This window comes from Loxodonta africana, chromosome 18 (assembly GCF_030014295.1).
Source record: "Loxodonta africana isolate mLoxAfr1 chromosome 18, mLoxAfr1.hap2, whole genome shotgun sequence".
NCBI classification, from domain to species: domain Eukaryota; kingdom Metazoa; phylum Chordata; class Mammalia; order Proboscidea; family Elephantidae; genus Loxodonta; species Loxodonta africana.
The window spans coordinates 29,106,549-29,683,264 of NC_087359.1; the positions used below are offsets into that span (position 1 = coordinate 29,106,549).

A 576,716-nucleotide genomic window follows, 5' to 3' on the forward strand; every position below is an offset into this window, starting at 1 on the left:
CCACATTTGGTTGGATCACCTTTCTTGGGAACAGGCATAAATATGTGCAACATTATGGAACTGGAAATGGAAACCCCTGCTTTTGAGCCCTGGTTCTAGTACTTACCATGTGTCTTCGGGCATGTCACTTCTCTTCTACTTTGTTAATCATTAATGATTATTGTTAATTCATTTTAATTATTTTTATTTGGGGGGGAATCTCAGCTCCAATAGAACAAACTCTCTACCTATCATTTCGTTACTGTAGTTTCAATCCAGTGTGTCTTAAAGATTTAGCATCTTTAAGCATCCCCTTTCCAAAGGCAACACCATAGGGGAGAGGTCTTAGGTTAGTTCTTATCAGTTAATGCTCCAATTATTGGTTAATGCTTTAATAAGGATTACTTGATAGCCAGCTGAGAAGAAGAACAGAATGTGGCTTGGGCGGCTGGGGATGAAAAGGTACTAGGGACTGCTGGAGGACCAATGAAGGCTGAATGACAAAGTGCCCAAAACAAAGACTTCACCTAAATACATTTTGTCTGGGCTCGGCCCCACTCAGGATATGCCTTAGAAGTTGGCATGAAGGCAGAGAATAACTATGTGTAATACATAGTCCTATCTGGCTGAAGTATAAGTGAATAGGAGCTGGGGGGGAGGGGGAAGCAAGAAAGCAAGCCCTGGGGGAGGGAGGGCAGAGGGAAAGCCATAGTCAAGAGCTGGATTTTATTCCAAGGGCAGTGGAGAATCTTTGAGAACTTCTTAGCAGGGGACTGATGGCATTAGTCTTGTGCTACTTATACCGAAAACCAAACCCATTGCCGTCAAGTCAATTCTGACTCATGGCAACCCCATGTGTTACACAACAGAACTGAGCCCATAGGGTTTTCTAGGCTGTAAACTTCATGGTAGCAGATTGCTAGGACTTTCTTCTGTGGGATGCCGCTGGATGGGTTTGAATCGCCAACCTTTTGGTGAATAGTAGGACAAGGAAAATGGTGGGGTTAGAGTATGGAGGACATGGAGCACTGGTTAGGAGGCTCTTAAGAGATCATGGAGCCCGCAACTAGGTTGGTGGTGGTAAGACTAGTAAGAAGGGTGTGATGCTGCAGGGTACATTGCCTCTGACTGGATGTGGGGGATGGCAGAGAGGACACACCAACCATAAACACCTAGGGATTCTGGGCGCTTGATGAAAGATACAAGAATTTCGATTCACCTTTTCTCCTACTCTCCACCCAATCAAAAATGCCCAAAACTTGACATCAGCCTGCAGGTTATAGGGTACCTAAATATGTAAAAGTAAACGGAAGAGTTATCTTTGCTTATGAAAACCACAGAAAGAAATAAACCTGGCAGAGGGTGAGGCTAGCAGAGAGAGGTTCTGGTGCCTTCCCTCCAAGACTATGGACACTGGTCTAAACCCCTGAGACCTTCCTTGGGAAAGGCAGTGAAGAAAACTGACAACCAGAAGACCTGGGTTCTGGTCTTGGCTCTGCCGCTGCCTGGGTGCCTCCTTTAATCGCTCATTTATTTCCTCCTTTTTGTATTGGACCACAACATTCCTAAGATCTCCTGCAGAGCTCAAACTCCAGGACTACTGTATTTTTTCCTCTTTTCCTGTATTGCCTTTAATATTATTCCATTCAATTAAAAATATTTTCCCCTCTTGTTTTCTAATCTCATTCTTTATATATATCACAGCACGGATTCAGGGAAGGAGCGAAGGCATCGATATCTGGGCCTGGGCATGGACGTCAAGAGGACAAAGCCAAGCCGCCCCTCCTTTAGCATCTCTTCGCTGTGTGCCGCCATCACCATTCCCCTTCCCCACAGCATCCTGACTCGTTCCCACGGCAACCGGTGCGGCGCCCTCGTCTGGGCTCAGAACGCGCCGAGCCGCTCGCCCGCGGCTGCAGCCCCCGCCCCGCCCCCACACCCCGCGCGCGCGGCGGCCGGCACCGCGCACCCGCGCGAGGAGGGGGAGGTGGCCTGGTTGCCAAGGAAACGAGAGGACGCCGAGCAGCCGCCCCCACCGCCCCCGCCCCTAAACAGCGCGGCCTCAGCGGCTGAAAGCTGCCTCCGGGAGGAGGAGGAGGAGGAAGAGGGGCTGGTGAGGGGAGGGAAGAAGTGAGAGGAGGAGGCGGAGGACGACGGCGACGGTCCCCGGGCGATTGATGTGCGGCTCCTAGGGCGCGGACCAGCCCGCCTGCCTGTCCTTTGGCCCCATTAGACCCTGGCAGGGAAGAAAGGAGTGATCCTCAAGGTAACTGCTGGGCCTCGCCTCGCCCCGGCCTGGTCAGCGACTGAGCGGCCTCTGGTCTTCTGAGGCGGTGGGGGGAGCACGCGGGAGACAACCAGTCCTTAATCTTTGTAAGATTCTGGAAGGAAGTAGCGCCTGAAGCCTGGTGGCCTAGCCGCTTCCTCCCTCAGGCTGGCCACAGCACGCTTTGTTCTGCCTCAAAGGGACGTTTTGAGGCGTCTCTGACCATTTGCTCAGTGGCCGCTGCCCCGCACCCACATAACTTCCCTACAGACTCCATTGGTCTTCAAGTCCTGGAAAGGTAGTATACACTGACCACGGCACCCTTGGGTTTCTGAGTGCGAAACTGTTGATATTGTTATTAATACCACCAAAAAAACAAAATGAAACAAAAAAACTCAAAACCAGTTACCATGATGTCAATTCTAACTCCTGGCGACCCCGTGTGTTTCAGAGTAGAGCTACGCCATAGGGTTTTCAATAGTTGTGACCTTCTGGAAGTAGATAACCAGGCCTTTCTTTCAAGGTGTCTGCGGACGGGTTCAGATCGCCACCTTTTGGGTTAGTAACCCCGTGCTTAACTGGTTCCGCCACCCATTGGTATTAATAAGATAGCACCAAATTGCTTTCAAGCCTGTGACATTCTCCCCACAAAGTTTCACAATTTCACGTTGAGTCTGTCTTTTGTGGGCTTGATGATCACACACCTTTCACAGTTTCACAATAATATGCACAGTCATCACCATAATCTTTTTTTACACCCCCCCCCCATTTCCTGAGCCAAACTGGTTTTAAGAGTCAAATAGCTCATGCTCCTACCTCACGCCCCAGTTTCTTCTCCTTTTCTGTTGGTCACAATATTCTCTCGGTAGCTGCTATAGAAGGAACCATGGTAGCGCAGTAGTTAAGCGCTTGGCTGATAACTGAAAGGTCAGTGATTGAACCCACCGACCACTCTGCAGGAGAAAAGACTTGGCGACCTGCTCCAGTAAAGATTACAGCCCAGGAAACCCTATGAGGGCAGTTCTGCTCTGTCCTACTGGGTCCCTATGAGTCAGACTTGGCTGCAGGGCATACAACAAAAGCTGCTATAGGGAGGTCAGGGAGTGTTAGGAAAACTGGACGTAACTCACTAGCCTTTGCTGCTTACACTCAAGACATTTTTATGAAACTAAGATTTTTTTTAAATCCTCTAATTTTTGTCACTACAAATTAATTGTGGGAAAGATTAAATAAGGTCTCCTGAAACCCTTCTAAGCACCCAATTGTGGAAAAGGGGGACATCAATTACGTCAGGTATTAATGTAACTGTTTAGACTTTGTTTCCAAGAAACTTCAGCCTAAAGAACAGCTTAAATTTACATTTTCCATACATGGTTGAACCATTGAAATATTCACTTTAATGAGTTTTCCAATATGAGAACAGTAAAATAATAATAATAATAGTACATATCTTCATTGTTATTAAAAAGAAGTCCCCTCAAATCAATTATTTTGACAAATGTGATCATAAAACAGAAGGCCAGCCTAGAGGTATGATTTTTTTAGACAACTGAAAGAAATATATTCTGCTGTCAGATTCTGTTCTCCCTAATCAGGGAACCCCTGTTTGAATTCATTGAAAATTTACACTAGAGCGGAATGGGTATGTCACAAAGTTCTTAGAATTTCCCTCATTGAAATTTCATATATTTGTAGAATTTTGAGGCCAAGGAGAATCATTTCCTCTTGCTTTCAGCAAAGCAGGCTTCCCTTCTTCTTTCCCCCTCCTCCTCCCTACTTAATATGGCTTCTTACGTTGACGTCTGAAGCACAAATCTGGCACCGTACATTATCACCAGAGACTTAAAACAGAAGTGTGCATCACCATGAGTGGATTTTAAATTGAGAAGCAGTTCAAAGGTGAGCAATAGAAAGAGAACACAGAACGCTATTTTAGAAACATGTGCCTTGCCCACGTTTTATGATCATCCTCCCCCATCCCCAACATTCACCTGTCTATATTTAATGAGGAAAATTTTATGGCTTCAAATGGCCATCTGGTTGAGTAGGCCCACAAAGCTGAGATCTACGAATTAAGCATGATCTCATGTAGATTTATTTCCATACAGTTATTTCTGTTTCTTGTTCATCCCGGGCAGTTTTATCAATTTTCCGGGAAGTATGAAATTCAAGGGACACTTCAGAAACACAGAGGGAGGTTGCTTAGACCGTGGTGACCTACCAACTCTTTAACCTAGCTCTAATAATCTGTTTCCTTGGCTCCTGGGATATTTGTTTAATCTCACAAAGTGTTAACATATCCAAATAAGAAATTACATGTGGTACCACAATGCTTCTAAATATAGTAAAATACAATGTAATGGAGAGTTCATAGGGAAAAAAGACTTTTGTAGGCAATTTTAAAGTCCTTATTCGGTAGGTGATTGTGAAGTCAGAGGTAACCTAGCAAGTAATTCAAATAGTGTTATTTCCTACCTGTTTAGACAAAGTTATTTCATGCCTCGTGGCTTGGAAGCCTCCTTAAAATAACACCACACTAAAGCCATGATAGAGTCGCTAGCTTTTCTATGTTAACTTCAAAATGTATCATCCAACTGGACTCTGGGATGTGCCCCTTAAGTGACCATTAACTTATTTCCATTATGTTCCTTATGTTCTTCGCCTGATTAATATTCAGACAGGCTTCTCTTTCCAACAGTACCAGCAAGGGTTCATCTTTCTGGCTATTTTAACACCGTTGTTTTCTGGAAAGAGTGGGAACATAATTTGATTCTATGCAGATGCAAAATCATATGAAAAGTTAATTATCTTTTAAAATGTAGTCCCACAAAATGACTATTAAAATGCTCGGTGACAAAAATTAGGTTTTGTCTATAAACTGTGGAACTACATATTGGATACCAGTTTTAGATTCTTGTTGTTAGGTGCTATAGAGTTGATTCAAGCACATAGTGACCCCATGTGAAAAAGGAGAACTGCCCTATAGGATTTTCTAGGCCGTAATCTTTATGGGACCAGATTGCCAGGTCTTTTTACTGCAGAGAGGCTGGGTGGGTTTGAACTATCAACCTTTCATTAGCAGCTGAGTACCTAACCATTATACCACCAGGCCTCCTTAGTTTTAGATTACAACTCTTAAAGACGAGCTTTTTATTGTTGTTGTTAAGTGCCATCAAGTCAGTTCTACCCAGAGTGACCCTATGTACAACAGAACAAAACCCTGCGCCATCCTGTGCCATCCTCACAATCATTGCTATGTCTGAACCAATTATTTCCGTCACTGTGTAGTCCACCTCATTGAGGGTCTTCCTCTTTTTTGCTCACCCTGTGTGCTTTACCAAGCACAATGTCCTTCTCCAGGGATGGTAACATATCCAAAGTATATGAGATGAAGTCTTGCTATCCTCACTTCTAAGGAGCATTCTGACTGTACTTCTTCCAAGACAGATTTGTTCATTCTTCTGGCAGTCCATAGTATAGTCAATATTCTTCGCCAGCACCATAATTCAAAGGCGTCAGTTCTTCTTCAGTCTTCTTTAGTCATTGTCCAGCTTTTACATGCATATGAGGCCATTGAAACTACCATGGCTTGGGTCAGGTGTACCTTTGCCCTCAGAGGGACATCTTGGCTTTTCAACACTTTGAAGAGGTTTTTTGCAACAGATTTGCCCAATGCAATACGTCGTTTGATTTCCTGACTGCTGCTTCCATGGGCCTTGATCGTAGAGCCAAGTAAAATGAAATTCTTAATATTTTTCAATATTTTCAATACGTTTCAGTGTTTTCTCTGTTTATCATGATGTTGCTTATTGGTCCAGTTGTGAGGATTTTTGTTTTCTTTATGTTGAGGTATAATCCACACTGAAGGCTGTAGTCTTTGATCTTCATTAGTAAGTGCTTCAAGTCCTCTTCACTTACAGCAAGCAAGGTTGTGTCACCTGCATATCGCAGGTTGTTAACAAGTCTTCCTCCAATCCTGATGCCCCGTTCTTCCTTCATATAGTCCAGCTTCTCAAATTATTTGCTAAGCATACAGATTGAGTAAGTATGGTGAAAGGCTGCAACTCTGACACGTACCTTTCTTGACTTTAAACCACGTGGTACCTGTTCGAATGACTGCCTCTTGGTCAATGTACAGGTTCCTCATGAGCACAACGAAGTATTCTGGAATTCCCATTCTTTACAATGTTATCCATAATTTGTTATGATTCACACAGTTGAATGCTTTTGCATAATCAGTAGAACACAGGTGAATATCTTTCTAGTATTCTCTGCTTTCAGCCAAGGTCTACCCGACATCAGCAGTGATATCCCTCATTCTAAGTCCTCTTCCGAACCTGGCTTAAATTTCTGGCAGCTCCCTGTCAATGTACTCCTTCAACTGTTTGTGAATTATCTTCAGCAAAATTTACTTGGCATGTGATGTTAATGTTTTGTTCAATAATATCCATTCTGTTGGATCACGTATCTAAAAAAGGATGGGCACAAATATGGATCTTTTTCAGCCAGGTAGCTGTCTTCCAAATTTCTTGGCATAGACAAGTGAGCACTTCCAGTGTTGCATCCGTTTGTTGAAACATCTCAGCTGGTATTCTGTCAATTCCTGGAGCTTTGTTTTTTACTGGAGCCCTGGTCAACAAGGCCTTCAGGGTAGCTTGGACTTTTTCCTTTGATACCATCGGTTCTTGATCATATGTTACCTCCTGAAATGGCTGATTGTCAACCAATTCTTTTTCGTACAGTGACTCTGTGTATTCCTTTCATCTTAGAATCCTTCAATATTGCAACTAGAGGCTTGAATTTTTTTCTTCAGTTCTTCCAGCTTGAGAAATGGCAAGCATGTTTTCCCCTTCTGGTTTTCTAAATATAGATCTTTGCCAGTTTCATTATAATACTCTACTTTGTCTTCTTGAGCTGCCCTTTGAAATCTTCTGTTCAGCTCTTGCACTTCATCATTTCTTCTATTCGTTTTAGCTACTCGATGTTCAAGAGCAAGTTTCAGCATCTCTTCTGACATCCATTTTGGTCCTTTTCTTTTTTCCTGTCTTTTAAATGACCTTTTGCTTTCTTCATGTATGATGTCCTTAAGGTCATCCTGCAACTCATCTGGTCTTTGGTCATTAGAGTTCTATGTGTCGAATTTATTCCTGAGTTGGTCTCTAAATTCAGGTGGGATATACTCAAGTTCTTACTTTGTCCCTCATGGTCTTGTGCTAATTTTCTTCAGCTTCAACTTGAGCTTGCACTTGAGCAGCTTGTGGTCTTTTCTGCAGTCAGCCCCTGGACTTGTTCTGACTGATGATATTGAGTTTTTCCGTGTCTCTTTCTACGGTTGTAGTCAATTTGATTCCCGTGTGTATTCCATCCAGTGAGATCCACGTGTATAGTTGCCTTTTATGTTGTTGAAAAAAAGGTATTTGCAATGAATAAGTCATTGGTCTTGCAAAATCCTGTCGTTTTTTCTATCACCAAGACCATATTTTCCAACTACCGATTCTTCGTCTTCGTTTACAACTTTCTCATTCCAATCACCAATAATTATCAATGCATCTTGATTGCACTTTCAATCAATTTCAGACTGCAGAAGTTGGTAAAAATCTTCAATTTCTTCATCTTTTGCATTAGTGGTTAGTGCCTAAATTTGAATAATATTCATATAAACTGATCTTCCTTGTAGGCACGTGGATATTATCCTATCACTGACAGTGTCGTGCTTCGAGATAGATCTTGAAATGTTCTTTTTGAAGTTGAATGTGACACCATTCCTCTTCAATTTGTCATTCCTGGCATAGTAGACCATATGATTGTCCAATTCAAAACGGTCAATACCAGTCCGTTTCAGCTCAGTAATGCCTAGGATATCAATCTTTAGCATTCTGTTTCATTTTTTTTTTTTAATAATTTTTATTGAGCTTTAAGTGAACGTTTGCAAATCAAATCAGTCTGTCACGTATAAGCTTATATACACCTTACTCCATATTCCCACTTACTCTCCCCCTAATGAGTCAGCCCTTCTAGTTTCTCCTTTCGTAACAATTTTGCCAGGTTCTAACCCTCTCTACCCTCCCATCTCCCCTCCAGACAGGAGATGCCAACACAGTCTCAAGTGTCCACCTGATACAAGTAGCTCACTCTTCATCAACATCTCTCTCCAACCCATTGTCCAGTCCCTTCCATGTCTGATGAGTTGTCTTCGGGAATGGTTCCTGTCCTGGGCCAACAGAAGGTTTGGGGACCATGACTGCCGGGATTCTTCTAGTCTCAGTCAGACCATTAAGTCTGGTCTTTTTATGAGAATTTGGGGTCTGCATCCCACTGATCTCCTGCTCCCTCAGGGGTTCTCTGTTGTGCTCCCTGTCAGGGCAGTCATCAGTTGTGGCCGGGCACCATCTAGTTCTTCTGGTCTCAGGGTGATGTAAGTCTCTGGTTCATGTGGCCGTTTCTGTCTCTTGGGCTCATAGTTGTCATGTGACCTTGGTGTTCTTCATTCTCTTTTGATCCAGGTGGGTTGAGACCAATTGATGCATCTTAGATGGCCGCTTGTTAGCATTTAAGACCCCAGACACCACATTTCAAAGTAGGATGCAGAATGTTTTCATGATAGTATTATTTTGCCAATTGACTTAGAAGTCCCCTTAAGCCATAGTCCCCAAATCCCTGCCCTTGCTTCGCTGACCTTTGAAGCATTCAGTTTATCCCGGAAACTTCTTTGCTTTTGGTCCAGTCCATTTGAGCTGACCTTCTGTGTATTGAGTATTGTCCTTCCCTTCACCTAAAGTAGTTCTTATCTCCTAACTAATCAGTAAAAAACCCTCTCCCACCCTCCCTCCCTCCCCCCCTCGTAACCACAAAAGTATGTGTCCTTCTTAGTTTATACTATTTCTCAAGATCTTATAATAGTGGTCTTATACAATATTTGTCCTTTTGCCTCTGACTAATTTCGCTCAGCATAATGCCTTCCAGGTTCCTCCATGTTATGAAATGTTTCAGAGATTCGTCACTGTTCTTTATCGATGCATAGTATTCCATTGTGTGAATATACCACAATTTATTTACCCATTCATCCGTTGATGGACACCTTGGTTGCTTCCAGCTTTTTGCTATTGTAAACAGTGCTGCAATAAACATGGGTGTGCACATATCTGTTTGTGTGAAGGCTCTTATTTCTCTAGGGTATATTCCGAGCAGTGGGATTTCTGGGTTGTATGGTCTGTTTCTTTTTTGAGGACTTCCAATTTTCCTAAATTCTTATATCATACATTCCTTATTTCAATTGCTAATAGATGTTTGTAGCTGTCTTTTCTCATTTTGAGTCTTGCCACAACAGCAAATGAAGTCCTGAAAGCTTGACTCCATCCACATATTAAGGTCAAGTCTACTTTGAGGAGGCTTCTCCTCTCCATTGGTCTTTTGAGTGCCTTCAAACCTGAGAGGCTCATCTTCCAGCACTGTATCAGACAATGTTCCATTGCTATTCATAAGGTTTTCACTGGCCAATTTTTTAGAAATAGACCATCGGGTCTTTTTTCCTAGTCTGTCTTAGTCTGGAAACTTCACTGAAACCTATCCACCACAGGTGACCCTGCTGGCATTTGAAGTACCGGTGCCATAGCTGCCAACATCACAGCAACACACAGTCCGCCACAGTACGACAAACTGACAGACAAATGGTGGCAACTTTCTATGCTTGACTGAAAATAATCCTTGAGGGCGTAGTGCAAGTTTTCGCTGTTGTTCAGCCTAGACAATGAATCTTGTAAGATTTTATAACTACCAGGCCAGGCACCGTGTTACCATTAGAGTTCACTCTCCCAGTCGGGGGAACCTGGTTACGCCAATATCTACACAACTGAGTAAACTGGAGGATGGAAGGAAAGCCCCAGAATGTATACATACACCTGAGGGCAGGGATGTTGTCTGTCATCTCTATTGCTCTGTTTCCCAGAGCCTAGAGCAGCACATGCCACCCAGCAGTCATTAAAACATGATGTGTTGAAGTGAATAAACGAGTTTCACAAGGCAATAAGCAGGAATAGTGTGGGACCTTTAATGACTACATAGATGTAGTCTAGCAATCTCTTTATTAACAGCGCCATTTAAAAATTTTTGTGACCTTAAATGTTTTGGTCATAATTTAGGCCACACCCATCAGAGCCAAACTTGAAAGCATTGTCTCCACGTCCTCATTTCATTTCCCATTTACAAAACCCACTGCAATCTGTCTTCAGCTCATCACTCCACTAAATGCTCTCCACCGATAGTATTAATAACTTCCTTCTTGAAAAACTCTCTTCGCAGCATCTATGAAACTGTACCCACCTGGTTTTCCTCCTGCTTCTCTGGCTCTTCCTTCTCAGGTTCCTTTGCAGGGTTCTCCTCAACTACCTGTTCCTAAAATTTTAGTGTTCCTCAGAGTTTTGTCCTGGGTCCTCTTCTCTGTTCAATACCCATTCTGTCCGGGTAAGCCCCTTCACACCTTCAGCTGTCACCAAGATGCCAGTGATGCCCAAATCTTTACCTCTCTAATAAGCTCCAGAACCCTGTGTCTAACTGCTTACTTGACACCTCCATTTGTTGTAACCCAGGCACCTCAGACTCTATATTTTCTCACAAATCTGCTCCTCCTTTTGAATTTACTGAAAAGACTGTTGGCACCAACCACGTAGCTGCTCTAGCCAGTAACTTGGGCATGTCCCTCAGTGCTTCCTTCTCCCTCCCCATCCATATAATCACCGAGTCCTGGTGATTTTTTCTCCTGCTTATCCCTGAAATCTGTCATGGTTAAGAGTTTGGGCACTGGCATGAGAGTCTCTGGGTTCAGATCCCAACTCTTCCACTTACTAACTCTGTAACCTTAGGCAAGTTACTTAATCCTTTTGTGCCTCGGTTTTCTCATCTGTAAAATCAATAATTATAGCACCTGCCTTGTAGAGTTGTTGTGAAGATTGAATGGGTTAATATGTGTAAACACTTGGAATAGCACCTGATACTTCCATAGGCACAGAAGATCCTCCTCATCTTCATTTTTCCACTGTTGCTACCCAAGTCTGGTCACCATTTTGTTTCATCTGGATTACTGTGATATATTCCCAATGGTCTTGCCACTTCCATTTTTACTTGCTCCTCCCCTCACCCATTCTCCATAATACCAACTAGAGGAACCTATTAAAAACACAAACCTAAGCATTTAATCCTCAGACTGGAACCTTTCCATGGCTTCACATGGCTCTTAGAATCATGACCTTTGGCTCCTGCCTACCCTTCAGCCCTTCTGGTGCTGGTCTCCCCTTTCTCTCTGCTCCAACTGCACTGGCCCTCCTGTTCCTCATCTGCACCAGCTCTTTCCTGCCCTGAAGGCTCTGCACCTGCTATCCTCTCTGTTTGAGATGCTGCCTTAACCCACACTTTTAACCTGAATGGATTGCCTAGCTCATTCCTTACCAAACTCAGCATCGTTTTCTAAGGAAAACTTTGTCTGACCCTTCCAGACCAGGTTATGCCCTCCCGTGATAACACTGTCTCAAAGAACCTCATGCTTCTGCTCCATAGCATTTATCACAATGAGGGTTCATTTATATTCAATATCAGTCTTCCACCCTCGATCATAAGAAACACAAGGGCAGGGGCCGTATCTGCCTGGCTGACTGCTATACCCCAGTGCCTAGCACAGTGCCTGAGTTGGAACTGAGATGCAATAATTGTTGAATAAATGAGTTTAAGTAACCAAAGGCTTATAACTTTGGTCATTGCTAATTTCGGTTCTCGGGTTTTATTTCTAGTCACATTGTAGAATTGCTTCTGCATCAGGTATCTGTCGACCTAACTCTCCAAGAATAAGCAAGACAGGATCACCGAAGCCACCTGATGGGCATGGCTGCATTATTCATGCCTGCAACAGGAGTGCTGTAAGAGCATCAGCACCGACACAAGGCATCCCTTTAATCTGAAAGGAGCATCTGTGCCTTTCAAACAATAGAAATTAGATTAATAAGGGAGAGGGTGGGGGAGAGAAAACAATTTGAAGACAAATCCAAAGATGGCAAAGCTACAAAGGATTATATCACAACACATTTATTTATCTTGTATATGCAGGTTGACGATTAAGAATCATGATGCATGAAGCAAAGGAAAGGCAGAAGTTCTTCAGTGATGCTCAGTATCTGCGGGACATTCAGCATAAGGAGGACTCTGAATATCAGGTAATTGCAGGAAGCAAGAATTATCTCGCACCTTCTATTACAGTAACCCACCCAGTGCCCGTCCGAGAGAATTCAGAATACATAAATTAGCATATGATAAGCAGCGATCATTTTCTAAAATTCCAAACCCACCACTTTTATAGCTGTGTGACCATTAAAGAAAGTCACTTCAGCTCTCTGAGCCTCAGTTTCCTTGTTTGTAAAATGGGAATAATGATAGTACTTACTTCATAATATTGTCATGAGAATGAAATGAGATCAAAACTCATAGCCACTGAGTCAATTCCAACCTACAGAGTTCTACAAAGTAGAACTGCCCCCATAGGGTCTCCAAAGCTGTAATCTTTACAGAAGCAGATTGCCAGATCTTTCTCCCATGGATCGACTGGTGGATTTGAACCACCAACCTTTCGGTTAGCAATTGAGCACTTAACCACTGCACCACCAGAGTTCCTTGAAATGGTATGACATTGTTAAAGTATTTAGCACGGTGCTTTGCACACAGCCTTTGGTCAACAAATGATACCCTACTCCATTAACAAATGATATCAGGGCCTAATTCTGACAAGCCAGCTATCAAGAGAAGAGACATTATGGAGTTAAACTGGGTCAACCTATACGTACCAGTTATAAAATAACATGCCCTTCCATTGTCATCCACCTGAAGAAAGGTGGTTAGCAAATTCTACAATAAGCTAACAATTCATCACCCTAGTTACAGTGTTTACAGGCAAAAACAAAACAGACAGGGAGGCCAGGAACTGTGATGCAATTACTTAGAATTGGCATAGGACAGACTCGCCAAACTGGGTTGTGGGATTCTGGGAGCAGGTAGAGAGTGTCACTCATCCCACTTGCCCAGAGGAGGCCAACCCTCTACCAATCAAGGCATGTCCCCAGCCTCAGCTGAGGACTGAGAAGCGCTCCCTGCCTAAGGAAACACAGATTTTTGTTATCAGGTTTCTCTCCTTAGCAATTACAGATATAACCAAGCCTCCTGGGTCACCAAGGAAACCAGACCTCTCTCAGTAACCCCATTTCACCTGCATGATGCAGCTTAGCTGTGGGCCTGGAGATAGAAGCAGCAGTTTCCTCCCACCACTTGCCAACCCACATATGAGGAGGCCATTAAATCAAGGGAATTTCAGTAAAGCAAATAAGAACGAAAACATCTGAACTGGTCATTGAGGGAGTCCATCTGGTTTTCACAAAGATGCCTCTGCCGCCTGACTTGCGTTTGGAAATACTTGTTTGAAATTGTCTCCAGAGCAGGCACACAGAAAATCAGTCTAGTGACCTGTTTGAGACACTCCAGATTTCCCATTCCAAGGTGTACAAATAGTGTAAAGCCTAATGACAAGTGAGATGACTCCCCGATCCTGTATGTTTGCCACATTTTCCTTTCTGTACTTAACTCGCCTTTAATGAACTGGCTCAAATTGAGCCCTTCAAAACCTTGTGTATAAAGTATTCCTGCTCAGTCCTAAAATACTGTATGTGTTGGAATGCCCGAAATTAGCAGTGGCTATACAGGTCTGTGCACTAGCAGCAGGAGAGAAGGGTTAAACCCTCCCTGAGTTATTTTGATGCTACACCGTTCAGTGGTTGGGTGGGACCCTTTAGAGAAAACAAGAGGGAATAAACATCTATTTGGCATATCCCATGCTATTTCAGAATCTAGTAACTAGCATATAATTACATGCCATCTCAGAATTTGGCTGTATTTCTTCAAGGGTGTTCTTCTTCTTGCATAGCCTTAGTTTTTTTTTTTTTTTTTGCCAAGTGTGTTTATGTAACTTGAGGCAGAATTTAGCCATTGATATCCACTGGAAAGCTGAGAGAAAGATTACCCTTGGCATTTCAGAACAATTTCCCATAATTTACCAAATAGATTTAAATTGGTTTCATTTCATTGCGTGTCACTGATTCATCCTGATACTTGCAAGCTCAGATCAAACAACTAAACACAACGATATAAATTTGTTCAAGGATGTAACAGGTGACTTCAAACCAAAAAAGAAAGGAAGGAAGGAAGAAGGAAAACCAAACCAATTACTGTTGAGTTGACTCTAAGTAATGGCAACCCCATGTGTGCAGAGTAGAGCTGCACTTCATAGGGTTTTCGAGGTTGTTGATCTTTCTGAAGTAGATCTCCAGGTCTTTCTTCCAAGGTGCTTCTGGGTGGGTTCACTACCAACCTTTCAGTTAGTAGTCGAGTGCTTAACCGATTATGCCAACCAGGGACTCCTGGCTTGAAATCAGGTGGTGGGAATATGGGGGAAGTTCACCCAAGCAGTTGAGAGGATAAAGATAATTCAACTTCTATTCCCATAGGAGTCAGGGAGAAGATTCTCTCTCCTGCTTAGCTCTGAGGTATGTGTTGCTCTACTCTTCACAGCTAAAACAGGAAAATAAACTAGTTTGAGGGAAATATCCTGTCAAACTGGGTTTATGCCTTTGATTTCTTAACCTCTTAAAACTAATGAACTCTAATAATGTCACTGATGATAATTAAAGCTCCAGACTGAGTTATGTATGTTATATTACAAGAACAACAACAAAAAGGAACCTACTAAAAACAACTTGTCATGCTGGGAATGAAAAATTGAAGAGGAATGGTGTTGCATTCATCTTCAAAAAGAACATTTCAAGATCTTTCCTGAAGTATGACACCGTCAGTGATAGGATAATATCCACATGCCTAAAAGGAAGCCCAGTTAAGACAAATATTGCTCAAATTTACATAGCAACCACTAATGCCAAAGAGGAAGAAATTTAAGATTTTTACCAACTTCTGCAGTCTGAAATTGATCAAACCTGCAATCAAAATGTATTGATAGTTACTAGTGATTGGAATGTGAATGTTGGAAACAAAGAACTATCGGTAGTTGGAAAATATGGTCTAGGTGGTAGAAGAGACACCAGAGATCACATGATAGAATTTTGCAAGACCAACAACTTCTTCATTGCAAATACCTTTTTTCAACAACATAAACAGTGGCTATACATGTGGATCTCACTGGATGGAAAAGACAGGAATCAAATGACTACATCTGTGGAAAGGGACGATGGAGAAGCTCAATATCATCAATCAGAACAAGGCCAGGGGTCAACTGTGGAAAAGACCATCAGCTGCTCATATGCAAGTTCAAGTTGAAGCTGAATAAAATTAAAACAAGTCTGCAAGAGCTGAAGTATGACGTTGGGTATATCCCACCTGAAATTAGAGACCACCTCAAGAATAGATTGGACACACTGAACACTAATGGCCAAAGATCAGATGAGTTGTGGGATGACATTAAGGATATCATACATGAAGAAAGCAAAAGATCATTTAAAAGACAAGGAGGAAAGAAAAGACCAAAATGAATGTCAGAAGAGATTCTGAAACTTGTTCTTGAGCACAGAGTAGCTAAAGCGAATATAAGAAATGATGAAGTAAAAGAGCTGAACAGAAGATTTCAAAGGGCAACTCAAGAAGACAAAGTAGAGTATTATAAGGAAATGTGCAAAGACCTGGAGTTGGAAAACCAAAAGGGAAACACAACTTGACATTTCTCCAGCTGAAAGAACTGAAGAAAAAACTTAAGCCTTGAGTTGCAATATTGAAGGATTCTATGAGCAACATACTGAACAACGCAAGAAACATCAAAAGAAGATGGAAAGGAGTCGCTGTACCAAAAAGAATTGGTTGACATACAGCCATTTCAGGAGGTAGCATATGATCAAGAACTGATGGTATTGAAGGAAGAAGTCCAAGCTAACCTGAAGGCCTTGGTGACCAGGGCTCCAGTGAAAAACAGAGCTCCAGGAATTGATGGAATGCCAGTTGAGATGTTTCAATAAACAGATGCAACACTGGAAGTGCTCATTTGTGTATGCAAAGAAATTTGGAAGACAGCTACCTGGTCAACTGACTGGAAGAGATCCTCATTTGTGCCCATCCTAAAGAAATGTGATCCCACAGAATGCGGACATTATCAAACAGTATCATTAATATCACAGGCAAATAAAGCTTTCCTGAAGATAATTTAAAAATGGTTGCAGCAGTATATCAACAAGGGATTGCCAGAAATTCAAGTCAGATTCAGAAGATGGCATGGAACAAGGGATATCATTGCTGATGTCAGATGGATCCTGGCTGAAAGCAGAGAATACCAGAAAGATGTTTACCTGTGTTTTATTGACTATACAAAAGCATTTGACTGTGTGGGTCATAACAAATTATGGATAACATTGTGAAGAATGGGAATTCCGGAACACTTCATTGTGCTCATGAAGAACTTGTACATTGACTAAGAGACAGCCGTTCTAACAGAACAAAGGGGCTACATGGTTTAAAATCAGGGAAGGTGTGCATCAGTGGTGTATCCTTTCACCATACTTATTCAATCTGTATGCTGAGCAGATAATCCCAGAAACTGGGCTATATAAAGAAAAACGGGGAATCAGGATTGGAGGAAGACTCATTAACAACCTGCGTTATGCAGATGACACAACCATGCTTGCTGCAAGCAAAGAGGACTTGAAGCACTTACTGATGAAAATCAAAGACCACGGCCTTCAATATGGATTACACCTCATTGTAAAGAAAACAAAAATCCTCACAACTGGACCAATAAGTAGCATGATAAACGGAGAAAAGATTGAAGTTGTTAAGAATTTCAGTTTACTTGAATCCATAGTCAATGCCCATGGAAGCAGCAGTCAAGAAATCAAACGACCTGTTGCATTGGGCAAACCTGCTGCGAAGACTGCTTTAAAGTGTTAAAATGCAAAGATGTCACTTTAAGGACTAAGGTGTGCCTGACCCAAGCCATGGTGTTTTCAATCACCTTATATGCATGAGAAAGCTGGACAATGAATAGGAAAGACCGAAGAATGGATGCCTTTGAATTATGGTGTTGGCTGAGAATATTGAATATGAACTGCCAAAGTAATGAACAAATCTGTCTTGGAAGAAGTACAGTCAGAATGCTCCTTTAGAAGAGACGATGGCAAAACATGTTATCAGCAACATGTTATCAGACAGACCAGTTCCTGGAGAAAGACATCATGCTTGGTAGAGGGTCAGTGAGAAAGACAATGACCCTCAAGGAGATGGATTGACAACAGTGGCTACAACAATGGGCTCAAACATAGCAACAATTGGGAGGATGGCTCAGTACTGGGCAGTGTTTTGTTCTGTTGTACACAGGGCCACTACAAGTCAGAACTGACTGGACAGCACCTAATAACAACAACATAACAAAGACAACACTTGCTTTTTAAAATGTTTGTGGATTTAGATTAACAATAACCTTGATCAAGGCCAGTATTGATTGTGATGTAAAGTTGAGCCATAGTTATGATGGTTTTTATTCCAGGACTATGAGCTGGGAAGTCTTCCTATGGTACATGGCTTCTTAAGTTGAGACACAGGCACCCTGTTGAGACATCAAGAGCCTGGATGATGACTAGAAGGCAGACACTAGTAATAAAAGTAACAAAAGAAACTTTGAGCATCCCTGTGGATCAGAAATCTGTAATGACAAAGAAAAGATGATTTATAGTATAGTATGGATTGAATTGTGTTCCCCCAAAAGATATGCTGAAGTCCTAACCCCTGGTACCTGTGACCATAACTTTGTTTGGAAGTAGAGTCTTTGAAGATGGTATTTGTTAACATGAGGTCCTATTGGAGTAGGGTGAGTCCTAATCCAATCTGAGTGATGTCCTATAAAAGAAGAAATACAGAGACAGGTAGAGTTATGTTGCAGCTGCAAGCTAAGGAGTATCTAGGGCTACCAGAAGCTCGGAGATACAGGAAAGAATCTTTCCCTAGAGCTTTTGGGGAGAACATGGCCCTGCCAACACCCTGAATTTGCTCTTCTGTCATCCAGAACTGTGAAACAATACACTTTTGTTCTTTTAAGCCACCCAGTTTGTGATATTTTGTTACACAGTCCCCAGAAATGAATACACAGTGTGCACCTGCATGACCGAGAGCCGGGTCCCCTCCGTTGGCTTGTTGGGGTCCAGGTAGGCTTAGGAAATAGACCTCTACTGAAGGGTCAGAGAAACAAGGATGAACCTCAGGTCCAGAAAGAAAGGGCCTTTCTTCTCCCATGAACAAGTTCAGAGTGACATACTTTGGCGAAGTCTGACTTTAGAAATGAAAGTAAACCAGAAAATGGGATTGGAAACCATAATTAAAAACCTCATCATGGTTAGGGTCACGGTTTCATGGGACATCCCAGTTAATTGGCCTAATAACATGTTTAGTGCCTCTGTTCTATCTCCTAGTTCACTGCATAGTGCCTGGGGTCTTAAAAGTTTGCAAGTGGTCATCCAAGACACAAAAATTGGTCTGCATTCACCTGGAGCAACAGAGGAAGAAGGAGAGTCAGGAATAGGAGGAGGATATGGAGTGTGTGGCTAATTGCCTCCATGAACAACTGCCTCCTTTGCCATGAGACCAGAAGAACTGGGTGATGCCTGGCTACCAAGACTGAACATTTTGATCAAAGATTCCATAGAAGAATCCTGATTAAACAGGGGAAAATGCAGAACGGAATTTCAAATTCTCATGGGCTCCAGACTTCCTGGAACCATGAAGTTTGGATGAACCCCTGAAACTATCGCCCTGAGATAATCTTTAAACCTTAAGCCAAAAATATCCCCTGAAGTCTTCTTAAAACCAGACAATTGTTTAGCTTAACTAGTAAAAAATGTCCGTCTTCAGCAATTCTTTTAAGAACTCTCTGTATGGGATCGAACTGACAACAGCATCTCAAAAGATTAGTTAGAAACTTCAGGGGGCAGTGAATTTATCTTAATGGAGTTAGATTGCTTGAAGAAGTTTCTGTTCCTGTGACAAAAGGGGCTGAGGGCAGTCTTGAAATTGACTCAGAAAAGGAGGATGAGAATGGTTACACAGCTGGAAGAATGTAATCAGTGTCACTAAATGGTACATGTAGAAACTATTGAATTGGTCTATGTTTTGCCATGTATATTCTGAAAAACAACAAAATAAATAAAATTATATAATAAGAAAACCTAATCATGGTAATGATAACGATGATGATGATGACAATCGGGGCCATTTGATGAATACTGGCTATATTACTGAAGGAGATCTGGTGGCTCAGCGGCTAAGCACTTGGCTGCTAATCAAAAGGTCGGTGGTTCGAACCCACCAGCCACTCCTCAGGAGAAAGATGTGGCAGTCTGCCTCCATAAAGATTACAGCCTTGGAAACCCTATAGGGCAATTCTACTCTGCCCTATAGGGTCGCTCGGAGTTGGAGTCAACTGAAGGGAGATGGGTTAAGCATATTACCAACAATTCATCGTGGTCTCCTAACCATCTCGCAGCAAAGAGACTATCCCTTACAGATGAGGGAAGTGAGAATCAGTGAATTAATCAGCTTGCCCAAGGTCATGATGCTAGAAAGTGGCAGAGCCAGGGTTTGTCGTGTTTACCAGGCTCACGTTACAATGAGTCATGGAAATCCACGTCACTCCGCCACAGGCATATATGCACTCTCTGCGCTTTGCCCCCACAGTGGCAGCTTCTGCGCTGAAGGCTGCCTGGCTGTGTGTGCCAGACTCAGAGAGCTGGTCTGGGGGGAAGGAACACCACAGAAGTTAAGGAGGAAGCCCTGATTCTCCCTGGAAGAAAGAAGTACCGTGGCCTCAATTTCAAGACCGTCCTCAGCCCCTTTTGTCACAGAAACAGAAACTTATTTATAGCAAACTAAATCCTGACACGTGAAATTGAAAGGGGAATATTTTTAAAAGTTCAGGGGAAGAGAAAACCCGGCCCATGGATTTCACAGTCCTCTGCCCCTGTCGATTCCTGACCCCCAGAGTAAAAACAACATCATCACTGTCAACACCAAAAAATCCTCCACATGTACAATAAGCAGGAAAGTAACCCCTGGGGGAGTGTGGCTAAATTCTTGCTGTTTCTAGAAGTCTTTACTTGGCTTGTCCTCGTCTTCCTTCTCAGTGAAGCTATAACCTTGAGAGGAAGATTCATGTTTGATTTTCACAGAAAGATTGCTTGGCTGTATCAAGATAAGAATTAGCAAGCACTTATCTTTTTTTATCTTTCGCTTGTGCTACTGGCACCGTGGTTAACAGCCACGGCTGCTAACCAAGAGGTTGTCAGTTCCAGTGCCCCAGCTGCTCCTTGGCAACCCTATGAGGCAGTTCTACTCTATCCTATAGGATCACTGTGAGTTGGAATCTACTCAACAGCAGCGGGTTTTTTTTAATCTTTCAGTTAGAAGCCCTGGTGGTGCAGTGGTTAAAGCACTCGGTTGCTAACCAAAAGGTCGGTGGTTTGAACGCACCAGTCGCTCCTCGGGAGAAAGATTGGGGAAGTAAATCTTAAATCCTATGGGGCAGTTCTACTCTGTCCTGTAGGGTTGATGGCAGTGGGTTTGGCTTAGGTTTTCTGGACCTTTCAATTGTTCTGTTCTCCTGTTCCTCTGTGAAAGGTGGGACAAGGAAACAGAGGGGAAAATTTTTTTTTTAACGTTGAGCACCAATCTATTCCTCCTCCCCTTTTGGTAAAGAAATATTTAAGTCGTATGCATTCTTGGAGAGAATTTTCAAAAAACACTCAGCCCACAAGAATTCTGTTCATCCCGCAAAAGCTGCCTCGGCGGTCCTGCGTGCATTTGCTAACGCTGGCTCCTTCACTTTCAGCCCATCAGCATTTTCTTCTTTTGCCTTTAATACCAAGAAGTTAGGATAACACAGACATCTGCCTCTCCACCACCAAATTTCCATGCCAGGGCTCCTCCTCAATAGAAGCTCCCATTTGAAGTCAGTGTAAAGAAGTCAGTGTACAAGGAACGAAAAACGAGAGGCAAATAGTTGAACTTCAGCTCTCTGCTGACTTCCATTAGGTTTACCTGATTTAAGTAAACCTTTTTTTTTTTTTTTAGGTTTACCTTATTATTTATTTATTTATTGGTTGTTGAATTTATTTGGTATAATTATGGTCCAGTATTTTTTGCTTTTATTTCTTATTGTTATTGTTTAATTTACTTATTATAATAAACACTGTCCAGTAGTAGGTCCAGGTTGCTCTCAGCTACTAACCTAAAGGCTGTTGGTTTGAACGCACCCGGTGGTGCCTCGGAAGAAAGGCCTGACAATCTGCTTCCATAAAGATTACAGCCAGGAAAATCCTATATAACACATGGAGTCGCTGTAAGTCGGAATCAACTTGACAGCAATAGTTTTTTTTTTTTTGGTCTAGTATTTATTACAGTGACTTACTATCTATATGGGGACATTGGTGGTTCAGTGATAGGATTCTCACCTTAGACAAGAAGTTCTGGCTTTGATTCCTGGCCAATGCACTTGATGGGCAGCCACCAGCAGTCGGCCAGTGGAGGCCTGTGTGTTGCTGTGATGCTGAATAGGTTTCAGCAGAGCTTCCAGACTAAGACAAACTAGGAAGAAAGACCTGGTGACCTACTTCTGAAAAATCAGGCAATGAAAACCCAGTGGTCTGATTCCCTTGTGTGTGGGGTTGCCATGAGCTAGGGGCTGACTTGAAGGCAGCTAACAACAACAATTGTCTGTATGACATAGTTTTAAAAAATAAGATGAACTATGGGACAGGAGAAAAAAAAAAATTTTGGAATGCTCTCCCTTTCCAAGCGAGGTGGGGTGAAACTGCACCTTTTTTCTTGGCGATCAGGACTGTGCTTGGAGGCAGCATTTGCTGCAGGTGACCATCTGGTTTCTTCTGGAAAGGAGCCTCCTCAGGCTGCGCCTCACCTGCAGCTCAGTTGGAAAGCACAGTGTGACTGACTCTCTGTTCTCCATTCCAAGTGGTAAATGTTTTGTTAATGTCAGGTCATTTCTATTCTTAACCTTGTAGCACAATATTAGGTTTTCCCCATGGCGTGAAATTCTGGCAAGCCTTTTTACCTCAAAGAAGGAGCTGCTTTTTCTAAGGGAGGGAAAAAACGTGGGAGGAATCTTTCCTTTCTGGAGTCCTCACCAGCATTCAAGTAATGTCAGGCCTCGTTTAGAAACATTGTTGGTCTTTACACTGTATTTCTTCACTGTGATAGTGGGCCACCTGGCTGTGTCAGGGCAAAGATGACTCTGGTCACCGGATCTGTAAGTGTAGAACTGTTCCAAGAAGTTGTACTGTTTGAGGGTATTTAAAATATCAGTTGAAATTCCCGCAGCATGTGATACCCTTAGCTTTGTTCGTTCCTAGTACTGGAGGAAAAATATCTGTATTCCTAGATTTGATTTTAATTTCTATCCCTAGAAATATCTATAGTCTAGATTCTAGGTTTTATTTTCATTTTGTTAAGAGAAATGGGAAAATTCTTTTTGTTGGTAACGTTTTGCATTTGGGATTGCCATCTACCTCCCTTACAAAAATACAGTTCAACTAATAAAGGTGCTGGTGTTGGGGGATTCAAAAGATAAGATGTGGTCCTTACTCCCAAGGTGCTCACTGACCAGAGGGGAAAACAGGCTCAGAAACAAGACAACTAAATGCAATAGGGGAAAAAAGGTATAATTCAAGCTATGAATTAAAAAAAAAAAAAAAAAAACTTAAACCAAACCCGTTACTGTCAAGTCGTTTCCAACTCATAGCAACCCTATAGGACAGAGTAGAACTGCCCCATAAGGTTTGCCGACCTTTTGGTTAACAGCCGAACTCTTAAGCACTGTGCCACCAGTGCTCCATAAAGGAGCAATTAATTCTGCCTGGGGAGGAATAGGGAGGCCGTGAGCTGGTTCTTGATAGATTTACCAGGAGAACACCTTGTGAAGGGTTTTCTAGTGGAGGAAACAGCAGCACTAACACTGTAGATATGAAAATTCTTATCTGATAACTAGGGTATAATCCAAGGGGGTTAGGTAAGAAGGAGGAGCCATGAAGGGGATGAGACTGGAAAGAGGAGTTTACAAGGTATTAGGTACTACCGTCCTTGAGAAGGCAATTGCTGGGTAAATAATTGACAAAAATGTTTGTTTGAATTTATTAAAGCAATGACTAATATTTTTGACATGCATTTTGGGCGCAGGGAAGGGAAAGTAGAGAGGAGTTAAGGATTCCTGGGAGAATGTCTTGATACTTGGTGACAGGTGTTAGATGAACACTTGGAGATGTCTATCACTTATATGGGATTGAGCAAGTTGCCAAACTAATCGTATATCTAAGACAAAGAAACACATTGCTCTCCAGGCTTGTCTGAGACGACAGGAATACAGAAGAGACCCAACTGAGAAGAAGACAAGTTTTGAGAGATCCCGTTTTTCAAGCGGGTCATCCTCCAAACAGGTACCTAAATCTCTGGGAGACATTCTCTTGCTGCTGCTGCTGTGTGTGTGTATGTGTATGTGTGTGTGTTCCTTACTTAGGGAAGAGTGGACTAAAAAATGAGATGTTAAAGAATCGTAAAGGTCAGAGTGGGATGAGGCAGGGCCAGGAGCCCAGGGCTGGGCCGGGAGCTCCCATCCTCACCACTCCCATCTATGTGACCTTCCCACCTCACCTTTGTTGGACCTCACTCTTCTTACCTGTAGATAAAGGGCCTGGTGTAGGTGGTCTCCAAAATACCATCTGGACCAGAAATTCTGTCACTTTGTGATGTTAAGAGTGGTGGCAATGGGCCTTCTAAAGCCCAGCATCACATTAGTGGCTTATGGTCTAACCTTTAGCATTGCTGAGTCTAGTTTTTATTTCACATGAAGGAAGAGAGTAAAATGCACTTATTCATCATTTAATAACTGGGAATTGTTCATATATTTTTGTCTAGAATGATAAAAATAAACAAAAGCAATATAATATAATGGCAATATAGTGATAATAAAGCAGTTATCTTTATTTAAGTGTTTATAATGTTCTAGATACTGTGCTAAGCACTTTATATATATATATATATTAGTTTATTTGATTTGTGAATATATGTATATGGAAAACCTGGTAGTATAGTGGTTAAGAGCTATGACTGCTAACCAAAAGGCTGGAAGCTTGAATCCACCAGGCGTTCCTTGGAAACTCTATGGAAGAATTCTACTCTGTCCTGTAGGGTCGCTATGAGTCAGAATCAACTCAACGGCAATGAGTATATATATTAGTGGGTATATATTATGTGTGTGTGTGTGTGTGTGTGTGTAATCTTACAGATGAGAAAACTGAGCCTTAGAGAAGTTAAGAAATGCTACCTAAGATGTCATAGCCAGTATGTGGTGAAGCAGGGATTCTATTCCAGGCAGTCTGACCCAGAGATGGTGTTCTGAACTGCTGAGCTATGCGATCATATTTCATATTTAAGACTGTATCTGCTTAAGAATTTTTACTTATCCTATGGAAGAGCTAAAAACCACAAGCTACATTTGATACTGATTGTTAGTATGGCGAATTGATTTAAGATGAGTAATATGCCTTTTATGAATCCTTATTTAATACTTTATGCCTGAAATATACTCTAGAGGATGGACTCTCTCTTTGCTGTCAGTGGCATGGATCCCGAGATGGATCCTGGATACCTGATATAAATCAAGTTCTTGTTGGGATTTCTTCTTTAATCTAGGATGTTCACACAGTGGTTATTTAATGTTCAAAGGACACTTTGAAAACACCAAAACTGATGTTTATGGATGTAGCTGTATCCCTGGAAGAGATATATACTCCCTATTAAGGAAAATAAAATCACACAATAAAGTAGTCCACCTTGAGTCCGAAGATGAAAGAGGCTGTCTCATAATACCAGCGGCACCCAGAAGAAAGTGTCGCCTGGATCTTTTCCTGTTAGTCAAGGACTGGATATAATACCTGTTGTTGATTAAATTTAAGGGATAAGCTTAATCCAAAAATTAAATCTACTTTGGCTAGGGCAACCCATTTTTAGCATTAAGATAACTTCTCATATTTTTGCACTTAGAAACAAAATTCAAGGACAGATAAAAGATGCATTGTAATTTAAGTCAAAACAGTAGCATGTAGCAATCTTCCTAGATTGGAATTACTAAACAAATGGACAGCTGGGTTCTTGTATTTTCACACAAAGACTCGTGTGCATAGTCATGGGCATTTTGCATGCTAATAGTCATGCATTTGGGATACTCTAGAGCTTGAAGTTTTATGCTCCTCTCCACAAACATCGTGTGAGGGACAAACTGATGACAAGTTCCTATAGTTTTCTTCTCTGTGCTATAAAAACTATTCATTCTTTAAATTATCATCCCAAAGCATTCATGCCACCTCCAAAAAAGAGATATATTTGTACATAGAAAGGTAATTGTGAAATAGGTTCTATAATCACAGACTACATGTGCCATGGATTGAACTGTGTCCCCCCCCTCGCCCAAATATGTGTCAACTTGGTTAGGCCATGATTCCCAGTATTGTGTGGTTGTCCTCCATTTTCTGATTGTTGTAATTTTCCTGTGTTATAAATCCTAATCTCTGCCTGTGGTTAATGAGGCAAGATTAGATTACGTTAGAAAGGATCGGGGGGCATGTAACACCCTTACCTAGGTCACATCCCTGATCCAATGTAAAGGGTGTTTCCCTGGGGTGTGGCCTGCACTACCTTTTATCTCTTGAGGAGCAGAGTGTGTCCTTTGTATCCAGTGTTTCTGCACAGAGAAGCTCCTAGTCCAGGGGGAGATTGATGACAAGGGCCTTCCTCCAGAGCCAAAAGAGAAAGCCTTCCCCCGGAACTGATGCCCTGAATTTGGACTTGCAGCCTACTAAACTGTGAGAGAAAAAATTTCTGTCTGTTAAAGCCATTCATTTGTGGTATTTCTGTTATAGCAGCACTAGATGACTAAGACAACATGGATCTTATTTTCCAACCCTTAATTTTATGATTCACTTGCATCCAACACAAATGAAAGACAAAAATATGTGATAAAATTGGCAATTTCTATTCTAAAGTAGGAAACCCTGGTGGCGTAGTGGTTAAGAGCTATGGCTGCTAACCAGAAGGTTGGCAGTTTGAATCCACCGGACACTGCCTTGGAAACTCTATGGGGCAGTTCTACTCTGTCCTATAGGGTCTCTATGAGTCGGAATGAACTCCACGGCAACGGGTTTGGTATTTTTGGTTTATTCTAAAGTATAAGGATGGGATTTTTTTCGTGTTTGCACTATGTCATTAGCTCAGTGTGTCAGAGAACTCAAAACAGCATTACTTATATAATCCCAATTTTTCCAGATAATGATATCCCAAGGGTTCAGCCCTTGATAGTAGGAGTGCCTTCAAGGCTGCGTCTTCTCTCTCTAGAAGAGTGGCAAAATCAGAATTTTCCACAGTGAAATTGACCTCTGCTTTGCTCTCTGCATTATAGATATTCTTGGGGTAACACTGGAGGATTTACCTCTGGAAACAAGCACAGGAAGGGCAGGGCGAGAGGAAATGTCACTGACTGCATCACTCTCCACAGCCATCTGACTTGCTGTGCTCGTAAAGCCAATCTCTCTGGGCTCAATCCTATGCCTTTTGCTGGGTACAAATGAAGCCAGAGTTCTCTAATAGACTCAAATCAGATCCAGGAAATCTTCAACCCCCAACATCATGGGTTGGTTTGAAAATTCCCCTCCCAAGTTTGAACCCCTACCCAAATTTTCAATATCCAGTTGTCTTAAACTGTCAGAGTCTGGGCCTGCCCTGCTATTCCTCAAATCCTGCAGAACTAATCAAACCTTTTTCCACAGGGCCCTCAGTGCCAGGGAGGTCCTGGAACTAGTCTCCCAAAGGAGGCTGAGAATAAGAATGCTGGCACCTCCCAAAGGAGGACCTAGGCCAAACTGATGTGGATCCCATTTCCAGAGCTCAATGTATTAGATGTTCCATCAGGCACTAGAGCAGCAAAAGATCCTCGGTCCATCAAAATGGGACAGAAGAAAGATAAGCTCTGTGAGCCAGTATAAACCCACCCAAACCTCTCTTCCTTCAGTGAAAATTCCCTGAACGATTTCCTTGTACAGATGACTGTGGCTGAAACTCTTAGTAATGTTTTGCCTCTAAGTTGTGATGGCAAGTTCATTCTCTGATTGAGTAGGTAGTATCAAAGTGAATTGCTTAATTCGTGGAGATTTTTCCACTGTACAGTCACTATGTGAGGCATCATGTTGTTGTTAGGTGCTACCAAGTCGATTTTCAACTCATAGTTACCCCATTTGACAGAGTAGAGCTGCCCCATAGGGTTTACAGGAGCAGATAGCCATGTCTTCCTCCTGTAGAGCCACTAGCTGAGTTTGAACCACCGACCTTTTGGTTAGCAACCAAAACAGTAGCATGTAACAGGCTTAACCATTGCACCACCAGGGCTCCAATGTGAGGCCTGCCACCACCATTTTGACACTTGTATTGTGATTTTCATCACTTCTTCATTCCTTAAGCCAGGCTCAAGTTGTCACAATTCCAGTGGGCCTGGAAAAACAAGGCATTCACCATAAAGTAACAGGTCCAGGGTCAAAATATCAGAGCCCTGGTGGCACAGTGGCTAAGAGCTTGGCTGCTAACCAAAAGGTTGGCAGTTTGAATCCACCTTGGAAACCCTGTGGGGCCATTCTACTCTGTACTATAGAGTCTCTATTAGTTGGAATTGACTTGACAGCAACGGTTTGGGCCTCAAAGTGGGCAGATCACCAAACACGTTTACCATGGTGGTCATCCTGTCATGGAACAATCTCCCCTAATGACCAGTGGCACCAACTGCTGGTTATGCAGAGGTTGTGTTTAATCCAAATCCAAGATAAAGGAATAACCATCAAGCCTCTGCTGAGATGTTCTTTAAAGTGGTACTTCCTAAATACCCCTAAGTTAGTGGTTTGGCATAATAGAAAAAGCATACTTAGGGAAGGCCAGCTGTATCCCTCATTAGCAGTGTGAATCCAGTCAAACCACTTGACTTCTTAGCACTAGCACTTCAGCTTCCCATCAAGGAGAAACTTATTATTATGCTTATCTCATGGGATCCTTGTGAGAATAAGTAAGACTCTTAAGTGATATGCTAACATCAGAGTACATTATAAATTGCCCTGATGTCCAACTATACTTGGAAATGGTGCTCCAGTAGGTATTAGTGAAGGAGCAGGTTCTGAGGCTTCAAGAATACCTACTTTCATCTCAGCTCAGTCACAGGCCACGTTTCTAAAGCCAACCAATGAAGCAACTTAATTTTAGATCCATTTCAAAGTTATGTACAACTTTGTGAACGGTTTAATCAGATCAGAATTCAATATGTAAAATAATGAAATAGAATAACCAGAAGCTCTACATAACCAACTAGAAATTGGATCATTTAGAAGACTAAAAAGCAAAGCAGTCTTTCGATGTGGGGAGAAAACAGTGCCCATCCATCCCAGGCCCCTGGGGCAGCTGCTGGCCTGGAGGAGCCTGCTGTGATTGACAGGGGCACCAGGATGTTTCATCCTCTCAAACCTTTACAGAGAGGTGACAGCAGCCCTGATTTTTCCATACAAGATGATGGAAATAATTAGCCCAGGGCTTGGGGGGTTCAGCAAGCTCTTATAAAGAGAGACATCATGGAGCTTTTTCATCTTCCCCCATCCTGTATCCTTGCTGGTAGGGACACTGTTCCAAAAGCACAAGCCTCGAAAAGATGGAGGTGATGTCACTGCTGTTACTTCATTGGAAAAGAAGGTAGAGATCTGCTCTGGGTTTTTAACAGCGCTGTTCACTCTGCTAATGGGAATAGGATTGTTGTCCTTTTCATCAGCAGCGACTGAACAACTGAATATTTAGATTCCAGGTCACAAGGACCCAATGTTGCATTAGAAGGAGGCATAGGAGTTCACCTGATACCAAGAAGCAGCTGGCTGTGCCCAGACCTGGCTCAATCTCGTGTTTACATCAGCGAGGTCACCTGAACCACGCTCAGCCAGCAAGTAAGCTTAATAGGAAGGCTGTTATCCAACATAAACATTTTAATTCTTTTGTCCGTGATAATCAGAACAGACTTTGGGAGGTTAAAGTTAAAAACAAAACAAACAAAAAAAGCCTCCCCAAGTAAGCTATAGCGACTTAAAAAGTCAGCCTGTCTTTCCATACATGAGGGCAGCAAAGATCTAGAACTGTGTAGCCCAATACATTGGCTACTAGCCGCATGTGGCTATTTGAGTTTAAATTAATTAAATTAAAATTAAAAATTCATTTCCTCAGAACTTCAAATTCCCAAAGAACCCAGACTTACTGGACCCGTTGAGACTGGAAAAAGTCTCCAAGACTATTGCCCTTGGGATACTCTTTAAACCTTGAACAGAAACTATCCCCTGAAACCACCTTTTAACTAAAAAGCTCAAGTTAGCTGAAAAAGTAAAGAATTTCACCCTTGAGAACGGTGCTCTTTTAAAAATTACCATATGAGACCAAATGGATAAGTTACTATAAAGCATAGATGAGAAGCCTGGGGGCAGTGAGACTAAATGAGAGTGGAACAACTAGAATGGAAATAATGAGAATGTTGACCAAAAAAACCAAACCCATTGCCATCAAGTAGATTCCAACTCATAGTGACCCTATAGGACCCAGTAGAACTGCCCTATAAGATTTCCAATCTTTACAGAAAATTCTCTTTAGAAGTGAGGATGGCGAGACTTCATCTCACCTACTTTGGACATGTTGTCAGGAGGGACCAGTCCCTGGAGGTACGACATCATGCTTGGTATAGGGTCAGCAAAAAAGAGGAGGACCCTCAGCAAAATGGATTGACACAGTGGCTACAACGATGGGCTTAAGCATAAAAACAATTGTGAAGATGGTGCAGGACTGGGCAGTGTTTTGTTCTGTTGTACGTGGGGCTGCTATGAGTCAAAACTGACTCAACAGCACCTAACAACAACAATCATCACAGAAGCAGACCGCCACATCTTTCTCCGTTGGGGCAGCTGGTGGGTTTGAACAGCCAAACTTTCAGTCAGCAGCCGAGCGCTTAACCACTGTGTTATCAGGGCTTCTTAGAATGTTGACACAAATGGAAAAATGTAACCAGTGTCACTGAACATTATGTGTAGAAATTGTTGAATGGGAACCTGTTTTGCTGTGTATACTTTCACCCAAAATAAAAGAAAATATATATATATATTTTTTAATTTCAGCTCTTTAGTTACACCAGTCTCAGTTCACATGCTCAGTGGCCATAGGTGGTTGGTTAGTGGCTACCATACTGGACCACACAGATACAGAACAATTTTCATCATTGCAGAAAGTTCTGTCACACGGTGCTGCTCTAGATTATATTCAAGACCAAAAAACAAAACAAGAACCCACGGGCCAGGAAGGCCTTTTGACCCAGCATAATCCACAATACGGTGTTTTGCATACAGCAGGTCTTTGCAAATGTTAACTCCAGTGATTCAGCTGCCTGTCAAGACTGGCTCCATTTGCATTTTGTGTTTTTCTATGACCTGTGTATATTTGCATGACTCCTTTTATTACCTATTTATTCTGCCTATCCTGACTGAAACCATCAGCTTCTCCTCTTTCAAACGGCTCTTGGGGAGTTGTTCTCCGCTAATCTGTCAGTTTTAACCCACTGACACCCTTAACTGTGTGGCAAAAGCAGCTGAGGCTTAGGGCACGGCATTTGCATTCTGTGAGTCATAGCTTTCATTTTTTCTAACTTCTACTTGTCCGTTGTTGGATCGCCTGCGGGCTGGGCCTCGCGTCTTTCAGTCCCCAGGCCTGTGTTGATGAGGCAGGTCACACAGGCACACACTGGTTCTAACTGCCAGGGGGCCCCACCCTGGGAGGCTGTGAGTCATCTGTAACACCTGGCATGCTGTGTGTCACAGCCGCCCTCTTGACTTGAGCTCAGATTCCTCGCCCTCGAGGTGCACCTGAGAAATGTACATCACGGAGGGGGAATGTGCAGCCACCGTTCGGCGAGTGCGGCTCTGTGGGAATTTACCCTCAAGTTTGTTCCCCATTTTAGCTGTTGATCTGCTCAAGACACTGAATGCATCATCTTCTCCCCTCAAACTGATTCCTTTTCCTGAATTTCTTATTTCTGCTCAAGTCAGAATGCTAGAAATTACCTTAGACTCCTCCTCTTCCTGACACTCCACAGCAGTCAGACACCAAAGTCCCATTCTCTTATCTCCTCTCTCTTGAATCAGTCCACCATCACCTCCCTTTTCAGGGCCCTGTCTTTTCATTTATTTGTTTTTGCTTGGTTTATGGTAGGAGTCATTTAGTTGTTTCGACTTCATCTTACCCCATCCAACCAGTCTTCCAGGCTCTCGTAAGAGTGATCCCTCTGGAAGCAAATTGGATCATGTCACTGCTTTATTAAAAATTCTTCAGTGGTTCCCGATTGTCATTGGGATCAAGTTCAAACACCTTAGCAGAGCGTCAAGGCACTTTTTTGGCCAGATCCCCACACCTCCTAGCCTCATCTGACCAAGCACTGTACATCTTCAACTCTGAGGGCACCTTCTCAGGAAGAATTTCCAGGGCTTCTACTGGGGAGCAAGTGACTTGGGTCTTGTCCCTCCTTTGTATTCCCATAACACCGCTGGCTCAAGTCTACTGTGGGGTAGATTTTCCTGTCTGCCTCCTGCCTTAGGCTGGGAGCCATTCATGAGCAGGCACTGTTTATTGTTGTATCTGCAGTGCCTAGCAGTGCCTAGCACATAATAGTAGCTCAGTGAAGATTTGAGGGCTGACAATGGCAAGAATGTTTTAGGAATGTGCAATGTTCAAAGTCACAGGTCTAGCCATGCAGCCAGAATAGGGGTTCTCACCCTGAGTGGGGAGAGTTGAAATGCTACTTGGAATGGCTAATGCTCCTTGACTTATTTTGAAATTATCAAGAGGAGAGAGCAGTTTGGCGCAGCTGCCGATTACAATGGCCAGTTTGGGCTTGAAGGTGGAAACCCCTGAACTGGTGGTGACCACAGTGACCAGCTAAAGAGGGCATTCTTCTCTGGCAGAACCTCTCTGCAGAAAGACAGATGGCTTCTTTAAAGCACTGGCTAAGTTCCTTTTGCCAGAGGTAGGCAAGAACACAAAGACATAAGAACAGCTGGGTTATAGCTTTCAATGACCAGAAGAAGCTCAGAATGGCCAGGGTTGACCCAGGATTCACTCATATTTCATAACAGAGGTCAACTTGTTGTGGTTGAGCATTTTGCCTGATGACTCACCAAGCTGACTTGGGTATGTCTTTTATAATTAGATCATAGATTAATTGGAATACCTGGTGTGCAGGCCCCTCTGAAGGCAAGCCAGGAGGCTAGAGGTCTTCACCAGCATTAATGGAGTAAAGGAATAGCAACTGTATCTTGGGCAAAGCCAGCAGGGCTTCATTTTTCCTTCATTTCTGTTCTTTGTCTGTGTTCCTCTAGGTAATTTTAAATGGGGCATGGCAGTAAAATAGGGCATCTGCCAGGTTAAATTGCAGCTGCTTCCAGAATGCTATCCTGTCTTTTTCAACAGATAAGCAAGACAGCCTCAAGTCAGTCCTTCCACCGGGGTGATTCTACTGTGTGACTGGGTGACACAAACAACAATTGCAATCCCAACTCAGTGAAATTGTTAGTGCCAAGAATTGGTGGCCTCTGACCCAAAGAGATCCTGATGTTAATTGGACTTAGAAGCTCAGAAATTGCATGAGAGAAGATTAGAATAAAGTAGCTTTTTTCCATTGTATGTAGTGCTCTGGATTTCAGCTTACTGCGTAAATTTCCTTCTTAAAAAATAGTTCTAATTCATTTTTAAAACCAAAGAACTTGTTAAAAACTAATTAAAATCCAGATATCAAAATTGTAAAACTTTTCCGTTGCAAGATAGTATTATTCACGTGCATACCTGTGTTAAATATGTTTTACAACATATAGCATTTCATCCCAAAGCTTTCTTTTTTCTTTCTGTATTGCTTTATTTGTTAAGAAATTGTAAATCACCTGAGTATCAGACAATGTGTAGGTGCTATGGAGATATAGTAATTAATCCACCATGTCCCTGCCCTCGAGAAGTTTACAAAGTTGGTAAAACAAGGCATATACAAATGGCTGCAGTTTAAGACGGTATCTGATGAGTGTAATAAAAAGGAAAGGGGAAAGTTCATAGAGATTAGAGATTTTAAGCTAGACTTAAGGGGATGATGGACAGGATTTGGAGAGCAGAGGTCGATAGGATGTAACAGCGGAAGGAATAGCCCAAGTCAAGGCAGAGATGGGCACGTTTGGGAAATGGTGTGGGTGATCCAGTCTCCCTGCAGCAGGCAGAATGGGCATCAGACCCTGTGCTAGAGCTCCCCTCCCCTCCTTGCCATAGAGAAGCCTAGCTCTTCTCAGATGATGCTCCTGCCCTGCATGTCCTCTTCAGGGTGGCTGTTCATATCCCTCCCATCCACCTGCCTCAGGACCAAGAAGCTGCAGCTGCCCTTCTTGCTCCCCGATGCTGCTCCCAGACCATTGCTCCCCAGGCTCTGTTGAAAATACTGGCCTACTGAGGTATATGCTGCTGTACTCCACCACCCTCTCCCCCTCATCATCCTTGTCCTTCATAAGAGCCACTCTGCCTTACTTAGTGAAGACTCTGGCAGGTGGCTCAGTCTCTCTGCCACCCCATCTCCTGATCCTCTGCCACATGGACAATCCAGCCACACCCTGGCTTCTTAGTTCCTGATGCATCTCAAATGCCCTCCTCCATTCCACTCTGCCACCCCTCCCACGGCATGTGCTGGACCTTGTCATTCCCCAAAAGAACTCCATCTCCAAAATCACTAGATTATTACCAGTCTCTAGGCCTTCCAGCTGTCCTGCTCAGTACTTCTGTTATGACATTTCTTCCACTTCTTGAGAACCTCTGGTCTATTGATCCCTCAGCCTTTGCCCTGTCATTGTCCCTCTTGGACCCACTTCCTTCCTAAGCAGTGGAGATTCCGTGCTTGAACCTTTAGGAATTGCCTTGCCCCTCTGTCTTTTTCTCACACCTGTCTGGCAAAAGCCTGGCCACCCAGTCTTTGGACCTGCATCCAGGTCACTGGCTACTGCTGGAGAAAATCACCCAACTTTGAAAAATGGTGCTGTGAATGTTTATGGCCATCAGCCTCGACTAGGCCCTCAATGCTGCCCAGTTTCTTTGGTCCACTTTCCCTTCCACTTCAGATCCTCTTCCTTTATCCTGGTCTTCAGTCCCTCCTCTTTCTCTATCACCCCACACCATAGTGTTCCTCAGATGGGAACTTCTCAGGTTACTGCTACCCAACCCACCACCCTCTGCCTTCTGCACCAGCCTCTCCTCATTCCCATCTATTAGCAACCTCTCCAGTGTGCTTGGGATCCCACCCCTTGCTCTTCTCAGAACCCTGACCCCATCGATCATCCCTTCCCTGCCTGTATGTCAACCTCTCTGCACCAGAGCCTTCCTACCGGCATTTAATCAAAACCTAAGGTCTCGTCCCCGCGCTGAAAAAACACCAGAGCAGCCCTTCCTTGATCCCACATCCCTCCGCTTACTTCTTCACAGCCAAAGTTCTCAAAGAATTATTTGCACTGACTGACTCCATTTTCCCACCTCCTACTCACTTCTCAACCCACTCCGATCTGGCTTCCACACTCATCATTCCACAGAAATGGCTCTTCGTCAAAGGACTTCCTCATCTTGATTGCAGCAGGTTCCTTCCAGTTCTCTTCAACCTTGACCTTTTGGCAGCATCTGCCTTGCTTGGTCATTCGCTCCTCCTGGAAATGCTGCCTCCCTGAGTTTCTGTAACACCACAGTCTTCTCCTGTCTCTGGATGCTGCTTTTCATTCTCCACTGTGGGCTTACCCTCCTCAACCCGGACTCTGAATCCTGGAATTCCTTGAGGTTTGACTCTCTTCTCACTGTGTACCAGGGGTTTTTAACCTATTTCTGTGCCATGGACCTCTTTGGCAGCATGGTGAGCCCTCTGGGTCCCTTTCTGAGAATAATATTTTTTTTATGCATAGAATAAGATACACATGATTCCAAAGAAAACCAATTTTATTGAAATACGGCCATCAAAATATTTTTAGAAATTTGTGATTCGGTAATATATGTGCTTCTTTATTAACACATTAAATAACAAGTGATGGGCGTAAAGGATATTTTGAGACATCTGCAACAAGTTTAATGAGATGTGAAAATATCTGTGATTTCAATTGGTGACAAAAATCACAGGTACTGCTAATACTACTGTAGTTTGTTGCCTACATTTGTAAATGAAAAATATGCTTAGATTCCAGCTATAGGTTGTTGGAAATAAAAATGTAATTTTTTTCCCTGTCTGAGTCACTGTGGCTGCAACAATGGTCTCAAGCATAACAACGATTATGAGGATGGCGCAGGACCAGGCAGTGTTTCATTCTGTTGTACATAGGGTTGCTATGAGTCGGAACCAACTCAACGACACCTAACAACAGAGTTCATCCTCCCTTCCAAGAAGGCCTGCTCTATGCATTCTCCTTAGATAATCTCATCCACTCCCAAGACTTTAACTGCCAGTGACTCCCAAATTTACATTTTCAACCCAAACTTCTCTTCTGATCTCCAGATCTGAATAACCAACTGTTTACTCAGCATCTCTACTTGGATGTCTCTAAGACACCACAAAGTCAACATGTCCGATGCTGAAGTTCCCAACCTGTTCTTTCATTCTTCCTTATGTATGATAACATCAGAATCTTAGGAAATATCCCTGACACTTTCTTTCCACGCCTCCTCCCCATATTTATCACCAAGGCATATTAGTTTTACCTCCTAAATATCTTTTTAATCCATCTGTGTCTTCTTCTGTGCCATCACCTAGTCCGGTTATTGCAGTGGCCCACCAACAAGTCTCTATACTCCCACTCCCACCCCCACATCTCATTTTCTGTACCACCAAACCAGTTGTCATCAAGTGCATTCCAACTCATGGTGACTCCATGTGTATCAGAGGAAAACTGTGCTTTATAGGGTTTTCAAAGGCTGATTTTTGAAAGTAGATCACCAGCCCTTTCTTCCTAGTCTGTCTTAGTCTGGAAGCTCTGCTGAAACCTGTCCAGTATGCATGACCCTGATAATATTTGAAATACTGGTAGCATAGCTTCCAGCATCATAGCAATATGCAAGCCACTATAGTATAACACACTGACAGACACAGGGTGAGTGCATACATATATGTTAGGGTAATGTTCGCTGCTGTAACAAAGGGACAAAAAATGCAATGACTGAGTCAAGATAGAATTTTGTTTCTGTACGTGTGACAGTCCAGATTGGTAGTAGATTAGTAGGCAGGTCACCACTCAGACTTTCAGGGACTTTAGCCAATGAATGGTTCTGCCACCTTCGAGGTCGTTGTCACTTCAGCTCATAGAAAGGTGGAAAGGAAGAGGTGCAAGGCCAAAGATTTTCTCTAAAGCCAGCTGCACACATCACTTCAGCTCATGCTCCACTCATGAGAGCTTCATCCCACAGCCACACCTAGTTGCAGGGGAGGCTGAGAAATCCAGTCCAAGGTGGGCAGCCAAATCAACTCATGTCTTTAGAAGAAGGGATTTTGATGGAAAGCTAATAGTCTCCATCACTTAGACATTAAAAAGGGTCTGGAAGAATACAGACCAAGCTACTAACAGTTTTATTTTTAAGGTTAATGGGTTTATGAAATGTTTTAAATTTTCTGTCTTTATGCTCATCTTTATTTTTCCGTTATGAACATGAATTTCTTTAGTAGTAAAGCAAATAAATACAATTTACAAAAATAAACAAATGTACCTACAAAGAGATTATTTCACGGGCAAGTCTGCAGGAAGATCTGTTTCCTCTCCCGAAAGAAACATCCGGGATACATGTAAAATACCTCTTTAAGCATTCTTCTACCCAGAAATCTTTAGTTGGACCCTTTCTCTGTCATGTTGACTCTCAATCTGTAGCATGACTCTCAGAGACCCTCACAATCTGACCCCACCCTGCCATCCAGCTTTATTTCTCACCTCTCCCCACACTGCTGCTCCAGCAGTTACTTCACCACCCTAGAATCAAGCCATGCTCGTCACTCCATCCATACCTTGGCTTCTACTTGGCTTTCAGCCCAGCCAGATCCTACTTATCCATCAAGTTCCGTCACATACCACCTCCTTCATGAAGCTGCCCTTGACTTTTTACCTTTTCTTGTGAATTTCTATGGCCTTTAGAATTGGTGCCATCCAATCTGTCACTTAATTAAATGCTGCTTTTCACTTTGCTAGTATGGTATTAATCTTGTCTCCCCCACTGTAAGCTTCTTCTTTTTATGTCCCTTCACAGTGACTAACGTGGAGTTGAAGACATACTAGATGCATACGATACTTCCCAATTGATTCTCATGTTTTATGGCATTTTATCATTTTGGGTAGGAGGTGTTTTCCTGTATAAAAAAAAATTTTTTTTTTGTTATGTAGGTATATTATATATATACTGATGCAATTGGGGGTGGGGGAATGGTCCAAATACAATTCATAATCATATTTTGATGCCCAAGCCCCCCATTTCCTCAGATGTTCCTCTCAACTAAAAGGAAAATATGAATTCAAAGAAAGGAGGAAGGAAAAAAATACATTATAGCAAAAATATACCTGAAAAAAAACTTCAAGCCAATCTCAACTTGCTACTAACCACTACATTTTAGTGTTCAAATTCAAAACCCCAACAATTTTTGACAACATGCTGATTTCTTACCCATTGTCTACCACACAGAACACCAGAGAACATCTTACATAGGTGTCCCCAATATTAAAAAACCCAATGTATGGAAATGGTGTGATTACCACTCATGTAAACGGGGCAGTGATTTCTGCAGCATTCAAGGGACTAGTTTGCATTATAAAAAATACCTGGTGTCAGAAAATGTGTTGTAACCTAATAAGTCCATAGCTGTGAGTATGGTCTGTGAGTTCTGTGTGGCCATTGCAACGAATGATAGAACCCAGCGGAGAAGTAGAAGTGCCGTGGGAGGGACAGCTGGTGTCAAAACTGGTAAAAAAGATGGGAGAGAGTTGGTGTGTCTGACCTCCACCTCATAAGAATCAGCTTTGGGCTGGTGTTGATCTTAATTATTTCTGCTCCTTGTGACGTTAGACAAGGAGGTCTGACACCACCGTGCCATTTTTACACATTGTACTTGCCATTTCAGTAGCTTGCAGCTCTAGGTTCACCCAGTGACCACTCCATAGTAGGATTAATGATAATCTTGGAGCAAGTTTTAAAATTCTGCATGGTTCTCCTTCAAAGAACAAACCCACTGGCAATCAAATTTTATGGATACTTTAGTCACTGAGGTACGGTTGCTCTCACGTCAGGTACTCATGCTGGGTCATCCCAACTTGCTAGCAGGAGTGTCACAGAGAAGGCGGGCAGGAGAAAGTTCTCTACAAAACTCAATGGTAGAGACAGGTGCCCATGATATTTATGTATATGGCAGCCCAACTGACTCTAAAAAGCATCTCCTGGCAAAATAGAGAGCAAGGACTTCTGTTGCTGATCCTCGTTTCATTCTGCCTCACCTGGCAGCCACTTTAGGTGGGAGAGACAAATGGGGTTAGCAGCAGTTTGATTCAGGTGCATAGTACCTGAGTCCAAAAAAAAAAAACAAAGGTTATTGATCCCTGTTGTTTATTGATCTTCAAGTCTGGAATTCTGGTGAACTCAAGACTGTCCTGAACATGTGAAGCACTTTACTACTATTATAATTTTTTCTAGACAAGAGAAGGTTTAGCCTGCTTTGTATTACAACAACACTCTGTGGAGAACATACTTTATATTTCTTTGAATACATAAAATTATCTATCCTGTTCAGAATGCTGTTGATACAAGCTGCCCTTGATTCCTTTAGGTAATTTTTGTGTTTGAGGTACAGCTTGATTGCAGACTTTGGGGACAGCCCTCTGAAGGTACTCATTTGTACCCCATCGCTTGATCACCCTTCCCATGTTGGCACTGTTTGAGTGTCAAGGTTCAGTGCCTTGATCGTACTCATTCATAATCTCACAAAACTAAACGTATTTCTAATGTAATAAGCACACAGTCTCTCTGGCACCTGCTTGGCACTACTCTTTGCCTCTTCCCTCTTATTCAGAGCACTTGTGCCTTATGTCCTAAGATCCTCTCAGCTCAGCATTCCCTCACATGGCTCATGGCAAAAATGGGTTTGGTACACATGAATCAGAATTTAGCAGCACACCCTCAGGGAGGTGGGAGGCGAGGTGGCATACCAGTTAAGAACCAATTTCCTGGGTCCTGGAAATGAGCTATCGGCCAAGAGGTAGAAAATAATTTCTAGTCCTTTTTGTCCCTGACTACTTTAGGTTCCTTGCTCTCCTAAATACATCTGTTCCTTGTCACCTTGCCATTTCAAACTCAACATCGTTGGGTCCCAGTTTAAAAATCTAGTCATTCTCACCTTCCTGAGGAACTGCATTCCACTTCCCAACCATTGTGTCTCCATCTTCCAGGAGGTCCAACTTGAACCATTATAATGTTACTAAGTCCTTAGTTCAGTGCCCAAAGACATTTACATTCCCTAAATCTAAGTGCCTTCTTTTCCCAGGGTTAGTCTTTCTCTGAACTTCTGAGAGCAAGGGCTAGCCTTGGGCAATGGTACCAATTTTACTTTATTATGTATGATACCAGAAGAGCAAGTTGGGGATCTTTGGAAAATGTTAAATACAAAAATAATAATATTCCAGAAAGTATTAATATTGATGATAACTTCTTTTAGTTAACAGGGTGTTGTTAGGACTTTTTCAGCAAATTCCCAATAGAGATTTAAAGTCTACTCATGTATTATGTGGGTTTTCCTTTTAATGTCATAGGCTTTGATTTTGAAAGATAGAGTTGATTTTCTTCCCCTAAAGGAATAGCAGTATGCTGTTGCCTCCACCTCCATGCAACATTTCAACTTCTGAACATATGGGAGAAGGAATGAAACTGTAATTACTGTTCAAAATTACAAATGGAAAAAGCACGATTTTAAAATTGACTTTAAATAAAAATAATTTGATTATTATTGTTCAATAATCTCTAAATGGTGTTGAATATTTGCCATTAGAGCTTTACTGTCTAAAAAAAAGACTGCTCCATATTTTAAGACTGGATAAATTTTAAGCAGTATTTGTAAGATTATCATAAATTATATAGTCTTGAGAAGAAACTGAGTGTTGGATGTAGAAACTGACTCATCTCTCCATTCATGTCTCTTTGGAATAGATGAAATCCAATGGAATTTCTAATTGGAGATTTTGGTTTTGATTTCAACCAAACCAAAACCCTTTGCTGTCGAGTCAATTCCAACTCATAGCGACCCTACAGGACAGAGTAGAACTGCCCCATAAGGTTTCCACAGTGCTTAGTAATTAGCTAGTTAATTTGTTAAGTGGCTGAACATGAATTAATGACTAAATATAAAAGCTACCACTTACATGTCACCTACCATGTGTCTGGTACTCTTTTAAGTGGTATATACATATATTAGCTCATTTAATACTCACAAAACAACCAAAAAGTGGATACTGTTGTTCATGGGTGAGAAAATTTGAGACAGAGAGATAAATCACTAACCCAATGTCACACAGTTACTACATGGAAGAGCCAGGATTCACTCCCAGGGAGTCTTAAATACCGCACTTCAGTGCCAGAATGAGTTACTGCAATGTCTTCTGTCCTGTGGGAGAGGGTGATACGACTGGTTTCCATGAGGAAGGATAGATGTTTGAGAACTTGAACAAAGACACGAAATGTTGAAATGATTTGTTTAAGAATACTCAATGAGGCAAGCAAGAAAAGATTCAGGAGGACATGCATAAGTATTATAGTTCTTGTCATTGTGGCTTTAGTTTCCAACTGACAAAACACCAACTGCTAGCTGCAATTTCTAGACTCTTAAGAATGATTGCCACCTGGAAATAAGGTTGATGGCTGTACCCAAGAGCCAGAACAGGATGTTCTTGGAATACAGGTGCACAATCCCATACATTACATTATACCTCAAGTCTTTAGCAGCATTGGAGAGGCGCTGCTTAAAGACTTGAGGTATAATGAATGGGTAAAGGAATGGTAAAGGTGGCTTCCAAAACCAAACCCGTTGCTGTTGAGTTGCTTCCGAATCATAGTGACCCTACAGGGCAGAGTAGAACTGTGCCGTGAGCTTCCAAGGCTATAATCTTTACAGAAGCAGACTGCCACACCTTTCTTCCACAGAACGACTAGTGGGTTCAAACCACCAATGTTTCGGTTAGCAGCCGAGCCAACTTCATCACCAGGGCTCCTTAAACGTAGCTTACCACCAAAAAGGAGTTTTCCTTGAGTCTCCCAACTCACCACTGCCTGGGGACAAGCAGAGAATTCCAGGTATGGGGGAGACAGGGATAGACCCAGTAACATCAGCAGACACCAGCTCTGATACTGTAGCCACGGGTGTTAGTAACCTTAACACAGAGCATCTTTCCTGCCTTTCTGCTGGCCAGAAATAAGAGGCTGAAGAGCAGGGCCGTGTGTGAGCAGGCTTCTCCTCCCACTGAGGTAAGCTGTTTGTGTTGGGCAGTTCAGGGAAGAAATCCTGCCCCGTGCTCACTAGTGCTGTTCTACCCTATGACTTCCAGGATCCAGTTACAATGACGGTCTGAGGCATCGTAATTAAAATCTGCCCATATTTCCTTTTCTGGGAACGGAGAAGCTATCTCATCTTTTTCAATGGCCTAATACTTCACCTTTGACGTTTCGGAATAATTTTCAAGGATTTCCATTGAATGCCAGAGTCAAAAGAGAAAGGGAGAATAATCAATGCATTATGTACTGTCCTTTCCCCTTCCTTTGTCTTAGGGTGGTCCGTTTTCTGAAAATGTACGAAGAAACAATCATTATTTGAAGGCTGTATCCAGCCTCTAAATTAAAAGCCATGATTTGTAACCTAGAAGGAGGATGACTTGTCCACCTGTAGATTTATACTGACTTCTTGATAGAAGACTGACAAGTAGGGGGCTTTTTTAGAGTTTAGTTTGTCTCATGTTGCGCCCAATAACTCAAAGCTATTCAGAGTATTTTCCTGAGTCGGCAGCCTGTGAAATGAAAATGCTACAACTGTCAACATGAAGGATAAGCAAGATCAATACAAATTGCAACAGTTAGGTGAATACAGGGGACATTAACTTAGCATTCCATGTCAGCAAAAGATGGCATTGTCAGAGGGCTTTTCATTACAGGATTAATAGCAATGTAAGGAGTCCCTGAGTGGCTCGAACAGTTAAGTTTTCTACCACTGACGGAAAGGTTGGTGGTTCAAAACCACCCAGAGGCACCTCAGAGGAAAGACCTGGTGATCTGCTTCTGAAAGGTCACTGCATTGAAAACCCTATGGAGTGTAGTTCTACTCTGCAACACATGGGATCACTATAAGTTGGAACTGACTCAATGGCAACTAGTTTGTTTTTTTCATTTTACTTTGGGGGAGTACAATGTAAGAAAACTTAGAGACACCCCCCCTCCCAGGGTTGTTTGTTGCAGAATGTGTAACTATAGCCTAACAAATCAGACTAACACTGGGACCTAAAACAACAACCCAAAACCAAACCTGTTGCCCTCAAGTCAATTCTGACTCACAGTGACCCCGTAGGACGGAGTGGAACCGCCCCATAGGGTTTCCAAGGCTGTAAATCTTTATGGAAGCTGACTGCCACATCTTTCTCCCTTGAAGCAGCTAGTGGGTTTGAATTGCTGACCTTTCAGTTAGTGGATGAGCACTTAACCACTGCACCACCAGAGCTCTTTGGTGGCTAAAGTGTGGCAAAGTACAGAGCTGTTGAATGCCTTGATAATTTTTATTGGGTCTGCGAGGCTGTGCTGGGATATTCTGACACTGTAGGCATCGTGATTTGTCCACCTGTAGATTTATACTGACTTCTTTACAGAAGACGTGACAAGTAGGGACTTTTTAAAAGTCTTACGTTGTACCCAATAATTCAGTGTATTGAAACTGAGGTCTGATTTATCCGGTCCCCACCACAATATCTAAATTTCGTTTTCATTGCCAAGTATATGATGAATGTAAGGGACAGTTTTCCCTCCCCATCCCCAAAACAGTTCAAATGACAAAGTAATTGTTTCTCCTGCTTTCTCATGCAGATTTTACCAAGAGCTGCTTATTGGTCACCAAATTACTTAAGGGTCAGAAATGCATTCTTTTCAGATTGCTCTACAAAGTAGACTTATTAACTTTGATTCTATTTCTAAGTTGAAGTACCCTGTCAATCAAAATCTTACCGGTGAAAGAAGGTATTTAGCCTGGCAATATACTCCAGTGTTATTCCTGGAGAGGTCACTGTATCTGCCTCGTTTCTTTTTTCCCTGTCCACCAAAGGTGACATACTTGGTCACTGATACTCAGACACCTTTCATTTTTGGTAGAGTTCTGGTGAGGAGGATCCTCTTGCCGAACCAAGTTTATCTGCCAAGACTTCCTCGATTAAATGTGATTCCAAACTTCCAGCAATTGACCAAACATCAGTCAAGCAGAAACATAAAAGTACCATGACCCCAAAGAAACCAGAGAAAGCAGGCCCCAGCAAACCCTCTCCAGGTGAGTGGCTGGTTTACTGAAATTCACAACATCTCAAATCCCAGTAGTAAAGTAAAGGTAAGGACAGCAATCCAGCTGGCGGTATTGGTTAAACCTAGTGTTTTTGAATTAGCTGATTCTGGTTTTAGAAGGTTGCTGATTATATATAACGGAAAAAATTAATTTCAGAGTAGACTATCAGGTCAAGAAGGCAAGAAGGCATGAGCTGTACATAATAACTGTCTCCTCCGCCCAAGTTTTCCGGCCAGTCGTTCGCTTTGGGTGGCACTTGCTTAGAATTGCTGCCTTTTCATCTCCTTCACCCTTCTTGGGAGATAAAGGCATTTGGCCGCAGGTATCAAGTTTTATGACTCAAGCAAGAAACATGAAGAGAAGCTTTCAAACGCATCTGAATAGCATAATTTACAGCTGAGAGAGAGAGTAATAAAGTTTCCCAGTTCTGGGTTTGTCCTCTGGGAGGGGACAAACGTTTTATGCGATTTGGTGAATAATTCACTCTTTAGCCTCCTTGGAAGCAAAGACCAGCCCTCTGCTTGAGGCAGGGATGATTTAATAGTATCCAGAAGGGGGATAAATTCAACTGAAAGTTTAGAATCCCTCAGGCTTGTCCCCATCAAAGCCAACATCTGTAAGAGAAACTCGTGTCCTCTGGGAACTGACCTCTGAGTTAGGGTAACTAGGCGGAAAGGTCTGCCTTCTGCTTTGCAGTGGAATGGAAATGATCCAAATTAACTGCTGAAGAATTCGTAAATAGCGTGCAATTCATTTAAATCCAAATCAAAACTGCTTTCTAATCCTAAATAGCTTCTGTCACGCAACCACTCGTCCAGTTAAGTCTTAATGCATTTTTAGAAAATGGCAGCTTTCACTCAGATTAACCACCCACACTTTATTACTTTAATGAAGTCAAATCCAAATTAACTTCTGAAACGACGTCCTTTCAGGCAAAGCCCCCACTCTTTTTCCTTATTTAATAAGGGGAAAGTATTTTTTTATTATCATAGTTAACCATTTCTCATTTTAAAGACTTTTAGTAGGAATTAGGGTTTTAATTCAGCCATCTAAAGCTGAAATAGAACAGATAAGGTCATTCCACAAGTATTTCAAAATACGTGATGTAATTTAGTAAGTTGTGGATGTTTCTAATTGCAAAAATTGAATTTAAGTTTACACAATGCAACCCCATTCACTCAATATAATTTTTAGCCTTCTTGCTAAAATTGGGTAGCTGTTAGCATCGTGTGCTTTGTCATCTGTGGAGAAAAATCATTCAAATGAACGGTGTAGGCTGACTCAGTGATTTCAGCGTGTCTGATTAATACAGATGTTTTTCAGTCTAAGCAAACTCCATAGGGAACTTACAACACTGACAGAGAAGGAAAACTAATTCATTTTATATTCTATAAAGCATCTAATTTGAAGAATTATCAGACTGGAAAACAACAAGGTTTAGGCAACAGAGAGCCAAGTTGGCAGGAAAATATCTGTTTCATCAAATGAGGGAGGGTATCTATAGCAAAAGTATTTAAAAACCACCAGCTTTATCGTCACAGTAGGGCCCTAGACCATATCCAGGACCCATGCAGCCATGATTGATGTCAATTGCTATAGAAGCTGAATCAGTTGTGCAGTTCTCTGGGTTGTTCATGCAGCTGGCTAAAGGCAAAGCATTGGTGTGTTAAGGTCCATTTGCTTTACATGTGTAGACTCACCCTTAAAAAAAGCCAGGTGCTAATGAGTTGATTTCGACTCATGGTGACCCCATATGTGTCAGAGTAGAACTGTACTCTATAGGGTTTTCAGTGGCTGATTTTTCAGAAGTAGATCACCAGCCCTTTCTTCCAAGGCTCCTCTGGGTAGACTTGAACCTTTGACATTTTGATTACCAGACAAGTACATTAACTGTTTGCACCATCCAGGGACTCCAGACTCACCCTTAGAATTCGTTAATAAGCATAACAAAATGATAAGTTGGAGATATGGTAAGAATTTAAGCTGAGTTTGTTCTGAAAGTTAAGTGGCGTAGGGGGCACAGTTACGGATACTTCCTAGATATATCCAAATACCTGGTGGGATTGATTTACTGGGTGCAAAGGCTCAGGACCATAGTCTCACGGGACAACTATGTCAATCGGCATAACTTAGTTCATAAAGATAATGTTGTACATCCTAGTTTAGTGAGTAGTGTGTGGGGTCTTAAAAGCTTGCGAGAGGCCATCTAAGATAAAACTATTGGTCTCTTCCCATCTGGAGCAAAGGAGTGTGAAGAAAACCAAAGACTCAAGGAAGAAATTAGAACACAAGAATCACACAGCCTCTTCTAGCCTGAGACCAGAAGAACTAGATGGTGCCCGACTACTACCACCTACTGCTCTGACCAGAGACACACTAGAAAGTCCAAGTTAGAATGGGAGAAAAATGTAGAACAAAGCTGAAATTCATTTTAAAAAGACCGGACTTACTGGACTGATAGAGACAAGAGAAACCCCAGAGACTTTTGCCCCAAGGCACCCTTTTAACCTGGAACTGAAGCCACTCCCAGAGGTCACCATTCAGCCAAATATTAGATTTACCTATAAAATAAACAAAAACACCTATGAGGAATGTGTTCCTTTAAACAGTCAGCTATAGGAGACCAATCGATCAACATCTACCTAAAAGCAAAGATAAGAAGACAAGGAGGGGCAGGGAAACTAGATGGATGGAAACGGGGCAGGCGGGGTGGATACGGTGAGAGTGCTGACACGTTGTGGGGATCATAACCAACATCATGGAATAATTTGTGTATGAATTGTTAAATGAGAATCTAATTTTCAGTGTAAACTTCCACCTAAAATACAACAAAATGTTCAAAAAAAAGTAAAGTATGTGCTTGTGACAATTCATAAAATTCAAATAAATACTCTGATTTTATGGAAAAGAAACAATTTGGAGTCTGAGCTATCTGGACACATTAATTCACTAAGTATATTCTCAGTTCCCTGCTTTAGTTGGCCTCTGTAAAGAAATATTTCCCTGAAGTATTTTAGGGGTGGTCCATGATTGGCAGTGAATCATCAAAACTTCCCATGGCAGACTTGAGATTTTCTGCGAAACTTAAGCATTGGACGTAGTGAAATCTCTTTCTTACATCTGCCTGATAGGCTACGCTTCCATACTGTGTTATGCCAGGCATTGACTGAATAAAGTAATAGTAATATACCTGGGGGCATGTGGCTTGACTTACATGTGAATCTGTGTAATGGTAATCTATGTCATAAAAAGGTTTGCATGTGAACTGTCATCTAGAGTCCCCAAAATGGCTCTTTACAATATAAGAACTATCAGGCTCCTCTACAAATAGATTTATAACTGAGACGGCCTCAGATTCTCATTGTTCTTCACACTGTATTAGAAAGAATTCAAGCATTTAAAATTAAGTCCTTATATTTCATGGGACTGTTTCAAGATGAAGGAACCTTGGTGGCACAGTGGTTAAAGCACTCCATTGCTAACTGAAAGGTCAGCAGTTCAAATCCACTAGCCACTCTGCAGAAGAAAGATGTGGTGATCTGCTCCCATAAAGATCACAGTTTTGGAAACCCTATGGGACAGTTCTGCTCTGTCCTTTATGATCGCTATGAGTTGGAATCAACTTGACAGGAACAGGTTTGATTCGATTTGGGGTTTCCAGATGAGTTGATCTGGGATGCTCTTCATTAGCTGTAGCCATACAGTGGGGTAACGATTTTAAGGGTGAGCGCTTTGGAGTTAAAATGCTTGGGCATGGATGACTCTTGAAAACATTATGCTAAGTGAGATGAGTCAGATACAAGAGGACAAATATTGTGTGATCCTACTTATATGAAATACTAGAATAGGCAAATGTCTAGAGACAAAAAGCCGTTAGTGGTTACCAGAGCCGAAGGGAGGGGAGAATGGGGTGTTACCACTTAAGGGGTTCTGACTTTCTATTTGAAGTGATGAAAACTTTTGGAAATGGACAATGGTCATGGTTACACAATATAGTGACTATAATTAATGTTGCTGAATTTAACACTTAAAGGTGATTAAAATGGCAAAATTTTGCCATATTTGTTATATACATATATATAACCACACTAAAAAAATTTTTTTAATGCTTATATTAGTCTCCAGGCCCCATTTCTTATTTATGGTGTACCTTTGGGCAAGGAACTTCTCCATGCCTCAGTTTCCTCATCTGTAAAATGGAGGTAAAAGTAGATCCTACCTGCTGTGAAGATGCAATGATATAATGTACACTCAGCTGCTAGTACAGTGCCTGGCCCCATACACACTCGATAAATTACATCATTATGATATCAAGCACACGAAAGCTGTATTTAGTTAGGAGAGTGGACTAGACAAAACTGTATTTTTTTTTTTTGTCTTAATGCTACCCCCCTCCCATCTTTTTTCCTTCAACAAAAAGCAGGGTAGTATTTTTAAAATTTCTAACATATATACAGGTCCAGACACTTTAACTATACCCTGAGCTTCCAAAGCCAAACACCAAGTGGGAAAAGAAGAATAATCAGAAAGCACCCAGCAAGCCGAGATAGTTATCTCCAAAAGGACAAAGAAAATTCAGGCAATGAGTCAAGATCAGGGGCTGACGTGGAATTTTTCCAGAATCTGCAATTTCATGACCCAGGTGAACGCTGTTGTAGGGTGAGAAGTCAGCCTAGCAGAGTTCCCAGCTCTTATTTCGGAATCATATATGGATCAGGGGGTAGCAGAACAGTCAGCAAACCCAGCAAGGTCAGGGGTAAAGGAAGTGCCTCCCATTCCCAGCTGCCCCCTAGGCCCCTCCCAGCCCAGAGGGAGTTGGAAAGGAGCCAATTCTCTTCTCCAGGCCTCTATTTTTTTTTTTTTTTAAGGCCTCTAGAGGCATCCAAAGGCCACTGTGCAGTGGGGTTCTGGCGCCTGGAGACCAAAAGAGCTCTCTGTCCCAGTGCCAGGCTCATGGGGAGAGAGTGCGCCCTCTCCTCTCACCTGGAGCTTGGGCAGATGCCCCCAGGTTATGTGCCAGGAAAACGGATCTGGATGGAGTTCTCAGCCTGCTTCCAGTATCTTGCCCTTTAAAACATAGCCAAGCATTCAGAAATTATCCTCACTTATTTTTGAGTTCAGTGTTAGTCATTACCAGATTCAGATTTGTGTGAGCAGCGAGGCCTATTCGACTTAATAGTGGCTCATCATGAAGACGCGTCCTTGTAAAATTCAGAAAAAGCAGTGAATTCGGATTTTAAAAGCTAAACATCTAAAGTAACTGTGGTCAATTTTGGACTGGGGAATTTTTTTTTTTTTGAAGAGCAGCCTAGAAGAGAAATTTGAGGGTAAATCCTAAATCTTCATTACTTCCCTTGCAAATAAATTCTATTGAAGATTTTCTCTCAAAGAACGAGATTGATGGGCTTCTGAGCAAGTCCAATTGGTATCCAACAACTTTCCAAGCTATCTGCTCAAGTTAGAAAAACAGTAATAACAACATAAGTGAATACTTGCATTTTTATAGAGAGAATCATAATTCTCGGACCATTTATCATAATGCCTCCAAGACAGAGGAGTTGGGGGGGTTGGTTCACAGAGCCCAGAATTCGAAGGCCTGGTTCAGAGTCCTGGTTACTTTATAGCCCTATAATTGTGGACTGGTACTTCTCATCAGTAAGATGAAGTTATTACCTATCTGAACAGATAGAGAAGAAGATTAAAACCCTGGTTGTAGGCTAGGCCTTAAGTAAAAGTTAATTCCCAGTCCTTCCTCTCTTATGAATCCTGCTCCCAACACCACCTGCTGCTCTAGGGTTAGTGTCTGTACAAAAGAACTGCTTAACCAAAGACAATTTAGTTTGAGACATAAGAGAGGGAGTAAATTGCTCCTAAATGATTTTAACTATTTGATTATCGATGAAGTCATCCATTTGTCCAGTACCTAGGTGGATGTTAGCAAAGACATTCAACTACCAGCACATCCCAGGGTGAAGGATACCAGGGCAAATTTGCTTTCTCACCCATCACTCACTCATTCAGCATTCCTTGCATTCATTTGCTGCATGCTTACCTGCCCTGGTGGCATAGTGGTTAAGTACTACGGCTGCTAACCAAGAGGTCAGCAGTTTGAATCCACCAGGTGCTCATTGGAAACTCTATGGGGCAGTTCTACTCTGTCCTGTAGGGTCACTATGAGTCAGAATCGACTCAATGGCGATGGGTTTTTTGGTTTGGGTTTACCTGCCAGGCACTGTGTGGGGGCCAGGAATACAAAATAAAGCACACAGGACCTGCCCTCCAAGGGTACACCACCTAGCGGGAGGGCAGGACATTAACAGGGGCAAGTAATGTGATGCATGCCTGACCAAGGTAAGTTCTAAGAGCTTCTCAGAGTGAGTAGGGTGAGAATCCTGAAGGCCAAAGGGATTTAGCCAGGGGAAGAAGGCAAGAAAGATGTGCCCAGCAGGAGCTGCATGGAGGCATGGAGGAGAGTCAGAGAGAGAGACAGACATACATTGGGAGCTACAAATAGCCTAGGACCTTGCTCCTCCAAGTGTCCCCGGACTAGTAGCAGAAGCATCACCTAGGAGCTTGTTAGAAATATAGACCCTCAGGCCCCACCCCAGACATACTGAATTGGAACCTGCATGTTTAACAAGCTCTCTAGGATATTCCGATCCACATTCAAGTTTGAGACACTCTGTTTTGGCGTCAGGGTACAAATTAGGAAGTGTAGAGATGAGGCCCTACAAGTAGGCAAGGACCAGGTCCCCAAGGGCCTTGAATGTTATGATGAAGGTGATGGAGCAACATTGAAGGGATCTAAACGGAGAAGAGATGCAGTCAGATGGCCACTTTTAAAAGTTGACTGTGGCTATAGCATGGAGAAGGGGCTAGCTAGAAGGATGAGGGCAGCCAGACACAGGCTGGAAGGCCAGACACACAGTAGTTGCAGTAAACCCAGGGAGAAATGAGAAGGGCTTGACCTGGAGGCGGTCCTTGGAAACTCTGCAGGGAAGTTCTACTCTGTCCTATAGGGTCGCTATGAGTCGGAATCGACTTGACGGCAACAGGTTTGGTTTTTGGTTTTGACCTGGAGCAGAAGCAGAGGGAATAGGGAAGAGGATGTGGGCTTGAGAGATAATTAAGCAAGCAAACCCAGCAGAACTTGGTGACCTTTGGATGTGGGGATGAGGAAAAGGGAGAATCAAAGAGAACATAGAGTTCTGGCCTGAAAACTAGGCCAGTAAGTGTTGCCTCTATCAAGGCTGAGAAAGCAGGAAGAGAGTGGATTCCATTCAGTGGGTGTTATCTTTGAGGGGCAGGTTGGAAATGCCAGGAGGCGGTGAGACCTAGGTCTGCTGCTCATCAGGGCAATTCCATCTGCATGTAGGAATCCAAGGGCCACCAGTGAGCAAGAGATGGTTGAAACCACAGGAGTGTGTCCCTTAGGAGAGGGGATAGAGTACAAGAAGGGATGATAAGAACAAAAAGGGAGGATAGGGGAAGGCAACTACAGAGAAATTATCTGAGAAGTACCACTGCAGGAGCCAAGGGAGAAGTGTCAGGAAGGAAGGAGTGGATGATACCATCAGATGCTACAGAGTATTCAAGCAAATAAGGACTGAGACTCCTCTATTATAGGTAAGGGTTTTCAAATGGATGGCCACAAAGATGGAATTTTAGAATTGGAACTGATTTTAGCTGCAGTATTTCCCAAACTTCTCTGATGAGAAGTATCACCTGGGTGGTGCACAGTGAAAATACAAGTGCCTGGTGTTCAGCCCAGAACCGGGGACAGCAAGCACTACAGGTGATCCTCATCACAGAGGCTGGCAGCCTGTCTGAGAAGCCTTGTTTCTCAAACTTTAATGTTCATGTGAAAACCTGGGGAGCTTGTTAAACTGCAGGCTCTGGTTCAGGAGGTTTGGGTGGGCTGAGATTCTGCGTTTCTAAGACGCCCCCAGGTGCTGCCTAAGCAGCTGGTGTAAGGGCCACCCTTGCAAGGCTAGGGAAAATCCCTGTCTCCTTTTGCGGATGAGGAAACAGGCTCTGAGAAAGTAAGCAGGTGAGCCAAGTTTGTAGAGCTGAGGTTTGTCCTGCACAATGTGACCTCTCTGGGCTTGATTCCATCAGGCACCCACAGTCTCCCTCCAGCAGGGTTGGCAAGTTGAGGGTGACGTTAGTGAACAAATCATTGCCTGCACTTGGACACCACTCTTGTTCACCTGCTTTTTTCTCCTTGGCTCCTCTCTCTTCCCATAATCCCACCAGGATCACCCTGCTTCTCTCTTTTTTACCTTGAGCTTCCGCTCTGCATCTGAAAGACAAGATTAGCGCATGACCACAAGCTCCTAGAAATGGAGGACCAGGGGAGAGAGCCTTACCTAATTGAGACTCTTGAAGGCCACCATAGGTTGCTGCCAGAACAGCCAATTAGACTGGCTGTAGGAGATACTATGAGTTGGAATTGACATGACAGCACTGGGTTTGGTTTGTTTTTGGTAAGAGATAAGGAGAGCTTATGGCACAGTGGTTAAAACACTCAGCTGCTAACTAAAAGGTCAGTGGTTCAAACCCACCAGCTGCTCCTCAGAAGAAAGATGTGACAGTCTGCTTCTGTAAAGATTTATAGCCTTGGAAACCCTACGAGGTCATTCCGCTCTGTCCTACAGGGTTGCTATGAGTCGAAGTTGACTCAAAGGCAATGGGTGGGTAGAAGATAAGAAAAGACTGAGAACTTCCACCTGGGAGCCCAGGACATTCCCTGGGAACTTAAGAAGAAAGAACTTCCGTGCATCCCTCAGGAGAGCCAACGCTGTTGACCAGAGAGGGTGTGATGGTGATGCCATTTCTCCTGGTTAACTCTTCAGTGACTTTGAGATCCAACCTAGGTGCCTACTGGGCAGGAGCCAGGCCTGCTGGGCCTGTGACACCTGGAGGCTCCCACATAGCCCCTTTGCCCAGCACTTTTTGAGTTTTGATTCATTCACAGATTTTTTGACGTCCTTCCCCACCATGAGTGCGGCTTCCTGATTGCTCTTTTTCTTTTGTGCAGGTGACAGCAGCGAGCACCCCCTGTTCTGTGTTGAATATTCCCCTTACTGCACCGTCTTTGCTCTCTCCCCTGTCCTGCAGCCCAATACCAATTACTGCTGCCTCCTGCTGCCGCTAGTGCCACCCATGCCCCCAGTGGCCCAGGACCCCCCCACCTCTCTCCCTCCTGTTTCCTTTTCCTCCTTCACTAGCCCCCTGGCCTTCTCCCCGGGCCCTGTGCCCCAGTCCCCGGCAGCCCTGTGCTACTTCCCCATCTCTAGCCCCACTCCCACCGAGACCCCTGTGCTGTGCTTGCCCGGCCCCAGAAGGCCCAGTAAAATTTACCTCGTGTGGTAAGCCCCCTTTGACAGGGCACACAGCACAGGGGAGCCAGGGAGAGGGGAACTCCAGGCTTCCAAAAGGCAAGTGGGGGAGGGGGAGGGACGGTCAGAGGGCAGTGCCATGAACAGTACCAGGAGGTGTGGTGTGCAGGAAAGCAAGAAGACGAGACAACCGCCACCACTTCTCTCGGGTTCCACCTTCCAGCGCTAAAGGAGTGAGTGACCAATAAAATTCCATCATCCTTCAAGACTCATTTGATTTCTTAACTCCTGTCTCTGGCACACTTTGGAACGTGACCACTAGAATCAGAACAGGCTCTTTTGTGTCTGATCATATCCTTGGCCATGTGAATGTGTCACACGGCGAGTCGCCCAAGAGGGTGGCGCCAGGGGCAGGTTGTTGTGAAAGGACACGCTGGAACTGAAAACCCATCCAGAACCACCCAGAGGAGGGACGAATGAGAGGGCTCAGTGGATGTTTACATTCCCTTCCCTGCCTACTTATTAGGCTCTACATTTCCTAAAACCAAAAGTCCCACCTCCTGGGTTCCAAAATAAAACGTATGTATGGTACATAATTAAGCTTTAATTAAGATCTCCTCCAGGTCTGTGAGACAACAAATATTTCCAGCATTCTCAAGTAGGCAAATCGACGCCACCTATTATTTGTGACTGTACAGAAAGCTGCCTATTACACCAAGGCAACATCGGTGCTTACGATTAAGCTGTAATTCTTCCCACGATCTGAAAGAAGCAATACGTTTTTCTCAAAAGGCATCTCTTAGATGGAATCTTGGCACCTCTTAGGCACACAGGATCCGGTGGCATGGGGGAAGGGTGGAGGTTCAGGCATTTTCTTTTCCTGCTTCTCTTTCTTTTCCATTTTGTCTGTCAAAAACTCTGTGTGTGTGTGTGTGTGTGTGTGTGTAGTGATGTGAGGAACTAAAAAACTATCAGGTGACAGTTAAATGCACTTAGTTCTCTTATTGTCAAGTTGTGAGGGTCTTGTATAAATATGAAATTTCTACTTTTTTTGTTGTTGTTCCCGATCAAATTAATAACTATTCAGTCAATAGTTATAGTTTCTCAGCAATTGTTAAGGAACTGCTGTTTGGTTTCTTCTCTGCTGGTGGCCTCAGATACTGGAAGAAGGTATAGGTTTAATGTTGTCCAAAGGAAACCACCAAAAAAAATAAAACACTTGCCCACTGAGTCAATTTTGACTCATAGCAACCCCATGTGTGCAGAGTAAAACTGCTCCATAGAACTTTCAAGGCTATGACCTTTTTCCAAGGCACCTCTGGATGGGTTTGAACTGCCAACCTTTTGGTTAAACCCAAAACCCATTGCCATAGAGTTGATTCCGTCTCATAGCAGAGTAGAACTGTCCCATAGAGTTTCCAAGAAGCAGCTGGTGGGTTCAAACTGCTGACCTTTTGTTTAGCAGCTGTAGCTCTTCACCCTGACCCACCAGGGTTTCTACCTTTTTGTTTAGTAGAGTGCTTAATATTGTGTCACCCAGGGACTAAGCAAACCACAGTCTTCTCAAAATGCACTGACAGCCCTTCCAGATGTTGAGATACTAGCCATGAGACTCTTGAACACAAGTCCCTCTCTCTTCTGTGAAGCAAAGAGCTTACTCTGCTACCTAAAGAGGAAGCAATTTTTTATATTCCAGTGTAGATATGACTTGATCTTCCTGCAGATTGATATATGGCACATGCCATGGTAAGGACTTAGAAAGGCCTCAAAGGTCTGAAGTTTGGTTCATTTTGGTGATGAACTTGACATAGAAGTTGAGTGTTTGAAATGTTTAAATCCATGGGCATACTAACTATATAGTCTAGGTCACCTCATTTGCAACCAAGATTGTACGTGGAGAAGAAAGAATATTTCACATGAGTTTGCTTTCCATAGAATCTAGAGGGTAACACAGGGAAGAAGTCAACCTTGAGGCCAAATTAGATTATCATCTTTAAGGTCAGGACTAAAATGTCTTACTCATCTTTATGAACCCTCAAATTATTGCATAGCAAAGGCATGCAGGTATTTGTTGAACAAATTGTAATAAAAAAGGGTTGCTATTTGCCTTTGGGATTTTAAAACAGAAAGGCTAAAAGACTCAGCAAGAACTACACAGGAATGAAGGCTCCTGAATAAGCCATTCTCAACCTGTGAGGACTGCATGACAGTCAGTTTCTGGTCAAATTCAGTTCTCTCATAGGGATGACTTCAGATTTCACATTATTATTATTACTACTATTATTATTATCCCATTGATGGTAAAAGCAGCAGTTGCCACTTTTCAGCAGCGAATATATACCAGACGCTGAGTTAGGTCATTTAGGTACATTATTGCTAAACTTTACACTAACCCAGAAAGGTAGGACTTAATATTTCCATTTTACAGTTGCAGAAACTGAGGTTCAAACTGCCAAAGGTTGGAGGATCCTGCCTGCACTAACGGCAGGGATTTCTTCACTGTCAGGCCATGGTAAAACAATCTCTAGTTGTCCACTTTTATCACTTCAGTTTGCTGAAATTTTGATCAGAGGAGAGACATAGAAATGGTTTTGGGAACCATTCAAGAGATTCGATGCTTTGAAGAAAGGTTTTTGAACAAGAAAACAGAAATTAAAAAATCTCTTCTCTCAAGCCAACTTGGATGTTTTATATAATGAAAGAATTGTTCCGGTTTTGGAACTATTCATAGTTTCAGCTGAACGCATCATCTCAAACCCTCCAAGTTATCACTGGGCAGTTATTATTTGCCCTGCACGATGCTATGTATTGTGAGGCAGTACACACAGTGGGTATGAAAAAGGGTCCCAATCCTTAAGGAATTTACAGTCTAGTTGGAAAGAAAAGACAGATACACAGTAAGCCAATTTAGAACATTTGCGCGCTATAAAGACCATATGAATCTTGACAATAAGGGTTCTGGCCAAAGTGAAGTCAGAGCCAGCTTGGACATAAAACTGGAAACAGACCTTGAAGGACCTCTGGCTGGTGCAGACTGGGGAATAAAGGCCCTCTAGGGGGATCGCTCCCCATCAGGGTGTGTAGGTGGGGTGAAGAACAGTGCGAAGTACAATAATTTAATATTCTTCTGGGCATCCTTCTGGGAATCAAAGTGCAATACTTATAACCAGGACCTTTGGGCCAGACCCTGACTTAGTTCCCAGACTTGGCCAGAGCCCCAGGCCTGCCCCTTCCCTGGTTTTCCCTCTGTTTCTTCCTCAGTAAATAAGAATCCCACTGCTTCCTCCTCTGTCAGCCAGAGTGAAAGGGAGGAGGCAGTTATTGACTTTTCTGAAAGCTGGTTGGGACAAGGCATCAGGTGTCTTTCCACTTGTCAGGTGATGAGGGAGAAGCCCTGGGACTTGAGGAATGCACCTCTTGATCCTGAGAAAGTGGTGTGTCCCTTCCTGGGAAGCACTTGATGCCTCTCTCTCACTCTTCTCTCGGTCCCAGTCAGTAAAATCACGTCTAATAGCCACCCTACACTCTCCAAAGAATATACTGTCATTTTCCAAAGAACTTCACTCTTTTCTCTCCTTTCTGGTCATACCCATGACCTCTCTGGGTTCTACCGACTTGCCCCCAAGCCAGAACTAACAATACCAGCAGCTGCCCTCATTTTAGTAAGTTTTCTGTGGCGCGTGGTCCTTTCTGGGCCACAGAACCCACTGTCTTCCCCCGCTAGGACCTGTCAGGAGAGGTAGGTAGTGCGTAGTCATCATACTAAGTTAGGCTTCCTGGGCCGCCAAATAGAGCTTTTATTTCTTTCCCGAATCTGGATGAAAATCAGTCATGCAACCATGACCTTCACTCTGGGACATAAATCCAGTTGTCTCTGAGTCCCAGAATGGGGGCTTTCCCACACATCACTCAGGGCCCCTTCCCAGATTTTCCCCTATGCTGTCTATTGGCTGTGTCTATTTGTGAATTTTCTGAACATTTCAAAAGGGGATGACTCAGGCATATTCTCTTGGGGGATTCAGTCCAGTCAGTCACAATTTGACTGTGAACCCAAGAACTTTTTAGCGATGTGTGGATATTACTGAAACTGTTTCCCCACACTCACATGCACTCATGTGAAGAAGAAATTTGAGATTATTCATAGCAATTAGCAAACTAATTCAAATTGTGTGGGGGGGGAACTTTTTCTAAATATTCATTGGGAATACAATCTACAGTAGCCCTTCAACTACTGTCTTTCAATGAATGTACCATCCCAGCACAGTGGGGACCAGAAAGGTATATGGCCCCCTGACACTTGGAACCATTCCGTAAGACCATGTAAGCTGTTAATAAAGAGCCCGAGGACATAAACATGCAGGTCCAAAATAAGTTGTGACTCGGATCTGGATGAACACTTGAGGAGCAGCAGTATTGTGAGTCTGAGCTATAGAAGGCTCTTGACAGTGTTACAAATAGTCCCATCCCAACACCTGTGTGTTGAAAGCTAGAAACTTCATAAGAAAAGAAAAGACTCCTGTGGAGTCTGTATCTCTAATGAGATGTCATGCTCCTTAATGGTAACCAGAGCCTGTGCCCGCCCCTGTGCCCAGTGCTTAACAGGCACAGTCAACAACTGCCCTGGGAAGGAGGCATCATTATTTCCATGTAACAGGTGGGGAAACTGAGGCTTCAAGAGATGAAGCCATTTGCCCCAGCTCACCTAGCTTTGAATTCAGCTCTTCTCTGACTCCAGAGCCCACTTCTCTTGACTGTCTCCTTCATTGCTAGGCCCTTTGAGCATTCTTTATATTGAAGTTGTTTTCCTGTAAAAATTAATTATTGAAAAGGTTTTGCACCTTCCAGCAGCCCAGGCACCACAGATTTTATCAAGGAAGAGGAGGCCAAACCTGGGGAGACTGACAGTCAGCCCAGAAATGCAGAGCCCAGGAGTGTCTGGGGATCGAAGCAGACAGCAACTGCAGCTGCCAGTGAAGGCGTCGGCTCTCAGGGGAGCAGGTAAGGAAGGACTCGTGGTTGACACGCCTTGGTCCTCAGAGAGGAGGCCCGACTGGAGCTGTTACCTGGTGAATTCTTTATCGTTTTTACAAACATGTGCTTTTACGTGAAGGATACTGTACCTTAGAATAAAACACATAAAAATGTTTAAAAGCAAACTATTTGATCTACTTTTCTTCTTCAAGAAAGGCTGGCAGGCCATTTGTCTTGGTTTTTCGTTCCTGAGGCTCAATACTTCATAATGTTTTTTTCTCAAACAATAAGGATATAAATCCAATGCATTTAGTTCAGGCCATGTTTGATGTTGGTATCTTATTAAAAAAAAAAAAAACGCATTGCTGTCAAGTTGATTTCAACTCATAGTGACCCTGTAGGACAGAGTAGAACTGCCCCATAGAGCTTCCAAGGAGTGCCTGGTAGATTCGAACTGCTAACCTTTTGATTAGCATCTGAACTCTTAACTACTACGCCACCGGGGTTTCCTGGTATCCTCTAATTTCCATCAATATTCATAGTTCGGCTCTAAATTCCTACTGTATACAAGGTTTGCCTATGTTCTGGCCTGCGTTGCTCAGTCTCTTTGCTTAGTTTTCTGATCTCTGGTGCCCAAACTGTTTTCCTGGATTTTGCATCAATTGCCTGATCTGACTTTCAGCTCCTAAACTTTGAAGACCTTCCTTGTGTCTTATGGATCTTTAACCTTGTACTATTTCCACAATGCTGTGACAGGAAACAGAAAAATGATAGCTGGTGTTGAAACAAATGTTAACATTACATACTATACATCTGAAAGAAATTGCTTTTATAAAAAGTAGATTAAAATAAACCAAACAAAAGCAAAAACTAAACTCATTGCCATTGAGTCGATTCTGACTCATTGTGACCCCATAAGAGAGAGTAGAACTGCTCCATAGGGTTTCCAAGGCTATAAGTCTTTATGCAAGCAGAGGGCCACATCTTCCTCCCACCGAGCCACTGGTGGATTTGAACCACAAACCTTTAGGTTAGCAGTTGAGCATTTTAACCACTGCACCACCAGGGCTCCTTAGACTAAGTGCGATTTGAAACTTTGACTCCGTATTTTAAGATACCTTTTTCTCCTGTACACATGACCTGATCTGATCATAAATAATCTGGATGAAATTTTCAAATCCAATAAATATTATCTTCTCATATGGTAAAAAAAAAAAGAGAGGTGGATTAGTGGGAAAAGAAAAAAAATTTATTTTTCTCTTCCATCACTCCATAAGCATAACTATGCACAGCTTTGAGTAGACACCCCTGGTGTGGCCTCCAGAGAGGACATTTGGGTGGTGGGAGGTGGGGAGGAGGTGGAGAAGCAGTCTGCAGCTCTGGGGAAGGTCTCACCTGGCCACAGTTCTCACCCGCCACCCAGAGAGGAAGATGGATGCCTGTGGTTGGCAGAGATCTTCTCCCCTCTCATCTAGGGCAGATGTGGAGTCAAGATCTTAGTTGGTAAGAACCACCATCAAATGAATATATGTTTTATTTCAAAAACACTGGTCTGGTGGATACCTCTTTTTTCTAAGTTTCAGTCTTGAACGTTCCTCCTAAGACCCAATCCATGCTGCTCTGCTAACCATGTTACCCTGTCCTGTAGTGGCAGGAAGGAAGGAGGAAGAGACCCTGTGGAGTTCCCTTTAGGACTCAAGGAAAGTGACGCTTCACAGCCAGCCTGGCCACAGACTTGTTCATCCCCCTTAGGGAAACCACTGAGTGTCACATTTCCTTGCTACCAAATGAACACAGTAGCTTTTACTTTAAAATGAGGTGTATACAGTAGTGGATGCATATGTAGTAAAACATGATAGAGTTTTGGTTGGCTTGGAATTAGGGGCAATTAGAGCATATATAAATCTGTACTAACTAGACATCCACAATGGCCCCAGTTGTCTAATGCCTCCTGTCAGGAAGAATATGAGCCCTGACTTCAGCTCTAATTCCAGTTCTTCCTCCTCCCAGTGGTAGAAGCTTGGGTGGTCAAGTAGCCACTCTTAAAATAAGGATAATGATATCCACCTCATTGCATTGTTATATTAGATGAAATAATGTACTGTCTGGAAACACTGGTGGCGTAGTAGTTAAGTGCTACATCTGCTAACCAAAGGGTTGGCTGTTCAAATCTGCCAGGAGCTCCTTGGAAACTCTATGGGGCAGTTCTACTCTGTCCTGTAGGGTTGCTATGAGCCAGAATTGACTTGACGGCACTGGGTAGTGTACTATCTAGCACCCGACACAGAGATTCCTGTAGTGGACTCTCAACTATTGTTAGTTTCTCTCCTGCCACCTCCCCAACAGCCCTCGAGGAACCCTCACATATAATTTGAAATGTGAGGGTCCTCATACATGAGATGTTCGTGAACTCACAGGGTTCATCTAATCCTCCATCTTCACCCAGAAGATGTCTTCCATTTCCCTGGGATCCACTGAAGATTTGTCCAAATTCCTATCATCTCCAGGGCTCCTTATATTCCCCAATTATTTCCTCACCTATCTGTTTCGTTCCTTTTCTCACATTTGAAAGTGGTTCCCATAAAGTGGAGTAGGAGCCAGCTATTTGAATCATGTCAGTGGGAGAAGAGTTGCAGCAAGTATGACAGAGAGGTAATATATAGAAAGCTCTTACAAATCAATAAAAAAAACACAAATATCTAATAGAAAAATGGAAAAGGGGGATAACAGACAATTTTACCTAAGAAGAAATACAGGTGGCTAATATACATTGGGGAAAAAATATCAACCTCCCTAAGTAATAAATGTCAGTTTACATGAGATACCACTTTTGTCCTACTGAATTGGCTAAGGTTTTAAAAATAATATTCAATACTTTAGTGCCAATACTGGTACTGAAAATAATAGCTAACATTTCCTGGGCACCAGTGTATCAAATGCTATGCCAGGTGCTTAACATGGGTGGTCAGCAACACGATTATGAGAAAGATGCTTTCATGTCTTACTAGTAGGGTAATTTGGTACAAGCTGTCTGGGAAGAAATTTGGTGACATGGGTCAAGAGCCTTTATTAAGCTCATGCCTTTTGACCTAGCAATTCCACTTCCAGGAATCTATTCTAAGAAAATAAGACATGTAGTTCAAGATTGTCTGAGCAAGGATATTTATCACAGTGCAATTTATAACAGCAAAAAAGCCTTAAAACAACCTAAATGCCCAACAATAGGGGAAGAGTTAAATAAATTATGATACATTCATTTATTGTTCCCTTATACTACAATTATTATCTTGTTCTTTAAGAACAATGGAAAGAGATAATGCTCACAATAAAATGTTTAGGGAAAGAAAGCTGTATGTACACAAATATCCCAATTTTTAAAAGAACTGTATCTCTAGATAAGGGTGATTACAACCCTTATCTCTAGATAGGAGCCCTGATGGCATTGTGGTTAACCACTCAGCTGCTAACCAAAAGGTCAGCAGCTTGAATCCACCAGCCACTCCTTGGAAATCCTATGGGGCAGTTCTACTCTGTCCTATAGGGTTGCTGTGAGTCGGAATCGACACAACAGCAATGGGTATCTCTAGATAAGAGGCCCAGTACAAAGGCCTTCAGGGAACCAGCAGGTATGGCAGGTGGAAATATACAACAGAGGCTGTGAGGCCTGTGGTAAACCCCAATGTCTTAGTCATCTAGTACTGCTATAACAGAAATAACATGAGTGGATGACTTTAACAAACAAAATTTATTCTCTCACAGTGGGGAGGCTAGAAACCCGAATTCAGGGCACCCATTCTCCAGAAGTCTTTCTCTTTCTGTTTTGGGGTTCTGGGGGAAGGTCGTAGTCATTAATCTTCCCCTGATCTAGGATATTCTCGGAGCAGGGACCCCAGGTCCAATGAACACGCTCCACTTCTGGTGCTTCTTTTTTGGTGGCATGAAGTCTCATCTCTCTGCTTGATTCTCTCTCCTTTTATCTCTTGTAAGATAAAAGGAGATATAGACCAAACGCCAGGGAAACTCCCGTTACATTGGATCAGGGCTGTGACCTGAGTAAGGGTGTTGTATCCCACCCTAATCCTCTTTAACATAGCTTAATCTTGCCTCATTTACCACAGGCAGAGATCAGGATTTACAATATATAGGAAAATTACATCAGATCACAAAATGGAGGACAACCACACAATACTGGGAATTATGGCCTAGCCAAGCTGACACGTATTTGGGGGGTGAGGGGGGGCACAATTCAATCCATGATACCCAGCATACATATTCCACCTAAAGGCATTTAATTTATTTTTAATTCATGTTTAAATGCTGAGCCAAATCGCAATTGCAGGATGAACATAGCCCAGGGGTCTTGAGTTTGCAACCCACCCCTGAATTCCAAAACAGTAACAATGGTCACCTGAGTTTTGAATTAGGGGTGATTTTTATATTCTTCTTTATTCTCATCTCTATCTTCTAAAATTTCTACAATGAGCATAGACTACTTTTGTGATCAAAGAAAAGAAAATTAGGAATGTAGGGAATTATTGGTCAAGCACATGAAGGTGTTCAGACCAAAGGCATAGTCTTGGAGCAGATGGCGGCTTGCTCCACTTCATCTCTGCCCTTAGTTCCCCTGGCAGTGGCAGACTCTCCAGTCACAGCAGGAGCCCCGGCAGGGCCTCGGAGAGGCATTCAGCAGCATCTGTAGGGCCTGGAGTATGAATAACATATCCCTGGCATACCGAATTGGGTGTTTATTCCCAGCCCTAGAGCTAGTGAAATCTGCTCCCTATTTGATAGATGCAAGAAATAGGGTTAGAATAGCATAAATATAGAATGGCAGTCTGCCACCTTTACGGGAAACACACACACACACACACACACACACACGCCATGAAGGCTCTGATGGAATGTTTAAGGAGGAAGACAGTCATAGTGAGAAGGAGGGGTGGAGATATGTGACCAGGGGTGTTTTGGGATCTGCAGGAGCTGCAGCACTTAGCCTGAGCCTTCTCCTGCCCCAGAGGCCAGTGTCACTGGGTGACAGTTCAGTGGCTTCCATAAAGTGAGCATCTGGTCCCTGTTAAGTTTCCAGTTTCTGTTTTTCTGAAGCTGCTCTAGCTGATTCTTTTGCCTGTTAGATGTCTCCACCTTTCCTGGGCAGAAGTTTGGACTAAATTGACTTGGAGGGAGGGGACAGCTCCCCGCCACCCAGTGGGTTGTGCGTGTTCAGGAGACAGCCTTCAGGAGGTCCAGCCTCCAGCAGTGTTGGCTTATCTTTGAGACCTGTCATCAAATTCAAAATGAAAAGTAATCAACCAGAGCCTTCACTTCGGATTCCTCCATTCCATTGTTTTTTTCCTCAAAAAATAGGAGAACTCAGCTGGTCGTATAGAAGCATTGGTTCCTCAAAATAATGGATCAGCCCTGTCCAGGGTGGGCACAGTAGCTTCCCTCGTATACATTCACAGCCAGGCGCTCACAGCTTTCTTGAATTGCTGATATATCTCTTACTGTGGTTTATAAAACCCATGAGGGGCCTGATAGGAGAGCTTAACTGATTTCTAGAAGAGCTGATGAGTATAGATTTGCACTGTGTCGCTGAGAGTCCCATACAGTTAACAAAAAAAGAGGCTTACAGAGTATTAGGACATTAGAGAATTGTGCGGGTGCTCCGCTATGAGGTGCCTCAATTAAAGTGAGTCAGTATTGACTCGGACCTTTGCTGAGCCTTATGCTCCAAAGATTTTCATTTCACCAGCCTGAGCCATTCTCACACAGATCTTCCCAGACCCCGTGGAGTCCTGTCCACTCTACAGAGCAAACCACTTTAGAAGCAGAATGATAAAGGATAGCAGAGCCTCATCAGATCCCACAGAATAGCAGAGAGAGGAGTAAATGGGGAAGGCAGATGTCAGGAGGGAATAAAGGTAAGTGGAATCAGAGAAGAGGAAGGACTTTCAGTGTTTTATCCACATCGAGAGGATAAAAAAGACCCTCGACAACACACACACATCACAATTTATAAAGTGGATTCTGGTTTTCTCAAGGAAATTGGACATTCAGTCAGTTTTATAAGTGATAACCCAGGGTAGTGGTTAAGAACACAAGCTGTAGTATGAGGCAGGCTTAGGTACAAACCTTCACTCCATCACTTACCAGAAATATGATCTTGTGGAATTTACGTGACCTCCTGAAGCCTTGGTCCCCTCAATTATAATGTGGTATGGTAATGGTACCTGTTTCATAGCATTGTGAGGCCAAAATGTATGGACGTAATGCCATTAGCATGATCTCCGACCCACTCAGTGTAAGCCATCAGTAAATGAGTTTATGCATTATTTTTTTTAAGGGCAAGTTTTGAACAAGTAGTTTTAACAATGGAAATTCCTACCCACTTCAGCACTTTTCCTCCTCTCTCTATAGCTACTCATACTTAAATTCCACGGGGGTAGGATGTAGTCTGTTGTAGCCAGAGTTTACAAATTGACTAGGAGCTAGTGACAAGGAAGGAGCCCTGGTGGCACAGGGCTGAAGAGCTATGGCTGCCAACCAAAACATTGGGAGTTTGAATCCACCAGCTGCTCCTTGGAAACCCTATGGGGCAGTTCTTTTCTGTCCTATAGGGTCACTGTGAGTTGGAATCAGCTTGAGAGCAATGGGTTAGTGACAAAAAAGAGATATGATTTCATGAGAAATTTATAGTTTTTATTTTCAGTAAATGGTAACTATAAACAAAATCATTCATGTCTGTGGGCGTTGGGTTCAATAACCTTCTTCCTGGACTAATGGTGCCTGGCTACCGCTACTGACTGCTCTGGCTGGGATTACAACAGAGGACCCCCAACAGAGTGGGAGAAAAATGTAGACCAAAAGATCAAATTCACAAAAAAAGACCAGACTTACTGGTCTGACAGAGACAAGAGGAACCCCTGAGTCTATGGCCACCAGACACTCTGCTAACTCAGAACTGAAGCCACTCCCGAAGTTCACCTTTCAGCCAAAGATTAGACAGACCTATAAAACAAACAACGCACCTAATGAACGTGCTTCTTAGATCAATCAAGTATACAAGACCAAATGGGTAACACTTGACCAAAAACAAAGACGAGAACGTGAGACAGGACAGGAAAACTGGACTAACAGAACTGGGGAACCCAGGGTGTAAAGGGAAAGGGGGGGAGTGCTGACACAATGCGGGAATTGCAACCAATGTCACGAAACAATTTGTGTATACATTATTGAATGAGAAACTAATTTGCTCTGTAAACTTTCACCTAAAGCACAATTTAAAAAAATAATAATAACCTTCTTCCCAACCTCCCAAGATAGATTGTACTTTTCTTAAGCTTTTATAAAGCTGTGTAGGCAGCAGCGGTGTCATAAATGTATGTTGAATGAATTTGGATGAGAAAGCCCCTGGTGGTTTTTGTAGAAGTCATTCCTGGAGTACTCAATTTTTCTCTCCTGGAATGAAAACCAGTATTTAGTGAGAGGTTTACCCAGCACCAGCCCTTGGGCTTGACCAGTCTTACTGAGGCTTGCATAGGAAGAATCTGTATCCTCAAGGTCACCCAAGCTTCCCTAGAACCAGCCTAAGCTCCACAAGTATACAAAGGAGAATTTAGAAGCGGTAAAAATGAAGCAAACTGTACTGAGCCTCCTCTTGTACCTCTAGCCATTTTGGCAATGCATAGTTTCTTTTCCAGGGCTTGTTTGTTATCTTAAGGGACTCTCACACTTTCACCCACAGGCATCTATAATAGAATGATAAATTTGTCTTTCCTCAATGCAGATCCAGTAGTTCAGCAAGAAGGCCCAGTGTGGGCAAGTGACACTAAGCTGAAGAGGTCAACTCGAGACAGAAGAAACTTAGTCCCATCCTCACAGCTGATGACAACAGCTGAGAACACCTCTGAGAGAACCAACAAAGGAGACAGGAGTGCTCTTTCCCAGAGTGAGCCACATTCAGCTCTATCCCAGGGCTTCCAAGGAACAAATAGTCCTCAAGTATTGAGCGAGTTCTTGGGGCCACCAGTCACATCCACCACCACCGGAGAGTCAAGAAGGGCCCCATTTAGGTTCAGAGATGAAGATTTTTATTCCATTTTATCATTAAACACTGGGGGAGAAAATGATGACACTGAAGAGGAAACCCACTTAGAGGAAGAACTTCTTTTGGTTGGTATGCACCCACCTCGTTCTCCTTCCAATCGTAAGAGAAGTAGATTTCTTGGGACATTGGCTGCTCAGTCCAAAAATAAAACTTTTGAAGGAAACCCTGGAAGGTACAGAGCTAATTCTTTAAGAAGTGAGCTTAGTTATGGCTCATTAAGACTAAACAATGCAGTGCAGCCAGTGACAGAGCAACCTTCTGATGGGCAAAGGATGTTCCAAGACCCTGGGTTTCTTGAAGGGGAGTCTGCTAAAGAGACTAACAGTGGTGACAGTGAATTTGAGAAAAATGCCTTTCATTTATGGGACACCAAGTCTGAACCCAGACAAGACGATGGTCTCAATGTTGAAAATGTACCTAATGATTGTACTTCTATGGCGGATAGGCCTGGTACCCGTGATTATGAAAGGGACTGGCAAGACTATTTAAACAGTTCTAGAAATTCTTTTGACTGCTTTCTTTCTAGCAGACCAACAGCTCCGAGATCATCAATGGATTCATCTTATAATGCTCCAGGATCATTAATGCATTCTGCTCTGAGAGATGGTATTTCTGTAGACTTGTCAACGTCATCTTCTTCAGTTCACAGTTCAGGCTCAGAGGGGAACTCAAGATTTAATATTCGTCGACCACTGTCCCCCATTAGAAGCAGGAATCCATTTGCCCGTGCTGAAAACCACAGTGACTTTCCAGTAAACAGTGCATATGAATTTGATGTCGGGGTAGTAGAAGATAATACCTTAAGAAGCCAACCTCAGGGGACTCCATTATATTCAGAAGATCTCTTACTAAATCCTCAAGGTGGTATGTCCTCAGTGGATTCTTCCACCTCCTCTCTATCAGGAATGAACTTACAAGGCCAGTTTCACATGCCTGGGCCCCTGCAAGAAAATATACCTTTTACTTTCTTTGCAGTGTCTGATTTCCCAAATCAAAATGCTACTGGGAACACAATAGCAGCCTCCAGTTTCCCAGATGAAAAGGAAGCTATTAAGATAAAGGCAATAAATAAAGCAGACCCTGAGAAACTCAAGAAATTGCAAGAAAGGTGAGGAATTTTCATAATTATGTGAAATATATATATAAACATATTTGTAAATATATATTTGTGAATAATTATATGAATATATATGTATTCCGTTTTTGCCAATGCTCAAATAAACAGTGCTTTCATTAGAGGGTCAAGGGAGTTTTAAATCATGAATAGGCCCTATGTGACATTCTAATGATTGCTTGTTTTGAGAAAACAATCTCCACTTTCTTGCTCTTAAAATACATATATAAGCAAAGTTCGGTGTTCCTGCTCTGATTGCTTGTTTTGAGAAAACAATCTCCACTTTCTTGCTCTTAAAATACGTATATAAGCAAAGTTCGGTGTTCCTGCTCAATTTCTTAAGTACGCCCAAAATGTTTTTTTCTTTAATGCCATAACTTGAAGAAAGACAAGTTTGCAGGTAACAGGGTTTCTGACTACTGCATACAGGTAGCTCTTCTCACCAGCAATTAAGAACCAAGAGTTTTTACGAAAAGGTTGCTAAATCCCCAGAGAATGAAGCATTCAGCACTTGAAGTTCACAGCTCTCCCCCATGGGACTTAGCACAAATCCAACCAACAGTTCTAGAATTTGAACCTTCCAAACCTAAAGGCCAATCCCAAACCGTTACCATAGTTACCTCGGTTCTCTGAAGGGCTGTGCCAGGGTAACCACTCCTTCCGCTTTCTGTGCTTTTTCTCATACATCAGAGGAGAAATAAGATCTTTTTTTTTTTCTTTTTCTAATTTGCCCTTTTCTTTGATCTTTCTTGTGAGATGATTTTGGGATACTTCACAGCTACGAAATCTGATACTTTTTTAAGCCCTCATTAAACAGCACGTCAGGGTGCTGCCATTTCATTTTTGATAGGTGTTTACCATGCCCACATCTTGGCTTTACCGGATCTGGGAACTGATTCTTTGAATGTGAGCTCTCTCTAGGTATGTTAGTATGGCGTCCTTGGACTGTTAATTATCATATTGATATTCATTTGTACATGAGAAAATTCCATAGCAACGAATTAGAAATGTAAGGAGGAGGAAAAAAGATACATAAGAATGCATACTCCTATTTATCCTTTATTCAACTGTAATAATGAAGTAACGTTCTGGTTAGCAGCACTTTTTTTTTTTTTCCTCATATTAAATGAGCTACCAGAAGACCAACCCGTGGTTAAGAGCCAAGAGGCCTCACCCCTACCCCTCCTCACCTACTCAATAATACAGCCTCAGACCCACTTGTCAGGAGTCTACATTTCTACCATTCCAAAGCGATGCCTAAAAAATAATTAAAAATATATATATATATCCACTTCTAGGCATGGTAATACATTAAAAATAGCTATTATTTGTGTACTTCTTAGTTTACCAGATACTCTCTTTTTTCTGTAAATAATCAAATTTATGTTCTTCTTATTGTTTCAAAAATACTCATTCTAGGAAATAGTAAAAATATCAACTTAAAAGAAAAATCACCTATAACCCCACATCCAGAGATAAACATTGTTAAAAACCTTGTTCCCAGTCTTTTTTCTTTGCATATAAATGCAATTTTTAGCAAGCAGTGACACATATTGGGGAGCCCTGGTGGCACAGTGGTTAAGCACTATGGCTGCTAACCAAAAGGTCGACAGTGTGAATCCCCCAGCAGCTCCTTGGAAACCCTATGGGGCAGTTCCACTCTGTCCTATTCAGAACCGATGCAACCGCAATGGGTTTGGTTTTTTTATTTGGCGCATATTGTTTTATAATAGGCTTTATTTTAGTATTTCAAGTCCATTTTTCAATGTCACTTACATTCTTATAAAATTTTTTCTTGATTAACTACTTTAGTATGAAATATACCATACATACAAGTAAGTATATAGCACATGTATATACTTACACCTTGATTGTTGTTGTTAATTATTACTTGCTGTCAAGTCGATTCTGATTCATGGCAACCCCACGTGTGCAGAGTAAGATTTCAAGGCCGTGACCTTTTGGAGGCAGATCATCAGGCCAGTCTTCCAAGGCACCTCTGGGTGGGTTTGAACCGCCAACCTTTCGGCTAGCAGTCCAGTGCTGAAAGGTTTTCGCCACTCATAGACTTCATGTACCCTTTAAAGAATTAAAAAAAAAAAAAAATTAGACACCCCTATTCCCACCCTCTAGGTTAATAGAACATTTTTGGCAGCTGGAGCCCTCGTGAACCGCCCAAACACTCATCTCCACACCACCAACTCTCTCCCCGCCCCTCCCCCAGGAGATCATCCCTGTATTTCGTGTATCATTTCTCTTTTTTGTTTTGTTGTGTTTTGGGGTTTGTTTTTTTTTTGCCTTGTGGTTTTACTGTATGTACCTGTATTTTTTCACAAATAGCATGCCCACGTAAATAGCTTGCCCACACATATAACAGGAAGCAGAGCGCGCTTATATAAATAGCGGGGGAGCGGGGCGTGGGGAGCTGTGCAGTTGGCAAAAGATGTATAGTCCATGTTATTTGTGTAAAAAAAGGTGTATATATGTGTTCCTAAACAATATATTGTGTAGTTTTATGTGTTAACTCTGTAGACATAGTAGCATACCTCCCTCGTCTTCTCTGACTTCCTTTTCCCCTTAAACAGCGTTAGTGAGATGCATCCTTGTTGATCTCCCCAGCTTTAGTTGATTCACACGTACCATTGCAAAGTCTTCCATTATATGAATATACTACAATTCAGCCATTGTAGTTGTTGTTTACAGTTTACTGTAAACAGCGTTGCATGAACATTCTCATAGATGCCTCCTGGTGCACATGAGCAAGAGTTTTGCACAATATTTATCTAGAAGGGGAATTGCCAGGTGGCGGGTAGCATATTGCACTAAATGCCAATTTATTGTCCCATGGTAATGGATAATACTGTACATCCTTGCTAACGCTTGTATTGATAGGCTTTTCCGAATTTTTTTGCCAGTCTGGTGGGAGTAAAATGATATTTTATTGTGGTTTTGGTTTACATTTTCATGACTATTCACGAGGTTAGCATCTTTTAAATGTCAAATTTTTGTTTTATAATCAACTTTATGTTCTTACTGCTTCTTTTTCAGTAGAATATTTATGTTTTTGGCTAATTGTTCTTTTAAAATATTTTTCTTATTTATTTTAGGAGTTCTTTATATATTCTGGGGCCCTTAGTAGCACAGTGGTTAAGAGCCCAGCTGCTAACCAAAAGGTCGACAGTTCGAATCCACCAGCTACTCCTCGGAACCTCTGTGGGGCAGTTCTACCCTGTCCTACAGGGTCACTATGAGTTGTAATCGTAATCAGTGGCAACTGGTTGGATTTAGTTTTATGTATTCTGGCTAGCAATGTAATCCTTTGACAGTTATGTGTTAAAAATACTGTCCCAATTTGTAGTTTGTCTTTTCTTTCTTTAAAATGTCTTTTGATGAAAATAAATTCTTGAGTTTAACATAGTCAAATGCATCAATCTTCTTCTTTATGGACTGTGATTTGTATATTGTCTTGATTAAGAAATCCTTTCCTAACCTGAGGTCATTACGATAGTCTTCATATTTTCTTCTAAAATCTCTAGTTTTACATTGCACGAGTTGTACTTAATTTGAAGTGGATTTGGACTTAAGTAAGAAGTGATTTTTAAAACGTGGTATAAAGCAAGATTCATTTTTTCCCCCTTATGAGTACTATAATGGGAAATTGTCCCAGGATCTTTCCCCACTGATCTACAGGGCCACCTCTGTCACATATAACATGCCTATAAATGTGTAGGCCTGTCACACGGCTCCCTATTTTATTCCATTGGTCTTATTGTCTTTCCTTAATCCAGTACCACACCATCTTAATGTCTGCAGTTTTATGTCTTTATAACTGATGATGCAAAGCCTCCCTCTCAGCTTTGTTCTTCTTTGAGAGTCCATGACTATGCATTTAAGAAACAGTTTTGGGGATTTTTATAGGAACTGCATTGACTCTATAGATAATTTGGGGACACACTGACATCTTCGAGATATTGAGTCTTTCTTCCGTAAATATGGCACACCTCCCCATTTATTATTTACGTCTTCTTTAATGCCTTTGAAAGTCATTTTGTGATTTTCTTTATAAAAGTCTTGCACATGTTTTGTTTGGTTTATTGCTATGGAGCACAGTTCTACTCACACCCAAATGAGGTTGCCGTGAGTTGGAATCAATTTGACGGCAACTAGGGGTTTTGTTGTTGTTTTTACCCCTAGGTACTTATTTTATTTGTTGTTTGTTATTGAAAACAGTATTTTAAATTGTAATTTTAACTGTTTGTTGCTGGTGTATGGAATTGCAGTCGACTATATATTTTGTCTATATCCTTGCTAAACGTTCTTTTTAATTCTAATATTTTGTCTGTAAATTATTTGGGGTTTGCTATGTAGAAAATTATTTCAACTGTGAATAATAAGTTTAGTGTCTTCCTTTTCAAATTACTTTTGATTCTTATCTTACAGTGTTACACACTTTTTTTTTTAAGGACTGCTTACTTTATATTGACTGTTATCTTGTAATTTGATTAGTCTCCCTTCTGAGCAAATCCACAATTAATTAACTAGAATACCTTCTTAAATGTGAAATTGCTGATGAAAGGAAACATAGATTTTTAAGGCTTTTGATGTATATTGTCAAATTGCTCTTCAGGGAATTTTACATATTCGGAATCTCACCACCATTTTCAATGCTGAAAATAGTGCTTAAATATTCAGAATATACATAATGAAAAACTCCATAGTTCTGTTCCTTTTCATTGAGCTTCCCTTTCTTGGCAAGAAAGTCACTTAAGAACCTGAGTATGTACTCCTATAACTAGAGCAATGTCCGTTTCTTCTTCTCCTTTGATTTTAGTCTCCAGCCAGTTTCCTTTCCTTGACCAGGCAATCTCCCGCCCCAGGAGGATTCTAAAGAAAAACAGCAAGAACAAAAAAACCTAGCCATTGTATATAACCTTGTCAAAGTCTTCTTGAAAATTTCCTTACATGACGACCAACCAGCTGTTCTTTGTCCACCATTTATTAGACACGAATATGTTTGCGTTCATTTTCATTAAGTCTATCTTCATCCAATTCCAGCAGCTTACATTCTGGAATATCGACATAATTTGTTGGCAAGTGTGTGTTACTGGTGAGCTCATGTCCAGGTTTGTTGGTTCATCATTCATCCAAACTGACACCTACCTGGTGGCCTGGGTGGTGCAAACGGTTGCTAAGCAAAAGGCTGGCATTCAAGTCCTCCCAGAGGCACCTGGGAAGAAAGGTCTGGCAATCTACTTCTGAAAAATCAGCCATTGAAAACCCCATGGAGCACAGTTATACCCTGACACACGTGGGGTTGCCTCGAATCAGAACTGACTCAATAGCAACTGGTTTTGTTTCTGTTTTTCAATGTGAAAATATTTTACCAGACATTGGATGCACGTTAAAGTTTGAAAACAGGCTTACCATCACTATTGCATCCGGTCTGCCTACAACCCTGTGAAGTTGGTAGTAGCAGGGTTATTATCATCATTACCTTTATTTTACAGATGAGGATAGTAACTCATCTTAAGTAAGTTTATGTAACCTGTCCATGGTCACACAATTCACAAGTCTCAGGGGCAAGCTCCTAACCTAGGACCCCTGACCACATATCCCATGTGCTCACCAATATACCAGCTTCCTCACGGTGGATATGACAGGGAGACCCGATTCTCTCCGTAGCCCTTTCCGCACCTCTTGGGTGATCATAACAGCACATCTGGTTCTCCTAGTCAGCCCATTACCCAACCAAACCCGTTGTCAAGTCAATTCCAACTCATAGCAACCCTATAGGGCATTGTAGAATTGCCCCCATAGGGCTTCCAAGGAGTGGCTGGTGGATTCGAACTGCTGTCCTTTTAGTTGGCAGCCTGCGCTCTTAACCACTGCACCACGAGTCAGCCCATAAGTATCAGTAACTACAAAGGGGCCTGAAATAAGAATTATTGCATCTATTATCAATAACCAGACTGGGAAGAATTTTCGGTGGGGTTAGAGGGAGAGGCAGGTGAGCCTGGGAAGCCCTGGTGGGCAGAGGGTTAGGGGATTATTCTCTCATCTTTCCCTCGCTAACACCCTGGGAATGGATATTTGTGGAAATTGCAAACATGTAGACGCCTGGTCACGAGGGCTTGTCTTCCGTTTAGTCTCCTGGAGGAGGACTCCGAGGAGGAAGGAGACTTGTGTCGCATCTGTCAGATAGCCGGGGGTTCCCTCACGAACCCCCTTCTGAAGCCTTGTGGCTGTGTGGGAAGCCTGCAGTTTGTTCATCAAGACTGCCTGAAAAAGTGGCTGCAAGTGAAAATAACATCAGGTAGGTGGGGAAGGAAGAGCGGCAAACGTGCAACGACATATAATTAATATGAGACACCACAGTGTAGGGCACAGAGCCTTGTCAACAGCTTAATGTCCCCCCACCCCCAGCAGAAACTCAGGGAAATGTGGCAAAGCCCAGTGTTTCTGCTTACAGCCTTGATAGTCAGCGTGTCTAAATGCTTTCTTTAAATTACAAGAGGAAAATGATTCTTCTTTTGCAAGTCTGAGAGAAGAATCTGGAACCTTATGCTCTTGAATCCTACCCTGCTTGAGGCCCAAGCAGAAATCCTAAGATTGCCTCCCAGAGAACGGAAATAGAAGAAATGGGTCAGTAGCTGAGCCTCAGAGAGCACACAGCAGCCATGCCCAGCTAGCAGACACCTGGCAAAAATAATTCAGTGCCCATCATGAGAAACCCCAGAACACACACAGTTCTGCTGCCTTCTTATATGGGGAGGGGAGGGGACCACCTCAGAAACTGAGCAAAGCTGCCTTTTTGCAGTCGGGATAGGAAACGAGAGCTGGTCTCATTTTCTAAAGCCATTTTCAATAGAGATTTCCACGCGCTGGTTTTGTCAGCTCTCTTTAACAGATCATATAACTGGGTGTGACACCCCTTCTCAACTCCCTGCAGACGTTATAACTTAAATATAGCCACATCAGTAGGTCTGCTGTAGTTTTCTTGGCAAAGAACAGGAGGTTTCTTTAAGACATGCTTCTAGAAATGAGAGCAACTTTAACAAAAAAACATGAGCCATCCAGGCAAAGAGCAACTGGATGAGAAAATAGCTGCTCTCTTTTTCCGACACGCCTCTTGGAAAACTTTTACTGCATAGCCAGACCCTGTTTCTCTCCTCTTCCATGTTCTCCTCTTTGGTTATCACTGTTCCAGGCTGTCTAGGAGACCCAGAGCTTTGCCCGGTCCCCATGGAGGGTTGCCATGCCCCTCACCAAGACGGCATGCCATTTAAGCAGAGGAATGAGCATGTGGAGGTAATTGTATTAATTGCCTCATCCCCAAAGCTCTTTTTCCACGAACATACGCACCTTCCCTAGCATGAGAATGTAATTCCATTGCCCAAGATGCTTAAATGTACGGTCACGAGCCAAGCAAGGCACTCAGTCCTTCAGAGAGCAAAGAAACCAGTGGGCTTTGGTTGCTAATGACTCTGCCGTACAATGCTTTATCTTAGTAGAAATTTGGGCCAAGTAAGCATTTTTTTAAGCATCTAGCACAGAAAAAGTACTCGAGAAATGTGTGATGAAAGTGTTGCTAAATGCTTGTAAATGCCAATGCTAGTATGGGTATGTTTAGCAGGATTAGACTGGAAGACACACGGGACATTCAGTAGCCAAAAGCATTACAGAATAATACTTTAAAAAAGAAAATCAAACAAAATACAAAGGATCACTATTTAGCCTTGTCCTTTGAAAGGTCTCTCTTATTTACTATATCTTTATATCCTCAGCAGAGAAAGATAGAACTGGGCTATAAAACTGCACAAGCCCTATTTTTTTTTACAGATAAATGTAGTAACTAATTAGTCCTCTATTTTCTAACCCATAAAATAAACACCAGTACATCACTAGCCAAAATGCAGCAACTACACTTGAGAAAATAGTATACGGTAGAGTGTTTATGTGGACATATGGCCACGATTCTGTACCTTCCACATTTGCATTGAGAAATAGGGTTAAGTGGAGAAAAAAAAATGCTGATGTAGAACGCACGTTTTAAAACACACACACATCATAAAACCAAAACCAAACCTGTTGCCATCAAGTCAGTTCTGACTCATAGTGACCCTATAGGACAGAGTAGAACTGCTCCACAGAGCTTCCAAGGAGTGCCTGGTGGATTCAAACTGCCAACCTTTTGGTTAGTAGCCATAACTCTTAACCGCTATGCCACCAGGGTTTCCCACACACACAAACAACCCAGCAACAAAGGAAGCTTTCTCATGTTCCTTTTCCCAAATGAGTCTGAGCTCAGCTTAGTCCTGGCCCTGGGTCCTGTTATAACTAGTATATACTCCTGGCCGCTGGCTTCCTCACTTTTCTCAGGTGGGAATGTCACCTGGGCAGAGAAATAAAGGCAGATTTTTAGGCTGCAGGTTGAAGATACCTTCTTGCATCCGTTTGGTCCTCACTGATTTATTTCCTTGGACCTGCGTTTGGTCCTCACTGATTTATTCCCTTGGACCTGTGTTAGGTCTGCAAAAAAAAAATAGCATGAGCCCAATGTTCACTCTTTTTGCAAACATCTATGTTATAGACTTAGCCTCCACATAGCAATTCCAGTTTTATGAGCCATTATGTTTATATTTAAATAGAAAGCAAGACCTGTTATTTAAAAGTCATGGAAATTTCACTTATATGAAGTTTGCATAATAATAAAAATGATTACAAAGGACATTTTTCAGATCTCAGACTCAAGGTCATTTTCCACAGAACGTGGAAGGCTTGAAAATGAAAGTCACTGGCACTCAGAATTCATAACACACATGAGTTTGCTTTCAAAATATCACCTGTCTAAAATGCCAACACAAACAAACCCAGGGTTATATGTAACATATAATTCTTTATCTAATTTAAGGAGCGGATCTAGGTGCCGTGAAAACGTGTGAAATGTGTAAGCAAGGCCTGCTGGTCGATCTGGAGGACTTTAACATGAGCGAGTTCTACCAGAAACACCAGCAATCCCGGGTAAGAAACACTCCCACCCACTCAGCGTCCTCGGCTGGCAAGATGTGCCAGGCAGGAACAAACTCACTTTACCTGGTTTCCTGCATGTAGACGACCTTGTGTGGTGTGAGTCTCAGAAAGTCCGTTTAGCTTACTTCTTTGACAAGGTCTGCCACTAAATTAGAATTTGGAAGAGTTGGAAAGTCTTGGTCGTCCTGGATTGAGGTCGTCTTGCTCTCAGGGGCAAAAGTAGGCAGCTGCAGTGGCTGACTGGACACACAGAACTAGCAAAAAGTTAGCAAGTTCCACGACAAAATTTGCTGAAGTAATTTAAGTTTGAGAAGCCCTGATGGCACAATGGTTAAAGTGCTCGGCTGCTAACAAAAGGTTATAGGTTCAAACCTACCAGTGGCTCCGTGGGAGAAAAGACCTGGAGATCTGCTGCCATGAAGATTACAGCCTGGGAAACCCTATAGGGCCGTTCTACTCTATCATATAGGATCGCTGTGAGTCTGAATCTCGACTCAATGGCACACAACAACAACGAGTTAAGTTTAATGACAGCAAGAGCAAAACAAGTCAGGTTCTTGGGGATGGTTCCCAATTTAAATATCAAGTAACTCTGGGATAATGAGGAACTGCTTTACTCAAGGTTAATAAACACGATGAAGTACCTACCAGTACCATTTGCTGTCGAGTTGACTCCAACTCATGAGGACCCCACACGTGTCAGATTAGAACTGTGCTCTATAGGGTTGTCAATGGCTGATTTTTCCAAAGTAAATCACAGGTCTTTATTCCGAGGCACCTCTGGGTGGACTCTAACCTTCAGAGACCTTTCAGTTACCAGACAACCTTGTTAACTGTTTGCCTACTGTGTACATTTTAACACCTAGTGAATTATCTAACTCTTCTGGGGCATTTGGATTGTAGTTCTAATATTGTGAAAAAGTTAACCTCAGGTGGAGTGTGATCTATTCCCAGGATAATAGTTAATCACCCAATTCTTAGGCAGTCTTCCACATAGAAGTGCACTGTGCCATACAGAAGCCATGGGCCACTGAGCACTTGAAATGTGACTACAGCCTACTGAGATGTGCTGTGTGAAATACACATCAAATTTCTAAGGCTAAGAACAAAAAATCAAAGAAAAATATAACATTAATATTTTTATATTTTTGAAATGATAATGTTTTGGATATATTGGCTTAAAGAAAATATGTCATTAAAGTTAATTTTACCTGTTTTTTTTTTACTTTTTTTTAATGTGGCTACTAGACATTTTCAGATCCCAGACGTGGCTGGCATTTGTGGCTCACGTTACATTTCCATTGGACGGCGTTGGCCGAGAAGATGCCTTGCACATCATGAGCAGTCAATAAATATTTTTCAAATAAGAATTGCCCATCATTACCCTTATAATTTAGGACTGACTTTCTATAACGTGATTGGAAAAAATGATTAATGGTCACGACTGTAAAGCGCACGATTTTAAAACTATAAAATCATTGTTAACAATCAAAATGTCACTTCAACTCTCAGAGCATTAGCTGTATCCAGGCCTTTTTTTTTTTTTTTCTTGTAAAAAGCAAAGCTGAGTCAAAATGGTCTCTGTGATTCTGGGCAATTCTGCAGTTTCCTTTTTTAAAACCCCAAGGCTGCTAGACATAGAGCCAAAAAAATTGATAAGAAACGAGAAGATTTGAACAGCTCAATTAGCAAGCTTAGTATAACGGACATAATGCTGTACCAACATTGCAGAACTGCAGAAATTAGGCTTCAGGAGATTGGCAGGAAAAAAAAAAAAAAAAAAAAACCCAGAGGATTTCCTGAGAAGTAAATGCAGTATTTTGAGTCCATCTGTTTTTGAGACCTGAGGGTCTCTCCTTGCTCGGTCATATCCCCCAGACACTGAGAGCTGAGAAGAGAAACAGAACAACTCACATCCTTGGACCCTGAGAATGTTGGAGTCAAAATACTGAAAGGAACCAGGCCTTGTGAGCATCTGAGGTCAGCGTGCCAGCCAGCGTGCAGACACGGTCCCTGTGGTCATCTCAAACACAGGTTATTTCAGGAAATGGAACGTGTCAGGCTTCCTGAGAAGAACATGTCCAGATGAGGACAGGTTACCAGAATAGTGTGCACACATCATGCACACATCACAAGTACTGCCAGTCCAGGGCGATGCCTTGTCTAGTGAAGGTTTCCTTTGGTCTCAAGCATTTCCATATCGTTCTGTTGCTGCCAAGCTGCTGCTACCATATACTATTCCTTTATCAGTGATATTTATAGTATTGGGCCACCAACAGCAAATTTTTCCAGTTGTACTGCAATCTCTGCACTCACAAAGCCAGAGGCAACCTGGCCCACTGAAAAGCACACCAACTTTGAATAAGATCTGAACCTAAATCTTAGTCCCCAAGGTTGCTGTGTGATCTTGGGGAAGCTACATGAATTCACTGGACCTCAGTTCTCTCACCTGTAGAAAGGGAGAGGCTGGAGGTCGGAAAAGGCACAAGTACATCCCATAATACAGAGCCTGTACAGAGAAGGCTCTCAGTAAATAAGAACTGCCTTATTATAGCCACAGAGATGTCCAGTCTCTTTGGCACTCAAGGGAGAAGGCTAAAGTGCACTAAGGACCAGGCTAGAGTCCACCATTGAACAAAGCCAACTGACCTACACAGGGATTATACCCATATTTTTGGCCTTATTCCATCCTTCTAGCTGAGATGACCAGCCACAAAGCACATTCTAGAAAGAACTGTGGAAGTAATTGTGTCATCTATAGCAGGAAATAGATGATGGGATGCTCAAAAGAGGTGATTGATGAGAGCTGAATGAAGGGCAAAAAGGTAGGCAGCAAGAGAAAACAATGAGGAATGGTGAAGCACTCTGGGAACCAGCAATATGACCACCCCTAGGCCTGAGGGTTTTAGGCCTGAAATGACAAGGAAAAAGGAGCAGTTACTGGGATTGGGAGGGCTGTGGCTATAGGAGAAGGTCACCCAACAACAAGTGGTCTTCAGTAGGAGAAAGCAGCCATGGGCATACCACTGCCAGGCAGAAAGGAAAGAGTGAGAATAAATACTCCTGCCTCTCTCCTCACTGGCCTTCTGCCAGTGCTTCCCATTGGCCAAACTCAACAGGAAACCAGAGGGCAAGGGAGCCTAGTTGATGCAATCCATTGAGGTCAGCCTCTAGGGCACAGAGCAAGGTAGAAAGTAGTTCTGGAGGGGAAAATGGAAAATATCCAGCATGGTATATTCTACATGGAAGTAGAAACTAAGTTTGTTTCAGTGAGAACTTGACAGACCATCAAAGCCTTTTGAAAATGCTCTTCACTATAATCACAGGTGGAAACTAGATTGACAGACGCACCCTGTGGGTCTGCTGATGGAAAGCAGTTGAGGGCTCATGCTCTTCCGGCAGTTCTGACTGTTCTGATGGCCTGTTGTGAATGTAACAGTGTCTGTTTACTAACAATCTGAGTTAAACTCAAGACGCAAGAGAAGTGTGACTTGGATGAGTTCAGTAATTCTCTGTGGATAAAGACTGAGGTAACTGTTGTTTAACACAAAAAACCTAGGATGTACTACAACTCCAGCTCATTGCAGGCACCGTGAGCCTACTGAGGGAACAAGCCTAGCTGAGGAAGCCCCTTAGCCCGGCTGTGGGGCTTGATGGACGCACTTCTGCTTCTGAGGCCCTAGTTCCTGCCCCACTCCCCAAACTTGGCTCATCTGGGCCCTCTTAGCCAACCCTCAGTGCTCTTCACTCTTCGAAAATAGGTTCCCTTCTCGAGAAGGGGCCTTGGCTGGTACCAAACCTAGACCAGTAAAAGGAAAGCTACAAAGCCAGAAAAGGCCTACGGCTGGTTTCAGCTAAGCCTAGCTCTTTAGCGACCTCAAGTAACTTTTTTATAACGCATTTTTTCCCATTAGTTTTTTCGTTTGTTTGTTTAATTCTAATTACAAAAATTGTAAACACACACAAGAATTTCCCTCAATAATAACTTTCAACATTTAAGTTAATGTCCTTTTTTTTCTTTTTGATCTATTAAAATACTGATACCCAGACCCCAACCCCAGATATTCTGATGTAATTGGTCTGGGGTGGAGCCAGGTATCAATATATAAAATATGTAAATTTATAAAAATCTGTATTATGAATATTTTACCACAGTAAAAAATAACTGTGGTAAAATATGCATAACATAGAATTTTAACTAACTGTGTGTGTGTGTGTTGTTTGTCTTCTTTATTTTTTGCCCAATTTTCTAGAAAGTCATTAAAGTTGACATTACAGTTTTCCTACCTTGGCTTGGTCCACAACAACCCCATGTGGTGGCCTGAAGCCAGCTCTGGAGAAAGTGACTCTTTAAATGTTCCGATTGGCTGATTGAAGTCGTTTTCTTACAAAGAGTGTTACTCCATGTCACCCATCCATTTCTATTCCATCATTTGCTTCTTTGAGGATTAGGAATAGTATCCGTAATAGTCTCAGGATCTGTCCACAGAACTGGAACCATTTTATGAGGCAGTTGTTAATTTACGTGGTGCCAAGACTTTTCCACCAGGAATCATCATTGCCCCAATATAACGGGACCGATTTGCCAAATGGGGAACAGTAGCGGATGGTGGTAACTAAATTATAAAACACTCACACAGTGCCTACTGCACGTCAGACACTATGCTCGAGATGCCATGGTGCATGAGGCCAACACAGTCACTGCCTTCTAGCGGGGACACTGTACGTGAGCAATAACTGCAGTGTGGGAGGGTCAGAACACAGATCCGCAGGCAGCTGGGCAAACATCTGCAGAGCGGTCTGACCTGGCCTCGGGACCACAGAGGGCCTCTCAGCAGAAGACCCTTGGGGGTGAAGTCTGAGACTTCTGAGACTGATACCTCCCTCGGGATCTGACCACAGATCAGAGATGTGCCCTTTAGGTGCCCAATGGGCACTGTCAGTGGTCCTTGAGAGTGTGGAGGGGCTTAGATCACAGTACATTGTCCTGGTTTGGTTCTGTACATCTAGGCAGGGGCTCCTAACTGTTGATCCTTAGTTTAGAGCAGTGGTTCTCAAGCATCAGCAGTCCCCAAACCAGTAACGTTAACATCACCTGGGAACTCATTAGAAATGTACATTCTCAGCCGCCATCCCAGACCCACTGAACCAGAACTCTGATGGATGTAGGCATGCCCAGAAACTGTTCTAACAGACCCTCCAGGTGATTCTGATGCATGCTGAAGTTGGAACCACTAGAGTCAAAAGTCATGTCTAAATAGGCCACTATAGGGCCCAAAATTATACCTTTTTTTCTCATTCTTTCTTCTGCCCACCCAACATCTATGTACTGCTAGGTACATAGCATGCACTATGTACCACACACTGTGCTAGGCACTAGGCATACAGAAGCAAAGAAGGCGGACCTGGCCCTTGCCCTCGCAGATCTTACATCCAGTCGGTTTCACTGAATCTTTTTGTTAATTCTTGCTTCTCATGCTTTGTGAAATACCCCTTCTACTTCTCTTTGCTCATTTTATCATAACGCCTTGGGAAGTCAGGAAGAGCGGGGATTGCCTCTCCCCTTCTATAAATGGAGTCACTTTGGCCCTGCTCAGTTAAGACTCTTTGCCCAAAGTCATGGCATTCCATGGCCCCAGGCTGCCCATCTTACAAGGCAGCGCTTTCTGTGTGCCCTAGTTCTGGAGGCCTTTGCCCACTGTGTGATAGAGATGTGCTCCTGCCGTCTTCCCAGGGCAGCACAGGAGAGTCTCAGCGGGCCTCTGGCTGGCGTCACCGGAAGCACAGGCCTGGCTCTGCTCCATCCCAGCCAAGGACAGATGTCCTCAGACACATGCAGTCACCTAATCACCCTCAAACCTGGGAGCATCTCTTGAACACATGTGACGACTCTGATAGAATGTTCCGCCAAGCTGTCAGCTTCTTCTGGTGGATAATATAGAGACTTTCCATGGCAGAAATGAATATTAACAAACTGAAGTGGGGGCAGGAAAAAAGAGGGAGAAACAGCTGGCAGGGGGGCTGAGCTCTCCCCAGCTCTTGTCCACAGCTTCGCGTGCCTTCTCTTTGTCAGACTCCCACCCTCTCCTCCCACGCCCACACCTCCAATCTGGTGCACCAAAGGGAACTGTGTGGGGGAGTCGGCGTGTGGCATGACTGGTCAGGGAAGAGTAGGCAAGGCATCGCTCTGATAACCAACGCTCCAAAATCAAGTTCCTTTTGCCCCTGCTGAACCAATCCCCAGGAACTCTGAGATACCAAAGCCCTCCCACTTGTAGCTGGGGAGCACAAAGATTGACTCTGAGTTGACTATCAGACACCCGCTCCCATTGGCTGGCCAAGTCCTTTTGTCATGCATCCCTGCTTTGCTGGCGCGCACACAGTGTGCAAAGGGCACACATAAAGGAGCTCAGCCTTCTAGATTTATGGTGCCGCGTGACAGGTCTCCTCCCACAGGCCAGAGGAAAGACACAATCTGCTAGAAGTGACTTTTCAAATGATCTGCAGAAAACATTAGTGGATATTTTCCCATCTGCATGCCTCCAGGCCTTACTGAGTCATAAAAAGTAAATGATTTCCCTCCAATGCTTTGACAAACCTGATAGTTCCAAGCCATTTCTAGCTGACTGATTTGCCATTATGCATCCGAGGGTATATGCACATTAAGGCTCACTGGCAAGAGCCAGAGTCGTCAGGGTCCCTTGCTGGAGGAGGCCACCGGAAAAGTATACAAGTGGCAAAGCTTAAATTGTTGGAGAAGCTAACGGGCACATTAGGAAGGCTTCTCGAAGGAGGTGGCTTGCGGGACGGCCTTAAAGGAGGTGGCAGGCACCAACTCAATTGTAGGAAGGTGGCAGGAGGCAATTAAAACAGAAAAAATGACAACAAGCAACCTCCTGTCTGTCCACTCTAGGCCAAGGCCAGGACAGCACAGAAGACAGAACCAGAGGCTAAAAATAGGAGGCATCACTGCTAGGCATTGTCACCAAGATCCAGAGTTGGCACTGATCCAGAGGGAAGAGTGCATGGATCTTTGCTGGACTTCAGCACCTCTTCTGGCAGCTCCTTTGTCCTGGAAGAGGTGTGCTGGGTGCCAACTTTCTGAGTTACCCTTGACCTAATGGGAGCAGGGAGATGGGCCCAGGCTGCTGCGGAAGGAAGGAAGATGAGGCACTGAAGTGGTCGCTGGGTCAAGTCTGAGCTTCAAGTCTCCTGGGAAAACAGTGACAGCTCCAACCTTTCCCAAGGGTGATGTAAGGGGCCATGGCCTCTGCTGAGAATGTCAGTCCCTGGGGCCTGGCTGCTTCCTGTACCGTCTGGCCCATCCCAGAGCACCCCCCCACTCTCCGCTCGTACGGATTGGTCATGAGGACAGATGGAGGATTAAAGTAGCATCCCCGCCTGCCTTCCGTAGAGGGGAAAGGGTCGTTACTAAAACCGCTCATTTATTGACAAACATGGTCTGTGAAGGGTCCCAAGGGTGAGGACTTGCAGTCCAGCCAAAGGAGTCGTGGTCAGCCAGATGGCCTGAACCTCCCCATGTCATACCCATTGGGAAAATGCACAAAGAAATAAACCTACCCCTCAAGAAAAAGCAGAAACGTTAACAAGTACAAGACACAACGTAGAAGACAAAGGCAAATGCTTAGGAGTCCTGGAGTAAAGGAACGACTGGAGCGATGAGGAAGTCACTTTGTGACAGCCGTAAAGAAAGTTACAGATACGACCTGGGAGAAAGAGGGGAGAGGGTCATTTAAAACAAATGCATGAAAACAAGCCAACAGACCAAAATGGAAGGAATGCAAGCAAAGGCACTGATGTTCACAGTGCCGTCTGAGACCCTGCCAGGCAGATGCTGTCTGGGGGTTTAGTGACAACAGACCAGCTGGGGCAGGGGCCTTAGCTGAGGCCATCATCAGGCTCAATTGTAAAGAGAGAAACTTACAGAGCTAAGGGCTAGGGCCCTTTCTGTGGGCCAACCAGGGATCTAGGGAAATAAAGCACCACTGTGGCATCTGTGTCCTCAGACTCTCCCGCAGAAAGGATTCTGCCTTTCTAAGACAAGATCTCATCATGATTACTCCTCTGCTCAAAGGCGCCACTAGCACCATGTCACATACAGCATGAAGTCCAAATTCCTCAGTTCTGACTAACCTGGTCTCCACCTCGCCATCTCCCCAGGCCATGCCAAAAAGGTTTAAGCCCCCCAAAAATTCTCCCCATATACTGCAGCCTCACCAGTGAGTAGGGAATTTGGCCCAACACACTCTCTGCTTGCCCTGCCCCTGTACCATTGCTAGCATTCAGTGCCTCTGTCTGAAGGGCCTCCACACCCCTCACAGCCATCTACCAAAGTCCCTCCCATCCGGCCAGGGCCACCAAAGACCACCTCCTCCAAGAAGCCTTCCTTCGTGTCATACTCAACTAATCTTACCCTTTCCATCTCCATTGTAGCACTGGATTCATTCAGTTTGTGTTAGAGCTGCTTCTGAATGAGCCTGTCTTCCATATCACAGGATGGGGTCTGTCTTAGTTCCCTACCAGTAAAACCAGTTGACTGCTTTTGGCAACCCCATGTGTGTCAGGGTGATTTTTTTGAAGTAGATCACCAGGCCTTTCTTCTGAGGTTTCTCTGGGTGGACTTGAACCTCCAACCTTACAGTTAGCAGCCAAACACATTAACTGTTTATACCACCCAGGGACCCCTATTAGTTTCCTATGACTGCCAAAACAAATTACCATAAACCGGGTGGCTTAAAACAACAGAAACTTACATTCTTTCAAGTTTTGGAGGCCAGAAGACTAAAAGCAAGATGTAGGCTGGGCTGTGCTCCCTCCAGAGGCTCTAGGCGAGAGCCTTTCCTTGCCTCTTCCAGCTCCTAGCGGCTCCAGGTGTTCCTTGGCCGATGGCTTCATGACTCCTATTTCTGCTTCTGTCTTCACATGGCCCACTCATCTCTATGTGTCTGTGTCTTATCCTCTTCTGCCTGCTCAATTCTCTCCTTTGGTCTTTTTCTTATAAAGACTTGTCATTGTATTTAGGGCCCACACGGATAATCCAGGATGATATCGTCTCAAGATCCTTAATTACGTCTGCAAATACCCTTTTTCCCAATGAGGCCACATTCACAGGTTCCTGAAGTTAGGACGTGTGCGTATCTTTTTTGAGGGTCACCATTCAACCCACCCCGGCAGGCCCTGTGTTCCCTATGACACCCAACGCAAAGCTTTGCATGTGTAACTGCTCAATAAATGTTAGTGGAATGGGATTAAGCCTGGAGAATGGTGCTTTTTCAGAGCATCCTCCTCCTCTAGGAAGGAGAGAATCCCTGGAGAATGACTGCCCCAACCTCCACCCTGAATCTCTTCCTTCCCCATTCTCTGGTCTCCAAGGTGGGCCTTGTCTCGGGGATTGGGTTCTTGTCCCATTTCTTGCCACCCCTTGGCCTTGTTACCCTCCACTCCATGATTTAGATCATGAATATTTTATACATGAACTTAAGAGCCTCCTTTTCCATATTTAGGCACAAAATGAGCTGATGAATTCAGGCTTGTACCTGGTACTGTTGCTTCACCTCTATGAACAGCGGTTTGCAGAACTGATGAGACTCAACTACAGCCGGGTTGCAAGGGAGAGGGTAAGTCTGGCTCTAACCCAGAGCCATCTGGCAGCAGTTCTAAAAACCTCATAGTGTTACTTAGTAGATGCACAATCTGTTAAGGTCCTCATGGTAGGATATGGGACTGTCATTGTTAAGACTAAGACTTTACAGTTGTAGTGTATACACAGTGGCCCTCTGGCTGTAAAGTGATAATCACACAATTGTTTGCTATTAACATAAGCAGTAATTAAATGGTCATCAATGATCATATAAGTGAGTCCCCACGGATATTTGCCCCTCAAAATAGAAGCTAGCAAGGATGCTGAGACTAGGGGTGCATCATGTATGGGCATGCCCACTGCCAAGCATGGAGGGTCCATGAAAGCCAGGACTTCCCTATGGAAGAGCTGTTTAAATAGCGATCAAACCATAAGGGGGCCTCTCTGGGTATTGTGTTTTGGAGCCCATGGTAAATTGTGCATGCGTGTGTGTGTGTGTGTGTCGTGTGTGCACGTCCACAAATGTGTGTGCCTGCTGGAGGAGACAGACTACCAAGAAATAAAGGTGCTGATATATTACCATATGTCATTAGAGAAGTGACAGTGTATTTACCAGGAATGTAAATACGTTGTCGCTGCCCTTCCTTTAAGAAGAAATCCAGGCTCCTCTAGGAGGCATCGTGTGGTGTGGAGGGAGAATTTTGGCTCTACCACTAACTGGTGGCTAGTCATAGCAATGTCTTTAACCCTCAGTGGAATCATTCTCATGGAAAAATGACTGACCTCTGAAGTGTCCTAGTATACTTGGTCATATTCAAGTCAGGACCATGGGCCCAAAGATCTTCTTTCTTCATTAAATGCCTCTCTGTGGCCAGGCCAGCAGAGAGCATTGCCAGGCTTGGGGACACCTCCCTTACCTTAAGGTCATGCCAGGGACTGGTATGCTTTTAGTTTTTAGATTCTCAGACTTAGAGACTTAGAACTTGACCTCCATTCATGTCAGAAGGCCATGACTGGAAAGTAAGCCAGAGTGGCAGTGGACAAGCCATCAAAGCTGCCACGATAAACAGTTTATGTGACCCTCTGCCACCCCACCCATGTACCTCTCTTTCTTCTTTCTCTTCACTTTCTTTTTCCTCTTCTTCCTTTTCCTCTTTCTCCCTCCCTCTCTCTCTTTCTCTCAATCTACCTGTCTCTCCCCTCCCCTCCCCTCCCCTCCCCTCCCCTCCCCTCCCCTCCCCTCCCCTCCCCTCCCCTCCCCTCCCCCCTCCTCACCCTCTCCCCACCCTCTCCCCTCTCCCCCCACCTTCAAATGAACAAGAGGCATCTACTGGCATCAGTCACTGCTTAGAAGTTGGAATTCAATGATTCCAAGCGTTCTTCACACACAGCAGACCCTTCCTGGCTGTGGGCTGTATCGTTTAGAGCCATCCTATTAAGAATGCTGAGTTCCAACCGTTACTCATGAGTATTCTAGATTTGTTCCTACTTTTTTTTTCTGATTTGAATTCTCCCTTAGACCCTAAACTCTCAATTAAGAAAACAGGCTGGGCCCTTGCCAAGATATCTTCTCAGGAATCTCACCCTCTTTTTGACCCAGGCCTGTCCTTCCTTAACTCTTTCATGGTTTTAATGGTGATGTAAATTCCTCAGAGAAATACATTTAAAAAACAGAAAAGAATGTACAGGAAGCAGGAAACGATCCTTTGTTAACATTTCTGTAACCTCATTTTCATGACTCCACATTTTTTAATGAACATTTTATTGCATGTTGAACTTCAAAGCACCCAGAGTTGATATAGGTTGCAGATGGCCCCAACATCACTGAGCTAATGCAAGCAAGATTAGTAGCCACCAGGACTGTTTAGCAAACATAAGAAGACAACAAACAGTATAATCACTGGATTAAAACCAAGGCCCTAAAACATTGGCTTCTGACTCTGAAGAACCTTCTTCAGAGGTCCTAGAGAAAAGGAGTTACACCAGCATCAAGCTGGGAATCAGGGCAGAAGGAAAGAGAAAGGCCTGGGCAATGCTCTTCTCTTACCATAACCCTGAAATAGCTCTCATCCACTTAAACCACCGAGCAATAACTGGTGCAAATAACCAGTTAAGAGGTGCACAAATGGAAGTAGGAAACCAAATGGCTTTTGTCAAATTCAGACTTCTTGATTTAAGTCTCAGTATAGCATTTAGCAAAAAAAAAAAAAAAAGGCACTAGAAACCCTCCTTCCCTCTCCTTTATCTACCAGAACTGGAGAACTCATTCCCATTGGGCTTCTTGATTGTGTCTTATTAAGGAACCAGTAAGGAATGCTTGTTAATTGTGATGATCATTCATTCATACACTGCCCTGTACCAGATGCTGAGATGGGGGTCAGGGAAAGTGGCCACGAGGCATAACAACATGATTTCTCTTTCTTTGAGGAACTTATGAACAAGTTGAGGGATGAGACTCGCGTAATTAGAGAACCAGGAAATAAACGGAAAGCAGCACTTGGGCAAGAGAGCCAGCAGACAGCAAAATTCAGTTGTTCTTAGGTGCTGTTGAGTCAGTTCCGACTCACAGCGACCCCATGCACCACAGAACGAAACACTGCCCGGTCCTGCACCACCCTTACAATCGTTGTTATGCTTGAGCCCATTGTTGCAGCCACTGTATCAATCCATCTTGTTGAGGCTCTTCCTCTTTTCCACTGACTATACTTTACCAAGCATGATGTCCTTCTCCAGGGACTGATCCCTCCTCACGACATGTCCAAGATATGTGAGAAGTACTCTCGCCATTCTTGCTTCTAAGGAGCATTCTGGTTGTACTTCTTCCAAGACAGATATGTTCATTCTTTTGGCAATCCATGGTATATTCAGTATTCTTCGTCAACACCACAATTCAAAGGCGTCAGTTCTTCTTTGGTTTCCCTTATTCATTGTCCAGCTTTCACATGCATATGATGTGATTGAAAATACCATGGCTTGGGTCAGGCGCACCTTAGTCTTCAAGGGGACATCTTTGCTTTTGAACACTTTAAAGAGGTCTTTTGCTGCACATTTGCCCAATGCAATGTGTCTTTTGATTTCTTGACTGCTTCTTCCATGGATGTTGATTGTGGATCCAAGTACAATGAAATCCTTGACAACTTCAATCTTTTCTCCGTTTATCATGATGTTGGTTATTGGTCCAGTTGAGAGGATTTTTGTTTTCTTTATGTTGAGGTGTAATCCATACTGAAGGCTGTGTTCTTTGATCTTCATTAGTAAGTGCTTCAAGTCCTCTTCCCTTTCAGCAAGCAAGGTTGTGTCATCCGCATAATGCAGGTGGTTAATGCGTCTTCCTGATGTCCCCTTCTTCTTCATGTAGTCCAGCTTCCTGGATTATTTGCTCAGCATACAGACTGAATAGGTATGGTGAAAGAATACAACCCTGACGCACACCTTTCCTGACTTTAAACCATGCAGTATCCCCTTGTTCTGTTCAAACAACTGCCTCTTGATCTATGTACAGATTCCTCATGAGCACAATTAAGTGTTCTGGAATTCCCATTCTCCGCAGTGTTATCCTTAATTTGTTATGATCCACACAGTCGAATGCCTGTGCATAGTCAGTAAAACACAGGTGAACATCCTTCTGGTATTCTCTGCTTTCAGCCAGGATCCATCTGACATCAGCAATGATATCCCTGGTTCCACATCCTTTTCTGAATCCAGGCTGAATTTTTGGCAGTTCCCTGTCAATATACTGCTGCAGCCACTTTTGAATGATCTTCAGCACGATTTTACTTGCGTGTGATATTAATGATATTGTTTGATAATTTCTGCATTCAGTTGGGTCACCTTTCTTGGGAATACGCATAAATACAGATCTCTTCCTGTGGATAGGCCAGGTTAGCTATCTTCCAAATTTCTTGGCATAGACAAGTCAGCACTTCCAGCACTGCGTCTGTTCGTTGAAACATCTCAGTTGATATTCTGTCAATTCCTGGAGCCTTATTTTTCACCAGTGCCTTCAGTGCAGCTTGGACCTCTTCCTTCAGTACCATCAGTTCCTGATCATATGCTACTCTTGAAATGATTGAACATCAACCAGTTCTTTTTGGTATAATGACTCTGTGTATTCCTTCCATCTTCTTTTGATGCTTTCTGCGTTGTTTAATATTTTCCCCATAGAATCCTTCAGTATTGCAGCTCGAGGCTTGAATTTTTTCTTCAGTTCTTTCAGCTGGAGAAATGTCAAGCATGTTCCTCCCTTTTGGTTTTCTATCTCCAGCTCTTTACACATGTCCTTAAAATACTTTACTTTGTCTTCTCGAGCTGCCCTTTGAAATCTTCCATTCAGTTCTTTTACTTCATCATTTCTTCCTTTTGCTTTAGCTGCTTGACATTCAAGAGCAAGTTTCAGAGTCTCTTCTGACATCCATTTTCATCTTTTCTTTCTTTCCTGTCTTTTTAATGTCCTCTTGCTTTCCTCATATATGATGTCCTTGAAGTCATTCCACAATTCTTCTGGTCTTCAGTCATTAGTGTTCAATGCATCAAATCTATTCTTGAGATGGTCTCTAAATTCAGGTGGGATATACTCAAGGTTGTACTTTGGCTCTGGTGGACTTGTTCTAAATTTATTCAATTTCAACTCGAACTTGCGTGGGAGCAATTGATGGTCTGTTCCACAGTCTGCCCCTGGCCTTGTTCTAACTGATGACATTGAGCTTTTCCATCGTCTCTTTCCACATATGTAGTCAATTTGATTCCTGTGTATTCCACCTGGCAAGGTCCATGTGTATAGTTGCTGTTTATGCTAATGAAAAAAGGTATTTGTAATGAAGAATTCGTTGGTCTTACAAAATTGTATCATGATCTGTGGCATCATTTCTATCACCTAGACCATATTTTCCAACTACTGATCCTTCTTCTTTGTTTCCAACTTTTGCATTCCAACCACCAGTAATTATCAATACATCCTAATTGCATGTTTGGTCAATTTCAGACTGCAGAACCTGGTAAAAGTCTTCAATTTCTTCATCTTTGGCCTTAGTGGTTGGTGTGTACATTTGAATAACAGTCGTATTAACTGGTCTTCCTTTTGGGCATATGGGTATTGTCCTATCACTGACAGCATTGTACTTCAGGATAGATCTTGAAATGTTCTTTTTGATGACAAATGCAATGCCAGTCCTCTTCAGGGTATCATTCCCGGCATAGTAGATCATATGACTGTTCGATTCAAAATGGCCAATATCAGTTCATTTCAGGTCACTAATGCCTAGGATATCAATGTTTATTTGTTCCTTTTCATTTTTGACAATTTCCAATTTTCCTAGATTCATACTTCGTACATTTCATGTTCCAATTATTAATGGATGTTTGCAGCTGTTTCTTCTCATTTTGAGTCGTGCCACATCAGCAAATGAAGGTCCCAAAAGCTTTACTCCATCCACGTCATTAAGGTCGACTCTACTTTGAGGAGGCAGCTCTTCCCCAGTCTTCTTTTGAGTGCCTTCCAACCTGGGGGGCTCATCTTCCAGCACCGTATCAGACAATGTTCTGCCGCTATTCATAAGGTTTTCACTGGATAATTATTTTCAGAAGTAGACTGCCGGGTCCTTCTTCCTAGTCTGTCTTAGTCTGGAAGCTCAGCCAAAAACTGTCCATCATGGGTAACCCTGCTGGTATCTGGCATAGCTTCCAGCATCACAGCAACACGCAAGCCCCCACAGTAGGACAAACTGAGAGACATGTGGATGAGCAAAATTCTAAAGGCTGTGAAGTTGACAACATAAGATCTTCTCTGGCTGGGATATCCTGAAGTTTTCAGCAATTCTAGAAGCAATTTGTCTTACCAGTGAGTTTGTGAGTTTTTGAAGGCAAGGCCAGGCCTTCTACACTTCTTCCATGAAGCAGGCACATAGTGGGTCTTATTTGACTGCCATGTATGACCCAGGCACTATAGGTGTTAGGAGCGTTGAGTGATTACGAAGTGCCCAATGACTGCCAAATAAGGAGTAGTCTGCATGGGTCAGGGCATGGAAACCTTACCTCTGTTGAACCCCACACTCATCCAGTGCCTAGAAAATACCTGGCACATACTAGATGCTCAATAACTTTTGCATTCACAAACAGTGAACTAATGATTCAGAACCTATTTCTTCCAAGAAGAGAGTTTTGAGTCACTTTCTAGAGAAAGTGATAGCAAAAATTTGTGGAGAGAAAAGTAAAGGAACACTCTCGAGTTCAAGATTTATTCAAAGATTTACTACATGTCTACTATGTGTCAGGTCTAAACTAGATCCTGGGGATACAAAGTAATTAAGACACTCCTTGCCCATAAGGGACTCAGAATCTACAGAACAGACGTGTAGCCAAGAATATTAAAAAAAAAAAAAAAAGTGTCTGTGTTATGATAGAAATCAAGCCAGGTGTGAAGGAACATGGAGCAGAGTTAGGCAAAAAGAAGAGTGACTGTTCTTGGGCTCCCCCCTTCTATTCCTTCTCCAAGGTAGCTTCCCCAAGATCTTCAGGTTTGAAAGCCAGCGCTTCAGAGGACTTGCTTTTAATCCAGTTAGGTTGTAATCTTTGCTATGCATCTTCCCACTGTTTTGGGAGTCTGATAGCAAAGGTGCTTCCATTATTGCTCCCATGAACTGATCAACTGAGAAGGTGACGTTTAAACTGAATCTTGGAGACTTTACCAGATAGGCAAGGGTAGGTAGGAGGCAAAGGGCATTCCATGCAGAGGGAAGTGCACATGCAAGGGCTCAGAGACTTGACAAGATCTGGCATGCTTGGGGAACGTCAAGGAGTTGAGTGTGGCCAGGGCCTGGCAGGAAGTGAGCTTGGAGGCACAGGCAGGATGCAGGACTTGCAAGGTTTGAGTTCTACTCTGGAGTGCCATGGAAAGGCTTTTCACCTGGAGTCAAGAGGTTTGCACCTTTGGAAGCTAACTCAGGCAACCATGTGGAGGGTGACCTGGAGGGGGAAGAAACTGGAGGCAGAGAGACCAGCTGGGAGCCTATTACGGTAGTACTGGGTAGCTGGGTTCACGTGGGGAGCACTGAAGATGGGAAGGACTGACTTGGGTGGGTCCGGGGTAAGGTATGGGCTGAAGGAAGGCACTGAATGTTAATCTCTGCAAGTGCCCAGTAAGAAACTGGCCTTTTCTCACTTCAGAGGCTCATGGTTAGAGTGTCTTCAAAGAACAAAGGACCCCATCAGACTCAGCTGGCCCCACCTGGCTCACTACTGAGTCTGATGGGGACATAGGGCTGCCCTGAGATAAAGAAAAAAAAAAAAAAATAGATAAAGGGACATACTAAATAGACTTGCCTTCTTTCCCTTGTTGCACCCATGCTGGGTGCATAATTATTCAGGGCCTGCTCCCCTAAGGCCTCTGTCCTTGGCTTCCTCCTAACCATAGGTCTTGTCCCTACCATGCTCCCTCCCTCCCCCACCCCCAATGAAATACACCTGTACCATGAGCTCTCCTCTCTGCCTGCCATGGCAAGGACCCCTAGATGCCTAGGTGCCTAACTAGCAAAAACAGTAACAGAAAGAATCCCCGTCACTGTGCTAAAAGGCAAGGGCAGAAGGGACCCAGGCCTTCCTTCACATGGTCTCCGAGAGTCAGCTACCTCCTTTGCTCCAGGTGTGCTGTTGATAATGGAAACTTCAGGATAGGTGGGAGGGGAGGGGAGTGCAGTGGCTGGCATGGGAGGCAGGTAGGGTCTTGAAGTAGTTCTCAAAGCCCACAGGTACATTCCCATGTGAGGCTGGATGGACCTCTAGGCGCCCTCCCCATTTACATCATTTCTACAAAATCATAAACTCTTGATTTCAAGGACCACGTCTACCCAAAATACGGTCCATAGTTGGGAGAACTTCCCTACTTACCAAGATGGAATTTCCTAGTGGAGTGTAAGAGATGGTTAGAGTGATACTATCACCTGACACAGACTGGGCCCTTCTGAATCTAGAGGCAGGTTGAGGTCACTCAGCAGCCCAGGGAAAATGAAGGCAGTGGCTAGCACAGTCCTGATGTATAATTTACCAGGTAATGGGGACCTGCTACTCTAGAAATTCCATCCCTCCCTAGCTCTTCACCTGGCCTGCGGGTGAGAGGCACCCTCCCTCTCCTCGGGCACAGACAGAAAGGCACTCAGGAACAACAACTGCCTCTGCACTGGCCAGGCAGTTGCCCCAGTAACAGTGTCCAGCACCCCTTGTTTTGCCCTCCAGCCTGTCACAAAGTCTCTCTTCTGCCGGGGGAAGAGCACTATCCCTCCTGCCCCAGAGCTCACATCCTTGCTGCCTGGTACAATGGGCTCCCACGGAGTACACAGTGTTTCTTATTGTGGCATAAAATGCCATAAAGTCAGAACAAAGAGGGAGCCCAGAGCCTTGATGGGCCTGCTGCTTCCTGCCAGGCGGAGAATACAACCGATTGTTTAAAAGCCAGTGGTGAGGCAAGTGGCCAATTAACAAGGCCTTCACCCCCACGGCCTGTAAATGCGATTCAAACGTCAGAAGGGGATGCTGCTTTTCAGATCAGTTGCTGAAAGGAAGCACGTCTGCTCTCACTGCCAAATTTAGAAGCCCTGATACTGCAAAGGTGACCCAGGTTATCTCTGAGGCAGTCTTTAGGACTAAGCTAAGCCCTCTTGATGCTGAGTATTAACCCTGCCCTGGGCACTCCACCCACTTCCCTGCCTCTTTAAGGTGATGTAAGAGATTCCTAGAATATTCCTGAGACTAGGGAGTTACACATCTGTTCACAATTGCATTGGGAAAAAAAAAAAAATACAATTCATTTCTCATTGTCTTCTTTCTCATAGTTGTCAAGAAATTACCGACAAGCCAGGCCGGAAGAAAATGAAAGTAGGTTTGGGGGGCAGTCCTGCCATTCTGAGGGTTTGCTAATTTTCTCTTTCCCTGTTACTGTGCTGAAACTAATACTGTGGAAGGAAGTAATGACCACCACCCAGAGGCAAAAATAACCCCACAAAGCTTGGGAAATTCTAGCTGCAGAAAGCAATCAGGAAGGCAAGTTCAAGTATGCTGGCTGCAGAGCAGATACGAATTTTAATTCATCCTGAAAGCAAGGAAGAGGGCCAAAAAGGGGAAAGGGGGTATTGTGGTAGGATGACTTGCACCTCGTTTGTTGTTTGTTTTTTTTTTCTTGCTGGGATTCTCCTGTGTACAGTACTGCGTGAGCCTCTCGGTTTTTTACTGCCAGGGTCCTCTGGGTTTTTCCTTCCCAAGCCCTGGATGAGGGCTGCTCAGTCATTACCCAGAGGCTAGTGGCTTTATTGGATTTTCTCACCTTTTGGCCTGATCAAGTAGGTCTGCTGGATTCAGAGGTTGAACAGGGAAAACTGGTCTCCTGAGGAAAGTCCCTCAAAGGAGGCAGGACAGCTCTCCTCAAACAGGTTGGAGAAAAGCCTCCCTGTTAGTTATACCCATAGAAAACCAGACTGGAGAAAAATGTGCTTAATTAAAGCAGGAAAGCTGGCAGTCAGACTAAGGAAGAACTTCTCCATCAGCGTGGGAATAAACATCGCAATGAATTGAGGGAGCTATGATATTTCTGTCCCCAGAAGCTCTTCTGAGGAGAAATTTTACAACTCCTGCCCTAAAAGGTATGGAACAGTGCTTCCCACCCTAGGGAAGAATCACCTGGCAAAGTACCAAAAATACAGATTCCTGGGTCTCTCCCAGAGATTCCGATTCAGGCCACAGGGTGGGGCCCTAGAATATGTCTTTCCACATACTGGCCCCCCCTAGCGCTCCTGGCGCCGCCCTTTACGTTTTTTACCCGTTGCCTTCAGTCCATTCCGACGACGCATGGACTCCTAGCGACCCTATAGGACGGAGTAGAACGGCCCCAAAGGGTTTCCAAGGAGCGGCTGGTGTATTCGAACTGCGACATTTTGGTTCGCAGCCGGGTTCTTCACCAGGGCGCTACCAAGGCTCCTTTACGCTTTTAGAAACTCCTAATAGATCGGCCTGGAGCAGAGGCTGCACCAGCCCAAAGCTTCAAAGGGTGGGGCCGGATGACCACCCCGGAGAACCGAGTTTCTTATTCAAGGCACGCAGTCCTGCGAACCACCCGTGCTGACCATTTTCAGAGCCAGTGAGAAAGGGCCTTCCCTCCGTTCACGAAAGGAGCCCCCAGAGTCCCTGTCCTGGCCCCTCGCAAGGCCCCCGGGGACCCTCCGGGCTGCCACCTCCAGACTCCAGCATTGTCGCCTCGGCTGCTCCCCAGCCCCTGGCCGCCGGGAAGGGCGCCGGAGAGGCTCTGAAAGACCTTTGTGTCCCGGGCGAGTCCTCATCGCTAGGTGCAGACGCCTTTCCCTCTCTGCCAGCTCGCCCGCGCCAGGGAATCGCCTGGCAGGTCCCCATCTTGGCCTTGGCTGAGAGCCTCCGCTGCGGAAAGGGCGTGACGGTGAGCCGACTTCAGAAGGCGGCCTGGGCCGGGCAGGACGCGGTCCCGGAGGCCCAGGCAGGGTCCCCGCGGTGCCCCCGCCTCGCCCGTGCTCTGCCGGGTTCTAGGAAACCCGAAGCAGCGGGTCTGCCCGTGTGGTTTCGGTGGGCAGGGGCGACCCCTGGTGCCCAGTGCTCGCAGGTGTCTCCCGCCGCCCCCCGCACCCTGCCCCCCTCAGCAGCGGACCAAGTGCAGGCTTTTCCCCAGAGGCCTTGGGGCCCGGGCTCCGGGTTTTCCCGACCCCCAAGATGGGCCTGACATCTCTGAGGACAGAAGAGCATTCCCTGGGGTGGTGGTAAAAAGGAATTAGTAGAGGCCTTTTTTCTAGTGAAGGGAGGGGACCCTGAGGCCCTTCCTCCGGGTGCCTGTGCTGAGATGCTGCCCTCCTGTGTTGCTCTCAGGCAGATAGATGGCTGCACTGACAGTCTCACCACTCATGTACCATCCCTTTTCAGGGAGCTGGGACCAGAGCCAGGGCCCCCTTGCCCGATGCCCCAGCCCCAATGTGGGGGCAGCCAGTTCGCCCTGGAAATGCAGACCGAGGCCCTCACCACCTGCCCCTAGCCTGCCTACACCCCAGACACAGGTGGGCGCCACCAGGCAGAGGAAAGCTAGGTACAGAGGGACCATCCTGGCATGCTGTCAGAAGCAGACTTTGCCTGGCTTCCTGCCAGAGCCACTACCAAGATCAGAGCCAGGACAGCCAGAGGCAAGCCACCTGTGTCCTGCCCTCCCCCAGGCCACGGTCTTTGGTCCCCAGCAGCCTGGCATGACTCACCTAGTTGGCAGCACTTTGGTAAGATGGGCTGCCAGAGCTGAGTCACAGCTGTGACATGCCATCCCACCTCGGTCAGGTAAACAGAGATGAGGAAAGGTAAAACATCAGGGCATACCAGATGAAATCCAACCAGCCTCTTTGTGGCTCTAGGGAACCATGCCGACCTGTTCAGCAGGCAGCCCTGCCCCTGCCCTCAGAACCAAGGTCCCACACAAGCGCCACAAGTGGCACCCAGGTAACGGCAGCTGTCAAGAGGCCCTGGGTGTGTGTGCCCAGGTCTGACAACCCGTCACGTGGCTCTGTGCCCAGCCCCTGCCAGCTGCTTCCCAGGTGGCACTATGACTGTTTCTATAGCCAAGCCCTGTAGCTATGCGTGTTCAGATAAGAACAAGGGCAGGCTCGAGGGCCTTCAGGCCAAACACTGGACTAGAGCACAGCCTGGCCCAGGAGTCAAGGCAACTAGCCTTTGGGGGAAAGCATAGGGTGGGTGAAGAGGTAACTGGGGAAGGTAGTGGGGCTGGGCCTTCCTTGAGACCCAAGGTAGGAGCTGAGAGGGTCCAGATAGGGATGGGGGTGTTATTAGCTCCTGCCCCCTGTGCTTCTTCAACAGTCAAAAACGGTTTCTAGTCAGGAAGCATGCGCTCAACCCAATGGGAAAAGAAATATATTGAGACGTTTCCAGCAATAAGGAAAGAAGAAGCCCCACTCCCACCTCCCCCAGTTGGACCCTAGTGTCAGTTGTCCTCCCACATCCCTCTGCCTCATCCACTTGTTTTCTGAAAGACTTCTTAGAAACCTAGCTCAACTCCTCCCTCCCCTGGCAAGTTAGGAGATGGGGGTTATGTGTGAGGCATACACTGAGAAGGGGCAAAGGCTCTTCCAGTTACTCAGCCCGTGATCATTTGCTGGATACACTCAGCCAGTTTCTGCACCAGGCTGTAGGGATGCAGAGACCACTAAGGTGCTGTCTCTCAGGGGCTTGCAGTCCAGCTGCCCTAGCCTAGCTGGAACCCCAGTGGGGCAGTCTGGAGGATCCCCAGCCCAACTGTGGGCCCGTATTCCCCACACTCTTCCAGGCACCGTAGCCTTGTGTGTGGCTGGTCCCTGGAGCTGGGGCAGGGCAGGAAGGGGCAGTGATCCGTGCCCTTCGATGACAGATGCCACAGTCCATCGTGGCTCCACAGCCTGAGAGACCCTCTTGCTTTCCAGATTCCGAGATGGGGGATGCAAATGAAACCAACATTTATCAAAGCAATGGCCGGGTCGTCTAGTGAGGGAAGCTGGCCGTGGAGCTTGGGAGAAACTTCTCTACCCAGCCACTTTTCTACGTCCCCACATGCCTCCATTCCTCCTCCTCTTTATTGAAACTGAAACCAGTGTGTTTGTTTGACATTACATTTTCCCCTTATGCCGGTATCTTTTGGGGGCTTGGCTTGAGCAACAGCTACCAGCCGGGTCCCAGACAGCAGGGGCCAAGCAGCTGGATTGTTGGGCCCCCAGCGGGCTACCCTGCTGCTGCCCCTCAGCCAGAAGCCCAAGGGGACCTGAAGCCCTGGCAGGCCCAGCGGCCCTGGGTGCCCATTTAGGCCCCACTCTACCCTGAGTGGAATCAAGCTGCATATTCAGTAAACTGACTTTATTTACCCAGCTTTGTTTAGTGTTTTTCACTCTTTCTGACCAAAGTCTCCAAACCAAACCAAAAATGAAACCCATTGCCATTGAGTCAATTCTGACTCATAGCGACCCTATAGGACAGAGCAGAACTGCCTCATAGGGTTTTCGAGGAGCACCTGGTGGATTTGAAAGGCCAACCTTTTGGTTAACAGCTATATCACGTAACCACTACACCACCAGGGTTTCTGAACAAAGTCTCAGGGCCTCACAATCTCCTCCCCCACTCCCCCACTCCCCAACTCCCCACCACGTTGCCATCACTGGCAATGACACAGCCTGGGTCCCCCATGGGCTGGGGCAGGCTGGACGGCTGGCTGTCCCCAGGGGCACCCACTCAGAACCATTTATATGAAATTTCTAGAAAAGGTAAAACTAGAGAGAAAGCAGATCAGCGGTTGCTCAGGACTCAGATAGGAGCTGGGATTGACAGCAAACAGCTTCAGGAAACTTTTGGGATGATGAAGGCTTTCTAAAGCTAGTTTATGTTAATGTTTACACAGTGATAAATTTACTAAAGCTTGTGGACCTGTACACTGAAAATGAATGAACTTTATGGTTTGATTGTAAACTATAACCCATTTAACCCATCGCCGTCGAGTCAATTCCAACTCAAAGCGACCCTCTAGGACAGAGTGGAACTGCCCCATACAGTTTCCAAGAAGCGCCCGGTGGATTCAAACTGCCGACCTTCTGGTTAGCAGTCATAGCACTTACCCACTACACCACCAGGGTTTAATTATAAACTATACCCAATAAAATTTCTAAATAGGAGGAGGAGGAGAGGGGTGAAATGAAGAGAAAGAGGCCCTATCCTTCCCACTCGAGACCCACACCCCTCAGACCAAGAGTGGCCATTACCTCCCAACCCTGCCCCCACCCTATGGAGCTCAAAGCACAAGATTGTGCTTGAAAGGGGGCCTCGAGGCGTATTATGGTGCCAATAGGGCTTTAGGAAGGCTAGACTTGAACTGGATGGCAATGATCCAGTCCACAAGCGATCATCGGGATGGCGCAGACTGGGCAGCATTTCGCTTCATTGTGCATGAGGTTGCCATGAGTCAGGGGCCGACTAGATGACACTTAACAACATCTATAGACTTGAATTACCTTAAAATCTTGTCCCACTCTTCTGCTATGTTCCACCATTAAACATAAAGTGACACAACTATCGGAAACAAGTAGATTCAATCAGGCATCCAAACCCAAGATCAAAGATTAAAAACCAGCGGACATCCTTGAATATTAATAGAACCTAGAAGAGCCATATAAATTGAAACTGTCCTCCATGTTCTAAATAAAAATCCTGAAACCTCCAGTTCCTCCATTCACAAACAGAGCCCCAAACCTTAATAATTCCATGAGAAGATGGGCCTTTATTTTTTAAGTGAACTTTAAGATTGGCTGAAGAGAAAAGATGTGTCCAGAAGCCAACAGGTGGAAACATGTAAGAAGGGATGATGCATATTTAAAAAGTTCTACAGGGAGCTCCGTGGAACTTGAGATGACAGGAGACCATCCTGACAGCTCAAGTCCACAGGAGTTGTGACAGGGTGTGAGGCAGCTGCCCTGAGACCATCACAGGTATACATCAGCCAGATCGGGTGCAAAATAGGCTTCCGAAACTCAGCAGAGATGGTGGGTTGAGACAAAGTTCGTGCATCTCAAAGCCTTACTGCCAGATTGCAGGGCGCTCTCCAACCCTTATTGCACCCCCTCGCCGACACTTTTAGTGCAGGAATGGTGGAGCAGAGCTCCTCCAGGGAGGACACGGTGAGTTCTTTCACTTCTTTGTACCTCAGTTCCCTAATCTGTAAAGTGGGAGCAATAACACCTACCTCATCGGGTGCTGGGAGGGTTAGATGAGTTAATACATGTTAAGCAGTTAGAACAGGGCCCACACCTAGTAAATGCTCAATAAATATTATTATTGTCGTTATCATGGAGGCATGGCATGTCCTGAGTCTCCTGTAGTCCCAGTGTAAGTCAAGACACCATCCAAAATTTTCCTAAGTCCCAGAGAGAGACGCAGAGGGCAACGCAGCCCACATAAGCCAGCAGAGATGTAAGATGGCCAAGATCAGATGACTGCCCTACTTCGATGCCTGGATACTCCGTAAGACCTCAGAACTCAGAGGTACCTGTAGGAGAAAGGAGAAAACGCTGACCAGACTAGAAAATGTTCATTCCCTGGGATTTCCCTGAAACGACTGGAACTAAAGCTCTGCCTTCTGCTGATGTAGAAAGACAGCTTTTTGCACTCCTGGGTGTGTGGCCTTGAACCATGGTGCCCGCTACAAGTCCACGTCAAACAGGAAATGCCTGCTTGCTGCTTTACTCCTTTTCTTTCTCCAGGGCTGGCATCCTGCCTGGTTTTCTAGACAAGGAAGAATTGAATCTGTACCTTGAATGGTGCTGATTCTGGTGGGAGTGACCATGTGAAGTCAGCCTTTTCCTGAGGCCTCTTGGCAGCCCCGGCTCCTGAGATAACGAAAATCAGGCCAGGCTTGAGTATCTGGGCACTTTCATCTCCTGCTGGGCCTCCTCTCGGCCCCTCCTTATTTCCTTGATCTCCTTTCCACTTTCCTCCCTTTTCCTTCCTTCCTTTCTTGGGATCCTCCCTCAAGACGCAATTCTTTACCTTGTCCCTGCCACAGACTCAACCCTGTGCCCGAGGCTGCTTGGCAAGACCCAGGCGGCTTCATTCCAGCAGAGCCATGTGGTATGACTGGCTGGCTCCTCACCCCTGTGGCCTCGCAGCGCTGCCCACTGGGCCAGGCTGACTCTGCCAGGACACCTGGGAGGAGGCCATTGCTGGCTTGACAAGAAGAGGTTGTGAGAAGGCCTGCCGAGGTTCTCTGGAGAGTGGCCCCATCCTCCCATTCATTCATGAATTCTGTGAGCAGCCACTGGGCATCCAGGCGGCCGGGCCTGGCTGGTTCAGCCCTGCAAGTGGAGGTTGGGTGCAGTGCCCAGCACACAGTGCCCTCTACCTCAGGGCACCCTCAGCCAGCAAAGGGCCTGGCATCTAGAGAAAAAAAAAAACTAGAGCAGGTGCTTAATGTTTATTGAACTGGTGTGAGCAGAAAGAAAGGAGGCAGCCCCTGTGCTTGGCCAGACCTGTGTGTCCTGGAGCTGGACGGCAAATGGCCTCCCTCCTGCCCCTTCCCCTCCTCTGGGTGGGCATGAGCCCCTGAGGATGAGTCCCCAACCAGGGAGGCATAGGATAGGGCCACTGGGGCTCCCCAGGTGCCTGCAAGCCCATCTAAAATGCTTGTGGGTGGGGTACAGGGCCTTGGGAAGGACTCCAGCCACTGAGGAAAGGAGAGAGAAGTGGGGACAGGTATATTTAGGAGTGATTGAAATCTCTAGACGATCACCAGCCACTGTCCTGTGTGCGCTGGGCACTCCCTCCCTCAGCAGCTCCGCCTGCTGCCCCTTCCCCACCCCTACCCTCCCCCCGCCCCCAGCTCATGGCCCTGCTTTCACCCCTCTGCCTTTCTTCTTTCCCAGGGTGAGTCTCAGCAGCTTCTGAGAAGGCCGCTGCCCCAGGGTGGCTCCTAGTGGCCTGGTCAAGTGGTCCTTGAGTTTTGGCCAAGGGCAGGGCACTTAACCCACAAATGGAGCTAGCTGCTCATTAAGCACCCCCTGAGGATTGGGCCTTCCTCCCCGAGTGACCAGGCCATCCCCACGGGCCTTCCACTGCTGGTCGGGAGAGTGGCTGTGGCGACCTCAGGGAGGGAGAGCTGGCGGAGGGTCCTCTGGGCTTGGCCCCAGTCCAGGACTCAGAAAAGCAGCTCTTGAGCTCCCCCTAGGGACACCTTCTCTCAGTAAATACCACCCATTCCCCCTGCAGTTCTGGCCAAAAGCTCTGGAGTGTTTCCTGCCTCCCTCTTCCTCTCAGCACCACATCCCGACCTCAGCAAGGGTAGCAGCTCCCACTTCTGACATACCTGGATGTGCTTGCTTGTATTTTCATAAAGAAACAGTGGAAAGATACCCAAGAAACCAACCAAAGTAGTCAGGACAGAAGGGAACAAGATGGTTGGGACAGATGGGGGCAAGACATCTCAATGCACATCTTTTTGTATCATTTAGGCTTTGAACCATGTCAATGTATTACTGTAAAAATGGTGTGGCAGAGGCATCTGACCTCCTGTAACTTCACGGAGGGGATGGAGAATCAAGATCGACAGCCCAAGGCTGACTGCTATGAAGCAGGGGTCAGACATACCTGCTGTCTCCGCCATCTTTACCAATTCTGACACCATTCGTCCCTTCCATTCTCTACTTCTCTGCTGGGCTCAATAATTTGTTACAATGGCCACACAGAACTCACAGACCATACTCACAGTTGTGGGGTTTATTAAGGAAAGAACAGGTTACAATTCAAGTTCAGGAACACTCAGGATACAGTTCTTCCATCAGGACAGCTTCTTCTCAGCCATGCCCGCAGGCAGGTCTCTCCCTGGCCCTTGGCCTCTCTGCCTAGCCTCTGACCTGCTCAGGCTAAAAACCGACCCGTTGCCATCAAGTTGATTCCAACTCATAGCGACCCTATAGAGCAGAGTAGAACTGCCCCACAGGGTTTCTAAGGAACAGCTGGTAGACTTGAACTGCTAACCTTTTGGTTAGCTCCCAAGCTTTTAACCACTGTGCCACCAGGACTCCCCTGCTCAGGCTAGAGTTATAAAACTCTTTTAGCTCTGCCAATGAGTGCCCAGAGGCACCCCACTGTGCCAGCAAGCCTCCTGCCCAAAGGTGCTCAGCTTTCTTACTCGTGGGCCAGGAAGCCCACCACACTGTCTCCTGCCAGTCTACAGGTCTCCTGGTTCTCCTGCTGCCATTTCTCTGCCACTGCTTCTCTGTCTTCCGTGTTGCAGCTCCAGCACGCTCTCTCAGTGTCTCCCTTTAAGCCTAGAAGGATGGCAAAACTGACCAATCCCCTTGTTAGGGCTCCATGCACCTCATTTGCATAGTCCCACCTGGTCATTTGGTAGGCGTTTCAAAGACTAGCTAGAAGAGCTAGATTAAGTAATTTACTGACTGCAATTGCCTTTTCAAAAAGTAGAAACTTATCTAAAAACTCATGAACAAAACATACACATATACACTAAATCCACTGCTGTGGTCCTGATCCAGCCCACTATCTTCTTGTGCCTGAATTATTATAAGACCTTCCTAACCAGTCTTCCTGCTTTTTCACTCTCCACTTCCCATCCACCTCTGTTTCTCACATCCTGGCCAGGATGACCTTGGTCAGAGGTCACTCAGATTAGCCACTCCTGCTGACTTCCTCCACGGACTTCCCATGATCCTTAAAACAATACCGATGCTCCACCACTGTCTTTGAGGCCTTGGACCGCCAGGCCCTGGCGAACTTTCTGCCTGCCACTCCTATGCTCCCTGTGGGTGCTCACTGCTCCTGCCAGCCTCACCCCCTTGCTGGGCCTCTAAGGCACTCGGGATCCCCACCTCAAGGCCCTGCACTTAGCGATCCCTTAGACGTTCACGCTGGTCACTACCGCCCCTCCCTCAGGTGAGAGCCTCCCCGGTCACCCAGTCTAAACTAACCGCCCCTCCTCTTGGCCTGATTTTTTTTTTTTTTTAATAACTAACTGTATTACCAGGGCTCTTTGCTAAGAGCCATAAAAAAAATTTTTTTTTTTTTTATAACTAACTGTATTACCAGGGCTCTTTGCTAAGAGCCATAAAAAAAAATTTTTTTTTTTTATGGCTCTTAGCAAAGAGCCCTGGTAATACAGTTAGTTAAGCGCTTGGCTGCTAACCAAAAGGTCGGTGGCTTGAACCCAACAGCTGCTCTGAGGGAGAAAGATGTGGTGGTCTACCTCTGTAAAGATTATAGCCTTCGAAACCCCATGGGGCACTTCTACTCTGTCCTGTAGGGTCACTATGAGTTGGAATCGACTTCATGGCTACAGGTCTGGTTTTTGTTTTTGTATGGCCCTGAGTACCCTGACACCTGACGTTAGGCTCATACACACAGAGCCGCCCCTCTGTTTCTGCTGATTCTCTGCTGGATGAACCAGCAAATGAATGAAGATGGGGTTGGAGAGAAGTCCTGGGATCCATTCCCCTGGCTCCTGGCTGGCTTCACTCTATTTCCCAGGCGGGCAGAGCCCAAGCTGCCCCAAGGACAAATCTGAGCTTTCTCACAGCTCAGAGGTGGGCACGAAGGCAGCCCTGGAAGAACAGGGATGCTGACCCACCACCCAGGGCTAGCAGGGGCACCTAAAGTGCTCCTGGTGAGCTGCAGCCCAGAAGTAACAGTAATAGCTGAGGTTTATGGGGCCCTTAGTGCATGAGCTAAGGTCCCTGGGTGGTGGTACAAGTGGTTTGTGATCGGCTGCTACCCTAAAGGTAGGTTGATGGTTCAAACCCACCCAGTGGCTCCACAGAAAGGCCTGGTAAACTGCTTCCGTAAGGACTACAGCCAAGAAAACCCTGCTAAGCAATTCTACTCTGTAACACACAGGGTTGCCATAAGTGGGAACTGACCTGACAGCAGTGGGCTAGTGGATAAGCTAGATAGAGGGCACTGTTCTAAGAGTTAGATGATCTCATTTAATCTTTAAAAATCAACCCCCTGCCATGGAGTTGATTCTGACTCATGGCTCTACAGGACAGAGTAGAACTACCCCATAGGGTTTCTAAGGCTGTAAGTCTTTATAGAAGCAGACTGCCACATTTTTGTCCCTCGGGGTGGCTGGTGGGTTGGAACTGATGACCTTTTGGTTCGCAGCCAAGTGCTTCAACCACTGCGCCACCAGGGCACCTTGTTTAATCCTCAAATATCCTTCAAACAGCCCTTGGAGGTGGGTCCTATTACCCCCATTGACACAGGCTAGAAGGTGAACTGCTAAGCCAGTGCTCTCTCCCACATGCAATTCCCCAGGGACAGAGGAAAAGGGGAGCAGACCCAGCAGGGTGAGCTGGAGTGAGAGTGTCCCCATGGGGCGCAGAGATGGGCTGCAGAAGGAACGTGTGATACAAGCTCCGAAGTGACATTTATCTCTAAAGGGCCACGGGGAGGAACCAGGCTCACAACACAACAGAGACCTTTTTCTTTCAAGCCTCTTAAAGGTGTTTTTTATTTCTTTACCTTTTTTTTTTAAACAATAATGACACATTTAAAAAATTGAAAATTACAAAAAAGGGACCATGTCTTTGAGTCTGTGTTCACATTGTCCTGTGCGGTGGCACTAGGACTGGCCGGACACTCCACCAAGGCCTGGCTGGGAGTCTGACCTCTTGGAGAGGCACCTGGGCAGCACCCCCACAGGGGCCTCCCTAGGCGCTCGGGCGCTGTTCCTCCGGGCCCCACTAGAGGGCGGCACCCAGAGCTGCCCTGGCTCCCGCTTCTCCTTGGCCCCCAGAACTCTGACAACCCCCTCTCCCAAAACCAGAGTCAGGAGCTGGAAGCACTAGGGAACTTATTTTGGTCCCCACAGGGGACTCTTTCGGGGGCGGGGCCCTCCCCCGACCGGCAGGAGACACACCCCAGCTCAGCCCAGTCACCCCTGGGAGGTTAGGGTGTCTCTCCACAGTCAGTCTCCAGCCCAGCAGACACCACACCGATGCACCGATGCACCACACCAGGCCTCTCCCACCATGCCCCATTCCACCTCAGCAGGCACAGGAATTGTAATGCTCCCACCAAGGGCAAGAGGGCTCCCCAGGCCCCAGGGCCCTGGCTCAGAAGGATGGGCAAGATGAGAAGGAGGGTAAGAAGGGCCAGGGTGAGGGGTTCAGCATTGAGGCGGCCAGGTGGGAAGGAGAGGTGACAGAGAGCTGCCTGAAGGGACGGGGAAGCTCCTCAGGCTCTGCAGATAGAAAGGGGGTCCTGGGGCATGGGCAGCAAGCCTGGGCAAGGGGCCCAGGAAGAGGCAAAGAGGCTCCCATTCTCTCTCCCATCCTGCCTCTGGTTACCATGGGGGCACAGGGCCAAGTGACAAGACCTCAGGCCCCTCAGAAAGGGAAACGCCACGTTGCACTCAGTCCAGCCCTCACGGGAGGGTGAGACCCCCACCAGCCCAGACCCTGCCCAGCCCTAGCTCCCAACAGTGACTCCCAAGGGCACCCCTCCGTAAACCAGCTGGACTGTAGCAGGTGGGGGACCCTGCTGACCCAGGGCCCCAGCTTCCCCAGCTCCTCCTGCCCCCAGCCCTACCCACACCCATGGCTCTAGTCTTGCTGCTCGTTCATTTCCATGTCAGACACCAGGATGTTCTTCTCAGTGGCCTCGCTGGGGCCGGAGGAGCTGCGGCTGTAGCGGGCGCCCTCGAAGGCCCCGCGCTCGATGCTCTTCCGCCGCCGGTAGAGGATCAGGGCTGCAGTCAGCAGGGCCAGGAGCAGCAGCACTGCCATCAGCACCACCACCAGGGCCGCTGGGTTCTCTGGGAGTGCTGCTGTGGCAAGATGGACCTCAGGCCTAGAAGTTTCGCCAAGGCGTGACAGCCATCCCAGCCCCCACCTGCCCACCTGCCACCAGGAACAATAGGAAGAGGAGCGGGGATAGGGTCAGGGTAGTGTCAGTACTACCTTTGGCTTACCTGATGGGGAGAAGCTGCTCTCCTCAGCTGCGGGGAAGAGAGAAGGGACTGGTCAATAATGATGATAATAATAATAAGCAAACACATACAGAAAGCTTCCTAAGTGTCCAACACTTTTTTTTTTAAACTCATTTAACCTTCACTAGAGTAGAGTCCCCTAGGTAGTGTAAATGGTTAACACACTCAGCCGCTAACCAAAAGGTTGGAAGTTTGAGTCAACCCAGAGGCACCTCTGAAGAAAGGTCTGGCAATCTACTTCTGAAAAATCAGTCACTGAAAACCCCATGGAGCATAGCTCTGCTCTGACACACATGGGGCCTGCCATGAGTCAGAGCCGACTCGACAGCAACTGTTCTTGGTTTTTTTTCTTTCCTTTTTATATATAAATTTATGAGGTAGGTACTATTATCATCTCCATTTTATGCACGAGGAAACTGAGGCACAGAGCTTAAATAAGTTGCCCAATGTCACAAAGTTGCAACACAAACCCTGTCTGTGCTCTTAACCACTATTAAAAGACAGGTGTCTGCTGACCTCTGGGCCTTCTGTCTAGTTGGGAAGATAAGTCCCAGGGCCAGTCCTTCCCGCAGGCCTGGTCTGTTCATGCCCTCCCATCCACCATGCCCCCTGCAGACTGAGAAGTGGCCCCTACCCCACCCCACACTGGCCGCACATGGCAGGGGGAGGCGGGGACGGAGAATGAGTGTCCGCCTGCAGGCGCTCACCGCGAGGAAGCTTGCAGACAACGCCCATGGTGATGTTGGTGCAGGCGCCGGGCCGCCACAGCCCGCTGCTGCTCTGGATCCAGTAGCAGCTGTTGTGGCTCAGCATGCTGGGGCCCAGGCCGGGGGGACCCCAGTTGGAGTAGTTCACAGCTGTGTTGTCCTGCCAGACCAGGGTGCCTCCTGTGGGAAAGAAGGCACTGAGGGGGTGCAGGGCAAAGAGACTAGAGGGAGCAGAAGCAGGGGGGTGAGAGCAGGCCTGCTCCAGAACGACCCACCCCTCACCCCTCACTGAGCCCAGCCCTGGGGAGGAGTGAGGGCATCTCCCCGACAGGCCAAGGTCTTCCCCGCCCCCCACCCACAGGGTACCTACCTTTGGGGTTGAAGTTCATGCCTAGCCAGGCGCCCCGACTCTGGCCCTCAGAGCTCTGCAGATGCTCCCAGACGAACACGTTCTCCACCTCATCCAGAATGGACAGGACCGCCCCACCCGCTGGACACAAGGGAGGCCCTCATCAGGGCAGACAGCCCTCCCTGGGGTAGCAGAGCCCCCCAGAGAGGCCTCCGCCCTGCTCTCTGGAAGCCTGAGGAGAGGAGGGGTGTGAAGCCTGTGCATTTGTGTGTAGGGGGGTATATATGTGTAATGTCACCTATGTTGTTGTTAGCTGCCAAAAGGTCCAGGAAACACTCATGTGCAAGTATACTAGGTGGTATGTCAGGTGCCAGTGCCCTGTCCCTCAGGAGCTTAAAGGTGGTGGGAGAGGCAGACCCATAAATGCTTTGTTGTTGTTGGCTGCCACCCAGTCAGCCCCCGACTCATGGTGACCCCATGCACAACAGAATGATACACTGCCTGGTCCTGCACCATCCCCGTGGCCAGATGCGGATGAGACAGTTATGATCCATAGGGTTTTCAGTGGCTGATTTTTGGAAGTGGATTGTCAGACCTTTCTTCCTAGTCCATCTTAGCCTGGAAATTCTGCTGAAACCCATTCAGCATCATAGCAACACACACACCTCCACTGATAGACAGGCAAGGGCCTAACTAAGAAGAGCACGGAGGGCAGTTACTCTTAAAGTGCTGAATGGTCTATTACAGCTGGTGATGGAAATGACGACGGCCAATAGAAACTGCTAACTGGCTCCCCGCCTCAAGCGGTGCCCAGGGCACTCATGCTCTACTGCTGTCGGGCGCCCTACCTGTCCTCCTCACCCCCTCAGTTAGGCCTCCACAGGCAGGTGGTGACCATGCATGAGGTACATTGGCCAGAATCAAACCTGGGTCTCCTGCACGGAAGGTGAGACTTCTACCACTGACCCACCACTGCCCTGATAATGTCACATATGGTCTCTGTGTTAGAAAGCAAGGGGGACCACTGTCGGTGCTGCCTACCAGCAGAGAGTAGTATGGGCACTACCTTCATGGGGTCTGTGAGTGTCCTCACCCCCTGAAATGCCCACACCCCCTGTAATTACCACGCGCAGGCTCTAGCCTGAGTGTGTGTCGGGGGGGGGGGGTACCCCGTCCAAGCCCTGCCCCACTTACCTCTCTGGCAGCGCTGCAGCGCCTCCTTGTGGCCCAGCAGCAGCTCCAGATGGAAGGAGTAACAGTGCTCCCGGAAGGGAATCCACGCTGAGTCAGCCAGGCCCTGGGGACAGCTGCCATGGTAGCTTATTTTTCGGGGAGGACGGGGCCCTGTGGGGATGCAGGATGGTGGAATGGCCTCTACTCCTCCCAGCATCTGACTGCACCTTGCCCACCACTTGGCCCCAGCGCTGGGGCACTTACCACCATTAACTCCACACACAGCTCCCTGCAACTTGGTTTCACAGCTGGTGGTGCGCCAGGAGCCATCCATATCCACGTAGGCGCAGCCCCCGGGTTGCTGGGGCTCCCCGTCCTGCCAGCTCACGTAGCCCAGTGGCTCCTCAGAGACCCAGGAGTACTGCCGAGAGCCCTGGGGGCGGGGCCATCAGTGTGGGAGGAAGAGGACAGTGCGGGGTGGGGGGGAGCAAGTTAGGGGGGCTTAGGAGGGGCAGGGAGAAATCGGGGAACGGGAGGGCGGGAGCAGGGAACCCGGAGCCGCGTGATGGCCGCCCACCTCCTCGCTGGCCAGCCCGATCCAGAGCGGAGTGCGCAGCCCGCGGGCGGCCTGCGTGAGGAAGGCCTGAGTGTAGGGGTCTGGCACGCGGGCCAGGCTGGCATTGCGGCTCTCGCACAGCAGGAGGGCGTCGTGCCAGCGTAGCGGCTTCTGCAGCAGCCGGAAGGTGCCGTTGAGGTAGGAGAGGTCGGTGCCCGGGGCAGGGGGCAACGCTGCTGGGGATGGGCTCAGGGAGGGGTCTACAGGGAAGGGGGCAGGGCTCAGGCCCGGCTCTGAGGCTCACACCCCATTCCCAGGCGTGAGGTGGGCAGAGGCCAGGTCTCCAGGACACTGGTCTTGGCCCAGATTAACGCTCCATGAGTGTTAGCCACTCCTACTACTAATAGTATGTGTTTGCTGATAAGTGGATGAGCACAGCTGGAGGCTTGAGCTACCCCACCCAAGGAGCCCAGGGCAGAGGGACACCCTAGACGGACTCTAGGTGCCCACTGCACAGAACCTCAGGTTCCCTATAGGCGCCTGCCAGCACTGTGCGCAGGTCCATGTTTAGCGCTCCCATCAGCCCTCCAGACCCCCAAACCTTCCTCCTGAGACTCCTCAGTCCTCACTACTTTTCCCTTTCATTGGCCCCTTGACTTTTTGCTCATCTGCTTCCCCAGTAGACACTGGGCTCTGAGGGTGACCTCTGGGCCCCCTGAGGTCTCTTTCTGGCATGGCCCATAGTACCTTGCCCAGGGCCTGGCTCAGCTGGGGATTCCCACTTCACTGCTGACACATACCCGTGCCCTTCTGGCAGATGAAGCCATGTGTCTCCTCCGTGCAGCTCCGGTCATCCCAGCGGCCAGTGAACGGAGCTGAGAGGCTGTGCAGGACCACCACACAGCTGGTCTGGGGGGAAGGAGCTGCTCAGGGGAGCTGGTACAGCGTTCCCCCACCCTTGTGCCATTGCTTCCAAAAGGCTTCACTGTGAGCAAAGAGGCTGGCAACGGGAGGCTTAGGGGATGAAGACCAACAGGCCAGGGCAGGGGTGAGGAAGGAGTGGGGAGGGGGCATCCTCACCGGTTTGTTCCCACTGGGGGCTGGGCTAGGGCCAGAGGGCTCCCCGGGTGCCCAGTTGGCATACAGCAGAGGCTCCTGCTCCACCCACTGGAAGTCCCTCTGCGAGGCATGGAGGCCAATCCAAAGGTCAAAGGTCACATTGGGCAGGCTGGTTGTGATGAAGGCTACAGTCCCCAAGAAGAGAGTCATGAGTAACAGGGTAACCCTCTACTTGCTCATCTCTAGCCATTTCAAGGGGCTATGTCAGAGGGTACTGGGACCTTCCCATGGGCTGGCCCTACCTTGCTCTAAGGGGTTTGCAATGGTGACCAGTTGGGCCTCTTGCTGTTCACAGGAGAATTGTGCCTCTGACCACTTCACTCGGTCCTGGGGGTCGTCGCCCTGGATTCGGAAACACTGCAGGGCGGAGGGGGAGGCATGATGTCCAGCTCCACCTCCCTGTCCCACAAACCCAGACACCCACTGTGAATAGGCCCTGGCGAGAAATATCTAGGAACCAGGACATCTGGGTCACCTTGGGCAAGGCTCCAGCACTCTCTCAGCCCGGCAAAGCAGATGCATACACATTTGCCCACGCGCTGGTGAATTTTTAAATGGGAGGCTTTCTTTGGGCCACCGAAAGCTCTACTACCGAGGCCAAAAGCGCATGGGCCAACCGCTGGGCAGGTGAAAACAAGATCTCACTTTCTGCTAAACACCTTTCTCAGTGTTGTCTGAAATCTGTTATCACACCCTTTGAACTTATGTGATAATCTCTGTTGTTAATTGCCCCCGAGTCAATTCTGACCATGGTGACCCCATGTGTACAGAGCAGAACTGCTCCATAAAGTTTTCAAGGCTGTGGCCTTTCAGACGCAGACAGCCAGGTCTGCCTTCCTAAGCACCTCTGGGTGAGTTTGAATAGCCAACATTCTGGCTAGTAGTTAAGCACTTAACCTTTTGCATCATCCAGGGATAATTTTATCTTTATTTTTGAAGGATCTTTGTTGGGCAGTGGCTTCTAACTCTTATAATTTCATGTCTCTCTTTTCCCACATTCAATACTTCCATAACGTTAAAGGAACCCTGTGTGGGAAATCTTTTGCCAAGAGAAGACTCTTAGAAAATGAATGGTTTCCAGTAATTTCCTGCTAAGACCAGTGTGATGGGGTAGAAAGAGTATAAGTAAGTTTTGGAGTCTCAAAGGTATTGTGGAGGAAGGGTCATATTCCAGCTCTGACTTAACCTTTCTGGCCTCAGCTTTCTCTTCTGTAAAATGGGAATAAAACTGTCTCCTGGGGTAATTTTAAAGATAATCAGTGCATAATAAAGATCAGGTGCTTAACAAGTGAGAGGTCTGACTACTAATGACTAGATGCTGACCCAGCTTTACGGATGCAGAAGTGCTTGTGGGTTGAAAATGGTAAATCCAGAAATAAATGCAAGAAATTTGGGGAGGCTCGTCACAAAGTTCATGCATTTGATTTCACAGAAGTAGTTCAAAGGCACCCTGAGGCTCCATTTAAATAAGTAGTAACATTAATCATAAAATTAAGAGGAGCAAGATCACACCAGCACCAGCAAGAAGTAACAGCTCAAAGGAGAGAGTATTCAGCTGAGCCCAGCAAATGTTCAGGGGGTCCCTTCCATGTGCAAGTGTATTAGGTGGTATGTCAGGTGCCAGTGGCCCTGCCCTCCAGGAGCTTAAAGCTAGTGGAGAGGCAGACCCATAAATGCCTTGTTGTCGTTGTTAGCTGCCATCCAGTTGGCCCCTAACTCTGGGTGACCCCATGCACAACAGAATGAAATGCTGCCCAGTCCTGAGCCATCCCTGTTGTGATCCTAAGGGTTGTTACTGGCTGATTTTTGAATGTAGATCGCCAAGCCTTTCTTCCTAGTCTGTCTTAGTCTGGAAGCCCCCCTGAAACCTGTTCAGCATCACAGCAACACACAAGTTTCCACAGATAGATGGGTGGTAGCTACACATGAGATGCAAGGACCAGGAATCGAACCTGGGTCTCCTCCATGGAAGGTGAGAATTCTACCAGTGAACCATCCACCTATATCCAAATGCTATGGGGATGCAAAGGAGTACACAGTGTCAATCAAGGTGTCTGGGGCCAGTAAGTGAAGGGGCAAATAGCCTTGCATACTTCAGTCAAAAGCGTTAGAAGCTTTAAACCTTAAACCAAAAATATCCCCCTTAAATAGTAATTTAGCTTAACTGGTAAAGAATGTCTGCCTTGAGCATTGTGCTCTTTTAAGAACTATCTACACAGGATCAAACTGACAACAGGAACTCAAAAGATTAGACAGGAAACTTTGGGGGCAGCGAGTTTATGTTAATGGGGGAGGAACAGTTCGGAAAAGGCCGATGACAGTGGCTGCACCGCTTGAAGAATGTAATCAATGTCACTAAATTGTACATGCAAAAATTGTTGAACTGGTATTTGTTCTGCTTCATATATTCTCAACAACAACAAAATTATAAAAAGCATTAGTCAGGGCAGGAGAATAATTAGCATCATTATAATAATTGAAGCTGTATATTTCTTGGCATAGACGAGTGAGCACCTCCAGCGCTGCATCTGTTTGTTGAAACATCTCAATTGATGTTCCATCAATTCCTGGAGCCTTGTTTTTCACCAATGCCTTCAGAGCAGCTCGGACTTCTTCCTTCAGTACCATCAGTTCCTGATCATATGCTACCTCTTGAAATGGTTGAATATCGACTAATTCTTTTTGGTATAATGACTCTGTGTATTCCTTCCACCTTCTTTTGATGCTTCCTGCATCATTTAATATTTTCCCCATGGAATCCTTCACTATTGCAACTCAAGGCTTGAATTTTTTGTTCAGTTCTTTCAGCTTGAGAATCACCGAGCGTGTTCTTCCCTTTCGGTTTTCCATCTCCAGCTCTTTGCACATGTCATTATAATACTTTACTTTGTCTTCTCGAGAGGCCCTTTGAAATCTTCTGTTCAGTTCTTTTACTTCATCAGTTCTTCCTTTTGCTTTAGCTCCTCAATGCTCAAGAGCAAGTTTCAGAGTCTCCTCTGACATCCATCTTGGTCTTTTCTTTCTTTCCTGTCTTTTCAGTGACCTCTTGCTTTCTTCATGGATGATGTCGTTGATGTTATTCCACAACTCGTCTGGTCTTCAGTCACTAGTTTTCAATGCGTCAAATCTGTTCTTCAGATGGTCTCTAAATTCAGGTGGGATATACTCAAGGTCATATTTTGGCTCTCGTGGACTTGCTCTGATTTTCTTCAGTTTCAGCTTGAACTTGCATATGAGCAATTGATGGTCTGTTCCACAGTTGGCCCCTGGCCTTGTTCTGACTGATGATATTGAGCTTTTCCATCGTCTGTTTCCACAGACGTAGTCAATTTGATTTCTGTGTGTTCCATCTGGCGAGGTCCATGTGTATAGTCGCCGTTTATGTTGGTGAAAGAAGGTATTTGCAATGAAGAAGTCGTTGGTCTTGCAAAATTCTATGATTCGATCTCCAGCATTCCTTCTGTCACCAAGGCCATATTTTCCAACTACTGATCCTTCTTCCTTGTTTCCAACTTTCGCATTCCAGTCACCAGTAATTATCAATGCATCTTGACTGCATGTTTGATCAATCTTAGACCACAGCAGCTGATAAAAATCTTCTATTTCTTCATCTTTGGCCCTAGTGGTTGGTACGTAAATTTAAATAATAGTCGTATTAACTGATCTTCCTTGTAGGCGTATGGATATTATCCTATCACTGACAGCGTTGTGCTTCAGGGTAGATCTTGAAATGTTCTTTTTGACGATGAATGCAACACCATTCCTCTTCGAGTTGTCATTCCCAACATAGTAGACTATATGATTGTCCGATTCAAAATGGCCAATACCAGTCCATTTCAGCTCACTACTGCCTAGGATATCGATGTTTATGCGTTCCATTTCATTTTTGACGATTTCTAATCTTCCTAGATTCATACTTTGTACATTTCAAGCTCCGATTATTAATGGATGTTTGCAGCTGTTTCTTCTCATTTTGAGTCGTGCCACATCGGCAAATGAAGGTCCCGAAAGCTTTACTCCATCCACGTCATTAAGGTCGACTCTACTTTGAGGAAGCAACTCTTCCCCAGTCATCTTTTGAGTGCCTTCCAACCTGGGGGGCTCATCTTCCAGCACTATATCAGACAATGTTCTGCTGCTATTCATAAGGTTTTCACTGGCTAATGCTTTTCAGAAGTAGACTGCCGGGTCCTTCTTCCTAGTCTGTCTTAGTCTGGAAGCTCAGCTGAAACCTGTCCTCCATGGGTGACCCTGCTGGTATCTGAATACCGGTGGCATAGCTTCCAGCATCACAGCAACACACAAGCCCCCACAGTATGACAAACTGACTGCAAGAGATCCATATTTATGCCTATTCCCCAGAAAGGTGATCCAACCGAATGTGGAAATTATAGAACAATATCATTAACATCACACACAAGCAAAATTTTGCTGAAGATCATTCAAAAACGGCTGCAGCAGTATATCAACAGGGAACTTCCAGAAATTCAGGCTGGATTCAGAAGAGGACGTGGAACCAGGGATATCACTGCTGATGTCAGATGGATCCTGGCTGAAAGCAGAGAATACCAGAAGGATGTTTACCTGTGTTTTATTGACTATGCAAAGGCATTCGACTGTGTGGATCATAACAAACTATGGATAACACTGTGAAGAATGGGAATTCTAGAACACTTAATTGTGCTCATGAGAAACCTTTACATAGATCAAGAGGCAGCTGTTCAGACAGAACAAGGGGATACTGATTGGTTTAAAGTCAGGAAAGGTGTGCGTCAGAGTTGTATTCTTTCACCATACCTATTCAATCTGTATGCTGAACAAATAATGCGAGAAGCTGGAGTATACGAAGAAGAACAGGGCATCAGGATTGGAGGAAGACTCATTCACAACCTGTGTTATGCAGATGACACAACCTTGCTTGCTGAAAGTGAAGAGGACCTGAAGCACTTACTAATGAAGATCAAAGACCACAGCCTACAGTATGGATTACACCTCAACATAAAGAAAACAAAAATCCTCACAACTGGACCAATGAGCAACATCATGATAAACGGAGAAAAGATTGAAGTTGTCAAGGATTTCATTTTACTGGGATCCACAATCAACAGCCATGGAGGCAGCAGTCAGGAAATCAAAAGGTGCATTGCATTGGGCAAATGTGCTGCAAAGGACCTCTTCAAAGTGTTGAAGAGCAAAGATGTCACCCTGAAGACTAAGGTGCGCCTGACCCAAGCCATGGTATTTTCAATCACATCATATGCATGTGAAAGCTGGACAATGAATAAGGAAGACCGAAGAAGAGTTGACGCTTTTGAATTGTGGTGCTGGCGAAGGATATTGAATAAACCATGGACTGCCAAAAGAATGAACAAATCTGTCTTGGAAGAAGTGAGGCCAGAATGCTCCTTAGAAGCAAGGATGGTGAGACTGCGTCTTACATACATTGGACATGTTGTCAGGAGGGATCAGTCCCTGGAGAAGGACATCATGCTTGGCAGAGTACAGGGTCAACGGAAAAGAGGAAGACCCTCAACGAGGTAGATTGACACAGTGGCTACAACAATGAGTTCAAGCATAACAACGATTGTAAGGGTGGTGCAGGACTGGGCAGTGTTTCATTCTGTTGTGCATAGGGTCGCTATGAGTCGGAACCAGCTCAACGGCATCTAACAACAACAACATAATAATTGAGGCATTAAGAAAGCGATCAATTATGTATATAAAATATATTCTGTTTAATAATTAGGCAAAAAAAATCATGAGAAAAAGGTTTTGGAAAAAAGCATAATGATAAGAAAAATGTTCAAAATGTAACACTGAGAAAGAAAAGCTGGATACAGAATTGCATTCTTTAGCATGAGCTCAATAAGGTAAAAAAGCCGGGGAGAGAGGTAAAAAATATTGATAGCGGTGCTCCCTGGAGATTGTGGGTGAGTTTTATTTTCTTCCTTTCTGTTTTTTCCAAAGTTTTAATAATAATATACATGCCTTACTTTTCTTTCTTCCTTTTTTTTTTTTTAGGTAGAAGAGGTATACTATTCTCTTGAATATCCTAAAGAGGATAAGAGCTCCACGGTACTAGGAGGCTGGCTGACTGCAGTGTACTAGAAGGATTAAGGATATCACCTAGTGTGAGCTACAGTAGTGCTTACAATGGTGGTAAACGCTTTGCTGATTCCAACTCATATGGACCCTATAGGACAGAATAGAACTGCCGAGTAGGGTTTCCAAGGCTGTATTCTTTACAAGAGTAGACTGCCACTTCATTCTTCCATGGAGTGGCTGGTGGGTTCAAACCACCGACCTCTTGGTTAGCAGCTGAGTGTTTTAGCTACTGCATTACCACAGCTCCACAACAGGGAGACCAAAAAACCAAACCAAACGCGTTGCCGTTGAGTCGATTCTGACTCATAGTAGGGATAAGTGGCCTTTAAATGTCCTGCCAAGAAGCCATGGATTGAAGCTGACACTAATGATGGCAGCACAGACAACAAGGAAATGGTGCGATGACCCTTCTCTTCCTGCAGCAAGCTCTTTGTCAGCCACTGTTGTTGGGTGCTGTCGAGTTGACTTAGATTCACAGCAACCTCATGTGACAGAGTAGAACTGACCCATAGGGCTTTCTAGGCTGTAATCTTTACGGAAACAGATTGCCAGGTCTTTCTTCCACAGAGCCTCTGGATGGGTTCAAACAGCCAACCTTTCTGTTAGCAGCCAAGCACTTATGCTACCAGAGCTCCTTTTGTCAGCCTCAGGTAAAAACAATGATGCTCTAAGACGTCTGATAAGAAGTCAGTCTGTGGGTGGGAAAGTAACTGCTTATATAAAGGAACTCACACCATGCAGAGAACATTCTGAAAACACGCTTAGAAATACGTCCATTTTGATTAATTTTATTGCCCCAAACTTTTCTATCTGTACACTCAAAACACTTGGGAAGAGAATTTTCTAAATATCTATTTTTAAACTTCTACCGTTATTGCTGCTGAGGGCCTCTAGCTGGTGGATTCAAACTGCGTACCTTTTGGTTAGCAGCCGATCTGTTAACCACTGTGCCACCAGGGCTCCTAATTATACACTGCAGTGCTTCTATTAGTATAGAATATATGTAAATGTCATGCACACACACATACTTTGAATCTACATGCTCAACCTTTTTTTTTAACTAATAGGAGTTCATGATCAAAATGTTTGGTCTAGATCTAGAAAACTCACCTGCTACACCAAGTTATTTTCAGAGGCATCTAGCCCCCGCATTAGGCTAAGTGAGACAGGCCATAACCAAGACATTGTCGAAGGGCCAGGACTCCTAAGGCTTGGCCCTGTCATGTTCCTCCCTTCTCCCCTGACTCACTTGGGTGCCCCTTCCCCACCTCCTACCTTGTTGAGGAACTGGTTCCAGCCAGAGGGGCAGCCCCCTAGGGTGGTGGGTAGCAGATCTGGGGGCTGTGTCTCTCTGGTGGTGTTGCTGCGCTTGCAGATGTAGGGCAAGGCTGTCAGGCACCTCTGGTCCCCCCAGTCCTCTGCAGAGATGGGAAGGGAGGGCAGTCACCCCAGGGCCAGGCAGGACAGGGCATGGCTGGCAGCACCCTGGCCCCATGCCCTGGGAGGAAGCTGGGCTGGAGCTCTGGCCTCCTATGTCTGGCTCTGAACTCAAGTCCTCTGTAGCTGTGGGGCCATAGGGACAGGCCCTCCTCTCTGAGTCTATCCCTGAGAAGATCCCTTGAGTTGGCGGAACAAAGAGAATGGAAGAGACTGACAGTCCCTGCCAGGTTTGGCTTACTGCCTGCAACATGGACCCACTCTTAGCTGACTGCCCTTTCCGCCTTGCCCTCACCTCGGTTGGCCGTCATGTACACGCATTTCTTGTCCTTGCCGATGGGCCGGGGTTTGCCAGGTGCCCAGGAGATGAAGTTGATGATGGAACCATCTGTCCACCTGCAATGGCACCGAGCAGGGATGGCTCCAGCACTGGCCAGGGGCTCAGCCTCCCCGTTTGCAGCAATGAAGGCCACAGGGAAGGGGGCAGAGAAGAGCCCGAGTCCAGGGGCTCCATGGCCGCAGGCTGAGGAGGGGGCTGCTGAGCTTAGCGCAGCTGGGGGCCCAAGGGCCCAGCCCTCCCTGAGCACTCATTTCTCTAACTGGAAAAGAAGCTGGAGACTACCAGAGCAGGGCTCCAAGGGCCAGGATGTGCTCAGAGCCCAATGTGCTCCTCCTGCGTCTAGGCCCTGACGACAGAGACCTCTCTGGACCATCACATGTTTTTGCCTATGGCCTGAACGGGCCTGATTCATGATCAGTGACCCCAGGCATGATACAGGCTGCCATTATTTAGTGCCCAAGATATGCCAGATGCTGTGCTAAGGACTTCACATACTATCTTTACTACCAGGCAGGCATTATTATTCCTATTTGTAGATGAGAAAACAGGCCTAGAAAGGTTAAGTCACTTGCTAAAAGTCACACAACCCAGGAAGGAACAGAGCTGGACTCAAATCCAGGTCTACTGTCTCTCTGTGCTGGGCCACCACCCTGGCCTGGCCCAGGGTGGCAGCTGATCATCCATTCATGTGCCTCTTCTCACAGCTGCTGCCCCCTAGGGCTCCTACCTGAAGCGCCCATTGTTTTCCAAGGTGTGCAGGCCGATCCACCAGTGCTGTTCCTGGCCCCGGGAAAACTGGGGAAGCAGGCAGGGCAGGTGAGGATTGGCAGGGCTTCCCCCAGGCCTCCTACGCCCGGCAGTCATACCCCTGCCTGCAGCCCCTGCCTCACTGGCGCCCCACCTTCTGCAGGTTGTGTCCCAGGAAGTCCAGCTCCGCCTGGCTGTGCACTGAGGCCAGCTCGGCCTGGAACCACGTGCAGATGCGCTGCGCCTGGGCCCACGTGGAGTGGTGCTCGAAGAACTTGTACTCGGCCTCCTGGAAGCGCAGCCATTCCCGCCGGCCTGAGGAGCAGCGCCAAGAGCGAGATGGGCAGCCAGGGCGGTGGGAGTGGGGCCTGCGTACCCACAGACCCGGGCAGCAACCCCACCAGGCTCTGGGCCCAGGGCATGCCCCTACCTCAAGGTGGAAGCAGACAGAGCTGAGGGTGCCCGGTTCAGAGCCAACTCAATCCCCTTATCTAGGCTCAAACCCCTAGCCCCCTTCGTCTCGGGAAGTGAGGTCCCTTCTCTCCTGGCTGCGGTGCGTGTGGGGGGGGGTCGGGGTCGGGTAGGGGCCTCACCTTGAGGGCTCAGGTCCGGCTCCCGCACGTCTGTGCCTGCGGGGACAAAGGGGGCGCAGAGACGCTGCAGGGAAAAGGAAACCCTCCCCTGGATGCCGGCCCCTCTGAAGCCTGCCACTACCCTCCGCCCAGCGCCCGCCTCCTCCCCACCTCTGGGGATCTTGCAGATCCAGTCCAGCTGCGTCTCGCACTGCATGGCCATCCACTGCAGGGAGGCCAGGTCGAGCACCGCACAGCTCCGGATGTCGTCGTCGTCGTGCCGGCTCCGGTCGAAATTGTGGTATGAGAACTGGGGGCGTGCGCAAGAGGGATGGAGGGGAGTCTGAGGCACATTCGAGTTCCCAGAACCGCCGAACTAGAGGCCTGGCCTAAATTGGGAAGCCCCAAACCGGCCTAGGCGTCCGCTCACCTTCCACCCCCAATCTGCTTTTCTTAACCTGGCAGTTGGGGTCAGAGGCTCCGCCCCAATCAAGCCCGCCCCCAGGCCCCCCCCCGGCCCCGCCTTCTCTGGGTCTGCTTACTCCCAGCCCATCGCTCCACCGCCAGCTCTGTCCGCCTCCGGGGTCGCGACGGTTCAGCCCCATCCAGAACCAGTGCTGCTCGTGGATCTCCGGCTCTGATTCACTTCAGCGCGGGAGTAGAAGTGCATGGGAACGGAAAGAAGGGATGAAAATGAGAAGCAGGAAGCCAAACCCGCCTCCTGCCCCTCCCAGCTGTGACTTGGGCAGCCTCCAGGACCCGGGCCTCTCCATCTGGGCTTCACACGCACCGAGCAATACACTGATGGGCCCATTTTAAAAGGGAGACACCCAGAGAGAACTGGGGAGCGCTGGACTGGGAGCCTGGCTCCCCGGTCCTTTGGTTTCCCTTTGGGTAAAGGATGCCCTGCCCAGCAAGATCCTGCAGGCTTCTACTTTCGGGAATTTGGGAAGTTGATGGGGATGCAGCACTGACCCAGGCTCTGGAGTCAGATAAATCTGGATTCAGGTCCTGGCTCATTCACAGACCAGCTCTGTGACCTTGAGCAAATAACCTATCCTCCATCAAAGAGGATTGCTGATTGTAACCGGTGGGTCCAAACCCACCAGCCCTCAATCACGGTGCCAGCAGGGCTCCTTTGCTGGGAGGAGATATCCCTGGAATTAAGATCTCAGGAAGCCTGGGTCCCTGTAGGTTTCCCCAGTGCTGAGGGAATGTAGGTGCTATGTGTTGTAGGACGCTCTGACCCCACAGGACAGAGAGGGATTCCAGAGGGACCCCCATTAGCAAACACGTGTGGCCATGCTCCCCTTGTCCCTGGAGAAATGCTGTTTATTGAGTGCGGGTTATTATGGGATGATCTAGAAAAAAAAAAAGATCTAGGGTGGGGGAAAAACACTCAACTTGGATCAGACTGTGGGAGATTTTGCAATGCAGAAGGAGGGCTAGGGAGGGGGTTATTTATGTAAAAGCTTGTACGTCTGGAGAGGGGTGTTGCTGATGAGCAACATAGGGTCTCCGAAGACCAGTGTGTCCTCCCAAGACTCCAGGGAAACTATGGCTATTTGAGGGAGGATGGGACGGCTTGGTCCTAGGAACAGATCCACGGGTCATTCCAAGCCCACAGGCAGGCCTCACGGGGGTCACCTTCATTCTGCCCCCCATCCTTATCCCCTGCAAACCAACAGTCTGCTGGCCGTGCCTGCTCCCACACCTGTACACACAGGCTCACTTGTGACTGCACACACACAGGTACCCAGGCACCTGTGCCCCCCACAATGTTCCAGGCCCAGTACCCGAAGATTTTGTTGAGCATGTTGGCCACAAAGTGCTCCTCCTCATAGCTGGCCAGGCTGAGCAGCTGGGCCCCCAGCTCCTGGCAGGCCCCCTGGGCCTGGGCCCAGCTCCTCTTGTCCTGCAGCCGGTCTGAGCTGAACACCTGCAGAAGCAGAGTCCAATTGTCCCAACCACCCCCACTGGCCCAGCTCCCCAGGGGATGCCTGCTGCTCCCCCCATTACAGTGAGGCTTCACTGGACAGGGGCTCAGGTTAGCTAAGGACAATCGTGCCCATCAGAGAATGAGCCCCAGGGGAAGAGGAGCTGGCACGGCAGCTCCTAGAGAACAGCCCCTTGCCCTGTCCCCTAAACATAAGGACACCTGAGCTCTGATCCCAGCATAGCCATTACTTGCTGTGGACAAGTCCCTTTTCCTCCCTGGGTTCAGGTCCTCCATGTAATAAAGGATCTTGGACTACATTGATGGCTCCCAAACCTAGCTGTGCAGAGTTTAAAAATTCAGATTACCAGGCCCTACCCTGACCTTCAGAATCCAAATCTTCATGGTCGTGGTCTAAATTATACCGTCACCAACCTCCCCCAGGCAATTCTGAAGGATAGCCAGCCTGGCCCTAACATTTCAGAACCTCTAAAGCAGATCTCTCTGGTTCCTTCAATTCCTCAAATGTTTACTGAGCACCTACCGTGTGCCAGGCCTCAGCATCTACCTCATCCAGCTCAATTCCCATGGGAAGAGTTTCACCAGAAATTCACTCTGTCTGGGGAAAGGTGTCTCCGGGGCTCACCTGTCTGGATCATGGCTGGCTCCCCCAGGAACCCTCCAGGTGGGCTGCCTCTCTAAGCATGCCTCCCCCTTCCCCCCACGCCAACAGGCTGCCCTACCTTATAGCAGTGCCGGAGTTTGGGGTCTGAGGCCCAGCCCTGGGGACAGGTGCCACTGAGGCTGGGTGTGGGGTCTGGCCCAGGCAGCTCCGGCGTCACTGGTGTGCCCAGGCTCTGCCGGCAGATGTAGCGAGCCCGGAATGCAGTGCAGTTCTTCACCTCCCACAGCCCCATGGCGCTGCCTGTGGCCAGGGCCACACAGCCCCCACGGCTGTACCCTGAAGGAGGGAGAAGGGAAACCCATACGCTGTGGGGGAACTCATGGTCTGGTCCTCCCTCATAGCCCTGCGGAGCACCACTAAGGCCCTGGTACTGGGAACCAGCTTGGCCATCTCTGCAAGGACACATTTTGTGGGGTCCGGGCCCGGGCAGAAGCAAGGGAAATGGAGGCAGAAGGACAAGGTTCGAGTCCTAGCCTATATTTACTCACTGTGAGCTCTTAGGCAAGTTGCTTAACCTCTCTAAGCCTGATTCATCTACCCCACAGAGTTATTGAAAGGGTTAAGAAAGATAGTGAATGTGAGATAGTAATAATAACAATAGCAAGCACTTCTATTGTCATTGTTAGGTACCTTCCATATGATTTTCAATTCATAGCAGCCCTATGTGACAAAGTAGAGCGGCCCCATAGGGTTTTCTTGGCTGTAATCTTTACTGAAGTAGGTTGCCATGTCTTTCTCCCGTGGAGCCACTACCCAGTTTCAAATAGACCTTTCAGTCAGCAGCAGAGCACTTAACTGTTGCACCACTAGGGTTCCTAGCACTTGTATAGTGCTCACTGTTCTAAGCGCTTTACCTATATGAACCCATTTGAGGCTCACATCAATCCTTTGAGGAAGGTACCCATCTCCCCATTTGACAGATGAAGAGACTGAGGCTCAAAGGATGCACAGCTATTAAGCAGCAGAGTCAGGATCTGAACCCAGACAGTTTAGCTCCAGCACCTGTGGGCACAACCACTACCCCACACAAATGATCAATTCACTGTAAAGCCTTGGGTCCCGGTCCTGGCGTGGCAGGTCTACCCCCAGCCTCCCAGCATCAACCAAGGAAAGTTAGTGGGGGTTGACCAAGTGCTGTGGGGGAGGCTTACCAGGCTGGTCCCGGTTCCAGTGGGTGTACATGACCTCATCCCCGCTGAGCCAGCGGAAGGAGCCGGTGCTGTTGAGGTCCTGCAGGGCTGTCCAGAAGTATTCACCATCCCAGTTGTAGATGAGGCTACTGATGAAGGCCTGTTCAAACCTGTGGGCGAGGGGCTGGTCAAGGCAGGGTCTTGCTCCCACCACTCCCTGGGCCAGTTGTGTGCTCTGTATGCCAGACACCCCACCCTGGGAGCTTGAGTGCTATGCCTGGTCAGTAACTTGCTTGGGGGAACAGGGACCCCTGGGGAGCCTGCAGCTGATTCACAGAGCAGCTCAGCACCCCCTTATACCAACCATACCTCCTTACCTTGTTAAGAGAAAACCAGACATGGCTAACACCTGTCTTTCTTGGGCATCCAGCCTACACCTACACCTGCTCCTGCCCAGGCCCTGCCCCACACTGGCGTTGCTTAATGAATGAGAGCCACCCTTGTGACAATATTAAAAAAAGGCCCTGGGGTCAGTTGAAGCTCAAAGGATTTCAGATCCCTCTGAGCATGATGGTAGGATGTTACACATTTGGTGGAGGGGCATTAGGCCAGGATGTGGTCATAGCTGGCCAGGACTCCAGCCCCTGCCTGTACCTGTTGGTGATGGTGACCAGCTGGGAGCCATGGTCCGTGCACAGGCGCCGGGCCTCACTGTAGGTCACTTGGTCCTCTCCCAGCCAGTAGCAGGATGGGCTGTGCCATGTCCAACCCTGGCTCAAGAGAGTGGGCAGAAGAGGGGCGTCTGGGATAGGGCTTCTCTTCCCTCACCTACAAATCCTGGGGTAAGGGGGGCAATCAGTGACATCACTGAATGTACCACAGGCTTGGACACAGGACAGGGGGATAGCAGTTCCTATGGCTGTACTTGGTCACTCCCCACAACCCCTCCTTCCACTGCCCACCGCTCATCAGCCCATGGGAGGAAGCATGGACGAAGGTTGGCTGACCGGGAGGCAGCCAGTGACGGGGCTGGTGACCCGGCTCAGAAAGATGAGCAACTCATTGGATTCCTCTCTTGGGCATTTAAACCAAGAGACACAGTGGGGAGATTGCCAGGTGGCTAGGGAACCAGAGCCAAAAAGCTGGGGCAATTTGCCAGGATGTAGGGGGCTGCGTAATCATCACGGCCCTGGAAAGTTAGAGTGAGCAGAGGAGGTGCCTGGCCCAGAGGGAGCCCTCAGGGAGAAGCAGCAAGGCTGCAGAGCAGAGGCCCCCACAGGCAGAGTGGGCTCCCGAGGGCTGGCTCACCTATGTAGCGCAGCAGGGTTTAAATCCACAGAGCTCTCTTCCCAAGGGCCACCCTGAGCAGCTCTCTGCTCCCAAACACCAAGAGCCCCGCTTTATAGATGAGGAACTAAGGCTCAGAGAAATCAAGTGACCTGTCCACAGTCATAGAGATGGTATAGGTGGAGCCTGAACTTGAACCCACACTGCTCCTCCTAAGCGACACCAGAGGCTTCATCTCAGGAGGTCTTGGGAATGGGCCTGGCAGGCCAGGAGTAGGCTAGAGGTTGGGGGAGAAAGGGAGACACAGCCCCCTGGGCAGAAGCCAGGGCAGAAGGGAAGCAGGGGTGTGCGTGCTGAGGGGTGCAGCCATATGCTCAGCAGAGGCTGTGCTGAGCTCCCTGGCTCTCCTGGCATGGGGTAGTTAATAACTCCTGCCCCACCACACCCTGAGGACACAGCCCCTGGGCTTGTCCCCAACCATGCAACCATGCTGACCCCCCAGACTCCTCAGCGGGGCTCCTGCCTGCTCTCTTCCTCTTCCCCCACTGGAGGTCACGTCTATTGGCATTTCTTGCTCCTTCCCCTGGGAGGGTTTAGGGTATTGGAGGGGTGGTGTGTGGTGTGGTAAGGAGGCTTAATGCAAAGGAAAACAGACTGAGGAGCCAGGCTGGCAGCAAGGGACCAGAAGGAGGAGCATGGCTGCCGGCCCGGCAGATGGAGCCATCAGGGACCAAAACACCACAAAGTGTCCTTTATGAGCAATCCCCCCCCACCCCCCCATACACATCCACACGGCACACACCCTTGCTTGGTGAGCAGCCTGGGAGGTGGGAGCCCAGGAGAACTGGCGGAGGAAAGATGGCTCCCTCACTCATGCTCACTCATACACTCAGCATCCTGCCGTTTATCCACTCATTCATTCCTGAATTCCCTTCCTAGCTCCCTAAGCATCTTCAGAAAGCCCACGGGGCTAGAAGCACAAGCAGGGGAAGACACACTCCCACTCAGAATAACCCTCTTTCTCCCAGAAGAACTGACAAGCATGGCGTGTGCCAGCAAAGACAGATGTGATGGCAGATGGGGTGCGTGGAGGATGTGGGCTCCAGCCAGCAGCCCCAGTTGAGGATGACTGTGCAGGACTCGGGAACACTCGCCCCCACCTACTTGGGGTTGGGGGTGAGGAGTTCTGCTTCCTCCCAACAGCCCCCCACCCTCCCACCCCCCATCTCTCCCTCAGGAACAGAGCACGAGGACAGGAGGATGCCTGCAAGGCTGCAGGGCAGCTCTGGAAACACCCTCACCTTCCGGCAGCCATGATCCTCGTCGGCAGTGCCCTGGCTCAACTGACCTGCCTTCTTGCAGATGGATGGCAAGGACTGGTTACAGGGACTGTCATTCCAGCGACCCTCCTAGGGACACAGGGTGGGGGAGAGTCTCAGGGCCCCCAGCCCCACATTTCCCAAACCCTCAGCAAACCTGGTCTCTAGGCCTGGCCTTGCTTCTGACTTGCTGTATGATTCTGAATCTGTGTCCCAGAAGGTAAAAAGCATACAGTCAGGCAGTTCTACTCTGTCCGGTAGGGTGGCTATGAGTCGGAATCTACTCGACAGCAATGGATTTGGTTTTGGGTTTTAGCAGCACAAATGAAGTAACAGATGTGCAAATGCCCTGAAACTGACAAATACCCTCTAAATGGTGGTGGGGGGGGGTTCTTTCAAATTATTTACAGCCCACTTTATAAACATCAAGGACAAACTGGCTAAAGGTGTTAGTGGAAGCCACGGCAGGACTGACAGACGAGACGTCCAGTTTGGAAAGTGTCCAGCTAGTACCTATATACCCAGGGTGGGCAGAGCCCTTCGTACCCAGAGCCAAACCTCAACCGATAAAGCTGAAGAGTTTAGTCCTCCGCCCCTAATCTACCTTAGTCTTCCTCAGCGTCCACAGCCTCCCCACTAGCAGTTTGCCTGCCTTTAAGCTCCACCCTAGGGCAGAGGTGTTTGTACCCCCAGCACCAAAGAGAATGCCTGGCATGTAGTAGGCACTCAATAAATAATTGTTAATTTTTTAACAGCATCCCTGTTATGGACTGAAATTGTGTTCCCCAAAATGATGTGTTGTAAATCCTAAACCCTATACATGTGGATATGGTCCCATCTGGGAACAGAGTTTTCTTTGTTATGTTAACGTGGCTATATCAGCGTAGGGCGTCTTAAGCCAAGCACTTTGGAGATATAAGAGGAGCCGCTTAGGCGCAGAAGGAAGCAGGAATGGGGGAAAGGTGGGTATCTCCAAGAAACACTGAGAAGAGAGAACTTTCCTCCAGACTGGCCAGAGAGCCTTCCCCTGGAGCCAGCGCCCTGAATTTGGACTTCTAACCCCGAAACTGTGAGAAAAATAAATTTCTGTTAATTAAAGCCACCCACTTATGGTATTTCTGTAATAGCGGCATTAAGAAACTAAAACAATCCCCTAAGCCAGATGGCTTGGTTGCTACAGGCCCTGGTGACGTTTGCAGTATCTGACGCCAAATGTCTTATCTGTCCCTGGGACAGGGATCTGTCCCTATGGCTTCGTCCCACTTTTTAAATGGTCTCTAGTTTTTTAGTCTCTGCTGGGGCAGTTCTACTCTGTCCTATAGGGTCGCTATGAGTCAGAATCAACTCGATGGCAATGGGTTTGATTTTTGGTTTTGGTTTTAATCTCTGCTGGAAACTCTGTGTTGGTTCCTTCATCTACCCACACTGCATTTGAGCCAAAATTGTGGCAAATAGTCACGACCCCATGATTTCTTAAAAAGACAGATCCCTGAGCTGGGTAGGGGTCTGGGGGCAGGTGTTGGCAGAGCAGTCCGGCTTTGGGGGCATATCCACTAATAATGTGTGTTCTGATGCCACCTGCTGGTAGGGAGACACAGCTGGCAAGAGACCAAGAACGTGCCAGGCAGGATCCTCAGGCTTTATAAGAATTAACTCCTTTAATCCTCCCAACAGGAGCCCTGGTGCTGCAGTGGTTAAGCGCTTGGCTGCTAACCAAAAGGTCAGTAGTTCGAACCCATGGCCTGCTTGTCCGGAAAACAATGTGGTAGTCTGCTTCCATAAAGATTACAGCCTTGGAAACCCTATGGGGCAGCTCTACTCTGTCCTTAGGGTTGCTATGAGTTGGAGAGGTTAAGTAACTTGCCTAAGGTGACCCAGCTAGTTACGGGTGAAGATAGGACTCAACCCCAGGCAGTCTCTCCCTGTGGAGGGGAGGGGGACTGCTGAGAGAATAATGGCGGGGTGGCCAAAGACAGACGCTAATCTGGGATGTTCAGAGGCTGGGGGAGGCGGGGGTATGGGCTGCCCACACTAAGACACGTTCTGCAGCCAGGCAGGCACCAGAAGGGTGGGGGCGTCCTTTGGGGCCCTGTGCGAGGGAAAGGGGAGTCTCACCGGCCCCCAGATGGTGACACAGTCCTCCAGGCTATCTCGGAAGTTGTTGGGCTCAAAGGGGTGCCAGTGGGTGAAGCTCACCAGGCTTCCGTCAGACCACTCAAAATTCATCTGCAGTTTCAAATCATTAAGGCCGATCCATAGTTCCTCCACCTCTAGGGGTGCATCAGGGGAGAAGGGACATCAGGGGTCAGCTTCCCTCAACAGCAGGACAGGGAGGGGCAGCCGCTGGCCTTCTGCCCTCCACCCAGGCATGTGCACGGGCAGCCCCTCACCCTGTTTGATCTGCTTGGTGATGAACTCCAGCTCGGCCATGCTGTGAATGCTGAGCAGGTCACCACCACCGCGCAGACACGCCTTCTTGGACTCCTGCCAGCTGCGCTTCTCGGCCTGCAGGCGGTAGCAGTGGCCCTGGAAGGGCTGCCAGCTCGGCTCGCACTCCACCTTCACATTGGCCCACACGTCTGCAGAGACCGGCGAGGCCGCTACTCAGGAACCCAGCTGCCCAGCCGGGCACCCACCCACTGGTGTCAACACAGAGCAGGACCCGAATTCACCTCCTTCCGAACCTATCCCAGATCAGCCTTCCTCACCAGGGCAAGCCTTGGAGACACTGAAAAAATAAACCCCTCCAGGGTTGCTGGAAGTAGCCCTGGTGCTGCAATGGTTAAGTGCTAGGCTGCTAACCGAAAAGTTGATGGTTCAAACCCACCCACTGGCTCCCTGAGACAAAGAGCTGGAGATGTGCTTCCCTAAAGATCACAGCCAACAAAACCCTACGGGGCAGTTCCACTCCATTACATGTGGCTGCTTGAGTTGGAATCAACTCAATGGCAACCAACAACAAGGCTGCTGGAGGCCCAGGAGGTGGTGGGAGAGTCTACCTGAGACAGGACGGACTCTCTGACTCAGACCGCCAGAATTCAGAATGAAATGGGTCAGGAGTCAGGGCAGGCCACTCCTGAGCCTGACATTGTCGGGGCTTGGTGAAGGCCTGTTTTCTCTTGTCAAGGCCCAAGTGAGGGGTTGTCTGCCTCAGCTGCTCTCAGACCCCTTTCCCTAGAGTCTCGTGAGCCTCAGTTTCTTCTCTATCAACAGGTTTCCTGCTGCAAGATTCAAGCTTGGCTCACGTCCACGTAGCTCAATAGACGGAACCACTATTATCTCAAACCCAGTGCCGTCAAGTCGATTCCAAATAACTTATTAATTGCAGCTCTGTGCAGCCCAGGCTGAAGGGAATGGGGAGCAAGGCCCTTGAGCTACTAATGGGGCTCAGTTAGGCCCATATTGAGCACAGGGGTGGGGATGAGGGAGTCACTGCTGAATGGCCGGGAGTGATGTCATCCCTCCACCACCTAGGATTTCTCCTCTTGCTCCCTCCCTGACCTTGCACCCCATGGCTGAGAAACTAATGGCCTGGCCCTTCCTTGCTCCCATTTCCATGTATTTCATGTTCACCTTGTAGCCAGAGCTCTAGGAAAAAGGGGTCTGAGGGCAAGGCCCTTACTTGGGCCTTGGCAAGAGAAGACAGGTCTTCACCAAGCCACCCACAGTGTAAGGCTTGGGCAGGACTCTGCTGGCCGGGCGGCAGAGCGTGTGCCCACTCGAAGCAGCGCACCAGACTGGGATTCTGGGATCCGCTCCATTCTGGGATCTTTCCAGGTATCACCCAGACCGTTTCCTGGAAACCTCGCAAAGCAGGTGGGGCTGACAGCCTGAGTGGGCTCACTCCTAGGCTCATGAGCTGTCAATCATCTCTAGTTAGCCAATGAGCTAAGACTCAAGGCTGCCCGCAGACAGAACCGCGAGATGCGTGGGTGTTCTGACCCCAGAGGGCCGCTTTGGGCGCTTGGAGGACCTGAGCTCAGGAAATGCGGGTGCTTCCGTGCACGAAGGCACTCGCCTTTTGAATGACAGGACTTGAGTGGTGAGATCTGGAAGGGAGAAGCCGCCCAAACACCCGCCTGGAGACCGTGCCTCATGCAGAAAGATGTGTGCTGGGGTGAGGGAGGAAATCACGGGCCACAGGCGTAAAGGGGTATCTGCAGGCCTGGGGGCACCCGGAGGAAGGCTCCCCACAGGGGCTGCACTGGGCAGATCCAGGGAACAGGGGACTTGGCGAGGGGCCAGTCCAGCTGGGGGCCACAGGGCAGGCTAGGCAAGGCCCTCCCTCCTTCAGAAAGCAGCTTCTGGAAAGATTTGGGATTGGTGCCAGCCCCAGGCCCCCTCCTGCTAGAGGTGAGGTGCTGCCGATGTGGGGTGCCGATATTTTAAGCCTTTGCTCCTGACCCCCTAGGGCATTGCGGAAGCAGCTGGCAGCCCTGAATTAACCTTTGGCAAGGCTTCAATGGTCAGCAGCATTAGTTTTGCTCTATGTTCTTTACTTGCTGTAGGTTTGTGGATTTTTTTTTCCGGCTTTGCAGTATTTCCCGTGTAAAACGCCCCTCTTCACCATCCCCATAGCCACCCAGACTACTGCAGTAGCCTCCAATCTATGGATTAACGCCCCCCACCTACTCAGAGGTCTCTCTCAGCGAGGCCAGGTCTCCAGCCTTGCTTACAGCCCTGCAGGGGGCTGCGTTTGTCCTTTTGCAGGTGAGGCCTCCACACCTCAGAGACTGCTCATCTTTGAGCTCCTTGCTCAAAGATGTGGTGAAACCCATGTGAAATTGTGCACTACAGATTAGTAAGTAAACAATTAAACCCATGCGTACTGTGTTTACTGGTTAATCCGCCCCTGCCCCAGAGCGATTTCTATGAATCACTAATGTGAGCAAGACACTCCCTGGCTTAAAAGCCTGCTAAGGCTCCCCACGGCTACCTGGCACCACCCAAATTTTCCAAACAGCCAGGACTCTTCATGGACTGGCCGCAACCTGCCTTTCTAAACGCATCTGTTCACCTTCCTCTCTAAGCCTGCGCATCTCAGACTGTAGGTGTACATGAATCACCTGAGGATCTTGTTTAATGCAGGTTCTGAGTCAGTCAGTCTGGGGTGGGCCTGAGGTTCTGCATTTCTAACAGGCTCCCACCGGGTGCTATGCTGCTGGTTGGCGGCCACGCTCTAAGCAGTAAAACGCTATAATCCAGCCAAACCGAACTATTCTCTGTCCCCTAAAGCTGCTGTGTGTTCCAATGTCCCTGCATCTTTGGACACCCAGTTCCTTCTACATGGAATGCCCTCCTCCTGCCTTTTTATGCCTTTTGAACTTAACTTGAAAAGCTCAAATTTCCATTAAAATTTTCCTGAAATCTCTCAGAAGCTTAATTTCTTCTCTAGGCCCATCTATCACTTATTCTATGCATTTCTAGAATAGCACCAAACTCAGCATATTCTCATTGCATGTTGAGATGTCTGTTACCTCCAGCAGACACACCTCGGCAAGGGTAGGTGAGGACTGCCAACCTTTAACACAGCTCTCAGCAAATGTTCTTGGGATGAATGAATAGCACATTCCACCTTGTTCAGACTTTAGCTGAACAGTTAAATAACAAAGGATCAGTCACCCTGTGCTGTGGAGGTAGCGAGAGAAGAGGCAGGGCCAGCAGTGGCTATGGCCCTGGTGAGCCCCACTCCCATTTGACCATCCTGGATGGGTAGGCTCACCTGGGGGTGGGCTCGCCTGCAGGGGAGGACTCACCTGGGAAATGGGCTCACCTGGGGGTATGGGCTCACCTGGAGGGGAGGGCTTACCTGGGGGTTGGGCTCACCTGGGGGTGTGGGCTCATCTGGAGGGATGGGCTCACCTGAAGGGGCAGACTCTCCTGGAGGGTGGGCTCAAGGGGGGGGTGGGCTTACCTGGGGGTATGGGCTTGCCTTGAGGAGCAGACTCACCTGGAGGGGTGGACTCACCTGGAGGGTAGGGTCACCTGGGGGTGTGGGCTCACCTGGAGGGACAGGCTGTCCTGGAGGGGTGGATTCTCCTGCAGGGGCAGGCTCACCTGGAGGGTGGGCTCACCTGGAGGGGTAGGCTCCACAGTGGCGTTAGGTTTCTTCTTGCACACATAGGGCAATGCAATGCTGCAGTCACGGTTCTGCCAGCCACCAGCGGACTCGGTACGAATCACCCCACAGTTCTCATCACTGGGATTGTCTGGCTGATCTGTGGGGAGGGCAAGGCACTAGCATCTCAGGAGAGAAAAGCTCACCCCTTGTCCCCTTGAGCCTTTCCCAGAACCCCCGCCTGCCTCCTTCCCTCGGTGGCCTGAGCCAGCCAGAGAGCTCGCTGCTCTGGCCCTCCCTTGCTGGGCACCACAGGGCCCTCCACCATTGTCTAACCTGCACCATCCTCCTGAACTCTCCACCCAGCAACCGGGCCAGTACCAGCCCTACCCCTGCCTCCCTGGCCAGGCTGCTGGTACATTGGTGCTCACTACACAAAGATGCCTGCTATGGGGCTGTGGGGGCCGAAATCTAGTGCAGCCACCAAGCCCTATACCCTGGGGCAGAGCTGTGTCTGCCTAGAAGACAGGATTCAGTTCCTAATTCACACAAAGGTACTGCACAGGCTAGCTGGGCCCAGGTCAGGAGGGGTCAGACATCTAAGCCCCCCAACACACACAAACACACAATCGCTGCTCCCCGTGGAGGTGTTTTCTGAGTCCCCAGGTGCCCTGAGCCCCGACCCCCGCGCCTCACCACTCTCCCAGTTGAGGTACTTGAGGGGCGAGTTGTCCGACCACTGCCAGCCACCACTGGTGTCCAGGTCATTGAGGCCAATCCAGAGTGTGGAGCTATAGCCCGTGAGGAGCCCTGAAAGCAAAGGGGCAATGAGAAGGGGCAGCCCTCCCTCAGCCCTCCCACCCTGCCCTGCCCCTACCATCAGCACCCCTATAAGCAGAAGGGGCTCAGGGTCCTCCAGAGGTGGGGACAGAGGTCTCAGTCGCCAGCTGCCCCGCCCTGCCCCCAGGATGAATCAGACCCCAGCCAATCAGCCTGCGGGCTCAGGGGGACTGCTCGCCCCCTCACCGTTGATGTAGGTCTGCTCGTGGATCTCCGTGATGCTAAGCAGGTCAGCCCCCTGCTGCTCACAGCTGGCCCAGGCTTCCCTCCATGACAGCGTGGACTGGAAATTAAACTGGTAGCAGCTGTCAGTCAGCTGGTCCTTGTCCCAGAAGGTCTCACAGTCATTACCTGCCACCAAGACAGCTGGACATGGATCCTTCCCCAGCTCTCCACTTCAGGGCCCACTCCGGGGTCCCTCAGGGAGTACAGAGACCCCGAACTGGCTGCTCCATGGCAGGAGGAGGGGCCAGTTCACATCCTAGTCTCAAAAGTTCTCCCGCCCATATTGACTCCCTCCCCAGTTCCTGGCCCCAGAGTCCCCTCAGCACAAGCCTCCCTCCATGAGCCCTCTGGCCCTGCCCACCCGCCCTGCTCTCACTCTTGATGGGGCAGAAGCCCCAGCGCTCCTCCTTGCCATAGTCCTGGGTGGTAGCACACCACAGGTGGCCGTCCTCACGACCTGTGCTGGTACAGCCGTGGAACCACTGGTTGTCGTACTTGAAGGGGATGGTACATGGCTTCCCATGGGAGTTTCCTTGGATGGTGTAGACCTCTGCAGGGGAGGGAAGCCAGGCCCTTGGCATCTGGATGCCAGAGGCTGCCCACCCTCACGCCCCTCAGGGAAAAATCCCTATAACCTAGGGAACAGGGGTCGGGCAGTGGTCAGGAAAGAATAGAAGGAGGCAACGGCAGACAGTGGGTGTAAGGCTCCCTCGGCCCTCAGGTCAGACCAGGAGCCCAGGAGAGGCCCCCTGCTCATCCCATAGGGCTGGGAAGGGGCTCCCCCAGTGCCTGGTGGCACCTTATGTCTGAAGTCCAGCTGGGTGAGGGAGTCTCCAAGTCACCCACAGAAGGGCTGAGCCAGATGGAATTCTCGCTCAGCCCCCGAGCCCAGGGACTCCCTCTCCATACCCAGAGTATCCCTCCCCTCAAAGTTCCGTCTTGTAACTCAGGATGGCTTCCAGGGAAAGGACCCCCAGGATGAAGGCTGCCCACCACAAGAGACCTCTCAACAGGTGACTCTGGCCCCCATTCACCACCTGCAAAATGGGGATAAGGACACCTGGGGGGTTTACCCTGGGGTCTCCCCTGGGGAGTAGTCCTGGAGGAAGGGAATTTTCATTTAATTTTGCTTTATACACTTTTGTACTGTTTGAAGTCTTTACAAACATGTATTAATTTTGCAGTTTTGAAAAATAACTTAAGTGATTTTAAGTTAATTTTCTTAATTATTTCACAATGCTTTCTATTAAAATTAAAGATGTGATTTCAAAGGGTCTGTGGAGGCGGGCTGTAAAGGCCCCATTTCCCCAGAGCCTGTCCTTTTGTGGCTCCAGTTCCCTCCACCCCTGGCCCCTGGTGGCACCACCCCTCCCCCACAAGCAGCCCCTCACCATAGTAGGGCCGAGCACACAGATCTTCATCGCTGCCATAGATGTGCCACTGGCCGCTGCGGGTCTGGTCACCACGCTCAGGGGTGCCAGCCTTGGTGGCATTGCTGGCGCGGCCCCCCAGGAGCAGGGACAGTTGGTCACCCAATGTGCTACAGTGCCAGCGAAGGTTCAGTGCCTCCCGGTCGCACTCGTACATGCCCAGGGAGGCTGTAGTATTGGTGCCTGGCCAGCCTGTGCCTAGGCACTGCATGGCACCCAGGTTGAAGAGCCGATTTCGGGAGACCCACTTCCAGCGCTGGGCAGGGAGACTGGCATTGCAGGCTGCGGTCACTCTGACCTGCCCACCCTGGGCCTCCAGGCAGCCCTGCAGTCCATGGTTGAAGATGAGGAAGACGTTGGGTTCTGGAAGGGAAGGCAGGACGGACGTGAGACCATCACAGGGGCTCTCTGGCTGGCCTCTGACAGCTGGTGCTGCCTTCTCTAGTGTTAGATTGCTCAGTTCTTGCCACTGACATTTGGGGTGGCGTCGGAGGCATTACTATTCCCCTGCACCCCAATAAGGTGAAGCCTGCATGGCCAGCCTCTATTCTAGCCTCATGCCCACCCAGAGGCAAGACTCAGCCCTGTGTCCCACCTCCAAAAGCAAACCCAACTCCATTTGACAAGCTGAGTACTATATACTTTTCTGAGTAGTATATACTTGTCAAATTCCATTTGACAAGCTGAGTACTATATACTTTTATATATAAAGTACTATATACTTTAAATGAGGAGCAGTGGAGGGGCTTACATCACATGCATCTCGACCTCAATCCCAATTTCTGGGTTCTTCCGCCACTGTTCTTCTCGGCTTGAGTCACTGTGTCTCACTCTCCCCTCTTGCCTCTCAGCTTCCCAAGCTCCATCCCTTTCTCCCTCTAGGATCATCTCAAACCATTCACTGCCCCCCCATATCCACCCATTCATGCCCCCCATAACCATTTCACTCATTTTTTTGGATGATCATCTTAGCTCTTTGGCAGGCTGGGTTAGGGTGGCAGGAATGGGGTGTGATTGCTAAAGGCCTGGGGTGACTTTCAGGGGTGATGGAATGTTCTAAAATTAGATTGTCACGATGATCGCACACTGAATATGCTCAAAATCACTCAGCTGTATACTTCATATGGGTGACTTTTATGATATGTGAACTATATCTCAGCCAAGCTATTAAAAAATATAAGAGATAAACTGAGACTTAGAGACATGGAGTGACCTGCTGGTGATTACACAGCCAGTAAGCAAACCCAGGTTTCTCTAACTCCTTTCAAAGTCTGTGCTTTTAACCCCCACGTTTCACCATCTCCCTTTTGTTTCCCGGCTGCCACTTAAGTCCATATACGCATCCAGCATATTCCAAAGGACTTCTATATCCATTAGCCACAGGTTCCTCAGGATAACTTTCAAGCCTTAAAAGCATGAATCAGATTGCTAGAGTTTAAATCTCAGCTGTGCCACTTAATGTGTAACAAGTTGCTTAACATCTCTCTATCTCAGTTCCCTCATCATAAGATTAAATGTTTGGAACAGGGTCTGCACATAAGAAGAGTGCTGTAAATGTTAAAGGTAAAGAAATTGACTTAGGGTAGTGGAGCAGTTTGAGCAGAGTCATAGAGTCATAAGGCTGGTAAGGGATACAGCTGAAACTTGACCCCACTCTCCTGAGTCCAAAACCCAAGCTCTTTCTGTTCCAACGTGCTGCCCTCACCATCTCTCTATAGCCCATTCTCCATGGGCACTTGGAATAAGCTTTTAAAGATGTAAATCATTTCTAGAAAAAAATTACTGGCAATTTTGCTTTTTAATAATATTGGAGTGTTGAAGGTCACCAAAAAAAGTGATGAATTCAATGATACTGGAATTAACATTTTTTCATGACAAAAAAATGCCATAAACAAAGTAAAAATTCAAATGACAAATATAAGCAACTTATTAGAAACAGGTAATTTCATCATATAAAAAGAACTTCTACCCCCAAGAAATAATAAATTGTAGAGAAAATACCAACAACTCAGTAGAAAAAAAGATACATGTAGGTGGTTTAAAAAATGAAATGCAATTCGTTCTTAAATGTTTGCGATGACAGTCAGCTTCAATCATAGTGAAAGCACATACAGATAAGTCTCTATCCTGCTTAAAATCCTTCAAAGATTCATTATCAAACTTTGAATAAAATTCAAACTCCTTACTATAGGATTCAAGGTTTTATATGATCTGGTCCTGCCTACCTGATCTTGTACTACTTCCCCTTGCTCAAGCCACACTGACATCTTTGCTCTTCTTTGAACAAACTTGGCTCTTTCCTGCCTCAGGGTCTTTGTACTGTTTCCTGTGCCTGGCATTTCATGTTTCAAAATAAATGTCATCGCTTTAGGGAGTCCCTACCTAACCTCCTAGCCTGAAATAACCACACAGTTACTCTCTATCAAATCACTTTATTTTTATTCTCTTCACAGCACTTATTATCTGATATTTTTTTCAACATCTGGATCATCTCTGAGTCTGTGTCTATGGACTATTTTTCCTCTTGATTATAGGTTGCTTTTTTCTGCAGCTTGCATGACTAGTAATTTTTATTGTATACTGAACATTGTGGATGATGTTATATGGAGCCTGGGTTTTTATTATTATTATTGTATACTAGACATTGTGGATGATATGTTACAGGGAATTTGGATTTTTTTTTTTTTTTTTTAAATCTTCCTATACAGAATGTCAACTTTTGTTCTAACAGACAGCCAAATTACTGGTGGATCATCTTGATCCTGTGGGAGGATTCGTTTTAGGTTCTCTTAGGTTGAGGTTGTTTTAGTTTTGCCCCTAGTCCTAGGGTGTGGTCCTTAGCCTTGGATTTAGTCATAAGGTGAGGCTCTTCTAGGGTTTCAGAGGAAGACTGGAAGCAATTACCAAGCCCCTCTAACTTAGTGGAACTTGAATTTCAAACTTTGTTTCCTCAGCACCAGGGAGCAACTGAAATCTCTCCTCTCAACTGCGGTTTCTTGCTGGGTTCCTTAGATTCTTACTCTGCACACATGAAGTCACCAAGGACTGGAGGAGAATTTGTAAGAGGATATCTCCTTGGCTCTTTCCCTTCTGGAATTTTCTCTCTCAATTTCTAACCCTTCTAGTAGCCTCAAACTCTGACTTCTGTTTCTTCAGACCAGTAGAACTGTCACTTTCTGTTTGAGCTTCTCAAAGTGGGCAGTGTTCTCTGGGAAAAAAGCCGGGTAAATACGGTGCTCACCTAGTTTGCTTTCCGTCTTTCAAGAACTGTTTCCTCCCCAGCAATTGCCTTTTTTTCCTCCTTTTTGGTGAAAATATACACAACCAAACATATTCCCATTCAATAATATTTCCATGTATGGTTCACTGACAATGGTTACATACTTCACATATGTCACCATTCTCCCTATCTCTGCCCATATTGTTTCACCACTGTTAGGACTCTCTGTCCCTTAAAGTTCTCGCCTGTGTTTTAGAGTTACTGTTTTCCATTTAATCTCATATAGATAATTCCTTAACAGAGCAAACTGCTCAAGGTAAACATTCTTTATTAAACGAGCTAGTTGTTTAAAGATGACTTCAGGGGATAGTTTCGGCTCAAGGCTTAAATGTTGTTTCCAGGTAGTAGCTTCAGGGGTTCCTCTAGTCTCAATGTATACAGTAAGAGTGGTTTCCAATAAGAATTTGAAGTTCTGTTCCACATTTTTTCCTCCTTTTGATCAAGATCCAACTATTCGGTCCTCAATCAAAACATTCAGTAATGGTAGCCAAGGCACCATTCATCTCTTCTGATCTCATGGCAAAGAAGGTAGTAGTCCCTGGAGCATCTGCCTGCTTTTGATTGATCTCCAGTGCCTTCAAACCACTGTATTTTGTATTTTATCCTGAGTCTCTAAGCATTCTTGGCCAGAGAGTTAGTTTGATTTAAGCTACTCTGCCATTTCTGAAACCAGAAGCTGTTATTTGACATGTTCTTGTTTATTTTCCATGTCTCTTCTCTAGTTCATAAGCTCCTTGAGGAATTTCTGTTTTGTCCACCACTATATCCCCGGTAGCTATAACTCTGCCTGACACACAGTAGTGCTTAATCAGTACTAAATGAACAAATGAATGAATCTCATGAATATATGACAATCACAACCAACCAGCCCATCTTTCTGCTCCTTGTCCCAGCTGCCAAGTTAAATTTTCTAAAACACGGTGCCCACAGCTTCTTTCACTAAGTGGTCAAAACACTACTGGTGGGAGAATGGGTGGGGTAAGAACGCTGGTCCCTCTACCCTCTGGCAGCGCTGGGATGGGGGTCCTTTCTGGGCAAGACATAGATGAGCTTCCTGAAGGACCATCAGGGCAATTGCCACAGCTAATCCTGCTTCCCCACCTGTCTTTGGGCCCCCTCCCCTCAGCCTGCTCCTTCCTTTCCAACCACTCTCTGGAATTTGACCCAGACTTCCCCAAATTTCTTTTAAAGATTTCATATTTGATTCTCAGAAACTCCACTCCTGAAAGACAATCAGAAGTAACAGAAAGGGGCCCTTGGCAGGAGCAGGGAAAGGGCCTGGGGCAGGAAAAGGAAGAAAATACTGCTTGCCTTTGTAGATGCTTTCTCAGAGATAGGACTGGACGATGCAGCTCAAAATTCCGTGGGAGTCTGCAACAGCCCAAGGGCAACATATCTTCCCCACCTCCCCAACCAGAAAACCCACACCCATACTAAAGCAATTAAAATCAGGCTATTAGCATAGGTAACGAATGGCAAATGAAGGGTCCTAAACAGGTCCGTGTTAATCGAGAGAGGCCAATCCCAGTATCAGGCCAAACACCCTTCACGTGCCAGAAGAGAAAACTGAGCCCCAAAGAGGGGAGGATTTTCTCCCCTGTCACATGATACATGGCTGCAAGGCCCCTTCTCCCTCCGATGTCCTAGGTTCTGGGTTCAAATCCACATTTCTTCCTGGAGCTCCTGCTACGTGCAGGGCATGTTCCAGAACCTGGGGCCACAAGGAAACACACAGCACCGTCCCTACCCTCACAGGATTTATAATCTACCTAGAGAAGAACAGTGGGTTTGGACGTGGCAGGAGGTGAGGGCAAACAAGCCCTTGGAATCCTAGGTGTCTGAGGGCGTAGGAGGGAGCGCTGTGCCCTCCAGGGACAGGGAGACTCCATCTGTACAGAGATCTGAAGGCACAGGAGGATCCGGAGGAGGCAGAGAATGAAGAGTGCAGGCCACAGAGCTGCCTTGGCAGTAAATGAGAAGAGGGTGAGGAATTTGAAGGCAGAGAAGGCCTGCAGGAGAGGTACAAAGCAAAGGAGAGGCTGAGGGGAATTCTCGTAGGTAGATCCCAGGGACTCTGCTGAGCTGAGGGGGGCGCTCTCAGGGGAGCAGTTTCCACCAAAGTCAAGGGGCAGGCCTTGGCCCTCATAGAAAGGAGGCTATTTCTTCAGGGCCCAATAAAGGGAGAAAGCAAACTGAGCTGGAAATGCTAAGGAAGGGGAGAGGGAAGGGAACAGGGAATTTTAAGAACTGGGCTGCATTCTTTGCATATGTGATCTCACCCAGGGCATGAGGCAGGGAGAGGGAGCGCGAGGTGCACAGCTCTGATGCCTCCATCCTGAAAAGACCTCCCCAAACTTACTCACCCCCCAAGCCCCTCTCCATATGCCCCTGGGGCATCAGGTGTCAGGGCAGAGAATGAAATTGCCCACCTCACAGGGTGCCCACCTCATTAGGATCTTGATAGTGTCCTCCTTTTGTATTGTCCTCACCAAGGACAAAGACAACCTCTTGTATTTTGCTGGTGTTCTTCTACCATGCCCAACACAGTGCTGTGCATCAAACTGTGACTCAATATGTACTCATTCACTGAATGAATAAATGAATGAAGCTGGGCAGGGAACTGTACATTGAGTACCAGCCGGGTATGGTTCACTCATTGCTTTAAGAAACATGTATCAAGAATCTCATGGATGGTGCTAAGGCATGGTGCTTAGCACCTGGGACACAGAGGTGAATAATATAGACATGATCCCTGTTCTCATCGCCCTGTGGTCTGGTAGTGCACTGGGCTCTACACTGAAGATGTGAAGATGAATAACACAATCCTTGACCTCACTTAGGTAGCTGCCCATAGTCTCTGATGTTTTCTTTCTCAGCAAACTTACCATTCCCTTCTTCTTATATGCCTTGCACCTCTGGCTATGTGGGTGGGCATATGGCTCACTTCTGGCCTGGAAGACAGGTAATTGCTCTTTCTGTTGAGATTGGTAAACTGGGACTGCCAATGGCCATGTTCCCTACCATGAAGAAAAGACCTTTTTGCTGTAGACGAGAAAGGGAATAGAAGCAGCAGAAATTAGCAGAATTGAGAAATGGGAGGAGAGGAATCCCGGTGGGATTCCAATCCCAGTCCCTGTCCCTGAGTTCCTACAGCTCTTCCCTCCATTCTGTGAATCATCCAGGATGCTTTGCAGCCACATGGGCTCCTACATTCCCTTTATGCATTGAGTTTCTGTCCCTTGTGACCAAAAGAATTCTGATAAACACACAGGCCCATGTCTTGGAACCCAAGGCTTTTTCACAGTCCTGACCACTGGCCCTTTCTCCTTACTCCCCTGGAGGCTGTCGCTCCAGGAATCCCTTTGACCCATCAGACTAATAATGAACTTCTTGGGCCTGTTGCAGCATCTGGGTGTTCTCAGATGAAGTGTCAGGAGGCTGCACCTCCAGCCCACACTCCTTATCACCATTCTGGCTACTCTACCTGGGCCTCTCTCGCCCCATGGAGATGACAATCATTTATGAAGTGCTATACCAGTTACTACAGGGCCATTAAACAAGTCAGACAATATGGCCTCTGTCCTCATGGCATTTACGCTGGGAAGAACTGATTAAGTAATTCATGAAAAAGTTGCAAGCAACACATCAACAAGTGTGCAAAGAGCCGGTTGGATCTACTGGAGACTGCACAGTTGGGGTAACGTGTTGAACAGAAATGGATTTTCCAGGTAACTTAAGGGCGATAGTAATCTTTCCTTCTTTTGATTGCCTCAAGCTATATTTCTTTACCCCCCATGTGTCTGTCAGTTTGTGGTACTGTGGGGGCTTGTATGTTGCTGTGATGCTGGAAGCTGTGCCACCGGTATTCAGATACCAGCAGGGTCACCCATGGAGGACAGGTTACAGCTGAGCTTCCAGACTAAGACAGACTAGGAAGAAGAACCCGGCAGTCTACTTCTGAAAAGCATTAGCCAGTGAAAACCTTATGAATAGCAGTGGAACATTGTCTGACACAGTGCTGGAAGATGAGCCCCCCAGGTTGGAAGGCACTCAAAAGATGACTGGGGAAGAGTTGCTTCCTCAAAGTAGAGTCGACCTTAATGACGTGGATGGAGTAAAGCTTTCGGGACCTTCATTTGCTGATGTGGCAAGACTCAAAATGAGAAGAAACAGCTGCAAACATCCATTAATAATCGGAACTTTGAATGTACGAAGTATGAATCTAGGAAAATGGGAAATCGTCAAAAATGAAATGGAACACATAAACATCGATATCCTAGGCAGTAGTGAGCTGAAATGGACTGATATTGGCCATTTTGAATCAGACAATCATATAGTCTACTATGTTGGGAATGACAACTCGAAGAGGAATGGTGTCGCATTCATCATCAAAAAGAACGTTTCGAGATGTATCCTGAAGTACAATGCTGTCAGTAATAGGATAATATCCATATGCCTACAAGGAAGACCAGTTAATACAACTATTATTCAAATTTATGCACCAACGACTAGGGCCAAAGATGAAGAAATAGAAGATTTTTATTAGCTGCTACAGTCTGAAATTGATCGAACATGCAGTCAAGATGCATTGATAATTACTGGCGATTGGAATGCAAAAGTTGGAAACAAAGAAGAAGGATCAGTGGTTGGAAAATACGGCCTTGGTGATAGAAACAATGCCAGAGATCAAATGATAGAATTTTGCAAGACCAACAACTTCTTCCTTGCAAATACCTTCTTTCACCAACATAAACGGCAACTTATACACATGGACCTTGCCAGATGGAACACACAGAAATCAAATTGACTACATCTGTGGAAAGAGACGATGGAAAAGCTCAATATCATCAGTCAGAACAAGGCTAGGGGCCGACTGTGGAACAGACCATCAATTGCTCATATGCAAGTTCAGGCTGAAACTGAAGAAAATCAGAGCAAGTCCATGAGAGCCAAAATATGACCTTGAGTATATCCCACCTGAATTTAGAGGCCATCTCAAAAATAGATTTGATGCACTGAACACTAGTGACCGCAGACCAGACGAGTTGTGGAATAACATCAAGGACACTATCCATGAAGAAACCAAGAGGTCACTGAAAAGACAGGAAAGAAAGAAAAGACCAAGATGGATGTCAGAGGAGACTCTGAAATTTGGTCTTGAGCATCGAGCAGCTAAAACAAAAGGAAGAACTGATGAAGTAAAAGAACTGAACAGAAGATTTCAAAGGGCCTCTCGAGAAGACAAAGTAAAGTATTATAATGACATGTGCAAAGAGCTGGAGATGGAAAACCAAAAGGGAAGAACACGCTCAGCGTTTCTCATGCTGAAAGAACTGAAGAAAAAATTCAAGCCTCGAGTTGCAATAGTGAAGGATTCCATGGGGAAAATATTAAACGACGGAGAAAGCATCAAACAACATGGAAGGAATACACAGAGTCATTATACCAAAAAGAATTAGTCGATATTCAACCATTTCAAGAGGTGGCATATGATCAGGAACCGATGGTACTGAAGAAAGAAGTCCAAGCTGCTCTGAAGGCATTGGTGAAAAACAAGGCTTCAGAAATTGATGGAATATCAATTGAGATGTTTCAACAAACAGATGCAGTGCTGGAGGTGCTCACTCGTCTATGCCAAGAAATATGGAAGAGAGCTTCCTGGCCAACTGACTGGAAGAGATCCATATTTATGCCTATTCCCAAGAAAGGTGATGCAACTGAATGTGGAAATTATAGAACAATATCATTAATATCACATGCAAGCAAAATTTTGCTGAAGATCATTCAAAAACGGCTGCAGCAGTGTATTGGCAGGGAACTGCCAGAAATTCAGGCCAGTTTCAGAAGAGGACGTGGAACCAGGGATATCATTGCTGATGTCAGATGGATCCTGGCTGAAGGCAGAGAATACCAGAAGGATGTTTACCTGTGTTTTATCGACTATGCAAAGGCATTCGACTGTGTGGATCATAACAAACTATGGATAACACTGTGAAGAATGGGAATTCCAGAACACTTAATTGTGCTCATGAGGAACCTTTACATGGATCAAGAGGCAGTTGTTCGGACAGAACAAGGGGATACTGATTGGTTTAAAGTCAGGAAAGGTGTGTATCAGGGTTATATTCTTTCACCATACCTATTCAATCTGTATGCTGAACAAATAATCTGAAAAGCTGGACTATATGAAGAAGAACGGGGCATCAGGATTGGAGGAAGACTCATTCACAGCCTGCGTTATGCAGATGACACAACCTTGCTTGCTGAAAGTGAAGAGGACCTGAAGCACTTACTAATGAAGATCAAAGACCACAACCTTCAGTATGGATTACAACTCAACATAAAGAAAACAAAAATCCTCACAACTGGACCAATGAGCAACATCATGATAAACGGAGAAAAGATTGAAGTTGTCAAGGATTTCATTTTACTGGGATCTACAATCAACAGCCATGGAAGCAGCAGTCAAGAAATCAAAAGACACACTGCATTGGGCAAATGTGCTGCAAAGGACCTCTTCAAAGTGTTGAAGAGCAAAGATGTCACCCTGAAGACTAAGGTGCGCCTGACCCAAGCCATGGTATTTTCAATCACACCATATGCATGTGAAAGCTGGACAATGAATAAGGAAGACCGAAGAAGAGTTGATGCCTTTGAATTGTGGTGTTGGGGAAGAATATGGAATAAACCAAGGACTGCCAAAAGAACGAACAAATCTGTCTTGGAAGAAGTGAGGCCAGAATGCTCCTTAGAGGCAAGGACGGCGAAACTGCATCTTCCATACTTTGGACATGTTGTCAGGAGGGATCAGTCCCTGGAGAAGGACATCATGCTTGGCAGAGTACAGGGTCAGCGGAAAAGAGGAAGACCCTCAACGAGGTGGATTGACACAGTGGCTGCAACAATGAGCTCATGCATAACAACGATTGTAAGGATGGCGCAGGACTGGGCAGTGTTTCGTTCTGTTGTGTATAGGGTCGCTATGAGTCGGAACCCACTTGACGGCACCTAACAACAACATATTTCTTTATCATCCCCTAGATAGTTTTAACTATGCTATTTTCTACTTACTGAATGTAACTTTATAGTGTTTTTTTTAAAAAAATTTTTTACCGTGCATTAGATGCAAGCTTACGTAGCAAGTTAGTTTCCCATTCGATAGTTTGTACACTAAGTGTTCCATCACATTGGTTCCATTCCCTACAATGTGCCTGCCCTCCCCGCATTTCCATCCTGGGTTCCCCATTTCTTTTTGTCCTGAATTGCCTACCCCTTCTTGCCTTCTCATCTTTGCTTTTGGGCAAATGTTGGCCTTTCCATCTTGTATAAAGGAATCTTTCTAATATGTAATCCATGCTTCCTTGCTTCTCAGAAAAGTGCATCATCCTTGGTGATTCTGGGTCATCACCCTGGAAATTTATTCCTGTGCTCAGAGACGTCTGTGGTTTTAAAGTTACTTGCCCCACACTTAAGATGCCTGTCTCTTCCTCCCTGTTGACTGTCACCATGGCCTCCTCTCCCTTCTCATCTGCCTAAGATGCATATAAAGCTTTGGTGAAGTCCTGAGGGTGAGTGTCAAGGCTTGATGACAACAGCCTGTCTCTCAGGAGCAGTCCTCTCAGCTACCCTGGCAGTTCCCCCCGGACTCAGCCAGGCAGTGGAGGCAGCCAGCGGTCTGACCTGACCTTGGAGAAGACGGCTGCTCTCCATTACAGCCCAAGACATCCCTGCAGCAGGAAGCAGATGAGCAATGAATTCTAGCACAGTGCCTGGCACGCAGCAAACTCTCAATGAATAACTGTTGAATGAAAGGCATGTTCAGCAAAACTCTGAAAGGCGCAAGCAGAGACAAGGTCAAGGAGGGGGTTCCAAGCTGGGGAAGCAGTAGGAGCAAAGGCTAGAGACAGGAATGCAGGACCTGTGACCACCCTGACTCAGTTCCTGGCAGGGCTTTGAACCAATTCACTCCAGTTTGAACCCCTGCTGAGAATTTTAATTCCCACCCCAGATATACTGAATCAGAGTCTACATGCTAACAAGATCCCCAGGACCTGGGTATATCCCCTGGGTACATTCTGTATATCCCCCAGGACCTGGGAATCCTGTTAACATGTAGATTCTGATTCAGTGTATCTGGGGTGAAATTAACATTCTCAACAAGGGGGTCCAATCAGTTTGAAGCCCTGGTTCCTGCTGAGAGTCAAGGCAGGCATACAGCTGGGGGCCAGCTGGTGAGCCCTGGAGACACGGTAGGGCAGCCTCCAGCCACCTAGCCTCTCGCCCCTTCAGCCCCCACCCCAGGCCATGCAGAGGCGAGGGGTCATCCTGGGGAGAGCCAGGGGACGTCTGCCAAAACGAGCAGCTGTTTTCAATGAGCTGCTTGGCCCAGAGGCCGGGCCTGGAAATGTCCTTGAGTCAGCAAAACCTGCCAACCCGCCCTGCGGAGGGGCAGACCTAGAGGCCAGGCATCCCGCCCTGCACCACCTCCTACTAGAGGCTGCGCCTGAGTATACGCAGAAGGCAGGAAGCAGAAGGCAGCGTAACCTTGGGCTGGGGGTGGGGATGGGGCAGCCCTTCCAGCCAGGGCAGAGGAGTCACATGACTTGGGGCTCAATACCCTGCCCAACCCCCTACAAAAGTACTCCGCTATCGACCTTCCCTCTACCCGCCAAGCTTTTCACATTCCCCTCTCTCCTCCCCATCAGTCCTCTCCATTCCAGCCAGGCCAGAGTGCCTGCCCTCCATAGCTTAGAGCGCGTGTGACTAGGCCTACACGCGCGGGGCCCGATCGCTGCTCTGTAAATGTCACGCGCGCGCCCGCAGCCTCCTTCTCCAGCTGCGGTGAGTTTCCCCCACCGCTCTTTTCAGATGCGGTTTTTCCCCTTAAAATGTATGCATTACAAAATGTGCTGTGCTGTGCTGTGTTCTTGGAAGACTGTTAGAGCAAACTGGCCAGGAATGGGCTAAGACGTGAGGTATCCTCCTCCACCTACTAAGTGCAAGGGGTGGGAGGGTGTAGGAATCCGTGCAAATTCAAAACGACAACTTTCGTCCTTCCCTTGGCTCCGCGGGTCCCCTGGGGCCCCAGGTGGTGCCGAATGCAGGGCTTGGCCCTTTGGGTTCTCTGGGAACACAAATCTTCACCCGCCCTCGTCTTCCCCCTTGCGATTTGATGGTGTTTGATCTCATCCCCTACTGGTTTTTGTTGTCTCAGACTAAGGCATCACAATATTTGGGGCTGTCCTTTCCCAGGCCCCGTCTTTGCAGAATGACGGGGGGAGCCGCGAGCCCAGAAAGGACTCAGACCCATGTTGTCTCGAACCTCCGGTCCGACCAGGCACTGTCCGCTCCCGGGCAGTTCCTGCGGGCTCGATTCCCTGGCCTGGGCCCCAAATGGAGCATGCCAGGGCCGGCACACCTAGATCCCTTCCTCTCTCACCCCCGCCCCAACAATCTGGGACGCCGAATCTTCCCTGCCCACGGAGTTCCGCCCCTTCCCTCCCCTCAGTCCACGAGGTCCCTCCCCGCCAAACTCCGTGGTGCTCTGGTTCTTCTACGTGACCCCCTCTTCCTCGCGGAGCTCTCTCCTCGCTTCTCACCGCACCCCCCCCCGTCATGCGCCCTCTCCCGGTCGCGGCCCCCCACACGTGGTGCGCTCCCCTTCCACGGTACGCCCCATCCCTCCGCGGTGCGCCCTCCCGGCAGTGCGCCCCAGAACACCCAGAGGTCCGCCTCATTCCCCAGCCAAGCTCTGCCAACGTCGGGTCTGCACAGCCCGCGTCCCCCGGCGCCGTCTGCGCGCCCGCAGCCAAAATAAACAGCCCAAGAGCCGCTTCCTTCCCCGTGGGGGGAACTTTCACAACGACAGCTGGCTCCGGTCGCGGCAGGAAGTGGCCTTCTGGGCCAGCACAATCCAACCTCATTGACCGGACCGCGAAGGGCAGATTTCAGGGAAATTCTACCCGAGCTGAGCCGAATTTTGATTATCTACGCGAAAGGAACGCGCGTGGATGGGGGCATACCCGCGCCTAGGCGAAGAATCACCTGCACGCTCGCAATAATCACCTCACCAGCAACATTTCCCGCCGAATCGTTAAGCAGGTCCAGAAGGCCTTCTGCAGAGCCACACCTTTAAAAAAAAATGTTATCGCCGGGAGTTGTGAGCGGATCATTTCAAAAAACCACTGGCAGGAGCGCCCTTCCGAGGCCCCAGGCACAGCGCCAGGGCCACTAGGTGCTGGGAGATGATGAATACTTGAACGAGTGCATGAAGGGACAGATTTATCATCTCTGTCTCTAAGGACGTTTGAAGCCAAACCACCCGAGCCGATTTAGAGAGCATTTCTTTTTTTAATTCTGTTGTGACAAAAGTGCCTGCAGAGGTGTGCCTGTGTGAGGGTGAGGGGGTCTGAGGGGGCGGGGTATAACCTAAAGTTAAAATATTAAAGCCCTGCTGGTGCCTGGGTGGTAAAAATGGTTTTCACTGGGTTGGTGGCTTGAACCCGCCCCTAACACCACCGAAGAAGGTCTGGCGTTCCTGGTGATCTGCTCCCTAAAGACGACAGCCATGAAAACCCTATGGAGCAGTTCTACTCTGAACACGTTGAGTCGCCATGGGTCTGAGTAGATAGGAAGGCAATGGGTTTGGTTTTTTTAAGTTTTGCTCGCTGCAAACTCAGCAGAAATGAAGGAAGAATCTCCTTTAGGCCTTTCTGTATTTTTCAAACTTTCCATAGTGAAAATTTATATTAGCTTTCCAAATAAGAAAAGCAGATTTAGATAGCCATGTACAAAAGAGAATGTGTACAGAGTTACATTGGAATGATAATGATCTGTCTGTGAGAAACTGAGGCTTCAGATGTAAACATTCCATTCATAAGAAACATTATTTTATGAACAGTTTTTCAGTAAGTCTTTCCAGTAACCCTTGGGGGAAAAAAGGGAGGGATTCCCACCATGAGGTTCTCATTGGCCAAGAGCCCTTTGAGGGCACAGACTCTGTCTCTGGCCTCCCCATGTTCTGGGCGTCTGCCTGGCACATCTGGATTCATAAAAAAGGGTTCATCGAATGTCGGAAGTATGTGGACCAAGGGATCTTAGAATTCATCTAATCAACGCTTTTAAATGTGGACACTGAAACACAGAAAGGTTGAGTGACTTGTCCAAGGACATTCAAACAACTGGAACCATGACCCTTTTTTTACAACTAAAACCTGTTAAAGTCCTAAACAGCATAATACCAGTATTTGTTTAAAGAGGCAGACTATACAATTTATTGAAGAGCTCTGGTGCACAATGCTTAAGCACTCAGCTGCTAACCGAAAGGTCGGTGGTTCAAACCCACCCGCAGCTCTGCGTGAGAAAGACTGGTGATCTGCTTCCATAAGATTACAACCTAGGAAGCCCTATGGGGCAGCTCTACTCTGTCATACAAGGTCGCTATGAGTCAGAATCAACCTGATGATATACAACAATAAAATTTATTGTCCAAATCAGGACACTTTTGAGGATGAAAGAGGGTATTTTAGTTACTGTTATGGATTGAATTGTGTCCCTCCAAAATGTTGTCAACTTGGCTAGATCATGATTCCCAGTATTGTGTGATTGTCCACCATTTTGTCATCTGATGTGATTCGCCTATGTGTTGTAAATCCTTCCTCTGTGATGTTAATGAGGCAGGACTCAATCTACAAGATTAGGTTGTGTCTTAAACCAATCTCTTTTGAGATATAAAACACAGAATCAAGCAGAGAGACATGGGGACCTCATACCACCAAGAAACAAGGGCCAGGGGAATAGTGCATCCTTTGGACCCAGGGTCCCTGCACTGAGAAGCTCCTAGTCCAGGGGAAGATTGATGACAAAGACCGTCCCCCAGAGCCAACAGAGAGAGAAAGCCTTTCCCTGGAGCTGACACCCTGAATTTGGACTTTTTTAACCTCCTAGACTGTGAGAGAATAAACTTCTGTTTGTTAAAGCTATCCACTTGTGGTAACCAAGACAGTTACCTAGTGCTGCTATAACAGAAATACCACAAGTGGATAGCTTTAACAGAAATTTATTCTCTCACAGTTTAGGAGGCTAGAAGTCCAAATTCAGGGTGTCAGCTCCAGGGGAAGGCTTTCTCTCTCTTTCGGCTCTGAGGGAAGGTCCTTGTCATCAATCTTCCCCTGCAGGATCCTGAGTCCAAAGGACATGCTCGGCTCCCGGCTGTTCTTTTTTGGTTGTAGGAGGTCCCTCTCCTCTCTGCCTGCTTGTCTCTTTTATACCTCAAAAGAGATTGATGTAAAATACAACCTAATCCTGTAGATTGTATCCTGCCTCATTAATATAACTGCTTCTAATCCTGCCTCATTAACATCATGGAGGTTAGGATTTATAACACATAGGTAATTACATCAGGACCCAAAATGGAGGACAACCACACAATACTGGGAATTATGGCCTAGCCAAGTTGACACAGATTTTTGTGGACACAATTCAATCCATAACATTTTATTCTTTGGCCTCCAAAAATTCATGTCCTTGAGAGCAGTGGGATGCAGACCTCAAATTCTTGTAAAAAGACCAGACTTAATGGTCTGACTGAGGCTGGAGGGACCCTGGAGGTCATGGTCCCCAGACCTTCTGTTGGCCCAAGACTGGAACCATTCCCAAAGCCAACACTTCAGACAGGGACTGGACTGGACTGTGGGATAGAAAATGATACTGGTGAGGAGTAAGCTTCTTGGCTCAAGTGGACACATGAGACTATGTGGGCAGCTACTGTCTGGAGGGGAGATGAGAAGGCAGACGGGGACAGAAGCCAGCTGAATGGACACGGGGAATACAGAATGGAGGGAAAGAGTGTGCTGTCTCACTAGGGGGAGAGCAACTAGGAGTATATAGCAAGGTGTGTATAAGTTTTTGTATGAGAGACTGACCTGATTTGTAAACCTTCACTTAAAGCACAAGAAAATAATAATGAGGTTTTTCAACCAAGTCAAAAACAAACAAAAATTCAAGTCCTTTCCACATGTAAAACACACTCACCCCATCATATCCTCCCAAAAGTCTTAAATCAACTTCAAGTGCAAATTCCATACTGAGGCTAAATTCCTCTTCATCTGTGAAATCTAGAATACAAGTTATCTGCTTCCAAAGTACAATGGTGTAACAGGCACAAAGTAGATATTTCCATTACAGATGGAAGAAATTGGAGGGAAAGTACGAATAACAGGCACCAAGCAAATCCAAAACCCAGCAGAACACATTATATTAGCTCACAAGGCTTGAAAATAATCCTCAGTTCTCTGAGACCATTTAGGCAATGGCCCTGCCCTCCAGACTCTGGGCGTTAGCCACAGTTTCCAGATTCTGGGTGGAGGCCCCTCAGTCCTGGGCTTCAGCTCCACCTTCCAGGCCTACTGGGACAGCAACTCTGCTTCCTTGGCTCCGGGCGGCCCCATTCTCCTAGTTCATCTGAGTGGCGACCCCACCCCCTCAGCCCCAGCAGCCCCAGTTCTTCTGCCTCTTGGACATGGCAGCCCCACTCACTCAGCTTTGGGCAGTGGATCTAGCCCCATTCCCCTGGCACATGAGAACGGCAGCTCCATACTCTGGAACCTAGTTGGTGAAGATCTGACTCTTTGAAACCTAGGAGGCCGTGGCCCTGCCCTTTTGAGACTCAACAGGCCATGGTTCTACCCTTTGAGACCCAGGCAGCTCTGCTTCCTGTATTCCTTGTCCCTTCAGCTTCTATTTCCTAGTTCTTTGGCCTCTCGGCCCCTCCGGCTTCTTGGGCTGGCCTGGCCTCGGCCTTGCTCAGGCAAGTGTTACAAAGGTCTTTAGCTCTACTGAAAAGTGCCTGGAGGCACCCCACTCCACCAGAAAACCTCGGCCAGAAAGCACTCAGCTCCACCAGGAAGCTCCACTGTTAAGTGCCTGAAGGCACCCCACTCTACTAGGAAGCCTCCTGCCCTGAAGGCACTCAGCTCTCTGGCTCCATGGGTTGGCTCCTGCACCCTCTTGTGCCGGTCTCCTGGTTCTGCAGCTGCAGCTTCTCTGCTGCTGCTTCAGCTGTCTGCACTGTCTCCAGTGTTACAGCTCTCCTCACTTCCTTCTCTGCCCTCACCAAAATTGCCTTTGACACCCATAATTCCACCAATACTATCTTCAAGGCATTCTAGGCTTTTGCTATCAGGCCTTAAAACTCTCCCAGTCTCTACCCATTCACAGTTTCAAAACCACTTCGACATTTTAGGTATCTGTTGGAGCAGCACTCCATTCCTGGTACAAAATTTTGTCTTAGTTATCTAGTGCTATTACAACAGAAATACCAGAAATGGATGGCTTTAACAATCAGAAATTTATTCTCTGACAGTTTGGGAGGTTAGAAGTCCACATTCAGGATGCCAGCTCTAGAGGAAGACTCTCTCTCTCTCTGTCAGCTCTGGGGGAAAGTCCTTGTCATCAATCTTCCCCTGGTCTAGGAGCTTCTCAGTGCAGGACTGTGAGTCCAAAGGACACACCCGGCTCCCAGCTTTTCTTTCTTGGTGGTGGGAGGTCCCTCTCTTCTCTGTTTGCATCTCTCTTTTATATCTCAAAAGAGATTTGATCCAAAATACAGCCTAATCCTGTAGATTGTATCCTGTTTCATTAACATAACTGCTTCTAATCCTGCGTTATTAACATCACAGAGGTTAAGATTTACAACACATAGGTAATTACATCAGATCACAAAATTGAAGACGACCGCACAATACTAGGAATCATGGCCTAGCCAAGCTGACACACATTTCGGGGGGAAACAATTCAATCCATAACTGGAAGCGTTAGTAATAATTACACCAAGACGACAAGCATAAACCAGGGCTGTTCCAGGTAAACTAGGGTATGTGTCACCTTGACGGTGTTTTTGCACTTATGGAACGAGGCAAATATAATGAAAAGAGCTATAACATGGTAGGGTGCTTGCTAAGTTCCAGGCACTGAGTTCCAGCACTTTCCGTGTATCCTTTTTAATTCTCAGAGCAGCCCTTAGAAGCAGGTAAAGCTACAGTCTCCATTTGAGCAGATGAGGAAATTGAGGCACCGAGAAATTAAATATCTTGATTACACAGTCAATAAGGGCAGAACTAGGGTGGGAGGCCAGGAAGGCTGGTTCCAGAACTGAGCTCCAAACAGCTATTCCAGATATTTTAAACTGATAGCCCACAGGCAAGTTTTGTTTGGCCTTCACAGCGTGTGACAGAAAAGTGAGCCAGCATTTAAAACTGGAGAGACTACACATAAAATTCTGGATTTCCAGCTTCTCTCTGAAACACCAGTAAGCTTGACAACAGTGAGCGAGAATTTTTGCAGGGTGCCAGTCACAGGGACTGGGTGGAGCTGCCCACCTGGGAAGGGTTTGGACTTACCTGCTTGCCATAGTCCCCACCCATCCCTTTTGTCCCCTCACCCCCGACACTGAGGTAGAATGCGAGTGGCCATATATTATCATGCTTGCACCACTGTCCTTCTCAGAGTGGAGGAACATTCCTCAGTATCCTGGTCTCTATTAAGAATGACCAGAGGACTGTGCCTATTTCAAAGCTACAAAAAAAGAAAGAAATTGGGGAGGGGATGCCCTAAATTAGGCTCCACCGCCTGCAACCATAACATCCCTGTGACATGCTGTATTCTTTTCATTCCTTTGTGCCCAAAACACAGCACCATATGACTCTGTGGGATCATGACACATCTCATAACAAGCTTCTCCTGTATTCACTGGCAATTCCCCAACCTTTCTGACGTGGCAACATTCGAAGATTACTTGTTTGGTCCCATAACACTCTCTCCTAAAAGTGAAGCATGGCACTCTTTAAAGTAAAGTGAATTTAGAACCTTTTTGTTGGGAACCTTCATGATCTCCCTTTAACTATATGCCAAAGATTAAACACAGCCTGCACACTTTCTCTGGGGGCAACGTGGTGGACTGGTTAGCTCTAGAATCTGGGCCTCCCTTGGTTCAGATTCCTGCTTTTTCCCTTGGCCCTAGGGCTGGCTCCTTCACTTCTGTGAACCTCAATTTGGGGAGGATACTAATAAGATCTGTCTCATGGTGAGACCAGAAGAACAGGACGGTGCCCAGCTACCATCACTGAATGTGCTGACCAAAGATTTTATAGAGGAATCCTGATCAAAAGGCGGAAAGTGTGGAACCAAATTTAAAATTCTCATTGAATCCCGACTTTCTGGAACTATTGATGCTGGATGAAGCCCTGAAACTACTGCCCTGAGGTAATCTTTAAACTTTAAACCAAAAATATCCCCTGAAGTCTTCTTTAAACAAAATAACAGTTGAGCTTAACTAGTGAAGAATGTCTGCCCTGACCATTGTACCTTTTTTAAAGAACTACCTGTATGGGACCAAAATAACAGTAGGAGCTCAGAAAAGTTAAATAGGAAGCTTAGGGGGGCATGAATTTGTTAATGTGGGGAGGAACAATTCAGAAAGGGAGGGTGAGAATGGTTGCACAACTTGAAGAATGTAATCAATGTCACTGAATTGTATATGTTGAAATTGTTGAACTGGTGTATGTTCTGTTGTGTGTGTTTTCAACAAGAAAAATAAATTATTAAAAAAAAAACAAAAATCTGTCTCATGGGTTTCTGGGAAGATTCAATGAGCAAATGCTTGAAGATGCTCTGTTGCCAGTAAGCACTGCATAGCTGAAAAAAAAGGCCCCCATTATTTCTTGGTGTTTAAGTAAGACCCTCTGCCCTGAGTGGAGCCGTGAGCTCAAGAATCTGTGTTTGTTTCACAGCGGAGAGCCTGGGAACCAGGCTTAGCAGATGCTGCAATCTGGATAAGAAGAAATGATAAGAGAAAATAAGGCCAAGCACTCCACTGTTTAGCTGCTCTTCAGAAGAATTAAACAAAAAATAAACACACAATCCAGATGTGCAATCCTCTCCCAATTCCATGGATGCTGGTTCCTCTGAACTTGTGGACCCCTTCTCAGGTGTGGAAGGGAGGGGGCAAGGAGAAAAGGATTGTGGAGGGTGTGTGGGGATAGTGGGGGGATTTCTGGAAGGGTCAGGGCAAGATGGGGTGTGTTGCTCTCCCTGCCACATTCTGGCTCTGCAGAAATAAACTCCAAGGACGGCCGTAAAGGGAAAATGAGGTCACGGAATATGCAGCTGGAAGGGTGTGTGGAAGGAGGTGGGGTAGTGCCCGCAGGTCTGGCAGATGCTGGGACGGGGAGGTGAGGCCGGAGTTTGCAGGCGACATACTGGGACTCAGGCAGCTGGAGGCCTTACCCACAAGAATGGGAGAAGGGAAGGAGCATGGGCAGCGTGGGCTGAGAATAAGCTCTCCCTGGGAGCTCAGGTTTGGATTCTGCCATTTACAAGCTTACTGGCCTTGGGTGACTCAGCCTGTTTTTCTTACGTGTGAGTGCTCGGCTGCTAACTGAAAAGCTGGCAGTTTGGTTCGAACGTGCCAGATGCTTTGCGAGAGAACAGACCTGGTGATCTGCTCCTGTAAACGTTACAGGCTAGGAAACCCTATGGGACAATTCCACTCTGTCCTATAAGAGTCGCTATGAGTCAAAAATCAACTTGCCGGCACCTAACAAAAACAACAAAAGGAATTACAAAATACCCTCCCTGCTTTCTCACAGGTGATGGGGGAGTCCTAAAGGGATGCACAGTGTTGTGTGCCTGTCTCCTCTACTAAGCTTCCTTGAGAGCCAGAGCTGTGTCTTACCCATTTGTCTCCTCAGTGCCGAGCACACAGTAGGTGCTCAGTATTTGTATACTGAAAGGCAAGCTGTCCCCTGTCGTATGGGCCGGGGCTTCACATCTAGATTATAAAGGAGCCCGTGGGTGGCGCACATGGTTAAGTGCTTCAAACCCACCCAGAAGTGCCTCGGAAGACAGGGCTGGTGATCTGCTTCTGAAAGGGTCCCAGCCTTGAAAACCCTATGCAGCAGTTCTACTCTGCACATGCGGGGTCACCACACGTTGGAACTGACTCGACGGCAGCTGATAACAACAGATTATAAACTCCTTTAAAAATAGATCTACTTATGGATGCTTAATAGAAGGGAATGAGGGAAACATGAAATTATTGTGCCAGGAGACTGGGGTCATGGGTCATTTTCTATTATATTATTATAATGTTTACACAGTAAATAAAACTGAGGGAGGGGAGACACAGGGGGGCTCTTAAGATCTTGGAAGGAACCAAATCCTACTGTCTGGATTTCCCACAGAATCCAATTCAGTGCTCAAAAAATGTTTGGGGAGATTAACTGGCTTTGCTCTGGACAGCCACAAAGGATCATACATAATACCTCCATGATTCTACCACCAAGGAGCCCTGGTGTGCAATGGTTAAGCACTCGGCTGCTAACCAAAAGGTTGGCAGTTCGAACCCACCAGCCACTCTGTGGGAGAAAGATGTGGCTAGTCTACTTCCATAAAGATTACAGCCTTAGAAACCCTGTGATGCAGTTCTACTCTGTCCTACAGGGTCACTACGAGTCAGAACTGACTCGATGGCAGTAGGTTTGGTTTTTGTAAACCCCACCGGCATTCTGATGTCACTGGGACCTACAAAGGAACGTCTCTGTGGGCCCCTCCAAATTACTTCTTTCCCCACTCTCTCGCCCCTGTTCATGATTCCTTCCTGTTACAGACTGAATCGTGTCCTCCCAAAATATGTCCTGAAATCCTAATCTTTGTACCTGTTAATGTGACCCTGCTTGGCGATAGGTAGTTTTCTTTTCTTACGTTAATGAGCTTATACCAGTGTAGGCTGAGTCTTAAAGGGAATCCCTTCTAAATTATAAGAAAAGCAGATTATAGGTACAGACAGAGGGAAACACACATGCCATTGTCCACAAACCCAGGAATGCCCAGGGCTACTGAGGAGGAAGGAATCCACATGGCCAACAACCTGATTTGGAATTTTAGTCTCCAGACCTGTGAGAAAATACGTTTCTGTTCTTGAAAGCCCCCCACTTGTGCTGTTCATGTGACAGCTGCACTAGGTAACTAAAACACTTCCCTAGGCTGCTTTTTCCTTCTCTAATTTTTAGGATCATATGAAAAATAAAGCACTGCTCCCACCACTGTGAGGGTTCCTCTGCCGCTCTAATTTAATTAAAAATGAATGGGGGGGGGGTTACAAGAGCTCAGGGCACTAGTCCTTTTCATCCCTTAGTGTCCTCACCTGTTAAGTGGAGAAAACACTGCTCATGTGTACCACACTTAATAATTACTGAGTATCTAGCACATAAGGAGCCCTGGTGGCACAAGGGTTAAACCCTTGACCAAAAGGTCAGCAGTTCGAACCCACCCAGTGGCTCCACGGGAGAAAAGACCTGGTGATCTGCTCCTGTAAAGAGATCCGTGAAAGCCCGATGGGGCAGCTCTACTCTGTCACATGGGGGGCCCTGTGAGTCAAAAATCAGCTCGATGGCACCTAAACCAAAAACAAAACCAAACCCACTGCAGATGGCACCTAACAACAAAAACAACCTAGCACGTAAATTCACTTTTTAGAAATTTAACTTGAGGAAATGATTAAGAGTGTGTACAAATATTCTTATGTGCATAACATTATTATTTATGATAGCAATAATTGAGGGAAAAAAAGAATGTCCAACAATATGGTGCTGACAGAGAAAATTGTAATATACTCTCATAATGGAATACTATGCAGAAAATAAAAATCAATTTATAAAAAAGTATTTAGACATGGATAAAAGTTCACATTCTACTGCTAATTTTTTTAAAAGGCAAACTGAATGTACAGTATGACCTCATTTCTATTTAAAAAAAAAATGAAGCAAGGTCTGGAAAGGCAATTCCACATTCTTGTTCTGAAACTTGGGTATCTGGATCCCTTGAGGAGCCTGTTTATCAGGCAGGCTTTCAGGCCCTACAGCAGACCTGCTGAATCAGAATTGCTGGGATGAGGGAAGATCTGTATTTAAACGAGATTCCCAGGCCATTCAGAGGCATACCAAAGTTTCAGAACCACTGATATATACAGTGGTTATCACTACCTTTCACAGGAGTCCTGGGGGTATAGTGGTTAAGCGTTCGGTCGGCGGTTCCAACCCATCAGCCGCTCTGAAGGGGAAAGATGTGTCAGACTTCTTCCGTAAGGATTACAGCCTTGGAAACTCTATGGGGCAGTTATGCTCTGTCCTTAGGGTTGCTATGAGTCAGCATCAACTGAAGGGCAACAGGTTTGGCTTTTTATCACTGCCTTTCACTACCCATCTGTCGAATGTATCCTACTATGATGGCTTGAATGTTGTTGTGATGCTGGAAGCTATGTCACTGGTATTTCAAACACCAACCAGCAGGGTCACCCGTGGTGGACAGGTTTCAACAGAGCATCCAGACTAACAGAGACTAGGGAGAAAGGCCTGGCAACTTACTTCCAAAAATTAGCCCAGGAAAACTTTATGGATCACAACAGAACATTATCTGACTCGACCGCTTTGGAATGTCATCAGGAGGGAACATTGCTAGAGGAGAGCGTCATGTTTGGTAAAGGAGGGGGCCAATGAGGGTGAGGGAAACCCTGGGAAAGATGGATTGGCACAAGAAAACGCAAACCTGTTGCTGTCCAGTTGATTCCGACTCTTAAAGATCCTATAGGACAGAGTAGCACTGCCCTATACAGTTTCCAAGGCTGTAAATCTTTACAGAATCAGGCTGCCACATCTTTCTCCCGCAGAGTGGCTGCTGGGTTCAAACTGCCAAACTTTTGGTTAGCAGCCAATCACAATAGCCACAATTATGTACTTGAACATGCCTACATTCATGGGGATGACTCAGGACTGGGCAGTGTTTCGTTCTGTTGCACGTAAGGTCCCCATGAGTCAGAGTCAACTTGACACCAACTATCTATCTATCACTCACTTCTGGGATGTTGTTGTTAGGTGCCATCAAGTAGGTTCCAACTCATAGGGACCCTATGCACAACAGAACAAAACACCACCCAGTCCTGCGCCATCCTCACAATTGTTGCTATGCTTGAGCCCACTGTTGCAGCCACTGAGGGTCTTCCTTTTTTTCGCTAACCCTCTACTTTACCAAGCATGATGTCTTTTCTCCGGGGACTGATCCCTTCTGATAACATGTCCATAGTATGTGAGATGTAGTCTCGCCATCCTTGCTTCTAAGGAGCATTCTGGTTGTGCTTCTTCCAAGACAGATTTGTTCGTTCTTTTGGCAGTCCATGGTATACTCAATATTCCTCCCCAACACCACAATTCAGAGGCATCAATTCTTCTTTGTTCTTCCTTATTCATTGTCCAGCTTTCACATGCATACGAGGCAATTGAAAACATCAGGGCTTAGGTCAAGTGCACCTTAGATCTCAAGGTGACATCTTTGCTTTTGAACACTTTAAAGAGGTCTTTTGCAGCAGATTTGCCCAATGCAATGCATCTTTTCATTTCCTGACTGCTGCCTCCATCGGTGTTGATTTCTTACGGAATAGCTGATGATTTTTACTTTCTTCTCTGTATTTTCTACAATTAACGATTCGATAATTAAAAACAGAGAATATGTGTGTGTGTCTGCCCTTTGTTTCAAACTCGACCCTCTGTGATCTTAACTCATACGTGCAGAGTTCTACACTAAACTCAGACCATCTAGAGGAGGGGTTCGGGGTGAGTAAACCTAAAGAGATGCTCTCTTGAAGAAAATAAAGATGGGTGAGATCAGCCACCCAATCCTTGGGCCAGGGAGCAGAGAGATCCCTTCACAATAAAGAAGTTTGGCTGATTTCTGAGACGGTAAGTTGACACTGGCCAAACTACCTTCCCAGCCTGAGTTAGGATCCCCAGCAGTGCATGTAGGGATTTTACAACAGTGAAAAATGAGAAATGACCTACACGTCCAATAGGGGGTAACTTTTGGTACATCATACCATGGGATCCTATGCAGCCCACAGAAGTGCCGGGTGGAAATATGTGCATGACATATCGTCAAATGAAAGAAGAAAGCTACAAAAGAACATGGAAACATCCGTGTAAAATTATATACAGGGAAAGAGAGAGAAAGAGGGAGGAAGAGGAGGGGAGAGGAAACCTGGAAGGATATTTTCTGAAATGTTAACAGTGGTTATTTCTTAGTGGTGAAATTTCAGGTAATTTTTCTTCTTTTTTGTAATTTTTTCGATTCTTTGAATGGTATACTGTGAATATGCATCATTTTTACAATTGCAAAAATCAATTCTTAACTTGAAATATATATATTCTCAACTTAGAAATATATATTCACATATTCTAAAAAATATATTAACTTGAAATATATATATGTATATATATAAAATAAAATACATGAAACTGTCTTTTTGCAGTCTCATTCAAATTCACCAACTGAAGCAGCCCACACGTGAAGGAGAGCCACTGAAGCCCTCAGGAGGGGAGGTTAGTGAAACAGAAAACCTAAGGGTGGATAAAGGGATGAGCATGAACCTGAAGGGGAGAACCCACTCTGACCCCAAAGCACTTTATAAACCTTACTAAAAAGACCAAGTGTATTGAGGAGGAGGGTGAGGGAGGAGGTAAAAAACATAATTCCCAAATAAAAATTGTAAATGAACAACAAACAAGAAAAAGACATCTGTAACAAACATGGCAAGCAGCTGATATAAGCCATATAAGCCAATGCGCAAAACACAGAGACCACAATAGTTTTAAGGTGCTTAAGACACGAATAGATGAGACAATAAAGAATATGAACAGACAGTTCACAAAGAATACCGATGTCTAACAAGCCTATGGAAAACATTTAAATGCATTCGGGGTATATTCTGGATCAAAGCCTTGGTTACACGGGTGTGTTCAGCTTGTGAAAATTCATAAAGCTAAACACTTATAATACGTTCTTTTCTGTATTTAGATTATACTCCAAGCATTATAATATTAAAAGGAAGGAATAGGTAAACACAAAATTTAGGTCAGAGAAGGGGGTATGGGAGCAGAGGAGAAGCGCATAGGTAGTCAAAGCGTGGTAAAAGTAGCCCTAGTGGGGAAATGGTCACGCGCTGGGCTGCTAACCTGAAAGGTCAGAGGTTGGAACCCACCAGCAACTTTTGTGGAAGAAAAGACCTAACAATCTGCTCCCATAAAGACTTCAGCCTAGGAAACCCTATGGGGCAGTTGTACTCTGTTACAGAGAGTCACCACGAGCCGGAATCAACTGGACGGCACACAACAATATTCTATGTCTTGGGTTAGGTGGCGGGTTCACAAATATTTGTTATAATTAATATTTGTTTATTAATAAATAAAAGGCCATGCATGGAACCAAACAGACCTGGACTGCATTCCTTGCTCCGCCACTTACTAGCTGTGCGATTGGCCACTCAAACTCTGTGGCTCAGCTTCCTTATCTGTGAAGGGGAGGAATGTGAGGGTTAAAATGAGGAATTGCCTAATACTGACTCTGGCCAACTTTATTTATGTGCTCAGTAAATATTAGTGTGGTCTCCATCTCTTCTTTATTGCACAAACAATATTAGATAGAAACATTATTAAGAGTTTTAAAAAAGGAAGCCTTCCAAAATCTTATCCCCTAAGTTGCAGGTGTCTTTCTGATTCGAATTTCAGTCTTGTACATATGCACTCTCATTCAGTGTTCACAGAATTTTGTAGCCTGCTGTTCTCTAAATGCAAACTTGCAGTAAAGCCTTTATGTCCTCTACCATGGCCCTTCTGAAACCCCTCGGCTGCTAACTGAAGGAGAAGAAGGAAAAGGCTGCAGTAGAGCCATGTGACACATCCCGCTTTTGGGAGACTGTTCACGGACGGAGCCACCCGGCTGCTCAATGTTGCTGTTGTTGTTAGGTGCCATCAAGTCAGTTCCGACTCATAGTGACCCTACGTACAGCAGTGCGAAACACTGCCCAGTCCTGCGCCATCCTCACAATCGTTGCTGTTCTTGAGCCCACTGTCATAGCCAATTCATCTCTCGAGGGTCTTCCTCTTTTTCTCTGACCCTCTGTTCTACCAAGCACGACGTCCTTCTCCAGGGACTGGTCCCTCCTGATAACATGTCCAAAGTGCATGAGACAAAGTCTCACTATCCTTGCTTCTAAGGAGCATTCTGGCTGTACTTCTTCCAAGACAGATTCATTTGTTCTTCTAGCAGTCCATGGCATATTTAACATTCTTTGTCAACACCATAATTCAAAGGTGTCAATTCTTCTTTGGTCTTCTTTATTCATTGTCCAGCTTTCACATGCATATGAGACAATTAAAAATACTATGGCTTGTGTCAGGCACACCCTAGACCTCAAAGTGACATCTTTGCTTTTTAACACTTTAAAGAGGTCTTTTGAAGCAGATTTACCCAATGCACTGCGTCATCTGATTTCTTGACTGCTGCTTCCATGTGTGTGGATTGTAGGTCCAAGTAAAATGAAATCCTTGACAACTTCCATATTTTCTCTGTTTATCATGATGTTGCTTATTGATCCAGTTGTGAGGATTTCTGTTTTATGTTGAGGTACAATCCATACTGACAGCTGTAGCCTTTGATCTTCATCAATAAGTGCTTCAAGTTCTCTTCACTTTCAGCAAGCAAGGTTGTGTTATCTGCATGCTGCAGGTCATTAATGCGTCTTTCTCCAATCCTGATGCCCTGTTCTTCTTCATATAGTCCAGCTTCTTGGTTATATGCTCAGCATACAGACTGAATAAGAATAGTGAAAGAATACAACCCTGACACACACCTTTCCTGATTTTTAAACCACACAGTATCCCTTTGTTCTGTTCGAATGACTGCCTCTTGGTCTATGCACCGGTTCCTCATGAGTACAATGAAATGTTATGGAATCCCCATTCTTCGAAATGTTATCCATCAATTTGTTATGATCTACACAGTCTAACGCCTTTGCATAGTTAATAAAGCACAGGTAAACATCTTTCTGGTATTCTCTGCTTTCAGCCAGGATCCATCTGACATCAGCAACGATATACCTTGTTCCATGTCCTCTTCTGAATCCGTCTTGAATTTCTGGCAGTTCCCTGTTGATGTACTACTGCAATAGATTTTAAATGATCTTCAGCAAAATTTTACTTGCCATGTGGTATTAACGATATTGTTCAATAATTTCCCCATTCTGTTGGATCACCTTTCTTTGTAATGGGTACATATACGGATCTCTTTCAGTCGGCTGGCCAGGTAGCTGTCTTACAAATTTCTTGGCACAGGCAAATAAGCACCTCCAGCACTGCATCCATTTGTTGAAACATCTCAGTTGGTATTCTGTCAATTCCTGTAGCCTTGGTTTTTGCCATTCCCTTCAGTGCAGCTTAGGCCTCTTCCTTCAGTACCATTGGTTCTCAATCATATGCTACCTCCTAAATAGTTGAACACTGACAGGTTCTTTTTGGTACAATGACTCTGTGTATTCCTTCCATCTTCTTTTGATGCATCGTTCAATATTTTCCCTGTAGAATCCTTCAAAATTGCAACTCGAGGCTTCGAGTTTTTCTTCAGTTCTTTCAATTTGAGAAATGCGGAGCGTGTTCTGCCAAATAGCCACATCCAAACCAGCTCTTGCTTGTGTGCACCTTGTGCTGTGTGACTTCAGAAAAACCTCTCAGAGCTGACTCTCCTTTCAGGCAGGCTTCCTTGCCTGCAAGGGAGAGAAACTCAACTCCAACTATGTGAGTCCAAAAAGGAGCATGTAGGGGGCTACGTTTAAAAAAATGGCCAGAAGGGCAGGCAGGGAGGGGCCCAGGGAAAACTGCAACTAGGGACTCAGCCCAAGAGTCACTGGTGGCGGCCCACCCTGTGGCCAGGATTCGGTCTTTCCTTCCGCAGCCAGGGTTTCTCTGCAAGGCTAAAATCGAGGCCCTGCACGCCTTGGTGTGTTCCCTTCACACCTGGAGCCCAGGGAAAGGACTGCCCCTAGGTCCTTTGGCTACACTCAGTCACGTGCTACAGGACTGGACTAGTCACAAGATGCAGGAGGGACAGACAGGAGTGCTGCTTGAATGCCAGGGAGAAAGTTGCTGGCTGCCACCTTATTGCTGAAAATACAGAATTTTTTTTTTTAAAGACTCATCTATAATCTGTATTATCATATAATTATAATAAATAATATACCAGATTAGATCTATAATATACCCTCTTAAAATTTTGGTGTAATCTTTCTACCAATTTTATCTCAGCTATATACCCAATATATAATTATTTTCATATATGAATTTCATTTTTTTCATATATAGCTCATATTAAATACATACACATACACATAACACGCATGCATCTACACATATTTTTGAACCTTGTTTTTGTACATAATATTTCAATGAAAGAATTTTTCTGTCCTTAAAAATTTATGCAAAAACCATTTTAATGACTGTATACTATTATACATGATATACCACATTTCATTTAATGATTACTTAGCCGTCACTGGTCTTTAATTTGTGAAGATTTTCTCAACGGTAAATAACATTATGTTGAGGAAGCCGTGACATCAATCCTTGTGGGCCCTATTGTGAAAACTGTGTCTTGTTTGAATATTTTTTTATTCCTAGTGATTTTAAACATTTATTAGATGCTGATACTCCTTCTCTGCGAACTGTCTGGATATCCTTTATCCACTTACCTATTCTGGTCTGGATGATGTTGTTGTTCGTTGCCATCGAGTCAGCTCTGACTTATGGTGTCCTCATGTGTGCGGAGTAGAACTGCTCTATAGGGTTTTCAAGGCCGTGACTTTGACGAAGCAGAATGCCAGAACTGTCTTCTAAGGCACCTTTGGGTGGGTTTGAACTGTCAACCTTTTAGCTAGTAGTCGAGCGCTTAACCGTTGTGCCATTGTCCCATTCTGCTCCTACATGCCTTAAAACTATTGAAGGTTCCTGTATGTCTTCATTGGGTTTTATAAGCATCTTGGCATATTTGTTACATATATCTCTTTCCTTTTGTTCTTTCTAAATTTTATTTGGGATCCCCTCTCTTCACAACTTTTCCCACTAAGGTAACCACTCTCTCGGCTCCAAACAGCATAGATTAGTTTTGCCTTTTAGATAGATAGATAGACAGATGGCTGGCTGGATGGATAGATAAGATAGATGGGATCATATGGTATGAACACTCTTGCCTCTGGTTTTTTCGTTCAATACTGTTTGTGAGATTCATCCATACTGTTGCATGTAGTTGTAGAATTGTTCACTTTTTCTTTTTTTAAAATCTGACACTGTTGTTGTAGGGTGCCTCTGAATAGATTCCAACTCATGGCGACCCCATGTGACAGAGCAGAACTGCCTCACAGGATTTTCTTGGCTGTAATCTTTATGAAAGCAGATCACCAGTACTTTGTCCCATAGAGCCTCTGGGGGGATTCTAACTGGTCTGGTTGGCAGCCAAACTCTTACCTGTTTTTGCTACTAGGGCTCCTTTAGATTGTTCATTTTTATTGCTGTATAATATTCGATTTTGTAATGATACTACAGTTTATCCATTCTGTTGTTGCTAGGCTTTTGGCAGTTCTCAGTTTTAGGCTATTATGAATAATGCTGCTGTGAACAATGTTGTATTTTAAGAATATGATTTAAACTTCTTAGATTATTTACTAAATACAAACAGGGAAAACGTACCTTTTTAGTGGAAAGATCCAGTAGACATTACCTAAACCAAGTGAACGAAGCTGGCATTATCAACAAGAAAACATACTAACTGGCGTTAATGTGATGCGGTGGGAAGGATACCACATCCCCCAAGTAGTTCCTTCCAAAAATGTTGAACACGAATCCAATCATGAGTAAACAACCAGACCAATTTAGAGCCTGGAGTCACCAAAAATACAATGTCATGAAAGACAAAAAAGCCAGGAAACTTCTAGATTAAAGGAGATTGAAGAAGCATAACACCTAATTGAATCTTTGACTAAAACAAAAACAAACAAAAAAAACTCCAGCTATAAAGGATGTTATTAGGACAACTGGGAAAATCAGGACATGGACTGCATATGAGCTAAAATTGTCATCTCCATGTTATACTTCCTGGGTGATTATGGTTTTATGGTTCTGTAGCAGAATATATTTTTAGTTGATATTTGAAGTATTTAGGTGTGAAATGTCATGATGTCTGACTCTCATATGCTTCATTAAACACACACACAGAGTGAGGTAAAGCAAAGGGGGCAAATAAACCAAACCACACCCACTGGCGTGGAGTTAATTCTGACCCATAGCAACCCCATAGGGTTTCCAAGGCTGTAATCTTTACAGAAGCAGGCTGTCACACCTTTCTCCCAAGGAGTGGCTGGTGGGTTCAAACTGCCTGACCTTTCGGTTAGCAGCCGAGCACTTTAACCACTGCTCCACCAGGGCTACTCTAAGTAAAGAATATTTGGGTGCTCCTTGCATTTTTTTTTTTCAACTTTTCCAGTGGTTTTGCAAAGCGGATCATACCATATGTAGTCCTCTGGTCTGGAATTTTTTCTTACTCAACACTGAATCTCTAGGGTTCACGCATGTTGTAGCAGGTAGCTGAGGTTCCTCAATTTACTGCTGCATCATATTCCATAGTGTCTCTACTCTGTTGCATAATTTTTCTTTCCATGTGCATTTTCAATATTTTTTGCTATCATAAACAGTACTTCCGAGCTTTTTCCAAGTCCCACTGCTCTTCTGTCCTCCGATCCTTCAGAAATTAGGGTAAGCATCTGTGGGGATCTAACACAATATCCTGGCCACGGAGACCAAGACTGACTACAAGGAAGATGTTGTTTTCTGTCCAATCCTTCTAGCCAACCAGGTTGGTCTGACCCAGGGTTGTTCTCCTTACTGTCAGACCTATCTCCTAGGTCTGAGATCTCAGAGGAGTCTATTACTCCCATCTTACTTCTAGTGAACTTAAAAATTATACCTAAAAATGAAATCAGTGAACATTTGACTCTATTTACATTGCTCTAACTTTTTAAAATTATTACTTTCAAAGCTTTCAAGCTTCAGGAAGGTAGGAACCATGTCTGGCTTATTCAACATGGTGTTCTCAGCAATGAACACTATGCTTGGCACTTTGTAATTGCTCGGGGTGGAAGGTGGGGTGGACAGAGAACACAAAGAACTATAATTAATTAATTGAATGAATGAATGTCAGCGAGCAGGCATGTGTCTTCACTTAACTGTAACCAGCCTGTGCATATTATTTTGTGAGACTGCTTTGTGGTCACATGCTCTTCCTTTCTTAGACATATTTCTATGTCCTAACGTTATCTATAAGGGGCCCTGGTGGCGTAACGATTAAGCACTCAGCTGTTAAGTGAAAGGTCGGTGGTTTGAACCCACCCCGTGGTTTCTCAAGAGAAAGACCTGGTGATCTGCTTCAGTAAAGATTAAGCTGAGAACACCTTATGGGGCAGTTCTACTCTGTCACACGGGGTCCCTATGACAGCATCCAACAACATTATCCGTATGTCTGTCACTTAAAGAGCTGTGCAAATTGTCCATCACGTTAACATATCTCAGTTTGCTTATACTCTAAATATTGGGCATTTAGGTTGTTTCCTGTTCTATTTTTTTAACTATAAATAGTACTTCTATGGGTAAATTTTTTTCTCTTTGGGGTTAACACCTTATAAATTCCCCAAAGTGGAATTACGGGGTCAAAGAATACAAGGTCCTATAGTTTCTTACACATCGTCCAGAAGATTGAATCCTTAAAAACTGGACAAATTTACAGAGCTCTCAATCACACATAATGGTCTCCTCACACCTCTACCAACATTAGGCTTTCCTTTTTCACTCGTTTAACTAAGTATTTTAAAGAAAGTTCTTTTAATTTCTAGTGATCTTTGCACTTTCTATGTGACAGTCTGCCACCTGAATTCCCTGAAGTGTGATTCAGCTATAAACTGAGATTAACTTTTCTAACTGTAAGCCAGTTGTCCTGATAACACTGAAAAAGTAAAAATTCCTTTTCCTGTTAGTGTGTTGCTTCCCATTTGTCTCACATTCTTGTAATGGTTTAAATCTACTTCTGGAATTTACTGTAGTCACTGGACTTTTTTTCTGTTTATTTTAACTCAACTCCATATGTTTTCCATGACTGTGATGTCATCTATGTTAAACTCTGGAAGGGTAGAGCTCACTGCCTTTCTGTTTAAAAAAATTAAAAAAGCTCTTTGGAATGCTTCCTGTTTTTTTTTCTTTGTTTGTTTCAATAAATATTTACTAAATGCCACTGTGCCAGGCCCTATGCAGGGGTAAAAAGGCCCTGCCCTGCCCGAGAGGTGCTGACAGGCCAAGAAGGGAGGAAGTGACCCCTACCAGGGCGGTGGCAAGGACAGACTGTGAGAGGAGCTGTGGAGAGAAAGGCTCCTTGCAGATGAGAGCAACTCAGAGGCTTGAGGTATGAGCTGGTCTCAAAGATAGGCCTGTAGAAACCAGACATCTGGCACAGAGAAACACACAGAGGCTTTGCTGGGTGGAACATGGGGTGTCTGTTGGTGACAGCAGGAGTCCCTGGGTGGTACAAATGGCTAACGCCTCAATTGCTAAAAGCTTGGAGGTTCAAGTCCACCCACAAGTGTCTTGGAAGAAAGGTCTGGCAATCCCCCCCCAAAAAAACCAAGTGTGGATGGTGCAAACGGTTTGCTCTTGGCAACTAATCAAAAGATTGGCAGTTCTAAGCCACCCAGTGTGGCCAAAGAAGAATGGCCTGATGACTTGCTTCTGTAAAAATTACAGCCAAAAACAAACCCTACGGAGCTTGGTTCCACTCTGTAATACTGGGGTTGCCACGAGTCTGATGATCTGCTTCTGAAGAAGAAGCCATTAAAAACCCTCTGGAGCACAGTTCTATTTTGATACACGTGGGGTCATTACGGGTCAGAATCAACTGAATTGCAACCGGTTGTGGGTGGCTAACGATAAGTAGCTCGGTTTGACTGGGGCATGTGGTTGGAAAAGAAGGGTGGAACTCAACCGTGGAAGGGCTCAAATGCTAAATTCATAGAGCTTAGACTTTTCTGTAGGCTATTCAATCTGTCCTTTAGGCTCACCAACCTGGCAGCAATGCCTGCTCTGGGCTGAGGATGGAGGTGAAGGCAGGAGGCAGGAGACAAAGGCCAGAGGCAGAGAGAATCTTTCAACAATACCCATTATTAGGGAATTGGTTTTAAAAAAAAATCATGGAACGTCCTTACAATGGACTATGAGTCCCGTTAATAAGAATGAGGCAGCTCTGTCATGGAAAGAGCACTAATATGATAAAATAAAAGCTATTTTGCAGAGCAGCATACAACATGGCCCTGTTCGTGTAAAGGAGTCATCATGTGTGTGTGCACACGCATAAAAATTGGAAGGTTACGCAACACACTACTGGCAGCGGTCACTGTTAGGGAGTGGGCTGAAGGAGAGGAAAGACTTGAAATGTTTTACATTTCACTTCTGGATGGTTTCAATGTTATCCCTTGAGCATACATTGTGTTTTTTGAATTTATTTTGTTTTTTGTTGTGGTGAAGAATATACACAGCCGAACACACACCAATTCAAGGATTTCTACATGTACAATTCAGTGACGTGGATTACATTCTTCAAGTTGCCGAGCACCCGTTACTAAAACCAAGGTTGTCAACAGCATTCATGCTGCGTGGTCAGGTCTGAGCAGTGTCCCTGAATTTAGTAATTAGGGAGCCCTGGTGGCACAGTGGTTAAGCCCTCGGCTGCAAACCAGAAGGTCAGCAGTTCAAATCCACCAGCTGCTCCGAAGCAGAAACCTGCTCCTGTAATGATTACAATCCCATAACGATTACAGCCTTGTAAATCCTATGGGGCAGTTCTACTCTGTCCTATAAGGTCACTACGAGTCAGAACTGACTCAACGACAAGCGGTTTTCCAAGGGCTGACCCTTGCGAGCCAGCTGCATAGGCAGTAAGGGCGTATGAACAGGCTCAAGGTAACTGGGTGGCCAGGACGTGGAGGTAGGGTGGCCAACCATCCCCGTTTGCCTGGGACTGTCCCAGTTTTAGCAATGAAAGTTCTGAATCCCTGAAAACCCCTCGGTCCTGAACAAACTGGGGCAGCTGGTCAGGCTGCGCGAAGGTTCCATGGAGAGGGTTACTAAGGAAGAGAACGAAAGAGGGTGGGTGGCCCACTGAGGCAGAGGGGTTAGTACAACTGAGGATAAGACTTTTTCTTTCTTTAGGATTTAAATTTATATTCAGAAAAATATGATTACTTCTAGATACAATAGTTAGGGAACTGTCACAAAGAAGTAACAGGGTTGGATCTGCTTCGATAAAGCGGCTGCAGTTGAGACTTGGTGTATTGACGACTGCGTTTCTCATATTTCAGTCCCTTGACATTCATGTTTTCTCTTCCTAATAATAATAAGTAATAATTTAATACTATTTGCTAAGAAATGACTCTGTGCGCAGTATTGTACCAAGCATGTTATATACGTTACCTCATCTTTATGTAACTTTCACAATATCCGTACAAAAAACCAAATTCGTTGCCAGTGAGTCGATTCTGACTCATAGTGATCCTATAGGAGTAGACTGCCCCATAGGGTTTCCAAGGATCAGCTGATGGCTTCAAACTGCTGACCTTTTGCTTAGCAGCCAAGCTGTTAACCAATGCACCACCAGGGCTCCATACCCCTATAGCAAGCCCAAAACCAAACCCGTTGCCGTCCAGTTGAGTCTGACTGATAATAACCCTATAGGACAGAACAGAACTGCCCCATAGGGTTTCCAAGGAGCTGCTGGTGGATTTGAGCGGCTGACCTTTTGGTTAGCAGCCAAGCTCTTAACCACGGCGCCACCAGGGCTCCATACTCCCTAAACCAAAACCAAACCAAACCCAGTGCCGTCGAGTCGATTCCAACTCATAGCGACCCTATAGGACAGAGTAGAACTGCCCCCAAAGAGTTTCCAAGGAGCACCTGGTGGATTCGAACTACCGACCCTTTGGTTAGCAGCCGTAGCACTTAACCACTACGCCACCAGGGTTTCCCATACTCTCTACAAGGAGTATATTATTTTTTCCCATTTTACAAATGAAGAAACTTGAGCTTCTGCTCAAGGTCACAGAACTGGTGAGTAGCATGAATCACAGCCCCACTTATCTTCTCCCCATTACATCTCCAGAGGACAGTGGAGGCAGGAACATTCTGGACCATGTCCACACTCCTGCCTCTGTCTACAGGAGAGAGGAGCTGCTGATGAGCACCACATTCCGCTTCCGAACACACCCTGAGAGTGTGGGGAAAGGTTGGGAAACTCGGGGGTTTAGTGTTTCTCCCCATTAGGACGCCATGCCCACCACGGAAGCTTCTCACCGTGTCCTGCTAGAGGTCTGTCATTGTTGTTAGCTTCAACTCATGGTGACCCCATGCAAAACGCAATCAACACCACCCGGCCCTGTGTCATCCCCGTGATTGGTCATGGATCAGATCATTGATCCACACCTAAAGTTTTCATTGGCTGATTTTCAGAAGTGAATCACCAGGCCTTTCTTCCTAGTCGTGGTCTGGAAGCTCTGCCGAAACCGTTCAGCATCATAGTAACATGCAAGCCTCCACTGACAGTTGGGTGGTGGCTGCACGAGGAGCATCGGCTGGGAATCAAACCCAGGTCTCCTGCACGGAAGGTGAGAATTCTACCACTGCCCCATCTCCTTCTAGAGATAATCCCTGAGAAAGGATTACCCTGAAAAAGGATCATCCATCATAAATCCCTCTGTTCTGGTATTTTTCCTTCACCGTGTACAACGGTTGGCTGTCTGGGTGCTTGTCTCTCCCTCTGGCCAAGAGGCAGAGACCAGGACTCCTCGTTGCCCTTCTCAGGATCCTCCAGTCTTGAAGGAAGGGTAAGCCGTAGTCAGGGAAGAAGAGGGAAGAGCATCCCAGGCAGAGGGAGCTGTGTGTGCAAAGGCCTGGAGGTGGGAGAGGTTCCGGGATATCAGAGCAGAGGCTGCTACAGAGAACAACAGAGCCAAAGTGGGGCAGCAGGGACAAGTCAAAGAAGCAGCTGAGGTTTCATAGTTACTGACAGAATGCACAGAGTCAGAGGAACTGACATCGGGGTGGTAACGACAGGGCTGAGGTGAAGTGGAAGGAAGGGGTCTGTGAGGGTGACGAGCCCAAGGGGCAGGGGAGGGGGCACAGGGTCGGCGATGAGTTCTCCTGGGGCCACAGTGTGAACTCTTGTTTTTTGTTTTGGGAGGGGAGATGGTGGCCGCACCATCTGTTTCCTAAGGGGCTGGAGCTGGCTGAGCCAGGCAGGCCCCAGGTAGCAAATGCTATCACCAGCTTTTACCCAGCCCTCCTGTTTACTAACACGTCCCCTAGCCAAGGAGTAACTAGGATTAGCAGTGGCCAGGTGAGTGCCAGGAGCTTCGTCACACGCCAATGGCCCACCCCACCCAGATTTATAGGACCAAGTCATAGGGAAGGAGGCCCTCCCCATCTCATAAAGGACAAAAGTGGAAGGCACGCTTCTTGTCAGGCAATGGCACTGTCCAGGCCCTCCAACGAGTCCAAGGACCCCCATTCAAGGTACAGTGGGAGGTAGGCTCAAAGGAAGAGCAGGCCCCAGTCAACCGTGCTCTTGGCGCTGTGTGGGATCAGTAAATATACGTGAATGAATGAGTGAGTGAATGCACGAATGAATGAATGTATGAATCCCTGACCTCAGGGGCTGGGGCTGGTTCCTCCTCCATCAGGTCCTTTAGTCACTCACTCATACTCAGTTATCCATGTGCCGTCGGTGGGGGCACCTCAAACATCCTGAGGGCACACAAAGGGACTTGGTCCCTGCGTTTTAGACCCACTGGAACACTGGAGAGACAAGCACCCAGACAGTGGAAAAGAACAGAGGGCTGCTCACTCTTCTTTACCTTCTTCCTCAGGGTTCCTCTCAGGAGGACACAGGTCCTAGAAGGCTTGGGGCTATGGGGAAAAAACCCTATAAAGTTCATCTAGAATGTATCAAGAAGTAGATGGGCAAATGAATAGAGATCAAAGTAGATCAGTGGTTACCGGGGCTGGGGTGAAGGGAGGGAGGAATGGGGAGCTGTTGCTTTGTGGGTACTGAGCTTCTGTTTGGGGAATGAAAGAGTTTTAGAAATAGTGGTGATTGTTGCACGACATTGTAAATTTAATTAAGGTCACCAAATTGTACACTTAAACTGGTTAAAATATATATTTTATCACAATAAAAAAATTTAAAGTCTATTCATAAAGCAGAACTTTCCAGTCTTTCCTGGCATGCCCTTCACAGTGCTTATTTTGACTGTGACACAGTGTGTCTGGTACTGAAGTGCTCAGTTTCTGCAGCCACACCCAAGCTCAAAACTAAACATCTGTAATATTTTGACTCCCAACGTGTAAAATGGGTGATAATACCCTCATGATGTTGTTGGGTGCCGTCGAGTTGATTCCAACTCATAGTGACCCCATGTGACAGAGTAGAACTGCCCCGTAAGGTTTCCCAGGTTGTAATCTTTTTTTTTTTTTTAATTGTACTGTAGATGAAGGTTTACAAAACAAACTACTTTCTCATAACCGTTCACCTATTGTTTTATGACATCCGTTAACAACCCCAAGATATGTCAACACTCTCCCTTCTCGACCTTGGGTTCCCTATTACCAGCTTTCCTGTCCCCTCCTGCCTTCTAGTCCTTGCCCCTGGGCTGCTGTGCCCCTTTAGTCTCATTATGTTTTATGGACCTGTCTAATCTTTGGCCGAGGGGTGAACCTCAGGAGTAACTTCATTACTGAGCTAAAAGGGCGCCTGGGAGCCATACTCTAGGGGTTTCTCCAGTCTCTGTCAGGCCAGTTAAGTCTGGTCTTTTTTTGTGAATTAGAATTTTGTTCTACATTTTTCTCCAGCTCTGTCTGGGACCCTCTATTACGATCCCTGCCAGAGCAGTCAGTGGTGGTAGCTGGGCACCATCTACCTATACTGGACTCAGACTGGTGAAGGCCGTGGTAGTTGTGGGCCATTAGTCCTTTGGACTAATCTTTCCCTTATGTCTTTAGTTTTCTTCATTCTCCCTTGCTCCCGAAGGGGTGAGACCAGTGGAGTACCTCAGATGACCGCTCACAGGCTTTTAAGACCCCAGACGCTACTCACCAAAGTTGAATGTAGAACATTTTCTTTATAAACTATGTCATGCCAATTGAGCTAGATGTTCCCTAAGACCATGGTCTCTCCAGCCACCAGCCCAGTAATTCAGTCCCTCGGGGAGTTTGGATGTGTCTATGGAGCTTCCATGACCTTGCCTTGTACAAGTTGTGCTGGCTTCCCCAGTTACCCTTCCTAGGTTGTAATCTTCATGATTACATAAAGTGTAGTGGAGACAGGGAGTTTCGTTCTGTTGTATATAAGGTCACTGTAAGTTGGAATCGACTCGACAGCATCTAACAACAACAATCTTTATGAAAGCAGATCGTCAGGTCTTTCACCCTCAGAGCCGCTGGGGGGGTTGAAACTGCCAACTCTTCTGTTAGCAGCCAAACACTTAACTGTTGCACCACCAGGGCTTCTTTTAATGCCCCCACAGGGCTGTGAGATGGAGATGAGCTACTGCTTGTAAAGCACTGGCCCAGTGCCCTGCCTTGGCTGTAATGGTAGCCTTTACTGTTATCACTTCATCCCTTTGGAGAGCAGGCAGGGACCTCTAGATGCTGCTTAAATTAATGGTGGCTTCAAATGGATATTTTTTCTGAGTTTCATGACACTCCCTGAAATCATCTCATCTGCCCAAATCACCACACCATGTGGGCATCAGAAAGCTTATGGTCTGAATACATGGTGACCCAAACCTGAACCTCCTCCTCCCCCACCTGCACCCTCACCTTGCCCAGGTGAGCCCAGGGGAGAGCTGAGATCCCAGCACCAATCACAGCGAAGCTGGGTATGCCCTGGGCCCAGGCAGCTCACAGAGGGCTGGAAGAAGGAAGACATTTTTTTTTTAATATAATTTTTCCCCTAAATTTTATTAATTTTGCTGTTGTTGTTGAAAGTATACACAGCAAAACATACACCAATTCAACAGTTTCTACATGTACAATTTAGCAACACTGATTTCCTCCTTTGAGTTGTGCAGCCATTCTCACCCTCCTTTTCTGAGTTGTTTCTCCCTCATTAACATAAACTCACTGCCCCTATGGTTCCTATTTAATCTTTTGAGTTGTTGTCAATTTGATCCCACATAGATAGTTCTTAACAGAGTACAATGCTCAAGGCTGGTTTTTTTTTTTTACTAGTTAAACTAAATTATTGTTCAGTTTTAAGATGACTTTGGAGTCCTGGTAGTGCAGTGGTTAAGAGCTTGGCTACTAACCAAAAGGTCAGCAGTTCAAATCCACCAGCTGCTCCTTGGAAAGCCTATGGGGCAGTTCTACTCTAACCTATAGGGTCTCTGTGAGTCAGAATCAACTCAACGTCAGCAGGAAAGTAGTAGTAATAGTAAGGTGACTTCAGGGAATATGTCTAGTTTAAGGTTTGAAGATTATCTCAGGGCAATTTTTACAGAGGTTCAACCACGCCCCATGGCTCCAGAAAGTCTAGAGTCCATGAGAATTTGAAACTCTATTCTACACTTCCCCTCTTTTGATCAGGATTCTTCTATGGAATCGTTGATCAAAACTAATGGTAGCCAGGCACCATGCAGTTCTTCTGGTCTCATGGCAAAGGAGGCAGTTGTTCATGGAGGCAATTAGCCACACAATCCACATCCTCCTCCTATTCCTCCTGTTCCTGACTCTCCTTCTTCCTCTATCGCTCCAGGTGAATAGAGACCAGTTGTGCCTTGGATGGAAGCTTTTTAAGATCTCAGGCACAACACAATGAACTAGGTGGTAGAACAGAAGCACTAAACACTAAACACTTTATTAGGAATGTTCCATGAAACCAGGACCCTAAACCTCTAAACCAAGGAACCAAGTCCCATGAGGTGCTTGATTGTACATAAGCAGCCTCAGCTGCTTATGTACAACCAAGTCAGCTGCTTATGTTGTTGTAATGTATCTATCACACAACTTTTGCCAATTCAACTTTTTATAGGTGTACAACTTATTGACAGCAGTTACAATAATCGGCTGTGCAACCCTATCCTTAATCAGTGAACCTCCCTTTTCTCCCCCTTCCCAGTAACCACTAATAAACTTTGGTCTCTATACATTCGCCTTTTCTTGTCTTTTCTTTACATAAGTGAAATCATACAGTATTTGTCCTTCTGTGATTGCCTTATTTCTCTCAGCATAATGTCTTCAAGTTCCACCCATATTGTAGCATGTATCAAGACTTCATTTCTCCTTCTGGCTGAGTAGCATTTCACTGTATGTATGTCCATTTTGTTTATCCATGTATCTGTTGATGGACGTTTAGGTTATTTCCACCTTTTGGCTATTGTGAATAGTGCTGCAATGAATACTGGTGTACAAGTCTCTTTCTGAGTCTCTGCTTTCAAGTCTTTTCGGTATATACCTAGCAGTGGAATTGCTGGGTCATATGATAGTTCTATTTTTTGTTTTTTGAGGAAGGAAGACTGAATTTTGTGGGGGCAAGTGTAAGAGGGCTCTGGACTCTGACTTACCAGGAGCTGGGGTGGAAGGGCAGGCAATTTGTCCGGCTGACTCGGGCAGCAGCAGCAAGTACCTGATGCCTTTCAAGAAAAATGTATCCTTCCCTGTCCTTTAGACAGCACCCAGTCCCCCCTGTGCTAGGCTTGGGTGCGTTCCCACACTCCCCCAAGACATAGCACAAGAAGATTTCCCAAGGTCTCCTCACTCAACCACCTGGATACGTGAGCCCTGGGTCTCCCAGTACCCACCCCTCTCCAACCCTTACCCCGTTCCTCTGCTCATAAACCTCCAGGGGTTCCTCATGGTGGGCCGGCAAGTTGCTCCCCTATCCCAGCCTCCCAGACCCCTTTCCAGCTTCCTCTCAACTTGAGCTTTTCCTCCACCCCACTCAGGAACTCTCCACCCAGCCCAGCAAGCTTCCACAGAACCCCCGGAACAGCCCAGCCCACCTTCCTGTTCTGCTCTTCTGCTCGCCTCCCTGCCCACCCAGCCCCTCTGCAGAAAGCCTTGGTGACCCTTTGCCCTACACATTCTCCCCTCCCTCTAGTCTCCTGGCAGAAGTATGCACCGTAACAGCCTTTCACCGGCTAGCTGCAAGACCCAAGGTGTATCATCAGGCCCTGCTTGGCCTCCATTTCCTTATCTGCAAAATGGGCCCAGCAATTCCTTCCTCCTTGGGTTATCATCAGAATTCAATGCTAAATTGCACATAAAGCATTCAGCAAGGCTGCAGGCCAAAGCAGGCGCTCCACCAATGGAATTCCTGCCTCCCCGCCCTGCTAAAGGTCTCATGTTTCCTTCTCCAACAAGATTTTATATTCCCTGAGGATGCATCTTACACTCTCTGTACCTGCCTTCCTCCCCCAAGTACTTAGCTTAGTGCTGAGCAAACAGTGGCTCCTCCAAAAAATGCAATAATACTGCAATTAACAAAGATGATGACTTCCAGCGACACATCGCAGGACACTCCACTGAAGCAGAGGGATGATGGATTCTGCCACCACACCCCAAGAAGGTACTCCCACCCCACTGCCTCTCTGTCCACAAGTGGAGCGGCAGCACCCTATTCTCTCAGCCCACAGGGTCCCCCAACTGGTGATCAGGAAGCCACTCACCCACAGCCCTCTCCTCAGGGTAAATTTCACCCAAAGCGGTGCTGGCCTGCCAAGACAAGTCATATGTCCCACAAACATTCCCTGGGACAGATTCAGTTCTTGGTGAATCCGTCTCCATGGGGAAACCAGTTTGCTGTTGAGTCCATTCCGACTCATGGCTACCCCGTGTGTGTCAGAGTACAACTGTGCTCCATAGAGTTTTCAATGGTTGTGATCTTTCAGAAGGAGATTGCCAAGGACTTCCTTCCAAGTGCGAGTGAAGGTGGATGCCTAAGTCACCAGGTACCAGGAGATGAGGGCTCTTCAGGCAATCAATTCAGACTGGAGGTTCTGGATAGGCTTCAGAGGAAGGTGACAGGGTGGGGGCAGGAGCATTCTTGTGAGGTGCCATTGAGTTAGTTCCAACCTGGTCCAATGCCATCCTCACAATTGTTGCTATGTTTGAGCCCATTGTTGCAGCCACTGTGTGAATCCATCTCATTGAGGGTCTTCCTCTTTTTCACTTCCTTTTCTGAAGTCTTCCTTTTTTTCTGGGCAGGAGGGACAGCTTTGTCCAGGGTACCTGCAACAGCCCCACCCTCCCCTTGCTACCTGCCACTGTGGAGACCAGGCCACCCCCATCCCTAGACCTGAGCTCCCTCAGGGCAGCGTCAACCAGTGCGGCTGAGGTATCTCTGTGAGGGAGGCTGTGTGGCCACAAGCCCAGGGACAGGGCCTGGGTCATGGGGGCGGAGGGCGGGTAGGCAGGACTCAGCTCTCTTTTCCTGAGGCACTCCAGGTCCTCCCAGCCAGGGCCTCTCACCAGGCACTTCAGCTCCCTCTGTCAGAAGCTCCCTGGGGAAAACAGCCGAGTCAGCACTCTGGCCTTCACTCTCTCCCAGGGCCTGGCTTTCAATGTGCTCTGGGAATGGCCACCCTCCTCCACCTCTCCCACCCTGTCTGCACACAAAGTCCTCCACAGAGGAGGAAGACACAGGCAGGAACACAGGGAGGCAGCAGAAAGCCATCTTCATCAGCAGGGAGCCTGGCGTTACCGTCTGGTCCGCATTTGTCCAACATTCGATTCTAGGCGGCTGTGAACTAAGGAGAGGGGCTCTGCTCCATGTGAATATAGGTCTCCCTGGCCCTCATTTCTCCGGTCCACCACAATCAGGACAGATAGATGTTCTGGATGCCCATGTTACAACCCTTCAAGCACTGGCTACGGCTGGCGGTCCCAGACCCTCCAGGGGCTGTCTGGTCCCTATGCAAAACTCCACACCAACGGCCCCCATCCACTTTCACTCACCTCCACCCCAAATTAAAAATAAAGGGAGCTACCATGGGCCCAGCACTGGAGCTGTAACAACTCTGTGCCTTGGCCATTCTTGCTTTTACTCCCCTGACAGCCCCTTCCCACTCCACTCCACCCTCCCCCGCGCCAGGAAGCAGGTTTTCTTTATTCTCAATTCTTGATGTGGGGTCTGTCTGTCCCCACACTTCACTGTCACCCCTTGAAAGAGTAGCAGGAAAAGAAAGGCACCGTTTCGATTTTTTGTTTTCTGCTGGTGGGGTTTTTGCATCTCTTCAGCAGCTCTTTTGCCGCCCAAGATCTGTCCCTCTGGAGGAACACCAGTCTGTCCGGAGCAGCTCGCGCAGACACAACATCACACACCCCAGGCGCGCAGCCTGTCGCCGCGTCCTGGGGCACAAAACTGCCCCACACGGCTCTGTTCAAGCGGTGCGGATGGCTTATGCCACAAGCCGTCCTTGAAGACCAAGTGTGGAAAAGAAATAAAAAACACTCCCGAGATGCCAGAAACGGCAAACAAACCCTTAGGAATAATTCGAAAACAATAGTAACGCATCAGTCTGGGGACACAGCAAGCAGACCGGCCTGGAGATTCCGGGAGGGTGTCCAGGGTTTGCGGGGACAAGCCTTGAGGGGGCCGGGGCCGAGAGTGGGGGTCCTCCCCGGCGCTCGCTTCCTCCGCGGCCGCTCGTGACCCCCGCTCCCCCTCCCCCGCCGCCGCCACATCTGGTTCCACTCAGGTCCTCCCCCCTCCCGGCGCGCTCCTCCTCCCTCCTCTGCCCTCAGAGAAGCGGAGACGACTTTTAAAAACCCAGTCACACTCGCACACGCACACACGCTTCTGGGAAAAAAAAAAAAAAAGGGAGGGAAAAGTCGAGCGCGGCCCGCTCCCCGAGCTCCCCCGCCCGGCCCCCGAAGTTGGCCAGCTTGGCAGCGCCTTACCCGGGGGGGCGGCGGCATCGGCGGGGCAGCCGAGGTGCAGGCCCCCGAGGAACAGGACGCAGCGCAGCAGGTGATGAGACCAGGGCGCGGGGGCCGGCCGGCCGGACCCCATCCCCGCGGCGGGGTGCGGGCGCGGGGAGCGAGGGTGCACGGGCACGGCGCGCGGTGGCAGTCCGGGCGCTGGGCTGCGGTGACTGCCCGGGAGGGGCTCGCGTCCTCCTCCGGGTCGGGACGAAGTGATGCCTCCCGGGGAGAAGAGCGGAGGAGGGAGGGAAGAAGGCAGGCCGGCGGAGGGAGGGCGGAGGGAGGAGCGCAGCGCCCAGGAGGAGGGTTTGAGGGGCAGAGGGGAAGGGAAGCGGGCAGCGTGGGAGGGGAAGGGGAGGAGGCGCTGGCGGGCGCGGGGCCGAGGGCGAGGGCGCGTCGGCGGTGGCGGAAGAGGAAGATCTAGGGTTCCAGGAGGACCTCGGGCGTGCGCCCTTTCTTTCGATCTCCGTTCCCCTTTCTCTCCCCGCCTCGCCTTCCCTCTCCCGGTCCCGGCCAGGAGCCCCAGACGCTGCGTCACAGCTCCCCGGCTGGCGCGGGCGGGGAAGCGACTGCAAAACTTTCCGCAAACTTCACGGCGTGGCGAGACCCAGGCTGCGAGGCCGGGCCGGCCGGGGGCCGGGGCGGGGGCGCGGCTGACCCCGGCGGCACCCACTCCTCTCCGTCCATCCCGCCTCCTCCTCCTGATGTCTCTTGTAGCAGAGCACCCGCTACCTTCAAACCAAGGAGGACCCCTCCCCCGGGCAGTGGGGAAGGGGCGGATCCCAAAGCTGGCCACCCAGGCGAAGATTGGGGGAGGGGGAGGCAGGGCCCCTGTTCCTTGTACGGAGTGCAGACAATTCTTACACGTCTGGTTTTAACATTTGCCTGACCCTTGTCTCAGCGTCCTTGGCGAAAAGAGGTGTAGCACTTTTGCTAGCTGGGGCTGCATCCAGAAACCTGGGAAAATCTGTCCATTAGACGTCCAGTAAGACCGACAGCATTACGCCCACCAGCAACTGGCCTGCTGGCCGGTCGCAGAGGACCAAAGGGAAATTTCATAAAAGGGAAGACAATCCACAGTTATTCGGTCTTATGCAACAGGTCACCGCAGCCCAGCACTGGATTGGAAGGCGGGTGGCTGGAGTCCAGTCCCACCTCTATCTCTGACTCCTTGGGAACCTTGGAAAAGTAGCTTGTGCTCTCTGGGCTCAGCTCCGTTTTGACACAGAAACCCTAAGTACAGAGAAGATCCCGGTTTCTCCCACCACGAGTAATCAAATAAAAACAATATGAAACTAATACAGATTTTATTGTTTCCTGTCTGTTCACCTCGGTACTTTTTTGGAAATAACAAATTCAAACTTTTTTTTTTAATTGCCTTTGGGTAAATCTTTCCCCATCCCTGAAACAAAGATTGTTGGGCCAGAGAGGCTCACTTAGATCTTCCTCTCCCTGCAGGCTGAGATTCTTGGCAGCTATCAGGCAGGAGGCTGCGGGCCCCAAAGCGAGCAGTCACTAAAATCACTTACCATCCCCTGGAAGGGAGATTTCCTTCCCACTGTCCACACCGCAGGGGCCCTAGTGGTGCAATGGTTAAGTGCGTGGCTGCGAACAGTAACGCTGGCAGTTTGAACCCACCCAGCGGCTCTGTACAGACCGATGTTGGGCGTGGTGGTGTCTACTCTAACTCATAGCGACCCCGTGTGAGAGGAGAGCTGACCCGTAAAGTCTTCTTGGCTGTAATCTTTACAGAAGCAGATCACCAGGTCTTTCTCCTATAGAGCCACTGGGTGAGCCCGAAAGATTACAACCTACAAAACTCTATGGGGCAGTTCTACTTCGTCACATGGGGTCACTATGAGTCGAAAATCAACTTGATGGCACCTAACAATATTATTCACACTTAAGCCCTGAAACGCAGGGTGCAGGCAGGCCAATCACGCCCCTGGCACTCCATGGTGTCCCTTCTGGGGACCTCATGGTTCGTTGCCATCAGGACACATCTTTGGTGTGGCCTGACCTGGGGTCCCAGCTCTGCACTAGCCTGGCTGCACTCGGGCCGCCTCCCCTCTCTGAGTCCTGTTACCTACAAGGGGTTTCAGGACTAAGCTGTTCTCCCTTTTTCCCAAGTAGCCAAAACACAGGCTGCTGCTTATTGAAGTCTTCTCAGGCTTATCTGGATGCGCTGGCCAGAGACCTCACCAGGGGTCCCCTTTTCTCTGAGGTCCTGTACTGCTCTGAACTCAGGCAGGGCTCCCAGGGGCCCTCCAGGTACAGCAACAGGGTTGGCGACCCTTCTTCCCCAGGAGCCTGAGGTGGTTTTGGCCTTCCTCCCACAGGACAGAAGCTCACTACCTGATTTCACCAGTGAGTGGTGTGGGTCCAGAAAGCCGACCACCTGCCAGCACCCAGGGCACCTACTGCTCGTCTACAGGCTTCATTTGTCCATCCAGCAAGCACTGATTGGTAGCCCTGTGCTAGGTGCTGGGGAAGCAGAGAGGAGCGGACAATCCCAGCCTTAGAAGAGTTTCATTTAGTGGAGAAAAAAACCATTTTTGTCGTATTTTAAACAGAGAAAACTGCTGATCAAAGGCCAAGGGGTGTGGAAGTGTGTTATGCTGTCAGGGCTGGATGTTTGCTCGTCTCTGAGGCCCTGTCCTAGTCTCCATTGTCAAGGAGAGACACCTTGCCCCACTGCACCAGGATTACACTGTATTCTGCTGACTGTTTGCACCCATGTCCACGGCCAGCATCTGTGGTAGTGAGCAGAGAGCAGGACTGCTTCTAGGCGATTCTCTCCGCGGGGAATCCAGCCTAGCACACTCCTAAAAGATCCCGTCCAGGATCAGTTGTCAATGAACCAGGGCTCCAGTGTGCAGGAGTGCTGGGTTTTGTGGGATGGCTGGGGCTTTCAGAGGCCCCTCGCCAGCACCCAGACCCTCATCTGTTTCCAAGGGAGAGCCAGTATCCTCTGCCCATGGCCTCCTCACCATGCCTGTTAGTTTACTTCAACAGCCATTCACTGAAGCTCTACTGTGTGCCGGGCATCAGGGTAGGTGCTGGGGACTTCCTGAGGTTTATGCCCTAGACCAGCGGATTTTTGCCAAGCTATAGTGGAAGTGATGCCAGGAAAAGCTCTCCTCCAGACGTTGGCCAACTGTTGGTCAACAGGCACTGCCGGTTGGCTGAATTTGTCCACACCAGTTTAGCGGGCAGAGCATGGACTTTGGAGTCAGAGAGACCCACATTAGAGCCCTGGCTCTCCTACTTACTAGCTTCGTGACCTTGAGCAAGCTACTGCTGCTCTCTCTGAGGCTCACAATTCCTGTTTGTCACTGAGTTAACAGTTCCTACCTTGTTTTGAGAATGAAATAAGATGTGAAGTGTAAAGGGTTGGCACAGCTCCTGGGGTTGTTAGGCGATGTTAGTCCCCTCCTTGCTTCCCATCTTCCTCAGTCATTCTGACATCAGGGTGTCTCCCTCCGCCCCTGCCCCTGAGATCTGCACAGGTCAGTTTGATCAGGATTACAACATCGGGCGTTTTATTTGGCCTGAGAGGACAACACAACCTCCCGCATTGTGTGAACATCTCCGTGTTGAAGAAAATCCAGAGATGGTATCCTGATGTGTAAACGAATCCAGTGGAAGTATTGCAGCGCTCACTCTGGCTGGCTACTGAATGCATGTCCAGAAACAGCCCAGCAGGGGGCAATGGGATGAGCTCAGCCTTGTGGGTGGAGGGGAGCTGGAGCCCCCCCTTCACTAGCCTTATGTCCTTGAGCAAGTCACTCCTCTTCTTTGAACTTCAGGTGCCCTTTGAGGTACAAATCTTGGTATCATTACTCACTGGGCTTAGTTCTTCTCCCATGAGTCTCCTTCCTCTGTTCTGGGGCTCAGCAGTTTCTCTAGCCAGAGGGTGCCCAGGGGAGCACAGCAACGTGCTGTGGGCAGCGCTGGCAGGCCAGGCTTATGAATAAACTTGGGAAAGGTGGACCCAAGTCAGGCAGGCGATGCAGTTCAATGGCCAGGGAGGTGAGGCGGATATGAAGACATGCTCAATCCTTGTCTGAGGCAGCAAGAGAAGGGGACCTGACCCCAAAGGGCGTGTCTAAACTTTCCCCACCCTGCACCCCTTCTGAGGCAGGGAGGGGCATGGCTGAGCACAGGGCTGGCCTGGGCAGCCAGAAGGATCCCACCTTCTCTACCCTCTCCCTGGGGTCCTGCATTGCAAAGCCCCAGGTCTCTACTCAGGCCATCTGCCCTTTGAGCCACATGGCTACCTCTCATCCACAACCCTGAGGATTCTGAAGGGAAGGAAGAAAGTAGGCTTGGGACTCGACCAGCGTTTCAAGGTTTGGCTTCACCTCTTCCAGGATGTGCAGCCTTGGCAAAGTCAGTTACCCTAAGGAACAGTTTCTCCCAGATCCTCATGGCTGGGGAATTTTATGGCTGGTCTGCCTCATTATGGCCACAAATGCAACCTGAGGAAAATTTGGGCCACTTTCCCTAGATTCTGTCCTTTCTTCTTTCTGTTTCTACCCAAGGCCTATACTGAAGACTGCTCCTTTGAAGGGACTCCAAACCCCAGCCCATTCTTTCCCACAAGGTAAGAGATTATAATTGTTACCTCACAGCCCCTTCCAGGGAGTGGAAGTGCAGATGGATCTCTGATTACAGGAATCTGGATGCTGGTTTCCTCCCAGTTAGAGGAGTCACCATAATAACATCCCCAGCTGTGCACAGGACCCTGGAGTAGGCTCAGAGCAGGAGGTCTCAGGTTGGTGGGCCCAGGTTGCAGCAGGGGTCACAAAACAAATGCTACTGGAACACTCCCTGGCTCCTATCTCTCTACTTGGGGGATTTGACTGCGTCAAGAGCAATTTAGCCTATGGGGGCTCAGAAAGGGGCAGAGGGTGGCCTGAGGCACACCAGCAAGGAAGAGAGGGGTTCCCAGAGCTAAGATGAAGAACTAGCTGGGGTTGGGTAAGATGTGATTCCCAGAGCCTTCTACTGCCCAACCCAGCTGGTGCTGGGGGTAAGGGGTTCACATCACTCCTATGCCTTCCAGAGGCTTCTCCTAGCTTGAGCTGCAGTTCCCTGGAGGCTGTCCTACACCAAGAATAGGGCTGAGCCAGGAGTCACCACCACAGCCTTGTCTGGTCCGCAGCTGTGGCTGGGCTGGCAGTCATTCCCGGGCCAGCTTCTGCATCTCCCCACCTCTTCACGACGTCATCGGGGCTGCTCCCTGGCTCTTGCCTCCATCTCCCCAAGCCAGGAAGGACAGGCAGGGTGAGGTTTTCTTTAATCTCAGTATTCAAACCTCTGAAGCAAGGCTGGCCCAGCCCCTGCCAACAGCCTTTGGTGGCTCCCACTGATCCTGGCCAGAAGGCAGAAGATAGCTCTGTGAATGCAGAACCTCCTGACACACACCTCCTCCCACCCAAGGCCCCTGATGGAATAGAGCCCAGGACAGAACAAGAGCTAGGTGGTCACATCCACCCCCCATGGCCCCGTAATTCACAGCCCCCAGTGAAGCAGCAAGAAGTGGGCTGGGGCACCTGGGAGGCACCTCTACATAGAACAATGGTTTTCAACCATTTGGTGGGTGGTGACCAGCATTTTAAAGACAAAGTAAACCAGTAAATATCAGTGCACTGCACAGGAGTTAAATACTAGTCTGTGAAATATGGATTGGGTTGAGACATTAAATGTGTTTCTTACCGTGGGCTGGCATCGAACAAATCTGAAAGTACTGTAGCTGCGGACCTGGAACCAACCCCCAGGCTCCCAGCTGTCCCTGCCCAGCCCTAACCAAAGACCTGCATCTAACACACTGCCCCACCTCCTCCTCACCGGTCCAGCCCGACATCCCCTTCATAGGCACCAGGCTTCAGCAGGCAAACTATTTGTTCTTCCTTCACCCAGGAAGGAAAAGGCTGCAGGCCAGCTTTGCGGGTGCTTATAGTCCAGGGGGACAGCCAGCTGAATGGACACACACTGTGACAACAGGACACAGCAGGCGAGGTCAGGGAGAGATGTGCTGGTGCTGGGAGAACCCACAGGAAAGGCTGGAGGGCTGCTTAAGCTGAGTTTTCCAAGATGGTCAGACGGCCAAGGCAGGCGAATAGCCTTGGCCAAGGCCCGGAGGAGAGAAGGCACGGAGGGGCTAGGAGCAGCCCATGTTCCGGATGAGAAGAGCACCGGAAGTGTGAAGGGGGCCCTTTTCTGCAATCCCCTCCCTTTCTCATTCTGCCCATTGTTCAAAGCCCAGCGCAAAGCCATCTCCTTCAGGATACCTCCCCAAATCCCCAGCAACCTAACTGAATTCTTGTGTCTATAAAGCAAGATGACATGATCACATGGCTTAGGGGACCCGAAGCACTAACATTCTATGAAGCCATGACCTCCTTTTCCCATTCATATCCAGTTCCAGCCCAGGACTGCAGAGGCAGGGCAGCTGCCTAGATGTGCTGGGTCTCCAAGTAGATTTCCAAGGGCTAGCCACCGGGGAGGGAAGGGACCCAGGGAAGGGACTCTGTGGGAGGAAGCCCTAGATTAGGGCAAGATATGCCTATGGCTGGGAACTGAAGTGTGGCCTTTGCCCATAAGCAGTCTCTGCTCAAGGGTGGAGCTCAGAATCCACCTCACAAAACTTCCAAGTCTGCAGCCCTCCTGGTCCACACACTAAACTAAAAACACCTGTTACCACTGAGTCGATTCCGACTCATGACAGCCCTACAGGACAGAGTAGAACTGCCCCATAGAGTTTCCAAGGAGCGCTGGTAGATTTGAACTGCAGACCTTTTGGTTAGCAGCCCTAGCTTTTAACCACTACGCCACCAGGGCTTCTAGTCCACCCGCTACCAGTCACCAATCCTCTGTGGGCCTCAGTCTACTCACCTGAACAAGATGCTCCTATCTTGCCTACGCCTGGGTTGAGCAGCAGCACAGCCGAGACTTCTCCGCAACTCGACTCAGAAGTATTAGAGCCCCTTCCCTTGGCTGACCCTGCCCTCCATGCCCCCCCTTCCCTCCCCCCGCCCCCTAGTTGCCTGTAGTGTGAAAAGGCTCAGCTGGCGCAGGGCAAGGCCAGCACACTTGCAAGCTGCTCCCGAGCTGGGCACTTCCCTCCACACCCAAGAGGCCTGACCCGTGGCCGGAGTTGGGTGGGGTTGAGTCAGTCAGCCAGCTGCTCTCTGACCCTCTCCCCATAGGGGTCTCTTGCCCAGTGCCTCACACAGACACACACATCCCTTCCCTGACTCCAGTCTGTCTCGGCCCTGCTGAGCTTCCCCAGCACAATAGGGCTCTTGTATTCCCTGCCCCCACCAGGTCCCAGACCTGCGCCCAGGCCTGACTGTTTTCCCAGCTCTGGCAGTTTCCCCCAACCCACCCGCAGAGCTCAAGAGCAGCCACAGAGGCCCTAACCCCTCCCTCCTTAGCCCTCCTCCTCTCTGCAGCCTGTACTACTCTCTCCTCCCTGACCCCTTCCCCAGGGCTGTGGTCCTGCCCCAGGCTCTCCACACCCCTGACTCAGACTGCCGACTGGCTTCCTCAGTATGCCTAGGTCTTAGCCAGCTTGCTCCTGTGGCCCTGGACCCCTCAAGTAAATGGAAAATATAAACTTACACATTAACTCTCAGGCCAGAAGGGGGGTGAGACTGCCTAAAGGAATGAATGATTCTTGAGTATGTTAGGAACCATGGCACCTGTATAAGGCATGTATTGTAGGTGTTCCCCACAAAGGCAGCATACGTATGTATAGTGTTGGTCCTAAGAAACCTCAGAGATTTAGAGTTTCATTCCTAACACAGGAAATAAGGAAGACCGAAGAAGAATCTATGCCTTTGAATTATGGTATTGGCAAAGAATACTGAATACACCATGGTCTGCCATAAGAACTAACACATCCATCTTGGAAGAAGTACAGCCAGAATCCTCCTTAGAAGCAAGGATGGCCAGACTTCATCTCACATACTTTGGACGTGTTATCAGGAGGGATCAGTCCCTGGAGAAGGACATCATGCTTGGCAGAATAGAGGGTCAATGAAAAAGAGGAAGACCCTCAATGAGACAGATTGACACAGTGGCTGCAACAATGGGCTCAAGCACAGCGATTGTGAGGGTGGTGCAGGACTGGGCAGTGTTTCGTTCTGTTTTGCAAGGGGTCACTATGAGTCATAACCGACTCAATGGCACCTAACAACAACAACAACATAGGAAATAGAATAAGGGTCATTTCTGATCTTCCTGCTGGGTTAGGTCAGGCAGGCCACCCTCTCTGATGACCCTGCCCTTGTTAGCAGTGGCTGGAGGGTGAGCAGGACTGGTTACCCTTCAGTGCTCATTCTATCTGGGAGACAGTTCACAGCAGTTTTCACACTTGGCCTGCATCAGCCTCACCGGGAGGCTTGTTAAGAAGAGAATGCCAGGCCCCACCCCCAGTTTCTGATTCAGAATCTGCATTTCTAACAAGTTCCCGGGTGGTGCTGATGCTGCTGGCCTGGGAGCCACATTTTGAGAGTCACTGGCCTATATAATCTCCTTCCAGATTCATCAGAGCAGTCCTGGATGCAGGGTAAGAGGAGAATGCTGACCTCGTAAGACACAGGAGAAAAGCTCCCAAAAGGTCTGCATCCCTTACCCAAAACCAAGGGATCTGCTGACAACCTGGACAGCAGAAAGCTTTCTGAACCTCCAAGTCAGCACACATGGGGGCTCCAGGATCAGCTCTTCCACTTACTAGCTTTGTGACTTTTCTTAACCACGTTTTTTGATCCCCTCTTCTGTGCTGGGCACTCTACATACCTTACAACCTCACTTACTACTACTACTACCCCAGGAGACATCCCCGAAGCTTGCAGGGGTGGGATCTGAACCAGAAATGTTACTTTAAAGCCTAGGCTTTTACCTCTATGTGACTGCCTTAAAAATGAAAACAACACAAAACACAATACGGGGGAATTCAGCACAACTGGACTAATCCAAAAGCTATGAAGTTTCCTGAATACAATCAAACACCTCCAGGGACACAGTAGCAGGGTGGGGGGGTCTGGGGACAATGGTTTCAGGGGACATGTAGGTCAACTGGCATAACAAAGTGTATTAAGAAAACGTTCTGCATCCCACTTTGGTGAGTGGTGTCTGCGGTCTTAAAAGCTAGCAAGTGGCCATCTAAGATGCATCGACTGGTCTCAACACACCTGGAGCAAAGGAGAATGAAGAGCACCAAAGACACAAGGAAAATATGAGCCCCAGAGAAAGAAAGGGCCACATAAACCAGAGACTCCATTAGCCTGAGACCAGAAAACTAGATGGCGCCTGGCTACCACCAATGACTGCCCCAACAGGGAATACAACGGAGAATCCCTGATGGAGCAGGAGAAAAGTGGGGTGCAGATCTCAAATTCTAGTAATGGTCTGACCGAGACTGGAGGGACCCCAGAGGTCCTGGCCCCCAGACTCTGTTAGCCCAACACTAAAACCATTCCTGAAGCCAACTCTTCAGACAAAGATTAGACTGGACTTTAAGACATGAAATGATACTGGTGAGAAGTATGCTTAGCTCAAGTAGATACATGAGACTGTGTGCACAAGCTCCTATCTGGAGGCGAGATGAAAAGGCATAGGGGGACAGAAGCTGGTTGAATGGACACGGGAGATACAAGGTGGAGTGAAGGAGTGTGCTGTCACATTGCAGGGAGAGCAACTAGGTCACATAACAACGTGTGTTTAAGTTTTTCTATGAGAAGGTGACTTGAATTGGAAGCTCTCACTTAAAAACCCAGTGCAATGAAAACACCAGCTTCTGAGTTGCAACAGCTCATTTTTGGAAACAGGGATCCCCACACCTTAGCAAGTTTGTGCGCCATGTCTCCTTCTCTCCTCCCCTCTCCCAGCTTCCCCTGAGGCAGATTTTATTTATAAACAAAGATAGTTTAGGCAATTAGGATGACGAAATAAAGGAGGGAAAGAAAAACAAATCAGCAGGGTAGGTCAGCTTAGTTATAAACCTCACCTTCTGAGAAGCAAGGAGCTGGACCAGATGCTTGCTCCCAGCTCTAGGATTCTAAAAGAGACAACTATGTTTAAAGAGAGTTATTTTCTAAATTAAGAAACACAAGAGCTCCTTGACTGTCAATCATCTCAGCTGGAGGAAACTGTCCTTCCCAGAGCAGAGGGAAGGAGGTAGACAAACCTTCCTAAAACAGAGAGCAACAGAGGTGGTCAGCCACACAAGTGGGGACACATGGCCCTTAGTGGCCATTCTCCATTTAAAAAGCTGCCCCTCAGACCCACGTACTCATTCGTTCCTGGGACTTAGTGCCCTCAGCTGAAGGCTGTCCCCTCCCTATCCTGTTCACTGCTGTATTTCCACCAAGTATAGTGCTTGGCATATGGAAGGTGCAAAAGGTGTTACATAAATCAACACATTCCCATCATGCCTGCAATGTCCACTGGGACTCAGCCAGCTGCCAGGAGTCCCCTACATACACCCTAGGTGTAAGGGCCCCGTGTGAAGCTGCAGAGCTGGAGTAAAATCAAGAGGCTGGGAAATGAACTTCTTAAAACTTATTTTTAATATCCTTCCCCTGCTCCCCTCCCATGTTGGGAAAGGCCAAAACAGTCTGGTTGGATTTAATTACAAATTAATACATTTTTTTTTGTCACTGTTTAAAATAAATGAACATTGTGGCAATAAGGGACTATCCTTGGAAAAAGTGAAACCCATATTAACAAAATACGTCATGGAAGAACTCCACTCGGTGATTTCACTGGCTACTTAACAGACTAGAAAAAGGTCAGCACTCTGCATGTTCTCTGGGGCTTGTCTCCTGCAGCTGGGAGAGGCCTTGCCCAGACTCAGCCAAGCCCAGTCAGCTCCAACCAGGGCCCAGTCCCAGTCAAAGCAAAGGGAGAAGCAGAAAAAGCAGATTGACAGCTTCACTTACAAGCCCATGGGATAAAAGGAGACAGGAAGTTAGAGAGAAGGCTTAAAGAGGCAGCATTTTTTCAGCCTTAAAAAAAAAAAAAAAAAACCCTACAAGATCACTGAATGAGAGAGGGTTAAAAAGGAATAGAACTTAATTATGAGTGAGTTTAAATATGGGCCCAGCTCCCTCCACCTCTTTATGTATGCTTCAGTCACTATCCTTTCAACACTGGCTCAGCCTGGGAGACCCTACAGTGCTCTGTGCTTTCAGAGGCTACAGTTTTAAGGGAAAGAAAAAAAAGGTGTGTGTGTGTATACATACTTTTGAACAATGCAACAAAACAGTATAGGAAAGCTGGGGGCACAGAAGTCTCTGGGACTGACTTCCTCCCACTCAGAGTTCCACAAGACAATACCCACCAAAGACCTTCTCTCTGCTTTGAAACACTCCATCTTCCCTAAGATTGCCTGATGCTGGGGAGAGTGCGGCAGGTCCACAAAATAAACAAAGGGTCTAGAAAATGTGTCACCAGTGACATCTCCTGCATGTGAAAGAAAGACCAGAGTCGCTAGCTCTCTGCCCTTCCTGACTGTCCTCCCCAGCTCACGGAACTTGCGGGCCTGAATGCTGCATCTTTAAATGTTTTTGGCTGAGCGCTCTTGCCACATATGTCAGTAACATTCCAAGCTGGCTACCACATGTGCAGGCTCTGGCCTCCTTCCCTCTCTACTGTCGAGTGCTCTGCTGTTTCAAGGGCATGGTGGGGCCACGCGTCTCCCATTTCAGCTCCATCTTCAGTTGATCATATATCTCAGAAACAACCAATTAAAAAAAAAGTTCTAAAAGAATGTTCGTATTTGAAATACCTATTTCCCTTGAGATTATTTTTTCAATTCCACTTGATGACTCTATTCCAGTGAGTTAGACAAAGTGTGCGTGCACACGCATACATAGACACACACACCAGCACACACTCACAGATTTAGAGAAATGGTGGGAGGCTGTTTCCTGCCAAAAGATCTAACAGAGGAAGGCTTATGCGCTGATCAAGTTTTAATATGTGGTTAACAAGAACTGTACACCAGTAAGCAAGCACACAAAGACTGTGGGTAGGAACGGCCGATCCCTACAGCACATGGCTCCCTGGCCCATTTTCTGCCTACCTTAGGACCAGTTTCCATAGCCACTATACTCAGAGAATCCAAGAGGACTGCATGGACAGATGAACCTTTATTTAAAAAAATAGCACTTCAAATAAATTAAAAGGGACAACCGTCAAGTGTTCAAATTGTGAAGAAATAGTTGCAAACCTAGAGAGATTCCAAGCTGCAGTCTTCTAACCTCCTTCTTTGTCCACCGGCAAAGCCCACACATCTCAGTACTCCCACTCAATCTTCTCCCTACTGACAGGAGGAGGAATTGCAAACAGGAGACCAGACGGAGGAGGAAGCTGCATTTGAATGGAATGGACATTGCCACGTACTTGCTAATACGGGTTTCACTTCATGACCAAATGTATTCTTTCAAAAATAAAAAAAGGGGTAGGGAAGCTGCATGTTTTTTAAAAATTGAAATTATTTAGGGATAAAACACTAACTCTAGTGCCTTTAACGGGCAATAGCAACTTTTTTCCTCCGAAGTCAAACACCATCCCCAGCTGAGCCTTTGTGCTGCAAGCTTTTCAGGAGATGTTACCTAAACTTTATTAAAAGAAAAGAACAAGTTTAAATATAGACACTGGACTAGCCCAGTCTGTATTTTCAAGTCCACATTCTTCATCTGAAGCACTGCATCAGGGACCCCCCCTGAGTCTGCATGTTTTCAAGTTCACAGTACATGGAACCACTTTTTCTTTTTAATTTTTCCTCACTCATAGCAGCCACACACAGTGGCCATTGACGCCGGAACCTTGGGCGGGGCCTTTTCCTACGAGGCCTGGCCAGAGCTGCCCCAGGTTTCTCCTCAATGAGAATCGATGCTGTCATGCTCTATGGATGGGAAAAAAGCAAGAAAATAAAAGCACCTGGTACAGGTTTCATGAGATCCATTCGGATTCGCTATGTTCCAAACCCGCCGCTGAATGCCATTTGTCCACTTTGTGTGCTGAACAGTCTGTGGCCTAGGAGTTGGTCTCAATTCGAAGAACTGTTATTGGATGCCCCGGAAGTTGATGCAATAGCAGCTCCTGCAGGGCTACTTGTGGAGACCGACTTTCGGATGTGAGGCAGCAAGTAGGGGTCACAGGCCAGCTGCTGGACATCGATGCGGTCCTCCTTTCGGTAGGCCAAGCATCGTCGAATAAACGCCTGCAAAGCAAAGTTTCTTGAGGAAGCCCGAGGCAGATAATCCTGGTACACCAAGAGACCACCATGGGGCTCTGTGGTACCCCAGGGCCCAAAGCAAATATCTCCTAAAGAGAAGGGGCTTAGGGCCTTTCCATGAAAACTACCAGGCAGACCCAGAGCAGATGAGGGAAGGGGGCACCCCTGCAGCACCACCTCACTGATGTCATTGTCTCCTTTCCCCACAGAGGGGATACCCATTCCTAAAAGGTGGGGGGAGGGCCATGGCCTCGAAATACTTCTGCCCCCAAAGCACTAAGACCAACAAAAAATATCTCTTGTTGCCTTGGCTGGTTTGGATGGGCATGGTCTAACTTCATCTACAAGCCATAGCCTCCTGTGAACTTCCCGGAAGTGGACAATTGTAACGACAAACTACCACCACACGCAGGGTAAGGGGACCAGCATTTTGACTAACACCACCATGTATCACAGACCATTAAATGCTTTCCCTATGTACCTCCTCTTCTCTAGAAGGTCATGAAGCAAACGATCAGACACACATCTAAGCAGTGAAGGAAGCCTGAATAGGACCTGCATCCCCAAGAGTACAGCATGCTGAGAAGGGTTTGCTCTGGAATCCAAATCTGCCACCAACATGGGGGTTTTCTTAGAGAGGCTACAGAGTCTTAGTTTCTACAACTCTTATGATAAAGGCCCTTAAATAGGTTATCTGGGTTTTCCTACTTGCTGCCTACGTCTCATTTTTTAACCAGACAGTTCTAGTTAATCAAAGTTTTTTAATGTAACCATTTAAAATAGTTGAATCAATTTTTAAAAATCTAAAATATGCAACAAGCTACCAATTTTCTATTTTTCCATGTTTAATTAACAAAACACAAAAGCATAATGCCAATCCTGGTTTTTCAAAGTCAAAGACATCTGTAAGTAGTTGCCAGATATAAGCATTTGGAAGATGCAAACGAATTCACAGAACGAACATAATGATCTGTGGCCTTTAAAGCTGAATCCTTCTTAGTGAGCTGCCTGGAAGGAGAGTTCAACATGTTATCCTGGGCTGTGTAGTGGTCAATTAAACTTTCACTGTGAGTCTTCTCTGCACAGCTGTCAGTGTGGGCTACTGAAACAGCAATCAGATCACACTGCTGCCCCAAGACCTTCACTGCAAGTGCTTTCCATCAGACCTGACAGTCAGCCCTGCCCAGCGCTCCCACCACTCTCCCCTCTGCTCCGCTCTGCCTACTTTGAGGACCAGCCCACCTCACATCCCAGCTCTCTTCTCTCCTCTCTGCTCAGAGTGCTCTGCCCCCAGATTGACACATGGCTCCCACCTTCACCTCACTCAAGATTCTGTTCACTGTTCCTTCATCACTGAGGTCTGCCCTCACCACGCCATTTAAGAGATGTTCCTACCTCCCTGCCTCCCCCAACCCTGACTTATTTTCTTCATAACATTTATTACCATCTGAAACGTATCTGTTTTTTTATTTCTCTCACTTACTGGAATGTCAGCTCCTTAACGGCAGGGCCCTGTCTTGTAGTTCATTGCTACACATTCATATTTCCATCTCCACTGCCCAGAACAGTGCCTAGTGCTTAACAGGCTCTCAATAAATATTTGTTGTTGGAGGAGTAGAAGGGAAAGGCTAGGGGGTTGGAGAAGTGCACATTTAGAGGGAGGAAGTGGAGGGAGAGTGCAGAGAATTAGTGGAAAGACTTGGAGATATTTCTGTATTACTCATAGGTCCATCTAACAGTCTCTGAAGTTTCAGGAGCATCTGTTCACCTATTTAACTGCACAAACACCAAAATTTGACAAAAGTATGAAGAAACAGTTTAGAAAGGCCTGAGAGATGAGTATAATTAAACACCTGTCAGGCCACTCACTCCAGTCTCCCAGTATCAACTCTGTGGCAGCTGTGGCATGGGTAATAAGGGCAACTGCTGGAGGTATCAAGTGTTGGGCGCTACACAAGTCACTTAAACCTCATAACCACCTTACTTTCAAGGAAGTTGTTTTGTCTTCACATTTTACAGATAAGGAAAAGCAGTTAAAAAGTTTAAGTAAACTTGCCCAAAGCCACACAGCTACTGGGTGCAGAGCTGACACCAAAATTTGGTCCATCAGGCTTCAAAGCCGAGCCTCTTTGCCCTGCACCGCCCTCTCCCACCATGGCCAGGACACTGCATTTGCCCTGCGAATGTTATCAGAAAACTTCCTGCAGATTTACTTTTTGTGGCACGTAGTACTTACACTGTTGAATGATGGGGGCAGGAAGTCCCTGATCGGGAATCATAAACACCTGGGAAAGATGCTATTCCTACTATGTAACATATCAGCCAAAGCACTTTGAAAAGTGGCTCTTTCCTAACCTACTTCACATGGGTACACTGGGAAGGGACAATAGAAACCAAACACTGAGAAAAGGAATCAGGTCTGTAACTGTTCAGGTTGACTTAAAAAATGCCAACCAATCACAGGATCCAATGAGGCTGACCGCCTACCTAAGTAGAACTGGTTAATGTATAAAAATAAAGAACAGAGCAAGGAAAAACTATGGTAGCTACTAGAATCTTGGTTTGCACATGTACCAAAGCTGAAGTGATTATTTATAACTTCCTTTCTCCACCTCCCACTCCATGTTTCCTTTGCCTCAATTAGTTTTTCTGTAATGCCCTCGCCAATTGCTACGGAATTTACCGTTGTGACCACTCGCTATTTCACTGAGTGCTTTATACTCTAGTATGACTCCCCAAGTTGATCACAACCCCTGGATAGGCACCAAGTTGGGTATCCTTCAGATTCCCACAATACCTGGTACATCTCTGCAGCACAGTCTCCTCTCCCTCTCCTTCTCTGCCTGTAGGGAGGCCTTCGTCATGGATTAGAAAATCTACTCATCAGGATTCCCCATATTCGACTTGAGTGATGGGATGGACAGGGTATAAGCAATATTCCTCTGTCTGCTGTCCTTAGGAATACTAATTCACGCCTATACTAATGTTTATAATGACTCATGAATTTTGTACTGAATAATCCAGCCATAGTTACCCAAAGAAATAATGAAAGCAGAGCAACCATTTCAGGTGGCCAGTGGTTGGAAACCCTGGTGGCGTGGTGGCTAAGTGCTACAGCTGCTAACCAAAGGGTCGGCAGTTCGAATCCGCCAGGCGCTCCTTGGAAACTCTATGGGGCAGTTCTACTCTGTCCTACAGGGTCGCTATGAGTTGGAGTCGACTTGACGGCACTGGGGTTTTTAGTGGTTCAAAACTTACCTTTGCTTCAGGTGTTACTACTGGCTTTGGCGGAAACTGCACTTCAGTAGCTTTAAGAATAGTATTCTCTTGTAGAATGTCTTGCTGGGACTGGTTATGGCCAAAAGGCTATCATATAAAAACAAACAAACAAAGGTGGGTCTCTGGTTAAAACTAAACAGAACAGGATTCAAAACCACAGGGGTGGGAAAGGCGAAGGCATCTCCCAAAGAGAACTGCTGGAAGAAACTCTGAAGGTGATCTCTAATCCTCTTCTTTTATAGGTAAAGGGAGAAAAGACTCAGAGCTTAAGTATCTTGCTTGTGGTCCAACATCCAGGTTCAGGCAGAGCTGGGGCCAGGAGTAAGTAGCATCTCCTACGTTGTAACGTTATAACAATGCCGCTAAGCTGTGTTGACAGTAAAGAAAAAGAAGATCCAGAGCAAAAACCAGCAATTCTTGTTCTGAATGGTGTACCTGTGAACTTAAACAACACTTATGTGTGCAACTGGCAGACTCAAGACACAGATAAAAAGGTGGAAAAGAAAGAGTAGAATGCATAAAGGGGAGATTAGGGGAAAAACAAGAGTTGGGGCTACTTAGTGGCTTCACCTGTGCCCCAAGTTACCATTTTCTAATAGTCTTAAAAAATAAGTTCAAACCCAGAGTCACCTCTATAGTGTTTCTAGTGAGAGATCTCAAACAATTCTTTCTAGATAACCTCTATCATCATTATCAGCACCACTTCAACATTATCACAGATTATAAATAATAACTAAGCCTTACTAGTTCTGAAGAGTTTTCCCATTTTAGAGAGGTAGGATAAAGAAAGAAAGGACCAAGGAGAAGTTAAAGAGAAAGCTGAAATCTGAATTAAAAGCTAGCTCTAGGGATTGTAATCAAATATTAAGAGTCCAGGGGGACTGTAGAACTACCAAAAGAGTTACACACAGCCCAATGGGCAGCACTGAAGCATACAAACACAATGAAAGCAGAACTAGCAATATAAATACACGACTGGATCTTACTATATACATTCATAAGATATTATGCTCATGAGGAAAGACAGATGTGAAATTCATTGGGTAACAGTTTATTACCTAGATTATTGCTTGCTCAAATGATATGACACCTTGATCGGAGGTAACAGATGATGAATACTTCCTGACATTATCTCCCCAGTATAGAAATACACAGCACGTTTTCATTAGCAACGGCTTTAAGTAACGAGGTGGCTGGGAATAAAGAACTTTGGGGATTTCAAGTTTCAGTTCCTGGACCCTTAAGGATGGCTCTTGTGAAGATGTACTTTAATAAACTACTTCACATAATTCCCTATGTATCAGAATCAAAATATGTCCTATACGGAGAACAGCAAAAAATATGTATTTTCAACAGTCCAGTAGGACGCGTTAGGTGCCCTGTGGTCAAGAATTTCTGCTTATGCATAAAGCTTTTATTATTAAGTCGGTATTTTCTTCGAACTATCACCTTCAGGATTCCATTCTGTGTAACTCAATAATTAATGCTGAGGGAGTAACTCATACTGAGCCACTAAGTACCTGTGCCACCCAAGGAAGATGTCAAGCCACTACATCAGACCTTCTTTCTTACCTTCCTTCCATAAAGACACTGGTAGAAGATCACACCCACTGACCAGACGTCAACTTTATTTGAGATCTTTGGTGGTTCTTTCCCAACCACAAAACACTCTGGTGGTAAATACCTGGGACAAAGGGGAAATAAAATTCTTAGAGAAATGACTGCATAAATCTAAGACATGTACAAAAAAGGCAAAGTAGAAGACCTTGTTAGGAATATAGTATGTGAATTTTATCAGCTTACAAAGCAGCTTAAACTTGGAAAAAGTCAATGAAAAGACACTCTAACTCAAGGTGCTGTTAATGCCTGTAGGGCCTTAAAATACATTTCTCAATTTACTGAGAGAGAAATATTTTCCCTCATCCCTACTTTACCCACCCCAAACTTCTTTCCCATCGTTGTGTATCATGTGTCATTCAATAAATTAAAGGGCGGAGAAGGGACACAAAAGAAGTGCATTCCCTTTTACAATAGCTCAATTGGCAAACATTAAAATATGACTAGAAGTGGTGTGGGTTTCCTTTCATTTTGGCTAAAAGGGATAACTGTAACTTAAGTAACTGTTTTAAAAATCCAAAGGACTTCAGGAGCCAGTACAGATCTCTGAGGGGAGAGTCTGTTCTGTCTTCCTAAGATGGCCTCTTTGCGAAATCCAGGCAGGAAATAATTCCAATATCTAATCAATGGTAGCATTAAAGCCCAAATTACATTTCCTACTTTATGGGTGATCCGGGGCTTACTGGAAGGCTAACAAATAGTTTAGCAAAAGCCAAACTCGTTGTTAGCACAACTCAATCCTCATCTGAATTCCTCCCTCCCCACCACTGGCTTCTAAAGAGTTGGACAGCTAACCACACCAAATTGTATGGTATGGAAGGTAGGTGCCTCCTGGCATTTAAGAAACCAAACAAATATGCTTCCACTAGTTGTCTGGAGTCGTAGCCATGGCAGAACTGGAATGCAGAATTCTAAAGATACTAATCGATTTCAGCAGATTTCACGCTGGCAAAATTCGTTTTGTGAAAAACTATTTTGGACCCTGCTGTGCTCCTAGTATAAAAATCTAAATTTACAGCTTAAAAGAGATTATAAGAGGTGAGAAATAGAAAATGTTCCCTCTCCAATCCACTATCTCTATCAAATTTAGTTTCAGATGTCAGGGTTTCTTCTTTTTTAAAATAGTAATTTCGTATTCTTATTTTTTTAACAGATGTTCTGGATGATTAATACCTCTGACTAGATTATTTCACAATGAAGACTTTTAGCCAAAACACACACTGAAGAATAAAAACTTAGATGTAACTCAATAAGAGGGAAAAAAGGCAAAGAAATGAAAATGTAGGAAAGACGAAAGAATTTATAAAAAGAATGGCTCTTCCCACCAAATGCCACTAAAACCTTCCTGAGCCCTAGAATTCATGGTTATTGATTTCTTAATATAAGTAAATATGATCTTGGATAAATAACAAACATAACCTTTATTCTAAAACGGTAATTTTAATGTATTTAATTTGGGGAGGTGTTGGGAAAGGGCAAGCGTAGTAAATTAGCAAAATTTTTAGACTACAAAAGACATGGTCACTTTGGTAAGCAAATCATTTTCTAGGTCTAAGTTTTTCCATCTGTAAATAAGGAAATAAACTAGTTCTTCACCCACATAATATTAAAAATAATAAGCATTTTAATTCCCTATTAAGGACTTTGGGAAGGAGAGTAGAAGACAGTTCTATGATACTACACTAAATTCTGTTTAAAAGACCATCATGGTTCCATATTCCATCACAATAAAAGTCCTTATACAGAAAAATGATTCTAAGGGCCTACTAAGAAGTGTGTTCAACATGGAATTCCGGAACAACCAAATACTGCAAACGGGCACTTGGAATCTGTTATTATGCTCCCGGCCTACTGTCTCTCTCTGGGTCATCATAAGAGGATGACATATTGAGGGTGGAGACTATGACAATGTTTCTACCAATATGGAAACTCTTCAAATCTTCATAGAAACCCATACAATTTAATTCTCCCAGTGGCTCATCTCTACCTTACCTTTTATTATGAAAAATTTCAAATATAATCTCAAGTAGAACAGCAAAATAACCCCCCAAGTAACCATCATGCGGGTTCAGTAATTATCAACACGAGACCAATCTTTGTTCGTCTAAGCTCCTATCCACCACACCAAACAGATTACTTTGAGGCAAATCCCACACATATATATAATTTTTATGCAAGTTCCAACCACTAAATTTGTATAGCTTAGCAAACAGCACTAGATAATAATAAGAAAACTAATTTAAACATGAAACAGCTGTACCTTTAAAAAAAAAAAAAAAAAAACAAGCTATCCCCACCTCCACCCAAAAAAAGCTCCAATCCAAGGTCTAGTGGATTTATATAGCAGTGGTATAGACCTGTTCCCAGAGTTTCTAACAGCATATATTTTTGCATCGTTTAACTAGTGACAGGAACACCAACCCACAATAACCACCACAGTGAATAAACACACTGTAAATGTAGCTTCTATTTTAAACCTAGAATTTTGAAGTTTTAATTTAGGGTTGATTTTTACTATAGGTGCTATCTCTACAAACAATAAGAAGCAATGGAAAGTAGAAATTTTATGTTCATGGTGTATTCAGTAGGATTCAGAGAAGAGGGCTGATCCCGTGTTTGTGAAGGGCAGCCCCCTCTTCCCTGTCTGCTTCCTCATGGATACCCTCATTCCCAGACAGTATTCTCCTAAGGCCCAGGCCTTCCAGTCCCAAAGAAAAGTTATCTGACCAACTGACTGGGGTATAACAGCATGTGTTACCCCCGCCCCCCGGCGCCCCCCCGCCTCATGCTACTGGAGACTTTCTCCATGTTCAGAATCACACATTTCAGTATGTGGCTTTGTGTTACTGTATCTTTCCACCTCAGAAGTAAAAAGGAGCTTTGTTAATACTCTTTTTCAATGACAAAGTTATAGGCCTGAGTTGCACGTATATTTTATGGTTCTGCCAAAGGTACTAGGAGGCAGAGGTAGAACAGGTCACAGAACAGGCACGCAGAGCTAGCTGTGGCCTGGGAGATGTGTGAAAACAGATGGGAAGAACTGTGCCCCAAAACCTATTAGATCACGTCTCACAGAAATGGATAAACTTCTTTGGTAAACTGTGCTCATTTTTTTCCTGTATGGATTTCATGTGATGCTGTGGTTACTTTACATGCTGATCTTCATAATTCCTTAGTTCCTGAGAGTCCATCACCCTCAGGCAACTTATCCCATGAGCCCATAAAAAGAGAGACCCGCACTTGTACTGTCTTTATATCACACCACATGAACAATCTCTTGTAAGGCCAGCTCTGCAGAGGAAACATGTATCTCAAACAGGTGGTCACATATAACCTCTCAATAGTTTTTAAAAAAGAAAGAAAAATTAAGACAAATTGATGAAAGTACAAAGAGTCAAACTGCTCAAAAGACAGTAACTATTTGGGGATGAAAGTTTGCTTTGGTTTGCAGCATTTTTGCTTTCGCACTGTACAAATATCGTTTATTAGTGATCAATGCTTCAGCACAGCAGCCAAGCACATATCCACCAGTCTCCCTGGCAGCCCACCCAGCCCTCCCAGATACCTACCAGTAAGTACCAGCACCTTGTGACGTTAGCTCCATGCCGTCCACTGAATTGTAGCTATCATCATCCATGATCTTGGAAAGACCAAAATCTGTGATTTTTATCTCTCCACATGCTGTACCATTTACTAAAAGAATATTACCTAAAAAAGAAAAAAAACTTCATGAATAAGCAGAGACTTACTGATTAAGAGAAAAATCCTAGGTGATAATAGCCAAGGGGCAAATGATGGCAAACTCTTGCACACAAAAGTAAACATCTGAGTCCCTGGAATAAAGCGATTTGGAGGCCTGATGCTGGGGGAGAGTCCTCGGTGTCTGGCTACAGACTTCTATTTTCCAAAAATCATCTGCTTAATGTGCCAAAAACACTACTATGAGCGGGGGTGGGGTGGGGGGAGCAGGGGAGACTGCTAAAGTAAAACACCACTTTTAAAGTTGGCCAAAAATGGCGGGAAATTTTCAACTGAATTTTCTGGAAGGATCCCTAAACCACTATGTTTTGAACAGTAGTTTCAGGGAAAAACTAAATAAAACCTACAAGGGAATCAAAGCTAGTACCACAGTGCCACCTACAGCTCCGATGGCAGGGAAGTTTGTTATGAAAAAGTGTGCTGGAAAACCCAATCACACAATAGCCATCTTTTATAAAAAATCACTTCATCATAATTAATTTTTAGTCACCTGAATTATACTGGAACATTAAAGAATAATGAGATTTAATATGGCGTGTCCAGAAAGGGAAAGCATTTAATGACTCCACCACACCAAGAGGAGAATAGGGATCATTTTCCTAAAACCCGAGCTAAGTTACTTAGAACTGTCTACATGGAACATAAAGACTTCTTTAAAAAAAAAACAAAACAAAACAAAAACAGCTGAGGATAACCAAAAAAGGGAAAAGAGGAAAGATTAAAAGAAAACAGGAGGGGAGAAGCCTGTGGGATCTCTGAGATGACTGTTCTCTACTCTTTGCTGGTGACGATGAAACGTAGATAGTAACTGTACAAAAAGATGAAAAAACTCTGCTCAGAAATGAATGAAATGAGAGGCAGATGTGCAAAGTTTTTAACTTTTTGGGCACTTATCAAAGAGACTTGGAATGGAGAAAATGCTACATAGTGTGAGTAATGGGAAAAAACAAAACTGAACTTGCCAGAACAGTTCTTTCTTAATAATACTGACATCCTAAACCACCCTGGCTCTAAAGACAGGGCACTGTTCCTCCATGGTCTTTAACAGGACCTGCCCTCCTAAACCCAGCACCTCGTGGTTTTTATTCCCACACCTACCCAGGCAATCTAAAGTTATTAGGCCTTCTTAGCTCCTGCCAAATCCTCTAACTTTATAAAATTAAATATCACTTATAAGAGCAAAGCAAAGCCACCAATCCTGTCTCCTAAGAGTTAGACTTACCTGGTTTGAGGTCATAGTGTATGATGGGAGGTTTTATTTCATTTAAGTATTTTAAAGCATTCACAATTTGCATGATAATCGATCGGGCCTCTTTCTCCGACATTAATTTGTGCTGTTTCAGGTAGAAGTCCAGATCATTTCCCTCACAGTATTCTAATACTGTACAAAACCTAAAGCCAAACAGACCAGTGTTTTACCAGGGGTCAAGAGCAGGCAGCTTAAAATCAATTCCAGCGAAAACTTCAGGGTAATACTAGCTTTTTCCTTTCTTCTTTGGTCCTTAAAATATTCCTTTTTTTTCAGTATTAGCTGCCTCAGCAGTTTATAGAAAGAAAATGCTTACTCTCTTGGTGATGAGTCTGCACACTCTCCACACACTGGAATCTATTGTGCTAAAGTTCACCTACGATACATACCTCTTCTTGAATCCAGACTATGAGAATATTGACAAGAACTATAGTAAGCTAGATATTTTCTTGGAGGATCTCCTTCCCACACCATGTCACACATCCACTTCTAAACAAGCATATTGTGATCACTTCTCATTGCCAACATCAGATCATATATCCCCATGTGCTGGCAGTGAAGAAGAACCTAGGGTCTGCCTTGGTTACAAGAACTGGTTGCATACAAAGTCTCCTCAAATTTTGGCACAATAAAAAACCCACTGCCGTTGAATTAATTCCAACTCACAGCGACCCTAAAGGACAGAGTAGATCTGCCCCATAGGGATTCCAAGGAGTGGCTGGTGGATTCCAACTGCCAAACTTTTTAATCACTGTGCCACCCACTGGGGCTCCATACTGCACCACAATTTCTCCTCACTAAATGAAAGGTGTACAGGAGGTTTTAGTAGTATCTGTGGTCCTAACAAATGTAGTGTTATATAGTATGGGTTCTTTCATATATTACACGGACCCAAATTTAAATCTATACACCATTCATGGCATTACAGGTCATATGTCTATCTTCTAAGGCAGTTATAGACTGAGTAAGGCTTTCTAAACTGAATATCCCCCAGAGATACTTTTTGAATTGTTCTAAGTTGTGACAGTGTGGGGTGCAACAGTCAGGGTCTAGCCAGGAAATAGAAACCAGTTAATATTTAAAACAGAGAGGCTTTAATTTATGGAGCTGATCACACAGATGATGCCAGGGACAAAACAGCCAGTGACTCATCCCAGAGATGGTCTACAGGGGGAAGCCATTAGCACCCTAAGGCCAGAGGGGCAGAAGGAGGGGCTGGTGCAACCAGAACCCAGGGGCCAGAGTCACCGGGTAGTAGGAGGGGAGGAGGGAGGACAGGGGGCCTTGGCTTCTCCTCCCTGCCCCCCCAGCTCCAATCTCTGCCTTCCATTGGTGGGACCCTGTTAAATGCCAACTGACGCAGGAGCCAGATAAACATGACTATAAAGGTCAACACACTGAGGCTGCAGAGCGGGGAAAGGGTGAGGAACCGATCTGAGAGCAAACAGGCTCAGAGCAAGCACTATGGGCGCTTCTGGGCATCTTCAGGCCTCAAAAAAGCACTGGCCACATGCAGTCCTGTGGAATCCTCAAACTGAACAATAGCTTATGCTTCTTATGAAACATACCAGGGCATGCTAGGGCCCTCCCTACTCAAGAACAAATATCTGAAGTTTATGCATGATCGGATCTGAGATGCTGAAATCTGAAACACAGAGTCTTCTGCTCAGTGGTTGGTTCTTTGACCCACATGCAAACTAGGAATAAAATCCCACTTTTAACACCCCAACGACTCTCACGAGACTTTCTAAAGTGATGGCTTGACTTATTTTTTATGAAAATCCATCATACACACAATAGAAAGAACAAACAACTCAAGAATAGCACGGAATCAACTCAATTTTTCACATTAGTTGAAAGATGTGTATACACAATTCAAAACGGCAGATAATCCAATCATTTATCATTGAAAAAACTTTTGTACTTAAATTTCAGAGGGCTGGGGTCTATCTAGTATTCAAGAAATTTACACAAAGCAACACAGTGAGGCTACCCTGTGAGACCTGGCCCAGGAGTTGGGAAGTCTCCAGTTTCCCCACCCTGCCCTCTAACTAGGTACCCTTCTGAGCCCTACTCCATGCTAAAAATACATGGCTATGCCCGGTGCAAAGGCAACCCTACTGAAAAGGGAAGCCTCTGAGAGGATGGAAGAGGGGGGCAGTTCATGTTTCCAAAGGGAATTATGGTCTCCTTTGGGGTCATTTCCAAATATGAGCCAGTTCTCTGTATAGCAACCTCTGAGACAGCTGCTGGCAGGAATAAGCCAAAACTCCTAGAATCACCCTGGGGCCCAAGGGGAATACCTGCAGGCTAGACCTAGAGTGTCTTTTCCTAACTCCGTACAGACTCCTACAGGGAAAACATTTCCAAACGCTGAAATATTTCTAAACTCATTCGTAAATCCAGAGGCTCTGGAGCTTCCCTATACCAAGTAACAAAATGCAACGATGCCCAAGATTATCAAATATCCTAGACAAGTCATTTAACTTCTCCTGGTTCTCAAATCTCCACCCATTAAATGAGAAGGCTGGACTCTGGGATCCCATCCAAATCTAACATCCTCTGCGCCTATGAACTCATTTTAACAGGCAGCACTGGGCTACACCCTCGTTTATGCCACATTCATGCCCTGTCCTAGGCTAAGGTAGAATCACGTTGCTGGTACTTCAAAATAAGATCTGTTCGTGTTCCTTAGAGTTTCCAGGGAAAGGAGAGACTCCAACAGTCCACACTCACTGGTGCATGTCAGAAGCATGCTGGCACCAATTTGTACCAGCTCCCAAGAGCCAACTGTTAAAATTTTCAGAATTTTGTAAGCTGGTTATTAAACGGTTGATAGGACAATGAACAAGCAAAATATGGTATTATCAGCAAGTTAGATAAGCCTTGAAAACATTATGTTAAGTAAAGAAGTCAGTCATAAAAGTCCAGGTACTATATAATTCCATTTATATCAAAGTCCAGAATAGGGAAATCTACAGAGACAGAAATCAGATTAGTGACTGCTTAGGGCTGGGGGGTAGGGAGCTGAAGGGATAAGGGTATCATAGCTAAAGGGTACTGGTTTTCTTTTTTGAGTTGATGAAAATGTTCTAAAATTGACTGTGATGATGTGATGATTGTTCTATCTGTGCATGTACTAAAAACCATTTAATTGTACACTTTAAATGGGTGAACTGTAAGGTAAGTGAATTATTATCTCAATGGCTGTTTTTAAAAAAGTCAGTAACTCGACATTGGCTATGGCGGGAGTACTTATACCATGAAAACTGGTAAACACTACAAATCAGCCCCTCTTCACACCACCAAACTGGTTGTTAAACATTTGCCGACACACAACTGCACATGTCCTTTGGCCAAGAGATGTCCTGCTGGCCCAAATCTGAATTCACACTCTGTCATTTGTCCACGTATTAACATAATTGGTTCTCTCAGAGGGTATTTCCTGGACCCAGAATTCAGCTCTATTCCATTGTTTTCTTGCAGTCTACTCTTGAATAATATTGAATATTGAAATAACATTAACTGCTAAGCTAAGCTAAAATGGCACAGCACTTACGAGTCAGTGTCCAGTGAAAAGTAATCATACAGCTTAACTATTCTGGGATGATCCAGTTCTTTGTGAATCCGGTATTCCCTACACGCATGCCTGTAAATAAAAAGGAAAATTAACAAGAAGGTATCTTGGCCTGCCTTTTAAACTCTTCAAGGATATCCCTAAATATTCCCTTATTTCTTCACTGTTTCCACCTGCTTGCTCTATTCAGGTCCACCTGGTCCCCTCTTCTGATTTTTCTTTTTGTGCATCTAGTACCTACGAAGTCATTGAAAAAATAGTAGGCGCTCAAATACTTACTGGATGTCAACCTTTTACCCCTTTCAAGACCATTTTATGATCTCACCTTTTTTATATTTACACCCAAACATCGCAGACTTAAAAATTACAAAGAAAGTTCTCTTTCCTCTCCTCTAACGCTAATACTTCATTATTTATAAAGGTTTATATGCTAAAGTCACATCAAGGGGATCAATTTTGGCATGTAAACTCCTTGGGTAAAAGAATTACTGGCTATGTAAGTCAATTAGGTCAATTAGGAGTGCTTTGTATTTGTCTGCTTCTCTTTAAATATCATCTCCTTGCAAAAAGGATTTAAGGTGCTATTAGCTTTTATTTGTTGTAAGAAAACGTGATACTGACAGAATTATTGAAACTATGGAAACCTCAGTTTCCTTAGGATGGAGAATTCAATATTGCTGTACTTGTATCTTTTCTTAAAGTTCTTTTCCAATTTAATATCACTTAATAAGATCAGGAACAAAAACTGATTACGTATCATATACTGAATTTAAAAAGAGAACATGTTTATACAATGTAATTATCAATTTTTTAAGTGTTTAGTTCTTATTTATAAAGAGAGTAACAGATTTTAAGTAATCCAGTAGTATTTAGTTTAGGGCATTATATAAGAGTCAGAAAACAGAAACTTTCCATAATGTGGTAGCGTGGGTAAGATTTTTTTTATTTTTTATTGTGCTTTAAGTGAAAGTTTACAAATCAGGTCAGCCTCACACATAAAAACTTACATACACCTTGCTAATACTCCCAATTGCTCTCCCTGTAATGAGACAGCCCGCTCCCTCCCTCCACTCTCTCTTTTCGTGTCCATTTCGCCACCTTCTAACCCCCTCCACCCTCTCATCTCCCCACCAGGCAGGAGATGCCAACATAGTCTCAAGTATGCACTTGATCCAAGAAGCTTACTCCACACAAGCATCCCTCTCCTTCCCATTGTCCAGTCCAATCCCTGTCTGAAGAGTTGGTTTTGGGAATGGTTTCTGTCCTGGGGCAACAGGAGGTCTGGGGGCCATAATCACCGGGGTCCTTCTAGTCTCAGTCAGACCCTCAGGTCTGGTCTTTTTACGAGAATTTGGGGTCTTCATTCCACTGCTCTTCTGTTCCCTCAGGGGTTCTCTGTTGTGTTCCCTGTCAGGGCAGTCATCGGTTGTAGCCAGGCACCATCTAGTTCTGGTCTCAGGATGATGCAGTCTCTGGTTTATGTGGTCCTTTCTGTCTCTTGGGCTTGTAATTACCTTGTGTCCTTGGTGTTCTTCATTCTCCTTTGACCCAGGTGGGTGGAGACCAATTGATGCATCTTAGATGGCCTCTCACTAGTGTTTAAGACCCCAGACACCACTCTTCAAAGTGGGATGCAGGATGTTTTCTTAATAGATTTTATTATGCTAATTGACATAGATGTCCCCTGAAACCATGGTCCCCAAACCCCTGTCCCTGCTGCGCTGGCCTTCAAAGCATTCAGTTTATTCAGGAAACTTCTTTGCTTTTGGTTTAGTCCAGTTGTGCTGACCTCACCTGTATTGTGTGCTGTCTTTCCCATTGCTTAAAGTAGTTCTTGTCTACTATCTAATTAGTGAATACCCCTCTCCCAATCTCCCTCCCTCGCCCTTCTCGTAACCATCAAAGAATATTTTCTTCTCTTTAAACTATTTCTCGAGTTCTTATGATTTTTGTATGTTTATCTTGTATCCCGATACTCTGCTGAACTCTTCTATCAGTTTCAGTAGTTTTCTTGAGGATTCCTTAGGGTTTTCTGTGTATAAGATCATGCCATCTGCAAATAGAGACACTTTTACTTCTTCCTTGCCAATGTGGATGCCCTTTATTTCTTAATCTTGCCTAATTGCTCTGGCTAGGACCTCCAGCACAATGTTGAGTAAGAGCAGTGATATTTGTCCTTTTGCAACTAATTCCACTCAGCATAATGCCTTCCAGGTTCCTTCATGTTATGAAATGTTTCACAGATTTATCACTGTTCTTTATCAATGTGTAGTATTCCATGGTGTGAATATACCACAATTTATTTATCCATTCATCCGTTGATGGGCACCTTGGTTGCTTCCATCTTTTTGCTATTGTAAACAGTGCTGCAATGAACTTGGGTGTGCATGTATCTGCTCGTGTAAAGGCTCTTATTTCTCTAGGATATATTCCAAGGAGTGGGACTGCTGAATCATATGGTAGTTCTATTTCTAGCTCTTTAAGGAAGCGCCAAATCGATTTCCAAAGTGGTTGTACCATTTGACATTCCCGCCAGCAGTGTATAAGAGTTCCAATCTCTCCACAGCCTCTCCAGCATTTATTATTTTGTGTTTCTGGATTAATGCCAGCCTTGTTGGAGTGAGATGGAATCTCACTGTAGTTTTGATTTGCATTTCTCTAATGCCTAATGATCGTGAACATTTTCCTCATGTATCTGTTAGTGGCCTGAATGTCTTCTTTAGTGAAGTGCCTGTTCATATCTTTTGCCCATTTTTTAATTGGGTTGTTTGTCTTTTTGTAGTTGAGTTTTTGCAGTATCATGTAGATTTCAGAGATGGGGTGCTGATTGCAAATGTCATAGCTAAAAACATTTTCCCAGTCTATAGGTAATCTTTTTACTCTTTTGGTGAAGTCTTTGGATGAGCACAGGTGTTTGATTATTAGGAGTTCCCAGTTATCTAGTTTCTCTTCTGCATTGTTAGTAATGCTTTATATACTGTTTATGCCATGTATTAGGGCTCCTAACGTCATCCCTATTTTTCCTTCCATGATCTTTATCGTTTTCGATTTTGTATTTAGGTCTTTGATCCATTCTGAGCTTGTTTTTGTGCATGGAGTGAGGTATGGGTCTTGCTTTATTTTTCTGCAGATGGATATCCAGTTATGCCAGCACCATTTGTTAAAAAGACTGTCTTTTCCCCATTTAACTGTCTTGGGGCCTTTGTCAAATATCAACTGCTCATATGTGGATGGATTTATGTCTGGATTCTCAATTCTGTTCCATTGGTCTATGTAACTATTGTACCAGTACCAGGCTGTTTTGACTACTGTGGCGGTATAATAGGTTCTAAAATCAGGTAGAGTGAGGCCTCTCACTTTCTTCTTCTTTTTCAGTAATGCTTTACTTATCCAGGGCCTCTTTCCCTTCCATATGAAGTTGGTGATTGTTTCTCCATCTCATTAAAAAAAGTCATTGGAATTTGGATCATAATTGCATGAAATCTATAGATCGCTTTTGGTAGAAGAGGCATTTTTATAATGTTAAGTTTTCCTATCCATGAGCAAGGTATGTTTTTCCATTTACGTAGGTCTCTTTTGGTTTCTTGCAGTAGTGTTTTATAGTTTTCTTTGCATAAGTCTTTTACATCTCTGGTAAGATTTATTCCTAAGTATTTTATCTTCTTGGGGGCTACTGTAAATGGCATTGATTTGGTGATTTCCTCTTCGATGCTCTTTTTGTTGGTGTAGAGGGATCCAACTGATTTTTGTATGTTTATCTTGTATCCCGATACTCTGCTGAACTCTTCTATTAGTTTCAGTAGTTTTCTGGAGGATTCCTTAGGGTTTTCTGTGTATAAGATCATGCCATCTGCAAATAGAGATACTTTTACTTCTTCCTTGCCAATCTGGATGCCCTTTATTTCTTAATCTTGCCTAATTGCTCTGGCTAGGACCTCCAGCACAATGTTGAATAAGAGCGGTGATAATGGGCCTCCTTGTCTGGTTCCCGATCTCAAGGGGAATGCTTTCAGGCTCTCTCCATTTAGGCTGATGTTGGCTGTTGGCTTTGTATAAATGCCTTTTATTATGTTGAGGAAGTTTCCTCCTATTCCTATTTTGCTGAGAGCTTTCATCATGAATGGGTGTTGAACTTTGTCAAATGCCTTTTCGGCATCACTTGATAAAATCATGTGATTCTTGTCTTTTGTTTTATTTATATGATGGGTTACATTAATTGCTTTTCTAATGTTGAACCATCCCTGAATACCTGGTACGAATACCACTTGGTCATGGTGAATTATTTTTTTGATGTGCTGTTGAATTCTATCGGCTAGAATTTTTGTACCTAAGTTCATGAGGGGTATAGGCCTGTAATTTTCTTTTTTTGTAGTGTCTTTTTTTGGTATCAGGGATATGCTGGCTTCATAGAATGTGTTTGGGAGTATTCTGTCCTTTTCTATGCTCTGAAATACCTTTAGTAGTAGTGGTTTTAACTTTCTCTGAAAGTTTCGTAGAACTCTACAATAAAGCCGGCTGGGCCATGGCTTTTTTTTTCTTGGGAGTTTTTTGATTACCTTTTCAATCTCTTCTTTTGTTATGGGTCTATTTAGTTGTTCTACCTCTGTTTGTGTTAGTTTAGGTAGGTAGGGTGTTTCTAGGAATTCATCCATTTCTTCTAGGTTTTCAAATTTGTTCAGAGTACAGTTTTTCACAGTAATCTAATATGATTCTTTTAATTTCAGTTGGGTCTGTCGTAATATTGCCCATCTCATTTCTTATTCGGGTTATTTGCTTCTTCTCCTGTTTTTCTTTTGTCAGTTTGGCCAATGGTTTATCAAGTCTGTTGATTTTTTTCAAAGAATCAGCTTTTGGTCTTGTTAATTCTTTCAATTGTTTTTCTGTTTTCTACTTCATTTAGTTCTGCTCTAATTTTTATTATTTGTTTTCATCTGGTGCCTGAGGGTTTCTTTTGTTGTTCTCTTTCTATGTGTTCAAGTTGGTAGCATAAGATTTTAAAAAGTGGTTATTTTCTGAATGTCAACAGTACAGAGAAAAGACTCAACTAAAGAAAAACCGAGGAAAAATTTAAGGGAAGGAGAAGGGAGGGCTAGGAAGTTAAAACCAATTAAATACACTTTTCCCCATGTGAAACACTGTTTGATCAGGATTATTTTTCAAGCTGTCACTTTCAGCAGTTTTTGCTTCTTCTGATGCCTCATCTCATCACCTCTATGCCTTTCTGAAGTGTTTTCCCAGCACTGAGGCAGAGCAGCATTAGAACACACACTGCACTGGGGACCAAGCAATCTGGCTTCCAGTTCTGGCTCTGTGGCTCCACATCTCTGGGCTTCGGTTTCATCACAATGAAGAAGCTACACCACATCACAAGTTTTAAAGTGTGTTCCCTGGAGATGGATGCCTCTGGAGCCCGTGGAGACACTGAGCAAATGGCCCAACCACCACCCACTCCACCAAAGCAGCTCCACCTTTGTCTTTTTTTAATATATCAGAATTCCGTATAATATTACATTTGGCAAAATAAAGGTGCTACTGTTTTTTTTTTAAAAAAAAAAAAAAGGTTTAGAAACCTACGGACTAGTGATGCAAATGGTTAAGCATTCAGCTGTAACCGAGAGGCTGGCTGTTTGAGTCCACCCAGAGGTGCCTAAGAAGAAAGGTCTGAAGATCTACTTCCAAAAAAACAGCCACCGAAAACCCTATGCAGCACAGTTCTACTCTGACACACGTGGGTTTCTGTAAGTCAGAATCAACTCAACAGCAACTCTACTTTAGCGTCTTCATTTTGTGGACTTCAAAGTAGACACCAATTTCTCAGACAAGGTACAGAAAATAGAGAAAACTAGTGGAGGAAAAATTAAGAATCAGAGGAAGTGTTATTTTAAGTCCTTGCCACCTGAGTGAATTTGCTGTGCATCACTGAACGTGCTCCCTCAACGTCAAGCTCACCTGTTGTACTCCATGTAGGCAGGGGCTGTGCTACGGCCCCCACGTGTTCAACTTTGAATTTAGCATCCAAAGGATTAATGTGCCATAGAGACTTTAGTAAGAAACTGGAAGAAACTTGTCTACTAATGTGATCGTCTTTTCCTTTCTTGTAAACAAATACATATCTAGATTTTCAAAATGCTTTTTTTATCTTAGAAAATTAAAAGAATTATTCTAATGAGAGCATGTTAACTAATTCAGATGCAATTATTTCTGTGGAGAGCTGCATATGAAATTTTTCCTACTGCAGAGTTTTTGTTACTTTTCGGAGTTAAAGATATCTAGTAGTATTTATTAATACTTTCATAATCCAAAAGTAAAACAATCAGCTTTGTTTTTGTATGTGGGGGAAGAGAAGGAAAAGGCAGAAAAAACAGAGCTCAAACAAAGCTACAGTCTTTTATTTTCTTCAAGTTTTTCCTTCTTTTTTACCCAAATAAATATCTTGATCCCATATGGGACATCATCCCCACAAATGGAAAAGCAATGAAAAGACCTTACTATGCAGGATCAGTAACAGTAATATTTTCATATTTTATGTTATCACAACACTGAATTATACTACTTTTTAACGTAATACTGCATTTTTAAAGCATGCTCTAAAATCTTTTATGTCCTCCTTTTCATGTTCAAAAGAGTCAATGACATTTTGCCAGTTTACCATTACTGGTGGCCAGAAATTCACCGCTATGATTTCGTAATACTTAGCAAGCAAAATTCAAAGAAAGGTGGGAGTACATAAGAATTTCTCCTCAGCATGAACAGAGGTCACAAAAACTTTGCCCTCACCCCAGTGTATCAGCTGGGAAATGGCCCCTGCCCAAAAGGCTCTATAGAAGGTGCTCAGGCACCATGATTTCTACCTCTGATGAGGAAAAAAATGTTTTTCAGCCTGGAGCTGGAATGCTAAACAGCTCAGAAAAATGGGAAAATCCTGTTCACTTGCTCTATGTCTCGATCTGGTAAAGAAATGTCAGAAAGATACCCAAGCTTGTCCCACCAGGACTCAAGATACTTGACAACTGTGCCAAGGAGGTACAGGGCCCTGGCTTTCAAAGACAACGGTGAGCAGAGCACCCACCTGCAGTTGCTATAGTATTCAACATTAGAGCCTAAAAGCTGGATATGGAGACTAGGCAAGGTATGTATAAATCCCAGCACAGGAACAGTTTTCACAAGGTTGACCACAGGTGATCCCTAGCAGAGTCAACTGCCTTAGCATGGTCAATGCACACACAAGATGCTGACTAGGCTCCAAGGCTAATGACCAGAGGGTATTTTTAAGGAGAAGCATGTATCCTTCCAACACGCTTAGGGACTCCTGGAGTCTCAGTACAACAGGGGCATTTCTCATATATAACTGGTCATGTCAGTACAACATGTGGCTTTCTTCTCTGAAGTGCTCTTGGCATTCGTGGCTGCGCGCCAATCATCCCTGCACGTCAAGTGACTGGAATGTACTTAAAATAATGTAACTGCTCCTCGGGAGCATCTGGACTGCAGCTGCCTGTCACATAAGATACACATGCAGGGTGCCGTGCACAAACCATAAACACCATCCCTTTTCCTACCTCTCCTTAAGCCCTATTGCCCTTAATGCCACAGGAACCTTTTCTCCGGTGCCTAGCACCATGGCCAACCTGTATGAAACAGGACGAGTTCCTAGGTCCCTGATAAATAATGGGTATAAAGCAAGACTTGCCTTGGTCTATGCTCCAAGGACTGGCTGCTGATGCAGAAATGCTTTATTTTCCCCCTTGAGATTTACAAGTCACTAAAAGGCTACTTCAAAGTCCACTGTTTTTCCTTCTTCCAATGCTCTATTTATAATAAAAAATAAAAAAAACTGCATTTATAGAAAGGAGACAAGTTGTTTCTATTGAAAGAGGTTTGCTTTCTCCTTTCTGAGGTAGGACATGTCTAATTCAATACTTGTACCTATGAAAAGGAAACAAAATTAAGCCCAGGGGGGAATCTAATAGCAAATTAAATCTACGTGGCCTCCAAAGTAAATTATCCATGAACTTTAATGCTCTGAAGCTTGGAGGAAACAAGCAAAACCTGACATTAGTGGAACAAAGAAATTCACAGCTGCACATGTAATGACTATTCATTTCAAAGCAATCACCCTCCCCACCCCCTACCCAAGAAGGGGACCCTAAAGACAGACCTGGGAGACCGGCAAGCTGTGGCTGGGGAGCAGGGCACAGCACCGAGTGCTGAACAAGTCAAACAGGCACCCTACTCTCTCCTTCAACAAGGAAATGACTGGAGAAGCATAAAGAGCCCCACCCACAGCGCCCCAGGGTCCCTGTACCACTAAAGGACGCTCTCATCTGGTTTTCTACTGATAAGCAACAATGATTTCTGAGGCTTTATTTGTTTATTGTGTATTCTGGGACACAATGGAAGGGGATTTAAATGCCAGCTCAGTCACTTCTAAAATATTACTCAAGTTCTCTACATATCAGTTTCTTCACCAGTAAGATGAAGAATATATTCCTTTCACCTAGGGTTGCTGTGAAGATTAAATGAAATGACAACAATAACAAAAATACATATAAAGCTCTTAGCACAGTGCTCAAACTACAGCTCCTGTTACTAGATTTTGAAAAAGCAGACATTCTAGTATCACTTACTTGTGGTAATTCTCCTTTTTCTCATCTCTCCAGTTTTTATTTAACTGGTGAATTTTCACAGCTACGTATCTTTGCTCTGTTAGATCAAATGCCTGTGAAGAAAACGAATAAATTAAATTCAGAATAAATGCTAACGAGAATCACAGACAACCGACTTGAGGCTTCTATTTAACAGATCAACATAATCAAAGTCTAAAATACATTATTAAATAAAAACATCAGTAGACGACAACACATCACATACTTATTTTGGTTTTGCAACCATCTTCTTGAATCTTGTGATCAGATAATTTAGAAGTCTCCAGACGCACTGGCACCAAGGGGTTTAGAAAATAAAAACAAGTATACACCACAAACAGAAAGACAGCCCATGTCTTAACAGTCATTTCCAAACAATTCTCTTTCTGGACACTGTCTACCCTCACTTAGAACCGTCTTCCCTTAGGGCTGTCTCTCATCCCTTAGCTGACACAGGATTTTCCAGGTGCCAACATTAAGTCCTGCCACTTTTGCAATGCTGGGGAACACACGCTGCCTGCCAGGCTCTGTATTACTCCTTGAAGAAATAATCCCGCAGAATCCACCTCTCTGGCATGACTGTTTAGAAAATAACCTTGTAATTTGCTATAATGTATTTATTAAAATAAAAAAAAGGAAAAACCTAAAAAACAGCCCTGCTTTTAGTCCCACCCATCAACCTACGTAAATGAAAAGTGGTTTCTGATCCCAAGATCACCGGAAGTTAGTCATATTAAGTCACTTCCCCAATACTGCCCAGAGAAAGGGCCAAGCTCTCTCCAAAGGCCACCACTGGGGCAAGACCAGCATCAGCTAGGTAGAGCTATACCATGAAGTGAAAAGAGAAGGTACTGGGTGAGTTTTTAAGGAAAAAAAAAAAATACCATGAAGTGAAAAGAGAAGGTACCGGGTGAGTTTTTAAGGAAGCTGGGTAAAAATCACAGTTTGATAAAGTCAGTCACATTTTAATATAAAAAATAGGACAATTCCCTCACGTAAAAGAATTTTATTGATGGCTGTCTTTAGAATGTGAATAGTTTTTCTTAGTTCCCCCCGCCAGCCCCCACCTATCTTTCTAAAATTCAAATTTTATTCTTAAGTATTCGGTAACAAAGTCTATATTTTTACCAACCACTCATATGGTGACTGGCATATATGATTGAACAGCATTTTTTAATTCCTATTGTGCTTTAGGTGAAATTTTTCTTAGTTTTTAAAGTTCAGATGAAAAATTTACTACTCTAATTCCCACACTATTACCATCTCTCTGCCAGTTTCCACAAACATAAAGGCAGACAAAGGCTACAGGCACAGGGCATACAGCTCACAAATACTGTTGAATACTGTTGTGTAGATCTTATAAAACGTAAGCCACTACTAGGAAGGTACTGCCTGTAAGAGAGGCCTATTAGATGAACTTCTACTTCATACCAAGTTTAAACCAGTATTTTTAAAGTATAAAACCCACTCAGTTCAGGTACAATATCTCATTTCATGGAACTGGATGCTTTTTGAGCTCTATTTTTCTTACAGAGCCTGAAGTTCACCTGCAAGCATGTGTGCCATCATGGATTTAAAGTAGAGAACTATTTTAAGCCATCAAAAGCCAGATGAAGGATCACCGAATCATAACAGCACTAATGGTATCACACATGTCAGGTAGTCCAACTATCACCCCAGATTTCTGAATCTAAGACACCATGCATTTTAAGACCCTCCGCTGACTTAAAAGTTTTTGGAAGGTGGAGAATAGCAACAGAATAACTAGATTAAATGTATACATTATTGTTAGAGGCACCTAGATTTCAGAAATGTTAAAATGTTTGCAGAAATATATTAGAAAAAAATGGGATGATGAAATCACAAGTATTTGGGAAGTGCCAAGAATCAATACTGATGATTTTAAAAAGGAAAACAGAACTAGTTCTTCCTGTTTTTATCTGAAATGAGAATAATTATTTTACTCAAAAGATTTCCCAAATATGAATTTATATGGACATAAACATAAACCATTAACAGTGAAGACTGCACCTAAGAAAAGAGGGAATTACTACAACAGCATAGAAAAGACTATCACTTGAAAAACCAATTCTGCATTTTAAAGCCCAGTGTCAGAAACATCTAGAGAGACTTAAGGAGGCCATGACTGGTGAAAGTGTTGTGGATTTGTAACTATATTTAAAATCAGATAAATCTCTCACTGAGGCACAGTAGTCTGTACTCTGCCAGCCCATCTGAAGTACTGTGAGCCAGGATACTCCTTCAGAATGCCAGTGCCAGTAAATGCTCTGATTTAGAAGATAACTTTTAAAAAAACGAAAAGCAGGTCTTTCAAACCAGAGCTAGCTTCCCACTGCCAACCCACTGCACATGTCTATTTTGTAAAAAAAAAAAAAAAAAAAAAATTATATGTATGTATAAAAACCAAAAAAACCCAAACCCATTGCTGTCAAGTCGATTCCAACTCATAGCAGCCAAACAGGACAGAGCAGAACTGCCCCATAGAGTTTCCAAGGAGAGCCTGGCGGATTCGAACTGCCAACCTTTTGGTTAGCAGCCATGGCACCTAACCACTACGCCACCAGGGTTTCTTATATATGTATATATACACACAAAAATATATATGCATACATATATACATATTTTAATGAAAATAAGGATACTCATTTCTAGCAAATGTGAAAGAGGCAGAAAGTACAGAACCAGAATAAAAACGAACATAATTCTACCACCCAGAAATGACTATTGTTCTTCCTTCCCATCTTTTATCTATTTTATTTTTCAAAGCTGAAAACAGGGTAAAATATTGTACCTTGCTTAGTCACTTAAGTTTATTGGGAACAGCTGTCCCAATGATACAGGTTCTCAAAGTTTTTTAATTTCAACCACTAGGTATCAGTCAGTTATCACCACTCTAAAATGCTCTCCAAGTCAGTTATAACCAATCATTTAACCCTCAGTCTTTGCACAATGACCCAGTTCCTCATACTTACCTTGTAAACTTCACTGAAACCTCCTCTACCCAAAAGATGTAACAACAAATATCTGTCATTTAGCGTTGGATGATCTTTAAATCTGTGGAAACAGGTAACACACATGTCCTGAGGGCAAGGACTACAGAGTCTCCCAGATTCGCATGTAATGTGTATTACAACACGTTATACACATTATTATGAAATAAAGCTGTTGCCAACAGTTTGACAACACCAATACAGCTAATTCTGAGCATAATGTAAGTTTTACAGTTCACAAGGGCAGCGTTATTACAGTAAACAACATTAGCTGTGGCGCCCTAGACACAGGCGCTAGTCTCAGCAGAGCCACACTTAGCCCTGTGACTTTCCTGACCTCCGTCCCTTTCACCCTGCTATAGTAAGGGGGTAGACTAGACTAGAGCAGAGATTTTCAAATCGTGCTATTTGGCTCTTCCAAGTCATTCAAGAGCCACATGCTCCCACCATGCCAAAACTACATCCAATAAAATGCCAAGATATTTTACGCTGTCTTAAAAAGGGATTTGGTTATCAAGTGAGTCACATGTTCTATGTACATTCATCTTTCTCTAAGACAGTCTACGATAGAACTGTTTTCCCACATAGGATTCCATCTTGTGTTGTTTTCTAACAAACTGACAAAGGAATTAGAGATTCTGACAAAAATAAATTAAAAAATATTTCTGTTTAGCTTCTGATCTTAAACAGCGCACCATTCTTTTTTTTTTTTTTAGTAATATTTTATTGTGTTTTCGGTGAAAGTTTACACAGCAAATAAGGTTCTCATTTGACAATTTCTACACAAGTTGTTCAGTGACCTTACATCTTTCACAATATTTCCATATTCTCATTAACTGCATACTGGTGTGTTTCGTGTCCTGTACTCTAGTTTCCCCAGCCCCCTTGTCTTCTCACTTTGCTTAGAGTAATTATATTGACCTTTTGGTCTCATACAGATGGTAGCACATTATTAATTCTGAGATTATTTTGAGTTTAAGAAAGTGGCACTTATGTAGGGAAAGCGGCCGTACTGCATGGTGTTAGCTTTGGAGTCAGATTCAAGTTTGACTCTTTGTTTGCTCATACTAGTGATGAGTCCCGGGCCAACTTTATTTAATTTCTCCAGGCCTGTTTCCAGATCTATGTACTGAAGATGACCTACCTCAATGGGTTATACCAAACCCAAAACCAAACCCGTGGCCATCAAGTCGATTCAGATTCATAGCGACCCTACAGGACAGAGTAGAACTGCCCCATACAGTTTCCAAGGAGCGCCTGGCGGATCTGAACTGCTAACCTTTTGGTTTCCTCAGGGGGTTATAGTTGAGGATTAAATGAGAGAGCACAATACAGTTAGCACCATGCCTGGCACATGGAGTGCTCAGTAAACTTAACTGCTGCTGCCTGCTACTTTATAGAAAACTCCATGGCTCACACCAGCCAAGCAAAAATGCACAAGCTGTAGCCAGGTCAAAAAATCATGCTTCAGTCAGAAAAATGTGGGAAAGAACAGACGGCTCATAGAAGCCATTTCCCACTCGCAACTTCCTTTTCCCAGTTTCAATACCTTAAATGATTTAATGACAAAGACTGGCATTTACCTCCAATTAACGTGCCAAATTTAAGAGAATCTTGCTTAAAATCTCAACACTCAAATGATCTTTAAAGATCATCCAGAAACCAGATGTTCTCCCAACTTATTCTTTTTATACCAGCACACTATCACCCACGATTCACTTCATCTAGGCTCTGTAGGTATACCCGAATACACAGTGTGTCCAAACCACTTACACTGCAAAGCTATATTGTTTTAGAATGCTTGTATAAAAACGCTACAGTGTATGTATACACATGCATTTAGTACAGAAATTTACTATACTTATATGCACTTAAACTAAAGTAAATCATAATTTTGTTCACAAACCTTTATTACACTAAAACCAAACCAAACCCAGGGCTGTCGAGTCGATTCCGACTCATGGCGACCGTACAGGACAGAGTAGGGTAGAACTGCCCACAGAGTTTCCAAGGAGCGCCTGGTGGATTCAAGCTGCCGACCCTTTGGTTAGCAGCCCCAGCACTTAACCACCAAAACCAACCAAACCCAGTGCCATTGAGTCGATTCCGACTCACAGCAACCCTATGGGGCAGAGTAGAACTGCCCCATAGAGTTTCCAAGGAGCGTCTGGTGGATTTGAACTGCCGACCTTTTGGTTCGCAGCCGTGGCACTTAACCACTACGCCACCAGGGTTTCCGCTTAACCACCACGCCACCTTTATTACACTAAAAAAAAAAAAAAAAAACCAAAAAAACAGTATATTTAGCTCTATTTAGATAGAGCTAAATATACTGTGGAATCACTTACTAATTTATATTAAATAAAAACATTTTTCTAGACCACTCAATTCATGTCAGAACAACTCAGCAATCTCCAACCCAACATACTCCCAAGGTGCTTACTGTGAATTATCTTCATTATGTATCCGTTTTAGTTCCCTGATATGTAGATTTCTAACCCTTTCTAGCCTTTCCAACTCTGCCTGGATCTCTGCTTCCTCCTAAAGTGAAAAGAAAAGAGACAGACAGCTCAGGACACAGGGAACTTTACCTTTCCATACCCTCATTTAGAAAACAATACCAGACATTTCACCTGTGAAAAGCTAAAGGAAGATGTTTTGCATTGAAAAAAGGTTTTTTTAAAAACCATAATTTTAATCATAGAAGAAAAGTTCATAGCTCCAAAAAAACAAACAAACAAAAAAGCTATCAAGTAGATTCCAACTCAAAGCCATCCTACAGGACAGAGTAGAACTGCCCTCACAGGGTTTCCAAGGCTGTAAATCTTTAGGGAAGCAGACTGCACACCTTTCTCCTGCAGAGTGGCTCGTGGAACCACCGACTTTCTGGTTAGCAGCTAAGTGCTTAACCACTGAGGCACCAGGGCCCCTTTACAAATAGTAAATAAAATAAAATTCAACCCACACAGAGAAGTAGAGTAGGAAAAGTCGAAGTCCTCTGCCCCCCTACTCCTTTCTTTCCATGCCCACTCTGCAGATGTAACCACTGTTAAGTTTTCCAAAATGTTTTGTAGATATATACATGCAGGTACACAAACATAACTTAAAATAAACCATATGAAACACAGACAAAAATGAAATCAATTTTATAAATATCAAGTTCTCTGTCTGGTTCTCTTCTTAAGAATAAATTATACTTGGTACCTTAAGTTCCATTGATTTAATAAGATCTGATAATCCACTCAGGAAAAAGATATGAAAAGCAGTATGTGATATCAAAAAAAGAACACCAGTAGCAGTTTATTAAGTGCTCACTGGGAGTCCCTGGGTGCTGCATAATGGTTACCATCGATGGCAACTGGAAAAAAAAAGTGTTTATTGAACACCATCATCACAAACGGCACCCACCAAAAATGTATGGGCTGCTGAATTTAAGTGATGCGCTACCTACCTTTAAGACCCCTCAGGGAGACTCATCGATAACAAATTCTATGTAGATGCCTTTGTGTTAGGATATGGCTGGAGTAAGAACTCTTCTTAGCTACTTAAGCCAAGATATAAGAGCTGCTATGTGATTCAAAAATATCACAAGAATTTTGACATCAATTTCAGTCAGACCCACCTGTTCTTATTGTATATTTAATTTTTATTATAAGGATAACCCCTTGTGAAGTCTTACGACGTACAGCTAACATGGGGAAAAAGTACTCTCACTGGGTGACTGAAGTTGACTCTAAAATCCAAAGACATGAATTCCCTCATTAGAATATCAGATGTGACAGTGAGAGTAGCTACTCGAGATTTCTGCGGTTGTGTGAACTACGATTACATTTGCCCAAATGACCAAATAGCTTAAGATCCAAACGTAAACTAATAACTGCATTTCTCCTGACAGTTTTTTCATTTTACTTACCTTTTTAAGATGACCTAATCTGAGTTTGAAGATTTCTTCTTGCTCATGGTATTCTGCTAACGTTAACCTGGAAAATAATGGTCAAATTTCAGTAAATTATTTGAAATCATGGTGTGCCTAGTTAAAAGAAATGCCAAAGCATGCTATAAGGTATATTCAGTCTCTCAGAATGACTAAAGGACATGTTATCTTGCAGTCGCTCTGACAAGGAGAAACTTTATGATTTATCAGATGTGATGTAAAAGAAGGTCTTCAAAGCCAGAAGTCTAATTTGTAAAAAATATGAAAACTAATCGAGCCATATTTTTATATTATTTATGAAATGGATTTTGTCCCATACTTTACATTATTCAAATGAGAACCCTTAGGGTTCAAAACAGAAAAACTATGTCTAAAAAATTTTTAAAGGGAAAAACAATAAGTCAATGAACTTTATTATTCTTGATAACTTAGACCCTGGTACCATAATATGAAAGGCAACAAACAACACAGTGGAAAGAGGATTTGGAGTCTGAGGACTAGGGTTCAAGGCACAACTTGGCCACTAGCCAAGTGATCTTGGGCAAGCAACTTTAACCTCTTATTCTCAGTTTCTTTAAAATGCAACAAATAATAACACCAATCTAACGAAGTTGTTGTGACTATTAAATGAGAATGCAGGAAAAAGAAATCTGTAAGTTGTAAAATGCTATTTAGACACAATTCCCAAAGGGCTGACCTAATGGGCAATCACTTGCGTCATGTCTCACCTACCCAATGCCATTCTTATACAGTAGTCCCCCCTTATCCACAGCGAATACGTTCTAAGACCCCCAGTGGATGAGAGAAACCTCGGATAGTACCAAATTCTACATATACTATGTTTTTTTCCTATGCATACATACTTATGATAAAGTTTAATTTATAAATTAGACACAGTAAGAGATTAACAACTATAACTATACACTGGACAAAGGAATGATTCATGTCCCAGGTGGGATGGTGCAAGATTTCATCACGCTACTCAGAATGGTGTGCAATTTAAAACTTAATGAATTGTTTATTTCTGGCCTGTAGCTGACCTTGCGTAACTGAAAGGAAAGCAAAACCGCGGAAAAGGGGGTCTACTGTATCTCAGGAATGAGCATCTAAGAAACGATACCTTACTCCTCTATCAATTTTAGAAGCAGACACATATACTTCAAATTCTTCACATTCTAGAAGCAGATGCATATACTTTGAAGTTTTACATTTCGCTGTTTAGATACAGTTTAAATATCAGGAGGAAATAAAAAAATCTCTATCCTATCAACTAGGAAAGCCTTTGAGGTCTGACTCAAATACTCCCACTACAGCTGTCATATCTCTCTCTTCACAGTTGCAGAATTACTTATGTCCATCCATTCCTCCATTTCATACCAGTGAAAACGGGAGAAATGGGGGGGAAAAAAAATCATAAGCATTCTCTCCACCTGAAGCAAGTTCAAAACCCAAAAAGAATAATGTAATTCACTCCAAGACTCCACAGGTCTCTGTTTTTGGGTTTGGCCGAAGGCGTGAGCCAAGTCACAGATGCTCTAATTAAAAACTGAATGGGAAGGCATTCCAGCTTGGATTGTACACAGGAACCCAGATGGTCACTGCTTACTGGCACACTACTGGCCAAGACTAAATTCTAATTATTGTTCTGTGGCAAGGAAACAACCTAGGCCCTCTTTAACACTCCTAGGCCAATGGTTTCATGCACTAGCATTTAATAATTTTCAAGTAATATTAAAGGGAGAGTCCCTTCATTAAATACATACAGGCGTCATGAAAGAAGACAATGAGCAAATTAATGCGTGCAACATTTGCCTGGACAATCTTTCAAATGCAGGCAAAATGCTCCCAAAACATACCAGATACATATGGGGCAGAGGTGGTGTTAGGTCACCTCTTTCACTGGAGTGAAGGAAGATGTATTTCTGGGCTGCCACAGACTTTTAATACAAGTATTATGGTGTAATATGAGTATTATTATAGTTCAGGTGGATTATGGGTTAACATGCTTTTGTGAACTGATATGAACACACAAAGACATACTTGTCAATAAATTACACAGTATTACACATTCTATTTGTGACTATCTTTAGATGTGGAACTTATTTTCAATTAAAAATTCCACAAATAAGTGTTAAGAAAATTTCCCCTTGAAAAACCACTGTAGCCACTGTAGATATATTGATTACAACACCAGTGACTCTTTATATGAAAAAATGTATTTAAAATTTCAAACATCCAATTCAGAAACCAACTTCACGGCTACCACCACTTCTGCAGGGATTACCTATACTACTATCTATCAATTCTTTTTTCATTTTTAATTTGGAGGTCTTGATACCTTAAATGCCTTCAGGGTATGCATCAGAAATATTTTAAATAGGTAAGATACATACACGGAAGCAGTAGCGGTTCAGTGGTGGAATTCTCGACTTCCATGCAGGACACCTGCGTCCAGTTCCTGACTAACGCACCTCATGGGCAGCCACCATCCGTTAGTGGTGGGTTTCGTGTTGCTAAGAGGTTGGACAGGTTTCAGTGGAGCTTCTAGGCTAAGATGGACTACAAAGAAAGGCCTGGTGATCTACTCCCAAAAATCAGCCAGTGAAAAAACCCTATGGATCAAAATGGCCCAATCCACTACTGATCACGGGGATGGTGCAGGACCGGGCAGCAGTGCGTTCAATTGTGGATGCGGTCACCGTGAGTCGGGGGCTGACTCGACAGTAGCCAACAACAATAACAACAAGTGATACACAGGTTTCATTTCCCATGCCAAATCTGTTTGGTAGTTCCTGCCTAGTTAGCCAACTACACAGCCTATGGGCCATCTGGCCCAGAGCTTGTATGTGTAAATAAAGTGTTACTGGGACATGGTCACATCCAATCATTTACGTATTATCTATGGCTGCTTTCAGGCTACTACAGAGTCGAGTAATTACAAGAGAGACGGTATGGCCCACGAAGCCTAAAGTATCTACTGTCTCATCTTTTATAGAGAGTTTGCCGACCCCTACTCTAGAAAAAGATTTTCCAAGTGAGCAAGAGTACAATGATCAACTAGGCAAATCTGACATGGGGTGAGGGTAGAGAAGGAAGGTTATCTGTGCCTGGGATTTTCTAACCATCTTGTACATAACTATGTAGTAATTGTTGACTGGCAATGAAAAAGGTGAGTGCATTGCAAGTTTGGATAGTGCTATTTTCCTAAGGCCTCCCAAAACAGGAAAAAATTCTGGTGATGTTGAGATTTGGCTTATTGGGAAAATGTTCTTTTCTTAATAAATATTCTTTCTTGGCTAATAGTTTGTGACTGCTAACTAAGTGCTCCTGAGACCAGTAAGCAGCATAACCTTCCCTAGTATGCATTAATGCTCTGCATTCTTCAGTGTGAAATAGTAGCCAGGAAATCCCCATAAGACGATACCAACATACCATAACCTAGAGCCACACATAAGCAATAATATTGTTTGAATACAACAATGACACAGTACTTGTTGTAAGAGTGGCCAAAGGTCATGATGTCAAGTTAAGTGACATTATTTCTCTCTCTCATTTGAAACTCCCTAAATAAAAAGCAGGACTAAGAAAACCTGTTAATTGAACCCTTACTGTCTGTTATTATGAGTTGAGCAAATCCACTGATGTAACTAAAAATAAAGCTTAAAGCCTAAAAACTTCCAGAATTTATAACTTTTTTTCTCAGTGGCATTCAATAGTACATTTGTATTTTGGGGGAAGGTGTGGTGTGTCACAGTTCACATCAATGAAGAACATACGTTTCACTTTCAGCTCCATTGGTCTTGCTTTTCCGCTGTTTCTGCTCATTGGTTGCTGGAGGGGCCTGTCCCATGGCAGGAGGTTTCCGCTTTGCTAACATTTTCCGTTGTCTTTCTATCTCTTCCCTCTGTGAATTTATCCTTTCCTGTTGCCTAGAGATATAAGACGTTGGACAGAGGAGGCTGGTCAAAAAAATTTTAACACAGCTATGGAACAAACACAATTGTCCTACACAAATATGTGTATTATCAAGATTCCCATATCACTTACTGATGTTCCTGAAATTATTTATTTATACTTAGAAATAAAAGTCATCAGATATACTTCATTTAGGTTCTTTCTGGGGGCACAGAATACACATTATGTTGATAACCTGTAACTTCTCTTAGAGCAGAATCATGTCTCAACAACCCTCAGATACCTGAGCACCTATGACAGTGCCTTTCACAGCACTGATCCGTAAGTAGCTCTTGCTCTGCATCCATTTTAGTGTGTGCTCACCCATAAAGTATTTCTTCTATTTTTTATACAAGTAATGATAATCTGATATACCTATTTCTTTCAATCTAAATCACCCTATTTAAAAAGCTTTGCTTGCAAAAAGAAAACAAGACAATAGGCCTTAGTCAGGCACCTTCAACAGCACAACTGTATTTCAAACTCCAACCATACTATATACATAGCAGGAGAGGTGCTAAAAGACAAAAGTGTGTATTTACAAACATTATCTTAACCCAAATATTTTTAGCTGTAATCTACATGTATCAACAGAATATCCCAGGTTAGAAATGCAGAAGGCTCCCAGAATTTCCTAAGTCTGTACATACTGGGATCTGTGAAGCTGTGTGGACTACCCAAGGGAGATCTGACACTTATAGAATAAACGAAATGGATTGTCTCAGTTGGGAATCATGTGATTGAGAATCAGACGGTTCACAAGAATCGCTTTAAAATGAGATTCAATGTTGTAAAGCATTGAATGTTGTAAAGTTTAATTTACTCCCTCTGATAATCCACATCTTAAATGACCTCAGTTTTGTATATAGCTCAAATCCAGTACATTAATGTTGTCTATTTCAGTATAAACAAAAATTTCAGCAAAGAATTTTTCTTGTCTTGGGAGTTACTGAATACAAAAAATAGTGTACTGAGTAACACTAATATTTAACATAACTACTTTCTCAGAACTATGAAATAAACTTTTTAAAAAGGTTCAATAGTACTTTGGAAAGGAAAAATTATTAATCTGGCAAAAAATTTTTCAAATCTAATGTGATTTTCCTATTAGAAGTAATCTACTGTTCAGGCGCATCTGTTGATACTCTATCTGATTAAATTTTTAAATGTCATGACATTTGTCTCTTCCCACAAAACCTAGTGCTGCTGCCTGAAGTTCAGCTACCTCACCCACCAAATTGTCCTTTGTGAGTATATTAGATGAAGCCTTTTAAATTAAAGAATTTCAATTCCTGCACTGAAATTAAGAGACAGGGAATTAATTTATTATAGCAAAACTTCAGGAGGTAAAATCCCTATAGATAGTATCAACTACACACAGCTTCCCAAGAGAAGAGACAGACATCCAATCCCATTTACATGACTTAAACCCATGAAAAAAAATGCTATCTACCTAGAAAGAACCATCCTGGTTTGAGATCTCATTTACAGAGTCCCAATTTATCTGATCTGACGGCTCTACAGCAAAGTGATCATGGGGTACTCCATATAAATTTTCCAGAATCTTCTAAGCATCAGGCTGCTTATAGAATAAAAAGATAAAATACAGCAACTATCAGCAAAAAAGTCTGATCCCTTCTTAAAACTGATGACATTTTACATCTACATACAAACCTATTTATCTTTCTGAGTCAAATTCTAAAAAGACCGCCATCAAAGGAGTCACCATTGACAAAAGCTGTAGCAGTCCCTATCACGTCTGGGACTCAGTCTGAGCATTAATTAGGTGGCTTTGGACAGTAATGGGAATGTGAGTTACGTCTTCTTTTGACCCCATTCTAACAAATCTGGAAAATGGGCAGTGTGCACTCCAAGGCTATTTGCACATTTTGGTCAGGTGTTCTGGAAAAAATATCGTGCTTCTGTGTAGCTGCTGTTTACACTGCCTGGGTATGCTTCTGTCATCATCAGCCACCTACACTTAGAGCTCAGATGGATGCTACTCTGAACCTTTGGCACCTGACCTAACTCAAAAGTCTTTGCTTTTCCTCCAGTGTATTCCATTTTTGACTCAACAGTCCCTTCTCACACCAAAATATGCATATTTGTGAAGTAAAAACACATCTAAACTAGTTGGAGACTTGCATTTCACATTTAAAACAATGACTACTAATGTGTAATCCAGAGGTTGTTCTGATAAAATATTTTTAATAACATCAATATTTCAATATTTGTACTTTTCTTTCAGGTATAATATTTGTTATTTATTCATATGTTTCATTACTAATCAGAAGTAGTCTCATGCTCTCCTATTAATGTTTAATAAGCTATTTCAGCAAGGAAAACCAGGTAGAAAGATGGTCTATGGAATATTCTAACTCACAGTGATCTGCAGATCAAAAGATTGAGAACAGAAAATAGAATGCATGGCTAATTGCTTCCATGAATAACTGCCTCCCCTGCTATGAGACCAGAAGAACTGGATGGTGCCTGGCTACCATTACTGAACATTTGATCAAAGAATCTAAAGATGAGTCCTGATTAAAAGGGGAAAATGCAGAGCAGAATTACCAATTCTCATGGAGTCCAGACTTTATGGAGACACTGAGGCTGGATTATTCTCCGAAACTATTGCCCTGAGATAATCTTTAAACCTTAAACCAAAAATATTCCCTGAAGTATTCTTAAAATCAAATAATAGTTTAGTTTAACTAGTGAAGAATGTCTGCCTTAAGCATTGTGCTCTTTTAAGAATTAGCTATATGAGATCAAATTGACAACAGTGACTCAAAAGATTAGATAGGAAACTTAGGGGGCAGTGAATTTATGTTAGTAGGGGAGGAACAATTTGGAAAAGGAGGGTGGGAATGGTTGCACAACTCCAAGAATGTAATTAATGTCACTGAACTGAACATGTAGAAATTACTGAATTAGTGTATGTTCTGCTGGGTATATTCTCAACAACAAAAATTTAAAAAACGAAAAATAAAAAGTTTGAGAGTCTATGGTAAAAAGATACTACCCCATACTACTCTAAGACGGAACGATCTAACAAATCAAAGTAAATAAATAAGATATAGCAAAAAGGACTACAACCTGAAGATTTTTTCAAAATCCTGAGCTAAGAGTAGCTATTTACACAGCTGGAATATTAGGATTTAAATGTTAATGCCCTCCTTGGAGTAAATACCTAAATGTTTCAAACCAAAAATTATAAAAAAAAGAGAAGTGCTCAAGACTGCAAGTTGCAGGCAGACACAGATGGTGGGGCTGGTCCATCTCCAAGGAAGTGACTATCTCTAATGACTAGATTGTCTCCTTCAAGAACCTCAGGACAGGCCCTATAACTGTCTTCTTCAGTTTTACATTGTTTTATATACAACTCAGTTAACTCTTTCTTAGGTCCCTGCCCATTTCATTTTTTTGTGGGTCCAGAATAAATGCTCTGCAGACTCCTCATGAAAGCCCATTACATAATAAAAACATATCACCTCAAACCCTATATTTTTCTTCCCTAGCTTCAACCATTCTGATGGCTTTTAAGTTTTAATGCAGAACTATTTTTTTATTCCTTTGATTACTTGCGTCATTTTTTTCATGACTTGACCTTTCTTGTTCCCTACATTTCTTTACACATGTAGCAAGTAACACTGAATGAAAAGATGACTAGCACTACTAGGATTATCAATGACTATGATCACAAGGAAGAAAAAAAAAGAGCCCAAACCATCAACTTTTCAATTCTCCATTTAATCATGAAAATTCACTTACTTGATAAGGTTCTGAAAAGCATAACCATCTGTCCACTGTTCAGTAAAAGAGGCCCCGTGTCGGACAGTGGTAAAGTGACCCAATCTCAAACGGTCTTGCATACTCTTATCTCTACATGCCATCTTCTCTTGTTTTGACTTAGAAGAAAAGGACAAAAATAGGAAAAAAGGAAATCCAATACCAATTAGCACGGAGAAAGATACTTTTTAGAAACTCAAAATTTTAAGAGTATCAGGGAAAATACTGTTGAAAAATAACATGATTATCTCAGAACAGTCAGTAATGACTCCTTGAATGACACACCTTCCCTAAGCAGAGCAATGCGACAAGTAGGGTAACTAAAGATCCGCAGGTTCTTCCTTTATAAAGTTTACCCCATTTGTTTACCTCTTAGTTCAGACTAAGCGTCTCATATTTTGGCATCTCATGTTTAGGCCACATGTTGATGCCTAACTCATAAGATGCTTCTCTATTTTCTATTTCTTCTCCATCCACTATATTCTAGAGACCTGCTGCCCATTCCCCTTCTCAGACCACCACTGTGCACCCTTCCAGGTCAATGTTCCAAACCTTCCATGGCTATTTGCTGCCAACTTTCAGTTCCTGACATGAAAAATACGCTGGAAGATCATGTCTACCTCCCCATAGAATTCTTACTCCAAAATACATTATAAACTTCTGATTCTTGAGCACATCATTCATTCAACATATATTAACTAAAAACTAGTTATGTGTCAGGGACCATACAGAGTGCTGGGTATAGAACATGGACAAAAATTGGTGTTTACAGTCTACAGGGAGATATAACCATTGACTATATTAATTCATTAATAGAAGTACAATTGTGATAAGAAATTTGAAGGAAATGAACAAAGTACTGTGAGGCATAACACCACAGGATATACCTACTTTAGCTGTCCTGTGCAGTATTTTTAATTGACAGGCAATTTACACTTGCAGTTGTCCTTCCCTAGAACACATTTTCCCTTTTCCTTGCAGCTTTCCAATAAATCCCCTACCCTTGATCTCCTTTAGTGAATTTCTAAGTGTGTGCACTACTCACTTGAATAGGTCTCCTTGTGTTTGTGAATGTGTCTTATTTCTCCTCTCTAGGCTGCCCTTTGAGGGTAAGAGATGTGCCTTATGTTTCTTTCGCTCAAAGTCATGTTTTTTAGATTCATCCATGTTGTTGTGTGTACGAGGAGTGCATTCCTTTTCATTGCGTGAACATATCACATTTTGTGTATATGTCCAACTGGTGACAGACTATTTCTGGTTTTTGGTTTTTGGACATATGCTTCCATTCCTCTTGGGTAAATGCCAGTAATAGAACTACTGGGTCACAGGGCAGGTATGCATTTACCTTAACAGAAAACTGCCGAACAGTTTTGCTAAGTGGATGCACCATTTTACACTCCCAGGAGTATGTGAAGTCTGGCTTCCCCACTGTTAGTCTTTTTAATTTCAGTCATTCTACTGGGTATGTAAAGATATCTCATTGTGGTTTTAGCTTATTTCCCCGATACCTAATAAAGTCGAACATCTGTTTTTTCATATGTTGACCATTTGTATTTTTTTGATTATACTTTAGTGTTAAGCATCCATCCAAGTCTTCTGCTTATTTTTAATGCATTGTCTTTTTATTAAGTTATAGAAGTTCTTTACGTATTATGAATACAAGTCCTTTGTGAGATAACATTGTAAGCATTTCTTCCTAATTTGTAGCTGCATATTCATTTATGTTTCTTTATATTCCAACATGGAATATATTCAGTAAGTATTCCCTATTTAATAAGTTAATAAACAAGTACTAAAATTTATTTCAAGTCTTTTGGGAACAAATCTAAATTTTATTTCTAATAGAAAATTATTTTCCTATGAAAACTCAGAGACAGTACTATTTACTTGTACTGTATTATTCAGCATTAGTACAACTGGCTCACTGTACACAGACTTCAGGAAGTGCCCTAAAAGGTTCTCAGGAAGTAAACCCTAAAGCTCTAAATAAATTCTCTGTATCAACATGTGCCTTATTATTTCTCACTCATAAAAATGAGAAAAAGGGGGTTTCACGTCTAATAAAAATTGAGTCAAAGGATGAAGCAAAGTTCTCTTCAGTATCCTCAACCTCAATAAAAGGATCCACTTCACTTTTATGAGTTTTCCCTATCTTTTAACAGCACTATAAAGATTTCAGCAGAAGTAACCCACCAGTCTGCCTCAAACCTGGAGTTTATAATCTTGTCATAATTTAATTAGGAAGTATGCCGTCTTAAAACTTTTATGAAATAGAAAGAAGAATAAAAAGGCAAATTGCAATTAATCAATAACTATAATAAAGGGGACATCAGCCAATTAAAGTAATCATATACAGGTATATGACGACCTTGTATTTTTAAAGCATGAAGCACTTAACACATTATTATATACACAAGTTATTCCTAAGACCATCTCTGAAACAGAAACACAACTACTGCTAAAAGTTTGTAATAGTAAAAGGATACTCACTTCAACTGATAAGATGAACATAAGAATTTAGGAGAGCAACACCCCAAATAAGCTCAGCTAGGATAAGCTGTCCCTGTTCAATCAACATCACACTCAAAGCAACGCACAACCAGAAAGCATGTCCCAAGGTATCACTCTGGCTGCTTGGTCCAGTGTTCATGCAAAGAAAAAATTCTAATTGTCAAATCATGAAGAGTTTTTTCCTAAAAAGTCCAACTTTTAAAATGTTTTCATCTCAAGTAAGGAGCCACAACAATGATACATAGTAAGCATCTTGGAATAAGAGAGCTCAGATCACTATTAATTACTAACCTTTTCTATAAGGAGTTTCTTGCTCATTGTTACACATCTATTTAATCGTTCCTTGTATTTCTCTAGCATCTTTTGCTGTTCATCAATCTGCCGTCTCAAATCACAGTTGGCCTTCAATGGAAAAAAATTTTTTAATTAACGCTAAGGAAGAAAGATTAATACAAAAGCAGTTTCTAGGGAGTCAGAAAAATCATTTCTATGTTGTTAAATCAAAAGGAAATTTAAGGTTCAAAGAGATATGAGTAATTTATATCTTTAAGAAAAGGTAAATACTTCATTCCTTTATCCTCTTTTAATAATTTATTCTCTATTAATCATAAATTCTGTTACTAGAAGTGGGCATGTTTTTCTACCGACTATATTTTGTGCCTCTCAACAGCCATTGTTTGGCTACATCTAGTAAGTACATTACATATGTGTAAGCTGTCACAAAACAAAAAAATCCCCAGTTAATGAGATGTTTAAAAAAGATACAAACAGTATGATTAAGCACTTATATATAGGGTTGCTATGACTTGGAATCCACTCTGTGGCAACGGGGCAGATATATATTGAGAAAAAAAAAAAGACCTCACATAACGTTCTATATGTTTGTTTTTTATTCTTTGATCCTTATTTCCAAAAATGAAACTTGAATTTACAAAAATGTTCCTTGCCAGAGAGGCCAGGCATACCCATGCCTGCGTAAGACAGGACTAACCAACAAGTTAAATACAAGGGCTTTGGTCCCTGGTTCGAGAATGCTAAAATGTAAATACACAGTTAATTTAGCTGTGGTCAGAAGCCTACAGGATAGGCTAAATACTCTGAAAAATTTAAGCCTCCTACAATAACAGAGAAGGAAAGAACCACTAGCCCAAAGTCGATTTTGACTTGCAACTTCTGGATGTATTCTTTTTGTAATAAGCAAAGGATGCCTATTCTCTTGGCAAATAAATGCTACTTCATAATAACTTGCTTGGATTGTGAAAAAGAAGTTTTGCATTTCCCAATCAAATAAAAAAAAGATTTTTTTTGTCAAATGATATAAGCACTCTTGAAACAGTAAAAGGCACAAAAGGAAGATATTACAGAAAATTCAATTTCTGAGACTTGTCAGCTACATTTTTAAAGTGACCCGTGTGAGACAGTTTCATCTTTGAATGTTTCTACCTTCCCCCTGAGCATAATTTCTTCCTACTAGTTTTTGTTAGAGAGTCCTATGGATCACATTACCAAAGGCAAAATATAACTACATTAGGATAAGTGAGACTATCTTATTCATACCAAACAATCAGCAAACCGAAGATTATGTAATGTTTATGTGAAATACAATCTACACTTGGAAGGTGAACAAATGTTTAGAATCAAATGTACAGAATCAACCAACTCCCGGCAGCTTATTTAAAGTTTAAAAACTCTAAATTTTTGTGATTTTGATCACTAGTGTCTTTTAGGAGTTCATGTTTAAAATTGCATCTGGCTAGTAGCTTCTGATGTAGCCTTTCCCAACTTCTCACTAAAACGGAATATGGCTAAAAAAACTCAGTGAATGACCTATTTCTGCTGTGTCTGCCTGAAAGGAGACATAAAGACCCACGGTCTTTTGCTCATCGTGTATCCTCCAGATGAGAAACGTAAGTTCTAATCAACTTGAAAAAATGGCAGCTGTCTTCCATCTTGACATATACACTCCAATGCTACCCTTCTACATCCAAAGAAAAGCTATAACCTCCAGAAAATAATGGAGCAAACGCGGGATAGTGGTGAGTAGAGGGAGCTCTACGGCTTCCTAGAAAATGAAAGCAGAGATTCAGAAAAAAAAAAAAAAGGACAGTACTAAGTCAGGATTCCAGTTTTACACATGCTATATCTTCTCAATCTTAAGAGGATCAGGCAAGGAAGAAGGAAGATGAGCCTGGGATCCTTTCTCAATGTAGCGAAGTGACCAGATGAAAACCCACCAGATATTAGAATTAGGGATAGAAGCTTTTTATACTCACAAGCTACCTAATTATAAATCTTAGATGGCAATTCAACCAGCATCCATGTGGAAAAAAAAATCAAAATAGGAATAAGAGCAAGCCCAGACACCATATCTCTTGGAAGATAAATACTGAGTCTAAACATTGCTCTCCTCATTCAAAGACGGGAAAAAGAAAACAAACAAAAACAGGACTAAGGGAAAACATTTCTGAAAAAGAAAAGAAAACATCAGCTTGAAAATGATGGAAATGATCTATGAAAACTAAAATGACGCTTTAGAGTATTGCTTTTTTTCTTTTTTTAAGAGTATTGCTTGTAATACCATAAAACACAAAAAGGCATGCTGTCTATGAAATAGGAGTCAAAAACCATGAAGAATGTACAGGATGGCTAAAAAAGATGAATTACAGAATTGTACATGTGAAGGATGTTGAAATGCAAATGTTCTGTTACATATATTTACTACAATAAAAGTGAACTGGGTAAGGGATACAAGTGTAATATAATGTAAATGTAAATAAGAGTTAAATTCACAGCAACTGTAGCAAATAGCAGAAGTGACAGAGCAGAAAATATACGGAAGAGAAACTGAACATTTAATGAGATTAAAAAGAGATATAAAATAATAAAGGACACAGATCAGAGATCCAAGGTAGGAACCATGGAAGAAACTAGCATAAGAAGAAAAAAAGCAATAAGTAGACATAACCACACATTCTGAAAATAAAAACGTGCTGGTGGTATCGTTTGCTGCCATCAAGTCAGCCCCAATTCATGGCAACCCCATGCACAAGGGAACAAAACAATGCTGGTCCTGCGCCACCCCTGTGATCGTTGTGGACCTGATGGTTGTGATCCATATAGTTTTCACTGGTTGATTTTTGGAAGCAGATGTCCAGGCCTTTTTCCCTAGTCTGGAAACTCAGCTGAAACCTGTTCAGCATCATAGCAATACACAAGCCTCCAGAGATAGATGGGTAGTGGCTGTGCATGAAGTATACTGGCTAGGAATTGAACCCTGCTATCCCACATAGGAGGAGCCCTGGTGGAGCAGTGGTTAAGCACTCAGCTGCTAACTGAAGGGTCGGTTGTTCGAACCCACTAGCCATTCCGTGGTAGAAACACATGGCAGTCTGCTTCCATAAAGATTTCAGCCTAAGAAACCCAAGGGGCAGTGCTACTCTGTCATATAGGGTAGCTATTAGTCAGAATCGACTCAACGGCAACAGGTTTGGGTCAGGTTTGATCCCACATAGAAGGTGAGAATTCTACCACTGAACCACCACTGCCTGCATTAGACATAACCACACATTTTCAGAGTTAAAAATACAGAGACATACATATACTCTCGCAAAATTTTTTGAAATATATGAATACAGTGGGAAGTACCTACAGTCATCATGGCAAACACAGTATGGTTCTGTTCCTTTGGTCACAGACTTCTCTAAAACATTAAATGACAGAAAAATTAAAGGTGTGTGTGTGAGAGAGAGACAGGCAGACAAACATTTTTGAGGGTGGGAAAAGGCCAACAGGTTATGACACAAAAATCTTACACACAGTGCTGTCTTTCATATGGGAGGGAGGGGAAGAGAAAGAATTCACAGCTCTCCAAAAGCACAGAAAATTTAACACTGACATTTTCAAAAAATTACTTGAAAATGTATTCTAATCAAGAGATAAAACAAGACAAAAATTGTGATTAAAAAAAAAAGCAATGCCAGTGAGCTTTGAAACCTGTTTAACAAATTTATGTGCAAACAATTATTGTAAATTTGGCCATAAAACTACCTGTAAGAGAAATTACTCTTACCTGATATACAATATTAAAAATAATAATGTAATAATATTAACATTTTCACTAGCAAAGACCAGGCTTATAGCTTAAATATGTGCTAAATTCCAAGTCTTATATAGAAGGGGGTCAAGATACACTATTTTGCACTATATTTTTGAGGAGAGATAATCACGAACACAGTGATTTTTATTATCCTTATTATTATATGAAGCCCTTTATTCAAACAAAATCTGACCCAGAAGTCCAATAAGAGAAACTGATAAAAGCATGGCTGGGCATCACACTCTGCCCAGTTACAGCAGATTTAGAGGCTCCTCTACAGAACCTTCAGGGTTCCATGGAGCCAACTTGAAAACTAATGCATTAGTACAAATAAAGATCAAACCTATACCTTCTAAATCAATGCAGCAGATAAAAATGTTAGCTAGTTTTATCTATAAATCAGTAATATGTACACATATATGCATATGTATATATACTACGAACAGCTCCAAAAATTACTAGAGAAAAATATACTACATGTTTTATCTCAGTTAATGGAATTATGGGTGTGTGGTGAAGTGAGTTCCTTTATGTGGCCTTTTGCCTTGCTTCTTTTGAAAAACAGCTTGAGAGATTTTCCCCCTAGTTTTCTACCTTAGAGGGTTTATTACGTTTGTCCAGGTTGACGGACATTTCCTGGATAAGCGACGAACAACTTGGTTAGATAATTATTGCCTGATCCTGAGCTGCAGCCTGCTCTGTGATTGGTACTCATCTTTCAGGGACTGGTCAATAGACTATGCAAATGAAATGCCTGTAGCCTACTATGCAAACGAAGTGTCTGTGTCCTGTTCAGAGGGGAGTTCATGGCCTGCCTTGAGGGAGGGTCATGCCTTGAAATTGATGAGAAGTTTGTGTATATAAGCAGCCAACCCTACAGAGATTTTTCAGACAGGAAGCAGCAGGAAGACAAGAAGCAGGCAGAAGCAGAAGGAAGAAAGAAGAGAGAAAAGAAGCAGAGAGACAGGAGGCAAGGAACCTTCTAAAAGAGCTGTAACATGGGTCAAGGCCTATAACACTGAAAACAGCGAGGGGCCCAGAAGGGACCCAGCACCAGAGCTGGTACCAACAGGCCCGGAGGGCCCTGCAGCAGAGTTGGTGGTGACAGATGGTAGGGCCAAGAGGAACCTGTCCTGAGGCAACCAAAAGGAACCTGTCTCGAGGTGGCTGAAAGAAGCCTGTGCTCAGGGGGCCGAAAGGAGCTAAGAGAGCTGTCCTGCACTGAAGAAGGGAGACTCTGCCTATGTACTTCCTGATCCTGATCCTGAGTTGCAGTCTCTTGATCCTGACCCCGAGTTGTACCCTGTTGTTTCCTTAATAAGCCACTTAACTGTAAGTATGGTCTGTGAATTGTGTGTGGCCATTCCAACAGATTCTCAAACCCAGAAGACAAGTACAGGGCACTGTGGGAGGGACAGCTGATGTCAGAATTGGTAAAAAGGTCACAGGGTGGAGGTATGTCTGACCTTCACCTCATACTGATCAGCCTTGGGCTGATCCCAGTTTGCATTTACTGCCCTGAAGTTAGATTCTGATGCTATTACTACTACTACCATTTTACAAGGTGTTATATCAGGAAAACAGTAAATATCTTTTTCATTTTTTAAAAGAACAGGACAATCATCTCAAATTGAATATTCAACACATATCTTTAAAACATTATGATATATATTTTAGAGAGAGCTTTTTAAAGTTCTAGACTAAACCCATTGCCGTCGAGTCGATTTCAACTCATAGCAACACTATAGGACAGAGCAGAGCTACTCCATAGGGTCTCCAAGGAGCGGCTGGTGGATTTGAACTGCCAACCTTTTGGTTAGCAGCCGAAAGCTTAACCACTGCGTGACCAGGGCTCCAATTCTAGACTAGATATTTTAAAGGTTTCTTTTGTAAGCACAAAAAATTTTGGCTAAAGATGTAAAACCAGGGCCGAAAAGTCCTTGTGAAATGATTTTAAAACTTCAAGAACATCAAAATAACTTCTCTGGAATGAGAAAACAACATTTTATGATTATTCCCAGAGTGCCAAATGAAATATAACATTCCACATACCTATTTCTCTAATATTAAATATTAACATTGTACAGTAATGTTAATATTTAAGTTAAATATTAAAGAGAGTGCTTAGAATGTAGGTATGATCCTGGTTCCTACTCAGACTGCTTCAGATTAATGGAAAATATCCAAACATCAATTATATAACTTTGCTATTTGGCCCTAGTAATTATTTTATGCTACCAACATGATCCAAATACACATACCATCAATCATTGCTTGTTATAAACAACATTTTAATACTTACTCGTAATAAATCATCTATTCTTCCTTCTTTCTTCTCTAAGTCAGAATTCTTACTGTTTTCTAGTGCAGATATTTTTTCTATTGTGAGGTCAGACTATAGAGACAAAGGCAACATAAATTTAGGATTCACCTCAAAATATTAATGTGATCATATTTTACTCATTATTTTTCTGGAAAAAGCACTTGTTAATACAAATAGCCAGGAATCATATGACTCAAGAAATTACATCTGCTTTTTTCATCCCATTCTTTAAGCATTAGCTGGGTTTCTTATATCCTGCTACAACAGCACCTTCAAAAACATGTTAACTGTGGAATCACATGAATTCTCAAACTACTATGCATTGAATAATATAGAAATGCACTACTCTAGAAATGAAATTCACTTTGAATGGAAAAGGATTTCAGTGGAGAAATAACCCAAATCTCTAAAGAACAAACATGCCATCTAGTGGGAACAAAGAGCAATCTGAAGGGAAGAGAAGTTCTCTGAAACACACAACTATGTAAGTCTGTTCAAGTGTCCAAAGAGCTGCTGACTTAGATAAAAGCAGTTTATCTGCTCCTGAGGTTCTTGTATCTCGAGACTTAATTTCTTCTAGCTTGCCAAGCGTGTTGTCTTGAAGCCAACGCAGACAGCACCAAAAGAGGCTGCAAGAAAACCTAGTAAACTATTTGGGCAGCTCAAGACTACAAAACAGAGGATATATCTACATCCTTTTCATATATAATCTCTGAATGTTTACAACATTACTTAAGTTAAACAGAGTTTCTAAAGACTGTTTAACAAGAAAATTAGGTTGGTGTGCCCCATCTTGGAAACGCTGGTGGTGTAGTGGTTAAGTGCTACCGGCTGCTAACCAAAGGGTCAGCAGTTCAAATCCACCAGGCACTCCTTGGAAACCCTATGGGGCAGTTCTATTCTGTCCTACAGGGTCGCTATCCGTCGGAATGAACTCGACGGCAACGGGCTTGGTTTTTTGGTTTTGACCCCATCTTAGAGAAGTTTTAGTTAGGTCTTGCTGAATAAGTAAGCATGTATGGGAATTAACTACTTTTATAAAGTAGGGAATTAACATTTATTGAAAGCCCCCTGTAAGTGTTGCCCTAATATGCATTTTGTATACACTGTCAGAGATAATCAGCAACAACCACATTTTACAGATAATTTGTACTCAAGAAAACAGGCCAGAAAGATAAAGTGTCAATTGCAGAGCCAGAATGTGGATTCAGGACTGAAGGCCTCCAAAGTGTGTGTTCTTTCCCCAACATCATAGAAACATTTCTGTTACAATACAACAGAAAGGGAAAGAAAAGCCTCAAAAAGTTAAAGCATCTTCAAAGGACTTTAAATACTAATTACGCAAATTCTGAATGCAATACACAAAAATAGTGAGGTAAACTTAGAGAAATAAGAAGACAGAGAGGAATCACAGACATTATACGTGGTCAGCACTGATTCCTAAGCAGAGCTTCTCCTCCATGGCTTATCCACCACTGACCTGGGTCTGTCTGTGCTGGGTGGAGATCTGTTTTTGGGAGCTGCAGGAATGCTCTGTGTTGCCAGATCCTGTAGAAGAGGGACTGTTTTGCTGAGCCTGTAATAAAGGTACACCACCAATCACAAAAAAGTTTTGCATCTTTCTCCACAAACATTTGTATGAATGCAAGTGATTATATAAAACAAATCCCTTCTGATGAAAGTTCGAAGTCAGGACCATGTGGCCAAGATGAAAGTAAAACAATTCATATATGAGACACAGGGGCTGAGACATGGTGGCTTAAACCATGTTCCTACAAATAGGTTTAAAATATCACATTATTATGATTTTTAAAACAAGTAATTAGAGGAAACTAAAAGTTATCCCTATAGTAACAAGCCGTTCTCACTTGCATTTTGATATGCTTTTGTCAGAGCAGGCTGGTGAAGCGTCCAGTGTACAGGGAATGCACGTGACTGACTGGTCAGGAAGGACAGCAGACACACTACAGTATTCAGAACAGTCTCCTAAATATGCAAACAGTATCCAGGAACACACAAACCCATTGCCGTCAGTCGATTCCAACTCATAGTAACCCTATAGGATAGCGTAGAGCTGCTCCATAGACTTTTCAAGGCTGTAAATCTTTATGGAAGCAGACTTCCACATCTTCCTCCCATGAAGCGGCTGGTAGGTTCAAACCACCAACTTTCCGGTTAGCAGCCATGCATTCAACCACTATGCCACCAGGGCTCAAACGCACAGTGTGTTCCAAAAGTCCAGGCTGATTTTCAGTACTGTCACTTGATGGCTGTGGCGGTTATACACGGATTTACAAGGCATTCTAAGGCATTTTTTAATTTATAAGGTATATGATTTAATATAATTCAAATATTCAGGAATATACAATCATTATACTTCTGACTTCTGACAGTCCTTTTTAAAATATAGTACAATTGCACCCAATACTGTATCACCATCACAGCCATAACAAGGAAATATTAGATATTCTAAGGACTATGAAATAATGGAAATACAATAGTACTATCTCCTTAGAGAATGAAGCTTTTGCACATATGTAAATCTTTCTGATACTTTTCACATATTTATTTATTTTTCTAATCATTTATCATAGTGATAATGGTATAATCACTATGTACTGAGCAATTACCGCATACTAAATACTTCACTGACATGACCACATGTAATCCTTCCAACAACCCTGGAAGTGGTAGTTGTGATTGTTGTTGTTATTATTCCCATTTTACAGGTAAAGAAAATGGAATTCAATGACATTAAGTGCCTTATTCAGGGTCACAGTAATACGACATGTCTCATGAAAGCTGAGGGCTGCTTGCTCCACAATGACCACTCTCAGTGGCTTCAGTAGACTTCTCTAGTAAACAAGTTACAGGGTACTGTTACGACCATGCACTGAACAAGCTAAGCACTTCATACAAATGTTTTCCTTGAAGCCTCATACAGCCTTGTAAGCTAGGCAGTGTTATTGTCCTCATTTTATTTACTCATTCAACGACTACTTATTGAGCACTCACTTACTAGTACTAAGCACGGTATTAGGTGTTGAGGATGCAATAGCCAAGAAAAACAAACATAAATGAAAGACCCAGTCCTTACTCTGCCTTAACGAAGCTTACAATCCAAGGGAAGATGTCAACAAATATTTGCTGGAAAAAAATGTTGACTAAATAATCACATAATAAATGCAAAATTACAATTAGGGTAAGTACTATCAGAACATACAACAGGGTACACAATCTAGAGAGTCAGGACTGAATTACCTGAGAAAGTAACATCAGAGTTAAGATTTGAAAAAACAAAAAAAAAAGCAGTCATGGCGGAGAAAGAGGTGATGGGGTCATTTTAGGTAGAGAATATTTCAGAGTAGAGGCCCTCTTAAGAGGCCCCACTCTCTCTTAAGAGTAGGGGAAAGGTGAAGACCAATCTGGGGTTGAAAGAAGTCCAAAAAAAAAAAAAGAACTAATCTCAGAGCCAGGAGCCCTGGTGGTGCAGCAGTTAAAGTGCTTGGCTGCTGACAGAAAGGTTGGTGAGTAGGTCTACGGTTCAAACCTACCAGCTATTCTGAGGGAGAAAGATGTGGCAGTGTGCTTCCGTAAAGATTATAGCCATGGAAACCCTATGGGGCAGCTATACTTTGTCCTACAGGGTCGCTATGAGTCAGAATCAACTCAACAGCAATGTTTTTTTTTTGGCTTTTAGTCTCAAAGAAAGAAGCCCCAGTAGTACAATGGTTAAGCGCTTGGATGCTAACTGCAAGATCGGCAGTTTGAACCTACCCAGTGGCTCCACAGGAGAAAGACCTGGCGACCTGCTCCTGTGCAGGTTACAGCCTGGAAAACCCTATGGGACCGTTCTGGCCTATCCATGGGGTTGGTATGGGTCAAAACCAACTCAAGGGCCCCGAACAACAACAGTCTCACAGAGGTTAAACAGTTTGCACAGCCAGCAGATGGCAGGGCTGCAATTAGGAGACAGGTCTGTGTAAGTCCAAATACCTGAAAATGTTCTCTAACCCTTCTAAAATGCAGCAAACCTGACCTTTCCTTAATGACTAAGGGTCACCATAAAAATATATATATATATATAATGAACCTCAAATATTATACTGCCCTATGATACCAATGTAATCTTTCAGTTATCATTAGATTGCTCTTATAATCCTCCCCTTTTTTGTTTCTAAACAAGTATGATTGTTTGAACTGTATTTATAGTAAGAACCAGTAAGAATTAAATGGCTACTTATAAAAGTTCTACAGATGTCTAGATTTTGGTTTATAGGTTCTCTTAAGATGCTTTTTTTTAATATAAGCTCGTTTCTGATTCTAAGCTTTCTCTCAGAAAACCAAGGGTGCTAGATGTGTGACTGAGCAAGATGTTTCCAAACTAAACCTTTCTGTAAAAATGCCTATATAAATAACCCAATGATAAGAAGTAAAAATGGTAAAATTATCTGAGGAAATGGGACACAGGATAGGAGGTAGCAAATCCTCGTGAAAACGAGAACAATACCTTCAAAATGTAAAATGTACCACGCAAATAATAAGGACTTGTTACAAGTTGAGTCCTTGGTAGGAAAGATACTTTAATTCTGATCACTGATTCAATATTGTGAACCTCTATGCCCGGTTCTGTGTTAAACACTAACCAAAGAAAACTAAACCCATTGCCATCAAGTCGATGCCGACTCATGGTAACCCTACAGGACAGAGCAGAACTGCCCCATAGGGTTTCCAAGGAGCGGTTGGTGGATTCAAACTGCCAACCTTTTGGTTAGCAGCCAAATGCTAAGCCATCGCGCCACCAGAGCTTCGCATGTTAAACGTTAGACACATAAAACTGGAAAACAAAGGGTTTATACCCTCCCAACAAGTCAGTGATTACAGAATAATGTCCCAGGGACAAGAGAACAGAGCCCACCTTGCTAAGCCAGCCACTGGACTTTGAATTAAGTCCAATCCCTACCTAGCAAAACATTCTCCCCAGATTTCTGTATTTTTTGTTCCTATTATAAATTATAAAATACTGGCTTCCAACTCATGATGATAGGTTGAATCTCCCAGCATTTCACTGAAATACAGAGAATAAAGCTATTTTTAAAGTGAAATCATAATAACACCCCTAAAAACAAAGAAACAAAGAATCGGAAAATTTTAAATTTTTAGAAACATTCAAAAGCAGTTGCCATCAGATTGAGAGAGAAATTAAAGAAATTCATAGCTCAAAATATCATCAATAAGACAGGCTGAGTGTTTTCAAGGGAGCTCCTGCAAAGTTCCAAGCTGAGAGTTACAAACATGAAAAGCATGAGTGATTCATGGAACAATGGTCAGGCATTAAAAACTCCTACTGCTAGCAGCTGAGCCAATACGGCTCCTCTTGACGCCCTCCTTTGTATACAGAGGGCCCTTGAGACTACCTGCTTCTGACCCCACGATAAAGCACTAAACAGATCTCTTAAATAACAAGCACACAAATATCAAAGAATGAAAAAGAGTGGGTCCAGGGAAGGGCTCTCTTAATGTGGGTACTGAGGTTTGAGAAGAAAAGCAGAGAAAGCATAGTAACTCTGCCCTCCACAAATGATAAAGGCAGAAGTAAAAGGAAGGCAGCTCTGCAAAGAGTGAAATAACTCACCCACCTGAATAAAGCCCTGCTTACTTTTTTTTTACTTTACTTCGGAAGCTACGAGTTGTAATCGACTAGACGGCATTGGGTTTTTTTTTTTTACTTTACTTTGATACCTGTAGAGGAGCTGGTCTTCCTACCTGGAGCTTACCAGACACTTGTGGAGATCACAGTCAACCCTCCCACTACTCTTTGGGAAGCAGTAACTACACTACCACAGACAATTCATGTCAGCAATCTATACTCGTCATCCTAATCCTTTTCAAGAAAACCAACACATGAAAGAGAAGATCCAAGATGAAAATATAAAATCTGATCCTAGAGGAAACAGATTTAGTTAAAAATAATTAAAAAAATAAAGTATAAAAATAGAGGGTCAAAATGATACCGCATCTATAAATATAAAAATGCAACAAAAACACACAAAAAGAAAGTTGACAAATTAAGATTATCAAAATTTTAAAAACTGAATAGAAAAGCTGCAATACAGAATGCACATAGTTCTAGTCAGTGGTCTAGAAAGAAAATCTTGCAGGACATAATGCAAAAAGTTAAAGAGATAGATTATGAAAGCAAAGTTAGGAGACATGAATGACACGAAAACTCCAAAATCTATATAATAAGCTTTCAGGAAGAAAAGAATTGACAGAAAGAAAAAAAAAAAAATCAAAGAAACAACAAGATAAAATTTCTCTGAGATAAAAAGATATGTCTTCAAGGAGGGAGTAAAAAAAAAAAAAACTACCTCTATTCAAAGATGACATGATTTTGCATACAGAAAATCCTATGAAATCCACACCCAAAAAAAATATAAAAATGAATTCACCAAGATTGTGGGATACAAGATCGATACACAAAATTCAACTATATTTTCTATACTCCATCAATAACTATCTATCCAACATAAAATTAAGAAAATGATCCTATCTACAATAGTATCAAAAAGAATACTTAGGAATAATTTTAGCAAAAGAACTACACGACTTGTGAACCGAAAACTGCAAAGCATTATTGAGAGAAATTAAGGAAGACCTAAATAAAGGGAAAGATAGCTCAACTTCTTGGATTGGAAGACTCAGATAGTTAGGATGGCAATACTCTCCAAACTGATCTACAGATTCAACACAATTCCTATCAAAATCCCATGTGCCTTTTTTGCAGAAATTGATGAGCTAATTCTAAAATTCATATGGAAATGCAAGGGATCCAGGGTAACCAAAAACAATCTCGAAGAAAAACAAACATGGAGGAATCATACTTCACAATTTCAAAACTTATTACTAAGCCATCAGAATCAAAGTAGTATGGTACCGGCATAAGGATAGAGATATACATTAACGGATTAGAATTGAAGAGTCCAGAAATAAACTCTTACTATGGTCAACTGATTTTTGAAAAGGGTGCTAAGACAATGCAATGGAGAAAGAATACTTTCCAACAAATGGTACAGGGAACTGGACAGCCACATGCAAATGAAGCTGCACCTATACCTTATACCATATACAAAAATTATGGATCAAAGGGCTAAAACTATAAAACTCTTAGAAGAAAGTATAAGATTAAATCTTGGCGACCTTGTGTTAAGCAGAGCTTCCTCAGATATGACACAGAAGCACAAGGAACAAAAGAAAAAAATAGACACACTGGACATAATTAAAATTTAAAACTTTTGTGCTTTAAAGGACACTAGTGTTTTTTTAATCAAGAAAGTGAGTGGAAGCCCTGGTGGCATAGTGGTTAAGTGCTACAGCTGCTAACCAAAGGGTCGGCAGCTCGAATCTGCCAGGTGCTCCTTGGAAACTCTATGGGGCAGTTCTACTCTGTCCCATATGGTCGCTATGAGTCGGAATTGACTCAACGGCACTGGGTTTGGTTTTGGGTTTTTGTTATCAAGAAAGTGAAGACTACCCACAGAATTGGAGAAAATGTTTGCAAATGATAGCTCTGTAAGGATCTGATATCAAGAATATATAAAGAACTCTTGCAATTGAACAACAAAAAAAAAACCCAATTTTTAAAAGGGGCAAAAGATCTGAACAGACATTTTTTCCAAAGATAGACAAATGGCTAATAAGCACATAAAAAGGTGTTTGATATCAAAACCAAAATGAGACAGTACTTCACACTCACTAGCATGGCTAGAGTCAAAAACACAGGCAGTAACACATGTTGGTGAGAATATGGAAAAACTCACACATTGCTGGTGGGAATGTAAAATTTTACAATGACTTTGAAAAACAGTCTGGTAGTTCCCCAAAAAATTAAACACAGAGTTACTACCTAATTCAGCAATTTTCCTAGGTATGAACCCAAAGGAAATAAAACCATATGTCTACACAAAAACTTATACATGAATATTCATAGCAGCATTACTGATGGAAACAACTCAAATACCCATCAACTGATGAGCGGATCAACAAAATATGCCCAACTGAGAATCAAAAAGGCAGATTATAGTTATTAAAATACATCCATGAAAATCCATGAGGCCAAAATGATAATCAAAGAAAACAATCTGTCACCATTTAATGCAGGTATTAAATCAACTCCTTGCCTTAAAAACAAAAATTTAATTTAAAAAATTAAAAAAAAAAAAAAAAAACTAAGCATTTAACCCACCCTTTGCTAGGAACTGTATCTCAGCACAGCCCAATAAACTCAGACAATAACAGGCAAGTTCTATTTTCCAGAAGAATGGACGTTAACAGGGGTTAAGTGGGATAATGTCAATTTAGCCAGGTTAATAGGCTGTTAAATTAGCATATTTGGAGGTAAGAGGTCACGATTTCAGAAATGTATACAATACTTCAACATTAAAAAGAAAAAGCAAACTGTATTCTTAAAAACCAAGCTTTTAAGAACATCCTGTGTAATGATAAAAGATGTAACTTTCAAGGAAATAATAGCCGTGGTCCTAAAACAAACAAACAAAAAAGATCCAGTAGACCTTGACAAGTAGAACTAATCCAATGACTAGGACTTTTTTCTTCTTAAAAAAAATTTTTTTCTTCTTAGTGACTCCAATAAAATCACTGGGTTTTGCAATGAATAATAATGAAACAACCATAATATCTTAAATGCTCCTTAATTGTTTTCAAGCTTTACAATAATTTAAAAGCAGAAAAGACTCAATTATGCTGAAAAGAAACAGTAAATATCACACACTTAAAATTCAATAGTACACAGCAATTCCACTCCCAGGTATACACCCAAAAGACCTGAAAGCAGCAACATGAACAGATATACACCCATGTTCACTGTAGCACTATTCATAATAGCCAAAAGGTGGAAACAACTGAAATGTCCACCAACTGATGAACAGATAACCAAAATGTGGTGTATACACACAGTGGAATATTACTCAGCCATAAAGGGAAATAAGTCCCCATGCGGGCCACAACATGGATGAACCTTAAGGACATTACGCTGAACAAAGTAAGTCAGACACAAAAGGACAAATACTGTATATCACTTATACGGAATAAGCAAATTTACAGAAACCTAAAGCAATTAGTGGTTACCAGGAGTGAGAGGGAGGGGGAAAAAAGTGGGGTTTTGCTCAGAGTGCTTTGTAGGTCTGTTAAGTGGTGGAACAGTTTGAAAAAAGAGAGGGGAAATGGGTGTACAACTTGAAGAATGTAATCAATGTCGCTGAAGTCTACATGTAGAAAATGATGAAATTTATGTGTCAGGTGTATATCACAATTTTAAAAAATGCAATAACTAAAAGGCTGGAATGTAGGGGAGAAAGCTGGGTGACAGCTATGAGTATGTTAAACTCATCTTTCAAAACAGGGAATAAATATATCTTGTCTAAAGTTGATTAAATAAGGGAAGTTATTTGAAGTTAAAATGATAATATGAGAAAATCTAAAATATAAACTTTCAACACTGGTCACCTCTGTGAGGTATGAAATGAAGATGCAGAGGAAAGAATTTTACTCTTCTCTATCACTTCAATTTTTTGCGGATCATGTATGTGTATTATTTTTACAATTTAAAAATGTATATACTTACGATTAAAAAATCAAATGTCCTATGTCAAAACATATAAAATTAAGTAACTATAATTTTAAACATTAAAGGCTCAAACTCTGCAGCCTGTTATTTTTGCTTTATCAACATATTTTTAAGTGCTTTCATCACTGACATGAAAATCTGGCTTCTTTCGTCAGCTGTATAGGGGTCCATCATTTAACCAGTCCTTTTATGAAGGATGCTTTTATTAATTCAGGCAACACAGACTTAAACTGAGTGCCTACTAGAGCAGTTCCTGTTCTGGGCACTAGAAATACAGAAGTGACCTGATGGAGCTTACATTCCAGTGGGGAGAAAGTAAATTACAGTGGGTAATAAGAGCTCTGGCAAAAAACAAAGCAGGGCGTAGGAGCTAGAGAATACATGGGGGTAGACAAGGAGGAGCTGCTGCTTTACACAGCGTGGTCAGGGTAGGCCTTTCTCGTAAGGTAAATTTAAGCACAGACAAGAGACAACTGAGGGAGCAAGGCATGCAAATATCCGGGGGAACAATGTTAAGGGAAAGAGAACACCACGTGCAAAAGCCCTGAGGTGTGAGAAGACATGGTTGTATTCAAGAAACAGCAAGGCGGCCAGTGTGGATGGAACTTGGTGAGGGAAGGAGACAGTAATAAGAGAGTATACAAGGCCTTGGGGCCATTTTAAGGACTGTGGCTTTTTGAAGCCACTGGACAGTTTTGAGCAGGGGAGTCACATGATTTGACCTATGTTTCAATAGGATCACTCTGCTGTGTTGAGAACAGATTAAAAAGAAACAAAGGAATCCAGCTAAAAAGCTACTGCAATAATCTTGGTAGGAAATGAGACAACAACGGTTTAGATTTGAGTGTTAGTAGTGAAGGTGGTTAGAAGTGGTAGAATTCTGAACATATTTAGAAGGTAAAATCAACAAGGTTTGCAGAAGGATTTGGATCTGGAGTATAAGACAGAGAGAAGAGACAGGGATGGCTCCAAAGTGTTCAACCTGAAACAATAGAAGAGAGCTGCCAATTATTGAGATGTAGAAGGCTCTGGGAGAAAGGGGTTTAGCGTTGGGGGGCAGAATGAGGAGCTCGGTTTAGATATGTTAAATCTGATATGCTTATTACACATAAAAAGGAGATAACCTTTATGTGACTTTTTATGCAAGTGACTATGCAGGTCTGGAATTAAGGGTAGAGCTGTGGGCTGGAGATATAAATTTGGGAGTCCTCTGCACATAGGTGATAATTAAAGCAAAAGAAAAACTTCATGAGATTACATGGAGAAAGAGTAGATCCAGGAGTTTGAAGACTGAGTCCTGGAGCACTCCAATGTTTAGAGAACTGGAAGAACCATGAAAGTAAAAGCCAAGTGAAGAGCATGTGGTTGGAAAAGGAGTAATCAACTGTGGCTGATGGATCACTTTGGATGAGGTTTGAGAACTAAACTAATGGGGTTAACAACAATATCCTTGCATTTGGAGCCCAGGTGGCAGAGTGGTTAAGAGCTCGGCTGCTAACCAAACCGTCAGCAGTTGGAATTCACCAGCTGCTCCTTGGAAATCCTATGGGGCAGTTCTACTCTATCCTATAGGGATGCTATGAGTCAGAAATCGACTCAATGGCAACAGGTTTGTTTTTTTTGTTGTTGTTATCCTTGCATTACACTGGGCAAATCTGCTGCAAAAGACCTCTTTGAAGTATTAAAAAAGATGTCACTTTAAGGTCTAAGGTGTGCCTGACCCAAGCCATGGTGTTTTCAATCGCCTCATATGCATGGGAAAGCTAGACAATGAATAAGGAAGGCTGAAGAAGAATTGATGCCTCTGAATTATGGTGTTAGCAAAGAATATGGAATATAATATGGACTTCCAAAAGAATGAACAAATCTGTCTTGGGAGAAGTACAGCCAGAATGCTCCTTAGAAGCAAGGAGGGCAAGACTTTGTTTCACATACTTTGGACATCATGTTTGGTAAAGTAGAGGGTCTGTGAAAAAGAGGAAGACCCTCAACGAGATGGATTGACAAAGTAGCTGCAACAATTAGCTCAAGAGTACCAATGATTGTGATTATGGCGCAGGACCGGGCAGTGTTTCATTCTGTTGTGCATAGGAGTGTGAGTCAGAACCAACTTGACAGCACCTAACAACATCTTTGTTCTGGAGCCCTGGTGGTGCAGTGGTGAAGCACTCAGCAGCTAACTGAAAGGTCAGCAGTTCAAACTCACCAGTCACTCTGTGGGAGAAAGATGTGGCAGTCTGCTTCCATAAAGATGACAGCCTTAGAAACCCTGTGGGGCAGTTCTACCCTGTCCTACAGGATCGGTATGAGTCAGAATCAACTCGATGGCAACACGTTTTTTGGTTGTTCAGAGTTCCTTTGGAACACTGGTAGAGGCAAATTGCTTCCAGATTTTTACAATTATAAACAATACCACAATAAACATCTTTGTGTGGTTTTATGGAGATGGAATTCTGGAACCAACAATAAGTAAACTTAACATGGAAATATACTAACCAACATGTCCAAATGACTGCACCAATTTACAGCCAGTATAAAACTGAGTGTGTCTCTAAAACATCACGTACACTGACAACTGTTCAAACTTATTAATCCATGCCAATTTGATTAGTCAAAAATGTTATCTTGTTTTATTTTACATTTCCTTATGGCTGAAGTTGAGCATTTTTTCACGTGATTAGCCATTTGTCTTTCCTTTTTCCCCCTATAAAACTTCCCGTTATAGCCTCTGCCTATTTTTCTAGGAATCTGCTTGTCCTTATCTATTACTTTACAACATTTGTTGCATATTAATGTTATCTCTTTTAGTTTTTTCTTTCTTTTTATTACTAAGCTTATATCCTAGCTGGAACAGCAAAAAAGCAAAGAGAACAGAACTCTACCAAAGCATTTAGGCCTTTGTTTTTTTATACTGTCTCCATGTTCCTTCTTGGTTTTTATACCATTGTTTCCATGCTTTCTTCATAAATAATCGTCTTCCTTCTCTTTTCAATTTCTCTCCTACGTGAGAACAACCTGGCTATAGCATCTGTAATGCCTCTGACAGCTTGTATATACTAATAGTAGTATGGCTGTCATTCATGTGCACCCACCACAAACTTGCATTTCCATAGCTTTTACGAAAGGCTTACAGTAGGGAAACAAGTTCTTGCTGATCAAAATCTTGTATATTTAATTATGTGCCCACCACACAGTGGGCACTCAGTAAATATTTGTGGAATGAACAAAGGGAACTCCCCTCAAGGGAAAAGTCATTTTTAAGGCAATAAAAGAAAGGACAAATAACCCACTGATTATCCAAGGTTCTGCCTGGGAAAAGTTAGATCTAAGATGAAAATTAAAAAAAAATTGGTGACTAAAAAGCACACATTAATATGCCTACAGGAGTCCCTGGGTGGCAGAAATGGTTAAGTGTTCAACTACTAGCGGAAAGGTTGGCAGTCTGAAGCCAGCCAGAGGTGCCACGGAAGACAGACCTGGTGATTTGCTTTTGAAATGTCACAGTCTTAAAAATCCTATGGAGCAGCTCTACTCTGCACACATGAAACCGCCATGAGTCAGAATCAACTCAACAGCAACTAACAACAACAACAACAGGTGTGTATGTACGTATCTATTCATTCTCTAAAACAAACTACAAAGCACTGCATTCTCATAAAAACTACTTCACACTGCTGTCAGGCCACCCATAATAGTAAGTGATCAATTTTTCCATTTTTAAATTAGGTGGTTTCCTTTGCTACCCAAGGATAAATTTATACTGTCTTCATACAAGAAGTTTCTTCACTTGTTTAATGATTTAAAAATTCTGTGACTTTTTTACAAGTTTTATCATTTCTTCCTTAAAGTAAAGCTAAGATAACCATAAGAAAGTATATGAAATAATGCATAATTCTGTATTTTTTTATTTCCTTTATAAAGACACCCACCATTTTCACGGCCTTTGAATACAGTTGCAAATTGGCTAAAGATTCACAGAATCCACACAGCAAAAAAAAAGAGGAGACTTTTAATGGAGAAAATGAACAGTAAGGAAGAAAAAAAATTGCATCAGTGGTGACTTCAGCTCTTGGGAGGTACTCTTAAAAAATAGAAGAATAGGACATTGGGACTTTCTCTTGCTTTATACCACCCTTGGCAATAAACAGGTAGGGCAGAAACCTAGAAAAGTAGCGACTTTGAGTTAGATGGGGTCAAGCTTTCATAATCAATTCTTGTTCTTCAAGGCGGGACAAAGAAGCAAGATGAAAGGAACAAGCAGGTAGCAAAATATTCCTGGGAAAAGTTAATTGTATCAACACACTGACGGGGGTGAGGAAAGCAAGTCTGTACAAATCCATTGCCTATCCAGTTGATTCCGACTCACAGTGGCCCTACAGGACAGAGTAGAACTGCCCCATAGGGTTTCCAAAGCTATAAATCTTTATGGAAGCAGCCTGCCACATCTTTCTTCCATGAAGCGGCTAGTAGGTTCGAACCACCAACCTTTCAGGTTGCAGCCCAGTGCTTCATCACCTCACCACCAGGGAGGGCTCCTTAAGTAAGCATGTAGGTAGCCCAAATACCAGACTAGAGGAAATGAACAGTAAGCATATACAGAATGCCTACCTACACACTAAAATTTTACTTACCTGTATACTGCTTTAATTAAGTGACTGCTATAGTTGATTTCATTTTTAATTATTAAAGTATTTTGGTTTTAGTGGAATTTGATTTGTATTTTCTTTACATCTTTGTCATTCTAAGATTTTCCTTCCCACTGTGTGCTCAGACTTTCACAAAGCAGTCTCTCTCAGCAACTTGAACCAGGGAGGACTGAGTAAAAGCACAATGCCTTCAGAAGTGATGCAGAATTGGAAATATCATCATCTCTCTACAAAAATAATTAATCCAATGTCATCAAGGAGCTCCAGGGCAATGACAAGGGTCTATATAAACTTAGCCTTAGTACTCACTGAAACAAAAGTGAAGCAGAGGCCAGCTCCCCTTTGTGCCAGCTGCTCCGTGTCAAGTCGAGGTTTTGCTAGCATCACTGACATTAGGGTTGGCAGAGCGGATTGTTCCTCCGATGTCTCCTTTGCAGCGCTGCCATCTAAACCATAAAGGGGCTGCTCTACTCGCCGCTGGAAAACATTAAAGAAAACACACAAATTACAAAAGAAAGAGAAGCTGAGTATTGCCAAAACACGCAATGGATTAAAAAACAAGTTATCAAATATAAGATGATTTTTTTTTTTTAAATCCTCTCTGAAAACAATTATGGAGAACATAACATCAACACTGGATTACATCCTGTCTATAAACCTAGGCTAATATTGTACTCAATCTCTGCAAATTACATTTTAATGTTTCTATATTTATATAACTCTGAATTTGCAGATTACTTTGTAGAGTTCAACAAATCAACCTCACAATACTTCAAACCAACAAAGGAAATGTCATTTCCATCCTGTAGGTAAATGAAGATTAAGATATTTATCCCATGTTTTTATACTTAGAACTTATTTCAATGGCAATTCTATTCTCACTACACTCTTAGAAAAATCTAAAAAAAAAAAAAAAAAAAAAGATCCACAATACACTAAAAGAATAATATATGACAATCATTTATGCTTTATTCCAGAAATGTAAAGATAGTTTATTATTACCAAATCTACTAATTCATTACATTCATGTTAGGAGGAAAAAATGATTCTTCCCAGACATCAAGGAGGATTTGCATATTGCTGGGGAACTCTTAGAAAACTAGACATATCTGCCTTTAATACAATGAAGAGCTTTTTGTTGTTTTTTTAGACAATATAAACGTAACAGTACAACACTGTAGACCTTTTCATTAAAGTTTTATGAATCAGACAAGGATACCACACTAATTACGTGATCATTCAACATTATCACAGAAGCTTTAGCCAATGTGATAAAAACACATGGGATATAAACATTGGAAAATATAAGATAAAAAGTGTCATTTTGGATGATATAACTATTCACAAAGGAAATCAAGCAAACTGAAGAATTACTACCAGTAAGATGGTCAAATACAAAATAAACATACAAAAACCAACAGCTTTACCATATACCAAAAACAATTGAATATAATCAGAACATGTAATAGAAGAAAAAGCAGATTTAAAACAGCAAAAAAATCTGTAAAATATTCAGGAATAAGCTTATACCTATGAGAAAAAACTACAGCTTCACTGAAGGATATGAACGACAACCTAAATTAAATGGTGAAAGCATGTTCCTGGACTGAAAATGGTAAAGATGCCAAATTTCTCTAAAACCCGATACTCGGGGTTTTTTTTTTAATGTTTCCTTATCTTTTTTTTGGGGGGGGGGGCTTGTTTTGTTTTCTCACTCTTTTGGGGGTTGGTTTTTTGGGGGGGAACCTCACAAATTAATTCTGAGGTTTACATGTAAAAATAATCAAAATTAGTCACATCATTTCTGATAAAGAATATCAGGGAAACCTGACCAGATATCAAAACATACTATAAAGCTACGTTAGTTAAAACAGTATAGTACTGGTATAGGAGCAGACAAATCAGTCAATGACACAAAACAGAGAATTCAGAAACAGACCCATACACATATGGATATATAATTTGTGACAGAGGTGCATTTCAAATTAGTGGGAATTTATGAAAAGATGGCAGGACATCTGCAAAACTACTAGGAAAAAAAAAGCTGATTCCTACCTTATAATAAAAATTATAAGACAAAAATACAGATAAATGTTTTATAACCTCCTGGTGATGATGGACTTTTTAAACATGACATTGAAAAGATAAACCACGCATTAACGTTTAAGAATAGCGCAAAACCTTTAAGTCATAAAGGAAAACACTGATAAATCTAACTAATTCAAATTTTACTTCAACATAAAGTTAAAAGACAAAACTTACAAACAGGCAGAAATCTTACAATACGAATGGCAACGAATTAACGATTTTAATAAATAATGTGCAGCTACCCATAAATAAGAAAAAAAAAGCACTGAAAGAGAAATTCGAAAGACTATTAAACATATGAAAAGATATTAATATCACTAAAAAAAAATAAGTTAAAACGAGGTATTTTTTTCCTAATATGTTAGCAAGGATTACAGTGATAAGGCTTGATATTAGCAAGGTGTGCAGAAACTGGCACCCTCAAACTGCTAGATAACCTTTTAGCAATTTATGTGATGACATAAAATGAGGCTATTCTTTTGACTCCGAAATTACACTTCAGGAATTTACCCAAAGGAAAAAAAAAATGTGGAAGCACAGATATATGTACAAGGACATTTACTACAACATTATTCATAGAATACAAAATATTTACTGGATATTGGTTAAAAAATTAAAACAATGGAAATGAGGAAATCAATTATATGAAGATAGATGCATATACCTAGAAAAGGTCGAGAAATACTTGTCCATTAAACTCTTTAATAGTAGTTCTTTGGAAGTTTTTATCTCACTATTTCTGAATTGTAACTTTCATAATCAGCATGTATCCCTTTAGCAGGAAAAACTAACATTTTCATTTTAGAAAACTAAAATAAATGTATCAAAATGATCTTAACAAGGAATGCAGCTTTTTACTGTATTAGTAGAGTCCTCCTCAAGACCAATAATACTCCTACCCCACTAAATTCAACAGTTTAAATTCAGTCTCCAGAACACTTGTGATATCCACTCACAACAACACTCTAACTTCTTGGGAGAAATATACCTATGAAGCTAAAACTAAAATAGGAGAATAATGCCACAATATAAAAATTATTCATTCTGCCATATATTCAATAAAATCTGCCAAGGGCTGAAAGATTTAAAAATATTTCTGGAAATATGGCAGACTACATTATCTGAACCAACCTGCTTTTGGAAAACAGGATAAAAGATAAAGAAAAGATAGTAAAAGCACTGAAGTGTTGATAGATAGCAGATATCTGACAGGACAAAATCTAAAGGAACCTAAGGAAAATCAGGAACACAAGAGAGGTAAATGCATGTTGTTGTTCTTATGTGTTGCCGAGTCAATTCTGACTCCTAGCGCCAGAACAGAACTGCTCCATCAAGTTTCTAAGGCTGTAATCTTTATGGAAGCAGATTGCCACATTTTTCTCCCATAGAGCAGCTGGTGAGTTCAAATAGCCGACATTTCCATTAGCAGCAGAGCATTTAACCACTGTGCCACTGGGCTCCCCGGGAGCAGATTACCAGGTCTTTTCTCCTGCAGAGCTGCTGGTAGGTTAGCAGTGAGCGCTTAACCACTGTGCTACAAGGGATCCTTCAAAAGAAGCACAGAAGTCACATCTGCTCTAAGAGTACCTGCAGATACTGAATTTCCATTTCCAGGGCACCACAGAGCCAAAGGGAGAGTCACAGGCCAAGACTCACACAGCGTAGAGGGTTCGAAAGGAAGCCCTTGACATTTCAAGCTGGGCTTCCAAAGGCCTACACTCTAAGGGAATGTATAAACCAGAAGAAAACTTCTCTCCAACTCCCACAGGGCTACATGAGCTGCTTTGGTATTAAGGGGAAGGGGGAAGGCTGTTCCCCTGAGAAATGCTAACATAATCCAAATCAGTACTACCTGGGTGGTTAAAAGAAACCAAGCAAACAAAATTCAAGTCACGAGTTTGGTAAATTCACTGTAGTTTTGGAGTAGTAAAATCACTAGGTATTTGGCAAAGGCAGACAAAAATCCTCCCTGAAGGGATGTACCTTCATCAAAGGCCTCAAAGAAACCTCACAGATAATTTTTCAAAAACAATGAGCAGCACATAGTCAAAAATAGTGAAGCATAAAAGAAACAAGGCCATGAGTAACAACTAGGATAAATAAGAGACAGCAGAAACAGATTCACAAAAACTTCTAATACCAGAATTATCAGATTATAAAACAACTAGGTCAACTAGGTTTAAAAAAGAAAAGACAGGCTTGAAAATATATGGAGAAAACAAAACTAAAAAGGCAAAAAAAGTGGGTTAGCAGATTTCAAAAAGAACCAAATAGAAATAAAATATACAATAACCAAAATTAAGAATTCAATTGGGTTAAAAGTAAATCAGACATATATAAACAGAATTCTGGAACAGAAAGGCAAAAAGAAAGTATCTAGAATGGAACAAATACAGAGAAAAAGACAGAAAATATTAATAGGGGCATGGTGATTAACTAAGACAGTCAAACATGTTTATTTGGAATTTCATAAAAGGAGAAAAACGAACACAGGGCAGACATAATACCTGAAGAGGTGATGCCCAATAATTACCTAAAATTGGTGAAACATACTAACAGACCATTTCAGAAACCCACGAAATTCCAAACAGGAGAAATAAAAAGACTTCATGGTGAAGCTGTAGAATACCACAGATAAAGATTTTAATAGCAGTCAGGGAAGAAAGAGCAAATACTTCCAAAGAAACAAAAGTAAATAAAAGCCGATTTCTCAATAGTAACAGTGGGAGCCAGAAGATGGTAGTAATATTTGCACTTGTGTTAAAAGAAAAAATGCCCATGAAGAAATATACACAGCAAAAATATCTTTCAAGAATGAGGACAAAATAAAGTTATTTCAGCAAACAAAAACCTACAGGGTTAATCCCCAGCAGATACATACTAAAGGAATACTAAAGTCAGATGGAAAGTGACCCCAGGTGGACGGTTTATGATGTAAAGTAGAAAGAACTACAAAGAAAGAAGTAAATATATAGATAAATCTAAATGAATAATGAAAAGTGGCCTAAAATACATACAGCAAAAATTAATATAAATACATGATAAAACAGATAACTCCCATAATCATAATAACAGATCTGTATACACTTCTCTTAGCGACTGTGACAGAATAGCCAAAAACCAGAATACAGATTTAAACATCATGATTAACAAAACTGACTTAACAGCAAAACTAAACAATTTTGTTTAGGGATACATACGTGGATAGTCAAACTATAAGGAAAAGCAAATGATTATCACAAAAATTAGAACAGTGGTTACCTCTAGGGTAGAGGGAAGGACTTATGATTAGGGAAGAGCATACACATTTCCAAGATGCTGCAAATATTTTACTTGTTTACCTAAGTCGTGATTACATGAACGTTAACTTTGTAATAATTTTCTAGAAAATTACTTTGTGAAGGGCTACATAGCAAACATTTAAGGCTTTGAAGGCCACATATCTCTATCATATAGTCTTCTTTGTTTCTACAACCCTCTAAAATTTTAAAAATCTAAGAAAACAAGCAAAACACATACAGATGACAATTCTGGAACCCTGAGCATCAAATGAAATGATAAAAGGATAAAGAACTAGATCGAACACTAACTAGACACTGACTGAAAACAATGAAAGAGAAGATGGAATAGAGGGGCCCTACCAGGCGACCCAACACAGCATGACCATTTTGGAACAAAGGCAGCAGCAGTCTCATTCTCGGATGGGAAGCACAGCAGGCTACTGCACAGAATTTCCCAACAGGACACGCAGTAACTGGGTAGACATACTCAGTGTGAAATAAGGTCCTGGTTGCTGGCTACAGCTAACAGGAACAGCCCAGGCACCCTCACCCGGTAAGAGAAGCATACTCCTCCTCCCCTCACTCTCCTGGTGATTAAAAAAATTAGCAGCACAAAATCCCCCATCCCTGCAGCCCCGACCACCAGGGAACAAGGTTATGAGTCAGAGCCCCACCCTGCTCCTCCTCACCCAGCCCCAACCACCACTCTGCCCCGCTCCGTTCCAACTGCCACCTCTTACTGCCCAACAATCCCGCCAAGTGGCATTAACCACTTGTCCCGCTCCTCCTGCCCATCAACCCAGCTGAGCTCCCTTCCCCTGTCCAGCGAGAGGAGGCGGAAGCCCAATCATACATGTACCCACCCACTGCTCCCTCTGCCCACATGGGCCCACACGCAGCTGCCCACTGACCACTCCCCCTCTCTCCCCCTCTCCCTGCCCCTCCTGCCCACCAACCTAGCCAAGTGGCACTAGCCACTCGCTCCACTCTTCCCACCTGCTGACGCAGAAGAGTTCCCTCTCCCCTCCTCCCATCCAGTGAGAAGCGTTAGCAGTGTGACCGTGCACGCAGCCACCTGTCGCTTGCCCCTCCATCACAGGGTGAGGGGCGGAACCATGCACATGCATGTGCACACACCCACAAACTGTGCCCTACCTGGCCCAGATTGGTGAGAGGTGGCGACAGCACGACCATGCCTACACCAGGCCGTCACTCTCTCCCCTGACCCTCTGCCCAGTGAGAGACAGTGGTAGTGTGACCAGAAGCATACCTGACAGCCACTCCCTCCCCGCTCCTGGTAAGCAGTGGCAGCACAACCCCAAATGTACCCATCCACTCTCCCCTTCGGGGGAGAGGCAGTGGCAGCACAACTCAAATGTACCAGACTGCTGCTCCCCTCCCTCCTTTCCCCTCTCCTGCCAAGGGGTGGCAAGCATGTGATAGCACGCTGCTGGCCCACCACTCACACCCCCGACCACCATGTGAGAGGTGGCGGGAGCGTGACTGTGCATTCACTAGCCTACCACTCAACCCACCCTTATCCAGCGGGGGACAGTGACCATGCCCCCCACTTTCCAGTCACACCTGCTGCCCAACTCACTCGGTGAGTGCTACTGCCCACCCAACCTGCCCTCAGCTGCCCTGCAGGACCAGTGAACCTGAGTTCACACACATAGCTGCTACCCCACCCACCTGGAGACAGGTGGTGGGCACTCCAGTGCAGCCAGACTAGTGACCAGATTATCATGCTTATCCTGCCTACCTGGATACTTCAAAACATAACAAAAAATTGGAACTCAGCAAATAAACATATAATTAATAAAAATAACAACAACTTAATGCCTGAGAAACAAAAGACTATCAAATCACCTAAAAAAGCAGGAAAAGATGTCTCCAGCAAAGTGACCAAAATAAAGAACCAGAAAACTTTCAGGAGGAAGAAATGGTTATGGAACTACCTGATAAGGAACTCAAAAGACTTATATATAGGGTCCTTGAAACAGTTCAAGGAAAACACAGACAAAACCAAGGAAAACGCTGACACAACTTTAGAATAATTCAGGAAAACAACACTAAGAACAAAATGACAAAATAGACAATTAGAAACCATACAAAAACAGCAACTAGAAATCCAGAAGATTAACACTAAAATTTCAGAACAGATTAACGCACTGGAAGGACAAAGGGGTAGAAGTGAATCAGTGGAAGAAAGAATCACTGAAATAGAGGATAAAAAAAAAAAGGAATGAAGAAAACCTAAGAGTTATGTGGGACACTAGCAAAAGAGTTATGTGGGACATTCCTGATCAGAATACCAGGTCAGGAATAAACAAAAAAAAAGGATATATAAATTTTTGAAGATTTGCTGGCAGGAAACTTCCCTAATATCATGAAAGGTGAGAAGATGTCCATTCATGAAGCTCAACCAACCCCAAATAGGACAGTCCTCAAAAGAAAATCACCTAAACATATCGTAATTAAACTTTCCAAAATGAAAAACAAAGAAAGAGTCCTGAGAACAGCTTGGGAGGAACGAAATATTACCTACAAGCTCTGATTTCTTAGCAGAAACCATGGAGGCAAGAAGGCAATGAGATGACGTACATAAAACTCTGAAAGAAAAAAACTGCCAACCGAGATTTATATATCCAGCAAAATTGTCCCTCAAAGATGATGGCAAAATTAGGACATTTCCAGATAAGCAAAAATCAAGGGAATTTGTAAAAATCATACCAACCTTACAAAAAATACTAAACAGAGTTTTTTGGGCAGAGAACCAACATCAGACAACCTGACATTAAGGCTCATGACAACATTACCCGGAAACCAATTTTCAAAAATAAAATAAAGCTACACTACTAAAAACAGGGAAACAGAGATGTCAATCTGTAAACAAAGACAAATTCAAAACAAATAGAGGGAATAAATGGTGTACATACAGAACTTCCATATGGAGAGGAAATCAAAGCAATATCAAGAAAGAACAGCCTGTTTTAGACGTAGGAAGATAAAAGTAAATTTCAGGAAAACCACAAAGAAAATTAATAAACCTTCTCACCAAAATAAGAAAGAGGAAAATCATAAAGACTCAGTAAATACAAAATCAACAGCAATGAAGAAAATGAAAAGAAAATCCATAAACAAAAAGAATGAAGCACAAGAAAGTATATGAACAAAGAAATCACCAACACCACAGAAAAAAGCACAAAATGACAGCAGTAAACTCATCCCTACCAATAATTACACTGAATGTAAATGAATTAAATGCACCAGTCAACAGAGAGATAGTGGCAGAACAGATAAGAAAACACGACCCATCAATATGATGCCTACAAGACACACACTTTACAAATATAAAGATAAGATAAAAATCAAAGGATGGAAAAAATATCAAGCAAATGGCAACCAAAAAAGAGCAGGCGTGGCAATATTAATCTCTGATAAAAAAGACATGTAGGCAAAAACCAGCATAAGCGACAAGGAAGAGTATTACGCGATGAGTAAAGGGTCAATCTAACAGAGCACATAATCATAAAAAGTATCTACACACCCAATGAAAGAGCTCCAAAATACATAAAACAAATGTTAACAGAATTGAAAAGAGAAACAGACAACTTTACAATAGCTGGAAATTTTAATAGATCACTTTTGATGAAGGACAGAACAACTAAAGACTCAACAAAGACACAGAAGATCTAAACAATGCACTCAACCAACTTGATCTCATAGACATATACAAAACAATAATAGCACTGTACACATTCTTTGCCAATGCACATGGATCATTCTCCAGAACAGACAATATACTAAGGCACAAAGCAAGTGTCAATAAATTCAAAAACATCAAAATAACAAAAAGGATCTTCTTGGATCACAATGCTATAAAATCAGACATCAGTAACAGGAAGAACAAGGGAAATAAATCAAATACATGGAAACTGAATAACACACTGCTTAAAAAACACTGGTTAATAGAAGAAATAAAAAATGAAATGAGAAAATTCCTAAAATCAAACAAGAATGAAAAGAACATACCAAAACCTATGAGACACGGCAAAAGCAGCAGTCAGGTCAATTTACAGCAATCAACACACACATCAAAAAGGAAGAAAGAGCCAACGTCAACACCTCAACCTACAATTTCAACAAATAGAAAAAGAGCAGCCAAAAAAGCCCACAATCATCAGAAGAAAGGAAATAATAAAGACTAGGGCAGAAATAAATGAAACAGAACATGGAAAAACAATAGAAAGAACCAACAACACTAGAAGTTGGTTCTTTGAAAGGATTAATAAAACTGACAAACCACTGGCCAAATTGACCAAGGAGAAAATGCAAATGACACAAATAAATGAGACAGGTGACATTACAACAGAATCAATAACAGAATACTAATAAGAGCTATATGCCAACAAACTTGAAAACCTAGAGGAAACGGACAAATTTTTAGAAACACACTACCTACCTGAACTAACATAAACTGAGGTAGAAAATTTGAGCAGACCCATAACAAAAGGAGAAGTTGAGGAGGTCATAAAAAAAAAAAAGTCCCAACAAAAAAAATCCCTGTTCCAGACGGCTTCACCGGAGAATCCTACAAAACATTCACAGAAGAGCTGACACCAATTCTACTCAAACTATTCCAGAACATAGAGAAGGATGGAACACTCCTGAATTCATTCTATGAATCATGCACAAGCCTGATACCGAAGCCAGGCAAAGACACCACTAAAAAAAGAAAATTATAGATCAATATCGCTCATGAATATAGACACAAGAGTTCTCAACAAAATTCTAGCCAATTCAACATGATATATGACCAAGTGGGAGTCATACCAAGTATGCAAAGATGGCTCAACATTACAGCGTAATCTATCACATACATAAAACAAAGGAAAAGAAACACAGGATCGTATCAACTGATGCAGAAAACACATTTGATAAAATCTAACACTTATTCCGATAAAAACTCTCAGCAAAACAGGAACAGAAAGGAAATTCCTCAACATAATGAAGGACATATATACAAAACCAAAAGCCAACATTATTCTTAACGGACAGAGACCAAAAGCATTCCCTTTGAAAACAGAAACCAGACAAGGATGCCCTTTATCACACTTTCACTCAATATTGTACTTGAAATCCTAGCCAGAGCAATAAAGCAAGAATGGGAAATAACAGGCACTCCGATTACTAATGAAGAAGTAAAACTACCCCTATTTAGCAATAATATCCTATACATAGAAAATCCCAAAGATTCTACAAGAAGGCTACTGGAACTAATAGAAGGATTCAGCAAAGTGGCAGGGTACAAGATCAACATACAAAAATCAGTTGGAGTCCTCTACATTAACAAAGAGAACTCTGAAAAGGAAATCGGGAAAACAACACAATTTACAAGAGCTCCCAAAAGGATAAAACACTTAGAAATAAACCTAACCAGGGGTGTAAAAGACATACAAAGCAAACTACAAAACACGACTACAAGAAAACAAAAGAGACCCATATAAATAAAAGAACATACCATGCTCATGGATAGGAAGACTTTAACATCGTGAAAATGTCAATACTACCCAAAGCGATCTATAGATACAATGCAATCCTGATCAACATTCTTTAAAGAGATGGAAAAACTAATCAGCAACTTTATATGGAAAGGAAAGAGACCTGGGATAAGCAAAGCACTACTGAAGAACAACAAAGGAGGAAGCCTCATACTACCCGATCTCAGAGCCTATTATACAGCTATGGTAGTCAAAACACCCTGGTACTCGTACACGACAGACACATAGACCAATGGGACAGAATTGAGAACCCAGAAGTAAATCTATTCAAGTATGTACAGCTGATATTCAACAATGGGCTGAAAGCCATTAAATAGGGAAGACACAGTCTCTTTCACAAATGGTGCTGGCACAAATGGATACCTATTTGCAGAAAAATGAAACAGGATCCATAACTCACATCACATACAAAAACTAACTGAAGATGGATTAAAGACCTAAATGTAAAACCTAAAACTATAAAGATTGTGGAAGAAAAAACAGAAGCATGCCTAGGGGCACTAATTTATGGTGTAAATAGACTATTAAACATAACTAAAAATGCGCAAACACCAGATGATAAACTAGATGACCGGGCCCTCATAAAAATTAAAAACACTTACGTGCTTCGAAATGGAAACCCTGGTGGTGTAGTGGTTAAGTGCTACAGCTGCTAACCAAGAGGTCAGCAGTTCAAATCCGACAGGCGCTCCTTGGAAACTCTATGGGGCAGTTCTACTCTGTTCTATAGGGTCGCTATCAGTTGGAATTGACTCGACAGCAGTGGGTTTGGTTTGGTATGGTGCATCAAAAGACTTCTTCAAAAGAGTAAAAAGTGAACCTACAAACTGGGAGAAAGTTTCTGGCAGTGACATATCTGACAAGGGAATATCCCTAAAATTTATAAAAACTTTATCACCTCAACAACAAAAAAACAATCCAATTAAAAAGTGGGCAAAGGATATGATCAGGCCCTTCACCAAAGAAGACATTCAGGTGGACAACATATAAATGAAAAGATGCTCGTGATCATTAGCCATTAAAAAAAAAAAAAAAGCCATTGCCGACAAGTCGATTCTGACTCATAGCAACCCTACAGGACAGAGTAGAACTGCCCCATAGGGCTAAAACATTTCTCAACCACGAAGGGACTCAAACCTTCAATCTTCTGATCCAAAGTCAGTGGCTTTATTGATTAGGCCACATGAGATGCAAATCAGAACAACCATGAGATATCATCTCACCCTAGCAAAAATGGCAATGACCAAAAAAAAAAAAAAAACCCAGAAAACAACAAATACTGGTGAGGATATAGGGAGACTGAGCTCTCATACACTGCTGGTGGGACTGTACAATGTACAATCACTGTGGAAAACAATATAGTACTTCCTTAAAAAGTTAGAAATAGAGATGCCTTACGATCCAGCAATCCCATTACTAGGTATATACCCTGGAGAAATAAGAGCCGTGACACACTAATGTTCACTGCAGCTTTATTCACAATAGCAAAAAGATGGAAACAACCTAAGTGCCCATCAACGGATGAATGGATAAACAAACTATGATACATACACACATGGAATGAATCTGGGAAACATCTCACAACATGGATGAACTGGAGGACATTATGCTGAGTGAAATAAGTCAGTCACAAAAAGACAAATATTGCATGAGACCACTATTATAAAAAGTCAATAAAAGTTTTACACACAGAAAGAAACATTCTTCAATGGTTACCAGGGATGGAGGGGGGAGGGAAGGAAAATCACTAACTAAATAGTAGACACATATTAACTTGGGAGAAGGGAAAGGCAGTACACAATAAGGGACGTGTCAGCACAACTTGACTAAGGCAAAGAAGGACAATGGGAGGAACCCAAGAGTAAAAGGGAACAACGGTAAATACTATTACATACACAATTCTGCAGTAACAGTAATAAAAATTTATGAATGGACACATAGGTGGATATGTAAGACGAACAGGTGAAGGATGGTGTATGAGAGCACACCCATGAGCATATATAGGTTTGGCCAGGGATATTTCTATATAATGTATTTGTAAGTGCTGCACATAAATCCATGTATATAGCAGAACACACAAGGGGCAAAGTTATGAAAACTTCTTAGCCATAACCAATTACCTTGAGGGACTGTATCACCAGGCTTGAGGGCTTAGGGGACATCTAGGTCAACTGGCATAACACAGTCCATAATGTTCTACATCCCACTTTGGTAAGTAACATCTAGGGTCTTAAAGGCTTGCAAGTAGCCATCTAAGATACAACTATCAATCTCTTCCGGTCCGGAGCAAAGAAGAGTGAAGAAAATCAAGGACTCAAGGAAACAATTACTCCAAAAGACTAAAGAACCACACAAACCACAGTCTGACTAGTCTGAGACCAGAAGAACTAGATGGTGCTCAGGTACCACTACGGACTGCTCTGATCGGGACCACAATAAAAGGCCCTGGATGGAGTGGGAGAAAAATGTAGAACAAAATTCAGATTCATAAAAAAGACCTGAATTATTACTCTGATAGAGACGAGGGGAACCCCCGAGAACATGGCCCTTAGACACCATTTAAACCTGGAACAGAAACTACTCCCAAAGATCACCTTTCAGCCAAACATCCATGAGAAATATGCTCTTCAGAACAATCAACTACATGAGACCAAAAGGGCAGCATTTGCCCAAAAACAAAGTTCAGAAGGCAGGCAAGATGGGTGAATGGAAACGGGGAACCCAGGGAGAAAGGGGGTAGAGTGCTGTCACATTGAGGGGAATTGCAACTAACGTCACAGAACAAAATGTATATAAGTTATTGAATCGGAAACAAATTTGCTCTGTAAACTTTCATCCAAACCACAATAAAATGTTCAAAATAAATAAATAAATAACACTGCTACTTTAAGCCACTGAAAAACAAAACAACAACAACAAAAAGGAAAAGTCAATGTTTTCTTTTAGAAACAATTTCAGAAGCTAAATGATTCCAAAGTTGGTCACATAAAATATAAAGGAAATGAATAATAACAATTGCTAGTAGTGACTGAGTACTAACTACGGGGCAGACACAGCATTAAATTCTTTGTTGTAAACTGAATGATTAATTCTCATACAACCGTGTTATGCATTGAATTATGTCCCCCCCAAAATACATGTTGAATTCCTGCCCCTTGCACCTACGGATGTGATCCTGTTTGGAAATTAGGATTTTCTTTTGTTACTTTAATGAGGGCATACCAGTATACGGTAGATCCTAAAACTAATCACCTCTGAGTTATTAAAGACCATAATTCTCTCTTTCTCACACACACACAAACACACATGGAGAAGGGGAAGACAGACGCCATGTCTGAGGACCATCCATAAGCCAAGGAATGCCAAGGAACCAAGGAATGTCCAGGGCTACCAACAAGAAAAGAATCAACATAGCTTAGACTCTGATTTGGATTTTTAGTCTCCAGAACTGTGAGAAAATAGATTTCTGTTCTTTACAGCCAAAATCAAAGGTGTGGAGTTTACATTAACTTTACCCAAAGAATTTGGTCTTTGCCCTTGGTTCCTGAGACGCGATCTCCAAAAAAAAAACCTTGGAATTTAAGTGCCTTTGCTAAGAACTCCAGACCACACCTAACAAATTAAGTAAGGTGATGAAGTGACTCTCGGGAGGCAGCTGGCCAGGCAAGACCCATCATGATCACCTTGTGATTATCAAGTAACCTCACAGAAGAGGGGCTGGAATTTGTATTACACAGTAAGATACCCAATAAAAGCTCTGGACACTGACATTCTATGAGCTTCCTGGTTGGTGAAAGAGAGGGTAAAAAACAGAATCAAACCAGCTGCCATTGAGTTGATTGCTACTCATGATGACCCCATGTGACGCAGAGTAGAACTACAATCCATAGGGTTTTCAAGACTGTGACCTATTGGTGGCAGACCGCCAGGCCTTTCTTCCCAGGTGCCTATGGGTTGGTTTAAACCACCAACCTTTCAGTTAGTAGTCGAGAGTTTAACCAATTGTGCCACCAGGGATGCCTCATGAGGAGGTAGCACATCCCTTTTTGGAAGCTCTGTGTTGGGAACCCTCCCAAACCTCACCTTATGTGTCTCTTCGTTTGTATACCTTTCCCTATAATAAAGCTGTAATTGTAAGCTCTTAAAAAAAAAAATCTAAAAATCAGTCTTAGCTCATGAGTCATGGGCTATAGTTTGTCAACTTCTGCATTAAAATGTTCATATTTTATGTACTTTGTTTATATTTTGTTATATTTAACAATAAAAAATATAAAAGAATCACTTAGGGGACTAAAGACGAAAGTAATTCTTTATCCATCTATTCTTCTCTTTCAACAATAAGTTTGGCCCATCCACTATCTCCAGAGACTGAACCCTGGTGGCACAATGGTCAAGCGGCTGCTAACTGAAAGACTGGCGGTTTGAACCCACCACCCACTCCTTGGGAGAAAAGACCTGGAGAGCCGCTCCCATAAAGATACAGCCTAGGAAACTCTATGGTGCAGTTCCACTCTGTCTTACTAGGTTGCCAGGAGTCAGAATCAACTCAATGGCACACACCAACAACAACACAGACTGAAAACTGACTAAGATACTATCCCTTCCATGTCAAGTGGGAAAGATCAGTTAAAATAATTACACCTTTACATGCTAAGTACTGTAACAGAAGGAAACACCAGTGAACAAAACAAGGCCCTTGCTCTCCTGAGATTCACACTCTAGCAGGAGAAGATAAACTATGAATTAACTGTATAATTAATTCTAAATACATAAAATATTAAGTGAAAGCTGTATTAAGTTTATACCACAGCAATGATAATGATTTACAATGGGACACATCGATATGAAAGAATCTCACTAAAGTAATGTTGAACAAAAGAAGCCAGGCACAAAACAGAAAAAACTCACCTATGCTGTAAGAAGCTAGGACAGTGGCCACGGCTATGGCAGGGAGGGGGCTAATGACTAGAAGGGAACACAAGAGGGACTCTGGACCTATTTTGTTTCTTATGCTGGATCACCAAGGTATGTGCAGTTTGTGAAAATTCATTAAGCTGTAGACTTAGATGTATTCTTCTATATGTATAAATATGAATCAATAAAAAAGTATTAAATATATAGAGAAATTAAAAAAAAATATATATATATATATATGTCAGGGAGTGATAACTAAGAATGAAAATGAAGCAGGATTAGAGACAGAATGGCAAGGAATGAGGGACAGCTATTTTAGAAAGGTTGGCCAGGAGAGACCTTTCTAATAAGGTAATTTTCCAGCAACAACCTTGTGAAGAGATTGCAAGTCATAAGGATATCTGAGAAAAGTGTTCCTGGAAAAGCAGATAGCACATACAAAGGCTCTGAGGCAAAAAAAGTGCTTCACAGTGTTTGAAGAGCTGTAAGGAGGCCAGTGTGGCTGTAGTGGCACACAAGAAAGGGAGAGCAGTAGGAGACGTCAGTCAGGTGGGTGGGGGACTACAAATCCCACGTGCAGGGGCTTTCAGACCATTTAAGACATCGATATAGGAAGCCACTGGATGGTTCCAAGCAGAGGAGTGCCAGAATCTGCCTGAACTTTTTAACAGGATCACTGGGCTACTATATTGACTAAAGGTGGGATGAGGGCAGGAAAAGGGAGACCACTTAGGAGGTGAATGCAGAGAACAGAATAGAAAAGTGGTCAGGCTCTGAGGTATCTTAAGGGAAAAGCAAACAGGGTTAACTGAAGAGTTATGGCTTAGATTATAAAGTTTATGGCCTGAAAAACTGGATGGAGGAAACTGTCATTTACCAAAACAGGCCAGATGGCAGGAAGAGCAGTTTTTGTTATTGTTGTTTTTGGTAGTGAAGGGGATCAAGAGTTTCATTTAGGACGTGCTAAAGTTCAAGTTGCCTCTTAGGTATATAAGTGGATATGTTAAGTAGGGAGCTGGATATATAATTACCAGGGGGACTGGTGCCTAAGAGAAGGGCTAGCAAATTCAGTTATACTAAATGGCAGATATGGGTACTGATGCAAGTACCTTGGCATATCTGGGGCAGAAGCATGTGGAAGTTCTCTTCTGATTGCTTCTACTTTCTCAGTAAAATAAAAAGCGAGGCCATCTGTTGAGGCAGCGGAGGGAAGGAGGTACTGCTGGAGGCTTGAAAATGACAAAATGATGAAACAGTCATCTAAGAAGGGAACTGACTAGGGATATAGTAGGACTGGCAGGTGGGTAGGGATACACTCTAAGTTAGGGGGGGTCAAGAAACAAAGTAAGATCACTCAGCATGGGTGTTTTTTTTCCCAACAATGCTAAGCTGCTTGGAGACAGGCAAGGAAATGGTAGAACATTACAATTAAGCAGGCTGGCTTTTTTCAGAAAGTATGATCAAGAGAGTGAGTCAAGGGAATTGAGGGTATACACAAATCAGTGATGATAATAATGAAACTCAAAATCTAAGCTGGGAAAGGATAAAGAGCTTCTCAGTGCAATGGAATACAGAAATTAAGGCTTGGTTCTTGTCCTAACATCCGATACATACTTAGATTTATATAAAGAAGACGAAGCCCAGTCATCGTTCTTATAGCTCGCAGACGCATCTACAGATCACTGGGTTTATCTTTTGTCTTCAGGTAAGACTTCATCTAAACTGACAAACTATTTACCAAATGAAAAAACTATTAAAGAAAGGAGCAATAAACAACATGGATAAATTCTACAAAACGTATTTGTCCCAAATAGATAATTATACAATCCAATTTAATTTTTTTTTTTTTATTTTAATTGGTTTAAAACTTAAGAAAATAAAGACATAGGCCTCCTGGATGGTTATCTAACAAAACTTAACCTCCCAAAACAGATCTAGATGTCAAACACTTCTAGCATTTTAAAATATGGCAAAGATGACAGAACAATAACGCAAACCTTCCAGTTGAATATGTTTTCATGAGTGCTTTAAGAATTACAATCACCCTAATGAATGCATGTTTTATGAGACAATAGAGAAGGAGGAAGTGTATTTTAAAATAGAGACCTAAATCATTTACAGAAAGAACAGTATCATCCAATGCTGCTAGGGCAGAGAAAATCAACTTGCCTAAACAGAGGCCTAGGATGAAAACTCCTAATCTCAGAGAGACCCTCACCCACCCTGTTCCCCAAGATCTCACAGCAATACTTGGGGCATTAGTGGGTTTCACAGAGGTCTTGTATAGTATCAACAAATCATCCAAAGGCACTTGGGGAAATTAACACAAAATCCTACATTAGCTAGCTCAGGGTTTCTCAACCTCAGCACACCTGACATTTTGGACCAGGTAATTCTTTGTGTTGAGGGGCTGTCCTATTCATTACAGGATATTTAGCAGTATCTCTGGCAACTGCCCACTAGACGTCTATGGTATCTGCCCTTCCCTCCCTCACTTAGGACAACCAAAATGACTCCAGACATTGTAAAATATCCCTCTGGAGGCAAAACTGCCCCTTATTAAGAACCACTAAGTTGGCTATACTGTTTTAAAGACTTTCATATCTCGCTTACAGGCTGGAAACAAGCCTATCTCAAATCTGCACAGCACTAGCTTCTCTAGTGCTACATCACTGAGTATGCTCTGTGGAGAATTCAAATGCCATGAGCTGAGCAAATGTTTTTAAAAAATTAATGGAACAAATATGCCTGGCAAAGACAAAAACCTAATGTCTGGATTAGAAATGACTTCCTTGACAGAACACTGAGCTGCAGACTCAGAAACAATGTATTATACTGAGAGAATAGGGTCGGTGCTTATGAAAAGGTTGATTTACTGATATAGATTTGAATCTATGTAAGGAATTCACAGTTAATACTATGAACTTCTCTCCCTAAAGGCTCATTCTGCAGGGGTAATATTAGCTGAAGAAAAACTGTGCTGGAGTGTTCCTGAGCTTTCTGTCTCCTACAACAGGTGTCAAATTTCTCCAGGTGAATGCTTACCGGTAAGGGATTGGATAAGGAATGTTGCGGTGAGGATCGTGCAACTGGTGGAACACTTCTGCCAGGGCTGGTTCCTGGCCCGCTTCCCCCAGCAAACTGGCCAACAGGGAAAAACGGATATGAATAATTCAAAACAGTGCTATGCTTCAGATAAGGAGAGTAAAAGATTAACACACAAACAGGTCTTAATTACATATGGCCCCTTAAGTTAATATATCTTATTCTAGGGAGAAAATGCCATCTTTTTAACAAGATTTTTAAGAAGGAGCTCCAGCAGAAATGTACCAAGATATAAAGAAAACGCGGCTAGAAAGCTGAACACGTGGTTTTGAAAGGACATGAGAGAAGAATGTTTTCCCTTCTTTTCTCAATATACACGAAGCAGGAATACAGTGGTACAGTGGATGTTAAGCGTCTTCTTTAGAAACCACTAATGATGGGTCAGCGAGCTTATTACATGTTGCACTGGACGAAAGGGAAGAGGACAAAAGAAGAGTCCAAGTCATTCCATTTCAATCTTTGTTAAGACACGAAACCTAGTTCTGGCCAAGAGAAAAATCACCTCATTTGTGAATTCTTATATCATCGCAGACAAGACACATATTAAACAAATTTAAGTTTAGGAAGTCAGCAGCAGTTTCCTCTTGCTGAGAAATGGGGCAGAATTAGATTGATGAATATGGGAAGAAAGGCAAAATAGTGCTTTCTAAAGCTTTCCATGAACTCAAAGATTGAGGTTTTTAAGAAAAATCACGATTTTTTTTCCCCCAAAATTTAACTTACCTCAAAGTAATCACTAATTTTATGTCCCCTAGGAGTGCCTTTCCCTGAAAATGAAACCAAAGTAAGTACAGTTTTTCCAATACACATGTAAATCATCATTCACTAAAATGCACTGTGTATTCAGTAACTGCATAGGTTGCTGTCAACTTAAGTGTCAGCTTTTGCTCTGAACAAATGAGCCAAAATACCTGCACCCTTAGAACAGAGAGTCTCCCCCCGTCGTAAGAGACTAAGCAGCAGAAGGAATTTTTCACAGTTTGCCTTCCTTTAAGATTCAATAATCTTTCTTTTATTAATACACCAAAAAAACGTATGCCATAATTGTGAATCAAAACAAATCTCTAGTCCATGCACCCAATCCTAAAATCTAAGAGAAAGGAAAGCTCAAAACAGACTCATTAGAATTAAAGGGTTTATTCTGTCTCACACAAAACTTAATGTGGTCTTGTCACTTTGGGAGAATTCTCACCCCCCGAAAGTAAAAAATGAATTATTTACAGATAAAAAAAGAAAATATGCAAATAGGCTGGGACTTTCATTTCTCAGAACAGGAGATGGGGAAAAAAAGCCAAACCATTTATCCTTTATTTGATTATATAAAAATATTTGGCATTATAACCACTATATTTAGAGCTTTATTCCAGAGTGCTCCAGTGTTCAACTAAATAAGTGCCACAGAAGAACAGTTGGAAGAAAGAACAACATAAATGAAATAGTTTCTGGCGCCCATGATTAACAAATCACTGATCTAAAGCAAGACAATGTAACCTCTTTTCTGTACAATACATGTTCAGTCTGATGAAAAACCTGTGGCAAGAAGATCTTTAACTTTGAAGAGGGAAAATAAGAGTCCCCAAAGAACTGACACTGTTTTGTCAGGTGTATATCAAAGGGCAAGTCTGTAATAAACAGCCTGATATTCCCTTATGGTACACAAATCTCCTTGGTTAGGAATCCCTGTATACATACTAATTATTTAGTGTGAGTGAGAAAATGCTATCTAGGTGCATGAGAATTTGCTGTTTTTATTGGTGTGAAATGATTACTACCTTGGCTAGTTTCATATGGTTCAGCTTTTCTTTTCCGGTTTCGCTGGTCATTCTGCTTTTTCTCAGGAGTCTGTGAAATACCATATACATCACAATTAGCAATTCGGTACCTTTTTCACATTGCGAAAAATAAGAGAGTATGTACAAAACATATATGTATAAGGAGATATGACTGGCACAGACAAGTCCTAAATTGGTGTTCTTCTCTTCCCAGAAACCCAGTGCCGTCGGGTCGATTCCGACTTAGAGCAGGGCAATAGAAAGAATAGAGGGTTTCATATCAAACTACCCATGCAATTTTCAGCAAACTGCTTAAGATATCAGAGCCTTAATTTTCTCATCTGTAAATCAGGGTTGCTGCAAATCTTAAATGAAGTATTTATAAAGCATAAATGTAGTACAAATGTTAAGCATATAGCAGATAGGCTGTCAAACAACAGCAGTTATAATATTTCTACTTTAAAAGATAAAATAGTATAAAGCTATTAGTTGGGCACTAAAAAGGTTAAGAAAGACTTAGAAAAAGTCTGACTTTTCAACCACTGTTGTTCATCTAGTAACAGATTTTTTTATTTTAGTTTTTTAATTATTTATTTAATTGCTTCTGAGTATGACAGAAATGAAGATGTATTAATAGTATTAAGGAGAAAACCTAAATGCCTTCATGCCCCTAATGCTTTTACTTTTTTTTTTACTTTCAATCCAGTTAATAAAACTTACAATACAATCTTCTTTTAAAGTCATATCAAAATCAACTTCCTATATGCAAAAGAAGAGATACAGGCATCTATAAAAACTTTTTAAGTTTTCAGCACTCTCTATACACATACACGGAGCCCTGACGGCACAGTGGCTAAGCACTCAGCTGCTAACCAAAATGTCGGCGGTTTGAATCCACCGGCCGCTCAGTGGAACAAATATGTAGCAGTTTGCTTCTATAAAGATTTACAGCCTTGGAAACCCTATGGGGCAGTTCTACCCTGTCCTATAGGGTCACTATGAGTCGGAATCTACTCAATGGCAACGGGTATACACATACATCATGATATGAGAAGAGACCAAAGGAAACAGATTAACTTAAACTCAATTCGCAACCAAAATATCTGCAAAATCAATCAACTTGCTCTATCTAACTTCTTGATTTTTTTTTTTTTGACTTCTTATCTAAGTGCAAAGTTGGTGATTGCAGATTTAGACTCATATCCATGCAGCCAGGTTATCTGCTTAACCAAAAAAAAAAAAAAAAGGCTGAACTTCCATTTAACCAGCAAATAAAACCATCTTCAAATTCTATAATTAAAATTAGCCAGGCTACACTGACCCAGTTAGCGAAACAAGTGTTAAAACTTAGGGCATTTAAACTAATTCAGTTAAAAAAACTGCACAATTTCTGCCCTTTATTGATGGTCAAAACACACACACACACACACACCACCCACACACGATTTAAACAATAAAAACCCTTCAGAGCCAAGCATAGCTACAGATGCAAACAGCATACAACTCAAAGGGGAGCCATTCACACAGACTATAACTGCACCTCCCTAGCATTACGCAGTGCTATCTTTTAACTCAGACTGAAAGTGTGTGAATATGAAAAGTTGTGTAATGAATGTGGCTTCTTACCTCTACTTCTTTATCACTCAAGGACCCCACGCTGCACAAGCTCTGATTGGAAGACTCACTATTGAGCGGCCCCTGGAAAGAAAAAAAAACACTATTTAAAAACAACTCTAATTTAAGATGAAAGCAAAACTGAGAAGCAGCAGAAACCTGCTGATTTTGACATCTAAATTAGGTCAAAAAGCCAAGAGTTAACTGTAATAACTTCAAACCAATTTGCAAAGAACTCAGTCAATTACGGTACTGTGCCCCCATCTTAAAATTCTCTAGATTCTGTGTGCAGCTTTCCCTTCTAGAGGTACTTTTGAATGTAGTAAATTCATTCTTTCAGGAAAATTGGCATGAGAAATCCATTCTCATGTCCTCTTGCATCATACAATTATCTGAAAGTTGGGTGTTAAGGAGTATGTTACAGTTCTAGACTTTCTTAAGAGGGGTGTCAGAGAGTAAAATGAAGCAAATGCTATCCTGAGTCATGCCTTAGGGAGGCAAACGTCCTAGCTCAAAATACAAAGTTATGAGAGATCAAGTCCAGCATTACAGCATGAGCAGTACTGCTGACCTACTCCAGAGTGCAACTGGTGAAAATTAGTTTTAAAAAAACAACCATTCAAAAACTCTAGAGATGGTCCTAAAGGAAAACAAAAATGAAGAAACATTTAGTCAAGAAAATCTACAAAAATTCGTTAAGAAAGGTAAGAGCCTGTGATATTTAAACCAAGAACATGCCCTTCTCCCCTGCCTCACAGCTCTGCAAGACTCCACTCAGGAATGCTGCAGCCAAAAACACAGGACTCCCTCTACTCCCAGCTCCAGCCAGAGGGCTTTCTTCCCAGGAGGAGCAGGACTACAGTGTTTCTCACTAAGTACCACGCGAGTGCAGTACAGAAGTGAGGGCTCCCTTTCTCTCCCCAACATCCACTTGTAAAATGGAGGCTCTACACTGGGCTTCCTATGCTAAAAATAATGGATCCCTGATAGCCCTACTAGCCCTTCCCCAGTTTGTGCGGCTGTGGTTCTACCCCAGCAGAGGCAAGCCAGGAAAATCTCAGGCTGATGGCCCCTCCTCAACCAAACACTCAGCTAACCCTAGCTCTAGAACACTGGCTCTGAGATTTTGCCTGAGGGTAGGGGAAAAAAAAAAAACCTTGCCAGTCAAGGCAATTCCAACTCATAGTGATCCTACAGGACAGAGTAGAACTGCCCCATAGTGTTTCCAAAGAGCAACTGATGGATGACCTTTTGGTTAGCAGCCATAGCCCTTAACCACTGCACAACTAAGGCTCTGAGAAAAAAAAAAACCCAGTGCCGTCGAGTCGATTACAGAAGGAGGTCTGAAAACAGATGAGAGCTCCTCATCTCTTACCAAAGAAACTGACTTCATTTCCAACAGAGTGTGGAAGAGTTTAAGCCTAAGGGTGCTCTGAAGAACAGTGCAGGCTGTAGTGAAAGGCAATTGGGAGGAAATGTGTAGATTTTCTTCTTTAAAATATTTTATTAATATTAAATATTAATTAATAACAATAATATAAATTATTAATATTTTATTTTGTTGTTGAGAACATACTCAGTAAAGCATACACCGATTCAACAATTTCTACATGTACGATTCAGTGATGCACTGATTGCATTCTTCGAGTTGTGCAACCATTCTTGCCCTCCTTTTCTGAGTTGTTCCTCCCCATTAACATAAACACACTGCCCCCTAAATTTCCTATCTAGTCTTTCAAGATGCTGTTGTCAGTTTTGAATCCCTGGTGGCGCAACAGTTAAGAGCTTGGCTGCTAACCAAAAGTCAGCAGTTTGAATCCACTCCTCAGAAACCCTACAGGACAGTTCTACTCTGTTGTATAGGATCACTATAGGTCAGAATCGACTGTATGGCAAACAGGCTTGGTTTTTTGTTTGGTTGTCAATCTGAAGCCCTGGTGGCGCAATGGTTAAGAACTCAGCTACTAAGCAAAAGTCAGCAGTTCAAATCTACCAGCTGCTCCTTGAAAACCTTATGGGGCAGTTCTACTCTGCCCTGTAGGGTTGCTATGAGTTGGAATTGCCTTGATAGCAACAGGTTTGGTTTTGGTTGTCAATTTTATCCCATACAGATAGTTCTTAAAAGAGCATAATCCTCAACGCACACATTCTTTACTAGTTAAGCTAAGATACTGTTTGGTTTCAAGAAGACTTCGGTAGATATTTTTGGTTTATGGTGTAAAGATTATCTCAGAGAAATAGTTTTGGGGGTTCATCCAGCCTCCATGGCTCTAGGAAGTCTGGAGTCCATGAGAATTTCAAATTCTGTTTTGCATTTTCTCCCTTTTGGTCAGGATTCTTTTATAAAATCTTTGATCAAAGTATTCGGGTAATGGTAGCCAGGAACCATCCAGTTCTTCTGGTCTCACGGTAGAGGAGGCAGTTGTTCATGGAGGCAATTAGCCATACATCCATTTTCTCCTCCCATTCCTGACCCTCCTTCTTCTGTTGCTCCAAGTGAATAGAAGTCAATTATTGTGCATTGGATGGCCGCACAGCCTAAGAGAGTACACCAGTTAGTTTTCAGAAGAAAACAAGGGAATAAGACAGCTGGGAGGAGTCCTCTAGGGATCAGAACTAGTATCAAACACAGACCTCAGAAACTTCCTTTCAAGGAACCACAACTTGATTGGACTATTTTGTGGAGAAATTTATGCCCCCGGGCATTTTTGGAAACAACAGGGCAATCAGAACAATCACTGGAGTTCAACAGCTGGGTGGGGTAAGCAAAAGAATAGAAGAGAGCCCAGCCAGGTACAACATCATCCTAGGGTAACATACTCAAAAGCTGAACCTCCCTGAGGAGCAACATCAAAGACTAAACACTGTAGGAGGTAAAACAGGCTTCACTAAAATAACCCAGCCAGTCACCAAACAAGCAAATAACAAGTGGGAGAGAAAGGCAGTACCCAGAGTTGTTATATTTTCTAAAATATCCAGTTTCAAATAAAAAAAAAATCATGAGGAAACCAAAGAAACATGAAGCATGACCCATACACCAGAGTAAAGTAGGCAACAGAAACTGCCTGTAAGAACAACCAAATATTGGGTTGAACAGGAAAAGAGCATTATAAATATGCTCAAAGTACTAAAGTAAACCATCATTAAAGAAGTAAAGGAAGATATAATGAAGATGTCACATTAAATAGAGAATATAAAGAGATAAAAAAAAACTTTTTAAAAGAACTAAATGGAAATTCTAGAACTGAAAAAGCACAGTAACTGAAATAAAAATTTCACTAGAGGGACTCAAAAGTAGATTTGGACTGGCAAAAGAAAAAATTAGCAAACCTGAAGAAAATAGAAATCATGCAAGCTAAAAAACAGAGTAAAAAGAATAATGAACAGAGCCTCACAGAAATATTAGACAGCATTAAGCACAACAACATACATGTAATGGGAATACCAAAAGAAGAGGAGAGAAAGGAGTAAAAAAATATGCAAAGAAATTATGGTGGAGAACTTCCCAAATTTTTTGAAAAACAATAACCTATAAATTCAGAAAATTCAATGAACTCCAAGTAGGATAAATGCAAAGAGGCCCACAGACAAATCACAGAAAAAATGCTGAAAGTCAAAGACAAAGAGAAAATGTTGAAAGTGGCAGGAAAAAATCACCTCTTTGCTTACAACCCCAAAAACCAAACCCACTGCTGTCAAGTAGATTACGACTCAAAGTGACCCTATAGGACAGAGCAGAACTGCCTGACAGCGTTTCCAAGGGTGCAAAATCTTTACGGAAGCAGAATGCCACAGCTTTCTCTCTCAGGGCAGCCGATGAGTCTGAACTGCTTATCTTTTGGTTAGAAGCTGAGCGCTTTAACCACTGCACCGCAAGGGCCGTTCCATTGTTTACATGGAGCTCAAAAACTGACGTCTCATGGTCTGACTGAGACTAGAGGAATCCCAGCAGTCATGGTTCCCAAACCTTCTGTTGGCCCAGGACAGGAACCATTCCCAAAGACAACTCATCAGACATGGAAGGGACTGGACAATGGGTTGGAGAGAGATGCTGATGAAGAGTGAGCTACTTATATCAGGTAGACACTTGAGACTGTGTTGGCATCTCCTGTCTGGAGGGGAGATAGGAGGGTAGAGAGGGTTAGAAACTGGCAAAATTGCCACGAAAGGAGAGACTGGAAGGGTTGACTCATTACGGGGAGAGTAAGTGGGAGTATGGAGTAAGGTGTATATAGGCTTATATGTGACGGACTGACTTGATTTGTAAACGTTCACTTAAAGCTCAATAAAAATTATTTAAAAAAAAAACAACAAAAACTGACATCTCAGCAGAAACAATGAAGGCTAGAAAGCGGTGGTACAACATATGCAAAATACAGAAAAAAACTGTCATAATTCTATGTCCATCAAAGCTATGTTTCAAAAACAAAACTGAGATAAAGACTTTCCCAGATAAACAAAAACTAAGACAATATTTTGCTAGCAAACCCCTTACAAGAAATACTAAAGGAAGTACGTAAGCTGAAAGTAGATGACCCAGACAGTAATTCATATCCACATGAACAAGAAGCATGGGTAAACGTTATTTACATAATTATAAAAAAACATCATAAATGCATATTTTTCTATTCCTTCTTATAATTAATTTTAAAATCAACTGTATAAAATAACATATACATAATGTATTGTTGGGTCTATAACATATAAAAATATATACATCATGTATTTGCCAATAACAACACAAAAGAGATGGGTGGGAGCAAAAGTGTAATGGGCTAAGAAAATGACAAAACCCACTGCCATCGAGTTGATTCCAACTCATAGCGACCCTACAGGATAGAGCAGCACTGCCCCACGTGGTTTCCAAGGAGCGCCTGGTGGATTTGAACTGCTGACCTCTTGATTAGCAGCCATAGTACTTAACCACTATGCCACCAGGGTTTCCAAGAAAATGACTACAGATGGTAAAGTAATATAAAATTACAAGAATGTTTGTAACATTAATAGATGTAATGTGTATAACCACATCACAAAAAGGGGGGAAGAGACTAGAGCAATATAGGGTAACATTTCTATGTATCACTAGAATTAAGCCACTATAAATCTGAAGCAACTCCTAGTTAAGACATGGTAAACCCTAGAACTAATAAAAAAAAATACCTCAAGAAGACAGAGAAAAAAAAAAAAATCATTTGAGAAATTTAAATGTTACCTTAGAAACTACTCCCTTAATGCAAAAGAAAGTAGTACTCTGAAAACTACAAAACACTGTTGAAAGAAATTAAAGAAGACCTAATAAATTGAAAAACATCCCATGTTACAGATAAGAAGACTTAACAAGACGATGCTTCCCAAACTGATCTGTAGATTCAACACAATCCCTTTCAGAATCTTGACTGACTTAAAAGAAATTTACAAGATGATTCTAAAATTCATACGGAATTAATAAGAAATCCAACATAGCCAAAACAATTCTGAAAAAGAAAACAAAGTAGGACTCACGTTCCCCAGTTTCAAAACTTACTACAAAGCAGCTGTAATCAAAACAGTATCATATTGGCACAAGGACAGATATATAGATCAGTGGAATAGATTTCAGAGTCCATACATTTATGGTCAACTAATTTATGACAAGGGTGCTGTCTTAGTTATCTAGTTCTGCTATAACAGAAATACCATGAGAGGATGGCTTTAACAAACAGAAATTTATTCTCCCACAGTCTAGGAGGCTAGAAGTCCAAATTCAGGATGCCAGCTTCCAGGGAACGCTTTCTCTGTGGGTTCTGGGGGAAGGTCCGTGTCATCGATCTTCCCCTGGTCTAGGAGCTTCTTCATGCAGCTCCCGGCACTTCTTTCTTGGTGGTATGAGGTCCCTCTCTGCTTGCTTCTCTCTCCTTTTATCTCTTGTAAGATAAAAGGTGATGCAGGCCACATCCCATGGAAGCTCCCTGTACGTTAGATAAGGGCTGTGACCTGGTAAGGGTGTTGCATCCCACTCTATTCCTCTTTAACATAACCTAATCTTGCCTTATTTAACCACAGGCAGAGATTATTATTATTATTATTATTATTTTTAGAAATTAGGATTTACAACACATAGGAAAATTACATCAGATCACAAAATGGAGGACAACCACACAATACTGGGAATCACAGTCTTGCCAAGTTGATACCCATTTTGGGGGAACACAATTCAATCCACAACAGGTGCCAAGACCATTCAATGGGAAAAGAATAACGTTTTAACAAATGCTGCTGCGACAATGGATAGCCATATGCAAAAGAATGAAGTTAGACCTATACCTCAGACCATATACAAAAATTAACTCAAAATGTATCAAAGATCTAAATGTTAGGACTAAATCTTAATTACCAACAAAAGAATAAATAAAGAGGACTTCATCAAAATTAAAGACTTTGGTGCTTCAAAGGATACCATCAAGAAAGTAAAAAGGCAATCCACAGAATGGGTTTACAAATATTTGTAAATATTTTAATTCATATCTGATAAAGAAATTGTATCAAGAATAAAGAACTCCATAATAAAAAGACATACAATCCAATTAAGAAATGGACAAAGGATCTGGACATACACTTCTCCAAAGAAGATAAGCAAATGGCCAATGAGCAGTGGAAAGGCTCTCCATATCATTAGTTACCAGGGAAATGCAAATCAAAACCACAATGAGATACCACTTCACACCCACTAGGACAGCAAAAATAAAAAAGTCAGATGACAACGAGTGTTGGCAAGGATGTGGAGATATCAGAACCCTCATACAATGCTGGTAGGAATATAAAATGGTGCCATCACCACTGTTCATTTTCTGGTTCTGACAACCGCACTATGCTTATGTAAGATGTTGATATTAAAAGAAGCTGAGTAAGGGAAATATGAAAACTCTTAGTACTATTTTTGCAAATTTTCTATAAGTCTAATTAGCTCAAAATGATGTTTAAAAAAGCAAATTGTATATATCAGTTCATTCTTAAACACACCAATTATTAAATAATATTTCACTATCTGTGATATCTCTATTATTACATATTAAATTTGAATATATACCATATACATACAACATAAAAGAGAATTTCTTTCTGAGCTATTCTATTGGTTAAAAAAAAATTATCACAATTTATAATCCTGTTTAGTACATGGAGTGGCAAATCTTCCTTCAATTATGTTTTCTTTGGTAATCTCATTTATTCTTGAGTGAATTTTAAAACAGCATTGTCAAATCACATTAAATCTATACCTTGACTTGAAAAAAAACCCAGCATCTTTAAAATATTTAGTTCATCTACCCCAAAACACAAATGGCCTACATTTTCTAAAATATCTTTTTATTACTGATTTCTAATTTTATTACACTGCCATCAGAGAATAGATTCTGCATGACATCAATTCAAAATTTAAGACTTCCTTTTTGGTGTGGTGCAAGACCAATTTTTATAAATGTTCAAGGTAGGCTGGAAAACAATATGTACTTTCTGTCTGTTAGGGGCTGTCATGGATTGAACTGGATCCCTCAAAGATACATGCATCAATTTGGCTAAGCCATGATTTCCAGTATTGTGTGATTGTCCACCATTTTGTCATCTGATTTGATTTTCCTTATGTGTTGTATATCCTATCTCTAAGATGTTTATGTGATGGAATTAGAGGCAGTTATGTTAATGAGACAGGACTCAAATCTACAAAATTGCATTGCGTCTTGAGCCAACCTCTTTTGAGGTATGAAAGAGAGAAGTGAGCAGAGAGACATGGGGACCTCATACAACCGAGAAGGCAGTGCCAGGAGCAGAGGTCGTCCTTTGGACCTGGGGTCCCTGCATGAGAAGTTCCTAGTCCAGGGGCACACTGATGACAAGGGCCTTCCAACAGAGAAAGAAAGCTTTCCCCTGGAGTTGAAGCCCTGAATTTGGGCTTCCAGCCTACTGGGCTGTGAGAAAATAAGTTTCTGTTTGTTAAAGTCATCCACTTGTTGTATTTCTGTTATAGCAGTATTATATAACCACGACAGGGGAAGGCAGGGTCTATATATCTACTAGATTAAGCATATGAAATCAGTTGTTCTAATCTTGAACAATTTTGCTGATTTTTTATCTGCTTGATCTCTTAGTTTCTGAGAGAAGTGCATTACATAACAACGACAGCAACGGGTCTGTCAAATTGCATTAAATCTACTCCTTAGATTTTCAGATTGGTCTGTTATTATCAGTTACAGTTCTACTCTGTTCTATAAGGTCACTAGAGTTGGAATTGACTTGACGGCAGTGGATTTGGCTTTTGTTTTGTTTTGGTTTGGTTTTCTCAACTGTAAATTCCCCCATGTGTTGCATCTCTTTATTAAGGTGCTTTTAATTTCTGAATAAATTCATATTCAGCTTAGGGAAAGTTCTCTGTATTTCCTGGGTTAAAGAATAGTCCCTAAGAGGCAGTTTAACGGTTGCCTCTGCCAGTACCCTGTAACATTCATCAGTTCCAAACACATTTATATATTAGTTTTCCTGCCCAGGATTTCCACACAAGGGTGGGGCTTCCATTTCTTACAGGTGGCTTTTAACAGCTACAATCCAAAGCAAGTGGCTCACTTCTGTCCTAACCCAGGACTAGCAGGCAGTTTTACTAGTCCTAGTTTGCCCAGGAGCCCTGGGTGATACAAATGATTAATGCATAGTTGATGCCAGTCACCAACTGAAAGGTTAGTGGTTCTTGAGTCCACCCTGAGGCACCTTGGAAGAAAGTCCTGGCTATTTATTTCCCAAAAAATCAACCATTAAAAATACAGTTCTACTCTGACACATATGGGATTGCCAGGAGTCAGAATCGACTGGATAGCAACTGGTTAAATTTGCAGTCAGGCTTGTCCCTTCCGAATTCCCAGCTTTATGCAGGAACCTTAGCTCCAGTTCAGGCCTGTGACCTCAATTCCCATTCCTAGGTGGGAATTAAACCTCATCTCCAAAGGCCTAAGAAAAGCCTATGGGCCATCAAGACTTAACTCCCATTCACCACTGAGCTTTCTCTTTATGCCTGACATTTACAGTTTCTGTCTTATTGGTTTCATGCTTGTCTGTATATTAAAACAGTATCTTATTTGTTTTTAAATTCTATGCAGCATCTCTATAAATTGGAGAAGGGGTTCAGGGGAGAAGGGAGATTTTCTGGAGTAGCTAGGGCCTTCATCATAATCAGAATACTTCTTCCGCTTTTTCTCCTTCGTATATGTGAAGCCATAATAACTAGGAGTCAATTTTTCTTATTTTTCTAACTGATACTGCCGAGATTCAGGAATTATATAATTTTTATGTATTTCACTTCGCCAATCACTTTGCTGAATTGTTTTTCCTTCTAATCATTTCTCATTCCTTTTGATTTAGTTTTGTACGTAATTTTTACCTCTTGACCCTTTCACATTCTACTGCATTGTCTAAAACAATATAACAATCATCATAGGAGACACTGTTTTGGTCTTCAATTTAATGGTAATTCCTCTAGCACTTTATCATGAAAAACTGCTTGTTGTTTTTTTTAAATTAGAAAGGAAGGCTAGCTATTGAATTTATCCAAACATCTTTTTTAAAGGATTTATTTACTTATTCACTATTGTAAAGCAATAATTATAACACCTACACCTACCTCTGTAGCACTTCTATGGGCTGGGCATTCTATATTAGCACATTTAATCCTAACTGATAGAAATAACATTTTTGAAAACCCAGACCTACTGCTGTCAAGTTGATTCCAACTCATAGTGACTCTACGGGACAGAGTAAAACTGCCCCATAAGTTTTCCAAGAAGCGGCTGGTGGATTTAAACTGCGAACCTTTTGGTTAGCAGCCTAACCTTTAACCACTGCACCACCAGGGCCCCAACTGAAGGACAGACTCACACAAGTATGCCCAAACTATTTTTGACAAAGGTGCAAGCAAAAGCAATTCAATGCAGGAGTGATGGTCTTTTCAAGAAATGGTGCTGGGGCAACTGGACATCCAGAAGCAAAAAAGGAAGCCTCGACTTAAACCTCATACCTTATACAAAAATTAACTCGAAATGAATGAGAATTCTAAATGTAAAACTAAAACTTTAGCAGAAAATCTTTAGAACCTAGGGCTAGGCAAAGTGTTCTTGGACTTGATATTGAAAGCTCAATTCATAACAGAAAAAACTGATAAAGTGAACTTCATCAAAATTAAAAACTTTTGCTTTGCAAAAGACTCTATTAATAGAATAAAAGGATGAACTATAGACTGGGAAAAAATATTCGCAAATCACATACCCAACAAAACACTTGAAATTAGACCATATAAAGAACTGAAAACCCAACAGTGAAAAAAAAAAAAAAATCCAATTAGAAAATTGGTAGAAGATATAAACAGACATTTAACCAAATCACCAAAGAGGATATAAAGATGGCTAATAAGTAAGCACATGAAAAGATATTCATCATCATTAGTCATCAGGAAAAAACAAATTTAAACCACAATGAGCCATCATTACACACCTATCAGAATGGCAACAATAAAAAAAAGTGACAACACTAAATGTTGGCAAGGATTCAGAGAAACTGGATGACTCATTCATTGTTGATGGGAATGTAAAAAGGTACCACCCCTCTGGAAAGGTGTTTGGCAGTTTCTTTTAAAATAAAAAATGCACTTACCATATGACCCAAGCAATTCTACTCCTGGACATTTATTCCAAAGAAACAAAAGCATGTTCATACAAAAATATGCATATTAATATTCACAGCACCTGTATTGATAACAAACCAAGTGTCCCTCAATGAATAAATGGTTAAACAAACTGTGGTGTATGTGTACACTATGGAACGCTACTCAGCAATAAAAAGGAACCAACTATTTATACCTGTAACAATTCCAATGGACTTCAAAGGAATTATGCTAAGGGAAAAAAGCCAATCTCAAAAGATTGTGTACCATATGATTCCATTTACATATACAATTCTTGAAATGAAATTCTAGAGATGAAAACCAGATTAGCGGTTGTCAGTGGTCAAGGTTTGGGAGAGAGAGGGTGAGTGTAACCATAAAGGAGGGAGCCTTGTGGTGATGGAACAACAGTTCTGCATCTTGATTATGGTAGTGGTTACAAGGAGCTATACAAGTGATCCAACTGCAGAGAAGTACACACACACACAAGAGCATGTACGACTGGTGAAATCTGAATAAATTCTGTGGATTTTACCAATGTCAGTTTCCCGGTTTTAACACTGTACTATAACTATGCAAGATGTTCACACTGGGGTAAGAAGAGTGAAGGGTGCATGGGACATCCCTGCACATGTTTGCAACTTCCTGTGAATCTATAACTACTTCAGGGAAGTTTTTATTATTCATGTATTATTTACGCATTTGCTACCATAAAGTAATAATAATGATAACCAACACTTATATAGCACTTGCTACATGGGCTAGCATTCTATATGAGCGCATTTAATCCTTTTAAGAATCTTATACGGTAAGGTAGGTACTGTTATTACTCTCATTTATAGGTGAGGAAACTGTAAGAGAAGTTTAGTAAACTCATCCAAGGTCACACAGCTGTTACGAAGCACAGCCAGGATCTGGACTGAGGAGATGTGCCCCCAAGTATGTGCTCTTCACCACTGGTTACACTGATTCTAGATACATTAATGAATTTTAAATACTGAACTTGTCTGGCATCTTAAGATAAACTACTTGAAAATGGCCATCTCCCATGGCCATTTGCTAATATTTTTATTTGAATGAAAACATCTATATTCATAAATGAGATTAAGTGGAACTTTTTCATGGTTGTTCGGTTTTGTTATCAGAGTTGTTTATTTCTGTGTTATTATTTAACATGGGAATAATCTATTCCTTAAAAGTTTAGGCGACATCAGTAACTAAGCCAAAAAAACAAAACAAAAAAAAAACACCAAACTCATTGCCTTCGAGTTGATTCTGACTCATAGCAACCCTATGGGACAGAGTGGAACTGCCCCATAGGGTTTCCATGGAGTAGCTGGTGGATTCGAACTGCCGACCTTTTGGTTAGCAGCTGATTGCCTAACCACCGCACCACCAGGGCTGGAGACACTAGTAACCAGGGAGTAGGTTTTTGTTCCCTTCAAGGGATGGAGGTTGGAAGGAAGGAGTATTCTCCTCTAGCCATCCATGTCTGGGTTTTTTTTTTTCCCTCTTGACAGGTCTTCAGTATCTTTTGTTATATCCAATTTCCTTCCATTTCCCCCTTTTTTTCTAATTTTCCAACTCTGGATTTATTAATCTGTATTATTCTATCTTACAATGTATTTATTTTTGCTTGTACTTTTATTATTTCTTTCTTTCTCTTTTTTGGTTTCTTTGTTTTTCCTAGAGCCTTAAATTGAGTGTTAAATTCATATTCTTTAATGTTAGATATCTCTTTGTCCACATCATTATTGTTGCTGTGTGCCCTCGAGTTGATTCTGATTCATAGAGACCCTATAGGACAGAATAGAACTTGCCCTATAAAGTTTCCATCTCACTTACTTTGGACATATTATCAGGAGGGACCAGTCCCTGGAAAAAGACATCATGCTTGGTAAAGTAGAGGGTCAGGGAAAAAGCGGAAGACCCTCAGTGAGATGGACTGACACGCTGGCTCCAACAATGGGCTCAAACACAGCAAAAATTATGAGGATGGCGCAGGACCGGGCAGCATTTTGTTCTCGTGTACGTAGAGTCGCTATGAGTCAGAACTCACATGATGGCACCTGTGATGGTTAAGACTGTGTGTCAATTTGGCGGGGCAGTGATTCTCAGTGTCTTGGCAGTCGTATAATGTTGTGATTACCTCCCTGTTCAGATCTGATACATGATCACCCCCATGATGGGATCTGCTTCGAGTATCCAGTCAGTTGAAGGGGAGTTTCCCTGGGCGTGTGGCCTGCATCGAATATAAGTAGACATTCTGGCAAGGCTTGGTGGCTTTTGTTCATTCTGGATCCTACAGCTGGGTCCTATTCATTTGACCTCGGTTCTTGGGACTTGAGCTAGCAGCTTATCTGCGGTGTTGCCTGCCGATTTTGGGAGTCATCGATCTTCACAGCCTGTGAGCAAGAGCCTTGCTCTCCAACCTGCCGATCTTGGGTTCACCAGCCCCTGTGGCTACATGAATCAGGAGAAGCCTCTAACCTGACCAACGGACCTGGGACTTTCCAGCCTCTACAACTGCATGAGCCATTTCCTTGGTATAAATCTCTCTCTATATATATATATTTATACACCTTACTGGTTTTGCTTCTCTAGAGAACTCAGCCTAAGACATTTGGTACTGGGAATGGGGTGCTACTCTAAGAGATACCTAAACGGGGAAGTGGTTTTGAAACTGTGAATGAGGCTGGAAGAGTTTTAAAGTGCCTAATAGTAAAAGCCTAGATTGCCTTGGAGAGACTGTTGGTGGAATGATGGACATCAAAGACAACTCTGGTGAGGACTCAGACGGAAGTGAGGAAGAACTGTTAACACCGGAGATGGCACAGATGGTGAGAAGCAGCAGCAGAGAAAGGACAGCAGCAGAACCAGGAGACCAGCACAACACTGGAGACTACCCACAGAGCGAGAGAGCTGAGTGCCTCTGTGCAGAAGGCTTCCTGGAAGAGTGGGGTGCATCTGGGCACTTATCGGTGGGACAAGGCTTGTCAGCCCATGGAACAAAAGAGCTGAGTGCTTTCTGGCTGAAGTTTACTGGCAGAGTTGGGTTCCTCCAGGCACTTATCGGTGGAGCTACAGAGCTTTGGAACACTTGCCCCAGGAGGGCAGACACAGGCTGTTAGGCCCAAGGGGCTGAGTGGCCAAGACACCAGAAGCAAAAGACGAAAAGACAAGGAATACAGGAAGCCAAGCTGCCTGAGTCTCAATGGGTACGGCCATGACTTCTAGAGTTTCTAAGGGTGGAGTTGCCACTCAGATGGACTAGGAGAATGGTGTGCCTAAAGCTGAGGGAGCAGAGTTGCTGTTCCAGTGGGCCTGGAAGGTGGAGCTGAAGCCCAGAGCCAAGGGGCCTCCATTCAGAATCTAGAGAGTGTGGCCAATACCCAGAGTCTGGAGGGCAGGGCCGTTGTGTAAATGTTCTCAGAGAACAGAGGATTATTTTCAAGCCTTGAGAGCTAATGTAATGTGTTCTGCTGATCTGCTTGTGCCTATTATGCCTTCTTTCCCTCTAATTTCTCCCATTTGTAATGGAAGTGTCTATCTTCTGCCTGTTCCACCATTGTACTTTGGAAGCAGGTAACCTGTATTCTAGATTTCACAGATAAAGGGAAATTTTTTGGATTTTGGACTTGGAGTTGAATTAAGACTTTTACTATGATATGATGGGATGAATATGCTTTACATGTGGCAAGGACATGAATTAAGGGTGGAATGTCATGGATTGAATTGTGTCCTCTAAAAATATGTGTATCAATTTGGCTAGGCCATGATTCCCAGTATTGTGATTGTTCACCATTTTGTCATCTGATTTTCCTATAATTGTTGTAAATACTACCTCTATGATGTTAATGAGATGGGATGAGTGGCAGTTACGTTAATGAGGCAGGATTACAAGATTAGATTGTATCTTAAGATGATCTCTTTTGAGATATAGAAAGAGAAGCCAGCAGAGAGACACGGGGACCTCATACTGCCAAGAAGCCAGAGCCGGGAGAATAAAGCATCCTTTGGACACAGGGTCCCTGCACTGAGAAGCTCCTCCACCAGGGAAGATTTATAACTAGGACCTTCTCAGAGCTGACAGAAAGACAAAACCTTCCCTTGGAGCTAGTAACCTCAATTTGGACTTATAGCCTCCTAGACTATAAGAGAATAAACTTGTTTGTTAAATCCATTCACTTGTGGTATTTCTGTTGTGGCAGCACTAGATGACCAATACAGCACATAACAACAATAACAATTTTCACAGCAGTATATCGCCACGTCTTTTCTCCCACTGAGTGGTTGGCAGGTTTGAACCTCTGACCTTTTGGTTAGCAGCCAAGCACTTAACATTGTACCACCAGGGCTCCTTTGTCCATTATTAAATAAGCATAAACATGTAATATTTCCATTTATCTTATTTTCTAAATAAAATAGTTTTGTTGCTTGATATTTGAGGTACAACAGCTATTTAGGAGAATGCTTACTAACATCTAAGTCACTTGGGAGTGAACATTGTCCCTTAGAGTCATCTCAGGCTCAAAAAGAAGTCACCTGCTGTCTTAGCCATCTAGTGCTGCTAAAACAGAAATACCACAAGTGGATGGCTTTAACAAAGAGAAATTTATCTTCTCACAGTTAAGTAGACTAGAAGTCCAAATTCAGGGCATCAGCTCCAAGGGAAGGCTTTCTGCCTCTGTCGGCTCTGGAGGAAGGTCCTCGTCATCAATTTTCTCCTGGACCAGGAGCCTCCGCACAGGAAGCTCAGGTCCAAAGGACACACTCTGCTCCGGATACTGCTTTCTTGGTGGTATGAGGTACCCAACTCTCTGCTTGCTTCCCTTTCCTTTTATCTCTTGTAAGATAAAAGGTGGTGCAGGCCACACCCCAGGGAAACTCCCTTTACACTAGATCAGGGATGTGAGCTGAGCAAGGGTGTTACATCCCACCCTAAACTTCTTTAGCCACAGACAGAGATCATGATTTATCACACACAGGAAAATCACAAAATGGAGGACAGCCACACACTACTGGGAAGCATGGCCTAACCAAGTTGGCACATATTTTGAGGGGACATAATTCAATCTATGACACTTGCCCAAAAGCAAAGACGAGAAGGCCGGAAGGGACAGGAAAACTGGACAAATGGACACGGAGAACCCAGAGTGGAAAGGGAAAGGGAGAGAGTGCTGACACATTGCAAGGATTGCAACCAATGTCACAAAACAATTTGTGTATACATTTTTGAATGAGAAACTAATTTGCATTGTAAACTGTCACCTAAAACACAATTAAAAAAAAAAAAAGAAGCTAGTAAAACTTTTTAAAACTAATTGTGATAAAGTTAAATAAAAAAAAAAACAACCTGTTGCCATGGAGTTGATTCCAACTCACAGCAATTCTACAGGACAGAGTAGAACTGCCCCATAGAGTTTCCAAGGTGTAATCTGTACAGAAGCAAACTGCCACATCTTTCTCCCGCAGGGTGGGTGGTGGGTTCCAACAGCAGACCTCTTGGTTAGTAGCCAAGGGCTTAACCACTATGCTATCAGGGCTCCTATGACCCCTCAATAAAAACTCCATTTTCAATATCAATTTGAAGCTGAGTACCCTGCCTCCTGCTACTAATGATTTTTTTTTTAAGTAACAGTTTTTCAGAATGGACAAAGTCAAGTTTCTTGTTTCAAAAAAAGTATGGCTCCAAAAACAAAGTAAAATATGTTGCTAATATATTTTAAATGCACTTCTTGGGGCTCAAAAACAAAAACTTCATAGTGATGGTTGTACAACATTGTGACTAATTAATGCCACTGAACTGTGTATTTAAAAATGGTTAAAATGGCAAATTTTATGTTATATCTATTTTACTACAATAGAATTAAAAAAAAAAAATACCTCAGTTACAAGCCTAGAGAAAACTTTGTGGATAAGTTATAAACCCATTAAAAACCAAGGTTAAGATGCAAATGTTGACACCAACCTTTAACACATGAAGGAAGCCCTTACATGTAAACTCAGAAATAACCTGTAAAAGTAGGGGCCAAAGGTTAATCTTTCACTCTTGTATAAGTTTAAATGTCAACATCTGTTAAGTCTCTAAAGTCTTCATTTCCTCTTTGGACTAAATTGACAGCTTAAAAGGTATTGAGGACAGAGGACAAGAGTTAAGGTTGACTAGGTGTAAAGGAGTACAGCTGACAACCGTCCAAACTACCCAAGATACTTCATTAAAGGCTAGGCCTACAGTATAGGTAAAACTAAAGGTCTACATTCTTCTTTTTTTTTTTTTTAAATTACTAGTAGCATCACCTTTCACACCACAACAGAGATGCTTACGTTACTTCCAGAACGTTCCCAATTTGGGCTTTTGAGGCTGTTGGTGTTTGGCAGAGCGCACTGTACGTATCCCTTTAACTTATATATGATCCTCAGTAAACATCCCTTCAAGAAAAAATTTCTTAAGAAAAATTTGATCTATTTAAAAACTAGCAGCACTATTACAATCTATTCCAATACAATTTTTTAAACTATAAACCAAGGTAACTGAGGTAGCTCTTTTACTGTACCAACTTTGATACCAAGCGATGCATACCAATCTAGAAAAACCAGAAAAAAAGTCCAACTGAATCAAGTGGCTTAACTGTTAATAATAACAGTAACAAACATGTTTTCGTGGCATAGATACAGCGAAGAAGTCCATTTCTGCCTTCCATTTAATTTTTACCAAAAGTGGGATCATTTTAAATAACTTTGTCTTTATAAACAAGCAAAAATATTAAAGTACACTGTCAAAAAAATTCTTTACTAATATTAATGATTATTAGTAATATTTCAGACATGTTAATTCTAACCATACAATTTAATAACATACATTTCCAGAGAACAAGCAAGCTCAACAAGACATCCTTTGCCTGCCTGCTGTCCTGAAAACGAGCCTATGGAAGTTTACAGAATTCACTCAAGATCCAGTAAATGTAAAGAAAAAGACACAGTAACGAGTAAGTATTGGCAAGGATGTGGAGAAAATGGAACTCTCACACACTGCTGGGAGGGGGGTAAAATGGTATAGTCACTTTAGAAAACAGTCTGGCAGTTCCTCAAAAGGTTAAACACAGAGTTATCATATGATCTAGCAATTCCACTCTTAGGTATATATTCAAGAGAAATGAAAATTTATGTCCACATAAGAACTTGTACATAAATGTTCATAGCAGCATTTTTCACAGTAACCAAAAAATGGAAACATTCTAAATGTTCAACAACTGATGAATGAATAAGTAAAACATGGTATATCCACACGATGGAATGCTATTTGACAATAAAAAGAAATGAAGTACTCATACATGCTACAACATGGATGAATGTTGAAAACGTTATATTGAGTGAAAGAAGCCAGTCACAAAAGACCACACACTGTATGATTCCATTCATATGATATGTTCAGAATAAACAATTCTATGCAGACAAAAAGTAGATTGGTGGTTGCCTTGGGCTGGGAAGGATGGGGGAATCAGGGAGTGACAGCTAAGGAGTGCAGGGTTTCTTTTTGGGGTGATAAAAATGTTCTAAAATTGAATATACTAAAAGTCATTGAACTGTGCGCTTTAACCGAGTGAACTGTATGATTGTATGATATGTAAATTACATCTCAATAAAGCTTTAAAAAAAAAAAAAAAAGATCCAGTGCAAGCCGACAGATCTTGCCGGATACAGGAAGTACTTACAACCGTGGGCCTGTGCTGCTATGGTGGTAGACACAGAAGAGCATCAAACATAATTCCTGCCCTCCAGAGCTTCCCGATCATCTATGGAAAGGATTAGGTTACCGTTTTCTTCCTCTGATTTTCAAATCCTTTATCTCATTTATGATTTCTTTAAATAAGTGAAAAAACACCATCCTACAAATGTCTTTACAGGATGACTGTTCAAAGAACAGAGATCCAAACTAGGTCTACACGCAGCAACATCTATATGGTAAACTTCATAACCATCTGCTGAGTGAAAAATAAACAAGTTGAAGGACAATAATGCAGTATGATACAAATTTTGTAAAACACACAATAACCAGTACTGTCTGTTTTCTATGGGTAAATATGCATGCATATAAAAGTAATGTCTTAAAAATCTAAATGGATACATACCAAACTTCTCAGAGCAACTACAGTTCTCATTATTATAAAAGTATGCATGTATTTCTCATATATCTAAATACTAATCATTAAAGAAAAAACTAATCCAAAAAAAAGAAAAACTAATCCAAGAGAAAGGAACATAACTTTAATATATGTAGAACCACTAGCCATATGGTCTACCATATATAACACTATATAAAAAATTAAAAAAATTTAAAAAACCCTTGCCATCGAGTCGATTCTAACTCATAGCAACCCCACGGGACAGAGCAGAACTGCCCCATAGGGTTTCCAAGGAGCATCTAGTGGATCTGAGCTGCAGATGTTTTGGTTAGCAGCGTTAGCTCTTAACCACTATGCCACCACGGCTTCCATGTAACACTACAAGGTTATAATTTTTGCTTTTAGCTTTCTCCTTATGCTAAAAATTAAAAACCCTTCCTTTATAGACTAAAAGCTACAAATTCAAGATTTACTGATTAAAAAAAAAAAGAGATCCATACAATATTCTGAGGTGCTCTGAAGTAAAAATAACACAGAAGAACAAAAATATAAAATCAAAACAATCTAGATTTAAAATACCTGAGGGGTATGTAACACTGAAGAAGATTCAATGACCATTAAGTTTAGGTTCCAGGCTTTTATTGTTGTGAAGAGATCATTATTTAATCTACAAGAAACAAACTCTACTGACATCTTCTGTAAGAAAGAGTATAAAAAAATTCCTATTGTAGAGCCCAATATACCACTGTAATGGTGGGGGAAAAAAAATTTTTTTTTTCCCCCACCATTAAAAAAAAGTGTCATTAATTATGGCATAGCCTTTAACAAGTCAACTGCTCTCTGAGCCTCAGTTCCCTCATCTATAGAGACAGGCAGACATCACTAATGCCCCTTAGGCCCCTTCAAGGGCTAGAATTTAAGATGGCAGCTTTAAGTTTATAAAATCAATGGCTCTTTCTCCTATATACATACACACCTTAGCTCTGTTTTCTACTTCCACCTAATTGAGAAAAAAGACAGTTGGGAAATCTCCCACCAGGGCATGTTATCTAATATGCTCACCTTCCAGTTCCAAAAATAACACTACTAACCTATCACCAGGGATGGTGGTACATTTGGTATAACTCGTGTACAGATTCTTAGCAAGGTTACTTATGCCCCTACAGCACATATTTCCAAGGCACAGCCTCATGGATCAGAATTAAATTAAAACTGGCATCTTGACATATCACCTGTGAGGGGTATCACAAGTTATATCACTGATTATTTTCTTGTGAGTGATTTACCTTAACATAAAATGTAGATTGAAATTTAGGACTATAAAAATTTATCTCACTGCATTTCCTGAGTGGGAAAGAATGGGTTGGCCCAGGAGTGTGACCAACAGAAAAATGATTGAGAACAGCTGGTAGCGACAGTTTAAAGTTAGATAGGTGTGGGACTGAATCACTGTATGAAAGTGGGCAAATCACTTAAGCTCTATGAGCTCTGGTCTTCTCATCTGTAATAACAGAGGAAAAACCACCTACCTTAGGGATATTGCAAAGATTAAATGAAATAATACTATATATTGGGGGGGGTAATACAGTGCCTGAAATACAGTTGGTGCTCCATGAAGATTAGTTACCTCCTTTCCCCTATATGGATGGCTCTGTGTGGACCATCCTTAAAGTGAAACTTTAACTAACAAAGTCATCCAACTTTAACCATCCAATAAACTGCCAAGTATGTATTACAATAAAATAGTTTGGCATACTGAGACGCCAGATTACTGAACAAGTCACAATATTAAGTCCTAACTAAAAGTTAAAGGTTTTGAACCATTCATCTAAATAAAAAATACTACACCAAAGCTGGAAACTCAGCACCTTAAATCTACTTCTCCTTTTTATCTCCACTAGGTTATAAACTCCATGAAAACAGGGACTATAATCTTTCTTACTAACTACTATATCCCTAGCACAGTATCTGCTATATAACAGGTATGCTGATAAACAAATCAGTGTTCTCCAACCCCTTGTACCTCAATGTCCTCATCCGTGAAATGAAAATACAAAGTAACTTCTATTACACGGAACTGCAAGAAATACTCTCATTCTAATGGGGGCAGTGGTGGTTCAGTGGTAGAATTCTTGCCTTCAGTGAGGGAGACCTGAATTTGATTCCTAGCCAACGCAGCTCATGCGCAGCCATGGTCTGTCCGTCAGTGGAGGCTTGCATGCTATGATACTGAACAGGCTTCAGTAGAGCTTCCAGACTAGAATAAAGTAGGAAAAAAGGACTGGCAATATACTTCTGAAAATCAGTCGATGAAAACCCTGTGGATCACAATGGTCCAATATTCAACTGATCAAGGGAACTGTTCAGGACAGGGTAGCGTTGTGCGTGGAATCGCCATGAGTTGAGGGCTGATTCAACGGCAGCTAACAACATCTGTTCTTGGGGAGTTTTCTTTTTTTTTAGTTTATGATACAGCAAATGGCATTTGCTTTCTTAATTTCAATTTCCAATTGTTCATTGCTAGTATCTAGACATATAAATTTGATTTTCATATACTGACCTTGTCTCCTAAAAAACTACCACAGTAGTTTTTTTTATAGATTAACTTAGGACTTCTTTTGTACACAATCATGTCATCAGCAAATAAACATACTTTTTACTTTTTCTTTGCAATTTATAAGTTTATTTCTTTTTCCTGCCTTGTTGGACTGGCTAGGACATTCAGAACATGTTGAAAAGGAGTGCAAACAGATAACTTGGCCTTGTCCTGGATAGTAGGGGGAAAGTATTTAGTTTTACATCATTTTAAGTAAGATGTTAACTGTACGTTTTTCATAGATACCTTTTATCAGACTGAGAAGGTCCTCTCTATTCCCAGTTAGCTGAGAGCTTTTATCACAAATGAGTGTTGAAGTCTGTCAAATGCTTTTTGTGTATCTATCATGAAGTCATTTAGCTTTCATCCATTATTCCATTAATATGATAAATGACAATGATTTTTAATGTTAAATCAACCTTGCATTTCTGCAATAAAACCCAACTGATCATGATGTCCTTTTTATATATTGCTAGGCACTGGGCTGGGTGTTTTAGATTCAATTTTAGAGTCCCTGGGTGGTGTAAACGGTTAACACACTCTGCTACTAACCAAACAGCTGGAAGTTCAAGTTCACCCAGAGGTGCCTTGGAATCTACTTCCAAAAAATCTGCAATTAAAAACTCTATGGACAATGACTGCCCTAACAGGCAACACAACAGAGTCCCTAAAGGAGCAGGAGAAAAGTGTGGAGCAGAACTCAAATTCACGTAAAAAGACCGTCTTAATGGTCTGACTGAGACTGGGGGAACCTTGGAAGCCATGGCCCCCAGACACTCTGGTAACCCAGAACTAAAATCATTCCTGAAGCCCACTCTTCAGACAAAGATTAGACTGGACTACAAAACATAAAATAATACTGCTGAAGAGTGTACTTCTTACTTCAAGCAGATACACGAGACCAAATGGGCAACTCCTGTTCAGAGGCAGGATGAGAAGGCAGGAAGAGACAGGAGCTGGTTGGATGGACACAAGAAACCCAGTGTGGGAAGGGGAAGTGTGCTGTCACATTATAGGGATTGCAACTAGAGTCACATAACAATATGTGTATAAGTTTTTGTATGAAAAATTAAATTGAGTTGTAAACTTTCACCTAAAGCACAATTAAAAAAAAAAAAAAAAGGCAAGAAAACTATGGAGCACAGTTCTACTCTGACACACATGAGCTCACCATGAGTAGGAACTGACTTGAGAGCAACTGATGGTGGTGGAGATTCAATGTGCTAATATTTCGTTAACAATTTTACATATATATTCATGAGGGATATTGAACTGTGGTTTTCTTTTTTTCCTAACATCTGGTTTGGTATCAAAGTAATGTTGGCCTCATAAACACATTCTGAAATTTGTGAAAATTTAACATGGTTTCTTCCTTAAATATTTGATAGAATTTACCAATAAAGCTGTGTGGGTCTGTTGTTTGCTTTGTTGAAAGGGCTTTAAGTACAAATCCAATTTCTTCAATAAACAGGATTATTCAGATTTTCTATTTCTTTTTGAATTAGTTTTAGTAATTTGTCTTTCAAGGAATTTGTCCATTTCACCTAAGTTGTCAAATTTGTTGATATAAATTGTTCATTTTACTATTCTTTCAATGTCTGTAGTATTTACAGTGATGTACCTTTTTTACCTTTTTTGTTCCTAGTAGTGTTAATTTGTCCTTACTCTCTTTTTCATTTGATCATTCTAGCTAAAAGACTATCAATTTTATTGATTTTTTTTCAAAGCTCAGCTTTTGTTTTCTCCTCTGTTGTTAGTTTTCTATTTTACTTATTCCAACTCTTTATTATTGTCTCCCCTACTCAGTTTGCTTTTTCCAGCTTCTTAAAGAGGAAGCTTAGGTGACTGGTTCTAAACCCTTCTTTTAAAGCTTTAAGTTTCCTTCTAAACCATTGCTTTAGCTGCATCCCACTAATTTGATATGTTGTGCTTTCATTTTTATTTGGTTCAAATTTTTCTAATTCCCCTTGTGGTTTCTTTTCTGATCTATAGATTATTTGGAAGTATGTTATTTAATTTTCAAATATTTGGAGGATTTTCCAGATTATCTTTTTCTTTCTAATTTAATTCTGCTGTAGTCAGAGCAACTCTACATGATTTCAATCCTTTTAAATTTGTTGAAATGTATTTTATAGCCAGCATATGATCAACTTTGGTTAGTGTCCCATGTGCACTTAAAAAAAATGTGGGCAGTGTTCTATAAATGTCAATTAGGTACAGTTGATTGATAGTATTGTCCAAGTCTTCTAATATCTCCACTGATTTTATGCTTGCTCGTTCTATCAATTACTGAGAGAAAAGTATTGAAATTTCCAACTATACTTGTGGATTTGTCTCTCTCTCCTTTCAATAGTCAGTTCTTGCTTTACTGTTAGTAGATGCAAACACGTTTAGGACTGCTGTGTCTTCTTAATAAACTGATCCGTATTTCATTATGAAATGCCCTTCGTTATCCAAATATGTTCTTTGTTCTGAAGTCTCCTTTGTCTAATATAAATACAGTCTCTCCAGTTTTTTTACACTTAGTGTTTATATAGTAGCTATTTTCAACCTTTTTAAATGGAAAGATACAGGTTAAAAATAAAGTAGGTTTCTCAATGGAACAGAATTGAGAACCCAGATGTAAATCCATCCACCTACAGTCACCTGATCTTCAACAAAAGCCCAAAGTCCATCAAATGGGAAAAAGTCAATCTTTTTAAAAAATGTGCTGGCAAAACTGGATATCCATCTGCAAAAAAAAAAAAAAAATGAAACAGGACCCATATCTTACACCACACACAAAAATTAATTCAAAATGGGTCAAAGACCTAAACATAAAACCAAAAACTATAAGACTATAGAAGAAAAAACAGGATCAACACTAGAGGCCCTGATACATAGCATTAACAGGCTACAAACCATTAACTAACAACACACAAACTCCAGAAGATAAGCTAGATAACTAAAAAAAAGGATCTTCTAAAAATTAAATACTTATGCTCAACAAAAGACCTCACCAAAAGAGTAAAAAGAGAACCTACAGAGTGGGAAAAAAAATTTTGACTATGAGAAATCCAACAAAGGTCTAATCTCTAAAATCTACAGGAAAATCCAACACCTCTACAACAAAAAGACAAATAATACAACTAAAAAATGGGCCAAGAAAATGAATGGACACTTCACCAAAGAAGACATTCAAGCTGCTAACAGACACATGAGGAAATGCTCACAATCACTAGCCATTAGCCAAACCCACTATTGTCAAGTCATTCCGACTCATAGTGACCCTACAGGACATTGTAGAGCTTTCCCACAGAGTTTCCAAGGTGCACCTGGTGGATTCAAACTGCCAACCTTTTAGTTAGCAGCTACAGCTCTTAACTACTATGCCACCAGGGTTTCCCATTAGCCATTAGAGAAATGCAAATCAAAACCACAATGAGATACCATCTCACCCCTAGCATTACTGAAATGAATTAAAAAAAAAAAAAACAAACAGAAAATAACAAATGCTGAGGAGGCTGCAGGGAGACTGGAACTCTTATGCACTGCCCGTGGTAATGCAAAATGGTACAACCATTCTGGAAAATGATATAGCGCTCCTTAGAAAGCTAGAAGGAGAAAACACCATATGATCCAGCAATCCCAGTCCTAGGAATATATCTTAGAGAAATAAGAGCCATCACACGAATAGAAATATGCACACCCATGTTCATTGCAGCATTGTTCACAGCAGCAAAAAGATGGAAACAACCTAGACGCCTGTTAACAGATGAATGGATAAATGAACTATGGTACATACGCACAATGGAGTACTACACAACAAAAAAAACAACGATCGATCTGCGAAGCATCTCACAACATAGATGAATCTAGAGGGCATTATGCTGAGAGAAAAACGTCAACCACAAAAGGACAAATATTGTATGAGACCACACTATAAAAACTCATGAAAAGGATTATACACAAGAAGAAACAATTTTTGATGGTTACAAGGGAGGGAGAGGTGTGGATGGAAAAACACTAAATAGACATTACCCGCCCCCCCCCAAAAAAAAACCAAACCCGGTGCTGTCAAGTTGATTCCGACTCATAGCAACCCTATAGGACAGAGTAAAACTGCCCCATAGAGTTTCCAAGGAGCGCCTGGCTTTAGATAAGTGGTAACTCTGGTGAAGGGCAAGACAGCACACAATACTGGGGAAGCCAGCACAACTTGTACAAGGCAAGGTCACCGAAGCTCCATAGACACATCCAAACTCCCTGAGGGACCGAATTACTGATTGAGGGCTGTGGGGACCATGGTCTCAGGGAACACCTGGCTCAACTGGCATAACATAGTTTAAAAAGAAAACGTTCTACATTCTACTTTGGTGAGTAGCGCCTGGGGTCTTAGCTTGTGAGCAGCGATGTAAGATGCTCCACCTGTCTCACCCCATTGGGAGCAGGAGAGAATGAAGAAAATCAAAGACACAAGGGAAAGATTCGTCCAAAGGACTAATGGACCACAACTAACATAGCCTCCACCAGACTGAGTTCAGTACAACTAGATGGTGCCTGCTACCACCATCAACTGCTCTGACAGGAATCGCAATAAAGGGTCCCAGACAGAGCTGGAGAAAAATGTAAAACAAAATTCTAACTCACAAAAAAAAGACCATACTTACTGGCCTGACAGAGACTACAGAAACCCCAAGAGTATGGCCCCCAGACATCCTTTTAGCTCGGTAATGACGTCACTCCTAAGGTTTACCCTGCAGCCAAAGATCAGATAAGCCCATAAAACAAAACCAAACACAACAAAACTAAAGGGGCATACCAGCCCAGGGGCAAGGACTAGAAGGCAGGAGGAGACAAGAAAGCTGGTAACAGGGAACCCAAGGTCGAGAAGGGAGAGTGTTGACATGTCGTGGGGTTGGTAACCAACGTCACAAAACAATATGTGTACTAACTGTTTAATGAGAGGCTAGTTTGTTCTGTAAACCTTCATCTAAAGTACAATAAAAAGAAAAAAAAGTAGATTTCTTATAGACAGCATATAGTTAGGTTTATTCTGCCTTTTAATCTAAATCTATACTTTTTTAAATGGATTATAGACCATTTACAGTTTATGTAACTGTCAATATGGTTAGGTCTAAATTTATCGTAAAAAAAATATTGCTTTTTTTTTCACTATTTGTCACATCTTTTCTTTGCTTCTTTCTTCCTTAGGACCGAGTTTTTTGTTTAACTTCCATTTCATCTTTACTAAGAGATTATTACTAGCTATTATCTCTGTTTTTTTTTTTAGTAGTATGCATATTTAACTTCCATTCTGTTGTGCACGGGGGGCACCATGAGCTGGGGCTAACAACAACAGTTAACTTATCATAGCCTGCTTTCAAATAATGTGAAATGAATAACATATACTAGATCATAGGATTCAATGTATTTATAAGTTTGTTAGTAAAAGCAGAATCCATTAGAGCAAATGTCACTGTCTTAGTTATACAGTGGTGCTATAACAGAAATACCACAAGTGGATGGCTTTAACAGACGGAAGTTTATTCTCTCATGGTCCAGCAGGCTGGAAGTCCAAATTCAGGGCACCAACTCCAAAGGAAGGCTTTCTTTCTCTGTTCGCTCTAGGGGAAGGTCCTTGTCATTAATTCTTCCCTGGTCTAAGAGCTTCTCAGTGCAGGGACCCCAGGTCCAAAGAACACTCTCTGCTCCTGCTTCTTGCTTGGTGGTAATGAGGTCCCACTCCTCTCTGCTGAATTCTCTCTTTTGTATCTCAAAAGAGATTGACTCAAAATAAAACCTAATCCTGTAGATTAAGTCCTGCCTCATTAATATAACCACCTCTAATTCTACCCCATTAATATCATAGAGGTTAGGATTTATAACACATAGGATAATCACATCAGATCACAAAATGGTGGATAGCCACATAATACTGGGAATCATGGCCTAGCCAAAGTGACACACATTTTTGGGGGAACACAATCCAATCCATAACAGTCGCTACTAAAAGTTCTATAAGGATGGCCCATAAGAATTTTGTTCTAAGCTTTTACTTCAGAAATAAAACTTGTGGAGAACTAGTTAAAATAAATTCTCTGTAACAAATGTTTCTGTACAATAAATATTTTTCCAGTTCTGGTTGAAAATATGCAGTGACTTTTTTTTTTTTTTAATTTTTCTTACTGAATGCTTGAATGCTATTAACAGGTGAGAAATAGACTGCTGATCAATAGCTAAGACCACTTAACTTCTGTGCCACATATAGGCTCACCTCACTTTCGCCCACATAAAAAAGTCCTCTCTCAAAACCAGCCAACAAATAATAATATAGTATACAAAAAGAGAGGCTTTTATGTAAGCTATCAACTATTTTGGAAACCCTGGTGGTGTACTGGTTAAGAGCTACAGCTGCTAACCCAAGGGTTGGCAGTTTCACCCTGCCAGGCGCTCCTTGGAAACTCTATCGGGCAGCTATAATCTGTCCTGTAGGGTCGCTATGAGTCAGAAATCGGCTCGACGGCACTGGGTTTGGTTTTGTTTTGGTATCAACTATTTCTAAATAAATTAAATCTTTTAACTTGCTAATTCATTACAGAGAGCTATTGTGGACTCTCTAGAACCCACAACCTAGCAATTGTGACTTCCAGTAAAATGTGCACTACAAATTAATTCCATTATCTCCATATATAAGCCCTATGGAAACTGTTATGCTATTTTACCTGTAATAGTATTTGTAACTGAACTTAATATGGGCCCTCATTTAAACTTCAGGATATGATTTATTTACACACACGCAAAACTCACAAGGCCCTTGGAGGTTATGTGGTATAGAGCTTTATTCCTCAGACACATCTCCATATCCATCCTCAGCTGTGTATCCTAACAATAACAATGGGGGTCTCTGAGCTATTTTTCACCAACACAACCTATTTAAGATGTCAAATTGACTTGACTTCAGCTAAAATTTTTGCAATTCCTTATACAGGAAAGGGTTTTAACTCCTTTTAGTAAAATGTAACCTGACACTGCTCTAAAATTCTGATTAATAAAATTGGGGAAATAAAGTATTGCTTAATAATTTAGTTTAATAGGAAAAAAAAAACTTTTAAAACATGGCCTTCCAATGAGTGAAGGGAAGCACAATAAAAGGTTGGGAATTAGACTGAGTCCAGTCTCCTAAACCATTACTCTCCATACAACATCCCTACCAATTACTTGCGTAACTTCTCTTCAAATACTTCCTGTAAAAGAGAAATACCATACAAGGCAATATGTTCTAATTTGGGGCAACTAACTGGCAGACAGTGGTTTTTTTTAACCTGTTTTGAATCACAGAGCTTTTAAAAAGTATAATGAAAACTACAGACCCTTCCCCATAACAATACACATCCCATACCGATACACATTTTACCTATCATTTTACAGTTCTGTAAATGATACTCTGAAGTCTGTCCATGCATTTCCCTGCCACACTTGAATACAGGGAAACAAATGTTCTCATGCACTGGTGGTGGAATATAAATTGGTACAATCTCTGTGGAGAAGAATAAGGCTATATCTACCATAATTGCAAGTGCACATATCCTTTGACGCAGCAGTTCTATTTCTGAGGATTTATTCCATAAACATATTTGGATGTTGGTGAAATGACATATATACAAGGTTATTCACTATACCAAACTTAAAAAAAAAAAAACCCTAACCAACTGCCGTGAATCGATTCTAACTCATAGAGACCCTAAAAGACAGAGTAGAACTGCCCCATAGAGCTTCCAAGGAGCAGCTGGTGGAGTCGACCTGCTGACCTTTTGGTTAGTAGCCGAACACCTAACCACTGCACCACCAAGGCTCCGATATTCACTACAGCACTGCTTATATCAACAAAACACCAGAAGCACACTAAGTGCCCATCAACGGGAAACTGGTTAAATTACGGTTCGGCCATACAATGGAATACTAAGCAGCCTTGGGGAAAAAAAGACAAGGAAGCTCTATATGTACGAATACAAAACAATTTCTAAGAAATTTTAAGTAGAAAAAAGCAAAATGCACACAGTATATGTAATATGCTTATATTTGCAAATGTACGTATATATAGGAGCCCTGGTGGTGCAATGGTCAAGCGCTTGGCTCATAACCAAAAGGTCAGCAGTTCAAACTCACCAGCAGCTGCAGGAGAAAAGACCTATGTAATAAACATATGTAATATGTTTTTTTTTAATATGCTTGTATTTGCAAATATATATATGCATATGTTAATATAACACTATAATAATATAAAAAACTACTAATAATACCTGTCTCCAGAAAGGGAAACCAGGCAGGTGGATAAAGGAAAGGCTTAGAAGATATGTTTCACTGTATACCTTTGAAATCTTTTGAATTTTGTACTATGTGAATTTGTTACCTCATCAAAATTAATTCTTTAAAAAGGAACCTCAGCCCCAGATCTTAAGCTCTTTTGCACCAAGCACTCTATACTACGTATCTGTGACTTATTTGTAATGACATTTTATCACAAAATTTTCTTAGGTTGTTTTCCTTGTATTTAGTAATCAAAATCTACACAGTGATCCTAGTTCTGCTTTCAGAGCAACACAGAAAAAGTCTCATCCTTCCACAAACAGCTTCACCCCTGAGCAAACGAATTACACTTCCTTCTTTTGGACTCATAATGCCCTCACATGTCCATATCCATCCTCAGCTGTGTGCCCTAGACATCTGTGACCATGTCTGCCTAATTACAAGTCCCTCGAGAGTATTCCATGCATCTGGTTGGTATTTTTAATCCCCCATAATACCTAAACACAAACCCAATTAAAGTTTGTTGAATTCAACTGCTGAAAAATTTGTGCACTATAAATTTAATATAGCTATTAGGTCCCTTTTTTTATCTTATCCAGATTATCATACAAACAGGTCAAATGGCCTTTCAAAAGAAGTTGAGGAAACATTTTTTTGGCTTCTTTCTAGCTGGTCAATAGTTAATTTAATGAGACTGGATAAATTAGTTTTGGTTTGATGCTAGTAGCTTCTACCAAACTTGAACATTAAACCCTGCTGCTAAAGTTAGTCAATCCCTGACCTGGAGGTGCCATCTCCGGAGATGACTGATCCTTCAGATTATATTTTAACTTCATAATTAATCCTCAGTATTCCTCTGGAGCCAAGCAAAACATGAACTAAATTAACATGAACTGTGGCAGCAGTTTGTATGATGACAGTTATATATTTACCCTATGTGGACGCGAAGTTATCAGTCATATGGATCACATCCACTACAACAGATACCAGCTCCTTGTTACCCTTATGTGTGCAGCATTGCCAGCCATCATAGAACTTTCATATATTTGAGGAAATACTGGTTAAAATAGAATTACAATATGGGAAATTTGGAGAGTCACTTGCTGTTATCATTCTAAAAGTAACCTAAGCTTTGATTAAAATAAAAGGCCATGCTATGTAATTCACCACGTTACATGATGGCTTAGTTCTCTAATTTCCTGAGCCAATAACACTATGTGAAATGAGTATTATTATTAAGCCATCTGCAAATTTTAACAGAATTCCTAAGACTTCTAAGGGTTTTGGAGAATGTGAGCTTAAAAAAAAAAAACCACTGCCATTTTCTGGCTGCCCCTTGTCAATGAAAAGGGCTATTGAAATTGGGAGGTCAACTCCAATAGCAGTTAAGTTTCATGACCAAACTCTTTTATCTTCCTTCATCCTATTATGGTTAGGAAACACCATCACCCTTCCTTTGAGAATATTTTTTAGAAAAATACTCCATCTCTATTTTCCTCACCGCTATCTTCAGGGTACGTGTAATGGGCAGAACAAGGTGCTTTTCTTGCTTCTGTGGTATTTTTTCACCACCATTATTTTATTCTGTGCAACCCCAACTCCCAAGAGCTACACACATGATGAAGAGTTTAGCAAGGGAAGAATTTTGGGAAGATTTTGTTCTACAGCTTGCTCTTGAGGGTTTTGTATTTTAATACCACTACTCATTCTTTCTTGGCTAATATGAATGCCTAAATGGAATTTGGGGATTTTATTTTCCCCCATCTCAAAACTGGCTCCCTCTTTTTGTGTAGTTCATGAAAAATAAAAAGTTTAAAACTGGAAAGGCCCAAAGAGTTGAAATGCCTTCGAAGTCATACAGCTAGTTGACTTCTTAGAAGGTACTAGGACAAACGCTAGATTATTTCCATTCCAGTATACTTTGCAGCGTATGCAGTTTAAAAAAGAAAGAAAAAACATGTTAAAAGAGCAAGATATGACTATAATGACAATACTATTCTTAGATCTGTATCTCAAACTACACAGGAAATTACCAATTAAATTTCTAACACTTTCAAAAACAACTAAAACTTACTCATTGCTTTCACTACATGAGCAATCCTCAGCATAGAGTGCTATGAGGGGAACAGCACCTCTTACGCCTGATGGCTAATGCAGTATAGACTTTCATGGGTACTCTGACCAGGACAGGTGAGGAGCAGGACAAATGACCACATGACAGTTCTGTGGCCCTGTCATGCTAAGCCAAGTGGCAGTCACCAAATGAACCAAACACTCTCCGGGAATAAAAGAAACATGCCTCAAGTTTAGGGAAGGAATTTTTGAGACTAGAAAGAGTGAAGTCTCTTTTGCATCAGGTAGGGAAACAGGGCAAGTTCACTATAAAAAGGTCAGAGAGAATAACCTAAGACCATTTAAGCCAAGGCATAGTAGGAGGCCTAAACTAAATCCCATCACGTTTAATAAGAGAGGCAGTCCCCAGGCTACAAACGTCTGACTTGTACAACTGTAAAGCCCACTATATGAAAAATTTGAGGTACATACAATGGTTCGTAATAACAAAAGGGCAGCTACTTTGCAAGGCACACCAAAACATTATTGTTAGTGTATTATTATGCTAAAGACGTTTTAGGGTATCTGGAACTGTTTAACTTTTTTATGCATAGAAAGGTACACTATAAACATATGACTGATATTAGATAAGAACCATTCCTAGAAGTTTCCACTTACGTACAAATTTGATTTAAAGACAGACTTAAGAACAGAACTCGTTCATAATCCAGGGACTGCCTGTAGTTAGGACCAAGTGAAGACTACTACTAGCAGGGACTTGATGATTTGAGATAACATTCAACCCAGATAAGGAAGAGAGGAAGAACAGGAATAGCTATATTGACCAAGCCAAATCAACCTTAGGATCAAGTCTGAAGTAACAAAAATCATTGACAATATACTTTATTTTGTTTTCCTTCCCCTTGCCGTTTTTTAAAAAATAAAACTCTCAGAAATCTCTCAACTTAATCTTTATTTAACTAAAAGTAATAGAGCTATCCAAAGTGATCTATAGTATTAACGAAATCCCTATCAAAATTTCAACAGCTTTCTTTCACAGAAATGAAAAAGCCAATCCTCAAATTTATATGGAATTGCAATAGGCTCTGAATAGCCAAAGCAATCTTGAAAAAAGAACAACAAAGTGGGAGGACTCACACTTCCTGATTTCAAAATGCACTATAAAGACATAGTAATCAAAACAATCTGGTACTGGTATGAGACTAGATATGTAAAACCAAAAGCCAAACCTGTTGCCATCGAGGTGATTCCGACTCATAATGGCCCTATGGTGTTGCGGAGTAGAATTACACTCCACAGGGTTTTCAAAGCTGTGACCTTTCAGAAGCAGATCGCCCGCCAGATCTTTCTTCCAAGGTGTCTCTGGGTGGGTCTGAACCACCAACCTTTCAGTTAGCAATCTGTAACATAGCTCTTAACTGTTTGCACCCCTCAGGGACTCCTGGATAGATATATAGACTGATGGAATAAAATTGAGCATCCAGAAATAAACCCATATATCTACGGTCAAATGATTTTTGACAAGGTTGCCAAGTCCCTTCGATGAGGAAAGTCTCTTCAATAAATGGTGCTGGGACAACTGGGTCTCCACATGGAAAAGAATGAAGCTGGACCCATTCATCACACCATATATGAAAATAACTCAAAATGGATCAACAACTTAAATGTACGAACTAAAATCATAAAACTCTTAGAACAAAACATACAAGCATGATGAATCCACGAAACATCCCATGACATGAATGACTTTGGAGGATATAATGCTGAGTAAAATAAGTCAATTGCAAAAGGGCAAATACTGCATGAGACTGCTATTATAAAGCAGCAATAGTGATTGTGTATGGTTATCTTCAAATGTCAGATTTTTAAAATAATAATAAAATTGAATGAGGGGACCAAAAAAAAAACATAGGAGTAATGTTTCAGGACCTAGTTTTCAACAAGGTATTTTTAGATAGCACACCAAAAACATGAGTAACATAAGAAAAAAAAAGATAAATACCACTTCACCAAAATGAAAAACTTTTGTACATCAAAGGACTTTATCAACAAAGTGAAGAGACAACCCAGAGATTGGAAGAAAATATTTAGAAATCAAATATCTGATAAAGGTGCAATAACCAAAATATATAAAAAACTCCTACAACTCAACAACTAAATGACAAACAACCTAATTCAAAGGACTTGAATGGACGTTTCACCAAAGATATCCAAATGGTCAATAAACTTAGTCATTAGGGAAATGCAAGATCAAAAAAAACCACAATAAGATACCACTTCACCCTACAATGGCTATTGTCAGAAAAATGGAAGACAGCAAGTATTTGCAAGGATGTGGAGAAACTGGAACCTTCATCCACTGCTGGTGGGATTGTAAAATGGTGCAGCTGCTGTTAAAAACAGTTTGGTGGTTCCTCAAAAAGCTAAACATAGAATTACCACATGACCCAGCAATTCCACTGCTAGGTATATACTGAAAAGAGTTGAAAGTAGGGACCCAAACAGATACTTCTCATTGCATTATTCACAACAGCCAAAAGGTAGAAACAACCCAAATGTCCATCAACAGATGAATGGATAAACAAAATGTGGTATACACATACAACGGAATATTATTCAGCCACAGAGAGAAATGAAGTTCTGATACATGAAAACATTTTGCCGGGGGGAAAAAAAAATCATGCTGAGTGAAATAAGTCAGACACTAAAGGACAAATATTACATGATCCCTTTGATATGAAATATCTAGAATATGCAAATGCACAGAGACCAAAGTTTCTTAACGGTTACCAAGGTGGATGTGAGGGGATAAAGGGAAGTTATGGTTTAAGGAATACTGACTTTCCTGTTAAAGGTGATGGAAGAATCTGGAAACAGACAATGGTGAAGGCTGCATAACATGGGGAACATAATTAACGCCACTGAATTGTACAGAGGAAAAACAGTTGGAATTCTTGTAAAAAGACCAGACTTAATGGTCTGACTGAGACTAAAAGGACCCCAGAGGTCATGGTCCCCAGACCACCTGTTAGCGGAAGACAGGAACCATTCCAAAAGTCAGCTCTTTAGATAGGGATTGGACTGGACTATGTGACAGAAAATGATACTGGTAAAGAGTGAGCTTGGATCCAGTAGACATACGAGACTATGTGGGCAGGTCCTGTCTAGAGAAGAGATGAGAGGGCACAGGGGGGCAGAAGCTGGCCGAATGGATGCGAAAACAGAGAGTGGAGGGAAGGAGCGTGCTTTCTCATTAGAGGGAGAGCAACTAGGAACATATACCAAGGTGTATATAAGTTTTTGTATGAGAGACTGACTTGGCTCATAAACTTTCACTTAAAGCACAATAAAAATTAAAAATAAAATTCATATGTAAAAAAAAAAACGGTTGGAATGGCAAATGTTTTGCTGTATGTGTTTTACCACACACACAAACAAAAGTAAATGCTGAACAAGAAATTAAATGTCAGGAGTGATGACAATGACAATGCCAACTACATACAGGAAGGAAGAGGGCAAATGAGAAGGAAAAAGTCACAAGGGAAAAACTAGATACAGATTCTCTATCCACTGTGACACAAAAGTTCATGCACAAACGTTATAAACGTTAAATAGTTTTATATCACCAGCTGTAGAAAAGTGAAATAAGGCATTACTGCCCAAACCTATGAGAAGGTAAAAACCCAGCACTGCAAGCCCAATACTCAAAAAAAAAAAAAAATTCTATTTGAGGGTTGTTATATAGACTGAATTGTGTCCCCCTAAAATATGTGCTGTAAATCCTAATCTCTATGCCTAAGGTTAAAGGAGCCCTGGTGGTACAGTGGTTAAAGCACTCAACTAATAACCAAAAGGTTGGTGATTTAAACCCACCAGCTGCTCTGTGGAGAAAGATGTTGACAGTCTGCTTCCTTAAAGATTTACAGCCTTGGAAACCCTATGAGGCAGTTCTCTGTCCTACGGAATCCTTATGAATCAGAATCGACTCATAGCAGTAGGGATGCCTAAAGTTATAATCCCATTTGGGAATGGACTGTCTTGGTTTTGTTAATGAGACAGGATTAGTATAGGGTGTGTCTTGAGTCAATCTCTTTTGAAATAGAAAACAGATTTAAAAAAGCTGGGGAAAGGCAGGGCCAAGATGGCGGAATAACCAGATGCTTCTGGCAATCCACCTTACAACAAAGACCCAAAAAACCAAGTGAAACGATTATGTTTACGACAGGCTAGGAGCCCTGAGCATCAAAGGCAAAGTTACAAAATGGACTGAGCGGCAGGCAGGACGAGAGTCGGTTCAGAAGCGGAGAGGAGTTACCAGACCTGAATCACTGGGATCCCTCAGACACCATTCCTGGAGTGACTGCGGCAGACTAGTAGTAGCATTCGGCTGGAATTTCCATAGGGAGAAGCAGCCAGCCACACAGCCTACTCACACCTCCAGACCCAGAGAAAAACGGCGCTCTCGGCAAAAGCTAAATACTTGCGTATATTTTACTGTGCCCCCAGCCCCCAAACTGGCTTCAGTGGCTGCTGATTTCCCTGGGCCTGAGATAGACCCATTTGGGCGCCCTGAGCCACGCTCCTGGACATGGAGAAGGAATAAATTCACAACGGGGGGAAAAGATAATTTGCCAGCTCCACTAACCAGGGGAGCTCAAGACAGAAGTGGCTCCTGTCCAGGCATAACTGGTCTGTGGACTTTGAATACCTCCCCCTCCCGCATGGACCTGAGTGGGCCTATTTCAGGAGAATAGGCCCTTGCTAGCAGACCGTAACTGTTTAAGCTGTGCAGTGGATAGGTGGGTGTTTGATATTTGCCACCGCTTTGCCTATAAAACAGGGTCCTCACCTACTCACATCAGGGGCATAAGGACTGGTGGCTCCATTCAGGTCGCCTAGCCACCCGCGACAGGGGTCCAAAGAAAACTGGTACCTCCCAGTCCTTACAACCAAAAGAACTGGGTGCCACGGTCCATCTACGGAACCCACTCATCTATACGCTCTAGGGAACAAGGATGTGCTTTCCTCAGAGACACTTGGGGGATGGTTCTCAGGCCCCTGCCTTGTTCAGACCGTGACCCCTGCTGCAACCAGATACCAGTACCTACACCAAACACCCATGCCCCTCTAAGACTGTAGGACAGAGCCTGTACCACACACCTGATGACCAGCTACCTGGACACTTGAGCTGAATACACACAAGAAAAGTGAATGGACTCATAAGCTCATATACCTGATGACAGCTCTAGCCATCTGCTGACAGGACATCAGAGCTCCAAAGGCAAAAATAATCAAGCTAGCTCACTCAAGCAACCCATCTGGGCATATCAAAACAAAACAAAGCAAGAAACTAGGATACACTAAGCAAACATAAACTTATACAATAACTTATAGATGGCTTGGAGACAACCACATAAACAGACCATGATCGCTTCAACAAGCTCTCAAAACAGGGAATCAAAGGACCTTTTGGATGAAGGTGACTTCCTGGAATTACCGGATGCAGAATTCAAAAGATTAATATACAGAACTCTTCCAGACATCAGGAAGATTAGGCAATATGCAGAGCAAGCCAAGGAACACACATATAAAACAGCTGAAGAAATTAAAAAGGTTATTCAAGAACGTAATGAAAAATTTAATAAGCTTCAAGAACACACAGAGAGACAGCAATCAGAAATTCAGAAGATCAATAATAAAATTACAGAATTAGACAACTCCATAGAAAGTCAGAGGAGCAGAATTGAGCAGGTGGAAGGGAGAATTGGTGACCTCAAAGATAAAGCACTTTGGAACCAATATATTTGAAGAAAAATCAGATAGAAGAATTAAAAAAAATGAAGAAACCTTAAGAAGCATGTGGGGCTCTATCAGGAGAAATAACGTACTAGTGATTAGAGTATCAGAACAGGGAGGGATGACAGAAAATACAGAGCAAATTGTTGAAGATTTCTTCTCAGAAAACTTCCCTGATATCGTGAAAGATGAGACGATATCAACCCAGGATACTTATCAAACTCCACGTAAGGTAGATTTTAAAAGAAAATCACCAAGACCTATTACAATTAAACTTGCCCAAACCAAAGATAAAGAGAGAATTTTGAGAGCAGCTAGAGAGAACTGAAAAGTCACTTACAAAGAAGAGTCGAGAAGAACAAGCTTGGACTACTCGGGAGAAACCATGCAGGCAAGAAGGCAATGGGATGACTTATATAAAGCACTGGAGGAAAAAAAATGCTAGCCAAGAATTATATACCCAGCAAAACTGTCTCTCAAATATGAGGGTGAAATTAGGCCATTTCTAGATAAACAGAAGTTCAAGGAATTTGTAAAAAACCAATCCAAAACAACAAGAAATGTTAAAGGGAGCTCTTTGGTTAGAAAATCGGTATCAGGTATCGACCCAAGACTAGAATACCAGACAGAGCAATGATATGTTAACCCAGACAGGGAAATCACAAAAATAAATCAAGACAAAAAAAAAAAAAAAAAAACGCTCCAAACAGGGAAACTGTTATGTTATTATGTAAAAGAAGACAACATTAAAATAATAAAGAGGGACTAAGAAATGTAGTCATAGACCTTTCATATAGAGAGGAAGACAAGATGATATAAAGAAATAAAAGTTAGGTTTAAGCTTAGAAAATTCCGGGTAAGTATTAAGGTAACCACAAAGGAGACTAACCATCCTACTCATCAAAATAAAATACAAGAAAAAAATAGAGACTCAGCAGAAACAAAATCAACACCAATGCGGGAGAAAAGACAATACATAAACATAAACTACTCAGCATAAAAAATTAAGTGGGAAAAAGAAACTGTCAACAACAAACCAAAAAAGACATCAAAATGACAGCACTTAAACTCATACCCAATACCCATACCCATCCATAATTACGCTGAATGCTAATGCACTAAACTCAACAATAAAGAGACAGAGAGTGGCAAAATGGATAAAAAACACAATCCATCTATATGCGTCCTACAGGAGACACGCCTTAGAGACACGAACAAACTAAAACTCAAAGGATGGAAAAAAATATATCAAGCAAACAATAAGCAAAAAAGAGCAAGAGTAGCAATATTAATTTCTGACAAAATAGACTTTAAAGTTAAATCCACCACAAAGGATAAGAAAGGACACTATATAATGATTAAAGCGACAATATACCACGAGGATATAACCATATTAAATATTTATGTACCCAATGACAGGGCTGCAAGATACATGAAACAAACTCTAACAGCATTGAAAATTGAGACAGCTCCACAATAACAGCAGAAGACTTCAACACAGCACTTTTAGTGAAGGACAGGACATCCAGACAGAAGCTCAATAAAAACACGGAAGATCTAAATGCCACAATCAACCAACCGGACCTTATGGACATATACAGAACACTCCACCCAACAGCAGCCAAGTACGTGTTCTTTTCTAGTGCACATGGAACATTCTCTACAATAGACCACGTATTAGGTCATAAAGCAAGCCTTAGCAGAATCCAAAACACTGAAATGTTACAAAGCATCCTCTCTGACCATAAGGCCATAAAAGTAGAAACTGGTAATAGAAAAAGCAGGGAAAAGAAATCAGACACTTGGAAACTGAACAATACCCTACTCAAAACAGATTGGGTTATAGAAGACATTAAGGATGGAATAAAGAAATTCATAGAATCCAACGAGAATGAAAATACTTCCTATCAGAATCTTTGGGACACAGCAAAAGCAGTGTTCAGAGGTGGATTTTTATCAATAAATACACACATACAAAAAGAAGAAAGGGCAAAAATCAAAGAATTATCTGTAAAACTTGAACAAATAGAAAGAGAGCAACACAAGAAAACTTCAGGCACTAGAAGAAAGGAAATAATAAAAATTAGAGCAGAACTAAATGAAATAGAAGAAAAACAACTGAAAGAGTTAACAACACCAAAAGCTGATTCTTTCACAAAATTAACAAAACTGATAAATCATTGGCCAAACTGATAAAAGAAAAACAGGAGAGAAAGTAAATAACCCAAATAAGGAATGAGATGGATGATATTACAACCGACTCAACCGAAATTAAAAGAATCAAATCAGATTACTATGAAAAACTGTTACAAATTGGAAAACCTAGAAGAAATGGATGAATTCCTAGAAACACATTACCCACCTAAACTAACATAGAGGTAGAACAACTAAATAGACCCATAACAAGAGACTGAAAAGGTAATCAAAAAACTCCCAACAAAAAAAAAGCCCTGGCCTGGACAGCTTCACTGCAGAATTCTATCAAACTTTCAAAGAAGCATTAACACCACTACTACTAAAGGTATTTCAGAACATAGAAAAGGACAGAATACTCCCAAACTCATTCTATGAAGCCAGCATATCCCTGATACCAAAACCAGGTAAAGACACTACAAAAAAAGAAAACTACACACCTATATCCTTTATGAATTTAGATGCAAAAATCCTCAACAAAATTCTAGCCAATAGAATTTAACAATATATCAAAAAAATAATTCACCATGACCAAGTGGGATTCATACCAGGTATGCAGGGATGGTTCAACATTAGAAAAACAATTAACGTAATCCATCATATAAGCAAAACGAAAGACAAGAACCACATGACTTTATCGATCAATGCAGAAAAGGCATTTGACAAAGTTCAACACCCACTGACGATAAAAACTCTCAGCAAAATAGGAATAGAAGGAAAATTCCTTAACATAATAAAGGGCATGTATACAAAGCCAACAGCCAGCATCATCCTAAATGGAGAGAGTCCGAAACCATTCCCCTTGACATCGGGAACCAGACAAGGATGCCCTTTACCATCATACTTATTCAACATTGTGCTGGAGGTCCTAGCCAGGGCAATTAGGCTAGATAAAGAAACAAAGGGCATCCATATCGATAAGGAAGAAGTAAAAGTATCTCTATTTCCAGATGACATGATCTTACACACAGAAAACCCTAAAGAATTCTCAAGAAAACTACTGAAACTGATAGAAGAGTTTGGCAGAGTACCAGGATACAAGATAAACATACAAAAATCAGTTGGATTCCTCTACACCAACAAAAAGAACACTGAAGAGGAAATCACCAATTCAATACCATTTAAAGTAGCCCCCAAGAAGACAAAATACTAAGGAATAAGTCTCACCTGGGATATAAAAGACCTACACATAGAAAACTACAAGATGCTACTGCAAGAAAGCAAAAGAGACCTAAAAAAACATAAGTGGAAAACCACACCTTGCTCATGGATAGGAAGACAACATTGTAAAAATGTCTATACTACCAAAAGCGATCTATAGATACGATGCAATTCCTATCCAAATTCCAACGACATTTTTTAATGAGATAGGGAAACAAATCATCAACTTCATAGGGAAGGGAGAGAGGCCTCAGATAAGTAAAGCATTACTGAAAAAGAAGAACAAACTGGTAGGCCTCTACCTGATTTTAGAACCAATCATACTGCCACAGTACTCAAAACAGCCTCATACTGATACGACGACAGATACATAGACCAATGCAACAGAATTGAGAATCTAGACGTAAGTCTATTCACATATGACCAGTTGATATTTGACAAAGGCCCAAAGTCAGTTAAATGGAGAAAAGGCAGTCTTTTTAACAAATGGTGCTGGCATAACTGGATATCCATCTGCAAAAAAAAATGAAACAAGACCCATACCTCATTCCATGTACAAAAATGAGCTCAAAATGGATCAAAGACCTAAGTATAAAATCTAAGATGATAAAGATCATTGAAGAAAAAATAGGGACAATGCTAGGAGCCCTAATACATGACATAAATAGTATACAAAACATTACTAACAATGCAGAAGAGAAACTAGATAACTGGGAGCTCCTAAAAATCAAACACCACTATGCTGGCATCTCCTGCCTGGAGGGGAGATGAGAGGGTAGAGGGGGTTAGAAGCTGGCGAAAAGGACACGAAAAGAGAGAGCAGAGGGAGAGAGCAGGCTGTCTCATTAGGGGGAGAGTAGCAAGGCGTATATGGGTTTTTGTGTGAGAGGCTGACTTGATTTGTAAACTTTTACTTAAAGCACAGTAAAAATTATTAAAAAAAAAAAAAAATCAAACACCTATGCTTATCCAAAGACTTCACCAAAGGAGTAAAAAGATTACCTACAGACTGGGAAAAAGTTTTTAGCTATGACATTTGCGATCAGCATCTCATCTCCAAAATCTACATGATACTGCAAAAACTCAACTACAAAAAGACAAATAACCCAATTAAAAAATGGGCAAAAGATATGAACAGGCACTTCACCAAAGAAGACATTCAGGCTACTAACAGATGCATGAGGAAATGCTCACGATCATTAACCATTAGAGAAACGCAAATCAAAACTACAATGAGATTCCATCTCATTCCAACAAGGCTGGCATTAATCCAAAAACACAAAATAATAAATGTTGGAGAGGTTGTGTGAGATGAGAACACTTATACACTGCTGGTGGGAATGTAAAATGGTACAACCACTCTGGAAATCAATTTGGCACTTCCTTAAAAAACTAGAGATAGAACTATCGTATGATCCTGCAATCCCACTCTTTGGAATATATCCTAGAAAAATAAGAGTCTTTACACAAATAGATACATGCACACCCATGTTCACTGCAGCACTGTTTACAATAGCAAAAAGATGGAAGCAACCAAGGCGCCCATCAACGAATGAATGGATAAATAATGTATATTCATACAATGGAATATTACACATCAATAAAGAACAATGATGAATCCATGAAACATTTCATAACATGGAGGAACCTGGAAGGCATTATGCTGAATGAAATCAGTCAGTTACCAAAGGACAAATATTGTATAAGACTGCTATTATAAGAACTTGAGAAACAGTTTAAACTGAGAAGAAAACATTCTTTCGTGGTTACGAGAGGGGGGAGGGAGGGAGGGTGGGAGGGGGTACTCACTAATTAGATAGTAGATAAGAACTACTTTAGGTGACGGGAAAGACAACACACAATACAGAAGAGGTCAGCACAACCGGACTAAACCAAAAGCAAAGAAGTTTCCTGAATAAACTGAATGCTTCGAAGGCCAGTGTAGCAGGGTCAGGGGTTTGGGGACCATGGTTTCAGGGGACATCTAAGTCAATTGGCATAATAAAATCTATTAAGAAAACATTCTGCACCCCACTTTGAAGAATGGCATCTGGGGTCTTAGATGCTAGCAAGCAGCCATCTAAGATGCATCAATTGGTCTCAACCCACTGGATCAGGGAAAATGGAGAACACCAAGGACACAGGGTAACTGCGAGCCCAAGAAACGGAAAGGGCCATATGAACCAGAGACTGCATCATCCTGAGACGAGAAGAACTGGATGGTGCCCGGCTGCAGCTGATGACTGCCCTGACAGGGAACGCAGCGGAGAACCCGAGGGAGTGGGAGAGAAGTGGGATGCAGACCCCAAATTCTCATGAAAAGCGCAGACTTGATGGTCTGACTGAGACTACAAGGACCCCAGTGGTCACGGCCCCCAGACCTTCTGTTGCCCCAGGGTAAGAAGCATTCCCGAAGCCAACTCTTCAGACATGGATTGGGCTGGAAAATGGGTTGGAGAGGGATGCTGGTGAGGAGTGAGCTTCTTGGATCAGGTGGACACTTGAGACTATGTTGGCATCTCCTGCCTGGAGGGGAGATGAGAGGGTAGAGGGGGTTAGAAGCTGGCGAAACAGACTCGAAAAGAGAGAGTGGGCTGTCTCATTGGGGGGAGAATAATTGGGAGTATGCAGCACGGTGTATACAGGTTTTTGTGTGAGAGACTGACTTGATTTGGAAGCTTTCACTGAGAGCACAATAAAAAGTATATAAAAAAATATTGTATCAGACCACTATTATAACAACTCGAGAAATAGCTTAAACAAAGAAGACAGTATTCTTTGATGGTTACGAGGAGGGGGAGGGAGGGGAGGAGGGAGAGGGGTTTTCACTAAAAATTAGATAGTAGATAAAAACTATTTTAGGTGAAGGGAAAGACAACACACAATACAGGAGAGGGCAGCACAACTGGACTAAGCCAAAAGCGAAGAAGTTTCCTGAATAAACTGAATGCTTTGAAGGCCAGCAGGGGCGGGGGTTTGGGTACCATGGTTTCAGGGGACATCTAAGTCAATTGGCATAATAAAATCTATTAAGAAAACATTCTGCATCCCACTTTGGAGAGTGGCATCTGGGTCTTAAACGCTAGCAAGCAGCCATCTAAGAGGCATCAATTGGTCTCGACCCACGTGGAGCAAAGGAGAATGAAGAACACCAAACACACAGGGTAATTATGAGGCCAAGAGACAGAAGGGACCACATAAAGCAGAGACTACTTTATCCTGAGACCAGAAGAACTAGATAGTGCCCAGCTACAACCAATGACTGTCCTGACAGGGAACACAACAGAGAATCCCTGAGGGAGCAGGAGAGCGTAGGATGCAGGCCCCAAATTCTCATAAAAAGACCAGACTTAATGGTCTGACTGAGACTAGAATGATCCCCAAGGTCATGGTCCCCAGACCTTCTGTTAGCCTAAGACAGGAACTATTCCTGAAGCCAACTCTTCAGACAGGGACTGGACTGGACTATGGGATAGAAAATTATACTGGTGAAGAATGAGCTTTTTGAATCAAGTAGATACCTGAGACTATGTTGGCATCTCCTGTCTGGAGGGGAGATGAGAGGGTAGAGGAGGTCAGAAGCTGGCTGAATGGACATGAAAAGTGAGAGCTGAGGGAAGGAGTGTGCTGTCTCATTAGGGAGATAGCAATTAGGAGTATATAGCAAGTTGTTTATACGTTTTCATATGAGAGTCTGACTTGATTTGTAAACTTTCACTTAAAGCACAATAAAAATTTTTTTAAAAAAAGCAAGGAAACAAGAAGAGATGGGGGAAGACCCACATGGAGATCTCCAAGGAACCAGGAAGGAGAAACTGAAGGACCTTCCTCCAGAGCCTACTGACAGAGATTGCCTTCCCCTAAAGCCAGCACTCTGAATTCAGACTTCTGGCTTCTTAAAATGTGAGCAAATGAATTCTATTTGTTAAAGCCATCCACTTGTGGTATTTCTGTTATAGTAGCACTAGATGGCTAAGACAACGGCATTCTCTGAGTTAACTCTAAGGAAAAAAGTATTGAAACTGAGCAGCAGTTCAGGAAGTCTGGGGGTGTGGTGAAAGAAAAAAGTCAAAGCAAGGACCTGCACAATGAGAGGCATACAAGGAACTGATCCCACAATGTAAGCAGGAACCAAGGGCCACATTCTCAGGATAAGAGCAAGCCAGAAATAAACCAGCTCTTGTGAGAACTCAAAGTATAGCTTTATGCAGATTAGACAAATGTAAAGAGAAAACTAGGGAAGTGAATGCTACATCAGAAGAAACTAGCCAGAATCCAGTCCAGAGAAACAAGATGAACAATACAGAAGACAGGGTAAGAGACAGAGAAGTCACAATGAGAAGGTCTAACACGTTTAAATGGAATGCCAGAATGAGAAGACAGAGAACGAGGCAGAGGTGGTATTTGAGGAGATAATGGCTGAGAATATTCCAGAGCTAATACAAAATAGCAATCCACAGATTCAAGAAGCCCAATGAAGCCCAAGCAGAGTAAATACAAGCGATTCGACCTGTACATATCTTCCACTCCCACATTATAGTGAAGTTGAAGAAAACCAAAGAAAATTTTGAAAATGGGCAGAGAAGATCAATGACCTTCAACAGAATGACATTTCAATTGAAAAAAAAAAGGGGGGGGGGGTGAGTAACAGAAGCCAGTGGACAACAATGAACAGTGTGAAAATAATGGCCAATCTAGAATTTTAAATCTAACTAAAATGCCCTTCAAGGATAAGGCCAAGAGGAGAGATGAGAAGGCAAAGGGGGACAGGAGCTGGCTGAATAGACACGGGGAATACAGAGTGGAGAGGAAGAGTCTGCTATCTCATTGGAGGAGAGCAGCAGTACATAGCAAGGTGTGGGTAAGTTTTTATATGAGAGGCTGACTTGTAAACTTTTACTTAAAGCACAACAAATAAATTTTTAAAAAATACAGCCAAAAATAGACATTTTTAGTCAAGTGAAATGAGGAGACTTGATAACTGGTAAACCCACACTATAGTAATTCCAAAGGTTGATTTTAGGCAAAAGAAAAAGGATTCCAGATGAAAGGTCAGAAACGCAAAAAAGAATGAAGACCAGAACAGTAAATATGTAGGTTAATAAAAATTAAAAAAATGTAGGTTAATTGAGACTGTATAAAACAGTATCAATAATAATCTGTGACTCTAAAATATATACATACAAATGGTGGATATATGACATAATGCATTTGTCAAAACTCACAGACTTGTACAACACCAACAGTGAACCTTAAGGCAAACTACGGAATTTAGTCAATAATAATGTATCACTATTGGCTCATCACTCGATGGCAATGGGTATTGGCTCATCGGAAACCTTGGTGGCACAGTAGTTAAGAGCTACGGCTGCTAACCAAAAGGTTGGCAGTTTGAATCCACCAGGCGCTCCTTGGAAAGCCTAGAGGGGACAGTTCTACTCTGTTTTACAGGGTCGCTATGAGTCGGGATCGACTCTTCGGCAGTGGGTATTGGCTTGTCAATTGGAATAAACGTACCATATTAACACAAAATGTTAATAATAGGAAAACTGTAAGGGAGAAGGAGAGAAGTAGTAGAGAGGAACTCTGTACTATCTGCTCAATTATCAGTAACCCTAAAATTGCTCTAAAAAATAAAGTCTATTAATTAAACACACACGCCTGTGTATATATATGTACATATACATATATACACACATACATAAAACATACAACATCAATATCATGTTAGTTGGGAAAGGAATAAATGGAGTTAAATTTTCAAGGACCTCGTATAAACTAGGAGGAGGTCAAAGGTATTAACATTAACCATTGCTAAGAAGACATGTTGTAATTTCTATGGTATCCACTGAAAGAACATAAAAAGTATATAACTTTCAAACTAGAACTAGAAAAGGAAAAATTGGAATGGTAAAAAATTATTACTCCACATAATAATATAACTGACAAATATTTGAAGGTAGGGGAAAGAGAAAGTACGAGAACGCTTAGTGTTGTTTTTCTGTTGTTGTCTGCAGGTACATTTTTCTTTATATTATGCTTTAATACAAAGTTAAAGCTATGGTCATCAAGCTAATCTTATAAGATAATCAACACTTAAAATCCTGCTACAAGGAAATGGAAACCATATTTCCTCCCAATTTCCTCAGATAATGCCCTACCTTCCATAACTGGGAAGAAAAAAAAAAAAAAGCAAAGCATTTTGGACATTTAATGTCATGTCTCTCTTTATCCTGTTGTTATTGTGTGCCACTGAGTTAATTTCAACTCATTGCGACCCTATTGGACAGAGTAGAACCGCCCCATAGGATTTCCTAGGTTGTAACCTTTTTTTTTTTCCTAAACTTTATTTATTTTGTTGTCGTCATTGAGAATATACACAGCAAAACATACACCAATTCAACAGTTTCTACACACACAATTCAGTGACACTGATTACATTCTTCAAGTTGTGCAACCATTCCGATCCTCCTTTTCTGAGTTGTTCTTCCCTCATTAACATAAACTCACTGCCCCCTAATATTCCTATCTAATCTCTTGAATTGCTGTTGTCAATTTGATCCCGTATAGATCTTAAAAGAGCATAATGCTCAAGGGAGACCTTTTTCACTAGCTAAGCTAATCTACTGATTGGTTTTAAAATGACTTCAGGGGATATTTTGGGTTTAAGGTTTAAAGATTATCTCAAGGCAATAGTTACAGGGCTCATCCACCTTCCATGGCTCCAAAAAGTCTAGAGTCCACGAGAATTTGAAATTTTATTTGAAATTCTGTTCTATACTTCCCCCTTTTTTATCAGGATTCTTGTATGGAATCTTTGATCAAAATGTTCAGTAATGGTAATCAGGCATCATCCAGTTCTAGTCTCGTGGCAAAGGAGGCAGTTGTTCATGGAGACAATTAGCCACACATTCCATATCCTTCTCCTGCTCCTGACTCTCCTTCTTCCCCTGTTGCTCCAAGTGAAGAGATGGCCACTTGCAAGCTTTTAAGACCCCAGACAATATGCAATGAACTAGGAGGTAGAAAAGAGGCACTATACACATTATTAGGCCAATTAACTGGGATGTCCCATGAAACCATGACCCTAAACCTCCCAATCAAGGAACCAAATCCCATGAGGCATTTGGTTGTACATAAGCAGCCTCAGCGGCTATTCATTTTTTTTTTTTTTGGTTGTTGTTGTAAATATATCACACTTTTGCCAATTCAACTTTTCACAGGTGTACAACTTACTGACAACAATTAAAACAACTGGCTGTGCAACTCTACCCTTAATCAGTGCGATTTTCTCATCTTTGTTAATCCCCCTTTCCCCTTCCCTCCCACCTGTGGTAACCACTAATAAACTTTGTTCTCTATACATTTGCCTTTTCTTGTCTTTTCATGCAAGTTCATACAATATTTGTCCTTTTGTGACTGGCTTATTTTGCTCAGCATGTCTTCTAGCTCTATCCATACTGTAGCCTGTATCAAGACTTCATTTTTCCCATTGGCTGAGCAGTATTCCATTGTACGCATATACCATATTTTGTCTCTTTATTCATCTGCTGAAGGGCATTTAGGTCGCTTCCACCTTTTGGCTATTGTTACTGCTGCCATGAACACTGGTGTCCACATCTCTTTGTGAGTATCTGCTTTCAAGTCTTTTGGGTATATACCTAGGAGTGGAATTGCTGGGTCATATGGTAGTTCTATAGTTAGTGTTTTGAGAAACCGCTATACTGTTTTCTACATTGGCGGTACCATTTTGCATTTCTACCAGCAACAGATAAGGGTTCCAATTTCCCCACATTCTCACCAACATTTGTTATTTTCTGATTTTTTAATCTCAGCCATCCTAACGGGAGTGAAACAGTATCTCATTATGGTTTTGATTTGCATTTCTCTGACAGCTAATGATGCTGAGCATCTTTTCATGTGTTTGATGACCACTTGAATGACCTCTTTGGTGAAATGTCTATTCAAGTCCTTTGCCCATTTTATGACTGCATTGTCTTTTTGTTGTTAATGTGTGAAAGTTGCATATATATTTTGCTTATTAGATTCTTGTCAGATATACGATTTCTGAAGATATTCTTTCAGTCAGTAGCTTGTCTTTTCATTTTTTTGGTAAAGGCTTTTGATGTACAAGTTTTTAATTTTTATTTGTCCCATTTATTTATTTTGTATTTTGCTGTTTTTTCTTTTGTTATTATGTTAGATAATCTACTGCTGAAAGCTAGGCCTGATAGCGTTGCCCTTGCCTGTTCTCCTACTAAGAATTTTACAGTTTCAGTTTGCACATTTAGGTCCTTAATCCATGTTGAATTTGTTTTTGTGTACAGTGTGAGGCATGGATCCTGTTTCATTTTTCTGCATGTAGAAATCCAACTTTCCCAGCACCATTTATTGAAGAGACTTTTCTTTCCCCATCAAATGTACTTAGTACCCTTGTCAAAAAAATCTGCTGACCTTAGACATGTGAGATAATACTAGACTCTCAATTCTATTCCATTGGTGTACATGCCTATTGTTATACCAGTACCAGGCTGTTTTGATCACTGTAGCTGTAAAGTATGTTTTAAAATCAGGAAGTGTGAGTCCTCCTACTTTGTTCTTCTCTTTCAACATTGTTTTAGCTATTTGAGGCCTCTTGCCATTCCATATAAAGCTGAAGATTGTTTTTTCTATTTCTGTAAAGACTGTTGGAATTTTGATCAGGATTGAGTTGAATCTATAGATTGCTTTGGGTAGTACTGACTTCTTAACAATATTAAGTCATCCAATCCATGAACATGGAACATTCTTCCCTTTATTAAAGTCTTCTTTAATCTCTTTCAGTACTGTTTGAGAGTTTTCATTGTATAAGTCCTTCACATCCCTGGTTAGAGTTTTTCCTAGGTATTTTATTGTCTTAGATGCTACTGTAAATGGAACTGTTTCCCTAATTTCCCTTTCAGACTTCTCATTGCTGGTGTATAGAAATTCAACTGATTTTTGTTTTTTGTCCTTCTACCCTATAACTTTGCTAAATTCCTCTAATAGCTCTAGAAGTTTTCTTGTAGGCTCTTTGGGGCTTTTTATATATAGGATCATATCATCCAAGAAGAGAGATAATTTTATTTCTTCTTTGCCAATCTGGATATCTTTTATTTCTTTTTCTTGTCTTATTGCTCTGATCAGGACTTCTGTAACACAATATTGAATAGAAATGGTAACAGCAGGCACCCTTGTCTTGTTCTTGACTTCAAGTGGAAAGCTCTGAATGCTTAGTTTTCTATCTTTCATAGAGAGCCAATCAACAAATGAAAAAAATAAATAAATAAAACCATTTCTAAAAGAAGGCAAACAGAGCATAAGAGAGGTTTAAAAAGAAAACAAGGAAGATTTATGCCCAGATATACGTTCTTTCGCTAAATGTAAATGAATTAAATCTTCCAACTAAAAGACAAACGTTGTCAGACTGGATTAAAACAAAGAGTAGAGTGGAACACCGCTAACAAGTCTATATAGGTGACTAATGACTCTATTTTCATCTTTTCTGATTCAACCAAGATTTATTCAATTTATACGTGTTGAACATTTGAATAGTCAGAGATAAATAACATATTATCTATGCCCTCAAGGAGACTAGTAGTGGAAAACAAATAAATGATATGTGTTATATTAAAAGCGGCTCAAATTCACCAGCCGCTCCTTGGAAACTCTATGGAGGCAGCTCTATTCCGTCCTATAGGGTCGCTAAGTGTTGGGAATCGACTCAACAGAAAAAGGTTTGGTTCTTTTGGTTTACAGTAAAAGTAGGTTACCAAATGCTGATAAGATAATCCAACTAGATTGGTGGGGGTATCTGGAAAAGCTATAAAAGAGGGACATCTGGAATATGCTTTGAAGAGTAAACTAAAAGCTCATCAGACAAAAATAGAAAAGTAGAGAATACACCATGAGCATATTTGCTAACATTACAGGTTAGGAGATCAATAATAGTTTGGGATGGCACAGTATAGGGTGATTTGGTAGGGTAGGAGAGCAGACAACTGGCCATGAGGTTGAAAAGTATGATAGGGAGTTTTAACTTTATCTAGTAGGCAATACGGTGACTTTAAAGCAAGTGAGCAATACAATAATACTGGCATTTTTAGAAATAATTGGTGGCAGCATAGGGAAAGATGAATGGAGTAGGAAACACCAGTTGCCACCTTGGCAATTCTCACTCACGGCAACCCCTTGTGTGTCAAAGTGTTCCGTAACCCAGAAAACCCAGTGCTGTCGAGTCGATTCCAACTCACAGTTGACCCTATAGTGCTCCATAGGGTTTTCAATGACTGATTTTTCAGAAGTACATCACCAAGTCTTTCTTCCAAAGTACCTCTGAATGGACTTGAATCTCCAATCTTTGGCCAATACAGTTATGAATGAAGAGATGGATTAAGGCAACAGCGATGGGGGTGGACAAATGCTTGAGAACCTCCAGAAAAAGAACTGACATGAGCTGATAATTGACTATTTGTGAGATGAGGGGAAAAGAACAGTACGAGGGCAAGTATGGCAAATTTGTCACCAAAATTTCCTAAAATTCACTTGTAAAATTCAAGTCTGTAAGTGTAGACTATTATACAACATTTATGCTTATTGAAATATTCTAATCATGAATTAAATGTAAAACACCTAAACATATTAAAAAAAAAAAAAAAAGACTAATGGACCACAACTACCATAGTCTCCATCAGACTGAGTCCAGCACAACTAGATGGTGCCTGGCTACCACCACCAACTGCTCTGACAGGGATCACAATAGAGGGTCCCAGAAAGAGCTGGAGAAAAAAGGAGGACAAAATTCTAACTCACAAAAAAAGACCAGACATACTGGTCTGACAGAAACTGGAGAAAATTCGAGAGTATGGGCCCCGTACACCCTTTTAACTCAATACTGAAGTCACTCCTGAGGCTCACCCTTCAGCCAAAGATTAGACTGGCCTATAAAACAAACAGTAACACACATAGTTCAACCATGTATATGAGACTAAATGGGCACAGCAGCCCAGGGGCAATGACAAGAATGCAGGGTGGGGCAGGACAGCTGGATGAATGGAAATGAGGAACCCAAGACAGAGAAGGAGAGAGTGTTGACAAGTCTTGGGTTGGGAACCAATATCACAAAGCAATATGTGTATTAATTGTTTAATGAGAAACTAATTTGCTCCGTAAACTTTCACCTAAAGTACAATTAAAAAAAAAAAAGCAAAAGGCATTAATACGTTAAACAACTAACACGGTTAGCTATTATTCATAACTAAAATCTTTTAATCGATGCACTTAAACACATGACGGGAGAGAAAGGTATCAGAGGTATATTTTCAGAAGTCACATTTGATAATTTAATGTGATTATGTAACAGACTTACAAATTTATAAAAGGTAGAAAAACACCATTTTTCTTCAAGAAGGTATCAAATATCTACTAAGTGGTACTAAAGACTGTGATTTCTAAAAATTTATCTTTGCTTCAGGATCTATAAAGTGGAGATTCTTATTGTTCCGAAACAAACAGTCCTACTTTTGTGGCTTCTCATTTTGCTCTTTTATTAGTTCAATGCCATAAACTTCATAATCCTTTTTATTCAATAAAACTGAAACCAATGGCTGGACCATTAATCAAAAAATTAAGTTAGAGTGAGGAATATAAAAAATGACATCTTAAATATTTTCTTTGAACTTGAAACATGTAAATACATATTCTTTTGCCAGTCTTTTGATGTAGGAGTTCAGGCCTTTTGAATTATAGGTACACTGGCTGCAGTTCCACACTATCTCAGACCAACCACACCCATAATGCATCGTCTACAAATTCTGCTTCAGTTTCTCTAACAGTGAAGCGAGAACTTAACAGATACTTGCCAAGGATCTAAAGCAGGAATTCTTCTTGATTTAAAAATAAACTTTTACAAATGTCTCCTTCTTAGTTACCTTATATTTAGTCTTTCCACGGCAGTTAATTTAGTTTTCATAGAAAAACTATTCTTTGATTTTGCAATCATGTATCATTGGTTTATGCAATTTTATATTAAATTTGGTGATTTCAATAAGAAGTCCAAGTGGTCATAAACTGGTCCTTGATAAGTCTAACATTCAATTGGTAGAGCAGTCCAGTGGGCATCAGTCAGTTATGCCTTAGAAAAAGAGAATGGAGAATGCCCATGAGTCCAGTGAACTGATCAAGTGGAGGTCTGTTAAGAGCAGTGTCCTGTTATCAAAGACCTAAATTCACTTCTTATTGCTTTTATCATATTAAAGCATGCAAAACAGTACCTGGGACACAGTATGTACTAAATAACTATTTATACCATTAATAGTCAACATTGCATGAACGCCACCTACTTTCCACATGGTCTCCAGAATCACAGAGACTACCTGTACTTAAATTGCCAAAAGGGAGCAGAGCAGGGAATATAAACTGCAATAGGGCCTCACTGAAAACCAATGAATACAGGGTACTGTCAGTTTCACTTTACTAAAAGTGGATTATCCAGTGCTTAAAGGAAGAGATTGTTAAAAACAAAGTAGGAGAGCTCACATGTCAGGTCAACAAGAAACGAAGATATAGGTTCACAAACCAATTTAACCTTACCAAAATCAAAACTCAGTGACCCTACAGGACAGAGCAGAACTGCCCCCTAGGATTTCCAATGCTGCAAATCTTTACAGAAGCCGATTGCTGCATCTTTTTCCCGTAGAGTGGCTAGTAGGTTTGAGCTGCCAACCTTTCGGTTAGCAGCTGCGTGCTTGACCACTGCATCACCAGAGCTCCTTAATTTAACCTTATCACCTCAAAAATGGTAACAGGATGATTACTCAAAAAAAAAGCAAATACATTACCATAGAGTCTAAGCAGCAGCTAGGCTACAGAAGGAGAGTCTGCTACAGACTTCTGAGCGCAATGTGGCCACATGTGCCCATCATCAACTCACAAATGACAGAAAACAAAAACTAGACAGTGCAACCCAAAGCCCAAAGAATTTTTGCATCACTGTGATTAAGAATTAAATATGCTAATAGAAAATCTGAATGCATATAAATGCAATATGCAAGAAAGTAAAAAAACCTGCAAATAAAAAAATCTAAATGGACAATTTAAAATACAAGCAATAAACTTGGTTGCTTGGCCATTTTGTTTTAGTCGAAGTTTTACGATTATTTCTAATTTGCAGGTGTAAAAAACTTGAGCAATATGACAGGAGATTTATAATAACCATAAAGTTCAAAGACGACAGCTACCTGTAACACTCTTATCCACTAGGAAAGCATCCACAGTGGCACTGACTTTCTTCCTTCTATGGACATCAAAAAATACTGGAAATATTACTAATAGTTAGGAGAAAGGAGACAGCCCAAGAGATTGCACCAGTCCCACTAGATGGCACTATCACAGGAAAGTCACCCAGTTCTCCCATTTGGAACAGCAAGGGCTGACAGGCTCTCCATCTTTGCAAAACGGTAATCGGCCATCAACACATCGACATCCTCAATGGAAAATTATGACCCATAATGAAGAATTCAAGGTCAGGAGGAGAAGTTTTTCCAAAAGTACCCTTTTCTCCCAGTACCATCGCTCCCTCCTCACCCCCATTTCAAATCAATGGCCGGCAAGATACAATGTCTTCTGGGTAAAAGAAGTCATACAAAATGAACATTTTCTTTTCTTCTTCCTAACTATGCAACTACGGAATAATTTTTCTACGGGGAAAAAAACTTCTCTTGCTAGTCCCTGAAAAACATATTTACTGTAATCAATATACTTACCATGATGAAAACATCAAAATTACATACAACTAATCGACTTCGACGGCAGTGGGTTTTTTGGTTTTAATCGCATTAAATAAACTATATAAACAAACTGCTTTCTCCGTACAGACACTAAAACAGAACTTCCTATTAAACAGATAGGTTACTGCATTAAAGTTTGCTGGCACCTTAGTTACATGATTTGAAGCTGGGCCTGTCACTCAATCCCATCACTGACGCCCTACTCCATCAAAAGTGTATTTGGATATAACCATCATGAACCTAAAAATAAAGCAAAATAAAAATACCCTAACAAAGCCCAATGAGTTTAAACCATATACAATTTGAACAGAAACTTACTTTGACTCAGTAAAAAAAAAAATACCCATTGCCATCCAGTTAATTCTAACTCATACCAACTCTATAGGATTGAGCGGAACTGCCCCATAGGGTTTCGAAGGAGTGGCTGGAAGATTCAAATTGCTGACCCTTTGGTTAGCAGCCAAATGCTTAACCCCTGTGCCACCAGGGCTCAATAGGTGGCCATTTATTTGAACAGATAGATTGGATATGAGCCTTATGCTGAATTCTCAAGTTAAAAGACACATCAAAGGTCATTATTAAACAATCAATTGAACCAGAGATGAAATAAGAACACTCAAATACACTGCTCATTGCTAGCTGAAGCTGCTTCACGTCACAGAATTCACATTAGTGTATGTAGCTTCAATATATAACAACACTCAGGTATGACGCCACTCCAGAGTGCTACAAAAGTCAGTTATTTAAGTGGCCAAAGAAATCAAGAACTACAAAATGTGTAACAAATCTTGTTACACATTTGACATAGCTCTGATAGCTCTCATCACAGAATCTCTCCTCTCCCTCTCCATACTTTCCGCTTGGAGACCCTGTGCTGAGGTGCCACCTCTAACACCCTGCACAATGCTTAGCATGCAACAGGCACTCAGTATTTGTTACATGAACAAAAGCTATCAAGTTCACCAGAATCACGAGATCCATCAAAGGGGCTGACTTTTCCAACTAAGCCTTGACAAACATCTCCTTTAAGAAGCTACTAACCGATATATGAGACTAACATCTAGGTTTGTTTTCATGAAATAACGCTCAAGCTCTACTCCACAGTTGTTACGATAATGACAAGCTCAAAGACAATGATCCTTATTGCCAACTATGAAAAATGGGATTTCTAAAAAAAAAAGGCAGGAAGAAATATATCACACGAAGTCAAAGATCAAAAATTCACACATCTCAAGCCCAAGTAATGCAACAATCTTGGATTGGTGAGGCTCCTGAATAAAACATCAGCAGAGATATGCTCTACTTGCTGTATCAAAATCATAAAGGCTTCTTCCGTCTTATATTAAAATCATGCTATGTGCAGAGGGATGAAGTAGCAGGTAGATAAGGATGCATGGGAAGCTGTAACACATGTCCAATAATGGGGGCTTACTCTTATTTCATACGCTACATGACAAAAATAAAGACAGCGAGCAAGAAGGAAAAATAGGAAGAGAGACAAAGTAGTCTGAGGGTACAAGCTGGAGGAATCTACTGAACTGCAGACAAAGTAGCCTGAAGGTACAAGCTGGAGGAATCTACTGAACTGCAGATTTAGAGTACTGACTGACTTAGCAGAGGCAGATTTTTCCTTCTCTACCATGTAACTATTCCAGAAGTCCCGTGTAACAATGCCTTATCTGTAAAGTTTTTTCAGAATGACTAAAAAGTTTCGATAAAATATGGCATAGACTCTAGAAAGACATCTTGTTAATATCCTTGCAAAAAGACCCATGCAGAACACCTTCAAACATACTGTTAAACAACTGTTGGAATGACTGGTAGGGTTTCAAAGTTCACTGGAACCGTGAGTCAAACTTTCTGTTCTGTGAGCTGACTGACTTTCAGTATTGTCTACCCAAACTGTTCGTCTTCATTTTTTAAAATGTGTTTCGTCTATGAACAGTATTCATTGTCATTTTACCCACCTTACTAACACCAACTCCAGTAAACCTGGCCTCTAATAATTCTTGCCGTCGTGGGTCCAGGCTATGCAATTCTTCCATCATTTCTGCTGAAAAAGAAAAAGTAGACTGTGAGACCATGAAAATTCAAAGTGAGGAACCAATTTTTAGATATGACAAAACTCACAGTAATTATTTCACTGACTGGTCACAAGCAAGTAAATACAGCATACAAGTGATGAATTCTAATACGTTGCACCAAATACACCAAGTACCTGAAACCAAACCCGTTGCCACTGAGTCAATTCCGACTCATGGCGACCTTATAGGATAGAGGAGAACTGTCCCATATGGTTTCCAAGGAGCAGCTGGTAGATTCGAACTTCCAACCTTTTAGTTAACAGCTGTAGCTCTTAACCACTACACCACCAGGGTTTCCATACACCAAGCAGTACCTTTAAAATTAGAAAGCAACTCCAAAGTCCTATCCTAGGAGGGCCACTTATTCTTCTGCAGTGCTGATTTGATTTTAACAGCCAAAGAACTCAAACCCTTCATATAGTCTCTGTAAAATCTGAGCAGAGGGGAAAAACAAAATAAGAACGAGCTTGCAAAAAGAAAATTCCTTCTATCAACCTGTAAAGCTAGCTAAGTACTTTCTGATTTTCCTTTCACAAACACACAAGAACTGGTTCTTAAACTAAAAATATGAATCATTAATAATAATTTCAAAAGCATATAACATGAATCAGAAGCTACAAATAACTCCAAAAAACACTACTATATAGCTCCTTTCTCTGAAGAGTTCACAGTAGCTTCCCCCCAAAAAAGGAATTATTTTAAATTTAATAGGGAACCCACAGCAAAATCATCAACCTGTGTTCACTTTGGTCTAATACAGCTCCATAACCATTCCTTTACAAAATCTTTTTCTGGCCACTCCCAGGAGCAGTAGGTTTCTCTAGACTCTACACATCTGCTTTAGCACTCCTTCCAAGCAGGGAGGGGCAAGAGGACACCATCTTTAAACTCCTTCCACGACCAGTTAATGCACTTTGAGCAAACATGTTCATTCTATGCAAGAGATCAACTCTTCCAAGACCCACTGGAAATCTCTCTTTAATATTAAAAGTGGAAAAGGAGAATAGCACAACATAGAACGTTACCGGAATGATGGCATGATTTAAAAGTTCTCTGACAACACGCATCAAACATTCTCCTCTGCAATCTAACAACTCCACAATGTCCAGTAACAACCCCTACGAGTCCTCCAGTTTCATTTCCCTTCCTGGACTGAGAGCGTGGGGGGCAAAGGGAAATGAGAAGGTGACAAATTAAAGTTTCACTCACACACACAAGTACAGGTTAGAGAAGGAATTAGGAAATTCTCGGAAGTGTAGAAAGGCATCTTTAAAAAAAAAAAAAAGAGAGAGAGAGAAAGATAAAAGGAGATCGACCCTGAGTTTCCCCTAAGTGGCCTTCCTCGCGTCTCGCTCTGCCCTAATCGAGGCCAGAATGGCAGAGGTTGCAGCCTCCCTCAAACCCCAGGATCTCTTAAACATTTCCCAAGGTTCCAACCCCAGGCCGGGCCTGGAAAATGACGCGCCGGTGGTTATTCCATTTAATGTCAATTCATGTTAAGGAAACAGCCTCTCGGTCTCATTCCAGCGGGGCCCTGGACCGGGATCCTCCCTGTGGCCCACAGCCGGGAAGCAGGACCGATGGGGCCTGGTCCTGGCGCCCCTCGCCGCCCGCCGGCTCCAAACTTTCCCCAACTCCAGGCCCACCTGTCACGAAGGGAGGGCGGACTAGCTCTCGGGGGCGCCCTGGAGGCTGCCGGAGCCTCCAGCTGCTGCGGCGCCCCCTTCTCTCCACCGGCCGCCGGCCCCACTCCCAGGCCGGGGCTGCCTGGGCCTCCCCCATCCTCGGCCCGGCCCCTTGGCGACCCGCAGCCCTCGGGGAGCCCCTTCCGCCTCAGCGCCAAGAAGGTGCGGCCCGGCGCCGGCCCCCGGGTGGGCCCTGACCGCAGCCTCCCAAGGCCGAGGGGGTCCCCGGGACGGTTAATGCCTCAGGCCCGGCGCCCTCTCCCGCCGGGGGCTCAGACTCTCACCTGCCGCCGCCGCCGCTCCACGCTCCTCCCGGGAGGGGCCCCGACCCGACCCAGCTGCGGGCCGCTACGCTCTCCCCCTGGGCAGGCCCGGGGCGGAGCCGGGGCCTCTCCTGAGCGCCGCAACCCCCCGCCCGGGCAGCCGCCGCCGGCGCCGGGCTCCACGAGAGGACAGGCGGGGGAGGGGCCGCGGAGGCCGCAGATCCCCGGGCTCGCGTACAGAGCCAGGCGCCTGACGCGGGCCCGGGCCCGGGCGGCCGCGGGGGGCGCGGGACCGGCCTCCTGGCGCCGGACAAAGGCCAAGAGAGGCGCAGGAGGGCCCAGGCCGGGCCGGGAGGTAGGGGCCCGCTCGGCTGGGGGCCACTCGGGTGCGGCGCGGAGGACTGGGGGATCGGAACCGCTGGTGCCTGGGACCCGCCTCCGGCCCCTTAATCCGGATCGGTTCGGTCCGGATTAGTAGTGATCGGTGTAAACACACTAGTGAAACCGCGTGTTTCCTCGCGAGATTTGCACGGCTGGGAGGCAGGGGGGGGTCCTGGGGGGGTGGAGGAAGAGTCGGCGGTGGGGGGGGAGGGGGTGGGGAGAAGGAAGGTGGGGGAGGGGTGGGGAGAAGGAAGGTGGGGGAGGGGTGGGGAGAAGGAAGGTGGAGGGGTCCCCACTGCCCGGGCGCCCCGCCTCCTCCAATCAGCGGCCGGGAGGGCGGGCAGGGGTTAACCAGGGGACCCCGCGCCCGACGGAGGAGGCCGCCGCCTCGCCGAGCGGCAGAGGGCGGGCGGCCGGGTGGCGCCGGCAGCGGGTTTGCGGCATGAGGGGAGGTCTGGCCGCCCCGGGGGCGCCCCACCACCGGCCCGTGCCCGCTTCGCCGCCCGAGTCCCGGAGGCCCTGCTGCTGTGTTTGTATTACCGGCCCCTGCCCCGCGGGACCGGCCCCGGCCAAGGAGTGGGGCCGGCGCCCCGGGCCGCGGACCGAGGCTGGAGGGGCCTCGCCGCCCCGGCCTGGCCTTTCCCAGATCCGCCTCGCCGAACCCCGCGCCCGCCTAATCCCTCATCAGCACGAATTTGGGTGAGCAGTGGGGTTGCTCGGCCTAGGGATGGATTTAGAGGAAGAAAGTCCGTGAGCCGGTGGACCCCGCCCGAAGTTCCCCGGAGACGCAGTTAGGGAGTTCATTGTGCCCACCCATGTTCACTGGCTCCCACTCCCTGCCGCTCTCCAAAGCAATCTTCCCACTCCCAGCCCCACACCTGCCACCCAGGAAAACGGGTAGCGCTTACCCTCCACATACCTGGTTGGCAGGTTGTCTCCAGGGACAAAAGGTGCCCTGGGATCGAAGCGGAGCCCCCACCCCCACCAGGATGCTGCCCTCCAGAAAGGGGGGCGCTGCCCCAGAGGGACTCTCTCCGAGCACCCAGGGAGAGGTTCCATTTCAACCTTTGGTTAAAAACATGATCTTCCTGGGTACTTGGGGGATATGAGGGGAAATAACTGGAATGGAAAAAACAGGCCTGCCCCTCACAGAATTTCTTTTGAGGAATGAGAAATAGGAACGGGCGAGCTTTTGTACGCAAGGAGGGCTTCCTACTTACGAAAGGGCTCCCACTCTGATCACCAAGCGCCAAAGCAAAAATTCACATTCTCCACCGAGTCCCCATGGCACAGGAAACTGAGTTCAATGCAAATATCCAACATTTTATTTTCCTCTGATGCTTCCTTTATCCGACGTCTGAAGATGACTTAAGGACTACAAGCAAATCACAGGAGAAATTTTCAGATATTGAACAACAGCCTTGAACTTTTCCGGGGGTAGGCAAGAACTCCAAGTGAAGTTTCTGCCCTTATTTCAAAACTTCCTTATATTAACGGAACTCAGACTGGAAAGGGCAAAGGATGGCAGTTTACTTTTTGTTACCTTCCAAACCCTTGGGGCAAATTGAAGCACTATGGAAAAACTCCATTAAACTGAAAGTCATCATCCTCCGGATCCCTGACTAATTGGGAAGTGCACAGGCATGCTTCCAAAGATAACTGAAGAAGATGGGAAAGCAAATTTGGGTCGGAGGATCAAAAAAGGGCATAAGGCAGAGGGCTATCAAGGGGCAGCAGCCTCTACCCTATGATAAGCTAGTTGCCCTGGGGTCCGAGTCATGGTGACCCTATGTGTGTCAGAGTAGAACTATGCTCCACTGATTTTTTCAGTGGTTGATTTTTTGGAATTAGGTGGTCAGGCCTTTCTTTCAAGGTTCCTCTAGGTGGACTCAACCTCCAACCTTTTGGTTAGCAGCCTAGTGTGTTGTTTGCACCACTCAGGAACTCCATAGTTTATGATAGGGCAAGAGAACCAAAGGGTTGTTAGTGTGCACATGGCTTGCCTACTGGGCCATCCCAGAGTGTCAAAGAAAAGCAAATGAGGCAAGTTCTTTCATTTTAGGGAAAGATCAAGAAACTAATTCCTTAAAATGATACTGGAATGTCTTAAATGAGGAGGATATGAGAGAAATGGCACTGTCAGTCAGCTGAGTCAATCCAGCTCTTCTCCATAAACTGTGTGGGCCTGTTACCTAAACTTTTCAAGCTTCCTCCACCTCAACTTTGAAGGAGGGGTTTGGAATAGAAGATTTCCAAAGTCCTTTCCAGGTCTAAAAGTCTATGACCATTTTTAAAAATAACTATTGAAAGTAATTATTGGAACAGAGGGAAAGATGAGATTGTTAGCCTTACTTTGTCTGGTGGTTCTTCTCCACGTGTCAGGCCTATGCACAGCCCCAGTCTAGATTTAACACCCATCCCACTAGGAATTGCCTGTAGGAATTTAATGCATTTGCTTACCACAGAGATTGGGTGCTTCTATTTATAAGCATCATGTAATGAAAATATCAAATATCAACAGTAGGCAGAAGGATATAGAAAATCTGGCTCACCCTTTCCCAGAGAAAGAGAAACATTTTCAAAAGAAATTCTGTTGTCCGATGGTTCCTCTTACATCATTTAACCTTGGGTACGTGAACCAACATGTTTAAAGTATATTCAACTCCATTTTTTCATGGAATGGCCAATGTGGCAAGCTCCCATGCAAGGACACAATTCCCACCAGCTGTGAATGGCTCAAACACGAATAGGGTTTTCAGTCAGAACTGAAAGATGTTCACATTGATCACCTGGTCCTTCCAACCTTCAAAGGAGAGAATGACAAGTCCTCCAGAGTCACAGTCACAGGACCACAGGGCTAGACATACCTCAGACTAGTTCTGGTGTTGCCCAAGGTGTGTTCTGCAGGTCTGGATACACTAATATGCTTCAAAAGGAATAAGGGTCACATTGGCCGAGTAACCTGTGGAACTCCGGGTTAAAGTCGGAGCTTATGATACGCTGATACGCACATGTAAGTCTCCAAAAGGAGGTTATGGGCGTTCAGTGTTTTCCTAACATTTAATTTTGAAACCACCACCCTGATCTTTTTTGTGTGTTTTGTGGTTGGTTGGTTGTTTCCAGGCACCTCATGGAAAAGGTGTTCTGGGGAAAACTAGAGCAGCTGAACCCTCATTTGCAGAGGATTGTCCTCATTCCCCACTCTGCTCTATGACCGGTACCACACCAACATATTGAATATTCCACAATATCCGTCATCGCCTTCAAAAAGATCATGGTACACGATACTGAGCAGGTTGACAGTGCTCAGAAATCTTGATGGCATTGCTGCTCCTCTAGTCCTTTTATGAAAGGACCCTGCAGTGTGGTGGCTAAGAGGACAGGCTTCCTAGTCAAGGTTCTTGGTTGAAACCTCAGCCCTGCCTCTTCCCAGCTGTGTAGCCTTAAGATATTTGTCTAAACCTCAGTTAAGGAGCCCTGGTAGCGCAGTGTTCAAAGCACTCGGCTGCTAACCTAAAGGTCAGGGGCTCAAACCCACCACCTGCTCTGCAGGACGAAGTCCTGGCAGCCTGCTTGCATAAAGATTACAGCCTTGGAAACCCTATGGGGCAGTTCTGCTCAGTCATACAGGGTTGCTAGGAGTTGGAATCAACTCAACGGCAGTCAGTTTGGATTTTGGAAGCCTCAGTTTCTTTATCCATAAAACGGTGTTAATACCTTACTGGACTATTGGAGGAATAAATGAGATAATATGTGTACCTAACATCGTAATCCCTGAATAAATGGTCCCCAAACATAACTTCTTCACATTTCTGGACAAGGATTTATACGTTTGTCCTTGGATTGATATGGCAGCACACAGTTTAACCTCAGAAACCAGGCTGCCAAATTACTGAGTCATGTAGTGGTACTGTTTTCTTCATAACAAAAAGGATTTGATATCTTTGTAATGAAAATATTGCATTTGCTTAAAAAAAAAGTGGAGAAAAATGTAAAAGTCACTTGATCTGTTTATGTTATTGTTCCCACAACCTCGAGAATTTGGGATTGCGAATGGTATGAAGAAATAAGGGATTTTGTGAAGGCGATGTTTCCACTATAAATTATTGTAGACTGCACAGTATAGAACATGTTGGGTGTTTGTAGTCAGAGCTAGGTTCCAATCCCATCTCTTCAACTCTCGGATGAAAACTGAAAACTGTAACCACCATACCTAATTCCTAGAGTGGCTTTATCTTTTGATTGAAGTAATGAAGGACAATGCCTTATAGTTGTGCCTGACATACAGTAGGCATTCGTTGTTGGTGAGTTTTTGTTTATGCATAACAAAATGAAACATTGCCTGAAACGTTTGTCTGTTATTTTTCCTCTTCTTCCGGTTTCTAACAAAATGGAAAAGTGCCCGGTTACTGTGCAAGTGCATCTCAGATTAAAAAAAAAAAAGAATCATCTCATCCTCCATAAGACTCTGGCAGTCACTCTAGCTAAGCGTTTCATATCATACGACTGCCCTGCCTGCCTTAGAAGCTCTTCTGAACCAAGTCTCCTTGACACAGTTTGCTTTAGTTATCAAGTGCTGCATTCTTCCCCACAGCCTACTGATGCTTCAACAATCTTCCTGTTCTCTCCTGGGGAGCAACCTCCCTTCTCTAATTTCCTTTCAGCTCCCTCCCCAAATGTTACTTCTTCCATTTAATCATCTTTTCCCTGCATTGTTTTTCCCAACAGCTGAAATGTAAAATAGACAAAAAACCAAACTTGTAGCCACCAAGTCGGTTCCGACTCATAGCGACGCTATAGACAAATAAAAAAAAAAAAAAATTTTAAATAGAGGTGCAAAAAAGAATAAATTCCACTTAAATATAACCCCTTAGCTATTGAATCCTCCGCAGTGGTCTTTCTCAGAAAGAAAACTTTAAAGAGAGGGAACAACGGTAAACACATTGTATTTATAGAAACTAGCAAAGTATATTATTTAAAATCTCACTTCTTACATTGGCTTTTCACATTAGGCTTAAGTAATCAGTCTTGTACACTGACATGGGTCACGGTGAGAAAGGGGTCTGAACCCCATGCTCATAGGGAAGAATGAAGAAAGATCACTCTGGTTAGGGGTGGGAAGGCAAGTCAGAGAAGAGGGACGTGATTAAAGAGTGGGATATTATTCATCAGATGCAGATGGGAACAACTTTAAACTTTTCCAGAAGAAATATGAGGGCTGTAGGTTTTGAATAATTGTATTACTAAGCAAGGAAGACAAGGGGCTATTGAAGGGAGAACAAATGTTGGAGGGGAGGAGAGAGGAAGAGAACTAACTTGTGAATACTACACACGCCAGGCACTGAGCTATGTAAGACCTTGCATGCTTCATTGAGATGGGGGACGGACTCCCATGTCATGTAGGAGGAAACTGAGCATCCGAGAAGTTAGGAGTTCTCTGCAGTCACACAGAGCTGGGGTTGAAGCATGCCTATCTGATCCACAAGCCCATGACTTTCCCCAAAAGAAACACCCACTGCCATGAAGTCTATTCTGGCTCATAGCGACCCTATAGGACAGAGTAGAACTGCCCCATAGGGTTTCCAAGGGGCAGCTGGTGGATTTGAATTGCCAACGTTTTGGTTAGCAGCCGAGCTCTTAACCACTGCACCACCAGAGCTCTGTAATCTTGACCAGAGGTCAGCAAACTACAGTCTGAGGGCCAAATCAGGCCCCCTGCCTCTTGTATAACTTGCCAGCTAAGAATGAATTTTACATTTTTAAATGGTTCAAAGAAAATCAAAAAAGTATTTTATGACACATTGAAATTTTGGTCCATAGAGTTTTGTTGGCCCACAGAGGCTCCCATTTGTTTACATGTTTATGGCTGCCTCTGTGCTCCAGGGCAGAGTTGAGTATTTTCAACAGGAATGGTTTAGGGCCACAAAGCCTAAAATATTTATTCCCTGGCCCTTTACAGAAAAAGTTTATGAACCCCTGCTCTATCCCAGAGCTTCTCAAATTTTAATGAGCATATGCATCCCCTGGGGATCTTGCTAAAATTAGCAGGTTCTGATTCACTAAGTCTGGGTGGGGCCTGAGATTCTGCATTTCTAACAAGCTCCTAGGTGATGCTGAAGCTGCTGGTCTGGGGACCGCGCTGAGTAGCAAGGCTCTGAAAGGCTTGTCCGTTGCATCGCTAGTATTTTTTATGAATGCTTTCTATGGAAACAAATCTTAGAAAATGTGAAAAATTGAAGTATAGCTATGATCATAACCTCAAACGATTTTCCATGTTTCTTTCCCTTGCTTTGGTGTCATGTGACAGTCTGAAGGGATGTGGAAATGGATTTGCCAGCAACCTCTCTAGGGCCTCCAGGGATTGCAGCCTGAGCACTCCCGCGACATGGTGCTTCCTTTTATTTGTCCTAAATGTATCTCGGTCCAGCTTCAGGAGTTCCTTCTTTGTCCTGGTATTCCAGAATTTGGAAAAGAAGTCTGAATTTACCTTACCAAAGTCTTTCCTGACTTTTCCAACTTCAGGCAAATTCTCTCTCAGCTCTTCTTTCAGTGACCAGCACTTCTCAAGGTGATGGATCCTTGGCAAAGGAGCCTGGGTTCAAATCACAGCCCTTCTACATAATTCTGAGACCTTGGGACACTTGTTTAACCTCTCGTGCCTCCATTTCCTTATCTGTGCAGTTGAGATAAACCAAAGCCTGCTGCCATCGTGTGGATTCCAACTCATAGCAACCCTATAGGACAGAGTAGAACTGCCCATAGGGTTTCCAAAGAGCGACTGGTGGATTCAAACTGCCAGCCTTTTGGTTAGCAGCCAAGCTCTTGACCACTGCACCACCAGGGCTCATAGTGTCTGTAAAGCACTTAGCATACTGCCTGACTCAGGGCTGGTACTTCCACTTGCATGTCTGAAAGCATCTCAAAATTTAACACATCCAAAATTTGCCCTTCTCCAAATCTGACTCATTTTAGCAAATGTCAGTTCCATTCACTCATTACTTGGAATGAGCAGAATTGGAAAAAACCTCACAATTAACCTCTCTTCCACTCTCACCCCCAGCTCCTCCACTCCAGCCTCACTGATCTGCTCTCACCTCAGGGCCTTTGCACTTAATATCTCTCTCCCCATAATGCTCTCCGCCAGATACCTAGCAGGCCCAGCTACATGTTAAGTTTTAGTGCATAGAGTATGTCCTGTTTTCTGTGGTAATGACATAGGAGTCCCTGGGTGGTGCAAAGGGCTAAGTGCTCAACTACTAGCCGAAAGGTTAGTTCCAACCTACCCAGAGGTGCCTCGGAAGACAGGCCGGGTGATCTCCTTCTGAAAGGTCACAGCCTTGACAACCTTATGGAGCAGTTTGACTGCACACATGGGGCCACCATGACTTGGAATTGACTTGAAGGCAACTAACAAGGAGCTGTGGTTAGTCTTTTGAGCAGAAGAAAGTGAGAAGCGCAGTTTACCAACAAAGCAGAGCCCAAACCAAGTGTTGCTCTTACAGCATTTGCGATCTGGGGGAGAAATGGCCAATAAACACCTAATTAGATGTCAGGGGCAGTGAGTGCCATGGAGAAGTGGAAAGCAGGGTGATCTGATCTGGTGCTAGACCAGGGGGTGGTGGGCACGTTACTCTACATAGGGAGGTCAGGACAGCTCTCTGACAATGCGACATTTGAACAGTTGCCTACATGAAATGGGGGCGCAAACTCAGGGGCAGGAACAGTGAGTGAAAGGTCCTGGGACCAGAACTGAGTGGTTCAGAGCAGGCTGACTTGGCTTCTATCAGGCAAAGTTGAAGCCAGTTTTGGGGGCTTTCCCCAATGGAGCGAGATAGCCACCTACGGCAGATCTGGGTACCCAGGGCAGACCACACTAACAAGGTACTTTATGCTGTAGTGAGTACCAATGTCTCAAACCTGTGTTTAATTCCTGGTCCCAAAGCACAGGGGTTATAACAAAAAGTATCCATTTATTGAGCATGTATGGGGGCAGGTACTGTAATGAGAGCATGTTCATTATCACATTTAATCCTTACTACCTTGAGGGAGGAAAAGGAAGCAGAGTAGGTGTGAATTCCCAGTCACAGTTTGTAGGCAGCTGAAGGGGAGTCCTCCCCAAGACGGTCTCCTCCAGAGCCAGGGCTGTTGCCCGCCTGCCCTGCTGGGTTTATGCTGGGTAGCCAGAGTAAGCAGTGAATTCGGCCCCTCTTTCCCTGTCCCAGAAACCCTGGTGGCCTAGTGGTTAAGTGCTATGGCTGCTAACCAAGCAGTCGGCAGTTCAAATCCGCCAGGCACTCCTTGGAAACTGTGGGGCAGTTCTGCTCTGTTCTATAGTGTTGCTGTGAGTCAGAATCGACTCGATAGCAGTGGGTTTGGGTTTCCCTGTCCCGTCACATCTCAGAATTTCCAGGGCACCACTGGTGGATCTTAGTTTGTCTTACTGGCTATGACCATGATAAAAACAAACCAGCCAACCAAGCCATTGCCATCAAGTCAGTACCAAGCACAGAGTAGAACTGCCCCACAGGGTTTCCAAGGAGCAGCTGGTGGATTCAAACTGCCGACCTTTTGGTTAGCAGCCTATATAGCTCTTAACCAGTGTGCCACCTGGTCTCCGTGACCATAATAGAATTCTAAATTTCTATCCGTTTGCTTGTTTCAGATTAGGTCTTTTTCAGATAGGTAGACCCAAAAAACAGTCTTTCCAGTAAGTTTCCCAACCACTTTTCAGTTATTTTACCCTTTGCCATGGGTAGCATGAGTTCATAAAGCCTTCCACCTGCTCCTTTAGTTTGGTTCCATTAACGCTAACTTTGTCTCATCTATTTCTGGCTTCTTACTTAATCACCCCATACTCATGTTCCACAACTTTCCTACCTGGCCAATAGTTTCCACTTCCTTTGAAGGCTTAGGCATGGGTATTGGTTAGCTGCTTCGGTAAGACTCTTGTCAAGTGCACCACAGTCTAGAACCGGGTTCTCAGTTCTTCAGTCCCTTCCCTACCCCCATGCCCCAGAGTTAATCAAAGTCAGGAAGAACGCAATCAAAATACCTAGAGAATGGTATGCAACCCAGGATGCTAATTCATTCATCTTAAAAGGAGACCATGACTGTCTAGTGGCATCATTTTCCCAGGACACTCTCTCATGGGAAAGCTACTCAGGAAGGCAAACCACAATCAGAAGGTTCCTTGATGACAAAGAGTAAGAATGGGATCATCTTAACAGTTCCGCTGTATCAACCTATATTCAGCTGCTGTTCCTAATTCCTCGAAATACGGCCCTGCCTCCTGAAAGGATAGGATGTTGTGTCTGTCCCTCTCTTGGACCAAACATCAAACCCATTGCCATCACCGTGACCCTACAGGACAGAGTAGAACTGCCCCACAGGGTTTCCAAGGCTGTAAATCTTTACTGAAACGGACTGCCCCATCTTTCTCCCTCGGGGCAGCTGGTGGGTTTGAACCATTGACCTTTCAGTTAGCAGCCAAGCACTTATCCACTGCACCACCAGGGCTTCTCTCATGGGCAACAGAATGGAATTACACCAAATACCTGGTTTTTAGAACCCCCTTTAGATTTGGGAGCCCTGGTGGCACACTCGTTAAGAGCTCAGCTGCTAATCAAAAGGTCAGCAGTTCGAATCCACCAACTGCTCCTTGGAAATCATTTGGGTCCAAATCTACTCGGTGGCAATGGGTTTTCTCTTAGATTCTGAGTAGCAGACCATACCTCTTCTAAACTGACAAACAATGGTTAGGCTTACATTTTCTTAGAAGTTTGGATCACCCATGATTAGCCAATCCCTTGTGCTTTTGTTCAGGGGCTAATCTCTTCCATCCAGGGCTTCTGCTGAGAATTTGCATTCCTAACAAGTTCCATTCTGAGAACTTGCATTTCTAACAAGTTCCCAATACAAAACTTTTGTTCTCAGGGGCCATTTTTGATTCTGCATGTATCTTGCCAAGGTCTCAGGTTTTAGACTGCATAAGCTCAGTAGCTTTCTGACTCTAGGAAAGTTACTTCACCTATCAGAGTCAAGTTCCTCATCTATCAAACTGGGACCTAACACCTGTCCCCCTCCCAAGGTGTCTGTGAAGATTTAGCCAGGTAACATATGAAAGTTTGAAATATATATATATACCATGTAAATACAAGATGAAATTACTCTTTCAGGGCAAAGTCTGCCCAAAACAGTGGTTGTGATGGGGAAAGAGAAGGGTGGCATTACAGCTGGCCCCAGAGGCCAGCACATGACCCACAACCTATGTCGTCTACACAGCAGCCCACAGTGTTGGTTACTGATGGGAGTGTGGCCTGGGCCAAGAACTGGTGTGTTATTGTTGTGTGCCATGGAATCTGTTCTGACTCATAGCAACCCTACAGGACAGAGTAGAACTGCCCATAGGGTTTTCAATTGTCTTAGTTATCTAGTGCTGCTATAACAGAAATACCACAAGTAGATGGCTTTAACAAACAGAAATTTATTTTCTCACAATCTGGTAGGCTAAGAGTCTGAATTCAGGGTGCTAGCTCCGGGGGAAGGCTTTCTCTCTCTGTCACCTTTGGAGGAAGGTCCTTGTCATCAGTTTTCCCCTGGTTGAGGAGCTTCTCAGCACAGGGACCCTGGGTCCAAAGGATGCACTGTGCTCCCAGTGCTTCTTTCTTGGTGGTATGAGGTCCTCTATGCCTCTCTGCTGGTTTCTCTTTTATATCTCAAAAGAGATTGGCTTAAGACACAATCTAATCTTGTAGATTGAGTCCTGCCTCATTAACATAACTGCCACACATCCCATCTCACTAACGTCATAGAGATAGGATTTACAACACATAGGAAAAATCACATCGGATGACAAAATAGTGGACACAATACTGAGAATCATGGCCTAGCCAAACTGATACACATATTTTTGGGGGACACTATTCAATTCATGACACCAATGCTGTAATCCTTACAAGAGCAGATTGCCAGGTCTTTTCTCCCACAGAGCCGCTGGTGGGTTCGAACCACCAACCTTTTGGTTAGCAGCTGAGTGCTTAACCATTGCTCCACCAGGGCTCCTTTGGTCCAAGAACTGTTGCCCTAAAAAATACTCTACCAGCTCAATGTGGAGCCGTTGCGGGCTTTGGATAGTGTGTTCCCTGATCTCCCCTGCTCCTTCCCAAGTTTGGGTTTAGTTGCAGAGTAAACATGATGTTGTGAAACAGATACAAGACACAGAGTTACAAGTCCTGGGTGTAAAACTTCGCTTTCATGTGTTCTCGGTGATGAGGCTCAGACAAGTGATCTCAACCTGCCTGAACCCTGGCCATGCCATCTGTAAAATGGGCTGCTCATAATACCTGCCCATCAAGGTTGCTGTGAGGATTAAATGGGGAAACCTAGGTTAAAAAAGATTAGTGTGGTGTGTGGCATGTAGGAGAACTCCAGACATGCTTGTTTAAAATAGTAAAAATGTCAGCTCATGGGCGCTGACTTGTCTGATGGAAGAAAGCAGTTTATCATTAGTCTCCTCCTTAAAATGCTTCCCTCAGAGGTTTTAACTTCGGCCTGACACACCAAGCTCTTTGTATCGGTTTGCTTGGAAGAGTGTTTCTGTCTTTGTATTCTAACAAAATACTTGAGAGCCAAAATACGATAATTGTGAGGAAAAAAGCTTTCTTAGTCACTGTTTTAGCCACTCAAATAGTGGCATCTTAGCTGCCATGTTTCGTAAGTGGTAGCAGGGCAGACTTGCAGACTTGCAGCCACAGGCATGGAAGTTGCAAGGATCTCACATAGCAACGAATTTCCCAGTCTGATTCCTGAACCTGGCATTTTACCAGCCAGCTGATTCAGTTCTACTCCTAGATCAGGGCCGGAAGTACCCCGATAAAAGGGCTCTTTTCTCCTCTCATGTGGACACAAGCTTCACATAACCACTGAGTTAGTCTTTCCTGGGGGAGGCCCCCACCCCTGCACTGACAACCTGGGAGCTGGAACAGAGCCTGCACAGCCCGTGGGGTCAGTATGTGGGGTAGGGGCTGCAGCCGGGAGGCCTTTAGTGTTCCTTTGCCAAAAGGCCAGTATCAGACACCTGGCACCAATCAGCATTGGTGTGGTGCCTCACCTGCCCTGTCAGAAAGGCACCCTCAGCTCACACAGGTGAGAGCTGATCCTACGCCTCCTGTCTTCTCCTCTCCTCCCCTCACAATGCTCCCTACAGAGTTGGAAGCCCCCCAGGATGTCAGGCCTGGGTGGGTTCCCAGCACTGGCTCCTCCTCTAGAAGTATGAAGCGTGCACACTCGTTAATAGAGTCCTACGAGGTTCCCAGTTGTGCACTGGAAGAGCTGCTGCTTACAGTTGAGAAAACAGAGGTGGTGGGTGTGGAACAAAGAGTAAGGCTGATTTAGGATCCAATCCAAGCTCTACCCTGATGAGCTCAGCTACCTCATCTTCCAAGCCTCACCTTCCACACCTGTAAAATGGAGATACAAAACCCCTCTGACAGGTGGATGTGAGATTTGTAGTTAGGTTATATAAAGCATTAAGCACCGTGCTTGGCAGAGCAGGCAGTCAGTAACCAGGGGCTTCCTGAAGTTATGATTTCTTCCCATGCTTGTTTGACTTTTAAAAGCCCACTTTCCTAATTGTGTTAACAGTTACCTATTGGTAGTGGGTTGGTTTTTTATTTATCATATATAAAATTGGCTTTGTTTAGAGTTTTCAAGTAGTCCCCCAAATGAGAGTTGAGTCCTGGCCTGACCACCCAGCACCCAGCTGAGAGAAGTGTGGCCGCCATAGGCCCTAGCAGCACCAGCCACAGGACAGGGACCCAGGGGGAACTAGCCTCTCCCCACTCCACTCTACCCCATCCCTTGGGAGGCAACAAACCTCTCCTGGAAAAGGCAAGATAGTAAATATTTTAGGCTTTTGGGGCCATATGGTCTCTGTCCCAGCTACTCAACTGTGCCAGGGTAGCAGGAGAGTAGCCACAGACAATATGTAAGTGAATGAGTATAGCTGTGTTCCAATAAAACTTTATTTATGAAAGTAGGCTGCTGGTTGCAGGATAGTGCCAGATTCTTAAACGTTAGTGGCCTTCAGAATCACCTGGGGGCTTGTTAAAACACAGATGGCGGGGCCCGCCCCCAAAGTTTCTGGTTCAGTGGGGTGGGGCCTGAGAGTGCGCATTTCTGTAACTTCCCAGGTGATGCTGTTGCCACTGGTCCAGGAATCACTTTGAGAACTGCTGAGGCCTTTCCTAACCCCCTTCTCTTCGCAAGTTACTCCTGTTGCAAATATAGCATTTGTTATGTAGTATTTTGGTTAGAGGTTGGTGTGTGGGTCTCCAGGATCCTTTCTTAGCCACCTTCCTAGCCCAGAGCCTCACAATCACTGTTGCTCACCATTCGTTGGAAGAACGCAAACGGGAGGGTCACAGCCATTAGAGCTTTGGGTCCTGCCTGCCCTGTGGTGGACGTTTCTTTCTAGAGCTCTGTGTGATAAGGGCCCAGCCCTGCCACAGGTAGAAGGAACAGGGACCAGCCCTACCAGCCCTGCCACAGGTAGAAAGAACAGGGACTTTGCTCCCCTGCCTGTCCAGAAGCAGACCAGGAGTGATTGCCAGCCACCAAGAGGAAACCTTCCCCACTCAGACTAGACCTTGAACCTGGACTGTTTCCCAAGGAAATAAAACAAGGGTGGGTTGGAGGTTTGGTTTGTTTAATTTTGTTGTTTTTTGCTTCTGACTGGACTGTTTTACTTCACAATGTATGAGTTCGGGGGTTTAAATCCAGATAGCTGTCTGCTGTGGGAAACCACCATTTCCGAGTTATAGGGACTAAGAAGCCATTTAAAATGGCCAGCAGTCAGGATGCTTTTTCTTAGATCAGGTCAAAAGCAGGCTTGGTCCTGGTAAAAAAGGGATGAGATTTGAGTCTTCCCCCACTCCCTGCCACTCCCCATCTTGAGTGGCAGAAGCCCCAGCAGCTCCTGGGTCCACCTCCCTCTTCTGGAGCTTACCACCCACCTCCTGGGTTTTATCCTTAGGACACTCTGCAAGGAAAGCCAGGTTTGTGACCCAGCATCCTTCCTGCCTCACTTTGCTGGTAGGCAGGGAGGAGGGCAGGAGCTGGTCAGGAACAGGTGGCAGCTTAGTAACAGCTGGCTGCAAACTGCAGGTGTAGCAATGAACCTCCTTTTTAAGATGCCCAGGTCTGTCTGAAGGTTTCAAAAGGAATTCTTTAATCCATGAAGTTGCAAGACCATCCCTACTTACCCTTCTGTCCCTCTACTTTCTCCTTTTGATATTAGACAAACGAGGAGTGAGGACTCCTTCCCCTCCCCCTCTTGCTGGGCTCAGTGGAGGCTGCCAAAGGTCCAGATGACATTTGCTGCCCATCCGATCTTAGTGCCCAAGGGTCTGACCCTGCACGCTGGGGCACTGGGAAGTGGGCCCAGCAAGGGAGCAGGACTGACCTTGGAATGGCTGATCTTCCCTGTCCCTGCCTCCTTGTTACCCTTGCCTGCCAATCAGCTTTGTATCAATAAATTTTATGTTCCACGCTTTGCCAGATGAATGAGAGGAGCGCAGCCAAAGTTGATCTCTGACCTTGGCACAGAAAGGGCCTACAGGTCAGACTGTTAATGAAGGAAAGGCCCAGCAATTCTCTGATTTTTTTTTTGCCTTAATTGGTTGGAGCATTAGTTGAACTATGGGGGAATCTTCAGTTTGAAGAAGAGACCCACCAGGCAGGAATTCACATGTCCACTCATTCATTCATTCAGATTGTCCGTCATCTCTTCAGTCAGTCGTCAATCAGACAAGCGACATCTGTCGAGTGCCCTGTTACATGAGCTTTTGAGTATGGTGGCTGCAAGAATTCCAAAAGTCCACACCCTGCTCTATTGGAAGGCAGTTTACAGTTGAGCAACTCAGCACAAACTTTTTTTAATTGTGGTAAAAACATACATAACACATTCTCCAATTTGACATTTTTTACACGTACAAATCAGTGACACAGATTATTAGTCATGTAAGGGCACAGCTCTGGTTCAAACAAATCTGGGTCTGAATCCTGATTCTGCTGTGTGACCTTTGGCAAGTTATTTAATGTCTCTGCCCTCAGTTTCCTTTTGGGGTTAACAATACTGACCTCCGGAGCCCTGGTAGTACGGTGGTTAAGTGCTCGGCTGCTAACCAAAAGGTCGGTGGTTCGGAACCCACCAGCCACTCCACAGGAGAAAAATACGGCAGTCTTTTCCCATAAAGATTACAGCTTTGGAAATCCCATGGGGCAGTTATACCCCGCCCTATAGGGTCCTTAGGAGTCAGAATTGACTAGACAACAACCCGTTTTTTATTAACGACCTCCACAGGCTGTCCTCAAGAGTGAGTGAGAGAGAGCACTGCCATAAAGCACTCAGCACAGAACCTGGTCTTCAACAGGCATTTTCGAAGTAGGCGTTACAGGATAACATTCTTGGCTGAGCGCCTCTCAGGGGCTGAGAAGCAGCCTCCCTTCTTTGTCGTCCTCCCTCCCTCCCGCTTCCTTCCCCTGGCACTCTGCCAGTCACTACCTAGCTGATGATGACTCATACACAGTCCCTGCCCTCGATGATATTAGAAATCTGCTGTCGACATGCTCTTAGTTTCTTCATCTATCAAATGGGGTCATGGTGCCAATCCCCCAGAGAAGACCTGGAAGAGCGGGAATGCAGAAGCTGGCAAACACCCTTCGCCTGAGGAAAGGACTGTGAGAATATTAGATTACAACAGCAGCTATGGCTTGTCATCAGATGCCACCACAGGCCCTGCGGGCTGTCTTTAATAATAGATATTTTAGAAATCGGGGACCCACTTCATGCTGTATTTGCTCACATACAGAGGTTTATGGCGTGTTAATCACATTAATGTGCTGTTTCATTTCACGCTGTGTGACGTGAACTTCAGCGAGAGCCAAAGAGCAGAGTTACTGTCAAAGGGACCCCGTACTGTGTTCCCCCAAAAGGCGCCTAGTCAAGTACTGCAGAGCCCCATCGACCTCTCAGCCACCCCCACCACTCCCCCAAGAGGTGCCATGAAGCCTTAAGCAGTATGCCTTTTAAGTGTCTCTCTGCGTATGTTGGTTTTAACCCTCAATTAGAAACCTCTTAAGCCAGCGTGTCTGGTTTTTTACTAGCTATCCTTAATTCTCTTGAACAACCTGAGGACGTGCCACTCAGTATACAAGCTCCATCAGTTCGTAAAGGGACCCTGGGTGTACAGGTGTAACAGTCTGGAGGGTCCTTACAAGTCCTCTAGTTCAATCCTCTCAGGTTACATATGGGGAAACCAAGTCCCAGAGGAGTAAGGACTGAAACCTCTCTTCTGTTGGCTCCTCCCTCAAGCCAATGAATAATCTCTATCTAGATCTTAAACACAAAACAACAAATTCCACCAGCTTTTTCTTGGCCCTGTGCCTCCAACAACCTGGCTCTTTGCTTGAATCTCCTACCTCCTCCCCCCACCCTCTCAGCTGACAGCCTCAGATCCTACTTGAGAAGAAAACAGAAGTCACTAGACAGGACTGACCACCACTGAATCACAGGTCCGAAAGGAAGCCCAGGGCAGTGCCCCTGGGTCCAAAGACCACCCTCACTGTGCTGGGGCGCACTTGCCTTCTCAGGACTCTGCCCAGCACCTCTCACCTCCTTCTTACATCACCAAACTCTCCCTTTCCATGGGAATATTCCCATCCACTCTCATTTACATGAATGTATAAAACCCTCCCATCCTCCTGCTACTATACCATTTCTCTCCTTCTTGGAAGCCTCGCCGTCTACTTCCTCTTCACCTCCCATTCACTCTTTGTCTAATTATATTCTTTTCGCCCAACTTTTTTATTTAGGAAAAATTTAGCCCACAGAAAAGTTGAAAAAATATTAAAAGGAATACTCTTTGCCCAGATTTTCTAATTAACATTTTGCCACATCTACCTACATAAAAAAAAAAAAAAACCTACATATACAGTATATATTTAAATATGTTCGTTGTTGCTCAGTCACTTGAAAATTGCAGGCATTCTGCTCCTTCACCCCTAAATATTACAATGTGAATCTCCTAAAAACCAAGATTCTCTCTTATGTAACCACAGGCCATTATTACACAAAAGAAATGGAACACTGACACAATATTGTCTTTTTTTTTTTGTCCCCAAAATGTCCTTTTTATAGCTATACTTTAATCCAGGTTCCGGACAAGGATGAGGCAATGAATTTGGTCATCACACCATCTGCTCCCTGGCCCATCCCAATTCGACTTCCCGACCCACCATCCTACTCATCTTGTCAGGGTCACCAGTGACTTCAATGACCGGATCTGAAGGACCCTTTCCGTCCCCAGGAGGGTGCTCAGCAGGACACACTAGGGTTCTGGGTCACAACAAGGCCCATTTTCCTCCCTCATTTGGGGCTCCTTCCCCTCTGTATGTCCCCTGAATTTTGGGGATCCCAGGCCTTTGTCCTGGGCCGTTTTCCTCTTGAGCTTGCCAGGTGGTCTCACCTGGGTTGGTGGCTTTAAACACCAGCAGTGTGCTGATGCCATCCACATTTCCAACACCCAGGGCCGCCCAGCCCTGAACTGTCTCTCCAACCCAGGCATCCTGGCATCTCCACTTGAATTGGGCACCTCAAAGGTATCCTTCCACACAGATGTCTTGTCTTCTTCTCCATCTCAGGAACAGTCCCACCATCCCTTCAGGCGCCCAATTCCAACACCTACCATTTATCCTCGAGCTCATCCTTTCCTTCTTCAGCCCTCTCCACCAGTGAGTCCTGTCAAAATATATACAGGATTTGCCTCTCTCTCCGTCTTCAGTCACTACTGAAGTCCAGTCCATCGTCATTACCTGCCTGGATACTGCAATCACCTCCAAGCTGCTCTCCACTCTGGCCCACCGCTACAATACATCCTCCAGCTCTGAAAATCTTTTCAAAATGTAAACCAGGTCATTTAAAACCTTCCAACAGCCTCTCACTGGATGAGGAAATACCCCAGCTCCTCAGCACGGTTTACAAGGCCCTTGTGGGCTAGCCCTGTGCATCTCTCTCCGCCATTCCTTCTGGCAACCGCTACACTGGCTCCTTTAGCGCGCTGATTTTCCCACGTCGGGGCCTTTGTACTTGCTCTCACTTTCCCCCGCAATGCTCTTACCCCGGTCTCTGATAGCTTTCGCGCCTCAGCCTTCACGGCGGAAGAGGAGTGCCGAGTTCACCTTTTATAGATCCCGCCACCCGCAGCAGTTGCCATCTCCGGGACTCTGATTGGCTTAGCTCGTGTCACATGCACAGCCTGGCCCAATCATCTCTGGTCAGAGGGCTGGGTCACAGGGTGGAAACATGGCTGCCACGGTTGCCCTTATTCCCTGAACGACTAGAAAGGGGCCAGGGAACAGTTCTTAGAGATTCAGGGCTGGGCAGTTGACCCCAACACGCCGTCTCTGAATCTCTGATCAGTACTCAATACCCTGGGCTTCTCTGCAGATGCTTCGTTGTTGTTAGTTGCCCTGGAGTTGACTCATGGTGACCTCGTACATAACAGAACTGTTGGCGAAGGGCCCTTACCCTATTGGAAAATCAGTTTAGAAAAAGAAAAAAAAAAAGGTTGCTGTAGAGTCCATGCACACCCATGGAGACCTCGTGTGTGTCAGAGCAGAACTGTGCTCCATAGGGTTTTCAATGGATGGCTGCCAGGTCCTTCTTCAGAGGCACCTCTGGGTGGACCGAACCTCCAGACTTTCAGGTAGCAGTCAAGGGCATTAACGCGCATTAACCATTTGCACCATCCAGGGACTCCAAACTACTGGTAACTGTCCCTTTCATTTTTCTGTTGGAAGTTTTTTTTTTTCATTACTCAAAAAAAGCAGCATATAACTACTGACAAATGAGTTAAAAATACAGAAAATAATGAAGAAAAAAAAAAACACTATTCCATCGCCTGATGACCATTGTTAATCCTTGCGCAACTATTTTGACACTCCTTCCTTGACTTCCGATCTCCACTGCTCCCGTATTACTTCTCTGTACATCTCCCGCCATGAACCTGGAAGGGCTCTTCTCCTGCCCTGCTGCTTTGGAGATTGGTTCTGGATTCTTTCCTTTTTTTTACCCTCACTCAGATCTCATCCATTGCTATGGCTTCAGCCACCACCTTTAGGCTGGTGATTCCCTCATTGAAATCTCTTATTTTTTAATTTTATTCTTAAGGCTATTGGAATTATATATTTCCAACATAAAAAGCAATTCAAACTCTTTAAACAAGTACTAATATAAGGAAAATTCATCAGTTTGTAGAAGATGAAAAATATTAATCTGAATCAAGACAATATTTTCTATTTTTTGATTGTAACAAGAATATACAGGCTAGTTACAACCTTGGTAACAAAAATATATTTTAACATAGCAACCAATATTGACCTGCCTATTTTTAGCTGAGGAGCACTGGTGGTGTAGTGGTCAAAGTGCTCCATAGCTTACCAAAAGGTGGAAAGGTGAGTGGTTGGAATCCACAAGTTGCTCTGCTGTGGAAAGATGTGGCAGTCTGCTTCTGTAATGATTTACAGCCTTGGAAACCCTATGGGGGCAATTCTACTCTGTCCTATAGGGTCACTATGAGTCAGAATCAACTTAACTGCAACAGGATTCCTTAGCTGAATGTCTTCACATGGATTACTTGTAGGTGGATCAAAGTACCGACTCATTAATCTTCCCTCCACACCTTCAAATCTCTTCCTCCTTCTCTTGATTGAAGCCCTAATTATGACATCAACATCATTTACCCCCACTGGTAAAGCTGGAAACCTTGAGGTTATTGTAGAGTCTCTCTTGGCCTTGCCTCCCTCACGTCCACCACCAATCCAGTCCATTGCACATTTTCAACGTGTTCTAACTCTGTTCCCACCTTTCTGTCTTTGCTCACACAGCTTTAGGTCTTCCTGTCTTGTTAGGACTAGCAGAATCTTCTTCCCGCTGACCTCTCTTGCTTCGGTTTCTGCCAGCAGCCCCCTCCCCTCCCACCCCTTCATCCCTAGTAATTACCCTTCCACATTGCTGCCAGAAGTAACTTTCTCAAATGTCCATGTAATTATTCTCTTTACCTGTTTTCACCTTCTCCAGTGGTCCCCTGCTGCCTACAGGATAAAGCCCCAACCCTGCATTTGAGGCCTCCACTAGATTCTCCTAGAACTTCCCCACATACCATCCTTATGGAAACACTGTAGTTCTCTGTCCATTCGCTTCTCTTCCATGTAATGGGCCTTCAAAAAATTCCATCTTTCTGGCCAGGCACCCTCAACCCATCCTCTCCCCACCTGGAAAACCTCATCCTCCAAGACTCTGCTCAGTGATTACTTGCTCTGTGACATCCTCCCCATGAAACTGCTTTCTTCTGTGCGCCAGGAGAATGCAATTTTTAGCAAGAAACATAAATAGAAATTATCTCCATAAGAACAAAGGTAACCCCCAAACGCCCTGCCAACCCAGAACAAAAACCATTCCTGAAGCCCACTTTTTAGACAAAGATTAACAAACCTACAAGACAAAAAATTAATACATATGAGGAACGTGCTTCTTGGTTCAATTAAATATATGAGACGAAATGGTCATCTCCTATCCAAAGACAGGACGAGAAGGCAGGAAGGGACAGGAACTGGACGAGCAGACACAGGGAACCCAGGGTGAAAAGGGGGAGCTTGTTGTCACATTGTGGGGATTGTAACCAATGTCACATAACAATGCATGTATAAACTTTTGAATAAGAAATTAACTTGAGCTGTAAACTTCCACCTAAAGCACAATAAAAAAGAGATACAAACAAAACAAAACAAAAAGAATAAAGGTAAAAAGCATGGATTTGACCCTTGATGCCTCAGATGCCACCATTCAAAACCCCCTAATTATCCCAAGCAGCTAGACAGCCCTGTACACATATGGAAATGCTAAGGATTTATGTAACAATTCTTTCCATAGTTTCCCTGAGACAGAGTGAGTCGGCAGATGGGGGAAGATGGAGACAAGGGTTCACACCCACATCCACCTCCATCAACTTCACCCCTCTGGCTGGGAGGCTGATGGCACTGAGGACAGCACAGCATTGTGACTTCTGCCTTTGTGGGCCCCTTCCTCCATTAAAAAAAATAAAATTGTACTTTATGAGTTGTGTTGGCATAAAGGCAAATATAATCGAGACTGGATTCATTATCATATATGCATTATTGTTATATTTGTTTTCTTTTAATTTTTTTAAAGAAATTAAAATTAAAACATTTTTTATGGATCCCTAGAAGTATCATGGAAACCCTGGTGACATAATGGTTAAATGCTACGGCTGCTAACCAAAAGATTGGCAGTTCGAATCCACCAGGTGCTCCTTGGAAATTCTATGGGGCAGTTCTACTCTGTCCTATAGGAAGGAGGAAGAAGGGGCAAGAAAAAAGCAACAGCAGGGCCAGCTATGAATCGATTCCGATGGCAACAGGTTCGTTTTTTTTTTTTTAAGTGTCTAGTGGAGCCCTGGTGGTGCAGTGTGGTTAAGTGCTACAACTGTTAACCAAAAGGTTGGCAGTTCAAATCTACCAGCTACTCCTTGGAAACTCTGTGGGGCAGTTCTGCTCTGTCCTATAGAGTCACTATGAGTTAAAATCGACTTGATGGCAAAGGGCTTGTTTGTTCTTAAAGTATCATAAGAAAGCCTGCTCCACTCAGTGGTTAAGAGCTCAGCTGCTAACTGAAAGGTCTGCAGTGCAAAACCACCAGTGGCTCTGAGGGAGAAAAGAACTGGGGATCTGCTTCCGTAAAGATTACAGCCTAGGAAAACCTATGGGGCAGTTCTACTCTGTCACATGGGGTTGCTATGAAGTCGAATTGACTTGACTACACACAGCAACACCAGTATTGTTGGCCTGAAGCACTGCGCTTCCTTTGCCTAATGCAAAGGCAGGCTGAGGGCAAAAAGCTGCAGTTCACTGAAAGCCTGAAGGTCTTACCTCCTCTTCACTTCTAGGAGCCATAAAGCAGAAACGTAGATTAGTGGTTTCCGCTACAAATCTAATCAAGAATCACTCAATAACATGTTTATTCTCTCCCAGCAAAAATCTCCAAGGGACTTACCATCAATATAACTGCAAAACACGCATTTAATGAGGTGTGCCTTACTCAAATGAGTTTTGTGAAGACAGAATAGCCCACAGGGGTTGGCACTTGATGCTGTCCTCTGCAAAGAGTTAGGATTGCATAATAGGACCAGTGGGGGCAGCCGGATCATGTGTATTATATTATGTATACCCCATATACCCCATTTACAGTTTAAGAAACCGAGAATCAGAAGAATTCAGTCACTTGGCCAAGATGACCCAGACAGCAAACGGTGACTCCAGGATTTATTTCAGCTCCTGTCTGTGCTCTTGTGAGTTGCTTTAGATAGAGTTTGAGGGGCTCGAGCATCATCCAGAGAAGAGAGATGTCTAGGAAGTATTTGGACAAATTATTTCAAAGCTTGGAGACCCTGTGTGGCACAAATGGTTAAGCACTCAACTACTAGCCAAAAGGTTAGAAGTTTGAACCCAACCAGAGGTGCCTCAGAAGACAGGCCTGGAGATCTGCTTCCGAAAGGTCACAGTCTTGAAAATCCTATGGAGCAGTTCTACTCTGCACACACAGGGTTGACATGAGTCGGGATTAACTAGACAGCAACTAACGACAATAGTTTAAGGTGAGCCCTTAACCACTGTGCTATCAGGGCCCCTTTAGGTATCACTAGTCATTTTTATTTGTTTATTATCTGTTAAGCTCCTTGGGTCAGGGACTTCATCTACATTTGTATCCCCTCCCCTATCTAGAAAGGTGCCTGACACATAGTAGATGCTTGATAAATATTGACTGGACAAGTGAAGAGAACGTCACCCAGGAGCTGGGTACACAAGAGCATCAGGTGTCAAAGCGAGGAAAGCCAAGTTTTGTCATCTAATCCAGTGAGTAACAGGGGCTGAAAATGGAAGCCCAGGTCCAGTAGCCCAGTACCTGTGGGTAGACGGTGCTCCATAAATGTTAGATGCCAAGCATAACTGAAAAAGAACAGGGAGTGGGAGCCCCAGGAGGCCAGGGGGCTCAGCTCTCAGTAGTGCCAAGGAAGGAGGCTGCTGCGTCATAATGGTTTAAAGGTGCAGGAACGATCCTAGGGAGGCCTGCTAGCCTGGGCCCCACAGTACAGAGAGACTGCAAAAGAGGGAGTGAGCTGATCCACCCTGAAACTTTAATCCCTCCAATACCTGGCAACCCCCAAATGTACGCCATGAGCTAAATACCTGAATGAGGGGAAGGAGCAGGCCGTGGGAAGATAGGGTATAGGGCCTCTCAGGCAGGAGCAGCAAATCCTGAGGGGCACAGGGCTCAAAGTGTTGTCTGAGGGAATCCCAGGGAGCAAGCAGAGCCAACAGGGGCTTAGAAAGGCAGGAAGAGCTCAACATAGCTGGGCAGCAAGAAGGCCCAGCTCAGAGGCTCTTGTCTTGGGTGGCTGTGAGTCAGCAGTGTGGAAAGGGGGAAATAGCTGAAAGAAGACGGCACTTCCATAAGGAAGGAGGAAGGAGGAGGAAGAAACAAGCAACAGCAGGGCCAGCTATGTAATTTGACAAGGGAGGAGGGGGAGACAGTGTAAAATGAAAACGTGAGGCCCCCTCCTTCAAAAATTAAGAATTTTAAGAAGGTGAAGGCAAAGCAATAAACCAAGCACGGGCCCGTCTAAGCACGGGCCCTTGGGTGGCTGCACAAGTCGCACACCTATGAAGCCAGCCCTGAGCCTGAGATCCTTGGGAAGAAGAAGGGGCAGAATCCAGGGCCTTCCTTCACCCCCAGGTCCCATGGAACAGGGTAGGTGGTAGATTTAACTTTTCTATTTTGATAAAAATGTTGCCATTTTTACACAGTTGCAAAACAAGCACAAATCATGTAGCCAATTTCATGGACCTCTGATAGCTCTGTTACACTTCTGATAGCTGCAGTGTTTTCTTCCTTGGGAGGTCTGGGGTGGGGGCGGTGGGGAACAGTGCTTTCTCCCCCTCCCCACCAGGCAACGGGGTTCACATCTGAGCTGGAGTGACATTTTCCTGGGGCAGGCACAGTTGGTTGGAAGCAAGAATGTTTAAACCCGTATATTATGTCAGATACCATTTCTATCAAACCACCTCTCCTTAATTCCAGGCTAATTACCTTATGATTAACATATTAACGTTCTTGTATGACCTTGGTATTACCTCCCTGAACTTTAGATTTCCTCATCTACAAAATGGAGATAATTATACTTACACTTCACACGGGCACTGTGAGGATTAAATATATGAAAAGCTTTTTAAAGAGAATTAGGGTCTAAACAAATGCCAGTCACTGTTACTACAGATCTGCTCAGTGGTTGCTTCGTCGGTGTGGCTCAGGCATCCCAGGACAGTGGCATGAAGGGAACCTCTCTCGGAGCCATCAGCTCCCTGGGCCCTGGTGCTGTTCTTAACAATCAACTTCTGATCTTCAGCTTCTCAAGCAGCTTTCCTTCCTGGGGAGATCCCCTCTGCTTGTCACTTATGCTTCAGGTCACAGATGAATGTTTTTGGTTTAGAAACCAGAAGCTCATGAGCTGGGCTGGCTTCACAGTTTCCTTGGGGTCTGCAGTCCCTAGAAGCATCCAGACCTGGACCTGAGGGTCAACCAGAGGCAGGTAATTGTTCTTACTCATCTCTGGTTATAATACTCTTTATTAAAATGTCGAAAAGCAAACTATATTCATTCATTCATTCTGAGAGTGAGAAATGGTACCATAAGCTGATATGTGTGATGCCTCGTTCCCTTCGCTACCAGGTGGGAAGCATGGGAGGCCACCACAAGCTCATGCCTCAGGCCTTTGCACTGGCTGCTCCTTCTGCCTGGAAGGCTCCTCCTCCAGATGTCCCACTTGAGATGTCACTTGCTCCAGGAGGCCTTCCTACCCACCCCACCTCAGAGGGACCTTTCCCCTGCTCTCTGCCGCCTCTCTATCCCCTCCCCCCACCTGCTCTATTCTTCTTGGCACATATCCACCCGATAGGTGATTTATGTGTTTATTGTTGGACTCTCCCCCACCAACTGTTAGCTCCAAGAAAGCTAGGACTTTGCTCTGTTTGCTCCTCTATCTCCAGGCCTAGCGTTGAGCCTCTGGCAGGCAATTCTATCCAAGCAGAACTTCTGATACTTTCTATTTATGACATTATACGGTACATCACTTTTACTACTTATGCTGTCTATAAAGTTTGCTTTAAAAATAAACTTAAGTGAAAAACGTAATTAAGTTTAAAAGATTAATCATAGTGGTGCTCCGAGTCAATATTCAGGAAGATGAAACAGAAACAACTGAAGTTGCTGGAACAACAGAAACAATGCCTTAGTGAACACCTTTTGGGAGTCTGCCTGGCCTGTAAATCTTCTCTGAGAACTGTCCACCTTCAAATGCAGGCGTGTGGCAGCAGCATCTGACCTCCTCTAACTTCACGAGGTTGGAAGAAGTACAACCAGAATGCTCCTTAGAAGCAAGGATGGTGAGACTGTGTCTTACATACTTTGGACATGTTGTCAGGAGGGATCAGTCCCTGGAGAAGGACATCAAGCTTGGCAGAGTACAGGGTCAGCGGAAAAGAGGAAGACCCTCAACGAGGTGGATTGACACAGTAGCTGCAACAATGAGCTCAAGCATAACAACAATTGCAAGGATGGTGCAGGACCGGGCAGTGTTTCGTTCTGCTGTGCATGGGGTCGCTATGAGTCGGAACCAACTCGATGGCACCTAACAACAACAACAACTTCGCGAGGGAGGGGGTGAATCATTATCAGCATCAAGAGACCAAGGTTGATTGCTAGGAGGTGGAGGTGGGTACAGCTCCAGCCTCCAACCTTTTCACCAATTCTGACTACCGTCCCTCCCACAGCACTCTGTACTTCTCTGCTGGGTTCCATAATTCGTTGCAATGGCCACACAGAACTCACAGGCCACACTCACAACTGTGAGGCTTATTAGGGAAGGAACAGGTTACAATTCAGGATTAGAAACAACTAAGGATACAGTTCTTCCACCAGGACAGCGTCTTCTTGCTCAATGCTGACAGGTTCTGCTGTGGCTTTGCTGCCGCCAGGCTCTGTTGGGGACCTTGCTGAGCAAGTGTTACACCTCTTAGCTCCGTGGGTCGGCAAGCCCCACCACAGTGTCTCACGCCAGTCTCCTGGTTCCTTCCCTCTCACGCCGCTGTCTCTTGGGGTCTTCCGTGTTACAGTTCGTTCTGCCACCTGGGTCCGGGAGGTTCCCGGTGCAGGGGTTCCGGGTCCACTTCCATTTCTTCTTCTTGCTGGTGGTGAGGTCCCCCTCTGCTCTGGGATTGCTTGCTTTTAAGCCTTGTGGGATGGCCAAACTGATCAATCCCCCCGTTAGGGTTCCATACGCTTTATTTGCATGGTCCACTCCCACAAGGGTGCCATGCACTTTATTTACATTATTAGCAAGCTATCTAATCCCCTTGGTGGGGCGCAAGCACCTCATTTGCATAGTCCCACACAGTCTTGGTGGGAGTTACAAAGACTACGGCTAGAAGGGCCATATTAAGTAATTCACAGCAACATATACACACACACAAACATTCTCTGCTTGCCCATTTCACAGACACATCAAACCTTAAAAACAAAAAAACCAAACCCACTGCCGTAGAGTCGATTTCGACTCATAGCGACCCTATAGGTCAGAGTAGAACTGCCCCATAGCGTTTCCAAGGAGTGCCTGGTAGAATTGAACTGCTGACCTTTTGGTTAGCAGCTGTGGCACTTAACCACTATGCCACCAGGATCAAACCTTAGGAACTGGGGTATGGTCGGCTCCTAGGGCTGGCCTAAGGAGCCCTGGTGGTGCAAACGTTTAAGTGCTCAGCTACTAACCCAAAGGTTGGCGGTTCAAACCCACCAAGTGGCCAAGAAAACCCTATGGGGCAGTTCTACTCTGTCCCATGAGTCAAAATTGACTCAATGGCACCTACAATAAAACAATTACATATAGCCTAAGGAGCAGAGAGAACTGGTTTTTAGAGACATGAACAGAAAGCGCTTCCCAGCTCCCCTAGGGCTATCCTCTGTCCCCCTCCCTTTGTCTGCCCAGGGGGTTCCAGGGGACACCCTGTGTCCTAAATTCTGTTTTCTTGTTTAATCCAGCTAGATTTGCTGATCCTGGGAACCACAACCCTGTACACACACGTTCTTCAGTACTTACATGCAGACAGTGTGCGGGTGGTGGGGGCAGGGCAGGAAGAAGCCATTCATTCCTTCCATCCACATTGATTGTGCACCTACCATGGGCCAGGGGCTTTGCTAGTCTACTAAGTGTCGCGAATATAAAGGACCCCCAAGAAACTCACAATTTAAGGAGTGCTACTGTTTTTTTTTTTTTTTTTTTACTGAGTGTCTGCCTTAATGTCCCAACAAATATTGAGTGCCTGGCTGGGAAGAGCATGTGTTAGGAAGTGACGGGAAGCAAGGCTGAATGAGTGTGGGGGGCTTGCCAATAGCAAGACCTTCGGGGCTTTCTATATTCCTGCTTGTGCCCTTGGAGGTGTTTCTCCAACATGCTTTTGCTGAGAAATGTTTTAAGCTATGGCTCCTTCTATGGATATTTTAATTTTGATACAGATATCCAAAGAGAAAGGAAAGTGGGGAATGAATGAATGAATGCATGCATGAAATGTGTCTCTCACTTCAGGGTGAGGATGACATGTGTGAGGCTTTGATCAAGGCAACTGGCTACTACACCCCAGCGCTCCCAACAGGAGCAAGGAATCAGGGTGGCTATTTGTCCCGAAGCTTGGTCGTGCAATGCGTTCCTCTGACTACAGCCAGGAGACAATCTCTGATCTGGAATCCAGAAACAGAAATAAAGTGAGGTGGTCATAATGCACCATTTCTGTGTTTTAACCTGGGAAGTTCGCCATCAGCACTTCTTTCCCCCTGTGGCCAAGGTACCCAAACTTCTTTCGCCTCATGGCCAACGTACCCAAATCATAACCTGCAGACCAAGTTAAGAAGCATATAAAAATCTGCAACGCATCGTTGCAGCCGGGCTCTGAAAATAGCAGCTGCAGCCACAAACCAAAGAACAGGTCTTTGTGAATACAGTGAAAGAAGCTGTTTGTACTAAGCTCATCTTTTAAGCCACAGATAGAAGTCCTCATGATTACTAATGTAAGCACGGAGAAGGAGCCCTGGTGGTGCAGTGGTTAAGCACTTGGCTGCTAATCGAAAGGTCAGCAATTCGAATCCACCAGCCGCTCCTCAGGAGAAAGTTGTGACAGTCTGCTTCGGTAAAGATTACAGCCTTGGAAACACTATGGAGCAGTTCTACTCTGTCCTACAGGGTTGCTATGAGTCAGAAACAGCTCCATGGCAACAGGTTTGGTTCTGGTTACACAAGGATAGAAATCAATTATCTGAAAGTAGGATGCCTTAAGTACATTAGATTCTTCTTTTCCTACGAAGTTTTCAAGGCCCTAATTTTTCAACCAGAGGCCGAGAGCATGAATTTACATGAAGGGATGTGGCAGATCCATTGCAAAGTGTAGGTTTGGCAGCATTAGCAGAGGTTGTGCTCAAGAAGAACCACACAAAACCATGAGACGAATCACTTTCTGCCTGTGGTATAAAAACTCATGCTCTTCAGGTCATCCTGTTAGCCCAGCTCTGGACACCACCTTCAGGAACATGGCTTCACTCCAAGAGCTCCAGTTTACCTGTCTCGAATTGAACTGCCCCTCCTTTTTCAAATAACATTGAATTGATCTCCTCGGCCAAATTAACACTACTTTGCAAGAGAAGTCAGTTTCAGAAACACTTCTTTATTAGACTCACATCTAAACCACACAACTTCCTGAGGAGCTTCACACCTGGAGCTCCTTCCCAGCCAACACAGCACCTGTCTTGCATTGAGTATCAAGCCATACCATTCAGTCAGACCAGTAGTCAACCAGGATGTATTTCTTTTTGGAGTGGCACCAAGGCCCTACTTTAATACACCCTGATCATGTTTCATTAGCGATATCAAGGCTGAAAAATTATGACAAGTCCCTTACAGGTTTCAGCTTGGCCTGACAGTCAGAAAGCAAAGGAAGATTAGTAGATGGGAAGGAATAAGAAGGAAGCAGGGGGCAGGAAAAGGCCTGTTTTTTACACTTAAATGCAATGTCCAAGCCAGGTGCCAGGCAGGTAGAATAAAAACTCTTCCTGTTGCTTTGAAATTCTTCAGGGATGCCAAAGGAAGGACTTGAGTGGCCCTTTTAAATCAGCATTATCTATTCCTCATTTCAAAAGAAAAATGAACACCATTCTGGTGAGTCATTTTATTTATTTATTGTGCTTTAGATGGTTTACGGAGCAAATTAGCTTCTCATTACACAATTAATACACATATTGTTTTATGACTTTCGTTGCCAACCCCACAAGGTGTCAACACTCTCCCCCTCTTCACCTTGGGTTCCCCATTTCCATTCACCTAGCTTTCCTGTCCTCTCCTGCCTTCTCATTCTTGCCCCTGGGCTGGTGTGCCCATTTAGTTTTGTATACATGGTTGAGCTACATATGTGTATTATTGTTCATTTTATGGGCCTGTCTAATTTTTGGCTGAGGGTGAACCTCAGGAGTGACTTCGGTACTGAGTTAAAAGGATGTCCAGGGGCTCGAGGTTTCTCCACTCTCTGTTTGACCAGTAAGTCTCGTCTTTTTTTGGTGAGTTTGAATTTTGTTCTCCAGCTCTGTCCAGGACCCTCTATTATGATCCCTGTCACAACCGTCGGTGGTGGTAGCTGGGCACCATCTAGTTGTGCTGGACTCAGTTTGGTGGACGCTGTGGTAGTTGCGGTCCATTAGCCCTCTGGACTAATCTTTTCCTTGTCTCTTTGATTTTCTTCATTCTCCCTTGCTCCAGATGTGGTGAGACCAGGGCAGTATCTTAGATGGCCATTCGCAAGTTTTTGTTTTTTTTTTTAAATTGTACTTCAGATGAAGTTTTACAGAACAAACTAGTTTCTCGTCAGTACACATTGTTCTATGACACTGGTTAACAACCCCATAATATGTTAACACTTTCCCCTCTCAACCCTGGGTTCCCCATTACCAGCTTTCCTGTTCCCTCCTGCCTCCCAGTCCCTGCCCCAGGGCTGGTGCGCCCCTCCAGTCTTGCTTTGTTCCATGGGCCTGTTCAAACTTTGGCTGAAGGATGAACGTCAGGAGTGACCTCATTACTGAGCTGAAACGGTGTCCGGGGGCCATACTCTCAGGGTTTCTCCAGTCTCTGCCTAGACCAGCAATTCTGCTGTTTCTTTGAGTTAGAATTTTGTTCTACATTTTTCTCTAGCTCTGTCCGGGACAATCTATTGTGATCCCTGTCAGAGCAGTCAGTGGTGATACCAGGCACCATCTCGTTGTTCTGGACTCTGGTGCAGACTGTGGTAGATGTGGTCCATTAGTCTCTTGGACTAATCTTTCCCTTATATCTTTAGTTTTCTTCATTCTTCTTGCTCTCTAAGGGAGTATCCCAGATGGCTGCTCACAGGCTTTTAAGACCCCAGACGCTACTCACCAAAGTAGAATGTAGAACATATTCTTTATAAACTATGTTACGCCAGTTGAGCTAGATATTCCCCGAGGTCATAGTCCCAACAACCCTTAGCCCAGCAATTCAGTCCCTCAAGGAGTTTGGATGTGTCTATGGAGCCACCAGGTACACGTTGTGCTGGCTTCCCTCGTATTGTGTGCTATCTTACCCTTCACCAAAGTTTCCACCCATCTGTTGTCTATTAAGTGTTCTTTCATTCCCACCCCTTCCCTCCCTTGTAACCATCAAAGATTGTTTCTTTCTGTATGTAAACCTTTTCATGAGTATTTACAGTACAGGTCTCATACAATATTTGTCCTTTTGTGATTGACTTATTTCAGCGAGCATAATACCCTCCAGATTCATCCATGTTATGAGGTGCTTCTCAGATTGTTGTTCTTTATGGTTGCATAATACTCCATTGTGTGTATGTACCACAGTTTATCCATTCATCTGTTGATGGCCATCTAGGTTGTTTCCATCTTTTTGCTATCATGAACAATGCTGCAATGAACATGGGTGTGCATATGTCTGTCTGTGTGACGACTCTTATTTCTCTAGGATATATTCCTAGGAGTGGGATTGCTGGATCACATGGTATTTCTATTTCTAGCTTTTTAAGGAAGCACCATATTGTTTTCCAAAATGGTTGTATCATTTTGCATTCCCAACAGCAGTGCATAAGAGTTCTGATCTCCCTTCAGCCTCTCCAACATCTGTTATTTCCTGTTTTATTGATTCATGCCAGTAATGCCTGGGTGACACTGTATCTCACTGTGGTTTTGATTTGCATTTCTCTGATGGCTAGAGATTGCGAGCATTTCTTCATGTGTCTGTTGGCCACTTGAATGTCTTCTTCGGTGAAGTGTCTGTTCATTTCCTTTGCCCATTTTTTAATTGGATTATTTGTTTTTTTGTTGTAGAGGTATAGGATTTTCTTGTAGATTTTAGAGATTAGACCTTTGTCTGATTTGTAATAGCCAAAATTTTTTTCCCAGTCTGTAGGTTCTCTTTTTACTCTTTTGGTGAAATCTTTTGATAAGCATAAGTGTTTAATTTTTAAAAGATCCCAGTTATCTAGCTTATCCTCTGGAGCTTGTGTGTTGTCGGTTGTGGTTTTTATCCTGCGTTCACAAGCTTTTAAGAGAGTCAGTCATTTTAAGTTGGAAAAGATGGGCGCTCCCTTCGTCCTTTCCCACCCTTCCTTCTAAAACTCATTAGTTGGAGTTAAGTAAGGTACGTATCAGTGAAGGCGAGGGGGCGGGGCAGTGGTGCCCTCATGGGGGGCGTGGACCCAGGGCACGGTGAGGAGGATGTCTGTGTAAGGGGGTGGTGCCAACAGTGGCTTGGCATGGGGTGTCAGAGCCAAGACAGATAAGGGTATTCACGTGTGGACAGTGGTGCAAGGAGACTTATTATACGAGGAGATAGATCAATGGAGTGTGGCGCAGTGGTTAAGAGAGCTCAGCTGCTTAACCAAAAAGGTCAGCAGTTTGAATCCATCGCCTGCTCCTTGGAAACTCGATGGGGCAGTTCCACTCTGTCCTATAAAGAAGGTATGAGTTGGAATTAATCAATAGATAAATATATTCAGGATCATAGGAGTTGGAAAAGGGAGTTAACAATTACAGAAAGAAAAAAAAAACTAGAATAAATTTTGTGATGTAGGATTGGAATTAAAAGTATTGGTCTGAACCCACGGTTTTCAATATATATAGGTATAAAGATATGGATGTAGATACGTATGTGTTTATATACATAGATTCCCTAGCTCTAGCCACTGAGAGAGCCTGGGAACAGAAACACCCCAATAAGCACACATAGTGCCCAGTTCTTGGTTTCTAAATACCATTCTCCACTAAAAGAAAACAGAACTGCTTGGGAAAATGGTTGCTTTCAGACACAGGCAGAAAAAACACATGAGCCTGGAACATCTCGTGTTTGGAAGAATTGCTCGAAGAATAACAGGGACCTGTCCTAAAGCCACAGAAGCTGGTCTGAAGGGGCTCGCACTGGCCAAATCTGGGATATTGTGAGCATCAAAATGGTAACAGATGATAACCATTGAATAAAGTAAAAATCCACGAGTCTGTATTAAGTAAATGAACAGAGACGAGAGAAGTCCTCTCCTTATAGTAGGTGGTTGTTGATAGGTGCCATCGAGTCAGCTCCCACTCGTAGTGACCATGTACAATGGAATAAAACACTGCTAGGTCCTGTGCCATCTTCACAATCGCTGTCATGCTTGAGGCCATTGTTGCAGCCACTGTGTCGATCCATTTCATTAAGGATCTTCCTCTTTTTCCCTGACCCTGTACTTTACCAAGCATGATGTCCTCCCAGGGAATTATCCCCCAATCTTGATGTCTCGTTCATCATATAGTCCCATGTTTTTGGATTATTGGGATTATTTGCACAGGATACAGAAGATTTGTTCATTCTTTTGGCAGTCCATGGTATATTCAAGGTTCTGTGCCAACACCACAACTCAAAGGCGTCAATGCTTCGGTCTTCCTTATTCATTGTCTAGCTTTCACATGCATACGCGGCAACTAAAAACACCATGACTTGGGTCAGGATCGGTAGCTGCAAAATATGGCCTTAGCGATAGAAATGATGCCGGAGATCGCATGATAGATTTTTGTAAGACCAACGACTTCTCCAATGCAAATACACTTTTTCAACAACATAAATGGCGACTATACATGTGGACCTTGCCAGATGGAATGCACAGGAATCAGATCGACTACATCTGTGGAAAGAGACAATGGAAAGCTCATTATCATCAATTAGAGCAAAGCCAGGGGCTGGCTGCGGAACAGGCCATCAATTGCTTGTATGCAAGTTCAAGTTGAAATTAGAACAAGCCCACGAGAGCCGAAGTACAATCTTGAGTATATCCCACCTGAATTTAGAGACCATCTCAAGAATAGATTTGGTGCACTGAACACTAATGACCAAAGACCAGACAAGCTGTGGAATGACATCAAGGACGTTACATATGAAGAAATCAAAAGGTCATTAAAAAGACAGGAAAGAAAGAAAAGACCATAATGGATGTCAGAGGAGACTCTGAAACTTGGCTGTTGAATGTCGAATAGCTAAAGTGAAAAGAAAAAATGATGAAGTAAAAGAGTTGAACAGAAGATTTCAAAGGGTGGCTCAAGAAGACAGTATTATAATGACATATGCAAAGACCTGGAGTTAGAAAACTGAAAGGTAAGAACATGCTTGGCATTCTCAAGCTGAAAGAACTGAAGAAAAAACTCACATCTTGAGTTGCAATATTAAAGGGTTCTACGGGAAAAATATTAAATTACACAGGAAGCATCAAAAGAAGTTAGAGAGAATACAGAGTCAGTATACCAAAAAGAATTGGTCAACGTTCAACCATTTCAGGAGGTAGCATATGATCAGGAACTGACGGTACTGAAGGAAGAGGTCCAAGCTGCACTGAAGGTATCAGCAAAAAACAGGGCTCCAGAAATTGATGGCAATACCAATTGAGATGTTTCAACAAACAGATGCACTGCTGGAAGCGCTCACTTGTCTATGCCAATAAATGTGGGAGAGCTACCTTGCCAACCCACTGGAAAAAATCCATATTTATGCCTATTCCCAGGAACTGTGATCCAACCGAATGTGGAAATTATCAAACAACATTATTAATATCACACGCAAGTAACATTTTGCTGAAGATCTTGCAGAAACAGCTGCAGCAGTATTATCGACAGGGAACTGCCAGAAATTCAAGCTGGGTTCAGAAGGGGACGTGGAACTAGGGATATCATTGCTGATGTCTGATGGATCCTGGCTGAAAGCAGAGAATTTCAGAAAGATGTTTACCTGTGTTTTACTGACTACGCAAAGACATTCGACTGTGTGGATCATAACACGTTATGGATAACACTGTGAAGAATGGGAATTCCAGAACACTTAGTTGTGCTGAGGAAACTGTACATAGAGCAAGAGGCAGCTGTTTAAGAGAACAAGGGATGCTGCGTGGTTTAAAGTCAGGAAAGATGTGTTTCAGTGTTGCATCCTTTCACCACACTTGCTCAATCTGTATGCTGAGCAAATGATCTGAGAACCTGGACTATACGAAGAATGAGGCATCAGGATTGGAGGAAGACTCAATAACTGGTATTATACAGATGACACAACCTTGCTTGCTGAAAGAGGACTTGAAGCACTTACTGATGAAGATCAAAGGCTATAGCCTTCAGGATGGATTACACCTCAGCATAAAGAAAACAAAAATCCTCACAACAGGCCCAAAAAGCAACACCATGATAAATGAGAAAAGACTGAAGTTGTCAAGGATTTCATTTTACTTGGATCCACAAAACAGTAAGCATGGATCCAGGGAAACAGCAGTCAAGAAATCAATGTATTGCATTGGGTAAATCTGCTGCAAAAGACCTCTTTAAAGTGTTAAAAAGCAAAGATGTCACTTTGAAGACTAAGATGTGCTTGACCCCAGCTATGGTGTTTTTAATCGCCTCATATGCATGGGAAAGCTGACAATGAATAAGGAAGACTGAAGAATCGATGCCTTTGAATTATGGTGTTGGCGAAGAATACTGAATATACCATAAACTGCCAAAAGAATGAACAAATCTGTCTTGGAAGTACAACCAGAATGCTTCGTAGAAGTTAAGATGATGAAACTTCATCTCACGTACTTTGGACGTGTTATCAGGAGGGGTCAGTCCCTGGAGAAGGACGTTACGCTTCGTAAAGTGGAGGGTCAGTGAAAGAGATGAAGACCCTCAACGAGGCAGACTGACACAGTGGCTGTAACAATGGGCTCAAGCATAATGACGACCATGAGGGTGGTGTAGAACCGGGCAGTGTTTCATTCTGTTGTACACAGAGTCATTATGAGTCGGAATCAACTCGACAGCACCTAACAACATACATATAAAAATCCAAACCTGTTGCCATTAATTCTGACTCAGTGATCCTACAGGACAGAGAAGAACTGCCCCAAAGGGTGTTTCCAAGACTGTCAACTTTACAGGAGACTGTCATGACTTTCTCCCGGGAAGGGGCTGGTGGATTTGAATTGTCAACCTTTCGGTTAGCTTAGCAGCTCATCACTTAACTGTGGTGTCACCAGGGTTCCTTCTCTCTGTATACAGGTGTATATATCTACACATAACTATATAGTATACTTAGGAGCCCTGATGCCACACAAAGTTGTCTAAGTGCTAAGCTGCTAATCAAAAGATCAGCCGTTTGAACCCACTAGCCACTCAGCAGGAGAAAAGACAGGGCGATCTGCTCCCAATAAAATTGTTGCTCTTGTTAGGTGCCCTTAAGTCAGTTCTGACTCACAGCAACCCACATACAACAGAAGGAAACACTGTCCAGTCCTGTGCCATCCTCACAATCCTTGCTACGTTTGAGACCATTGTTGCAGCCACTGTGTCAATTCCTATGGGGCTGTTCTACTTTGTCATGTAGGGCTGCTATGAGTAGGAATTGACTCAACAGCACGGTCAGTTTTTTCAGAAGTAGATCGCCAGGTCCTTCTTCTCAGTCTGGAAGCTCCAGTGAAACCTGCCCATCATGGGTGACCCTGCTGATATTTGAAATAGCAGTGGCATAGCTTCCAGCATCACAGCAACATGCAAGCCACCAGAGTACAACAAACCGACTGGTGGGTGCACCACCTAGGGTCCTTTCATGTATATGGATATATACCTGTATCTGCAGAGATTATCTAGTTGGCCCTTTGTATCCTTGGGTTCTGCATCCACAGATTCAACTGCTGACTGAAAATACGTGGGGGCAGGAAGGAATTCCAAAAAGCAAAACTCGCCTTTGCCACAGGCCGAGAACTCCATTGCATCCATGCGAATGAAGCAGTGTGTAGGCATACCCTGCTGCAGCCTCCCGCCATTTCATAGATCCTTAGTCTCTCTCCAGCTTCTGAGCACTGTTCAACTACCGTCTTCTTCATTCGCTACTTGTGTTGTGGGCACCCTTTGTTTTTGTGAAAAAATGCCTCCTAAAAAGCAATGAAGTGGTCAAAAGAATCCCTCAAAGGCTAAGAGGGAGCATAAAATGCTATCTCTTGACAAAAAAAATAAAAATCTTAGTTTTTTTAAAAATAATTTTTATTGTGCTTTAAGTGAAAGTTTACAAATCGTCAGTCTGTCACATATAAGCTTATATACACCTTACTCCATACTCCCACTTACTCTCCCTCTAATGAGTCAGCCCGCTCCCTCCTTCCAGTCTCTCCTTTCGTGCCGATTTTGCCAGTTTCTAACCCTCTCTACCCTCCCATCTCCCCTCCAGACAGGAGATGCCAACACAGTCTCAAGTGTCCACCTGATACAAGTAGCTCACTCTTCATCAGCATCTCTCTCCAACCCATTGTCCGGTCCCTTCCATGTCTGATGAGTTGTCTTCGGGCATGGTTCCTGTCCTGGGCCAACAGAAGGTCTGGGGACCATGACCACCGGGATTCTTCTAGTCTCAGTCAGATCTGGTCTTTTTATAAGAATTTGGGGTCTGCATCCCACTGATCTCCTGCTCCCTCAGGGGTTCTCTGTTGTGTTCCCTGTCAGGGCAGTCATCGGTTGTGGCCAGGCACCATCTAGTTCTTCTGGTCTCAGGATGATATAAGTCTCTGGTTCATGTGGCCCTTTCTGTCTCTTGAGCTCATAGTTATCGTGACCTTAGTGTTCTTCATCCTCCTTTGATCCAGGTGGGTTGAGACCAATTGATGCACCTTAGATGGCCGCTTGTAAGCATTTAAGACCCCAGACGCCACATTTCAAAGTGGGATGCAGGGATGTTTTCATGATAGAATTATTTTGCCAATTGACTTGGAAGTCCCCTTAAGCCATAGTCTCCAAACACCCGCCCTTGCTCCGCTGACCTTCGAAGCATTCAGTTTATCCTGGGAACTTCTTTGCTTTTGGTCCAGTCCAGTTGAGCTGACCTTCCGTGTATTGAGTATTGTCCTTCTCTTCACTTAAAGTAGTTCTTATCTACTAACTATCAGTAAATAACCCTCTCCCACCCTCCCTCCCTCCCCCACTTGTAACCATTAAAGTATGTGTTCTTCTCAGTTTATACTATTTCTCAAGATCTTATAATAGTGGTCTTATACAATATTTGTCCTTTTGCCTCTGACTTTCACTCAGCATAACGCCTTCCAGGTTCCTCCATGTTATGAAATGTTTCACACATTCGTCACTGTTCTTTATCGATGCGTAGTATTCCATTGTGCGAATATACCATAATTTATCTAACCATTCATCCGTTGATGGACACCTTGGTTGCTTCCAGCTTTTTGCTATTGTAAACAGAGCTGCAATAAACATGGGTGTGCTGATATCTGTTCATGTAAAGGCTCTTATTCCTCTAGGGTATATTCTGAGGAGTGGGATTTCTGGGTTGTATGGTAGTTCTATTTCTAACTTTTTAAGAAAACGCCAGATAGATTTCCAAAGTGGTTGTACCATTTTACATTCCCACCAGCAGTGTATAAGAGTTCCAATCTCTCCACAGCCTCTCCAACATTTATTATTTTGTGTTTTTTGGATTCATGCCAGCCTTGTTAGAGTTAGATGGAATCTCATGGTAGTTTTAATTTGCATTTCTCTAATGGCTAATGATCGAGAGCATTTTCTCATGTATCTGTTAGCTGCCTGAATATCTTCTTCAGTGAAGTGCGTGTTCATATCCTTTGCCCACTTTTTGATTGGGTTGTTTGTCTTTTTGTGGTTGAGTTTTAACAGAATCATATACGTTTTAGAGATCAGGCGCTGGTCAGAGATGTCATAGCTGAAAATTTTTTCCCAATCTGTAGGTGGTCTTTTTACTCTTTTGGTGAAGTCTTTAGATGAGCATAGGTGTTTGATTTTTAGGAGCTCCCAGTTATCTCGTTTCTCTTTATCATTTTTGGTAATGTTTTGTATTCTGTTTATGCCTTGTATTAGGGCTCCTAATGTTGTCCCTATTTTTTCTTCCATGATGTTTACTGTTTTAGTCTTTATGTTTAAGTCTTTGATCCACTTGTAGTTAGTTTTTGTGCATGGTGTGAGGTATGGGTCCTGTTTCATTTTTTTGCAAATGGATATCCAGTTATGCCAGCACCATTTGTTAAAAAGACTATCTTTTCCCCAATTAACTGACACTGGGCCTTTGTCAAATATCAGCTGCTCATATGTGGATGGATTTATATCTGGGTTCTCAATTCTGTTCCATTGGTCTATGTGCCTGTTGTTGTACCAGTACCAGGCTGTTTTGACTACTGTGGCTGTATAATAGGTTCTAAAATCAGGTAGAATGAGGCCTCCCACTTTCTTCTTCTTTTTCAGTAATGCTTTACTTATCCAGGGCTTCTTTCCCTTCCGTATGAAGTTGGTGATTTGTTTCTCCATCACATTAAAAAATGTCATTGGAATGTGGATCGAAGTGCATTGTATGTATAGATGGCTTTTGGTAGAATACACATTTTTACTATGTTAAGTCTTCCTATCCATGAGCAAGGTATGCTTTTCCACTTATGTAGGTCCTTCTTAGTTTCTTGCACTAGTACTTTGTAATTTTCTTTGTATTAGTCTTTTACATCTTTGGTAAGATTTATTCCTAAGTATTTTATCTTCCTGGGGGCTACTGTGAATTGTATTGATTTTGTGATTTCCTCTTCGATGTTCTTTTTGTTGATGTAGAGGAATTCAAGTGATTTTTGTATGTTTATCTTATAACCTGAGACTCTGCCAAACTCTTCTATTAGTTTCAGTAGTTTTCTGGAGGATTCCTTAGGGTTTTCTGTGTATAAGATCATGTCATCTGCAAATAATTTTACTTTCTCCTTGCCAAGCCGGATGCCCTTTATTTCTCTGTCTAGCCTAATTGCTCTGCCTAGGACCTCTAGCACAATGTTGAATAAGAGCAGCGATAAAGGGCATCCTTGTCCGGTTCCTGTTCTCAAGGGAAATGCTTTCAGGCTCTCTCCATTTAGGGTGATGTTGGCTGTTGACTTTGTATAGATGCCCTTTATTATGCTGAGTAATTTTCCTTCAATTCTTATTTTGCTGAGAGTTTTTATCACGAATGGATGTTGGACTTTGTTAAATGCCTTTTCTGCATCTATTGATAAGATCATGTGGTTTTTGTCTTCTGTTTTATTTATATTGTGGATTACATTAATGGTTTTTCTAATATTAAACCAGCCTTGCATACCTGGTATAAATCCCACTTGGTCGTGGTGGGTTATTTTTTTGATATGTTGTTGAATTCTATTGGCTAGAATTTTGTTGAGGATTTTTGCATCTATGTTCACGAGGGATATATGTCTCTAATTTTCTTTTTTTGTGTTGTCTTTACCTGGTTTTGGTACCAGGGATATGGTGGCTTCGTAGAATGTTAGGTAGTATTCCATCCTTTTCTATGCTTTGAAATACCTTTAGTAGTAGTGGTGTTAACTCTTCTCTGAAAGTTTGGTAGAACTCTGCAGTGAAGCTGTCCGGGCCAGGGCTTTTTTTTTGTTGGGAGTTTCCTGATTACCTTTTCAATCTCTTTTTTTGTTATGGGTCTATTTAGTTGTTCTACTTCTGATTGTGTTAGTTTAGGTAGGTAGTGTTTTTCTAGGAATTCATCCATTTCTTCTAGGTTTGCAAATTTGTTAGAGTACAATTTTTCATAATAATCTGATATGATTCTTTTAATTTCAGTTGGGTCTGTTGTGATGTGGCCCATCTCGTTTCTTATTCGGGTTATTTATTTCCCTTCCTGTATTTCTTTAGTCACTCTGGCCAATAGTTTATCAATTTTGTTATTTTTTTCAAAGAACCAGCTTTTGGCTTTGTTAATTCAACTATTTTTCTGTTCTCTAATTCATTTAGTTCAGCTCTAATTTTTAATATTTGTTTTCTTCTGGTGCCTGATGGATTCTTTTGTTGCTCACTTTCTATTTGTTCAAGTTGTAGGGACAGTTCTCTGATTTTGGCTCGCTCTTCTTTATGTACGTGTGCATTTATGGATATAAATTGGTCTCTGAGTACTGCTTTTGCTGTGTCCTGGACGTTCTGATAGGAAGTGTTTTCATTCTTGTTGCATTCTATCTTTATTCCCTCCTTAATGTTTTCTATAACCCAGTCTTTTTTCAGGAGGGTATTGTTCAGTTTCCAAGTGTTTGATTTCTTTTCCCTAATTTTTCTGTTATTGATTTCCACTTTTATGGCCTTGTGGTCTGAGAAGATGCTTTGTAATATTTCGATGTTTTGGATTCTGCAAAGGTTTGTTTTATGACCTAATATGTGGTCTATTCTAGAGAATGTTCAATGTGTGCTAGAAAAAAAAGTATACTTTGCAGCTGTTGGGTGGAGTGTTCTATATAAGTCTATGAGGTCAAGTTGGTTGACTATAGCAATTAGATCTTCCGTGCCTCTATTGAGCTTCTTACAGGAAGTCCTGTCCTTCTCCAAAAGTGGCGTGTTGAAGTCTCCTACTATAATTTTGGAGGTGTCTACCCCACTTTTCAGTTCTGTTAAAGTTTGTTTTATGTATCTTGCAGCCCTGTCATTGGGTGCATATTTAATATGGTTATATCTTCCTGGTTTATCGTCCCTTTAATCATTATGTAGTGTCCTTCTTTAACCTGTGTTGGATTTAACTTTAAAGTCTATTTTGCCAGAAATTAATATTGCTACTCCTGTTTTGCTTGTTGTTTGCTTGATATATTTTTTTCCATCTTTTGAGTTTTAGTTTGTTTGTGTCTCTAAGTCTAAGGTGTGTCTCTTGTAGGCAGCATACAGATGGATCGTTTCTTTATCCGGTCTGAGACGCTCTGTCTCTTTATTGGTGGATTTAGTCCATTTACATTCAGCATAATTATAGATGTTGAGTGCCACCATTTTGATGCCTTTTTGTGTGTGTTGACAATTTCATTTTTCCACTTACTTTTTTGTGCTGAGACGTTTTTCATTGTAAATTGTGTGTTCCTCATTTTCATAGTAGTTGAATTTATGTTTGCTGAGTCATTACGTTTTTCTTGGTTTTTATTTTGAGTTATGGAGTTGTTATACCTCTGTGGTTACCTTAATATTTACCCCTATTTTTCTAAGTGAAAACCTAACTTGTATTGTCCTATATTGCCTTGTTTCCTTCTCCATATGGCAGTTCTATGCCTCCTGTATTTTGTCCCTCTTTTTAATTATTGTGATCTTTTACATATTGACTTCAATGATTCCGTTTTGAGCATTTTCTTTTCTTTTTAAAATTAATCTTAATTTGTTTTTGTGATTTCCCTATTTGAGTTGATATCAGGATGTTCTGTTCTGTGACCTTGTGTTGTGCTGGTATCTGATATTATTGATTTTCTGATCAATTTCCTTTAGTATTTCTTGTAGCTTTGGTTTGGTTTTTGCAAATTCTCTAAGCTTCTGTTTATCTGTAAATATTTTAATTTCACCTTCATATTTGAGCAAGAGTTTTGCTGGATATATGATCCTTGGCTGGCAGTTTTTCTCCTTCAGTGCTCTATATATGTCATCCCATTGTCTTCTTGACTACATGGTTTCTGCTGAGTAGTCTGAACTTGTTCTTATTGATTCTCCTTTGTAGGAGACCTTTCTTTTATCCCTGTCTGCTTTTAAAATTTTCTCTTTATCTTTGGTTTTGGCAAGTTTGATGATAATGTGTCTTGGTGATTTTCTTTTTGGATCAATCTTATATGGGGTTCAACGAGCATCTTGGATAGACATCCTTTTGTCTTTCATGATGTCAGGGAAGTTTTCTGCCAACAGATCTTCAACTATTCTCTCTGTATTTTCTGTTATCCCTCCCGGTTCTGGGACTCCAATCACACGCAAGTTATTCTTCTTGATAGAGTCCCACGTGATTCTTAGGGTTTCTTAATTTTTTTTAATTCTTTTATGATTTTTTTCAGCTATATTGGTGTCAACTCCCTTGTCCTCCAGGTTCCCTACTCTGCATTCCAATTGCTCGAGTCTGCTCCTCTGACTTCCTATTCAGTTGTCTAATTCTGTAATTTTACTGTTAATCTTTTGGATTTCTGAATGCTGTCTCTCTATGGATTCTTGCAGCTTATTGATTTTTCCATTATGTTCTTGACTAATCTTTTCGATTTGTTCAACTGCTTCATCAGTGTCTTCCTTGGCTTTTTCTGTAGATTGCCTTATTTCATTTCTGAGGTCATCCCTGATGTCTTGAAGCATTCTGTAAATTAGTTTTTTATATTCTGCATCTGGCAATTCCAGGATTGTATCTTCATTTGGGAAAGATTTTTATTCTTTAGTTTGGGTAGTTGTAGAAGCAATCATGGTCTGCTTCTTTATGTGGTTTGCTATCGACTGCTGTCTCCAAGCCATCTATAAGATATTGTAGTGATTTATTTTATATTTGCTCACTGAGTCTTATCTTGTTTTGTTTTCTTTCAACATATGTAGATGGGCTACTAGACTGCGCTGTCTTGATTGTTGTAACCCTTGAATCACTTATGTCCTATTACCAGCTGGTTTGGGCTATTACTAGATATATAAGCCTAAAAGTCCATTCACTATTCTTGTGTAGAATGGGATTTTAGGTCATGAAGTGTGTGGTGCAGACTGTCACCTATTCACCTAGAGGAGTAGTGGTGATAGTTGTGTGCACCAGTCTAGTAGCTGCAGGGGGTCACACTCCAGGGGGGGCAGGATGCTGACAGGCTTCCCCCAAGTGCCAGTGAGGTAGGTGTGTCTCTATTCCTAAAACACTTTGGTGGGTGATCTCTGCAGCTGTACCTTAGGCACCCAATGCTCAAGTACCTCTACAGATTGGTAGGTGTCACCATCCTTAGACCCCTAAGGCAGGAGGCTAGGTGGTCTGGGGGGAGCTTCAGCTCTCAGTTCCCCATTGTGGGTCAGTGAGGGCTCTGTTGAATAGGCAGAGATATCAGACCTGGGAAACTTGTCTTTCCAGTAATCTGCTAAAGCAATTACAGTCAGACCCCTATCAGAATTGTCTTTGCATTATAATAGCCACCTTGTTCCCTGTAGGGATGAAAGCCCAAGAGTGTGGATCTCATATGCTTGACTGGAGCTGGTTCTGTATTTTTAGTCCAATTGTGGGAAGTCAAGGAAGGATTTTTGGTCCCTGGGTTTTTTGTAGCTGCTTCTCTCAGGCCAGGAGAATGGGTTAGGAAAAGACCAAAAAGGAAAGAAAAACCGCAGAGCACTTCACTCTCTGGCTCAGGAAATTCCAATGTTAATGAAGCCGCCTGGGAAGGGGAAGGGAGGGATCAGATAAATAGGAGAGAGTAGCACCCCGGAATATAGACTCATCTTGTTTGGTGATGACTGTATTATCTGAGATTCCCGAATGGTGTGTAGCCTGTGTGCGTTGGCTAGGTTGAGATTGTCCCCGAGGGTCAGGCCCGCGTCCTGTGCTTGACTGTCTCAGAAGCCGTGGTCAGTTCTTCCGCTCCCAGTCCAAAGCACAGCGCCAAGGTTCCCTGGCTGGGACGCCGCACTCCAGACTCCAAAACCAGTCGCTGCCTCCCAGTGACTTCTCCCGTCAGCTGCGTCACTGTGCTGCCTGCGTGCACTGGCTGGGCTTCCCCCGAGGTCACTTCTGGGGGCTAGGGCTGTGTCGTGCTTGCGCCATCTCAGGATGCTGTGCTCAGCTCCCCTGCACCCAGTCCAAAGCCCGACGCCAAGGTTTTCTGACTGGGACGCTGGCTCCAGTCTCTGAAAGCAGTTGTTGCTTCCCTGTGGTTGTTCGTTCTTGGTCTCTGTCACTCAGGTCAACTCTTTAGATCTGTTTGATGTTCAGGGTTCATAGATTGTCATGTATGTGATCGATTCATTTGTTTTTCCGAGTCTTTGTTGCAAGACGGATCCGAGGTAGCTTCTACCTAGTCATCCATCTTGGCCCCGCCTCCAAATACCAAAATCTTAGATCTTTTGAGGAGTGGCATATCACCTCCCAAAGTGGGCCTTCAGGTTGGTAAGAATGAATCGTGCATTCACACAATGAAGTAGAAAGAACTGACATTTGTGGAAGTGTTACTGCTGCCCCTACAACTGCAAAATACGGTCTCTCTGCTTCATGATAAGGTGCTTGCAAAGACTGAGAAAGCATGACTGAGAAAGCAGGAAGTATTAAGTCTAAGTGTTAACGACTACTTACACAGCATTTCCACTGTATTAGGTATTACAAGTAATCTAGAGATGATCTAAAGTAAAGGGGAAGAGGTGCGTAGATTATATGCAAATCCTATGCCACTTAATAGAAGGGACTGTAGCATCCCAGGATTTTGGTAACTGCAGGGGGTCCTGAAACCAATCCCCCACAGATATTGAGGGATGACTGTACATCAATGGAAGAGGAAGAGGGAAGCCGGGCATCATTTTGAGGCTTAAGGTTTTCTTTTCCTTGTGGGAAACATTCTCATTATCTGAAATTTCAGGTTATTAAAGAGAAAAATTGCTTATATCCTGGCACATTCCACATAGGTAAAAAAAAGCTATTCTGTGAACATTTGAGGTGAAAATCCAAAATTCACGAATGTATAACTAAAAACTTCTTATTTGATAAAATTACTATCTCATTATCAACAGAGGAACAAGTAAAAGTGGTAACTGAAAAAAGCAGAGCATAGAAATCTCTAACATGGATGACAATTGCATTCAGAAGTCAAGCAATTCGGTTATAATCAAGATGTCCTCTCAATTTTTTTTGTGTCAAATATTTAACAGCAGAATGAGAAAACGTGAACTTTTAAAAACAGTACAGAAGAGTCTTTCAATTCTTCAACAGTTACTTGCAGGTGGAACAGTGCTTAAAAGATCTATGGTATTCAGATCAAGCAGAGACTACCACCACATACTGAACAAGAACACCTTATTTGGAAGCTTTTTATAGGGATATTTTTGAGTCAGGAAAACACCCAAAGACAAAAACTTGCCTCCCCACCACTTAGTAAAACTCTTATTCATCTATGTATTTACCAATTGCAATTGCCTAGCCCAGGTATCTGAATTCCCAAATAATTTAATGCACTGTACCATCAAGCAATGCTTCATCATATACAATACTTCCATGTGCAAATGAATTCTTGATACTTTTGAAATTTAAGATTCCCATCAATAAAATGTGAGGTATTAGTTACAGAATGGCAAAACACATCCTTTGAGAAATATATGTATTAAAGGGCTTCACAAATAAAAACTACAATTAAATTCTTAGAATCTTGATAAAAAGTACTTCTTCCCAGGTTCAAGGCTCGAGTCTGTTTGAATCCTTGAACTGTTCAACATCAACAAAGCAGAATTTGTGGATGTTCTTTCAAGGCCAGAAGCACAGTGAGCTCCGGTTGTGTCAGGAGCAGGCACCTCTCAGCCAGTGCTGGACAACAGGGGCTTGCGGTATTTGCACTGAATCCAAACTCGGTACATTGTCAGCTGCTTCCCCCGGTTGACTTGCAACCGGTGGTCCACCAGGTTCTGTACTTTCTCCAGTCCGGCAGCAGTGAAAAGTGTGTCCAGTTCATCTAGTTTGGAAAAGAGATGTTTACATTTTCCCCAGAAAAAAAAGCACTTTGTTTACCACTTTCCTCACTAAATGGGGCTCCTGTGGCGGGGGATTGGGGACCACGGTTTCAGGGGACATCTAAATCAATTAGCATAATAAGATCCATTAAGAAAACATTCTGCATCCAACTTTGGAGAGTGGCATTTGGGGTCTTAAAGGTTAGCAAGCGGCCATCTAAGATGCATCAATTGGTCTCAACCCACTGGGAGCAAGGAAGAATGAAGAACACCAAAGACAAAGTAATTATGAGCCTAAGAGACAGAAAGGACCACATAAACCAGAGACTACATCAGCCTGAGACCAGAAGAACTAGATGGTGCCTGGCTACAACCGATGACTGCCCTGACAGAGAACAGAACAGAGAGCCCCTGAGGGAGCAGAAAAGCGGTGGGATGCAGACCCCAAATTCTCCTAAAAAGACCAGACTTAATGGTCAGATTGGGACTAGAAGGACCCTGGAGGCCATGGTCCCCAGACCTTCTGTTAGCCCCAAGACAGGAACCATTCCCAAAGCAAATTCTTCAGACAGGGGTTGGACTGGAATATGGTATGGAAAATGATACTGGTGAAGAACGAGCTTCTTGGCTCAAGTAGACACATGAGACTATGTTGGCATCTCTTGTCTGGAAGGGAGATGAGAGGGCAGAGGGGGCCAGAAGCTGCCCAAATGGACATGAGGAGAGAAAGCAGAGGGAAGGAGTGCGCTGTGTCATTAGGGTGAGAGCAATCAGGAGTGTATAACAAAGTATATACAAATTTTTGTATGAGAGACTGACCTGGTTCGTAAACTTTCACTTAAAGCGCAATAAAAATTAATTAAAAAAACAAACAAAAAAGGGGGCTCCTGTGAGATGGCTGTCGTTATTTATATATGTTAAGTGGCTTTAGCAGAACTATTCTGTTACAAATGTAGTGGCCTGGTAAGAGCAAGTTCATGGTTAGGGAGGGGAAGCCAAGCCTGGCACCCCAGGGAGATCGTCTGAGACTCACTTGGTGGAGAGGGATTTTTAAGAAGGGAAAAGCTGATGGGCCAGGGGGTTTGAGCCTCATGGTTTATGTCTGGCTTTCAGAGTTCTATGGATTTACAGGCACCTTAAAATGATATGCCAAAACCAGTGTGCATGTATGCCAAACAGTTAGAGGAGAGGCTCTACAGGCTTAACCGAGGGCTGAAATGAGTACAGGGCCTAACAGAGGTGAGGGCCTGAGGGGCCCAGGAATGGGGAATCCCTAAGGGCTGGTAGAAGAGGAAAGCAGCGGGCAGGGAGATCATCTCACAGCAGAGGTGAGAGAGCAGTCTGGGTTATACCTGGAACCTCGTAAGAAATTATGTCACCTTAGTGCAGGTGCACCTTATGGCACAACCCACCTTAGAAGGTGAAATAGACTGGACTGGAGATGAGTCTTGAAAATTGGTAGGTTTCCCAGTTGGACAAGGTGGGAGAGAGGGAGGCAAAGGCAGAGCAGTGAGGGCACACTCAGGCCAAGCCTTCGTGAAGAATAATGAACAGTTCAAGTTGGCTTCAGGGGATGAGGGGTGCTGAACTGCAGATGAGAGGTAGGAGAGGCCAGATGACTATTTCTGAAAGTAAGTTGAGGACCACTTAATTTGGTATTCTGGGAACCTTTAGCATAAATAAGGAAACCCCGGTGGCGTAGTGGTTAAGTGCTATGGCTGCTAACCAAAGGGTCGGCAGTTCGAATCCGCCAGGCACTCCTTGGAAACTCTATGGGGCAGTTCTACCCTGTCCTATAGGGTTGCTACGAGTTGGAATCGACTCGACGTCACTGGATTTGGTTTGGGTTTGGTTAGCATAAAGATGAAAGTCTTCATACCTTGTGTGAAGAAGTAAACTCTGGTGCCATCACCTCTCACATAGAAATTTTCAGACAAACATTGACCTGCAGAGTGATATGGTCAAATTCAGCAAAACTTCAAGCATTTCTTTGAATTTCAGTGTCAATCAAATGTGCATCAAGACATGAGCTTCTGGGGGGTAACTTCTTGGTTACACTTGGCCCTTTGCAGGAATCTGCAATGTCTCTCTTACAAAGGAATGGTGCTTTGGAGAACAGCCCAAGGGTAATAATCAAACTTCAGTATTAGATATCACATGTGATTTTTAGCCCCATTCTACTACTCTTTTCACAATGAACATAGTTTCTTTTTCCCCAATTAAAAAAAAAAAAGAAAAAATTAAGCAATACAGCACAGTTTAAGGAACCTGAGACAGTCACCATTACCATTATGGAGACAATCCTTTCTCATGTCTGTCCATGTGCTTACACACATTTTAAATATGATCACACATACACTGCTCTCATCAGGGGTACCCTCTCCCCTCTGCTGCTGATCCCCAACATTACCTGAACTGAGCAACCTGGCATGCAATCCTTCTACGCCTTTCTGAATGTCAAGTTTTCCCACCTTTGACAGGGTTCAGTCTTACTTTTCTATCGCTCCCTATTAGTGGAAAATATTTGAGTTTTCCTCGTCTGACAGGTTCCTGCCTCACACAGGTTCCAGCTCTCGCAGGTGTGTGTGCGTGTATATAAGATATATGTAAGTATATATTTTATTTCCTTTTTCTCTTCAGCAACTATCTAAAACACTTTTGCCTAGCAATACAGAATGAAAATCCTTCTAGGTCCAGTGGCACGACTTCTCCTATCCAGCAGGATTCACTTTGTTCCTAGGTTTTTGCTTGTACACATGCTATGCACTGGTTCTTTTGTATCTATAAAACAATTCCCATAAGAAGGACTACTGGATTGAACAGATAGTGCCAGGATGCTTTGAAAAAAAAAAAAAAAGGCCTAACAACGCTGGCCAGCAACAAGTTTAAGAAGCGGTATCTCACTGTTACTTTTACTACCTTGACTACCACTGAGGGCGAGCAGCTTTAAAAAAAAAATTGTTGTAAAAATACATATAACATTAACGTTTGTAAATTTAACATTCTGCAAGTGTACAGCTTAGTGACATCGATGACGTTGATCATATCTGAGCCACATTTTGTTTATCGGTCATCTGGACATGCTCTTCTGTGAACTGACCCCAAATACGCTCTGCCTGTTTCTCGGCTGGTGTGTCGATCTTTCCCTCACCCACTTGCTGACGGCATCTTGAGCCGCACCCATGTTCATAGATACTTTATCCATTACACGCACTAGAAATATTTCTTCTCAGTCTACCATGTTTTTTTACTTTAAAAACTTTTTTCAAAATTTTATCTTTTGTTGCTGGGAATACACACAGAACACATAATTCAACAATTTCTGCATGTACAATTCGATGACACTGAATACATTTTTCTAGTTGTGCAACCATTCTCAACTTCCTTTTCTGAACTGTTCCTCCCTTATTAATGTAACTCACTGTCCCCAAAGTTTCCTATCTAAACTTTCCAGTGTCTTTTAATGGTTATCTTCTGTACACCACATGTAAAACTACTCACGTCATCAAATGTCTTCTTTTAAAAATAACTCTTGGGTTTTGAAGCTATCTCAGTTAAAAAGACCTCCCTAATGTCAATAGTCTATCTTCTTAAAAAATATACCACTTCTGTCATGTATTAAATTATCTTATATACAGAGATCTAATTCTAGAGTTTCTAGTCTGTTCCAAAATACCTTTTTTAAATCGAAGTTGCGCCATGTCATAGCGGCCATAATCTCGCAGGAGCATCATCCCTCCTGGCCTCAGAAGCCTGCTCAGCCTGTTGACAGCCTTCTGCATCCTGGGGGCAGAGAACGTAGATCAAATCTCCTCAGGGACAGGGATCCTTATCTGTGCAGCATGTCCCAAATAATCCTGACACCAACCAAACCTTAGGTCCTCTGTCCTCGCTTCAATGAGAACCAAGGACACATCCAAACCTTGGATGTGCCTCCTGCTGCCTGCCGAGGAGAGGACAACCTGCTTGGCTGAGGGCACTCCCGTTAGAAAAACAGTCACATGGTCTCCCCTGGCTTACTTCCCACTCCTCCTTGGGTTGCCTCCGTGAGGAAGTCATCTCCGCCCTGTGCTCACTTGGTTCTGAGGAGCACGCTGACCACCCTGCCTGAAGACTACTGTTGGCTCACCTGCCGTCCCACTAGGTGGGAGCGCCTTGAAGGCAGAGACCACATCTTCCATCTTTATGTCCCTAGCTCACAGCATGTTTAATTAAGTTTATTAAATGAAGACTTATCTCAAGAACTTAAAATTTACGCGGTGATACAATCAGTATGCAAATGAGCACCATGGGTAAAGTGCTTTATGTTTAGAGGTGCATTTTTCATATAGTGTCCCAAGTCTTGGTGCAGGTTTAAACTTTATATATAAACACTATCAAAAGTATCACTTGAAGGTTGTTTCAATTTTCAATAATGAGATTTTAATGTTTTGTTTTAGTTCATGTTGGTTTTTAAAAGTCTGTAGCATTTAAATGCCTTTATTTCACCTTCATAATATCCTTGTCAGGTCGGATGATTTAAAGCTATTCTGGAGTTCAATCACTCAAGGCGGGGCAAGCACTGGGTCCTTGGACTCCATGCTACACCAGGGCCTTGCTCACTCACTCGTCCTCATCATGTGATCCTCCAGCCTGCGTACCTTCACCTCAAACGCTAATTTACTTCATCATGCTTTATTAGCTCTAACGTTCACAGAGTGAGTAGACATTTGAAGTGTCTACCCTCTGTCTGGACCCTCTATCCTAATCCCATGGTTTTGGGTGCATGTTTGCCCAGACCACTGGTATGTGCAAAGCTCCTGGCCTCTGTCCTAACTGGCATCTGGTGGGGACGAGGGCTTCTCTGGCATCAGCTGATGGTGCCCGAATCTCTTAGCCAACATCTCTGTGACCAATTGTGTTTCCTTGAAACAGTAGTCTCTCTGGGACTACTGGCTGCCTGAAGTAGATGACGTTTTGACAGTACCTTTTAGGCAGCAGCATTTGAATTTATTTTTATCTAACCCTGATTTTAGAGAATTCTCCTTACTGCTGTTTTCCAAAGAACTTAAGCATAACTATTACCTTAGTTAAGCTTCAATGTAAACTTTGTGCATAGTCAGTAAGCTTGGTTTATCTAAAGGATTCAAAACACCAACAATGGGATGTTATCTAACAACCACAGCACCCATAGTTCTGAAACAACGTGCTGAAAGATTATCAGTGGGAATTTCTCTACATATTCATTAGCGATCTCTCCCCATTCTTTGGGAAGTGTAAATGATAATACAAGGAAAGGCAAAAGCCAGACCTAAAGACAAGTTTAAGAAAATTGCTGGGATACTCATGTTTACTGCTATGGATGGAGTAGCTGTCTACCAGAACACAATAAAAGTCTTTTTATTTAGAGTCCAACTCAGATATCAGAGTCCCTGCCTAAAGCTTTTTCTTTTGTTATACTACTGGTTAAGGGACCTAAAACTTACTTGTCTGGAGCAACTGCTGAAAGAACAAATACGAGAATGATGATATCGAGGCTGTCCCTGGGCATTGGGTAACTCTGATCTTCATCACACAGATCATGAACAAACGCTAGGCACCGAGAAGGATCATACTCTGAATTTGTCTGCAGTGACAGTTGAAAGAGAGACAAATGGGTTAGAGAATGTTAACATGGCCTTGGGAAAAGCTTATCTTGTTTGAAATGTAATCAAACACTGAGCAATACAGTTCTAATCTTTATGGTTGCTGTTAGCTGCCACTGAGCTGGCCCGACTCATGGTGACTCCAAGCACAACAGAATGAAACACTGCCTGGTCCTGCACCATCACAATGGAACGCTGTTTGATCCACAACCGCTCTAGACAGAGCAGTGTCTCGTTCTGTTGTGCATGGGGTTGCCAAGAGAATCCTCACAGCATGTGCCTTTTCAGGGGAAACTCAAACGATGAAGACCAAGAACAACGCTAGGGAAAATCCTGTAGAATCTAAGTGGGCGCTGCTGGCTTTTAAAATGGAACATTCCTGATTCCCCTGCTTGCCCTCTCTATTTTGATGCACTTCCCTTAGTGGCACAGTGTGGAATCAGATCTGAGGACTGGAAGACAACCAGGAAGGAAAGCAACCCTGAGGGAACAGAAACATTTCACAAGGAGAGAGGCAAAGCGTACTTAAAAAGCATGAGTTGGAACACCTCTCAGACAAGGAAATCTACTTCTCTAGATGTGGAAGGTGTAACCTGCATTTTGTTATTATAAAATCACGTAAAGCGAAGCCTCAGTATTCATCTGGTCTAGATTCAAAAGGATACTAGCTGCAGAAAGAGACAGAATGAGCAATTCCCAAGCTCCCTGCTACCGTAACAAAAACATCTTAGCGTATCTGCCCTTTCCATGGTCCTCTTCTCTGAGAACGGGCCTCTGTTCCTCACTGGCCACAGCTGATTCAAACAGGGGAAGTGGGTTTATCGGCTGGGCTGTGTCAACCAGACAATGCTTCCAGGGACTTTAGAAATGGGACACAGGCATTCCAGTGAGGCTCTGTGAACACTTGACCTGGGTGGACCTGTGAGAGGCCAAGAGGGGCAGGCATGCTGGGGTTATGTGCAAAATCAGGAAAAACTTAAGAGAAAGCTGGTCTGTAGAAGCCCCCCACCTAAAAAAAAAAAAAAAAGAATAAAGCAAATGAGCACTGGGCAAGGAGAGACAAGAAAGCATGGACTTGAGGAAGCTGTTGTGATAGGAGACGGAGGCAATACCTAGCGGGTTGGCCAGCTTGCCGTGGTTTCTGACAACGTCTCAGGGCCAAGTTCGTTCTTTCCTAGGCCTGGATGCATTTCCTGCTCTTGGGTTGTGATATCCCTTCTTACTGCCTGAGTTTGTCTGGATGTTTCCGTTACCTGTAACTCAAAGAATCCTGACGGAAACAATCATCTCATTTCGATCCTGAACACACTGGTTTGGAGAGGTTAAGAAACCTGCCCAAAGTTTCATGGTTTCAAGTGGCAGATTCAGTATCCATGCCTGGCCCTTTCTCTAAGCAGTTTTAGTCAATCTTTTATTTGTAGACTACAGTACAACAAGAACATAGCTATAGGCCTTGATTCTCAGGAGACCCTTTTCCTTCAGCCAGTGAAGGTTACTGTAACGAGCCACTGCGCTTACCTGGACCAGTTCCACAGCTGTTGAAGAAAAATCACAACAGTAAACAAAGAGCCCTGGGTCGCTAAAATGGGCAGAAAAAACAGAACAATTAGACTAGGTCTATTCCCTTTCCTGCGTTGTTAGGTGCTGTCAAGTTGGTTCCAACTCATCGTGGCACAACAGAATCAAACACTGCCTGGTCCTGCGCCATCCTCACAATCATTGCTATGCTTGAGCCCATCATTGCAGCCACTACGTGAATCCACTTTGCTGAGAGTCCTTCTCTTTTTTGCTGACCCTTTACCAAACATGATGTCCTTCTCCAGGGACTATGTAGCAGAATTTAAAGTATCAAATGACAAAGAAAGAGTATGAATTATTTAGAGAAACCATACCCATCAGTCACAACATATTTCATTTTGGTTAGTATCCTTTTTGATTTATCTTTTTAGGTTTCGAGGATATAGCTAACACAAAGTCCTATCAAAAATCAGTAACTTTCAACACAACGGCCTGCTCTCTTTCTCCACTTATAGAAACACTTCTTTTCCACCAAACCAAGTCTTGCCTGACTGTACCATGAGAATTCTTATACCTTCTCTTGGAGCTATCCTGGCACTTTCTTCGGGCCATGAACATATCTATACTCATCTGCCTGCCCTACCACACCGTGGCGGCTGTGAGAACAGAGAGCACAACTTTCATCCATTCATTCAGCAAACCCTTACAGGGTCCACCATGTGCTGGGTGTTATACTACATGCTGGGGAGGCAAAGGTGAACAAGACAACATCCTTGTGCTTGTTCTTCTCTCTCCAACGTCTAAGTCGTGGCACATGGAAGGAAGATGAGGTTAAATTAAATTGATATTAATAACTACCAAAAATTGGAATTATGGAATACACTTTATATTTAACCTGAAGACATCTTCTAAATCCTGGTCGAAATACAAAGCAATCTGTAATTCTGGAATTCTTTTTCTGGAGGAAATGAGAACGGGGTAAAGGGCTGTGGGCTTGTGTTTTGAGAAACAGCAGCCCAGAGCTGTGCCGCCCTGCTGTTCTTATCCTTTGATTTTTGGGGAGCAGGTGCTACCTTAACCTCTCAAAGGCCCAGGCCCTGCCTCCCTCTAAACTCCTGACATTTGGGGCAAGTAACTTCTGGAAGTACAAGCCAGACTAAGAACCTGGGAAGCTGCACTGTCCAAGATGCCAGTCACTGACGACACGTGGCTGTTTAAATTAAAATAAACTCAGGTTCTCAGTTCCATTAGACACATTTCAAGTGCTCGACAGCCGTGTATGGTCAGTAGCCACTGTAAAGGACAGCAAAGGTATAAAACATTTCTGTCACTCCAGAAAGTTCTTTTGGAAGTTTAAAGAGAAGGGGTCAGACCTGTCCTGTTCTTTTATCAGCTGAGCAGCTATATCTGCTGAATACCCACTATGGCCATGCATGAAGTTCTAGCAGACCCAGCTTCTGCCCTCTAAAAGGTTACAATACAAAGAGAGACCACACACAATAAGGTCATTAACACCACACTGACATATCTACACAAATAGAAGACACCCGATGGTTATACAAAACATTATGCTAACACTGGTTATCTTTGGGAGGCAGGAGGACTGGTCATGTGTGTTTTTCCAAGTTTTTTTACTCTGGACATATATTACTTTTGAAATTACAAAACAATGGTAAGAATTATGAGGAAAAAACCCACATAAAACAAATTATACAAATCAGGGGTGCTAATGGGGATCTGTGGATAGAATTTCAAAAGAATTGGTTTCCTCTATTTTATTTCATTACAATTAAAAACAAACAAACAAAACATTAGCCTGAGAAAAATCTATGGACAGAAAGTAAATTAAAGGTTACCTAGAGCTGGAGGGGCAGGCAGATAGGTAAAGACGGTAAGTGCTAACGAGTTGGAGCTTCTTTTTGGGGTGATGAAATGTTCTAAAATTGACTGTGGTGATGTTTGCACAGCTCTGTGCATATACTGAAAAACCATGAATTGTACACTTTAAAGTATATCTCAATCAAGATGTTATACATAAAAACAAACAAACAATGCAAGAGATAACAAAATATACTTCAGATTCAACTGAAGAATGAACGAACGCATTTGGTTGAAAGGACTAAAACACAAAACAAGTGTTAAAAACACAAAGCATAAGCTTGTTAGGATTTCTAAAACCATGCTGAACAACTGAAATCTGATTCATAGGTAGTAAATGTCTCTGTTGACTCTCAGCAAGTCAATGACATGAACAAGTGGGTTTCAGCCAGACCCTGAGCACAATGATTTCACTTAAAAGGCAGAACAGGCTGTGGTGGAGATGCTATTTCCATTTTAGACGTATATTTACAAAGCTATGTCTTACTGAATCCAGCAATGCACTGTGGGCTAACCTGGCTAAATTATTTATACAGAACCTTTGAGAAACAGGTTCCAATGGAGAACTTGGAACTGGAATGTCATTTCCACAAGGGATTGAAAACAGGAGACAACCTTCATGCATGTCAGCTTCCTCAATTCTAACATGAGGTAAGGACAGCCTAGCCATCGACTGTTCCTCAAAGAGATCATGGGAGTGGAGAAACCACGTTTTAAGCACCTACAGAAAGGTGATATATTAAACATTAACACTGTAACACGTTTAAATTTTACTAATTTTCCTGATGACAAAGACAACTGCTACATCAAATTAAAAACAACTATAAACAATCCACAAATTAACAATCCAAATTAAAAACAATCCATAAATGCATAACGCTGAAACCTAAATTCCCCGTAAACCCAATAACTACAATACTATTCACAGCTTGATGCAGTAAGAGTTCTGCGAAAACCACGAATCCCTACTTTTCTTTGCTGTCATGTAGTCAAACCTTACAACGTACTTACTTGTTAGTTTGTAAAATTGGAAAGACTGTGTTTCCCACACCACATCCAACCTGCAGATAGAAATTAACTATTATTCACAGAACTTTCCAGAGCATTAATCCCCTGAAGCTGGATAAATAAATTATGTTGTTTGTTTTAGGGAAGGTGTTAGTGACCAGTAGCCATTACATACCCTAATCTTAACCTCAGGAACGAAAGTAGTAGCCAAAAAAGACAAAGGCATGTGCTGTCATTAACAGAAGGGAGCTGGTCTAGAGAAAAGGGCATGGGTCACTTTTGCCTTTCGAGTGCTAGCAAATGGTCCTGTAGATGAAATATTTCCTTACTGAACTCCACTGTATCATTAGTGGGAAAACATTTCTAAAAGACTGGGCAAAGAATATTCACAAAAAGAGTGTCACGGCAGCCCCATCCTAATTACTGTGCTGTGTGCAGTAATCATAAAAACAATGACCATCTACTAAGGGCATACTATGTGCCAGGCACTGTTCTTAGCCATTTTACATACATTACCTCAATTAATTTTCATAACACCTATGAGACAAGAGGTGGCAGTCCCATTCTGCTTGGGAAGGTTAAGGGACTCATCCAAGGTCATGCCACAGGACTCAATCCCAAGGCTAACTAGATTCAGAATGTGCTTCCAGCGGTGTGTGTAGCCACCATTTGTGAATTTACATTTAGTACCCGCTCACTTTTCCAAGCCTAGGTTTGCCTCTCCAACGCTATGCAAACTCACAAAACAAGAATTATCCCTGGCCTGAGAAGCAGACACCATCCCGATTACCTTCTCTGCTTTTACAACAGTACTGAAAAGAAGTACAGAAAGTGTCTTGCGGACTGTAACTTTTCCATACCACACTCTTGTGCCTTTCTCTGTATGCGACAGCGGCACGTGGCACAGACATCACACCACTACAATTTTCTGATGCAATATGGGTGTTCCCAGGTAGTACCTCAGGTGGTCTACCTTTGTCTGCCATGACCATATGCATGTGGCCTACATTTAGGGCACTTCATTCATTCAAAAATGGAGGTGATTCCAAGCCAACTCAAGGGTCATGTCTAGCCAGCTTCATCAGACAGAAGTCACTTTTTGTGGCTGGCCTCTCTCCAGGCCACTGCATGTGCACAGTATGACAGCTTTACTCACTCCACTACTAGGATAACAAGGAGAAGTTACCTCAAGGATTCGGTAGGTCGCTGAGGATCCAGGGAACTCATCAGCACAAATTCCCAGGTGACTGAGCTTCTGAGTTATGTTCTTCACAGAAGGCGCCTGTGTTTTATCTCTACGGCTGCTTGAAGAACTCTTGTGCTGTTCTTCCGTTGTTAAACCAGGTCCATCCTCACTACTTCTATACTCAGGTATTTCACTCTTCTTGTCCTCTGAGAGCAAACCCTTCAAATGATTTTGGTTTTGGCTAGGTGCCAGCTCTGGAAATTCGGTAAAAAGCCAGTGTCTATCCTTGAAAAACCCATTTTCATGGATTTTGTAGAAGTCATTCCAGTATTTGTGGGCATTGATCTCATAATCAACTGTAAAATCAATTTTAAGAACCACGTTTCAAATATTTTATGTGTATCTAGTATCAACTATCCTGCTTCACCAAGTATCATTTTGTACTAAAAGTACTCTCAAGTACAGCCATATTATCTCAGGGCTAGAGGCACTTCTGAGGGTCATTTAGTTGTCTGGCTGGTAACCAAAAGGTCAGCAGTTCAAATCCACTAGCCAGTCTTTGGAAACCCTATGGGGCAGTTTTACCCTGTCGTATAGGGTCTCTATGAGTCGGAATTGACTTGATCGCAATGGGCAGCAGGCATTTATTGTTATAATGAAATCCTCTCTATGCTGCCCTTCCCAGGGAATCCAACTTCTGCTTAAACCATCCATGCCAAGAACTTACTACCTATTAATGCTCCCTCCACATCTTTGGATGGCCCCTAACTTTGGAAAATCCCAACATTAAGTAAAAATTTGTTTTATCACTTCTCGTCAAAAGTTCCTACTATTTCTCAGGGCCACAGAGAACAACTCTCTCATATTGGAGGGCAGATATGTCCCCTCTAAATCTTCTCTTTCACAACCTAAACGTCCCTCAATGGTTACCACTGGGGCAGCCTTCTTTAAATGCGTCTATCTCTGCTTTTTTTAAGTGGGGAGGCCAGAAACAAACTTGGTACTGCTAATAGATGCTAAAGGAGACCTGCTGGTGCAGTGGTTAAGAGCTCAGCTGCTACCTAAAAAAGGCTGGCTATTTGAAGCCACCAGCCACTCCAGAATCAACGTGATGGCAACGATTTTTTTTTTTTTTTATTTTTGGTAATAGATGCTAAGAAGGGAAAAGGATGAAAGGAAAATAGAAAATGCTGACAAGAGGGAAATTTGTCTTAAGATGAGAAGAGTTTTGATGAATTAGAGAGCAGGAGGGACTAATGTATGGACCGATGCACTGTTTAAAAGAAAGCTGTTCAAGGTGATCAAGGCAGTTCTAGATTTCAGTTTCCTGCTCTTTGCCAATACAGGGCCTTATGCAGTGTAGCAGAAAGAAAAAAAACCTAAGAAATTGAATTTTAGTTCTACCACTGGTACTACTAACTGCTTACCTCTGGACAAGGCACTTAATGTCCTGCGGTCCAAATTTCTTTAACTGAAAAAGAGGATATTGGACTACATGATTTTCAAAATCCCTTCAAACTCTAACTTGTTTTGATCTAGTCTTTCAAACTATACAAAAAGAACACTTTGAAATTTTCTAATTGTACAGAACTCTTTCTGGGAGTACTACTCTCCAATCTCTAGCCAAGCCCTCAACTGCCAATTAGGATACTTAATCAACCAGTCCTAGTTTTGGTCTCGGGGACATTCTGCAGTAAAATCACACACTCCTCCAGGGGAGAGCCTACTCCATCTACCTTTCCTGGGAAGAAACTCTAAATCCTCACACCCATTACACAAAAAAAAGCCACACAACTCACCAGTCGTTAACCCCTTCCCGCAACAATATCCAGAATCTGATCACTTGAACCTAGCTTCAGTGGTAACATCTCAGGAAGTGTGATCACGTAGAAAGTACACCCTCCTCTAAGATGACTAAATGACTCCAAGGATGACACGACCAACCATATTAATTTGGGTCCAGTCAACACCCTGGTGTCCCAGTGGTCAAGCAGCTCAGTCTGAAAGGTTGGTAGCTCGGGCACACCCAGTGAGCGATCTGCTCCCATAAAGATTACAGCCTAAGAAACCCTAAATGGCAGTTCTATTTTCTCACATGGGGTCGCTATGAGTAGAAATCCAGTCGATGCCATCAAACAACAATCAACATAACTAAAAATTCAATCATTGGAAAATAAAATGAAGACACAAAGAGCTATCCTCTCTCCAATAAAAACCACTTTCTCTATTCCCTAACAAGATTTTGCTAAGGTGCGGCTCTTTTCCTTCCTTGCCCATCCCATCCCCGCCTTGCTTTGCTCCCGAATTCCACATGAGGCCAGAAAAAAAGATTTTTGGCTGTACTGTTTCTCCGGCCTCCCCTGGAGGGCGCGTCCAGCAGTTCGCTGGCTGTCGAAGCCATCGAGGGCCCACTGAGGCGCACCTTGCTTCTCCTGGGGCATTCGCTGGGCACTGTTCTCCCGGACTTTCTTCTCCGCTGCCGCGGCCTGCTCTTCCGACCACTCCACATTGTCCCTGGGAAAACCAAACGGGCAGCTTAGGGGCCTCACGTGCCAACTGCGGGCTAGGTGGGTCGTTGGTCCGAGTACGCCTCGTCCCTGGGGAAAGACCGCCCCTGTTAGGGCAGCGAAACTCGCGGCCGGCTAAGGGGGCGGTTATGAACTTCTCGGAGCGCTCACGGGGCGGCGGGGTAGAGAGCGAGCCGCAGGCCGAGCGGAGGGACAGGGGGTTACCAGGCATTGTGGTGGAAGACGCGCGCCGGATCGCTCAAGAACCGGCTCCCGAATTGCTCCCTCTTTCCATTGGGAACCGCAGGGGCGACTTCAGGGCACGAGCCCGCCATGACACCGGAGCCGGAAATGCTCCTTTTCCTAACGCGAGAACTTCCTGCGGGCCACGCCCTGTTCCGGAAGGCGCGGAAGAAGGGCGGCAGAAGAGGGGGCCGGGGCGGGGCGGGGGTGGGGCGGAGGCGGGCGGGGGTGGGGCGGAGGCGGGCGGGGCGGGGCGGAGGCGGGCGGGGCGGGGCGGAGGCGGGCGGGGCGGAGGCGGGCGGGGCGGGGCGGGGCGTCCCACGCGGAATTCTAGCGTCTCGCGGGTACTCGAGGTGTCTGGGATGCTCGAGGTCTGCTGGGTGGAGCTGGCCAAGCGTTGGAGAAGGCTCTCTGGGGAAGGGGACCGCGCAGGCGGGATTTCTTCCTGGGGTCGTGTTGCCCCGAGTTGGAGCGGACGGATGTACAGGGCGGGAAGAAAGGGTAAACGTTCTACCGAGCCCCAGTTCAATGCTGGCATCCTCTTAACAGATTCCCACTTTTCCTCAAGTTTAAGACCGGAGAAATCTTGAATCACTCAAAGAGTTAAGGGTACCTGGTCCCACAGAGGAGCCCTGATGGCTCAGTGGTTAAGAGCTCAGCTGCTAACCAAAAGGTGGGCTGTTGAAATCCACCAGCCGCTCCTTGGAAACCTTATGGGCAGTTCTACTTTGTCCTATAGGGTCGCTGTAAGTCAGAACGTACTCGATGGCAGTGGGTTGGTCCCCCTGTAAGGAGCCCTGGTGGTGCAAAGGTTAAGCGCTGGGCTGCTAGCTGCAAGTTTGGTGGTTGGAACCCACCCAGCGGCTCCATAGGAGAAAGACCTGGCTGTCTGCTCCCCTAAAGATTATAGCTTAGGAAACCCTATAGGGCAGTTCTCTGTCCTATAGGATGGCTATGAATCTGAATCGACTCAACTGCACACAAAAATAGTCCCACTGTGAAGATGATAGCAGAAGAACTGAAGGCAGCGGAGCGATTAAATGGCAATTTTCCAGCTTCTGTAGTCAGCTCTTCATAATATGGATTCTTATTTTGTTGTGTGAAATGAAGAACTTGAGGCTTAGTCATCAAATCAAATGGAATATCCAAGGATAAGTTTAAAACTTTTTATAACCACCCACTTTTTTTTTAAAGTATCCATACCTGAGCTTTATGGGCACTATCAAGATTGTAATGCACGCATACATGTAGTTTGTTATATTGATACATTTTCAGCTCTACATTTCTATTTCTGTAATGATTACTGCAAATGATTCCCAAAATAATGTGGAACGTGTATCTTCAAAGTAAGATTAGCCAAGAAGACTTACAAAAGAAAACTGATAACTACCACTTGGAAGAGAAGGAGTTATTTAGTTAATTAGTGCACTGCTCCACATAGCACGCTGGTCCATAGTGATCGCTCATTCCACTGAAGATTCTTTCCAGAGGCAAAACTAAACGAGAGCAATAGTCTATATTTTTCCCATCAAACTAATGGGAACGAGCCCTAGGCCCTTTGGAATCAAGAAGAACAATACTCAAGTGAATAAAAAAGATAAGGTAGCAAAGAATTGTACTTCACTTGAAAATGCTTTTGCCATTCTCAAGGTCCTTTGAAATATCTTGAACAAAAGCTCCTTTTCAAAGAAACAAGCACAAGAACTTCAATCTTTTCTCAAGGTCAGCTGTTTGCAGATATGGTGGCTGATTATTTCTTCTCAGCATCTTGTTCTCTCATCAACGGGCGTTTCCTCTGTCTACACCAAAAGCTGTTAGTACTCTTCATCAACAGTCCCACTCTGTCTCTTCTTGCAGATAGCTCACTGTCTTTACCTGTAAAGTTACTATATTAGTTCTAATAATTATTTGTCATTTAAAATGGCAAACAACTTGGACCATTTGTGTGAAATGTGATAAAGTATCCTAAACTTAATTTTATATAATTATTTTTAGTTGGCCCATACAATTAATTTTTATCTGTCTTTTGAAGTACCTAAAACTGATGCCTTTGAATTATAGTGTTGATGAAGAATATTGAATATACTGCCAAAAGAATGAACAAATCTGTCTCGGAAGAAGTACAGCCAGAGTGCTCCCTAGAAGAGAGGATAGCGAGATTTCATCTCACGTACTTTGGACGTGTTGTCAGGAGGGACCAGTCCCTGGGAGAAGGACATCATGCTTGGTAACAGAGAGGGTCAGTGACAATGAGTAAGACCCTCAATGAGATGGATTGATACAGTGGCTGCAACAATGGGCTTAAACGTAGCAATGATTGTGAGGATGGCGCAGGATCAGCAGTGTTTCCTTCTGTTGTACATGATGTCGCTATCAGTTGGAACGGACTGGAGGCCACCTAACAACAACAACAACAACAACAACAAGAGTCCCTCTGCTGGTGAGTGGTGAGAAATCATCTAGCTCACTGGGTGGCATCCGTTCAAAGAATGCAAAGGTTAAGAGCTCTCATTCCAGATTCTTGCGTTGGGTGTTGGCTAAGGACCAACACCGAAGCCAAACCTATTGCCACAGAGACAATTCCAACTTATAGTGACCCTATAGAACCGCCTATAGGGTTTCCAAGGCTGTAATCTTTATAGAAGCAGACTGCCACATCTTTCTCCCATGGAGCGGCTGGTGGGTTCGAACTTCTGACCTCATGTTAGCAGCTGAGGTTGTAATTGCTTCATACTTCTCATTCAGTTCTCATCAGTGGAGATTCTGGGCTGTGTGTGTGCTCTGGAGCTGAAGGACTGGGCAAAGATCCTGAGGTCCTCATTTGCTTTCTTTAAGGCTTCACAAAAGAGCTCTGGTGAACACACACAGCACTCTGTGGGAGAAAGACCTGGTGATCTGCTCCTAAAAAGGTTACAGCCTAGGAAACACTATGGGGCAGTTCTACTCTGTCATACAGGGTCACAATGAGTCAAAAACTGACTCAGTGGCACCTAACAACAACAACAAAGGTTTCACAGGACAGACTGTAGCAGCTCTAGAAAATTGTAGAAGTTGGTTTAACAGCTTTGGTTTTAAAACAGCTTTTGAGTCTTTCTATGTTTATTGTGCAATATTAAGAAGATACAGAGAAGATGAGAGAAGAAAATACCTCATTCCCACAATTCATTTAACCCATTAACATTTTAGTTTATATCCTTCCAGCCTTTTTTTTTCTAATTTATTTATGTAAGTAACTTTTAAATTAAAATAGTTTAACAATAAACTGCTTTGTATCCTGTTTTAAAAAAAAAGCTTTATCAAGGTATAATTTATATATAAAAACTCATCCATTTTAAATGTACCATTCGAAGAATTTTCATAAAAATATGTATCCGTGCAACCACCACCATAATCAAGGTTTAGACCAAACATAAAGTTCCCTTATGCCTCTTAGCAGTTGTAGCCTGCTTGTTAACTTAATAATAGTGAACATTATTCCTTTTACAACATCATTTTAATTATTCCCTGTATTGTTTTGTATAGACGTACCATGATTAACTAGATATTTAGGTACTTTAAGTGTCTTACTATTTAAAACTCAACATGATAAACATCTTTGTAGCTAAATCATTTTGTACATTTATGATTATTTCTTCAGGATTAATTTCTAGAGGTGAAATTTGAGTCAATGGTTATAATTAGCTCTGTTACTAAGCTCTGTGAGGTCAGGGTATTTTATCTGTTTGGTTCACTGTTAATGTCTCCAGGACCTGGGATAGAGTCTGGTGTACAATATGCATAAGGAATTGGTGAATGAATGGGTAAGTACGTGTTGCTAAACTGTACTCAGGCAGAAAGGTACCAATTTATATTGTCATCAATAGTATGTGAAAATAGAAAGAATGTGTTACTATACATTCTAGACTTTTTAGGACAAGTTTACTTCAAGTATTATGTATTGTTATCCATTGATTGAAGGAAATATTCCAGGAATTCTAGTATTTTGACATCCAAATTACATCTCCTAGATTGCCTGTTGCATCCACAAGCCATACAAAAAAATCTCTTGTCAAATCATAAATCTTATTTTTTGTCTAGAAATATAGTCGCTTATTTATAAGGTTAGTTCTTTTTCCCAACATTGTAATTTTATTAAGAATAGTAAATATATTTAGATTCTTTTGAATATTCAAGGTAACCCTCAAAGGTAACCCCCAAATTACTCCAAGTCTATTTCAATAATGTTTTGGAGGCCTTCACTATTTTCACTGCTTTTTCCTGGCACTTTATAATTTTACATTATTCACTACAGTCCCCATCAACACTGAGCATGTCTTTTTCCTTTTTCTGGAGCATATTATTCTAGAATAATGATTAAAAAGGCATTTTTGTTCTATATGTTGATTGTGGTAGACTTAACCATACACCTGCTAACCCATCTCTTGGATAAATTATAACTACCTGATTTCATTCATTACATTTCTAGATCAGAATTGGTACAGAAAATACTACACAGAAAGAAACAATCTTTGATGGTTACAAGGGGGGGGGAGGGAGAAACTCTAACTCTAATAGATAGTAGATAAGTGGGAACTTGGGTGAAGGGTAAGACAGTACAAAATACTGTGGAAGTCAGCTCAACTTGACCAAGACAAAGTCCTAGAAGCGTAACAGACACACCCAAACACTGTGAGACACCGAGCTACTAGGCTGAGGGCTGGAGACCATGGTCTCGGGGGACATCTAGCTCAACTGGCATAACACAGTCTATAAAGAAAATGTTCTACATCCAACTGTACTGAGTTGTGTCTGGCATCTTAAAAGCCTGCAGGCAGCCTCCTCAGATACATCTACTGGTCCCATCCCAGCTGGAGCAAAGGAGAATGAAGAAGACCAAAGACATAAGGGAAAGATTAGTTCAAAGGACTAATGGACCACAACTACCACAACCTCCACCAGACCGAGCCCAGAACAACTAGATGATGCCTAATTACTACTACCCACGTATTGGCCAAGTGCTACGGCTGCTAACCAAGAGGTCCGCAGTTCAAATCCGCCAGGCGCTCCTTGGAAACTCTATGGGGCAGTTCTACTCTGTCCTATAGGGTCGCTATGAGTCAGAATCAACTCGACGGCACTGGGTTTGGTTTGGTTTTTTTGGTACTGCTCTGGCAGGGATCACGATAGAGGTCTTGGACAGAGCAGGAGAAAAATATAGAACAAAATTCAAATTCACACACACACACACAAAAAGACCAGCCTTGCTGCTCTGACAGAAACTGAAGAAACCCTGAGAGTATGGACCCCAGACACCCTTTTAACTCAGTACTGAAGTCACACCTGAGGTTCACCCTTCGGCCAAAGATTAGACAGGTCTACAGGGCCAACAATAACACACAGGAGGGATATGCTTCACAGTTAAATCATGTATATGAGACTAATGGGCACACCAGCCCAAAAGCAAAGATGAGAAGGCAGGGAGAGACAGGAAAACTGTATGAATGGAAACAGGGAACCTGGGGTGGAGAAGGGGAGAGTGTTGACACATTACAGGGTTGGCAACTAATGTCAAAACAGTTTGTGTATTAACTGTTTAATAAACTAATTTGCTATGTAAAATTTCACCTAAATTATAAAAAAAAGAATTGGTACAGGAAATAAAACACATTTGCCAGCTGATATTAGATCAAAAGGTAAATGTAGATTTAATCCTGGTAGATCCAGATTTCTTGAGGCCAAAAGTGATCTGACTCTTTGTGGTCAACCCTCGAGAGCCATAGGAAAATGCCCTAAGAACTTCAAGAGTACAACTAGGAAGAATAATGCAGTGGATGAGATCAGCTATTTGAAAGAGGTATCCAAGAGATCATTTTGCAGGTGGGTGGCGAAGGAGCCTAGTGAACACCTCAGTTTGATCAAGGTTTCCTGTGGGCTGGTAATATTATTCCCTGAAACTGAAAGATTTCATCTGCTGCCTCAGGCCTCTTTAACAATCGAAAACCTAATGCCACTTATTAAAAAACAAACAAAAAACCTGTTGCCATTGAGTCGATTCTGACTCATAACGACCCTATAGTCACGGTAAGCTCAGACTGTTATTGCTGTGATAGCCCTTAGGCGCTTAGAAGGGAAGTATCAGCGTTCAGCTTTTCTCCTTCCTGCTGAGGCACAGGCAGTTTTGAGCCAGGAGGGGGCAGCAGAGTGCAGCTTGTTGCTAGGACAACTATAGCACCTGTAAGCCTTCCAGTTGAGTTGATTGTGATTCATATAAACCTTATGATTTCCAACTCATAGCATCTACTAAACAATTAGGAAAGGGAAGCCATTTTATGATTTAAACTTTTTTACTGGTCAGGATCTAAAAGATGTCAACATTTCCAGCTGTTAAGAATGTACTAGACAACAGCAGGAAACCATCATTTTGATAACTATGAAAAAAGTAGTTTTTGATGAGCTGTTTAGAAAATGTAGAAATTCATTGGCGAAACCCTTTGGAACTTTTCCGTTTTCTTTTTCTTCCTGTGTCTGTGTCACATTCACTGATATCTGAAGAGGAAGATAATCTGGCACTGTGGGAGTAATTTCTGTTCATGCAGGCATCATATAACCTTAAGTCCTTTGGGGAAAGTAATTCTTGGCATACATTCCAGGACCATGTATAAGTAGAAAAGGTGTCATAAAAGGACTCATTTTTAGTGTCTATCCCAATCAAATCCCCTCGGATCTTCCGCCAGAGGTTTAGCATTTCTTTTCGGTGTTCAAGAGCAGTTCCTAAGTTATAGGTATCTGTAGCTCTCTTCACCTGCAGTGAGAAAGCAGAAGTTCAATGTAGTTACCTTAAAATATCTTGTATTCGTGGACCACAATTATAGATATCCCAAGAGTTATGTCCCCAAGCTACTTCAAAATCACTGAGTTTGTACATTTGGTTGTACCTCTTGAGGACATGTGAGCTAGGAGTTGATGGTCAATGAAAATGTATGACTTGCAAATAAGGAGATAATAAGAAATCTTATAACAATATTACCAATACAATAGATTAAAATAGGGAGGAGGTGAAGGATGGAGATAAGCTCTGGATATAAGAGGAGTGCCAAAGATGGTACCCAGTCCAGCCTAGAGCAGGGAGGGAGACCTGTCTGGGAGAAGATGCACAGTTGAGTACGTTTTCAAGGATCTGATCAAATTGAGGGAGTGGGTGACAATGGGCAAGTGTTCTAGAGAGAGGGGACTGCATAAACAAAGGCTCAAAGGCAATAAACATCCTGGAGTTGGTAAAGGGGTACAGGCACTTTGGGAGGGAAGGAGTTAACGACGGGAGAGAGGCAGGCAAGTCATTGCCTGCTGTAATTAGGCCCTTGGACTTAACCTTGTAAGTCAGTAATCTTAGTGAGGTTGGGGAGAGCCCTTTCCTCAGTAAAAATTATGCTGTAGTGAACCACTGTTTCTGACAAAAGTGAGATAAATCCCTTGGTTGTATGGAGCAAAAAATATAGTTGAAAAACCCCGCCATTGGCGAAAGGGAAACATTTATTTAAAAACATTATTTATATTTTAAATAGAGGCATTCATTTTAAAGCAGGACAGTGACATGGCTGATCTCCACATTGGATCACAGCAGCTGTGTGGAGAGTGGTAGAGGGGAGCAGCTATACAGGTGGGGATACCAGGCTGGAGGTTGTTTTCCAGGCAAGACCTAATGAGGGCCTTAAGAAAGGCAGTGGAAATAGGGTTAGAGTTAAGAGGACGGATTTGAAAAATCTATAGGGGAATGAAAACAGCTGGATTTGGTGATTGAAGGATGTGATGAGTGAAGAAAAAGCATAAAGTTAAGGATGGCTGGGTAGATGGTGCTATGAGATAGCAAGGTTCATCAGGTGGTCAGTGAGATAAGATCGAAGTACAGAAGTCCAGGCTGGTAACAAATTTAAGAGTTATCAGTATATAGGAGGCAGCTGAAACAAGGAGGGTAGATTAAGACAGCCCAATGAATACTCACCCTAGATGTTCCTTTACCTCAGAGATCCCCAATGTTTTGCTATGACTGGATTACGAAAACCCAACAAACCCACTGCTTTTGAGTCGATTCCAACTCATAGCAACCTCACAGGGTTTCCATGGCTGTAAAGAAGTAGACTGCCACATCTTTCTCCTGCGGAGCCACTGGTACTTTCACACTGCTGAACTTTTGGTTAGCAGTCTATTGCTTTGACCACTGTACCACCAGGGCTCCTTGTGACTGGATTACAGTGATGCCAGATTATTGATCCTCTCAAGATTTTAGCCCTTGGGGACAGCTGGTGTTCCAGGGCTGGAGGCCTCTGGTCATGTGTAACCTCCATTTGCTCTAGTTTGAATTTGTGTGTTCTGGATTGAATTGTGTCCTCTCAACTTAGTTAGGCCATGGTTCCCAGTATTATGTGATTGTCCACCATTTTGTGATTTGATGTGATTTTCCTTTGTGTTGTAAAACCTATGTCTATGATGTTAATGAGGTGAGATTAACGGCAGTTATGTTAATGGGGCAGGACTCAATCCACAAGATTAGGTCGTGTCTTAAGTAAATCTCTTTTGAGATATAAAATACAGAAGCTGGCAGAGAGACATGGGCACCTCGTACCACCAAGAAACAAGAGCTAGGAGAATAGCGAAGACCCAGGTCCCTGCATTTAGAAGCTCCTTGACCGGGCAAGACTGGTGACAAGGACCTTCCCCCAGAGCTGACAGAGAGAGAAAGCCTTTCCTTGGAGCTGGCACGCTGGCTTCTAGCCTCCTAGACTGCGAGAGAATAAATTTCTCTTTGTTAAAGCCACTCACTTGTGGTATTTCTGTTATAGCAGTGCTAGATAAGTAAGACAACGTGTTAGGATGAGATAGAAGTTGGGAGTCTGTGCCTCTCTGTGGTGTGGCATGTAGTACTTACCACCTGTAGTTCCATTTATCTCAGTGTATTACCATTGCCCCTTTTCTTCTCCATGCCTTCCAACTCACTTAAGCTCACTGAGGGTTTTTTCTCTGTGGTATCCCCTAATTCCAGAACTTTGTTAACACTTGATAAACATTTACTGAACAACTGAATGGATGAGTGTATATAATGAGTAGGATGAGGCTATAGTACTAGGAAATACCAATACTTAAAGGATGAATATCCAAGAAAGAGAACAGAGAGGAAAGGGTACAGAACTACAAGAACTGCAGGTGCAATATTGTATTGTCCAAGGAAGTAAAAGTGTCAAGGAGAGTCTGATCAGTAGTGTCAAATGTGACGGGAGGTGAAATAAAATAAATACACCCCACTTTGTGGGGGTACAAAAGCTACTAAGAAGTCAGGGCACAAAACCAAGCAGGCTGCATAGAGTTGTGGTTAAAAGTGTGTATTCTGGAGTTAAGGTGTCCATGTTTATAATCTTGGCTCTATTACTTAACGACTGTGTGTCTCTGGACAAGTTACTTTAAACTCTCTGTGCATATCTGTAAAATGACAAGGAATGCCTTTCTCAAAGGGCTGTTGTGATGATTAAATGAAATACCTGTAGAGAACTTCACATAGTATCTGGCAACTAGGAAGTGTACTTAAGCTATTATTATTCTTTTAGCTTCTGTAATAAAGATGCTTTTACTCCTCATGAGGTCCTGAGTACATCACTCACTGTGACTGTTGCTTTACCACCTTAACTAGTTGCTATTTGCAACATGAAACAAATGGATGTCCCAGAAACGATGCTGGGCATGGCTACATAAGTGATCAGCAGGATGAACTGTAACAGTTAACATTTGAATCAATTTGATTATAGAACAAAAATGTCATTACAGTGGGTAAAAATGAAAAATAATTTTGCTTCATTTTAATGATATGGCAAAAAAAAATTCTCTTGGTTTTATGGTGTAGTATTGAAATGGAAAGTATTTTTGTCAATGCTTTCTGAGAAGGTATTCAACAAGGAATACTCACATGGTGTTTAACAGCTGCTGCATCTGTCACTGTCCAAGTCTGCTTTCTCTTGAACATTTGGTCAATGGCAAAGATTTCACTTGGATAGCCGGAGGCAGGGTCAAAAGGCTTTATATTTGATGCCTTTAAGAATATTTAAAAAAGGTTAGAAATATGTTTTAGTTTGAATTATATAACAAAGACCTAAGAGAAGTATATTTGATTATGAAAGGATTTGTATATGACTTACAAAGTTATTGCTAAACCATTCACCTATTGTTTTGGGGCACATAAACCAAAAAAACCCATTGCCGTCGATTCCGACTCATAGCAACCCTACAGGACAGACTAGAACTGCCCCATAGGGTTTCCAAGGAGTGGCTGGTGGATTGGAACTGCCCACCTTTTGGCTCGCAGCTGAGCTCTTATCCACTGTGCCACCAAGATTCCTTGGGGCATGCAGAAATGGGCATTTAGCAAATTCTCTTTAATGATGATGATGGCTATTCATATAAAAGAAGTATAAGCCAGATGGTGTGCAATGGATGTGGAGGGTACAGAGGAGACCACTCCATCCTGATCCAGAGTTCCCAAACCATCACAATCCATTGAAAATGAATGAGCCCTCCACAGGGTACAAATTATATTATTTCCAAACTTCTCATAAGGACCCAGTCAACCGTTTTTGCTGTTCCTGGGCTATTAAACAATGCTGGTGGAAATCACACAAATTTGCTGATTGTTTTCTTTCAAAGTGTTTATTTTCCAGTCACATTCAAGCCCTTGCGCTGCTTGACACTCCTTTTCTTCATTTCCCGTAAACGTCTCACCACAGCCCTCACAGTGGCGGCTGGAAAAGCAGTCTTTCGAACTCTCTCAGCTATCTAATATGAACTCTCTTAATCCTTTCCACCTTAAGATTTCTCCATCCTTTAACTTCTTTTTCCCTCCTTCTCTCTTGTATGTGAAAGCGCTTCCTGATTTCCAAGACTGAGGCCTCCCCTATATCTTTTATTTATTCCTCTCTTCGGCTATATCCCTTCAATTTCCTCCCTCCAGGGCTAGCTTCATTGAAGTGTGACCTGTGCAGTTAGACATGGCCCTGTGTTTGGAAGGGTCCCTCAGGGCTGGCTGGTCTCCAGTCATATCTTGATCCTGTTTTCAGGCTAGGAGGCCTGGGACAAGCCTGAAGTAAGGCCAGAGCTTCCTGAAAGAATATCCAGAAACATGGGACCACTTGCTGAGACCTTAAAACTCATGATGACAAAGTGTATCTTGAGAAGGGGAAAACAGACTAGAGGCAACAGAGTTTGAAGCAGGGCCAGAAGGTTCAGCTGGGACCATAAATGAAGGTCCAGTCCAAGGGCAGGATGGTTTCTTCATGACAGCATTGTAGGCTGTGGACTTGCTCCTCTTATCCCACGGTGACTGGCCCAACCGTAACCTAGAGCTGGTTGAGGGAGTCCAAAATGCAGCTACTGGTCCCCAAGCTGATGAGACAGCAGTCAGAGCTAGGACCTAAGGGCTTTTTACATTCCCCACCTCCAGCCCCAAGCCTAAGATTATATTTTTCAGTAAGTTTAACTATTTGTTGAAATTAAATATTTACACTTAAATGAAAATAGATATGGAATCTGGTTTGAAACATAATGAATGAAAATATTTGTCATAAAAGGCATGGTTATTTCTGTCAAACCTGAGTATTTAAATTAAAATCTAAACCTCACCTGTGTTTTCCAGTCTCTTTTATGGAAGAAATAGTTCTCAAAGAAATTCAGAGGCTCCCGTCTCCTTAGCGTCTCTAATTTCTGTAGGTCTTTGAATGGCTTTCCCATCACTACTCCATCCACATTTGGAAACAATGGAAAGATGGGTATTTTTGAATATGGGCTATCTGAGGGAGGATTGCATCCTAAAAAGATAAAAAAATGGTATCACAATCACATATCAGACACACATGTGATGCCTATTTTGCTCTTTGTTTATTCTACCTTTCAGTGGTCATGTGTCCTGCCCCCCACCTCCCATCTCCTGCTCCTACTCCCCACGCTCACCCACAGACTTTGGGTCTCATCCAAGTGCCTGAGGGTTTAGGTAAGATGTTTACTTGCTTTGAAATTATATCTATGTGACAGATCATTCACTCAGAATAGGCTGTGGTCCTGCTCTTAAGATACTTGGCCTCTTACTCGTGAAGAGTATTATTTTATGTTTTATAGTCCAGTCTAGTCTTTGTCTGAAGAGTGGGCTTCTGGAATGGTTTTAGCTCTGGGTTAACAGAGCATCAGGGGGCCATGGCTTCAGGGTTCCTCCAGTCTCAGTTAGACAATTAAGTCTGGTCTTTTTATATGAATTTAAGTTCTGCTCCACATTTTCCTCCTGCTCTGTCGGGGATACTCAGTTGTGAATGTCAGGGCAGTTATTGATGTTAGCCAGTCACCATCTAGTTCTTCTGGTCTCAGGCTGATGGAGTCTCTGGTTTATGTGGCCCTTTTGTCTCTTGGGCTGATATTTTCCTTGTTTCTTTGGTGTTCTTCATTCTCCTTTGCTCCAAGTGGGTTGGGACCAATTGATGCTTCTTAGATGGCTGCTCACAAGCTTTTAAGACCCCAGACGCCACTCACCAAAGTGGGATGCAGAACATTTTCTTAGTAAACTTTGTTATGCCAGTTGACCTAGATATCCCCGGAAACCACGGTCCCCAGACCCCAGCTACTCTATCCCTCAAAGTGTTTGGAAGGATTTCTTTCTGACCTTATTTATATACGAACACATCCTTTTAAGATAGTTGGGAAAAGACAAGTAGCTCTTACTCTTAAGCTCTTCCAGAAATTTAAATAAATCCTTTTCTTTCATTATTGCAACCCTGGCAGCATTGGCAAAGGCAGCTGTGCTTGAACTTGGAGGCGTGCATACATCTGGCTTGAGTCGCCTTTTTCCATAACCCATAGCATAGGGACTCCACAGCATTCCTGCAGTGGTTTCATGGAATTTTCTTCGGAAATAGCTAAAAAAAAAAGTAATCCAGAAAAAAGTGTCATAGTCTCCTGAAAAAGTGGCAAAAAAAAAAGGTTGATTTGCAAGTTATGTATGCTGTATGAATTTAATTTTAATTTGTATATTCATTCAACAGTATTTATTGACTGCCTATTTTTGTGACATTTATAGAATATCTACTGAAACTTGCCATGGGTAGTTTGACCATTTTTGGGCTTTGGTTTCCCTCCTCTTCCCTAAGACCTCCCAGTCTTATCTAGAAAAATCCCTATGGATGATGATCCTCAACAAACCCTTAAGCAGTACCAGCTTGAATGTAAATATTAATCATACCTATTGTCTACTATTGGAGCTCTGGTGGCACAGTGGGTAAGAACTACGATTGCTAACCAAAAGATCAGCAGTTTCAATCCACCATAAGTTGGAACTGACTTCAATGGCAACTTTTTTTTTTTTTTTTTTGGTCTACTATTATATTACTTTTTGTTGAGTTTAAAAATGTAACTTTTTTTTAATTAAAAGAAATTCTCACTTCAGAGAATTTGGAAAACAAAAAAGTATAAAGGACAAAATATTAGTAACCATACTATTTAGAGTAAATTGCTATCGATTGCATTTATTTCTAATTTTTTTAGGGAGGAGCATGTGCACATGTGTATGAATGGATTTAGGACACATATTACTGTGCATTTTAGGCTAAAAATTCTTTAAAAATGACAGCAGGCTATATATGATAAGGGATTCACAGTATAAACATCGCCGAAGACAGAAACATCTGATTTGCAAACATGCATGCCTTAAATATCAATGACTGTAGTGGTGAGAGACTAGATTCCTTCTTGCTGCAGGAATGCTGTATACTTCTCTTTGCAGCCATGGTAGGGATCTAGCTGCTCACTACTACTGAGGTGGAAGGACTTCTTGGTACTTTGGTAGAAAGAACTTGTAGGGATGGAAGTTGGGGTGAAGGAGGAGATTAAGTTTTGACATTTTGGTTTTGGGGTGCCTGTGGGATTTCCAAATGGAGATGCCTAGTAGGCAGATGGAAGCTCCAGAGAAGGATCTGGGCTGAGATACAGTATGATCTTCTCTGAACCTTATTCTCTTTGCCTGTAAATAGAAATATTGGAACCTACCTCACAGGTTAATTTGGGAATTAAATGAGATCATTTCACAAATATTTACTGAGTGCCTGATATATGCCAGAAACCCTGGTGGCGTAGTGGTTAAGTGCTATAGCTGCTAACCAAAGGGTCGGCAGTTTGAATCCCCCAGGTGCTCCTTGGAAAATCTATGGGGCGGTTCTATTCTGTTGTATAGGGTCGCTATGAGTCAGAATCAACTCGACGGCACTGGGTTTGGTTTTCTTTTTTTTTTGTGATATATGCAGACATTTTTATAGACAATGGGAATATAGCAGTGAATAAGGCAGAAAAAAAAAAAATCCCTGCTCTCATGGAGCTTACATTCTAACATGAGAAAATAGATAATAAGACAAAATAAATAGGTAAATTACAAAGTATATTAGAAAGTGAGCTGTGTTTTATTGACTATGCAAAGGCATTCGACTGTGGATCATAACAAATTATGGGTAACATTGTGAAGAATAGGAATTCTGGAACACTTAATTGTGTTCATGAGGAACCTGTACATAAGACTAAGAGGCAGTCGTTTGAACAGAACAAGGGCATACTGCGTGGTTTAAAATCAGGAAAGGTGTGTGTCAGGCTTGTATCCTTTCCCCATACTTACTCAATCTGATGCTGAGCAACTAATCCAAGAAGCTGGAATATATGAAGAAGAATGGGGCATCAGGATTGGAGGAAGACTCACTAGCAGCCTGCAATATGCAGATGACACAACTTTGCTTGCTGAAAGTAAAGAGGACCTGAAGCAGTTACTGATGAAGATCAAAGACTACAGCCTTCTGTATGGATTACACCTCCACATAAAGAAAACAAAAATCCTCACAACTGGACCAATAAGCAACATCGTGATAAATGGAGAAAAGATTGAAGTTGTCAAGGATTTAAGTTGGATCCACAATCAATGCCCATGGAAGCAGCAGTCAAGAAATCAAACGATGTATTGCACTGGGCACATTTGCAGCAAAAGACCTCTTTAAAGTGTTGAGAAGCAAAGATGTCACTTTGAGAACTAAGGTAGGCTTGACCCAAGCCATGGTATTTTCAATCTTCTCATATGCATGAGAAGCTGAACAACAAATAAGGAAGACTGAAGAAGAATGGACACCTTTGAATTAAGGTGTTGGTGAAGAATACTGAATATACCACGGACTGCCAGAAGAACAAACGAATCCGTCTTGGAAGAGGTACAGTCAGAATGCTCCTTAGAAGCAAGGATGGTGAGACTTCATCTCACATACTCTGGAGATATTAGGAGGAAGCAGTCCCTGGAGAAGGACATCATGCTTAGTAAAGTAGAGGATCAGTGAAAAAGAGGATGACCCTCAACAAGATAGAATGGCACAATGGCTGCAACAACGGGCTCAAGCATAACAATTATGAGGATGGCACAGGACCCGGCAGTGTTTTGTTCTGTTGTACACAGGGTTGCTATGAGTCAGAAGCCACTCCATGGCACCTAACAACAACAATTAGAAAGTGATAAGTAATATGAAGAAAAATAAAGCAGAAAAGGGGAAGCAGGGAATGATAAAACAAAACCCACTGCCGTCGAGTCGATTCCGACTCATGGCGACCCTATAGGACAGAGAACTGCCCCATAGAGTTTCCAAGGAGCACCTGGCGGATTTGAACTGCTGACCTCTTGGTTAGCAGCCATAGCCCTTAACCACTACGCCACCAGGGAGTGATAAAAACCAGAAAACCCACTGCCGTCGAGTCGATTCCGACTCATGGCGACCCTATAGGACAGAGAACTGCCCCATAGAGTTTCCAAGGAGCACCTGGCGGATTTGAACTGCCGACCTCTTGGTTAGCAGCCATAGCCCTTAACCACTACGCCACCAGGGAGTGATAAAAACCAGAAAACCCACTGCCGTCGAGTCGATTCCGACTCATAGCAACCCTATAGGACAGAGTAGAACTGCAACGTAGACCAGGGAGTGATAGGAGGGCTGTAATTCTAAATAAGGAGTCAGAGAAGGCTTTACTGAGAAAATAACATTCGAACAGTGAAGACGGTGAGAGGGCAAGTCATGAGGCTATCTGGGGGATGACACTCCAGATAGAGGAAATAGCAAGTGCAAAGGCCTCGGGGGGGAACATGCCCAAGGAATCTGAGGACCAGCAAGGAGGCCAACATGGCTAGGGCAGTGTAACAGGAGATGAAGTCAAAGAGGCCAAAGAGGAGTGCAGGCCATGTAGGGGGCCCAGCAAGTCATCACAAAGACTTTGGTTTTTACTTTGAGGGAAATGGGAGGTTTCTGGGGGTTTTGAGCAGGGGTGTGATATGATTTGACTTAATGTTTTAGGAAGATCATTTGGGTGCTATAAGAGTCAAGGAGTCAGCTGGACATAGTGAGTGTTGACAGTAGACTGTGGTGTGGGTGGGTCAGGGCAGGTGAAGTCAAAAGGGCAAGCAGTGAAACCAGTGAGAAGACAGTAATCCAGGTGAAAGCTAACGTATGTAAAGCACTTGCTCAGAGCTTCACACTTAGTAAATACTCAGTAAATGGTATAACTATACTAATACCTGTCAAATTCTACCATACCCAGCTCCTACTTTTTCAGGAGGGTGAATGAATTATCTCTGCCCCACTCATTTAAGAATTGATTATACAAAATATTTTGTATTTTTTCACTTCTGTATATTTATTTATCCACATAATTGTGGCTTTTTTCTCCATTTAGATTTTAAGCTCCTTAAATGTAAATACTGTGTCTTAAATACTTTTTATCTCCTTAGGAACCATGTATATGATAAATAACAACCACAATCACAATAATAATACCAACACCAATATCAGCTAACATTTTCTGAATACTTATCGTGTGTAAGAGGCAGTATACCAAACCAAACCTGTTGCCATCGAGTTGATTTCGACTCATAGCGACCCTACAGGACAGAGTAGAACTGCCCCATAGAGTTTCCCGGGAGTGGCTGGTGTATTCGAACCATTGACCTTTTGGTTAGCAGCCAAGCTCTTTTTCTTTCCTTTTTATTGTGCTTTAGGTGAAAGTTTACATGGCAAATTAGTTTCTCATTAAACAGTTAATACACAAACTGTTTCGTGACATTGGTCGCCAACCCTGCGATACGTCAACACTCTCCCCTTCACCCCAGGTTCCCTGTTTCCATTCATCCATTTTTCCGGTCCCTTCCTACTTTCTTGTCTTTGCTTTTGGGCTGGTGTGTCCATTAGTCTCGTACACATGATTGAACTACGAAGCACGTTCCTCATGTGTGTTATTGTTGGCCCTTTGGACCTGTCTAATCTTTGGCTGAAGGGTGAACCTCAGGTGTGACTTCAGTACTGAGTTAAAAGGGTGTCTAGGGGCCATGCTCTTGGGGTTTCTCCAGTTTCTGTCAGACCAGCAAGCCTGGTCCCTTTTCTGTGTGTGTGTGTGAATTTGAATTTTGTTCTATATTTTTCTCCCACTCTGTCCAGGACTCTTTATTGTGATCCCTGCCAGAGCAGTCAGTGGTGGTAACTGGGTACCATCTAGTTGTTCTGGGCTCAGTCTGGTGGAGGTTGTGGTTCATCAGTACATTGGACTAATCTATCCCTTGCATCTGTGGTTTTCTTCATTTTCCTTTGCTCCAGGTGGGACATGACCGGTGGGTAGACGTATCTTAGACGGCTTTTTGTAGGCTTTTAAGACCACAGTCCATACTTACCACAATTGGATGTACAACATTTTCTTTATAGACTGTGTTATGCCAGTTGAACTAGATGTCACCTGGGACCAGGGTTCACAGCCCTCAGCCCAGCAGCTACTGTCATTAACATCTATATGTTGTTGTTAGTTGCCATGGAGTCAATTCCGACTCATGGCGATGCCATGTGTGCAGAGTAGAACTGCTCCATAGGGTTTTCTTTCATTGGCCCAGAAAGCATTTGTTGAATGTTTAACCTCATGCCATACCCTATGATGAACAAGAAGGTACGCCTGCTCTTAAGGGGCTTGTCATCTTTTTAGTATTTTATTTATTTAGCTGTTGTTGAGAATATACACAGCAAAACAGACACCAATTCAACAGTTTCTACATGTACCATTTAGTGACAATGATTACATTCTTCACATTGAGTAACCATTCTCATCCTCCTTTCCTGAGTTGTTCCTCTCCATTAACATAAATTCACTGTCTCCTAAGGTTCCGATTCAGTCTTTCAAGTTGTTGTTTTCAGTTTGGCCTCATATAGATAGTTTTTAAAAGAGCATAATGCTCAAGGCAGACTTTTTTTTAACTAGTTAAAACTAGTTGTTTGGTTTTAAAAAGACTTCAGGACATACTTCTGGTTTAAGGTTTAAAGATTATTTCAGGGCAATCATTTCAGGTGTTCATCCAACCTTCATGGCTCCAGGATGTCTGCAGTCCATGAGAATTTGAAATTCTGTTCTGCATTTTCTCCCTTATGATCAGGAGTCTTCTATGGAATCTTTGATCAAAACGTTCAGAAATGGTAGCCAGGCATCATCCAGCTCTCCTGGTCTTATGGCAAAGGAGGCAGTTATTCACAGATACAATTAGCCACACATTCCATATCCTCCTCCTATTCCTGACTCTCCTTCCTCTGTTGTTCCAGCCGAATAGAGACCCATTGTTGTGCCCTAGATGGCCACTAGTAAGTTTTTAAGACCCCAGGCACTAGCTTGGAGGTTGAACAGAGGCAATAAACACACTATTAGGCCAATTAACTGGGATTCCACGAAACCATGACCCTAAGCCTCTATACTAAGAACTCAAATCCCATGAGGTTTTTGGTTGTACATAACCAGCCTCAGCAGCTACTCTTTGTCATTGCTGTAATATTATCTAGTACACCTTTTGCTAATTCAACTTTTTACAGGTGTACAACTTATTGACACCAATTATAATAATCAGCTGTTCAACCCTACTCTTAATTGACATGATATTTCCATCACTGTTAACCTCTCCTTTCTCCTCTCTCATGCTTCTGGTAACCACTAATAAACTTTGTTCTCTACACATTTGTCTTTTCTTGTCTTTTTATATAAGTGAGGTCATACAATACTTGTCCTTTTGTGATTTACTTATTTCAATCGGTATAACGTCTTCCGACTCCATTCATATTGTAGCATATATCAAGACTTTATTTCTCCTACTGGCTGAGTGGTAGTTTATTGTATGCATGTACCACATTTTATGTATCTACTCATCTGCTGGTGGGCATTTAGGTTGTTTCCACCTTTTGGCTATTGTGAATAGTGCTGCAATGAACACTGGTGTACAAGTCTCTGTTTGAGTTTCTACTTTCAAGTATTTTGGGCATATACCTAGGAGTGGAATTGCTGGGTCATATGGCAGTTCTATTTTTAGTTTTTTGAGGAAAGGATATTTTTATGGTATTGTTGGTATTCTGGATTTTTTAGCCTTTCTTAGTGGGATACCAGGATGCTTTGAAAGAATATGAATTGAAAAGATTGAAAATAGCAACATTTGTTTAATTTATATAACACAATGATAAAAATAGATGTATTCTGACATGTTTGAGGAAATTTATCTTTAATGATGTTTTCTGGAGTATACACATTTCGGTTTGAGAATGTTTCCTTATTCTCTATTGTTAAATCTAATTCTGGCTCTGCTGTAGTCTAAAGGCTACCTTGAGAGGTCTAAACTTGCTGTGCCTCATCCCAGAGTTAGAGGGCCTATTAAGAGTCCCTGCAGTTCCAGCATGAATGGGAGTGTCTTCTATTCCAAACTAGATTCGCAAGCCCGCCCAATATCATCCCTGGAAAAATTCCATTCCTTTGGGATTCTCTGGCCTGGAGTAGGAGAGGCTGAACTTTCTTGGCTGTCTTAGGACCTCAGTGGAATCCTGAAATGAAGTCAGCCTTGCAATTTCAGAGCTGGGTAGGACTGTGGAGATGAAGGAATAAGGTCTCAAGTGGTAGCGTGGGCAGGGCTTCTACTGGTTCAAAGCGTTCAGGCATGGCCTCAGGAAACACAGGCAGCATATGCGTTGCACAGCAATCAGATGTCTTGCACATCAGCTATTGACCAGAGTAGGAAACAGGCAGCAGTGCCCTGCTCAAAGATGGAGGCCAACCATGCTGCTTTGAATGTGTGTTGCTCTCCACAGTCCTGCCAAAAATTCAATCTCCTACATCAGGAAAGTTTCTGGAGCTTGATGTAGGAGACTATGAATTGGAATCTACTCAATGGTAATGGGTTTAGTTTTTTTGGTGGAGAGCAACACACATTTAAAGCAGTGTGGTTGGCTGCTATCTATGAGCAGGACACTGCTGACTGTTTCCTATGCAGATCAAAAGCCCACACACAAGAGATTTTGTTGCTGTGCAATGCATATGCTGCACGTTTTTTCCAAGGGTCATGACTGAACCCTTCTGGACTGGTTTGAAGCCCTGGGCACAGGAGCATTTGCTTGGACATCTTCTCCTCTGTTTTGGACCAGACCCTGTTGAATAGTGTCTTAGGCTGGGTTTTCCAGAGAAGCAAAACCAGTGAAGCGTATATATAAATATATAGAGAGATTTATCTCCAGGTAATGGCTCACACAGCCATGGAGGCTAGCAAGTCCCAAATCCATGAATCAGGTGTCAGGCTGGAGGCTTACACTGATTCACATATACGCAGGGGCTGATGAACCCAAGATTGGCAGGTCAGACGATAGGCTATTGGCCCATGGGGCTGTGGAAGCTGATGAATCTCAGAGCTGACAGGTCAAATGACAGACTGGTAGCTCAAGTCCCAAGAACTAGAGGTCAGATGATGACGAGCCAGATGCAGAATCCAGGGTGAGTGCCAGAGCTTAGTCAGAACGTCCATATATATTGGATGCAGGCCACACCCCTGAGGAAGCTCTCCTTAAAACTGATTGGCCGATCACAACAGATCACATCATGGAGGATGACTACATTATTACATAAATGCCAGATTACATCATTATATAACTGTCAAACTACATTATTACATCACTGCCAAACCACTGAGAATCATGGCATGGCCACGTTGATACACAACCTCAACCATCATAAGTAGGATGTTAGTGAGAGGTGACTGCCCTGTTAATATCCTCATAAGTGCATCTGAGAAGGCGGTTATTGTCTCTTACCTCACTATTTCCATTATAGCTTTTCTAGGTAGGGCTGAAGTCTCTACAAGCTTTGACAGGATTTCAAACAACAGGATCCCTGGGCTGCTAGCTACATCTACACAGGTCTCCTTTTCTGGAACTATGGAGGAAAAAATATTTCAAAATGCTTTCTAAACAAACCATCTATCAAAAAAAGTAATAAGTCGTCTTTTTATTGAGTGTTTATAATATTACTACAAAGTCAGGGACTAGAAAATTATATTTAGAATCTGCTTACCTTTTTTTTATTTTTTAGAAAGGTCATTTTGATTTACTGAGCAGATGAAATAATCATGGAATGTAAAAATACTTGTAGCTCAATAACTTCAAAGTAAATGTAATAATACTTTTTAACATTAATATGCATTATATGTTAAGGACTATTGTCCTGCTCTTCCAAGTAAAGGAATTGTTGATAAATACATCTTGCAGGCAAACCTGTATTACTATAGCGGTACTTGCAAGCACTAACTTCTCTTTACCTTAAGGACTGTTTACAGAGTATGAATACATGCGGTTTCAAAACTTTACATGGTATTTGGAATTTAGAATGTGTTTATCCCAGAAAACATGATATGAATAGTGGTTAGATTTTTCAAGGCAGCCTACCATTATAGTACTAATGGTAAATAAGCAAACCATTATAGCACTAATAACAATATTTCAAATACACCTAAGCATCATTTATAACTGTGTGTGAGAACATGCTCTTTAACCTCCGGTAGGCTCTCCTGCCCTGGCACTGAGGGTAGAGGCTTTATCAGGTGAAAAAGGTATTTTTAATGACCAATGTATTATCTACATCCCAAATCTGCATGAGAGATAGCAGTTTTCTTTTCTAAAAAAATACTTTCTCTTTTGTAAAAGGAATACCTCCCAAAGTAATACACATGCTTGGTAAAGAATTCAAACACTATAAAAGGAGACTAAACTTTTCCAGGCAATTCACTCCCTGAGTGTTCTCACTGGGTACAAAGAGCTGAAAGACTTTAGACAACTCCATTGCCTGATTGATACATTTAAGTTAAAATTCTAAAACTGCCTGTATAAGTTTATCTAGGAAATGTTTTTTGCAGAAGCAGTACAGAAGTAAATCACTGCCCAGATCACACCTTCATGATTTGTCCCCTCACTGTGGCCTACACTAACAATGCTTACTCTGCCATACATTGAAATTATCCAACTGCCATCAATTCAGTAACATTTCTACTCACCCACAGCCCTGAGGAAACGATTCTCATCTGTTAGCACCTTTATAAAATCTGAGAAGTTCACCTTCCCATCGCCTGCAACAAAAATCTAAGGCTTAGAACAAGGATAAAATACATTTTAATGATCAAAATAGATGTGTTAAATATAAAAATTAAAACACCTTAGGCCATTTAATATTTAAAATCAGAGCATTTTAGGGCTGGAAGTATGCCATAGGGAAGCACTGGTCTTCTTGAAGTGATCTTAGTGCTAATATACTAGGCACCCACAGCTGACAGAAGTGATGGTGTGGTGTAAATATCAAGTCACAGTGCTCTCAGTCACTCCAATCTTGTCTACCCCACCTTGCCTGGAGGTTCGCCATTTTTGCAAGGAATCCACCCCTCTTTCTCACTCGATACTACCATCATTCCTGTTGTAACCTGCTCAAGATGTACCCCATGTTTGTTAAAATTCAAGGATGATGAATGCTACTAGAGGAGTGTGTACGTGTGTGTGTATGTAGGTACTGATGAAAGAATAGAAAGATTGGGCAGTTAGTGACAACAGGTGACACCTTAATGGTGACACTGAATCACATGTGCAACTGCTGCTGACTAAATGTGGCACTGGCAATTGGGTGGGGAGAGGTGAGAGGATAATGTGCTGATTACATACTCTACATAGCATATCAGCTTGAGTTACTTAACGCTAGGTAAGTAGGTATATTTATTATCTGTATGCTTTAAAAATACCAACAAAAATGCATCTAAAATTCAATATAGGTGAGTCCTAATGATGGAAGGAAGATTTCTACCATTTTCATTCAAACATAAATGAAGGGCTTGGGTTTTTTTGTAACCTGTCATTTTTGAAATTGTCAATGCCTCTGTATGTTTTTTCAAGGCACAGTCCAAAATGTATGCCACGATGGGTGGCATGAATGTTATATTGAAATGTGATAGTCATTCTTAGCTTCACAGAGTAGTTTTCAAAGAATAGTTCATTTTCTAGCATTAATTTGTTTCATAACTTACACATATACCTCACTGATATCCTTACAGGGAAACACATATATACATACTTTTAGCAAATAATAAGTGAGGTTTATTTCTCATATTTATAAGTCACTAACAGAAAATATACATTCACAAAAACTTTAATGATAAAAATAATGAGAAATCAAAGTACTCACGGTCAATATCAGCACATCTCAATTCATTATAGACATCATGCTTGGTTAGATTCATGCCCAACTTAGCTAAAGTGCACATCATTCCATGTAAATCAATACAGCCAGTTTTATCCTTGTTAAAGAAGTTGTAGGCATCTTGGAAGGCTGGGGAAATGGAATTAAGTTAGCAATTAGTCAGGACAATCATTCAAGAAGACCACACATGCTAATGGAACTAGGGCAGACAATACAGTTGATTGGAGATAATGCTCTGAAAAAGTGTTGAGAGAAAAATGGGACATTTCTTATAAAGGACAGTATCCTTCCATAGGAACTGAACTGAAATAAACTAATTGGTGGAAAACCAAATGTAGTAGGCAGAGTGGCCTCCTAAAGATGTCCACACCTGGAACCTATGAATATACTATGTTGCATGGCAAAAGGAATTTTGCAGATAGTATAATTAAGGAATTGATGGAATACCAATTGAGATGTATCAACGAATGGATGCAACACTGGAAGCACTCACTTGACTATGCCAAGAAATTTGGAAGACAGCTACCTGGCCAACTGACTGGAAAAGACCCATATACGTGCCACTCTAAAGAAAGGTGAGCCAACAGAATGCGGAAATTATCAAACAATATCATATGCAAGTAAATTCTTGCTGAAGATAATTAAAAAGTGGTTGCAGCAGTACACGGACATGGAACTGAAAGAAATTCAAGGCAGATTCAGAAGAGGACGTGGAACGAGAGCCATCATTGTTGATGTCAGTTTAATCTTGGCTGAAAGCAGAGAACACCAGAAAGATGTTTACCTGTGTTTTATTGACCATGAAAAGGTATTTGACTCTGTGGATCATAACAAATTATGGATAACATTGTGAAGAATGGGAATTGCAGAACACTTAAGTGTGCTCATGGGGAACCTATACACAGACCAAGAGGCAGTCATTCGAACAGAGCAAGGGGATACTGTGTGGTTTAAAATCAGGAAAGTTGTCTGTCAGGGTTGTGTCCTTTCACCATACTTATTCAGTCTGTATCCTGAGAAAATAATCCAAGAAGCTGGACTATATGAAGAAGAAAGGGGCATCAGGGTTGGAGGAAGACTCATTAACAACCTGCGATATGCAGATGACACATCCTTGCCTGCTGAAAGTGAAGAGGACTTGAAGAACTTACTGATGAAGGTCAAAGAATACAGCCTTCAGTATGGATTACACCTCAATTATAAAGAAAACAAAAATTCTCACAACTGGACCAATGAGCAACATCATGATAAGTGGAGAAATGACTGAAGCTGTCAAGGATTTCATTTTACTTGGGTTCAAAATCAACACCCATGTCAAGAAACAAAATGACACACTGTACTAGGCAAATATACTGTAAAACACCTCTTTAAAGTGTTGAAAAGCAAAGATGTCACTCTGAGGACTAAGGTGTGCCTGACCCAAGCCGCAGTATTTTCAATCACTTCATATGCATGCAAAAGCTGGACAATGAATAATGAAGACTGAAGAAGAATGGAAGCATTTGAACTATAGTGTTGGCAAAGAACATTGACTATACCGTGGACTTCCAGAAGAACAAATCTGCCTTGGAATAAGTACAACCAGAATGCTCCTTAGATGTGCGGATGGCTAGACTTCGTCTCATGTACTTTGGACCTGTTATCAGTAGAGGCTACTTACTGGAGAAGGAAGAAGGACATCATGCTTGGTAAAGCAGAAGGTCAGCAAAAAAGAAGACCCTCAGGAGGTGGATTGACACAGTGGCTACAATGATGGACTCAAACACAGCAACAATTGTAAGGATAGTGCAGGACCCGGCAGAGTTTCATTCTCCTGTGTATGGGGTTGCAATGAGTCAAAACCCACTCGACGGCACCTACCAACAACATAATTAAAATGGGGGAGATTATCCTGGGTTTTCTGAGTTGGCCCAATCTAATCACAAGCACAGAGAACTGTTTCCAGTTGGAAGCTAGAGGGGTGTGACAGAAGGAGAGGTCAGAGAGATCTGAAGCATGAAAAGAATTCAACTCACCATTGTTTGTTTGAAGATGGAGGGGAAACGTGACAGGGAGTGTAGGTTGCCTTAAGGGGCTGAGAGAGGCTCCTGGTTTACAACCAACAAGGGAATGAATTGTGCCAACAACATGAATGAGCTTGGAAGCAGATTTCCCCCAGAGCCTCCAGAAAAGAGCCCAGGCCAGTTGATAGCTTGATTTCCGCCTCCTAAAACCCCTTTTTTGGGGTTTTTGGTTTAAAACCCAGCGAGGAAACCCTGGTGGCGCAGTGGTTAAGTGCTATGGCTGCTAACCAAAAGGTCAGCAGTTCGAATCCACCAGGTGCTCCTTGGAAACTCTATGGGGCAGTTCTACTCTGACCTATAGTGTCATAGGGTCGCTATGAGTCAGAAGCGACTCGATGGCAGTGATTTTTTTTTAAAAACCCAGAGAAGAGGAATCAGCTCAGCCCACTGGGACTTCTGATCTATAGACTGAATGGTAATAACTGTATGTTGTTTAAGCCACAAAGTTTGCAGTAATTCGTTATGGCAGATATAGAAAACTAATATATCAAATCAGATTCAAATTATATGTGTGTGTATGTTTTATACAGGCCCAAGGTTTTTCCAAACAAATACTCAAGGCACTAACTGCAGCCAAAATCAAATATACGTATTTTCTAAAATTAGCGAATGAAGAAATAAGCTCATAATAAAGTATATCTCAAATAGTAACAGAATAAAACTTATTTCATATTACATTCAGTGTCAGCATTTCTAAGAGAGTGAGTAACCCTATAAAGATAATGATACCTGCCCCATGATTACATGAAAGGTGATTTAACATCTTTTCTTGATAAAAGGTAGTCTTGATAAAAGTCTAGAGCATTTCGTAGTGCCAGAAAGTAAGGAATTACTCCAAAGGCATTAATTTTGAGGATGAGTCTCATTACCTTCCATTTGTGAAGCATTCAACTTCTTTTTTTTGTGCTGTACTTGGTTTTGGAGAAATCCTGGTGAATCTCTATCCCTGATAAAGATATAAAAAGATTCAACAAATATATGAAACGAGCAAACAGTAGTCACTTTTTGCTGACCGGAATGGCTGTAAACATCACAATGTATTTAGAGAGATACTATCTAAGGCATCTGTCACTGTCACTTGCCAATAGCTACAGGATGGACAGTGAGAAAATGTTGGCTCCTGAGGTTAACCCAATGTTTGTCCATCACCCTTACTCTGTTTTCAAAAAACAAGCCATCTGATTTCCATCATTTTACAAAAAAGGCTAAGAGGGGTTAAATAATTTGTGCCAGGTCACAGAGATAGTAAATGGGAGACTTGGGAGTCAAACCCAGATTTGTCTGACTCCAAAGCTTAAGTCTGTAAGCCTTATGCTATTCCTTTAATTAGAAACAAAAGTTGTTTCAAATTTCTAAATAGTATATAAATAATGTGTGGTGAACATCTTTACTAGAAAAATCTTTGTATCCATGATTAAGATTTTTAAATATATATTGCTGAATTGTATTTCTACCAGTGTAAGGGAGAGAGAGGGTTGAGAAGACAGGAAAGGGGGAGGAGGGGAGGGGAAAGGGGCATGGAAGGAGGAAGAAAAAGAGAAAGAAAGAACCGTTAGAAAGTTTGCAACCTTGGGTGACCTTTCATTTCCTCAGGAAGATAAAATCTTGAAAAAAGTTGGAAAATATTAATACTTTAGGGATACTTTATATTGATCTCGTGGAGCTTGGCTGCTCACCAAAGGGTCGGCAGTTTGAATCCACCAGCTGCTCCTTGGAAGTCCTATGGGGCAGTCTACTCTGCCCTATAGGGTTGCTATGAGTTGGAATCCATTTGACAGCAATGGGTTTGTTTTTTGGTTATACAGATCTGCAGTAATTTATTAGTTTATTTTTTGTCATTGGTAGTTGCCGTTGAGTCAATTCTGACTAACAACGACCCCATGTGTGCAGAGTAGAGCTGCATCGCAGAGTTTTCATGACTGTGACCTTTCAGAAACAGATCGCCAGGACTATCTTCCAAGGTGCCACTCAGTGGGTTCCAATGGCCAACCTTTCAGTTAGTAGTTGAGCATCTGTTTGCACCACATAAAAATGAAAAATGTATTTGCTTCCAAAAAAAACCAAACCTGCTGCCATTGAGTCGATTCCGACTCATAGCGACCCTATAGGACAGAGTAGAACCGCCCCATAGTGTTTCCAAGGAGTGCCTGGTGGATTTGAACTGCTGACTTTTTGGTTAGCAGCCGTAGCACTTAATCACTATGCCACCAGGGTTTCCTGCATTTGCTTATAAAATGGTAATTTAAAAACAACTTATACAAACAATAATCAAAATTTTATAAATTTATTTTATGTAAAATGCCTTCAGTTTTGATACTAGTAGAACTAAAAGCTTTAATATACCATTTCTTAGTTTTTGTGGTTTTATAAGAACCAGTTAAAAAATTGAAATGAGAAGAAATACTAAACACTGTAGTAAAATAAAAAAGGTATTAAAGTTTATGAATTTAGTATCTTCTACAGTATCTAGTAGATTCAAATTCATTTTCAAAGAGGGATCTGGGAAAAAAGGAGGCAATAAACTCACAAAATGCATTGACCTCAATTTTTCAACATGGAATTTTAATCTAATTAGTCTTATTTTCTCAGCTTTTAGTAACATTTATTTCTTCTTCGGGCGTTTCCTCCTTATCACCTATTTGCCCTTATAAAAACTCAGGTTTGTCCTTACTCAGATAGGTTATTTTATATTCATAGCATTTTTAAATATAACCAAATTTCTTTGGCTGATGTAACAGATGCGGTAGATGGAGACATACGCAGTTCTCCAGCAACAAGAGGAAAGTAGCAGGCCAGGCAGTATAAAGTCTCCATTAGCTACATTCGAAACCCTGGTGGTGTAGTGGTTAATTGCTGTGGCTGCTAACCAAAAGGTGAGCAGTTCAAAGCTACCAGGCGCTCCTTGGAAACCCTATGGGAGCAGTTCTACTTTGTCCTATAGAGTCGCTGTGAGTCTGAATCGACTCGATGGTAATGCCTTTGGTTTTTTTGGGTTTAGCTACATTAAAAGAAGGATACTCTTGGCAGAAGTCCAAACTTTACCTGGACTTGAACATTAGAAAAAGTCTTTATTCTACAATATTTCAAAGGATCAAGAACCTCAGACTTGGAATGAACCCAGTCCAGCTTCTCATCTAATGTACGATTTCCCTCTACACGTGGTATTATTTAGTCTTTGCTTGACTGCTCTTGGTCACAAGGAAACCACTGCTTCAATGGATAGCTTGTAAAATGCCCACATTTACATATTGATAGTCATTATTTTACTGGTAATAAATTGTAGTGTTTGAAACTTAAAAAAACCAAAATAGCTTGAAATGCAGGGAAAGGGAATAATGGGATCAAAGGATTTAGCTGCTAGTAAAAAAAAAAAAAAAAAATATATTTTTTTAAGGTTATCGTGCCTTCTTCCTTCTGAAAAAGCTTGTAATGTATTCCCTTAGCAGAGGCACAGTCAAGGACACTAGGAGAATACTCTCAAAGTGGCAAAGAAAATAGATAATTGCGGAAGAGAGGCTTTTCTTCTTATAATCTGATAAAACATAGATCGGAGTCTCATTTTCAGTCATTAGTGCCTGTTTATTGGAATTTGTTGTTAACAGAATTAGAAAAACCTATGGTTAACGTCACAGGCAAACCTTTCTTCTAATTTTAGTCCAGGGCCAGTCATGGCCAAGTTACATGGTTTCATCTTTCTGGCCATATTTGAGCTATAGACCCTTTCTCTATACTCTGACTTGTTTAGGAGTTTAGGTCTTCATTATGATCTCAACATATTCTTTAAACTGACAGTCAAAATACCTCAGTTTATAACCGACAACTTTCTGGGCCTTCTAGAGTATTGTGTGCCCTAACACAAGAGTAACCTCTCTCTTAGGAGAACATTTGTTTCTCTAAAAAGCGTATTTATTTTTTTATAAAAATCTTGTTCTTCAATCCATATATATTTTATAACTGAATTTATTACAGAATAGATATTTGAAGAGCATATATTCATCATTCTAATAATTTTATCATCTTAATATATTTATTACCATAATACATTCATTTCCTACCTCTTGACATGGGAGATGGGTACTTTTGTTAGAGGATTCAGCTTAAGTTTTGATTTAATGTCAGAAGCTGCCATGTGGCCAGTGACTCCGTCTGTAATTCAGCAGATACAATTAAGGATTAAATAGGACTAAATAAACTCAACCCGCAAATTAATTTCTCTATGTTCTTTTGCAGCTAGCCCAGCACAAGGCTCTCTGGAGTTCCAAGTCCAGGGCCTCTAGGACTGGTAGGTAATATGTGCAAATTTAAGTTACAGGTATGCACAGAGTTTGAAGACTCAAGTAGAATGGCCCTTTATTGTTCTCAAATCGCTAAGCAAAATTTGTTGCCATTGTTCCCCTACAAAAAATGTTACTCTGATTCTACATAAAAATAACGTCATGTAACACAGATAAACATGTGGGAAAAGTTATTTAAAGATGAAATATATTTATGAAATCAATAGAACATTCCATGTCATAACTGACAGAGGATAAAATGTTATAGCATTTCCAAAATATACCTACCTGCTTATACCTGGAGCCCTGGTGGCACACTGCTTAAGAGTCTGGCTGCTAACCAAAAGGTCAGCAGTTCAAATCCACCAGTTGCTCCCTGGAAACCCTGTGGGGCAGTTCTACTCTGTCCTATAAGGGTTGCTATGTGTTGGCATCGACTCGACGTCAAGGGGTATGGTATTTATACTTTGGGCTCTTGCCTGATAATAAGTAGATTTGCCCAGGGTTTCCTTCTGGGATACCCATCCCTGCCCTGTCAGTTCTTATAAAGCCACTGCTCTTTTTTTAAAAGTATGGGATGGGATACAATGCTATTTCACTACTCTAGACCCTCCTGAATGGACGCTTTGACCACAATGGCCTCCCTATTCTGCCCTTTCTACTTCTGCATAGAGTTTGAACAACAGGGCCTATGAATCAACAGCTGGGTTGGTAGGGCTTCCTCCCTGGGACGTAAGCCTTTGGAAGTCTTCAGCCTGCTGCCTGTCCCGCAGATTTTCGATTCACCAGCTCCTGCAGCCACATGAGCCAGCAGAGGTCTTCTGCCTGTCGCTGGACCCACAGACTGGGGGCTTGCCAGCTCCTACAATTGTGTGAGCCATTTCACTGAAGTAAATCTCTCTATATATTTATACATACGCTTCACTGGTTTTGCTCCTCTAGAGAATCCAGGCTAATACATCTTATCTCTCCAATTATCTCTCCAAAATGGAGAGTGTATTATGTGGCTCACTGACAAGAAACCTAGGTCGCTGACTAGGAAAAATGGATAATCAGATACTATTACATTGTGAATAAAAAGGTCTCTGAATGTTTGTTTAGAATTTGATCGATTTTCTCACATCTTCACTTCAGAGCCTGGAAAGCAGTTGTTTCTAAACAGATTAATTACAGGTACCCAAAATCTAGAAACCTACCACAGAGCTGGGAACTCCGGAGGACCTCAACAATTTAGGCACTTGGAAGGTGCTGTCAAATCATCCTCACAGCTCAAAATAATCCTTATTCTAAAAAAAATCTTCACTCTCTTGTAGAGATGGTAGATTTAAAAAAAAGAATTCAGCATAGAATCCCACAAAATCCTGATATTTACCTACGGTAAGCAGCGCTACATACTACTTCTGGGCTTCCATCAGATCAAGAATACAACAAAGGGTTTGTTCCATCATACAACTGTGACCTCATTCACTGCTCCAGCTCAGGCACAGGGAAAGAATGACCCAGAAACTCCTTCCTGTCTTACAGCAACTGTGTTTTCAGTGTGGTTCATTCAGTACCCCGAGGGTATGTGTGGGTGTGAAATGAAGAATCAGAATATTTCGACACTGTTGGGACTTTGGAGAAGGGAAAGCTTTTATTTTAAATTCTGTGTTAATATATTTCATATCAAACATTAGTGAGTTGAAAGTTACTTAGTAAAACAGTTTACCTAGGTGCCTCGATTGAATGCTGATTAAGAATCATTTCATTAATTGTTTAAGACTAGGAAGAGGGGTAAAAATTCAAACTCTCATAGGCTTGTAGACTTTAGTAAATTAGTTTAAAAAGAGCAGTTAAAGACAGGATTATGATTGTTTTAATCAGAAACTATAGTATTCAAGATTAGACATGTCTCATGGCTTTGTAAATCCTCAGGCATGGGAGTAATGAGTGTCTTCATTAATTGTCATCATGGCTAAGCACAAATACCACTGGAAGAGCCCCAAGGCTTGTTGTTGTTAGTTGCTGTCAAGTTGATTTGGACTCATAGGGACCCCATGTGTGCAGAGTAGAACTGCTCCACAGGGTTTCCAAGGCTGAGACTTTTAAGAAGCAGGTTGCCAGGCCTGTCTTCCAAGACACCACTGGGTGGGTTTGAACTGCCAATACCACTGACAGAGCCCCAAGTTAGCTAGTTATATAGTTGGCCCCCATAATTGCTTCTACTTAGTGATTCTACTTAGTGATTCTAGAGGTTGCTGATTCCTTCTCTGGGAGTTCATTCGTTACAAGCATCTTTTGACTTTACCTTGTTGATGTTGTTCGGTGCCGTTGAGTTGGTTCTGACTCATAGCAATACTATTTACAACAGAACGAAACACTGCCTGGTCCTGTGTCATGTTCACAATCATTGTTATGCTTGAGCCCACTGTTACAGCCACTCTGTCAATCTGTCTGTTTGAGGGTATTCCTTTCTTTCAATGATCCTCTACTTTACTAAGCATCATGTCCTTCTACAGGGACTGATCCCTCCTTATAACGTGTCCAAAGTATGTGAGATATAGTCTTGTCATCCTTGCTTCTAAGGTGCAATCTGGTTGAACTTCTTCCAAAGCACATTTGTTCGTTCTTTTGGCAGTCCACGGTATATTCAATGTTCGTTGCCAACACCGTAATTCAAAGGCACCAATTCTTCAGTCTTCCTTATTCATACTCCTGCTTTCGCATGCATATGAGGCAATTGAAAACACCATGGCTTGGGTCAGGTGCACCTTAGTGTTCAAGGTGACATCTTAGTCTTCAAGGTGACATCTCTTCTTTTCAACACTTTGAAGAGATCTTTGGCAGCGGAATTGCCCAATGCAATGTATCTTTTGATTTCTTAACTGCTGCTTTTATGGGTGTTGATTGTGGATTCAAGTAAAATGAAATTCTCGACAACTTCAATCTTTTCTCCGTTTATCATGATGTTGCTTATTGGTCCAGTTGTGAGGATTTTTGATTTCTTTATATTGAGGCTGTGGTCTTTGATCTTAATCACTAAGTACTTCAAATCCTCTTCACTTTCAGCAAGCAAGGCTATGTCATCTACATATTGCAGGTTGTTAATGAGTCTTCCTCCAATCCTGATGCCCTGTTCTTCATACAGTCCAGCTTCTTGTGTTATTTGCTCAGCATACGGACTGAATAAGTATGGTGAAAGGATATAACCCTGATGCACACCTTTTCTGACTTTAAACCACAAAGTATCCCCTTATTCTGTTCAAACAACTACCTCTTGATCTATGTACAAGTTCCTATGAGCACAATTAAGTATTCTGGAATTCCCATTCTTTGCAACGTTATCCATAATCTGTTATGATCCACACAGTCGAATGCATTTGCATAGTCAATAAAACTGGCTTTCAGCCAGGATCCATCTGACATCAGCAATGATATCCCTGGTTCCACGTCCTCTTCTGAATCCAGCTTGAATATCTGGCAGTTCCCTGTCCATGTACTGCTGCAGCCGCTTCTGAATGATCTTCAGGAAAATTTTACTTCTGTGTGATATTAACGATATTGTTCAATAATTTCCGCATTCTGTTGGATCAGCTTTCTTGAGAATAGGCATAAATATGGATCTCTTCCAGTTGGTTGGCTAGGTAGCTGTCTTCCAAATTTCTTGGCATAGATGAGTGAGCACTTCCAGTGCTGCATCCATGTGCTGAAACATCTCAATCAGCATTCTGTCAATTCCTGAAGCCTTGTTTTTTTGCAAATGCCTTCAGTGCAGGTTGAGCTTCTTCCTTCAGTTTGGTTATTAGAACAGAGATTGCAAAATTTATACCTACACGTTTCATTTGGCTAATGCAACATTTAAAAAACTTTTGAATTTCGTAAGTGAAAGCATGGACAAATTATCAATTCATAATTTCTTGTGAAAAATGAGAAGATCAGGAACTGTAGAACATTCCTGCTTAGCAATAATTGGCAGAGGCAGAACAATTGTTGCCGTTTCAGTTGGAACCTAAGATTTCTTGATTGCCAAAGTTCCAATCATTTTTTGTCTAGTCTTTTAGACCAAGCCCATGTCACTCACTTACCTGGTCTCTCTAGACATGTGATTATCTTGATTGTGAGGCTAAGGGAGTTTGAACTTTACTAGTGCTGGGGATCCCTGATGATTTCTGAGTCGGGGAGTTGCATGAATATAGCTATGTTTTCTATGGGAATTAATTTAACTATATCAATTTAAGGATTACTTTCACTCGTATTCCCTTCTGAATTTATGGAGATCAGAAAGATGGGGCAGAATATCTGGTATCCAGTATGTGACTGAATGTGGTGGTCCTGTCCCCCACTTCTATGACTTTATCTCCTTCTACACTCTGTTCTTTGCTCTTCCTCAAATACGGCAAGCATGCTGTTGCCTGAGGGCATTTGCACTTGGTATTCCCTCTGCCTAGAGTGCTCTTGCCCCAGATTTCTGTTTGGCTTGCTTCCTTACCTCCTTAGGTCTTTGTTTACCTGCTCTTTGTCAGTGAGGCCTGTCTTGATTATTTTGCCCCAAACTCAGCACTCCCTGTGCCTCTTTTCTTGCTTTTCTCTATATATCTCAGCCATATTATTATCTTGCTTATTTGTTTATTGTATATATCTGTTCACTAGAAAATAAGCTTCCTGAGGACAGAAATTTTTCTGCTAAGTACCTAGATTAGTGTGCAGCTCCTGGCAGACACTAACTGATTGTTAGAGCAATGGATACATGCATTCACTCATCTCTTCAGCAGACACGGTGGGTAAAAAGGCTGACAAGATTTCATGCCTGCCCTAAAATAGCTGGCACAGAAGTAGGACAAATTTATCCAAATTAGGCTTCCATAATCCGTGAGTGAATGGTAATGACAGAAATCATCAAAATTAATAGAGTGGTATATATAAGGAAGGAGTCCCTGGGTGGTGAAAACAGTTAAGTGCTTGGCTACTAACTGAACGGTTGGTAGTTCAAACCCACCCAGAGGTGCCTCAGAAGAAAGGCCTGGGGATCTGCTCCCAAAAGGTCACAGCCATACAAACCCAATGGAGCATGGTTCTGCTCTGCAACACATGGTCACCATGAGTTGAAATGGACTCAATGACAACTTTTTTTTTTTTTTTAAATACTTAAGGAAGTAAAATATCCTGAGGAAGTAGCCATGTATTATAATTTAGCTTCACCAAATTATCTAGTCATCCAGAACTAAATGGCAAGAAGAGCTGATTTCACTTATTTGTAGCTTAGAGTTTGTAGACAAGTGTGGAATTTATGGTCTTTTTTAGGGCATTAGCTGAGTTCTACAGCTTGGTCCACTGGATAGTAGGAAAGTACTTTGGGGTTAGGACTTTGGATGTCTATGTCTGGGCTAGCCTGTAATTTCTTTTTTCACTCAAAAAGCCTGGCTAGTAAACAGGCATAGATTCTGAGTCCTTGTGTCTTTCTGCAGATACCTTGTTGGGTCCATTCTAGGATTTAAAAAAATTGAGGTATAATTCACATACCATAAAATTCATGTTTTAAACTGTACAATTCAGTGAGGTTTAGTAGGTTAGGTTGTACAACCACCATCACTATCTAATTCCAAAGCATTTTGATCACTCCGAAAAGAAACTCTGTATCCACAAGTAGTTACTTTCTATTTCTCTCCCCTCCTGCCCCTGGCAACCATTAATCTATTTTCTGTCTCTATGGATTTGCCTATTCTGGACATTTCATAAAAATAAAATCATACAATATGTGACCTTTTGTGTTTGGCTTTTTTCACTCAGCATAATGTTTTCAAGGTTCATCCATGTTGTAGCATGTATCAGTACTTCATTCCATCAGTACTTCATTTTTATGGCTGAATAATATGCCACTGTATGGATATACTACATTTTAATTATTCATTCATCAATTGATGGACATTTGGGCTATTTTCACTTTTTAGCTATATGAATAATGCTGCTATAAACATTCATGTACAAGTTTCTGTGGGAACACAGAATCCATGATTAAATTTTGAGGAGCTGCCAAACATTTTCTAAGGTGACTGAACCATTTTACATTCCCACTAGCACTGTATGAGGGTTCTGATTTCTCCACATCCTTGGAAACACTTGTTATTGTCTGCCTTTTTTATTATAGACATCCTAGTGGGTATGAAGTGGTATTGTGATTTTGATTTCCATTTCTAATGATGCTGAACAACTTTTCATGTACCTATGGGACATACACATACATTCTTGGGAGAAATGTCAATTCAGATCCTTTCCCCATTTTAAAAATTGGGTTATAGGCAGTCCCTGGGTTATGAACGTCCAACTTATGGACAACACATACTTGCCCTTTAATGTTACATAACTTTGCCCTCACTTTGAAAAGACTGAACTATCCACTACTTGTAACAAATTCTTCATCACGATCCCCTTCACTTGCTGCACATGCAGGTTTTAAATCATTGAAAAGGCTTCAAGCCTTTTCTTGCAGTAAAGTAAGGCTAAATAAGAACCATATTTACCTGTTCTGACTTACCTACGAATTTGACTTGAAGACTTAAAGACACAGTTCGGAACAGATCTCGTTCCTAACCAAGAGACTGCTTGTATTTGTGTTTTTATTGTTGAATTATAAGAGTTCTTATATATTCTGCATATTAGGCCCTTGGCAGATGTATGATTTACAAATATTTTCTCCCATTTTATGGGCTGTCTTTTCATTTTCTTGATAGTGCCTTTCGAACCACAAAAGTTAGTCCTAGAATTTTAGGACAAAAATTCTAAAGAGGCATTAGAAATAATCAATATAATTAATCTTTTTCATTTTATAAAGACACTAATGTCCAGTGAATCAAATTAATATTTTTGGTGGCAGAGTCAGGAACACCTACATTGTAAACTGCAGTGTGCAACCAAGTAAATAGGTTACAGTGCGACTAGAGGTAAAAAAAGAAAAAAAAAGGGATCACAAATGAAGCCATTAGAAAAACAACATAAAATACATGATAACCACATGTGATACAGTGTGGTAAAGGTGGAAGGAACTCAGAAAAACAAATGAGAGATAACTGTGTTCAATCACCTCATCAACAAGTAGAAAGGGGAGAGACTGACAAGACAATTAGGGAAAATAACTATGGGATTAAAAAAATGGTCAGTCAAAGTATGAAACCACATCTTTGAAACCCCTTCACATCAGGTTTCACACTCATCTTTAAGAAAATTTGCAGTTTCTATCAATTTATACAGAGCTGTCATTCCTTTTGCTTAAAGACAAGATCAAGAGTCAAAATTTCCGTAAAATTCTGAAGTTATGGAAAGGAGAACAGGAGGGTATAAAGTTGTCTTATTTTTTTTGTGGGTGAGTGGGAAACTGAAGGAAATGTCAAAGTTATATGTGATATCTATTTTAATTCATATTGTTTCTTTTGGTGCCTTAATGTATCAAACTCCAAAAGCAAAATTGAAAAGCCTTAGAGAATCAGCACTGACAAATCATTTTGTAATCTTTCAGGATGTAAAGAAGTGAAATGACCGAAAACCTGTTGACTCAAGAAAGAATACTCTGCTATGAATGGTTGACTAATTACATATAATGGTCTAGACATTTCTTTCTAGTAAATTCTCCTATGAGATGTGTGGATAAAATACATATCATGATAAACATTAACTACACAATCTCCTCCCCTCATTCCACCCCATGGCCAGAACAACAACCAAACAAATGCCTCGATAGTTCTCATTCAACTCTCCCTGCCTTCCTCAACATGTCGGGTAGTTTGGTTTCCTAAACATGAGATTAACTTTCAGGGGAAAAGAAACACTGGATATATGGCTCAATTCCCTATATTTCGTTTGGTTTGGCCACAGAAAGCCAATAAAGTACTATTTTAACACCAAAAAAGGCCAGTGGCAGGTTATAGAAACATGGAGAGCACCTGGTAGTACCTTTAGGCTGTGAGGGCTCTACAGCGTAATGTATCATGCAAAAGCAGGGCTCATAAAGTAGATATACCTTCTTTATTGGGGGAATGGTTAATATTAAGGCCAAACACATGATTTGTAATACCAAGAAAAATCTATTAAACACCTTTTATTTCCCTTGTCCTGACCTCTCTTTCCCCTCTGTCCCCTTCTGTCTCTCTTTCACTCTCATTCTTTTCTTCTTCCCTACTGCTTGGCTCTTCTCCCTGCCTAGACATTAGTTTGTCAGAAGCATCCTATGTCCATCTTGGATATTGCCTGTGGCACCACTCTGGGTGGGAATGTGGCTTACAAGATTTCTGTTTCTGACAAAAGGCAGACTTTATTCTTGCACAGTAGTTTTTTTAAATTGTATATTAGATTTTCTTTACTATGTTCCTAATAAGCGTGGTTTTAGAAATTCTTACGTAGAGCCCCACCGCCCAAGTGCCTCTGAAGGCCATCAAATGACAGAAATATTGCAGGTCTTCTGACATTACTGGCACACACACACACACACACAAAACAGAAAATAACAAATGCTGGAGAGGCTGTGGGGAGACTGGAACTCTTATGCACTGCTGGTGGGAATGCAAAATGGTATAACCATTTTGGAAAATGATATGGCGCTTCCTTAAAAAACTAGAAATAGAAATAGCATATGATCCAGCAATCCCACTCCTAGGAATATATCCTAGAGAAGTAAGAGTCGTAACACAAACAGACATATGCACACTCATGTTCGTTGCAGCATTGTTCACAAGAGCAAAGAGATGGAAATTAAGTGCCCATCAACAGATAAATGGATAAACAAACTATGGTACGTACACACGCAACCATAAAGAACAATCATGAATCTGCGAAACATCTCGCAACATGGATGAATCCGCAAGGCATTATGCTGAATGAAATAAGGCAATCACAAAAAGACATATATTGTATGAGACCACTACTATAAAAACTCATGAAAAGATTTACACGCACACACACACACAAAACAATCTTCGATGGTTTTGAGGGAGGGGAGAGGCGAGGGGGAAAAACACTAAATGAACGATAGATATGTGGTAACTTTGGTGATGGGTAAGAGAGTATACAATACTGGGGAAGCCAGCATAACTTGTTCAGTGCAAGGTCATGGAAGCTCCATAGACACATCCAAACTCCCTGAGGGACCAAATTACTGGGCTAAGGGCTGCAGGGACCATGGTCTTGGGGAACATCTAGCTGAATTGGCATAACATAGTTTATGAAGAAAACATTCTACATTCTACTTTGGTGAGTAGTGTCTGGGGTCTTAAAAGCTTGGGAGCAGCCATCTAAGATACTAGGAGTTGCTACTGTTACAAAACTGTTTCTTTTGAGTGCTCAGATAGGGTTATCTCAAGAATGATCTTGATACAGCTGTTTGGGTTAGTGAATCTTCAACTACATGAAAGCAGGAGACTAGGATCTTTATTAGTCAATCAACAAGCATTTATTAAGCACATACTATGTACTAAAAACTAAGCCGGAGTGAAAGCAGGAATTCTGCTCGGCTCTAACACATCATTGACCTTTCTTGGATACTCAGTAAATATTTACAGATGAATAATGAGCCATACACGATCATGGAGGATCGCTTCCAGTATTCCTATATTCAGTAGCATGGTTTTAAATGCGAGGGCTAAAAGCCACCAAGCAAACATTTCTAAAAGCTTTCTAGCTGTAACAGTAGATGTAGCAATGGATAGGGCAGAATGGCCTTATTCAGAGAGGTTTTTTTTTTTTTCCTTTACAAGTAATAAAACATAAGAGGACTCATTTGGAAATGTTGAATATGGGTACCCAGTATTTATCTTCTTTTATTAAGTCATTTTGTGGATACTTGCATCAAGTACCTTAAATTATTTTTAAATATATTTTTTTGAAACACAGTCAGGATTTCAGACAATCAACAATTTTTTTGTCACATTTGTTGAGAAATGCAGGTACAGAGGACAAATCAAAATTACTTAAGAATCAAGTGCAGATGGAGGTTGTTAGTGCCTGTGTGTGTGTATGCGTGTGGCGGGTGGTGGCGGGGGGGATGAGGACAAGTTTTACCTTGCCCAGACTGATCAATTTCATAGCATAATTTCCAAACCTTCCATTCATTCTTTTCTATGTAAGCATAGAACATGGCATTTTGGCAATGGGAAACTCATTTTAGACATAATTAGAGATAATAAAGGTCCTGTAAACAAAACTTTCTGCGGTTATCTATCAAATTTCAAAGGCATCCAAAAAGAAGTTTTAGGTCATTAGATAATATTTATAATACAAAATTATATATTTATAATTTTAGTATTAGTAAGAAAATGGAAAAATAACTGAAGGGAGGAATTTAAAAATTAAATGCACAAAATTGTGTATGTATAAGGAAAAAAATTAGGTAGATGAAATTATGGATTAAAATTGGGTGATAGAATTAAGGATTATTAAAAATTTTCCTTTTTCATTGCTTCATTTTGAGTACAGCAATTTTTCTGTAATGAACATGTATTATTTTCATAGCCAATAAACTATACATATATAAATAAATGCATAGCATTAGGTGATAAATTTTATATTTCATGATAAATTTTCACTCACATTTAAACTTCTCCAGGCCCTCCATTATTGAACGTACTTTAATCTTCCCATTTCCTGTAAAATAATTTCGATTCAGATAGAGAGGCACTCACATAAAAACTCAAAAACTGATAAAAGTGTGAAATTATGAAAAATAGTGTAGCAGTCTGGAACTTCTTACATGAGCTAGAAGAACTAGAGACATTGGTTTGCTTTGGAACTTGGGTAATTGTCTAGAATGGAAGTGGCAGGATGAGTAAGGTACCAAGAAGAGGGCAGGGCCAAAGAAAACTGAAGGCTTGAGCCAGTGTGATCGATAAAAAGCACAGTATTATTAATAGAAGAAGAAAAGGAAAAAGTTCTGGACTGGGGTGGGAAGGGAATGATGTATGAGTTTGGATCGGGATATTAAGTTTTAGGTGCTGAATGAAGAAGACACTTTTGGAGTAAATTTTAAAATGCTATATAAAAAAAAATATTAAAGGAGGAAACCCTGGTGGCATAGTGGTTAAGTGCTACGGCTGCTAACAAAAGGGTCAGCAGTTTGAATCCGCCAGGCGCTTCTTGGAAACTCTACGGGACAGTTCTACCCTGTCCCACAGGGTCGCTATGAGTCGGAATCGACTTGACGGTGCTGGGTTTTGTTTTGTTTTATATTAAAGGACAAGTAAGAAGACCCAAACAAATGATAAGATACACCATACTCATGAATGGTATAGCAACATTGTAAAGATGTATACCAAAAACCTGTTGCTGTCGAGTCGATTCTGATTCATGGTGACCCTATAGGGTAGCATAGAACTGCCCCATAGGGTTTCCAAGGCTGTAATCTTTACCGGGGCAGAATGCCATATCTTTGTCCTGCAGAGCAGCTTGGTTCTAACTGCCGACCTTTCGGTTAGCAGCCAAGTGCTTAACCACTTCGCCACTTGACAGCAGCTGGTTTGGTTTGTAAAGATATACATCTCTAAATAAAACCACAAATTCAAGGCAATTCCAATGAAATTTCTTAAAAGATTTTTAAGATAACCTATTCATAGGACAACAAAGACACGCTCCTTGAAAGACCATGGGATTCTTTTTTTTTTTTAAAAAATAACTTACTATTAAATGTCAGTTGAGGTATCAGCTCCTTCATTTCTCCTTCTGTAAGCTCAATTCCCTTGCTTGCTAGAAAGTTGTCTAAGTCCTGGACACCAATCACTTCTCCTTAGAAAAGGTGAGAAATGAATTGCAGAAATATTAGATCTATTTGAGATTACAAAGAATGAAAAACACTATCTATGCTTAGATATAAGCCGTCTGGGTGGCACAAGCAGTTTGTGACCAGCTGCTAACCTAAAGGTTGGTGGCTTGAACCTATCCAGCAGCTCTGCATAAGAAAAGTCCTGGAGAACTGCTTCCTACAGCCAGGAAAACCCTATGGAGCAGTTCTACTCCATAACTATGGGGTCGCCATGAGTCGGAATCGACATGAGGGCAACTAACAACAATATGTTTATATATCTCATCCCTGTGTACACCCAGACTCAACAGGAGGGTCAGAAAAAAATGTGGTGTCTTTAATTTTGGTTCAGGGAATCCTTAGGTGGTTACAAAGCAAAAAGTACACCAGGAGTTAGGAACTGACTGTTGGGTGATTGCAAATCTATATCTAATCAAACTATATATAGGACTTGATTTTATTTTCTCTCCTCTTCCTACTCCACTTGAAAATTCAGTTTTTTTTTTCAGATCTGTTTTATAAATTTCACTTTCATTTATTTTTAAACATATTTGCCTGTTTTTTTTTTTTTTTTTTTGCTTCTCTGGTCACTATGCCCTCCAAGAATTTTACTAATCTCAAAACAGTCAAGAGAGAAGTAATTTTTTTCATTCATTGTAAAAATAATATAACATCAAAGATTAATGTAAAAGGGGAAAAATATAACTCTACCACATTTTTAGTTTTTCATATCTCATTCTGGCGTTTGAGAATAAGACTGTGCTTTTACAATGTGGCAATCTAATATACATACAATATTGTATTCTGGTTTTACAACCTAATATTATTGCTTCATAAACGTGTTTCCGAGTTGCTACATAATTTCACAGCATTTAAACACATGCTATCCCATTAGACTGACATACCATGGTTCATGCAGTAATTCCTATACTGTTAGATATTTAGGCTGTTTCAAATTTCTCACTATTGTGAGAATGAAAGTCTTTAGGCAGATTTTTTTCCCTTTATTCTAACAAATTATTTCTTTAGGATAAGTTTCTAGAAGTAGGGTTAATGGAGGAAAGGGTATGGATAGTTCAAGCAGGCATCACATATATTTATATCTATTTCTATACTGAAGCACTTTTTTGGGGAAAATTCCAGAGAATATAATTGGCATTGATATAGAAACAAGATTAATAATTGTTTACCTGAGTTCAGCAACACCCACAAAAATGGAACATATATGAAAGAATTTCAACATTTATGCAGGGGCAATATTGTTCTCCAGCATTAATCACGAAGTATTAAGATGTTATTTACGAGGGCACTGGGGTTTTGGGTTTTCACCACAGCTTGCAACTCACCCTTGATGTAACTGATAGTATCTATCACATCATTCAGATAAACTGTTCCATCATCTGAAAGGCAAGTAGAATTCAGAATCAGACAGGCTGATGTTACTAAGACTCACAGAGATATACGGCATAAATATTTGAAATTATGAACGGCCGTAAGAATTCAGTAATCTTTTTTCTAATTTTCCTTAAAATTTTATGGACTTTTCCCCAAAGATAAATGTTATCTTAGAAAGAAAGAAAGCTTTCAATCTCTAACAAATCATTCTTATATCTTCCATTTTTCTTTGCCTTAGAGCTCACCAGAGTAAGACAGAGTTAAGAAACTACTGGTCATAGTTAAGGGTAGGGAGGGAGAATAAATAAACCTGATCTTTAAAATTTTTATTTAGTTAATTACCAAATGTTTATGGAGCACTGTCTATGTGCCAGACACTTTGTGAGCCCTTGGGCACACAAAAGTAAACAAGATGACAGAGTTCTTACCCTTAAGGAGTGGACAATCTAGTGGAAGGACAGACAATAAACATGTGAAAAATAAGCAAAAAAGATAATTTGAGGTTCTGATAAGATACTATTCAAAATAAAATAGGCAATATAATAAAGAGTAATAGAGGGTGGGATTGCTTTAGAAAGGGAGGTCAGGGAAGGCCTCTCTGAGGAGAGGTTGAGGCCTGAAAGATGAGAGGGGAGTAGTCATGTGAGGAACTAGGGGAAGAACATTTCAAATAGAAGGAGAGTGTGTGCAATAGTCGAAAGATGGGAATGACTTTGACATGACTGAGAGACAGAGAGGAGGCCAGTGTGGCAGGTGCCCAATCATGCAGGGCCTTGTAGGCTATGATAAAATTTGAATTTCATTTGAAAAATGGATAAAGTTATCCTTTTTATTTATGCAATGGAATGTCAATGAAGGGCTTGAAGCAGAGGGGTAACATAACCTGATTTCAGCTTTATAAAGATCACTCTGGCTGGTGTGTGCAGGATGGGGGAATGGAGGTGGTTTCAGTGGCCCAGGTGAAACATAATGATGGCTTGGGCTATGGTTGTAGCAGTGGAGATGGTGAGAAGCGGATAGATTCCCGGCATGCTTTTCAGGTAGAGCTTAGGTCCGAATGCAGGATACAAGGGAAAGGAAAAATCTTGGATAAAACCTATTCCCCTCCCCCATCAATGGGGTGGATGGGGTACTGTTACTGAGATGGGGAAGGCTTGGGACTTTTTAGGAGAATAAATCAATAATTAGATAGTGGCAGAACAGGAATCAGGACTCAGCACAAATGGATGCTATATTCACCAGGGAAAAGGGCAGTTTTTTCCCCCATAAATACTGTCAGATGACTTTTCCAAGAGGATATCTAAAAAACAAAACCAAACCAAATCCAGTGCCGTCGAGTCGATTCCGACTCATAGCGACCCCATAGGACAGAGCAGAACTGCCGCATAGAGTTTCCAAGGAGCGCCTGGCGGATTCGAACTGCCGACCCTTTGGTTAGCAGCCCTAGCACTTAACCACTACGCCACCAGGGTTTCCAGAGGATATCTAGATGTTGTCAATCTTGTTAATTTTTTTACCATTATAATGAGTGAAAAAGAGTTCTATATCTTGTTTTATTTTGTATTTTCATGATTCTTGGTGAGGTTGAACATCTTTTCCTATGTTATTGGGTGTTTATATTTCCTACTCATATTTTTGCCTATTTTTCTACTGTCACTATTTTCTTATCATTGTATAGGGTTTTTTTTTTCTACCTTAGGGACATTAACACTATCTTGCAACCATTCTTTCCTAGTTTATCATTTGACTTTTGACTTTCTTAATTTTTCTCTTAGATATTTCCTTCCATTAATTTTTCTTTCAGCTCCTTAATGTGTGGCATCCCCAGGCATGACTGAGTCCTGCAAGTGACATTCCTCACATATGCTTTAAAAAACAAACTTGGTGATATTTCCTAATGAGTCAAAATTAAGTCTTTACATTTACTTCATACGACACTAAAAAGGCTACTTTCAGTAGTTCAACAGAAGAGCTTAAGTTTCTCTGAAGGGCATAATGATGTCTTAACACTCACCATTGGTTGATAGTTGCATCATTAGTTCCTCAAGTTCCTCATCATTGAGAATAATTCCCATCTCTTCCACAAGGGATTCCACTTTGTTGATTTTGACCTTTGGCTCTTAGGAAAGAAGGGCATGGATTAAGAACATGAGTATTGATGCCTAAGAGTGAAAAGTTCTAATCATGGTCATGCATCATGAACCCCAATTGGAGGGTAATGCACAAGGGCACAAACTATTAACATGTATATACATCTATATTTATATATCTATATCCATATATATTTAGATATAAAAAATATATCTGTTAAAAATAGGAAAAAAAATTGAGAAAGATAATCATTGAATTGTTAATCATGTTTGCCTTTATGGGGAAGGACTTTTATTTCTTTATATCAGTTTTTTAAGTGGTAGAGTTGAATAATTTTTATAGTATTTTTGTGTTTTCCTCATATTTTTCTAATTAAACATATAAAAAAAATTGTTTACATGGAGTTAGTATGGAAAGTAGAAATAGAATATTTTCCTTAATACTTGACCAGGGGTTCTGCTTCAGTTTTCCATGAGAGGTATATAGGGAGGAGTTGAATTATGGTATTGGCAAAGAATACTGAATATACCACGGACTGTCAGAAGAACAAACAAATATTTCTGGGAGGAAGTACCGCCAGAATGGCCCTTAGAAGCAAGGATGGTGAGATTTCGTCTCATGTACTTTTGGACATGTTATCAGAAGGGACAAGTCTCTGCAGAAGGACATCATGCTTGGTAAAGTAGAGGGTCAGTGAAAGAGATGAAGACCTTCAATGACATGGATTGACACAGTGGCTGCACCAATGGGCTCAAGTGTAACAATGACTGTGAGGATGGCACAGGACAGGGCAGTGTTTTCTTTTGTTATAATAGCATCGCTATGAGTCAGAACTGACAGGATGGCACCTAACAACATCAGGCAAATCTGAAGATTCACAGTTGAAACAACAGCCAGTGTATACAATTCTTGCCAGAACAGCATTTGAAGCTTCTTACTGTAATCTGGTACTCTAACTTATATTCCAAAAGATCAATAATAAACCCAAAGAAGAATGCAAGCCTTTGGACCAGATTGTTCCAGTTCAAGCCCCTGCTGAGAATCTGCATTTCCGTCCCAGATATACTGAATCAGAATCTACAGTTTAACGAGATCTCCAGGTGATTCTCATGTGTAATAAATTTTGAGAACCTCTCAGAGCTGGTCCCTAGCCAGCGGCATTAGCATCACCTGGGAACTTGTTAGAAATGCAAATTCTCAGCAGGGGCAGGGGCACGAACTGGAATGAATCAGTTTGAAGCCTGGAAAAATGTTACATTATGAGACATCACATTGGATCAATAAATTGGCAGAAAGCAAAGCTGGAACATTTAAAAGAAACTGCTAAGCATAAGGATTTTACTTTTCCTTGGTCATTCACGATGCTTCTCACTCACCATTGAGGGCCTTCACACTTTTTAGCAATCTATTTTTATACACCTTTCCATCAGCTGAAAGATAAGACACAATTCAGAATACAGGTTAAATGGAGGAGAGCCTCAAAAGACAGCACAACATCCATAATTTCAGGAAAAAACCTTCAGATTTGTTTGGAAGTTGATTCTATTTTACCCTCAAGTAAGAATGAAACCAAAGATGATGAAAGCTTTCACCCTTATAAACCTACCCATTGATTATATTCTAAAACATTTTATTTCCATTTCTCTCTTTTTTCTTCTTTCTCTTACTCCCTTGACTTCCCTCTTCTCTTTGGTCTTGGCTTAGATGAGGTAGTGCTCTCACGGTGAAAGGAATATTTAGCCTTCATGGTGGAGACTAGTGAAAGAAGCTGCCAGCTCCCAGTATTAAAATATAAGTGACAAGAGCAGGATTTCTTCTTGTGTGAGAACTGTGTTTTCTAAATAGGCTTTATAGAGCACGCACCTGTATAATTTTAGAAGTTCTCACACACAAGCCCCTGAGTCCAAGCTGCAAAGGATGTGCTAAGTACTTACTGTCACTTGGCAGAGTTTTCAACAGCTCTTTATGCTCCTTATCAGTGAGTAACAACCCCATTCTCCTCAGCACCCTTCTCAGATTACGGACATCCACCTTCTCTCCTTTGGAAAGATGGAAATTGTTAACATGTAAGAATTTTAGGAATGGACTACTGACTTCACATTATGAAGAAGATAATAATGTATGCAGCTTCATCCTTAATTAGAAGAGCAAATTTACCATTAAACTTGTTAAACTACATAAAGGACACGTGGGTATGTGGTTTAAGTCAGAAACAGAATTTATCCTTTTAATTCAAGCAAAAGAAAGGCTTATATAATTCTAGATACTAGTCAAATACCATCATATTACTCAAATAATGGGTTTTTTTGGACACATTGGCCACAATTTCCTGACTATACTACAAAAGCTTCACCTTGAGATTGAAAATCTCGACTTATATTTTGGCTGCTTAAATAATGGTGAAGTGAAAATATGTCAAAACTCCACATAATACAGGTCTATATCAGAAAAAGAACTCTGGTGATGCAGTGGTTAAGTGCTCAGCTGCTAACCAAAAGGTCGGCAGTTTGAACCTACCAGCGTTCTGCTGGAGAAATATCTGGCGGTCTGCTTCTATAAAGATTTACAGCATTGGAAACCTTATGGGGCAGTTCTACTCTGCCCTAGAGGGTCACTATGAGTCAAAATTGACTCGACGGGAATGGTAAATACCAGAAAGATCCCAAATTAAACAGAAAGATTATGAAACATTTAACTATTACATTTGTAGGGGAGTCAACTTGCCATGTCAATAGCCTGAAAATAAAACTACTGTTTAAAAAACACTTGCTTTTGTTTCTACAAAGTATTAAAAAGGAAAAAAACCAAACCCACTCCTGTCGAGTCGATTCTGACTCAGCAACACTATAGGACAGAGTAGAACTGCCCCTTACAAAGCATTAAGATGTCAGTTAATAACGAATGCCCTTTTCACCGTAACTTCTTACTCACCTGTAAAAGCTTTCACGTTATCCATTGCCACATTCAGATGAACCTTTCCATCCTCTGTAAGAAAAGAAAATTTGGGCACAGAGATCAAATCTTAGACTTACAAAAATAATATGAAATTTTCAAGTTGTAAAATAAAGGGTTGGAATTGAGCTGCTTTTCATGATTTTCTCTACTAACTCCTTTAACTCCAAATAATCGAGAAATGGAGGAAAGAACATCACACACCCTTAATACAGTGGGGAAGAAAATTTAATAGTAGTCTCTTCTAACAGGACTCTTTCCTTCCTTTGGGCCTGTAAAAAAGTAAGGGGAGCATATTTCAAAGGACAAGATTTAATTTGAACCTAGAAGTAATTTATTTACATAAGTAGCAGACCCTTATACCTTAGCAGCAAGCCATCTTTCCACTCTCTAAATTTTGCATACATCACTCAGGCCGAGAACAGGGATAATGCCTTAATTTTCTTTATGCTTGTTAGCTGCCATTGAGGTGTCCCTGACTCATGGTGACTCCAAGCACAATGGAAAGGGACCATTACAGCCCAAAGGATTTCCGTTGGTTGACTTTTTTTGGAAGTAGATCCCAAGCCTTTCACCCTAGCCTGTCTTAGTCTGGAAGCTCCGCTGAAATCTGTTCTGTGTCATAGCAACACACACGCCTGCACTGACAGGAGAGTGGTGGCTGTGCTTGAAGTTCACTGGCCGGAAGCTGAACCTAGGTCTCCTGTACGGAAGGCAAGTATTCTACTACTGAACCACCACTGCCCCCTATATTGCCCCTTCCCCAGTACAGTGTTTGGCGTATAGTTTGTGCTAGTTAAATGAATGAAAGAATTCCAGTGATACACAAGCGGTCTCACTGTTGGATAAGAAAAATATATTCTGTCATTTTCTTTTATATGAAGGTTCTAAAAAATACCTCACTGGTAATAACACCTTTTCCAGTAGAAAGCATTTTGACATACCCTAGCTAAGATGTAGGGACAATATCACAATGAAAGTGATTTATGTTGATTTTTTTTTTCATGCTAGGAATAATATTATGGATAATTACTAATGTTGCTAAATTCAGGGAGAGAGAGGTTCTAAACTCCAAGCCTGGCCACAATTTTTTTTTTCTCCAATATTAATTCTTCTTCTTCTTCTTTTTTTTTTTAATTGTGCTTTAGGTGAAAGTTTACAGAGAAAATGAGTTTCTCATTAAACAGTCAATACACAAAATTGTTTTGTGACATTGGTTGCCAACCCTGTGACGTGTCAACACTCTTCCCTTCTCTACCCCGGGTTCCCTATTCCCATTCATCCAGTTATTCTGTCCCTTCCTGCCTTCTCATCTTTGCTTTGGGCTGGTGTGCCCATTTAGTCTCGTATACATGATTGAACTATCAAGCACGTTCCTCATGTATGTTGTTTGCTCTACAGACCTGTCTAATCTTTGGCTGAATGGTGAACCTTGGGAGTGACTTCAGTACTGAGTTAAAAGGGTGTCTGGGGGTCATACTCTTGGGATTTTTCCAGTCTCTGTCAGACCAGCAAGTCTGCTCTTTTTTGTGTGTGAATTTGAGTTTTATTCTACACTTTTCTCCAGTTCTGTCTGCGACCCTTTATTGTGACCTTTGTCAGAGCAGTCAGCAGTGGTAGATGGGTACCATCTAGTTGTTCTGGGCATAACTGTTTTTTATGTTAAGGCCAATTATAGGTAAGAGTAGCATGGAAGGTGTTTACTGGTAGCACTATACCTGTCAATCACTGGTTGAGGCTAGAAGGCCTGAATTAGGGGAGAAAATTAAACAAACAAACACAACCCAAACCTGTTGCTGTCAAGCTGATTCTGACTCATAGCGACCCTACAGGACAGAGTAGAACTGCCCCACAGGATTTCCAAGGAGCACCTGGTGGATCTGAACTGCCAACCTTTTGGTTAGCAGCCAAACTCTTAACCTCTATGCCACCAGGGTTTGAATTAGGGGAGAAGAGCTATTTATTTACTTTGGTTTGTCATGTGCTGGCTCTACTGAAAGATATATTGTCTTGCTCTCTGATGGAAACTTCTTTTTTCATCAGATTTTTAATGGGGGAAGCCCCTGTCTCTGGGTCCGAATTCAAGAGCCCTCTAATGAGAAAATCTTAGCCTGGGGCTCATCCCTTGGCAATTTCTTCCTAATGAATTATACTAGATTTGCCTCTTTGACCTTTTTGTCCAGTTAAATTGGTCTTAGTTGTTGCCATGGATTGAATTGTGGCCCCTCAAAATGTCTGGCAACTTAGCTAGGTGATGATTCCCAATAGTGTGTGATTGTCCACCATTTTGTCATCTGATGTGATTTTCCTATGTGTTATAAATCCTATCTCTATGATGTTGATGAGATGGGATTAGAGGCAGGACTCAAGCTACAAGTTTGGATTGTGTCTTGAGCCAATCTCGTTCGAGACCTAAAAGAGAGAAGCAAGTGGAGAGACATGGGGACCTCATACCATCAACAGAGAAGCACCAACAGCCTAGCTCATCTTTTAGGCCTTAGGGTCCCTGTGCTGGAAGCTCCTTGACCAGGGGAAGATTGATGACATGGGCCTTTCCCAGGGCTGACAAAGAAAGAAAGCCTTCCCCTGGAGCTGGCACCCTGAATTCGGACTTCTAGCCTCCTAGGCTATGAGATAATAAACTTGTCTTTTTTAAAGCCATCCACTTGTGGTATTTCTGTTATAGCAGCACTAGATAATTAAAACAATTATTAATGAAACTTTTTTCCTTATAAAAAAAAAGATATACGTTTGAAGAAAGGAAGGAAAGAAAGAAAAGAAGCAGGAAGGATGGTAACATTTGTTACCTCTAGCCAGTGGGTACACAAGTGTTTGTTATATTGTTCTACATTTTTCTGTATGTTTGAAACATTTCATCCTAAGTTTTTCAAAGGAGATTAAAAAGTAGGTTTACTTACAGAAGCCCTCATACAGAAGCCCTAAGATTGCCCCTAGGTACAGTGACATCTGAAATTCTTACCATCAACTGGCAGGTGGTTCAGTAGGTCGTTATATTCCTCATTCTGAAGCTCAACTTCCATGTTTTCCATAAGAGTTTCCAGCTTACTGACATAGATTTTTTTTCCTTAGGAAAGAAGTGAATGGAAATAAGAAATACAACTAATTCCAAGAAATGGAAAATGCTAGCTTTGAGCATGCATCCATCCTAACTGGAGATTGAAACATATTGGCCATTTATAGTCTGAACTTGGATAGTCGGTGGTAATAAAGCAGAAAATAGTCCCTCAAAACTGTACTATCACTTTCAATTGAAGTCATCATGGATAAAAAGAATTAGGTAAGTCTGAAGAATTGTGGGAGAGATAACCAAGATTAGAATCCTGCTATTCTAATATTCCACTAAATGAAAATAAAATTTCAGACTTGTAATATTATTAACAATAACTTCCTCAAATGTAGTTTTACCCCAAGAAGAATGGTAGATTATAAGACATAAATTCAGAATCAATAAACCAGTGGAATAACAAGATTCTAATCAGTGAGAAAGAACAGAAATTTTAAAAGTAAATGTAAAGCACAATAAATTTCAGCTGCTGTTCTCATGATTCTTACCTTCCAGAGGCTTCACACTATCCAGTAATCTTTTCTTATACACCTTTCCATCTCCTGTAAGATATGATAAAATTCAGGTCAAAGAAAAAGGGTATAAAATCTATAATTTCATAAATAAAGACATTTTATATGATTCACCTAGAAAATTATACACACACACACACACACACACTTCTTTCTTTTGCTTTCTTCTCTTCTTTTATTGCATTTTGGCCCCTCTGCCTTTTCCTCTTTTCCCTGCATGTGCTCTAGGGTCATGAGATATAATTCCTAACAGTGTATGTTTAGCCCTGATTGTAGATCTTATAAAGAGATGATATTAAAATGAGTTAATAAAAGAAGGGTGAGAATGTTACACAACTCGAAGAATGTAATCAATGTCACTAAATGGTACATGTAGAAACTGTTGAATTGATGTATGTTTTGCTGCATATATCCTCAACAAGAAGTAAAATTATATATAAAAAAATAGTTAACAACCCAAACAGTAGTATCAACAAAAAACCCACTGCCATTGAGTTGATTCCGACTCATAGCAACCCTATGGGACAGAGCAGAACTGCCCTATAGGGTTTCCAAGGCTGCAAATCTTTACGGAAGCACGCTGCCATATCTTTCTCCCTCAGGGCTATTGGTGGGTTTGAACTGATGACCTTTTGGCTAGCAGCTGAGTGCTTTAACCATTGTGGCACCAGGGCTCCTAAACAGTAGTATAAACTATTTAAATAAAAAATTAAAAAAAATTTGTTTTCTAAACAAACTTTTTCCATAAATGGAGCTAAAATTCAGTAGGGACAGAGAACAGGGTACATCTATCAGCTCAACCCATTCCCATGAGTCCTATGTGTCCTCAGAGGCCTCCATCCATCTGCAGTGTTGACAGTGTCCTCAGCATGACTGTATGCCTGCAGTGGTCGCCATCACAGTCTATCTGCTACTTTCTGCATCTCTATTCTGCTCTCTCAGAGCCAAAGTCCTCAGAAGGCTGCAGTTCTCATAATTCTCCCCTTGAGAGAGAGCTGGGAGAATGCCAGTAGACTTGACAGTGAGTGTCCACAGCCTTAGGTGTATGTGGGGAGAATGCGGATGGCACAGGGCATCTGCTGACCAAAGTGCTACTTCTGCCACCAGGGGTGGTAGCTCCTTGACAATGTCCAGGCTTACTCTAGCCTGGGTGGTATTTGGGGACAGGAACTATGGGGGGGCGGCGAGGATGCCTATTGAGGGGGTTCTGTGACTGGGTAGGGGGAACAGGTGAAGCACAGGTTGGCCTCAGGGGCCTGGTGGGGGGGCCCACGCAGGTTTCCAGGAGGTGAAATTTCCAGCGGGGCTGACTGGTTGGGGCACTGACCAATCAGGGTGGATATCGATAGTGTAAGCACAGAGTCCCAGAGGTCCCCTACTCTTAGGTGTTTACCTTTTAGGTGCTGGATTTTGAGGAGGTAGGAGGGCTACCAAGGGACAGATGGAAGGTTTGGGGTACGTTCAGGAGGCTACAGAAGAATTTAGCTGGGTAACTATTAAAATATTTACCAGGGACCTACTGGTTAAAAGGGAAAAGGGAAGTTTCTCACTTAAAAGGGGAGACATTTTTCACTTGCAAATTAAAGTACAAGTGACAAGCACAAGGTTTCTTATGCCAGAACTGCGTTTTTCTTAGTGGGTTTCACAGGGCACCAGAAAGTTCTCACCCAGAAGCCCCCAACATCACATTTCCCTGAATACCATGGTGGTACGTTAAATACTTACTACAGATTGGCAGAGTTTTTGTCAGCATCAAGCGTTCTTTGTCAGTGACCTCAATTCCCATGTTTGCCAGTACATTTTTTAAATCCCTTGCATCAATCTTTTCTCCTTTGAAGAGATAAGAATTGTTTCAGGTAACAATGTTAGGGAGATATTTAATTATTCCAAATTACGAAAAATATAATCCAATATAGCACTCTTTCCAATTGCAGGATGAAGTATAAACATATGTGCTGACTTCAGTTACATAGAATTATTGTGAAATTCGTTACTTGAAAGGGTTCTTTAATCTAACCAAGATGAAATTTAGCTTAAAATTTAACTTCTATCCTGTGTATGGATCAGTATGGCAAGGAGTAACATGGGTACTTACGATGGTATATAGATGACCATGACTTATCATGGTATATAGATGACCTATCTACATATCTACTACCTGCAAGTAATATCTCTTACTACTTCATGGCTTGAGTTATGGGACTATGTTTACAGTGACCATTTGTGTTCACCTATATTTTGGTTCTTTAAACACTAGTAAATTGAATACATTACTGGCCAAAACATTGGGTAAGTTAATATCTCTTTTTTTGAGTGCATTTTCTTAAAACTCTAATAATCTAAAATATTGTCAATAAGAAAATTATCAACAAACATCCAAAAGAAAAGAATGAACATATCAGTTGTGACTGTGGTTGTTGTTAGGTGCCATTGAGTCAGTTCCGACTCATAGTGACCCTATGTACAATGGAACGAGATACTGCCCGGTCCTGAGCCATCCTCACAATCTTTGCTATGTTTGAGCCTATTGTTGCAGCCACTGTGTCAATACATCTTGTTGAGAGTCTTCCGCTTTTTTGATGACCCTCTACTTTAACAAGCATGATGTCTTTCTCTAGGGACTGGTCCCTCCTGATCACAAGTCCAAAGTACATGAGACAAAGTCTCACCATCCTTGCTTCCAAGGAGCACTCTGGCTGTATTTCTTCCAAGACAGGCTTGTTAGTTCTTCCGGCAGTCCACGGTATATTCAATATTCTTTATCAACACGATAATTCAAAGGCTTCAATTCTTCTATGGTCTTCCTTATTCATTGTCCAGCTTTCACATGCATATGAGGCAGTTGAAAATATCATGGCTTGGGTCAGGTATACCTTAGTCCTCATAGTGACATCTTTTGCTTTTTAACACTTTAAAGAGGTCTTTTGCAGTAGATTTGCCCAATGCAGTAGGTCATTTGATTTCCTGACTGCTGCTTCCATGGGTGTTCATTGTGGATCCAAGAAAAATGAAATTCTTGACGTCAGTCTTTTCTCATGTTGGTTATTGGTCCAGTTGTGAGGATTTTTGTTTTCTTTATGTTGAGGAGTAATCCATACTGAAGGCTGCAGTTTTTGGTCTTCATCAGTAAGTGCTTCAAGTCCTCTTCACTTTTCAGCAAGCAAGGTTGTGTCATCTGCATATCACAGGTTGTTAATGAGTCTTCCTCCAATCTTGATGCCACATTCTTCTTCATATAATCCAGCTTCTCAGATTATTTGTCCAGCATACAGATTGAATAAATATAGTGAAAGGATACAACCCTGAGGCACACCTTTCTTGATTTTAAACCATGCAGTATCTCCTTGTTCTGTTAGAATGACTACCTTTTGGTCTATGCACAGGTTCCACATGAGCACAATTAAGTGTTCTGGAATTCCCATTCTTCACAATGTTATCCATAATTTGTTATGACCGACATAGTCAAATGCCTTTGCAGAGTCAATAAAACACAGGTAAACATCTTTCTGGTATTTTCTGCTTTCAGCCAAGATCAATCTGACATCATCAATGATATCTCTTGTTCCACATCCGCTTCTGAATCTGGCTTGAATTTCTGGCAGCTCCCTGTTGATGTACTGCTGCAACCACTTTTGAATGATCTTCGACAAAATTTTACTTGCCATGTGATATTAATGATATTGTTCAACAATTTCCACATTCTATTGGATCATTTTCTTTGGAATGGGCACAAACATGGATCTCTGAGGTGGTTGGCCAGGTAGCTGTCTTCCAAATGTCTTGGCATGGACAAGTGAGCACCTCCAGCACTGCATCTGCTTGTTAAAACATATCAGTTGGCATTTTGTCAATTCCTGGAGCCTTGTTTTTCGCCAGTGTCTTCAGTGCAGCTTGGACTTCTTCCTTGGTTCTTGATCATATGCTACCTCCTGAAATGGCTGAATGTTGACCAATTCTTTTTGGTACAGTGACTCTGTGTATTCCTTCTGTCTTCTTCTTTTTTTTTTTTTTAATAATTTTTATTGAGCTTTAAGTGAACGTTTACAAATCAAGTCAGTCTGTCACATATAAGCTTATATACACCTTACTCCATACTCCCACTTATTCTCCCCCTAATGAGTCAGCCCACTCCCTCCTTCCAGTCTCTCCTTTCGTGACAATTTTGCCAGTTTTTAACCCTCTCTTTTTTTTTTTTTTTTTACCCTCCTATCTCCCCTCCAGACAGGAGATGCCAAAAGTCTCAAGTGTCCATCTGTTCCATCTTCTTTTGATGCTTCTTTTGCGCCATTCAATATTTTGCCCATAGAATCCTTCACAATTGTAATTCGAGGCTTGAATTTTTTCTACAGTTCTTTCAGCTTGAGAAATTCTGAGCGTGTTTTCCTACTCCAGGTCTTTCCACATTTCATTATAATATTTCATTTTGTCTTCTTGAACTGCCCTTTGAAATCTTCTGTTCAGCTCTTTTACTTAATCATTTCTTCTAAATGGTGACCAGAGGAGGTCAACTACTGCTTTAAAAAGGTGATTCTCTACAAAGCATCAAGATCTCAATTTTATAGTGTCTTATACAAATTCTCACTCACCTGTAAAAGCTTTTGCTGCATCCATCAACACATTCAAACTAACCTTCTCATCTTCTGTAAGAAAAGTCAGAATACAGACTCAGAGATGAGATACTGACACTTGAAAAATTATATAAAATTCTTAAACTAAGATATGGTATATGAAATTCCTGTAATTTTTTAATGCTTTATTCTAAGAATTTCTTATTTTCAATTCATGGAAACATGTAATAGAGGAAAGAAGATCTAAGATTTAAGTATATAACCATTCAATTAATATAACTTCTTTTTTATTCCATAAGCTGTTAGTTGTTAAAAATCTTCAGAGCATTATGGTAAGCGGAGTTGGTTTTTTTTTTTTTTTTTAAAGCAATGCCATTCTATAGGCCAGTCCTCCTTTCAGACTTAGTTCTCTTGCATTGAGTAGATGGCTGGGACAGGTTAGAGGAGAAGTTGTCAGAGTGTGGTCTGTGAACCTCTGGAGTCACCCAAAACTCTGACTTTTTTCACAGTGTTGATACTGACGGTGAAAAAGCAATGGTGGGTAAAATTTCTAGCATCTTTGCATTATTCAAGGCAGTGGCAACAAACTGTACCAGCAGTCATTGTGTTCTTTACTATACACACATGCAGTAAAATGTCAGTTTTACTTAAGAATATCCTTGATAAAACAGCAAAAGCTATTAATTTTATTAAATCACAACCCTTGAGTATACATCTTTTTAATACTCTGTGTAATGAAATGAGAAGTATGCATAAAACATGTTGGCTACATACTGAAATAGGATGATTTCTCGAGGAAGAGTATTTGTGTGATTGAGTTGTGAGCAAACCAGTTGCTTTTTCTTGGAACATCATTTTCACTGAGAAAATGACTGAAGGGAAAACTGTAGCTATTTAGACTTAGTTATTTGGGGGACACCTCAAAAACAAACAAAGTAAGCCTATAATTTCAAGAAAAACAACTGACATCAAATGTTTTAATGATAGAATTAAAAGCTTTCAAGCAAAAATTAGAATATTGGAAGACTTATATCTGCACTGTGACTTGACTGTTTCCCATTGCTCTTTTGATGAGATTGGTGGTAATATTAACAAATACAATTTTTGGATATTAAATAATGAAATATGTCAATATTTGGAAATCTGTATAACTCAGTGAATTAATATTCTCCAAATGATGAAAACATGGCATTACAAAATCACACATGGGTAAAAAATGACAGTATAAGATAGACCAATGAACTTTATTGTAACCAAGTATGAAAAGTTCATTGATATGGCTTCTGATCTTACTTTACAATTACACTTTAGAAACTATCACTTTCTGCTTTGGAGTAATATCTAAGAAGAATATCCAGGAGTATCTGAAAAAGCTACTGAAATACTCCTTCCTTTTCCAATTACATATATTTGTGTGAGGCCAGATTGTCTTTACATACTTCAACCAAAACAGTATATACCAATAGATCGAATGCAGGAGCAGCTATGTGAATCCAGCCAGACAGTAAAATGATTTACAAAACTGTAAAACAATGCTTCTCTTCTCACTAATTTCTTTGCCTAGTTTTGGGAAAACATAGTTATTTTTCAAAAAAAATATGTTTTTTATTTAACATGTAATGGATTTCTTATCATTATTCTTAACCAGATTAATAAACATTGTTAAAATGTGTGCTTCAACTTCTAGTACAATAAATATCGATAGATATAATCACAAAATCAAAAGCTCTTTTTCTTTCAATTAAGAGTGTGAAGAAGTTCTGAGACCAAAAAGTTTGAAAGTCACTGGGTTAGCAGGTACACGCAGTAACAGGCAAGATTCCATATGCTTGTTGCCTGATCCAAATCCAATAATATTTATCACTTAGCCAAGGAGATCCTCAGACTCAAACTTTGCTAGCTCTTGTGTTCTTGCATTTCCCCCTGGACGGTAAGCTCCTCTGAGGGCAGACACCATATCTCTGTTCCTCCTTGTACCCCTAAACATTCTTAATTTCTAGTAAATACATTGCACGGACATAGTATCAACATTTGGCAAATAAACAAGGCAACACTAACATATTGTTGGACTCGGTAAGTATTTGTGGAATGAATCAATAAAAGAAAGAAATGTATTCAAAACTTAGGACCTTGATTCTTGAATAATGAAGTCCTGCCCCAGCAAAAGATACTCTTTTTTTTTTTTTATTGTACTGTAATGAAGGTTTACAGAGCAAACAAGCTTCTCTTTAAGCAATTAATACACATATTGTTTTGTGACATTGGTTGCCAACCCCACAACATGCCAACACTCTCTTCCTTCTTGACCTTAGGTTTCCCATTACCCGCTTTTCTGTCCCCTCCTGCCTTCTCGTCCCTAGCCCCTGGGTTGGTGTGCCCATTTAGTCTTGTTTTGTTTTACGGGCCTGTCTAATCTTTGGCTGAAGGGTACTAAAGATATTCTTTCTAGTCCTTAGAGTTTCATGCTGTTTACTAAGAATCTTGAAACCAGCCCTTTGTGCTGGTCAAGATGCTTGGCGATCGCTAGCTACCAAGCTCAGTTAGTGGGTTCTGGTGAAGAAGGAAGAGGCTACACCCCTCCTTTTCTTCAATCTTGAGACTTTTCAACTCAGTCCTGAGACCATCTCAGGTTTGCTGTTTTAAAAAATGGTCAGTCTAGGGGGGCGGAGCCAAGATGGCGGACTAGGCAGACGTTACCTCGGATCCCTCTTACAACAAAGACACGGAAAAACAAGTGAATCGATCACATACATAACAATCTACGAACCCTGAACAACAAACACAGATTTAGAGACGGAGAACGAACTAATACGGGGAAGCAGCGATAGTTTCCAGAGCCTGGAGCCAGAGTACCAGTCAGGTACGGCACAAGCACAGAGAGCTGCTCCACCCCCCTGAACTAACCCCGGGAGGGGGACCAGCCGGTTTCACGGGCGGCGTGGGACGCAGCCGGTAGGAGAAGTCCCCGGGAGGCAGTGACTGATCTTGGAGCAGAAAGAGCAGCATCTGAGCCGGGGAACCGTCCCGCAGGGATTTGGACTGCACGCAGGTACGCCATAAACACGGAGAGTTGCTCCACCCCCTGAACTAACCCCGGGAAGGGGACCAGCCGGGTCGCGCGGGCGGCGTGGGACGCAGCCGGTAGGAGAAGTCCCCGGGAGGCAGCGACTGGTATTGGAGTGGGGAGAACAGCGTTCCAGCCGGGACACTCGGTCGCGGCACAAGCACGGGGAGCTACTCCACCCATCTGAACTAACCCCGGGAGGGGGCCCACCTGGTTCATAGGGGCGGCACGGCCACGCGGCTGGAGAGACGAGAAGTCCCCGGGAGGCAGCGACTGATTTTGGAGTTGAGAGTGCACCGTCCCAGTAGGGGAGCCTTGACGCTGGGCGTGGGGCTGGAAGCGGAGGATCTGACCGTGACTCCAGCGGGCCAGACCCCCTGGGGGCAATCTCCACACAGCCAGCACACATAGGCGACGCGCCCGCGGGAATCTCAGATATAACAGTCATTCCAAGCAAGACAAGCAACTCTGGCTATATTCTAAGGTGCTACTCTCATATCTCTCTGTTCCCTCCCCCACCCTCCCCAGGCGGCTTCATTAACATCTGAATAGCCTGAGCCAGAGGGAGAACTCTGATAGGGATCTGACTGCAGTTTTCTTTTTAGCGGATTTTCTGGAAAAACTAGTTTCCCAGTGATGGCTCGGAGACAACAATCCATATTAAACCACTTAAAGAAGCAGACCGTGACAGCTTCTCCAACCCCCCAAACAAAAGAATCAAAATCTTTCCCAAATGAAGATACAATTTTGGAATTATCAGATACAGAATATAAAAAACTAATTTACAGAATGCTTAATGATATCACAAATGAAATTAGGATATCTGCAGAAAAAGCCAAGGAACACACTGATAAAACTGTTGAAGAACTCAAAAAGATTATTCAAGAACATAGTGGAAAAATTAATAAGTTGCAAGAATCCATAGAGAGACAACATGTAGAAATCCAAAAGATTAACAATAAAATAACAGAATTAGACAACACACTAGGAAGTCAGAGGAGCAGACTCGAGCAATTAGAATGCAGACTGGGACATCTGGAGGACCAGGGAATCAACACCAACATAGCTGAAAAAAAATCAGATAAAAGAATTAAAAAAAATGAAGAAACCCTAAGAATTATGTGGGACTCTATCAAGAAGGATAACCTGCGGGTGATTGGAGTCCCAGAACAGGGAGGGGGGACAGAAAACACAGAGAAAGTAGTTGAAGAACTCCTGACAGAAAACTTCCCTGACATCATGAAAGACGAAAGGATATCTATCCAAGATGCTCATCGAACCCCATTTAAGATTGATCCAAAAAGAAAAACACCAAGACATATTATCATCAAACTCACCAAAACCAAAGATAAACAGAAAATTTTAAAAGCAGCCAGGGAGAAAAGAAAGGTTTCCTTCAAGGGAGAATCAATAAGAATAAGTTCAGACTACTCAGCAGAAACCATGCAGGCAAGAAGGGAATGGGACGACATATACAGAACACTGAAGGAGAAAAACTGCCAGCCAAGGATCATATATCCAGCAAAACTCTCTCTGAAATATGAAGGCGAAATTAAGATATTTACAGACAAACACAAGTTTAGAGAATTTGCAAAAACCAAACCAAAGCTACAAGAAATACTAAAGGATATTGTTTGGTCACAGAACCAATAATATCAGATATCAGCACAACACAAGGTCACAAAACAGAACGTCCTGATATCAACTCAAATAGGGAAATCACAAAAACAAACAAATTAAGATTAATTAAAAAAAAAAATACACATAGCAGGGAATCATGGAACTCAATAGCTAAAAGATCACAATAATCAAAAAGAGGGACTAAATACAGGAGGCATTGAACTGCCATATGGAGAGTGATACAAGGCGATATAGAACAATACAAGTTAGGTTTTTACTTAGAAAAATAGGGGTATATAATGAGGTAACCACAAAAAGGTATAACAACTCTATAACTCAAGATAAAAGCCAAGAAAAACGTAACGACTCAACTAACATAAAGTCAAACACTATGAAAATGAGGATCTCACAATTTACTAAGAAAAACGCCTCAGCACAAAAAAGTATGTGGAAAAATGAAATTGTCAACAACACACATAAAAAGGCATCAAAATGACAGCACTAAAAACTTATTTATCTATAATTACCCTGAATGTAAATGGACTAAATGCACCAATAAAGAGACAGAGAGTCACAGACTGGATAAAGAAACACGATCCATCTATATGCTGCCTACAAGAGACACACCTTAGACTTAGAGACACAAACAAACTAAAACTCAAAGGATGGAAAAAAGTATATCAAGCAAACAATAAGCAAAAAAGAAGAGGAGTAGCAATATTAATTTCTGACAAAATAGACTTTAGACTTAAATCCACCACAAAGGATAAAGAAGGACACTATATAATGATAAAAGGGACAATTGATCAGGAAGACATAACCATATTAAATATTTATGCACCCAATGACAGGGCTGCAAGATACATAAATCAAATTTTAACAGAACTGAAAAACGAGATAGATACCTCCACAATTATAGTAGGAGACTTCAACACACCACTTTCGGAGAAGGACAGGACATCCAGTAAGAAGCTCAACAGAGACACGGAAGATCTAATTACAACAATCAACCAACTTGACCTCATTGACTTATACAGAACTCTCCACCCAACTGCTGCAAAATATACTTTTTTTTCCAGCGCACATGGAACATTCTCTAGAATAGACCACATATTAGGTCATAAAACAAACCTTTGCAGAGTCCAAAACATCGAAATATTACAAAGTATCTTCTCAGACCACAAGGCAATAAAACTAGAGATCAATAACAGAAAAACGAGGGAAAAGAAATCAAATACTTGGAAAATGAACAATACCCTCCTGAAAAAAGACTGGGTTATAGAAGACATCAAGGAGGGAATAAGGAAATTCATAGAAAGCAACGAGAATGAAAATACTTCCTATCAAAACCTCTGGGACACAGCAAAAGCAGTGCTCAGAGGCCAATTTATATCAATAAATGCACACATACAAAAAGAAGAAAGAGCCAAAATCAGAGAACTCTCCCTACAACTTGAACAAATAGAAAGTGAGCAACAAAAGAATCCATCAGGCACCAGAAGAAAACAAATAATAAAAATTAGAGCTGAACTAAATGAATTAGAGAACAGAAAAACAATCGAAAGAATTAACAAAGCCAAAAGCTGGTTCTTTGAAAAAATTAACAAAATTGATAAACCATTGGCTAGACTGACTAAAGAAATACAGGAAAGGAAACAAATAACCCGAATAAGAAATGAGAAGGACCACATCACAACAGAACCAAATGAAATTAAAAGAATCATTTCAGATTATTATGAAAAATTGTACTCTAACAAATTTGAAAACCTAGAAGAAATGGATGAATTCCTGGAAAAACACTACCTACCTAAACTAACACACTCAGAAGTAGAACAACTAAATAGACCCATAACAAAAAAAGAGATTGAAACGGTAATCAAAAAACTCCCAACAAAAAAAAGTCCTGGCCCGGACGGCTTCACTGCAGAGTTCTACCAAATTTTCAGAGAAGAGTTAACACCACTACTACTAAAGGTATTCCAAAGCATAGAAAATGACGGAATACTACCCAACTCATTCTATGAAGCCACCATCTCCCTGATACCAAAACCAGGTAAAGACATTACAAAAAAAGAAAATTATAGACCTATATCCCTCATGAACATTGATGCAAAAATCCTCAACAAAATTCTAGCCAATAGAATCCAACGACACATCAAAAAAATAATTCACCCTGATCAAGTGGGATTTATACCAGGTATGCAAGGCTGGTTTAATATCAGAAAAACCATTAATGTAATCCATCACATAAATAAATCAAAAGACAAAAACCACATGATCTTATCAATTGATGCAGAAAAGGCATTTGACAAAGTCCAACACCCATTCATGATAAAAACTCTTACCAAAATAGGAATTGAAGGAAAATTCCTCAACATAATAAAGGGCATCTATGCAAAGCCAACAGCCAATATCACTCTAAATGGAGAGAACCTGAAAGCATTTCCCTTGAGAACGGGAACCAGACAAGGATGCCCTTTATCACCGCTCTTATTCAACATCATGTTGGAAGTCTTAGCCAGGGCAATCAGGCTAGACAAAGAAATAAAAGGTATCCGGATTGGCAAGGAAGAAGTAAAGTTATCACTATTTGCAGATGACATGATTATATACACAGAAAACCCTAAGAAATCCTCCAGAAAACTACTGAAACTAATAGAAGAGTTTGGCAGAGTCTCAGGTTATAAAATAAACATACAAAAATCACTTGGATTCCTCTACATCAACAAAAAGAACACCGAAGAGGAAATAACCAAATCAATACCATTCACAGTAACCCCCAAGAAGATAAGATACTTAGGAATAAATCTTACCAAGGATGTAAAAGACCTATACAAAGAAAACTACAAAGCTCTACTACAAGAAATTCAAAAGGACATACTTAAGTGGAAAAACATACCTTGCTCATGGATAGGAAGACTTAACATAGTAAAAATGTCTATTCTACCAAAAGCCATCTATACATTTAACGCACTTCCGATCCAAATTCCAATGTCATATTTTAAGGGGATAGAGAAACAAATCACCAATTTCATATGGAATGGAAAGAAGCCCCGGATAAGCAAAGCACTACTGAAAAAAAAGAAGAAAGTGGGAGGCCTCACCTTACCTGACTTCAGAACCTATTATACAGCCACAGTAGTCAAAACAGCCTGGTATTGGTACAACAACAGACACATAGACCAATGGAACAGAATTGAGAACCCAGACATAGATCCATCCACGTATGAGCAGCTGATATTTGACAAAGGACCAGTGTCAATTAACTGGGGAAAAGATAGCCTTTTTAACAAATGGTGCTGGCATAACTGGATATCCATTTGCAAAAAAATGAAACAGGACCCATACCTCACACCATGCACAAAAACTAACTCCAAGTGGATCAAAGACCTAAACATAAAGACTAAAACGATAAAGATCATGGAAGAAAAAATTGGGAGAACCCTAGGAGCCCTAATACAAGGTATAAACAGAATACAAAACATTACCAAAAATGATGAAGAGAAACCCGATAACTGGGAGCTCCTAAAAATCAAACACCTGTGCTCATCTAAAGACTTCACCAAAAGAGTAAAAAGACCACCTACAGACTGGGAAAGAATTTTCAGCTATGACATCTCCGACCAGCGCCTGATCTCTAAAATCTACATGATTCTGTCAAAACTCAACCACAAAAAGACAAACAACCCAATCAAGAAGTGGGCAAAGGATATGAACACACACTTCACTAAAGAAGATATTCAGGCAGCCAACAGATACATGAGAAAATGCTCTCGATCATTAGCCATTAGAGAAATGCAAATTAAAACTACGATGAGATTCCATCTCACACCAGCAAGGCTGGCATTAATCCAAAAAACACAAAATAATAAATGTTGGAGAGGCTGCGGAGAGATTGGAACTCTCATACACTGCTGGTGGGAATGTAAAATGGTACAACCACTTTGGAAATCTATCTGGTGTTATCTTAAACAGTTAGAAATAGAACTACCATACAACCCAGAAATCCCACTCCTAGGAATATACCCTAGAGATACAAGAGCCTTCATACAAACAGATATATGCACACCCATGTTTATTGCAGCTCTGTTTACAATAGCAAAAAGTTGGAAGCAACCAAGGTGTCCATCAACGGATGAATGGGTAAATAAATTGTGGTATATTCACACAATGGAATACTACGCATCGATAAAGAACAGTGACGAATCTGTGAAACATTTCATAACATGGAGGAACCTGGAAGGCATTATGCTGAGCGAAATTAGTCAGAGGCAAAAGGACAAATATTGTATAAGACCACTATTATAAGATCTTGAGAAATAGTAAACCTGAGAAGAACACATACTTTTGTGGTTACGAGGGGGGGAGGGAGGGAGGGTGGGAGAGGGTTTTTTATTGATTAATCAGTAGATAAGAACTGCTTTAGGTGAAGGGAAAGACAACACTCAATACATGGAAGGTCAGCTCAATTGGACTGGACCAAAAGCAAAGAAGTTTCTGGGATAAAATGAATGCTTCAAAGGTCAGCGGAGCAAGCGCGGGGGTCTGGGGACCATGGTTTGCGGGGACTTCTAAGTCAATTGGCAAAATAATTCTATTATGAAATCATTCTGCATCCCACTTTGAAATGTGGCGTCTGGGGTCTTAAATGCTAACAAGCAGCCATCTAAGATGCAGCAATTGGTCTCAACCCACCTGGAGCAAAGGAAAATGAAGAACACCAAGCCCACATGACAACTAAGAGCCCAAGAGACAGAAAGGGCCACATGAACCAGAGACCTGCATCATCCTGAGAGCAGAAGAACTAGTTGGTGCCCGGCCACAATCGATGACTGCCCTGACAGGGAGCTCAGCAGAGGACCCCTGAGGGAGCAGGAGATCAGTGGGATGCAGACCCCAAATTCTCATAAGAAGACCAAACTTAATGGTCTGACTGAGACTGGAGGAATCCCGGCGGCCATGCTCCCCAGACCTTCAGTTGACACAGGACAGGAACCATCCCCGAAGACAACTCATCAGAAATGAAAGGGACTGGTCAGCGGGTGGGAGAGAGATGCTGATGAAGAGTGAGCTAATTATATCAGGTGGACACTTGAGATTGTGTTGGCAACTCTTGCCTGGAGGGGGGATGGGAGGATAGAGAGAGAGGGAAGCCGGCAAAATTGTCAAGAAAGGAGAGACTGAAAGGGCTGACTCAAGACGGGGAGAGTAAGTGGGAGTAGGGAGTGAGATGTATGTAAACTTATATGTGACAGACTGATTGGATTTGTAAACGTTCACTTGAAGCTTAATAAAAGTTATTATAAAAAAAAAAAAAATGGTCAGTCTATATGTTTATGCATGCATCTTTATATCATCATTTCCTCCCCTTTTTCTTCTCTCATACTTTTCCCTCACCTCTCTTAACCACTTTCTTCCATAACCTACTCTTTAATTCCATTCTTTATCTTTCAAAGTTTCCCTTATTGTGTCCTTCTATTCCTTTGGCTTTCCTGTACTCTCAGGGACACTGTCATTGTTTTCATGGATTAAAGACATCTAACTTAAAGATTAATAACAATAATAGGACAGCTTAGAAAAGGGTGAGAGTGGTTGTACAACTTGAAGAATGTAATCAATGTCACACTGAATTGTACATGTAGAAATGGCTGAATTGGTGTATGTTTTGCTGTATAAATTCTCAATAAAAACAAAAATTAAAATAAATTAATAAAAAATAGTAAGGAAATGCATTTTCAGTTTTTGTCTGATACCTTGTACCTGAATGTCCTGTAAGTACCTCAAATTTAATCATGTCTTAAATACATTTTTTTTTCTTCATTCTACTCCCTCTGCTGTCTTCTCTTTTTTTTTTTGATCTGTGGCAATCATACAAGCGATAAATCTCTGGTTCATACTTTTAGTATGTCCCTCTTTCACCTCCCTATCAAATCAGTCTTCCCCTACATATTACCACTGCGGTCTCCTAGATAAGGCCCTTCTCATAGAGACGTTATGAGGCCCTACCATCTAGATCTTAGCGATAGTTTGTTAATCGTATATCTGCCCCCAATTTTTCTCTCTTCATCAGGTCTTTACTCACTGCTTTCAGAGGAGGCTAGTCATTGTCTACTGGATAAAGGTGTCTGAAATGCTTACCAGTAACTGGTAAATGGGCTTGCAGGTCCTGGATTTCTTTTGGTTCAAGTCTGAACCCAGTGTTTTGTAGGACATTTTTCAGGTCACTGACATTAGCCGTCCCTCCTTAATAAAGATAAGAAGTAGAAAATGATGTCACAAAATGAGAAGTGCAGATCATCATCCCCTACCTAGAAATGAAAGTGCGAGTTAGCATGAGAGTTGGGAAGAGAACATTCTCCCATAACTAAACTTCTGGGAGAAGTTTATATGGAGGGGGGTGTAAAGAAAGAATTTAGCAACTCAGGAAAATTAGGCAAAGGCAATGACCAAACCATATTACTGGTCAAAAGTAAGATTTGAAACTTTGTACAATAATGATAAATTATCTCCTATATGTAATTGTACATAAAGGAGAACTCCACTTAATGAGGCAGAATTACTGAAAACCATTGGTGTAGCAGGATTAATGATCAAATATCAGACCACTATGAAATATGAGGTTTTACAAAGAGCCAATGTATATGTTTTAAATACATTGTTAAATAATGAAATGTAAAAAATGAACTCAGAAAAACAAAAGAAAATGTATATGATTATTTATATGCTCTCTAGATGGTAAATATATACACTAAACTTTTAAAGATGTGTTCAGAATAAAAACCAAAACCAAACCCATTCATATATAATTAAATATATAAAAATGGAAAACAGCTGTATATCAAACTATAACATAACAGACAGAAAGTAGATTGGAGGTTGCCTAGGTTTGGGAGAGCTGGGGTGAAATGGGGAGTGACTGCTAATGGGTATAGAGCTTTCTTTTGGTGTAATAAAAATGTTCTAAAATTGATTGTGGTGATGGTTGCACAGCTCTGTGAGTATATTAAAAATCACTGAGTTGTACTTTCAAATGAATGAATTATATATGGTATGTAAATTATATCTCATAAGCATGTTTTAAAAAAATAACAAAATAAAAATGTAAATAACTAACTGAGAATATTTATCAGTATCTTTAGATATCTATAAAGATGTCATTCAAGTGAACAGGAAAAATGCTCAAACTCCAAGAAGATCATGGACAAAAGAGCCGGGGAAATAATTCAAAGATTGAAAGACATGATAGAAAAACATTTTCAACCTCAGTGATGTAAAATCAAAACAATAATTAGATTCCACTTTTTACCTATAAAATTTGCAAGGATCAAAAAATGTGAAAATAAACTATCGTGGCTGGGGCATAATGGTAATGGGTACTCTCATTTACTATGTGTTGTTGTGTCATTGTATCAATTGCAACTCATAGCAGCCCATAGGACAGAGTAGAACTACCCTATAGGGTTTCCCAGGCTGTAAATCTTTATGGAAGCAGGTTGCCACATCCTTTTTCCCACGGAACTGCTGGTGGGTTTGAACCACCAAGCTTATGGTTAGCTGCCAAGTATTTAAACACTGAGCTACCAGGGCTCCTTCCATTTACTATGTATGGAGGTGTAAATTAATATATATTTTTTGGAATGCAAATTGGGGCATGCATGAAACATGTTAAGATTCTTTGGCCTTGTAATTCCAGTTAGAGAAGTCTTTCCAAAGGTAATGGCTTTAAAGTTGGATCAAAGTTTACATACAAAGATGACAGATGTCTAAGAGGAAATCATTGGAGACTACCTAAATATTCAACAAGAGAAGAATGATTAAGTTGTAACACAACCAGATGATATAGTCATTAAAAAGGACATTTTCAAGTAATTTTTAAATAACAGGGTAAAATTATCATACCAAAAGTTTAGGATTAAATGTAGGATGCATATACACACAGAAGAATTTAATTAAAAATATACAACATATATAGAAAAAACAACAGAGGGAACTATAATAAAAAGGTAATATTATTTGAGATTATGGAAAATTACTTGTTTTTCTGTATGTTACTCTGAATATCCAGTTTATTCTCAAATACCCAGCATGTTGTAAGTACTCAAATATTTTTTGAATAAATGTGTAATTTCAAATGCATTACTGAATAAGAGTGTTATTTTCAGATTGTATACTCAGAGTAAAACAATTAGAATAATCTCAAATTTTGTTGACTCTACCCTTTTTCTCACTCACCTCTGAAAGATTTCACAGCATCTACTATATTTTTCTTAAAAACCTTTTGATCAGCTGTAAGATAAAATACAATTTATTGTATTTTTGGAGATTCATAAAAATAAAAGTGTATACTTACAGAAAGGGGTAATTTAGGAATTTATTACAACTTGCCATCAATGAAATAAAGATATTTAGACTCTATCCACTGGATGGAATACAAGCCTATTGTCAGTGATATGCCCTGTGGTGAAATACATATAGCTCTTTCTTTCCCATTTTCTCTTCTCTAATTTGGTTTCATTTTTCTTTCTTCACCTTTCCTACCCTTCTCCCCTACCTTAAACCAAAAAAAAAAGGAAAAACCAAACTCATTGCCATCAAGTTGATTCTGACTCTCAGCAACCCTATAGGACAGAATAGACTGCCCAATAGGGTTTCCAAGGCCGTAATCTTTTTTTTTTTTAATGTTATTGTGCTTTACGTGAAAGTTTACAGCTCAAGTTAATTTCTCATTAAAAAATGTATACACATATTGCTTTGTGACATTGGTTGCAATTCCCACAATGTGACAGCATGCTCCCCCTTTCCACCCAGGTTCCCTGTGTCCATTTGTCCAGTTCCTGTCCCTTCGTCCTTCTCGTCTTGTTTTTGGGCAGGAGTTGCCCATTGGTCTCGTATATTTGATTGAACTAAGAAGCACGTTCTTCACGTGTGTATTTTTTGTTTTGTAGGCCTCTCTAATCTTTGTCTGCAAAGTGGGCTTTGGGAGTGGTTTCAGTTCTGGGTTAGCAGAGTGTCCCAGGTCAGGGATACTCTCGGGGGTTCCTCCAGTCTCTGTCACACCAGTAAGTCTAGTTGTTTTTCATGAATTTGAATTATATTCTACATTTTTCTCCCACTCTGTCTGGACAGCAGTCGTTGGTGATAGACAGCTGAGGCTATAATCTTTACAGAAGCAGACTGCCATGTCTTTCTCCCACGGAGTGGCTGGTGGGTTCGAACAGCCAACCTTTTGGTTAGCAGGCAAATGCTTAACCACTGTGCAACCAGGGCTCCGTATACTTTAGGTCTTAGATTTCTCCCAAGGGGACAAAAGAACTTGTTTGTCCTATGATGGGACTTCTGACTCAAGAAGTTCTTTATTCCTAAGCAAAAATCTAAATGATAATGGGATTTTAAAAAATGCTAGGAGGGACTGTGTCTTTTTAAAAAATATATTTCTCATTGACATAAAAATTTTCAAATATTAGAATTTCTAATACAAGATCCTAAAACCAAACTTCCTTGAGCTTTGTTTAAGAGGGCAGGGATCTGGAGAAATCGACATGGCCTTGTTCTCCCAGCGTTTAGGATAGTGTCATTCACACATCAGATCATCAATAAATGAATACATTTTCAGACATCAGTGAAGTAGAACACACTTAAATGCTCACCAGAAACTGGCAGAGTTTTCAGCAGCTTTTTGTGCTCCTTATCTGTGATCTCTATTCTCATGTTTTTCAAAACGTTTTTCACATCCCCAGTATGAATCTTCTCTCCTTCAGAAAGACGGAAACAGTCTCAAGTGAGAATGTAAATAAGAATTATGTACAGGTATGTATCACTTAATGTCCACAATATGTTCTGTGAAACAGAACATTATGTGATTTGGACGTTGTGCAGACATCCATGTACGTGGGGCATGGGGCTCCCAGGGGCATTCTGGCCTGGGGGCTGCTGTGTGGTGAGTGGCCCGGGAAGCTTTTGCTGCTGATGTCTCAAGTGAGTGCTTGGTTGGGTTTCACCCGCTGTTGCTGCTTTCTCTACTAAGCCAGTGGCAGGGAAGCCCAGCTCATCTGTGAGAACATGCCCGGGGAGGGGACAGTGCGGGCCAAGGGAAGCAAGGCCTTCCGAGCGAGGGCTGGGGTGTCTAGGGCGTACACCTTTCCATTGGTGCCCTATGGGACCATACTGGACAAAATGCAGAAGCTGAGGGGGACTGAAGTTGGGAATTTGGACCTAGGCCTCTATAGCCACAGACTAGGTGGCTTTCAGGCCACGTGCAGCCACTAGGCAGAAGTGAGGCTTCTCAAGACAGGGGTCTGGCATCCTGGCACTCAGATACCTAAATGCATCAGCCCACAGATGTATATGCAATCAGATACTGCAGAAGAGACGTTAAGCAATGAATACCTGTAATATTTTTTATTATGATAACATTGGTGGTATTGTTAGTTGCCATCAAGTCAGCTCTGACTCATGGCAACCTCATGTGTAACAGAACAAAACATTGCCTGGTCCTGTGCCATATGCATGATATGATAACATATCATCAATCTATATATATGAAATATCCTTCCCAGCTGTAAAAGCAGGGTATAATGGAGGCATGTTTAACTAGTCAGAGATGAGGAGGGGAGCCAGAAATTTTTCTTCAACCTAAGTAAAAGAGAATTTCTTATAATATGTATAAGACAATATCATATAGTAAGTAAAAAAAAAAAAAACCCAAAAACCAAACCCACTGCTGTCAAGTTGATTCTGACTCACAGTGGCCCTATAGGACAGAGTAGAACTGCCCCATAGGGTTTCCAAGGAGCACCTAGTGGATTCCGAATTGCTGACTTTTTGGTAAGCAGCTGAACTCTTACCCACTACACCACCAGGGACTGTATAATTTCCCATCAATTTAGATGCTATTTGATGGCTAATACAAATAATTCAACCAGTGGGATAATAGCTGTATTTTTTTTTCTTCTTCTTCTTCCTCTTTCTTCTCTAATCCTTACCTGTTCCCTTCTCCTTATTTTTTCTTATTTTGCCTGAATTATGGGACAGATTTTAAAAAATGACAATAGAAACTGTAAAAATCTCCAACTCAAGTGAATTTATATTTATATAATTATGCTGTAAGCTTTGGGAAGACAGAGGTCATCTTTCTCTATTCCAGCATAATGCCTGGAACACGGCTAATAATCAAATAAATATTTGTTGAATGAATGAATTGTTTAAGCATCAGTGAAGCAAAACATATTATTGATTAAACTTCAGAGTTCATTCACTTGATGACTACTGAGTGTTTACTACGTGAATAAAACAGTTTTAGATGGGAGAATACAGACAGTAAAACTGATGAACATGTAAAAAAATGAAAAACATAATTAGCAAACATGACTGTGTCCTTTTGTGCAAATATAACTGCAACATTCACCAAAATTGACCTTGCTTTAGAACACTTTCTATAATCATAATTTTATAAATTTTAAGTTGACCATATGAAGAGATTTAAGAAATTCTGTCCACTTGGAAATTACAAATAAAACACTCTAAATAATTTCTGGATTAAAAAGGAAGTTGAAACTGAGATTATAAACTATTTAGAAATGAAGGACACAACTTCTGTTTCCAACAAAACAACAGAGTAGGATGTGCTGAAATACACCTGCTGTAAATACCTAAAATGGATTTAAAAAAAATGATAAAAATAATTATAGATGCATGGCTGAGTTTACAAAGAATAAAGAGAAATATTTGGTTTCAACAAGTGGAGAGAGATTTAAGAGCCAGACTGATATGTACTTAATTTGGTGTAGAGACAACGCTGGTGAGTTATCTGACAAGATCTGGTCATAGTTTTGGTTTTAACGCCCAAGCAGGAGCAGGAGATGAGTGCCTGGACACGTGAGATAGAAGGATTTGAAATATTACATATTTAAAATATGTTAAAGGGAAAAGAAAGCATAGAACCACAAGAACAAGAAATTGTGCTAAAAAAAGGGCTAATCTGAAAAATAATTAAAGCAATATCTAGAAATAAAATTACAGCTATTAAAGTTAAGACGCCAACAGACAAAAAATTAAGATCCCAGTGGATAAATAGTATATGAGAACATCTGTAGTGAACTGGAAGAGAGATTTGAGAAATTCCCCAAACTTAGGACAAAGAGATAAAAATATAAGAGAGACAGAGAGAGAGATGAAGGTCAGAGTGAGAAGGCCCAATATACATAATGGAAAACTCAGTAATGCTGAATTGATTCTGACTCACGTGACCTTACGTGTTTCAGAGTAAAACTGTGCTCCATAGAGTTTTCAGTGATTGATTTTTTTGGGAGTAGATCAAGGTGCTGCTGGGTGGACTTGAATCTCCAACCTTTTGGATAGCAGCCAAGTGCATTAACAGTTGGCACCACCCAGGGACACCATAAAATAGGAGTTTCCAGAGGCAAGAAAAGAGAAAATAGAGGGCAGACAATATTCGAAACATAAGAATTGATGAAAAGCATGACTTTTCAGTTCCAAGAATCACAAGAGCCAAGCAGGAAAAATGAAAAGAAGTCCATCCATACTTGGACACATAATGAAACTACAGAACATCTAGAGATAATATTAAAAGTTACAAGAGAAAAAGAGATTAACTATAAAGAAACAATGAATAGATACAGATGACTTCTCAACAAAAATTAAAAAAAAAGAATTTTTTTTTTAGAGACCAGAAAACAGTAGATAAATGTATACATACATATTTGTTTAGATTTCCTTCTATCTTTCTTACCTTTTTAAGTACAGTTTTTTTTAAAGACGAATAAAAATTTAATGCAATGTTTTTAAAAAAATACAAATGGATGCAAAAATCTGTGTTGAACAAAATATCAACATTTTAAATCAAGACAAATCGGACTCTGCACTTAACTTGCACAGTTGAGCTTTATTCTTCTTGCCCCGATCTCAGCCCTGTCCACAGATCCTGTCTTGATTTAAAATTTTTGTACTTTGTTCATCATGTATTTTTTTTTTAAAATAACTTTTATTGTGCTTTAAGTGAAAGTTTACAAATCAAGTCAGTCTTAAGTACAGTTTTTTTTTATAGGTTAATTTTACAATTTAATCTTTAGGTGACAAAATATTAAGACAGTACTGTGATTAAATTTGAGAAATAATAAATATACCCCAGAGATAGACAGTATGACTGTCTCCCAGAGACGGAGACTTTGCTTCTCCTTATTCTGGGGAGAGGATGAAAACATTTAATTCTTCTTTACTTAATTAGACCTTACGTCTAATCCATCAGGAAATCTTATTGACCCTATTTTAAAAATGTATCCAGAATCTGGCAACTTTCCGTCATTTCCATTGCTTACCTCCCTGGTTTCAGTCTCCATCATCTCTCCAAAACCCCCCTAAATAGAGTCCCTGTTTCTAACCCTGGTTCCCCACCTCCCTCCAGTCTATTCTCAACACAGAATCTAGATAGACCTGATTAAAATATCACAGTATATCTCTGCTCTAAACCCTGCAATGGATTTCCATTTCTCTCAGAAAAAAGTCCAAGACCTTGCAAGGCTTTGATGGCCCTGGCTGATCTCACTCCATTATCTTTCTCTTCCCATCTTCTATTACTTTTTTTTCTTAGTTACTCAGTTTCAGCTACTCTGGCCTTCTTGTTGTTCCTTGCATACTCCAGGCATGCTCATACCATTGGGCCTTTGTCCCTGTCCTCATTGCCTGCAATACCCTTTTCCCAGAAATCCCCACATGGTCAAAACCTTTACCTCCTTCAAGTATTTGCTCAAATGCCACCTTCCCAATGAGGCCTGATTATCTGTTTAAAACCACAACTCCTCCCTTCCTTAACACATCCTACTCTCCCAACCCCCCTTATCTTTTCTACTGTTCTTTTTCATAGCATTTATCACCTAACATACTATATAATATACTTGTTTATTATGCTTATTGCTTATTGTTTCCCCTGCTAGAATGTAAACTCCATAAGGGCAGGGCTCTTCTGCTCACTGGTATATCCTAACTGCCTAGAATAATGCCTGGCATGTAGTAAATGCTCAATAAATAGTTGCTAAATGAATATATGGAGGAAAAACAATTGTGTTAAAATATAGTTTCATATAAAACTTTAAGATCACATAATATGATACTTACTGTAACATCTCACTCACCTGTAACACATTTAACTTTATCCATCAACACATTCAAATCAATCTTGCCATTATCTTTAAGACAATAAATAGAATAATTTTTTAGAAAAATGATATAAAACTCTTGAATTATGAAATAGAAACCTAAAATTCAACCATTGAAAAGCATTTACCTAGAAGTTTATTATTTTTTCACATCAGATACTCATCAATTTAATTTCTTCAGCTTCTGCTATCTATTCTATAAGCTATCAAAGTCTATACACCACAGTACTAGAGCAAGGTTTAAAAGCATGCTCCTTCCTTTGGGACAATCTTATCTATTAGGTTAGTCTTTCCTAGACAGGAGCCTGATACTTTTTGAAAATTAAAAAAAAATTGTTTAAAAATGGTGTTTCCATTTTTTCAGTGCCGACTTTACCTTTGGGCTTGTGATCGCTTAGCACTAAGCGATTCCCTAAAAGGACAGTGTGTTGGCTGCTCTTAGGTTGCCAAAATGATAACCATCATGTTGATGTATTCAGTTAAAGTCCCAGTTATGATGACAAAACTTGTTTTGCAGTGACCATCCTCAAATGAAAGGCATTTTCATACCCCATGAATTTAGTTTCTTTAGTCAGTATTTCTCAAATTAAAGCCTGACGCCTCTGGAGGTCCATGGATACATTTTAAAGAATTTGTAAAATTGCACGTTTGAGAAACACTGAATATCTCACCCTGAGGGTGAGATACCAAGAATTACTTTGTATTCCCACCATTATCCAGCCCTTAGTTTAACAGTTTGGACAAGATTGATGTTCCATAAATGTTCACTAAATAATAAAACTCTAGCAAAATGCAAACATATTATAGAGAATGAGTTAACCTTAAAACCAGTATATATTCCAGTATCTATGGTGTTACATGGAGAGTGCCGACGTGCTATTTCTGTTGGGCAGCATTCTTGGTGATCCTTCCAAAGTGGTAGCCACTGGGCTCAATTTGGTAGCTATGATGAAGGCTTTATTTTTTATTTTTCTCCTTTTCATATATATCCTATCTTCAGTCATTCCAGCTCTGACACTAGCCTCATGCCTAAAGTTTTCCTAAGAGGCATATTAATATCCAAAACTCTCACCATCAACTGGTAGGTCATTCTTCAATTCCTGGATTTCTTTCTCCTTGAGATCAATTCCCATGTTTTCCACAAAGTTGCCTATGTTATTTGATGACACCTTCATTCCTTAGGAAAGAAGGGGATGGATATGAGAAATATTTGTATGATGTATACAGTGGATCATTTTAGCTCATACCTAGGCATCAATATTGTATAGAGAATGAAGAGCAAAGTACAATTAAAATATTCAAGTAAAAATGGTTTTGGTGTCTAAGTCAGGAATCCTACACAATGACCCAAGGAATTCTGTTATGGCTTTTAGGAGAACTTTTAAAAGAAAAAAAGGAGGAGTTAGACATGTCTAAGTCATGGCAAAGGCCAAAATCACTCTTATTAAATGTGTCTGGACAGTAGGATTTGAAACTTGCTAAACTAATGGAGGGCTGTAACTCAGCAGTTCCCAAATGCCAGTCCACAGGTTTATCCTACCATAATTCCCTGGGGGAACTTTTTAATAACACACATTTCTAGGAACTGTCTCTGAAAATTCAGGATCAACATGACTGGAAAGAAGTCTAGTGATCTGAATGCTAACAATCATTTTCCCCTGGTGATCTGATGCCCAACGTTATTTGGGAACTACCATAGTAAACCACTTTGGTGACAGCAGCGTATCTAAAGCATGTAAAGGATAAACACTGAAGTAATAAACAGCTGGGACAGCTGGACTAATAATCTGAAAACTGTAAAATAGGGAGAGTTTTTAAAAACATGATCAAAGCTTAAGGATCTCAGTTTTACCTGCCTTTTCATCATGTTTCTCACTCACCTTCGAGGCATGTCACTTCTTTCATCAATCTGTTCTTATATACCCTTCCTTTGGCTGTAAGACAGGGAAAAATTCTAGTCTCAGATATTTAAAAATAGTACAGAATATTAGTAATTTCAGAAACATAGACTTTTAAATGTTTTTTTTCCTTGACTTTTAAATATTATATTATTTCACTTTCAAGAATAAAACTCAGGAATGGGAAACACTCTTATTTGGTGAATCTATCATTTGGTCGTGGAGAGGAGAATATAAGGGACTACTTGGCACAAAGGTCTGTATTCACCACCTTCCTTGAAGGCTACTATAATAGTTTTAATGCTCACCATCAACTGGCAGATTGTTCAGAAGTTCCATGCCTGTATCTTCTGTGAGCGCTATCCCAATATTTTCCAGAAAATTTTCCAAGTTACTAGTATCAACCTTCTCACCTTTAAAAAGTAAAAAGTGGTAATGGTTGAAAATTGTAATAATGCTGATTCTATATTATGGAAAATATTACCTATGGGTATGTGGTATCACTTTCAAAATCCTGGAACCATCGCAAGGAATTTCAGCCTTTATATGAATAACTCATCCAACAACCCGGACTCCAAATTTCCTGGCCTCTTTATCCTCAATCACCATTTCATAAATTTGAAATTCATCATGGATACATCCTGAACCTTGTCATCACCTGGAAATGCTTTACCTCTAAAACCTTAAATTCTAACGTGACAATTTCTGGCCAGAATCTTTCATTCTTCCATTTCTTAACTCCTACCACACCCATTATAGTGTCTATAGGAACTTTATTCCCCCTGCCCTCTCTCACTTTTCTCCAAGTTCATAATTTCCATCATAACTTCACTTCCTTCTCTGCTAATGCTAGCCATTTAACCATTCTCTTGACTACACTTTTAATGTCTTCATGCTTTCATTCTTTTGGCACATCAGCCCTGAAAATCTCGTACCTTGGTCCAACTGAAGAATATCATATAATCATGTGAAAAGTTGCCACTATTTAATTATGATACTCAACCATGGTTGGACTCTTGGCAATTCTCAGCATGCCTTCAAATATTCGTCATCAATTCTAGTTCCTATTTTCTACCAAAGTTATCCAAAATCATCAACACTCTCCTTGAAGTTCCCTACCGCATCACTGTGCCATTTTTTTTTTAGTAGATGATTCTGTTTTCTACTTTACATGGAAAATTTAATCTTTCAGTTAAATTCCTTTGAATTTTATTCCCACATCTATCTAGATTATCTATATCTGCATCCTTCCTGACTTGAGGCCTACTTGACTCAAAAAAGAGGTAGTCTCAGATTTAGACTCATATATTCAACTACCTTGTGTTCAATTCCCCTTAGATGTCTCAGGAACTGCAAACTCAAAGAGATCAAAATGGAAATCATATCTTTCCTTCTAAATCTATTTTACCAAATTCCTTATTTTGATGAGCGTCACTATCACCCACTCAACTCCCCAACTCTACCAATCTTTACACCTGTTCACAGTAACCAAATCCTATAGATTCCATAACTGTAACATCTGTTATAAATGTCTTTTCCCCTCAATTCTCATAGATAATGGTTTAGTTGTACTCTTTATTATCTTCTGATGGACAGTTACACACATTTGCTTCCTAGCTGGCTTCCCTGACGCTACTCTTGAACACAAACTTCTATCTATCCTCCATACTGCTGCTAGAGTAATCTTTCTAATTTGCAAATCTAATCACTGAGTTTTTTTAGAATCACATTATTCTGCTTAAAATCCTGGAATGACTCCCCAGTGTATACAGATAAAATTAATATTATTTTATTTGGCATCCAAAGCCCTCTATGATTTCTCCCTGATATTAGTTTCCTGTTGTTATAACAAATTGCTATGAACTTGGTGGCCTAGAACAATCCAGATTTAGTCTCTTATAGTTCTGGAAGCCAGAAGTCAAAAATCAATTTCACTTGACTAAAGTTAAGGTGTTGGCAGGACTGGTTCCTTCTGGAGGCTCTAGAAGAAAATAAGCTTCCTTGCCTTTTACCACCTCTAGAAGCCCTGGTGGCATAGTGGTTTAGTATTATAGCTGCTAACCAAAAGGTCAGCAGTTCAAATCCACCAGGTGCTCCTTGAAAACTCTATGGGGCAGTTCTACTCTGACCTATAGGGTCGCTATGAGTCAGAATCGACTTGACAGAAATGGGTTTGTTTTTTTTTTTTGGTAGAGGCCACTTACATTCCTTGGCTCATGGCCCTTTCGTACATCTCAAAGCCAGCAGCATAGCATCTTGCTTCTGTTGTCACATTGCCTTCTTTTTCTGTCATCAAATCTTCCTCTTGTAATGACACTTGTGATTACGTTTAAGACTCTCCTGGATAATCCAGGAAATTCTCCCCATCTCAAAATCCTTAACTTAATCACATCTACAAAGTCCTTTTTTCCATATACAGTCACATTCACAGCTTTCAGAGATTAGGATGCAGATATTCAGCTTGCCACATTCCCTTCCTTAGTCTTTAAGCTTACTCCTTGCCAAACTCCCCATAGCACTTTATGCTCCAGCTATGCCAAAAAAAGTTCCATACTGTTTCTCATCTTGGTGCTTTTAATACCTTTTTCTTTATCAGGCATGTCCATCCTACCCTGCCTGTCTGGCTCAGCTTTCAAGGATCAGCTCATGCTTTGCTCCTTCTATTAAAGTCTTTCCCAATCTCTTTTCCTCAGGAGGAAGCGACCATTCTTCCCCTTCTTCTCTTTGAGTAGGCTTCTAACATAGCACCTATAACATTTTATTGCATTTGTTTATATGTATTTTTCCTGTCCCAACTATACAAGATCCTGGAAGGCTGGTTTTTGTAAATTTAAACTTGGGACATAGTAGTTGCTCAATAATGAGCAAATAAGAATTTAACCCACCTGTAAAAAGATTCCCTTTATCCATTATCACACTCGTTTCAACCTTTCCCTCATCTGTAAGATAAGACAATTTTATGCATAAAGACAACCATTGAGACAAAGAGAAGATATAAAAGTCATACATTGAAGTAAAACACAAAACTGAGTATATTTTTATGCCCTCAAATGTTATCCCATTTTCATTCAAAATTTAAATGTTGAAAGACAAAGCTCTTCACCCTTCTAATGTTTACTTTTCATTCTATTAAGATATTAAACTTCACATAGTAGAATGTTGAGCTGACATTTAAAAAGTAGCCCTCTGTACCTTGCCTACTGTCCTACTTTCAGATCTGGAAGAACTCTGTTTTATTGATTATAAGGTTAGCAAAAAACTTAAAAGGGGCAAATTCTCTAATAGGAAAGATTTGACTTGGTGCATTAACAATGCCTATTTCTGTACTCAATCTAAGCATTTAGCTGAGGTTGTCATTCTTCAACTAATCATACTTAATATTAAAAAAAGAGCTTCAGTCAATCTAACTTAACCTTAAGAAAAAAATTTAAAATTTGGTTCTTAAAAATATCCTTATCTTGTATTTCTTTTAATGGGGTATTAGAGGTACAACTTGATAGATGGTGACTCACAGGAAGATGTTTTATCTATTCTCATGTTAGCCTGAAACAGGTCTCTAACGCTACTTCCCGTGGGTTCATTGACCTGAAAATCAGTACTCAGGGAGATGGATGACACTTCTACAACCAAACTCTTTGTTCTGGCACTCAAGTAAAGTTTCAATATACATGAACAATGGGCTAACTAGAAGTATCCACATCTTTTTACAGGTTGATCAAAAGTCCTGGGAAATATATAAGTAATAATGAAAAAATATCTTGTGGAAAATTGACTTTCTTTTGATCAGGGCAAAGGCACTGTGTTGAGATGAATGCATATTGGTTGTTATGCTACCATTCAATGTTTATTATGCGTTAAGCCCTATGCTAATAACTTATAACAATTATGAAAGGTAGCACTATTTTATTTTTAACAGAAGGGAAGACTAGAAGACTAGAAGGGGCTCATTTGACCAATACCGCACAGCAAAGAATTTTTAGAATAGATATCTAAATCCAGGCCTGGCTGATGCCAAATTCTTTCCACAATGCCAGATAATAAGTGGAACCAGTGGGATGAAGCCCAGAATTTGTTATTTTTCTCAAGGGAGCTATTATCTTGGAGAATTTTTCTAGTGGATACTTATAGGTCCAACTATTATGAGGCCATGCTAACATATGCTACACATGACTGATATAAAGGCAAATTACTTTGGGAATTATTGCTATTCTTCATCTGAAATTTGTTGTTTTGTGTTGTTCAGAATTTACTCTAGGTTAGCAAGTAGAACTCCAAGTCCAGAACCTTGTCTGTTGCATCATAGTATCTGGATCCAGATAAAGGTATTTTTTGCCACAATTTGTCATTCATGTTGGCTTGGACTCTGGTGACTGCTCTGTAATTAATAACTACTGGGGTCAGGCAGTAGAGCCCTGGCTGCCCAGTGGTTACGGTGCTCGGCTACTAACTGAAAGACTGATGGTTGGAACCCACCAGCCACTCTGCGGGAGAAAGATGCGGCAGTCTGCTTCTGTAAAGGTTTACAGCCTTGGAAACCCTATGGGGGCAGTTCTCTTCTGTCCTATAGGGTTGCTATAGGGTAGCTATGAGTTGGAATAGACTCAAGGGCAATGGGTTGGGCTCTGCCAAATTAAGGGAGAGTAATGTTGTCATACACTCAGTGCAGTCTTTTAAACCTAGTCCTGATTATCACCTCACATTTTCTATTTAAAATATAGACATTGCACATGTACATATACTAATGATAGCTCTACCAATTCTAATTTCTGTATTCTCAGTTTTTTTCCTTCTCTCACATCTTTTTCTCTTAATACTACTTCCTCCTTATGTTATTTGCTTACTTTCAAACTTTCCCTATCAAATATTCCCTCCTTCTATTTATTTATTTGTTTCTCCTTTTGGTTTGCTAAGGAGCCCTGGTGGCACAGTGGTTAAGTACTCAGCTGCTAACCAAAAAGTTTGGCAATTCGAACCCACCAACTGCTCTGTGGGAGAAAGATGTAGAAGTCTGCTTCCATAAAGATTATGGCCTTGAAAATCTTATGCAGCAGTTCTACCCCATCCTATAGTGTCGCTATGAGTCAGAATAAACTCGATGGCAGTGGGTTCGTTTGGTTTGGTTTGGTCTGCTAACATTGGCATCAGTGCTCTGGAATGCTGCTAAACTGTGCTAGATCTGTGGACTGCTAACTTCCTAGTTAAAGGTAAATAATGAATTATAGCACTCATTTGCAACTATCTTCATACATATTTCTAGCTAAATGACCTATTGTTTGTTGTTAGGTGCCGTTGAGTTGGTTCCAACTCATAACAACCCTATGTACAACAGAATGAAACACTGCCCAGTTCTGTGCCATCCTCACAATCGTTGTTATGCTTGAGCCCACTGATGTAGCCACTGTGTTAATCCATCTCGTGAGTATCATCCTCTTTTTCGCTGACCCTCCACTTTACCAAGCGTGATGTCCTTCTCCTGGGACTGATCCCCCCTGAAAACATGTCCAAAGTATGTGAGATATAATCTCACCATCCTTGCTTCTAAGGAGCATTCTAGTTGTACTTCTTCCAAGACAGATTTGTTCATTCTTTTGGCAGTCCATGGTATATTTAATATGCTTTGCCAACACCACACTTCAGAGGCGTCAATTCTTCAGTCTTCCTTATTCATCATCCATCTTTTGCATGCAATATCAAACTCAACATGTCTAAAACTGAAACTACTATGTTGATACTGTAACGTGAACCTCTCTAATTCTCTAAAATTGGCTTATGATATGATTAATGACTTACTCATCCACTAAGAGCTCTCTGTCTTCTTAAAATCTTTCTTCTTTTTCATAACTCATGTGTAATCAGTCCCCAAATTCTACTAAAGCCAAAAACCAAACTCGTTGCCATCGAGTTGATTCTGACTCACAGTGACCTTACAGGACAGAGTATAACTGCCCCACAGGGTTTCCAAGGAGCAGCTGGTGGATTCGAGCTGCCAACCTTTTGGTTACTAGCCCAGCTCTTAACCACTATACCACTAGGGCTCCCAAGTCCTAAGTTCTATTAATTTTAATTCTAAGAAAAAAAAATTTTTTTTAATTCTAAAATCGTCCCTAAATCAATGTCTTTTCCATCTTCACATTTACTTCCATTGTCTAGGCCCTCATCATCTCTTGTTGGACCATGGCAGTATCTCTCAAATTGGAGTCTTTGCTTCCAGTAATGCCCTCTATATTGCCATCAGCGCTGACTTTCCAAAACAGAAATATTCTAGATATACCACTGCCTATACCACAGGATGTAGACTAAAACTGAAGGGAGAAATAGACAACTATAAAATAGACAACTACAGAAACTTCAATATCCTACTCTCAATAAAGAATAAAACAAGTGAATAAAAAATCATCAAGGATAATGAATATTTGAACAATATTATCAACCAATTTGGCCTAGCTGGCATCTTTAAAATATTCTACTGAACAATAGTAGCATATATATTCTTTTGAAGTGCTCATGGAACATTCTCCAGAACAGACCACATGCTAGTCCATAAAACAAGTCTCATTCAGTTTAAAAGAACTGAAACCATGCAAAGTCTGTTCTCTGACCACAATGGAATTAAGTTTAAAATCAATAGCAGAAGGAAATTTGGGAAACTCACAAGTACCTGGAAATTAAATAACACAGTTCTAAATACTCCATGGATCAAAGAAGAAATTACATGAAAAATTAGAAAATATTTTGAACTAAATGAAAATAAAAATACAACATATCAAAATGTATGGGATACATCTGAAGTAGTGCTTTGGAGAAAATTAATAGCTATAAACATCTATATTATAATAGAAGGAAGGTCTCAAGTCAATAATCTAAGCTTTCACCTTAAAATCTACAAAAAGAACAAACTAAATTCAAAGTAAGCTAAATGAAGGAAATAAAAAAAAATAATCAATAAAATGGAAAACAGAAAAATAACAGAGAAAATCGATGTTGGTTTTTGAAAAGATCAACAAAATTGACAAACCTTTAGCTAGACTGAGTAAATAAAATGAGAAAAGACACAGATGACCAAAATCAGGAATGAAAGTGGTGATACTACTGCCAACTCTGCAGAAATTAAAATGAAAATAAGGAAATACTATAACAATTTCAGGAGCCCTGATGGTGTAGTGGTTAAGAGCTCAGGCTGTTAACCAAAAGGTTGGCAGTTTGAATCCACCAGCTGCTCCTTTGAAACCCTATGGGGCAGTTCTACTCCGTCCTATAGGGTTGCTAGGAGTTGGAATCGACTTGACGGCAATGAGTTTGGTATTTTTTTTGGTTTTATAATAACTTCAACAAATTAAACACCCTAGGTGAAATGGTAAATTCCTAGAAAAGCACAAATTACTGGTTAAACTCTATAAAAAAATAGTCTGGTTATATTTAAGGGCCTTCTGGTCTTGACAGCCTACCTTTCTAGCCTCATTTCCTGTCACTTTGTAACATGAAGAGTACATTCCAGTCACAAGGAAATACGTGATGCTCTCCCAACACTCCATGACTTTGTATGCATTGTTTTCCTTTTTTGAAATGCCTTTTTTTATACATCTTCACATACATTTTTCCTGATCCTTTTCCTGACAAGCTTAGCTCTTTCCCCCTTCAGAACTTCACTGAATAATTTTTCGTGCTATAGCATTATCATACAGTATTATGATGACATATCAGAATATACCCCAAACCCAGAATATAAGCCCCTCTTATTAGACTGTGAACTTCTAGAGGACAGAGAACTTACCATCTTCATTTTTATATTCCTAATAGCTAGTGTATATTAGGCACTCAACAGAATCCACTGCATAAATTAATTAATTCTTGAGGATTAGGCCCCTCTCTCTTTATTTTTTAATGCTTCTACATAACTCTAAGTGTACTTTCAGAAATTATCAGATGAATCTAGAGTTTCAGTGAAGGAGTAGCTCACCATCAACAGGCAAGTTGTTTACCAGGTCTTCGTATTCATCCTTCTCAAGCTGAAATCCCATATTTTCTATGAAGGGTCCTAGCTTATCAATGCTAAGCTTCACTCCTTAGGAAAAAGGGGATGGGAATGAGAGAAGCAATGACAAAGTGAAAAATACCAGGCACGCCCATGCATGAATTAGAGGGTGAACAATCAAAGGAATAATAAAGTTTCTTAAGTGAAAAGAGCTATCATGGGAGTCTGAAAAAGAACCTGCTCCCTCATTTTTGCCAAAGGATCTGACTATAGCTCTCATGAGGCATTTATAAGGAAGGAACTAAAGTTGGGCTAGTTTGGAGAATTCTGGCAAGATACTGCCTTTATAATTCTATTCAGAATATAGGACTTGAAATGCAGTGATAGAATAAAAAATAATTTTTTCAATTAGGTTTAAAGAAGGAAATTATGAAACAAAAACATTGAATAAATAAACAGATTATAAGCCCCTCTTATGAGACTGTGAACTCCTACAGGGCAGATTAGATTGACAAATTTATCATCACCAGCAAATAAAGGTGTTTTTAAAAAGTAAAAACAAAACACAGCCTCAATTTTACCTGATTTCGCACTCACCTTTGAGAGACTTTATGCCACCCAGCAACTTATGCGTATACAACTTTCCAGCAGCTGTAAGGTAAGACATGACACAGGTAAGTGATAAGGAGACCTGCCTAAATAATTAAAAAATCAGCAATTTCAGAAAGGGCAATTCTTATAATTTTGCACAGTCCCAACCACAGTACTGATACTTCCAAGAGAACAAGGGACCAAAGACCAAAATAACTTGTCACCCAAAGAGTCAACTACCTCCAAAGAAAACAAACTGAACAACATATAACATTTCAATCAGAATTAAAGGAATAGAAGGATCAGGACTTTAAAATAAGCATGATAAATATATGTCAGGATATGAAATGATATTAGCAAAATGTAATAAGAACTATAAACTATAAGAAGAATCAAGTGAAACTATTAGGTATAACATATGAGGTATAAAAAGTTGAACTAAAACAGATGAGATGGAGTAGGTTGGAAACAGCTGAAAGATTAATGAATGGGTTGTCTGAATAGATTGAGGAACTCTCTTAAATGGCAGCAGAAAAGAATAAAGAGATAGAAAATAGAAAACTACAAGGTATGAGAATAGGAGTAGAAATGCTATCTCTGGATAACAGGAGTTCTAGAAAGAGAAAAATAAAAACAGAAAAAGAAAATATTTAAATTAAAAAAAAAAATGTCCAGGATTAAAACAAGATGAAGGAACCCTGGTAGCTCAATGGTTAAAAGCTCATCTGCTAACTGAAAAGTTGTTGGTTTGAGCCCACCCAGTGGCTCTGTGGGAGAAAGACCTGGCAATTTGCTTTTGGAAAGATTACAGCCAAGAAAACCCTATGGGGCAGTTCTACTCTGTCCCAACGAGTCAAAAATCAACTCGATGGCACCCAATAACAAAGCAAGATGAAAGACCTTATATTCTACTAAAAGGTTTCATAGAGATTCAAATAGAAGAGATTTAAGGAAAATTTCAAAGCTAAACACATTATAGTGATTTAAACAATATCAAAGAAAAAGATAAAATTCTAAAATTCTTCAGTGAGAAAAGCAGGTCATCTGAAAGGAAAAAGAATCACATTTACATCAGATTTCTCGACAGGAATTTTAGATGCAGAAAAGGAATAGAATAATATTATCTGAAACATTAAAAGGCATGAGGGCATAAGAAAAACATTCCCAGGCTTTAGGGATTTAAGATTCACTACACAGAGACCAATTTGAAAAATTTCAAAAATGAAATGGAATGCATAAACATTGATATCCTAAGCATTAGTGAGCTGAAACGGACTGGTATTGGCCATTTTGAATCGGACAAGCATATAGTCTACTATGCTGGAAATGACAACTTGAAGAGGAATGGTGTTGCATTCATCGTCAAAAAGAACGTTTCAAGATCTATCCTGAAGTACAATGCTGTTGGTGATAGGATAATATCCATACGCCTACAAGGAAGACCAGTTAATACGACTATTATTCAAATTTACGCACGAACCACTAGGGCCAAAGATGAAGAAATAGAAGATTTTTATCAGCTGCTACAGTCTGAAATTGGTCGAACACGCAATCAAGATGCATTGATAATTACTGGTGATTGGAACGTGAAAGTTGGAAACAAAGAAGGATCAGTAGTTGGAAAATATGGCCTTGGTGATAGAAACAATGCCAGAGATCAAATGATAGAGTTTTGCAAGACCAACGACTTCTTCATTGCAAATACCTTCTTTCACCAACATAAACAGCAACTATACACATGGACCTCGCCAGATGGAACACACAGAAATCAAATTGACTACATGTGTGGAAAGAGATGATGGAAAAGCTCAATATCATCGGTCAGAACAAGGCCAGGGGCCAACTGTGGGACGGACCATCAATTGCTCATATGCAAGTTCAAGCTGAAACTGAAGAAAATCAGAGCAAGTCCACGAGAGTCAAAATATGACCTTGAGTATATCCCACCTGAATTCAGAGACCATCTGAAGAAAAGATTTGATGCATTGAACACTAGTGACTGCAGACCAGACCAGTTGTGGAGTTGTGGAATGACATCATCCCTGAAGAAAGCAAGAGGCCACTGAAAAGACAGGAAAGAAAGAAAAGACCAAGATGGACGTCAGAGGAAACTCTGAAACTTGCTCTTGAGCGTCGAGCAGCTAAAGCAAAAGGAAGAATTGATGAAGTAAAAGAACTGAACAAAAGATTTCAAAGGGCCTCTCGAGAAGACAAAGTAAAGTATTACAATGACACGTGCAAAGAGCTGGAGATGGAAAACCAAAAGGGAAGAACACGCTCGGCATTTCTCAAGCTGAAAGAACTGAAGAAAAAACTCAAGCCTCAAGTTGCAATAGTGAAGGATTCCATGGGGAAAATATTAAATGACGCACGAAGCATCAAAAGAAGATGGAAGGAATATACAGACTCATTATACCGAAAAGAACTAGTCGATATTCAACCATTTCAAGAGGTGGCATATGATCAGGAACCAATGGTATTGAAGGAAGAAGTCCAAGCTGCTCTGAAGGCATTGGCGAAAAACAAGGCTCCAGGAATTGATGGAATATCAATTGAGATGTTTCAACAAACAGATGCAGCATTGGAGGTGCTCACTCGTCTATGCCAAGAAATATGGAAGACAGCTTCCTGGCCAACTGATTGGAAGAGATTCATATTTATGCCTATTCCCAAGAAGGGTAATCCAACCGAATGTAGAAATTATAGAACAATATCATTAATATCACACACAAGCAAAGTTTTGCTGAAGATCATTCAAAAATGGCTACAGCAGTGTATCGACAGGGAACTGGCAGAAATTCAGGCCGGTTCCAGAAGAGGACTTGGAACCAGGGATACCATTGCTGATGTCAGATGGATCCTGCCTGAAAGCAGAGAATACCAGAAGGATGTTTACCTGTGTTTTGTTGACTATGCAAAGGCATTCGACTGTGTGCATCATAACAAACCATGGATAACACTGCAAAGAATGGGAATTCCAGAACACTTAATTGTGCTCATGAGAAACCTTTACATGGATCAAGAGGCAGTTGTTCAGACAGAACAAGGGGATACTGATTGATTTAAAGTCAGGAAAGGTGTGCGTCAGGGTTGTATTCTTTCACCATACCTATTTAATCTGTATGCTGAACAAATAATATGAGGAGCTGGACTATGTGAAGAAGAATGGGGCATCAGGATTGGAGGAAGACTCCTTAACAACCTGCGTTATGTAGATGATACAACCTTGCTTGCCGAAAGTGAAGAGGACTTGAAGGACTTACTAATGAAGATCAAAGACCACAGCCTTCAGTATGGATTACACCTCAACATAAAGAAAACAAAAATCCTCACAATTGGACCAATGAGCAACATCATGATAAACGGAGAAAAGATTGAAGTTGTCAAGGATTTCATTTTACTTGGATCCACAATCAGCAGCCACAGAAGCAGCAGTCAAGAAATCAAAAGACACATTGCATTGGGCAAATCTGCTGCAAAGGACCTCTTCAAAGTGTTGAAGAGCAAAGATGTCACCCTGAAGACTAAGGTGCGCCTGACCCAAGCCATGGTATTTTCAGTTGCGTCATATGCATGTGAAAGCTGGACAATGAATAAGGAAGACCGAAGAAGAGTTGACGCCTTTGAATTGTGGTGTTGGCGAAGAATATTGAATATACCATGGACTGCCAAAAGAATGAACATATCTGTCTTGGAAGAAGTGCGGGCAGAATGCTCCTTAGAGGCAAGGATGGCGAGACTGCATCTTACATACTTTGGACATGTTGTCAGAAGGGATGAGTCCCTGGAGAAGGACATCATGCTTGGCAGAGTACAGGGTCAGTAGAAAAGAGGAAGACCCTCAACAAGGTGGATTGACACAGTGGCTGCAACAATGAGCACAAGCATAAAAATGATTGTGAGGATGGCGCAGGACCGGGCAGTGTTTCCTTGTGTTGTGCATAGGGTCACTATGAGTCGGAACCGACTCGACAGCACCTGATAACAACAACAACGCACAGAGACCCACATTAGAAATATATTTTTTAGGATTATGAACTTTTTGAGTGCAAAGACCCCATTTTATTTTGAGCAGTAAGACTCTGGCATGTGTCTTCACATCTCCTGAATCGAGAAATGTGCCTAAAATATAGAAATTATTTAATAAACATGATTGTCCTTTAAAATATCTAGTAACTAAGATCTTTATTTTGTATTTTAAATACTTAAAAAACATTTTTATATTTGCTCATCCATTATGATTTTTTGATCCTTACAATCACCTTTGTAGATAGCTATTATTATTATCTGCATTTGCACATGTGGATTATATTTAAATGATTGATTAGTCTTAGTCAAATCAACATTTATCCAGATATTATGAATACCACTGTGTACTCTGTATTGTATCAACATGAAATTGTACATCGTGCCCCAAATTTGCCATGTCGGCTAGACCTTTGGGCCTTTTTTTTTTTTTTTTTTAATGCTTTTCTTTTTAATTCTTGCCATCTCCTACTGTCAAACCTTGCAGGCCTATTTGAAATACTGTCCACTCTGTGAAGCTCAGAGTCTCTAGGCATCGTTAGTCTATCTATCCTTTGTACTTTCATAGCAGAACATATCTATTAATATTATAACACTTATCAAAGTGTGTAGTGTTTTTTTTGTCTGTTTTTTGTATGCACTCTCCATCTCTACATTGAATTCTTTTAAGATCTGGCCTTTGCCTTAGTCATCTTTGTGACTCAGAGCCTAGTACCTAATGATAACCAACGAACTTTTATTGAACGGGCGAATACCCCATTGGTAAATTAAATGCTCACAATCAATTGGCAAACTTTTCATCAACACGGAGTTTTCCTTCAGTTGGAGTCTTAACCCTATGTTTTCCAGAACATTTTCCAGGTCATCATAGTTAACTTCATTTCCTTAAAAAAGAAAACAATGGTAAGATGTAAAATTTCAAACTTTAAATAACAAAAAATCAACTATGTCTGTGTAGTATCACCTTCAGATGTATGAGAAGAACATGTGATAAAAAGTAACAGAAACATTGAGCATTGCCTAATTACACAGAATTAGAAGGAGGATTCAGAACTTTTGGTAAAAGAGAGCTCTTCAGTATTGGGAACACACTGGGGTGGGTTGGACCCTTTTATTTTTCCTGAATTATGAGCTTGTTCACAATGATCATATTACCTGTACATGTAATTTTGCCTTGCCATTTTGCTATTAGAACAGTAGAAAAAGCAATTACACTCTAGAGACTCTAGAGCTTGTTATCTGGGCATTACACTATACCCACTGCTGTCCAGTTGATATCAACTCGTAGTGACCCTATAGGACAGAGTAGTACTGTACCACGGAGTTTCCAAGGGGTGGCTGGTGGGTTCCAACTGCCAACCTTTTGGTTAGCAGCTGTAGCTCGTAACCACTTTGCCATCAGGGCTCCAAAGGTAACAGGAAATACTTCAAAAATGCATTTGTTTTTTGGGTTAAGCATTAAGAGCTCATTTTTAATATGCTTCCCCATTATATCTTCTTACTCACCTAGAAGTTCATGAACTTCATCCAGAAGTGAATTCAGTTTAACTCTTTTCTTGTCTACAAGACAAGATGCGATTTAGATATAGTCTCAATTACATAAAATTCTTAAACTGCAAAGTATAGGGATTTAACAATTTAATAACTTTCTAATTAGATGTTTAATTTTGTCCATTATAGGCACAAAGCAGAAAAAGGAAAAGAATCTAAACATAATAAACACATTTATTCTATTCATTCAACTTTTCCTTTTTTTGTTCCTTATTCATTGGTGTGGAAGAGAAGAAAATGAAAAGAGAATATTTTCATTTTTTCAATCATCAAATATTTGTTGTGTGCCTTCCGTGCCAGGGCCTGGTTTTGGCGCTGAGGATACAACAGCAAACAACACAAAGTCTCTGTTTCTGTGGCAGAACATAATCACTAATGTCAAAGGAACATAATGAGTTATGGATAATTTCAGACCCAACAACAGAGCGCTGCACTGAGACATAAAAATCTATTTCCTCTTAGTTGTTGAAAATGTTTTTAATATACCTACAGCTGTTCTTTGGATCCCTTTGGTTTACCGTCATGTCATTGTTCCTTTGATTATATTTCTGAAACTCAGTTCTTGGTAAGCTTCACAGAACAGTGGCAAACTCCAGTAATACGTTCTTATTTTTTAAAATTTTGATTGTGCTAAGTGAACAGTAATACTTACTTGGAAACATTCTGCTGGCCTGCCCTCTAGATAATTTAGAGTGGGGCCATACTGCAATTTCAACAAGAGCTTTACATAGTCCTGCTTGGCTCATGTGTTATACAAAGTTGTGAAAAAGAGTTAGAGGTTGGGCAAGAATTAGAAGACCACTTTTTGGTAAGCAGAAAGTTTTATGACTTCAGGCATCATCAGATCATATTAGATAAGCTTAGGTAAACCAGTGCTTCTGGGATACTTATCAAACCATTAATCAATCTACAGCATCATCTCAAGGCACAGTCACCGAGTGTTTTCACAAAATTCTGATGCTAGAGATTACACAAAAAGTTATGAATCCCAAATATATATACTAATATATATTTTTTCTCTATATTGTTAAGGTTAGCTATTCAAAAAAATTAAGTGTAGGGAGAGTTGATTACTTTAAGTGAAGATTCATCGGCTCTACTTAGACCTTAATCAGAATCTTGACAGAGTGTGTGATTTTATGCCATCTAAAGTTTGAGACCTATGAATTTATTAAATGTAATTCTTAGATATAAGATGTATATAGTTTACATAGTACAAATAATATTTAACAGTTTCTACTGCTTTTCCCCCTTATTTCTGTTTGTTGCTCTCTGAATTCATTCATAATTTTTCCCTCTCTCCTCTCAAATATTCTTTTTAAATTTATTTGAACTTATCTCTCTTGACCCCAACACTGACTGTTATCTCACTTGTACTCTCCAGCATAGGAGCTCTGTTAACAGCAATTAAATGATTACTGATATTTTATCTAAGATTAATATTCAGAGACAATATTTTTCCATTCTTTAGGACTGGGCCTCTATATACTTCTGTCCCCCCTTCCCCATGAAATTAATGAGTCTCCATAGAAAAGCAAAATTTTTTCTTATAGGGCACTATGATATTTGAAATGCTTACCATCAGCTGGCAGGTAACCACACAGTTCTTCAATTTCTTCCTCTTCAAGGTCAAATCCCATGTTTTCAAGAGCATCATCTATTTTATTCAGATTGACTTTTCCTTCTTAAGAAATAAGGGGACAAGAATAAAAAAAAAAATTGTATTTACGCCAGAGATAAAAATGCTACCTCATATCAGCCAATCAATATAAATAGGAAGTAAAAAGCAATGGCACAACAATGCTCCTGAAGTGATTAAAAGAAGCAGTTGAGGGTTAAAAATAGGAAAAACCTCCCTTATCCATTGTTTCAGGAAACACTGCTACAGCAAGTTCTGGGATGAGTTTACCCAGAAGAAAGAGTGGGCAAGTCTGAGGAATTACAGCAAAGATGACAGCCAATACACAAAGTTCTTACCAGCAAGAAAGATTTAAAATTTGCGTCAGTGACAAAATAGTGTAGGCCATTTCTTCAAATGTGATTGTAATAGTATACAAGGAAGAATTTCAGCTTATAATAATAATAAAAACAGTAGAGCAACACAATTAACTATCTAATCACTGAGGAATAAAAGAGGCTTTAGAAAATTAAATGCAAAAGCTTGAAGATCTCAGTTTATCTTTCTTGAATGCTTCTCACTCACCTCTGTAACGCTTCACCCCATCCATCAACCTATTCTTAAACACTCTTCTACTACCTGTAAGATAAGGGGCAATTCAGTTCACAAACAAGTGGAAATCCAGAAAGACAGTAATGTTTAATGATTTCATTTGTAATTTTTTTTTAGATAAAATCCAAAGAAGGAGGAAGTAAAGAAATAAGATTCTCAAGATTAACTATTCATCTGATGTGCTATTAGTGAAACTATAACATGTTAAAACACAAACAGATTAAAAATATTTTTTTAGGTGTGCTCTCTTTTATTTCTGTAACTCTTATGTTTATCACCTTTACTTAGCTTTAGCTTTAGGACTGTCATAGGTGCTGGGTCCAGTATTTAAAACTCTTTATCCATAACAGCAGGACCCCAAAGAGAGCATTACCTCTGAAAGTAAGATGTAAATGGAAGAACAGAATTTTTTATGAGCAAGTTGGCTCTTTCTACACTTATTTTTCTTTTAATTTTTTGGACTTTAAATAGTTATACTTCTAGAATTTTATGCGCACAAACTCATAAGCCCAAGATCCTCCGAAATTCACTGCAATGTCTGAAATGCTTACCATCCAATGGGAGTGTGTTCAGCAGATTCTGACTTTCATTACTTGTAAGTTCAATACCTACATTTCCTAGATAAAATTGTGCATCACTGGCATTAATCTTATCACCTTTAAGAAAGATAGGAAAAGTGATCAGTGAACATTTTCATATATAACAGTTCTAGATTAAGAAAATTATAATAAAACAGCAAAATCTTGACTTTTAAGAGATATAATTACAGAAGAACAAGGGCGCAATGAGACTTATCTAATTGCAGAGCATGACAAGGAGCTAAACGTTTCCTTTAATCCTGGTCATAATAATGCTGTACATAATGCTCTAAAAACAATGGGGACAAGCCAACTAACCTACAACAAAATAGACTCCTTAATACAAAAATGTACTCCTAAAAGGTACCCAATAAAAACAAAATCCACCTATATTCTTAAAAACAAACATATCATCAATATTGGTAAATTATGGGTTACTAGGGTATACAATTAAAATATGACGTGTGTGTATGTATAACAACGGATCTTGATTTTATACCTTTTTATCATTATTTCTCACTCACCAGCAAAATATTTTGTTACGTTCATCAGAGAATTCAGTGGAATCTTTCCACTACCTGAAATACAAAGCATAATTCAGATATAGACAAAATTTTCATTGCTATTGGGGATTGGGACCATTTTTCCCATTAAATTTTCTGTCATTGCTGACAGAGGAAATTTGTTGATATTTTCATGTTTTTCTTGTATCCAATTATCTTCCAGAATTCTTAAGAGGGTATTTGTAGCAAGCTAAATTAGCTGTTACATTCTTTTATTAAGTGGTCCTTTTGACTTAAAAGATCTCGCTGGGGCCAGCTTATTGGCCTCAAGTCAGAAATCGCTGATGCCCTATTTCAATCCCACTCTGACATTCATCTCGTATTTGCTGAATGAAAACATGATCACCTCTATTCGTACATTATATATTGTCAAATGATTCCAAACCCTTTTTACTTCTCACTTGTTTTTGTCAGTCTCTGACCTTTTTCCAACATCTATCTCAATAACTTCCTTTATTTTCCTAAGTGTTTGTTTTTCCTAAAAAAAAAAAAAAAAAAAATTCCTAGCAGCTCCTAAATCTAAATCTACCAGACCCCTTATTGGCCCTCTGACAATATCGAGATTAATACAGAAGCCTTATTTTTCATCCTTGAGGGTTATAATGACACATGTAGTTTTTTCTGAATAAATGAAAATGAGCAAAAATACTTTCGAAGGCTCTGTAACAGAGGGTCAAAGATTCTTCTGAAAGGAAGTGGTAAGAGTTAAATACTCACTGTCAAATTTCAAATGGTTCCGTAGATCTTTTATTTCATTATTTTCAAGTTCCAAGTTCAAATTTTCTAGAATGGATTCTAGTTTATTTTCATAAATATTTCCTCCTTAAGTAAGGAAGAGATAAAATAAAAGTGAAATTATGCCTAAAAAATAAAAATTCTATGTATGACTATGCACTAAGCCCCAGTGGGAGGAAGAAAAGCAAAGTTATAATGTACATGTTTAAGGAAAGCATAAAACCAAGGTGGCAGGGTATATTAAAAAAATATTAGGGAGGTGAAAAAAAGAATATTAGGGAGGTGAAAAAAAGAACATTTTCCTCACACATGTTCCAAGACACCCTGCTAAGTTTTTTTTAGTAGATATCTAAAGCAAAGAAAATGAATAAGGCTTATTATTCATTTCTCTTTAAAATGGAGAAATATGTCAGAAATAATAGCCATAATTCTGGTTAGTAAGTGGAGTTCGAAACCTGCCATTATAACAGTAAACTATCTCTACCAACCTAATGGTATCTGAATTTAAGCTATAAGACATAAAGGGGAATAAAAAAGGTTAACAACCTATTAAGTATAATACAGTAACTAAGAGTGTGGGTTCAAATTCTGGTTCTTCCCAAGTCCAAACTGTATGAACTTTGGCAAGTTAATAAAGTGGTGATAACGAAAGTATTTATCTCATAGGTTTTTTGTGAGAGTTTAATTAATACATGTAAAGTTCTTAGGACAATGACTGGTACTACATTCAATAGAAATTAGCTATTGTTATCATTAAGTTATTAAGACTTTCAAAAGCAAATACAAAGCTTAAAGATCTCAGTTTTACTTGTCTTCTTTTTATGTTTATCACTCACCATGGAAAGTCTTTAAACTATCCACCAACTGATTGTGATACACTTTTCCATCAGCTGTAAGAGAAGATATAATTGATGTCATAGAGAAAGTGACGCAGCAATTCATAATAAGAGTACAATGACTATTATTTCGTAAAGGCAATCTTAGTGATCTGCCTTAGACTTATTCAATTTCTCATTCACACAGCCTTCTCTTGAATAAAGTGAAGAAGTAGAGAAAGTTCTAAATTTATCATTTTACTATGGTGAAACTTTCTCTCGCTCTGACTTGTCCCTTTTTTCCCTCTCCTTTTCTCTCCTCCTTTCTCTTTACACTCTAGGGCTGACAGATATTCCAAAGTTAATACCCTAAATTAAAAATTTTTAAGTCAATTTTAGAATCTTTGTTTATGAAGTTCTCACACTCACTCCCAATACAGTAAGCTCCACCCTCTATAACGGCCTCCATAAGGGCAAAGACTTTTTTGTCTTTAAACCTGTCACCTAAGAAGTGCTCAACAAATCTATGTTGAATAAATGTTTAGTAATCCCTCACCTCTCCCAACAATTCATGCACTCAAACTAAGCTCCCTTGAAAGCCAAGGTGGTATCAGAAATGCTCACAAGTAACTGGCAGAGTTTTCAGCAGCTCCCAGCGTTCCTTAGGTGTAAGTACTACCCCCATGTTTTCCAAGACATCTCCTACTTCATCAGCATTAATCCTGACTCCTTTGAAAAGATGAAAGTTATGGTTGTGAAAATTTTAAGAGAGAGGAATGAGTGTAAATATGGATAATGTCATCTAAGTTCAACTGCATGATCAAGAGCATGGTTGGTCAAAACACTGAGTCCAGACTCTAGGAGATGTCAGAAAATAAATTAATCTCTTAATTCTAGAAATAAAAATACCTTTTAAATGCTCTAATAACAATGGGATAAATCAACACTCTGAAATGGGGGGGGTAGTATAAAGGCCTAAATGAGTATGTAATTCTGTGAGAAGACAGCATTTCATTTTACTTTTTATTTATCTGTGTGATAAAATGAGTTACTCATAAAAAGATTTGTGCCAATGTTTTATCTCACCAATTATTGTGGTAATACAGATTTTTGACTGTTTAAACAATGGAAAAATGATGTGTCTTACTAAGGAAAAAAATAAAAAACCAGAGAACAATGGTCATTTTCCTAAGACATAATAATTTAGTGTTTTTGTTCAGAAAGTATTAATCCAAAACTAATCTGGATCACTGGATAAAAGGTACCATCGATATATTAAAAGGACTAACAGGTGAACATCAGTATGATGGGAATGAAATATTTAAAAGTATAACAGAAAATTGCTGTTTATGCTGATTTTTCCCTATAACTTTTCTCTCACCTGAAAACGACTCTGCATTTTCCATGAGTTTATTCAGTTTAACCTTGATATCATCTGTAAGATAAGGTACAAATGAAACCTAGCCATAATGACTCAGACCCAGGAAACATGTTATAAAGGCCTTAAACTGTGGAACAAAACCAGGGCTTTGAACCAGTTCATTCCACCTGACCCCCTGCTGAGAATTTGCCTTTCCACCCCAGATGTGCTCAATCAGAACCTACATTTTAACAAGATCCCCAGGTATACATAAAAATCACCTGGGAATTTTGTTAAAAATGCAGATTCTGATTCAGTGCATCTGGGATGGAAAAGCAAATTCTTAGCATGGGGTTGGGGTGGAATGAACTGGTTCAAAGCCCTGAACAAAACACTAAAATTCAGAAATTTGCCCTTATTTGTGGTATAAGTACACCCACTTTCATCCCCAGGTGAGCATGGAATTGAAGAATGAAGTTCTAAATATGATAAATATATGGCACAGTGGGAGAAATTTATCAAATTCTATACCCAGTGATGCTGGAAAGTTTTAAAAGCCTTGCTTAACCTGTTTTCCACTTTAGAACCCAGGAGTGCCTTATCTTTGACTGCCTTATCATTATAGGACTTGAAAGCAACATATGCTATAATATTAGTGTACTCACCAACCTCAAATATTGTAGCTGGCTACTTCTACATATAACCTGTACTCAGCACTTTCTCCATGCTTCTAAATCCATGGCTACTGAGGTTTCCAATTTTTGCTGGCTCCATCATTTTATTTGTGTACTTACTGGTTGAAAATTCTCATTTCCAGGGCCATATCACACAGCCTCCTGAGGGTACCATTTATATCATAGCCTATGTGGCCCTGCTGACCTCTTTTATGTGAGACAGTATTGCTTGGTAGAAAGGGCAAACCTTTGAAGTTATATAGACCTGTGTTCAGATCTTTTGCTCTGCTGCTTAGCAGCCCTGTGAAATTGAGCAAATCAAGCAACCTCTGTGACTGAGCCTGTTTTCCATATCAGAGAAACCAGGATAACAACCTACTTTGCAGAGTTGTTTTGAAGACTACGGATTACATATGTCAAGTGCCAAATATTGTTCTTGGTAGATAGTAGGCATTTATACTTGTTAATTATTATAGGTTATCTCAAAGTGATGGCTTATATGACCAGATATGTGGCAGCATAAAATAGGAGCAAGAGGTTAGCTCCCAGGTTAGCTATTTAATTAGTATACAATTCTGAGTTCTTGTTAATTAAGTTTTCTTAATATTATTTTGTGCCAATAGTCTTGCAAAATATGTGTTTAAGTGGGTTAGACTGACCTGATTTATATTAATAAGTATTTCCAGTGATAAGATATTTAAATAAAGCAAGACTGTTCATCAAATTCTGATTCTGTGCCCTTTGGATCAGAAAGAAGAGGGATAGGTGTGATGCATTTCTACTGTGCAGTGAGAATACTGGAGAATTGGCTTTTAAATGAAATTCTCATTCATAATCTCAAAACCACATAATACATTGTAATACCCAGGAAAAGTCACTATGTTGTTACTGGAGAGAAGGATGTGTTCTCTATTTCTTTTTAATTGGGTTTTCAAAACAAACCTGACTTTTGATGTAATCAAAACAACATGCTTTAAAACGTTAACTCCATGTTATTATCCTGTAGCTGAGAGTTGCAGATGACACAAAACATTTTTTCTTTTCCTTCCTAATAGGCTAACTAGCACCTATCCCTGTTTCACTTGACAACAGCACTTCACTTTTTGGGAAGTGGATAAACTCACCCTCTGTGTGCAATCTTGTGGTGATCAAAGTGCCTGCTTGCTGTACCTTGGCCATTTGGGCTTGTGACTCCAACTAGGCTTGACTGACTATCTCTCCTCCGACGAGTCTTGAACAGCATGATAAAGATGATTCATTCCAACCTCACTGCCCTGATGGAATTGTTAATTAACTTCTGCTACCTTTTTTTTTACCCTTGCTGCTGCCTTGGTTCTGCTTTTCCCATTCCTGGTTTTTCAGTTGTTACTCTGATTCTGTGAACTGCTCTATGGCCTTGCAAAAATTTTCCTTCTGCTTAAGTTGGCCAGAGTTAGTTTCTTTTGCCTGAAACCAAAGGACATTAACTGATATAGACACTAATGTTGCTAACCAAGAAGAACCTTTGATTTTCTCTTTTTGTCGGGTCTTTAACTTTGTCTCAATTGCTTGATATCAGTAAGCAGCTTTAAACAGTTTCAACCAGAGAAAGGGTTTTTCTTGGCCTTTTATTAGACAATCTCTATTAACTTTTTTTGTTAATATACCACTGTATCTTTTATCCTTAAATTCATTTTTACTTTTTTTTTTTTTTTAAATATTGCTTTAAAATATGTCAATTTCGGGGAGAGATCCTACTGGATGGTCAAAAGGCTAGATTCTGCTTCCTTCAACTTACCCTTCCTCCATTTAGCTTCATATAACTAAGGAATCCTGGTTCCGGGATACCTCTTTCCTCTCTTGTCCTTGGTGCTCAATTCTGCTCTAAAAGGGTAGCATATACCAGCTACGCTGGTCTAGATTCCCAGTAACCCTCACTCCTGTGTTGGCTCTGAGCATCAATTAGGGGACTACAGTATAGAGAGAAACACCAACTCTTTATTCCTAACTCATAGTCCGTCTTCAATTTCTTTCAACCTTGCCCTGATGCTCATTTTGTGTGTATGCGTGCCTATACACAAATATATAAATATATATCTATTTGAATATACAGCTATTATATAGAGTTTCTTGAAGTATTTAATTTATAAACTGACTTTAGAACCTAATCTTAAAACAAAGCTTCATTATCTCCTTTAATCCTCACAACTTAGCCCTCCCCTCACTTATTGACATGGTTAGGTTCCAAAAACCAGGTGTTATGTGAAATTGGTTGTTATGCAATTATTAGGAAAATGACCTAATAATATCACAAAATGAAGGATAACTACATCACTACATAACTAGCTGATTACACCATTATATAACTACCAAAACACTGAGAATCATGGCCCAGCCAAGCTGACACATAACCATCAAAGCCAGTATCACTCTCACGTGTACATTGGTGTTCATTACTGCCAGCCATATATTGTAATGTGCAAAACAGAAGATTTTTACTATTGCTGCATATGTAAAGTGTTGGATAATGAGACAGTCATTAAGTGAGGAGAAGGTGTATAAACAAATCTATTATTTTTTGCGGCTATTGAGGCTTAGTGTTAAAAGAGAATGGAGTAAACCCTACAGGCAAGCAGGAACACTTCTGAAATCTCCAACCAGCACTCATTTTTCTATTAGAGGTTTATTAGCTATTTCAAAGTCAGAATGGTTAGAATTGTCCAAAGTCTGCTGATTTTCTTTCCTGTCATAATGTATTCAGTTTCCTTCAGTATAGTTAAGTCTTATGATAATTTAAGAAATTTGTACTGTTTTTTTCCCCTGGTACTGATTTTTAAATTTTTTCTTTGAAATTTCTTATATATATATTTTGAGATGTTCCTTTCATTTTTAAACCTGCTTCTTAGGCCTGTCAATTTGTTATCCAGGCAAAGAGTTCAGCCCTGCAGGTGATACTCACTGATTTCAATGCTAAAAACCCGAGATAATAGATTTTCCCATATGAATACATTTGGAAGTTTTATTAGAGGAGCTCAGAGTTTCCCTGAAGTCACAAGGAAGTGCTCACCCTCAGTTGGCAGGCAGTTCCGCAGGTACTCAACTTCCTCATAGTCCAGGTCATAACCTAGGTTTTCCAGGATATTTTCCAGTTCAGAGACATAACACTTCCCACCTTAGGAAAGCAGAAAGTTATATAAAAAAAAAAAAAAGGAAGTGATACCTAAGAGTGAAAAATTCTGGCAATATTTATCCACCAATTAGATGGAACAAATCTACTGCACAATTAAAAAAACAAAAGTATTCAGGGCTACATAGAGACTTATTGTGGAAACCATATATATAATATATTCTGCCAGTCTTGTTTTATGGGATCCTTTCTATAGTTTCCAGAAAAGGTATATTTAGAAGAAACTTAATTATGTATACAGTCATGCATTGCTTAATGTCCATGACACAGTCTGTGAAACTGGATGTTATGTGAACACCTGGGTCTGTGGGGCACGGGGCTCCTGGGTACACAGGCCTGGGGGCTGCTGTGTGGCAGGATACCCAGATAGCTCCCACTGTGGATGCCTCAGGTGAGCCCCTGACTGGGTCCCACCTGGCGTGGGCCAGGCCGCAGGGGAGCAGGCCACAGGGAAGCCATCTTGGAGACCTGGTGCGCCTGCCTTGGCTTGGCCCTGCAATGCCTGCTGACCTTGGGTGCTCGGGAGCAGCACTGGGTGCCCACTCCTCCCAGTGGCAGGTCACTTGTTCCTGCAGGTGGGATGTGGTGAGGCAGGTTCACTGCCAAGTGGGGCAGCGGTCATCCCCCCAAGCAGGCCTGCTGGACCATGGTCTGAAGTTGCCTGAATGGACGTTATGCAGCACGTAACTGTATCATATGAAATATATAACATTTTATTTATAAATATTAATTATATATTTTATTTATAAATTAGTTATATATATTAATATGTATTCCAAGTTACATATATATGTGTATTCTAGGTGAACCTGATGAATTACATTAGACAATAACTAGAGTTCTGGATAGCAAAGAGAATTTGAAACTTTTGTAGTGTTAGAGAACTATAAAGTGTCAGAATTTTTTTGTGTCAGAGAATTATTGCATTAGATGTAGTTGCATCTAAAGCAGAACTATAGACTAATTAGATAAAAAAAAAAAACTAATTATTGTTGTGAAAGAACATTCTAAAACTGAGGCACTTGACATAACTAAAATGGCTGACACAGGCCTGAATTGGACTCCATTTTGTCCTAGGTCCCCACTTCTGCTTTTTTAGGGTACAGGACCCATGATTACACTCTTCACCAAAATAACTTCTGTAACATTCTGAGATGGCCCACCCAGAATGTTGTAGGAATCAACTCTGGAACATGGGAAACTGTGGCTAAGATTGAGCACCCCAGCCAATAGAAATTCCTGATAAATGAGTCTTACAGAGCATTTTGAATGTCATCCAATCAAATGTTACCCCCACATACTCTTTCCCACCCTGTACAAAAGTTCTGATAAAAGAAGTGCGCTTATACTTCCTCTTCAGGTGCTTCTCACTTTGCAAATCTTTGAATCTGACTAAAACTCTTCTTTCATTTTAAACAAACTGTGTTTCGTTTTTAACATTGTGTAATGAGAAGGTCTTTTAAAAGTTAAGGTTAAGCTTACATATCTTAGTTTTACCTGCTTTCTTACTGGGATTCTCCCACTTACCAGAAAAAGATTTTATGTAATCGAACAATGTATTTTTATCCACTGTTCCATCATCTGTAAAATAAGGCACATTTAAAATAAAAGAAAAAGTTACATGGACAGTCCAAAAAAAGACAGGGAAAGCATAATTTCATAAATGCATTTTTAAAATTTTGCCTTCTTAATTTTTGCTCCTACATTTCCCATTCGCCCTTACCTCTTCATAAATAAGACCAAAAATAAGCCAAAGAAAGTTCTTAATGTGGGCCACTTATCTCTTTCCCCACCTGAGTTTTCCCTTTCTTTTTCTCTATTGCTAATTCAGCCTTCTTTTTCTCTTTGCCCTGCTTAAGTTTGAGTATATCCCACCTGAATTTAGAGACCATCTCAAGAAAAAATTTGACACATTGAACACTAATGACCAAAGACCAGACCAGCTGTGGAATGACATCAAGGAGAAAGCAAAAGGTCATTAAAAAGAAAGAAAAGACCAAAATGGATGTCAGAAGAGGCTGTGAAACTTGTTCTTGAACACAGAGTAGCTGAAGCAAAAGGAAAAAATGATGAAGTAAAGGAGCTGAACATAAGACTTCAATGGGCAGCTCGAGAAGACCAAGTATTATAGTGAAATATGCAAAGACCTGGAGTTAGAAAACCAAAAGGGAAGAACACTCTCGGCATTTCTCAAACTGAAAGAACTGAAGAAAAAATTTAAGCCTTGAGTTGCAATATTGAGGATTCTATGAGCAAAATATTGAATGATGCAAGAAGCCTCAAAAGAAGATGGAAGGAATACACAGTCACTGCACCAAAAAGAATTAGTCGATATTCAACCATTTCAGGAGGTTACATATGATCAAGAACAGGTGGTACTGAAGGAAGAAGTCCGTCTTGCACTGAAAAAAAAAAAAAAAAAAAGCACTGAAGACACTGGCAAAAAAACAAGGTTCCAGAAATTGATGGAATACCAGTTGAAGCGTTTCAACAAACAGATGCAGTGCTGGAGATGCTCATTTATCTATGCCAAGAAATTTGGAGGACAGCTACCTGTCCAACCTACTGGAAGACATCCATATTTGTGCCCATTCCAAAGAAAGGTGATCCAACAGAATGCAGAAATTATCGAATAATATCATTAATATCACACATAAGTAAAATTTTGCTGACAATCATTCAAAAGCAGCTGCAGCAGTACATCAACAGGGAACCGCCAGAAATTCAAACCAGATTCAGAAGAGGATATGGAACAGGGATATCACTGATAATGTCAGATGCATCCTGGCTGAAAGCAGAGAATACCAGAAAGATGCTTACCTGTGTTTTATTAACCATACAAAAGCATTTCACTATGTGGATCATAACAAATTATGGGGAGCATTGGAAAGGATGGGAATTCCAGAACCTTAGTTGTGTTCAAGTGGAACCCATACATAGACCAAGAGGCAGTCGTTCGAACAGTACAAGAGGATACTGTGCAGTTTAAAGTCAAGAAAGGTGTGCATCAGACTGTATCCTTTCATCACACTCATTCAATCTTTATGCTGAGCAAATAATCCGAGAAGCTGGACTATGTGAAGAAGAACACAGACCTCAGGATTGGAGAAAGACTCAAACAACCTGTGATATGCAGGTGACACAACCTTGCTTACTGAAAGTGAAGAGGACTTGAAGTACTTACTGATGAAGATCAAAGACCACAGCCTTCTGTATGGAGTACACCTCAACATAAAGAAAACAAAAATCCTCACAACTGGACCAATAGCAACATCATGATAAATGGAGAAAAGACTGAAGTTGTCAAGGATTTCATTTTACTTAGATCCACAACCAAAGCCCATGGAAACAGCAGTCAAGAAATTAAATGAAGTATCGCATTGGGCAAGTCTGCTGCAAAATTCCTCTTTAAAGTTTTAAAAAGCAAAGATGTCACTTTGAGGACTAAAGTGGACTTGACCCAAGCCATGTTATTTTCAATCGCCTCATATGCAGGCAAAAGTTGAGCAATGAATAAGGGAGATCGAAGAAGAATTGATGCCTTTAAATTACAGTGTTGACAAAGAATATTGAATATATCACAGCCAGAAAGCTCCTCAGAAGCGAGGATGATGAGAATTCACCTGACATACTTTGAACATGTTATCAGCAGGGATCAGTCCCTGGAGAAGGACATCATGCTTGGTAAAGCAGAGGGTCAGCAAAAAAGAGGGAGATCCTCAAGGAGATAGACTGACACAGTGGCTGCAACAATGGGCTCAAAGACAGCAATGACTGTGAAGATGGCAGAAGACTGGGCGTGTTTCGTTCTGTGGTACATAGGGTCACCAAGAGCCTGAACTGACTCCATGGCACCTCACAATCTAACAACAAGCTTTATTTGCCTCAGGGTAATGACATTTTTAATGACAGGATCCCGCTCTGAGATACCATAGTCTCTCAATCTATAAGCCTAAATGTCAAAGACATAATTTCTTTACAATGAAAAGATGATCTTCTTGTCTTCTAGAATTTTATAGGAAACCAGATGGCTCCATTTTTATGATGTTTTCACATTAAAGTCCACACTGGCACAGAGAAACATACCGGTAATTGGCAACATTTTCATCAGCTCACAGAGTTCCCTATTTGTGAGCTCTATTCCCATGCGTCTCAGTACTTTTCGTAGGCTCTTGGCTTCAACTTTTCCTCCTTTTAAAAAGATGGGAATGGTGACAGGTGAGAATTGCCTACTGACTCCAGATGAGGAAAAGTGTGTAAGCTTGTACAACATTATTTACAATTTTCAGATGAAAAGCACAGGAAACAGAAGTTATTTCTTTAAACATTTTTTTTTACTTATTTGTAACATTCTTAATGATCTCGGAGAAGTTAACTCAGTTCATTGTAAAGGGAGATAGGAAGCCCAGTGATCTAAGTTTGTATAGGCAGCTAACTAATCTAAATCATATTACAGATAAAAATCTGTGTTGCTCTTTTGCTTTCCCTGAACTATGACACTGATTTTATCCTCATTAACCTCATTATTTGGATCCCTGTCAAAGTTTTACCTTAACATTTACTGGGTTGCAGTAGGTGCTACATAAAAGTTTGAATGAAACAGGTGTGTTGGCTGTTTAATCATGGTGAATTGGCTCAGAAAATAGAGGTTTCAGAGAATACAGAACTTGTTATAGAGACATAGCACCCAACATTTCTGCTAAAACAGAAATAATCCAATATATTCTTCACGTCATCAGACTCAAACAGCTAATCACTTAAAAAGGAGAAATTAATAAAGTAATAACAGACTAAGAAAACAGGGTTTTAAATATATACGTGAGTGAGAAGTACAGGAAAACCTGTGAACGCTGAAACTTGTGTAAGGCAGCAACCTGTCAAAGAAGGAAAACCAAAATATTTTCCACTAAAACGAGCGATAGAAAAGTGGTAAGATGGCATCCCGTCAAAGGCGGAAAACTTTTGATACCTGGAAAAACAAGGCTAGAGCCCTGCTCTCACAGATTTCACTGTATTTGCATTTTAATTTTACATCTTCTCACCAAACATCTTGCTCACCTGTGAATTTCTTTACTTCTTCTAGCAGTTTATGCAGATCAATCTTCCCAGAAGCTAAAAAAATAAGCCAAAATTCAGACAAACACAATTGTGCACTGATTCAGAAAGACTGCTAAATAGAACAAAGGAATTAATTTTTTATTTATAATTTGTTGTTGAAGTATATCCTGTGACATACACAGATAAGCATAAAACAGAGCAAAGGACTTTGTAAAAAATGTTAACTATTAATTTCATTATTTTTTCTCTCCTCCTCTCTTTTCAGATCCCTACTCCTACACACCATGGTTCATCTCCCTCCTCAGGCAGAAAGCTCCCAGTTGAAATTAGGGAGCATAAATTCAGAGAGGCACTAATATGCAAGTTTATGTGGTTTTCTTTAGCAAGGTTCAGCAATAGAAGTGGAGATGTGAATGACCGGGCTGATCAAATGTTGGGAGTTTTATGGAGCAGGTAGTTGGACAGTGGAAGAAGTAAAGTTAGATGAGTCTTTATGTATTAGAAGAAAATGGAAAATTCAGGGACTAGTATTTTTGAGGAACATAAGGGGTATTATGTTTGGGAATAGGAGGACGAGAACTGAAATGTTGTTGTTTAAGGTTTCTAATATGAAGAGATGAGACCAGGAATAAGGTGAACCAGTGGCAAAACATAAAGGGAAGGGGCAAGGGAGTTGATATACCACAGAGGTATAGAGGAATGTAAAGCTGGGTGACAGGAGCTTTTTAAAGATATTTAAATGATGTTACTAGTCTGAAATTATCAACCTCTTCTCTGTGGAGATGCTTCTGTCAAGTAAAGACTTATCACCTATAACTTATTTCAACACACATACCACGTACCCCGAGATCGAGGAAAACATACTAAATCAGAGTATGCTCTTATTTTAGGACTGGATTCTTCTCTAATATTTAAAAAGTCATATTAGCACCGTAATAGATATAGCTCCAGAATTCTCATACATAATCCTATAAGTCTAACTTTCCCTCAAAAGCCTAATAATATCTATGATGCTCACCATCAACTAGTAGGTTTTGTAACAGATCTTTAAGTTTCCTATCTGGGATCTTGATTTCCATGTTTTCCAGAATGTTTTCCAGTTTACTGACATCAACCTTCCCACCTAAAAAAAAAAAGGGGGGTGAGGAACATAAGGGAAATTCAATGATCTCCCTGAATGAGAAAATTTCTATTAATCCCCATTCTTCATGACTAGCAGCAAAAATATCAAATGACCCTACATGATAAAGTGCACAACAAAACGACCCATTGCTGTTGTCGATTCTGACTCATAGCAACCCTATAGAACAGAGCAGAACTGCCCCATACAGTTTCCGAGGCTGTCATCTTTACAGAAACTGACTGCCACTTCTGCTGGTGGGTTAAAACCGCTGACCTTTCAGTTAGCAGCCAGGCAAGTGCTTAACCACTGCACCATGGAGAACAAAATGCAATCAGAATTATAACTTCTGCCTTTAAGCTTGGTCTTGAGGACAATCCTACAAAGGACAAATTCATTCTCCAATAAATTACAATGGTGAAGACAAGAAATTGAAAACTTCTGTCTTGTACCAAAAAAAACCCAAAAAACAAAAAACCAAACCCGTTGCTGTTGAGTTGATTCCAACTCATAGTGACAACAACAACAACAAAAAACCCACTGCCGTTGAGTCGATTCCGACTCATAGTGACCCTGTAGGACAGAGTAGAACTGCCCCATAGGCTTTCCAAGGAGCAGCTAGTCGATTCAAAACGCTGACCTTTTGATTAGTAGCCAAGCTCTTAACCACTATGCTACCAGGGTTCCCACAGTGACAGGTAGGACCTAAATGCTCAGTTTAGTTCTTTCAGTTACTGAAATACCTGCAGCAACTGCCAATTCTTTACTTCAATTTTTCTACGTACACCCAGATTTAAATCTGTTTTTCATCTCCATTTGGCAAAAGCCAAACTTACTAAGCACCAAAATGAAAAGCTATTTGGAAACAGCTACATTCGAAAACAACAGAATAAATACGTAATCAATTAATAGGAGAGGAGAATAGATTCACAAAAGAATAACTAGACAATAATACAAATGTGAGGCAGGAGAATCTTATTTATCCACCTTCTCATTATGCTTCTTACTCACCTTTGAAAGATTTTACACCATCTAGCAATCTACTTTGATATACATTTCCATCATCTGTAAGAAAAGACACAGTCTCACAATTCATATTACAGATAAAGTAATTATTAGAGAGACAGTACATTTCACAAAGATACTTTAAAATGATTTATTTTAGAAACAACTTTGATTTTGCCCTTTGATGAGATTGAAACCATGCAATGGAGAAAACCCAGAGTGCTGTGCCTGACTAAATGCAAGGCCAATAATTAGTGCAAACAGCCATAATGGAATAGGAACATGTTTTTCTTTCACTTTTCTTTCTCCCGCCCACACTTTTTTTTTCTTAACATCTCTCAGCTTAACATGCAATTCTGACAGTAGAACATACATAGTAATAGAAAATTTTACATCAAGTGGTAAGATTTAAGAAAGTAGAATTGTTGACTCCCAGAAACCAAAAACCCAAACCTGTTGCCGTTGAGTCAATTCCAACTCATAGTGACCTTGTAGGACAGAGTAGAACTGCCCCATAGGGTTTCCAAGGAGCGCCTGGGTGGATTCAAACTGCTGACTTTTTGGTTAGCAGCCATAGCTCTTAACGACTATGCCACCAGGGTTTCCGACTCCCAGAGACAGAACTAAATAATACTTCCCAAAGAAAGAGCAAGGTCATGCTAAAATTTCTTAGTTGTTGTTTTTAATAACTAGGATATCCAATGAACTATGTCCCTTCTAGCCATGGTCTTTGTGATTCCCACACAATGATCGAGTGGGACTATGCAAATAAGGTATACGGAAACCTGTGATGGTCAGGATTATGTGTCAACTTGGCTAGGCCATGATTCCCAGTATTGTATGATCGTCCTCCATTTTATGTGTTATAAATCCTAACTTCTACGTGTTAATGAGGCAGGATTGGTGTAGGGTATATCTTGAGTCACAGCCTTGTAGGAGGGTATGACTCAAGTCCCACCCTTACTCAAGTTACAACCTTCCCTGGGGTGTGGCCTGTATTCAAGGTAATGTATATGGGTGCCCTGGTAGAGCTCTCTCTCTCTGCAACTGGATCCCGTGTCCGGTTCGTGATTGTCTAATCTCTGGTTCTTGGGACTTGAGCCAGAGGCCTGCCGTGTAACCTGCTAATTCTGGGATTTGCTGGCCTCTGCAGCCCTGTGCACTGGCGGTCTATCATTTGACCTAATTTGCCAGCTTCTGCAGCCTTGTGAGCCAGCAGCCTGTGGTCTGATCTGTTAGTTTGGGTTCTTCGGTGCCTGAAGCCACGTGGGTCAGGAGAAACCTGTGCCTAACCCACAGATTTGGGACTCGCCAGCCTCCACAACCATGTGAGCCATTTCTTTGATAATCCCATGAGTTCTGTTGCGTGAATTATCGAACCCGAACATGAGAGTACAGAGGGTACGGGGAGTAGTTGATGTTAGAGATGATGAATTGGTAGAGCAGTCTGGAAAAGTTGGACATTTGGGACATCTTTAACCTTCCCCTCATAGGGAACCAGCTTTGTGCTGATCCTTATAAAAGAAACTAATTCATTTAAATAGGTAGAATTTTGTTTTTAAAGTTGTCTTAAACATACAAGGCTAAGCTTCTTCAAAAACTCTAATAGTATTTGAAATGCTTACCATCAATTTGCAGGCATTTTGCCAGTTCTGAGCATTCATGAGATGTGACTTCTATCCCAAGGTCTTCCAGAAAATTTTTCATATCTTTGACATTAACTTTCTCTCCTTTGAGAAACAGAAATGGCAAGTACAGTTGACAATATTAAGAACTAGCTGAAGTATTTAAAAATACGGAAGAAAGTTGTCCATGTTTATATATCACCACCCCCAGCTGCTAGGTAAAAAAATAAAGACACAGTAAGACTTATCTAGTGGAGTTAAGGGAAGGTATACAATTAGATTTATTCCCTTGACCCTGGTGGAACAGGTGCTTTCGTAACTGGCAGATAAGACAGCATACACACACACAAAAAAGACAAAACCCCCCCCAAAATCAGTTGCCATCAACTGATTCTGACTCATGGCAACCCCATGTATTTCAAAGTAGGACTGTGCTCCGTAGAGTTTTCAATGGCTGTGGCCTTTTGGAAATAGATTGCCAGACCTTTCTTCTGAGGCCCCTCTTAGTGGATGTGAACAAGCAACAACCTTTCAGTTAGTAGCTGAATGTTTAACCGTTTGCACCATCTAGGAACTCCCTAAGACAGCACAATTCCCAGTAAATTGGGGATTTAGGTAATTGTCTAGTAAATTAAGATACTGAGAAGGTTGACTTAATAGTTTCTCTGTTTTCCCCCAAATTGTTCGACTATTTGACTGTTATGATAATCTTTTTGGTAAAGGGCCAGATAGTAGATATTTTAGGCTCTGCAGGCATTACAGTCTCTGTTGCAACTATTCAACTTGGTATTGCATCACAAAAGCAGCCATTAACAACACATAAACAAATGAACGTAGTTGTATTCCAGTGACATTTATTTATACAAACTGGCAGTAGGCTGGATTTGGCCCATGGACAGTAGTTTGCTGATCCCTGATACAGATTTTGACTATTTTGGTGGAGACCTGAAGTGTATTGTTGTTGGCAAATATTTTACAAAATACAGGACTTGCTACTAGGAAATGAAAGTCAACACAGATAATCCAAAGACTGACTTTAGTCAATTGGACACAAATGCTTGTAACAGTATCCTTGTAACTGCCATCCAGGTGAAGAAACAGAACATTGACAGCACTCTAAAGGTCTTCCTTATACTCTTTCCCATTCCCTAGAGTAAACACTATCCTGACTTTTTGGACAATCGCTTTTTGCTTTTCTTTATACATTTACTACCCAAGTTTTGCCTTTTTTTTCAAACCTTTCATAAACGAAATATTATATTATGTTATTTCCAGTGATATCCTGGGAGGGTGGTGGTTAAGGAGTGATCCACACTGGGTGCAGGCAATCAGGAGGTATGTTATTTGTGGAGAATTAAAAAAAAATAATAAAACTAAATAAAAATAGGTCTGCTTTTTATTATCAGCACATGCTGGCAATTCCAAATAATGTCAGTAGTAAATTCCCCTTCCCATCAGGGTGGATTGTTTCCAATCTACTGCCATCCCTTCATGCCCTTCCCTGCCTGCACCTTTGTGTGTCACTTTTGTGCTGGACGTGGCTTTTTAAAATTTTTTTGAGGTAACCATTCATGTAACATAAAACTAACCATTTTAAAGTATACAACTCAGTGATATTTAGGACAGTCATAATGTTTTAAAACCATCATCTCTATCTAGCTCTATAAATTCTAGGGCATAAATTTAACTCTAGAGGGGAAATGAATTCAGACGACACAACCTTGCTTGCTGAAAATGAAGAAGACTTGAAGCATGGGTGGTACCTCAACATAAAGAAAAACAAAAATCCTCACAACTGGACCAATAAGCAACATCATGATAAACAGAGAAAATACTGAAGCTGTCAAGGATTTCATTTTACTTGGATCTACAATCAACACACATGGAAGCGGCAATCGAGAAATCAAAAGATGCATTGCATTGAGCGAATCTGCTGCAAAAGATCTCTTTAAAGTGTTAAAAAGCAAAGATGTCACTTTAAGGACTAAGGTGCACCTGACCCAAGCCATGGTGTTTTCAATTGCCTCGTATGCTTGTGAAAGTTGGACAATGAATAAGGAAGACAGAAGAAGAATTGACACCTTTGAATTACGGTGTTGGCGAAGAATATTGAATATACTGTGGAGTGCCAGAAGAATGAACAAATCTGTCTTGCAAGAAGTACAGCCAGAATGCTCCTTAGAAGCAAGGATGGTGAGGCTTCATCGCACATATTTTGGACATGTTATCAGGAGGGACCAGTCTCTGGAGAAGGACAACATGTTTGGTAAAGTAGGGGGTCAGCAAAAAAGAGGAACACCCTCAATGAGATGGATTGACATAGTGGCTGCAACAATGGGCTCAAGCATAACAATTGCGAGGATGGTGCTGGACCAGGCAGTGTTTTTGCTCTGTTGTACATAGCGTCACTATGAGTTGGAATTGGCTTGATGGCACCTAACAACAACAGGGAAAATAAAATAAGAAAACAAAACAAAAAAACTCCATCAATACTTAAAACAGCAAGAAGCTAGAAAAAGTGGCAAAATATAAAGCAAAAAGTAAGATGGTAGAAACAAGTAAAAATATATAAGGAAGTATAAAAAATGCAAATGTGGTAAGCTTATCAGTTAAGAAAAAGATTACAAAATCCAGCTATATACACTGCCAGAAGAAATACCTAAAATATGAATGACATGGCAAGGTTGAAAGCTAAAGGTGAAAAAGGACATACTAGGAATACTAGCCAAAGGAAAGCAGAGGGTAGTTACATTAATATCAGAGAAAATAAATTTTTATGACAAAGAGGTTTACTACAAAATAATATAAAGTTTGATTCATCAGGATGAGGAAGGAATTCTAAACTTGTGTATACCAAATAAATATCCCCAAAATATATGTGGAAAATTTGATAGAAATTTATACAAACATAAACTAAATATCAATATAAATATATTTCTAATTCTTTTATGGCGTTTGCTAAAAGCCAGGCAGTGTTGTAAATGCTTTATATTTAACTCATTTAATCTTCCTACAACCCTATGAAGAAGTAACTTTATTATCCCCATTTTAAATGTGAGAGAGAGTAAGTGACCAGCCCAAGGACACATAGCTAGTAAGTGACAGAGCCAGATGTGAACTCAGACAATCTAGCTCCAAAGTTCATCAGATCCATCATCAGAGTGAAAGCTTTTGATACAGTCCTCTCATTTATTGGTAGGTCAAAGAGCAAAATAAATAAGTTAACAAATAAATAAGTAGCTAAAATATAGAATACTTGAACAATATAATTAACAAGATTGATTTATTAAATGTATTTAAACTCCAGCTTCTCAAAATTAGAGAATACACGTTCTTTTCAAGCACACACAAAACATTTACAAAAATTGACCATGTCCCAGGCCATATAGAAGTCTCAACAACCTTTAAATAATTTGTATTATACAGACTATATTTTCTGACACAATGCAATTAAATTGGAAGTCAATAAAAAATAGGTAAACAAAAACTCCCATGTATTTAGTAATCACAAAAACACTTCTAAATAACTCAGATCAAATAAGAAATCAAATGGAAATTATGATTAAATTTATGGGCTGTAGAAAAGATTGTTTACAAGACAACTTAAGAGGCTTCAATATTATATTAAAAAGGAACAAATAGTGTAAATTAATCAGTGAAGCATCCAACTTAAGAAATTAGAAAAAGAACAATAGGATGAATCCAAAAGAAGTAGGAAATATAAAATTAAAAACAGAAAATAATGAATAAGAAAACAAAGATACAGCAGCTACTGAGTGAATCCATATTGTAGAGGATCTCCCTCTCACCCCCTATTAAGCATGATGTCTTTCTCCAGCAACTGATCTTTCCTGATGACGTGTCCAAGGTAAGCAAAAGAAGTCTCACCATCCTTCTAGGGAACTTCTAAGGAGCATTCTGGCTGTACTTTTAGCAAGACAGACTTTTTTTGATCTTGTAGCAGTACATGGCATATTCAATATTCTTCCCAAACACCACAATTCAAATGCTTCAATTCTTCTTTGGTCCTCCTTTTTCACTGTCCAGCTTTCATATGCATATAAGGTGATTAAAAAATATCGTGGCTTGGGTCAGGTGCATCTCAGTCTTCAAAGTGACATCTTTGCTTCTTAACACTTTAAAGAGGTCTTCTGCAGCAGATTCGCCCAATGCAATGTGATCATTAAGGCTGTGTGTCAACTTAGCTGGGCCATGGCTCCCCGTGATATGGCAGTTATGATGCAGTTTGGCAGTCGTATAATGATGTAATCATTTCCATGATGACATCTGATATAATGTGATCACCTCCATGATGGGATCTGCTGTGAGTAGCCAAGCAGTTGAAAGGAGGTTTCCTTGGGGATGTGGCCTGTATCCAATATAGGTGGACTTTATGCCAAGGTCTGTGGGCTTTTGCTCACTATGGATCCTGCAGCTGGCTCCTGTTTGTATGACCTCTGGTTTTTGGGACTTGAGCTAGCAGCCTACCTGTTATCTTGCCTGCTGATCTTGGGATTTGTCAGTCTCTGCAGTGTGTGAGCCAGAGGCCTGCCGTCTGACCTGCTGATCTTGGGTTTGCTAGCTCCTACAGCTATGTCAGTCGAGAGAAGCCTCCAGGCTGACCCACGAACTTCAGACTTTCCAGCCTCTACAGCCACGTGAGCCATTTCCTTGATATAAATCCCTCTCTCTATATATTTATACTCTTTACTGGTTTTGATTATCTAGAGAACCCAGTCTAAGACATTTGGTACCGAGAGTGGTTCTAGAGAAACAAAATTGTAAAGATGAGGTTTCTAAATTGGTTCTCAAGTCTGGTTAGTCTTAAAGATGTTGATTACTCTGCTTCCAGTAGTAAAGAGGGCACTACTAATCCATGGCATGAGGTGGCAATAGAAACACGCAAAATATCACCACCAATAGATCAGGTATTGGTGAGAGGCGAGGCTCTGGGTTATCTCATGTTTGATACCTTTCTACAATTTTGTCATAATGAGAAGTATAAGGAAGGTGATTGGTCGGTCCTACTTTTGCTAGACAAGGTGGTGAAAGAAAGAGACGAGTTCAGGGCTTCACAGTCAAAGCTCAAGTGCTGCATAAATGACCTGGGAATGAAGGTTTGGGTCACCCCACCAGGCAAAGAACCATGACCAGCTGAAGTGCTTGCTAACGGCAAAAGTAATATGGAATGGATGGTAGAAGGAAGTAGTTCTAAATACCAGTTATGACCATGTGATCGGTTACAGAAATGAGGACTGTAACTGTTATGAGTATTTCTTCCTTGTATGTTTGCATTAAATATTTTTGTTTTCTTCACTTATAAAATACAAGATGTAAACAGGGCTAGTATATTTTCGGTTGTACACGTGTTAGTCGTATCACGTCAGGTGCAAGTAGGACTTTATAATTGTCTTTATTCAGAGGTTTTACATGGTTCAAGGAAATGTGTACAGACACCAAGTTGACAAGGGTAGACTGTGACAGTTAAGGTTGTGTATCAACTTGGCTGGGCTACCATGATTCTCAGTGGTCCTGGGCAGTTATGACATAGTTTGGCAGCTCTCCAAGATGAGATGTGATATAATGTGATCACCTCCACAATGGGATCTGCTATGAGTAGCCTATCAGTTGAAAGGGAGTTTCCTTGGGGGTGTGGCCTGCATCCAATATGGGTGGACTTTTTGGCATGGCTTATGGGCTTTTGCTTGCTCTGGATCCTGAAGCTGGCTTCTGTTCATCTGACCTTCGGTTCTTGGGACTTGAGCGAGCAGCTTGCCTGCTGTCTTGCCCATCGATCTTGGGATTCGTCGGTCTCCACAGCCTGTGAACCAGAGGCTTGCTGTCTGACTTTCCAATCTTGTGTTTGCCAGCCTCTGCAGCTACGTCAGTCAGGAGAAGCTTCCAGCCTGGCCCACAGACTTGGGACTTTCAGGCTCTACAACCACATAAGCCATTTCCTTGATATAAATTTCTCTCTGTATATATTTGTATGCTTTACTGATTTTGCTTTTCTAGAGAACCAAGCCTAATACAACATCACTTAATTTCTCTCTCTTTCTCTTTGTTTTTTTTACTGTGCTTTAGATGAAAGCTTACAGCTCAAGTTAATTTCTCATACAAAAATTTATACACATATTGCTTTTGTGACATCAGTTGCAATCCCCACAATGTGCCAGCACACTTGTCTTTTCACCTTGGGCTCCCTGTGTTCATTCAACCAGTTCCTGTCCCTTCCTGCCTTCTCACACTGCCTCTGGACAGGAGCCACCCATTTGGTCTCGTGTATCTGATTGAACTAGGATGCACACTCCTCACATTTATTATTTTTTGTTTTATAGTTCTGTCTATTCTTTCTCTGAAAAGTGAGCTTCAGGAATAGTTTCAGTTCTGGGTTAACAGAGCATCTGGGGGCCACAGTTTTTGGGTTCCTCCAGTCTCTGTCAGACAATTAAATCTGATCTTTTCATGTGAATTTGAGTTCTGCTCTGCACTTTTCTCCTGCTCTGTCCAGGACTCTCTGTTGTGTTCCCTGTCAGGGTGGTCATTGGTGGTACCTGGCCCCATCTAGTTCTTCTGGCCTCAGGCTGGTGGAGTGTCTGGTTTGAGTGGCCTTTCAGTTTCCTGGGCTAAAATTTTCCTTATGTCTTTGGTTTTCTTCATTCTCTTTGCTCCAAATGGGATGGGACCAATTGATAGCCACTTGAAATCTTTTAAGACCCCAGACACCACTCACCAAAGTGAGATGCAGAACATTTTCTTAATAAACTTTATGTAATTGACCTAGATGTCCCCTGAAAACTATGGCCCCCAGTCCCCAGCCCCAGCTACTCTGTCCTCAAAGTGTTTGTATGTGTCCAGAAAACTTCTTAGCTTTCGCTTTGGTCCCATTTTGCTGACTTGCCCTGTATTGTGTGTTGTCCTTCCCTTTACCGAAGTTGATCCTTGTCTACTATCTAGTTAGTGAATTCCCCCTCCCTCTCTCCCCAAAGAATGCTTTTTTCTGTGTTTAAATCTTTTCTTGAGTTCTTATAATAGTGGTCTCATACAGTATTTGTCCTTTTGTGACTGACTAATTTCAGTCAGCATAATGCCCTCCAGATTCATCCATGTTGTGACATGTTTCCTGGATTCATCATTGTTCTTTATCGATGCATAGTATTCCATTGTGTGTATATACCATAATTTGTATATCCATTCATCTGTTGATGGGCACCTAGGTTGTTTCTATCTTTTTGCTATTGTGAACCATGCTGCAATGAACATGGGTGTGCATATGACTATTCGTGTGATGACTCTTATTTCTCTAGGATATATTCTTAGGAGTGGGATTGCTGGATCATATGGTATTTCTATTTCTAGCTTTTTAAGCAAGTGCCAGATTGTTTTCCAAAGTGTTTGTGCCATTTTACATTCCCACCAGCAGCACTTAAGAGTGCTGATCTTCCCACAACCTCTCCAACATTTACTATTTAGTGTTGTTTTGGATTAGTGTCAGCTTTGTTGGGGTGAGACGGTATCTCATTGTAGTTTTGATTTGCATTTCTCTAATGGCTAATGATCGTGAGGGTTTCCTCATGTGTTTGTTAGCCACCTAAAAGTCTTCTTTGGTGAAGTGTCTGTTAATACCCTTTGCCCATTATTTATTTTATTGTGCTTTAAGTGGAAGCTTATAGCTCAAGTTAATCTCTCTTACAAAAATGTATACACATATTATGTGACCCTAAGTTGCAATCCCAATAATGTGACAGTTCACTCCCGCTTTCCACACCAGGTTTCCCATGTCCATTCAACCAGCTCTTATCCCTTTCTGCCTTCTCATCCTGCCTCTGGACAGGCGCTGCCCAATTAGTCTCATGTATCTACTTGAACTAAGAAGTACACTCTTTACGAGTATTATTTTATGTTTTACAGTCCAGTCTAATCTTTCTCTGAAGAGTTGGCTTCGGGAGTGGTTTTAGTTCTGGGCTAACAGAGAGTTCAGGGGCCATGTCTTCTGGGGTTCCTCTTGTCTCAGTCAGACCATTAAGTCTGGTCTTTTTATGTGCATTTGAGTTCTGCACCACACTTTTCTCCTGCTCCCTCAGGGACTCTCTGTTGTGTTCCTGTCAGGGCGGTTCCTTTGCCAATTTTTTAATTGGATTATTTGTCTTTTTGTTGTTGGGGTATTGCAGTATCTTGAAGATTTTACAGATTAGACGCTGATGGGATTTGTTGAAGCCAGAATTTTTTTCCCAGTCTGTAGGTTGTCTTATTACTCATTTGGTGAAGTCTTTGGATGAGCATACGTGTTTGATTTTTAGGAGCTCCCAGTTATCTAGTTTCTCTTCTGATGTTTGCACATTGTTAGTAACGTTTTGTATACTGTTTATGCCATGTATTAGGGCTCTTAGCATTGTCCCTATTTTTTCTTCCATGATCTTTATCGTTTTAGATTTTATATTTAGGTCTTTGATCCATTTCGGGTTAGTTTTTGTGTATGGTTTGAGGTACAGGTCCTTTTTCATTTTGTTGCAGATGGATATCCAGTTATGCCAGCACCATTTGTTAAAGAGACTGTCTTTTCCCCATTTAATGGACTTCGGGCCTTTGTCAAATTATCAGCTGCTCACAGGTGGATGGATTTACATCTGGGTCCTCAGTTCTGTTCCATTGGTCTATGCATCTGTTGTCGTGCCAGTACCAGGCTGTTTTGACTACTGTGGTAGTACAATATGTTCTAAAATCAGGTAGTGTAAGGCCTCCCACTTTGTTCTTCTTTTTCAGTAATGCTTTACTGATCTGGGCCCTCTTCCCTCTGCATATGAGGTTGGTGATTTATTTCTCTATCTTGTTAAAAAAATGCCATTGGAATTTGGATTGGGATTGCACTATATCTGTTTGTTTAGTTTATTGACTGCTGCTTCCATGTACATTGATTTTTTTCCATGTACATTGATTTTTGATCCAAGAAGAATGAAATCCTTGACAACTTCAATTTCTTTGCCATTTATCATGATGTTGTTTATCTGTTCAGGTGTAAGGATTTTCTTTCTTTATGTTGAGGTGTAATACATACTGAATGCTGTAGTCTTTTACTTTAATCAGTAAGTGCTTCAGGTCATCTTCATTTTTGGCAAGCAAGATTGTGTTACCTCAACAGCAACAAATAAAAAAAATTGTTTTTTTCATCTGCATATCTCAGGTTGTGAATAATTCTTCTTTAAATTCTGATGCCATGTTCTTCCTCATATAGCCTAGCTTTTTGGAAAATTTTTTCAGCATATAGATTATTTTTTTCAGCTTATGGAAAAAGAGGACTTAACATATATAATAGAGATTAAAATAAGAATACTACAAACTATCTATAAATATATTTGAAAACTTATACTAAAATGATAAATTTCCAGAAACGTATAATTTACCAAAACTGACTCAAGAAAAAAATTTAGATGATCCCATAATCATTATAAAAACTGAATCAATAGTTAAAAATATTCCTACCAAGAAAACAGAAAACCCAAACGGTTTTGCAGGCAAGTTCTACCAAACTTTCAAGAAACAGATTATTCCAATCTTATACATACTTCTAGAAACTAGCTAGAGAGAGAAAATTTCCCCAACTGATTTTAGGAAGAAAGTATAACGTTGGTACCAAAACCAAGCAAGACAGTACAAGAAAGAAAAGTATAGAACAATCTCATTCATGAAAATAGACTGAAAAATCCAAAACAAAACATTAGTAAACCTAATCCAGCAATCTATAAAGATGATAATACATCATGACCAGATTCAGTGTATCCCAGTAATGCAAGAGTGACTCAACACAAAAAAAATCTGTGTACATCATTTTCCACATCAAAGATCAAAGAACAAATACATAAGATTATCTCAGTAAATCAATTAATTTAACAGATATTCATTGATCTAGCACAAGATATCAGGTACTATCCTAGATACTGGGGGACACATACACACACACAAAAACCCAAAACAAAAAAATCTCTGCTCTTTTAGGAGGCAGCACATGATCAAGAACCAGTGGTACTGAAGGAAGAAGTTCAAGCCGTACTGAAGGCACTGGTGAAAAACAAGGTTCCAGGAATACCAACTGACATGTTTCAACAAACAAACATAGCATTGGAAATGCTCACTCATCCATGCCAAGAAATTTGGAAGACAGCTACCTGGCCAACCAACTGGAAGAGATCCATATTTAGACCCATTCCAAAGAAAGGTGATCCAACAGAATGCAGAAACTATCAAACATATCATTAATATCACATGCAACTAAAATATTGCTGAAGATAATTTAAGATCGGTTGCAGCAATACATCGACAGGGAACTGTTAGGAATTCAAGCCAGGTTCAGAAGAGGGTGTGGAACAAAGGATATCATAGCCGATGTCAGACGGATCCTGGCTGAAAGCAGAGAATACCAGAAAAATGCTTACCTGTGTTTTAGTGACTATGCAAAGGCATTTGATTGGGTGGATCATAACCAATTATGGATAATATTGTGAAGAATGGGAATCCCAGAACACTTAACTGCTCATACCTGTGCATGGACTAAAAGGCAGTCATTCCAACAGAACAAGGGGATACTGTGTGGTTTAAAGTCAAGAAAGATGTGCATCAGGGTTGTATCCTCTCACGATACTTATTCAATCTGTGCACTGATCAAATAATCTGAGAAGATGGACTATATGAAGAAGAATGCGGCATCAGGATTAGAGGAAGACTCACTAACAACCTGCAACATGCAGATGACAAACCTTGCTTTCTGTAAGTGAAGAGGACTTGAGGCACTTACTGATGAAGGTCAAAGACCACAGCCTTCAGTATGTATTACACCTCAACATAAAGAAAACAAAAATCCTCACAACTGGACCAATAAGCAACATAATGATAAACAGAGAAAATACTGAAGTTGTTAAGGATTTCACTTTACTTGGACCCACAATCAACACCCACGAAAGGAGCAGTCAAGAAATCAAAAGATGTGTTGCATTGGGCAAATTTGCTGCAAAAGATCTCTTTATTTAAACTGTTAGAAAGCAAAGATGTCACTTTAAGGACTAAGGTGTGCCTGACCCAAGCCACAGTATTTTCAATCACCTCCTATGCATGTGAAAGCTGGACAATGAATGGAAGACAGAAGAACTGATGCTTTTGTATTATGGTGTTGGTGAACAATATTGAATATACCAAGGACTGCCAAAAAAGGGAACAAATCTGTCTTGGAAGAAGTACAGCCAGAACGCTTCTCAGAAGAAAGGATGGTGAGACTTCATCTCACATACTTTGAACACGTTATCAGGAGGGACCAGTCTCTGAAGAAGTACATCATGCTTGGCAAAGTAGAGGGTCATCAAAAAAGAGGAAGACCCTCAACGAGATGGGTTGGCACAGTGGCTACAACAATGGGCTCAAGCATAAGAATGATTGTGAAGATGGCTCAGGAGTGGGCAATGTTTCATTCTGTGGTACATGGTCAGAGCCGACTTCACTGCACCTAACAGTTTGATAGGATTTCTATAGTGGTCAAAACTAAGCAAAATGAAAGAGTATGTTGTTATCATACACGTGATAAAACTATATTTTTTAAAAGGAGAATAAGTAACTTAAAATTTAGGGTAGTTTTACCTCAAAGAATGGGAATGCGGGGTGATGGGATAAGGGGAGGACCATGGTTTGTTATATCACTATTTGTTATTTGTTGATTGATGCTGAAGGGTGTTAGTACTCTGCTAATGAATTTATGTATTAATTGAAAAGACAAGATGATAAATATCATTAAAGAATTAGGATGTTAATCTTTACAATAACTTTTAACTTACCCATAACTGCTTTCACATTGTCCATCACCTTTTTCAGAGGAGCCTTTCCATTAGCTGTAATACAAAGCATAAAAAACTCAGACAGTGACATAGAACTTAGAAAAATTGTGAACTAGTGTCCGATGAAAGTCTATTTATTCTACTTGATTATCTGTGTTCACTTTAAATTTATATTTCCTAGATTTGAGTGCTTGATTCTTTATTAGTAAGAGAGACCACAGTAGTTGGCCCATGTCTCTTGAACACAGGGTCTGACCAATAACGAATGTACTAGTTCCAATTCTTGGGTCTTACAGATACTTTCTTAAAAGCATCGTAAAAGACACCATTAATGAAGGTTAAGTTCTGTTTTTTTTTTTTTCGTGAACCTTATATCCTTGGATATAAGGAACCTTATAACCTTGGATACTGAGCTACGGGCTTTGAATCATTCATTAATTCCCAATATGCTTTTCTCTAATGTCTTCAATTTCTCTACCCGTCTCAAAATGGTGGTGACATGTGGTTGTGAGCTACTTGAGGAAATATTAGATGTTCTACTATGCCCTATTATGGATATTTTTCTCTCAATCATTTCTGGCTCTCTTTGTTATTCACTCATTCTTCCAACCCCCTCCCTTGTTTGTTTCTCCCTCTCATTCTCTGGCCTGTTAGCAGTTGTGAATGTCATCTCAGTATTACTCATGCTTAAACAGGATGAAAATGTCAGATAAATACTAATGACACAAGACAGGATTTCTTTTTATTTTAACCCAAGGTCTTATCTTAAAAATGTGTTAAAGTTCTCAAATCAATCTGGTTTTATGAATTCTTATACATGATTCCAAGACTCTACGCTCTTCCCTAAAGGGCACAATGATTATTTGCAATGCTCACCATCAGTGAGCTGAGTTTGTATTATGCTTTTAAGTTCCTTATTTTTGAGCTTGATCCCCATGTTCCCCAGGATTGTGTTCAGGTTATCGACATCAACCTTTCCTCCTTAAAAAAGAAAGAAATGTGAGAAAAATCCAATAAAGACACAATGTGAAAATACTCATGTTGATGAGTTAAATCCTCTGAATAGGCCTGGCTGCTGGTGAAAGTCTTATTTGGAATTACCTTATTGCAAAGTGGTTTGGCAATAACTATAGGATCGTTTATAATGTTCATAACTCTTAGCCCACTAATTCTACTTTTGGGAATGCAGAGAAAGCTTATGCCAAAAAAGGTGTTCATTATAGTCTTACTTATAATAAGTAAAAAAGAAAAACAAAACAGGAAAATGCAATAAAATTTAAATATCTAATAACAGGGTTATTGCTAAGGAAAGCAAAGCATTTTATTGCCACAGGAAATTACATACAAGGAAAGCAAAGCATTTTATTGCCACAGGAAATTACATAGCCCTTACAAAAGATGGGTACCACACACAAAAAAATGTTTTTTATATACCCAGTAAAAATAGAGACATAAAATGAACAATATAAACAATGCATGTGATTCTCTCTGCCATTCCACTGATAACAAGCACATAACAAGAGTGAACCTGAGGTGGACAATATCCATTTATTCATCAGATGGACTCATTTCCCCATACCTGTCATATTGTAATGTCTAAACTCAATGTGTTCCTAGTATTAGATATATTTTTGTATAACATGGCTCTTATGAAAGTTAACTACTTCATCTAATTGCTCAACTACAGAAATATAAATCTGTGTCAACATAAAGGAAAAAGTGACTATGTTGGACTTATCAAGACTAGTACGTTGGTCTCTTTTATGGAGTCTTCCATGGGATTTTCAGAGCAATTGTGACTATATGAGATTTTCTGTTATTTTTAACTACAAAGGGCTTCAAAATATTGAGTGGTTGTGATTGGATAGTAGTTATTTTTTTAAATCCAAGTATTATATTTAATGGACATGTGACAGTTTTTACAATAAAAAAAATAAAGAAAACTAACTATTCCCAGCTGAGCATTATGATAGCTGCTTTCAGTACTAGGAAGGCCAGTACTCTAACTAGACCTGTCCAAGAGTACACAGAAAGACAACTGCAGAGATACTTAAGACTGGTTCCTTTGAGTCCGATTCTGGGACCAAGCCTACATAGTACAAGAGTCTAATACATGCTTATCGTGAGAAATGGGAATAATATAGAAATAAGATGAATAAAATATGAAGATCTTTATATCTAATCCTTTCCTAGTTCTATTCATTAAAGGTAATTACTGTTAATAACATTCAGGTAGGTATCCTTCCAGATATTTTCCTAAACACACACACACACACACACACACATTTTCTTTAAAATAAAAATGTAGTAATACCAAGCATTTTTATGCCACTTGGTTTTTTTTTCCTTAACATTTCCTGGACATATTTTTTATTTTGATGGTACAAAGTTTTAAAGACAGTTGAGAAATTCCCTAGTGAGTGACAGCAGTGGAGAAAATTAATGTAATATTTTAAACTACTGAATAGGTTTAACTACGTTACTTGAATTCTCAGATTAGTTTTCTTTTCTACTGATCAAATTCTCTGAATGAATTTCATCACTAGTGTAGACTAAGATTTGCTTTCTCTTTTAAAAACATCTTAGAAAAACCTGAGAGACTATGGGCATAAATTCCAAGATACAATATGAGAGCATCTCTGATAAAATGCAGATACACCTAAAAAAAACAATGACTATAAAGGAAATATACAGAAGGGAAAAATATAACTGCAAAGAATGAGAATCTCAATCTGATACATTTTCTCATCACATTTATACCCACCTTTGAAGGACTTCAAACCTGTTAGCAATCTACTCAGAAAAACTTTTTTATCACCTGCAAAAAAAAGGTACAGTTCAGGACAGAGAATGACTCAGAAAGAGAATACAAGATTCAGACTTTTCTTTGTGTGACCTTAGAAATCTATTCTCCTTCAACTTCAAATCATGATAAAGTTAAAAAAAAAAAAATTAAGCAACAACAAAAGCTCCCGTTAAGGTATAGAAATGTAGTCTAGGGTCTAAGAGTATGTGTTCAAATTCTTGCTCCAGTACTTACTAGCTTAGCGGCCTTAGGCAAATTACTTACCATTTCTGTGCCTCGATTTCCTACATTGTAAAATGGGGATTATGTGTCATCACTGCATTTGGTGAGGAAAGTACCTCGCATAACATTAGGGTTATTTTTTAATGGATCTACTTATTTTTTGACATCCAAGGCAACTGTTGGTTTATGTTTCAGAGTTGAAACTCACATGCTCATCTTTTCCTTTTCTATTTTTAACTCCTCTAATCCCTTATTTTTTATCACATTTTTATTACTTTCCATCTTCCTTTACTTATTACTCCTAAAGTCTGTCCTATCTGTAGCATAATAGGAACAGTAAGGACTTGCTTAGTCCTTGACGGCAAAGCTTCCGATTGAAGGTTTTGCTAATTCCCAAACTGGTCTAACAAAAAAAAAAACAGTGTGGAAAAATTTAATTTTCTAGATGCTGGTGTAAGAGTGGGGAGAGATAGGCCATTGTTGAGAACATGCTTTTATAAACTCACTTTGGGTACATGTCGAGTCTTTTGTTTAAAGGAAGAAACAATATTCGTAAAAGAGAGGAGAGAGAAAGTTGACATCCTTTCAGAAATCAAGGAGCAGGGCGGAAGGAGTTTTCAGGGTTTATATCACTGTGAGGGGTAAGGGTCAGGAAAAGGTAATCCTCAGTGGCAATGTATGGAAAAGGAGAGAACAGAAATCTCTCATAAGGACTGTTGACTGACAGATACAAGATGTAAATCCCTTTCTTTCCTCTCCCTTGCAAAAATCAGCAGTGATTTTGTGGAAGAGGATTCTTTTGGGGGGTTGAATTCTGCACCTGGGTACAGAATAATGGAGATCCAATAGACGGTTCATGTGGAAATAAGAGCTGGAGCATGGGTCCAGGTAACATCTGAACATGCATTACTTTAAAATATAAATTTCAAAAGTAAAACCATACAGCTAAACACCCCTGAAGGTTACAATAACACATATGCAGCTCACCATCAACTGGCAGTACTGTTTGCAGTTCTAGGCATTCCTTATCATTGACTTCTATTCCCATGTCTCCAATAACATTTTTCAGATCACTGACATCAATTTTCTCTCCTTTGAAAAGACAGTTTGTCGGTGAGAATTTTAGAAATTAATAACTCAATATTTTGAAGAGATTCATAAGAACTTGTTATTAACCTATATGAGCTGTGATGATATATATCTGTTTATACTTAAAATAACTTATATAGCATCCCTCTCAATTTGGGGTTAAAGAGCAAAGGCAAAAATGAAACATGTGCAAATATAGCAGGTTAATAGAGAAGTTAAGGCAAATCTTGTTTCCATAATATTACGATAAGGAAGGCTCTCCTAATATTGGGAATGATGTGCAGAACAAAATTTAGTTATCAAATTGGATAATGAATTGGTAATAGAAATCATTCCGGCAGGACATATTACATTGACTTATGTAATTGATCACAAAGATCACATTATCTTGAGTTTTCCAAAACTTTATCTTGTTTATTAATGCACTCACCTAAAATCTAGATGTTTATGTGTAGAGAGAAAGACATATACAAGTGAAAAAATATCTCTGCAGTATATAGGACTTGTTATTAAGACTGTCTTGTGTTTTATTTTTAAAGTATAGATAATCCACAGTCAAATGGATTTTATCATGCAGAAATACTTTACAATAGGTGGGAAAAATTATTATCAATGATAGGCTATTGGAAAAAGAGCACCTAAAATATATTTTATTGTAAAGTGATAGGGTTTTAGTGTTATAGAAACTCACCTGTAAAATCTTTCATTCTCGGTATTATGTTTTTCAGATCAATCTTCCCATCAACTACAAAACACAGAGCAGTCACAGACCAACAGTGAAACTTCAGCTTTCCTGACCTATGACACTTGCTCCCAACTACAATGTTGAGTTCATCTTGAATTTTGGTTCTATACTGTTACTAAAAATTTTTACAGTAAATATTTATTTAGATACGTTCTTTTAAGTTCTCTGCTCCACAATGTTTCTTGCATCCCACTACTTCCTCCTGTATTCATTTTTCTTTTTGTTAAAATATACTTTCTAGTAATCCATTTAGAGATGTCTGTAGCTAATAAATTTTGGGTTCTCATATGTCTGAGAATGTCTATTTTACTCTTATTCTTGAATACCCTTTTAGCTGGGTGTTCAGTGTTATGTTTCCTGAATCCAATGTTGTTAATTTGAATCAGACTCTTTGATTATTTTGTGGGTAGGCTGTTTATTCTCTTAATAAGTATTTATAATTTTCTCTGTGTCCTTGATGTTATGAAATTTTACAAGAATGTTTTTAAGCATAGGCTGAAAAAAAATTCATCCTGCTTTGCACTCAGTGGGCCCTTTCAATCTAGGATGAAGAGAAATGAGAATACGTAGGTAATTCTAAAGGAATACTGCTTGCATAAAATGAAAATAATAAGTTGGGAAGGGAATAAATAGAGTTAAAATATTTAAGAATCTTGCCTTGTCTTGGATGAGGGTAAAAGTTCCAGTATGACTTTGGACTATGATAATTAAAGATGCTTTTTGTAATTTCTAGGGTAAGCTGTAAAACTTCCAAACTAACAGAGAAAAATAATTAAAAATAATTACTCCAAAAAGAAGGTAAGAATAAAAAGAAGCAGAATACTGAACAACTGTATGAATAAATAAAAAAATTGAATAATGCAGATTTAAAAGCAAATGTCAGAAATTCCATAATTACTACTAAAAATAAAAAATATAAATGATAGATTCATATTGCTAACATGTTTAAGGTTTTTGCATCTTTATTTATGAGAGATATTAGCCTGTGATTTTCTTTATTGTGTTGTCTTTTTCATGTTTTGCTATCAAGGTTGTGCTAGTCTCATAAATAAACTGGGAAATGTTTCTGTTTTTCTGTTCTTTTAACAGGTGAGTAAAAAAAAAAAACCCATTGCTGTCGAGTTGATTCCAACTCATAGTAACCCTATAGGATTGAGTAGAACTGCTCCATAGAGTTTCCAACGAGCGACTGGTGAATTGAACTGCTGACCTTTGGTTAGCAGCCATAGCTCTTAACTACTGTGCCACCAGGGCTCCCACCTGAGTAAGCTGGGCATTATTTCTTACTTAAATGCTGGGTAAAATTCACCAAGGAACTGATCTAGGCCTCTAAACTTTAAAAGAATTTAAAATATGTGAATATAAGGAAGCAGAGAGGTTGAAAGTAAAAGGATGAGCAGAGATATACCATGAAGACACTAACCAAAAGTAAAGTAGTATTGTTATAGTAACATTGAACAAAATAGGCTTTAGGAAAAAAGCATTTCTAGAGATAATGAAAAGGTGTTTATCAGAAAGATGTAACAATTCTAAATCTGTATGCACTTAATAACATGACCTCAAAATATATAAAGAAAAGCTGCAAAATTACAGTGAGAAAGAGACAAATTCAAAATCACAATGGAAAATTTTAATACGTCTTTTTCAGTAGCTAATAGAATAAGCACAGAAACATCATTAAGGCTACAGAAAATCTGAACAATGCATTTAATGAACCTGATTTAAAAGACATACAGACAACACTACACTCAACAATTGCAGAATGCATATTTTTTTCAAGCATATAGGGAATATTTACAAAAGATGAACATATACTGAATTATAAAGCCAAAATACCAAAAAAAGCCAAATCTCAAAAATTTTGAGAATGGCAAAAACAATCAAAAATTATAGTAAAAAAACAGTTTAATTTACAATAACATCAAAAAGAATCAATAACCTAGGAAAAAATTCAACAAAATAAGTATAAAACTTATACTCCAAAAACTATAAAACACTGATGAAAAAAATTAAATAAGAACTAAATAAATGGAAAGCATCCTATGATCATGGATCAGAATACTTAATATTGTTAAAATGGCAATATCCCCTAAAATGATCTATAAATGCAGTATGATCCCTTAGCAAAACCCTGCAGAAACTGAAATTCCTTGGCTGTCCTAGTTAGACATTTATGGCTTTAGGCTGAATCCCTTTTATTGTTTGACTGATGCCAAATTTCCTTTCTTGATTTTTAACTTTTTGTTTTTGATGTTGTTCACTTTGTTAGGTACTGGAGGAAGTAAAAACTGGACAATTTTTTTTTTTTTTTATCATCTTAAACTGGAGTACCAGTTTAGCTAGCATTAGAATGAATAGTTCCTTAAAAAAAAGGATAGTTCCTTGAAGATTTGAAAGAACTTACTTATAAAACTACTGGGCCTATCATCTTTTGTTGGAGTAATGGGAGGTGGTAGAGAGTTGATAAGTATAATTATTTGATAGTTTTTTTCCAACTCTCATTATTGGTCTATCCATATTTTTCACACTTTCTTGAATCACTATTGGAAATTTATTTTTTCCCCTGGAAAAGTTTCTATTTTATTAACATATTTAAAATATCAATCTCATTGTTATACATAATACCTTTTTGTAATAGTATGATTATGCTCACTCTCTGTAATTATATCCCCTTTTAAAACTCCTGATGTGTTTCTCTTTATCTCCTTTTAAAATTTCTGTTTATTTCAGAACAGCTGAGGCATACCTACTGAAAATAATCATTCGTCAATTTTAATCATTCCTCCTCATGGGCAATTCTCTTTTTCTCTCTTACTGTTTTCTGTTTCTTTTAAATCTCATTCTATCTAACTTCTCTTCTTCATTCTTTGACCTGAGAATGGTCTGTTAGCATTTTCACCAGCTGTCATTATCTACAGTGGAAGATATTGCTGCTCTTGAATTAATAAGGAGATAGAATTTGCTTTCATTTGAGATCTGAATCCTGCTACTGGATTTTTGGAATACCTCATTGATACCAAATAAGTACTATGATTAGTCTATAGATGCTCTCAATCTCAGCCTGTCCTAAAGGGCATACATTTTTATCTGTAATGCTCACCTTCAACTGGCAGGTTTTGTGAAAAATCTTCAAGTTCTTTATGTGAGAGTTCAATCCCTATAGTTTCCAGAAATGTGCCTAGGTTACTCTCATCAACTTTTCCTCCTTAAGAGAGACAAAGTGTCATTAAAAAAAAAAAAAAAAAGACACCAAGATATGAAAAAATCCTTATTAATTCATGTGTGTTATGATTATCACTTTTATTGTAAAGACAAAAGGTCCAGTAAGGCCTATTTAAGAATATAATAAGGGTCAACATCAAAACTAGAATCTCATCGTCTGACTACATCTTTTGTTTGTATCTACACAGCCCAAGGGAGCTGGGTAATTTTCCAGGGAACTACGGCATAATATATCTACCATATCCTTAAATATTGGAAAGATATAAATAAAGGATTTCCAATTTAATAAAATGAACAAATCTGAGTAATAGCTCAGATTTATGTGTTTTGTCATCATACTTCTCACTCACTTTTAAGAGTCTTCACACCATCCAACAACCTTTTTTGATATACTTTTCCGTCAGCTGTAAGAAAAGGTATGATTCAGGTCAGAGAAAAACAATATGGAGATTCACCTGAACAATAAAATTTTCCCCCAATCTAATAATTAAAAAAATATAGACTTTTTAAATGATTTGCTCTGAAATTTCCCTAATTTGCATTCAAATAATAACAAGAAGTTTGTTTGGAGAAAGACTTCAATGAGGCAAATATGCCCACTGTTGCACAAAAAGCAATGACTATTGGCTTAAAACTTATGAAACAGATCCCATTTGATTTATTTTTATTTCTGACTTTTCCCCCTTCTCCTTACACCTCTTAGTCTTCCAATTTTACAATTTCCTACTTAACTCTCAGGCATTTTAGTGGAATCAATGACAACAATACACATTTCTTAGTCTTTTTGGCAGGAATAATGACTGAAATAGCTATTGATTAGCAAAGTCAAAATCAAATGACCCAGGTTGTTCTTTAGCAAATATTGAGGAGCCCTGGTGGCACAATGGTTAAGTGTGCAGCTGTTAACCAAAAGGTCGGCCGTTCAAACACACCCACTGCTCCTTGGAAACCCTATGGGGCAGTTCTACTCTGTCTTATATGGTAGCTATGAGTTGGAATTGACTTGATGGCAATGGCTTTTAATTAAAAAAAAGATTTTTAATAAAACCTGATAACAATTTTGTATCATTTTAGAAGAAAACCTCTCAGTCAAGCACTTTAAAGCCCCTGAAGGATACATACATATTTTAAATTCTTACCATCTAGTGGGAGAGTTTTTACTAAATCGAAGTAGTCCTTATCTGTGACCTCCAATCTCATATCTCTCAGAATATTTTCTAGGTCACTGACATCTACTTGCTCTCCTAGAGGAAAGACAGAAAATGGTGACTTATCCAAATAATTATATCTGCAAAAAAAAAAAAAAAAAAAAAAAAATTTTTTTTTTTTTTTTAGCCAATAGTATTTATTACCTAAATCTTGAATTTTCCTCTGTCTTGTACAGACTTACCACCTTTGTTTATTGCTCAACCATAGGTAATTCAAAGCAGTTAGATTACTGGTAAAATTAACAAGGAAAGGAAGAAATGGTAGAAAATACCACTGAAACATAATTTAGAGAATTAAACAATTTCTCACAAACACATACTTGTACACCAATGTTCATTACAGCACTATTCACAACAGCAAAAAGGTGAAAACAGCCTAAATGTCCAACAACAGATGAATGGATAAACAAAATCTGGTACATATGTAAATGGAATATTACTCAGCCATAAAGTGAAATGAAGTCCTGATACACACTACAACATGGGCGAATATTGAAAACATTATGTTGAGTGAAATAAGTCAGTCACAAAAGAACAAATATTGTATAATACCACTTATATGAAATACCTAGAATACACAAATGTATAGAGATCAACCCCCACGTGTCTGTCAGTTTGTCATACTGTAGGGGCTTGTGTGTCACTGTGATGCTAGAAGCTATGCCACTGGTATTTAAATACCAGCAAGGTCACCCATGGCAGACAGGTTTCAGCTGAGCTTCTAGACTAAGACAGACTAGGAAGAAGGACCTGGAGATCTACTTCTGAAAAAATTAGCCAGTGAAAATCTTATGAATAGCAGTGGAACATTGTCTGACATAGTGCTAAAAGATGAGCCCCTCAGGTTGGAAGGCATTCAAAATACAACTAGCGAAGAGCTGCCTCCTCAAAGTAGAGCCGACCTTAATGATGTGGATGGAGTCAAGCTTTCGGGACCTTCATTTGCTGATGTGGCATGACTCAAAATGAGAAGAAACAGCTGCAAACATCCATTAATAACAGGAAAATGGTATTATGAAGTATGAATCTAGGAAAATTGGAAGTCATCAAGAATAAAATGGCATGCATAAACATCAATATCTAGGCATTAGTAAGCTAAAACGAACCGGTATTGGCCATTTTGAATAGGATGATCATATGGCCTACTATGCTGGGAAAGACAACTTGAAGAAGAATGTCATTGCATTCATTGTCAAAAAGAACATTTCAAGATCTATCCTGAAGTACAAGGCTGTCAGTGATAGGATAATATCCATGCCTACAAGAAACACCAGTTTACACACCAGCCAAAGATGAGGAAATAGAAGATTTTTACCAACTTCTGCAGTCTGAAACTGATAGAACATGCAATCAGGATGCACTCATAATTACCAGCAATTGAAATGCAAAAGTTGAAAACAAAGAAGAAGGATTGGTAATTGGAAAATACAGCCTTGGTGACAGAAACGATGCCGGAGATCGCATTACTGAATTTTGCAAGACCAACGACTTCTTCATTGCAAATACCTTTTTTCACCAACATAAATGGTGACTGTACACATGGGCCTTAGAGATGGAACATGCAGGAATCAAATCGACAACTTTTGTGGAAAGAGATGATGGAAAAGCTCAATATCATCAGTCAGAACAAGGCCAGGGGTTGACTGCAGAACAGACCATCAGTTGCTCATGTGCAAGTTCAAGTTGAAACTGAAGAAAATTAGAACAAGTCCACAAGAGCCAAAGTACGACCTTGAGTATATCCCACCTGAATTTAGAGATCATCTCAAGAATAGATTTGACAAGTTGAACACTAATAACCAAAGACCAGATGAGTTGTGGAATGACCTCGAGGACATCATACATAAAGCAAGAGGTCACTAAAAAGATGGGAAAGAAAGAAAAGACTTAACTGATGTCAGAAGACACTCCAAAATTTGCTCTTGAACACTGAGTAGCTAAAGCAAAAAGAAAAAATGGTGAAGTAAAAGAGCCGAATGGAAGATTTCAAAGGGCAGCTCCAGAAGACAAAATAAAGTATTATGATGACCTGGAGATGGAAAAACAAAAGGGAAGAACACACTCAGCATTTCTCAAGCTGAAAGAACTGCAGAAAAAATTCAAACCTCAAGTTGCAACAGTGAAGGAGTCTATGGAGAAAATATTACACGATGCAGGAAGCATCAAAAAAAGATGAAAGGAATATAGAGTCACTATACCAAAAAGAATTGGTCGATGTTCAACCATTTAAGGAGGTGGCATATGACCAGGAATCCATGGTACTAAAGGAAGAAGTCCAAGATGGCACTGGCAAAAAATGAGGTTCCAGGAATTGACGGAATACCAACTGAGATGTTTCAATAAACCAGTGCAGTGCTGGAAGTGCTCACTTGGCTATGCCAAGAAATTCGGAAGACAGCTACCTAGCAACCAAGTGGAAGAGATCATATTTATGACCATTCCCAAGAAAGCTGATCCAACTGAATGTGGAAATTATCAAGAAATATCATTAATATCATATGCAAACAAAATTTTGGTGAAGATCATTCAAAAACGGCTGCAGCAGTATATCGACAGGGAACTGCCAGAAATTCAGGCTGGTTTTAGAAGAGGACGTGGAACCAGGGATATCATTGCTGATGTCAGATGGATCCTGGCTGAAAGCAGAGAATACCAGAAAGAGGTTTGCCTGTGTTTTATTGACTATGCTAAGGCGTTAGACTGTGCTGATCATAACAAATAATGGATAATATTGAGGAGAATTGGAATTCCAGGATACTTAACTGTGCTCATGAGGAATCTGTACATGGATCAAGAGGCAGTTGTTAGAACAGAACAAGGGGATACTGCATGGTTTAAAGTCAGGAAAGGTATCCTTTCACCATACCTATTCAATCTGTATGCTGAGCAAATAATCTGAGAAGCTGGACTATATGAAGAAGAACGGGGCAGCCGGATTACAAGAAGACTCATTAACAACCTACGTTATGCAGATGACGTGAACTTGCTTGCTGAAAATAAAGAGGACTTGAAGCAGTTACTAATGAAGATCAAAGACCACAGCCTTCAGTATGGATTACACCTCAACATAAAGAAAACATAAAAAGAAAAAAAATTTTTTTTTTTACCTCAACATAAAGAAAACATAAATCCTCACAAATGGACCAATAAGCAATATTATGCTAAACGCAGAAAAGGCTGAGGTTGTCAAGGATTTCATTTCACTTGGATCCATAATCAACACCCATGGAAGCAGCAGTCAAGAAATCAAAACACGCATTGCACTGAGCAAATCAGGTATAAAAGACCTCTTTAAAAAGTGTTGAAAAACAAAGATGTCACCTTGAGGGCTAAGGTGGCACCTGACCCAAGCCATGGTGTTTTCAATTGCCTCACATGGATACAAAAGCTGGACAATGCATAGGAAGACCAAAGAAGGATTGACGCCTTTGAATTGTGGTGTTGGCAGAGAATATTGAATAGGCCACGTACTGCCAAACGAACGAACAAATATGTCTTGGAAGAAGTAAAACCAGAATGCTCCTGAGAAGCAAGGATGGCAAGACTATGTCTCACATGCTTTGGACATGTTATCAGGAGGGATCAGTCCCTGGAAAAGGACGTCATGCTTGGTAGAGGGTCATCAAAAAAGAGGAAGACCCTCAACAAGATGGATTGACAACCTGGCTGCAACAATGGGCTCAAGCATAGCAACAATTGTGAGGCGGGCACAGGGCCGCTCAGTGTTTTGTTTTGCTGTGCATAGAGCTGCTGTGAGTCGGAACTGACTCGATGGCACCTAACAACAGCATAGAGACAAAGTTTATTAGTGGTTACCAGTGGTGGGTGGAGAGAGAGAGAAAGGAAGACAAAATATTTAAGGGACACTGAGCTTCTGTTAAGGGTGATGAGAAAATTTGGGAACGGTTAAGGATGATGGTTGAATAACATCATGAATGTAATTAATGTCACTGAGTTGTACATGTGAAGATTGTTGAAATGGCAAATGTTTTGTTACCTATTATTCACCACAATAATAATACAAAAAAGAAGTAATTTCTCACTTACCTAAAACAGCATCCAACTCTTCCATCAACTTATTTAGTTTGACCTTCCCCCTACCTATAAGACAAGGCAAAATTCAGACACTAATAATGCCAAACTCAGAAAAAAATATAAAGGACTTAAATTATGAAGTAGAGGCTAGCCAAAGACTATTCACCATATCTTGTCCGTTTAAAATTTATAATTCTTGGACTTTAATGGATAGTCCCATTATACGCTATCCAGATTGCTTGGACAATGAAGTCTATTTCAGGTAAAATCTTTTCTCAAGTCTTTTGGATTCATTCTGTTTCTAACTTCACGTTTCTCTTGAAATGGCTGATAACACGTGACTGGTACAGATTTAAGGCAATTGTTAATGGTATTATGTTATTTTCTATCATTGAAGAAAGACAATTAAATTCTAGAGAGAGGAGCAAAGAAGAGCACAGCGTGTGGTGAACTAAAGCTATTAAATATTCCTTGAGGGAAAATGCCATGTAGTGGGTAGAGTCAAAAGGGCTAGTTGGAGTCGGAGTAACCTGCAGTGGTAAACAGTATGTACTCTGACTTTGGACTGCCTGGGTTAAGTCCTGTCCCTATGACTTGGTAGTTGTATAACTTGGGTAGGTTATTTAACTTCTCTAATCCATATTTCTCATCTATAAAATGGGGATAATAGGCAAAAAACTTTATGATAACATGCCAGGTAAGTTAGCACCATGCCTGGCATATAGTAATACATAATGGATATAAGCCATTTTTAAGCTACAAGGAGTAATAGAAGCTTATACTGAAATCGAAGGTTTTATATATATATATATATATATTTTAAAATAATTTTTATTGTGCTTTAAGTGAAAGTTTACAAATCAAGTCAGTCTGTCACATATAAGCTTATATACACCTTACTCCATACTCCCACTTACTCTCCCTCTAATGAGTCAGCCCGCTCCTTCCTTCCAGTCTCTCCTTTCGTGACCATTTTGCAAGTTTCTAACCCTCTCTACCCTCCTATCTCCCCTCCAGACAGGAGATGCCAACACAGTCTCAAGTGTCCACCAGATACAAGTAGCTCACTCTTCATCAGCATCTCTCTCCAACCCATTGTCCAGTCCCTTCCATGTCTGATGAGTTGTCTTCGGGAATGGTTCCTGTCCTGCGCCAACAGAAGGTTTGGGGACCATGACCTCTGGGATTCTTCTAGTCTCAGTCAGACCATTAAGTCTGGTCTTTTTATGAGTTTGATGATAATATGTCTTGGTGATTTCCTTTTTGGATCAGTCTTATGTGGGGTTCGATGAGCATCTTGGATAGATGGCCTTTCGTCTTTCACGATGTCACGGAAGTTTTCTGCCAACAGATCTTCAACTATTCTCTCTGTATTTTCTGTTATCCCTCCCTGTTCTGGAACTCCAATCACACACAAATTATTCTTCTTGATAGAGTCCCACATGATTCTTAGGGTTTCTTCATTTTTTTTAATTCTTTTATCTGATTTTTCTTCAACTATATTGGAGTCAATTGCCTTATCCTCCAACTCCTCCACTCTGCATTCCAATTGCTCGATTCTTCTCCTCTGACTTCCTATTGCGTTGTCTAATTCTGTAATTTTATTGTTAATCTTTTGGATTTCTGAATGCTGTCTCTCCCTGCAGCTTATTAATTTTTCCACTATGTTCTTGAATAATCTTTTTGAGTTCTTCAACTGCTTTATCAGTGTCTTCCTTGGCTTTTTCTGTAGATTGCCTTATTTCATTTCTGAGGTCATCCCTGATGTCTTGAAGCATTCTGTATATTAGTTTTTTATATTCTGCATCTGGCAATTCCAGGATTGTATCTTCATTTGGGAAAGATTTTGATTCTTTAATTTGGGGAGTTCTAGAAGCAATCATGGTCTGCTTCTTTATGTGGTTTGATATCGACTGCTGTCTCAGAGCCATCCATAAGATATTGTAATGATTTATTTTATATTTGCTCACTGGGTCTTGTCTTGTTTTGTTTTCTTTCAATCTACATAGATGGGCTACTAGATTGCACTGTCTTGATTGTTGTAGCCCTTGAATCACTTATGTCCTATTACCAGCTGGTTTGGGCTGTTACCAGATATATAAGCCCAAGAGTCCATTCACTATTCTTGAGTAGAATCTGATTTTGGGTCACCAAGTGTGTGGTGCAGACTGTCACCTATCCACCTAGAGGAGTAGTGGTGATAGTTGTGTGCACCAGATTCTAGTAGCAGCAGGGTTTCACACTCCGGGGGGGGGGGGGCAGGATGCTGACAGGCTTCCCCGAAGTGCCAGTGAGGTAGGTGTGTCTCTATTCCTAAAACACTTTGGTGGGTGGGTTCTGCAGCTGTACTTTAGGCACCCAATGCATGTACCTCTACAGATTGTCACCATCCTCAGACCCCTATGGCAGGAGGCTAGGTGGTCTGGGGGGAGCTTCAGCTCTCAGTTCCCCATTGTGGGTCAGTGAGGGCTCTGTTGAATAGGCAGAGATATCACACCTGGGAAAGTTGTCTTTCCAGTAATCTGCTAAAACAATTACAGTCAGATCCCTATCAGAATTGCCTTTGCATTATAATAGCCACCTCGTTCACTGTAGGGATGAAAGCCCAAGAGTGTGGATCTCATATGCTTGGCTGGAGCTGGCTGTATTTTTAGTCCAATTTTGGGAAGTCAGGGAAGGATTTTTGGTCCCTGGGTTTTTTGTAGCTGCTTCTCTCAGGCCAGGAGAGTGGGTTAGGAAAAGACAACAAAACAAAACAAAAAAACCACAGAGCACTTCACTCTCTGGCTCAGGAAATTCCAATGTCGATGAAGCCGCCTGGGAAGGGGAAGGGAGGGATCAGATAGATAAGAGAGAGTAGCACCCAGGAATATAGACAAAGTTACTTATCTTGCTTGGTGATGACTGTTTTATCTGAGATTCCCGAGGGGCATGTAGCCTGTGTGCATTGGCTGGGTCGAGATTGCCCCCAAGGGTCAGGCCTGCGTCCTGTGCTTGTGCTGTCTCAGAAGCCGTGGTCAGTTCCTCCGCTCCCAGTCCAAAGCCCAGAGCCAAGGTTTCCCAGCTGGGACGACGCACTCCAAGCTCCAAAACCAGTCGGTGCCTCCCAGTTACTTCTCCTCCTGTCAGCCACATTGCTGCGCTGCCTGCGTACACTGGCTGGGCTTCCCCCGAGGTCACTTCTGGGGGCTAGGGCTGTGTCCTGTGTTTGCGCCATTTCAGGATGCCATGCTCAGCTCCCCTGCACCCAGTCCAAAGCCCGGCGCCAAGGTTTTCTGACTGGGATGCTGGCTCCAGGCTCTGAAGACAGTCGTTGCTTCCCCGTGGTTGCTCGTTCTCAGTCTCTGTCACTCAGGTCAACTCTTTAGATCTGTGTTTGATGGTCAGGGTTTGTAGATTTTCATGTATGTGATCGATTCACTTGTTTTTCCAAGTCTTTGTTGCAAGAGGGATCCAAGGTAGCTTCTACCTAGCCAGCCATCTTGGCCCCACCTCTCCCAGTCAAATTGAAGGTTTTAAGTTGAAGAATAACGAGGTCAGATTTTCACCTTAGCTAAACTATCTTGGCTCGTTTGTGAAGAATGAATTTAAGGCAACAATATGGTTGACAGATTATATCATAGGTTACTATAGTAGTCTATAGTAACATACAGCATATGCTTCATAAGCATGTGAAAGCTGGACAATGAATAAGGAAGACTGAAGAATTGACACCTTTGAATTGTGGTGCTGGCGAAGAATATTGACTGCACTGTGGACTTCCAAAAGAACGAACAAATCTGTTTTGGAAGAAGTACAACCAGAATGCTCCTTAGAAGTAAGGATGGTGAGACTACATCTCACACACTTTGGACATGTTATCAGGAGGGATCAATCTCTGGAGAAGGACATCATGCTTGGTAAAGTAGAGGTCAGTGAAAAAGATGAAGACCCTCAATCAGATGGGCTGAGAACCTCGCTGAAACAACTGGCTCAAGCATAGCAGATTGTGAAGATGGTGCAGAATTGGGCAGTGTTTCGTTCTCTTGTATGTAGGGTCGCTACGGCACCTAACAACAACAAAGTAGGCTAAGCCAGGGATGATGAGGAAGTGAATTAAAGAGAGGGAGAATAGCAAAGACAAACAGAGATAGAGTTGGGATATGTATATATATAGTGTTTTAAGTGAACGTTTACAGAGCAAATTAATTTCTCATTAAAAAATTTACACACAAATTGTTTTGTGACATTGGTTGCTATCCCTGCATTGTGTCAGCACTCTATCCCTTCCCTTTCCACCCCAGGTTCCTGTGTCCATTCCTCCAGTTTTCCTGTCCCTTCCAGCCTTCTTGCCTTTGCTTTTGGGCAGGTGTTGCCCATTTGGTCTCGTATAATTGATTGAACTAAGAATTATATTCCTAACGTGTGTTATTGTTTGGTTTGTAGACCCATGTAATCTTTGGCTGAAGGGTGAACTTCAGGAGTGACTTCAGTTCTTAGTTTAAAGAGCGTCCAGGGGCTGTAGTCTCAGGGTTCCTACAGTCTCTGTCAGACCAGTGAGTCTGGTTTTTTTTGCAAGCTTTTAAGACTCCAGTCACTACTCACCAAAGTTGGATGTAGAAACACTTTCTTTGTGAACACTGTTATGTCAATTGAGCTAGATGTCCCCTGAGACCATGGTCCCTAGCCCTCAGCCCAGTAACTTGGTCCCTCAGGGTATTTGGATGTGTCTATGAAATTTCTATGACTTTACCTTGGTGATGTTGTGCTGACTTCCCCTATAATGTGTACTGTCCCTTCACCAAAGTTACCACTTACTATCTAGTTAGTGATTTCCCCTCTTTTCCCCTCCCCTCCCTTGTAACCATCAAAGATTGTTTCTTTCTGTGTGTAAACCTTTTCTTGAGCTTTTATAATAGTGGTCTCATACAGTATTTGTTCTTTTGTGATTGACTTATTTCACTCAGCATAATGTCCTCCAGATTCATCCATGTTATGAGATGTTCTGCAGATTCATCATTATTCTTTATCATTGCGTAGTATTGCATTGTGTGCATGTACCATAATTTGTTTATCCATTCATCTGGTGATGGGCACTTAGGTTGTTTCCATCTTTTTGCTATTGCAAATAGTGCTGCAACGAACATGGGTGTGCATACATCTATTCCTGTGATGGCTCTTATTTCTCTGGGATATATTCCTAGGAGTAGGCTTGTTGGATCATATGGTATTTCTATTTCTAGCTTTTTAAGGAAGCACCACATATCGTTGCCTTAGTCATCTAGCGCTGCTATAACAGAAATACCGCAAGTGGATGGCTTTAACAAAGAGAAATTTATTCTCTCACAGTCTAGTAGGCTACGAGTCCAAATTCAGGCATCAGCTCCATGGGAAGGCTTTCTCTGTGGGCTCTGGGGGAAGGTCCATGTCATCAGTCTTCCCTTGGCCTAGGAGCTTCTCTGAGCAGGAACTTCAGGTCCAAAGGACATGCTCTGTTCCTAGCACTGCTTTCTTTCTTTCTTCTTCTTTTTAAATTAATTAATTTATTGTGCTTTAAGTGAAAGTTTACAAATCAAATCAGTCTCTCATATAAAAAGTTATAAACACCTTGCTATGTACTCCTAGCTGCTCTCCCCATAATGAGACAGGACATTCCTCCTCTCCACCCTGTATTCCCCTTGTCTATTCAACCAGCTCCTGTCCCCCTCTTCCTCCTCATCTCATGTCCAGAGAGGAGTTGCCCACATAGTCTCATGTGTCTACTTGAGCCAAGAAGCTCACTCCTCACCAGTATCATTATCTATCTTATAGTCCAGTCCAATCCCTGTCTGGAGAGTTGCTTTGGGAATGGTTCCAATCTTGAGCTAACAAAGGGTCCGGGGACCATGACCTTCAGGGTCCGTCTAGTCTCAGATCATTAAGCCTGATCTTTTTGTGAGAATTTGAGATCTGCATCCCACTGTTCTCCTGCTCCATCAGGGATTCTTTGCTGTTTTCCCTGTCAGGGCAGTGATCGGTGGTAGCCAGGCACCATCTAGTTCTTCCGGTCTCAGGCTGATAGAGTCTCTGGTTTATGTGGCCCTTTCTGTCTCTTGGGCTCATCTCTACCGTATGTCTTTGGTGTTCTTCATTCTCTCTTGCTCCAGGTAAGTTGAAAGCAACTGACGCATCTTAGATGGTCGCTTGCTAGCATTTAAGACCCCAGATGCCTCTCACCAAAGCAGGATGCAGAATGTTTTCTTAATACATTTTGTTAAGCCAATTGACCTAGATGTCTCCTTAAACATGGTCCCCAAGCCCCTGTCCCTGCTACTCTGGCCTTCAAAGCATTTGGTTGTATTCAGGAAACTTCTTTGTTTTTGGTTTAGGCCAGTCGTGCTGACCTCTCCTGTATTGTGTGTTGTTTTTCCCTTCACCTAAAATAGTTCTAGTCTACTATCTACTGGGTGAATACTCTTCCACCTCCCTCCCCACCCTCATAACCATCAAAGAATATTTTCTTTTGTGTTTAAACCTTTTCTAGAGTTCTTACAATAGTGGTCTCATACAATATTTGTCCTTTTGCAACTGACTAATTTCACTCAGCATAATACCTTCCAGATTCCTCTATGTTATGAAATGTTTCACAGATTCATTGTCGCTCTTAATTGTTGCATAGTATTCCATAGTGTGAATATACCATAATTTATTTATCCATTCATTCGTTGATGGGCACCTTGGTTGCTTCCATCTTTTTGCTATTGTAAACAGAGCTGCAATGAACATGGGTGTGCATATATCTGTGTGAAGGCTCTTATTTTTCTAGGATATATTCCAAGGAGTAGAATTGCAGGCTCATACAGTAGTTCTATTTCTAGCTTTTCAAGGAAGCACCAAATTGATCTCCAAAGTGGTTGTACCATTTCACGTTCCCACCAGCAGTGTATAAGTGTTCCAGTCTCTCTATAACCTCTCCAACATTTATTATTTTGTTTGTTTGTTTTGATTAATGATGGCCTTGTTGGGGTGAGATGGTATCTTATTGTAGTTTTGATTTGCATTTCTGTAATGGCTAATGATCATGAGCATTTCCTCAGGTATCTGTTAACCACCTGAATGTCTTCTTTGGTAAAGTGCCTGTTCATATCCTTTGCCCATTTTTTAGTGAGTTATTTGCCTTTTTGTTGTTGAGGTTTTGCAGTATCTTGTACATTTTAGAGATTAGACAGTGATCAGATTTGTCACAGCCAAAAATTTTCTCCCAGTCTGTAGGTTGTCTTTTTACTCTTTTGGCTAAGTTTTTGGATGAGCCTAAGTGTTTTAGGAGCTCCCAGTTATCTAGTTTCTCTTCTGGTGTTTGTGGATTGTTAGTAATGTTTTGTATACTGTTTATGCCATGTATTAGGGCTCCTAGTGTTGTCCCTATGGTTTCTTCAAGATCCTCATCGTTTTAGATTTTGTATTTAGGTCTTTGATCCATTTTGAGTTAGTTTTTGTGCATGGTGTGAGGTATGGGTCTTGTTTCTTTTTTTTGTAGATGGATATCCAGTTATGCCAGCACCATTTATTAAAGAGGCTGTCTTTTCCCCAATTAATGGACTTTGGGCCTTTGTCAAGTATCAGCTGCTCATAGATGGATGAATTTACATCTGGATTCTTAATTCTGTTCCATTGGTCTATGTGTCTGCTGTTGTACCAGTACCAGGCTGTTTTGACTACCCTGGCGATATAATAGGTTCTAAAATCAGGTAGAGTGGGGCCTCCCACTTTGTTCTTCTTCTTCAGTAATGCTTTATTTATCAGGGGCCTCTTCCCTTTCCATATGAAGTTGGTGTTTCATTTCTCCATCTCATTAAAAAATGCCATTGTAATTTGGATAGGGATTTTATTGTATCTGTAGATTGCTCTGGGTAGAATAGACATTTTCACAATTTTGAGTCTTCCCATCCATGAGCAAGGTGTATTTTCCCACTTATGTAGGTCTCTTTTGGCTTCTTGCAGTAGTGTCTTGTAGTTTTCTTTGTATAGGTCTTTTACATCTCTGGTTAGATTTACTCCTGAGTATTTTATCTTCTTGGGGGTTATTGTAAATGGTATTAATTTGATGATTTCCTCTTCAATGCTCTCTTTGTTGGTGTAGAGGAATCCAACTGATTTATGTATGTTTATTTGTATCCTGACACTCTGCTGAACTCTTCTACTAGTTTCAGTAGTTTTTTTGAGAATTCATTAGGGTTTTCTGTGTATAAGATCATGTCATCTGCAAACAGAGATACTTTTACTTCTTCTTTCCCATTTAATGGACTTTGGCCTTTTGTCGAAGATCAGCTGTCCACAGGTGGATGGATTTATGTCTGGGTTCTCAATTCTGTCCCATTGGTCTTTTACTACTGTGGCTGTGTAGCAGATTCTGACTGTGAGGCCTCCTACTTTGTTGTTCTTCTTCAGTAATGCTTTACTTATTTGTAGCCTCTTTCCTTTCCATATGAAGTTTGTGATTAGTTTTTCCATCTTGTTAAAGAGTGCTGTTGGAATTTGGTTTGGGATTATGTTATATCTATAGACCACATTGGGTAGTATTGACATTTTCACAATGTTAAGTCTTCCTATCCCTGAGCATGGTACATTTTTCCATTTATATAGGTCTTTTTCGGTTTCTTGCAGTACTGTTTTGTAGTTTTCTTTGTATAAGTCTTTAATGTCCCTGGTTAGATTTATTGCTAAGTATTTTATTTGGGGGGAGGGGCTGTTGGAAGTGGCATTGTTTTCCAGATTTCCTTTCAGAAGTTTTCTTTGTTGGTGCAGAGGAATCCGGCTGATTTTTGTATGCTGATCTTGCACACTACTTTGCTGAATCTTATAAGTTCCAGTAGCTTTCTTGTGGAGTCTACGGGAGTTTCTATGTATAGGATCATATCATCTGCAAGTAGGGATAGTTTTACTTCTTTCTTGTCAGTTTGAATGCCCTTTATTTCCTTTGCTTGCCTAATTGCTCTAGCTAGGGCTTCCAGTACAATGTTGAATAGGAACGGTAATAAGGGTATCCTTGTCTAGTTCCCGTTATCAAGGGGAATGTTTTCAGTTTCTCTCTATTGAGAATAATGCTGGCTTTGGTTTTGTGTAGATACCCTTTATTATATTGAGTAATTTCTCTTCTATTCTTATTTTGCTGACAGTTTTTATGAGGAATCGGTATTGGATTTTATCAAATGCATTTTCTGCACGGACTGAGATGATCATGTGGTTCTTTTATTTATGTGGTGGATTACACTGATTGATTTTCTAATGTTGAACCATCCTTGCATACCTGGTATGAATCCCACTGGTCATGATGTATTCTTTTTGTATATGTTGTTGAATTCTATTGGCTAGAATTTTGTTGAGAGTTTTTGCATTGGTATTGATGAGGGATATTTGTCTGTAATTTTCTTTTTTCGTGGTGTCTGCCTGGCTTTGGTATCAGGGTTATGCTGGCTTCATAGAACGAGTTTGGGCAAATTCCTTACTTCACTATGCTCTGAAATATTTTGAGTAGTTTTGGCATGAGCTCTTCTCTGAATGTTTAGTATAATTCTCCAGTGAATACGTGCAGGCTAGGGCTTTTGTCAGTTGGGATTTTTTTTATTACCTCATCAATTTCTTCTTTTGTTATGGGTCTGTTCAGACTTTCTATTTCAGTTTGTGTTAGTTCAGCCAGGTAGTATGTCTAGAAATTTGTCCATCTACTCTAGGTTTTCAAATTTGTTGGAGTACAATTTTTCATAATATTCTGATATGATCCTTTTTACTTCAGTTGGTTCTGTTGTAAAATAGTTCACTTTTTATATGTGAAAAAAAAATCTAAGTGAACATGTCTCAACAGATATTTGTTGGTGTAGGAGGAGACTTCTTAAGTGACCTTCATTTAGCTACCTTGCTGGTCTGAACTTCATTCTTCGTTTCTTCTGAAGAATATTCAGACTGATGCTAATGGTACACCAAACTTTCACAGCTAGCAAGCTAAACTTTTAGTAAGCCAGTGCATTTATGTTCTTATTGATTGGTTGAATTGTTATCTGTCCTCAGATATGTTTATATATAAGTGTATTTATAATTAAATTTATGATAACTTAATCATTACAAAAACTGATGAACTGTAAATGGAAAACAGTATTTCCTAAAAAACAAATTTGAATGATGTGGGAAGTTCTGGTAAAGGCAAATTGCTAAAGAGTGCCATCGAATTTGGTGCAAATGAGACAACTGTAAAAATACTGGAGAAATAATTAAAATCTAGATGGATTTTGATTGAAACCTCTGTTCAACTTTTTAGAATGCACTTTGCTCTGCTTTTTGACACTCTGACTTCAGCTGATCTTCAAAAAGATGAAAATGAAATTTGGAGTGTAGATGATAAATGGGTATCTTTATGCAAGAAAATCTCCAAAGAGCATCCCTAAATTAAATGAAATGGCCTATCTTTTTTTCATTCAAGTAATATGTTTAAGGTATGTATATAACATTTTAATGATTCTTTAACTGAATTTTTAGATTATTTGAACAAGTACTTGTTAGATAAAAATACTTCAGTGTATTAAATTAAAACTCATGGGATAAGTCTAGATTTAAGATAAAAACTTGAAATTTTAAACATTTAGGGGTAAGTTCAGGCAGCGTGTGATGATGGCATGAATTTAAGGTAATTTTTTCAAAAATTTTTATTATAAGCCACACTAAGAACTCTGTGTGTACACACACGCACACATACACACACACAAACTGACTATAAGGTTTCATGAAAACAATATCTAGCCTTACTGTATGACAAATTTTCTGATATTTTCTATTCTCTTCTATCCTAATCCATTCAATTTCATTAAAAATTCAGGTTGGTCTCACTCACTTAACCCACTGATTTAAGGGATGAAAAAGAAGCCCATAAAATAAATGTGTTTAGGAAAGACAGATAAGAAGCTAATTCTGGAGAGTATGAATTTATGGCAGTTAAGAATGTAGAGAGTTGCAGTAAAAGAAAGAAATGAATATTATTAGAGGCATCAGAGAGCCCACGTATGAAAGAGATGAGGGGTGTCCATTAGATTTGTCTGTTAGGATATCACTGGTCAGCTAAGCAGGAGCATCTTTTAATAGAGAGGTGAATGTGGGAGACAGAGACTTTGGGAAAAGTAATTTTGAAGTGAACCCCCTTCAGTGTAAACCATCTTTTTCCATTTTGAGTTCTTCTTCCTGATCATTCTCTGGCTTAACAAAGTCTTAGCTTCATTTTATCCAGTGCTTAGTAGCCACAGGAGAAGAAATTGGACTTTAGATTAACGAAAAAAAAAGAAAGGAATTTATTTTTACTTTTAAGACTGAGCTCTTCTCTAAGCTTTTGAAAAATATTTGACATTTTGACAGTCTGGTCTGAGAAGCTCGCATTTTCAAGTCTATAATACTAAGTACCTCTTAAAAATTACAGGGTGATTACAGTGCTCACCATCATCTGGCAGTCTTTTTGTCAGATCCGTGAATTCTTTTTCTGTGACCTTGACCCCCACGTTTTCTAAAAATGTATCCAGTTTATTGACATCAACATCCCCTCCTAAGGGACAGGAAAGGAATATGAGAAAAACTGAATGATTCTAAAACTGGACAGCATACTCATAGTAGTGCTTTCTTTTTCTTCTTTATTGAGCAGGTGTTTCTATTACAGTAAAAAAAAAATTCATTTCTTAGTATTATTGCTAAGATTTGTATGACAAACACCAAAACTCTAGTCTTGTCCAGAGAAAGGCAATAGGAGAACTAGAACCTGTTCCCTTAAATCTTATGTTGCAAACATGCCCACAGAGAAAAATATTCTTAAAAAGGGTTGAAAAGCTAGAGACGGGCCATATAATATTCTACAAAACAGCAGTTTTATTTTTGTTGCCTGTACTTTCAATTTGCCTCTGCTTTAGACTGGAATTCTTTTTTTTTTTTTTTTATTGTGCCTTAAGTGAAAATTTACAGCTCAAGTTGGTTTCTCATACAAAAATTTATACACACATTGTTATGTGACCCTAGTTGCTCTCCCTATAATGTGACAGCACACTTCTCCTTTCTACCCCAGATTTTCTGTGTCCATTCAACCAACTCCTGTCCCTTTCTGCCTTCTCATCTTGCCTCATTTGGTCTCACGTATCTACTTGAGCTAAAAAGCACACTCTTCATGAATATCATTTTTTGACTGGAATTCTTGTCTGGCAGCCTTCACACTTCACCTTTTGACTTTTTATTTTCAGGTTATTGCTCCCTTGAGGATGAGTTAGGAAAAAATTCAAGAAAGGCTAAAACTTCCTGCGGTACAGGAAACTACTAGGTAACTTGCAGATGTACTGAAGGAAGCATAAATAAGGACTCAATTATGTAGGAAAAGAGAGAGAACTCATGTCTCAACAGTACAAATAAGGGTCTCATACCAAGCCTTTTCATTGTGCTTCTTACTCACGTTTGAGAGATTTTATGCCTTTCATCAACCTTTTCTGATGCACTTTTCCATCATCTATAAAACATAGGACATTATGAAAATCAATACAGAAAGATCTTAACCTCTTAATTTCAGAAAGGATTTAAAAATCTTTGCCTTAGGAACATTTCCACGCAAATAGATAACATACATACAAAAATGTTCACTATCAGTGGTATGTCAATGAAACACAAATCATAACAATGAGACGCTACCCCCCACCCCATACCCCGTTATTGGGAAAATAAAATTTTCATATGCTGCTGATGGGAGTTCAAATTACAATCACTTTTCTGGAAGGAAATTTGATAAAATAGATAACATATCTTCTATTTTGCAACTCTACTTAAAAGAATTTAATCTCAGGGCATTTAAGTATGTTTGCAAAGATTTATCGGTAAGATTTCCAAATAAAAAATGACATATATTCATAGACAGAGATCTGGAAATAAATATTTCAAGTTTTTGACAGTAGTTATCACTTGGAGGTGGGAATAGAGATGGTTTTATTTTTGCTTATCTGCATTGTCAAAGTTGTCTATGGTGAATATACATATTACATTGTGAAGAGATAAGTTATAAAAAAATTTATATACACATAAATATGCTATCTATCTTCCTTCCTTTCTACCTACCTAGGTATCTTTCTTAAAAGCACTGGAAAGAAATGCACCACATTATTAATAGTAGTTACCTTTGGGTTATGGAATTAAAAGCATTTTTAATTTTTCTATTTCATCTAATAATGAAGTTAAGAAATGTATCATTTTCTCAATGTACAAAATTACCACTTTTTGATAAACTATGTATTCTAGTCAGAGGAAACACACATAGCTACTTTTTCTAGTATCTTTTTATCTTCTGTCTATTCTTGTTACTCTCCCTCCACTCTCTTCTTTCCTGTTCCTTTTATTTTTTAATTTTTATCTATTTTTCCAAATCCAGCTTATTAACAACCTAAGGGGTGAGTAATGAACTTTGCTCTTGATAGCAACTTATAGATGAAAGGTTATAGGTTTTTAAACCAAAGTCTAAATGATGACACTTTTTTGGAATTGGCATTAGATTTTTAACAGTTTTCAAGCGTTTTAAGACTATTTTAGAATTTTTCACATAGCTCCTTAAAACCAGAGTTCCTAAAAGGTCCTGAAGGTATCCATAAGCCTTACCATTAATTGGCAGTGTCTTCAGCAAGTTCATGTGTTCATTAGGTGTGAGCTCAATCCCCAAGTTTTCTAAAACACTGTCAAGGTTACTGGTATCAACTTTCTCCCCTTTGAAAGAAGAAAAGAATATTGACACATGGCAATTTTAGGTCATTATAATATTCTAAAATCAAAAAGCTGGTCCATAAAGTGCCATTCTCATTTTAATATTCTCACATGTTCAAATAGTGTGTAAGAATGAGTAAAACAGAACTTATTCATCGATCCTTCATAAAAAAGGGAGAGCGGTCTTCTAAGCCTAGTGGCAAGACACCATAGCATTGAAGAAAATCAGATTATATAATCAGCCTGTACTTTAGGGTTATCGAATCTTTTTTAAGTGCTGAATTATGTGATTATAATTTAAAGAAACTCTATTAATTTAATTTTTTAAAAGTATTCACCTCCATATTTGCTGTGCCTACTTATATTTTGACTACTTAAACCAGCAATTATAAACACAAAAGTTTACAGGAACCTGATGGTAGAGGAACTGAGTGAAACTGGCTGTGATGAAGTGAAGATCATATGCCTTGTCCAAAGAGAAGAAAACGTCAGCTATTGTTGTGAGGGAACATAGAGCCACTGTTGCCAGACCTTAAAAAACTTGGATGCAGTTTGGATTTAACTCATGGGTGGCCAATTAGTGATGGCTGATTTAAACACTGGTTAAGATCAACATATTACTAATCGGAATGATAGAAAATATATTTTTTTACTCAAACATAGCCATTTATTTTTACGGCTAAATCCTAGAGAATTCCAAGTCAAAGGCAGAAAAAATTGTATGTAAATATTTCATTATAAATATGTAAAATGTCAGCATTAATAAGTTTATCATGTAATACTGGCAAAACACCATGCATAATACAATATGGGGTTAAAATTCAATTATAAATGTTTTAGTACTGTCTCACTCACCTGTGAAAGTCTTCACTCCATTCATCACCTTTTTCAGATCAACCTTACCATTAGCTGTAAGACAAGAAATAAATTGGATATAAAAATGACAAGAGACTAAGAAAATGATGCAGCACACAGGTGAAGAAACTAGCAGTATTTATTTGCTCTAGAAAATGTTTTAGAAAATGTAGCCTTTTTGTTACTCCCTTTATGAGAAGGTGGGGCCCTGGTGGTGCTGCAGAAGAAAGATGTGGCAGTCTGCTCCTGTAAAGGTTTGCTACTGTTGTTAGGTGCTGTCAAGTCAGTTCCGACTCATAGTGACACCACTGCCTGGTTCTGTGCCATCCTCATGTTGGAAGGCACTCAAAATGTGTCTGGGGAAGAGCTGCTGCCTCCTCAAAGTGAAGTCAACCTTAATGACATCGATGAAGTCAAGTTTTCAGGACCTTCACTTGCTGATATGGCATGACTCAAAATGAGAAGAAACAGCTGCAAACATCCATTAATAATAGGACATGAAATGCATGAAGTATGAATCTAAGAAAACTGGAAGTCATCAAAAATGAAACCCAACACATAAACATCGATATCCTAGGCATTGGTGAGCTGAAATGGACTGGTATTAGCCATTTTGAATTAGACAATCTTACGGCCTACTATGCTGGGAATGACAAATTGAAGAGGAGCGATGTAGCATTCACTGTCAAAAAGAGCATTTCAAGATCTATCCTGAAGTATGACTGTCAGTGATAGGATAATATTCATATGCCTACAAGGAAGATCAGTTAATTAGACTATTATTCAAATTTATGCACTAACCACTAAGGCCAAAGATGAAGAAATCGAAGATTTTTACCTGCTTCTACAGTGTGAATTTTAACAAACATGCTATCAAGATGCATTGATAATTACTGGTGATTGGAATGTGAAAGTTAGAAACAAAGAAGAAGGATCGGTAGTTGGAAAATATGGCCTTTGTGATAGAAACACTCTACTCTGTCCTATAGGGCTGCTATGAGTTGGAATCAACTGGACAGCATCAGGTTTGGTTTGGAGTTCATGAGAAGGTAGAACAGGAAATTAAGAAAATACTCTCTTAGATAACCCTTGCATCAATTACAAGCTATCTAAGAAAGTAATGACTAACAGAACTCTTCATATTGAATTCCAAAGGATTTCTGGAAGCTGTATTCAGAAGAAAATGCATAGCCTTAAACACTTTCATTACTAAAGCAGAAAGACAAAAAGAAACTGAACACTTCTAGAGTGGTCACAACAAAGAAAATAAACACTATGAGGTTGAAAATAATACAGATAAAAAGAAAAATTATGAAAATAGAAAGCTTAGAGATAAGATAATTAAAACATCAAGGATTCCAAAATACAGTCCTTTGAAAAACTAGTAAAACGTATTTAAATCTCATAGGCCTGGTTAAGAAAAAAGAGTATAAAACCTTCAAGATTGGGAAAAGAAAAGGAGCCACATCAGTCAAGGTCCTGGCAGAAAAAGATGGCATCTTGAAATAGGGTACCTGAGGAATGAAGGACTTACTTATAAAGGTATGGCCACCGGTATGAGCAAATAATCTGAGAAGCTGGACTATATGAAGAAGAACGGGGCATCAGGATTGGAGGAAGATTATTAACAACCAGTGTCATGCAGATGACACAACCTTACTTGCTGGAAGTGAAGAGGACTTGAAGCACTTACTGATGAAAGTCAAAGATGACACAGCCTTCAGTATGGATTACACCTCAACATAAAGAAAACAAAAGTCTTCATGACTGGACCAATAAGCAACATCATGATGAATGGAGACAAGATTGAAGTTGTCAAGGATTTCATCTTACTTGGATCCACAGTCAATACCCATGGAAGCAGTCAAGAAATCAAGACTCAATGCATTAGGCAAATCTGCTACAAAAGATCTCTTTAAAGTGTTAAAGAGCAAAGATGTCATTTTGAAGACTAAGGTGCGCCTGACCCAAGTCATGGTGTTTTCAATTGCCTCATATGTATGTGAAAGCTGGGCAATGAATAAGGAAGACCGAAGAGGAATTGATGTCTTTGAATTATGGCGTTGATGAAGAATATTGAATATACCAAGACTGACAAAAGAATGAACAAATCTGTCTTTGAAGAAGTACAGCCAGAATGCTCCTTACAAGTGAGGATGGTGAGACTTCATCTCACATACTTTGGACCTGTTATCAGGAGGGACCAGTCTCTGGAGAAGGACATCATGCTTGGTACAGTAGATGGCCAGCAAAAAAAGAGGAAGACCCTCAACGAGATGGATTGACACAGTGGCTGCAACAACGGGCTCAAAAATAACAATGATTATGAGGATGGTGCAGGACTGTGCAGTGTTTTGTTCTGTTGTACATACGGTTGCTTTGAGTTGGAACTGACTTGACGGCACCTAACAACAACAGTAACATGGCCACTGTAAAAAGGAAACAAGAGATGATAAAACACAAACTGGAGGTATAGGTGCTGGAATGATGTGGACCTGTTAGCCCTGCCTGCCCCTAGACCTGAAAGGGTGAAGAGAGGAAGTGATCACTAAAACCTGAAGAGAGCTGTTGATGTAGCTGTAGCTGCTGAGCAGCAGTTCTCAAACTTTTTGATGTCGGACATCCTGTACACATTTACAAAAAAAATAGATCTTTTGCTTATGTGGGTTAACTCTATTGCTGTTATGCACATTAGAAATTAAAAATTATTCAATGATTGATTCATTTAACAACAATTAAAAAAACCCAGTGCCGTCAATTCCGACTCATAGCGACCCTATAGGACACAGTAGAACTGCCCCATAGAGTTTCCAAGGCGCGCTTGGTGGATTTGAACTGCCAACCCTTTGGTTAGCAGCCGTAGCACTTAACCACTACGCTACCAGGGTTTCCTTAACAACAGTAAGGGTCCTATTACATGTTAAACTAATAACATGTTTTTTATTTTAAAAAGCTATATTTTCCAAAACAAAAAAATGAGTGAGAAGAATAGATTTATACATCTCGCCCATGCCTAGCTTAATAGAAGAGAGCTGGATTCTCATATCTTCTTCTGCAGTCAATTTGTTATGATCTGTTGTTTGGATTGAAGTAAACAAAGAAAATCCGGTCTCAAAGAAATATATAGTTGGAAATAGTCCAATACGGAGGAGTATTTTATAAAATAACCTTTTAAAATAATTATGGATCTTCTTTGATATTACATCAAAATTGGACAAATCTTTTTTTCAAAGTTTTTTGCAATGTGGATACTGAAACTACATCAGTGAACAACTATTGATTCATGTTGTACTTCGAATGATCTTTACCAACGCATGATTCTGTAACACCATGCATTGGTAATTTAGAAAATATTGGTTCACTGAGTTAGGCAGGTTTTACAAATATTGACACTTTTCATTAAAAAAAAATCACATTCTTTAAGATGACTCTCAATTTAATGTAAAAAGTCTTTAATTATTCTGAAGCCATGAAGTTCATGGTCATAGATACAAGTTTTCTAAAATTCAAAATTTTGCTTAAAATCTCAAATTTTACCACAGGCAGAAAACGCAATCAATTGTTTTCTTTGAGACAACATTCTCACATTGTTCATTTTTGAGAAAATATCAAGGAATTTGAGTAATACCTATCAATTCTTCCTACCCCATAGGGAGAATAAGGAAATGGTAAGTAGAGAAGGAGAGAGAGATCTTGAAATTCTTCTTTGATTTGTACATAAGGACAGGATGTGTTCTTCCTTTAGATCTGAGTTTTTTTCTAAGCTTTTCAGAATACGTTCTTGATACCAAATAAGCATCTTTAAGGATTCTAATAAATAAATTTATAAGGCTATGTTTTTCTACAGGGTTCAGTGATATCTAAAATGCTCACCATCAACTGGCAGATTTTGTGTCAGATCTTTAAGTTCCTTTTCAGTGAGGTTCATGCCCATATTTCCCAAAATTGTATCCATTTTACTGGTATCAATCTTCCCTCCTTGTGAAGAGAGAGATATATAAGCAAAGTAATACCCCTAAAATATGAAGGTAAACTCTCAATTCCTGAGGATTATGGTTATCAGTGTACTAAGAGTTGATAACAGAATTAAAATTATAGCTTGTTTTAACCTTAATATTCATGATAAAGTCACCTAGAGTAAGATTTTAAAGGTGTTTAGTAACTTTTCAGGGAATTACAGCAATGGTAACAATAAATCCAGTGTTTCTAGCTAATTTTGTTTTCATTGTGTTTATTTCTACTGTTAACTTGTAGTTATGTTAAGAGATTCTGGTTTTCCATTCCCCTTTCCTTTTAAGAACATTTTATTTAAGTTAAAAATGAAGTCTATTAAAATAAAAATATGAATACTAGTACAAATGGTGTGTGGCTATGGCAGATATCGTGAAAGTGGGATGGAATGAGGGAAGAATGGGGGCTCTGCCTGGATGTGACCTCCCTTCATGGCCTGCTTCATGCCTGGATCTCTAGTCTTAACATCCCTCCACTTCCTTGGAGTCTTTCTAGCTAATTTTTATTATTTCAATGTCAGATTAGTAGTCTCTGAATAGATTAACTGAGTATGTGCTAATTTTCTCTTAACTTTTTGCTGTGCAACCTGGGCTCTGATCACTCTAAAGTTTGGAAAATCCCAAGAGAGCATGGGGATTTTTTCCAAGATACAACATAAATTATCTTCTAAAGTACAGCCTGCCCTATAAAAGAAATAAAAGTATGTAATAATACAAGTGTTAGGTGGTAGGGCTCATAGTTTAATGACAAGGAAACAGTAAAATCTCTACACATGAGGATCTCATATTCAGCTGCATTATATTTAGCTTCTCACTCACCTTTAAGAAACTTTATACTATCCAGTAACCTTTTCTCATAGACCTTCCCATCTGTAAGAAAAAGCACTATTCAAATTACAGAAGACCAATGTGGGGTTTCACAGACAATATAAACTCAGTAATTCCATAAAGACATAAGTGTGAATTACCTTAGAAATATTCTAATTTACTGACAAATAATAAAATTGTACAGAGTGGTGAAAGTTTTAACTTTAGTAATTTAGGCAATTAATAGTGGCACTTTACTATGCTGAAATCTATCTTTTTCTTTTCTTTTATGATATTCCATTTCCCTCTACTAAATCACTCCTTTCTATTTCTCATTTATTCTGCCTTAAATTTTAGCTCTCTCCGTAGAATCAAAAATGATAAAAGACATAACTGAGCCCTGATGGTAAGAGTCGTGATGACACAATTGTTGATTCTCAAACTAGTAACTAAATGGTACAAGAAATATTTTAAGAAATAATACATCATTTAAAACTGTGTAACATGGGCCATAAGATTATTTTTGGCAAGCTATCAGATAGAGTTCATTTGAGAAGTTTTCACAATTAGACAATAAGCCTCGTTGGAAGACTGCATTTTTATTTGAAATACTCACCATCAACTGGCAGATTATTCACCAATTCTGAGAGGTCTTTATCTCTAAGCTCTATCCCCATGTTTCCTAGAACCATTTTCATGTCATCAACATCAACCTCCCTTCCTTCAAAAAGATAGAAATGGTAACACGTGAGAATTTAAAGATCTATTCTAAATAATAATAAAATCTTCTACTATTGTTTCATTATTAGCCCCAACTACTGAATGCACAATAAAGTCAAATGAGTCTTGTTTGACTATAGTTATGAAAACGAACCTGTTTATTGCTTTAATTGCAGTAATAATAGAGACAGAATAACACAGTACATAGTAATGGAATTTCCTAGATCTCTTGTGAGAGATTTGCTAGCAGGTAGTAAAGCTTTAGTCCCTCTTAATCGCACTGACATTTACTTTAGCATTTGTTTATAGCAAATATCTTTGATTAATCTGGAGGAAATGCGATTACAGGGCTTGTCAACAAAGTGTGGTGCTATGTTTTATTGCTAAATCATCAAAAAGCCAAAATCAAAGTCTGCGTAATTGAACCACAAAAATTCCATTAAAAAATAGCAGAATTTAGAAAGGAATAACAAATAACAGGAAAAAAATAAAATATGAGTGTAAAGAATCAGGATCATATATATTTGGTAACTTCCTCACCTGTAACTGCTTCTACTTTATCCATCAGTTTTTTCAGATCAACTTTCTCATCGGCTGTAAGACAAAGTTTAATGAGAGGTAAACAATAACATGAACTCAAAAAATATATGTAAAAAACAGGAAGTCCTCTTGAGAAGAAAACCAATAAAAATAAATTCACTTAAAATGAGGACCAATATTTCACAGTAAATGAATAAAAGTAATTTGAAAAACTTCGATTGAAGAATAAAGTTGAAAATTAAGAAAATAAGTTAATTTTGTTTTATATTTAAGAACATTCAAGTTATAATAAGAGCTATTGTTTTTTTTTATTCCATAATTCCTAGGACAAATAATGAATCAAATGCTAACTTTCAAAAGTGTGTTACAGTGTGATTTTCTGACAAAATTATATTATTGCACAATACAACATCCTTTTGAGCTTTAAAACAAGTCATATAAAAAGTCACTTTTACCAAAACAATCTTGAAAAGGAGAACTAAATTGAAGAACTCACACTTCCAATATCAAAACTTACTACAAAGTTACAGTAATAAAAGAGTGTGGTACTAGCATAAGGGTAGTCATATTGACCAATAGAATAGAACTGAGAGTCCAGAAATAAACCCATACATCGTTGGCCAATTTATTTTTGACAAGGGCGCTAAGCCCATGTAGTGGAAAAAGAATAGTCTCTTTAACAAAAGGTGCTGAGATAACTCGATATCCACATGTAAAAGAATGAAGTCTGACCCCTACTTTACACCATATAGAAAAATTAACCCACAATGGATCAGTGACCTACATATAAAGAGTTAAAACCATAAAATTTTAGAAGGAAACATAGGAGTAAGTATTCATGACCTTGGATTTAGCAATGGATTCTTAGATATGCCACCTGGATTGAACTGTGTTACCCAAAAATATCTGTCAACTTGGCTAGGTCAGGATACCCAGTATTGTATGATTGTCTACCGTTTTGTCATCTGATGTGATTTCCTGCATTGTAAATCCTATCTCTATGATGTGTTGATGAGATGGAGTTAGTGGCAGTTATATAAACAATCTACAGGATTAATCTATGATTTAAGCCTATCTCTTTTGAGATATAAAAGAAAGAATTGAGCAGAGAGACAGGGACCTCACACCACTAAGAAAGCAGTGCCAGGAGCAGAGTGTGTCCTTTGGACCTGAGGTTCCTGCGCTGCAATGCTTCTCATTCAGGGGAAGGTGGATGATAAGGAGCTTCTTCCAGAGCTGACAGAGAGAGAAAGATTTCCCCTGGAGCTGATGCCCTGAATTTGGACTTGTAGCCTACTGGACTGTGAAAGAATAAATTTCTCTTTGTGAAAGCCATCTACTTGTGGTATTTCTGTTATAGCAGCACTAGATAACCAAGACAACAACTAAGCATGAACAACAACAAAAAATAGAAAAATTGGATTTTGTCAAAATTACAACTTTTGTGCATAAAATGACATTATCAAGAAAGTGAAAAGACAACATACAGAATGGGAGAAAATATTTGCAAATCATATATCTGATGATGATCTAGTATCCAGAATATATAAAGAATTTGTATAATTCAACAACAAAAAGACAAACAACCCAATTAAAAAATGGACAAAGGATTTAAATAGATATTTTTCTGAAAAAGATATCCAAATGGCCAATAAGCACCTGAAATGATGCTCAACATCCTTAGTCACTAGGAAAATGCAAATCAAAACCACAATGAGATACCACTCCACATCCACTAAAATGGCTATTATAAAAAAGAAAATAACAAGAGTTGGTGAGGATGTGGAGAAATTGGAACCCTCCTTGACTATAAAATGGTGCAGCCATTTTGGAAAACAGATTGGCAGTTCCTCAAAAAGTTAAACATAGAATTGGCATACCACATCTCAATTCCACATCCAGGTATATACCCAAAATAATTGAAAACAGGCACCCAAACAAATACATGTACATTCATGTTCATAGCAACACTATTCACACTAGCCAAAAGGTGGAAACAGCCCAAGTATCCATCAACAGATGAATATATAAACAAATTGTGGCATATACATATAAAAGAATATTTAGTCGTAAAAGGAATTCAGTACTGATACATGGTACAAGATAGATGAACCTCCAATATGTTTATATTAAGTGAAAGAACTCAGACATAAAAAGTCACATATTGTATGATTTCATTTACATGAACTATCCAGAATAGATAAGTCCATAGATACAGGACGCAGATTGGTGGTTGCTAAAGGGGGTGCAGGAATGGGGAGAAACTACTTAGGAAATGAAAAAGTGACTTTTGCAAAAATATTTGACTTTTTCCCAAGGGCTCCTCTAAGCCCTTTGAAATCCAGATAATTTTGAATGGTCTGTCAGGTCATCATTCATGTACAATATTTCTTCTTCAATTATTAAATGGTCTAACTCTGCCAGATCCATATCTGTTTGTATCTTTGTGTGTGCTTTGAGCAGTCCTCCAACTTTACCCTTATTTCTTCAAATTCTGTATCTTTCTCAATATTCGTAAAGGTTGTTGTATCATCACATGTTGATGTAATGGACACAGAGAGACTAGTGCTAAGCTAGGAAGCGTGTATGATAAGGACGTTCATAGCCCGTGTTATATAAGCAGCGACCCCCTGAACCTAAACAGTGGCCAATCATTCTACCATATCATTTGAATCCACCTTAAATTAAAAACCACAATAAACTGAGTTTAAAAAAATTATAATTTAAAGCACACTTTGTATAACAAATATAAAAAATATACAAGCATATAGAAAAAAAGTAAAAGATTCCTCTTTTTACCTCTCCTCACCTTCATTACCACACTCCACCACCTTCATTACCACACCCCACCACCTTCATTACCACACCCCACCACCTTCCTTAGCACACTCCACCACCTTCATCACCACACCCCACCACCTTCATCACCACACCCCACCACCTTCCTTACCACACTCCATCACCTTCATTACCACACTCCACCACCTTCATTACCACACTCCACCACCTTCCTTACCACACTCCACCACTACTAACAGTTTGGTGTATATCCTTCCCAATGTTCCTCATGCTTATGAAAGTATGATATAAATCTCTTTTAAAAAACAATGACAATATACATATTGTTCTGTAACTTGCTTGTTAATGGTGACAAAAAAGAACACATCTCAATATCCATGAATAGAGGAATGGCTGAAAAAATTGGGTTATATCCTGATTTTTTCTCTTTTTTTATTGTGCTTTAGGTGAAGATTTACAGAGCAAATTATTTTCTCATTAAACAATACAAATATTGTTTTGTGACATTAGTTGCCAACTCTGCCATGTGTCAACACTCTCCCCTTCTCGACCTTGGGTTCCCCATTTCCATTTGTCCAGCTTTTCTGTCCCTTCCTGCCTTCTCATCCTTGCCCATGGGCTGGTATGCCCATTTAGTCTTGTATACATGGTTGAACTATACATATTATTGTTTGTTTTATGGGCCTGTCTAATATTTGGCTGAAGGATGAACCTCAGGAGTGACTTCAGTACTGAGTCAAAAGGGTATCTAGGGGCCATACTCTTGGGGTTTCTCTAGTCTCTGTCAGACCAGTAAGTCTGGTCTTTTTTTGTGAGTTAGAATTTTGTCCTACATTTTCCAGCTCTGTCTGGGACCCTCTATTGTGATCCCTGTCAGAGCAGTCAGCGGTGGTAGCCAGGCACCATCTAGTTGTGCTGAATTCAGTCTGGTGGAGGGTATGGTAACTGTGTTCCATTAGCCCTCTGTGAGTCAGAATCTACTGGGTAGCAATGGGTTTGGTTTTTTGGTTTTAGTCCTTTGGACTAATCTTTGCCTCGTGTTTTTGGTTTTCTTCATTCTCCCTTGCTCCAGGCATTATACCCTGATTTGATGTTAGTGACATATGATCACTGAGAAAAAACAGCTTACAGATCCTATTTTTATAAAATGAAATGATCATACCAAAAAACCTAACCCATTACCATCTAATCAACACATGGGGTCACCATGTGTTGCAGAGTAGAACTGCTCTATAGGGTGGAAGCAGATTGCCAGGCCTTTCTTCTGAGGTGCTGCTAGGTGGGTTCAAACCCCAACCTTTCAGTTAGTAGTTGAGTGTGAACCATTTGCACCACTCAGGGACCTTTATATAACCATAACCCCCCCGCCTTATCACCAGCACCCCTTCTAAACCCCCAGATGTATAAAAAAAGAGATCACAGGTTTTAAAAGAACAAAAATGAAGAGTCATGTTTGTTTTACACTACTTTCTTCTGAAAGCTATTCAAATGTCTTTTCAACTTTAGAAACAGTCATAATTAATTCTGAAAATGCATGATCTCTTTCATGTCACAATGTCTGACATAATACTTGCCATTACTCAGAAGATCCTTTACCAGATCAAGTTCCTTTTCAGTGAGCTTGACCCCCATGACTTCTAAAGTAGTATCCAGGTTATTTACATTAACCTTCCCTCCTTGAGAACATAAAAGAAAGGGAGAAAAATGAAATGATTCTAAAATATACGTAGATTAGCAGATGTTACAACTACATGAATACGTGTATAAAACAGAATGACTCACAACCTAGTGTGACTGTTAATATTTTCAAGCAAAGAACAAAACTACAATAGATTTGTCCAACTCTCTAGAAGGTTAAAAGCAGAGTTGGAATTAGACCCTGTTTCCTTGAATCTCATACACACCCATACAGGAAAAAGTTAGGTGGGGCAGGGGTTAATTAAACAACTGGAGCTAGAGAACACTAATGAATGATCTGCACAAAGAAGTAGAGATTGTAATTGTTTTCTAATCTCTCAAGTGTTTTCTCCGTTCCTGGTCAAATTTTTAAATCAATGACAAACCTTTTCCTTTTTTTCAGAAAAGTTTGGAAAATGCAAGCCAGTATAGATAAAGGCTATTACCAGGTGAAGCACAGATGTGCTACAAGAAGCAAAAACAAGGTATTACATTCTGTTTATATAAATGAAAGCCCGGGGCATACTTCACATGCCTTCTCATTGTGCTTCTTACTCACTTTTATTAGACTTCACATCCTTCAGCAATCTATTTTGAAACACCTTTCCATCAGCTGTAAGAAAAGGTATAACTCAAATCTCTGAAAAATTGATATGGAGATTTATCAAAATATTACAAATTATATGATTTCAGAAAGATATATTTGGATAATTTTCTTTTAAAATTAATCTATTTTATGCTCACACAATACTGACATTTAAGAACTGAAATACTTTTCATGGTGACAAACCTACTCATTCTTTGGTATCAGAGATACTGATTAGGATAGCTCTTCCATATTGAAACATTAAAAAATACATAAAAATATTCTCTCTTTATTCTACTGTTGTCCTATTTCTCTCTTTTTTACTGTTCATATTTTAAACTTAATATAATCTGAGGGAATAATATCAGTCATTTAGATAACTACATGGCCACATGGTGGTGATTCTCAAATTATGTTCTAAAAGGTAATGACAGAATTTCTTTTCAAGTTAGAATTGCATTTCTTTTAATCTATGGGATTTTTTAGAGGAGACTGTACTATTAAAAGATTGAGAACTGCTTATACAGGTCCATAAAAACCAAGTTCCCTGGAAGGTATACTGGCATTAAGGCGACTTACCATCAATGGGCAATGTTTTCAACAGTTGCTTGCATTCTTGATCTGTAAGCTCAATCCCCATGTTTTTTAGGACTTTTTGGAGGTCATTAGAATCAATCTTTTCACCTTGAAAATACGGAATATTCATAGGTAAAATACTAAGGAACAATCTAATTTTTTCTAACGATTTCAAAGTGTATGTTTAGATACTATACTATTATCTTTTCTCAAATACCAGAACGAAGGGGAAAGACAGAATGACAGATTTCCTAATAAAAGGAATCAGACAGTAAATAAAAAATAGCATTTGTCCCATAATATTAGTAAAGGGGATGTATACCCAATACTGGGAATAACACCAGACAGCACAGAACAAAATTTGGTTGTATAATTATCCAGAGATTAGGATGAGAGACAGTAGGTATAATAAAATTCACAAAGCATGACATATTTTTCCTTTTGTTGGTTAAAACTATGTGATTAGCTGTGCACAGTAGATTTAATACTTTGATCCTTTCAGTGCTTCACCCTGCCATTTCCTGTGTCTACCTGGTTTTTGGTTCTATAAATACTGATGAAATCATTTTACTGGAAAAACGCATTAAAGAATATAAGACTTATTATCAAGAAATAGTCCTTTTGTTTTACTTACAAAATTCAGGTAATTTTAGATTAATCTGTTGGTCATTAGATGCAAATATTTTATCAATGAATAATATGTGAATTTATAATTCACTGATGGAATACTGGCAAAATGCTATTAAACATTTTAATGTAAATCATAATGATTTATTACAAATCATTTATAATAAATTCTTACCTGTAAAAGCTTTCACTTCATCCTTCAAGGTTTTCAGAGTCACTTTATTGTCAACTGTAAGGCAAAGACATAACTGTAAGCTCACAGAATGATATAAAATAGGATCAGAACATTCTTCCTCCAATGATTACAAAGTCTAGCACCAGCACTTATTAAGTCTACTGGACATTTTGTTAAGCATTTGAAATAGTCGTTCAATAAATATCTATTTGGAATATGTTAAGAGCATGAAGTAAAAGAAAACAAATTTACATATTAAAATGTGTAAATTTATTTCTTTAAAAAAGGTAAGTTTGACTTTTCACTCTATAAAATATCAAATCAGGTAGTTGATAATGAAAAGTTGGGATTCAAAAGTGGCTATTTCACAGAGGCCAGATTTCTTCTTCTCATAAATAGGAAGACTCTTCCACTGGCCATGCCACTAGTGCCCAGAATACTATATTCCCAACATCTTTGTCACTGTCACTATCTCATATTCAACCATGCCATCCTCCCCATGATAATGTTCCCTTACTCTCTTCTTTCCACTACTAAAGGTACATAAAACCTAAGGCTCAAAAACCAATGGTATCTAAAATACTCACCGCTGACTGGAAGGTGTTGTATCAGATCTTCAAGTTCCTTATGGGTGAGGCTGATTCCCATGTTGCCTAGAATGGGTCTCAGGTTTTTGACATCAACCTTCCCTTTACCAAAAAGAGAGAGGCCTGTGAGGAAAATTTAGTGACTCCAAAATAGTGATTAAAAAAGAGTTTTTTGAGACATATATCCTTTGAAATCTGAGAAAAGTTACAGATTTTATACCTCCACATAGTGTACACATGCACATTTATGAACTCTGCATTAAATATCATAGGGTATGTGGATGTGTTGAAGCCTATGCATGGATCTCATAAATGTTCATGGAGCCTAGCTTTAAATTACAGTATTTTGCTTTTTGTCTCTTGTTCTCTCTTTCCATATATATATGTGTGAGTATAAATATAAATACAATTTTTATTTTTTCATGAACCATTTGAAAATTGTGGACATTATGACCTATTGCCCCTAAATACTGCAGCATGCATATTCTAAGGATAAGAATATCCTCCTCCATAACCTAAGAAAATTAACGATGATCCCTTAATATCATTTAACATTCTAGTTTGTATTTAAATTTGCTCTATTGTCCTCAAAATATCTGTTACAGCGGGTTCTGTCAAAGGTTCACAGATTGCATTTAGTTAGTCTCTTTTAATATAGAACAATCTCCCTACTTTTTATTTATTATTTAAAAAGTAATATTTTATTATGTTTTTGGTTAAAGTTTACACAGCAAATTAGGTTCCCATTTAATAATTTCTACACAAACTCTTCAGTGATATTGGTTACATTCTTCACAATGTGTCAACATTCTCATTATTTCTGTGCTAATTGTTCCATTTCCAGTAATCTAGTTTCCTTACCGCATTACCATCTCATCTTTGCTTTCAAGTAACTGTTGATTGTTTGGACTCAGATTTTTTTTTATAGGAGTACGATACTCACATGAGATAGTCTTTGTTTTATGAGCCAATCTGTTATTTAGCTAAAAAGTGACCTCAGGGAATAGTTTCATTTCAAGGTTAAAGAGTATCTCAGGGCAACAGTCTTGGGGAGTACTCTAGTCTTAACCGGTCCAGTAAGTCTGGACTTTTTAAGAATTTTAGTTCTGTTCCACATTTTTTTCTATTCTTTCAGGGCCCATCTACTGTGGCTCTGATTAGGATGGTCGGTAGTGGTAGCCAGGTACCAACTAGTTGTTCTGGTCTCAGGGTAGAGATGGGGCTGTAGTTTGTGCAGCCTACTGCAGACTTGTTTCTTCTCTGAGTCTTTGGTTTCCTTCTTTCTCTTTTGCTCTGGATGAGTAGAGACGAACAGTTGTATCTTAGATAGCCACTCACAAGTTTTTAAGACCCCAGGCACTACTCACCAAACTAGAATGTAAAACATAAACTTTGTGAACTATATTATGTCAATTGACAAAGTTGTTTCACAAGACTATGGGCCCAAGCCTTCAAGCCCAGAAAACCTATCCTGTGAGATATTTAGTTATGCCTAAGAAGTATCTGTAACTGTGCCCGCTTCTGCTTTACTACATATGTATGAAGATATATGCATGCATACACATATATGTACATACACATAGATACATCATATATATGCATACATGTATACACATATACAGAAACCCCGGTGGCATAATGGTTAAGTGCTATGGCTGCTAACCAAAAGGTCGGCAGTTCAAGTCAGAAGTGACTCAATGGCAATCGGTTTGGTTTTGTTTTCTTTTTTTATACGCATATGCATACCCATACACACATATGCATACATGCATGCATATGTAACCACACATATATTTTTTGGTTGTTGTTACTGTTGTTGCAAAATTATATACGTCATACCAAAAAAAACCCCCAAAAACCCAAGCCCCTTGCAATTGAGTCAATTCTGACTCATGGCGACCCTACAGGACAGAGTAGAACTGCCCCACAGAGTTTCCAAGGAGTGCCTGGTGGATTTGAACTGCCAGCCTTTTGGTTAGCAGCCATAGCACTTAACCACTACGCCACTAGGGTTTCCATATATGTCACAGCATGCACCAAAAACATCCTTTTTTCTTGTGTGTATTTCTTAGTGACATCATTTACCTTGCTCAAGCTGTATGCACCTCACCCACATTCAGTGTTAACTTCCCCATTGCCAAAAACAACAAGTGCCTACTATCTAGAGATATTGAGCTTTTCCCTCGTCTCTTTCCAGAGATGTAGTCAATTTGATTTCTGTGTGGTCTGTCTGGTGAGGTCCATGTGTATAGTCACTAGTTATGTTGGTGAAAGAAGGTATTTGCAATGAAGAAGCCATTGGTCTTGCAAAATTCCATCATTCGATCTCCGGCATTGTTTCTATCACCAAGGCCATATTTTCCAACTACTGACCCTTCTTCTTTGTTTCCAACTTTCGCATTCCAATCACCAGTAACTATCAATGCATTTTGATTGCACGTTCGATCAATTTCAGACTGCAGCAGCTGATAAAAATCTTCTATTTCTTCATCTTTGGCCCTAGTGGTTGGTGCGTAAATTTGAATAATAGTCGTATTAATTGGTCTTCCTTGTAGGCGTATGGATATTATCCTATCACTGACAGCGTTGTACTTCAGGATACATCTTGAAACGTTCTTTTTGATGATGAATGCAACACCATTCCTCTTCAAGCTGTCATTCCCAGCATAGTAGACTATATGATTGTCTGATTCAAAATGGGCAATACCAGTCCATTTCAGCTCACTAATGCCTAGGATATCGATATTTATGTGTTCCACTTCATTTCTGAAGATTTCCCATTTTCCTAGATTTGTACTTCATATATTCCAGGTTCCGATTATTAATGGATGTTTGCAGTTGTTTCTTCTCATTTTGAGTTGTGCCACATCAGCAAATGAAGGTCCTAAAAGCTTTACTCCATCCATGTCATTAAGGTCAACTCTACTTTGAGGAGGCAGCTCTTCCCCAGTCATCTTTTGAGTGCCCTCCAACCTGGGGGGTTCATCTTCCAGCACTATATCAGACAATGTTCCGCTGCTATTCATAAGGTTTTCACTGGCTAATGCTTTTCAGAAGTAGACTGCAGGGTCCTTCTTCCTAGTCTGTCTCAGTCTGGAAGCTAATTGCTCATATGCAAGTTCAACCTGAAACTGAAGAAAATCAGAGCAAGTCCACAAGAGCCAAAATATAACCTTGAGTATATCCCACCTGAATTTAGAGACCATCTGAAGAATAGATTTGATGCATTGAACACTAGTGACCGAGGACCAGACAAGTTGTGGAATGACATCAAGGACATCGTCCATGAAGAAAGCAAGAGGTCATTGAAAACGCAGGAAAGAAAGAAAAAACCAAGATGGATGTCAGAGGAGACTCTGAAACTTGCTCTCAAATGTCGAGCAGCTAAAGCAAAAGGAAGAATTGACAAAGTAAAAGAACTGAACAAAAGATTTCAAAGGGCGGCTCGAGAAGACAAGTATTATAATGACGTACAAAGAGCTGGAGATGGAAAAGCAAAAGGGAAGAACACACTTAGCGTTTCTCAAGCTGAAAGAACTGAAGAAAAAATTCAAGCCTCGAGTTGCAATAGCGAAGGATTCCATGGGGAAAATATTAAATGACGCAGGAAGCATCAAAAGAAGATGGAAGGAATACACAGAGTCATTATACCAAAAAGAATTAGTCGATGTTCAACCATTTCAAGAGGTGGCATTTGATCAGGAACTGATAGTACTGAAGGAAGAAGTCCAAGCTGCTCTGAAGGCATTGGTGAAAAACAAGACTCCAGGAATTGACGGAACATCAATTGAGATGTTTCAACAAACAGATGCAGCGCTGGAGGTGCTCACTCGTCTATGCCACGAAATATGGACGACAGCTTCCTGTCCAACTGACTGGAAGAGATCCATATTTATGCCTATTCCCAAGAAAGGTGATCCAACCAAATGTGGAAATTACAGAACAATATCATTAATATCACATGCAAGCAAAATTATGCTGAAGATCAGTTACAAACAGCTGCAGCAATATATCGACACGGAACTGCCAGAAATTCAGGCTGGTTCCAGAAGAGGACTTGGAACCAGGGATACCATTGCTGATGTCAGATGGATCCTGGCTGAAAGCAGGGAATACCAGAAGGATGTTTACCTGTGTTTTATTGACTATGCAAAGGCATTCGACTGTGTGCATCATAACAAACTGTGGATAACATTGCAAAGAATGGGAATTCCAGAACACTTAATTGTGCTCATGAGGAACCTTTACATAGATCAACAGGTGGTTGTTCAGACAGAACAAGGGGATATTGATTGATTTAAAGTCAGGGAAGGTGTGCATCAGGGTTGTATTTTCACCATACCTACTCAATCTGTATGCTGAGCAAATAATGCGAGAAGCTGGACTATGTGAAGAAGAATGGGGCATCAGGATTGGAGGAAGATTTATTAACTACCTGCATTATGCAGATGACACAACCTTGCTTGCTGAAAATGAAGAGGACTTGAAGCACTTACTAATGAAGATCAAAGACCACAGCCTTCAGTATGGATTGCACCTCAACATAAAGAAAACAAAAATCCTCACAACTGGACCAATGAGCAACATCATGATAAACGGAAAAAAGACTGAAGTTGTCAAGGATTTCGTTTTACTTGGATCCACAATCAACAGCCATGGAAGGAGCAGTTAAGAAATCAAAAGACGCATTGCATTGGGTAAATCTGCTGCAAAGGACCTCTTCAAAGTATTGAAGAGAGCAAAGATGTCACCCTGAAGACTAAGGTATGCCTGACCCAAGCCATGGTATTTTCAATCGCATCATATACATGTGAAAGCTGGACAATGAATAAGGAAGACTGAAGAAGAACTGACGCCTTTGAATTGTGGTGTTGGCGAAGAATATTGAATATACCATGGACTGCCAAAAGAATGAACATATCTGTCTTAAAAGAAGTACAGCCAGAATGCTCCTTAGAGGCAAGGATGGCGAGACTGCATGTTACATACTTTGGACATGTTGTCAGGAGGGATCAGTTCCTGGAGAAAGACATCATGCTTGGCAGAGTACAGGGTCAGCTGAAAAGAGGAAGATCCTTAACAAGGTGGATTGACACAGTGGCTGCAACAATGAGCTCAAGCATAACAACGATTCTAAGGATGGCTCAGGATCGGGCAATGTTTCCTTCTGTTGTGCATAGGGTCGCTATGAGTCGGAACTGACTCGACAGCACCTAACAACAACAACAACAACAACTGTCTAGAGAGGGCTTTTTATTTATTTATTTTAACATTGAACATTGACTTTCTGAAAAGACTAGGCCAGTTTTCTTATAGAAGCTCAATTTTCTTCAGAATGCCTAACATTCTGGATTTATTTGATTGTTTCAAAAAATTTTTTTTGTGGTGCTTTTTAATTTGTCCCTTTATTCCCTGTATTTCCAGTAAAATAGAATCATTATGGAGTTGTGAGGTTTTTTCAATGTTTAATAATTGATTATAGGCATTTCTTTTTCCTTCCTTCCTTCCTTCTTTCCCTCCTTCCTTCCTTCTTTCCCTCCTTCCTTCCTCTCTTCCTCCTTTTTTTCTTTCCCTCTTTTATTCCTCCCTCCCTCTGCCCACCTGCCTGCCTGCCTTCCTCCTTTATTTTGATGCTGGAATTGTCCCAAATGTTACCAGCGGAGTCCATTCAAGCTGGCTCCTGTTTCCTTTCAACATTCCCACCGTAATCTTTGAGTGCTACCTTGCTTTCTGAAACCATTTATCACAGGCTCACTTTCTACTTTCCCTACCTCAGACCTCGAAGCAGCTTTTCTCCAAGGAGCTTTAGGGCTCCTTCTACTGGGGAAGTTATTTAGAAACGACAGTCTGAGCAGTACTTGTACTCAATGAAAACAAGATATCATTGTTTCTAGGCCCTTTCAACCTTTTCTAGGAAGGTATAGGAAATACACATTTAAAACAAACAACAAAACCAAGAGTTCATACTGAGAGTTTCAATCTAAATTTCACAATTACAGGGTTTTCCCCCCTAACTTTTTTGAATCGCCTTGGTGGCGCAGAGGTTAAGAGCTCAGCTGCTACCCAAAATGCTGGCAGTTCGAATTCACCAGCTATTCCTTGTAAACCCTATGGGGCGGTTCTACTCTGTCCTATATAGGGTTGCCAGGAGTAGGAACTGATTTGATGGCAATGGGTTTGGTTTTATGGATTTAACTTCTTTGCATTTATGTTTGTATCTTTCTTCTCTGAAAAAGGAAAATCTTGTTTCCTAACAACATTGACATATCTGTTTGTTTTACCTTGCAATTACATGCAATAGTCACAATATTAAATTCCAATACTATTCCTTTGAAGTCCTTTTTGTCCTTAGCATATATTTCATTGTTCGTTTAATCAGAGTACTACTTGCAAAAGTCACCTTATTTTCTCTACGTGATTATATTGCCAATTTAATCTACAATTAAATTTGTGTCAGTTTACTTTCAAATTTAAGGTATTTTCTCATATATTTAATTTTGTTTTGAGGATTTAAACATTTTCATGATTTAGAAGTTGAGACTAAATAAAAAGTGTACTCAGAGAAATTTTACTCCCATTCTCTTCAACCTGTTTCCTGAGTGTCCCTATAGGTAACCGTGTTTTAAAAATTAGTTTCTGATTTCACCTTCTGTTTGTTTTTGCAAAAATCAGCAAATACCCACCTACTTCATACACACATTTGTATACTCTTATTCCCCCTTCTTCCTTACATGAAATGTTGCAATCCATACTGATGATCCTGCATTTTGCTTTAGTCACTTAACCATATATCCTGGAGATCATGCCATGTCAATATAAAGAACAAGCATTTTGACTGAACTTTCTGTCACCTTTAGGAAGTGCTTCCATTAAGGTCACAGATAAAAAAATGTGAAGATCCACCACGATAGCAAAAAAGGACAAACTTTTCATAACTCACCCTTCAAATTTGTCCAGTTTACTTTCAAGAACAAAAACCAAACCTGTTGCCATTAGAGTTGATTCTAACTCACTGCGACCCTATAGGACAGGGTTGAGCTGCCCCATAGGGTTTACAGACTGTAGCCTTTATGGAAGCAGATAGCCAGGTCTGTCTCCTGCACAGTGGCTGGTGCATTTGAAACACTGACCTTTCAGTTAGCAGCCAAGTGCTTAACCACTGCACTTCAGTTTACTCTCAAGTTATAAAAAAAATCTTATAAAATACTTAAAAATCTTAGGTTAAATTGGGAAAATTATTGTTGCAAATTTATGTACATGCTGGCACTTTATGTACATTATCAACAGGAAACATACTCTTACTTCTCTCTTTTCTCTTCTCCTCTGTGATTTCTCCTTTTTCTAGTACATAACCAATTCATTTTTTTGTCTCATCTCCCTCACCTTAACACATAGGTTTCTCCCTTGAATCAAGGGCAAAATGAGAGATTTCTTAGTCTTCGTAGCCCTTGTGCTCTGTGTAGGTTCCCTCAGACTGTTGTCATTTTTGAACACCCTCAGCTTTGGTTTGGTTTCACTCCCAACAGCTAGCACCCGTAGCTTTTATTTCTAAGACTGATCTTACGTTATTGAAGACTGCTTTGCCCACATATACAGAAAGCAAAAGAAAGCGTGACTGGGTTGGCTGATGACCTTTGGGTGGGAAAGTATTAAAGCTGGGCTCTCTTGCCTTGGTTTGGGACAACTCTGGGGTGTAATTTACAGAGACCTTCAGCAAGATCAGTTGAAGCTGTCATCTGCAGAACTTTGTCTGAGATTGTGCTTTCACTTGGCTTCTTTGTTCAGTCATGCTTCTTTCACTCCCTTACAGGCTTCCCCTGGGAGCACTTCTATATTAATTCATTTGTACATGAAACTGAGTCTCAGGGTCTGCTTCTTGGAATCCGACCTAAGACTGCTGGCATTGGAAGTAGTCCTAGGAAGCAGACTCTAAGGTGATGTATGCCTTGCTAGACAGATCACGCAATAAAGATTCCATTGATGGTAAGCCAAGAGGTGATAACCCCTAACACACTATATGATTAAAATTGCTGAGATGTTCACCTCTGGTGACTTATTTGGAAAGGGACATGGGTGGAAGGGGATGCACTGGCTTAGGTGATAACCTCTAGCATTTGAGAGACATGATATGATGGTTAAAGTTGTGTGTCAACTTGGCTGGGCCATGATCTTCAGTCTTTTGGCAGTTATGATGTAGTTTGGTAGCTTTTTAATGCACCTATGGCCTTATGGGAAGTTCCTTATGATCAGATGACTGAGGAAGAGAAAACTCAAGGTTGGTTTATAGATCGTTCTGCACGATATGCAGGCACCACTCAAAAGTGGAAGTCGGTAGCACTACAGCCTCTTTCTGGAACCTCCCTTAAGGACAATGGTGAAGAGAAGTTTTCCCAATGGGCAGAACTTTGAGTAGCATACCTGGTTGTTTACTTTGCTTGGAAGGAAAAATGGCCAGATGTGCGATTGTATACTGATTGTATACTGATTCAGCCAGATGTGGGCTGTGGCCAATGGGTTGGCTGGATGGCCAGGGACTTGGAAGGAACATGATTGGAAAATTGGACACAAGGAAGTATGGGGAAGAAGTACGTGGACAGAACTTTGTAAATGGGCCAAATAAGTAAAAATATTTGTGTCTCATATGAATGCTCACCAAAGGGTGGCCTTAGCAGAGGAAGATTTTAACAATTAAGTGGATAGGATGATATGTTCTGTGGAAACCAGTCATCCTCTTTCCCCAGCCACTCCTGTCATTGCCCAATGGGCTCATAAACAAAGCTGCCACAGTGGCAGGGATGGAGGTTATGCATGGGCCCAGCAACATGGACTTCCATTCACCAAGGCTGACTTGGCTACATCTACTGCTGAGTGCCCAATCTGCCAGCAGCAGAAACCAACACTGAGTCCCTTATATGGCACCGTTCCTCAAGATGATCAGCAAGCAACCTGGTGGCAGGCTGAATACGTTGGACCACTTCCATCATGGAAGGGCAGCGTTTTGTTCTTACTGGAATAGACACTTACTCTGGATATGGACTTGCCTTCCCTGCATGCAATACTTCTGCTAAAACTACTATCCGTGGACTTATAGAATGCTTTATCTACCATCACGGTATCCCACACAGCATCACCTTGTGTTAAGGGACTCACTTCACAGCAAATGAAGTGCAGCAATGGGCTCGGGCTCAATCTCATGAAATTCTTACCATGTTCTCCATCATTCTGAAGCAGCTGGCTCTAAAGAATGATGAAATGGCCTTCTAAAGACACAATTTCAGTGCCACCTAGGTGGCAATACCTTGCAGGATTGGGGCAGTGTTTTCAAGGAGGCTGTATATGCTCTAAACCAGTGTCCAATATATGGTGCTTTTTCTCCCATAGCCAGGATTCATGGATCCTGGAACTAAAGGGTGGAAATGGGTGTGGCATCACTCACTATCACCCTTAGTGGCCTACTCATAAAATTTTTGTTTCCTGTCCCTGCGACCCTATGCTCTGCAGGTCTAGAGCCTTAGTTCCAAAGGCAGGAATGCTCCCACCTGGAGACACATCACTGATTCCATTGAACTGGAAGTTAAGAATGCCACCTGGCCACTTTGGGCTCCTTATGCCTCTGGATCAACAGGCAAAGAAGGGAGTTACTGTATTAGCTGGTGTGACTGATCCTGATTACAAAGATGAAATCAGATTGATATTACATAATGGAGGTAAAGAAGAGTATGTCCAGAATGCAGGAGATTCCTTAGGGTGTCTCCTAGTACTACCATGCCCTGTGATTAAAGTCAATGGAAAACTACAGCAATACAATGCTGACATGACTACTAATGGCCCAGACCCTTTGGGGATGAAGGTTTGGGTCACCCCACCAGGCAAAGAACCATGATCAGCTAAGGTGCTTTTTGAGGGCAAAGAGAGTAAGGAATGGGTAGTGGAAGAAGGTAGTTCTAAATACTAGTTACAACCATGTGACCAGTTGCAGAAAGGAGGACTGTAATTGTTATGAGTACCTCTTCCTTGTATGTGTACATCAAATATTTTCATTTTCTTTACTTACAAAATACAAGATGTAAACAGGGCTAGGGCATTTTCGGTTGTACATGTGTTAGTTGTATCATGTTGGGTGCAAGTATGACTTTAAAATTGTCTTTATTCAGAGATTACACATGATTTAAGGAGATGTGTACAGGCGGCAAGTTGACAAAGGGTGGACTGTGATAGGTAGGGTTGTGTGTCAACTTGGCTAGGCCATGATCTTCAGTGGTTTGGAAGTTATGATGTAGTCTGGCAGCTTTTTAATGAGAGCTGATATAATGTGATCACCTCTATGATGAGATCTGTTGTGAGCAGCCAATCAGTTGAAACAGAGTTTCCTTCAGCGTGTGGCCTGTATCCAGTACAGGTGGACTTTCTGGCAAGGCTCGTTGGCTTTTGCTCACTCTGGATCCTGCAGCTGGCTTCTGTTCACTTGACCGCTAGTTCTTCGGACTTGAGCATAGCAGCTTACCTGCCGTCTTAATTGCTGATCTTGGGATTTGTCAGCCTCCACAGCCTATAAGCGAGAGGCCTGCTATCTGACCTTCCAGTCTTGGATTCGCCAGCACAGGCGGCTACATGAGTCAGGAGAAGTCTCTTGCCTGACTCACAAACTTGGGACCTTCCAGCCTCCACAACCACGTGAGCCACTTCCTTTATAAAAATTTCTCTCTCTTTATATTTATACACTGTGCTGGTTTTGCTTCTCTAGAGAACCCTGCCTAAGACACATGGGGAAAAGGTAATCGTCACTGTGGAACTGGTTGGCTGTTGCTCAGTGTTACTGATGTGTCAAAAACAGAAAATCAAAGATTCAATTCAGGTACTTAGCAACTTGAAAAACAGTGTAAAAGTCAGAAGGCCTATATGGCAGCATTTAAAGAGGCCCCCATCTCCTATTTGCTGAGTAGACCATGCTGAAGACCAGGATTCGAACCTACTGTAAGAACAACAGAAATTCAGAGAGGGCTAAATTTGCAGTCTTTGCAAGTCTTCTATACAAAAGTCAGAGCCCTGATATGGCAGGAGTGGTATTCTGAGATTTGAGGTGGGAACATTTGAGTGGGTGCATTTGTTGAAGTTAGTGTTCCATGGACCCTCTTGAGTAATAGTTATTTGATGGGTCTTCAAGTCTTATATAATAGATCCATTTCAGTATACCCAACTTCTCTGAACTTTTTAGTCCTTCCTCAGTATTCTGCCAATGCAATTCTGGCATTTCCACCTCCTAGGAGCCATTCCAGCCATATATTTGATCACTCCAGTGATTTTTGGAAGAGCATTAAAACCTGAGTCACCGAAGTATGCCCCTTATCAACAAGCTCTTCCCATCTAGCCTTATATTCCCCACTGCACTCTGGTTCAGCATCCTTAAGATTCTCTACCAGACTTTTTTTCCTAGTTCCTGAAAATACATTTTAGCTAGGTATTGTAGCTCCTTCCATGAATAATCTCTTTCGTTCCTTAATAGGGCCAGCACTTCCTCAGTTGGGCCATGCTGAGACTTGAATCTAGTTATAATAGGTCTAGTAGCCAGGAAAGGAAATGGAGGAAGGAAAATACTGTCTTTCAAGGTATCTGCCTCAGTTAGGGCTTCTGCACAGTATTTGGTAAGGGGAGGAAGCACTCATCCTCTAGTAAGTGGGAGTGAGTCTATGAGTTCTCAGGGGAATTTAGGGCTCAATTATGCAAATTTTTAATAAAGCTTTATCTTGCATTTGTTTACTAACCAAGAGAAAACATCTATGAGAATTACTCTAGAGAATAAGGGTCTTTCTACCAAGATCTAACACTAAATTTTTTTTTACTAAAACATGAGTACCACAAAATCCAACCCTAAATATTTACAATAAGGAGTAAATTATCAATTAATATGGTGATTATGATTACGGGTAAAATATAATTAGAGTTGGATTTTGTGGTACACATGTTTTAATAATAAAATTTTAGTGTTATGTTTTGGTGGAAGGACCCTCATTCTCTAGAGTAGCAGTGTTAATAAGATGTAAATCTTACTAATCTTAGTCTAGAATCTTAGATTTGTAGTAACTTTGCACTTACCTGTAACGGCTTTTACTCCTTCCATCACGTTATACAGATCAACAGTCCCATTTGCTGTAAGTCCAACAGAGATACACAATCAGTGGCATGAGCTCAGAAAACAAATATAAATTATACATATTGTGTGATAATAAAGTCCAACTAAATTCCCGTAACATCATAATTTTAACTAACACTTCTTTAAATTTCTGGATTTCAAGGATGTATGCGCTATGAGTCAGAAACCACTCAATGGCAATGAGTTTGGTTTTTTTGGATATGCCTTATTAGTGAGAAGGTCTGTTGGGAACTGTGGACTCTGGGGCAGAGAAAATGTACTCACTCCAGGCTTTTGGAAGGCCTTTTATCACATATCTGTAGTTGAGGATTCCCTTTTTATTGGTGAGATAATGGCCAACAGAGCTCAGACTCTCAGATATTGCCATAGAGATTAGACTGCCTTAATATAGCCTGGAACACTCAATGAAGGCAAAATTCAGAATATTATCTAAGGTGAGTACATGTGGGAACTTGTTAGAAATCCAAATTCCTGAGGACCATCTTAGACCTACTGAATTAGAAACTCTGGGGACAGGATCCAGCAATCTGTGGATTAAAAAGGCTTCTGGGTGATTCTACTGCACATTCAAGTTTGAGAGCCACTAGGTTAAGAAAAATGAAAAAGCCTAGGGACAGCATGCTATGTATGGAAAATTTATTTAGCATGGCTGGAAGATAAAATGCAAAGTAAAAAGAAGAGCGATAAGGTCAAGGAAGAAGTTTGAGGTTGACAGTTTTTTAAAGAATCTTTAAGGATATTAGAGTTCATCTTTTGGGTTATAGGAATAAATGCAGAGTCCTAAGCTGTCAGTGATAGGATACTACCCACACACCTACAAGGAACACCAGTTAATATGACTATTATTCAAATTTACGCACCAACCACTAAAACCCAACATGAGGAAATTGAAGATTTTTACCAACTTCTGTGGTCTGAAATCGATCAAACATGCAATCGAGATCCATTGATGATTACTGGTGATTGGAATGAAAAAGTTGGAAAAAAAGAACAGGTAGTTGGAATATATGGCTGTAGTGATAGAAATGAGGCCAGAGATTCCATGACAGAATTTTGCAAGATCAATAACTTATTCATTGCAAATATCTTTTTTCAACAACATAAACTATACATGTGGACCTCGCCAGATGGAATACACAGGAGTCAAATTGATTACATCTGTGGAAAAAGATGGAGAAGCTCAACATCATCAGTCAGAACAAGGCCAGGGGCTGACTGTGGAAAAAACCATCTATTGCTCATATGCAAGTTCAAATTGAAGCTGAAGAAAATTAGAAAAATCCACAAGAGCCAAAGTACGATCTTGAGTATATCCCACCTGAATTTAGAGACCATTTCAGGAACAGATTTGACACACTGAACACCAAAGACCAGACGAGTTGTGAAATGACATCAAGGACATCATACATGAAGAAAGCAAGAGGTCATTAAAAAGACAAGAAAGAAAGAAAAGACAAAATGGATGTTGGAAGAGACTCTGAACTTGCTCTTGAAAATGGAGTAGCTAAAGAGAAAAGAAGAAGAGATGAAGTAAAAGAGCTGAATGGAAGATTTCTAAAGGCTACTTGAAAAGACAAAGTAAAGTGTTACAATGAAATGTGCAAAGACCCGGAGTCAGAAAAACAAAAAGGAAGAACACACTTGACATTTCCCAAGCTAAAAGAACCGAAGAAAAAATTCAAACCTTGAGTTGCAATATTGAAGGACTCTATGGGCAAAATATTGAATGACCCAGGAAGCGTCAAAACAAGATCAAAGGAATACACAGAGTCACTGCACCAAAGAGAACTGGTTGACATTCAATCATTTCAGAGGCAGCATAAGATCAAGAACTTATGGTATTAAAGGAAGAAGACCAAGCTGTACTGAAGGCACTGGTGAAAAACAAGCCTCCAGGAATTGATAGAATATCAAATTGAGATGTTTCAACAAATGGACACAACACTGGAAGCCCTCACTCATCTATGCCAAGAAATTTGGAAGACAGCCACTGGGCCAACTGACTGGAAGAGATCCGTATTTGTGCCATTTCAAAGATAGGTGATCCAATACAATGCAGAAATTACCGAACAATATCATTAATATCACACACAAGTAAAATTTTGCTGAAGATCATTCAAAATCAGTACTATCAACAGGGAACTGCCAGAAATTCAAGCTGGATTCAGAAGAGGACATGGAATGAGGGATATCATTGTTGATGTCAGATAGATCTTGGTTGAAAGTGGAGAATACCAAAAAAATGTTTACCTGTGTTTTACTGACTATGCAAAGGCATTTGACTGTGTTGATCATAACAAATTATGGATAACATTTCAAAGAATGGGAATTCCAGAACACTTAATTGTGCTCATGTAGAAACTGTATCGAGACTAAGAGGCAGTCATTCAAACAGAATAAGTGGATAATGTGTGGTTTTAAGACATGAAAGGTATGCGTCAGGATTATATCCTTTCACCATAGTTACTCAATCTGTATGCTGAGCAAATAATTCCAGAAGCTGGACTATATGAAGAAGAATGTGGCATCTAGATTGAAGAAAGACTCATTAACAACCTGCGGTATGCAGATGACACAACCTTGACTGCGGAAAGCGAAGAGGACTAGAAGCACTTACTGATGAAGATCAAAGATTACAGCCCTCAGTATGGCTTACATCTCAACATAAAGAAAACAAAAATCTTCACAACTGCACCAACAAGCAACATCATGATAAATGGAGAAAAGATTGAAGTTGTCAAGAATTTCAACACGCATGGAGGCATCAGTCAGGAAATCAAACGACACGTTGCTTTGGGCAAATCTGCTGCAAAAGACATTTTTAAAATGTTGAGGAGCAAAGATGTCACTTTGAGGATGAAGGTGCACCTGATCAAAGCCATGGTATTTTCAATCACCTCATATGCATGTGAAAGCTGAACAATGAAAAAGGAAGACTGAAGAAGACTTGATGCCTTTGGTGTTGGTGAAGAGTACTGAATATACCACGGACTGCCAGAAAAACGAACAGATCTGTCTTGGAAAGAGTACAGCCAGGATGCTCCTTAGAAGCGAGGTGGTGAGACTTTATCTCGTGTTTTTGGACATGTTATCAGGAGGGACCAGTTTCTGAAGAAGGACATCATGCTTGGTAGAGGGTCAGTGAAAAGAGGAAGACCCTCAACGAGATAGACTGACACGGTGGCTGCAACAATGGGCTCAAACATAGCAATGATTGTGAGGGTGGTGCAGGACTGGGCAGTGTTTCGTTTTGTTGTACACAGGGTTGCTATGAGTTGGAACCAACTCAACGGTACATAACAAAAATAACAAGAAGCAGGAGAGTTATTAGGTTAGAATTTAATTTGGTAGACCATCCTACCAGCTATATGGTGAATAAATTTGAAGGAGATAAAAATGTAGGGTGAGAGACCAACTGAGATGTTGTTGTTCTCCTAGAGATGAGAAAGTTCTGAATTCAGTTCGTAAAATCACATATTGAAGGTCAAAGATGTATCTGAGAAATCTCTAGGATTCAAAAATTACTAAAAGTTGTAATGGGGAATAAAGGACCAAAAAAGGAGTTAAGGAAAATAACTACAAACCAGTTATAAGGACAGATGACTGGATGGGATGACAGTGTAATAAAGAATGCAAAAGTAGTAATTTATTTAGGAAGAAAATTTGATTTGGGACATTAAATAAATTTTAAAAGTATTCCCATGGGAAAACCTTAGTCAAATGTCTAACAGGAGAAAAAAAAAAAGATGAAAATTTCAGAACCTTCACCACGAAGGAGTAATTAATATCACAAAAGTAAATGTAACATTCCATAGAATGTATAAAAGAGCAATGAGTATTGTGCTGATGAGAGAACCTTGAGAATCTAAGCTTTTAATAGGTGGTTGAAAGGAGAGAAGCTGATGAAGCAAACAGAGAAGGACAAGTCAGATAGGAAAGAGGAAAACAAGAGTGGGCCATACAGGAGCTGAGAGAGGTGATAGTCTCAGAAAGAAATAATCAATGTTGCCAAAGACATCATAAATACGCTCTAAGACAAGACCTAAATCATGTCCACAGGATTTGACAATTAGAAGGTCACTGTTTAGCTAGCTTGGTGATAATGGGTCTACCAAGAAGTATAGGAGCAGTTAGCAGATTGCAGGGGACAGAGGAACATGACACGTAAACACATGGATTCTGCTGACTTCTCTATACTTTTCTCCTAATTTGCTTTCTTATTAATCAAGATCTACTAATGACCTTGGCAGCCCCTACCCCACAATAACTCTTGATATACATGGGGAAAGATGATATTTGTTTTAGATTAATTTTATATTAAATATTCTTACTTTAATGTTGGGCTCTTTGTTAAGCCCATAAATACTTATGTGGCACCAATTATAATTATTTTTAAGGAATATCATGTAGAAGATAAAATAAAAGGATGTCCTAAGGAAACCACTAGTACTCACCATCAGCTTGTAGGCTTTCTGAAAGTTCAGCAAATTGCTCTTCTGTGAGTTTGATCTTCATTTTCTCCAAATTAGTACGGAGGTTATTCTTATTTATCTTCCCCTCTTAGCAAAGAGACAGTAAAGCATCATTAAAAAAGTCATATAATAGCAAAACAAGAAAAACAAAATTTTGTTTGAGTATTATTATCATTAGTTTTAATGACCACATTTTATTCAAACAAAATGAGAGACAAAAGATAAAATATATTTCATGCCTTTGTATCATTACATTTTCAACAAGGTTGAAATCCCCAAAAGACTTGTCTACTTAAGTCCCCATACATAAAGTCAATGGAAGAATCAGAAGTAGAATATATTTCCTTAAATCCATATTTGATTACAAGCCTACTTTATAAAATATTGGTAAGGGGCTTGAAGAAGTAGAACTGCAGATCACCAGCTTAATTTCTCTACATAGAAAGCAGTTATTTTTGTTGACTGACTTCCTATATTACTTATTTTTGCAGCTGATCCATTCTCTTTAACAATGGCTAGCTCTTTATTTCATTTTGCCAGGTTTGATTTTCCCTTTTGAGAAAGAGCTGGAAAAAACCCAAGTATACTGGACTTCCCGCCAAGAAAATGTATATTATAATAGGATACAAAATGCTGAAAGAATAATAAACGACAAATTATATAGGGCCAAGATTCATAACTGAGTAATATAAAGCCTGGGTAACTTAGTATGCCTTATGATTTGATTTTTACTTACCTTTGAGAGACTTTATACCCGTCAGCACCCTATTATGATATACCTTTCCAGCAGCTGTAAGAAAAGTTATAATTCATGTAAAAGTGAAATTAATATGAGATTCACAAAAATAACATGAATTGAATAATTTCAGAAACAGAACATTTAAAAATCCTTTACTCATATATAAAAATCAATTGTATTTCTATACAGTAGCAATGAGCAAACCAAAAATGAAATTAAGACAATTCCATTAATAATAGCATCAAAAAGAAGAAAATATTTAAGAATAAATTTAACAAAATAAGTACAAAACTTACACTCTGGAAACTACAAAATACTGGAACAAGAAATTAAAGAAGACATAAATAAACAGAAAGATATTGCATGTCTATGGACTGGAAGATGTTAATATTTTTAAGATGTCAGTATACCCCAAATCAAACAAATTCAACACAAGCCCTATCAAAATTCCAGCTGGTTTGTTTTCAGAAATAAACGAGCTGATTCTAAAATTCCAGGGACCTCAAATAGGTAAAGCAATCTTGAAAAAGAACAAAGCTAGAGGACTCACACTCTCAAATTTCAAATGTATTAAAATCAAGGCGGTGAAGTACTTGCATGAGGATGAATAGGTAAATCTAG

General features: G+C 41.6%; 5 protein-coding genes and 1 long non-coding RNA gene across 13 annotated transcripts; 1 reads left to right on the forward strand and 5 right to left on the reverse strand.

The window, feature by feature from the left end:
- Window positions 1-1,997: 1,997 nt before the first annotated feature.
- Window positions 1,998-95,154, forward strand: MARCHF10 (membrane associated ring-CH-type finger 10). Its single transcript, XM_064270958.1, is given in 11 exon segments — window positions 1,998-2,245; window positions 12,338-12,444; window positions 23,662-23,757; window positions 43,838-44,009; window positions 58,211-58,360; window positions 66,120-67,548; window positions 73,701-73,867; window positions 76,466-76,575; window positions 86,109-86,222; window positions 95,008-95,053; window positions 95,056-95,154. Coding segments are annotated over 10 exon segments (2,400 nt in total). The 5' UTR covers window positions 1,998-2,245; window positions 12,338-12,354; the 3' UTR covers window positions 95,082-95,154.
- An 11,667-nt stretch (window positions 95,155-106,821) lies between these two features.
- Window positions 106,822-181,141, reverse strand: MRC2 (mannose receptor C type 2). 2 transcript variants are annotated; one of them, XM_010594547.3, is made up of 30 exons: window positions 180,904-181,141; window positions 135,673-136,074; window positions 134,658-134,831; window positions 134,243-134,407; window positions 133,913-134,026; window positions 133,233-133,376; window positions 129,549-129,737; window positions 129,274-129,428; window positions 127,141-127,248; window positions 125,207-125,322; window positions 124,574-124,722; window positions 123,481-123,698; window positions 122,598-122,740; window positions 121,344-121,446; window positions 120,973-121,111; window positions 120,823-120,858; window positions 120,384-120,544; window positions 120,210-120,277; window positions 119,438-119,538; window positions 118,981-119,123; window positions 111,843-111,957; window positions 111,562-111,725; window positions 111,282-111,390; window positions 110,503-110,741; window positions 110,190-110,358; window positions 109,947-110,096; window positions 108,774-108,893; window positions 108,404-108,583; window positions 107,679-107,705; window positions 106,822-107,531 (listed from the first exon to the last, which is right to left on the reverse strand). In XM_010594547.3, exons 1-30 carry the CDS (start codon window positions 181,013-181,015, stop codon window positions 107,311-107,313), a joined length of 4,434 nt encoding a protein of 1,477 aa, XP_010592849.2. In that variant the 5' UTR covers window positions 181,016-181,141; the 3' UTR covers window positions 106,822-107,310. The 2 variants fall into 2 exon arrangements, with proteins under 2 accessions (XP_010592849.2, XP_064127029.1); XM_064270959.1 differs by having other exon boundaries at window positions 106,822-107,534.
- A 10,870-nt stretch (window positions 181,142-192,011) lies between these two features.
- On the reverse strand, window positions 192,012-337,031 carry TLK2 (tousled like kinase 2). Of its 7 annotated transcripts, none has more exons than XM_023553783.2 (22): window positions 336,907-337,031; window positions 333,241-333,323; window positions 276,569-276,640; window positions 274,943-275,012; window positions 273,894-273,937; window positions 273,111-273,206; window positions 254,528-254,695; window positions 241,407-241,502; window positions 239,906-239,998; window positions 233,799-233,909; window positions 230,979-231,115; window positions 227,030-227,182; window positions 223,233-223,299; window positions 221,763-221,860; window positions 219,302-219,383; window positions 216,291-216,382; window positions 207,646-207,735; window positions 204,060-204,229; window positions 202,648-202,786; window positions 199,034-199,145; window positions 197,441-197,548; window positions 192,013-194,167 (listed from the first exon to the last, which is right to left on the reverse strand). In XM_023553783.2, exons 2-22 carry the CDS (start codon window positions 333,319-333,321, stop codon window positions 193,994-193,996), a joined length of 2,253 nt encoding a protein of 750 aa, XP_023409551.1. In that variant the 5' UTR covers window positions 333,322-333,323; window positions 336,907-337,031; the 3' UTR covers window positions 192,013-193,993. The 7 variants fall into 7 exon arrangements, with proteins under 7 accessions (XP_064127036.1, XP_064127035.1, XP_064127033.1 ...); XM_064270960.1 differs by lacking the exon at window positions 336,907-337,031 and adding an exon at window positions 335,327-335,450 and having other exon boundaries at window positions 333,241-333,326; XM_064270961.1 differs by lacking the exon at window positions 336,907-337,031 and adding an exon at window positions 335,327-335,439.
- A 41,610-nt stretch (window positions 337,032-378,641) lies between these two features.
- Window positions 378,642-395,939, reverse strand: METTL2A (methyltransferase 2A, tRNA N3-cytidine). The gene is made up of 9 exons (XM_010594545.3): window positions 395,804-395,939; window positions 395,494-395,585; window positions 393,072-393,427; window positions 391,889-391,938; window positions 389,000-389,060; window positions 387,323-387,462; window positions 385,534-385,640; window positions 383,737-383,802; window positions 378,642-381,859 (listed from the first exon to the last, which is right to left on the reverse strand). The coding sequence occupies exons 1-9, from the start codon at window positions 395,911-395,913 to the stop codon at window positions 381,705-381,707; spliced, it is 1,137 nt and encodes a 378-aa protein (XP_010592847.2). The 5' UTR covers window positions 395,914-395,939; the 3' UTR covers window positions 378,642-381,704.
- Window positions 395,940-402,158: 6,219 nt separating this feature from the next.
- On the reverse strand, window positions 402,159-425,601 carry EFCAB3 (EF-hand calcium binding domain 3). The gene is made up of 9 exons (XM_010594544.3): window positions 425,517-425,601; window positions 422,331-422,407; window positions 419,384-419,527; window positions 418,212-418,283; window positions 416,977-417,097; window positions 408,545-408,738; window positions 407,459-407,643; window positions 405,753-405,875; window positions 402,159-402,602 (listed from the first exon to the last, which is right to left on the reverse strand). The coding sequence occupies exons 1-9, from the start codon at window positions 425,588-425,590 to the stop codon at window positions 402,276-402,278; spliced, it is 1,317 nt and encodes a 438-aa protein (XP_010592846.1). The 5' UTR covers window positions 425,591-425,601; the 3' UTR covers window positions 402,159-402,275.
- Window positions 425,602-472,601: 47,000 nt separating this feature from the next.
- Window positions 472,602-475,878, reverse strand: LOC135228082 (uncharacterized). The gene is made up of 3 exons (XR_010318329.1): window positions 475,732-475,878; window positions 473,155-473,259; window positions 472,602-472,882 (listed from the first exon to the last, which is right to left on the reverse strand). It is a non-coding gene; the product is annotated as an uncharacterized LOC135228082 (long non-coding RNA).
- Window positions 475,879-576,716: the final 100,838 nt, after the last annotated feature.

Coding starts and splice junctions, on each gene's coding strand:
- MRC2 (XM_064270959.1), bottom strand. CDS start 181,015: ATGGGGTCCGGCCGGCCGGCCCCCGCGCCCTGGTCTCATCACCTGCTG. Junction 129,429..129,548: donor CACCAAGCAGATCAAACAGG/GTGAGGGGCTGC, acceptor ATGCACCCCTAG/AGGTGGAGGAACTATGGATC. Junction 123,699..124,573: donor CTGGAACCGGGACCAGCCTG/GTAAGCCTCCCC, acceptor TCCCTCCTTCAG/GGTACAGCCGTGGGGGCTGT.
- TLK2 (XM_064270966.1), bottom strand. CDS start 335,139: ATGGGGGAGGCCCAGGCAGCCCCGGCCTGGGAGTGGGGCCGGCGGCCG. Junction 223,300..227,029: donor AATGGAGCTGAAAGTGAAAC/GTATGTTCTTCA, acceptor ATTATTTTCCAG/GTTAACGTTAGCAGAATACC. Junction 202,787..204,059: donor ACACTATGACCTCAAACCAG/GTAAGTCTAACT, acceptor TTTCTTTTTTAG/GTAATATTCTTTTAGTAAAT.
- METTL2A (XM_010594545.3), bottom strand. CDS start 395,913: ATGGCGGGCTCGTGCCCTGAAGTCGCCCCTGCGGTTCCCAATGGAAAG. Junction 391,939..393,071: donor CGACCTACCGAATCCTTGAG/GTAACTTCTCCT, acceptor TTCTATCTGCAG/GTTGGATGTGGTGTGGGAAA. Junction 383,803..385,533: donor GCAACTTCGATTTAAAAAAG/GTATTTTGGAAC, acceptor ATCACTCTGCAG/GTCAATGTTTGTCTGAAAAT.
- EFCAB3 (XM_010594544.3), bottom strand. CDS start 425,590: ATGGCAGCTTCTGACATTAAATCAAAACTTAAGCTGAATCCTCTAACA. Junction 422,408..425,516: donor CCCATCTCCCATGTCAAGAG/GTAGGAAATGAA, acceptor TATCTTTATCAG/GGATAGAGATTCACCAGGAT. Junction 407,644..408,544: donor ATTTCTGGAAGAGCTTAAGA/GTAAGAGCTACT, acceptor TTATCTTTTTAG/GATGCAATCCTCCCTCAGAT.